The sequence below is a fragment of the Ischnura elegans genome, chromosome X, assembly GCF_921293095.1.
Source record: "Ischnura elegans chromosome X, ioIscEleg1.1, whole genome shotgun sequence".
NCBI classification, from domain to species: domain Eukaryota; kingdom Metazoa; phylum Arthropoda; class Insecta; order Odonata; family Coenagrionidae; genus Ischnura; species Ischnura elegans.
The window spans coordinates 6,361,536-6,938,251 of NC_060259.1; the positions used below are offsets into that span (position 1 = coordinate 6,361,536).

Genomic DNA, 576,716 nt, shown 5'->3' on the forward strand with positions numbered 1-576,716 from the left:
AATGATTTGTCGACACATCCGAATCAAGGGCAAGTAGTAGTATATGTTGTTGATATCAACCTAATTATCAGTAATATTCGCTTTCATTCGTATTAAATAGAGCAGTAGAAGAATGCAAGCCACACTATGGATGAAATGATTAGTTGGACGAACACATTTGAATTACCCTGTCGATTTCTGAAACAACAATGCCTGTTCGCTGTCCGTTTGAAGTCTGTTGATAGCCTGTTGGAGATTAGTGAACAGAGTATAAACAGCCAACGAACAATCTCGGGTCACTCACAAGTAGGAACAACTTACGAACAGCCTACCAACAGTTTGTACTCTGTTTGCAGCTTGTTCCTTAACAGGCAGGCAACAAGCATTTCGGGAACAATAGTGAACAAGCTTTTAACAGGCAGGGGCCGGTTGGTAGTATGTTTCACCGAACAGGGAATGAACAGACAACAGTGAACAAACACTAAACACCCTATCGATTTACGTAAAAATGATGCCTGTTCGCGGTCAGTTTGGAACCTTTTGGAGATTTTGAGAACAGATTATGAACAACGTACGAACAATTGTTTTAAGTTTCGGAATTTGGACAACAATTTGGATTAATCCAAATTTAATTGAGTACAAGGAAGTTTGATTGAATCCAAAGAAAATATCGTCTACTTAAACAGTAATTATATACGGTTGAATTCATTATCACGATTACCATCAACCACGGATGACGGTTATTGAAGTGAGCACGCAAATTATATTAGCTATCTGCTCGGCTTACGCACGTTAAATACTTTACTTCGCCAATTACAGGCAGGGGCCGTATGTTTCAGCCAAAGAGTATGTACTCTGTGGTTTCAGCGGACTGGGAACGAACAGACAACAGTGAACGGACAGACAACAGTGAACGGACAGTCAACAGTCAAGGGCCGGTTCATAGTCCGTTTCACGGTACAGGGTACGAACAGAAAACAGTGAACAGCTAGTGAACAGGTTCTCAACAAGGACGGAAAGATAGCGTGGTGCTGCTACCTACCTATAGAAGATAGCAAACGCAAACAATGACGCCAATAACCGATACCGTTATCCGGACAGTTTACGAGCACATGGTCGACTGTGTTGTGGTGAAGTTGTTGGTTGCGGAGAAAACAGTTATTTATTTGATTATTATTTAACCTGTGCTAAATGCCCGCAGTGACGAAATTAAGTAATTCGTGCATCCATTCAGTGATAGTGAAAGTCGTGAAGTGATATTTGTTCTTGAGTGTGTTTATTTAATAATTTATTGTGTCTCTTAAGTTTTTGAGCAAGTACTGAGATTTGTATTGTATTTGCATTATGCGTATGTGCGTTACGTCGCCAATAAGAACCAACAAACATTGTCAGAGGACTGTCTTTCTTGTAGGTTTGTTTGTGAGAAGTGAAATCATCGTGTTCATAAATATTCTTTAAAGGCGTGTTTCTCTTTTAAAATCACACGTATTATATTGACATAGTGCAGAATCCGAGTTGTATTAATTTAAGGAAGTACATATTTCTTTGATGAAGGCATGTGAAATATTTGTTGATGTAGTGGTTGTTCTGTTAATGATGACAAAGCTTGCTTTTCTGCAACTATTCAAGATTTTTATAACTAATGGAATATGTGGAAAAGCACAATAAAAGTTTTTCTTACAATCATTCAAATGAATTTCAACTTTTAATTCTATTTTAACATAAATTATCTCTTGTCTATTATGTCCAACTTAGCAACAGCGAACAGTTAAGGAACAAAGTATGCGCATAGGGAGAGAACAGACAAATAACCATCTTCCCACATTGTCACAGACAAGGAACAGACAAGGCGTTCCAATTTACATTCTACGAACAGTCGCCTGCCTGTTCTCTCTTGGTCAAGGAACAGGGAACAAACAACCTAAGAAAACAGGCAATGAACTGACAGCGCACAGTCCCCTGCCTGTTCATTGTCTGTGGTCCAACAGGTAAGGAACAGAGAATGCCGCTTTCTTAACAGGGAGGGAACAGACAAGTAACCCTTTTCTCACAGACAAGGAACAGACAAGGCGTTCCAATTTACATTCTACGAACAGTCGCCTGCCTGTTCTCTCTTGGTCAGGGAACAGGGAACGAACAGCCAACTGACAGACAATGAACAGACTTTATTGTTACAGAAATCGACAGGGTACCTTCTACGTAGCAAGGAACAATGATTGTCGACGCTGGAATGCAATTTTTAATTCATAAGCAGCTCATAATATGCACATATGTTTAAATTCAAAAATCAATATCATTGCAATTAACACAAGAACTTTTCCCTGCACATTCTATATTTCCTTCCAACAAGTTATTCGCTCTTGTCAATTCATTTTTCACTTGGAATTCCTCTACCACTCATCAGATGTCGCCAGGGTCTAACCATGGTTGAGTGTGAACGCGCGTTGGTTCTGACCAAGGTGCGTATAATAGGAGGTGGTCTCAGCTGAAACTCCGTGCGGGCGTGACGTCACGAGGTTCCCAACGTAGACGTATGCCAGGGAATAACAAGCAGGAACCGGGTCGTGATATCGCCTTTCCGCATCAAATTCTTATGAGTTACAATAAAAATATCGTTATTAGCCATCAGATTACGTTGTATATTCTTCCGGAATGTCCATGTTTCCTTTTCAATCGCATCATAAAACTAGCTAAGTAAGCAGAATAGGGAACTTGCATATATTTCAGATATAATCAATAGCCCCAAAATTATATAAAAATATATGTTTGCATACCTCGGTGAAAGTTTTTTTTATTATTTTATGACGTGGTTTGCGATATTTAATGCATCAAAGTTCACGAGAATTTTCAAATGCAAGTGAGAAGCGAAAACGCCCGATGATTGGCTGGTAGAAAAGTGACGTCATAGTTCAGTACGAGGCACGGCGGCACGGCCATAGTATAGGTTGCATGCTTGAATACATGCGACGGCGTGGTTATGATTCATTTATTGAAGTGCAGACTTATCGGAGTTGTTCATTGTGACTTCAGGGCTATTATTTGATCTATTTCTCCTCCATTGAAAGCGATAGATTGCGTAAAGATGAAGGCATATGGTTATTCTTAGGCTGATCCTAGCAAGCTTCCTGTTACTGATTCCATCATGATAACAGGGTATTTTAGTGAAACTGTAGACTTCGTCGGCTCGGAAAGTCGATGCCGAGAAATGGAAAGGTAGCTGATGTGCATCTGTAATGTTTTATAGTTCATAACAAAGTGAGACTTGCGTATAATATTGGCGAAAGCGTATACTCATGTGAAATGTGTATTCTTTTGGCAGTCCGGTAGAGTCTTACGGTGAACTTATTTCCACCTCGAAGCTGTCGATGATACTTTCAACTTAAAAATACCTTGCCTGGAGGGCGACAGGAAGCTCTGAGGAAGCCAGACTATTAATGTTTCAATTTAGTAGCGATAATATAGACGAACTTCCAACACAATCTACCGTCTTGTGACTAAAAACCCCGAAGCCACTTCCTATTCTGCAGAAAGAATCGGTCAATCGCACTTCGATCAATATAATAAACACAACGTCTTCAGGTGTTAATAAGTTACTTTTGAAATGAAATACTTCCTAAATTAGCATTAAAATGTGCATGTTTTCCAAACAGAGTCTTTAATACATTTTGGGAGCTTTTCTCACGATATATCTGAAGCCTACTCTAAAGGCGAGCTCATCGTCATTGCGATCGGTTGTCACTAAAAAAATCCGTATCGGAAATCCTAGAGGGATGACCTTCGACGATGACCATGATCACCTGCACTCTCACTATCACTGTAACCCGTGGTGAAAATAACATCCCAATTCAATTTCTATTTGGTTTTAAGTGGGGAAAGAGCAACATATAGAACTGCACATTCTTTGGGCAACTTTGGGTTTGACTTTCCCTCAAACACCCCATTTCCCCTGTGGTGCGCACCAGTGCTATCTTTATACGATGGCCTGACAACCTTTAAATGGATCCTTGGTTTATCCTGACAACCAACTAAATGGAAATTGCTGATCCACACATGTCCATTCTTATCTCCATAATTTCCAAATCAAAGGCCGCGGAACATTCCTCTCGTGACTCAACTTTTTTTGAAAAGCAAGCAACGGCGCAGAATAAAATCAAAGAATGCTGCGATTCATTTTTTGTGACCACCTCTGGATTCCATTCTTTTTCCATCTACAACTTCCTTTATCTTTCGGGGTAAACTATGGGACAAGATAATGTTTAAATATTTTCATTAATTTATAACAAAATATAAGTTCTAAAAATACCCAAAAGCCATTTTATTGATCCGCACTGATGAGTGTAAATTAATGTGGAAGATGAATGCTGTAGACGTAGTAGTTTTCCTTAGGTTGAGTTGCAAAGTTCATGAAGTTGACGAAACGGCTAATTTTTCGGTGCGCGGAGTCATTTATTGCACTGGCCGTGTCTACATTTTTGAATTTTTTTGTAATAAAATAAATCAGAATTTAGGATAAAATTTCCTTTAAAATGACGTATAGTTCATTATTATAGCATGCAGTGAATCCAGGATATAAATTTGCAAAGTACAGCGGCACATCATTTTGACGCCGACAGTAGAAGAAAACGCTGTCTTCTTGGCTGGCACTCGAATGCATGAGGATCAACGTTGCTCTATATTTTCATATTTCCTCCCTTGATTTTAAACATCATGGAATTTTCTGTCCTTCCGTAACTGAAATTGAACAAGTGCCATAAATAATTTGAGTCCATCGTAACCATCGAGAAACACCTATCTCGATTTTTGCTGTGAAGTTGAGTTTTTATTCTACGGCGGCCGAATTATCGAAAAATCTCAGTTTCAAGTTATTCAGTCAATGAAATATGGAAATATTATTTATATTAAAGTTATCTTCGCTCACATAGCACACGGGTTTATCATTCCGTTTATTATACTCTTATTTTTCCGTAACGCTCATCCCGACATACAGCTTGCATCGAGGCTTTTCTTGTAATTTCCTCCGTGGGAATGCAGACGAAAATTTTTTCTGGGATGTTATTGCACAGAGGAACAATGCACCACTTGTAATTTTTCCTTATTTCACCCACGTTCTCCTTTAAACGCAACGTGGCTCTTCCAAACCTGCAGTTACTGGGCTTGGATCTTGGACTCGTACTGAACTATGACGTCACAGCCAAAGATTAGTGGGGGCGGTATTTTTTAGCCCGCGAAACTCGGGCGACTTTTGGGAGTCATTTTCTAGGGTATAAACTGAATTTTAAGCAGAAAAAAGTATATTGCGGTACTAAGTGTTTACTGTAGTATATCAGCATACTGTTTATAAAAAGTATGCAATTTCCCTATTATCGTATTCTACATCCTATAGTTCCATCCATAAAATTTCGCAATGTATCATGCTATTTGAAATTATAAACTCATAAGAGGAATAAGCTACCGTAAAAAAATAGTTAAACACGTATTTTATTTAAGTATTTTTAGCTTTAGAATTTAAACTGAAAACCAGGACTGCAGATTCATAGCCACTCCAAAATTGCAAATGGAATTCTATCGATATCAAGATAATCTGAGCTAAGTCAGCACCAGAAGTAGTTAATTCGCCACAAAAAAGTAATTAAGGGAAAACTATAAGCGTGCCTTAGACAAGTTTTGATGCTTTTACAGGACGTTTTTCCGGGTATGGAACTTACATATGTATTAACATGGTAAATCATATCTGAAAGTACTAGTATTAATCTCATGCCCACAAAGTAGCAATGCTTACTAGGAATAATTTGAGCTTTAGGAAAGTAAAATATAAGCTGAGAAACAAGATCGAAGGTATTTCGCACATAATTTCCAAGTAAACTTCCATTAAGGTAGTGCAATGAACAGAATTGAGCACGAATCTGGTCAATTTTAAGGGCTGACTAATCAGAAATATTACTTCCCGAAATAAGACAAGAACAACTACGGAAACCACAACCTAACATGCAGTACCGAGAGCTTTTCATGAGAGTTGCCGCATGGATAACAGCTGCATCAAATGGAATCACAGACATATATAGGTGTTAAAAACGAAAACAATTCTCATTTTTCAAACTTTTATAATGTACACACATTCAAATGTTACATTTTCAGAATGATATAAGAACGCCATTGAAACTATAAGATATCATATTAGTTAATAGATACTTAATATTATTTATACAATCAATGCAAAGTAAGCAACTTAATAATAAATCTTAAGTACAAATGATGGAACAATTCTATTGAAAAAGTTTCAAATTAGTGAGAGAACCATGAATAGGAGATGAAAGCCGCCACGCATATTCCATTAATTGTTGCTGGCATATAGCTGAACCTGTAATTGAAAATGTGTATTAATTGCTGAGCTTGATTAGACAAAAAAATAAAGAATTTAATAATTTCAATGAATATCATCAGAGTGATATATACATTAAATGGTCAGTATCACCAATCATCATACATTCTAAAGCCTTTGGATCTTTATCAAACATGCTATGACTCAAGTTTCTAATTCATCTTTCAAGGTTTGTACTACAAGAAGACAATGATTGAGCACTTTCAATTTGCAGTATCAGCAATATACAATAATAACAGCAAAATGAAACTATAAAACATAATAATATGATATAACCATTACACAACAACCATTTTTCCTCGACAAAAAGATTTCGATATTTACCAAAATATCTGCATTATAATTAAATTTAATAACTACAATCATAAAAAAACTAATACATTTCTCAATCATGATCATTGTATTTTTTATGACTACTGAAAATAATAAGGTATTAAACCTGGCAACTTACCAAATAGCAGAATAGGTAGATGAATTTCACATTCAATAGACACTTCCAATCATATCCACAACTTAATGCTTCTCACCATGAAGATATAAAAACTGAATGAATCCAAATAAAACCATAACGGAATGTTAACTGGATATCCTTCAATCACTGACAAAACATAATAATTCTCTAGGAAGGCCGAAACAATTGACATTCATGGAAAGAAACAAAATTAAAAACAGGATTTCAGAATGGCATTGAATTGATGGAAAAGCCAAACTTACCGGCGGACAGAAGAATGACCTTAGGTACTACATTGATAACAATCTTTGTGGACTACTGATATACATATTCATTTAAACATATTCCTCACGGACATATTCAAAAAGGTATAATACGAATCACGATGAAGTGATAACTATTTCTGTAAAAGAAAGGAATTGTTATAAAGGATCCTCAGAAGGGCAGTGAATTTATCTTTAACAAAACAAAGAAATTCTTACCTGTCTAAAGAAATATTCTCTATTATTATGAAGTTACTTCAACCTCATATTCCAGTTACCCAAAGATTTCAAGTCAAAGTACATGGTAGCCGCGAATTGCTGAGCCACGATGCTAAGAACCCTAGGAACCACTAGGAACTCTGAGGAAGCGAAAGGCAATGAGGAACTTCGTGACGTCACGCGCTTCCTCCCCCACTTTCAGCTGAGACCACCTCCTATTATACGCACCTTGGGTTCTGACGTCATCTTACGCTGGTTAAGAGAGATCGTAATGTGAACGGGGCATAACAAATGCTACAATCGCTCCAGCCGTGATCCAGTAGGGTAGCACTGGGAGCGATAGGAGCGAAAGTGGACCACGAATCCGTAGCGTCTGAAGCGGGAGCACTCGGGAGCATTGGGAGCGTGTACTGGACTACGCCCTTGGACTCCTACTGAACTATGACGTCACGGCCAAAGATTAGTGGGGGCGGTATTTTTTAGCCCGCGAAACTCGGGAGACTTTTGGGAGTCATTTTCTAGTGTATATACTGAATTTTAAGCGGAAAAAAGTATATTGCGGTACTAAGTGTTTACTGTAGTATATCAGCATACTGTTTATAAATAGTATGCAATTTCCCTATTGCTGCCGTGTATTTCGTCGTGAAAGATAGATCACTCTGCCTGGTGGCGCTGCGAGTGGCGATATTTGAAAACTGAAAATAAAGCGCGCGGAGCGACAACAATTATTTCGGCGGACTTGAGAACCTGTATTGTAATATTCGTGGATAAGGGAAAAGAAATAAGCTGAATAACGCGGAGCGTCAAGGTTTCCTTCTTCGAGGATATCGCGGTTCAGAGAAATGTGCACGACCGTCGTGACCGCGCAGCTACCTTTGCATTCCGAATTAGTAATGTTGATGTGCATTCTAATTGGTGTCGTTCGGGTTCCTGGTGTTTTAAGGTGGTAATTGCATCCCTCAAGGTTGATGTCAGGATGCTTAGGTGGTAATATGTAGGATACAACAATCATGTATCGCATTTTCGCACATCGCATGCATGGGGAGTCAGTTTGGGTTAACTTGATGAAAACTCATGCTGGTTGTCAAGCTTCGAAGAATGCCTGTCCCTGCCGGAATACGGAACATGTTATCAATGGTAAACAGAGGTTTTGATTAATTTTGTGGGATACATTGTCAAGGATTTCTTTTTGATTTGTAATCGGAGTTGGGTTAATTAGGTCGGCGAACTTCGTCGGTGATTGAGAGAAGCCAGGTGACATGGACAAATACTGAAACAAGACTCGCAAGGAAAAGGAGGAGATACAGGCGGCACTTTAACGATGTTAATTTAAGTGAAGGTATGAGTGAAAACAGTCGATCATCTCCGTTTGCACCGACATCATTACAGTGGTTGCATTTCTACTAATTTCACCGATGATAATACCGGATTTGTATTTTAACTTCCTCATTTAGTGGTTATATTATGCCTGCTTGTAGTAATTATTAAGCTGTCACTTCCTTTATCGTCAGTTGCCCGCCTCTCAAGCTCATCGAGTGGAGCCCCAGCAAGCAGCCTGAAATCCAAGGACTTGGATATGCTGATTTACCCGGACGAGGCGGAATGCACTCGAGTTTCTTCAACAATTAGGAAAATAGAAAATGCGAAAAAAGTTACTGAGATGGACAGTACTAAGTCCCTGGAAGCATTGTGGGACGTCAAACACGGTATGTATCTAACCTACCTGATGCTTCTCAGGTTCGCTAGTTAGGAATATTTCGGTGGAAGCTGTTACACTCATCACTGGATTTTTGGAATTAAGAACGGAAAGAGACTGCGTGTCCAAGCGTTACTAACTCTAGGGAAATCATGTGGAACTGCTTCATAACCCTATTTCAATGCGAACATACCTATTAATTTCTCAAAGATAAGTTTTCCTTAAATTGAGATTTTTATAATGTTTCATCTCTCACTTAAGAGATTTTTGTTCCATTGGTTCAGCTGAATTACTTGCCCACTCAATTGGAATACGCAGGAATTATATTTTTCCAGTACAGTAACCGTTATTATTAAGTAATAACCGTTATTGCTAAGTAGTGTATTATTTGCATGCCTTCACGCCCCACCAGGAAATTTTCCCAAATATCCATTAATTTTTTCTACCACCCATCTTTAATGGCAATGAGTAGATCGTATTTCCATAAATATATTCTTTGTTATATTTTATCCTCACATTCTTTTGGATAAGGTTCACTCAGGTAGTTATTTATTATTTTCATGTCATGGGATATATCCTATTCCTATGAAATATATTCTAAATTTTTTGAATTTTCCTCCCCGCTGCATCATATTTTTCTTCAAAATCACCCCCTTTCTATCATATGTCTACCCAGACCTGTACGGTCTGCAACTGGTCTGGACAACGGGTGGGTAAACTGGTCTGGACCCAGGTATAGCTTTGTCTGTAACTGGTCTGTACTGCTCGCCGCCCTGCTCTGGCGTTGGTCTGTTCTCAGGGGGACTATTTGGTCTGGAACTAATCTGTTCTAGTGACTAGTTGGTTTGTACTACTTAACCTGAGACTCGGGATAACTAAAAGATCAGTCAATCTCATTGATCTGACTGGTTCAGTTCAATTAGCGAAGAAAAGAGAACAGCCTATACAAATAAATCTGCGCAGCATACAGAAGACTTTTCCCAGCCTGCCAAATATGACAGATAGATACAAAGGCATACTGGATAGCAGTATTCTTCAATAGGGTGGTTTCCTATTATTTTTTTATTGCCTAAATCGAAAGATTATTACTCCTGGAGTACGTATTTCACGCTTTTAGATTTTTAAATGACGATATCTATTTTTCGCGATTAAATGAAAAGTGAAAATTTTCAAGCGCGCGAAAACGCGACGCTTAAGTATGAATGCCGGGAAATCTCTCCGTGTGACGTATTTCTGGTTCCCGCTGCCGCCCTGTGAGGTGACCTTGAGGCGAGTTGAGCGCTGATACGACGCAGGCTGCTAGCGGGTAGCTGAGTACCCTGCTGGCTGGTAGCGCTTGGCTTAAATAAGGATTATTGATAACTTATCAAACGAGGAAAACTTTCCGACCTTAGCCAGTTTTAATAAGTGATTGTTAAGACATGTTTCCCTGAGCTCTGCGCCTCATGCATGCAATGGTAACCTCAGACGACGTATAACTCCTATCTTCTCGTATAGAAACTAGGTCCCTGTGACGTCACGTGGAGTGGCATCGCATGGGCGTCAATCTGGCCCTTTTCAAATGAGGATAAAAATGGATCATTGCCATTCGTCTAACCCGGTTTTTCTAAAACAAAATAATTTGTATATTATGAATGCACTAGTGGTGGGTAACGAATCGCAATCAATGCCTTTCGTTTTCTTTGATGAAGGAAACCACCCTATTGTTACAATAGCATTCATTACATAATCAGTATAATACATTGTCAATTTTGAAAAGCGATGATATATCTCTATGGATGTATTCAGCTGTAAGGGGCAAGAAAGTTAAGTAATTCTTACTACAATAAAAAGCTCAGAATTGATGTATCTCCAGATTATACCAGTACGAGTGCAAATGGTATTCTGAATTGAACAAATGTCAAACCGATCGTAAGATATTCATTTTACTCACACATGGCAATTGCATTTCAGCTGTGAACTCCCATCAATGTTCCACGTTGATAAAACATGTTAGCATATTACTTTTGACAAACCATCAATAACATATCCCCTGCAACCGGAAATTTTGAATTCGTATGGAGGTGGATGATTTTCTGTGCAATAAAATAAATCCATAAATACAATTTAACATTTATTGATGTACTCATGACATTCTCTAGTACTAGTAACACAGTTAACATTTATTGTAGTAGAAAAAATGTCTAGTGTCCGTCGCCTTCAATCCTGGAAAATGAGAATTGTAACATTTTATAACCCGTTAATAAGTACTTAAAGTAGCTTAAAATTATTCCACATATTCTCTAATATGGTTATTCACTTTCAAGAAACACCCTTCATGCAGGAATGAATTTATAGTGATACTAATACTTTTATGCTATAAAGAACTGCTAACAATGTGGTTTCTTATGCGAGAACTGTAACTTACAATATTTTAACTTAATTGATCTGAATGAATTGTATTTTCACCATACCAGTCAAACCAAAGATCAAGCTAAACCGTAATCTCAGTGAGAACGTAGTAATAAATAATTTTATATAACTATTGGGTTGAAAGAAGTAGTTCCTGAATTGCATTAGTCCTAAAAATTGTTGATACACAAGTTCGTTGATTTACTATCAATTGGAAAAATATGTTCCATTTACTTACATTAAAATAGTCAGCGCAGCAGAGATGGGTTGATGCTGACCAAGGCATCTTCTTTAAATCTCTATGTGCTGCAAGGAGCCGTTTTTTCCGCAAATCTGGTAAATAAAAACTTTATCCGGCGTTGATTTCATTGTGATAGTATACAATTGGCAGGAAACAGTATTTTTTTCGATTCCTTTTTGGAAGTCTTCACTTTGAAACACGTTATATTTTCCTCATCCATAGCGTTCTTCAACAAATAGTTGCTTGTAAAACACTGTTTTAATGCACAGATTAATTCACAAAGTCGGAAGTGTCTACAAATGTAAACAAAGTTCCAGTACCGATGGGAACCAATGGCTGTTAGGTCAAATGGTATAGAAGATGGCTGCCAGTTGTTTTGGTGCAAGTTTCAAAATATGAATTTTAATCCATTATATTTAATTAAGTACGTAATATAATGGGAAAAAAATTGTAACTTAAATTTTTAATCCACAAAATATGTATTTACCGTAATTAATATATTCTTTTACAGAATTAAATTACTCTGGAGTAGGTACTCCTGCTTCTTATAGGTGCAAGGTGTACCTTCACGAAGGTACCTGAGGGACTTTTCAGATGTTTTACTCTTCAAAAAATGCTTTAACTTTAATGGGTTACTGAAATTAAGCATTATGTCCACCTTATTACCATGTTATACACGGTGTGCTGAATTGGGATCCATTTGCATATGAGGGGCAAACAGATACTGAAGTATATATATATACTTCAGTATCTGTTTGCAATAGTAGATAAGATAGTAGGTAGATAATAAAGATACTGAAGTATATAAACAGATACTGAATACACTGAAGTATTATTTTATACTTCCATAGCCCAAATAAAGTTGTAAGCTACTAGCTGGAAGATATTTAATCTTTCGTACGATCAGCTCATTAATTGCATCCCTCTCCTACAGAAATGTAATGCAATTTTGTGAGAGAAGTATGTTAGTGTGTAACATGTATGTGTAGATGTTTGGTGAGTGAAGGAGATCTAAGTAAAGGTAGTACCATGAAGAATCCTTCTTCCATGGTAGTGCTACCCTTGCCTTACCCTCCACGGAATGTAGAGCATGGGTTGATGGAGGTTTAACTACACACCATGGAGGGTACTACCCTACGTCTACCCACCATGGAGGAGTTAATTTTTATTATAGTGGAAGTTGCTGGTTAAAAGTTTTGCCTTAAATGGGTTAATACATTGGAATTATAATAAACCATTGCAAATTATTTATTGACTGCTTACTACTTCCCCAAACCCTATTTCATGTTTCAACCTTCATTGCTTGAGCAATCATTTAGAAGTAATATTTATTTTTACCTCGCATATTCATTTTTTACTATGTTACCCAGCTTGCTTAAATACTTAAAGTTTAAGTACTTGTGATATTAGTCTCAATTTATGATGCAGCCCATTGTAATGTCATCCAAATAGAGCAACTCTTCATAAGCCATGATTGTGGCTAGTGGGTAACTTTGAACCCATGTGAAATTCATCTATGTGATAACAAATATAAAATTGTGACTCATCTTGAAAAAAATTATTGTACATTAAAAATTGACCACTCCATAGCCCAGGATTCCTAATATCATTAAGTACCAATGCCTAATATACATTATAATCATTTCACAATTACAAAGAAATGTAAGAGCAATTGCAGAATACCAAATAAAATATCAGTTCTCATGTCACATCAGAATCCAGACCAGTTGACTCCCTTTGATTTTTTCAGAATAGTTCCAGTCCAGTTGAAACTCATAGAATATTTCAGCATAGTTACAGGATAGATCCAGACTAGATGCAGACCATCGAAAATTACAGTACAGTTACAGGCAGTTGATCCAGATCAGTTACACACCATCGAATATTAGGGCGCAGTTACAGACCAGAATTCCAGACTAGTTACAGACCATTTTCCTTTGCCTCTCTGAAATCCAGACCAGTCCAGTTCTGTTACAGACCAGTCACAGAACAAAATTTAGCCTTTCAGACCAGTTACAGACCAGATCCAGATTAGTTACAGACCAAATATGTATATCTAGGTTATATATTACCATGTATGCAAAATGCCTAGACACTGAAATTAAAACTAGGAAATCTCATATGGAATCCACTAGATTGAGAAAAAAAATGTGTTTTGAGGAAAAGACTTTGGTAGATGTGAGCTTAAGCCTGAATCACATGATCATTTTTTCTATCCCTTTTGAGGGACAGCTCCAGTGATCGATTGCTCTTAAAGCCGGTGTCCCACGGTCGAATTTGCATCAAAATTTTGGACAAAAAATTTCATGCAAAAATTTGTATGCAACGGGACAGGGGTGTCCAACGATGCATCTCATTTGGACCAAAAACAAACGAAAGACGATTTTTATGTAAACAAATTTGGAAGCTTGTGGAAGTGAAGGATTCTCTCGTTTTTAGCAGTCGAAATTATCTGAACAGGCCTCTTGAACATTAACCCTTTTCACTCCCAAGCGGCCGATATATTGGCCGTGGCCCTCCTACCCAATACGCCCAAGCGGCCGATATATCGGCCGCTTGCTTAGAACAATATTTCACATGAACTATGATGTGTAATTATTTAATTTATTTTTATAATGAATGTATACATATTTTGCTATCCTTAGGTATTTTTTATATAATTTAATTTATACTTTAAATATTTTAATGGAAGCTATTTCATTAACTCCTTGTAAAATCTGACTCATTTTGTCGAAATTCTTACGCCACTTTATGACTCACAAGGGGAGACCACGAAACTTGCTCTGCCTTTTTCAATGCCGTATTTTTTATGGCTTTCGGAATGGTGAACACATCCCTGAACTAGTAGTGGTTCCGTTGAATGGGCCTTAATTTGGCTGTAATTAATTAATTTTCATGCGGTACTTTTCACAAGCCGCGTATAGTTTCATGATATCGCACCACTCACCAGGCGGGTCGGGTGGGGTAGTGGTGAGCGTTTACGGCTACCACCCGGGGGACCAGGGTTTGAGGCTTCGTGGTGGCTGTATATTTTGTTGTCTTCATTGTGATTATACGGCGTCAACTTTTTCATTAGTTTTTATTGCGACAATAATAGACATGAGGCAATTTTTTTATCATCATAGTGGCATTTAGGTATTTAAGCAGTGTCATTTTCAACGCGGATAAGTGAAGGCTCCACTTTCTACTCTCCTCAAAAACATACCGAAAGGTTAACGGGGGGCTAAAACAGTGGCTTTTTTCGAAGAAATGACATTTGTTGGTGGGCATATTGGATGGGCTACGGAAGATTTTGGGAAGTGGCGAGCACAAGACACATTGGTATAATTGTTGCTTTTAACCCTCTAGCGGGCGCAACTGTTATTTCTACACAACCGGGCGAATGGCGTACTTTGCCCATGATATGTGCATAAATTATGACACTCGATTAAAAAAAATAATCTTTATTTGTAGAAATTGGTAAAATCTTGTACATTTATAGGTAATACAGATATAAAGGTACAAAGGTGGTACACGACCGGTCGCGCGGCATAATGTATACGCCAAGGATGACGGGTTCCTCTTGCTGATCTAAAAAAATTAGCTACAATTCCTCGAACTTTGAAAACTCGCAACATAGACAGTCAAAGTCCATTGTAGGAATACAAGAGACCATTCTATCCCAGAATGTACGTACGATATTGAAGTCCTTGGTTTTCGAAGATTGACGTATTTTATACGCCGCCACGCCCGGTCCATTGTCATCAACTTTTATTTCACCCTATTTGTTAATGGAAATTATATTTCGGAATGGTTCTTTTAGCACATACGTACTGTGTAAGTTAACTCCCTTTGGAGTAAAGTGAATTACAAGTATTTGAGAAATATGGCATTTTATAATCGTTTTGTGTTCTTATTAATTATTTCTGTATGCATGTTGTTGATCGCCGCGAGCCTTTAACGGCATGTGCTCTTGCAATAGTGGTTTTCATTTTTAACGTGGAAATTGATCACTATATGCAATGAAAAAAATTAACATTTTAGCGCACACCAACCCTTGCTTGTGTAGTCGTCGTATCTCTGCGTTTGTAATGACACTGCTAAAATACCTAAACGCCATTATGATGATAAAAAAATTGCCTCATGTCTATTATTGTCGCAATTAAAGTTAATGAAAAAGTTGACGCCGTTTGATCACAATGAAGACAACAAAATATACAGCCATCACGAAGCCCCGAACCCTGGTCCCCCGGGTGGTAGCCGTAAACACTACCACTACCCCACCCGACCCGCCTGGTGAGTGATGCGATATCATGAAACTATACGCGGCTTGTGAAAAGTACTGCATGAAAATTAATTAATTACAGCCAAATTAAGGCCCATTCAACGGAACCACTACTAGTTCAGGGATGTGTTCACCATTCCCAAGGCCATAAAAAATACGGCATTGAAAAAGGCGGAGCAAGTTTCGTGGTCTCCCCTTGTAAGCGAAATTAGAAAATTTGTCTGTCGTTGTTGCTAATTTTCGTTTATTAGTGATATTGAGGATAAATTTTAATAATTATTTAATTTAAATGTTCTTTGTCTGTAATTTTTTATGTACACTGACAGCTTATTGAACTCCTTTTTCTCCTCTCGTAAATTGCCGCCACGGCTGACTAATGGCCTTATGATATTCTCAACAAGCTTTTGCACGCTTTTACGCGTGATTTATTGTTATTCACTTCACTGCATCACGTGCGTCTTTATTCATGTAACACATTGGTACGTATGACTCCGTACTTTCCACGACATAACATTTTATCCAACCTCTTATCTCCCGCCCGCTGCAATTATATTTCGACGTCTCCTTAATACAATCAAATCCTTCTTCGGTAACGACATACATTTCAAAGGAATCTTCTTAACCGAATCATTTTACTAAATTTTATCCACAAGGAAACAATATTTCTTGTTTACAAGAAGGGTACACTAAGAGTAAGATTATCGTGCATGGCGCGCGAATAAAATGTTTTCAGCGAACCTCAGCAAGTGGCTGATAACGTCGCCGAATAGTCGCCGTGAAAGTGATGGCTTCACAGTTTTTTATCCTAATCTTCCTTATCTACATAAGTGATTCATTGTATCACTGCTTTGCTGACACCTACTTTGTGGGCAACTTCTGAGAATGCGTCATCAGTTACTAATCTAATGGTTTGCATGTGGAGTCCCGACGGCTTAGTTTGCATCAACTCGTGTGTATCAGAGGTTCGGATGCGTTTCTTCGCATTTTGTTTTCTGTGCATTGAGTCATTTGAATTTGCATCAAAGTTCATCATTGCAGTGAAATTGCATAAAAAAGTCTAGTGCCTTTTTTGAGTGGTGTGAGTGATATTTTTCAAAAAAAAATATCACCAATAATGGCTGGACCATCACGCATAACGGACAAGGGTATTTTGGAAATTTTAGACAGTTCATCCAATGAAAATGAATCAGACTACAACGAAAGTGACAGTGAGTTGGGGAACAGTAGTGATGGAGATCAGCATTCGTTTCAGTCTTCGGATGAGCTGGACACTGACGAAGACAGTGAATACGGAGAATGGAGGGAAGTACAAGCTCCTGAAGAACAAATTCCCACTTAGTTCAAGTTACAAGAAGTAAGTGGACCCAAGAAAGCCCCACCACCTAACTCGCCACCAATTCTTTATTTTAGACTTTTTTTTACTTTCTTTTGAACCTCTTCGTCACTGAAACAAATAGATATGCAAAACAAAACATTACCTCTCATTCAGGAAGATCATCACCACCACTGAAGTGGGAAACAGTTACAATTGCGGAAATGAAAGGATTCCTAGCCTGTATTTTGAACGTGGGAATTATACGGAAGCCCACCATAGCTTCATATTGGTCGACTTTGCCTTCTCAGAGTACCCCTTGGTTCGGTAAAATGTTTCTGCGGAATCGCTTCCAGTAAATTTTGAGATTTTTTCATTTGGTTTTCCCTAAAAAATGTACGGCTCGTAACGATCCCAGATATGACCCTTGCATCAGGTACCAACCCTTGTTGACCATGCAAATAATGTATTTAGATACCATTATACCCCTCACGAAACTCTGAGTGTAGATGAAAGTCTGGTAGGGACAAAAAACCGTACAAGTTTGTTGCAGTACCTGCCAAATAAGCACCATCACCGCTGGGGAATCAAATTTTGGATGCTGTGTGATGCTTTATCAAACTATTGCTTAGGTTTCTTTACCTACAAAGGTAGATCAAATGATGAAGAAAGGATGGAGGTGAAGGAACATGGGCTGGGATATACAGTGGTATTGAAACTCCTCCAGATGAACAATTATTTATACAAAGGCTACCATGTTTTTGTGGACAATTTTTTTATGTCAGTTCCCTTAGTGAACAAACTTTACCAAATGTGAACATATATGATAGGAACTGTTAGAAAAAAACGAAAATTTCTGCCCGAGTTTTTCAAAAAGAAGTTCACCATCGGGGAAAAAATGTTTTGCCGTTCCGGGTGTATTCTAGCCAGTGCATTTAGGGAAAAAAATGCTCAAAAAGGACCTGTGATCCTTCTTTCAAGTAAGGCGACTGCAAGGAATAGTGAAGGGACAAAACTGAGACAAGGCCGCAAGAAAAAAACTGTGAAACCGGAAGTAATTTTGGAATATAACAAGTATATGGGAGGTGTAGACTCTTCAGTCATGATGCTCCTTGTATATTTAGATGAAAGGAAAACATTAAAATATTGGAAGAAAGTAGCGTTCAACATTATTGGGAGGATGGTTTTGAATAGCTACATAATATATAAGGATAATTTCAAAGAACCTGGAAAACCTCTGACAAGACTTATGTACACAATTAGTATAATTGAAAACTTAAGAGCTGAGTGGTTGAATTTCAGGTAAGAGTGCGAAGTATTAGAGGGAAGTATTTCACCTGGAATAAGGTAACTGGGTGGGAGAAACAGGGGCGGCTCCAGGATTTCCTTGAGGGGGGGGCGCGACGGGCTGCTTACCCCTCCCCACTGCCCCCACTCCCTCCCTTTCTCCCCCCCTCTCTCTCTCCCTCTCTCTCTCTCCCTCCCTCTCTCTCTCATGATGTGACATACAAGCGTCGAAATAAGATAAGAGTTTTGGCATTATAGTTGAGAAAGAATGAAGGAATTGGTACAAATTGTATGGTTTTAATGAGCGAATTACACCGAATACACCGAGAAACTTGCAAAAGCCCGTGTTATTTTCTGGAAAAAGTTGTAAAAGCCATTTCCGATTTTAGTGTGGAATTTCAAACGATCTGTATATTTTTCGTTCCAAACGGGAGACACAAGCTTTGAATAGACGTTCGAATCGTAGTTTTCGATGGAGAGTTGAAGGAAATAGGGCGAGAAAATAAAAAAAAACGCTGTGCAATCTTATGGGAAAATTGTGAGTATAATTTACGACTCATGTATTATTTATGCACTTTAAATTACGATCAAATCATGAAAACAGAGAATCCACACCAAATACAGCAAACCCCATCCCTGTTGACCAAAAATTGAGAGAGAAAAAGCAGACATAAGCGTAACATTTATAAATAAAGGGTAGTCTACGGTAAGTGATGCGAGTTCGCATTTTATACCCCTTGGCAAAAGTGCTTAGCGGGCGAAATGAAGTTTTCTCTTCAATGTATTAAATTCCAATTTTACCCATAAGTATTTAACTTTTGGATTTCAGGAACTACTGTATGATTGATCGAGAAAATACAACTGAAGTCGACAGTAAAATCATTTGCCGCATTTTATTTGAATATCTTGGAAAATATTTTTGAGAAGTCATTATAGAGGTTATTATCAAGTATTTATAAATACAATCATGTGCACACTCAAAGTTCTATGGCAGTTTTCATTGGTTTCATGTCATTAAATTCCGGAATTTTCTTCAAAAAAGTTATTATCTAATTCCGTTAACATTGTACTTTTATTTTTTCAATAACGGTGCGCATTTATCACATATTTTTTCAAGCATGCTTTCTAACGAGTCCGAATTTTTTATTTCCATGAAAACAGCTGGGATTAGTGTATTCAACTTGAAGCACTCTACTGACTCTCCAACAAATCTGTCCTTGATATCCTAATTTACGTAATCTAAGATGGGAATAATGATTATTTTTTCCCAATACGCGATTATATCGTCTTCATCATTGTAGCCGGGTAATTTGCTCGATTCTTTTGTCGATTGGCTGCACATGGAATGCGGATTTGAATGTCCATTTCCTCCATAATTTTCTTAGCCTTTGCAAAAATTCCATAAGTTTTAAGAAAATTTTATAAGAGTTCATCCGCTTATACTTAGTACTTCAAAAGTTAGGTCAACTTTTTTTTAGCTTGAAAAACATCTACAGTCTCATTTTGCAAATATCTGCTTAAAATATAAATTGCACTCAAAACATCACTCAGACTATATATATACAGTTCAAATTAATTCACAATTACAAATTGATAACAATAAACATCTTCCTTTAGTTGCCGTTTTATAATCATCCCACTTTGACACTTTTTCGAGAGCTTTGGCAATATCATATGTGAATCGTCTCTAAAAGTTACAATAGCTTTATGCCTTTCTACCCTACTAGTCTCACAGTTACCTGTCATTTGATGAACTAAGATATCAACAATGGTTTTATTACGTTTACTTGATGCTTTAAAAAGTCGCGGGAAGAGATGTCGAGTCTCGTTCCTTTGAATCATTTTCTAGCCGAGGCTTCTTCCTTGTTAGCCACCTAACCATTTTGCATATCTATGCAAATCAATTTACATCTACACGTACACAAAGAAAGAGAAATCAATTTGATAACATAAAAAAAGAATACAACCCCAAAACGAAGGCAACTGTCCAAGCTCACGTGGGATTGATGAATTACTCCAACCGTTTCAGAGAGAAAGTCTTCAACTTTAGAATGTGTCGTCAGAAGAAATCTTCGACAATTTTTGCTCGTAATTGTACAGACTTCCAACTTCAAACAGCAGGCCAGCAAAACAGATACCTGCGCTCCACCTTTGTGCTGCTTGACCGTGCGCACGAGTGGAAACGACCGATGAATCTGTTGTCGGAGTTGCAGGCTTTCAAATTCGAATCATAGATCTGGCAAGCTAATCTAAGGAATATATATTGTTGCAGAAATTTTCTGCAAAGAAAATAAACTCGCCTGCCGACAGTGAAACAAATTATTCGGAACATCTCAACTTCGAGAAAAACTCTTTCTGGCTGTAGGAATGTATGTACCGTAGAATGGGGTGACTTCGGTCACACGCGCTTCGCTTCACAAATTGATATTTGGTAGCACAATGGGTGACGAGCCATCATTTCATTCTCGCCTTTCCTGGCATAGGTAAGAGGAGATTTCAAGCAGCAAAAAATTTCCGTCAGTCACCGCCCAGGGGGGGGCGCGCGCCCCCCGCGCCCCCTGGCTGGAGCCGCCCCTGGGGAGAAAAGAATACAGATGCTGTGTCTGCAGCACAAAGGAACAAAGAAGAAGATCCAGAACAGTGTGCGTCACATGCAACAGGGGTTTGCATGGGGAGTGTTTGTATAAGCATAAGTGCTAAAAGAGTGACTGTGAACAAAAGGCAAAATTTATTCCTACGTGATATTTTTATAAACTAATCAAAAGTGTACCTATGTACTTATTTCATTAACAACTTGAACAAATAATGAAAAATCCTCTGTGAAACAATTTTCATCATATTCGTTAGCCTTCGTTTTTATAGAAATAACATAGCATATATAAGTCATTCATATGTATAAATAAATGCAATGTTAACATTTAAACAATTCCTTTAGCTATAATTTAAACTAACAATAATTTGTATTATTTATGGCCTAGATGTATACATATTTCACTTTTTTTACAGAAGACTGGCTTGGGCACTGCTCAAAAGTGATTGAGACAGATTAAACAATTAAATTTTTATGACATTTTTTCTCTTTATGCAAAAAAATTAGATTGTCAAAAACTAAATTCTTAATGTAGCTCAATTTTCAATAATTGCAAAATGAATAAAATACTATGAATAAATAAGCCATAAAGTTAAGTTTTTCGTAAAAATTTTTAAAAGTATTAAGTTTATAAATTTATTATTGCAAAACTAAAATTTATACATAATGATAATTAACATTTTTGAAAACGTCATTTATTTTTACATGTGTGATTTTTTCCATGTCTATAAAACCTAAAATAAATCCATGAGAATTTTTACAAAAAGTACTAATAATTTCATAAAAAAACCCTTGGAAATTTTGGGTATGCATGTTGAAAAATGCTTGGGATTGAAAGGGTTGAAGAGACGAAAGAAAGAAAACAGAAGGAATGCTGGACATGGCCTTGGCTGGAAAGGGGGTGTGAAAGCGTTGGAATAAGCATGCTATGCATGTTGGAGAAGGAGTTGGTTGCTAATGTTCCCATATATTATCGATAATAATTGACGATAAGTGAGGATATTTTCATGTCCCTTATCAGCAATCTTGAGGGCAGAATAAAATGCCAGGATACAAACATGAGGCAGTTTATTCCCGCGAGGAAAATGTTATTAATAAATGATGGACATTGTGGTTGAGAAAATGTTATGAATAGTGCTGTAAACGTACATTAAAATCACATTTTTTCTCTCATAATGTAGCAGTTGCTAAAATAAGGTCCTTATCCTATAATCATAGTAATAGAAACGGGCAGCTGTAGTATTTCACAGGTATAATCGTCAGTTCATATTAGTAATTCCTCCAGCTGATCGCTCGTTCACATTGTATGCCCTCCACAAAGCTAACCTGTAGAATTCGGCCTCGATACCTTAAGTAAATCTTGTATTCTTTCCAAAACATCCCTCCTTGTATTGCGATTCTAAAGATCGCTTCCTTCTTATTAAAGATAAACTCATTATTACAGATTTCCTAGTTCATCACCTATCGAGACCAATTTTTGCTCATTTTTACTTTTAGGACCACACCAGGTGATGAAATAGACGATCACGAACGTATATATATATATTTGAAATAATGTTTTGTGAATTCACTTCGTGGCATGGTGGCATTATAAATTCAAAACTAAACCTTTTAGTATTCCATACTCATACAGTACTAATGAAAAAACTCAACCGGTTTCGATCTTTTCAATCCTCTTCTCACATGAGAAAGATCCAGATCGGTGAGTCGCTTCCATCTTTCTCATCTTCCTATCGTTCCTCTCCTTGCTATCATGTTTCCTTGTTTATTATTCACCTACTCCCTACCCTAAGTCCTGCTCCGAAACACACTCACTCACCAACATGCCTACGGTGGAAGCGTTTGATTCCATACTGAAGTCTATAAAGAAATCTTCCATCAAGCTAGCACAATTCACACGTCACGCAGAGTTCCTCTCGATGTGCTTATCCTTGGGAATCACACCAAATGGTCTTATTATAAAACTTCCCCTGACTGGCCTGCCACCTGACCTATGTCCATCTTTTCACTCTTTCGCCTACCAAATTTCCTTTCAGTTCTGCCAGTCAGTTCTCATAAGTGCAATAACCTGGTCACCAAATGCTATTCACATATTGCATCCCTTATCAAAATTATTTGCCAATATATGCCGAACTCTCTGGCTTCGGTTAATCGAATTTTGCTTGCCTCACAACGCTCTCAATCGGACGCCAAAGGTCTCATAAGAAGCTTTCCTCGCTTATCCTATCCTTCTTCCGCCTAGGCATCTCTTTACCCGTACATCTGGTGAACCCTCCGCCCCCGCCTCCTCCTCTTCACAGCTTCAAACCCGACCTATCAGTGGTTTACAACCTTCCTCCCCCACCACCACCCCACGCCAAGGTCCAAAAGCGAGGCCATATGTACGATTCACGCCCGGGGCCTACTGTTGAGCCAGCCTCTGCTACCACGGAGGAACCCAAGGAAGAAAGTGTAGTCAACCTTTCTTCCACCCCCCTTTCTCCTGACCAGCTCTCTCTCCTCCACAAAGGGCTTTCTTTCTGCCCCACGCCGAAAGTAAACCCCATTCACATTCTCAAAGACACACTCCAGTTCTGCCGTAAACTTAAGTGGAAATTCTTCTGGGAGACCCATCCTAACCCCACCCAATATTCTTCTACCGTCCATAGTGCACTGATGAGATTTAAGCCTCCTTCTTCGCACGAACCAAAACCTCTTCCCTCCAACCATCCTATCGAAATATTCAGTAATCTCCTCCTCTCGAAATTTTCGGACGGATCTTTCATAAAATCAATAAAACCTAGAGACAACCTTTCGCAAACAGAAAAGATGGCATTAAGGTCACTCATCCGTAACCCGGACATTGTCATCACTCCGTCAGACAAAGGGTCTATGGTGGTCGTAATGAATGCGGCTGATTACAATAACGAGGCATTAGGCAGTTGTCAGATGCTTCGGCGTACCAACCCATTCCTGCTGATCCCAATCCCCAATACCGAGAAAAGTATCTTACTTTCTTCGAGGAAAACGGACCACAGGAAGGATTAACGGCCCAAGACATAGCATTACTATCACCTTCCAACCCCCGTAGCCCTCATTTTTACATAATACCGAAAATACACAAAGCTAACAATCCCGGCCGTTTGATTCTTCTATTCAATCTCCCACAGAACGAATTTCTGCTTTTGTCGACCATTACCTGCAACCCATAGTGCACTCTCTTCCTTCATACATTAAAGACACGTATCACTTCCTCCAACGCCTTCACTCGACCACCCTTTCTGGAGACAAAGACGTCATAATGGCGACCATCGACGTCACATCTCTTTACACCTCCATACGGCACACAGAAGGCCTCTCCGCTCTCGAACACTTCCTTGAGCAGCGCTCCACTCCACAGGTTCCGAGCACAAAATTTCTCGTTGACCTCTCCGAGATAATATTGAAACAATTCATTCTCGTTCAATAACAATCACTACACACAGTCTAGGGGGTGCGCTATGGGGAGCCGGTGCAGTCCGTCCTATGCCAACCTTTTTCTTGGCCACCAAGAACAGTCTTTTCTGTCCCAATACCCACTCACACCCACCCTTTGGGTCCGATACATAGATGACATCTTTCTTTTGTGGCCACATGGCATGGAATCCCTAATCACTTTCATCTCCTGCCTCAACTCATTTTCATCCGTAAATTTTACGTCCTATTCCTCCTCCTGTCTCGTGTCACATTCCTTGATGTGGACATTTTTCTCACAAACAATAAATTTCACACCTCTGTACACAGTAAAAACACTAACAAACAGCAATATCCACATTACAATAGCTGTCATCCGACACATACAAAACGCTCCCTCCCTTTTTCTCTTTCCATCCGTGGTCTCAGAATATGTAATAATCCAGACTCCCTTAATAGATTTCTTTACAATTTACACCATGCTCTCTGGAGAAGGGGTTACCCAGAATCCCTCCTCCGGAATAAGATCCGAAATAAATCATATGTCCCGAAACAACTTGGCGGGGACAATTCGTCACAGTTCCTTTCCCTCTGCACGACCTTTTTTCCGGGCGTGGACGTTCTGCATAGGACCCTAAAAGACCTTTTCCCCATCCTCTCAGACAACACAACCACGTCCACGATTTTTCCCACGATGCCCTTCACTCGTATTTAAAAGACCACCAAATCTGGCCAGCATTTTAAAAACAACAAAACCTCTGCCCAAGCTAAATATCTGTATTAAACCACAGCCCTCGCCCTGCAACCGTGCAAGATGCAAAACTTGTCACATCCTCATCACCGAACCCCTTCCCGATCAATTCCTTGCCTTCCGTCTCCCCTCAGTGTCGGACATTTCCTGCACAACAAAAAACATTGTCTCTATACTGTTGTGCCAGAAATGTCCCTCTTTTTATATCGGCTTACCCACCACTCCCCTGTGCATCCGAATGAACGGGCATCGCTCTTCGTGCAATAGCGTTTCTTCTGTATCTGCTTCCCTTCCAGTTGCCGTTCATGCTTCCTCCCATAAAGCATTATTTGACGAGTGCTACAAAGTGGGAATATTGGCCTCTCTCCCCCCGTCACCCACCCCCTAGAGCTGAAGGATCTGGAGCAGGCATGCATATGGGCTTTCCGTGCGTTTTCTGGATCAGGGATCAACCGCGCCCACTAGAACACAACCAATCCCCATCAACCGTATTTCCTCCCTCAATCTTTACCCCCTGCTTTGCACCCTTCCTTCCACCCTCACTTTTCCTCCTCTTCTCACTGGAGAAAGATGGACAGCGTCCCATCGAAAATTTGAAACAACCTTGCCCCGTAAGTTCCCTACTTTTATTTTTCGTTTTTCTCTCCATCGCTAAATTTTTCTATGTGCCCACCCTAGGGCAAGAAGAAGTTCATTTATATTATTTATAATGCTCGTGTGAGTTTATTTCAAATGTGTGTGTGTATAATATATATATATATATATATATATATATATATTCATAATAACATATAATAGAAATTGAAACAAAGAGACAGAAACATGAATGCAGGACGATGACACACTGTGGCGTGGAGATGGAATGAAGACCGAAAACACATGGAAAAAAGTTCACCTGAACCGGGAATCGAACCACGGACCTGAATTCTTCGTTCGTGGCGGGACCTACGCCCAGAGCCATCTCTTGGCCAACTGACAGGGCTAGACCTTGGGGGATTTGGTTGTATGAACCCCCACCGAAAACACTGGAAATTAGATTAGCCTGGATAGCTCGGTGGTCTGAGCATCTGCCCGGAAAGCAGAAAGTCCGTGGTTCGATTCCCGGTTCAGGTGAACTTTTTTCCATGTGTTTTCGGCCTTCATTCCATCTCCACGCCACAGTGTGTCATCGTCCTGCACTCATGTTTCTGTCTCTTTGTTTCAATTTCTATTATATGTTATTATGATTGTATATTCGCCTGTGGCGACTTGTGTGAATGTGAATTTGAAATATATATGTATGTTCTATGCTCGAGCCGATATATCGGCTCATGGCACTTTTCGCCCGTGGAGCAAAAGCCGGTATATCAGCCCGTGGCACTAAGAGGGTTAATATAGAAATATAGACCTCGGGGGATTTGGTGTATAAACCCCCGCCGAAAACACTGGAGATTAGATTAGCCTGGATAGCTCGGTGGTCTGAGCATCTGCCCGGAAAGCAGAAGGTCCGTGGTTCGATTCCCGGTTCAGGTGAACTTTTTTCCATGTGTTTTTGGCCTTCATTCCATCTCCACGCCACAGTGTGTCATCGTCCTGTATACAGTAAACTCTCGATTATACGAAGCAGGATTTTACGAAGTTTTCGATTATACGAAGTGATAGTGCGGTCCCGGCGAAAAGCCTATGCTAAATACATGGTGATATTCGATTATACGAAGTTTCGATTTTACGAAATTTTTTGAATTTACGAACCCCGGGTCGGTCCCCAGGAGCGAAAGGCATTCGTTTATACGAACTATGGCGAAATATTTGTCAACAAAACTAGCTACGCCGGCGTACGTAGCTAAAAAAATCAGCGCTTCCAACTGTGGTTCATCAAAAGTGTGAAATCGTAAATGATAGTGCAACTTTTGGAGAGAAAGGGTTCGCCTAAAACCTCACGGTGGGAAATTAGGGGAAGTAGGAGTTAAGTAAAATATCGTGACTGACATAATGCCTCCATTTACGTGCCTATTCGTAAACATCGCATCGACAATACTTCGTAGTTTAACATGTCAGGAAGGTCGCGCGGGGTATTTCGTACACTCCTAATTAACCTTTGTACTGCTGTGAACGTACCTGGTACGTACGCAAGGCAGGCTGCTGTGAACGTACTTCGAAGACTAATTGACTACTTTTCGCCGAAGCACTTCGAAGGGTCCCTAATCCGGGACCCTTTCCTCGACGAGCTCACCCTCGCTGGCCCCTGTCTTCGACCCTCCGAGCCTTTCTCCCTAAAATGGACCGCTCCGACTGCATTTTGAAAATCTATCAATCAATGCCGTCATCAAAAATAACTGTTTGCATCGCACTCCTGCCAATCAGGCATTCAAGTACGTCTCTGAACCGTGTTTCTGCGATGAGAAATAACGATGTTATTAACTTTGCTAAAATGGCCAAGTTAATAAAATTGTCATTTTTCATTGCAGGAACACGGTTCACAGACGTACTTTATTTCCTCCACTACAATCGGAAATTGCTGGAAATCGGCCGGATTCCCTTTGATAGCGCATCATGAGGATGTTCTCGAGGTTGGTAATTGATACAACTAGCCTACTAGTAATTCTACTGCTATAATATCACGGCTATAGTTGATTCGTTACGTTATACCTTCAGGAAGCTGCAGTGGATAAAATCGCGGAGGAGATAAGAGGCTTAAAAGATGATTTTGAAAAATTCTTGGAAAAAGCAGGAAGAGCACAGCGCGCAACATCAAACGATTATATTGCCCTTGACGATGATCTCCGAGCTTGCGACAATGGGACCGGCGCGCCGGTACATACGTCGGAAGAAGCAGCGGCCGGGACTAGTCAGAATAGCAGTGACGACGAAGATGAAAGTGAGGAAGCAATTTCACCAAATAAAAATGAAGTACACGCTGCCCTCCAAACATTAAGATATTTTGATCTGGCTAACGAGTTATGTCCCCAATTTCATTCCCATTTATGCAAGTGAGAAACCATGGTGGAAGCGGCGATGGAGAAGGGCAAAAAGAAAAAAATAACAGATTTTTTTAGTAGTATCTTTTCGTGTATACAATAGCCTTCCTGAGTAAACAACTTAAATATCTTAAGTATTGGGCTCTATTAACCACAAACTTATTTTTCAGGCTACTCGTAATGAAGACGCACTTCTAACTCTAACCATGAACTTTCTTCTCGCGCGTCTCCCCGTTTTCCCATGCCGAGAGATCTTTCTTTCCTAAGTCTTTGTTTACTTCCTCCCGCGGCCTTCTGCTGATCTTGCTGACACTCGCCTTATGCATCCCAAACCCCTCCTTCCCCAATAGTTCCCATTCACTCCCCCCCTAAGGTTACGGAGGTTGAGTGCGTCGTAGAAAAATACGCCCCCCAAACGTAAACTGACAATGAGGCAGAGCTGAAGGCCCTTTCCCCACCCTTCTTTCTCCTGCCCCCTTCACCACACCATATGCTGACCGCTTCTTTCCTCAGGCAATCCCCATTCCACTCTTATTCACCCCACCCACTGGGAACGTTCCCCGATTGTGAAGAAGGGCATGGTTCATCTTTACCTGCAACGGGGGTAAGTTATTAACCGGAGAGAGGCTGAAGAAGTATCTTCCACTGTCGGGGAAATGGTGCCGCGCTTATAATTGTATCTCTTCTTCTCTGCCGACGTTTCAATTGAAATTATTTTCTTTGCTCTTTCCTCACTATATTTATTTACGATTACGGCGCGACTACTTTTTAGTGCTAAAGCAAAGAAAATCTTTTCTCTACGTCAATGATTCTTTGCAGAACTTTCAATACGGCGGAGAAAGGGACACGAAAACTAAATGAGGTGAATGTAAAGGTTTTTGCGTGTCATTTTTGGGAATTCACGCAAGTGAACCAATACTTAACACACGTTGAGAAATGATGAAACATCTCTTGTAGGAAAACAATCACTGCGGATAATAACGTTTCTCTTTTTATTTCTCCGATAATATGTTTCTCCTGTCGTTTTCCGGTTGGAACCTTGCTCCTGTTGGCATAAAAAAAGAGAGAAATACTATATGAACGTTGCACTTCACACCCGGTATGAAGAATATGGTCCTGATGAAGAATAAAGTCTTTCGTAGCAATGTCTGCTAAGATGACGAAGCACAGTATCCGGACGGAGAACTCAAACAGAATTTACTTCTAATATTCGCCAGAAGATAATCATATCCTACGTAATTTATAATCGTAACTGAATCTCAATGAAATAACTAATGGAAAAGATAGCACATTCAACTGAAAATACGGAGTAACTCGAAATACTAACTTACGAAGGTTATTTTGGAAACGGGTGGAGGCCCTCGTTTTTCTTTTTTTTCTCGTCACTGAGCGATAGAGGGCGACATAAATGGCGGTTAGGCCCATAGTTAGGCCGGCTGCCGCTAAAATTCCGTGGGTGCTGGAAACAAATATATATCTAACGCGAACTTAATAGTTGTTATTCGCTCCTAACCACAAATTTATAACATTAAATTCTTATAATAAACTTAGCAATTCATTATTTGATTACGTTTTCTAAACTGGTCGAGAATTTCTTAAGCGATCGTTGATGTTGAAGTATGAACGAGAAATGGGAATTTTATGGTGGTATAATTATTTAACGATCTTTCACAGCATAAATCGATAACAAAAAGCATTTTCTATGAATTATACCGAGAATAATACCGAAAATAACCACCGAAAACATTTAAATAAGACCGCTCAAGACAAAAAAGGGCGGAAGAAACAAAAGCGAACATTTTTTCGTGACTTATGAAAAAGGTTTGAATTTACGAAACTCGATTTTACGAAGTGCCAATTTTCCGGTCCCACTGACTTCGTAAAATCAAGAGTTTACTGTATATGTTTCTATCTCTTTGTTTCAATTTGTATTACATGATATTATGATTGTATACCTCAAAAACGTCGAATTTTGAGGCCAGCCTCGGCTCAAACTTTGAGGTTAGATTATTGTCGGCTCAAAGCGTTTGAGGTGACTTCCGCCATTGCGAGAAGATGATGATTATTCATCCATGATTATTAAACTCTTCCGTTATTTTCTGCCAACATCTTGCCTTGCTTAAAACGGACTCCGCATCCGAGCGCTTACACTCAATTACGTCCTTGTACTTGACCATGAACATACATACATGAATGTTCATGTACTTGACCACCAAATTGCACAAAATTTCCTGCCCCTGCCTGGCCATGCGCTCCGACTTACAAGGGGAATACACGACCTTCGGGTGGCCGATTGAGCTCAAATTTTCTGATTCGGTAGATCACGGCTATCAATTTAATATGCCGAAGCAAGAAGACGCCGAAGCAAAACGGGTCTACGGTACATATTCGGTATTTCCTTACGTCTTTCTCAAGGCTGCGGTGGCCCAGTGGTAACGCTGATTGACTGTGGATGTAAGGACGGCGAGTTCGATCCTCTCTCACGGTACTTTTTTTATTTTACTAAATTCTTCGTTTGCAAGTTTCGGGATGCTACTCGAACAAACGGAGAACGTGTTCTTTCCTCCGCCGCATCGACTGCCCTGTATTTTTGACGGTATACACGCGTCATTCACGCTTACGAATAATTTTCTCAATTAAACTCCCAATGAAAGCATAATCCGTCGAGAGGGTGGATTTCCCTCCCAATTAATAATTTAAATGTCATTATTCTGACCCCACCCCTACAGAGGACAATGGGGAACTTGCATGAATTTTTTTTATTTCATAGGCGGACAGAAAATTATTTTCTGAATACAACAAAGAAAACCGCATGTAAATCTGAGTTTTCCTTCGCGAGATATTTAATGATAAATATAACGAATTTTAAAGCACGGGAAAAACTCCCTCACCCCCCAAGCCACTGCCGACGAAGCCTCGATGACGTCAAAGGTGCCCAAAACTTCACGCGAAGCTATTGTTGTGATTGTTTGTAATAGTTTCCAGCAGTTGTGAGAGCTTCGTTTGTTAGACGTGTTGATTATTTTATATTTAAAGATAAATATCCGACGATAGAGGCTTGGAAGCCCTCGTATTTTGCATTATTTATAATATTAATATCTGAGTAAGGGCATAAAATATAAAACTGGAGCAGTTAAACCAAAAATTTGATTATACCTAAATAACATCGTTGTAGGAGTCTGAGCCACGGCCATTGGAAGGGGGATACGTTAATTGTAAGTTGATGTTATCGATGGCATATCATTCATTTAAGTATGTAATTAGAACGATTTTGATGTTTACTAATGTCCGCTTAGCTTTTATATACAATAACTTCATCCGTTTATTCGTAGGTACCGGAGAACCGCCGACCCCCCGCCCCCCACCTACACGCCCTCAGAAGAACGCACCCCCGAAGACCCTTCTAGCACAGAAGACGTCTTTCCCCCCCTTCCACACCATTTCCCTATTTCCTATGAGCCGAGCTGGAGGAGACTTTTATGATATGACGCGGTCGAGGGATCTCCTCGTCGAGCTAGGCCGGCTTCAAACGAGGCCATCCTCAACTTCAACTTCGAGGGGACTTTTATGATACGGGCCTTAGGGTCTTCGTCGGGAAGGAGACAAGGAGATACTGAGGAGGAGGACAGAGGATGCCCAAAGGCTGAGGGGATTAGGATAAGATAGGGGAAGGGAGAGGGTGGGGAATGGGGGATGGGAAAGAGAAGGCTATGGAGATCAGTGGGCCCTGTTAAGACCAGGCGGGTTGAAAGCTTGGTATAGCCAAATGGAAGACTGCTCAAGAGTTTTCAATTCTAGTGGTGAGGCGGAGGGTGGGAGAGAGGCAAGTATTCCTATGTGAAAGCAATCATCAAATTCTAAATTGTGGGAAAAGGCGTGGGTAGGGACAGGAAGCAAAGCAGATTGGGAAGTGGGTTTGCAAGAAGCTCGATGGTTGTTAATCCGTAGGTTGAGTGAGGTGGTGGTTAAACCAATGTAGAAGGCGGGGCAGGAATTGCATAAAAGGATACAAATTACATTACTAGTTGTACAGGTGGGGGATGGAGTGGAAGGAAGCGGAAAAGTGAGAAATTTGTTAGGAAGTGACTGGGTAATGAGGATAGCACACGTTTTGCACCGGGGTCGTTGGCAAGGGATAGGTAAAGAGCTAGTACGAGTGGTGAACCTTGAGAGTGGTTTAGTCGCTTTGAGAATGGAAGATAGATTTGGCGGCCGACGGAAGGATAAGGATGGACAGTTAGAGAAGATTTTTCCAGTAGTGACATTGTTAGAAAGAATCGGAAAAAGGCTTTTGATGATTCTGTTCAAAGCCTGCACGCCCGGGAAGTATGTGGTGGAAAGGGAGAGATGTGTGGTTTGTTTCTTGGTATGAATTTTGGGTTTGTAAGTATTGTGTAGGATTTTCTTACGCAGAAGGTTCTCAGGATATCCTCTACGAAGAAGGGAGTTCTGTGGCCTCTTACTGAGAGAAAGTAAGGAAGGGATTGTTTAGTATGTGAGGGGTGACAGCTGTTGAAGTGAAGATATTGTTGTTTGTTAGTAGGTTTAATGTGGACTGAAGTGATGAAACTTTTATTTTCTAGGGAAATGGTAACATCGAGAAGTGTTATTCGGGAGGGGGAATGGTTAGGGGTAAAAGATAGTTCCGAGAATTCACTGAGTGCCGAAATGAAAGAGCTCAGTGAGTCTTCTCCATGAGGCCAGAGAAGGAAAATATCATCTATATAGCGAAGCCAAAGTGAGGGTTGAAGTGGGTAGGATGATAGGAAGGATTCTTCAAGGAGACCAAGAAATAAATTTGCGTATGAAGGGCTGAATCTGCTTCCCATGGCGCAACCTTTGATCTACAGATAATGTTTATTGTTGAAGGAGAAGGCGTTTTTAGTGAGGATTAGGCGAGAGAGATCGACTAAAAAGTCAGTGCTGGGTATCTGAGGTGTAGGTCGATTGTCAAGAAAGTGTCGAAGGGAGGCAAGGCCTTCTACATGAGGTATAGAGGTGTATAGTGAGGTCACGTCGGTAGTGACCATAATGATGTCTTTATCAACCGGGAGAGAGGTAGAATGGAGGCGATTAAGGAAATCGTACGTATCTTTAATGTAGGAAGGAAGGGAGTGTACAAGAGGCTGATGATAATAGTCAACAAAGGAAGAGATTCGTTCTGTGGGGGAATTTAAAGAGGAGACGATTGGGCGACCAGGATTGTTTGCCTTGTGAATTTTCGGTAGAATGTAGAAGTGAGGGGTTCGCGGATGGGGTGGACATAATAAGGAAATGTCACCACTAGAAAGGCCCTCTTTTGGTGCTTTCCTTTTTAAAAAGGATTGGATGTTTCGGTGAAAGGCAGGGTTGAGATCATGCGAGGTAGGTGTGTAGGAAGAGGTGTCAGAGAGTTGTCTTTGGGCTTCGGTTAGATAGTCGGTGGAGTTGAGCACAACAATAGTAGATCCTTTGTCTGAGGAAGTAACGACAATATCAGACTTTTTTCTCAGATTGCTCAGTGCTCTTTTTTCGGTAGTGGAGAGGTTTGTTCGAGGATGAAGAGAGTTAAGAAAAGCGGGGTCCAAAACTTTGGAAAGAAGAAGATTGGTGAATATTTCTACGGGGTGATTGGCGGGAAGAGGTTTCGGTTCGTGAGGCGAAGGAGGTTTGAATTTAGCTAGAGAGGGATGAGAGCTAGGAGTTTGAACAGCGGCCGGAGCCGTTGGAGAGGACTGAGCGTCCCAGAAGAATTTCCATTTCAACCGTCGGCAAAACTTGATAGTGTCGCTTACGAGCATCACAGGATCGACTTTGGGTGTGGGTGAGAAAGATAATCCCTTATCTAGCACGGATATTTCGTCTGGAGTGAGGGAGTAGGAAGATAAGTTGACCACCGTATGCTCCGGAGACATTATCTCCAGAAGGGGGAGAGGAGGAGTGGGGGGGAGGAGATAGGCGCTGCGGGATCCTCTGTGGAGGAGGCCAGGAGGCTGGGCCAGGAGGGGGAGCAGGGAGGTTGAGAAGAAGTGCAAGGTCGGGTTTATAGAGGTGTAGAGGTGGACTGGCAGATGGGGGATTTGCAGTGATTAGTGGTAAAGATAGTCCGTTTTGAAAAAAGGAATGGCAGAGGGAAGACAGTTTCTTCAGGGCTTTTTGACGCCTCATAGTGAGGGAATCATGAGCAGAAGTAAGAATTTTGTGGATAATTGAGAGTGACTGTGGGCTGCAGAGATTGATTATATTAATTAGAGATTCAATGTAAGATGTGTATTGAGAAACCAGGGTTTTGTATTGGAAAAGGACACAGAAGCACATGTTGAATGATAGTTGGAATTTAAGAGAATGGAAGAAGGAGTGAAGACTAGGAGGTAGCCCTGATTGGGGTAGCCTAATGGTGAGTCCATTGGGCACAATGCCTAAGGAAAGACAGGAGGATAGAAATTCCACGTCCTACAATTCAGGGACTCAACATTTTTTCTGTCAGAGTTTTATTTTTCAAGTTACTGTTGTAGTAAAATATGCGATTTTGATAAAATCCTATTTCATTGTTAATTATTTTACATTTAAAGCTAAATTAACCCTCTTATTGCCACCAATATTTGGTGGTACTAGTGAAAATTGCCAACCTAAATTTAGGAGTTTTGTAGCACTTTATGAAAAAACACAATATGAAGTTACTAAATTTAGATATCAATGTAATGTTTTTGTTAATTTTACTAAAAAGGAATTATTTGTTGATTATAATATTCTAATACATTGGATAAAGGTTTAATTTAATTTTTACAACAATATTAGTTTGAAAATCTGTTCTATGCTCAAGCCGATATATCGGCTCATGGCACTTTTCACCCGTGGAGCAAAAGCCGACATATCAGCCCGTGGCACTAAGAGGGTTAATATAGAAATATCAGAAAAATACTGAATTTATCAAAAAAAAACTGCTAACATCATTGAGATGTTTAATGCGCTGTTCTATTAAGTCGGATGTATAGGTGATGACAAGCGATTTTTCCACTGTGGAAATTTCTCTTATTTTCCAACTGCGGAGGACTGAATGAAATTATTAAAAGGTTACGAGCTATTTACCTCTATTGCCTCAATTTGATTTCACAGCTATTTTCAATACATATATTATTTATTATCTTCTGGTGGATACAATTCAAAATGTGTTGAAAGCAGCCTTGAAGTAAAATTAAGGTACTTGTGGTATAAAGTTCGTGTTACTTTTTATTTACTAATATGCGTGGTAGAATCCCACCAGAGTCAGCCTGAAACAACTCTGCATACTCAATAAATGTTATCCCTGGCTCATCTGTATTTATCTTACAATTAGGGTCATATTCTTAGCCAACCTTGTAGGGCCAACTGATCCTTGATACGTCATCAGCCCCTACGTAAACCAATGTCGCCCTGCATGTGGCTGGTTTAGGAACTAAAAAGCCCCTACTTGATGTAGGTTACCAGAACCAGCACTACACCCTACAAAAACATGGTGGCTAAATTTCGTCTGCTGATCAATATCATGAGAGAATCTACAAAATAATGCACATTAAGTGAGATGAGTTTGCACGGACCAGTTTAAAATGTACAGAAACATAGCGGAAAGGTTATAATACTACTATATTATACCACAGAGTTATACAGAAGACTACCCCTTGTTGGAGAAATGATATACCTTTCTTCTTTCTACTATTCTCCATAGGATGTCAATGATATTCCCAAAAGATTTCCACTGTTTTTTTTTTCAAAAACAAGCGCATCACCCTCCTCAACATGTGTGTGACTGGGGATATTGGTGGAATGGGTGAACTAGGGGAGGCCTTTCGGGAGTGCTCTGCTAGGCTCTTTGCATAGCAGACCACTTCAGATTCCCCTGGGAGTTTGAATAAGATCCTGCGCTGACTGATTCGGATGCGAGTGGTTTATCATATTAACTTTCCTTGGGATATGACAAACAATCGGTGAAATCTATTCATGATTTACTGCATAAAGCAATACATATTAAATAATACCACTAGAAAGATGGTTGCCTTAGAGTGTGGCAATGTAACTTTGATATAGTTCGCATGAGGAGCATATCAGTAAAAGTGTTTGTCCAACATTAAAATCGACCGCAAAAACAAAAATAAAGGTTGCCTGCTCTTTTCAAAAGGGATGATTGTCAACTATGCATGCCTACACAGTCCGAGGTTTTCGTGAATCGTCAATTGGTTGCATACCAGTTTCCTTAATGTAACCTAGATTATGTCTCCTTCGGAAGAGGGGCATGTTAGGCAACTAGGAACAGGGGAGCGAATCGAGTAAGGAAATTTTACTTATAACCCTCAGTGCTCAATATTTTAAACTTGGTATTCGTAGGGAATTTTTTCATTGCTTTGAAATGGACTCCCTGAATTCGTGACCAGGGTATTTTTAAATTGGTTCTTAATGGCTTAGCTGTTAAATTGAAAATGGTGCCCCATCATTCTTGCTGATGAATCTTACACCAGATTGTATTTAATTTTGTAATGCTCTAATCTTTTTCTTTTGCGATTTAGATGAGCATCTTGGACCTGAATACCTGCCTGAGGTACCCGAGGATAATATAGGTGGCTTGTCTGAGGTAATTGTAATACCATCCAATTAATTACTACAGTTTTGATTAGCATTATTAAAATAAACTATAATAGTGTTTCCTTGGAAATGGATAATTAATTTTTATCTTTTTTTTATAGCATGTTGATCCCATTAGTTTCCATGAGGTAGAATCTGAACCAGTATCCATAGTAGAGGGAGAATTCATGGATAATGATTCAGTAACACATTTATCACTACCAGTCAGTGTGGCTGTTAGAGAGAAATTGCATTCCGAAGCCCATGGTTGGCAAAATTCTGGATCATCTCTAGAAATTCCCCAAATGTAAGTGCAAATGAATAAATTGCTTTGAGTATTGATGTATTTTAACAAGAAATAAATGTAAAATAATAGAAAATACTGGATTTTTTTATTTCTTTTGCAGGCCAGAGAAAGATCAAGAGAAACCATCTTTGCATTTGAAAAAGAAAAGGAAGAAAGTTCATTCTCATAAGAAGCACACAGTTGAAAAAGGTCGGAAAGCAGAAATTGGTCCTAAGGCTCCACACAAAGAAGCCTTGCTAAAGGCACGGTATTCCAAGGCTGAGCTTGCGGCGCGGGAGGAAAGTTTTATGCAAAGCTTACTCTCTTATGTGGATACATGTGTAAGTTTCTTGGTGCTTGGGTATTATGTAAATGGAGGGCTTTTGATTAAATCTGGCTGTTGAACCTATTTGGGATGATTTCAAGTATCAAGTTGCCATTTATGGAGTCCAGTTCTGGAGTCTCATTGATATCACATCATCTTCCTCACATTGCTGTGCTGAATGAATGAAAAGAGTTATGCTTTGCAGTGAGTCCTACAGTTTGGCTTTTGGGAGCTATAGTTATTGCTCTTGGTGGAACAGACCACTTGAACGAGATTTATTGACTTTTAATGTGCAAATGGCTCAGTGACCAGGAAAATAATTGCTTTTGATATACTTAATGCCCCTGAAAATCACTAAAGCCCATTTAAACTTTCCAATACATTGTAATGGTTCAACGTCGGTTGCCCGGATGAAAAACCGCGAAAACCACCCATAAATGATAAACCTCCTTAAGTTGCCAGCCAGGACGATTTATCGAAAGATTTCAATTAGCATTACAATAAATGCGGGGGATTCCTGTTCGCAGCTTATTTCGTGGTGAAGAGATCCTAATTGGGGTAAGGCGTGTGACGGACCGGCGGCAGGTGAAGGAAAATAGGTTTCGTAGGAATACCCAAAGAAATGCAAGGACCCTTTCATTCAGCATTCACACAAATATATTCAAAATAAGAAACATCTTACATGAGATATTTAACGAGATGAGTGAAAATGATTGGGTTAGTGATGAATGGATGAAATAACAAATGATTTATGCACTTAGCATTTGAAATTACCATGAAATAATAATAATAAAAAATATTTAACAAAAGTCAAAAATATATGCCGTTAAGCGGACTCGTTTCAATTATTAGACTTCGTGACACTTTTTAATATCTGGGAAGTAATAAAGTCTGTCCCAATTGCACATTTAAGTTCCGTTACTGACTAAGTTCGAGAATCATGAGAAAAATCACTGAGGCGTCGATGAATTTCACAAGGTGCCTTAACAGTGGCGTATTGCTGCATACGGGGACAAGTACACGGACAGGGGTGGTATCACTGGGGTCAGGGCAATGTAACTTAACGTGACCTGGATGACCACCGGATGACTCCGTTCTTTGGTGCCGTGGTTTGGGCTGGACGCAGGCTCGTCTATTTCTGTGCGGCCTCCTTTTTTCTTGGAGACGGCAATGTGCGCGGCCTGGCTGCCCCTGGAACCTCCTTGGCGACCACTTTCGGATTTGAGTGGATCCTCTGACTTGGCTTCCCGTCTTCTACGCCGATCGCTGCCTTTCGCCTCACTTTTTCTCGTAGTGCACAGTCAGCAACACGATTTACAATTCTCTCTTTTTTCTTCGGTGCGTTCGGCTTTTGTACACTCCCATCGGGGAGTGAGGGGGTTCCCATGCACACGCAACACATACACAAAAAAATAGGGGGAAACCTTGGGCCATTCAATGGGGCTGACCTCCACTCACACCGACTCACTCATCCACTCCACCTTGCATACTTGGGTAGGAAAAAGGGGAGGGGGAGGATGGGAAACGGGTGAGGACGGTGAACAAGGGAATAAAGGCTAGGGTTGGGACGGCTGCAACCGTCACAACATATACAGTGGAACCCCGATCTATCGTTCCCGCATTGATCGTTTTCCCGCATTCATCGTTCGCCGTCCCTGGTCCCAAAAAAGTCCCTTAAAGACAATGTAATTTTTTCCCGCATCTATCGTTCCCCGAAGTATCGTTTTCCCGCATTGATCGTTTGCAGATCACGGTCCCGATGTATTTTTTTCTCGCATTCATCGTTTGACAAAAATGAAACGACGTATTTACAATGTGCCTGCCTCGGTGGCGGCGGGGTAACGTTCTCGCCTGCCAAACAAGAGGTCGCGGGTTCGAGTCCCGCCTGGGTAGGTTTCCCCGGTCCAGGGCATGGTCGTCTGTGTACGTTTACTTGTTATATTTGTTGAACACCCCGGTGTAAAATGGCCAATAAGAGCTGTATCCGGTGGTTTGAGAATAAAATAAAATAAATAAAAATAAAAAATAAAATGTGGCATTCACAGATTCCACCGGCACATAGTATGAATCTTCCCCAAGAGATGGAACCACCATAGGGAGCAGCTCAGGGCCGTGGGAATGTCTACGTTGCACAGTTCTCACAATCCGCTGCCCCCCTCCCATCAGCCCTCGCCCCCCCCTCTGACTCTTTCTTCATCTCTGAAACCAACCAAGAGGCATTTAACAACCCAGGTCACGTTTCGCGATGGGTTCATGTTACGAAGACCATAACTCATTAGCTTCGAAAGGAAATATCAAGTTACCTGAGAATGATAGAAAAGTATTTCACCCCTCCTCCTTTCTCTCCCACTGACCTTTTTCATAAAAGACGAGGCAGAGGAAACTCGATACCCTCACATTTGAGCTTCTCGGCCATTGATCCAACATTTTTTTCCGGAAGCAATATCAGGTAACAAATTATGACTACTATAAATCTCTCTTGTCAGATTCACTAACAAAGGAACATCTCAGGATATTTAATTACACACACATTGGTCGCGCTTCATCCTCGACAATCGGCTCAGCGTCAGTTCCAAACTTCACCTCGTACGAGTGGTTCCGTATTTTCCTATGTTCACTGAATTAAAGCCAGTGTTTTCGGTGAGGCTTTGTGATGTGTGGTGTCATTTTTATTAGTTTTATTCGTCTTCGGACCATGGCCGTCCCGAAGAAGCAAAAGAGAACTTTGAAAGATCGTCTCAAAATAATTAAAGGAGTGGAAAAAAATGCGGGGGACAAGCAAGTTGACATTGCAAAACGTCTCGGGTTGCCTGCAAGTACATTAAACTCTATAATAGCCAAGAAGAGTGAGATTTGAGAGTAAATAGACAGATGTGGAAGCGCATCCAAGAAGAGAAAGACTGGCAAGGAGTCTACATTTGCCGAATTGGAAACGGTGCTCTTCAATTGGTTCCAGCAGGCACGGGAGTCTAATATTCCCGTTGATGGAGTGATATTAAAGGAAAAAGCGAAGATTGTTGCCACCCAATTGAACGTTGAAAATTTTAAGGCTTCTAATGGCTGGATAAGTCGATTCAAAAATCGACATGGTCTTGTATTCAAGAAGTTGGCGGGAGAGAGTGCAGAAGTAACTGCTGAAAGCACCGATGACTGGCTGGAAAGTCTGCCATCAATTCTGGAGGGCTACGATCCACGAGATGTGTATAATGCGGATGAGACTGGTCTGTTTTTCAATGGGCTTTCGGATAGAACATTGGCCGATAAAGGAGAATGCTGCTATGGCGGTAAATTATCCAAAGACAGGCTAACGGTTTTGCTTTGCGTGAATAGTGATGGCAGAGACAAGCAAGTGCCGATTGTGATAGGGAAATCGCCAAAACCGAGGTGCTTCAAAAACGTACGAAAATTGCCGACAAAATATTACGCAAACAGTAAATCATGGATGACGACTGAAATTTTTATTTCGTTCCTCCATGCATTAGACGTGCAGATGGGGGGGCAAAATAGAAAAATTATCCTCTTTGTGGATAACTGTGCAGCACACCCCAAAGACACATCTTTTTTGAGGAATGTTAAAGTGGTACGGTTCCCAGCTAACTGTACAAGTACGCTCCAGCCACTTGACTTAGGGATTATACGCAGTTTAAAAGCGTACTATAGACAACGCCTTGTACAAAAATCCATTTGCCTAATGGAGTCAGGAAAGGCATTGAAGAAAAAACTTAACGTACTTGAAGCACTCCACTACATTATGGCAGCATGGAAACAAGTGAGCCAGAACACTATTCAGAATTGCTTCCGTAAAGCTGGGCACAGAAACCCGATTGATAATAATATACTTGCAGACGATGATGTTGATGATTTCGGTCAAGACTGGGAAGAACTCTTTAGAGCCCAGAAATACGATTTTCAGAGCTACGTTGCAGTAGATCATCATGTGGTTACAAGTGGCACTGAAACCATTGAAGAACTGTGCGAAGCATACACTACTACTGGGGCTGTAGAGGAAGAAGAGGAAAACGAAGTAGAAGTGATCCCAAGCTTTGTCGAGACTTACGAAGCTTTACAAAAAGTGAAAGCGTTTTTCTGTGCGCATAGTGAAAGCGATGAGGATCTTGAAAACATTTTAAGTCTCAAAAAATCATATTTTCAATTACGACAAAATACCGCTAAGAAACAGAAGACAATGCATGACTTCTTTCAAAAGCGTAGTGATTAAAATGTGAACAGTTTTAATAGTGTATCCTAGCCAAAAGTAATTCAATACTATTATTTAATGGGTTTTATCAATTATAATTTGCGTTTGTTCGACAAAGTTTGTTTGCAACCAGTAAAATTCCAATGTTTGAGGTAGTACCATAGAGTAAGTATATACCTACTCTATGGTAGTACCTACGGTATTTTGGCGATGAGTGAGAGAAGTGATGAGCGATGCATTCTCGAGTGAATGAATCAGTGCATGGAATGCAAATAAAAAACACGAGAAAATAGGAGGGAATAATAATTTTTTTAAAGCCTTATAATTTTGAAGAGGGCTTTCCTGATTTTATGACATCCCATCAATATTTGACTGCAGCCTGGACAACGCATTAAAACAACAAGGAAGTGCCTCACCTACGACTAAAATATGTATTTCCAGATTGGTTACTATTTTCTTCAGTTTCACCAAGGGAGTGGGTGTGGGGATTTAAATACCCACCGAGGTAAGAAAACATAATTTTAATATATCAGCGCATGAAAACATTTCCCTCCTAGAAAATAAATAAAATATTCCGTTAGTTGGCTCGTTATTTTTGGGTTGAATCCAGAACTTCTCATCCCAAGTGGACGACCGACGTTGGGTCTTGAAGACCACTGACGAGGGGAGATAACGTACCTCGATACGCATTTTTCAATGCCATATTTTAATGGCAATCGGAATGCCGAACTCTTCTCGGAATGGGTAAGGTTTCATGGAATGGGCCTTAGTTTGATTGAATTTTTATGTGGTACATTAAGCATGCCTTACATAATTTAAAAATAGCAACCCTCTCTCCATGAGGTATGGTGGTGTAATGATTATCATTGTGGTTATCCATCGGGGAGGCAAGGGTTTGCGGCTCCGTGAGAGCGATGTATTTTGTCGTCCTCAAATAGATCATTTTTGCCCGGATTCAAATTAATTTAAATTGTAGCAAGCCTAGGCCACAGGATAAATTTTTTATCGTCGTCATGGCTTTTGGGTATTGAAGCAATCTTATTGCGAACGCGGAGGTAGGAAGACTACACCAGAAAGTGTTGGCACCCCACAGGCACAATTCGTCTTCGGAACACCGTCGAAAAAACAGGCCTGCATCACATTTCGGAAAACACTTCTGATGTGCACAAGTTTTGATGCAAAGCATGTGTTTTAGCATGCAGTTGAATTTCGGTGCTGGGAGATGGTCGTAATAAGACTGCTGAATCCGTCGTGGCAGTGTGAATGCCGAGACGGCGAGCAAACATTTTTTAGCGAGGTGTCGTATTCCTTAGGATTATTGAAAGAGATATTAGTCGAGCCAAGTATATGCCCAAAAGTTTTACATAAAATTCAAATATTCCTGTAAACAGCTACATTCCCACATGATTCCTTTATAGAATATCACTATTACACGCCTACATCCTGCCTTACCTGCCACATAGGCAACCATGCCAAACTTTCCCGTATTCATCGTTTTCCCGCATTCATCGTCCATTGTCCATCGCCCATCCCCTTGAAAAATGACAGATCGAGGTTCCACTGTATATGTCCTTTAGATGTAGTGACCAGAGTACCTTCTTTTGAAAGGAGGCCGGCGCCCTGTAGGCATTGTGGAGGTAGAGTGGGGTGGCAAAGGAGGTCATTCCATGCGTAGAGAGTAGTGGCTGCGTGGATCGTAGGTGGCTTTGACTTTACATGCTCGTATTGGCTACGTGGATCGTAGGTGCTACCACCTGCAGACCAAAACAAGTACAAATTGAGTGGGATTTACTCGTACTCCATTGGTCAAAATCTCTCCACGATGTGAAAAAAACTAATTGCATTCAGCTCACTGCCTGTGAAAATGTTTTAAATCTCGGAGGAATGCTGAAGAAAAAATTAAAGAATAGGGTGGAACCAAAATCTCTGGCCCTCCATTTCATATGCCACTACATTGATAAGTGGGCTGATTGATTTGTTGAAAGGTATTCTAGTTACCATGTGAGTGCTTGTGACAAACATTTTAACATAGAACTCGCATGAACATTGAATGAGCATGGAAAGTCAAAGTGAGGACGAAATTGTAGACTTGAATATTTTTTTCCATACTTTGAGTCAAGTCTATAGTATGAAGTGCTCTGCTGTTGTATGATCTCATTTGCCTTCCAATGAGTGGCTGAGCTCATGAAAATGTTGCTAATTGTGTGAGGAAGCTGCCTGCCGTACAGAAAATGTTTTAGGAATAAACACAACTTTCTGTTCACCTATGGCTAATTTACTAAGCCCCACTTTATTACTTTTGTTTATTTATCACAATAATAAATATTTTCCTCAAGTGAGCTCATGGATGGATTATGAAATTTACTATGTGCTACTATCTCGCATTGGAAATCCTCTTCAAACACGTTCTCGGCATTAAGTGATAAAGGTCCTTAAAATTTCATCATAAAACTTCATCTTCATCTTCAACGAGAGACTCATTATAGCACATTTTTGGTTGTGGAGAAGCATTTGCTTTATTCGTATGTGTAGAGTAAATACTTTGATATTATAGCTTTATATATAATTTTTTTATTGGATTTTATTGCTCATAGTCACTATGCACTTCAATTTGTTTACATGTGCATAATGAAAATTGTTTATGAGATGTTATCAGGGATGTGATGGTTCCGGAACGTGCTGGAATGCTGTTCTGGCACTGGTTAACAAAAGACATATGATCGTCAAATAACACTTATCAATTTTATTGCCTCAAAATTTCTAATTCATACATTCTAAACAAAAGCAAAAAATTTTAAATAAAATGTAAATGATAACTTGTAATAATAGAATACACACAGTTATATTTCACTTCCAAAAAAAGTACAGGGAAGTGCGTTCCGGCACTGCTAATTTTACCATGATGTCACTGGATGTAATGCATGCACACCTGAAGATTTATTGTATTATAGGTAAACGTATGACATTGTGCAGGCTGGGAAATGAAGCGAAAGTGGAATAGAAGGAAATAAGTGATATTTTAAATGGGCGCGGGCATTGGAGGTGAAAGGCTTAATTGCACCGCATTGCATCCTTGACAACAGTGGCCTGGTAGATTTTGGCCTCTACTTAACATGTGCCGGCAGTGTGGCCTCTGCCAGCTGACAGGTCATATCAGTTGTTGGCCATATTGTTAAAGTACATAGTGGCTGAATTATTTTTATATTATTTTCATAATATGTACTGCGAATCCTATCCATTCCCTCTGTGTTTTTACTTTGAAAAACAGAACATTTTATATTGGAACGAGAGACTCATTATAGCACATTTTTGTTTGCTCATATTATCACACTTCATATGAATATGTACACATTATGTACATTCTATTCTATTTTATATTATGGGGTGCAAAGATTTAGTCAGTTGTGCCAACCCATCGCAGCCAGTTAGTTGAGAAATATCGGTCTTTTTTTTCAAGGCAGTTTTTCTGTGACAATCTCTAATGTTATTTTAATAACTATTTGCCATTACGCCCAAATGTTGTAAATTTTTCCCTGCATGTTCAGTAATAGTTAACCTACAGTGCTTAATGAAGAAATTTATGAAACAACATATTTAGTTTTAGTTATAAGATTTTATTTAACAGTGTTCCATTTTTGGAATACTAGGCAAATCCACTACTATGATGCGTGCATTCAGGCGCATAGAAATATTCACTTTAATTTTAAATCAAGTAAGTAATTAGATGTGGAACAATTAATAATCTTCCCGGTTTATTGCTGCGCGCTAATGCCTATCTCATTCATGGTTCTTCTGATGAGAATTTTTACCTGATACCGGATGGCGATACTACTGAAAATGGCGGTGCATCGGCTTCTGCTTCGTCTCAACCTCTTCTTACTCAAAGAAAAAAGGTAACCAAAGTTGTGCGCAAATGAAAGAAAGCCGATCTGACTGCCCAGCCAGTAGGAGGCAGAGTGTCAGAAGAACAAATCACGAAAATGAAAACCCCTACAGAATATTTAGAACTCTTTCTGGATATTGAAGTGAACCTCGAACTGACTGGTGCGAAAAATCCACAGAGGAAAAATCATTCGCCTTGACCGGGATTCGAACCCGGATCCCTCGATTTCCGGCCGAGTGCTTTAGCCAGTTAAGCTACCGAGGCGTCATTCTCCCCTGTGGAAATTTGTGGACTATACCGGACAAGGTGGTATGGACTGCTGAGCATATGATGCGACTAGCAGTCCAGGTCGTGCGCATGGCACCACAGCCGGAGAGCAAAGCCCGAACTTTGAACACTAGAGGTGTTCGCTCTGGACTTATGAAAGTATACCGGGACTAGCCAGATCACCGTGGCTAGTCCCGGTATACTTTCATCGAACTGACTGTCGGTGTTTTTTGGGAATAATTTTCCTGAGTGGTTGCGTTTCTGTTCCGAGACGACATATGCTTTGGGAGCAAAGACCAGATTCGCATAATTCTCTAGTTAGTGGTGCAATGAGACGTGACCGATTTGAAATAATATTTTCAAGTTAGCATTTTGCTGACAATTCTAACTTGAACCACACGGACAAGTTTTCCAAGCTGCGACCTCTACCTAAGCATCTGAATGACAGATGTATGAAATTTGTGCCAAATGAAATATACTTCAGCATTGCGATGAGGCCATGATTCCCTATTTCGGTCGTGATGGGTGCAAACAGTTCATTTGGGGTAAGCCTTAGCATTCGGTTTGGGTAAAAATTCTGGTGCGTCTAGGCTACATTTGCTGGTTTCAGCCTTATCAAGGAAAAAAACCCGAACACTCAATACCAATAATATGGTGTAGGTGCTTCAATTGTTTTGCAATTCACTGAGGCACTCGCAACGCAGCATCCCAGTAAATACCATTTTGTGTTCGACAACTTGTTTACAAGCATTGCACTCTTTGATAAACTTCATTCAATGGGCCACCAAGCAAATGGCATAGCGAAAAAATATCACATAGGAAAACCTCCTTTACTATCTGATGCTACCCTAAATAAAAAAGATTGGGGCACATTCGATTACCGAATTGATCGAAAAGGCAATATTGTTTGCAGATGAAATGATAAAAGTGTTGTAACTTTTGCATCTTCTGGTGCCGGTGCCAGTCCTTTGCAACCGTCAGTCATTATTCTCAAAAGCAGAAAAAAAGATACAAGTTACTCAGCCAAATTCAATCAAGGTCTATAATTAGTATATGGGAGGAGTGGACCGAGCTGATGAAAATATTGACAAGTATCAAGCATCAAACCGTGGGAAGAAATGGTACTCGAGCCCTCCAGTTATTCTGCTTTGAGCTGGCTCTACAAAATGCTTGGCTATTGCATGAAATAAACAATGTGAAGCAAATGGATCTTCTTGAATTTCGTCGCCGAGACACCTGTCACTTTACATATGGTAATTCTGCTGAGCCTGGTGGGAAAGGGAGACCATGAAATCTATGAATCGTAAACTTGACTCACGTCATGACGGCATGAATCATTAGAATGTAAAGCAGGGAAAGCAAACTCTCTGTGTTCAATGCCACAAAAATACCACTTTTCAATGTAAAAACTGCAATGCATTCTTGCATGTTAAGTGTTCACCTGGATATCATTCTTAATAGTGAGTTAATAAAAGTCTGAATCAAATTTTTTGCATGCTATCAATGAGTACGTCGTAATAGTGGATTTGCCTAGTGTCCCATTTTTGGAACACCTCGTAATTAATAATTGGCAAGAGATACATTGTTTTTTCATTTGGATATTGTTTTTATATGTATTTTTATTGACATTATGTAGAAATCAGGGTAAAATTCGCATTTTTCAAACCTTCGGCATAAATGGGTTAAGAGGGTATTTCTTTCAATATTATGCAATTTCATTATAATATTTCTGGTAACGTGAAATATGTATCACTGTTTCTTTAAGTTTTGTGAAAATAGTGTCACTCAATAAGATAATTTTCTTCACAGTGTGTTTTATAGGAGGTGATGAAATCATTTTTCTATTTCTTTCAGGTGAGCTGTGGATTTTTAAGCCGGGGATGGAACGCTTTGATGTTTTACAGAGATCGTGGCAAGCGAGCTGATGGACATTTCCGAATCAGTGATTCTCGAGTATTTGAAGTTCTTCTTCATGGCTATGCCGCCAGGGTATGTCAAGTATTCTATAATGAAAACGTATGTACACGTGATCTTGGAATCGATTGAATTATCCTTGGCTCATGCAATAGAAGATCGATTATCAGGAATGCTCAGGATCAGATGTATCACCTAGACCCGTCTTGAAATATTTGCAGTAGAATACGGCAAGTTAGTTGACTTGCTCTTGTGGGATTGGCATGAAGACAGGCTCCGAGGATCAATCAATTGCCGTATGAGCGCATGTAAGAGACGCACCTTATTTCCCAGAAATTGCTGCCGAAAATGGGGTTGCATCTCTTACATGAACTTCTTATCTTCCCCACTCCTCCCCTTCCCCCGTTGCAAGTCCAAGGGGAACCGAGTGGCCTTGGTTTTCAGTGTGAGTCAGACATCCAAAAACCATGGTCCAAAACAAGCAGGAGGCAGGGGAATTTCTTCTTTTGTGACATATTTTTACAATGCTCCTGTTTGCGTTTCTTGCTCATAAGCATTGCACTGTCACATTGATACCTCAGAGGTAAACATGGAAAAGATCACGTAGGTTTTTTTTGCTCTGGAGGGTGTGCAAAATTTACTGGTATGAGTGGGCGTTGGGGTGCCTCGTTTTGCCACTTTTTTTAGGAGCGAATCATAATACCCGGAAAAAGTTGCATACCCAGGTGGGTATTACAGATATGATTTTTTTCTCAAAGTCGGTTAATATCTTCTGTTCCCCATTTTGTCTTGAAATTTCAAAATTTTTAATGCAAAAAGTTGAAAATGTAAATAATTTTAATCTGGTTATAGGAAGCACTCATTTTTTCCAGTAAGATGTAAAATTGGTCTTTCCTTGATATTTTAGACCAAATATGTCAGCTCTATTGCTTTTAATTATCGAGAAAGTGACCTTTTATCGTACCCCCGAAATCAGTTTTGTGGGGTAGGCTACCCGCAACACGCAGCCTCATTTTATGCTATGCATGCGACAAATGACGAAAAGTAGATTTTTTTTTCAGTCCAAAAACGTGGAAATCATGTCTGAAGTTGTCGAGGGTAGTCACTAGGGTGATAGTATGCTCTTTTATGCCATCACCGACTAGATTGACCTTATTTTCATGTAAGAATGAAGTTTCTGTCAATGCATGTGCCATTTGGAAAAAAGCTTCTATTACAGCAGTTACGCAAACCAGAGTAATTCAACTCATCTCACGCTACATGATGAAAACAATAGGGCAAAATAAATCCTATAGAGTAAAACGGTAGTTCAGAAAACGTAGGATGACTTGTTGAGGTCTTTTACTGAGGTGGCGACGAAACTATTTGATATAGCCTTCTGCAAATGTGCCAACTTTCCCAAATGTGTCTGTCATAAGGAAAAAATGCTTCTATCCTAGAGCACCAGTTCCTTGTGGGTCAGTGATGTCCTATTCCAAATTGGAACTATTGACATCCCTATGTCAAAAATGCAAGAAAGGGCTGAACGTAATCATATAAATGAGAGGCTTACACTCAAATATTTTGAATCAACAGTTGTCATTTTTGAATGATAGTGAATACTTTGAGGATACTCAAGTTGATGAGGAAAACCATGACAAATGGTGCGCTAAGGATATGGTATTCACCAAACCAAGGGAAAGAAAGTCCAAAGGCAAAATAGACTTGACTGAGACTGCCACAATTCCCGAGAGATATAGCATAAGTGAGGGGGCTGCAGTACTCATTACATGGACTGTACTCCACACGGCTTTAAAATCTGGAATTATATCTCAAAAGCAATACAGTGACATAACGTCTACATTGTTTATAGACAATAGCAAAATTCGGTGTGCCAAATTAAAAAGTTCTCTATATCTGAATCGCTGCTTTAGGAATCATGATCCCATCAAAACCATGTACTTCAATGGACGTCTTGACAAGACAAAAACACCCGCAGGTACTGTCAGGGAAGAGCATATATCACTTGTGGCAGAACCTAATGTGCAATACGTAGGTCACGTTGCACCATCTTCTGGTTTAGGCTTCGGCTATTTTCGAGGTCATGATCAGTCAACTCACAGTGGTGGATTCGATGGTGTTCTTGGCTAAGATGGGATGAACACCAATGCAGGTTATAGGGGTGGTTTCCTGCAAAAATTAGAAGAAATGTCGGGAAAACCTGTGCAATGGAATACCTGCCTTCTGCATTTCATTGAATTCCCGTTTCGAGCTTTCTCCGCTGAGACTGGCCACACTATTTCCAGCTAGCAAATGCTAGGTAAAGGCACTAATGCAAAGGTAACATAGTTTCAAAACTGCCAGTATGTGAAAAGCTTCCAGTGGTGTCATTTCATCTCATAAGTTGTGACTTGCCAAACGATAGCCCACAAGAAATCTGAAATCTTCATAAGGAACTGAGGTACTTAGTCAAGATATCCCAAGCCATTGCACCTGGAATATGTCCAGAAGGGATAGTCGCTATGATGCCTGGGAAACTAAATAAAGCCTGTTGGTTGACCACAGCTAACAGAGTTCTTTGGTTATACATTTCGACTAAGAAACATATCAAGAAATTCATCAAAATAGGGAAATTTACATTAAAAGCCTATATACTGATGCAATGCAGGATCAGGACTCAGTCTTCCATCCCTGATGGTGATCGTCACGTCTGTGAGACCATTCAAAGGTATTGATATTTGCCAAGAAAGCACCAAGCAGTAGATTCATATACATATCCAAAAAAAAGTGTTTCCCGCACTCCCAGAAAATATTCTTCTCGCACTCATAAGTGATCATCAACTGACTCCGACAGGAGGTGCTAATTAAAATTCTTAGAGCTATAGAACACAAAGCAGATAATTTACATGATTGCTTCAGTTACAAAATTGTTCCCTATTTGAATTTTGAAGCCAGGGATTATGGAGAAATGATTCATTGGGAAAGTGCCGATGTTTCTATAATCGTGCTATGAGTCGTGAGGAAAATATAAAATGAAGAACTCATTGAAAGAATGTCTCTTCCTGAAAATAGTTTGCCAGAATAGTCATTCTCCCTTTATCTCTGTCGCTCTGCGGCATTGCAACGGACAGTGAAGCTAGTCTCCGAAGCGGTATGTGATAATAACACCAGGGATAGCGTCATCATATCCACTTTGATTTCATGGCAGGTACTGCCAAAATGTCAATCAAAATCTCAATATTTCACAATAATTGCGGACGGTGACGATTGAGATCAAATAAACTGGTTGGCATTACGTTGGTTGGTTGGTTGAGTAGAGGAGGCCACGGTGCAGCTACCTCCACGCGGTGGGCTTTGGGTCGCTTGGCTAGCATCTCTTGGTAGGTGAGCGAGGAGCTCCACACTTGCTAGATTATACTAAAATAAACCCCTTTTCTGATCAAAGGGGAGGTGAATTTGGTACTTGAGGGACATAAAACAGTCATAGTGAATCCTAAATGATAATTTCCATCTTCAGTGATATCTTCTTACTGGAATTCATGGTCAGTATAGTCTGTATTGGCACAAAAGAGCGTACGCCCATCTTAGTGACTACCCTTGACATTTTCATACATTATTTCCTCGTTTATGACTTAGAAAATCTCTATTTTGCGTCATTTGTCGCATGCATATGTAAAATGAGGCTGCGTGTTGCGGGTAGCTTACCCCACAAAACTGATTTCGGGGGTACGATAAAAGGTCACTTTCTCGATAATTAAAAGCAATAGAGCTGACATATTTGGTCTAAAATATCAAGGAAAGACCAATTTTACATCTTACTGGAAAAAATGAGTGCTTGCTATAACCAGATTAAAATTATTTACATTTTTAAAGTTTGTCGTTAAAAATTTTGAAATTTCAAGACAAAATGGCGAACAGAAGATATTAACCAATTTTGAAAAAAATCATATCTGTAATACCCACCCGGGTACGCAACTTTTTCCAGGTATTACGGGTCGCTCCTAAAAAAAAGTGGCAAAAGGAGGCACCCTAGTGGGCATCCCACAGTGTTAGTACTGCAAATAGTAATCGAATATCAAACTTAGGGAAAGGCGTGGTTTTGAAAGACAATACCTGGTGAATAGTCAGCATCTCAGGGTTCCCACTCAACCGTGAAAACCTTAAAACCGTGAATTAGCCGTGAATTTCGTCTGCCGTGAATAAACCTGGAAAAAGCCGTGAATTTCGTCCTAAAACCTTAAAAATCTCTCAATCTTGATAATAATACCTTCCCAGAAATTTTCAACTTCGTTCGTAGTGAGCGCACTTCTATTCATTGTGGCGAGCATCGTCGCATGGGTCAGAAAAGTGTGGGAACGAATGTTGCCCGAAGGAAAAAAAAACATCTATCCCCAGCGCAGGCTTTTTCTCTCCCCCTCCTGAAATATGACACCACTTCTCATCAGCTTGTTTACTTTCCTCGACTGGCTTGGTTTCCCCTCCCTCTGTCACTGCTTAGTCCCCCTTCCACCCAATTAGGCTTCCCACTGGCTGCAGCGACCACTTCCGAAACTAAATCTAGATGGCCTTTGTATCGAAAAATTTGAACGCTTATTCAACACCCTCAATCCTGTGATTGGAAGACCGCTAACCTTGACAACCTGCTATGCGCTGTGGACACGACACTTCCTGCGTTTGAACCGGGCGACAGCGAGCTTTCGGCGCGACGTTACTTATTCTCGCGCGTTGCGGCCTTTAAGCCCCTGAAAACGAGAGAAGATTTCCGCTTATGGTAACACAGCATTACACGATTTTCGCATGCGTCGACCTGGGACTTGCCAGTTTTACGTCGCAACCGGAAAGTTTGTGTGGAAATATTTGACGAGTGATAAAGTAAAGTGAAAGTGAAAATAACATGTTTCAGCAGGTATTTATTATGTCTTTATATATTTCAAACCAAGTGAATTATAATGTACCTATTTGCAACTATCTAAGAGAAGGTTTTTTTCTCCTAACTCCTGCAGAAAAGAGGGTTCGTCTTACAATCGAATGCAAAATTCTCGACGTCAATGGGGTTGCATAATTTTCGTCGGAAAAAATTATGGATACCTGAGTTTGCCACCTTATATATATAGCTATACATACAACGAAAAATCAACGTCAAAAATACTTGAACAGTAATTAAGCTTATTTAATTTTGTGTTTAGGTGAAAAACTAATGCCATTTTAGGCAGCAGGTAAAGCGTGCGTGCCAATCAATCGCCGGGTGCACTTCTGCTGTGTCCGCGAAATTGCCTGCTTTACCCTGGGTTTGGCTCCATTCGAGTTAGAGCTTGATCAACTTACAAAATTTTTGTGTGAGTGATTACAATTTACCTAAATTTTAACCAGAGGCGGATCCAGGATTTCTTTCTGGGGAGTGGGGGAGCACAAGCAAAGCCGTATCCAGGATTTTCTTCTGGGGGGGCACAAGGATACCTCATGATACAAAACGAGCACAATGATAATGTGACCGTATTCAAAATCTTGCATATTTTTTAAGTGTCTGGGGGGTATGTGCCCCCGTGCCCCTCCCTAGATCCACCTAGGATTGTAACGTTAAAGCCTCAATGCAGTCGCGATATAAACTGCTACAAAGTCGTTCCATTTTTCCCAGAGCAACGGTATGAAGGGAACATGATTTGCCTCTGTTTAGAAAGATCGATTCAGTCGTGGTTTCTGAGTATTACGATAGCAGAGAAAAGAAATCATTACACTGCCGCTTTCAAAAGAAAAGTTACACAGTGGAACCTCGATCTATCGTTCCCGCATTGATCGTTCGCCGTTTCTGGTCCCAAATAAAGTTCCTTATAGACAATGTAATTTTTTCCCGCATCCATCGTTCCCCAAAGTATCATTTCTCGCATTGATCGTTTGAAGATTGCGGTTCCGACGCATAATTTTCCCGCATCCATCGTTTGACGAAAATGAGACGAAATAAATACAATGTGTCATTTATGGCTAATGACGACAAGCACCTAGTTGGAATCTTCCCCAAGAGATAGAACTACCATTGGGAGAAGCTCAGTGCCGTGGGAAAGTAACATTAGCGCATTTCCCAAGATTCGTTATCCCCCCCATTCAGCATTCGCCTCCCCCCTTTGACGGTTTCCTCTTCTTCAAAATAAAAAAAAGGTCCCAGCTCATGCAGCGATCGTATTACGAAGACCTTAGCTTCGAAAAAAATACAGTAGACTCTCGTTAATACGAACAACGTTGTTACGAAGTTCTCGTTATTACGAAGCAAATCGTTGGTCCCGTCGAAAAGGCCTATCCAAGCCATAGGAAAAGAAACGTTATTACGAATTTTTCGTTTTTACGAAATTACGAATCTAAGTCCCGGTCCCGGCGGTTACAATATGAACTTTATTACGAAGTTAGACGCACAAATCACGGCATTTAGGTGGATATTCAATGCACTTAAGTTTTAATAATCGCGCCACGTTAAAGTTATTCTCGTGCACTGTGCCTAAGAGCGTCAATTATGGTTCTTTATTCAGTTTACGCGTTACATCATATAACAGCCTTCATTACTGTGAAGTCGTGGTGACCCACTCATAACCGTTAGTAAATTGGATGTACAGTCAATCCTCTTCCTATGCACATTCGATGTACGAATTTTCAGAGATACGAGCATTCAAAACTTTCAAATCTCAAATTTGGCGCCTTTGGATTTGGCCGATACTACGCGGTTTGGCGCTGTGAAACTCTCACTGTAATCACCATCTGAATAAGGTATCATTGAATCTGGTGTGAATTAAGAACTGTTCAGCGTTTCGCCCGTTCTTCGTTACCGCGGGGAGACATTTTTTCGGCTCCGGATGCATCGCAGGCCCCGATGGATCAGGTCGCCACAATCGTGAGTTAGCGCATACGTGTAATGCAGTGTTGCATTCCGCAGGATAACCGTACTCCTTGATAACTTACATGCAGTCCGGCTGGCGAGGGGTGTCCGATTACGGCACAATAGGAGGGGTGGATAATCCTGCGTCAGCACGGTTTAAAGCCAATCGCTGTCCCCCAAACGCACCTCACACCCTCGTCTAGTCATACAACGTTGTCAAATGCACATTCGAGCACCGAAATAAGCCTGACCAACCAAAATAAGCCCATTCTTCGAAACAATAGAACAAGTAATTATCCCTCTAGGTCCTTCACGCTCGTCGTCCCTTCCGGGTATTTTCTTCATGGAACACTTAGCGAGCGTTTCCCTTTCTTACCTGGCTCCCATACCCCCTACCCAGCCCATTGTCTGTTACTGGACAACTCTCAGTGGCCGGACTGTAATTTTATCAACCTTGGAACAAGGTCTTGGGACGCATCTGGTTTGAACATCGGAGTTAATGTGTTCGGGAAGATATCAACCATCGATTGCGTCATGGCGCAGTCTTCTGTTGAAAAACTGAAACGAATTTTCTTGTTTTTATATATTTCCGCGTAATTTAATAGCGTTTATAATACACTATTTCTTTCGACGATTCTTAAAAGAAACGTTCTTACGAACTTCGTTATTACGAACCTCCAATTTTTCGGCCCCGTGAACTTCGTAATAACGAGAGTCTACTGTATCGAGTTACGCGAGAACAATAGAAACGTGTTTCGCGCTCTCTTCTCACCTACTGACCTTTTTCAGCCTAACTCCTTCAAGGTTCCCAGTTCCTGGAGGTCAACTGCTGCATGTGTCACCTATTAGCCCAAAAGGTATCTAACAGTGATATTCAGCAATTGCTATTACGCTTTTATTAGATAGAAATGTTAGTAATTTGCTCGTAACAAAAAATAACGAGACCGAACATGACGTATTTTAAGCAAGGAAATAGATGGAAAAATACGATGGTGATTTTTGACGAAACGCGATATCCTCGTAGCTGAGCTTCTCGGCAGTTTATTCGGCATTTTGTTCCGAAAACATGATATCAAGTTGTTATCAGATATCAATTTACGAGCTATACTATAAGTCTCACTTGTCAGAGTTACTGACGAAGGGATATCTTCTCAGGTTTTTGTTTCTCCCTACTAACAATCCAAATTCATCTGCTCATCTGGCGCTACGATAGTTTGAAAAGAATGGTTATCTTTAAGGTAAAAAATTTCATGGCGCAGTCATATATGGTCACGCTTCGCCCTCTGCAGTATGCTCTGCGTACCCCCGTACGCAATAGCATCAGTTCCGAACTTCTCGAATGAGTGGTTCCCTACTTTCCAGGGTGGCTTTACTTCGAACCACCGAGTGTTTTCCATGTGGGTTTAATAAAGTCAGGTTTCATTTTCACTAGTTTAATTTTATTCGTCTTCGGACCATGGCCCCTCCAAAGAAACTATTGAGAACTTCAAGAGATGGACTGAAAATAATTGAACATGAAGAAAAGAATCTGGGCTATATGCGCGTGAATATTGCAGAGCGCCTTGGGTTGTCCGCTAGCACATGACGGTAGGGGTGGGGGTAGAGTGAGCTACCTGGAGAAAACAAGTAGAGATATGAAGGCGAAGATCCAAGTGGGCGTGCCACTGACGATTAACGCAACATTGTTCACGCTTTACACACTACCTCAATTATATTAAAAATATATTCATTAGACAGGAACAATTCAAGTAATAGACTATTTTTGGCCTTCGTCATCCATCTCACAACCAGTCACTGCGCCGGCGAATGCGGTTGTTTTAGGCACAACATGAACATTGCTCTCGTGAATACGTGTACTGGAAATGGTGTTTGATGGATAAGAATTTTTACATCAGACTGAAATCCATAATAGCAGTGTAAATGCCGAGTGGAGAGCAAACATTTTTTTAGTGAGGTGGCGTTTTCCTTCAGAATTTTGGAAGAGATATGGGTCGAATCAACAATATGACCCATGTGTCTTGGTAAAGTACTACTATTCCTGTTATTATTTAAAATATTGTTTGAAACCTTTAATGAATATCTTAATTACTCGCCAAAATCCTGCGTTTCCTTGGACATAGGCAACCTAGCAAAAAAATAAAGCATTGATCGTTTTTCCGCATTCATTTTATAATCGTATCGTTATTAGGAAAAATTTTTTTCCCCTAGTGGAGTTCCAAAAAAGGAGGGTAGTCTTCGAATCGTGTTCGTCTTAGATTTGTGCTAATACGGTGTATGAAATCGTTTTTCGATTTATTATGTTCTATAAACAATTTTCATAAAATATTTTCCGTTAAGTAAGAAATAATCAATTTATTATATTCTTAAAACAATTTAAATAAAATATTTTCCGTTAAATAAAAAAGATTGGGGTGGGAGAAATTCGGTTAGTGTGCAGTAATAACAACGTGCGCAAAAAATTATGTCTCGGCGAGGAATTAAAAAAGGACCTCGGGTGTCTGGACGGAAGAAGGTTCGAAGGGTATTCGGCGTCCAGGCAAGAGCGCGGTTGGGCTGGTCCTTCAGTTGGCCCTGAATTTTGCAAGCGATAGATCACGTCGTAACAGATATCACTTTTCATTGCGGCGTAAACATTCCCAGCGTTTGTTGCGTACGTTAATTTTCTGTTGATATACGGCCAGTGATTTTCTTATTGTTGGCTTATTAACGGACCGTAAATTTAGCAAAATTGAGACCGTGAAAACCTGAAAAATAACGGTGAAAACCTGGAAAAAGACATGAATTTCATTATTCAGGTAGAGTGGGAACCCTGCAATGGTCAATTTTATCCTCATTTGAAAAAGGCCAGATTGGCGCCCATGTGATGCCACTCCACGTGATGTTAGAGAGACCTAGTTTCTATACGAGTAGATAGGAGTTTTACATCGTCTGAGATGACCAATGTATGCATGAGGCACAGAGCTCAGGGAAACGTCTATCTTTAATAATCACCTATTATAACTGCCTATGGTCGGTGTCGCGGGACAAAAGGAACGATGTTCCTTCAACTATCAATCACCCGAAGGACCAGAGAAACACAGTTTTTAAACGTTCACAAAAATACATATATTCTCAACTTAACAATATCAAAAATGCAATGAATAATAATGACTTTCACCAATCAGTACAATAGTGGGGGCAACTTCACCCATCAGTCAGTCAGCAAATCCTCCTGTCTGTCGTTTGGCCAACACGTGCGCACACTTGGGGGGTGGGGGAGTGGTCGGGGCAACTGCTGGCACCACACACTTTCACCATGAGTTCCACTCGCTGACTGCCTCACTGACTCAACTCACTTCGAGAATTACGACGACTCGTCGTAAGCACACACACACACACACACACACACACACGCAAAACTGAACATCATAATACAACTACGCCCTCCGGTGGCAGTTACAAGAACTAAATATACCTCTGTTTACGGAACATACCGGCCCCCTTGATCCGCTAGGATCAATAAAAATATAAAAAAAGAGAAATTGAGCTTAATTGAATTGAGGTGGCGGGAACAATTTGTGGCTGGGCGGGAAAAGGTACCTTCTTGCGTTTGTAGCTGCACGACGCAAACGACCCCGTCCTTTCCTGGATAGGTTTTTTTGACACGGGCAAGACACCATTGGAGGGGAGGTGCATGAGGGTTATGCACCAGCACCAGGTCTCCATCCTTTAATCCACTTCCTCGTAGAGTCCACTTCGATCGTTGCTGGAGGGTGTGCAGATATTCTTGATGCCAGCGCTTCCATATGCGTTGAGATAGGCTCTGTATCATCTGCCATTGAGAGAGCCGATTTTGAGGAATATCTGTTGAATCTTCTTCTGGAAGAGCTTGCAAGGAGGAACCGATAAGAAAATGGCCTGGGGTAAGAGGCGTGGTCTCGGAGGGGTCAGTAGACAGCGGTGTGAAGGGGCGCGAGTTAAGCATTGCTTCCACCTTTGTTGAAAGCGTGATGAATTCCTCCAACATAACAGTTTCTTTTCCCCCAGTTCTAAGTGACCCATCTTTATCAATAAATGGTGAGAGTCTTCGGGATGCCAAATCCGCTGGGTTTTGGTCAGAGGCAATATGGTTCCATAAATGAGAAAGTATCCATTCTTGTATTTGACTTAGACAGCGATGTATGTCTTCAGGCGGTAAGAAGGCGTTTGAATCCAGCTTAACACAATTGTAGAATCACACCATGCTGTTGTACTTTCAATATTAATGTGAGGAGAAAGTTGAAGAGAATTATTTACTAATTTTGCTAAAAGATGTGCTCCACATAGCTCTAAGCGAGGCAAGGAAATGCGCTTTAGTGGAGAAACTCTTGTTTTGGCATTAAGAATTGAGGATTTTATTGCATTACTTCCATCTATACTGCGGACGTAGATTACAGCACTGTATCCCTGTTGAGATGCATCAGAAAACCCATGAAGTTGGATGGATTCTGGATGAGCGATGAGAAGCTGACGCTGTAACCTTATGTTTGCAATATGAGGCAAATCATTTAAAAATTGCTTCCATCTATTAATAATCTCTGAAGGCAATTGATCATCCCACGCTAATCCTAAAGTCCAAATCATCTGCATAAATGACTTAGCCCAGAATACAACTGGCGCTATCCATCCACAGGGGTCATACAATTTCGCAATGGATGACAGGACTGCCCTCTTAGTGAATTGAGTTTGGGCAACTTCTACTTTGTACGAGAAAACATCTTCATTTGGGTCCCATTGCAGTCCTAATATTCCATGAAGTTGAGTGGAACTGGAACGGAGAGGATTGGGAAAGTAATGTGGTGAATTGGTTGACTCCAGCAGACGGGGTGAGTTACTACACAATTTGTGCAGCGTAAAACCTCCAAGGCGAAGTAGCTCGGTCAGTTCATCTCTTAGATTGAGAGCTTCTTCCAACGTATCCGAGCCAGTTATTATGTCGTCGACAAAAGTCTTCTTTAGGAGCACTTCAGCAGCACGAGGAAAATTCTCCCGTTCATCATGGGCTAATTGTTGAAGAGTTCGAATTGCAAGAAAGGGCGAACATGTCATTCCGTACGTTACTGTTGTTAGTTTGTACAGTTGAAGTGGTTCAGATGGCTGCGATCTCCAATAAATTAGTTGGAATGGCTGGTCATCTGGGTGCAGCATGATGTTGCGGAACACCTGGGTGATATTACATGAGAATACTATTGCGTGCAGTCTAAAATGTAAAATCACATCATAAATGCTGTTTTGCAACTTCGGCCCTGATAGCAGAATATCATTTAATGAGACATTGTTGGAAGTGCGAGAACTAGCGTCAAAAACGACTCGCAGTTTTTTGGTAGGGTCATGTTTTTTTAATGCTCCATGGTGAGGAATGAAGTAATGAGAGAAGTTAAGCGTGCTGTAAGTGCATGGAGTCATATGCCCTGGATCTAAATAATCTTGCATGAAGTTCACATATAGACCCTTATAGCCAGGTTGCGATGAGAATCTTCCTTCCAACAAGAAAAATCGTTTTTTAGCAATGGCTGCAGTCTCCGAGATTGGGGTGAGCTTTCTTGAAAGGAAGTCTGACTATGTATTTCCCCGAAGGATCCCTTTGGAATTTTGTGGCATAGTGCCGTTCCGTATAAATTTCTTCCGGAGAAAGAGCTGGGTTTGGTGGCTCTTCAATTTGCCAAAACTTCTGTAGGTCCATATCAGTTATAGTAAAAAATATCTTATCTTCATTGACGCTAACTTGAGGCGATCCGACACAGCAAGATCCCATGAGGACAAATCCAAACATAGTGCCGAATGCAACTGGTTGACCAGGACCAAGAGGCAGACGCTGGCCCGTGAATGCAAGTGCAAAAAGATCGGCTCCAATTAAAATATCCACTGGAGATGGTACATCAAATGTGGGATCTGCTAGGACTAGTGAGCACACTCTTTGTCTCCTTTCCGTCGAAATAGTGGTTTGGGGTAAGTTTGAACTAATGTTATCAACAATTTGAACAAAGTGGGATTGCGCGAGGGATTGTCCATTCAAACTGTCTATATTTAAATTGGTTATTCCTCGGGTGCGTACACTAGCTTGAGATAGTCCACTAAGGAGGTTGGTAGACCTTAAACGTTTTACTCTGAGAAGCTGCGCACAATGCTCAGATATACAGCTGGTCTGAGCAGCTGAGTCCAAAATGCCTCGTACTACACAAGAATTCCCTTCCTGAGTGGAGAGTTTCACCAATGTTGTGGCCAGGATAACCGAGGCGGTTGTCTTCACTGGAGAAAATCCTACAAGGGCGTCTGGATGAGATCTTTCTTCTGAGTTGTTAATAGGGGATGGTTTACTTGTAGGTGTACTCGACGGACCTGATGATACAGAACCGAGATTCGGGAGATGCAGCAATGAATGGTGTCTCCTTTTACACGTCTTGCATGAGTGAGTTGATTTACAAAATTTAATCGAGTGAGAAGTACCAAGACAATTGTAACATCAACCATTGGTGCGGGCAAATCTTTGTCAATCTTCGGCACTTAATTTGAGAAAAGAGTCACAACTATAAACATTGTGATTGGGGGCATGGCAATAATTGCAGATTGCCTTTTCCAGTGATAAAAGTGTGACTTTAGAGGGGCGTGAAGATGCAGCGCTTTTAGTTTCTTGAGGGCGGTTGTATCTGATATTTGCATCTTCCAATCTTGAGGATTCCTTTTCAAGAAAATCAATCAAATCATTAATGGAGGGAATCTCATTTTCTGTAACCTTGTGATCTTCGAAGCACTTCCGTGTCTCTTGGTTCAACTTCCGTAAAAGCAGAGTTGATAAAAGTAACCCTTCGTTAGTAATATCATGTCCTAAGGCAGTTAATGCCTGTGTATTCTCGCGAAAAATATCTTAAGAAGTTTCGAATACTTTTCAATGAGCCGTTAATGCTTGGCAAATCAATGATACTGCTAACATGATTGCTCACCAAGCGTCTAATGTTGTGATATCTTTTATGCAACAAGCTCCATGCAATGTGGTAATTGGCAGCGGAGATAGGTAAACCTTTAATTACATTTAGAGCTTCTCCTCGGAGTAAGGAAAGAAGATACTGAAATAATTCAGTATCTGAAAGACTCTCATTATGATGAATAGTTCTTTCAAATAGATTTGAAAAGTATATCCAGGCATTCAAATCTCCAGAAAAGTGAGGCCAATCGAATTAAGGTAATCTCACTGAGGAGGCTGGCAGTGCCGAGGCGGTCGGAGGTAAAGCATTACTTGGACACTCGACATTTTCCTCCGATCTTAGGATAGTTCTAATTGCTGCCTTCACATCACCATAAAGGTCCGATATTTCATCAGAATGAATTCTGACTGCCTGATCATTTATTTCTGAGACTTCTTCGCCCATATATAACTTTTCAAGTTGCTGTTGAAAATTGCTGAACTTCTGTTCCACTTCCTCCAAATACGAGCGTAACCTTTCTTTCTTAGGTTCAGGAGGTCGTGGAGCTGAAGGAAGAAGTTGCTCGACATAACTATTTATTTTAATTAATCTATTTTTTGTTAGCTCTGCTAGACGAGAGAATGCTACGTATCGCATTGCGATGGAAATTCAAAATCAGCTGTTCGTAAATGTACCGTTGCCGCGGAGTAGGAGGTGAGCAGCTGCTGGCCTTGGAGATAGCACAGTCCGAACTTCGGGCGGCGAGCGATGAGTAATACATACGAATGCAAGAGGAGGGGTCGAGGGATGAGAGAGGAAGTCAGAGGGTTGAGAGGGGAAGTCAGAGGGTTTAGAGGGTCAAACACCGTTGCGAGTCACTCAATTTCAGAGATAGAGAGAAATAATGCCCCAACTAACTGCCGCCGGATTGCGAAACGTGGCATTAAACAATACTACAAAATTAATGAGAAACAACTTCAAATTTAAATAAGAGAATTCAACAATTAAACATCCGGCCCGAAGGCCCAAAAAATATGTCGCGGGACAAAAGGAACGATGTTCCTTCAACTATCAATCACCCGAAAGACCAGAGAAACACAGTTTTTAAACGTTCACAAAAATACATATATTCTCAACTTAACAATATCAAAAATGCAATGAATAATAATGACTTTCACCAATCAGTACAATAGTGGGGGCAACTTCACCCATCAGTCAGTCAGCAAATCCTCCTGTCTGTCGTTTGGCCAACACGTGCGCACACTTGGGGGGTGGGGGAGTGGTCGGGGCAACTTCTGGCACCACTCACTTTCACCATGAGTTCCACTGACTGCCTCACTGACTCAACTCACTTCGAGAATTACGACGACTCGTCGTAAGCACACACACACACACAAAACTGAACATCGTAATACAACTACGCCCTCCGGTGGCAGTTACAAGAACTAAATATACCTCTGTTTACGGAACAGTCGGAAAGATTCCTTCGTTTGATAGGGTATTAATAATCCTTATTTAAGCCAAGCGCTACCTGCTAGCAGGGTACTCTGCTACCTGCTAGCATCCTGCGTCGTGTCAGCGCTCAAAGCCTCGCCCCAAGGTCACCTCACTTGCGGCAACGGGAACCAGAATGACGTCACACGAGGTTTTCCCAGCATTCATACTTAGCTGTTGCGTTTTCGCGCGCTTGAAATTTTTCACTTATCATTCAATCGCGAAAAATTGATATCATCGTTAAAATAATCTAAAAGTGTGAAATACGTACTCTAGGAGTAATAATCTTTTGATTGAGGCAATAAAAAATAATCGGAAAGCACCCTATTGATGTTTGTGAATTTATGTTTTCTCAAAGTACATATTAATTATTTAAGCTATTGCATGGGTTACTATGCTTCCAAAGTTTTTTTATATGATATTAAAATTAGGTGGATGCCAATGGCAAGATGGACGCCGTGCGCTCATATCATTGAACGATCATTCGAATGCAGGAAATTTCCGTTATACATGGTGAATGATGGTAATTCGAATGATCTTTTGAAAGATCTTTCGAATAATCATTCACCGTGTAAAGCGACCATTATACCGGTGGATCTCTTACACGGGTGCATTTCTTACATGCGGTTATATGGTAAACCACTTATGTAGATCTATTTTTGGATATGCAACTTAAAAAAAATAGTAATTTTGAAAAACTCTGGAAAACCTCCAGTTGTTTAGATTATTCCGTTATTTAGATTCCAGCATTTTTGATCTTCTACTGAATGTCGAAACGTATTTGCCTTCACAGCAGAAGCCCATTGATTTATGTACAGTAGCACCCTCATATGTATAGCAAATACGGGTGTAATAGAAATTTTCAAGGATGAACAGTTGTCTGTGGTCTATCACAACGCTGCGTTTCATCATGCTTTGTTGTCATCTACTAATGATATGAAAACAAGGAAAAAAATAGATGCCACAAAATGCTATTAGCTGTAATTGAATTTGAGCATTTACTTAAAACTATATCTTCTCTATTAAAAAAAAAATTTTTCTCCATTTTAGCATCTCATTTTAATTGCATTTTTATGACCTTTTACAACCTTGATATTTTTCCTTAGTCTTGATGCGTAACAATCTTAGAAAAAACATTGAATTTCACCTTATTTCAACTTATTGTTGTAGCGTAATGCATTTATGTTCCATTATTGAAAATGAATTCCATTTTATCATCTACAGAGAAATATTGCCAAAGTTGAAGAGTTGATGAGAGCAATGAGTGAAGATGGTATTGTTCAAACAGCTCAGTGTTATGCTGCTTGCTTTGAATGTATGGGTCGAAGGCTTGAAAGGAGTTCACTGAGAGCCGGTCATTATCCTCACGGCAGTGTTGATGCTGCTGCTAGGAAGAAGCTGAGGCTGTGGGCATCTGAAATGTCACAAAAGGTCAGATGTAATTTTATTTGCACTAAATCTTGGTGGTTCATTTTCCTCTGGGATCCAGAAAAATCCATGGTTCTACTGCCACCTAGGGCAGCTATTTAATAAAATAAAAAAATTGGCAATTTTCTACATTGTCGTTCAACCCGATGTGAAATATCCCTCCTTGCAAATTGGGAGGTGAGGCTGTGGAGAGGGGAGAGCTCTAACATTTTTTAAAATGATATGATTGGTGAAAATGCTTAGTTAAAAATCGTGGACATCAATCCGTCTTAGCTCACTATCAGATACAAAAGAATGAAATTTTTCCATCATATGTTATGTGACTATAGTTTTTATTGCTTCTGTTTCTTAGTAATTTATGCCATATTTTTGTCTTGTGCAAAGGAATGAAGTTGTGAATGCCAATTAAAGTGCTGCTGATAGTCAGTGACATGTGTAGGCAGAGCTTCACAAGAAAGATGATATTTTGAACTTCTATTCTACTATCGTATAGGCTATATTCTACTATCTATTGGCTGGTGTCCTAGCACCCCCTGCCACACGACTTTTTAAGTGTCTTGCAGAGACTTATGTAGAAGTATCCATCTGAAAAATGGTCATTTCAGCCAGTCTTCTCCAGCTAACCTCAAAATTACTGTATGATCCAGCGTAAAAGGGGACTGAGACGGCGTCCAATTTTTTTCGGTGAAAGGTAGATTTTGGGCTTATTCACCACATTAGACACACTTCTAGTCCCCTCTTCCAACCCACACTAAATGCATCAACTTCACTCTAGGATTTTAGGAAGTTTCCTTTTTCTTTTGCTGTAAACATTTTCATACAATCAGACTCGCGGTGAAGAGCGATTATAATGCTGGTCCTGAAATCAGAACTATACCTGAAATGAGCCCTCAGAGAGAAAAAACTTCTTGTGTGGTATTGAGGATGGTCTGTAATGTTGATGCATTTACAATGAGAGCACAGGCAGAAAGGACAAAGGGGTCATTCCACGTCAAATCACCCAGAAATTTTCAAAATGACACCCACCGACTCGGATTTTGATGAAATTTTTGTCACTAGCTACTATCACCTATCTAATGACCCATGTAAAATATTTCTTCTCTCACTCTCATAGTTTGCAAGATATGAGGAGTCAAAGTTTGAGATGTTTGCTCAGAAGTGGCGCTAGTGGGAGTCAAATTCCAGAGTGCAGGGCACAGGGTAAAAATTCATAACTCAGAAACCACATAACATATTTGAATGAAATTTTGACCCCTTGTCTATCCAAGTACATAGCTTCCATAGTAATGTCTTTTATTCCCCTTGCATTGTTATGTTGGCCAAAATGATGTCAACAGTTGTTAATTAACCGATTTTTCTAGCTCAAAAACATTACTTCATATTTTCAGAATTATCACCAAAAGGCAGAGCAGTTAACTCATCCAATTTTTTTTTTAATTGAAGGTTAATATGTGCTCCAATATACTGTGAAATAAAAATGGTGGTGTTTTGACCGCCACTATGAGTATTTCAGGTTTTACTTTTTTTTCTGCCCCTGTGAGAGGGATTTTGGACACGTACTGTAAGATAATAAGTATAAGTGTATCCATACCTTCATGAGGATATATTTGAAATATTGGTCAGTAAATCTAAGACCAAACATGTAGTCTAGTGAATGTGGCTCTTGTTCATACAATTTTTTTTAATAGCAATACTTGGCTTGTGGCAGCTGAGGGTAAAAAAATCCAAATGGCTCAGAAATGTGAAATGATGCTTTTTTCCTGGAATTTACCCATTTTTCAAGTGTTTAGTTTATGGAAAAATTGGTATCAAAATAAATTAGGCTCTTACTGTGCATTAGAGGATAAATGGAAATATGTACTAATTTAAATAAAATTATTTAAATAATACACTTCAATGTGTTTAAGGCATCTCCTGAACATCTCTGGAGGCTCTCTCGGGCAAACTAAACGCTTTACAGTACCACCAATTCCATCACATGGGGTTTTTCGATATGGGTGCATAAATTTCACTTTCACATCATGTTCTTCCTTGTGTTTAGAAATCACTCATCCAAAAAACCAGTGGTCATCATAAGCACATGCAATGTACAAGTTTGTTAAGATCTGTGAAAAAGTGATTAAATGAGTCCCGCTGAACTGGAGTTGTACAAATTTAGCCTCACTTTCACAGGAGAAGTATGGTCTTCCAAACCCTTAGTGATGGAAGAGCTGGCAGAGCAAATGGTATTACTTATAGATATGCAGCAGGTTGTCACCAATATCCACATTCCTTGATGGCAACTGGAGTATTAAATTTCTATTTCACTGGGAGAGATAATGCTGACATTATGTGCCACATTGTTTTCCTCCCTGCCTCACATATGATTGTATTACTTGAGAAGGTAATACAATCCTACCTATTCAGCCTCACTTTTCAGTGTTATTACATCTCCCCAAGGAATAAGAGAATTAAGTGCAACCTCTAGGAAGAATAAAGTGTATAATGTATCACAGTGAGGGCATGATAAATCAAAATAGATTCTAGGGTACCACTTTTAGTCTTCTGCCAAGTCTTCTTGTGTAAAGATGCTCCCTGGGTGTCCAAGTTTATTCTGTGTGTACGATCAGTGTATTTTTACCTGTACATTAATTGTGTGTGCTATGAGTTAGGCGAAGCTGCTCATTGTGAACTTCAACATTAAAAAAGGTTAGTGTCTCCACTATGCTTCAAAATGAGCAAATTGTTGAACTGTGCAGCATTGGAAAAGTAACTGCATCTGATTGCCTCAAAAAAAGCTACACACCAGTGGTGCAACTGAACAAAATTGAGATCATGAGTATGCTTGAAAAACAGCTGTTATCTCTCAGAAGTGGTGTACCTGGGGAAGTCCTATCCAATGTCTGCGAACATCACAGAATATACTATTTGAAAAAGTATGAAACCTACCAAATATATTGTCTTGATCCTTTTAAGAGCCACAAGAAGAAAATATCAAAATCACTGAGAAATGTAAGTCTTGAATTTGCAGAAAAGGCCTGTAAAATCCCAACTCTTCGGAAATTAGTGCCAGGAATGAAAGTATGCCAGCCATGTAGGGAGGAAGTACAGAAACACTCCAGGTTTGGAAATGAGCTTTCTGATGTTGAAGCAGTAGATAGTGACAGCAATGATAGTATTTTGAATTTTGAAACAACAGTATCCCAAGAAAAATCAACTGAGCTACTTAACAGAACGCTGCAAGATATAGAGGAGTCACCTTTAAAATTTCATGGCATATCATCTCACAGAAGGTCAACCTACGCTAAAAGGAAAGTAGAGTCAGCATGCAGTAATTTTAAAAGGAAAGTTAAAAGACTTCTTGATAAAGAATTATCTCCAGAAAAGGATGACCCAAAACTGCCAAAAGAACTACTTCAGAAAGTTCATGATATAGATGTGCTCATAGACTTAACCCGGCAACGCCCACGGGTGCCATAGGGCACCCAGTGCATTGCTGAGCCAATGCTCCGGCAATGTATTTAATATGTGAATTTTAGCATACCTTTCAGTGCACATACCAAGTAGAAGGTTTCCTCCATTATTCAGTCAGTTTGAATTGTGTTCTTTGTGTGAAGTTCATATGTATCATATTTTTTAAAAGTGAAATATGTGTAAATTTAAAAAAAAACTTTGGACGCTGACGGGTTAATCAAACAAAAAGTTGACACATCAAGCACCCATCAAGGAAAGGTACATCTGTTATCATTGGTACCAACTTTATGGAGCAGGAAGAAAGTAATGGAAGAGTATCATGTGAGTGAGTACACTGCCCGCCAAGCAAGAGAACTTTTCAGAGACAATGGAAAATTAGCTGCACCTGAATTGAGAAAAGGGAAGGCAAAAATAAAACATTACAATTAGTTAGGACTTTCTATGAAAGTGATGAGTACTCAAGAATGGTGCCTGGAAAGAAAGATTCCATAAGTATCTCCAAAAATGTACATGTTCAGAAGAGATTATTACTTGCTAACTTGAAGGAATTGTATTCCACTTTTAAATTTGACTTCCCCAGAATTAAAATTGGCTTTTCTAAATTCTGCAACCTAGGTCCAAAATGGTTTGTGGTAGCAGGATGTCCTGGAACGCATTCAGTGTGTTTTTGCACAACTCATTAAAATGTCAACCTACTGCTTAGTGCCTGTAATATAGAGGAAACAAGCCAGGACCTAATTGGTTATTTCGTGTGCTCTAAAAATAATAGGGACTGTATATTGCGACATTGCTCTCAGTGTCCTTCATGTGAAAAATTGAAAAGCTTACTGCTGAAAAAGTTTGAAGAATGTGACCCCGGAGATGAAGTTTCATACAGTCAGTGGGTTTCCAGTGACAGATATCAACTGGTGAACTTCACGGTGACATTTGATGAGTACCTATCAATTTAAATTCAGAGTGGAAAAACTGGTGCCCCATTCATTTATTACGAAGGTACAGGCAAACTACCTTAAGAAAATGAAAGAAAATCTTGGACCCCATGAAGCAGTTGTTCTCTTTGACTTCAGTGAGAGCTACTCATATGTTATCCAGGATGAGGCACAAGGGAATCACTGGACAAGTGATAGTTGTACAGTACACCCTGTTGTGATTTATACTCTAGATCACCTGACTAAACAGCTTATTATTTCCAGTTTATGCATCTTGTCAGATGATTTGGAGCATGATGTAGCTTTTGTTTATGAAACCCAAAGAATAATATTTTGCTTTGTTGAGGAAAATTTTACTTCAGTCAAAAAATTGAGTTACTTTAGTGATGGTTGTGCAGGACGGTACAAGAACTGCAAAATATTTCTCAATCTTTGCAAGCATTACCAGGATTTCTCCTTAATGGCATCATGGACATTCTTTGCTACAAGCCATGGAATATCCCCATGTGATGGAATTGGTGGTACTGTAAAGCGTTTAGTTTGCCCGAGAGAGCCTCCAGAGATGTTCAGGAGATGCCTTAAACACATTGAAGTGTATTATTTAAATAATTTTATTTAAATTAGTACATATTTCCATTTATCCTCTAATGCACAGTAAGAGCCTAATTTATTTTGATACCAATTTTTCCATAAACTAAACACTTGAAAAATGGGTAAATTCCAGGAAAAAAGCATCATTTCACATTTCTGAGCCATTTGGATTTTTTTACCCTCAGCTGCCACAAGCCAAGTATTGCTATTAAAAAAAATTGTATGAACAAGAGCCACATTCACTAGACTACATGTTTGGTCTTAGATTTACTGACCAATATTTCAAATATATCCTCATGAAGGTATGGATACACTTATACTTATTATCTTACAGTACGTGTCCAAAATCCCTCTCACAGGGGCAGAAAAAAAAGTAAAACCTGAAATACTCATAGTGGCGGTCAAAACACCACCATTTTTATTTCACAGTATATTGGAGCACATATTAACCTTCAATTAAAAAAAAAATTGGATGAGTTAACTGCTCTGCCTTTTGGTGATAATTCTGAAAATATGAAGTAATGTTTTTGAGCTAGAAAAATCGGTTAATTAACAACTGTTGACATCATTTTGGCCAACATAACAATGCAAGGGGAATAAAAGACATTACTATGGAAGCTATGTACTTGGATAGACAAGGGGTCAAAATTTCATTCAAATATGTTATGTGGTTTCTGAGTTATGAATTTTTACCCTGTGCCCTGCACTCTGGAATTTGACTCCCACTAGCGCCACTTCTGAGCAAACATCTCAAACTTTGACTCCTCATATCTTGCAAACTATGAGAGTGAGAGAGGAAATATTTTACATGGGTCATTAGATAGGTGATAGTAGCTAGTGACAAAAATTTCATTAAAATCCGAGTCGGTGGGTGCCATGCCTGGGTGAACTGACATGGAATGACCCATAGGGGAAGATGACTGAGGGAGTTTTTATTGCTGCTGGAGTGGCATGCTCCGTGATAATGCTTAACCAACTAGCTTGGGTCTAACAAACCTCAACAATTCAATAACATTAAAAATTTTATCGCCCTAGTATAGTAATTGTGCTTGTTCCTTTTCCTCTTGTCCCTCAGTGTTTTTCAACCACTTGCCAGGGCATTTGTCACAGGGTACGAAAAAACTTCTACCTCGTCTCTGAGAGACCTATGTAAGGTGGTTATGTGTTTTCTTATTTTTTTTTCAAAATTTTTTTTTCATTGTTTCAGTTAAAATGGCTCTTAATGACGATTCTATCGTACATTAGTTGGAATATGATCTGTTAGATGACTAAACCTAAGGAACGATGAAATTAGTGTTGTGGAATGGATCATGTTAAATATTGGGATACTGGTCTAGATCATGCTTTAGAAGAAAGTTGTGCATCTGATTCCAAATGTGAAGAGAGAATTGTGGAAACTGAATTTATCATCCCACAATATTGTTTCCTCAAAATTAAGTCAAGACCAAGAGTTTCTTTCAGAAGATGATGAACCTTTACCTAATATTTGATGGAGGAAGGGATTTTACCGAGGAAAAATAGTTATTTCGGTAGGAATCGCTCGTCATCATCATCTGTCCCACAGTCTCCGAGATTGAAAACTTTACTACATAATATAGTGCAGGGAACACCAGGTATAAAAACAGTGTATTGTGGTGAGCTAAATTCTTTGTCTTCTCCATTAGATATGTTGCAGCATTTTTTTACCTACGAAACGCCTTGAAATATCGTTGTTCACACAAATGTTTAATTAGATAAGCAGGTATAGGTGTTGTTTTATCTACCGGGGAATGCTTCTTCAACTGCTTTCTTCCGCAAACACAGCGCGGGGACCTTCAACTCGCAAACTGGATGATTTGTCTTCTCGTAATGTTTCGCTCCCCTTCTGATCCAAACACCAGGCACTTTTTGTATCAGATCCGATCTAATGGAGCTAAGTCATCCCTTAATAACCCCTAACTACCTTATCCTTCACTTCTTGAACTTGACTTCGATGATATGCGATGACTGATGACACGAGTTATCCTCCGAGGGCCGCTGCAATGACGGTTTTCTCGTAATACTTTCACTTGATGTTTTATGCCCCTTTCAACTCGACTCTCTAAGGGCAGTCCATTGTTAGCTCAATATTTTTCCAGTCGGCTACTTTCTCTTTTCAAAAGAGGAGGCCCAATATCATTTGTGCAGTTCACTAGAAGATTCTTTCTATAATCCATTCCAAGGTCAGTTTCCACGGAGGAACAGCGAAAGAACCGAGGAAGTGTTTCCCCTGTCATGATCGTGAGTGAGAGCATTCTTTCCCTATGGAACTACATCATTTTACATCGTAATTTAGATATCGCGGAGCCCATTTACTGACATGCGGCTGCTGCACTGTCGATTTGAAGATATTTATCTGGTGCTATTTTATGTCAAAAGAGAATGACAATCGGAGTTTTGACGAACTATCACGGTCCATGACTCTAAATAAATCGCTCATGCTGGAAAAAAATCACTGCATAATCATGGTAAAATAGATGACCACGGAAAAATACGAAAATCCACCAGGAATCCCTTGGTGGTTGACTTCGACATCATAACTCAGACGGAGTGTTTTAAATTTTGTCCCCCCTAAAAAACGTTAAATCAGGATTCTACTGTATTGCTGTATAATGAGCAGAAATAGGTTTGAAGTGTTGCCGAATTCCATGTGTTTTGATGATGCATCAACCGGACCAGCATGTCGAGACATTGATCCATCTACACCTATTGCTGACCTCTTTGAATCCTTTATTGATGGCTGTCAAGCTATTTATGCAATCGGTACTAACCCTTGTATGGAGACGTTGGTTGGGTTTAGAGGAAGATGCCAGTTATAAATGTTCATGCCAAAAATACCAGTCAAATATGGCATAAAAATGCAATGCCTTACGGATGCAAAGTCGGGTTACCTACTTCATCCCTACAGATACCCTGGCAAAGACTCCAATGGACTGACTTTACCAACTGAACAGCAGCATCTGAAGAAAATCACTCGAGCTGTAATGCATCTCATTCCTCCCATTGAAGGATCTAATAGAAGGATGACAACTGGTGTACCTCTCTGGAGCTACAAGAAACGTTGAAAAAGGAACAGCTGACAGGGGTGGGAACCTTGAGGAAAAACCAAGAAGAAATTCTGTAAGAATTCAAGCCAGCTCTTAATCAAAATGTTGATTCTACAGTTTTTGGGTTTACAAAAGTTTTCACAGTATCATCATCATATGTTCCAAATCAAAATAAAGCAGGGATCCCACTGTCAAGTATGCACCACACAACAAATGTTGATGAAACTACCAAAAAACCAGAGATAATATTATTTTACAACAAAGCCAAAATTGGTTTGGATCTACTTTTGGATCCAAAGGTGCTCAAACAGGTCGTTGCACACACAGATCGCCCTTGGCAATGTTTTACCGACTACTTAAAATTTCTGCATGAAATTGCTGCATTGCGAATCTTATCTATCCAGCCCCGAGGACAAAATATTGAAAGCAGGTCCTCGTTTTTGAAGAAACTGGCTGAATAGTTGATGAAACTGGACATTGTGAAAGCAATGTGGAATTGCAACATGATGTATGGAGCGGTATACAATGCATCCTCCATAGGGATGCAAGCACACTATCAGCTGGTTCAAGAAGCAACAGTTCAGAAGAAAGGGTGGCTGTTCATAAAAATTGTTCAAGTTGCACTCACAGTAATAGCCTCAAAACACAATACATCTGTTTCGAATGCAAAGCACCAATTTGCCTTGAATGCTCAAACAAGCTGTGTTATTGCTGCCATGAAAAAGTCATGGCGTTGCATGAAAAAAAACATGGGTTTGCAACTTTCTTGATTTTTATTAGAATTGAAAAATTTTCTACGTTCATTGTTCATTGAACATTTTTAAAAATTATAGCAAAATATCTATACCAAGTAATGATTTTTGTGGATCTCCTTTATCAAAGATGCATGTTTAAATTATGAGTTATTTACGCTCATGAGAGATTTAGCCAAAAATGAAGTCATTTTCATGTTCCTTTATTTTAAATAAATACAGTGGAACTTGGTTAGTACGTTTCTGAAGGGACCACGAAAAATGAACGTACTAACCAGGAAAACGTACTAACGAGGAAAGTAAATAATAGCAGTCGAGGTTATTGCAATCAGTGAAAAAGTCGTCATAATTACAATTACTATCGGTAGTTCTCATAGGATCGCCTTCCTGAACTCTTTTCACATTTAAAATCAAGAAAATGAGCGCTACCATGAAAAACAATGGGAGTTGCCTGTGTCTGGGCTTACGCTACGAATCTCCAAGATTTAAACAACGTAATGCCACATAAGATTGTACACAAAAAAGAACAATATTTTTGACAAAAACAGTAAAATATGTGCTGCATTGCAGATGCTTGAGAGGTTAATCTAATTACAGAAAGTTTGAATCAATAATCAAAGTCCTGATTTAGAGATTATTGCTTTGTATACAATTTAAGGAATATGGCTTGATTGCATGCATTACACTGAAGTAAATATGAGCCGTTCTCACGAGACTCAATCCATTGACACAAAATGGAAAGATATAGTCTTCCTTGGTCAGACGTAGTGAACATTAACAATTTAATTAGAAACTTACGAGGTGATTTGTTACCAGTGGAAGATACAGGACAGGGAGAAGGGAGGTCTGCTGGGCGATTGGGGGGTAATCTTGCAGCATGAGTGGGGGTCTGAAAAAATTGCCATTACAGTGAGTCCTCGTTCTACATCACCCCGTTTAACGTCATTTCGCAATAACGTCACGAAAATTTTGAGACCGTCATTCGTTTATCGCACCTACCCTTCGTGATAACGTCACGTCTTTTAAATTTTGCGGGAAAAAAAAGGTGAAGTGGCGGGCGTTGCAGGTTGTTCGTTTTTGTGGGCGGTAGTACCATGGTAGTACAGTCAGTCTAAGCAAAGTGGAAAACGGTGTGTTTATTCTTAATTGCGATTACGGTTTTAGCAAAAATTTCTGCAAAATGAATTCTTGCGTAGGTGCGCAAGGTTTTACTTGACATAATGGTTTTCAGGAACCTAAAAAGTGATTTCAAGGCATTTTTCTGTGTAGAACTCGGAGTTTTTGTCGTCACTTTTTTCGCCGAGTTCACAATAATTTTGGTTCCTGTAACTGCGATGATGTTTCAGCGATGATGATGCCTTGGATGATGCCGAGGCGACGCTCGCCCGGGCGACCACCATAGCGAAGCCGAAAAGCAAATGCTGGAAGATACAAAAATGGAGAAGGATTTACGTAACTGCTGCTATTGTTGTCGATGAAGACAGGAACTCTCATTTATGCGATAGTTTGGCATTCCCACCGTAGAAAATGCCCCAGATATGATACGCTAACATTTTTTTCGCGTAGGAATTGTGAGGTGTAGGAGCCGATATTCACTTTTTACATCGTTTCTTATGGGATATTATGCTTCGATTAACGTCATTTCATTTTTCGTCACATTTTTCAGGAACGGTAAGTGACGTTTAACGAGGACTCACTGTATATCTAGTGTAAATGGGATACCCCTGGGGGTATCCAATTTACACTATTATTACAAACATATAAAATTGTTTCAGGCTTAATTGTGTGGAATAATGCTATATTAATTATTAAAACACAAATGGTAAAACCATGCAAAAACCTTGAAAATGACACAAAGTGTCGAAACCATGGTCTGTCGTTAAGGCGTTACGGTAGTGACGGCTGGGAGCCGCCCTGGGCGACCGATGCCGATCGTTTTTTTCCCTCTGCCGGAGTTCACATACCACTCAATTGCAGAACAACTAGAAGAGGTAGAGACTTGCAGTTTTCTTTATTGTATTTAGGAGACGTGTATTCACATTAAGGATGGATATAAATAGTAATATGTCCTCAGGTTATTGAGAAAATCAAGTTGGACTTTGACCGATTACAACTTGACTCCAAGGTAAAACATAAAAATTCTAAAACGAACAATCAATTTCTTACCTCCCCTCAACCCGCTCTGCCCTCCCAACAACGGTAACATCGCAGAAAGTGGAATGGGGAGTGATACCCTCAGCCCCTCAAACGAAGGCCACCTTTCCAGCTCTCCCCAGTCGCAGTCAACACAAGGACATTAAAAAATGAGTACAGGCATCCCCCGAGTTACGTAAGAGATGCATTCCGGCAGACTCTGCGTAAGTCGAAATTTACGTAAGTCGAACCTTTGCGTTAGTGACTCAGAGATTGCAATCGGCGGAGAAATGCGCGGTAAATTCTCGGTGAAGTTTCATTCAATTCACTGTGATATTCATGAACTCTACCACGTATTCTTACGTTATTAGATACAAAATCGATACACTTTAACACATTCAATGCAGATGAAATTATCGCGGTAACCTCCAGTGACGGATGGGTGATTTTCCTCCATAACGGTGGTGTGTGAAGTAATACAACAGAAATTGCGAAATTTTTTGTTTCCTTTTTACGCAATTTGCAAAAAACCGTAATGACATACATATATGCCATCCGTCACCAGCAATAGGGTAGTTTCCTTCATCAAAGAAAACAAAAGGCATTGATGGCGATTCGTTACCCACCATTAGTGTATTCATAATACACAAATTATTTGGTTTTTGAAATACCGGTTTAGACGAATGGCAAGGGTCAAATTTTATCCTCATTTGAAAAAGGCCAGATTGGTGCCCATGCCATTCCACTCCACGTGACGTCACAGGGACCTAGTTTCTACACGAGAGGATAGGAGTTATGCATCGTCAGAGGCTACCAATGCATGCATGAGTCACAGAGCTCAGGGAAACATGTCTTAATAATCACCTATTAAAACTGGCTAAGGTCAGAAAGTTTTCTTCGCTTGATAAGGTATTAATAAACCTTTTTTAAGCCATGCGCTACCAGACAGGAAGGTACTCAGCTACCCGTTAGCATCCTACGTCCTATCAGCGCTCAGAGCCTCGATCAAGGTCACCTACCAGGCGAGAGGGGGAACCAGAAATGCGTCGTACGGACTTTTTCCCTTCATTCCTACTTACGCGTCGCGTTTTCGCGCGCTTGAAATTTTTCACTTTTCATTTGATCGCGAAAAATAGATATCGTCATTTAAAAATCTAAAAGCGTGAAATACGTACTCCAGGAGTAATAATCTTTCGATTTAGGCAATAAAAAAATAATAGGAAACCACCCTATTGACAATTCACGCAACCCGCATAACACAAACGTTATTTTATGCGAATGAAGTGGTAAACCTTTCATATTTCCATTTAGACCTTTTATTCTACTGCTGATGTATTAGATTATTAATGAAAATTTCTTGGAATTTCTCTTTACCTGTAAATTTTTTAACGAAGGCCGTAATTTCATTTTTTAAATGTATATATTGATATTGCAATGGAAAGCACCGGCCTAGGATGTCTTAGCTCAGCGAATCATTTATTAGCACAAATGATTTTACAGGATCATTTTTTAATATTTTTTGGGGTTTATTCCAAGTACCGTATCAATAAAATTTTGCCAGCGACGAAGATCAACTGAGAATGCCAATCGGATTGCAGGTAGACTAATATATTATGATAAATACGCGGAGTGAATCCAAGAAATAAAAACACCGCCTTGATTAATATTTATTTATTATAACGCTTTGTTTAGTAAGAAAATTAAGTGTTTTAATTATAGTTCAAAAATTTAGTTAATACACAGAGAAAAATCAATTGAACGATGTAAAAAATTTACATAATGTCTTTGTTTCTATGAAAATACATAATAAATATAATTACTCAAAACATAATCTTTTCTGTGCGTAATTATAATGCAATATACATTGTATAATATATATAAGGGTTAAAAAACAAATGATCAATGCTCACTTTAGAACAATAAACTTTACACAAAACAATATATATCAATGCCTAGTAAAGGTTAATCTAAAATCACATAAGTATGCAAAACAGATAAAATTTCACACAATGCAAAACAACAAAAATTTTCATTTTCAAAAAAGAGTAAAGGTTTTTCAAAAATACAAAATCTATGTTAGAGTATTTGAAAAATTGAAACATATTTCTTTAAAATTCTTACAATTTGTTGTAAAAAATCTGAAAACAAGGCCTTAGGCAGAGCCCTGGTTGACCTTCACATTCTGGGCAAACTGTTGTCACTGCCTTACGGATGCCATTATTATGGCACTCTCTGCATCTTTTCTGTTTTTTATGTTTTTCCCCGGATGAAGTGTAGGCAGGGAAGTGGGATGTAGCAATGGGCTTAGGAGGGGCCGGCTGTGACCCTATTTTTATTAGAGATTCGATGAACTCTAGCCTAAATTCATGCAGGCTTTTTTTAGAGCCACTGAATTTATTGAATAGAATGAAACTATTTATGACCATTATCTGGATCAAATGAATCGCCAGCTTCTTATACCACCTCAGGGATTTGTGCTCGCAAGGGTAGTAAGACAAGAGTTGGTCACAATGATCAACTCCTCTCATGTTGATATTATAATTGGCAATCGCCTCAGGCTTCCTCTTAGGCCCTCGTGTGCTAGGCACAAGTTTGCAGCCAAATTCAGAAGAGATCATTGTGACGTCCCTCTTGTCTTTCCACTTGAAAACACAAATCCCATCATTGGTGTAGCGGGCAATGATCTCCCCTTTCTTCAATTTTGCGCTGCTGACATCAAGCGGGCTATTTTTCCTACCCGCCCGCAGAGTACCAGTGGAAAATGTTTGGGCCTCAAGTAAGTCTTGAGTCAGCTTCACGCTATTATAAAAATTGTCCATGTATAGACTATGACCTATCCCCTTGAAATCACTCATCAATTTATGGACCACATTTTCTGTGTGGCCCCGACCCCCAACATCAACATCACTAGCCCCAGCATACACTAATAGTCTCAAAACAAGGCCAGATGGCTCACAAAGCATATAAATTTTAATTCCATGTTTGTGCCTTTTACCCGGTACATATTGCCTAAAAATAAGCCGACCCCTCCAAAGCACCATTGACTCATCAATACATAATTCCCTACCCGGAGAAAAAACGTCTTTCATGGACTGCTGGAAGCAGTCAAGCAGGGGTCTAATTTTATAAAGCCTATCGCTTGGTAGCGGTTCATTTTCTCCAGGGTTGGTGGAGAAATGGAGTGCCTGTATAATTCCGAGAAACCTATCACGGCTCATTCTCTCCCCAAATATTGGCACTCGCACTAACTCTGACCTCCTCCAATAGTCAGATATTCTATTTACCCTTATTGTGCCCATGTGGAGAAGAAGACCCAGCCAAATTTCCAGTTCCTCTCTGCCCAACGGCTTCCAATCCGTTATGCGGGCCCTTGGGGAGGGGTTACGGAGAAAAATGCTTTCTGCATTTTTCTCCGTCTCCGAAAGGATTATTTCAAAGAAAGTATCGTTCGCCAGCAAGTTGAAATAATCCCTCGGAGTGCCACCCGTAGGGAGGGTCTTCAGCCTTGAGGACCCGACAAAGGGTATTTCAGTGGGAAATTTATCCTGAGTGCCGACCCAGGTCATTGAGGGTCTAACGGTAGTAGACCCACGCGCCGGGAGTTGGAGAGGGGGTGGAATTTCGCACTCATCTGCAAGGCCCAAAATGCCAGAACCGTCCTCAATGTTTTCTTCGGCGTCTTCATCGGAAGAAGACGATGACGGGAAGAATTCCTCGCTAGAATCATCTTCCTCAGAACTTCCAAGCATCATTTCTATGTCTCTTTCAGACATTAACTGCCTCCCAGTTCTCAGTCTCTTGGCATCAGAATCTGAAATGATGTACATATATAAATTTCTAATTTCCAATATCACTAAAATTTTTTAATAAATTATACTGGCACTAGTTTCATTCAAACCGAGAATTCAAGAGTAATACTAACCGCAGAGTCCGGAAGGGCCTGGCAATTGCTCATCGCATCCTTCTCCCACCATACTGGATGCATCAAATACTGTAAAAGAATAGTTATGATAAGAAAAGATGTGTTGACGATAATCATATTCAGTCACTTATTTATTAGAAATAATATTTTCACTTGATATGACTTATTAAAAAAAGTAAATTGGGTATACATGAATTTAACGTTTGTACGACTACTTACATGGATTTGAACTAGTTGTTCTCTTGCCTCCACGTCCACTTCCCTTCTTTGGTCTCGGATTTTGTTTATCCATTTCCAGAATTGTAAATGCGTCTACAGAATTAGGGGAACAAAAAATTAAGTAAAAATTATCGTGCCCAATATGACACTTCATGCAATGCAGTGTTGCGTATGTGATTGGTATGCTAGTTTTTATGAAAAGGAAGACAGTATCTGTACCTAACCTTAGAACGTATAAATAGAAACACTGTAATGAACAGAGTACAAGTAATTGATCTAGAGCAACGAATGAGAAAATATGCCGTCAAATTAGAAAAAGACCCAAATAAATAAAAAAACGTAATTTGCAATAATGATGTAAAAAATTGTTGATAAAAATATTAACTTATACAAATATTAATTGATGGGCCGCACTGGGAACATTTTGGAAAGGAATAGTCTGTATTGAGACGGACATATACGTTATTAACAAAAACTAAATCCGATCATAATTTTTGCGGCTACACATAAAATATGCATGAATTTAAAAAAAGAAGGTAAAGATACTAATTCAAGAGAATAATAAATGGTTAAATGCCGTGATGCTTAAAGAGGCTTAGGAATATCTCTATCCAATTCCCAAATTTCGTTTGCAAAACTAAAGCCGTGTCCCAACTCGTTAGCCATTAGGCATCATGTATTTAGCCAGCCAGATTCTGGGCAGCCAACCACAAGGGAGCATGAATTGGGACATCCTTACGCAGGTGCTGACATCTGCTGGGCACTAGGCCAATGCAAAACAAGAGATAATCGGAATGATTTGAACAAATGATGAACAAAACCCACCCTAAATTGTTAAAATATGATGTGTCAAGTGATTTTGAGTATATGTCGGAGAAGAGTATTTAATCATAATTTTAGTATCTTAGACAACCTTTTTGTAATAGTAAAGTAGGGGTATACTTTCAAATTCGTATTTTTAGTTCCGTATGGTTTTGTTAAAGAGGTTTTAGCTAAGTTTGTGGCGAAATGTTAGCGTATATTCCTTTTAATTGGTTTGTAATATTTCAATCGTCTCTCAACCAAGTACTTTTTCGAATTCCCTATATTTTAGCAATTTAATTTCTAGTTTTATATTATTAAGAACAGGTCTATTTCGTCTATTCAAACGGTTACCGTCTGACTTGGGAATTATTTTCAAAATTTATTTAAAGTATGGTTTACGTACATAAATCAGGTTTCGGTATCATATCTTATAATCACTATTGATTTTAAATGTTGTTACTTATTCCGATTCCAATTTCGGGACTTTGTCCAATAACATATAATAATAATTGTTTATTCTTGCGGGTGTTAACCTAATGTAGAAAAAGTGTTAAATAAGAATTTAGACATAGTGTTACATAATTACGCATTATTTAACACGTTAAAAAAGTAAACGGTAGCAAAAGATAACATGTGATCGGTATTAAAAGTTATAAAATAACATACACATACATAAGAAGCATACAAACATTAATTAGCATTAAAATTAACGCCGCCTTCTCATTAACTAATTTCTCCGTAATTCTTACACTTCCATTAACGCAATTTCATTATTATAAACAAAATAAAAATTGATAATTATTCGAACAAGTCTCAAAATATCAACACTACTTGCTAACAAGTACTATCCCTTGTTGACAGCCATGATGCCCTTTCTCCTGAAGACGCTTTGCACGCTTTGAATCATGGGAAAAGTCGGGCGAAGGATGCACTCCTCGATGCCTAAATCTGGCGGCCGCGTTAGCTGCCTAAATTCCCTCCCTTATGCTGGCTAACGAGTTGGGACATCCTTCCAAGATGGCGTCATGGCTAAATCCTGGAATTGGCATAGCCAAATGGCCAATTGGGACACGGCTTAAGGAAACAAAAACATAAGTAAAAATTATACAGCTGAATAATACACTTTATGTAGTGCAGTGTTGCATACGTCATTAATACGTTATTTTTAAAAATAAAGAAAATATATAACTAACCCCAGAACGTATAAATAACCCAAAATAGTAATGAATTCTATAGGAAAAAAATAGTAATTAATAGATAATTAGTAATTGACGCAGAGAAACGAATACGAAAATAATCCATAAAAGTAGGAAAGAGACGCAAAATGAATACCAAGGAAAAACATAATTTGCAATTATAATGTAAAAAAAAATTTCTAAAAATAACATATGATAACATTAATTGAAGCACCATACTAAGATCATTTTTATAACATAGTGAGTATTGAAACGGAGATAAATATTTTTAACAAAAAGCAAGTCTGATCATAATTTCTGAAATAGCACATAAGATATGAATAAATTAAAAAAGATGGCAGAAAAAAACAATTCAAGAAAAAAAATGCATATGTAAGATATGACTGGATATGTACGAAAATAATAATAATAAGAGGTGAAGAAAATGAAAAGAAAAATATCAACTTACCAAATTGTTCCAATAACAGCACCAAAGTAAACAAAAAAACACAAAAAATGATGGAACACGTAGAACTCGAAACGGACACTTCCGCACTAATATAAGGTCACTTCCGAACTGCGGCAGGGTGAAAAAGTAACGGTACGCGCGCTCGGTGCACCCTGGCGACCAGCGGAAAAACGAACTCCAAAAGACATACATTAATGTCATCCGTGTGAGTGGAAAAGCCCTCATGACATATATATATGTCATCCGCACTGAATGTGTTAATATAGTCTGAGAGTTGCATCTTGAGCATTGCCAATCAAAATGCGAAATATTATTCCCAGAGTTGACCGATCGCGTAGATTCGGGAAAGTACGGTATCTCAATGCTACATTACGGAACTGAATACTTAAATTGATTCATTATGTTACTGAGATCTAAGGGCCCAAAGAATGCTTAGTCTACCTACCTTTAATCATTATATTTCTGCCTTTTATATATTACGTTGATCGATGAATCTGGTGGTTTCACTGCCACACTGGTGGCTACACTTAGTAGGAGCGTCTAGGATTATGAGCAAATAACACACAAAAAAATGCCAGTATATTACTATATTCTTAGATACATTCACACGCACATACACTCAATCTTTCACGCACGGAAACATACTTTCATTCTGTCATATCTCAATAAAATAACGTAAAAATATCATCATTTGAATATTTACTTCGCTGGAAACATCGAAGAGTATTTCCAAAGCACGAAGCTAATTAAAAGTGAGCTTTTATTCAGCCAACTCCATCATTAACGTGCAACAAAGTTAGTGGGGAAAATCTTTCAATGACGCAATATTCATTTATTTTACAGTTGCACACAATATGAGAGAACGAGAAAATGCAGCAAATTAATAAAATTTTCCGCCAGAAACATGTAAACAATTACGCAATTAATATCATGTGTCAACTTTTTCTTAACTTTTTCGCGGCGTTCATTGCCAACACTCAAAAGTTCGATGCCGTTACTCGGGTACTAAACAATTCTTTTCCGCAATAAATATTTCTACTTGAACTTCATTTTCTTTTAATTCCACAGATGGAAATGTCCAAACTTAAGGGTACAATTTTTAAATAGTTGATAGTCGGAGTTCGGGTGTGCATACTGTATAACAATATAGTTGTATCGTACAGGAATGAGCGCAACCACATCCATCGCTAGAACCGCAAATTTTCACGTTGATTGCTGACTTGGGATTTATAAGCGATTTTTCTACAGAAATTAATGAAAATTCCTTCAAGGAATGACAAAAATGGGTCACTTTGTTATTTTTAGCACGTAAAAAACTCGATAACTATTCGATATTTTTTCTACCATGGGTTGTATGAGCGAATATCTACTTCTTCGCGCTCGCATTCGAAAATTAACGTACCGTATATCTCCGAATATAGTCCCCCCCCGAATATAGTCCCCCCCCCCAATTTTGAGACCTCAGTTTTGGGAAAAATTTTAAAATGTAAAGGAAGGCAATTTTTCTGTGGTTAGCAAGTTAAGATTCTAGATTCGATAAAAACTATTATTTTCTGTGAAGATTAAGAACAAATCTGTTCACATATTTTCCATCACAACAAAATAACTATACCTAAAACATGTTGTGATCCATTGCATGTATCAGTAATTTATAGTTCCTTAACCAGATGTAATGAAGAAATGAGAAATTTTTTTAAGTATCCAAGGCTATTGTATTTTTTAAACCTTCACAAATTATTAATATTTTTGATTTCCAAATGACTACAGACAATGTCAATATATAAGCTTTAACTTAAAGCCCATAAACAGTATTGCATTTGGCCCTGAAACTTCCTTAGATCCAGTGTAACACACCCATCAAGTCATCACAAATCCAAGTGACCTGAAGAATTTAGGAAATCTAAATAAAATTGTGTTAAATAAATTATAAATATTATAAAAATATTGCTATCAAATGCCTGCTAAGCAAAACAATTAAACTACAGGACTTACAAATATCAAAGTAATAAAATTAAGAAATAAACTTTTTCCAACAAACATTAAAACTGAAAAAAAATTATATCAATTTTCAATGCCTCGTCGCGAATCATTGCATAAGTTACACAAAGAGCTTCTGCTCTGCATTTGCGCACAAATTCGACGATATTTTCCTCTAATTCTTTGAATCTGCCGCATCGAGACCCCCGAAATGACTTCCGCGATGTATTAGCGCTTTGCAAGCGCTGTAAATACTATGATTTACGGCGTATTCTGCAACGGCTATTTTTAAATTGGCCTCGAAACTCCGTCTTTGAAGGCCTCTAATCTGCGGCAGTATTGATCCTCATCTTTCTACTTGATCCATCACCTCACTGTTGAACGTAAAATTATTTTTAATAAAGAAAATATCGCGGAAATAATTGCGAAACGTTATGCGACGTAATTTATCGATCCTATTTACCCTGACGAATTGAAGATATTCCTCAATAAATTGATTACACTTTCGATGCTGAGTCGCTGTATTTCGATCAAATGCAGTAATGCCGGCGCTTCTGGTTTAAAGTCGTCGGTTATTGCGCCTTTTCAGAAACAAATGCATCACCTATTGCGCATTCTTGTCCTGCGAAGGCGGTAAAGGCAGTGGTTGTAAACACGAACCGCACGGGCACATGGACATATAGTAGCTACGGACGCAATGAAATGCTAAATCGTCACGAAAGGTTCACTTTATCTGTTTATTTTTTGCAATTATTTAAATCGTGTAGTTATTAAATGAGCGACGGGTACATATACTATTGATTCAATTCTAGTGTTCGATTAATGTAATGATAGTGTGTGTTTAGTTTTCATTTTAATTATTTACTGTTTTGCGTCATTAAGTGATCAGTGTCGATTGAATTATTCTGACAATACTTTTCCAAGAAAAATTAGCGGCTACCCGATGGATTCCGTGAAAACGCATATTCGATATGCTATTTGAATCGGAATAATCGTATCTGTACAACATTTGTGGTAAAAATTGTCTTAATTTCCGGTAAAACGTGGCAGTATTTACTAATATATCCAATTATAATCCTCATAAATATACTCAAATAGAAAGACTACGAGAACATTAGCCATTATGCTGTTATTTATTACTTTATGGTCACCTTTAGTATGCTAAACTGGATTACACTCGATTATAGTCCCCCCCCTTACTTTTCCGTGGCCATTTTTGGAAAAAAAGGGGGGACTATATTCGGAGATATACGGTAATCATTTGAAATATGGTTATCGCTTACGTAAGTATGGATTTACTTAAGTCGAGACATACGTAACTCGAATGGGGATGCCTGTATCAGATTAGTACCAGTGGCCCCGACTCCATGGGGCCGGATGGGGCCCGATCCCCCTCAAACATTCGTTATGAGTGTGAGGAAAAAATGGGTGAGGTTTGTCTTTTTTCCCCAGAGTGTCCAGATATTGAGATTCGAGTTATCAGGGTTCTTATTTTGATCATATGACTCTTCTAAAATAGTTAAATAACTTAAAATTCACTACTTAAAAATTTCCCGGGGCAAGGTACTCATGGGTGGTTTCACAAGTCGAAGGCGGCTGATATAACAGTAGCTCCAAAACAATAACTCGCGACAAATTTCAATAAAGAAGGGTCTCAATAGTACCAATACGCTTCATATATGGGAAAACAAAAGAATTGACAGCTGCGAAGGGGTAATAATTTCATTTTCTCTTCTCTATGAGATAATTAACTGAAATTTCGGCTAACCAATATTCCCTCACAAGAAGTTAATTGAAAAATAGCAATCTGTAATTATATTCTTTGCCCTCGTAGATGAATCAACATTTTCCGCTTGCAATTTATACACAGCCATCAGCTCCTACTGCGTTCCAAATTGAACTGCTTCAACTTCACTAATATGCTGAATCAAGACCTCAATCGATTCTAATCGTCTTCCAACTGCTTCTCAGTCTCTGTCTACACAAACCAGTCGCGCGTAATAGTTGACTGCTAACGCAGTCCACTTCGACGTGTAAACCCAGCTTATGGCTTTGCAGAGAAATCGTGGAGAGGGAAAGAACGAAATTATTTTCGACTTCGCTGAGTAGGAGCGTGGAAACTTCCAAGTGGCACGAAATGAAATCTTGTGCCTCTGAAGTTTCAGTTCGTTGGGAGAAGCGGTAATGATAAAAGCATTAACCTCAAACCTTGCGCTTGTTTAATAGTTGCAGCTTTAGAAGTAGCTTCTTCAATTCTTTTCAAAACACAAAATTAAGTCTTCCATATTCATAAAGTGGAGAAAGTGTTTGATAAAATAATGGGTTTATTAACAAACGAATAACTGGGGTTTTGCAATACTGTGATGATTGAATGTATTGCGAATGTAGGAGAAGGAATTTTGGACGGTTTAGTTGGACAACATTAGCTTAGGAAGAGAAATTATGGAGGTGAATGATGAATTGGCTTTTTTATAAACAACCGAAATATGAAAATACAGTTACAAAAACGGTGCTGATAAAAATCATGCTGACAGCTATAGTGAACATATATAAGTAATACTTTTGTTCCTATTTTTGGAAGTTGAGATACGATTAGAAAGAGTAAAGTGGAAAAAATTCAGTTAAGAAGTGGAACTTTTCAAAAATACTTTCTAACGTAATAAGGAGGAAAAATCTTAAATAAAGAAGCAGAAATCCAAATGATTAGAAATATTACAACCAGTGATGGGTCGATTCCAAAATTTTATCGATTCTGATGCCATAGGCTCCAAGAAATATATCACTAAATTCCAGGCAGCAAGAAAATCACTTTTTAAAATGTTACTCTGTGAAAGAGTCAGTTGACAAAAGCATCTTTCATATCATCACTGTGTAATTAAAATATAATAGCTAAATTTCAAAACAGACCATACCTGAAAAGTGGTGTTACATGATAGGTATTACTCAAGAATATTAGCACTCATGTTTAAATTTAAAATAAAAGTATCTCCTTTAATATCTATCTTTTATTGATAATATCTTATCGTTATCAATTATGTCTCGCAAATTTAGTCTCCTTTTACAAACTTTAAATTTTTGCTCAGAAAACATAGCATCTTCACTCTGTCAGGATAAAGCCTGTTGCATTTTACATCACGTATTTTTCCTGCAGAACAAAATGTCTTTCACTGAACACAGTGGATGGTGGTATGGCAAGAATCTTCTTCGCTAATACTTTCAGCCTTGGGTAGGAGATACAAGTCTTCCAGTATTTCCCAGGGAAGGAATTTGGTGTTGCATTCATCTCTGATAATAAGCTTCCACTTCAGCTTCAACAGTGTTTGCTATGGTGACTGTGGGTACTTTTCCAAGCGCATCACAGTATCTTGACCATATACCTTGTAAAGTATTGTTTTATTGACCTCGGTGAAATGCATAGACCTAGGTATCTATTCTCAACGAGCCCCAACGATGTGAGCCAAAAAATGTAACAAATAAGATAAACGTACGAGTATTATTCACTTAATTAAATTTATACCTACGCATTCTTGTACGCTTCAAAATGAAACTTGAATTATTACTTCTTACTTGCCCGTTGTAATTTGCACCAGCTGCTCAGCGGCAAAAGAAAACTCATTACACAGAAATTTCAATGGGTACGAAACAAAAAACTATTTAATTCATTAAATAGAACAAATTTACCAAATTATTTAGATATACAATACAATAAATGATCTCTTTATCTTTTCTTAATGGTCATTACCCATTAAAAAACCAGTTTTGGACATTTATAAAATATATGTACGACAACTCTGAATTTATAAAATTTAACTATGAAAAACCTTCACAAAATTTAACCACAACTCGTTTTCTTTTGATCTTAATTCCTCCAATGGGGAATCTCTATACAAAGGTTGTCCTAGGAACCATTTATCAGATTACACACATGTGTGGCATATACATAAAATAAATAGGTGGTATATAATTACGGACAGATGACCATGCAGGTTGGTTGGTCCTATGGGCACTCTGGTTTCTCCAATCACTGCACTCGCACTCCTTGGGTATCTGGGTTTCCTAATTCCTGGGCAGCACTCCCCTTTTCTCCAGGTCAATGCAGGCCAATCCTAAATAAGGCTGCTTCCTTTTCCGAACTAAGTTGCAATACCCCTCCAGGCAATCTCCGAGCACCTTCCGGACATGTCTCTCTCGAAGCGTTACTATTGTCGGAGTCCCCCTGGCTTCGCTTCCACCGCCTTCTCTCCCTCTCTTTCCTGTTGTCGATGTCACCTCCCCACCTATTCTCCTATTGTCCTTCGCTTTCGGAACCCAATATGGTGGAGATCCTATTGTTTACTGCCGACTACTGGAACGAGGAGGAAAATGGTGACATGCGTTGTGTTACAACCTGTCGGAGGCTCCCTAGTCTGCATTTGCTCCTTCGGAATATAATAGGGATTTCCGAGTAGCACTTTTTGATCTCGAGTCGAGTTGAAAATTACTCGCGAGTATCGAGTCGAGTCGAGTATGATAATTTCTGAACCAGGCAATACAGCAATGCTAACTACAATATATGTATACCCCAATTTTTTATGATGAATGTCTAACCTAATGTAAGAAGGAAAATATAATGAGGATCATTGATGGTTATTGTCAGAAGTAGGAGATGAATGAAAATTTATGTGTCTTCATCAGTTCCATAGGGACAATTGAAATTAATTAACCCCAAGTAATATGTCGACCACGGTCTTAGAATATGAGATGTTGACCATATGTATGTATCCAAACTACAAGGGAGAGCCCTGAGTATAGTAACTTTCACAGCTATAATAAAGATTACATACTACGTATATGAATCATGTAGTATTTGGCCCTTTCAAATTCTCAAGCATAAAAACTAGAGATGTGCGAATAGTATCCGCGAATACTCGAATACCTCGAATACTAGAAAGTATTCGATATTCGAGGTTTCGAATAGTTATGCGAAAAGTACCGCCTCGAATACCTCGAATACTTTGAATTTCGCGTCATACACTGTCGCACACACGTCGTTGGTAGTTGACTCGGAAAAATGTAGAGAACTGTAGTCATTTAGTGCTCGCAGCGCCGTGATACTCACGTTGTCGAATTACATCAAATTGGTGGATTTTAGCGGTGAAAAGAGTTCGTCGAGGGGAACCGAAAATGGTCGGGTGAAAAAATCCGAAAATCCCTGATTCCCCCCACCAGGAGAACCTCCGTGCAGTGGGATAGCAACCTTAGGGCATTTCCCACGATCCGCTATCCCCCTCCATTCAGCTCTCGCCTCACCCACTCTGACGCTTTCCTCTTCTCCGAAATCAAACAAAAGGTCCCAGCTCGCCCAGGGATCGCATTACGAAGACCCTTGCTTCGAAACAAATATCGAGTTACGAGAACAATAAAAACGTGTTTCACGCCCTCCCCCCTTTTCTCACCCACTGACCTTTTTCTGGCTACCTGCTTCGAAGTTCCCCATTTCTGGAGGTCAACTGCTGCGTGAGTACCGTGGGATACTTACATTAGCGCATTTCCCAAGATCCGGTATCCCCCTCCATTCATCACTAGCCCCCCCTCTGAGGCTTTCCTCTTCTTCGAAATAAAAAAAAGGTAACGGCTCGCGCAGGGATCATATTATGAAGACCTTAGCTTCGAAAAAATACCAAGTTACACGAGAACAATAGAAACGTGTTTCGGGCCCTCCCTTTTCTCCCCCACTGACCTTTTTTTTCCTACCAGCTTCGAAGTTCCCCATTTCTGTGGAGGTCAACAGCTGCATGAGTCATCTATTAGCACAAAAGGTGTCTAAGAATGACTTTCGTCAATTGATGTCACGCCTTTATTGAATTGAAATATTAGTAACGTGCGCGTAATTTAAAAAAGAACAAGACCAAACGCGACGCATTTCTGACTTTATTTAAGCATTTTATGCGAGGAAATAAATGTCAAAATAGGACGGAGGCTTGGCATTCTGGCGAAACTCGATATGAGCAGCAGAGCTTCTCGGAAGTTGATGCGGTATTTTTTTCCGAAAACGTATATCAAGTTTCAATTTATGAATGGTGCTATAAATCTTTATTGATACAGTCCCAGACAAAGGGATATTTTCTCAGAATATTTGATTTCTCCCTGATAGCAATTCCAATTCATCTTCTTATCTGGTGAGAATTCCCAAAGATGGACTGAAAATAATTGAAGAAAATCCGGTGGAAAAGAGCTTGTATTTTGCAAAATGCCTCAGATTGTCAGCTAGCACTTGGCAGCAGGAGTGGGGGTAAAGCGATGTTAGTTGAATTAATTATATGCCAAATTGTTTCCATAAAATTAAAATATTCATTAATCAGCTAAATTCCTGTTCGAATCATTTAAAGGAAATCAAAATTACTCCCCAAAATCTTGTGTTACCTGCTGCATAGGCAACCAAGTCAAACATTCCAGCATTCATCATTTAGCATTCGAGGTATTCGAGATTCGAGGTATTCGAATATTCGAGCAATGATTTAATATTCGAATTCGATATTCGAATTCGAGAAATCTGCTATTCGACCCATCTCTAATAAAAACCAATTATTCTACATGCTCAGCCAGCAGGTTTTGACATCTCCATGTTACAGTATTAGTGCCTGCAGAAAATTGCCTTTTGCTACACACTTGTGTGACTGGGCTGTACTTTCCTACCAAAATTGCAAGATTTCGGAGACTTTGGAATTTTTATTAAAAATTAAATCAACGATTTTTTTGGATCTTGAATCTTCATGGAATTCAAGTGGACCAAGCGAACGAACTATAGAAATCTGACGGATTGAACTTACTATTAGCTTAAGAGTTATTTACATTAAGAGTATTTGCATTTCACAAAATTGTGAAATGCAAATTAATTTTAATTTTACGTGGACTACTACTTTTAGAGTAGCATAACATTGACAAATCGAAGAGGAATCTGAAAGTAATTTATTATAAATGCCTTTAAAGTGAAAATTAATAATCACTGCAAATTGCTATCAGTCATAACATAATCTATATTATATAAAACCCGATGTGTGACAGATTCAGACCTCACTCATTCATTCATTCATTCATTCACTCACTCACTGTTTCACGTATACAAATTCCCGACCACTTCCGGACGTGCTGGGAAGACGAAATTTTCACCGTGGGTGGAGAAAAAATATTGATCGGGGGGAAAAATCCGAAAACTCGAAAAAGTCTATCGGTTTTCGAGATATATCGATCCGAATTAACATTGGAGCCTTATGGGACTAAAACATTTTCCATTCATTGCCTACTTGCAAATGTCACGGGAACATGAAATTTCACTGACGGAAACTAGACTTTTTGGCCGATTTTTTGATGTGAAACATTTTGCCATATTTTGTTTATAAGTATTTTTTATATTTTTTAAAATTTTCTAATGCTTTTCTTATGGGCCCATCTTAGGATTTTTTTAAAACCAACTTGAAATCGTTGTAGGAATAAGTCCTTATCGTATGAGATATTAGATTATTTGGTTGATTTTTTGCTGTGGTTTTTCATATATTTTGATTTTAAGTATTTTTTTTTCCTTTCTAAAATTTCCAATGCTTTTCTTATGGGCCGAATTTCGGAATTTTTCTCACCAATTTGCAATAATCGTAGGACAAATTCCTTTAAATGCAAGATACTAGATTTTTTATTCAATTTTTATGTATCCATATGACGAACTAATTTCGAGTAATTAAAGATTATGTATTTCCATTGAAATTGCGACCCCTACAACGTTTGGTAACTTACAACACATCCGCCGTGAAGTTTGCATTCCCTCAACACACGATTTTAAATTTTTCAGAATTTTTTTTTGCCACTTCCCGACGACGTACGGCCACCAAATTAACGTGAGTGACGTCTATCTCGTGCCCCTACGGGCTGCTACCCGATGAACGCAGAATATTTAATTTTAACGGGTGACACCGTCGAAAAACCATGCTTGCACTACAGCTAAAGAGCCGAAATTTTTATCGAAGGTAAACGATGCCGCGTTATACGGGGAAAGCGCTTAAAGTCCGCCGAAAACCCCCTGTGACCCCCCCAAAAAAATAAAAATTACCTAATAAGCCGTATATTTCGTGTACCATTCATCCCAGTTGTATCGTTTTTATTGATTCGGAATGGGAATTGTGTCGGCTATATTTACATGTCATGTTCAATTATCCATGCCCATTTATTCACCCGCAATAAAACTTTAAATTTTTAAATGTACATTTCTTAACGAAATAGTAGTGGGATTTCGTTAGACCTGGGGCATGGACACCTAAACGCGATTTTTTAAAACCACTTCCTCATAATGTACGGCCACGAAATTCGCGTGAGTAATGCCTTATTACAGCGCCTATGCACCGCTATGTGGAGAACACAGAATTTGTAATCTATATGTGAGTAATAGGGCAAAATTCATTGTTCCCCTGAAGCAAGAGCGCTGGAATTTTTATTGTAGGTAGGCAAACAAATGGTTTGCAGGAAAATCCCTCGAAATTTGACGTGGCTCCCTATAAGACCAGCGAAAAAATTATTTTTCTCCGTAAATAGCATGTTTCTTTGTTGTTTTCGCATATTTTAGCAGTAATTCTGTTCTCCTATGACTCATCGCTAAGGAATTCCTTGGGATGATTGTGACCGTAGTCAGTACACTCATAAAAACCCCTGGAAACCCCCAGGACCGCCTTAAAACTTCGTCATAAGCTAAAATGCCACAATCACGGCTAGCATGCGTCTACATTCTGCAACATTATCCCCTGGCAGCCTTTGTAAACGATAGGGGATAGCCGGTAGTACGCATTGCTTCGTGAGGAGTGAAAACCCTGGCGGTGAACCTCCCCCTGCTCCAGGAACGACGGACGCATTCCGAGGAGTCGGAGGCGCGGAAAAACTCCGAGAACCCTCGGGCGGCGAATCCACTCCAACACGTGGAGCAGCCGAACGGGTGTCTTGCGAGGGGGGAGGGCGCAGATAACTCTTGGGTGGCGAAGCCACCCACAGACAAGGAACGGCGAAGCCGTTCCGAAGAGTCGACGGCTCGGGGGGACACAGGAAAACCTTGGGCAGCTAAGCCACCCCATCACGAAGAAGCTTACTTGGGGGGAGGGCGCCAATAACCCTTGGGCGACGAAGCCGCCCACAGGCGAGGAACGGCGAAGTCGTTCCGAGGAGTCGACGGCTCGGGGGTACATAGGTAAACCTTGGGCCCCATCACGAGGAAGGGCGATGCCGTTCCCATGAGTCGATGCCCCGGGGGACTTGGGTAACCCTTGGGCGGCGAAGCTGCCCTATGCACGACGAATGGCGAAGCCGTTCCGAGGAACCGCGGGTTGGACGGCGAAGCCGTCCAGTGGGGTCAGCCGGCGAAGCCGGATACGTGGGGGTTTTAGGGGGCGTAGCCTCTGCGCTTCCCTAGGCGTAGGCGCTTCCCTACCCCCTGGCTGGCTTCAGTAACCCTCGGGCGGCGTAGCCGCCCCGATGTTCAAGCGGCGCAGCCGCTGTGGGCTATCTCCACCCCCGGGCGGCGAAGCCGCCACTTAAACGAATAACGGTGAAGTAGTTCCCCAATGCCCTTGCCCTCTGGGCGGCTATGCCGACACCAGGCGAGGAACGGCTAAGCCGTTCCGAGTATTAAGCGGGGTAGCCCCGGGGGGTACACTCAACCCCTGGGCGGCGAAGCCGCCTGTCAACGAGTAACGGCGAAGCCATTTTGATGAATGAGTGGGGCGCTTCCCTACCCCCTGGCCGGCGAAGCCGGCCCCTAGCTTAGGTGAGATTATTTGAACTAAAATTCTTCGAACAACCACAATTATAGACGGCGAAGCCGGAACCGGGGATTTCAAGGGGCGGAGCCCCTTAACGAGCGAGCTCAGCGCAGCGAGTATTTTAAATGCAGTTGGTTGACAGATTTTCATGGACTCAAGCATGATTAATGCAATACACATACATAAAATGTATTCTCCATGGATTCAAGATTCACACATTCGAGACTCAGATGGATTCGATATTCACATGGTTTCACGATTCACCCAGATTCGAGATTGAGATGGATTCGCTATTCACATGGATTCGAGATTCCCACGGTTCATTCAGTTCATTATGAACGATTTAAAGAACCCATTCATTGCCACGAATCAAATTCCATGAACCGAATCCACCAAAAGAACCGTAATTCCCACCTCTAGTACACATGCGGAGAAAAGCGAAGGAGCTGTGCAGTCGCACCTCAAACCCAGGTGGGAGGGCGGGCTAGGCAGTTGAGGGGAGTGTTCCTCTCCGCTTCTCATGGAGTAGCTTTTACACCCCAAAACTCAGGGAAGGCCAAGCGAATTTCATCATTCGCTTCTCTTCGACCTCAACTTACAGTAACCTGATACTCGCTTCGTCTCGGAGCGTTGGCGAGACGGGCGAGAGCGAGGTCTAAAAGGTTGAGAGTATCACTCCCCATTCCACTTTCTGCGACGTTGCCGTTGTTGGGAGGGCAGAGTGGGGTGAGGGGAGGTAAGAAATTCGAATTGGCCCGAATGACGTCCTTCGCCGCTGTTTTGGGCTTGCAGTACTCCACGGTGCACCCATTGTAGGCCACGCCAATTAACATAGATCTGTGGGTCTCAAGGTGATTGTGGAAGAAAAGTGCAGCCACAGATTGATCGTTTTATATTTTTTTTTGTTTTACCTTAGAGTCAAGTTGTAATCGGTCAAAGTCCAACTTGATTTTCTCAATAACCTGAGGACATATTACTATTTATATCCATCCTTAATGTGAATACACGTCTCCTAAATACAATAAAGAAACCACAAGTCTCTACCTCTTGTAGTTGTTCCGCAATTGAGTGGTATGTGAACCGCGGCAGATGGAAAAAAACGATCGGCATCGGTCGCTCAGAGCGGCTCTCAGCTGTCACTACCATAACGCCTTAAGTGTAAAATTAAATAGTGTGGAAATTACCATTTGTGTTTTAATCATGGATGTTACACTATTAGCCCCCCTGTGGATCCACCACTGGTTGTTACCAAGAGGAACTATATTTCCATTAAAGCTACCCAGCTCATTGTTTTCTGTAACACTGCAATAATATACATATTTATTTATGTTCAAGGTTACTCATGACCTATACTGTTCAACAAAGGGCATTTTATATTTAAGTGGTACTTCTTGCATTTTGGTTGTGTAGTGCTGTAGACAAATAATTGTTAGGGCATGATTCCCAAAGTGTGCCACCTTGATATTTTTCATATGTATACTTAAAAGGGTGTTTTGAAATATTTGAGGTCAAAGGGCGTCCATGACGTGGAGTATTGAAATTCTCATAAATAGGTCATGCTGTATATCAATGTAAAGCCTTACACATCAACTTTCCAAAAACATAAGTTTCATTTTTATACTGTGAATAGAACCATAATTATAGTCATTTACCTGTAGGGAGACCCACTGAAATTTTGACAAATTTCCAATATTTGTGGACCTGAAACTTCTTTCAAAATCGTCATTTACCTCTGAAAATTGGTATCTTTCCATCTCTTTTAGGATTACTGAATACACCAAATTTTAAAGAAATCTGACCTGGTCAGGTTGAAAATGTCACTTTTCTGTGTTGTATTGATGAGAAATTATCCTAGTATTAACCTTTTTCAGGGCATAAGTCTAAATGATTTATTTGCTGGGACTTGCTTGCTTGCTGACCAGAGGAAGATGGTAATGGAATCGATCCTGAAGATTGATCCTCATTTTAAAGCTGTTTGGCCTCCTTGCCCAGAATTTGGGTATTCATGCAGGCTTCTTCAGGACCTCAACTATGACAAGGTATGGGTCATTGATTTGTTTTGATTTAATTTTTAAGAACATAATTTCTAATTTCAATATGCATAATTGAGTTACAATGCCGTTGCTTTGATTTTTATCAGGATTCATGATTCATTCCATTGATGGGCCTTGGTCTCATATGACATCAAAGTGTGATTTGAAATCTGTTATTGAGAAGATACCGTATAAGCGCGTGTAAGAGGCGCACCTTTTTCCCCAAATATTGCAGCCGAAAATGGGGGTGCGCCTCTTACACAAACTTCTTATCTTCCCCCCTCTCCCCTTCACCGGTTGCAAGTTCAAGGGGAACTGAGTGGCCTTGGTTTTCAGCCTGAGTCAGTCATCTGAAACCCTGGGTCAAAATCAAGCGGCAGGCAGGGGAGTTTCTCCCTTAGTGACGTATTCTTAAAATTTGAATTGAATTGAAACTGTTTGAATTTCTTGCAAGCATCGCGCCGTCACGTCGGTACCCCAGAGGTGAACACTGAAAAGATCGCGCGGGGTGATTCGCTCCGGAGCGCGCGCTAAATTTATTGCCTCCGTATTTAAAGCTACGAGCGAAGGAGCAAGGGAAGAACACGTCCGATCTTGCATGTGACGTCGTTGCCTTTAAAGCGAAGGGGCGAAGGCGCAGCAATGTGACATACGCAGTTTGCGTTGCCTGAGTTTCCAGTCCGTCTCGTCTTGTTTGAATGCGCTTATGATACGCTTGTTTCTTCCGAAATTGTGCTGTTTGGACTATGTTGAATATTAGTAGCCTTATTTTAGCTATAAATCTTTGTGTCAATCAATTAGAGCTCAAAAAACTGAAATGCTGTAAGATATACGTCGCGTTAGGTCTAATTATTTTTAGAACCTCGTGCGTGTCATACAATTGCTGAAAGATATCGAGATATCTTCGAGCTCAGAAGGTGACTCACGTAGCATTTGACCTCCAGAAACTCGGGGAATTGAACCTGGTAGACCGAAAAAGGTCAGTTGGTGGAATGGGGTAGGGATGAAACACGTTTCCATTGTTCCCCTGTAACTTGATATTTTCCTGTGGAGTCTCGGAAAGGAAAAAAACGGCAGAGGCATTAGCTGATGGAGAGCCGAGTGTAGTACCGTTAGGCCCCTTGCACACACACCGATTTTGGACGGCCGGTAAAATATTGGCCGATATTTTACCGGCGAAGCGATGCTTGCACACACGCCGGATTTTTACCGGTCAAACGATACGTTGCTATCTATATTTTTGAGCCGGCGATCCACAGTGACAATGGCCGGCAGATAACCGGCATTTTGCCGGTGCCGGCGCGTGGTCGGTACGTGTGCAAGCTCCAATGCTCTCCGATTGTTCGCTATTGGAATGTGGACGGCCGATATTTTACCGGCCGTCAAAAATCGGTGTGTGCAAGGGACCTTAAATCTACGACGTGGTTATTATCCTACGGCTCTGAGATTGCCCCGATAGTTGTTCAATCTCTTGGGAAAGCTCATGCCATTTGCCTATCGTGTTTCGATAACTGTCGAAATTCTGGGCATACGCCTGCCACACCGCACGATAGGATAAAAATTGTCGCAAAATTTTTTTCTTTATAATTTCGATGCTCAAAATAGGGGTGCGCCTCTTACACGTGTGCGCCGCTTACACAAGCTTATACAGTACTCAACTTCGCCATTGAATGAACCTGGCCAAGTATATTAGGGACAACCAGATGGGTGGCCTCTTCAGTCTCCTTGGCTCCTATTCCTCTTTTATTTCTATGCTTAGAGTAGTGCGAAATTTTCATGGGTTAAATTTTCTTAAGCTGTTTGTTAAGGTGTGCAAATGAAAGTGCAGTCTTTTATTGAACAAAAATTTAGGCTTCATTGCCTATAATGACATAGTAGCAGCTGGCAATGTGTTTCAGCACCTTCATCATTCATAAAAGTTACTTTTTGCGAGACTGGGGAGGCTGCCTGTCTGTTTCCTCCCACGTCACCAAAGTGATTAACACATTAAGTGCATTATTCTTAGTTGCGTACTGTGTTTGTTATATTCACAACTTATACTGAACACAAGTAATATACAGTGGAACCCGGATTTATCGTACCCGCATTGATCGTTTTCCCGCATTCATCGTTCGCCGCTCCTGGTCCCTAATTAAGTTCCATTACGACAACTCGCTTCCCTCGTTAAGGGGCTCCGCCCCTTAAAAACCCCGGGTCCGGCTTCGCCGTCTATGTTTGTGGCTGTTCGAAGAATTTAAGTTCGAATAATCTCACCTCAGCTAGGGGCCGGCTTTGCCGGCCAGGGGGTAGGGAAGCCCCCTACTCATTCCTCGGAACGGCTTCGCCGTTTCTCGTTGAGAGGCGGCTTCGCCGTTTCTCGTTGAGAGGCGGCTTCGCCGCCCAGGGGTTGAATGTGCCCCCTCGGGGCTACCCCGCTTAATACTCGGAACGGCTTCGCCTTTCCTCGTCTGGGGTCGAGGGCGAGGGCATTTCGGAACTGTCTCACAGTTATTCGTTTAAGGGGCGGCTTCACCGCCCAGAGGTGGAAGGAGCCCACAGCTGCTGCGCCGCTTGTACATCGGGGCGGCTTCGCCGCCCGAGGGTTACTGAAGCTCCCCGTCGCCTACGCCAGCTACTCCTCGGAACGGCTTCGCCGTTCCTCGCTGTGGGGCGGCTTTGCCGCCTAGAGGGCGAGGGCATTTCGGAACTTTTTCACCGTTATTCGTTTAAGGGGCGGCTTCGCCTGCCCGCCGCCTGAACGTCGGGGAGGCTTCGCCGCCCCGATGTTCAAGCGGCGCAGCGGGTTACTGAAGCTCCCCCTCGCCTATGCCAGTTACTCCTCGGAACGGCTTCGCCGCCTTTGGGATGATGAGCCCCCCGCGGCTGCTCCACTTAGTCCTCATAAATGGTCTTCTCCACCGAGAGGGGTGCCCAGGGGGATTCGGGGTTTTAATGTGTTATACATGCAGTCACCAATCTTCCACAGTGATATGTAGCGATGATTGTATTGGGTAGTGCAAGGCGGCGTAATAGTTGCGACAAGTACCCATAAAAGAAGACTAATGGCAAGTTTTTCATTTTTTGCCGGGGGTTCCAACAGAATACCGGGGTTTTTATACTTCTGTTAAACCAGTGGTCACAAATCGTTCTCATAAATTCCGTGCTGATAAGCCCTAGGGGTCCGGAACAATGGCGGAGTTCTGACGATTCTTTTACCCGGAGAGGCGATTTATTAGAGACTTTGTTTTGGGAGGTTTCATGGGGTTATTGGGGGTTTTAATTAGTAGTAGTTGCACCGGCTAAATTGTGACAAAACTACTCGGAAAGGCGACTTAAAAAACTTTATTTTTTCGGCGAGGTTCCAGGAGGTGATCGGGGGTTTTCTGGTATTTTTTCCCGTATGGTTTACGGTGGCCCGCCTTCACCAAACATTCTGGATCTGGAGCTCAGAGGGGACGGGTAGTGCGGCGTAATGTTTGCGAGAAGTTCCCAAATAGGAGACTTAATGGCACATTTTACATTTGGTGGGAGATCAGGGGGATACCGGAGGTTTATATGTGTGTACTCCTGGCGGTCACCTTCCGTTCACATAAATACCGTAGGGATGAGTCGTTGGGGTAGGAACCAGCGGTGGAATAGTCACGAAAAGTACCCAAAAAGAAGACTTGTATGCAAAATTTTATGTTTTGGGGGGTGTATGTGGATTTGCCGGGGGTTTAAAGGTTTGTACAGCCAGGTGTCATCACCCGTCCTCATCAATTCCGTAGCGATGAGTGGTAAGGCTTGGAAATGCGGCGGAATTGTGACGAAAAGTACCCGAAAAGGCTACTTTAATGCAAATTTTAATTTTTTAGGGGTTTTCAGGGGGTTTAAAGATGACGATGTTATATGGTCACATCCATTTACTATCATATCTAAGAGAAGTTGACCCTATGACATCCATATTTCGAGAGTAATACAATAAGAAGTAAATCTCTCCCCGGAAAAAAATAGTAGTGCCCGCCATTTTGATTTTTTCGCTGTTATATCGATTAAATCATTTATTAAATATTTATGTTTTCGGAAAGATAATGCATAGTTGTATGTAAATACAAAGTTTGAAAGAAATCGGTGAGGTAAAAATTTACTAAATCCTGTGTTAATCTTTTGGAAATCGTAATTTTCGGAATATTTTAATTTTTTTCTGACTAACCAAGGACGACGAAAGAAAATTGTTACCTACATTTCGTAGACGATGTTATGAACATATATAATAATCATTTTCGTTGTCCTATTCACAAAATTAGGCCAACGGCAGTGGAAAATATGTAATATTTTCCGAGAAATCGATTTTTGGGCACCATTTTGAAAGCGTTTTACTTGGTAATTAACTTCAAAAATTACATAGGTATGTGACGACCTTTATTAGCTTTCATAATATACAACAACGTTCCGTGCGACGGTAATGTATCGCCTGTGTAACGATAAATAGTAAACAAACTCCCGGGAGAAATGGGAAGTGTCCGCCATTTTTAATGTTTTGCTGGGTTATCGATGGCAATATTGTAAAAATGTTTAAATTTTCTAAAGGAAAATGCATAGCTTTATGTATATACTAAGTCTTAACGAAATCGGTCGTGTAAAACTGGACGAAATCTTGTGTTAATCTTTTAGAAATTGTACTTTTTGTTATTTTTGGCATATTTTAATTTTTTTCTCCGCAATTAATGGTGACAAAAACAGATTGTTGCCTAGGTTAAATAGAAAATTATGTAAGCATATATAATAATCATTTTTGTTATCATACACCTGAAAATAAGTTGACGGGAGCGGAAGGAATGAAATTATTTTCGAAAAACCAATTTTTGGACGCCATTTGGCAGCCATTTTCTATAAAAGATACTAATAACATTACATAATTACGTGCTCACGTTTATTAGCTTTCAAGGCGTGCATAAAGCATTCACATATCACGTACCGTTCGCGCGCAGTAAAATAAAAACCGAAAGACGGTCCCCGGAAATAGCGCGATTTCGGCCATTTTGTAGTCCTAGCGACAACACGTGGCTGAAACATCCGGTTTTCGGATTTTTCCTCCGAATCATATCGGGTTCCCCGCACGCGTGAAAAATTTCAGCTCTCCAGTACTTCTAGAAGTGGTCGGGAATTTGTATCCTTCAGTGAGTCAGTTACCTCAAGGCCTGTATATAATAGGGATGTAATTTTTTCCTGCATCTATCGTTCCCCGAAGTATCGTTTTCCCGCATTGATCGTTTGAAGATCGCGGTCCTGTCGAATAATTTTCCCGCATTCATCGTTTGATAAAAATAAGACAAAGTGTTTACAACGTGTTATTTATGGCTAATAACGACAGAGACATAGTTTGAATCTTCCCCAGGAGATTGAAATGCGATAGGGAGAAGCAGAGTGCCGTGGGATAGTTACATTAGCGCATTTCCCAAGATCCGGTATCCCCCTCCATTCAGCACTCGCCTCCCCCTGGTTGAAGCTTTCCTCTTCTCCAAAATAAAAAATGGTCCCAGCTTGATCAGGGATCGTATTATGACGACCTTAGCTTCAAAAGAAAATATCAAGTTACTCGAGAACAGAAGAAACCTTTTTCACACCTCCCCCTTTCTCGACCGCTGACTTTTTTTTAGCTCGCTTCAAAGATGCAAAGGTGCTTCATGCTAGCAGTTGACCTCTGGAGGTCAACTGCTGCATGAATCACCGACTCGCTTCAAAGATCCCCTACCGTGCGCATATAACAATTGAACAACGTGGACAACTAGTAATGTCAAGAGAGCACTCCAGTAGAAATAATTATGAATATTATTGGTTTTTAATCGATTTTAGGGCATTTTTAAATTAAATAAACAATAATTTTTTGCTAATATATGCATTTAGTGCTCGTTTTTATGTCAGCATATGCTTGTCACCATCGGTTTCGAAGGTGATAGGCCGATGACGCTCGCAGCGTGCTAAAGAGAGCGATCACGGTTACATAATCGCTGCTATGACCTTCCGTCGTGGGAATCGCGTTGCCCCTGGCAACGACATCGGTCTCACCCTTCTCACAGTTACATAATCAGGGTGCTGGAAGTCAACTGCTGCATGAATCACCAATTAGCCCAAAAGGTGTCTAAAAATGAATTTCGGCAATTGGTATTATACTTTTATTAGATTGAGATATTTGTGATGTGCACGTAATTCAGTAAAGAATGATACCAAACACGACGTAATTCTAACGTTATTTAAGCATTTTAAGCAAGGAAATATTTGGAATAATACGATGGTGATTTCTGGCGAACATTGATATCCTCGCAGCTGATAGTGAGCTTCACGGCAGTTGATGCAATTTTTTTTCGAAAACAGGTCGTCTGGCTACAATTTATGAGTTATGCTACAAGTCTCACTTGTCTGAGTTGCTAACGAAGTGATGTCTTCTCAGGATATTTTGTTTCTCTCTACTAGCAATCTGAATTCATCTGCTCATCTAGAGCTACGCTACTTATTGTTAGAAATGAGTGGGTAATTTGCCTTCTCTATAGGATAAAAAATTTCATTGCGCAGTCATATGGTCATGCTTCACCCTCTGCAGTAAGCTCTGCTTACCCCGTACGCGATAGCATTAGTGCCGAACTTCACCTCATACGAGTGGTTCCGTACTTTCCAGGGTGGGTTGATTTAATACGAGCGAGTGTTTTCCCTGTGGGTTCAATGGAGTCCGGTTTCATTTTTATTAGTTTTATTCTTATTCGTCTTCGGACCATGGCCCTTCCGAAGACACAAGTGAGAACTTTAAAAGATGGACTGAAAATAATTGAAGACGAAGAAAAGAATCCGGGCTAGAAATACGTGAATATTGCAGAACGCCTCGGTATGTCCGGTAGCACATGGGTAGGGGTAGAGCGAGATCCCTGGTGAAAACAAGAAGTGGATTGAAGCCGATGATCAGGTGGGCGTGCCGCTGACGATTAACGCCACATTGCCTCAATCATATTAAAAATTTAATTGCTAGAAAGGAACATTTCAAATAATAAACTATTTTTGGCCTTCTTGATCCACCTCATAACCAATCACTGCGACGGCAAAATCAGTTGTTTGAGGCATAACACTCACATTTCTCTCGTAAATACATGTACTTGAAATGGCATTTGATGGATAAGAATTTTTAGGCTAGGGGCCGGCTTCGCCGGCCAGGGGGTAAGGAAGCGCCCCACTCATTCCTCGGAACGGCTTCGCCGTTCTTCGCGGAAGGGCGGCTTCGCCGCCCATGGGTTGAGTGTGCCCCCACGGGGATACCCCGCTTAATACGCGGAACGGCTTCGCCGTTCCTCGTCTGGGGTCGCCATAGCCGCCCAGAGGGCGAGGCATTTCGGAACTGTTTCATCGTTATTCGTTTACGGGGCCCAGAAATGGGGGGAGCCCACAGCGGCTGCGCCGCTTGAACATCGCGGCTTCGCCGCCCGAGGGTTACCGAAGCTCCCCCTCACCTACGCCAGTTACTACGCTACTCCGCCTTGGGGTTGAGGAGCCCCCCCATGGCTGCTCCGCTTAGTCCTCACTAATGCTCTTCTTCACGGAGAGGGGTGCCCAGGGGGATTCGGGGGTTTTAATGTGTTAGACATGCGGTCACCAATCGTCCACAGTGATCATGTAGCGATGATTGTAAAGGGTAGTGTAATGCGGCGTAATAGTGGCGACAAGTACCCATAAAAGAAGACTTAATGGCAAGTTTTTCATTTTTTTGCGGGGGGTTCCAACGGTATACCGGGGGTTTTATACTTGTGTTAAACCAGTGGTGACAAATCGTTCGCATAAATTCCATGCCGATAAGTCCTAGGGGTCCGGAACAATGGCGGAGTTCTCACGATTCTTTTACCCGGAGAGGTGATTTATTAGAGACTTTGTTTTGGGAGGTTTCACAGGGTTATCGGGGGTTTTAATAAGTGGAAGGGGCACCGGCTAAATTGTAACAAAAACTACTCGGAAAGGCGACTTTAAAATTTTATTATTTTTTTTCGGCGAGGTTCCAAGAGGTGATCGGGGGTTTTCTGATATTTTTCCCGTATGGTTTACGGTGGCTCACCCTCACCAAATATTCCGGATCTAGAGCTCAGAGGGGACGGGTAGTGCGGCGTATTGTTTGCAAGAAGTTCCCAAATAGGAGACTTAATGGCACATTTTACATTTTGGGGGAATTTCAGGGGATACCGGAGGTTTATGTGAGTACTCCCTGCGGTCACCATCCATTCACATAAATTCCGTAGGGATGAGTCGTTGGGGTAGGAACCAGCGGTGGAATAGTCACGAAAAGTACCCAAAAAGTAGACTTATATGCAACATTTTATATATTGGGGGGGTGTATGTGGGGTTACCGGGGGTTTATAGGTTTTTTCTGCCAGCAGTTATCAATCGTTCACATCAATTCCGTAGCGATGAGTGGTACGGATAGGAAAAGCGGTGGAATTGTGATGAAAAGTACCCGAAAAGGCTACTTATATGCAAATTTTAATTTTTTAGGGGGTTTCGGGGGGTTTAAAGATGACGATACTATATGGTCACATTCATTTACTGTCATATCTATAGGAAGTGTGCCCTATGACCTCCGTATTTCGAGAGTAATACAATAAAAAGCAAACCAGTCCCTGAAAAAAGTGAGTAGTGCCCGCCATTTTTATTTTTTCGCGGTTAAATTCATTACATCATTTATAAAATGTTTATGTTTTCTGAAAGACAATGCATGGCTGTATGTAACTACAAAGTTTGAAAGAAATCGGTTGGGTTAAAATTGACAAAACCTTGTGTTAATCTTTTGGAAATCGTAATATTCGGTGATTTTCGGAATACTTTAATTTTTTTCTGAGTAACCAAGCACGATGAAAGAAAATTGTTACCTGCATTTCGTAGACGATGTTATGAGCATATATAATAATCATTTTCGTTATCTAACACCTAAAATTAAGTCGAGGGGAGGGGAAGGTATGAAATTTCTTTCGAAAAATCAATTTTTGGACGCCATTTTGGCTGCAATTTTCTCAAATAGAAACTAATAAATTTACTTAATTACGTGACCACGTTTATCAGCTTTCAAAAAATGCATTAACGATCCGTGTGGCATGCACAGTTCGCGCGCAGTAAAATTAAAACCGAAAGAGGGTCCCCGGAAAAAGCGCGATTTCGGCCATTTTGTCGTCCTAGTTACGACACGTGGCGGAAACATCCGGTTTTCGGATTTTTCCTCCGGATCATTTCGGGTTCCCTGCACGTGTGCCAAATTTCAGCACTTCTCCAGCACTTCTGGAAGTGGTCTGGAATTTGTATCCATCAGTGAGTCAGTTACCTCGAGGGCTGTATATAATAGGGATATCATGAAAAATATACCAGAAAATTACTAGGATTGCCACAAATCATGTCATTTTCAATAGGGGTCATTTCATCCAGGCATGACCCCCACCGACTCGGATTTTGATGAAACTTGGCAAATTTCATCCTTCCATGTAGGAATGAAACAGCGTAAAGTATTTCTTGGCTATCTCTAATAGTTTTTTTCACGACCATTTGAAGTTTGGGTGAAACTGCAGTTTTTCAATGAATCCGGTCTCCAGAGGCACTTATATACCTCCAGTATAAAACCTTGTATATGCAAGATGGCTGACTATAGTGAAGTTCGTTGCGCATTGTGCTCCGATAAATTTGACGAAAATAGTGTAATAATTAGGTGTATATTCGATTGTCTGGCCAAGTTTCACTTCGAGTGCACCAATTTAAATAAGGCTAGCTTAAATGCTTTGAATTCCAGCTGAGAATTGATATATCAGTGTAATAATTGTTAATTTTTGCCTGCTCGCCAAATCTACAAGGCGACGAGCACTTTGTCTCAGCTAATGACAAGGCAACAAGACTTAAAAAGGTACTCATTGAAGGGCTAGTGTCTAAGATTTCCCAGTGCTGTGATACTATCTCAGCTCAAGATACTCAAATACAGCGACTCAATAATGTGATTCGAGCGCTAAAAAACAATAGTGGTATTCAGTTGGGTACTAAGCAAAAAACTGTGAAATCTGTGTCGTTCGACGATTGTAGCTCCTCAAATGTGACATCAGAAAATAGTGACACTAATAAAACGTATTCTACTATGCTGAGAGTTGATTATCATATGAAACACACCCATAAGAAGACGACCGACCTAAGTTCATCACGGGAAAAAGTATCTGTACCTCCAACATCATTGCAAAGGATCCCAATGCAGTCTGCTGATGAGCCAAACAAGGCCACTTTGGAAAAATTGGGCGAATCATCATCATCATCATCATCATCATCCCTAAGGGAACCTTTCTGTGGCAAGACAGAAACCAGGAGGAAAAAAGTGACTTGGGGTTCACCGTTTTTGAGTGCAAGAGAAATCGGCAGAGGTCAAGAATGTTCGGGACTGGGAATGCTAGTTCAGGCTGTCCTTTCAAGGCATTGGAGAGAAAGGTGTTCATCCATGTTTGGAGGCTCGAACCACAAATTAAAGATAAGGAGGTGAAAGATTATCTTGAAGAAAAATTGAATTTTTCCATGACTGTTGAGACTTAAAATGCCAGGGGTCCCTATGCCTCGTTCAAAGTTACTGTTGATTCTTCTAAGTCAAGTCTTTGACGTAAGTCTGTGGCCAGAGGAGAATGCTGGCATTGGAAAGTTTATACAGAGTAAAAAGCATGCGATTGGTAAAGTATCCCAATTTAAGTCTTGACTAGGGCATTATGTTTGTGACCCCAATGTTAGCCTAACAAAATTAAAGGTATTATACCTAAACATTCTGTGTTTACGTTCCAAAATTACCGTATAAGCGCGTGTAAGAGGCGCACCTTATTTCCCAGAAATTGCAGCCGAAAATGGGGGTGCGCCTCTTACACAAACTTTTTATCTTCCCCCCCCCCTCCTCTTCGCCGGTCGCAAGTCCAAGGGAACTGAGTGGCCTTGGTTTTCAGCGTGAGTCAGTCATATGAAACCCTGGGTCAAAAACAAGCGGCAGGGAGGGGAGTTTCTCCCTTAGTGACATTTTTTAAAATGCTCCTGTTTGCTTTTCTTGTAAGCATCGCGCCGTCATGTCGGTACCCCAGAGGTGAACATGGAAAAGATCGCACGGGGTTTTTCGCTCCGGAGGGCTCGCTACATTTACTGCCACGAGTGGGCATCCCACGGCATTATTACTGCATATAGTAATCGCTTATCAAACATAGAGAAACACATAGTTTTGAAGGACGTACCTGGTTAATGTTCAACATCTGTCTTGCCAAGAAATTTCCATTACGCTGAGGACCTGATTTTTCAAAAATCATCTTCAGACGCTAATATGATGATTTTTGCGACTGAAAATTATATTGGTGTCAAAACCTGCTGTTTAAAAAATTCGAACGAGTGTGTTCATTGTTGGACTAAAAGGTGGACAGAAGAAATCGGAAATGCTTATGAGTGAAGAGCGCTGAATGAGTGGTCGAGGGGAAGGAGCGCGCTCCCTCCCCTCCGTATTTCAAGCTATGAGGCTATGAGCGAAGGAGCAAGGGAAGAACACGTCCAATCTTGCATGTGACGTCGTTGCATTCAAAGTGAAGGGGCGAAGGCACAGCAAAGTGATACACGCAGTTTGCGTTGCCTGAAGTTTCCAATCCGTCTCGTCTTGTTTAAATGCGCTTATGCTACGCTTGTTTCTTCCGAAATTGCGCTGTTTGGACTATGTTGAATATTAGTAGCCTTGTTTTAACCCTTTGAGTGCGGATGGCATAGCATTGATGCCCAGCGTAGGTCCTGCCAACGGGCGAGTGGCATCACATTGATGCCACGCTGGCCTATGTCCTTCAATCGCTCCCGACGCTCCTCCGCTCTGATTTGTCTACTCTAGCGATGGTTTCCCGCACACGCATTGGATTAGGCTACCTGCATATGCCTTCCGTTTTTGAAAAATAGTTTATATTTTTTGAGTACGTTTTTTTTACATTTATGGAGTACTTTTTTATTTGTAAGATTTTTCGCCATTACAAAAAAATTTAAATGTGATATTTTCTTTGCTTTTCTGAATATTTGTACGTTATGTTGCCACATTTGAAGGTTATTATTCTCGTTTTAGTCCTATTAAAATTTTTGTAAACAATATTTAGTCATACCCTTCCTTCCATCTCATCGACGAAAAATATCTTCGTATTTCAAAATACGGTCACTATACACACGCTAAACACAGTTGAATAATCTGTTGCTGTTTTTATTAATGTTTAAACCTAATATTTACATAATGCCGTTATAACTCATAAAATTCTTCCATTATATATTTGCCGTTCATTTTCTGAACGATCTTTTCAATAGGGGTTTGATTATATTGGTTACGAAAAAGAAATATATTTTTCGACTTTTTCTGATCTATTTCGTATGAATTTGTTAAAGTTACTAGGTGGGAATAATTACGACCACCAATTCGTTATTCACGGGAAATAATGAAGGTTATAGGAAAACATTTATATATTTTTTCATTTTGAAGGAGAAATTAGAATTGGGGAAATCCTTGGAAAAAAAATGATCGAATTTTGGGGCTCAAATAAAAGAGTCGTTTTCCGTCACCGCGGAATAGACTACAAGTCGCTCTGTGTCCTCTCTTGTCTGAAAGGCTTTGGTCCATGTTGAAAATGCGTCTCAACATGCAGTTATTCAAGGATAACCGGGAATAGGAATCTTACTCGTGGGGTATGGGCGACATTTTTGGTCCGATATACCTAATGTATGACTGTATGAAGTATTGTAAGATGGCCATCCATTCCAGATTATTGGAAACGGCAGGAAAAATTCTTCGATTTTTTTGACTTCACAGCACTTTTTCCCGAGACCGATTTCAACTAATTTTCCGATTCACGATTTTGAAATGGGTGTTTTGAGTGTTTGCCGGAGATTTGGGGGCCCTTCTGGGGGGTGCGGGGGCCATTTTTACCCGTTTTTGGCGCCTCAACGGGGGTTGTAACCCATAACTCCCCCTCCCGTGGCTACCATACTGAGTTTAGGGGAGAGTGGGGCAAAACCGACCTGCTAAGCTTTTTCATGAGATATTTGGCTTTCTGGTACAAATATTTGCACAAAATTAGCGTAATTGCAACGTTTACTATTTAAAGAAATAAAATACTGATGCATTATTCTTTACTGATACAGGTTAAATTTATATGAATTTTTTTTCCAATACTGACAAAATGACGGTTTTGCCCCTCTTGTGGGGCAAAACCGACACCCATATGTTTTACATTAAAAAAAGTTTATAATGCTATTTTTGGAAATTTATATCACAAAACTCACTGTCTTTACAATGTACAGCAATATTTATTAATGAAAAATAAGAAATTAACAGTGTGTGAGTTTAGAGTTGCATTTTAGGAACAGAAGTCACACATGAAATTGTCATCTTCTTCTTCACAATGAGCGCACGCCTAATGAGCCCATCCTTTACAGTTTAAACACTGGTTGGTTTTCATTTTCTTCGACTTCACTTTGTTTATTTGGGGGGCTGTGGCTTGGAAAGCAAGCTTTCTTTTAGGATTTTTATTTTTATCATTCTTCGCCACTGTTCCTTTATTTTTAGCTTTCATTCTTTCTTTTTTAATATTCTTTTCCTCCTTTTTTCTCGTCTTCCTCTAGTTCTACTTTATAAGGTGACGATATAAGTATGGCTGTCTTTCCAGGTTTTCTTCCTCCTTTCTTTTTAACTCTTTCCTTTTCTTGTGGAGGTGGCAAGATTAGTTTGGGTGAAATGTAATATCGCAGTTTAAAAACTCAATTTAATGCGGGCAAAGCCGCAACGGGTACAGCTAGTACTTAATAAATTGGGTTCTATTATTTTATTAGGTATAGTGAAGCACAGCTGATAAGTTGAAATATCGTGGGGCAAAACCGACCCCGGTCGGTTCTGCCCCACTTTCTGTTGACGGTTTTGCCCCTAGGTACACAGTAAAACAAATATGGCAATTTGAGGTGATCCAAAATCATTAGCTAAGCTGCTCGTACATTAAAATATAAGTAAACACAGTAAATAAACACATGTACTCACCTTCGGTAAACCACATTGTGGTTACACTTCTCAAATCAAAATAAATATGACATTAAAGTTGTAAAATAAACTGGTTAAAACTTCAGAACTCTACATAACCCCAACATCGTCAAGCATGCCAACGAAACCAAGCTCGATCTGCTCGAAATGGCGGCCTCTTCAACTAGTTCATAGTTTTGCCGGTGGAAATCATCACCTACTAGGAAATATTAAAGGGGTCGGTTTGACCCGCCTGGTCGGTTTTGCCCCACTCTCCCCTATGCATGTAAAATTACCCGAAACCACCAGCAACATTATAATAATCTGTTCAAATATCTATTGAGTTACTCAAAAAGGACACACCACTGAAACTCTAAGGACAAACAGAAGAAATGATTCATGGTGAAACAAAACACAGTACTATTCCACAAACTTTTAATTTCCTCCTCACGTCCTAAGAATGACTAATGGCCGTTTTACACGGTACACGGAATTGGGCAATCTCACATACGTGCGAAGGCGCAATCAAAATTGCATCGTGTAAAGCGGCGAATTGCTAGAACACATGCGAGAATGCGTGGATGTGAGACGGCAAAATAGCCCCTGTTCCAATTTCGTTAATGCATTCGCGCAATTCCACGCCATTTTAGAAATTAATGCAGCTCTAACCTGCGCAATTCCGTGCCCCGTGTCAAACGGCCTTAAAAAGTGGCGAATCAGTATATCTCTGATGGTGTATGATGTGCAGATGTTCCAGGGCTGTGTGTGAACCCTTTTTTCAAAGAATTTCACAAATATAAGTTAATATTTTCAGCATTAACGCAAAAGAAAATGTCAAAAGATAAAATAACTCTCATATGTTTGCATGAAAATCTAAGTTACTAGTAAATTTAAAAATTTAGATGTGAAAATTAAAATTCGAAAACTTTTATTTACCCAAAATTTGATGCATGGATAGTGGATTATATCTGAAAAAATATTATCTTATTTTATAATTCAATTCCGCCATCATTTCATAAATTATTTCAAGCTTCTTAGTTGCTACGTAAAAATAAGTTGTCTGTCGTTCCTAATGTTTGTGTAACGGGTTGCATAAATATCAGGAGCATTTATCACATGGGTGCGGATGGCATCACTGTGATGCCATTAACAAATTGTTTAATATATAGTCAAATTAAAATAAAAATCCTTTTTTAATTGAAATTGTTTTCATATTTTCGAAAAACAAAGTGAATGCAGTGAAAAAAAATTCTCCGCCAATGTGAAACAACTCTGAGAAAATGTTACGCAATGAAAGGGTTAATGATAAATCTTTGTGTCAATCAATTAGAGTGTAAAAAACTTAAATTCTGTCAGATATACGTCGCGTTAGGTCTCATTCTTTTTAGAATCTCGTGCGTGTCATACAATTGCTGAGAGATATGGAGATACAGTAAAACTTTGATTTTACGCAGTTGGAGGGACCGAAATATGGGCACTGTGTAAAATCAAAGTGTGTAAAATCAAGAGTTGGTGTTGAGGAGTAGTATAGTTTTCAGGATAACACTTGCTCATTATTTTTAGAAGGCTTAGTCATACCCTTTTGTATAGTTCTGATTTAAGCCAGAACCGCAACCAGAAAAAGTCTCATATGTGAGTTTTTATGGTAAAAGGGCATGGAATCCTTTTCAATCGCGTCAGATATATGTTTCCCGGATTCAATTACTCATTTGGAGGCAAGAAAATGAAGCCTAATAACCTTATTTACTCACAAGCAACACCACAGAGGACATGTTACCTTAAGAGAAACAACGTTGCATTCCTGAACAATGTTTTCCAATGTTGAACAACATGGCTGAATTGCTAGCATTTCTGGCACTAAGATTACTTCTGTTACCAAGGAGAAATTTCGGAATGGTGACACTAAATGCTCGCAGATAAGCTGATTTTCGAAAATATTCTCATTAAAAGCAGTTTTCAGGAAATCTGTTGAACCACCGGCAGGCAAACAAAGATTGGAGATTGAAGAAATGAGGTATCTGATGATAGTCATCCAAATTAACCCCACTAACAGGGAGCAAAATTTTGCTAATACAGTAGATTCCGTTTAATGGGTCCACCGGTTACTTGGGGCAGCCGCTTAATTGGGGCAGATCTTGAAGAACAGAACCCAATAGAGGAATATCCCAGAGTATACTCCACTTAATTGGGACAGCTTGCCGCTTTATTGGGCCATGAGTCGGCGACATAGACTCTATACTCGTGACGAAATTAAATTTTTTTGTTTTCAGAATACTATTTTTTATATATTTTCCTCCTTTGATTTACTCTTATTTTTCACAAATGTTCCAATTCTTGTCCTATTTTGAAAGCTCTTGTTGTTATACTATCGGCAAGAGGATAAGACTTTTCTTTTTTAGGGCTTAGGAAAAGACACTCTTCAGCGTCGCCCGTGGCTGGGAAATATATTTTTAACAAAAATATTATAATTCTTTAAAATGATAATAAATTAACTAAACTCGCTGATTTATTAATCAAATTAATATTTTAATAAACTTATGTTGCATTATAAACATTCTTTAGTCTACTTTCTATCATTTCAACTAGGGATGAGTCGATTCCACTTTTTTTCGATTCCGATTCCAATTCCGATTCCTTCAAATCGATTCCTGATTCTCGATTCCGATTCCATCGATTCTTGTTCCTTCTAACAGGTGGGATTTTGATTTATCTGTAGCATTGCTGTCATTAAAATTTAAGAATTAAATAGAATAAAATAACTAGGGATGGACGGATCCAGGATTTTTGGAGCCTGATCTTTCGAATCAGATATTTTCGATTCCAAATGCATTTTCAAATTCCTGCCATTAAACGAAGTCATTATTCAAGTTTATTCTGGGTACATACAATTAATGGAATGCTTTTTAGATTTTCATACACATTTTAATATTTTTATAAATTAAAAATCTTTTTTATAGGCTTTCAAGTTGTTTTTTTAAAACATCTTTACATGCTCAGGACCTAAACTGTTATGCTTGGGTTTGGAAATGAAAATAGGAAAAATCTTAGGATGAACCACTGACCAGTGGCATAGCATTAGGACCCCCAAAATATAAAAACACAATTACTTTCCTTCATAAAAGGAAACAAAATATTTAAAAATCATGAATTTACAAAAATGAAAAATGAATCTTTGAAAAATGAAGTTTTTTTTCTATTATGAAGGGTGTTAAAATTAGTTTGAAACCCTCTCCTTTGTACCCTGTTGTTTAAAAACTTTCCCTCCTTAACAAAATTCCTGGCTACCCCCCTGCCATCGACTGAATTCAAATTTTCCTCACGCACGTTTCGCCCGAATTTTATTTTCTCATTGCATACCGACTTGTGTTTAACCCGAAAATGCTTCAGTATGGTGAGGTGGATTTAGCACATCCTCGCGATAATTTATGCCACAGTGCACGCACACGGTATTCATTGGTTCTCCTTATCTCAATGGAAATGTTTATACACAATGAAAGACATTTTTTTCGGTGTATCATTAAATTAAATTGCAACTGCGCAATCAGCAACATAATTAACAGTATTTAAAACGGCATTAACGTCACGTGCGATTAGGTGCTCAACCGTTCAGCCTGAGGAAGGGGTGGACAGCAGAAGCGCGTAAAGGAGAGGTGGAGAGGAAGGAGCAGTGGCGTAGCCAGGAATTTCGTTCGGGGGGTGGGGGGGGCAAAAACAGGGGGGAATATTTTAGAAAAAAAACCGGACACTAAATAATAGGTTTTACACTAATTTTTAAAACTTTTTATAATAAAAAAAAAACTTATTTTGTTAAAGAAAAATTTTGCAAATTCCTGATTTTTCAACATTTTGTTTTCCTTTGTGAAGGACAATAATTTTGTTTTTATATTTCGGGGAGAGGGGGGGTCCGGACCCTCCCTGGATACGCCACTGGGAAGGAGCGCGTAAAGGAGAGGTGGAGAGGAAGGAGCGCGCTCCCTCCGTATTTCAAACAACGAGGCTACAAATGAGGGAGTCAAGGACGAACAAGTCGGATCTTGCTTCAGTGACGTCGTTGCCTTCAAAGCGAAGTCGGGCGCGCTATGTGATGTATGTAGTTGAGGCGTTTCCAATCCGTCTTTAATTGTTTGAGGGGTTAATGCTGCGCTTGTTTCTTTGAAAATTGTGCTGCTTGGACAATGTTGCATATCAGTAAAGTCTAATTGTACAATTGTAGATAGAAAACTGAGTGGCAATCAATTAGAGCTGAAAAATAAACTGTAATATCATCAGGAATGCGTCTCGTTTGGTCTAATTCTTTTTTAAATCTCGTGCATTTCATTTAATTGTCGAAGCTATCGAGATATCTTCAGGCCCAGAAAGTCACTCTCCTAGCATTTGTCGTCTAGAAACGGAGAACTGAAGCAGGTAGGCCAAAAAAGGTCAGTTGGTGAGACGAGGTAGAGATTAAACACGCTTCAGTTGTTTTCTTGTGATTTGATAATTTCCTTAGAAGACAATGATTTATGATCCGTTTGATTTCGGATACGAAAAAACAACAATAGAGGCACGGGCTGTTGGACGGCCGAAGGTGGTTTTCTGAAATCCGCGACTTAGTTACTTTTGACGTGGTTATTATCCTACGGCGCTGAGATTCCCCCGATGATTGTTCAATCTCTTGGGAAGAGTCACACTATGTGCCAGTCGTATTTTGCCTTTTTTATTTTCTGGCTGAAAATCCTGGCCACGGCTGAAATTCTACTTGTAACCTCTGCGAGAGCTTTCAAACAAAACGGTTCATGAGTAGGACAAGAATCGCATGCGACGGCGCATTCGAAGAGGGAATCGAAACTCTTTCCACCCTGATGGGGCATTGCATTCACTGAAGCTATTATTTAAAATTTCGGATCCAGATCCGATGTCTTCCGCGACTTTGGATCCGATGAAGGACAATATCCGCGGATATTTGGATCCGAGGTATCCGATCTGACCATCCCTAAAAATAACAATAGCCGCGGTGGCTACATTCTCGTTTGGCCACGGTGGCTAAACAATAGTGTAGTGTTCATTGCGTCCATACATACCAGAGCAACCTGGCGGGTGCGCGGTGGCGGCCGAACGCAACCTGTCGAGTCCGCCCGGAGGCCGCGGCGGCTTATGCCAAGCAAGTATCAACTTCCTCAAGGGTTGCATTGATGAAACTGGGCTATACAAACGCGAATGTGTCTAATTTTTTAATTATTGACGCAGACGCCTGTTAGTCTAAAAAAGTTACTTATATAAAAAAACCGCTCTCAGCGCGCATTTATAAGAAACTTTTTTTCACAGGAAAACTCGCTCTCTGCACGTTTTTATTTTCATCAGACTTCAAATAACATTCGAAAATAAAAACATATCTATCGATATATTATACTTTAAAATTGGTGGTCCAGATGAATTCTCCGAATGTGATTCATAGTCGCAATAATTTGATTTGCCATGACCAGCGGTTAATAAAAGAACGAAAAACGCATGCAATGCTTCCCGAACCCATGGTTTCCAATTTTTTTTCTCTGAGAGTTGCTCATAAACACGAGCCATTTCAGGGTACGTCGGTTAGTCGCTCTTGCCGACATTTTCATGTTTCCGAGGCCTCTTGGGCATGTTCGTCGCAGCACCCGCATGCCAGGCGTATTCTCCGCACGGGCAAGGCTGACACCGCGGCCGCTTAGGTGTGTGGCAGCCTTTATGCCCCAAACTTATAGTCTATGCTCAAAACATTTATCTTCCTGGAATCGATGGAATCGGAATCGACTTTAGGCGATCGATTCTCGATTCCGATTCCGTGCCCGAGAATCGGTGGAATCGAGAATCGACATTTGGAATCGGCTCATCCCTAATTTCAACGTTTGTATATGCCCATATACAAGAGAGTTCGCCTAATTGGGGCAGCCGCCTAATTGGGGCAAAAATCACAAGTCCCGTTTTTTCCCAATTAACAGGAATCTACTGTACATCACAAAGGCTTTACACCCTGTGAGCCTGGGTTCAAGTCCTGGCAGTAGCAGAAACTTATCAGAAATGGCCCTATCCCTATGTGAGGGTAATGTGGAGGGCACTTACAGTGCACCACTCTGTCCAGCAGATGGGACATTAAGTCCTGGTCCCTTTGGAGCCTATCATTACAACCTGGCTAATGCCAACATACAGGGTTCCTATCCCCAGCCCTTACTTTATGGCGCTAATGACCCCAGCTGTCGGTTACCTCCTTCCAAATAGCATACCATAGATAATACGGAGCACTCAGGACCCGGGATATTCGGAAATTTAAATTTTTCTGGTGTTTGGATCACATTTTTTAAGTGAGCCATTTAAATAACCGCCCAACTTCCGTCATGCCGCCAGTGACGAATAAAAAAATTATTAATAGTCCGGAAAAATTTTCCCTCTTTATAAATTTTACGTATTAAAAAAGCATTTTCCGAAGAAATTTTAGCATTAGTAGATTGAATCTACCGGGTATAGCTTCTCTGTCGGCATTCTTCTGCGAATTGAGCGCCGGGATCTTCGACTTACAAGCCGTGTGACTCATCTTCACGTAAGATTTTGCTTCCCCATATCTGATAACAACACCGGACACTTTTTGTATTTCGATTTAATGGTGCCAAGCCATTCCTGAGTTTAAAGGGACTGCCTTATCACTCACGTCTTGAATTTGACTTTAATGATTACATGAAGATTGACAACGCGAGTTATTCTCCGAGGGCATTAACTCAGTTAAAAATAAACTCTTTCCACCTAGCGGAGTTAAGCTAATAGCTATAAAGTTCCGATCATGTTTCATTAAAACCCACTGGCAATGAGATACAAGTTGAGTCAGTTCTGAAAAGTGCGCCGCACAAGCAACTTTCCCTCGCCTCCATTCGTCCCGCAGATGTGGGGTTAGCCCGCGGAATGAGACAACGCATGCTGCTTTTACCATCGTTTTGAATCACCATCGACTTACGTCCATACTAGAAGTTTGACTATCTTTTTTGGATCTCCTTGGAAGCCAAAATTTTGGCACGGGAGGATTTTTAACGACTCATTTCGCCGTTATATTTCGCTGGGGCGACGGAAAACATGGCGTTGGCAAAATTCTACATAACCTTCTGTTAGGGATAGATATTCAGTAGCTCATAATTTCGGATTAACGACCATCTACTGTAATTACAATAAATATGTTATGAACAGCGTCGATCAATAAGCCGAATAATAAATGAAAGGTGATAATATTAATATCTCCGGCGATCATCTGTCTTAATCAAAAGTAGTTACCCATAGGTACACGTCGATTGCCGTATGTTTGAGGTTTCGATATCCTTCTACGGCAAATTTCCCTATGCTTTCCGACCGGACTTGAGTGTCGCTGCATAAAAACGAGACTTGATGTAAAATCGAAGTGCGTAAAATCGAAGTTTTACTGTATCTTCGAGCTCAGTAGGTGACTCACCTAGCATTTGGCCTCCAGAAACAAGGAGAATTGAACCTGGTAGTCCGAAAAAGGTCAGTTGGTGAGATGGGGTAGGGATGAAACACGTTTCCATTGTTCCTGTGTAACTTGATATTTTCCTATTTTCCTGTGAGGTCTCGGAAAGGAAAAAAAAACGGCAGAGGCATTGGCTGATGGAGGGCCGAGTGTGGTTCCGTGAAATCTACGACGTGGTTATTATCCTACGGCACTGAGACTCCCCCGATTGTTGTCCAATCTCTTGGGAAGGTTCATGCTATGTGCCTGTCGTGTTTTGCCTTAAAATTTTCCATGGCTGCAATTCTATTGCAATACTCCTGCGAGAGCTTTTAAACAAATTTGTTCGTGAGTGAGACTAGCATCGTAGAGCAATGGTGTGTGCGAAGAGAGGATAGGAACTCTTTCTACTCCCTCTTATGCCGCTATTACCGCCGCTGTTATAAAAATTTCCTCTTTCAGCTAGTATTGAAAGAGGAAATTTCGATAACTGTTGAAATTCCAGGAATACGTCTGCAACACCACGCGATACGATAAAAAAATGCTGCAAAATTTTTTTTCTTTATAGCTTCGCTGCTCAAAATAGGGGTGCGCCTCTTACACACGCTTATACGGTAATGTTCTTGAACTATTGTTGAATGAGCATAAGCCTCATGATGTTTGTATCTCTGAACACTGGCTAAACTCCAATGAGTTAAACTCCTTCAAAATTGAGGGCTTTCATCTTGCCTCCTCTTTCTGTAGAATACTGATCAATCATAAAATCTATGATTGTTACATCCATTGATTGACATTCATTGATTGACAATCAATGATAGAAATCTATGTTTATACAGTTTCATACCCGTCAAAGGAAAATAACTTCTACTTGACTTCCGAGAGTAAATGGTAAAATTTTAAGTTCTTCCACGGAAACGAAATTCCTGGGACTATATGTGCATTAATCATTATCCAGGGAAATGCAAATTGATAATCTTTGTACCAAAGTGGCATGTGGGTGTTATCTCCTTAGAAGGATCAAAGCGCTCACCGACAGCAACACCACCCTTTCTGTCTACCATGCTTATATTCATAGTAGGCTGAAATGTGGAATTGTGGTCTGGGGCCACTCTCAATGCAGTATTAGGCTTTTTAGACTCTAGAAATGGGGCATTAGGATTAAGCCGGTGTCTCACTGGCAAATTTGTATCAAAATATTTGCATCAAAATTTTTGGACCATATTTTGATGCAAAAATTTGTATGCAACGGAACGTGGGTGTCCAACGATGCATCTCATTTGGACCAAAAACAAACAGAAGACAATCTTTATGTAAACAAATTTGGAAGCTTGTGGAAGTGAAGGATTCTGTCGTTTTTAGCAGTCAAAATTGTCTGAACAGGCCTCTTGAACATTAAAGAGGCGAAAAAAGAAAACAGAAGGAATGCTGAACTTGGCCCTGGCTGGAAAGGGGGTGTGAAAGCGTTGGAGTAAGCGTGCTAAGCATGTTTGAGAAGGAGTTTGTCACCGATGTTCCCGTATATTATCGGTAATAATTGACGATAAGTGAGGATATTTTCATGTCCCTTATCAGCAAGGTTGAGGGCAGAATAAAACACCAGGATACAAACGTGAGGCAGTTTATTCCCGCTAGGAAAATGTTATTAATACGTGATGCACATGGTAGTTGAAATGATGTTATGAATAGTGCTGTAAACGTGCATTGAAATCAAATTTTTTTCTCTTCTCATCAAGCAGTTGCTAAAATAAGGTCCTTATCCTATAATCATAGCGATTGAAATGGGCAGCTGCAGGGTTTCACTGGTATAAACGTCATTTCATATTAGTAATTTCTCCAGCTGTTCGCTCGCTCGGAATGGCATGCCCTCTACAAAGCTAACCTGTAGAATTCGGCCTCGACACCTTAAGCAAATCTTTTATTCTTTCCAAAACACCCCTCCTTGTATTGTGAGTATAAAAGAACGCTTCCTTCTTATTAAACATGCACTCATTACATGTTACGGATTTCCTAGTTGAGAGTTTCCATCGCCTGTCAAGACCAATTTCTGCTCATATTTACTTTTAGAACCACACCAGGCGATGAAATAGACAATCACGAACGTATGTATGAATTTGAAATGATGTTTTGTGAGTTCACTTCGCGGTATGGTGGCATTATATATTCAAAACTAAATCTTTTAGTATCCCATGCAGTATTTGTGAAGGAACTCCACCGGTTTCGACCTTTTCAGGTGTTATCAAGAATAAAAGATACAGTGTCCGGCATGATGTAATGGAAATCTTTGATATTCAGCTTATTAATACAACTTGTCTGTTTCCACACTATTTTATTTTCACCGACCATGGTTTCGGCAACTCATGCCACCTTGACAGTGGCACAAGTTGCCGAAACCATGGTCGGTGAAAATAAAGTATTGTGGAAACAGATAAGTTGTTTTAATAAGCTGTTATCAAGAGGTGATCGGCAATGATCATGACCTGAAAAGGTGGAAACCGGTTGGATTTTTGATGCATACTGTATGGAATACAACAAAGTATATTTTTGTGCCCATAATATGTATTTTTATTAATTAACATATAAATACCCCAGGTTGGGCAGAATCACAGGACACAAAAAAAGATAAAAAAACACTCTCAGTACTAAATTTTCAGTGGTGCATTACCACCTTCCTCAGAGTTAGGTAGTAAAATGCTCATGCAGACAATAAATAAGTTTAACCTTTGTGGCATGTGTGTCAGCGCTTGGCGATGCTTTTTTGTCAAAGGTCCTGTGATTGGTTGGTTTCATCCAATTGGATGAAAATTTAGAACCTGTCCTATCCATTTGGACAAATCGGTGTTTTGTACAAACAATAGGACCAAAAGCCAGTTGGATGAAATTTTGACCGTGGGACAGAGTGCGCGTCAGTTGCATCAAATTTGATGCAAATTTGACCATGAGACATCGGCTTAATTCAAGGTATTCCTGGCAGAAGTAGCTGCCGGGAGCATTTTAAATCTCTGGGTATTTTAACATTACCTTGTCTCTATATTTTTTCATCTATTGTTTTTATCCCTCAATACAGATGCATGTTTGAAATAGGAATAAATGGTGATGTACATGATTACAATATTAGAGCCTCTAAAGACTTCAGGATCGTCTCCCATAATCTCACCATGTACAGTAAAAACTCTGTTTATGCTGGTGTGATTTTTTTTCAATGCTATACCTAAAGAATTAAGGGAAATATGTTCTATATGTAACTTTAGGGAACAACTTTATTTGTATCTGGTGCGCAATTCTTGCTATTCTATTGATGAGTTTATGTCATTGCATCTGAATATCTAATTTTTACTTTTATTGTCTATGTTTGTTTTGTGTACCTACTTGACTTGTTCTTTACATGTTGACCACATGTCCTGGAATTAATAAAGAATTATTATTCTAATTTTTTCCTCTCCCAATCTTTGGTGTATGGTGGAAATATGAATGCCTAAATTAGTCTCCATTGAACTGGAGCATCGAGTTCTCTTCATGCACTCCTCTCTCCACTGGAAAACATAGCACAAGTGTTCAGCTCTGGTTTTGAATCGTACAGTAGAAGCCGGGTTTAATCAGTGCTTATAATCCCTTGCAAATTACTTGCTAAGATTAGCGGTCGTGGTGTCCGAAGGTGTTGAATAAGCCCACCAAAGTCTCATAATTGTTCTTCTTTACTGTTTGTTCAATTGTTCTTCAATTGTTTTTCTTTTGTTTCCATGGTATTTAACGAAGGTAAACAGGTAAAGAGTCATTGTCAGGCACAATCTAGCTGAGTAGCAACATATTTAAAGAAGGAAACAGGGACTTTTCAATTTTATAAAATCCCCCCCCCCAGTTTCAGTGATTTTATTCCCATTCTTATATTTTTTGACCGCGGAAGGAAGCTGTAAAAACAGCATAACTAGGTGGAATCAATATGTTTGGTATGCTGTGGAAGTTTATGGATAATTTTACGAATACATCATGCCGATAATTTCAGTTTGGTCAAGTTTTTGAATCTTTAAACAGTACGTTAGTCAGTTGGGAAAATTGGCCGAAAGGTTCACTGAAATACGGCATGATTCAGTGGTCGAAGGTATTTCCTCCCATTGGCTATCAGCTTTTGTCTTTAATATTACACCGTTTATGGGCAGTCCTGCAGACCTTAGTTGACAAAACCACTTGAAATGTGCAGATTCCATTTTCGGATGTTCCCCTTGCCACAAATATTTTTCGCTGCTAGGTGTTCCTAGTTTGGTCACTGTTGCATAAATTTTATCTTTCTTTAATATTGTGAACAACGAAAATGATGAGACATCAAACCACCTCCCGATATCAGTCTTTGAAGTTGTGCTACTTTCGAATTCGTCTGTAATTTTAACTTTAAGGTCCTACGATTTATGTTTCCCGGACATGATGCACTCGCGCAAACCACCTGACTGTACTACGCCCCTGAGACTGTGTAAACTCCGCCCCTTACCAACACCCCAACTCTCTGTTGCGGTGTGATTGGGCACATCCAGTTGACGGGATGGTGGAAGTGTTTCAATTGCTCTCTTCTGCTGAATGCCAAGGTCCTATCTGCCCTCTGCCTTGGATTGTGCCCTAAGGATCGCTTGCATTGAGTTTACCCCTCTATAGTCTGAGAGTTTTTTTTTGAGAGCGGTTGCAATGATATAAATATTTTACTTTATGTGCAAAACTTCAGTACCTCCGAAAAAATAACCCTTGGCAGTGTACATACCTACGATAAAAGTACTGCATGGGAACGAATTAGCAAGGACTCATTTGCTGCATTGCAAAATGTGGAGCAGAATGTTATTTTTGACACAGGAGTCTATGTATAGGAACTTTTAATCATTGCCAAGAGATTCAAAGGATCTAATGTAGGAATCAGCATTTTTTAATTGTGCTCGCATCGTACATAGCCCTTGAGAGTAACTCACATCCAAGTGAAACTATTCACTGAAACAAATTTAAGGATTGTGCAGAAGTGCATCACAGTTTTGCTGATGTGAAGTGAAACCTTGAATCGTACAGAATTTTGGAGAGTATGCGGAAGAGATAATGAAGCTTCACTATGATTGGTTGCTAAGTAGAGGATTTCTGCTATTAGCAGAGTAAATCTGCTTGTTTACTCAGCGATGCTGAGTCCTCGCTCACTAACCTAAGGTTGATTGGTGATAACTGTGATATTCCTACATGGCAATAGCTGATGATGTCTTGGTTGAACTACATTCCAATGCATCTAAGAAATATCAAAATATACATTGCCGGTTGGCATGCAGCAACAGTTAACGCTCTAGCTTTCCATAAGTTGGAAGTCAATGTAAAGTTGGCGATCAACTAGGAAAATGTTGCACTTTCCTTTTCCATACCTCACACGGGAAAAGGTGGAGGGGGCTTCACTACAATGTAAGTTCCTGCACTTAATACATAGCCTATTAGCGATGAAGCCTACCAAAGAGGATGGGGGGAAACTAACTCCCTCTCCCACTGTCATCTTCCTTCCATTCCCTGCCGCTGATAGCAAAAGGGCCTAACAAAAGAAGAATGCACAGAGCATACTCATGGCCATAAATAACATGTATGCTTGGACATAATTGGCTTTAGGTGTTGTAGATCTGACACACATCTTGTATTTTTATTTAAGAAACAGATAAAACAAAACATAATAGTTAATGCTTGCCCAGCGGTGTATCACCCTCAAGAAATACATATCTGTCGTGATACCGAGCGTACACAGTGGAAGGAACTTATTGACTTCGCTATGTCCAATTTATTTTACTTGTAAAACATAGGCCATTTGGCGGTACAAAGACTATCACTCGCTAAAACCCATTTCTTGTAAAATGCTGTACTAGCTAAACCGGTCTTCCATTGTATATGGCTCTGGTATAGGACACCATATCTTTGAAATATTACACCCTTAGCCTCCCCACTTTCTGCCATATTGGGCCAAGACCAACAATTTTCTCTATGTAATGCTTTTCCCATCAGCGTACGAATGTCCGGTAAGGGTCAGTGAAGTTTTTTCTCTCACCCTTTTTTCTGAGAATCTTAAGATAATTTTGAATACTGTAATATATTATGTGGGTAGTGATTACTATTCATTGGAATCAAACTATGGTCAGGATTGTTTTCTCATGACATGGACTGTACTTTTCCAGCCAGAAGTGTATCACTCACCTGTGTCTGGTCTGTTTGATGGAGAGCAATTAAAGGAGTTCACACTGGAGCAGCTTCAAACCGAGCTGAGAGACTGCTTGGAAGTGAAGTCAATAGAGCTGAGGGAAGAACCTAATGAATTGGTTCTTTTTCATGTGAGTATCTATACCTGTCCTCCTTGCATCTTGGGAATCTTAAGATAATTTTGAATACTGATAAATATTGTGAAATGCTATGTATTGTAACCGTACGGGCGCTGTCCCTCGGTCTACACCACTACTAAACTAATTACAAATTACCAGGCTAACGTAAATCGGGTTGTGAAATAGGTCCTCATCCGAGGAATCATGACAGGTTGCCAAATGAAAGGTCGGGACACAAGTATCTATAACAGCATTTATTTTTAATAATTAACAAACAATTATGCAATATAATTACCTTCATTAACAGAGAAACAGACTAAGCATGCGATGAAAATGAATATTTCGGGTGGAGAAGAAACAAACGCGAAATGATTGGCACATGTGCCGCCCGTGACCAAGCAAACCAAAATACGGAACTCGGAAAAAATACCCCATTCCCTCATTCACACAATACCAAATAGCGAGAGAACTCAGCACGACAATATTTGGGCAGGGCAAGTACTTGGGGCTCACAGCTTTGGTGTCTTGGTGGAACTCCAGGACGGTCCTGGCGACGTCGACACTCGAAATCCTGATAACTTCCGGATTTGGCGGAACTCCAACAGCTGTTCTGGCGAGACTGCCGCTAGGAATCAGGATCATCCCTCCACCGCGCAATCAGCCCTTGACCGGCCACCATCAACCTTCCACCAGGCAAGGTTGTCTGCGATCCTGCTACAGTCGTGCTTGATGAGAGAGAGAGAGAGAGAGTGAGCCTCACCTCTGAACTGGCACCTCTTCCGCTTCCCCTCCTTTCCCCACTCGGCGTCCGAGAACAACTGCCTCGCGACACGCGTTGAGTTCTCTCACGCGCAAGTTCCGTATTATTTACACCCCTGACCCGGGATCGCGCTGGCTTTCCCTCCCGCACGACAGGAGGGGATTTCAAAAGCACGTACGAATTTTTTTTAACGTGAATAAAAGTCTTTGAATGAGTGCCTACTATCTTTAAAGATATGTTTTTTAAACTAAACGTTTTTATAAATAGGGTTTTTAAGGCTTTCTAAGGTTTATATGAATAAGGTTTCCTATTTATAGGAATATATATGGTTTATAGGAAATTCGATACACAACACCTTTACTTCCAGCAGCTCGATTCTGTAAATGTGATATGGCCGTCACAAGCGGATTTCGTCAATGTATTCATGGCTTTGACGCTGGAGCGATTCTGAAACTTTTTAGTGACGTCACTCTCACTGCCGCGTCAGTGAAAGTATTCATGCCCAAGAGGGCCCGTGGTAGCTTCGTCGCGGCAATGCGCTCTAATTTTTCATTATGAATTTACGCTGTGATTGATAAGTAATAGCACATTATTCATTAATTACGATGGTGGCTATTTTATATTGTCACTTCCCATAAATAATATGTATTAAAAACAAATAAAAGAATGCGTAAAGTTAAATTTACATCCACGTACTATTTAAATTGATTGGCCTTTATTGCGATTGAAGTTGGTGAGAAGTTAAACTTTGCGCTGAGGGTTTGACAATTATCTTATATTTGTGCATCTGCTAGAACGTGCAAGTCAAATACTCACAACTTAATGTTCATAATAATTTGGAGTAGAACCAATGGTAAAAGTATTGTACGGTATTGAATGTTAACAGATTTATTTAATATTTGTTTCTTAAGTTAAAGCCTGCGATTTGTTTTTATTAAGGAGAATGGAGGCTCTTTACATAGGTTCGCTACTGTTGCATGAGCATCAATGTCGACGGAGGCAATAGATGCACATACTTCGGCGGCAGATATGCGATATCAACAATCCCTTTGAGATGCGGGAAGAGGATTTAAGAGGTTTGTCCCGCATATCTCGAGGATTGGCGATGGATATTGTCACTGAGCTCACACCACGATTAATTCATAGACGTTTAGGTGGCTTGCTGGGGCATGATTTAGTACGTTAAGGTAAACATTAATCATCCATTTCATCTCTTACATGCATTATTGCTGCCAACGTTCAGTAACACGACCAACACGATTCTTTTTTCTGTTGACATAATAGAATTACTAAGACATGTAAACATCTCGTCCTCTAGCATTAATAATCAACTCGTATTCGCGCCAGAAACATTTTCACCAGTATAAATCGTGAATAGTGGCATGTGCTTGCACAATCAGACTTATACATATGCACCACAGCGCATTTAAAATTATGTACTGAAATGATGAGAACAGCTCAAACGCATACGAGAATGAACCATTATTAAATAATAAAATAACACTTGCTCTCATTCCGCATAAGCATTTGCTCCATATTATGAGAAAATTAGTGCTAATTGTGCAATTACGAGCCTGCTGCGTGATAACTGGCTTTGATACGCAGCGCTTGACAACATATAAAAGAGGTAACATACAGTTAATAGCTATAAACTAATTAAGCAACCGTAACTTATCATTAATAGGTACTTTTAAAAGAAAAGACTTGACTCAACTTTGAGTAAAGAAGTCTTATCTCCTTTGGGAATGAATCTACCACAGCATTGTATATGTTGCTCTATGGTAACTGAAGTTGCTGTTGGCCGCTGAAGGAAGTTTGTGTCGGAGATTCTGATTCGTTCTTCGGATCCGCACTGCTACCAACATTAGAAACTCAAGTGATCGTTAACAATCTGTCGAACATCTCACGACTCCAGCTTTCAGAATCGCTCGAATGTCTTTCACGGTGAGAGGCGTGAGAACTCCACTGTGGTTCGAAACGTAGATATCACATTTACAGAATCGAGCTGCAGGAACGAATCCCTATCTCCCCAATGTTAAAATGCTCTCACATAGCGCAAATTTGTATAGTGCAAAGACTCAAGGAACGCATCCTTTGTAGTGAGCAAGGCATGGGTGTAGTGGAAATATTTAATATAGTATAACCTCATTATAACAAAAATCACATCATCCAAAAAGATGCAAATTCATTGTTGTTGAATTCAACATTGGGGAGCTAAAAAATTTTTAACAAATTTTCTATAATACCATAAAAACTAGAGATGTGCGAATAGTATCCGCGAATACTCGAATACCTCGAATACTAGAAAGTATTCGATATTCGAGATTTCGAATAGTTATGCGAAAAGTACCGCCTCGAATACCTCGAATACTTTGAATTTCGCGTCATACACTGTCGCACGCACGTCGTTGGTAGTGACTCGGAAAAATGTAGAGAACTGTAGTCATTTAGTGCTCGCAGCGCCGTTTTACGCAAGTTGACGAATTGCATCAAATTCGTGGATTTTAGCGGTGAAAAGTGTTCGACGAGGGGAACCGAAAATAGTCGGGTGAAAAAATCCGAAAATACCCGATTCCCCCCACCAGGAGAAACTCAGTGCCGTGGGATAGCAACCATAGGGCATTTCCCACGATCCTCTATCCCCCTCCATTTAGCACTCGCCTCAACCACTCTGACGCTTTCCTCTTCTCCGAAATCAAACAAAAGGTCCCAGCTCGCGCAGGGATCGCATTACGAAGACCCCTGCTTCGAAAAAAATATCGAGTTACGAGAGCAATATAAACGTGTTTCACGCCCTCCCCCCTTTTCTCACCCACTGACCTTTTTCTGGCTACCTGCTTCGAAGTTCCCCATTTCTGGAGGTCAACTGCTGTGTGAGTACCTTGGGATACTTACATTAGCGCATTTCCCAAGGTCCTGTATCCCTCTCCATTCAGCACTAGCCCCCCCTCTGAGGCTTTCCTCTTCTTTAAAATAAAAAAAGGTCACAGCTCGCGCAGGGATCATATTACGAAGACCTTAGCTTCGAAAAAATACGCGAGAACAATAGAAACGTGTTTCGGGCCCTCCCTTTCCTCCCCCACTGACCTTTTTTTTCCTACCAGCTTCGAAGTTCCCCATTTCTGTGGAGGTCAACCGCTGCATGAGTCATCTATTAGCACAAAGGGTGTCTAAGAATGACTTTCGTCAATTGATGTTACACCTTTATTGAATTGAAAGATTAGTAATGTGCGCGTAATTTCAAAAAGAATAAGACCAAACACGACGTATTTCTGAGTTTATTTAAGCATTTTACGCAAAGAAATAAATGTCAAAACACGACGGAGACTTAGCATTCTGGCGAAACTCGATATGAGCAGCAGAGCTTCTCGGAAGTTGATGCGGTATTTTTTTCCGAAAACATATATCAAGTTACAATTTATGAGTGGTGCTATAAATCTTTATTGTTACAGTCACAGACAAAAGGATATTTTCTCAGAATATTTGGTTTCTCCCTGATAGCAATTCCAATTCATCTTCTTATCTGGTGAGAATTCCCAAAGATGGACTGAAAATAACTGAAGAAAATCCGGTGGAAAAGAGCTTGTATTTTGCAAAATGCCTCAGATTGTCAGCTAGCACTTGGCAGCAGGAGTGGGGGTAAAGCGATGTTAGTTGAATTAATTATATGCCCAATTGTTTCCATAAAATTAAATTATTCATTAATCAGCTAAATTCCTGTTCGAATCATTTTAAGGAAATCAAAATTACTCCCCAAAATCTTGTGTTGCCTGCTGCATAGGCAACCGAGTCAAACATTCCAGCATTCATCATTTAGTATTCGAGGTATTCGAATATTCGAGCTATGATTTAATATTCGAATTCGATATTCGAATTCGAGAAATCTGCTATTCGACCCATCTCTAATAAAAACTAATATTTTTTTCAATGAAATTGAAATAATGAATTTATGTTGAAGGCATTCTTCCTATTATCTTGATAATTAGATTTAAAAATACCTATGCTAAGATATCAGTTGTTCCTGATGTTCATACTCTTATCAATTTCAATGAGATTTTACCCAGTCTTAATCTACTATGATGTGAAAAATGTTACTTATTATACACAGAGAAGTAGTAATCATTGGATATTTTTTGCAGCATGTAGAGGTGTGGCTATGTGTGGACTTTGATATCTTTGTTGCAAATAACGTTTGATAATTGAGCTGCAGAAAATTGGAAGTGCTTAACCATGAATAAATTTTTATTTTTCCTGAAAGTAATGAGTAATATTGGAAGTTTGATGGTCTTAAGTGATGGTTTCCAAGAAACTACACATTAATGGCTGGCATGAACATGCATGTGGGAAAGAAGTTTGCTAGAATATGTTTGTGAAACCACTGCATTATGTAGAAAACTAAATTGTCATACCCCATGCCCAGTTGTTTTGCCACACAGAAATATCCCAACAACTACTTGATGCATGTAATTCCAAGACTATCATGTCCTGGCTCTGTCCACTATATTTTAAACCAGTAGAGTCTGTTCCCATAAAGTGAACCGGTGCACAAGGATGGTGGCGCTGCAAGGGGGGGGGGTTTGGGGGATAAAACCCCCCCCAGAGCTCAGAGAAATTTTTAAGTTTAATCCATTTTACTTATTTGGATCAGTATTACTTATAGAATAGTGCTATGATTTATCAAATATCCCTCAGAAAGCCGTAAAAATTACCATTTTGAACCATTATTCTTCAAATTTTCTGGAGGAGGGTCCCCGCAACTGCTGCTTACCCTGGTGGGTATGCAATACCCCACACCCGTAAGTATTACTTGCGCCTAAAACCCGCCCTAGCCTTAATTTCTAGCTGCGCCCCTGCGCAAGGATGCTGTCACAGAAGTGGCCTGTGAGGTGTGGCAATTGTGGGCAGGTAGGGGAACTCAAATTGCAGCTGGTGACCAATCAGAATGGAGTAGAAAACCCTCTGGGGGAATGCAGTGGTTTCCTTTTGTTCAGGGCTTAGTAATCATTGATCATGGCTCAAAATCGATGATAGCCATGCATGGCGTCTGTGAGCTCTAGTCTCGAATCTGATTTGTGGCTAGAGAGCCCATCCTGCAGCCTCAAGTATTCTCCGCACACGATGTGACAGCACATGTCTCGAAAGTGGCCTAAGGACTGAAGGAGATATGTGCTGAGCTTGTTGGTGGGGCAATCATGTATGTATGTATGTGTTTGGAAACTCATCTGGGGAAGTCATGATTAGTTGCACTTTTAGACTGTTTGTTGATGGTGGCAACTGGAGGGAAATGTTAGTGGGTGTGGCAGCATGCCATCTACAGCACCAATGTTACCCACCTGAGTTGGTCATCAGCGACTGAAACATGAGATCCAGCCACAATGAAGAACAAAATAAGGGTTTACTAATAAATACAGTGGGATCCGGATTTAAATTCTTCGCATACATTGTTTTTCTGCATTAAAAATTTATTTTTTGGGGTCCCGATTCATACTATGTAAGAGCAGTCCAAAAATTATCCTTATCTAGCATTTCTGCATTCTGTTTTTTTCCGCATAGTAGGTCATAAAAAATTTTCCGGCACAAAATTTTTTTGCCCGATTTAATGTTTTTTCATGATGGTTCATACCAATGATTATTATAATCATTGAATTCCTGCTCAACCACAAGAAAATTCTCTAGAAATTTTAGTGAGAGCTGATTGAATCTACCCGGGAATGCAGTGCTGGGACTTTCATCTGACGAGGTAAATGTTATCGGGCAGGGCAAAAAACTCTTGAGGTTTCATCATTAAACATGAGGGACTGGTTTTGACTAACTGCTCTCCATTGATGCTGTTTTGGGTTTTTTCTTCCTCCCAAGTTTCTGAAGTGAACCCCTATTAGTAGTCTCTTATCATAATCTATGTGGCATACCACTGTATGGCAGAATACAACCCTCGGCTATACTTAGCAATCATATGTGTCACATATTTTCAGTTTTTCTCGCAGTTGCAAGTGGGTTTATGTGTTATCTCAAACCTTTTCTCATTTGCATATTATTTCTTATGATCTTGAAAAATGAATTTTATGAAAAATGATTTGGCAATGGTGGTAATAGAGAATTTTTCAGAAGTTCATGATATACTTTTTTGACTTTTGTGTGCAAGGGCAGAGTTAGGAATGAAGCCTAGGTGGGGTTTTAGGCACAACTAACACTAAAGGGTACGGAATAGCACCCAGGGTAAGTAGGAGGTGTGGAGGCCCTCCGTCAGAAATTTTTTAAGGTAAATTGTACAAAATGGCGAGTTTTATGGCTTTCGGAGGGATATTTTATTTATCCTTACACTATTCCATAATTAATATTAATCTAATTAAGTAAAATGGATTAACCTTAAAAATTTCTCTGAGCTTTGGGGGGGGGGGTTTATCCCCCAAAACACCCCTCAATGCCCCTCTGCTTGTGTGTAGCTCCTTGATAAACCATGGGTTCTCTACCTGACTTTTCTGTTTCGAGGTGTCTTAGCATAAAAAGATTTCTCTCTATGTTCTAAGGTTGGTAACATTAAATTAATTAGTCCTGAGATTAATAGGGAGAATTGTTCTGTAAGAATATACCTTTCACAAATGGCATTAAACTTCTTCAAAGTTCACAATTCAGGTACAATCTCCAATATAGTAACCACGAATGATCTCCAGATAACATTTGCTTCATTGATTTCAAATATTCATCTGCCATTTATTTTCCATTAGAATTTGTTTATATGTCACATAGTTGTTTCACCCTCAACGAATGATGCTCAGAACATAAATTTTGCTCCTTTTGGGGCAAGGAGGCAGGAGGTGTGAGCAGCATACAGCTTGTCCCCCTGAGCCACCATGCTCTGCTACATTCAGGTTGCCAAATGGTCCCCCACCTCTCTTAATGGTCAATTTGTGGCTCCAAAGGTCACTCATACGACCAAAAGAACAAATTGTTTGCCGTAGTGTCAGTAACTTGGAAAAAATCTATTGAAAATGACCATATTATTTTACATTTTACATATTCAAACCCACACCCCATATGAGGCCATTTTAGCAAGGGGTAATGAGCTAGAGGTTAGCTAGAGGTCTCACACGTTTTTAACCTTATTCTGAGCTTGTTCCAAGACTTTTTTCAATGGGCCATTTTCTCCGAACAAAATCTATTTTTTTGCAAAGTGCCCATTCAGTACTGCAAAGGATGAGCAGCATTTTTATTGAAATATTGTTGTGTGAAACAGTTGCATGTGTCTCAGTTCCATTAGGCAGGTTTTCTATTGAATTACTTGACTTAGTTATTTATCAGTCTTTTCTTCTATACCTGCATGTGATGAATCAGCGGGAGAAACTTGCTCAAAGCCATGAAGAGTGGCGTGAAGTCATTTTGAATGCCCTGAGTCAGGACCTTCAGACTCTACAAAATCGGTGTCAAAGGGGAGTAATAGGGCATCGCTTCATGAATCTGTATCCTTTCCTGGCATCTGTAAAGAAGGAGGAGTTGGTTGAACTTGTTCTTCAGGTATTTAACAGATGGAATTTATTCATTGGAACGTACCATACATTAACAGTTGTTAATGTTTTATTTTTAAATTTAGTTTTAATAGTATTAGTTTTGAAATTTCCTTCTTTCTTCCATTTTTTTCAGGAAATAAGGAAACTAGCTGAAGGTTCAGAAACATTCAGTCCTTCAACGAATCAACTTTACAGGGAGTTAGGAAGCCGTGTAATGGAAAGGTAGAGTAGGCTTAGTTCTATTTTATGCTATTCATAGCCATTGGGTGGAATTCTGTGTATTTCTGTTTGCATGACCGTTGGAAGCTCCAAATACTGAGAGCTCTCAAAAGCAAAAAATCACATGCTAAATAGAACCTACATATTTATGGCAAATTATTAAGAAATCACTGATCAGCTATTTCTGCTCATATTTTTTGTGAGTGGTGGAAATACAGTAGAACCTCGGTTATACGACCCTCAGTTATACAATGACCTCACTTTTGCCCCGATTTTTTTTTTGTCCGCTGAATAACCATATATGAACCCATATATTTCCAACCTCGGTTGAGAAACTTCTCACTTAAAATAATAATACAGTAAAACCTCTATGTAGTGAACCTCTTTACATCGTAAACCTCCATACTTCGTACCAACCCTCTGGTCCCGACATATTTACATGTAAATTTATAGGCAAACCTCTATATAGTGAACCTCTTAATCTTGTAAAACCTCCATATATCGTACCAACAAGACAGCCCCGAGACGGCCTAACTACCTCCACAAATCGTACCGAGACAACTAGAGACCATTAATGCAGCCGCGATTACCTACATGGAATGACATTTTCAGCGATAAATGTTTCACGCTTATTTTTTTCTTATACACCTTTAATAATTTTCACGTTAACCATTATTTGGGGCATCCAACTATTCTAATCATATTAAGTGACGGTAAATGAAGACAGAACACATCGTTTTCTCTCGAGTCACAGTCAAAATCGCGCGATAGCACTCGCTTTCTTTTACTGTTGGCTTTATTTTCTTGTAAGTGCCTACATACTATGTTCAGTTAATAAAAGAGGCGACCAGCGCAGCCTATAATCACTTGCTGATGGAAATATTTCAACTAACTTCACTCCCATCCATAGAGACAGAATTACTCGACCGCATTGCTACGCTTCTAAAATTAAAATATTTCGAGAATTTTCCGCGACTTGAAATAAATCAAATACAGTTTCGCTATTATTTTATTCCCATATTTCCCGGTGTGGCACTTTCTTACTACCGCCTTGGTAATTTTTTCGATGCTTTCGTGAACGATCGTAGTTTAAAATTTATTGCGCTTAGCGACAGTCATATGTCTTGCCTGTGTATTTATGCCGAGAAATCTGACTATTCCATCGGGAGTCCGGGACGTCAATTTCTAGCAATACTGAACGAACATCAATCAATGCGCGGCAGTGTTAGGTGAAGGAGGCAGCTAATTAGCTGATACGCGGTAGGGCAATGAAATTTTTTACCATCCCGGCCGCATTCTGAAGTAGTTAGCCCAGCATTCTCACCGGGAAATCACGTCCTTTCGCTGGCCTAGTGTTTCTGTGTGCCCTCGACAGAGTTTTTCTTCGGAATGCTACGTGCATTGTATTTTGGAGAGAGGGAATTCAACAAAATTTTCAAAATTACGCTCAATTTTTTGCAGTAGTCACGCGTTTATTTTTTTTTATAATCTTTAACAAGTCACATGTTATAAGAATGATAAATCAATTCTAAAAGATATAATAAGGAGCGTTTTCAATTATTTGCCATAAAATATGAAAAATATGAGAATTACTTAATTAATCATAGGCAGATGATGGATTCGAGAAATAAAAGAAGGCGACTGCTTGACATTGCCACATAATTAGCAATTTTCCTAGCCATCAACGAGGACAGGCAGAAGGCAGTGACCTTTGGAATACCATCATTCACCCTCACATCTATTTTAAACAGCCGAGGAAAAACAGAAGAAACTGGCTAGGCTGCAAAAATAAAAAAAACTCAGGCAGTTAAATACGAGGGTGAAGAAATTATGTGTAGAAATATCAAACTATTGTTCTTTCCTCCGAACACTATTAGTAAATTACATTAACCCTTAGACCAGGGAATTATTTCTTAGGTCAAAAGGCATTAACGAAAACAGCTAGTGATTTATTTACAGTGAAAATGACATTAAAAACTGCTCGTGGAATTGAAAACATTATTTCGAAAGAGTTTGAAAAAAATTTTAAGCAAACCCATTAACTAATTTATTTTCTAAAAAGGCCTCTTGAACAATTTACTTTTACCTTTGTGTAATCATTAAATTGTAAATATATGTTCACTTATGCATACCTATATATTTAAATATATTAATATAATGGCTTAAAAGACAGTAGCACCTTTCATTTCCCAAGGATATGAAAAAATGGTGCCTACCACTAAAACCTCTCTATAGTGAACCTCTATACATCAAATTGCCCAAATTTTGGTCCCCTCCATTACGATGTAAAGAGGTTTTACTGTAATAATATTGTCGTTTATTTTCGTAGGCACTAGGGCCCATGAGAAAATAAATGTATAACTTTCTACATTTCCAGCATTGGTAGATAATTAGAACAAAAGAAGTAAATAAATAGAATTACAGACAAATGCGACCAATGCAGATCGCCAATAGCATGAAAAAAATCAGCAAAACAATATTTTTAACAAAAAAATAAATAATTGCACTGAGATAAAACAAACTACAGTAAAACCCCTCTTTTACACTTTTGACGGGGACAAGGAAAAAAAGCGTAAATTGCGGGAAAGTTTAAAATCGAGGTTAGGCACAATTTAATGAAAAATAACCCCTTTGAATATAGTTAAATGTTCTATTTTTCATATGAATCATGTTCTAAATGAATAGTAAGTATAAAACCTTTAATTATGATTACAAAAAATTCTTTATTAGTACTGAACTCTCAGTGAGGTAGATCATATTTTCTGATCAGATTTTTAGATCATATTTTCTGATTTCATAGATCAGTCTTTTAAATGTTCTTCATCAGCTTTTTTGAACAATTTGCGATTTCTCTCTCATCAACTTCTTTCCATGATCGTGCTACATAGTGTAGTGCATCTAAAACTGATACTTTGAAGCTCTTAGGGTCCCTCCCACTGTCTATAAGATTAATTGCTTTTCTCACTAGAATCCTGCGGTAGTTGGATTTGAATGCATGGATTATCCCTAAATCTAATGGCTGTAATTGGCTGGTATAATTTGGTGGGAAGAACACCAGTTTTATGTTCCTCAAATTCATATTTTTTGGGCGGGCTGGGCATCAAGTCATGCATGAAATCAAGATGGCGCCTAGTGGAACGTACGCAAATGTACTCGGCACCGGTAAAATATTGGTTAATAGTATAAAATGCGCTATCTGCCACAAAAAAGTAGTAAACGGCGTTAATTGCAAGTCCTGCAAGTCATCGTTCCACAATAATTGTGCCAATGTTCCGAATATTAACGTCTCAAGTTTTGAAAATACGTGGTCGTGTTTAGCTTGCTCATTGCACACCGTTCAAGACGAAAATGTCTCCCTTCTACGTAACCTCGCCTCTAAGGAAGCCCTGATCTCGCAACTCCTGCATGATATGAGTGTTCTACGGGAAAAAAACAAAAATCTAGAGATTCAGCTACATATCTTGAATAAGAATCAACATGCGAGCAGGCCCGTCGTCGCAGCCAAAAGTCCCGTGGAGATGGACGACGAGTGGATTCAACAGGGCAACTGGCGTGTGAACTCAACGAGGAAAACAGCTCCTTCTCCACCCTTGTTGCCGCTGCGTAACAAATTTGAATTGTTAAATCAACTCCCTGAAAACAGTGATGTGCAACATTGTGAAGACCATCCTGTTCCTGTACCCCCCAAAAACGTAAACAAGTGTCTTCATCGCGTAAAACGGAAGCTGAAATCTATTCTGCTGTATTCAGACAGCCATGGCCGTGGTATTTCGGCTAAAATTGCAGCAACCGAGGTTAGTAAAGTGTACAATACTTGTGGTGTAGTGATGCCGAACGCCGGGATCAAAGAGATCACGAACTCCTGTGAAAAGATCTCACATAACCTCACCAAAAATGACCACATAATCATCATGGCCGGTACGAATGATGTGTACCTCAATAAGGGTAAAGTTGTTGTTCACACCATGAGTAATCTGATGTCAAAGCTTTCAAATACCAACGTAATAATTGCCAACATTCCTCATCGCCATGACCTTCCTGCTACCTCATGTATCAATGTTGAGACTAAAAAGGTAAATGAGGATCTGCTAAAACTTAGTACCAACTTCGATCATGTAACAATGATTGATACAAATAGCCTAGACCGTTCATTCTACACTCGTCATGGTCTTCATTTGAACAGTAAAGGGAAAAATCATCTGTGCTCAGAAATAATTAAGTGTGTTATAAGTGCTGCTGTCCTGAATGTAGCTGCAGTACCAAACCAAACGGGTAAACCTAACAGCAGCCAAAAACCGGTCACAAGATCTCAGATGGGTGTAGTGAAACCGAAGACTTTGTGACTAGGGAATCCTAACTCGGTGATCACAAGAAGTGCTCCTCATATTAAAAAGCTTGAACCAACGTCTGGTAAGGAACTCATTAATCTTGCTGTCCTAAATGTACAATGTCTCCGAAATAAAATAATTAAATTAGAACTATTTCTCAAGTCAGTAAATTGTGATATTCTGTGTATCAGTGAGCATTGGCTTCATGTTGATGAAGGTAACCTTTATCAGGTGGACGGTTTCAATCTTGCCTCAATTTTCTGTCGCTCTCATCATATACATGGTGGTGTGTGCATATTTTTATCAAAGAACCTTCAATTTAAAGTAATCGATACTACTAGGTACTGCATTGAACTGCACTTCGAAATCACAGCTGTTATTCTGTGTGTATACAATCTCATTGTTCTCTCCCTATATCGGTCACCTAATGGCGACCCTGAAAAGTTTCTTGAATAGCTTGAAAAGGTACTATGTCATTTAATGCAGTTTAATGCTAACATTGTAATTGGTGCTGATTTAAACATTGATATGAGATATTCCTCTAAGAGTAGCAGGCAACTGTCTAATCTCCTGAGATCTTTCAACCTCTATTGTGTAAACAGTGAACCCACGAGGAACAATTCATGTATTGATAATGTGATAACCACTCTTAATGTTCATGCATATAACCTTACTGTCATCGATCCTCTTGTTGCAGACCATATGGCCATACTCTTTCAGTTGATTGCAATTAACAATAGTCCACCTAGGGAATCCAGCACTAGGTACATAAGTCCAATCACCATTCACGGCCTTGAAGTCTTTAAAGGCCTGCTTGGTGGTGTGGATTGGACTAGCTTACTCTCACACAACGACAGTCATTCAAATTTCTCTTTGTTCTTTGAAACCTTAATCTCCCTTTTTAATGAATCCTTTCCCAGAAAAGCTGTCCCAGTCCGAAAATTCTTTAAATCACGTGGCCACTCAAACAATCCCGAGGTCCAAATACGCAGGGAAAGTGTACTACATGCCTATCATGAGTACAAGCGACTACCCACTGAGGATTTGAAACAAGTGTATAAAAGATTGAATAAGGAGTATCATTTCGCAGCAATAAAAGCGAAACAAAATGCGAACATGGATTTCATTAATAGTGCCTCTAATAAATTCAAAGCTGCCTGGAATGTGATCAATAGGGAAAAAGGCACTTCTATAAACAGATCTCCTATTACAATTGATCCCGATACCTTCAACAATCACTTTGTCAATTCCGTGGACACCACATTATCAAAAATCACAAATAACAGGTGTGATGCCTTAGCACTACTCAATAAACACCTGATATCCCCTCCTAAATTTCAGTGGCAATGGATTAGTACGAGGGATATTTTCAATGTAGTAAAAAAATTTAAAAACTCCACCAGTCGTGACATCAATGGGCTTTCCAATGATCTGATTAAGTCCATAATACATATTATAGCTCATCCTCTATCTATTATTATTAATGCCTGTTTTTCCACTGGATACTTCCCAGACTCCTTAAAATATTCTAAGGTCATACCTGTCTTCAAAAAAGGAGACACTACTCTTCCCAACAGCTATAGGCCAATCACCATTATATCAGTGATCGCTAAAATAATAGAAACTATTGCCTATACACAAATTCTAGTACACTTTGAGAAACACAATCTCTTCACCCCTTCCCAGTTTGGATTTCGCCCGGGGAAATCCACTGAATTGGCAGTTGAGTCAGTGGTAAAAAATTTATCAAGGGCATTTGAAGACAAGCAATGTGTCTCACTCACACTTTGTGATTTAACCTCTGCCTTTGACTGCGTCAATCATGCTACCCTCCTGCAAAAACTCCAATACTACGGCTTTCATAACAGTGAGCTGAAATTCATGACCTCTTACCTCACTGATCGAAGGCAGATGGTACAAGTAAATTGTAACCAATCTGATTTTCTTCCAGTGAAACATGGAGTTCCTCAGGGGTCCGTCCTTGGTCCTCTCTTGTTCCTTATTCTAATCAATGACCTACCTTACAATCTTTCTATGGACTGCATGATATATGCAGATGACACCACTCTGGTGCAGAAATGCAATACTCCTAGCCAAGTCAGACTTCTTACAAAAAAGGCAATAGAAGAATCTCAACTCTGGTTTACAGCCAATAATCTCTTTCTGAACAATGGTAAGACACAACATCTTACATGCTGTCTTAAAAGTACTGAGCTAAACAATGATCCTGTCAGGCTTCTAGGCTTCAATATTGACGCTAAATTGACATGGAATTCACATGTTTTCCTAGTCAGCAAAAAACTCTCTAGGGTTTTGTACTTATTGAGGAAACTTAAAACCTGTATCAATGAAAAGTACATGAGATTAGCCTATTTTGCTTTTTTTCATAGTATTCTTGCCTATGGTGTTCGACTCTGGGGACATGCAAATGAAACCAAAGAAATTCTAAAACTGCAAAAAAAAGCAGTGAGGATTCTGAGTGGTGCTGGGCCCCGTGACCACTGCAGGCCAATTTTTAAAAACTTTCATATCCTCACCATCTACAGCCTCTTTGTGTTTCGCAGCATTATGCACATTAAAGATAACTTAGATACCTACCCCATTCGATCCACCATCCACTCTCATGACACTAGGGCTAAAAATAGCCTAAATACTAATTACTGTAGGCTGTTTAAGACCAACAACCAGTCTGACAATTTGGGAGTAAAATTATTTAATAAATTACCCAGCAAAGCCAGATCAGTGAGCATGACTAGACTGAAAAATGTGCTGGAAAAGTGGCTGTGCAATTATCCACTGTACTCAATTCATGAGTATTTTGAGCTGGACTTTTCTTCTCTTTTATTTTAAATGTAATCTTTGTAATGTATGTGTTTCTAATGTTTTGATCCAATGTACATGTTTTGTATGTTTCGTTGTATCGAATGTTTTCATAAATGTGTTGTATACAGCATCCGCGAGGGCCAATCCTCGCCGTGGATGAATAAAGATAAAGATTGGTCTAAAAATACTAAAATTTTTCGGTTTTGTCCACCCATATTGGCATCTAGAGCCTGCATTTGTTCCTGAAAGAAATGTAACGTCATCCAAGCTTTGGTATTAGCGGCATAGGTTGTGGGATTTGTCTTGATATTTTTAAAACATCTGGGATTTTGGATTTTCCAATGACAAATGGCCTTAACTTTTCACTACCATTAGCATTAGAACCTAAAAATACTGTTAAACGAGCTTTGCTATGCTTTCCACTATGGCAAGATTCACCTCTAAAGTCTTACAGGGAAGTGTATTGAAAAAAAGGCCTGTCTCATCTAAATTGAAAATGTCTTTTGGAGCATACCCTTCTATATGCTCACTTAAACAATGTTCCTTCCACTGTGCCACTGTTAGGGGATCAACACTATTGGACTCATCACAAATTGTTTTGTATACAACATTATGCCTAGTCTTAAACCTGCTTAACCATCCGTTTGAAGCCTTGAAGTCTTCAATTCCCAGCCTCATTGCCACATGTTGCACTTTTTCCTTTAGAATAATTCCGCTGATGGGTTTGTTCGAGGACCTAGTGTACTGAAACCATTCTTTTAAAATTTCTTCTAGTCTATCATAATTCGAGTACTTAACATATTTTCGCCTCTTTGCACTGGGTCCGCATTCCACTGCACTGGTTTCTATCTTTTTGCGAGTTTTAATAACAGCGTTTAACGTGGACACTGGAATCCTAAGCTCTTTGGCAAGGGAAACGCGTGAGCCTACATGTGAGTCAACTCTTCCCAAAATTTTAATTTCATCTTCTATTGAAAAAGTTTTCCTCTCTCGTTTCTGGGCCATTCCGTATTTGATTCGCATTTATTGACGCTGTCACGAAAAGAGCAGGGAAAAAGAGATTACGATTAAAACGACTTTAAAATTGATCGAAGAACTTGGTAATAATGTACGCGAAGGAGAGCACCCATTGCGTGGATCATCACGAGAACGACCACGAATATAAACATAGCGTCTATATTCGTAACTACGATGCTTACGAGTGAAGTGGAAAACCTGCAATATTTACCACCAACAAATGGAATGAAATTTAAAAGTCGCAAACAACCTATCTCCAGCAAATCCCGCAATCATAAATACTCTAATAGCAATATAAACTCAATGCCCGCGATAGTGGTCAGAAACAGATGAAGAAGGAATTATTGTAGTATTTCAAAGAGGCCGTATTAATGATAGTGGCGCTGGTGACAGGTATGCCAAAAAGGCAAGGATGTTGTAAATACAACTTCCTTTCCTATATTTACAACCTTCTTGCAAAAAGGTTATCCCAGGCTTCGATCTCTAAAACTCTTTCTTCTTGATTACAGTGCGCTATCCGCCATGTTCCCTTTAGCGGCCTGGCGTAAATAGCGGGTCATTTGAAATTTCGTCAGCGTAAATGCGGGGAAGACTTAACATTGTAGAGATACTTAAATCATCGGGACTTGATGAAAATGCCGCAAATTGCGGGAAAACGTATATTGCGGGGGCGTAAAAGCGAGGTTCTACTGTAATTGCAAGAATTTAGGTGAAAATTTGTCATGACAATTATGTCAAATAAACAATTTTTTGTAAAGAAACCATAACATTAGGATAACACTGATTTAGCACAATTCTAAATCTAGTTGACCATTTAGTCACATGTGTATCAATAAAAATAACAATAATAATAAGAATTAGGCTAAACATGAATAAAAACAAAAGAAATTCAACTTGAGGTTAAGGAGGCATTCTTCGGAAACCCATATGTGCTATGTATAAACCTATTGATATTTGTAATGCTTGTTATTTGGGCTGGAAGAGAGTTCCATATTCATGAAGCGTTTACTATGAATAATTTGTTCATATGAGGCATGTGATGTTTTGGATTATGGAGGTCAATGGTATGATTACAAGTAGGTATTTATGTACTTCAGATTTTCTAATGAATTTCTTGTACAGGTATGGCGGGTAACCGGTCATTAAGACACTAAAGGCTAGAGTTATTATCAGAAGGGTGTGATGCTCTTTATACTTAAGCCAGTTAAGGCGGTTGTAAGAGTTACTAATATGGTCCAATTTTTTTAGGTCATAAATAAATCTTACAGCTGAATTAATAGTCACTTGGAGTCTATTATTGTTTTCGTCGTATAGGTTTGTGAATAAGGCTGCGCAATAATCCAGGTGAGGGAAGACTAATGTCTTTACTAAAGTAGTTCGTATGTCGGGTGTAAGTATTTCTCTAGCTCTGAAAAGTTGATGTAGTGATCCCAAGAATTTACGCCTCACGTAATGGGTTTGAGGCTTCCAGTTTAGGGTTCGATCAAATATAACTCCGAGGTTTTTTACCGTTTCCTCATAAGGTATATTGTGGCTACCGATTCTAATTTTTGGTAGATTTTCATGGTCTAATTGGGAAAAGAAGTAGTTGCTCCCAATACTTATTGCTTTTGTTTTCTTGTCATTAAGAACCAAATGATTGGCCTGCGCCCAACTGTTAATTCTCTCAATATCCTCATTAGTAAGTGCGATTGACGTTATAATATTGGACAGCGATGAATGACGATAAATTTGGAAATCGTCAGCGTATAGATGGTAGTCGCAATGCATGAGGACATCAGGGAGGTCGTTTATAAAGAGAGAAAAAAGAAGTGGGCTAAGAACTGAGCCTTGTACCATCCCCACGGTATTAGGGATCCAGTTTGACCTTAGGTTGCTACTGACCACCACTGCTTGAGTGCGACCGCTGAGGAAAGATCAAAACCAGTCAAGAGCACTCTTTGAAAAATTTAGGGTACTCAGCTTGCGGAGGAGCAATTCATGGCAAACAGAGTCGAAAGCCTTGGTGAAATCAAATAATACTAAGATTTTCACCTGGCGTTTGTCCATTGCCTCACGAATGTCCTTGGTAATTTTTAAGAGTGCAGTTTGGGTGCTATGTTGACCATGGAAGCCAGACTGCAAGGGGTTTAGTAAGTTAATAGTGGAGATACATGAGCTTAATTGCTGAAATACAATCCGCTCAAATATCTTGGCAAAAGCACATAAAATTCCTATCAGTCTGAAGTAGAGATGTGCGAATAGTATCCGCGAATACTCAAATACCTCGAATACTAGAAAGTAGGGATGAGTCGATTCCAAATGTCGATTTTCGATTCCACCGATTCTCGGGCACGGAATCGGAATCGAGAATCGATCGCCTAAAGTCGATTCCGATTCCATCGATTCCAGGAAGATAAATGTTTTGAGCATAGACTATAAGATTGGGGCATAAAGGCTGCCGCATACCTAAGCGGCCGCGGTGTCAGCCTAGCCCGCGCGTAGGATACGCCCGGCACGCGGGTGCTGCCGCAAATATTGCCCTTCATCGAATACATCGGATCCAAAGTTGCGGAAGACATCGGATCTGGATCCGAAATTTTAAATAATAGCTTCAGTGAATGAAATAGAATCAGAGTGGAAAGAGTTCCGATTCTCTCTTCGAATGGCCGTCGTATGCGATTCTTGTCCTACTCGTGAACCGTTTTGTTTGAAAGCTCTCGGAGAGGTTACGAGTAGAATTTCAGCCGTGGCCAGGATTTTCAGCCAGAAAATAAAAAAGGCAAAATACGACTGGCACATAGTGTGACTCTTCCCAAGAGATGGAACAATCATCGGGAGAATCTCAGCGCCGTAGGATAATAACCACGTCAAAAGTAACTACATCGCAGATTTCAGAAAACCACCCTCGGCCGTCCATCAGCCCGTGCCTGTGTTGTTTTTTTTCGTTTCCGAAATCACACGGACCATAAATCATTGTCTTCTAAGGAAAATATCAAATCACACGAAAACAATTGAAGCGTGTTTCATCCCTACCTGGCCTCCCCAGCTGACCTTTTTGGCCTACCTGCTTCAATTCTCTGTTTCTAGACGAAAAATGCTAGGAGAGTGACTTTCTGGGCACGAAGATATCTCGATAGCTTCGACAATTAGATGAAATGTACGAGCAATTGATATTACACCTTTATTGGATTGAAATATTAGTAATGTGCGCGTAATTTAAAAAAGATTAAACCAAACACGACGTATTTCTGACTTTATTTGAGCATTTTACGCAAGGAAATAAATGTCGAAATAGGACGGAGACTTAGCATTCTGGCGAAACTCGATATCCTTGCAGCTGAGCTTCTCGGAAGTTGGTGCGGTATTTTTTACGAAAACATGTATCAAGTTACAATTTATGAGTTATGCTATTCTTACCGTCACAGACGAAGGGAAATTTTCTCAGAATATTTGGTTTCTCCCTGCTCGCAATTCAAATTCATCCGCTTATCTCGTGTGAACTTCGGAAGATGGATTGAAAATAATTGAAGAAGAAGAAAAACCGGTGGAGAAGCGTGTGTATGCCTCGGATTGTCTGCTAGCACTTGACAGTGGGAGTGGGGTTAAAGCGAGCTACCTGTTGAAAACAAGTAGTTGGATAAAGCTGAGTATCAGATGGGCATGCCACTGAAATGGCGTTTGGTAGATAAGAATGTGTACATCAGACAGAAATTCATCGTAGCAATGTAAATGCCGAGACGGCATGCAAAATATTTTTTCGTGAGGTGGTGTGTCCCCTCAGGATATTTGAAAGAGGTGTTAGTTGAATCAACTATATGCCCAAATTCTTTCCATAAAATTAAAATATTCCATCAATCAGCTAAATTCCTGTTTGAATCCTTCAAAGGAAATCACAATTACTCACCAAAATCTTGGGTTTCCTGCTGCACAGGCAACCTAGTTTAACATTCCCGCATTCATCGTTTTTTTCGTCCTCCCTGAAAAACGATAATCGAGGTTCCACTGAATACCTTTATTTATACATTCATCAAGGGAAATAGAAGAAAAAGCGTATGTTTAATATGCTTAGCACAATTCTAGTATTCGAAATTCAAGGTATTCGAATATTCGAGCAATGATTTAATATTCGAATTCGATATTCGAGTTCGATAAATCTGCTATTCGACCCATCTCTCGTATGAAGTGATCATGTTTGGAGGGCTGGGGGCATTTAGCAATTGGGTGTATAAGGGAGTGCTTCCAGGTCGCAGGATAGTGTGCCGTTTGAAGTGAGGAGTCTATTATATTTAAGAGCGAGGGCAAAATGATAGGTAGAGCCTTCTTAATGCAGGAAATGCTGATGTTATCTTGTCCATTGGCATTGGAAGTGATTTTTTTGCACGTGCTAAAAACTGAGGATGATATGACATGTGAGAAGAACTGATTTTGATTTGCTGGTGGTGGAATATGAGGTTCGAGGAATATTTGCGGTTCACTTTTGACAAACTGATTTTTGAGGACATCTGGATGGATATTTAAGATATTGTTATTGGTTTTAGGAGGTAAGATTCTGAGATTACGGATGGATTTCCACGTAGATTTAGGACAAGTCAAATTCAAAACCTGAAAGATATCCCCTCCCATACTTACGCCACTTCCAGGTGCCATATGCTCCGTATTATTTATGGTATGGTATTTAGAGGAAGGTAACCGACAGCTGGGGTCATTTTTGCCATGAGGTAATGGAGGGAGGATGGAAACTCTGAGTTGGAATTAGCCAGGTTGTGATGATAGGTTTAACCAGGTCTTTATGTCCCATCTGCTGGACAGTGTGTTGCCCTCGAAGTTCTCTCCACACTACTCTCAAGGAGGGATACAGCCATCTCTGAAAAGTTTCTGCCACTGCCAGGACTTGAACCTGGGCCCACAGGGCGTGAAGCCTTGGTGAAGCATTAGGGAAATTTTGCTCTTTAATTATGGGGTTGATTTGGATGACTTTCCTTTGGTATCTCATTTCTTCAATCTCCAATCTTTTGTCTTTAGGTGGTTAAATGAATTCCCTGAAAACTACTGTTAATGAGCCAACTTTTTTCTAAAATTGGCTTCTCTGTGAACATTTAGTATCACCGTTCCAAAATTTCTCCAGTATGATAGCCGTGCGGCTCAGTGCCAGAAATACTAGCAATTCCACCAAGGTGTTCAACTGTGGGTAATGTTGTTCAGGAATGCAAAGTTATGTTTCTCTTTAAGCAACACATCATCTGTGATGTTGCTTATGAGTAAATCAGATTATTAGGCTTCAATTTCTTGCCTCCAAATGAGTAATTGCATCCTGGAAACTGACCGGCCCCTATTGAAAAGGATTTTATGCTAAATACCGAAAGACCTCACATATGAAACTTCCTCGCTTATGAAATTTTTTTTTTTGTTCTCTGCTGAAATTTTCATAAGTGAGGTTCTACTGTAGTCTGTGAATGATAAAATTGGTGACGCTCAAGTTTGAAGAGCTGCATCTTGGAAAATAATAGATTGGTGGCAACAAAATAACCTGTACATGAAAGGAAATTTAATTGTACATTTTCTAAATATCAAAAGTAACTTAACAAACCAAAAATAATGATATTATCTGACTTTATATGATTAAATGTGTGGTTTTCGGCACTTCGAAAATAGTAGCTCTATTTTGGAAATCAATTTCACAACTACTTCTTCACGTTTTGGATATGAGGTGTCATAGAACACAAGAACGGAGTATTTTCAATCCATTTCTCAAAAAATTTGCTTTGTAGTTATGTCTCATGATCACAGGTAAATACCTCGATTACCAATGGATTACAAAATATGTATATAATATATATGTAATGTCAGGAATGTTGAATTAACACTAATTAATTCCTGTGCACCCATGCTTTGTTTGGCTCAATTTTGATTATTGCAATTTGGCCTCTTTTTTTCCATGGGGAATCATTCCCTACACCATTTAGCCAAATCACATAACTTTAACCCTCTCTTTACATAACATGAACATGCTGTAAACTCACAAAATTACTCTCATTTGACTCAAATTAACATTATTGTTAGCCTTAAATCATCCACTTTTGTTTGTTTATATGTTCATCAGAATCCACTGATATGTAATCGCCAAAAGCAATGCTCATCATTCTGTCCAGGTAGTCATACCAAAGTAATTTATCTCTTAGCCTTAACTGAATGGTATTGACCCTTATGGTGTAAGTCAATTCACCCGATAACCTATGATGGAAAAATTACATCTCAGGCCCTATTGTTTAAAAAAAACTCAATAATTGAGTTTACTTAGATCATTAAAATTAGTTTACTTAGATCATTAATTGAGGCTTTAGAACTGGTGGAAATTAGTTTTTTTTGTAAACATTAGGGCCTGAGATGTAATTTTTGCCATCATAGGTTATTGGGTGAATTGACTTACAGTGTGAGGGTCCATACTGCAGCCTTCAAGTTCATCGGTGAATATGAGGGAGAAGTGGAGCAGTGGCAGAGCTGTATGGAGCACCAGCGCCTAAAAGGTTGTGAGAGAGAGAAAGTGTGTGTCTAATCCATTGGCTTCATTCCCTCCCAGCAGTCATAGGCCTTCTGGGAAATGGGAAGGCTTTTAACTACCTAGATTGACCATAAATGGTCAAATTATGTCTCTCTATCACAAGCAGTGATTTATGCATAGGCTGTGGCTTTCTTTGAATCTACAAAAGAAGATGTGGGTGGTGATTGGTTTGATATATTTAGTGGAAGGCTCTGGTTGGTTTCAGAATTCATATGCTGGGCTGGTACTGTGTTATCAGGTGAATATGGTAGTGCAGGTAGCAAAGCCACTGCAACATTTGCTGATGAAATCCAAGCTGATTGACATTTCCTCCTTTCCCCCTCATTTACATATATTTTGTCAAGTTTTTCCTCCTTTGCAATTAATGGAAATACATTTTTCAATATTTCCAGCAATGCATTAAAAACTCCTGAAGTAGTATGCATTTATTTCCTATATTTTAACCCGCCCACTGGAAAGGAAGGAATTGCAAAAACAAATGCAAATTATTCTATAAGAGAAAATGACTGTGTATGCCTGATTTTCTTTGAAGGTATTTTAAACTGTAAATGCTTATATAATTAAGCTTTTCTGATGCTATCTAATAGAAATATGTATACATGGTTTATAGGAAATTTTATACCCAATATGTACCATGCTACCGAGAATGCATTCCTACCTACCCAATGTTAAAATGGTCTCTTTTTTTGCAAATTCCATTAGCACAAAGACCTTAAGTAATGCATCCCTTGTGATAAACAAGACATGAGCGTATTTACCATTTTTGGTGATTGCCATCTCAAGTTCACAAGCCATAAACTGTCGCTTATGTTTTTAAGTTTTAATTCCCATCATGGATCGTTGTTAAAAATATCTTTTTCTTCAATTGAGTGGGTGAATATAATAATAATAATATTTAATTTCCTGTTGGCTATACAAGTATAACATAGGATTTAGTCAAAAAAGGAAGAAAAGTTTATACAAAAGTTACATAGAAATTACAGTAAATGATAAGCAGTTAAATACATACATAATTATATTAATTTGTCATTAAGATACTCATCAATGCTATAATAGCATTTCTTAAGTAGCAGTTCTTTTAGCTTATTTTTAAAAGTATTATCACTCACTGCACATTTTATTGGATTTGGGACTTTATTATAAACCATAGAGGCTGAGTGGTGAGGACCTTTTCTGCTTACATTAAAAGGCTGATTATTCAGATGGACATTGTCTTTACCACGTGTCCCGTGGTTATGGATTGACGAGTTGGGCATAAACAGGTGCCTATTGTTTCTCACTAAAGTACAGCAATTCAAGATATAAACACAGGGGAGAGCAAGTATTTTACGTTCTCTGAATAGAGGTCTTCCTGCAGGGTTATTCCGCTAATCGTATGGCCGGGCCATAGGTCGAAATTGACCATAACTACGGCCTCGAGACATACGTATGGCTTCGAGCGATTCTACTCTGAGCGAAAGGCCATAAGTCGGGCGGTAGCTATGGCCTAAAGGCCGTAATACTATGGCCTGCCTAGGAGGCGGTCATAACTCGGGCCATACGAAACAACATTGGTCGCCTACAGAGTTATAGAAGAAATTTACGGAGTGTCGTCGATTATATAGCGATTGTTTCAAGAAATATATGAATATTGCGAGGGATCACATATACGGATTCAACGGGCATTGGCTAGATGTATAAAATAAAGACGCCGATTTCATCTGGAAAGAAGGAGTATATGGGATACGTGTAATCCGTTCACATACGATGATAGATATTTTCATTAATTATTTCCACGCATCAAAAGAAGTTGTTACTTAATTCGTAAATAGATATAGTGGATAAACTAAAAGTTCGCTTGTAGTTAAAAAGTTATAAATACTTTTTTAATGGATGCTCGATGTTAAAGTGAACGGAGGAACGGGCTTTTATTTGCTTTCTGCGCTACATTTGCTAGCAGATTTCTTACTTATTTGTTTCGAAAAGCTGTAGGTAGCTAGAAATATCCGCTATTAAATGTTTTATATTTTAAGATTCTCGTAGCATTACGGTTCATGAGGGAGGATATCTAAGAAACATAGGGCAACACACTTTTTTGGTAGTAAAGCAATCTTCAGTAAGTCGATGCGTAAAGGAAAAATGTCGTCCATAAATCAAGGAAAGAATGATAGTCTAATATTGATGTTTTAATTTTATACAGCTACCTAAACATAACCCTCTGATAATAAAATTAATGAAACTTGAAGTTTCAATTTCATCTTTAGGTTTCGTGCATTGGCTGCATTTCTTTTGAGGGCAAATTATTGCAGCCATGAGACAATAGTTACACCATTGGAAGGAGAGAAAGGGGGTTAGAACTACAATAGGATGTCATGTTCTAACTCTATCCATTGCATGTACAATTCACGAATATTTTAATGCTGTAGGGTATAAATCGTGTACAAATTTCTTCTGCTTCTTCTCGCCTGTGATTTGCGTTCTTCACTTTTTTCAAAGATCTCCAGCGTCTGCCGCCAGATCAGAGTTTAAAGAAAATCCACATTTATCCTTTAATAAGAGTCCATTTCAGTTTAGGAACATAGAATTAATTTTTTATCCACGTTGGAACAAACTTCCTTCTCAAAAAATGACTTGTGTTAAAAAAAAGTGAACCCAACTTAGAGTACCAATTATAATTCTCATACTCGCCTGCAGAAAGGGCGTTAAGACTTTTGGCCGGGCCATACGATATGGCCCCTTGAGAGTGGAATCGGTATAGGCCGTAATTTCGGGTTAGGCCATACGAAACTTACGGCCGGCCATACGTATGGCCCCGTTCAGTAGAATAGCCCTGCAGGGGTCCTAATTGAGACCCTTAGCATACTCTTGATAGCCCTCTTTTGTATTGAAAATGCCTTGATTGCAGCGCTATTATTACCCCAGAATACAATTCCATAAACTAAAAAAGAATGGATTTTGGCGAAGTAGATGAGACTTAGAATCTGAATTGAGGTAGTTGGGGCAAGTTTCCTGATCATGTAGATCCCAGTATTCATTTTGTTGATTAATTTGCTTATGTGAGGCTGCCAGTCAAGGTTCATATTGAGATATAAACCGAGAAATTTAGTGGTGTCACAGTGAAGTATAGTGATATTTGAGTCTGTTCTGAGAAGTGGGCTTATGTTATTAGAATTGGGTTTTGTCACATTTGTGTTGATTTTGGAAGTAGTATTAATAAATCATTTAATCATGATTATCAAAATTTAGATTATGACAGTATTTTAATTTTTTAATCTCTTATCTTATGTATTTTAATTTATTTATTGCATTACATTATATCCTCTGTGTTTTCATGAGAAATATTGGGTTTCGGATCATCAAATTAGGAAGTGATTATGGCACTTTATAGCCTACGCATGTGATTAATTTCATATCATCATGTATGGTTAGTGACAGGAAACTCATTTGTAGTTTAACTGGCTATTTAACAAGGGGTAACATAAACAACATAACATAAACAGTACAAGGACCAGTGCAATCTTTGCTAGTAACCTGACAACGACATCAATGTAACAAACCAATTGACCAAGCACAATGATTTGAAAATTCTTGCATGTTTTGTTAAAGCTATTACCTGAAGTAATTGTAAATACGAAAAATATTTAAATGACACTGAAGTAAACAAAACCAAGCTTAAATATTTATTCAAGTAATTATTTATTTTTCTAAAAGGACTAAATATTAATAATGTAGAAAAATTTATTGTAGAAGTCCTCTGATGAGACACACATGGTATTTGAGCAAAGCATGCCCTTGAATGAGGTGGGACTATTATGAGACAAACTCCTGTTTTGAGGTCGCCAACTCAGATATTGCCACAGGAATGCCATATTCATTAAGATAATTTTGCCTGCCAAAGCTAAAAAGCTATAGCACAGAAGCCGGGGAAGTTGAAAATTAGCGATGTAAAATACCATACTGTGTAAAATATAATATATATACTGTTAAATACTGTACATAATACTAAATATTTAAAGGCTTGCAAGGAATAATAAGTCTATTGCCGGTAATTTCATCCATATATGTACATATACAGTGGAACCCCGATTTATCGTTCCCGCATTGATTGTTTTCCCGCATTCATCGTTCGCCGCTCCTGGTCCCAAATTAAGTTCCATAAAGACTATGTAGTTTTTTCCCGCATCTATCGTTCCCCGAAGTATAGTTTTCCCGCATTGATCGTTTGAAGATCGCGGTCCCGTCGTATAATTTTCCCGCATCCATCGTTTGACAAAAATAAGACGAAGTGTTTACAACGTGTTGTTTATGGCTAATAACGACAGACACAAAGTTTGAATCTTCCCCAGGGGATTGAAATATGATAGGGAGAAGCTGAGTGTTGTGGGATAGTTCCATTATCGCATTTCCCAAGATCCGGTATCCCCCTCCATTCAGCACTCGCCTCTCCCCATCTGAAGCTTTCCTCATCTCCGAAATAAAAAAAGGTCCTAGCTCGAGCAGGGATCGTATTACGAAGACCTTAGCTTGGAAAGAAAATATCAAGTTACTCGAGAACAAAAGAAACCATTTTCACGCATCCCCCTTTCTCGACCGCTGACTTTTTTTAGCTCACTTCAAAGATCCCCACCTCTGGAGGTCAACTGCTGCATGAATCACCGATTACCCCAAAAGGTGTGTAAAAATGATTTTCGGCAATTGGTATTATACTTTTATTAGATTGAGATATTAGTGATGTGCACGTAATTCAGTAAAGAATGATACCAAACACGACGTAATTCTAACGTTATTTAAGCATTTTAAGCAAGGAAATATTTGGAATAATACGATGGTGATTTCTGGCGAACATTGATATCCTCGCAGCTGAAAGTGAGCTTCACGGCAGTTGATGCAATTTTTTTTCGAAAACAGGTCGTCTGGCTACAATTTATGAGTTATGCTACAAGTCTCACTTGTCTGAGTTGCTAACGAAGCGATGTCTTCTCAGGATATTTTGTTTCTCTCTACTAGCAATCTGAATTCATCTGCTCATCTAGAGCTACGCTACTTATTGTTAAAAATGAGTGGGTAAGTTGCCTTCTCTATAGGATAAAAAATTTCATTGCGCAGTCATATGGTCATGCTTCACCCTCTGCAGTAAGCTCTGCTTACCCCGTACGCGATAGCATTAGTGCCGAACTTCACCTCATACGAGTGGTTCCGTACTTTCCAGGGTGGGTTGACTTAAAACCAGCGAGTGTTTTCCGTGTGGGTTCAATAGAGTCCGGTTTCGTTTTCATTAGTTTTGTTCTTATTCCTCTTCGGACCATGGCCCTTCCGAAGGCAAGAGTGAGGACTTTAAAAGATGGACTGAAAATAATTGAAGACGAAGAAATGAATCTGGGCTAGAAATGCATGAATATTACAGCACGCCTCGGTATGTCCGCTAGTACATGACGGCAGGGGTGGGGGTAGAGCGAGATCCCTGGTGAAAACAAGAAGTGGGATGAAGCCGAGGATCAGTTGGGCGTGCCGATGCTGACGATTAACGCCACATTGCCTCAATCATATTAAAAATTTAATGGCAAGAAAGGAACATTTCAAATAATAAACTATTTTTGGCCTTCTTGATCCATCTCATAACCAATCACTGCGACGGCGAAATCAGTTGTTTGAGGCATAACACGCACATTTCTCTCGTAAATACGTGTACTTGAAATGACATTTGATAGATAAGAATTTTTACATCGGACAGAAATGCATAATAGCAGTGGAAATTCCGAGTGGAGTGAAACATTTTTATAGCAAGGCGGCGTGTTCCTTCAGGATATTTGAAAGAGATATAATCCGAATCAACAATATGACCGAACTGTTTCGATAAAGGAATAATATTCCTGTAATCGGCTAAAATAATTTTTGAATCCATTAATGAATGTCATAATTCGCAAAAATCCAGCGTTTCCTGGGACGTTGGCAACCCGGACAAACTTCCCGCATTGGTCGTTTTCCTGTAATCATCGTTTTTTTCATCCATCCCCCTGAAAAACGATAAATCGAGGTTACACTATTAAGTATGTAGCATGTCAGCCTGCCTGATTGAAGGTAAACTTTGTGGCCTCCTACTTCGCCCTGGTGATGGTGAGTGCCGAGAGCAGCAGGAAGTGAAATTGTGGATTGGAATTGAATGGGTCCACTTGCATTGAATGCGAAAATAAAATACAGTCCATGGACTGGAGGTAGAGTGATGCTTGGGTGATGGTCGTTCACCACATCACAGTTGCAAGGCCTGGCTGGAGTCGAAGTGGTGGCATTAAATGCAAACAAAAAATTCTCGCCCATAGGTGTCCATTATGAGATGAATAAATTTGTGCTCGCTTGACACGATTCCTACTTGTGAAAATACATACAGAATTTCTGCCTGCACATTTTAGACTTGGTCCCAGCACTGTAGCTTGACATTGGGCGAATGTGTGGGCAAAAAAGATTCATAAGCAAGTCAAAAACAGCCTGCCCACAAAACAGGAGACAAAGTGTGGTAAGCCACAGTTAATTCCTGCCTCTTTACTGCAGTGGTTCTCTTTTGCAAAACTCCAGCAAAGGAGAGATAGTCACTGGCATGCCACAATTAATTTCATGTCCCACAAAACCCCTTTGACCATTTCTCGCCATTGGTCCATGATTCTCGCGATTGGGCCATGATTGTCATGATTGGGCAAGCAACATGTTAATAACCAGTAGCCCAGCAAGGTCAACCAAAGCAAGGTCAAAGGTGCAAAGCATGCAGGTGGGCACTGCTCGTCACATTTTAAATTTTTATAATACCTGAGATCTAACTTTTACTTTTCCTTTGATTTATTAGGTATCAGGTGAATTGGAAGGAGAAGACTGGAATATTGAACAAAGTGAAACACTTGTACAGCAAGTACTGTGATTGGTATGCCAACCCTGATGGGGTGTCCCTCTCTGAGAGGCAAATCACTTGCACAAGGCAAGCGTGGCAGTGTCTTGTCAATTCACATCAAGGGGAAGGAGCATCATTGGTGAGCTTGGTGAATTATAATCTATTGATTAGTTATTATTAGATAATTGTCAAGTTATCCTGGAATAGCCATTTCGTAACTAGGTATATCGAACATTCTAGGGCTGTGGAAGACTCGACATTTTGAGCTACAAGCGAGATAAAAGCACTGCTCCACTCCTGCTCAATTTTGAGATTAATATTATCAAAAAGCTGTGTCTGGGGCTTATCTAGTTGTGGTTTGGGGTCTCCATAAGCCACCAAAGAATAGAAGATGTGATTGGGTCACTTTGTTAGGGCTTTATCGTTGGTGTATCATATTTTGGGTGACAGTGTGTATTTCAATGGGATTTCTCTCCACTGATCCTTGTTGGATACATAGAATTATTAGTGAGTTTTGAGGGTTCATTTGGAGCAGTGGTTGCCGATTTGGGTGCTACCACCCCCTGGGTGGCGGTGCTCTAGTCTATAAGGGCAAAAAGAGCCAAGTGGATGTCAGGGGGGCAATTTATTTTTTTGTTAAAAGTATGTTCTCACTCAAGTTCCTTTGTTGTGTATTAAGTATTTTGCATAAATGCGCTATGAAAACTATGCAACTATTGGATTCTAAATAAGTATTCAATTAGTCTTCGTTTTTAATTTAATTAGTACAATGTTACTCATTTGATTATTTAGTCTATGATTCTGATTATTATTTTAAAGTTACCGATTTGGAGGCATTGGGTATAGGTTTATGGATCCAAATGGATGGTGGCTTGAAAAGGTTTGGGATATACTGATGTAGTATGAGAGTATCATGGCACGGAAGCAGTTATGGTGTGGTTGGAGAGTAGGCTTGGGTGGTATGATTGTCTGAAATTAAAAGATCGGTAATTCACTTTCAGTTTCAAATTTTATGGTCTTCACATGGAGAAGCAGAGGGGAAAATTTTCATGAAGTCACTTCGGCAAACTTGTCTTTCCAACACTAAAATATTGAAAAGTGTGGTTCTTGAATCCAATAAAAAGTCATTCATTATATCTGCAAATAAAAATTTAATGAGTGATGAAACAAGTGACATTGCTGAACAATTCTAATAAAGAAAGTGTAATGAAGAGTAAGTGTTGTAACTGTCTGCACAAAATTTTTATGCTCTGTGAAAATGAATAATCTTGCATCAACTAGAAAGTGAAGAGGCTCCTGAGGCAAAAAGCTTACCCGTATAATTTGATGTTTTGCTCATATGGGTCAGGGTGAAGTACGTAGGTAGATTGAAGGGTAAAAATGGGGGGTGCACTTGCAGTCTGTCAGGGAGATGAGGGGTGGGGCTTTTGGGTGATGAATGGATGAGCTGTACAACCAAGGTTAAAATGTGACTGATTTTGGGAGTGGAGCTAGCTGTTATGGAATTAAAATAGGATTTTGCTTGGATTTCTTTTTTTGCAATTTTGGTTGCAATTTCTTGGAGAAAATTGCACCTCTTGCATAAATTGGCATACCTCTCTGGTAGTGTAGTTAGTGTTGTGCTTCCCCTGCTATGGGAGGCTGCGGAAAAGTGAGCATTTAATACAAGTGTATTTTTTTACCAAATGAATTTTTTCTGAAATTTCATGGCTTTCCCTCTCTTCAACATAGAAAAATTGACTCAGTAGGAGTGAGAGAGAGTATTGTGTGTCAGTAGAGTAAAAATTATTTTTTACTATCATGGCTTATGTTCTATGTAATGACATATTGAGGCTTGAAACCTCAAATTATGCATGTAACTTTGTTCTTCACCATAAAAACTTAGTATGACAAATCACCCATGAAATATATTGATAGTGCATTGTTAAATTGGATAGCCACATCAAAATTGCGCATCTAACAGTTCCTTGTGTGTGATATTTCTCTAAATATCTTCCCGGTGACCAACAAGTTATTGTCTCATCATCATTAGTTGGCACTTGGCAGTTAAACTATCAGCCATTCAGAGAAAGCCTTTCATACCGGTTGAATGAGCTAGGGAGGTGTGCCATGCAAAGCCAATACAACAGGTTTTGTTTACCTCTGGTGCTTGTGCCAAAATTACATAATTTTCCTTACTTTATCAAGAAAACAATTATTATTTTATGCATTGACAAGCATCTTTATTTATATTAGCTTCAAATGGGTGTGAAAATGTTTCGATGTATTTAGGCATTGGTAAAGCAGACGATTGCTATCTTGCATTGCTGATTACAGTATTTCTCTTGTTTCCCTTAATTAATTCAGAATTAATAATTATTAATTCTGGAAGTTGCATTAATTTTATTTATGCCGGTTCTTCTCCTTTGCAATGCAATCACTGATAAAAAACTTGAAAGTACATGTGATGAAACTAAAATAAATCAGTATACCCATGCCTCGTATAGCCCAATGGATGCATTCCTTGGGGTCTTTGAGCTATACAAATTTGTGTTATACAAGAGCGTTTTAATATTGAGAAGATAGGGATGCGTTCCTGGAAGCATAGGTATCTAATTTCCTCTAAACCATATATATTCCCATAAGTAGCCTTAGAATACCTTATTTATATAAATTTTATAGTTTAAAGTTTCTTTAAAGATAGTAGGCACGCATTCAAATATTTTTATTCACGTTAAAAAAATGCGTAGGTGCTTTTGAAATTCCCTCCTGTCGTGCAGGTGGGCTAACATCTGCTATCTCAGGGGTTCGTAATGCATAGCCGGCAGTTGACGATTTTTCAAGCCAGTCTAAAAACAACTATTGTGTCACCCAGGCCCTTTTGTCGCTCATCGAAATGATGGGCAGATGCTTCTTTGAATGCCATTTCATAGCTAGCAGAGTTTATGAATGGTAAATCATTTTAATTTGAAGTCCTCCGAGGCATTAGCAGCTAAGTGAAACAGTCTTTAAATGCCTTAAAAGCTGACCCAGGTTTTCCTTCCCTGAAAATGAATGAACGAGAATGCATTCTTTTCCAAAACAATATCGTCTCGTCAACTCTAAAAACTAGTTGAGGGGTAAAGGAGCCACTTTCTATCACAGCTTGGAGTTCATCAGAAAATGTTGCGGTGACTGCGATATCAACACATGCAGATTCACCTGATATCACCGCACTGAAAATACCGTAAGTTGGGGCGAGTTCGGACACTTTTTTATAAATAATCATTATCCCTGCATCGAAATATTTACCGAAAGTCGTGAAAATCGAAATTAATAATATATTAACCTTTGAAAACTTCATGTTAAAAATAAATTGATGTAGCTTTATTTTTACCTACGAAAAATATTCAATAACTTTATTCAAACACGCCTCACGGAGTGGGGCGAGTTCGGACACGCGCAAGATAATGACGTTTTCATTCATAGTAATATTTTTTTGTGACAATAGGAGATCATTTATTCATTAAAACGTGTTCTTATATCAATAATAACAATGAATAAATATTTTCCTTTTGTTACAAGACTTAAAACATACTTTTAGTTTCTTGTTTCCATCGGAAAAATATAGAGATCGAAAAATGTTACAAGCGCTGCATAGGTGGTTGTTACCTAGTTACTCCTATTTTTAGATTTTAATTCTAGTCATAAAATGGTAAAATGGAATACATAATTTATAAATGCATCCAAAAAATTTGCTTAGTGGTAAAATTATTACTAATTTAACGTCTAAATTAGGCTGGCAGGGGCGTAAGATTTCGCAGGTTTGGAAAGAGATGTTGATGAAAACGGGAATGCTTAAAAATGATATATTACAAAATAAATCAGCTTGACGTCACATTTTTATTGATGCAATTTAAAAACAAACAATAAAATAATCTCTTCATTTATTATCACAAGTCTAACAAAAGAGCTCGATCTTTTAGCAATGACGCAACTTTGACACTTTAGGAATTGGACACTTTAGGAACTTTGACACTAGTTCAAATGTAAAAATAAAACATAGAACATCTTTATAATACCATTTATGAGTACAAGAATTATTCAACAGCATCAATGTCAGTTAACCCACTAAAAACGAAGCGGCCCCTTCGCAAGTCCCTCGGCGCAGCCAGCTAACGAACAATTTGCGCTCTGCAAACTATAGACTCATCCTCAACGTCGGGAAAACAGAAATATGTCTCCTTCACTGTGGTTTTTTTCCGAAGGAACTGCACTCTGATTCGTTCATTGGAACAGACTTCTACAACTTTTCCCACAAAAAACCTGTCACGCTTATCCGTCTCAAACTTAATCAAGAGGAATGAATTTTTAGGAATAGAGCCGGGAATTTCAAAATGACTTTCCTTAGACATATTATTATTTTCCGAGGCCAAAGAAAAAGAAGCACCTGCAGATGAATTCCCCCCCGATGAAACTTCTTCCATTTCTTCAACTAATGAACCTTTCATGCACTCAGCGCTAACACTTTTCCCCGGCTGAACATGAAGCATTTTCCCCCTTGATTTTTTTTCTACATTTAATTCTACACGAGATGATGCAAGCCATTGCAAAAATGCATCTGACCATGCGATGCCTCCGGCGGAATTGACCGAATTTTCCTCCGGATTCAAAGAAGGAACTTTGTTTATTACTCGACTTTTGTCGAATGGGAAAATTCCTGCAGCTCTAAATCAAGCACGAACGTTGCCAGACAGGGAAGGTCCAATTGAGTCGAAGGCAGATTTCTATAATCTCGGAAACTCACTTTTAGGAAGAACTCCATGATTTTTACGCTTCCACCCATCAAGACATTTGTGCCATGCGATTTTAAGTGGCCTAAAAAAAGCAAGGTCGAGAGGCTGGCATAAATGGGTCGCATTAGGAGGGAGCATTACAAAATTTATTCCCATCACTTCGCACAGCCTAATTACCTCTAAGGAGAGGTGACTGGAAAGATTGTCTCCTATCAAAACTTTTGGCCCCAGCCTATTTTTGAAAAATGGCACGCACGTTGTAGTGAACCAGACCCAGACTTTTTAGGGTGATTTCCTTTGAGTCTATCGTGGACTGTTGACTTTGTGACTCCAAATTCTTTGCACGCAGTGCGTAGCGTCATGCGTCCACATTTTACGGCCTCAATTGCCTTTTCAAGTTGCCGCTCATCATGCACGCGGAAGCGCCGGCCTCCAATCACCCTTACGTAGTTTCGCACCATTTCGCCCGCGAGCTGCATGAAATCGAATAACGCGTTCTAGTAAATACAATATTCATGATAATTAAATGAAATTTGTTGTATGTTATGTGAAGCTATGCAGCTTCAAAAGGTAATTAATCTCATGAAAATCGGAAGCACTTACCAAACAGCAAAGTAGTTTCTTTTCGGCGATAAGAAGTTCCACCAAACTGTTGCACCGCAAACTAATCGGTTTGACTACGGCGAGGAGCATCAGATCCGCTGCATTTATACGCAATACGCTACATTGTATCATTTTCCGTCTGGGAGACATAATTTCACTGTATAACAATGTGACTTTCGGAAGAAAACACAATGTAAGTATGGGCCGGCGAGATCGTCCGAACTCGCCCCGCATGTCCGAACTCGCCCCAACTTACGGTACCTGCTTGCCATTTCAAATTCTGGAATCAACCATCTTCACTAAATGTCTCGGAGCGATTACCACTCTCGTCTTTTTGTACAAATTCACTATGATCCTTCCGTATGTGTTGACTGCTTGGTTGAAGTTGGTGCTGCTGAGGTCACTGATGTTTTAACTTCATCTTTATTTGGAATGTGGCATCGTGAGCTTAAACTTCCGCACAATATCGCTTTGATGCTCTCCATTTTCAAAGCAATTGACCTCTTTCAATTTCTCTTCTAGGTTTATGGTTTTTCTTGATAAATTCTTGATTTTTCTACCTGAATTCCTGTTTTTTGCCACTTTATCTTGGTTTTTGCTCTGTATAGCTCTATCGAAATCACCTTCTACTGCTGAACTGTATTCGTGAGACGCAGAGGGCCTATGACTGCTGGGAGGGAATGAAGCTATTGTGTTTGGGACTTTATAGCGGAGCCTTTTATGTGTTGATGCTATTCATACGCAACTCGGCCTCTGCTCCATTTCTCCCCATGAATACGGATGACCTTGAAGGCCTTAGCATAGACCCTATACCTGGAAGTCAATTGCCTGACAGCAAAAATTACGTCTCAAACCGTATTGCTTAAAAAAAGTCATTTTCACTAGCTCCACGCTTACCTAATTAATGATCTAAATTAACTATTGTCATTCTGTTAAGGAGATGAGATAAATTACTTCGGTAGGCTGGCTATCTGGACCCAATGACGAGTACATAATACTTTTGGCCATTGCACAGCAATGGATTTCGATTACCATATTTGACGGCATATAAAACGCGCTTTTTTTCCTAAATTTGGTCTCAAAAAAGTTACCTGCGTCTTATACGTGATGGACACTGGTTAACTTTCAATACTGAATGCTATTTTTAGCCCGGATAAAGGTCTAGACACACACAACTTTTTTTACATCTACCATAATTATTTTATCAGGTTTAACTAAATTTTTGCCAACAAAAATATAGCTCAAAAGAGAGAACTGGGGTGGTTTCCTTCGGACACCGCACCCTTCCCGTCAAAAAGTAAACGAAACTAGCAGTGCTCGCTCCGCCCTCGGTGCGGAGAAGTGGGGAGTAGCACATAGTACAACATTGTACTACTCGTTCAACGTATGACGCCCGACACACGTGTCGGTATCGGTGCTACTCTGTATAAACGTGTCGGTATTGGTGCTTAAAACTGTTTGTTTAAAAAAATACCCTGGAATATATGACTACAGGAAACAAGAAATTAAGATATCAAGGTTCCCACTCAACCGTGAAAACCTTAAAACCGTGAATTAGCCGTGAATTTCGTCTACCGTGAAAAAAACTGGAAAAAGCCGTGAATTTTGTCCTAAAACCGTAACAATCTCTCGATCGTAAAAATAATACCTTGCCAGAAATTTTCATCTTCGTTCGTAGCGAGCGCACTTCTATTCCTTGTGGCGAGCATCGTTGCATGGGTCAGAAAAGCGTGGGAACGAATGTTGCCTGAAAAAAAACATCTTTCCCCAGCTCAGGCCTTTTCTCTCCCCCCTGAAATATGACACCACTTCTCATCAGCTTGTTTACTTTCCTCGACTGGCTTAGTTTTCCCTCCCTCTGTCACTGCTTAGTCCCCCTTCCACCCAATTAGGCTTCCCACTGACTGCAGCGACCACTTTCGAAACTAAATCTAGATGGCCTGTGTGACGAAAAATTTGAACGTTTATTCAACACCCTCAATCCTGTGATTGGAAGACCGCTAACCTTGAAAACCTGCTATGCGTTGTGGACACTACGCTCCCTACGTTTGAACCGGGCGACAGTGAGCTTTCGGCGCGACGTTACTAATTCTCGTGCGTTGCGGCCTTTAAGCCCCTGAAAACGAGAGAAGATTTCCGCTTATGGCAACACAGCATTACATGATTTTCGCATGCGTCGACCTGGGACTTGCCAGTTTTACGTCGCAATCGGAAAGTTTGTGTGGAAATATTTGACGAGTGATAAAGTGAAAGTGAAAATAACATGTTTCAGCAGGTATTTATTATGCCTTATATATTTCAAACCAAGTGAATTATAATTTACCTATTTTCACCTATCTAAGACAAGTTTTTTTTCCCTCCTAACTCCTGCAGAAAAGAGGGTTAGTCTTACAATTGAATGCAAAATTCTCGACGTCAATCGGGTTGCATACTTTTCGTCAGAAAAAATTATGGATACCTGAGTTTGCCACCTAATATATATATAGCTATACAACGAAAAATCAACGTCAAAAATACCTGATCAGTAATTTTGCTTATTAAATTTTGTGTTTAAGTGAAAAACTATTGCCATTTTAGGCAGCAGGTAAAGCGTGCGTGCCAATCAATCGCCGGGTGCACTTCCGCCGTGGGGGAGCACAAGCAAAGCCGTATCCAGGATTTTGTTCTGGGGGGCACAAGGATACCTCATGATACAAAACAAGCTCAATGATAATGTGACCGTATTCGAAATCTTGCATATTTTTTAAGTGTCTGGGGGGTATGTGCCCCCGTGCCCCTCCCTAGATTCGCCTAGGATTGTAACGTTAAAGTCTCAATGCCGTCGCGATATAAACTGCTACAAAGTCGTTCCATTTTTCCCAGAGCAACGGTATGAAGGGAACATGATTTGCCCCTGATTAGTGAGATCGATTCAGTTTTGGTTTCAGAGTATTACGATAGCGGAGAAAAGAAGTCATTACACTGCTGCTTTCAAAAGAAAAGTTATACGGTGGAACCTCGATCTATCGTTCCCGCATTGATCGTTCGCCTTTTATGGTCCCAAATAAAGTTCCTTGTAGACAATGTAATTTTTTCCCGCATCTATCGTTCCCCGAAGTATCGTTTCTCGCATTGATTGTTTGAAGATCGCGGTTCTGACGCATAATTTTCCCGCATCCATCGTTTGACGAAAATGAGACCAAATAAATACAATGTGTCATTTATGGCTAATAACGACAAGCACATGGTTGGAATCTTCCCCAAGAGATGGAACTACCATTGGGAGAAGCTCAGTGCCGTGGGAAAGTAACATTAGCGCATTTTCCAAGATCCGTTATCCCCCTCCATTCAGCATTCCCTTCCCCACTTCTGTCGCTTTCCTCTTCTTCAAAATAAAGAAAAAAAGGTTCCAGCTCCCGCAGGGATTGTATTACGAAGACCTTAGCTTCGAAAAAAATATCGAGTTACACGAGAACAATAGAAACGTGTTTCGCGCTCCCCCCTTGTCGTTGTTGATCGGGTTCGATCATAAGCAATTAAAAGAATGCAATTATCCATAGATGTTTATTCGGCGAGCTCATACAGCAGACCACATGCAGCAGACTGCACAGAATAAGTGTGTGTGGCCAACCCACAGGTGAATAGTGAGGTGGCGCTGATGCCATCTCACGGCCACTTTTGCAACTACATCAACATCTCCCCTTTTTTAAGAATTGAATTAATTAATTCACTTATGTTTGCTGAATCTGAACGAAATAAATACCCATCTCGAAACAATGTAATAACAAATAATATGAATTAACAATATGTTCAACAAACTGCCGTGAAAATAGCATTTGTGCAGGGGAAGGCAGGTATGGCTTCGGGGTGTTCCTGTACTCCAGCAAACCCAAATAAATATCACCACCTGATTCGGCAGATTTAAAAAAAATATGTTTAACAATATTCACTCCACTTTCCGCCTGACCATTCGATTGAGACCATTTGGTGCTAACTATTACATGTTCAAATTCATACTGTGACGCAAATCTCTTAAAATCTTTAGAAGAAAATTGAGAACCATTGTCAGTTACCAAAATAGCAGGTATTCCAAATCTTGAAAAAATGCATTGACAAATTTGATTATAGACTGACTTGTCACATTACTAAGTTTAGCAACTTCAATATATTTTGAGTAGTAATCCATTACCACCAAATACATTTTACCATTCCATTGAAATAAATCAGCACCTAGTTTATACCAAGGAATACCAGGGACTTTATGCCATAACAATGGTTCTTTCGGATTAGCAGGTTTAAACTGTAAACAAGTTGTACATTTACTAATTACATTACACAAATCATTATTAATCCCCGGCCAAAACAATGCACTTCTTGCTCTAATTTTTGCTGTTACAAGTCCTACATGGCCTTCATGAAGCCTTTCAATCATATCCCTTTGCAGGGCTTTAGGAACAACAATACTATTATTTTTTTAAATTACATCATTAATCACAGTCAATTCATCCCAGAAATTCCAAAATGGCCTTACTACAAGACTAACTTCATTTTTACTTCTCGGCCACCCATTAATGATGTACCTTTTCACCTCAGATAAGCATTTATCCTGCTCAGTTTCCAATTTAAATTTTTCCCACAAGGGTTTTGACATAGGTAGGTTTTCAGTTACCAGTTTGGCTTGACATATTACTTCCTCATTGAGACTTTGTGAATTTGCATCCACGCCATCGGAAATATAAGCTCTAGAAAGTGTATCTGCAATGTACAGTTCTTTCCCAGGCTTATACATAACTTGTAAATTATCAGCTTGAATTGCTAACATCATACGTTGCAAGCATGCAGGGACTTTATTTAATGGCTTTTTAAATAGCGTCTCCAAAGGACGATGATCAATTTCCACAAGAACTTGCCTACCATACACATACTGTCTAAAATGAAGGCACCCAAACACAATACCTAACATTTCCTTTTCAAGTTGACAATAACGAACTTCTGTGGAAGTAAGTGCTCTTGATGCAAATGCTACTGGTTTTCCTTCCTGTAAAACCACTGCACCAAGGCCTGTGGAAGAACTATCCACTGAGAGAATAACATCCTTATTTGCATCAAAGTACTGTAATACAGGGGCAGTGATTAGCTTTTGCTTAAGTTTTTGAAAAGCCTGCTCTTGACGATCTGTCCACAAAAACATAACATTCTTTTTCAGCAACTCTCTTAATGGTTCTGTTAGGGTGGAATAGTTATTTATATGCCTTGAAACATAGCTAGTCGTACCCAGAAATCTTTCAATTCCTTTCTTATCAGTGGGAGGATTCATTTCAGTGATGGATCTCACACGCAAGGGATCTAGACTTACACCCTTTTCGGAAAAAATATGGCCTAAAAAGGAAGCTTCATTTGTGAAAAACTGGCATTTATCTAAATTAAATTTTATTCCATTTTTCTGGGCAACTTGAAGAACTTTTATCACTCTTAGGTAAAGTTCGTCTACACTAGAACCCCAAATACAAATGTCATCTAAATAAGTACAAGTACCTTCCATATTTTCAAATATTTGTGCCATTAATCGATGAAACAATTCAGGGGCACTGGAAACACCAAATGGCATTCTGCGAAAGACAAAACGCCCAAATGGGGTAATAATGGTGCACAACTCACTACTTCTTTCATCCAGCTTCATCATCCAAACCCCACTTGAAGCATCAAGAATAGTGAAAACCTTAGCACCACACATTCTATATTTTATTTCATCAAATGTTGGCAATTGAAATTTAGGAACAATTATACATTTATTTAATTCACGAGGGTCAATGCAAATTCTAATTTTATTACTCCTCTTCCTCACAATGACAATATTGTTGACCCATTTAGTCGGCTTGGTAATTGGTTCAATCACTCCTGCCGCTACCATGCGCTGGAGTTCATTTTTTAATTCTGAGTGGAGACTTAAAGGAATCCTACGGGCTGCTTGAACAACAGGTCTACTATTTTCCTTAACTTCAATCGACACGACACCAGGCAGAGTGCCTACACTACCATCAAACAATTCTGAAAACTGGGAATTGATTTTAGAGATGAGTGTCTGTCGAACATCTTCACTTACAACAGTACATACCACACTCGAGTCACCTTCAATTGACGAATTATTTACTTGAATTAGATTTAATTTTATGCTGGATTTCAGACCAATTATTGGAGCACAATCAATACCAAGAATTACAAACTGTAATGTATTTATAACACCAGTCCTATCCCTTAAATTTATAGGACAACAACCAACAACTGGTACACTTGAGTGATCTAATTGTAATATCTTTTTAGTACAAGGTTTAATTATTTTCTCATTCAACCCAACTCTTCTAAAATCTTTTATACTCAAAATGTTACATTGAGCTCCAGAATCAATTTTAAACTTAACCTCTTCTTGATGTACAATGTAACTTTTCAAAAGTTCATTTTTGAATGGACAATTACTTCCATCCTCAGCCACAAGAGCAATTCCCAAGAAAAACTCATCACTTTCTTGAGCTTCATGAACTCTACTCACACAATTATTAGACGTATTACAAGTTTTCATTTTAAAATTTAAGTTATCATTCTTCCTTGATCTGTTCTTTAAACACTTATTGGCAAAATGATTCAACTTTGAACACAACCGACACCGTTTTCCATATGCCGGACATTTATTTATTCCGTGCGAAACCGCCACAGTACTTACAGTTCACTATCCTTTTAGCACCAGGATTACCGTCAATTAGCATTCTGCGATTCCTCACAGCCAACAAGACTTCTTCCCCTTTGTCCACTTGACCCATGGTCACCACGTCCAGTCTGGAGGCCTCGACGTTCTTGAGGAACTTCATCACGTAATCTAGAGTAAGACGCTTGTCGTCCTCTGAAATTAATCTGGTCTTCAGGTCGGAATATTTGGAATCCAACCCAGAAATTATCTTACTCTTAGTCAGCTGCTCACGTAGCGATCCTAATTCGCATTGCAGACTAATGTTAATTACTGCCGTGAAATAGTCCTCGAACCTCTCATCTGGCATCTGTTTTCGGCAGAAGAAATTGTGCCGCAGCACCGTCAGGCTCTTTTTTGGAGAGAAGTACTCTTCAAAGCGACTTATGACTACGTCCACTTTCGTACTCTCGCTGGCAGTCAAATTGAACGAGTTGAAAACCGAGATGCACTTTTCACCGATGTAGTTCAACAAAATGTTTACTTGACGTTCTTCACTTTCTTTGTCAAGTGCATGCGCTTTTAAATAGATTTTAAATCTTTGTATCCAGAGTTGGAAATTATTTCTCACGTTCCCTTCTAAATTCAAAGGTTTTAACTCGGACATTTTTGCGTCCATTTTACGGTGACGTTCCACGAATTATGCACACGCGAAGAAATTAATTATGCATGAACTCGCACTAACACTTCTGACACCATGTCGTTGTTGATCGGGTTCGATCATGAGCAATTAAAAGAATGCAATTATCCATAGATGTTTATTCAGCGAGCTCATACAGCAGACCACATGCAGCAGACTGCACAGAATAAGTGTGTGTGGCCGACCCACAGGTGAATAGTGAGGTGGCGCTGATGCCATCTCACGGCCACTTTTGCAACTACATCAACACCTCTCTTCTCACCCACTGACCTTTTTCAGCCTAACTCCTTCAAAGTTCCCAGTTCCTGGAGGTCAACTGCTGCATGAGTCACCAATTAGCCCAAAAGGTATCTAACAATGATATTCAGCAATTGCTATTATGCTATTATTAGATTGAAATGTTAGGAATTTGCACGTAATTAAAAAAAACGAGACCAAACACGACGTATTTTAAGCAAGGAAATAGATGGAATAATACGATGGTGATTTTTGGCGAAACGCGATATCCTTGTAGCTGAGCTTCTCGGCAGTTAATTAGGCATTTTGTTCCGGAAACATGATATCAGGTTGTTATCAGTTATCAAATTACGAGCTATACTATGAGTCTCACTTGTCAGAGTTACTGACGAAGGGATATCTTCTCAGGATTTTTGTTTCTCCCTACTAACAATCCGAATTCATCTGCTCATCTGGCGCTACGATGGTTAGAAAAGAATGGGTATCTTTAGGGTAAAAAATTTCATGGCGCAGTCATATGGTTATGCTTCGCCCTCTGCAGTATGCTCTGCATACCCCCGTACGCGATAGCATCAGTTCCGAACTTCACCTCGTACAAGTGGTTCCCTACTTTCCAGGGTGGCTGGACTTCGAACCACCAAGTGTTTTCCATGTGGGTTTAATAAAGTCAGGTTTCATTTTCACTAGTTTAATTTTATTCGTCTTCGGACCATGGCCCCTCCGAAGAAACTATTGAGAACTTAAAGAGATGGACTGAAAATAATTGAACATGAAGAAAAGAATCCGGGCTAGATACGCGTGAATATTGCAGAGCGCCTTGGGTTGTCCGCTAGCATATGACGGTAGGGGTGGGGGTAGAGTGAGCTACCTGGAGAAAACAAGTAGAGATATGAAGGCGAAGATCCAGGTGGGTGTGCCACTGACGATTTACGCAACATTGTTCACGCTTTACACACTACCTCAATTATATTAAAAATATATTCATTAGACAGGAACAATTCAAGTAATAAACTATTTTTGGCCTTCGTCATCCATCTCACAACCAGTCACTGCGCCGGCGAATGTGGTTGTTTTAGGCACAACATGCCCATTGCTCTCGTGAATACGTGTACTGGAAATGGTGTTTGATGGATAAGAATTTTTACATCAGACTGAAATCCATAATAGCAGTGTAAATGCCGAGTGGAGAGCAAACAAGTTTTTAGTGAGGTGGCGTTTTCCTTCAGAATTTTGGAAGAGATATGGGTCGAATCAACAATATGACCTATGTGTCTTGATAAAGTACTACTATTCCTGTTATTATCTAAAATATTGTTTGAAACCTTTAATGAGTATCTTAATTACTCGCCAAAATCCTATGTTTCTTGGAACATAGGCAACCTACCAAAAAAATAAAGCATTGATCGTTTTTCCGCATTCATTTTATAATCTTATCGTTATTAGGAAAAAAAAATTTCCCCTAGTGGAGTTCCAAAAAAGGAGGGTAATCTTAGAATCGTGTTCGTCTTAGATTTGTGCTAATACAGTGTATGAAATTGTTTTTCGATTTATTATGTTCTATAAACAATTTTCATAAAATATTTTCCGTTAAATAAGGAAGAATCAATTTATTATGTTCTATAAACAATTTAAATAAAATATTTTCCGTTAAATAAGAAAGATTGGGATGGGGAAATTCGGTTACACTGCAGTAATAACAACGTGCGCAAAAAACAATCTCTCGGCGAGGAATTAAAAAAGGACCTCGGGTGTCCGGACGGAAGAAGGTCCGAAGGGTATTCGGCGTCCAGGCAAGAGCGCGGTTGGGCTGGTCCGTTAATCGGCCCTGAATTTTGCAAACGATAGATCACGTCATAACAGATATCACTTTTCATTGCGGCGTTAACATTCATGGCGTTTGTCGCGTACGTTAATTTTCTGTTGATATACGGCCAGTGATTTTCTTACTGTTGGCTTATTAACGGACCGTGAATTTAGCGAAATTGAGACCGTGAAAACCTGAAAAAAACCGTGAAAACCTGAAAAATAACCGTGAAAACCTGAAAAATAACCGTGAAAACCTGGAAAAATCTGTGAATTTCATTATTCAGGTAGAGTGGGAACCGTGGATATACAATTCAGTATAAACTAGGAGTGTTAAACTACGCCAAAGTGCATGGAAACAGAGCAGCAGCAAGACATTTCGGTCCACCACCTACCAAAAAATGAAACGTACTTGGCGACTGCAGGAAGATCAACTGAAGACTGCTAAAAAACAAAAACATTACCTTCGATGCCCAGTTCCATCTTGGCCTGAGCTTGAAAATGCTGTAAAAATGTGGGTGATAGATAAGAAGAATTCTCGGAAAAGTGTTCCAACCAAAATGATAATCAATGAGGCCAATGGATTTGCAGAAAAACATGGGAATCAGAACTTTTCAGGGTCTGAGGGCTGGTGCTACAGGTTCATGAAAAGGCAAGGCTTATCAATGCGCACTAAAACAACTATTGCACAGAAAATGCCAGCAGATTATGAAGAAAAAATACTAGCATTTCATAGGTTTGTTATAAATGCACGCAAGAAAACTTCTTTTGAGCTCGGTCAAATAGGAAATATGGATGAAATTCCACTCACATTTGATGTACCATCCAACAAGACTGAGTATTAAAGGGTCTCAATCAATAACCATTTAAACCACAGGTCATGAAAAAACCCGATGTACGGCAGTTCTAACATGTTGTGCTGATGGCACAAAACTACCACCGTTTTTCATATTCAAAGGAAAAACTCATCCGAAAGAAAAACTTCCAACGGGTGTAATTCTTCATGTTCATCCGAAAGGCTGGATGGACGAAGCTGGAATGAAACTGTGGTTACAGAAGGTATGGGTGAGGCGACCTGGTGGACTCTTAGGAAAACCCTCTCTTTTGGTTTTGGATCAGTTTAGCGCCCATAGAACTGAAACCATAAAGAGTAAAGCGAGAGAATTAAAAACCCAGGTAGCTGTCATTCCTGGTGGACTGACTAGCCAATTGCAGCCTTTAGATGTATCGGTGAATAAGCCATTTAAGGAAAAAGTGCGAGAACGATGGAACAAGTGGATAGGAGAGGCACATCACGCCCTCACACCCTCAGGTAGAATGCAGCGGCCCTCTATTTCACAAGTGTGCGAGTGGGTAAAAAGATCTTGGGAGGACGTAAAGGCTGAAATGATTGTTAAGTCCTTTAAGAAGTGCGGAATCAGTAATGCTCTTGACGGAACAGAAGACGACGCATTATTCGAAGAAGGTGATACTAGAGATGACGGAAACAGTAGTGATGACGATATTCTCGTTTTCGATGATGGTGATAGGGAAAAGGATTTTTATGGTTTTGAAAGTGGTTAAAGTCTAATTTCATAATAGGCAACGTTTTCCTTGAATCTGTGTTTTTTTTATTGTTTCTGCTTTATTTTGTAATATGTTTCATTGCTTGCCGTTCACTCCTTTATTCATTGTTGAAATTTACATATCATGTTCAAAATAGCTTGCCGTTTGTTAATTTTCCTTAATAAAAACATGTTAGGTAATTGCATTCAATGATTGTTTATTTGGCTTTTACGAAACGTGAGAACAAAAAGAGAACACATTTTAAGTTATTGTGGTACCGCGCTGTAGCGCGGACTATTGATACTTTTTTCCCTTGTGTGTGGCCTTCTAAATAAGGGTGCGTCTTATATGCCAGTGCGTCTTATATGCCGTCAAATACGGTAACACATAAACAAAAAAGAAGATTAGAGGCAAGCAATAATATTAATATGCGTAAAATGATAGAAACTTAGCGCAAGTTCACGTTTTATCACGAGAGCGTTTAAGATATTTGATTAGGCCACACTGCATTGCAATGTTTCCCCGAGGAACGAATTTGCGCTATATCGAAATTGTGCTTATCGAAATTGCACTATACGAGGCATGGGTGTATTTATATTTATGTATTGGTGACTGTTGAAGAAAATTTGATGAACATGAACTTATTGGTTGATTTTGTAATAAATGAGGGGTATGACTACACCTTTAGCAGGAAAACATTCTCATCAAAGATGCAATCAGTTTTGATAAGCAGCATATTTCATTGGTGACTCCTTTTCTTAGAAGATGATAAAGGTGGATTTTCCATCCAATCTTCATGCATTGCTCTGTTATTTCAATGTTTCTAATTTATTTTACAATGGGCTGTTTTGTTTACCGTATTATTATAAACTTCACAATTGTCTGACGTTTCGACAGCAAGTGATAATCTGAGCTATTGTTAAGGGTGATAATCAGTTGAATGCTTTCAATTGTTTGCACACTTATTGTGAAATCATTGTTGAAGTGTGTATTAAATGACTGAGCAAATGCTCTGCTTTGCCATATGTTGGTGAAATGTTTACATTCCAGTCTCGGTGAGATGACGGTGAGGAACGATCAAACTTTGTTGAAGACACAATTTTAATGAAAGAGGTATCTCATTATTCATTCACCATTTTGCTGAGAATGTAATTTACAAGCAAGTTATTGTAGTTGCTTGGATAATGTTTAAAACATCTCTCAAATTATTTCACATGGTCTATCGGCATCAACGTTGTGATGACTTGTATTTTGTGCATCATTTGTTAGTGCTTCAAACTAATCAGAACAGATGCTTTTTAGTGTGCTTCTGAGCTTCAAGGCTAGTTTTGAGTTCCTTAAATGTATACTTTCATGGAAAGTATGAATAGCAATAAAAATGATGGTACGTTAAAATCACCCATCCGACTCAGGGGGGGAGAGGGTGTGAGGCAATGGAGATGCTGTGCCAGCCAGCATTCCATTGGCCATAGGTTTAAATGGCCAAGTTCCAACTGATGATGGTCAATTATTAATTCATGTATCCCTCCATTCCCACTTTCATTCATCAATGTTGTTTTTATTTAAATTATATTATTGATTTTCAGAACTTCAGGGAAAGAAACTGGCCAATGCCGGTTCAAATTGGTATTGGTAAATTTCTATATGACATCATACTTCGAGAAATCAGGATTGATATAAATGTATCACGGCCCAGCAATAAAAAAAGGTAGGCTCTCAATCTCTTTTTTGTGAAACTAATAATTTTAGCATCAATTATTTGGCTAACATAAGTTATCCATGAATTGTAGGTACTACATTTATTGGAAGTTGGTTTTGAACAAGTCCTGAAATTCCTAGAAAATAGCTTGTTATGATTCAAACTCATTAGAATAGAATAGTTTATTTGCCCAAAAGATACAAATACCAAAGTGAGTACATAGGGCACGTCATGAAAAAAAATATATATGTATATGCTCAAATACAATCAATGTGTAGATGCCAGATATTCATTCACTGAGTAAAAACATTTATCTTGAAGATAAGAGCTAACTTTTTGTTTAAACACTGAAAATCTTTCTTCCTTTTTAATATTTAGTGGCAGGCCATTATATAACCTTACACACATTGCATGGGGCCCTTTCGAAGTTGCACTTAGATTTGACATTGAAACGTGCACATCATCACAACTCCTTGTCTTATATGAATGATAAAATTTATTAGTTTTAAAATCAGTAAGGTGTTTCTTAGTATACAGCACAGCATTATAAATATACACAGAATGAAAAGTTTGTATTCCCAGTCTCTGAAAAAGAGGTTTACAATGTGCCCTATAAGACTCGTTACACATGGACCTAATTAACTTGTTTTGAATTAAGAATATATTCTTTGCTCTAGAGGAATTTCCCCAGAGTATGATGCCATAAGAGATCTGGGAATAGAAGATACCGTAGTAGAGAGTTTTGAGCACATTTAGGCTGACAGTATGCTTCAAAACAGATAGAAGATAAAACACTTGAGTTCAACTTTTTGGACAATTTTGTGACATGTATATCCCATTTCAGGTGCTGATCCACATGAATTCCTAGGAATTTTAACTCTTCTACCACATTGAAGCATTATTTATAAAAAGCTGGGAGTGATTCACATGTCTGTTGCTCTTAGCTGAAAAGATTACAGCTTACGTTTTTTGACTGTTTATTACTAGATCATTTCCTCTGCACCAATTTAACATTTTTTGAAGTACCTGTTCACTAGAAACAATTAGATCATTCACAGTTTTACCAAGAGTTACAACACTTACATCATCGGCAAAGATTACACAATTTTTTTCAACAGCTGATACAAGATTCAAAGGTAGGTCCATGGAGAATACATTATATAGGAGATTAAAGAGACTGCCACTAGGTGTTGCCATGAGCATCCCGAGCTAACGAAGTGTTGCCAAATGTCGCAGTGTTGCCTATTCTGCAATGACGGGTCGCTGCATGGGGAAACATATAGTTTTAAAGGGCAATAGGACGGACAGAAAACTGAATTAACTTTACGACTTGACCATTACGCGTTAACAAATACATTTCAACGAATCACTGAACAAAAAATCGTCCTGTTGTCAATTTCCCGCTAACTCCATGACCAGCAGACGACGTACTCCGTAATATATACGACGCCTCTCACATGTCTGAACATCGCAACTTCTGGATTCCCCTACTCTAAGTATTGCGATGTATATCGGTAATTTTATCGGAGTATGACATTGACTTTAGTTGTCATAAGGCACAGCGAAGAAAACCACAGAATAATTTAGTGTAAATAAAGTATGACTTTTAGAAAGTAGGTATTTGCACGAGAGGGATCAGTGAAAGTTTAGAAATCGATCTTAAAAAAATACAAACACATTTCTCTTATCAACGGAAAGAGCGATTGGTACAGATAAAGCTCAAAACCCACTAAGCCCCGAACTCTTTTGATTTCAAAAGGAACGAGAAAAAAAAGGCACCGAACACAACCACAAACAACATTTCGGACGCGATGCATCATAAAGCGTTGAAGATATGGCAATTAATCTAACAATGCTCATTGCATTTGCAACGGATGTCACAGTGCAAGATTAAGAATGAAGAATGCTACTGAATAAAAAGCGCTACCCTATCTAACAGTTGTCCTTCACAGAATTGAAATTTGGCATTTTATTATGACTATAACACAAAACTCACCTGTGCATGGATTTGCAAATACTTGCCTCTGATGGGGTGGCACTCACATTAACTGTAACACACATTAGAAATCATGCAATTTGCAGCTGTTACGGGAAACGTGGACCGGATGTCATGTAGACTTAAATAATTATATCCCAATTATTGTTCACAATCACATCAAACAGAAATTTATTGCCAAAATTGTAACTTACATAGAAATGTAGTTTCAAATGTAAAACAGAAATCTCTTTCGTCCAATATCAAATTATAGCCATTCACTGTGTGAGTCACACACCACGTAAAATAACTTTCCTTTTATAAACAGTTTAAACTTAAGATGATTAAGCACAGCAAATAAATAATGAAACAACACTGAGAACAGTTGATACAAAAATTCAAGCCTTGTATCGTTGAAATCACTTGCACTACACTAGCCTAATTGCACTATGATAACACTGACTGCTCCAGAATAGCATTAATTGCACTTCACTTTCACTAATTTAACTTCGCTCCCACCAATTGCACTACTCCAGCGGCCGTTTCTGGCCCAGCATCCTTGCAATCGGAACAGCAAAACCACGGCAATACTCCACCTTAAAGGTAGAAAACAGATGATGTAAGAAAACCGATTTAAAGGATGAAACACACACTTGACAATACAACACACTATAAGAAATAGTTTAACACTCATTACAAATGTTAGAACATTTTTTGTTACCGATCAGTGAAAGTTTAGAACTCTATCATAAAAAAATACAAATATCTCTTATCAACGGAAAGAGTGATTTTATGTTTCAAACGGAAAGAGAACTCTCTTTATAAAACGAAAAGATATCAAATTAATTCGACGATGCCCTATTTTCACAACGCATTCACTGGCGCGGACATAAATTCGTAGGCATTGCGAAGAGGTTCCTATTCCGCCACTGCGTCAGCGCATCAATCCGCGAGACATATAATGCATCATCTAAATAGAAGCACATGGCAGATTAAATTGATCTCTTCACACATCAACAATACTGCCTTGAAGTCATTACACTACATCGATTTTCCCTTATTTAAATCCCACTTATTTAGAAGACAAATAGAAAGCTTTCAGTACAGAGAAGAACATGATGTATAAATGCCAATAAGGACGCCAAAATCGAGTCGCCCGCGATATCCCCACGATGTGTAAAAAAGGCGATTAATTGCTTACCGGACGGCTTTAAAATATTTTATTCGGATATAAACAGCAAACATGTGTATTCTAAAAACTTTGGATCTTATTTTTTAATGGTCTTTAGCCAACTTGCATATAGCTGGCACTTCCCGCCATTGCTGGCGGGAAGTAACAGCAGCACATTTTCCTCCCCAGTGCTCACTTTCCTCCCACGGCGAATGATAACCAATTGTTATCTCATCACAAGATATGTAGATTAACGTCTAATTACAGACAATTTAAAAAAATCGGCCAAAGTTGATCAATCCATCTTACCAACTAAACTGGTACTCACCGTAGCCACACCATGCCATAGCCTTGGACCTGCTTTCTTCCAGATATCCACCGAAGTGTTCACTTTTTGCATCTTCTTGTAAGCGGTCGTGCATCCCCACACATAACAAGTTCGAGAATTGCAAATATTTTCCAAAGAAAATCTCACAAATTGATGAATTCCGGAGCTCTGCACACAAGCGTCCATTGCCTAGCGTTGGAATGTAATGACTAAGCAACCCAGAGAATATTTTTGACGCGACAAGTGGCAAAGTGGGGAACTAATAGACGCGGGAGTCGGACCACAGCGCTTTCGGATTACAACGGGCAGCAAGACAACTAACCTGTGTAATGTATTAATCATGGGTAGGTCATTAATAAAAATTGGGAACAGAATAGGGCCTAAGACAGATCCTTGAGGAACACCTTTTAAAACTTCCTTTGAGGAAGATAGATATACATCTCCGTCTCGCTTAAAGGCCACCTTCTGATATCGTCCTGCTAAATAAGATCTCAGCCAGTTTAATGCAACTCCTCTTATACCTAACAGTTGACATTTAGAGAGTAGTTTTTCATGATTTATCATGTCAAATGCTTTACTAAGGTCAAAATGGATGCCCATAACTTTACATTTCTCATTTATATGGGGTATAATTTGGTCAACTGAATTGAATAACGCCTGTTCAGTTGACCTTCCCTTCCTGTAACCAAATTGATTGTCTGAGAGTAGGTTATTTTTTTCCAGGTATTCGACAAGCCTTCTACTGTAAACATATTCTAAAAATTTTCCAAAATGAGGGATAATAGAAATAGGCCTATAGTTACATAGTTCACTTCTGTCTTCTTTGTTTTTGTTCACTGGAACAACTTTGGTGACCTTAAGAGTTTCAGGATAAACACCTTCAGCTTAGGACTGATTAATCAGATTTAACAAAGGATTGATAATTAAGTCTCCATTCTGATAGATTATTTGCCCATACAAGCCATCTATATCAGTAGATTTTTTTCCTATGTTCGCTAAATGCTGCAGTAGTTCAGTTTTTTCACATGTTCTCAAGTAGAAAGACTTAGTGCATGACGTGATTACATTAGAGTGACAAGGTAAGGCAGATATAGTGTTATTTTGAACCGGCGTTTGTAAAAAAGCAGTGTTGAAGACATTTGTTATTTCAGCAGGGTCAGTAATAGTATTCTGAAATTCGTCTTTAATAAATTCAGGGCTTCCTACTAAGTTTAAACCTGTGCTACCTTTAATAATCTTCCACGCCTCTTTAGAGTAATTTGAAGAGTTTTTTATGTGCATATCATTGTACTCTTTTTTTGCTTTCTTAATACAATACTTGTAATGCTTTTTAAGGATATTATATTTGGAACGCAATAGATGGTCATTTGTAGACAATACTTGGAGTGACATGTTTTTTAAGTAGTTGGCCATACTTATGATCTCTGATGTTAACCATTTTTTTCTAAATGATCGTTTGGATCTCACTGGCTCTAGAGGAAATGCTAGATTGAAACAATGAATGAAAGTATCATAGAACTTGCAGAAATTTTCCTTAAACCCATTTGACCATTTTTCCTGGTTCCAATTTTGCTGAAGTAGTAACACACGAAAGTGATTCATATTAGTTTCACTTAAGAACCTCTGATATTTGTTTTTTTTAGGTATTGGATTATTAATTTGAATCGTGAAAGTAGTCATTATAGCCAGTTGGTCCGACAGTGCTGAATTAAAAACCATTGTGCTTACATGTGATTCACAGTGGTTTGAGAATACATTGTCAAGTAGCGTTTTAGATCTTTCCGTAATCCTAGTAGGGGTCTTCACAAAGGGTATCATATCATAACTGTGGAAGACTTGCCGAAGCTGAGTTTGATCATTGCCATCAATTAAAAGATTACAATTGAAGTCTCCAGTTAATATGATAGTAGGCCTTGTGGGGTGATCAGTTAATAAATACAACAGGCTATCAAGTCTCTCTATAAAGTTCCTAAAACAACCCATCGGCGACGGTTACACTACTAAAATTATAAAAATTTGATTATCAAATACATATTTAACAGCAGAGCACTCAAAGGTTAGTTCTTCATTGAAGATTTCCATCTTAAAGGGGACATTATGGTACGCTAACGGCGTTTTAACAAAAATTGCTACACCTCCGTGTATGCGAGTTTTTCTACAAAAAGCATCACCAATTTTGTACCCAGGTATTGTCACACAAACGTCTTTCATCCAACGTTCACATATACAAATGAAATCCGGGTTTTCTTGCATTGTCAAAGCTTCAAGTTCATTCAGTTTACCATTTAAACTTTGTATATTGTGGACAAGAACTTTAAACCGTTTCGTAATGAGGGAACATTGGACATCACTTTCTGATTTTTTTACATTACCGATATTCCTATTAAGATCCTCAGTAGCTGAAATCCCCGCTTGTCAGGACCTTGTTTCACTGCAGGCAGCAGCTTGATTCCTAGTGACAGGCCTACTACACACACTAGGAACACTGGGGCTTGCCACTGCAGAGGTATTAAGTGGCGTGTTCAAGGTTGCACTGACGTTAGGAGAGTTGAAAGGAATTCTAGGAGGATAAAAGTTACCAATAACAACATCTTTGGGCCACACAGCACTGTTTAGTACGTCATTCCGTAGGGTAACGGGAATATTTAATTTGAAAGAACTAAGCACGTCATTCGACTGCAATTGCTCACACGTGAAGTCGTTCACTGGGAATTTTACTGAAAGAAATTTCAGTATGTCATCAGGAGAAGTCCCTGGAGAAACATGTCCAATAAAAATATTCATACGACGAGGAACTCCAGCAAACAGGCAGTTCGTGCCTGCTATAGAGTTGTTGCCGACAACAACGTTCGCCCGCTTTCGCCTTTGTTTCTTGGAAGAAACTATATGAAAACCTTCGTCACTGATATTGTTTGCGTCGCTGTGCAAGGTGTTAGCATCGTCCCCGGTGTTTTTCGTGACAGCTTGGGATGATGATGCATCAAACGACACATTTACAGGTTCAGAAGATTCTCGAGCGTCTGTGGTAGACAACACACTTACAGGCACAGAAGATTCTTGAGCGTATGCGTTAGACGGGTAGGAGGTAACAGCATTAGCAAAGGTCACCCTTTTACCAGCTTTTGCAACAGTTTTGTGCTCTTTTGATCCAACCACATCTTTCAGAGAAGCCAATTCTGACTTAAGATGTTTGATGTCTTTGGCCATGAAGGCGAGAGAAAACGTGCTTAGGCGGCAACGAAAACATTTCCAAAAGAAGTAGTTAGCTTCGTTTAAGGCCTTGAAGTAGATTTCACTCAACTTAGAGCACTTAAGGTGGAAAACGATAGAGCAAAAACCGCGAGAAATAAAACTTTCGCTCAAATTAATTGAAGTTTGGCAGGAGCCACAGTTAGGCGAGTCTGTCGAGGACGCCATCTTGATTGGATGTGACTGGGTGTATCCATTATAGGTAAATTTACTGTGAAAATGGCTTCTTTTCCATTTATTATTGCACAAAAAGAAGAAATTTTGGCTTATTTACTCTCTTTTGCCTGTGCAGAAGTATATGCATCAATATTTCAATGTTAATTCAAGAAATGATTACTTTGGCATAATAAATATAGCTGATGCTTAGCAAAAATTCCTCATAATTGACAACAGCATAAAAAAAAAACATGATTCCATTTCTTAACACACTATTATTGATTGAAATATATGATAATGGATCATTAAATGCATTAAAATTCCAATTTTAATTTAAGAAATTACAAGTTGCTTCGTAAACACTTAATATTTCAGAAAATTATATCTCATCAACATCTTGTAAATATTTGTAAGTGTATTCCATCAATAACAGTGATATGCACTGAGTGGAATACTCCCTAGCATACGAGGGTGGTCTTTTTAAGTGTTGGGGATGAAGAAAACTCTTAGAGGTACAATATCCCAATTTTTTAAATTGTTTATCAAAGTACTCTCCACGATAGTCAATGCACTTTGGATGCATTCGATGGAATCATTCGTTGTAGTATTTATTCCATTCCGAAGTAGGGGTAGTCAAAATGGCTGTTTTGTGTCGACATCAACTGATTATTCAGTTGTCTGGAAGCACTTACCTCATAGCATATTCTTGATTCTGGGGAATGTGAAAAAATCTTTGGGGCTTAAGTCCGGCCTGTATGGAAGATGATCAAGAATTTTGACGTTTTGCTGTTCCAGAAACAACTTTGTGACTCGAGAGGTGTGTGAGCTTGCATTGTCATGATGGAGCGTAATGTGTCAATTTGGATTATCTTTCCGAAGCTCGGCGATCACTTCCGGCAAGCCAATGGCTGTATACCATTGAGCATTAACTGTTCTTTGATTTTAAAGAGCAATCGTCGCTACATGCTCTGATTTGGCTATGAACGAACCATTTTCTTGGAAACGCTGCAAGAGTGAACAACTTTTATCGGTTTGAGCTCACTTTGGAAGACCCATACTGAAGATTGGCGTTTTGATTCAGGCTCGTAACTATAGATCCATGATTCATCACTACTTATGATGTTATGAACGTGCTTTGATACCCCTGAGTTGAATCGTTGTAGAGTACTTCGACACCATTTGACTCGAGCTGCTTTCTGTTCATTTGTAAGGAGGTGCGGTATCCAGTGGGAAACCAATTTTTTAACACGTAACTCTCCATGTAAGATCTTTTGAACTGAGGTCCCTGAGATGTCCAATGATGCCTCAATCTCACAGTATGTAACATGACGATCTTCCATTATCGTGTGCATCCATTTTTTCTTGAGTAACGGCGGTTTTTGGTCGCCTTTCGTGTGGTTCGTCACTGAGGCTAGAGCGTCCTCGCTGAAACTCTGCATACCAGCAATAAACGGTTGTCTTTGATGGTGCTTCTTCACCAAAAACAGCAAATGTTCAGTAATGCATTTTTGTTGGGTGAGGCTTCATCGAAAGTTATAGAAAATAATGGTTCGGTACTGTTCATGACTTAATTCCATCTCTCACAGCGACTTGGGAACTTTGACATGCCACCGTTTTAAAATTTTCCGGCTGATCTTAATGATACTTTGTATGGGAATTAACCAACTCAAAAAGTTGTTTATAAACACCATTTATAGTTGCTAGGTGATAAGGAACTTTCTATTCCCGACACTTACAAGGCTGCCCTTGCATTGTCGGCCTTGCTGTCTGAAAACAGTTGATCGAGTGCCATGATATATTTATGTAGTCAATTGTTTTGCAACACACCGGTGGCAACCTAGCAATACTGTTGTAACTCTTGCCAATCATCTGGCATGTTAAAGGTCAGATAGGAAAAAAATGACAAAATGCTCAAATTGAACCTGTGAAGGGGAAATTCCATGGCTGAAGCTCTCACTCCTCTTGGAAATTATTAGTGCGCTTACAATGTGCTGAGAAATGCTCGCATACTTCTCTCCTAAAAACACTTGCTGAGCACGGGAGCAGTCAAGTAGCATACTCTTGGCCTACCCTGAGCAGGGTATTCAATCTAGCACTACTTGTGGGCTTTTGGACTACCTAGCAACACACAAATATCCTTCTAGACCTAGTATTTGAACTCTGGCCAAGAAGGTTTTCTGATCCTAGGGAAAATTTTGGCCGGAGTCCCTTTGAATGCACCAATTATTCCGTGAGAAAGTGGACAATCCCTCTTCTCTCAGAATTGCTGCTGAGCTCAGGAGGAGTGCAGTGAAGCTGAGCAGTGTTTGGTGAAGTATGCTAAATTATCCCGTGTAGGAAATAGATACAAAGGCATGCGCCCAACCATCTGATGCAGCACTATAATAAGGCAGTCCAGCATTATCTTGGCTTGTGCAAGATCTCAAAAACTGAGCCTGAGCTGATATGTGGTATGTTAAGACAGTGGTGAGGGTTTGCCATGTATAACTTCTTCAACAATTTTCGGAAGAAGGCACAAGAAGAAACCCTCTGAAAAAATGGATGATCACTGCAGAAACTTCATGTAATTCTTTGATCCATAGCACTACAATGTGGTAGACACTTAGGTTATCATTTTCATGTGCATCTAGCTTAGGAAATAAGTCAGAGTGGATGGTGATATCAATAATATACAGAGGAGACTGTGTTTTTTCATTTGCCTGTCCTAATGATGCCTTGGTGAAATCCATCTGTAATGAACAATCCTGAGGTGAAAGTTCAGCGTGTGTTTATCTGGGAAGTTATGCATTCTGGATACCATAAACTTAAAAATAGACTTGTTGTAGTGCTAGCGCAAACCTGAGTTCTCATTTTTGACAGATTATATTCCCTTTACTATGCTTCTCCCCGTGGGTCAACCAACGCAAAAAAATCACACACAATGTGAAGGTTCCTGGCTTATCATTGTCCAAGGAAAATGATTCTCACAGTATTGCTTTGTGGTGTGTGGATCAGTATTCAAAATGTCTGGAGAACTCAATGCAGCTCAACTTGGCTTGTATGCTCAGTTTTGATGAGGCCGAAAAATTGCATTTACCGTATAAGCGCATGTAAGAGATGCACCTTTTTTCCCAGAAATTGCAGCCAAAAATGGGGGTGCACCTCTTACACAAACTCCCTTTCCCTGGTCACAAGCCCAAGAGGAACTGAGTGACCTTGGTTTTCAGCATGAGTCAGTCATCTAAAAACCAAGGTCAAAAACAAGCAGAAGGTAGGGGAGCTCCCTTAGTGACGTATTTTTACAATGCTCCTGCTTGTGTTTCTTACTTGTAAGCATCGTGCCGTCACGTCGGTACCTCTGATGTGAACATGGAAAAGATCGCGTGGGGTATTTCGCTCTGGAGGGCATGCTGAATTTACTGCTACGTGCTATGAGTGGGCATACCGCGGCATTTATACTGTATATAGTAATCGCTTATCAAACGTAGAGAAACGCGCAGTTTTGAAGGACAATTCCTGGTCAATAGTCAACATCTGTCTTGCCGAATAATTTCAATTACGCTAAGGGCCTGATTTTTCAAAAATCATCTTCAGATGCTATTATAAGGGTTATTGCAATTTAAAATTATATTGGTGGCAAAAATGCTGCTTAAAAAATTCAAATGAGTATCTACATTGTTTGACTAAAAGGCAGATAGAAGAAATCAGAAATGCTTTAAGTAAAGAGCGCTGAAAGAGAGGTAGAGGGGAAGGAGCGTGCTCCCTCCGCCTTTCACGCAATGAGACTACGGGCGAAGGAGCAAGGGAAGAACACGTCCGATCTTGCATGTGACGTCGTTGCCTTCAAAGCGAAGGGGTGAAGACGCAGGAATGTGATATATGCAGTTTGCGTCGCCTAAAGTTTCCAGTCCGTCTCGTCTTGTTTGAATGCGCTCTTGCTACGCTTGTTTCTTCCGAAACTGTGCTGTTTGGACTATTTTGAATATTAGTAGCCTTGTTGTAACTATAAATCTTTGTGTCAATAAATTCGAGCTTAAAAACTTAAATGCTGTCAGGTATGCATTGTGTTAGGTCTCATTCTTTTTTGAACCTCATGCGTGTCATGCAATCAATAATTGCTGAAAGCTATCGAGATATTTTTGAGCTCAGTAGGTGACTCACCCAGAATTTGGCCTCTAGGAACTGGGAGAATTGAAGCTGGGAGACAGAACAAGGTCAGTTGGTGAGACGGGGAGGGATGAAACAAGTTTCGATTGTTCCTGTGTAACTTGATATTTTCCTTTGAGGCAAGTGATGGCCTGTGGATTCTCGGAAAGGAAAAAAAACGTCACAGGCATGGGCTGATGGAGGGTCGCCCCAATTGTTGTCAAATCTCTTGGGAAGATTCACGCTATGTGCCTGTTGTGTTTTGCCTTAAAATTTTCCACGGCTGATATTCTATTGCAACACTCCTATGAGAGCTTTAAAAAAAATGTTCGTGGGTAGGACAAGCATCGTAGTGCAACGGCGTATGCGAAGAGAGGATCGGGACTCTTTCTACTCCCTCTTATGGGAGGTTGCATTCACAAAAGCATTGATTGAAAAATTTCTGATTCAGATTCAATTTCCTCGACGAATTTGGATCCGAAATACATTAAGGTGAAGAAGGGCATTATTTGTGGATATTTAGATCTGAGGTATCCGATCCAGCCCTCCCTAGTAAGCATCAGAAGGTTAAGACAACAAGTGAATACCTACTCATCTCCAAGCACCATACATATCGTGTAAGTTTAGCTGAAAAACGCCGCGTGAATTATTATTATTGAAAGTGGAAATTATGATGACTGTCGAAAGTCCAGGCATAAGTCTGCAACACCGTGCAATAGGATAAAAAAAAATGCCGAAACGTTTTTTTTCTTTAGCTCTGATGCTCAAAATGGGGGTGTGCCTCTTACACATGCTTATATGGTAATTAAGGTATAAATCCAAGAAATTAATTTTAGGTTTTGTCTTTGTTTCTTATTTCCTTACACAAGCAGTTGCATCAGTATGACTTGGGTTTCTAAAAGTTATTTTTTTTACTGTAATAAAATCACTTGGATGTGATTTTTTTTTTATTCTTTTGATTCACACTTAGGAAACACCATGTAGGAAGATTTGAGGAGAGTAGAATGATTTCTAGCATTGGTTAAAAAATACAAGGAAACTTTTATGCAATGGCACACTTGGTACACCAGCTTAACCCCTCAAGGGTTCAGAAATGTTTTCCTGAATGGTGTTGTGGAATTCATTTTATTTAACTGCCTCACGGCCGTGGGACATTCATTGAATTACATATTTTTAATAGTGACTGTATTAATTTACTCTTCAAATCATACATATATCTTAAGTATGCCTTGCAATTCCTTTGAAAATGGCCAACATGTGCAATATTGAATAAAGGGTGTCGTTGTTGATTGACATGATTTTGCTTGAATGCCTCCATAGCCATCCACTGCCTGCCTTCTACACGCTCTTCCGCTCGCAGCAGCAGGGGAAAATGGTGAAAGAAGAAGTGAAGCCTCATCCAGTGTTGGCCCGTCTCTTTCGTGGTGCTGCAAGCGATACCCTTAAGTTTCCTGCTAAATGCGTGCCCATGCTCTGCCCTCCAACGCCATGGACCACTGTCACGTCAGGGGCTTATTTATTAACAAAGGTGGATGTTATCAGGTGAGCTGGGCTTGGCTGTAGAATTGGTATTGCAATAACCTTATTTTGTGCTTTCTGATTGATATATGCGGTAGAGTAACCACTGTCTCATGTGGAAGTGAGCCTGTATATGTTATTTTGGTCAATTTCATTGGAATATAATTTAGATAACTTTATGTATTCATCGAACGTTAATTTTGTTAAATTGCCATTAGTTATTTTTTTTTACCTCAATGCTGTGCCACCCATCTGTACTGTGAAACGGGTCATGCATCTCATGAGAGCACTCGCACCTGAATTGATTGTGCCATGCCACATTTGAAGGGCATTCATTTGTGCAAGACATGTGATTTGAAAAATTGATGGCCTCTCATGACCCAGCCATGAATTGACCTGCTGATTATTTGTGAACATATTGCTACACTTTTTGCTAATCCATTTACCAGCAGTATGTTATTTTTATTTTGTTTAATATAGCTTAATATTAACATCTGTATTTTATTTTTTATTATACTTTTAGTACATTGATTTAATATGGTTACTTAACTCCAAGAATGTCATAAATATGTGCAAGGGTGGAATCAGCATGAAATTTGGGGGGTCATGACCTGGGTTCAGGGAGTATGGAATATAAAGAGAGTTTTCCCTTGTAAATTTTTAAAAATTACCCATTTAAAGAACGCATTTTGGAGCCTAAAATTCATTTTTATTCTTAACAACAGATGAAATTTAACAATTTTAGACATTTAAGGATAAAATTAAAATTGTTTTATAAAATTGGGGTAGGGGCCATCACCCGTAAATTTACCACTGAGTATGTGTAAATGATGTTGCTCTCTCCTTGGGATAGTGTTAGAGTTCTTAAATATGAAGCATTCACAAATAAGCTGATAAGTAAGCAATTCAGTGCTGCTGTCCCACACAGAAGAATCTCACCACCAGAGAGCCAAAAATTTCACTCCACTTGAAGACAAATGGGCATTGCCACTTACCATACCGCTGTGGAGGACAACAAACACGTTAGTGTGTGAGGGAGGACTTTCCAGCAGGTCAGAAAGTGTTTTGAAGCCCATTGAGGAAGATGTTTTGGCCTGTGATTTGTTGGATGGAGTGTACTTGAGTCTGTCCCCTGTGTAAGCGAGTTTTATTTATGGGACCGAGTTACAAAGTATCTGAAGCCGTCCTTTTGTCTGCATTGGGTGTATATCTCTGAGCAGAACATGCCAGAATACGAAGCCATTTTTCTATAACAATAATATATAATTGCCTTTTATAAAATCTTAAACTACCCACTATAAGTTTATGTATTAGATTGTTGTTTTTTTGCGAATCCCACTGAATGTGGTGAGCCGAAAAAGGCTTTGAAGCATTAGCAAAACAGTGCTCATAACCAGAGACACCTTTGCACTCCCTTTGCTAAATTCCCTTCACCAGTAGAAACTCTCTATGACTCTATGCAAGGATGGATGGAGGCCCTCACTTGATGCTCAGTGTTTTCTGTCCTCCAATTTTTGGCCCTCTGGTGGGGAGATTTATCTGCGTGGTAGTGTACACGAATAACCATTTTTGAACAGAAGATTCAGAATTATTTGGATGTAACACACTAAGAATATAGGAGTATGCTTGTACACAAGGCTTGCTGTCCATAACTCTTCAGTATTCCCATTATGAGTTATTCTAAACGTTTTGTCATGTTTGTCATCTTACAGTCTTGAAATTAGGATAAAGAATCCAATTGTATTATCAGATTTACAAACAAGGGAAATTCAGGTGTGTCTTAATTCAACCTTGAAGTGAATTGGTATTCATTCTTACTTAAATAACACTGGACGGCTTGAAAATCGGCCCTGACACCATTTTCTTTGATTCTCTTGTAAAATGACCTCCTAAATCCGAGTATGAACTCCGTTTTCTCCCATCACTGACCATTTTCGGGGGAGCTCCCCCCCCCCACCAATTTTCATCACTTTTCGGTCATTTGGAGGAATTAAAAGGATTATTTTAGCATTTAAATTTTTTCTAGGGGTTTTTAGGGGAGCAAATTCAAAAAAAATTAATATTTATGGTAAAGAGGTAGATTTAGAGGGAATTAGTCTCCGTAAATTGTGTAAAAACGCATTAAAAATGATCAATTTTGCATTTTTTTCGCAAATTTTCACGTATTTAAAAAATATTTCCAGCTTCCATTTCCACATCATCCTTCCCCGAATGATAAAAATGTATAACAACTAGAAACATAAGTAATAATAAAAATATTTTGCTGCATAGCATAGCAACAACAATTGAAAAATATAGCAATGGCTCGGAAGATTCACTTTACTACGATGGCCTCTCCCGCCTGTCCTGCTCAGGCTTGGACTCCGCTCGGGGCTCCCACTCAGCAATTCTCCTTCTTTCACAGCTAAAATAGGAAAAGTAATACTTTGTAATTCCACGAAAAATATAAGATTGAGATTTTTATACTCTCATTGGAGTTAAAAAATATTCTTTCTCCTTAATCATGGAGTTCCACAAAGTATCAGCCTCTCAAATCAAGCATGTATATTGAAGTTGTCGTCATTTCACTCAGTATACCTCTAATGATTGCAGAGTCAACTCTTTCGGTGTTCTGGGCAAGGGTCCTTTTTTCAAAGTAGTTTAAATGGTGCAAAACAATAAAAGTTGTTGTACTCCGGCTTTTTCCCAGTGAACGTAAGTATGTGGGCTTGAGTTGTGATTATTACCGTGATTTAATTTGTAATTATGTTACGCGTGTGTAATAATCGTCCTCATCGGTTCAGCTATGTTTGCGATGAATTGACTTAAACATCTGAAAAATAACGTCTTTCTTTAATTCTTAAAACTGCATATAAATTTTACTCTGACTGCCAAATTGGTGGTCAGGGCTAGGATTAAGCTCCAAGTGCTTGCTTTACCACTTGTTACAGTAATTTGACGAAATACTTGGTCAAACTACTATTGCTGCTTCTGAACTGCTTCCTTTGTGAATACAACAGCCGTGCCTGAGAAAAACATTACATCTCACGGAACTGGCCCCTGCGAGAAAGCTTCACTCATGGTTATAAAAATGTCGCTCATGCTTCCCTGGTTCCGACAGAAAATGTTCACTTGCCACCATTGCACATCAAACTAGGACAGATGAAATATTTTGTGAAAGCAATCGACAAGACAGGAGCTGAATTTCAATTTTTACCTTAAAGTCCTCGTTTTAGTGAGGCTAAAACCAAGGAAGAAATTCGTGGGCCCCCAGAATAGGAAACTTTTCCAATATTCAACATTTATGAAACCTGTGAATCGGAAAGAAAATTGAGCTCGCCTTGGATTCTGAAACGTGTGTTAGAACTTTTTGGGTGACAATGAAGTGATGATTATGTCACCCATGTCGAGGAATTGCTGTCAGCGTATTAGGCCATGGGGTTTAACATATCACTAAAAATGCATTTCCTTCATTCACACCTGGAACTTTTCATAGTATATTTTGGAGCAGTTTCAAATTAACATTGGGAACGGTTCCATGAAGATATCACCAAAGGAGATGAGATTTTCAGAGAAGTTGAATGCAGGCATGTTGGTATGTATATTAGGCCTACTGCTGATTTTTGTATGAGAAACTTCTACCTCAGTGTATAAAGGGAAACCAAATACCAAATTACTTTTGTTATTCACCGTTCTTCACATTTGTTATTTTTCTCTTGGTTGATGCGTGTGTGGTATTGAGGGCGCCAGCGTGGTAGCGTAGCTTCTGAACTGTTGGCACAAATTTTCATTCATCATTCTGGGATGTGTCGGGTTGGGGAAGATGAAATGGATGAAAAGCTGAAAAATGAAGGAAATAAGTGTAAACATTGCAAAAAAAAAGGTTGATAATTTTTAATGCGTTTTTTTAATTATTAACGGAAACTAATCCCCGCAAATCTACAGCCTTATCATAAATTATCATGTTTTAGAACGTTTCACCTCTCAAAAACCTAATAAGAAATATAAATGTTAATATAATCCTTTTCATTCCTACTAGTTATTGCAAAAGTGATGAAAATCAGATGGGGGGCTGCCCCCCGAAAGAGAGATGGTGGGAGATGGAGGAAAACGGATGTCATATTCGGATTCAGAAGGTCATTTAATGGTGCCAGGGCTCGAGAAAAAAGTATTTTTTGCCGTCCAGTGTAATTAATTAATGCAGTGTATGCAAGTCATACATATGTGAAGTGTAAAAAGATTATGTCCAATATACGTTTTCATAACACCTATGCATTGAATATAATTAATCATGAAACACACTCCAGACTTCCTCAGCAGGCTTTGTTGCAGTGGAATCGTTTGGCTAACTGTCCTACCCAACAGCTGTATCCTGCTCTTGACTCACTGAATCAACTTGGAGCTGTGCCGTGGCAAGTTAATAAACGAGTGAGTACTTTTGAAATATTTCTTTCAAGTTCCATGGCATTACTTAACATAATCCATTGTGAAAGGGAAAAATCTTGTTGTTCATAGCAGTGGCAAAGTGTGGCGTTCAATCTTAATCACTGCATGTGTGGCAGGTGGCCCATTTTCAGTGTCCCTTTTCTTCATGAAATTTAAACTTTGTGAATTAGACATCTTTAAAAATGTAAGGTCCTACCCTATGTTACATAATTATGGGCAACATTTAAGAAGAAAAGGTAAACAAAAATGCTAGGTTGAAAGAGACGGACATATCCTGTTGCTCAGTCAATCTATAACACAAAAATTACAAGCTAGGAAGAAATATGCAACACTCAGCAACAATCATTTTCATGCCAATTGCTTAATATACAAGAAGTTGAATTGTGCTTGGTCCAACATGAATCTCCATTATTGCTATCTATTGGTATTAAAAGTTTAGACAAAAACAGTTCATTACCGTATATCTCCGAATATAGTCCCCGCTTTTTTTCCAAAAATGGCCGAGGAAAAGTAAGGGAGGGGGACTATAATCGAGTGTAATCCAGTTTAGCATACTAAAGGTGACCATCAAGTTATAAATAACGGCATAATGGCTAATGTTCTCGTAGTCTTTCTATTTGAGTATATTTATGAGGATTATAATCGGAGATATGAGTAAATACTAGAGGTGTGCGAATAGTATCCGCAAATACCTCGAATAATAGAAAGTATTCGATATTCGAGATCTCGAATAGTTATGCCATAGGTACCGTCTCGAATACCTCAAATACTTGGAATTTCGCATCATACACTGTCGCTCGCACGTCATTGGTAGTTGACTCGGAAAAATGAGAACTCTAGTCGTTTAGTGCATGCAGCGCCGTTTTAGGCAAGCTGACGCACTACATCAAATTAGCGGGTTAGAGTGGTGAAAAGAGTTCAACGTGGGGAACCGAAATTGATCGGGTGAAAAAATCCGAAAATCCCAGGAGTACCTCAGTGCCGTGGGATAGCAACATTGGCGTATTTCCCACGATCCGCTATCCCCTCAATTCAGCATTCACCCCACCCCATCTGAAGATTTCCTCTTCTCCCAAATCAAACAAAAGGTCCCAGCTCGTGCAGGGATCGTGTTACGAAGACCTTAGCTTCGAAAAAATATCAAGTTACCGGAAAATAATAAAATCGTGTTTCACCCTTCACTCTTTCTCCCCCACAGACCATTTTCCCGCATTTTGTGGCTAAACGGTGGCAGATACGTCAAAATGCACGAAATTTTTGTACTGAAAGGGCAGTAACTCTGCAAAATCTATAGGAAATGACCATAAAATATTATATTTTTCGAATTTTGACCCTCCCCCCCTAAATTGCATTTGAGCGAGGGTCAGGGGTTCACGTACAGGTCTCAAATTTTTCAGGCCTTATTTTTGATCGGTCCCACAACTTTTTTTCATTGGGCCAGATGGATTTGAAAATAATCGATTTTTGCGATCCGCCCTAGTGTTTACCATGTGTCCATCTTGGCTAATAACGACAGACACTTATTTTGAATCTTCCCCAGGAGATGAAACTACCATAGGGAGGAACTCAGTGCCGTGGGATAGTGACATTGACGCATTTCCTACGATCTGCTATCCCCCTCCATTCAGCATTCGCCTCAACCACTCTGACGATTTCCTCTTCTCCGAAATCAAACAATAGATCCAAGCTCGCACAGGGATCGTATTACGAAGACCTTAGCTTCCAAAAAAATATCAAGAACGAGAAAGAGAACAATAAAAACGTGTCCCCCCCCTCTACTCACCCACTGGCCTTTTTCTGCTTACCTGCTTCGAAGTTCCCCATTTCTGGAGGTTAACTGCTGCATGAGTCATGTACTAGCCCAAAAGTTGTCTAACAATGACTTTCGGCAATTGATTTTACACTTTTATTGGATTGAAATATTAGTAAAATGCGCATAGTTTAAGAAAGAATAAGACGAAACACAATATATTTCTGACTTTATTTAAGCATTTTACGCAGGAAAATAAATGCTGGAAAGACGAAGAAATACGACGGAGGCTTAGCATTTTGGCGTAATGCTCAAATAGGGTGCTTCCCTATTATTTTTTTATTGCCTGAATCGAAATATTAATACTCCTGGAGTACGTATTTAACGCTTTAAGATTTTTATAAGGCAATATCTATTTTTCGCGATTAAATTAAAAGTGAAAATTTTCAAGCGCGCGAAAACACGACGGGTAAGTATGAATGCCGGGAAAAACTCCACGTGACTTCGTTCTGCTTCTCGCTGCCGCAAGTGAGGTGACCTTGGGGTGAGGCTCTGAGCGCTAATACGACGCAGGATGCCAGCAGGTAGCCGAGTATAGGGGTGCCGACTTACGAAAAATATTGGGGGGGGGCCGAACCGGGAACCCTGCCTCGGTAAATTTTATAAGTAGTGAGTTTAAAGTTTTTTAAGCATTTTTGAAGAGTCATATGATCAACATTAGAACCCTGTTCACTGGAATCTCGATATCTTGACACTTCGGGGAAAATCAACAAGCCTGACACATTTTTTCCTCACATCTGTAACGAATATTTGGGGGGGCTTGGGCCCCCTCAGGCCCCTTGGAGTCGGCGCTACTGGCCCATGCTAGCTGGTAGTGCTTGGCTTAAATAAGGATTATTAATACCTTATCAAACGAAGAAAACTTTCCGCCCTTAGCCAGTTTTAATAAGTGATTATTAAGACATGTTTCCCTGAGCTCTGTGCCTCATGCATGCATTGGTAACCTCAGACGATGTAAAACTCCTATCCTCTCGTGTAGAAAGTAGGTTCCTGTGATGTCACGTGGAGTGGCATCGCATGGGCGCCAATCTGACCCAAATGAGGATAAAATTGACCATTGCCATTCGTCTAACCCGGTATTTCTAAAACAAAATAATTTGTATATTATGAATACACTAATGGTGGGTAACGAATCGCAATCAATGCCTTTCGTTTTCTTTGATGAAGGAAACCACCCTATTGTTATGAGGTATATTATGATATGTACAATATAAATTCATCATGGTAGGTAAAGAATCACAATTAATGCCTTTCGTTTTCTTTAATGAAGGAAACTACCCTATTGTTTACATAAAATTAAAATATTCCATTAATCAGCTAAATTCCTGTTTGAATCCTTTAAAGGCAATCACAATTACTCGCCAAAATCTTGGGTTTCCTGCTGCATATGCGATCTAGTCAAACATTCTCACATTCATTGTTTAGTATTCGAGGTATTCGAATATTCGAGCAAAGATTAGACATTCGAATTCGGTATTCAAATTCAAGAAATCTACTATTCGACCCATCCCTAGTAAATACTGCCACGTTTTACTGCAAATTAAGACAATTTTTACCACAAATGTTGTAAAGATACGATTCTTCCGATTCAAATAGTATATCAAATATGCGTTTTCACGGAATCCATCGGGTAGCCGTTAATTTTTCTTGGAAAAGTATTGTTAGAATAATTCAATCGACACTGATCACTTAATGACGCAAAATAATAAATAATTAAAATCAAAGCTAAACACACACTATCATTAAGTTAATCGAACACAAGACTTGAATCAATAGTATATGTACCCGTCGCTCATTTAATAGTTACACGATTTTAATCATTGCGAAAAATAAACAGATAAAGTGAACCTTTCGTGACGATTTAGCATTTCATTGCGTCCGTAGCTACTATAAGTCTATGTGCCCGTGTGGTTCGTGTTAACAACCACTGCCTTTACCGCCTTCACAGAACAAGAATGCGCAATGGGTGATGCATTTGTTTCTGAAAAGGCGCAATAATCGATGGCTTTAAACCAGAAGCGCCAGCATTACTGCATTTGATCGAAATCCAGTGACTCAGTATCGAAAGTGTGATCAATATATTGAGGAACATCTTCAATTCGCCGTAGGATCGATAAATTACGTCACATAATGTTTCCCAATTATTTCCGCGATATTTTCTTTATTAAAAATAATTTTACGTTCAACAGTGAGGTAATGGATCAAGTAGAAAGATGAGGATCAATCCTGTGGCAGATTAGAAGCCATCAAAGATGGAGTTTTGATGCCAATTTAAAAATAGCCGTTGCAGAATACACCGTAAATCATAGTATTCATATGGCGGCTAAAAAATTTGGCGTGGAAAGAAAGTCGGTGCGACTTTGGAAAGAGAAGTTACCTCGCTTGCAAAGCGCTAATACATCGCAGAAGTCATTTAGGGGGTCTGGATGCGGTAGATTCAGAGGAAAATATCGTTGAATTTGTGCACAAATGCAGAGCAGAAGCTCTTTGTGTAACTTATGCAATGATTCGCGACGAGGCATTGAAAATTGATATCATATTTTTCCAGTTTTAATGTTTGTTGAAAAAAGTTCATTTCTTAATTTTATTACTTTGATATTTGTAAGTCCTGTAGTTTAATTATTTTGCTTAGCAGGCATTTGATGGCAATATTTTTATAATATTTATAATTTATTTAACACAATTTTATTTAGATTTCCTAAACTCTTCTAGTCACTTGGATTTGTGATGACTTGATGAGTGTGTTTCACTGGAACTAAGGAAGTTTCAGGGCCAAATGCAATACTGTTTCTGGGCTTTAAGTTAAAGCTTATATATTGACATTGTCTTTAGCCATTTGGAAATCAAAAATATTAATAATTTGTGAATGTTTAAAAAAATACAATAGCCTTGGATACTTAAAAAATTTTCTCATTTCTTCATTACATCAGGTGAAGGAACTATAAATTACTAATACATGCAATGGATCACATGTTTAAGGTATAGTTATTTTGTTGTGATGGAAAATATGTGAACAGATTTGTTCTTCATCTTCACAGAAAAAAATAGTTTTTATCGACTCTAGAATCTTAACTTGCTAACCACAGAAAAATTGCCTTCCTTTGCATTTTAAAATTTTTCCCAAAACTGAGGTCTCAAAATTAGGGGGGGGACTATATTCGGAGATATACGGTAGTTTAGGAGCAAAGGAATGATGAATAAAGATATTAGCAGGATAACAAAAGAGGTGTTCAAGAAAAAATATTCTATTCAGAGATAGAGCAGCATTGACGCTTATGGTTTGGAGACAAATGCTAGCTTCTTGGATACCACTTGATGTAATGAATTGCCTTTGGTTTTTAGGTTATATGGTGAGGCAGAGCAAGGAGTAACTCATGCACACTCATGGCTCTCTTGCTATTGTACCAAAGGAAACTCAAAAATGAGTGACTCCTTTTATGAGGTAACTAATTCCACACTGTGCCATTTAGTCCATCCAGTTATGGACACTTCCACCTGCCGTACGCTGACCAAAGAGTCACCAGAAAGTTACACGATACGATGCCATAGCACAGCGGAGTGGAGTGCGGGAATATTAATGAGCTGCAGTTGTGTACTTTACAGAAATGATTTTGCCTACATGCCCTCGCACCTGGCTCTGTCCCTTTGCATCACGTAGCCTCCCTGATCGATTGGCGGTAACATCTGAATTGTGAATCCCATCTGCTTGAAATTACTAGGCCTATTTTCAGTAGAAATAATAATACAGGGTGAAAGCCATTCCGTTGCATATGAGTGATAATATCAAGTATTCTCTATGTGTATGTTTTTTACCTTTATTTTCCTTTTCTTGCACTAAAGTCATTTTATAAAATTTGGTATTTGTGAAGAATGCCAACTTAAGTGACGTAAGTAACAATTGCATGGAAGTAAAGAAATAGATCTGTCAACTTGTATATGACAGCTGTCTTTAGTCATAGCTATTTTGACTTCTTCATTGCAGAAATATGCAAGATGAATACTAGGCAGCGTTTGTTTTATTTTTCTACCAAATGAAAATTCCATTTATTTCCTATGAAATGGCGTAACTTTTCATGCTAGTGAAATGATATGATAAAAAAAATTGTTGTTCCAACCTACAAGATATTTGTGGCTAATTTTCAAATAACACTCCCCTTAACGGGAGGGAAGAAATCTAACTTAATTGTTATCAAAATCTCATGAACTTGCACAAAAATTACCACAGGATTTACTAGAGCCCGCTTTAAGTTTTGACAATAATTGTGCAAGTTTTACAGAGGATTTGATGTATTTTTACTAAGCATAGTTAGCTTTTAATTACAATAATAGTGTATGAATCATTAGTCAGATGAAAGCATTCATGAAAACCATTCTTCACTTACTGATAGATTTTGCGAATCATTGAGTGACATGTGCACTGCTGTGTCTCATGAATAGGGACATGCAAAAGGTGGGTTTATTTTATAGCCAAAAGTGATGTTATTATTTTACAAAAGCGATGTTATATTGCCCTGAAATCGGTGTTATTTTAATGGCAAAATAATTGATGTTGATTGAGAGCCATCCTTCCAGTGGCCCACCCATTGACCTAAATTTAGGATATTATTGACCAGGAATAATTTAAGCAGTAATATACATAGAGTTTTGACTGAATTCACCTATTTTACATATTTATCCTTTGCTTACATAGCTTAGATAGAAGAGAAATTACTTTTGAATGTCTGTAATGAAATATTGCTATTGTGATCAAGTTGTGTTCTTTTGGATTTGTTATCTTATCTGTTAACACAGTGCTATAGCAGGAAAAAAATCATTCTAAGTCCACATTTGCAGAGGGAATCCAAATTGCTTAAAGGCACTTAGATGCAAACGATGTCTCAGACATTTGAGCTCCTGGATTGCTTTAATTATATCCACTGAACCCCGGGAATTTTGCTTTTGTTAATTTCTGTAATTCTCCCAACCCCAACATCAACGTTTCTGTCTCTATTGATTCCAGCCCATGAATTTTTTGTCTTTAAGTCAGGGTTCATGTCTGTGGACGGAACTTCTTGGGGATCAAAAACTGAGATCTTTTCAAATACCTATTTTTCTGCTTAGGTCTTCTACCGTAAGAGAACTAAGTTTGGTTGATGCCTTTTCAGCCATCTGCATACGTATTGATTTTACAGCAGCTGCTTTAGAGGTTGTCATTTTATGCAGATGTAATAAGTGGTTTTATCAAAAAAGTAATCTTATGAATATTCTTGAGGCTCATTAGCATTTTTAACCCTTTCAAAACAGTGGAGTTCTCTCCTTAGCATGAATGCAGGACTGCGCCCCAAGAGACTCTTCGGTCTTCCCCGTATGGAGCATTTACGTTAGATATTTGTTAAGAAGGATCCTGCAGATAATCACACACTCTCAACACCAACCTCTTTTGATCTTTCCTAGTGGGGATTTCGCATTATCTTGGGCTCCAAGGGTAGTTGGTCTCCCTCCTTTCGCGGTTTATAACCCTACCAGCGGCATTGGTTCACTGTCAACTCATGCTTTGCTTATATGAATTAGCTACATGGATAGTTGTTGCTTGCACGTAAATTGCAGACTTCCAATTGAATTCCTCGTTTTATTCTGAGAATTTTAAAATTTTGAATGAAGCTCTACTGTCAGCATTAACGAATTTAATGCATTAACAATATCCATGTTGATTTTTATACTAAAATCGAGATATATGTTAAGATTTATGGTAGAATTACGTTTGAAAATAGTTAATGCTGCTCAAAAGACAAAGAATTCAATTCTTAGTGTATATTTTTTGAGAAAGAAGAATATATTTATTTCGTATACTAACTGAATGAACAATTGTATGACTGCGGTCCCTTGCCACAAAGAGGGGAAATATGAGACGAGGGTCTAGGTTCATGCTCCCGGATTTTGGCAGTTACGAACTGTGTTGGTTCCCGAAACTAAGACTTTGCGAACCCACGAATGTCATAAAAGGAGGAGAGCAAGGAAAAGTGTATTTTCGGCATTTGCTCGCCTGCGTGGGAAAATCTCAGATGAAAATATTTGCCTTTCGTCTCCCGGGTCAAGAAACGTCCTGCCGCATATTTTCGTCATTAGCAGCGAAAGGTTTAACTCTTTATAGAATGTGTGTGCATTAGGATAGTTTGAACCCTCCAGCAATTTTATTAAGTCAACCATCAGATTCCCATGGCATTTTGGCTACTTTGTAGACATCGCGTGAACACGGTTTAGACATCCTCCTGACAAACAAGTCACCTTATTTCCTCGAATGTGTTTCTTTGTGAAAATCATGAATTTTCTCCAATTCATGGGCGATTTTCACCAACTCGCCTTTTTCTTCATTTTTTTCCTTCTGCTCATGCTTCTTCCATGAAATTGTTTTTCAAGGCATATATTTAAGCCGTAATTTTTCACTGCATTGGCTGCTCACCGACGCAACGAATTTCTGCAGGCCGCCGTTCTCGGCACAGCGCCGTGAAATCCAGAGTGTCGTCTTGTCGGAAAGTGGCCTGAATTTTACGGCGTTGTGCCAGGAACAGCAGCCGGCGATAAGGCGTTTCGGCTGAAAGGTATCTCAATGTAGCTCCGTGTGTATTTCACAGAATAGACGGCGAACAGCCACTTTTTGCCGCTTTCCGACTTAAGCTTCGCTCCGGCCATCGTCAACGGCACGGCACCGTGCTTTCTAATAACCATTGGTCTCAATACATTTCTTCAAACGGGTCGAATCGCGTAGTTGAGGGTCAGCAATGCAAAGTTCAATCAGGCCCGGCAGTGCGCCGTTTATGCCGTGAAATACACACTGTGCTCCTTGAGGCTACTTTCAGACGCGACGACTTTTGGCCGGCCGCCGTTCACGGCACGGTGCCGTGAAATTCAGACCACTTTCAAACGAGACGTCTCTCTCACTTTCAAGCGAGGCATCTCACGGCGCTGTGCTGTGAACGGCGGCTCATGGAAATTCGTCTCGTCGGAAAGAGGGGCAACAGTGGCAAAAGAGAGGGGTCGTTGACAATTATTGCCTGATGAGAGTGCTATGGTTAAAGCATACTTATAAAACAGGGAAAAATGTGATCCAAATTACATGGAAAGTAATGTTACTATGTGAGTGGTGACACTAGAGGTTGAGCTATCATTTTTGTGGTCTCTAAAAACAACAATTGCTGGTCATCAATGCAGGATGTGGTCATGTGCTTTGAAATAAAGGAGATAGTGAATGAGGACTCGTAATGAATCAGTTGAGGCTCTTAATGGTGGGCCCACAGCGACATGTGGGGACCTGGTCAAATGAAATATGTTACACTTTGAATTGGAATCCTTGCTGTAAGTGTTCGCCAATCGACCAGATGTCCTGCACCCTATCATCCAAAACCCAACTCATTGTATTCAATGGAAAATGACCATATGTCCTGAGCATAATGCACATGACCATAGTCAGCGGTGCCAATGGGTTACTGAGCCTTGAAGGAAAGCCGTGGCCTCTTTGTTATACTAAAGGGTAAATCACTCTGGTGGGTGACAGGGGCTGGTAGCTATCCAATGCTGCTGCAGCCAGAACAGAATCCTTATCATTTTCCTTGAGAATGTTTGTCTATTGATAAAGTCATAACCCATCACATGGTGGTAGCCCACATCACACGAATGAAGGTACAATATTCTTTCATCCTTCCTTGTTCCTCTCTTGCCATAGCCATACTGTCAGGCTCATCACCGTCCAGATGTCTCTTTCCTACATATTTTCTTTCGCAATTTCAGCCACTCTTGAGGATGCAGGGAAAAATGTCCCACCCTTGTTCATCTGGCCTTGAGAGTGTTGTAACCTCATGAAGTTGGAGAAATTTGTTTCACCTCCCTTCAGAGCCATCCAAAGAAAAATCCCTTGAGTCTCTTTCACTCCCTATGCTCTCCCTGTCTCTAGGAACAGTAACTTTAGGTTTTGCTCATAGCTAGTCATACCTCCTCAATGAGGGTACAAGATTCTTCCTTCCCAAACTTACTAAACTCTATTGGCCTCAAGGGATTCCCTATGCTCATCATGCCCACCCCCTCATTTCTGCCCAAATTCCATCCCCTTCACAAGTTCAGGGTAAAAAAAGGCTCAAAGACTAGCTTACCCAGCTGCTGGAGGGTAACCTTGTAGAGTCTAAAGACTCTTCATTCCATTGCCTTTTGAGGAAGAACTAATTACATAAGGCAAAGGAGGTACATACTAATGTTGATAGTATCAAAAAAAAAAGGAGAACCTTTGGAAGTTGGGAGAAGAGACTCTTCAAATTGGAACCACTGTGGTTAAATATAACTGAATGAGGGCTCATAAGGCTTTATACTATTTTTGATGTGCTATTTTTGGTGCTAGATGCATATATGTACCTATGTGTGGGTTAAAGTTTGATGGGGATAGAGTATTAGCTCCAGTTGCCAAATATTCAGATGGCTTTTCAAGAAGGTTTTACTGTATTCACATTGTTATGGTACAGTAGAATCTTTTTGGACTACTTAAAAAAAAGTAAAAGTCTGGTAAAATGAATTGGTGTGGTTAATTTTTGGCAGAAAAAATTTGATCCTTTGTATACACGTGTGTATGTAATATGTAGCTTAGTCAGTGCAAAGAATTTGAGGAGCAGACACTCACTGCTGGCATTACTGCATTCTCCAATTTAGAAACCATCTGTACTCTCATTAAGTCATCACCATATCTAAGATTACAGTCTGAAAATTCCATGGAGGATAAATTATTATCATTGACCAGAATTCAAATGCTTTGTAGGCATCTTCTTCCTCTGCGAGTCTTGTTGAGGATAAGGTCTTGTTGAGGAAGTCCGCAGTAGCCGAACACGCAGCGCTGGGCCACACAATCGACCTTAAGGAAGCAAAAATTGTGGCGAGAGTGAAAGGCTTTAAACAGAGACTCGTAAGAGAAGCAATAGAAATATCTAAAGAGGAGAAAAACAACTTTAACAGAGACACTGGCCTTAAAATCAGCCGTACTTGGCAACCCGTAATCGGCAAAAACAATCGACAACCTACTCCTCCAACCTCTCACTCCCCTCCCCCCACCACCTGACACGTATACCTATATATACCAATTTTAAATCCCACCTCTTCAGATTCCCTTGAGAAAGCGACCAGCATCGGTCGGGAAACGTTGGGGCCACCCAAAATCTGACGCGGCGACATAGCCCAAAAGTTTTAATTCAACATGAGGATAAGGTGGTTTATGGTGCCGGGCACTCGATGCCACTAGGCAACATGTTTGTGCACCCAGTGCCACTGTTCCAAGGCTAAAAGCCTGAGCATTGAATGCCAGGGCACTCGGCAAGATATGATTGAAGGAATAGCCGTGGACTCGTGAGACCTTTAGCCTTGATTGTCCTTGCGGTCCCACCTAATGTTTTCGTTTATGTCCTTGGAGTCCCTTTAGGGACCACACTTCATTTAAAATCGGCTCATAATGACTAGGCCATTTAAATGCATCGCCATGCACTGATACATCTGGGATTTAAAGCCGCCCTTTAAAGGTTAATGAGTCTAATGCAAGTACACTCAGAGTGGGAAATTCCGCAGGGGAAAAGTCATTTGCCGCAGAGAAAAAGTCATTTGGGAGATCCAAGGTTTGGATCTGGGTCAAGGCAAATGATTTATCCTCTCTGAAATTGTACTTCTGCATCTTCGATAACACCCTGCAAGCCACCTTTAGGGCGTTTGGCAGGGGGTGACCAATCACCAGCATGCCAGATGATTCCCAAATGCACACCATGCACATATGCACAAATGCACATTCATGCAAAGGCAAAAATTGTCAGTGGTAGTGTAATTCATGTAGTAAATCCATGCAAGGTTAGAACAATGGAAAAAGATAAACATGCTATAAGTCATGCTAGCGAGTGACTCAATTAATGTTATTAATTGAGACTCTGTGACTAGTACAACCTGATAGTACAAGGATAGAATGTCTTTTTTAAATCTCATTGTTTTGCATTCTATTTCCTTTATTTTATTCTGGTGATCACATATGCCATAGTAAAACAGTAAAAAAAGGGCATTTTTCATTTCATCTGAGGAAAAAATCTCCTCACAATTTACTTAGTAAATGTAGCCGATTCATGTAAAGATTATAAAAGCACCTGTAAAGATTCCCACTGTAGCTCACGTATCATATTGGAAACACTGCACTTTTTATCATAACAACTCATCATGAATCTGGCCACCCTGCACTGTACTCCAGTGATTTCAGGCATTATCATACTTCATAAGGGTCCCACACGCTAGCAGCATACTCCATGTGAGGCCTTACTAGAGTCAGGTAGAGGCATCTTAGCTAGCCTCTTTCACTTTTCCATATCATTTTCCGAGAATTCTTTTTGCAAATCCCAGTTTATGGTTGGCTTTCCATTTACTTTGTGTAAGTGTTTAGAGGTCCGGAGTAATGGTGGCCCTTAGGTATTTAATGAGTGCGGCATTCAAAAGTTGGATACCGTTAGCAGTGTAACGTCTTTTTGAAGACATATTCTGGGGTTTTCCAATCTTAAGGGACAATATGTTCTGGTATGGATTTAAAAAAATACTATCATCAAGTAAGGTAACCTAAGCTAACTCCATCCAAAACAACCCTCTGCTTGTGATTGTTTAAGAAATCCTTGATTCAACCTATTGCTTGCTTATCGATACCGTATGCTTCCAACTTTTGAATCAGCTTTAAATACAGAACCTTATCAAACGTCTATCTGAAATTTAAAAATACTTCGACTTGAACATGTCTGTCGCCCGCAGCTAAGATGTTGTGAACAAAGAGAGTAAGTTTAATATCACAAGACCCCCTTTTCTAAAACCCTGCTGTTCTTTTGCTAACAGATTTTGGCTATGTAGATGGCCCATTACCCTTAAATATAGGCATGACGTTTGAGGTTTTCCAATCTTTAGGGACAATGTGTTTTGTATCGATTTTTCCAATGCCATCATCAAGGAAGGTGCTATCTCTGATGCTGATTCCTTATAAACTTGAGCTGGAATGAGATTAGTGCCTCGAGATTTCATTTGATTAATGGATCTGAGTTGTTTTTCTAAAGCACTGCTTGAAATACAGCTAGAGGGCTTGGTATACTTGGTATAGTCAAGCCAAAAGTGTTGATATGTTTGTCATGAAATTGGTGAAGAAGCTATGAGAATGGAATGAATATTGTACAGTTGAGGATCTCAAATCCCGAAAGCTTGGGATCAAAGGGTGTCTGGATGATTTTTGCTCTTCAGCACCTGGAAAAATTGGTCCACTTTCTTTGAGAATTTTAATGCAATAAAACCATAGCTCAGGAATTACACTTGAAAGGGATTTTAACAAAAACCATCTAGCAGTATTTCAATTTAATACATATAACTTTTCTTTAAAAGGATTAGAGAAAAAGTAGTAAGTGATTTAATACTCACACAATTCAAAACATTATTTTGATTTTGAGCAACAGATTCATCACTTGGGTCAGCAGACATGTTATTTTTACTGAACATGTCACAAGAAAGTGCCGCTGATGCTTGAATTAACCAACACTCGTTAGCCAGCACCAAACATGCATTATTCAACGAATGACGACCACCAATCAACCATTGACTGGCATAGCAAAGCTTGTCTTGTCATTCAGACATGTGGATGCTGCCGTACGTGAGTCATAAATTGTGAAATATTCACTGTACACCTTGCAACTAAAGTAGGCGACCAATGGATAGCAGATGTACGGTCTCAATCCTCTCAGCTGTGTAAAAGGAGCAGAGGTGCATGTTAATGTGTGGATGGTCTGGCGAACAACTCCTAGAAGAGCATTCATCGCCTTAGATGGATTCAAGTAGACTACATTGAAGGAGGCAAAAAAATTGCTGATTAAGTCGTCAAATCACGACCTTAGCTTCTGCAGCATATACTATAGGTGCATAATTCTGGATGAGAACGAGAAATAAATACATACATCTTTTTCTTTGTGCTTAATAGCTTTTGTTAATAGCATTTGCTAGCAGATGTTGCAATATCTATCATTACCTTCCTTAGTTGTACGGTAAATCTTTGCAAATGGTTCTATATTTTGTTAATTAATTAATTTATAAATGCGTTAAGGATCTTGTGCTCGACATTTGAGATCCCAACGTGTCCCTGCCTAGGTTGTTAGCGAATGTTCGTAGCGTGTGCTAACTTCCTCCTCGTCCCAGAGAGAGGCTTGGAGAGTGGTGCCATGAGATGGCTAGACTACGCAGAGGAATTTTTAAACATTCCAGATTTCTGGTTTTCCGGGTTTCTGGCTTCCAGATTTGAAGTCCTCAACTGTATATTACATACTTGCAAGTGACTTTGTAAAGGTATGCTGATGGCTAGTCCAAGGTCCTTCTTTAAATAATCTATAATTACATTAAGATATAACTCGGGTATGAATGAAATGGTAATGAATAGCTTTGTCTGAACAGTTTTGCATTTAGAGTTGATTAGCCAGCCTCTGGGATATGGAACCATACACTGGAAAGTATGTTTTGTGCTTTGTTCACTTTCAATTCTTTGAAGTATATTTGTGTACATTTTGTGGTTTGTTTGGTAATTTTTTTTTATATTTATGAAACAAGATGTCTTTCTCTCTCTTTCCGTACGGCTGTAGACAATGCAACCAAAGTGAGCACGTAGGTGCATTGCATGCTCTCCAAGCCCATAGTGCTGCTTGCGATTGTGTTCAACATGTCCTTTGCATCGTTTTCTTATTGTCATTTGTTATGTCTAGAGATGGGTCGAATAGCAGATTTCTCAAACTCGAATATCGAATTCGAATATTAAATCATTGCTCGAATATTCGAATACATACCTCGAATTTCGAATACTAGAATTGTGCTCAGCATATTAAACATACGTTTTTTTCTTCTATTTCCCTTGATGAATGTATAAATAAAGGTATACTGTGGAACCTCGATTATCGTTTTTCAGGGGGGACGAAAAAAACGATGAATGTGGGAATGTTAGACTAGATTGCCTGTGCAGCAGGAAACCCAGGATTTTGGCGAGTAATTAAGATTTCCTTTAAAGGATTCAAACCGGAATTTAGCTGATTGATGGAATATTTTAATTTTATGGAAACAATTTGGGCTTATAGTTGATTCAACTAACATCTCTTTCAAATATCCTAAGGGGGGACACCACCTCGCGAAAAAATGATTGCATGCCATGTCGGCTTTTACACTGCTACGATGGATTTCTGTCTGATGTATACATTCCTATCTACCAAACGCCATTTCAGCAGCACGCCCATCTGATACTCGGTTTCATCCAACTTCTTATTTTCAACAGGTAGCTAGCTTTACCCCCTCACCTTCCGTCAAGTGCTAGCAGAGAATCCGAGGCGTTTTGCAAAATACACGTGCTTCTCCACCGGATTTCTTCAATTATTTTCAGTCCATCTTTGGAAGTTCACACGAGATAAGCAGATGAATTCGAATTGCTAGCGGGGAGAAACCAAATATCCTGAGAAAATATCCCTTCGACTGTGACAATAGAGATTTATAGCATAACTCATAAATTGTAACTTGATGTATGTTTTCGAAAAAAAATACCGCATCAACTTCCGAGCTCAGCTGCGAGGATATTGAGTTTTGCCAGAATGCTAATTCTTCGTCGTATTTTGACATTTCCTTGCATAAAATGCTTAAACATAGTCAGAAATACGTCGTGTTTGGTCTTACTCTTTTTTAAATTACGCGCACATTACTAATATTTCAATCCAATAAAGGTGTAATAATAATTGCCGAAAGTCATTGATAGACACCTATTCCGCTAATAGATGGCTCATGCAGCAGTTGACCTCCAGACATGGGGAACCTCAAAGCAGTTAGGCAGAAAAAGGTCAGTGGGGGGGGAAAGAGGGAAGGGTGAAACACGATTCTGTTATTCTCATGTAACTTGATACATATTTTCTTTTGAAGCTTATTTGATGTATGGTCTTCGTAATACGAACACTGTGCAAGCTGGGGCCTTTCGTTTGATTTCGGAGAGGAGGAAAGCGTTGGAGGAGGGGCCGAGGGCTGATGGATGGTAGTGGATTTTGGGAATTGTGCTACGTAGTTACTATCCCACAGCACTGAAGTTCTCCTGGTGGGGGGAATCGGGGTTTTTCGAATTTTTTCACCTGATCATTTTTGGTTCTCCGTGTCGAACTCTTTTCACGGCTCTAATCCAAGAATTTGATGTAGTTCGTCAATTTGCCTAAAACAGCACTGCATGCACTAAATAACTAGAGTTCTCTACATTTTTCGAAGTCAACAACCAACAACCTGTGTGCGACTGTGCATGATGTGAAATTGAAAGTATTCGAGGTATTCGAGACGGTAGCTTTAGCATAACTATTCGAGATCTCGAACATCGAATACCTTCTAGTATTCGAGTATTCGCAGATACTATTCGCACATCTCTAGTTATGTCACGTCATAAAACTTTTGTGGTTGGGCATCCTACCGGGTCGGATGCCCAACATAGCTGTCGGTCAAAACATAGCTTGAAGTATTCTACACCACACTATTAATCTTCATGGTGCAAACCTATTTTGCTGGGGTATGTGTTCCATGACTTTTTGGTGACGATGACCTCACTTATACACCGATTTTTTTTCTTTTTTTTTTGTCTGCTGAATAACCACATATGAACCCATGTATTACCAACTGCAGTTATGAAACTTTTCACGTATACGACGACCTCGGTTACGAAACGTATTTTTCCAGTCCAATGAGATTAAATACCTCACCTTTCAAATCAGCAAAAAGCTTTCAATCCTTTAAAGCTGTGCAGTATTTAACCCATTTCTTCCTAACGTTGCGTGAACGCAACGCAAACTTTGCGATTTTTTTTCTCCGTATTTGTTGTTGATAAGTAGTTAATATTTTTAACATAGGTAGTTCAATGCTTTCTTAAGGGTTGAAAATTTTTCCTACGGAAGAAATTTAATAACTTTTGTTTTTACAATGACCTTTTCATTTATATGTAAGTCGCCATTCTAGTCTATCTTCTAAGTTTACATATTATGTTAAATCTGAGGCACTCGATGATTATATCTCACTGCAAATACATTGATGCATTTGTATTCTAGGCCATTGCAACAATTTGGGTGAATTTGACTTTGTGGTTTTTAAATTATTTAAGAATAGAGGAAGTGTTGCGTTCACGCAACGTTGGGAGAACCCCGGTAATCTTGGTAAATGGCGCGCCGCGGCGGTAGTCGTTTAGAGTGTTTCTTTTTGGACTGAAAAATGAAATGCTTATCAAGAATATGTTACCTTTTTATGGTGAAACTTTAGTTTTATGCAATTGTACAGTATTTTATTCCTAAATATACATCTACATAAGTGTTGAAGGGTCCTTACGAGGATGTTTGGCAGGTGGTGAGTTTTCACCGAGTTGTGACTGTTAGATGTTTTTAACTTCACGTATCGAGCAAGATTAAATCAGCGTTTACTTACGCTATAGTGGGAAATTACTGTGACCTACACTAAAAGGTGCATAAAAACTTTGCTGTAGAGTTGTCCAGAAAAATGTCCAGATTTCTGTAGGCGTCTGCAATTCCAAGATATACTGGCATCCTAAGGTAAGAAGGATCTGCTACCACAGTTGACAAGTATGCTAAAAGCAAGTGAGTCTGTGAGGGTTAGCAAATAGATCGTAAAGTCGTATTTACGTGGTGTTGTTGACTAGGATTCAAAGGGAAGGTAGTGGGAGGGTAAAATGCATAGTTAGGCTAGGCGGGGATATCCCAGCACCAATGGGTCTCCGTGCACAGCAGGGGTTGGCGAGTGAGCAAAATGAATGGAGAGATAAAGAGGGATCACACTATCGCAGTATTTTCTGAGAAATTCATGCCCACTGGCCGCTGACGATAATGAGCTGGTAAGGCTCCAAATGAGGGCGCAGGCCATTTCGAAAGAAATTTTTTGAGAACTATGAGTGACGATGAATGCACTGGGATTCCAAGAAAAATATTTCTTGTTATATTGACTCAGGTAAAGTGCTTTATGGGTATTACAGTATCTAGAAGGGGCAATGTTCTGTTCCATCTGCTTTTACTTTATCTGTGGTTGTCTGTTGAACAATTGTTCCCTCCAAATGACCTGAACCCACATTTGCAGCCTGAGTTGACACTATCGCCAGTGATCATAGTGCGTGAAATTCTCAGAAAATATTACAATAGTGTGGTATTTCTTCCGTTCTGATTTTTAGTGGTTAGCTACAAAATATTACTGGAGTAAAGACGCTGATAAAGGCGTTCCTCTTGTGCGTCAAACGATGTCCCTGAAGTGTTTTGTTGAACCTAAAATGTTCATACGCCTGGTTGGTAACAGAAGTTTGGACAAGGGGGATAAGTTTTCTAAGATACGTCCATACTTTGCGAGCTCAACCAAATATTTCTACGGTTTGATGCAATTTCTCATAAATTATCTTTTGACGAGAAGATGATGCCATATTTTGGCCACCATTCCGTTAAAATGTTTATAAGAGGAAAACCAGTAAGATTTGGGGTTAATTTGTGGAGAATGATATCTTCCTTGGGAAAATTTTCTGTCTATGGATGAGCATCGGAAAAAACTGATACCGCTTTGAGTTTAGTGGAAAGGGTTGTAGTTGGCCTGGCAAAAGTTATTGAAGTTGCAAGGTATCACTTATTGTATTTTGAAAATAATTTGAAGTTATTTTTTACTGATACTTTTGTCTCAAATGGGATTATTCCCAATTATGACTAAAGAATCCCTTGTAGTGTTAGAGAAAACAGAGTCGCAAGTTGCCTTCCTCGCACTCAAAAGGAACTGTCCAAGGGGAAGTAAGGTTGTTTTGATTGTATGATCGGTAAAAAGAATGCGTTATTCTTTGAGTTGGCTTGATATGTAACTAAATGTATTACCAAATTTTGGTATATTGGATCCATTTGTAAATTTGAAGTTGTAATTGGATCAACCATTAGTCAGGCATATTTTTGTTCAGAAATAGTGTTATGTTTCCTCAAGAAAAAAGAAAACAGTGAAGGAGAAATTACTCATTTTCAATAGCAGACACTTTGTTACTTTCGCGATATTAAAATTTCTATTATTTGACCGGTTGCTTTATATTTTCTGTACTTTATAATGGTGTAACAGCCGAAACCGGTCAAATACTATAAATTTTTATAAATACTTTGTGGGTGACATAAATTGTCTGTTATTGATAATATGGAGACTTCCACCACGTACAAGCTTCAAGTTTCGATTTAGGCAACTACCCTTATAGTAACTAAAATTGCCATAATATAGGACATAACGGAATAAATAGTTAGCAAAATGCAGTAAGGAAGACAAGGTTGGCCACAATATTATTGATCGTGACGAAAACATTCACGATGAAGAAGCCGAGTTGTTTGTAGCAGCCAGAAAATTAGTGATTACCAAAAGTGCAATATTCATCTACATACTGATTGCTCTTCTAAATTTCATGAACAATACAAAGTTTAATCAATATTTTCGGTTAATTATATGTTTGGGTTATAATCAAAAAGAATTATTTGCAAAAAGAAAAGAGTTCCGAAAAAATGGCAAAACGGCTAATTTGACCAGGGGAACTCCCAACGTTGCGTGTACGCAACGTTTCACCAACGACAAACTAAAAACAAAAAAGTATAAAAATCGATAATTTGCCTTATTTAAGTCTGTTTTATTGCTAATTTATCAAAATATTTGGAATTTTTAAGTTATTAACATGCTTGGGATTTAATGGGTTAATCATTAGGCATTTAATGCCTGGAACAGCCTTGGGATAATCCTTAAAATATTAATTTTAAAATTGCTACTCAAGTTAAGCATTGGCCTACTTTTATGTTTCGATCATATATGTATGGTTTGACAGTACTTTCTCTAGGTATCCTCCAAGCATCTTGAGGTTGAAGTGCCTTGATCACCAATTTCAAGTCTGTTCTCCCACTGAGAGCCTAGATTGATACTTGAAAAGTGCTCCTACGGGATGCTACCCATCTTCTACATCATAATTGTTTGTTTTGATTATCTCGTTGATTCCCTTATTATTCCAAGGAATACTCCTTGCTTCTCAAAAAATTAGGTGAAATCTCTGTTAAAATGTTGGGTGTTGATGTCGCGTGTGGATTGCATTGTGGGTAGGACTGGGTGTCTCGCACTTAATTGACGGCCCTCTTTTTTCCAAGCATGGGCATTTCATTTCACCTGCATCCCTTGTCTTTCATCAACCACAGACTCTGGTGTCCTTTGCTCCTCGCCCTAGATTTCCTAGTCAATCAAAAAACTGGCTTTAGGGATAATTATTTTTTCCAACTTAAATTGATGCTTGAATTTTTCATACCTTCAGACATTTTCCAGGGATGAGCAGTGAGAAGTGAAGCATTGGAAGATATCATAAATGGATGAGACAAGGGAAGCATGCTGTCATTGAAGTGCACTCACTCGTTGTCCCTCCTTTGTATTTGCTGAGTCGTTCCAGTGCGGGCTTATTGCTCGAGTGGTTCTGCTCATGACCGAGTGCATGTCGATTGGAATGACTTTGTGGGCAATGTCTCTCTCTCCCTCATTATCCGGTCTGAAATGCCAGTGCCTATAATCTGTTTAGGCCTTCAGTTTATCTGAGGAAAGTTCTTTATGTTTAGATTCCTGATGAAAGTGTGTTTTCTCAATGAAAAAATGTGCATTAATGCTACCATATGCCAATGAATTATTGTCTATTTGTGAAGTTTCTAAGATGAGTTTATGGAATTAATTTACTTTAGTTTACTCAAATGTTAAATGATGATTGTGTTAGTGAAATCTGAGGTTATGGTTACCATGCATGGGCCGTTTTGTGTAAGCATGTCATGAATTTTTCTTTATTGAAACAATAGGTGTGATTGATGAATTGGTGCATTTGTCAGTCTTTCTGTTTCAGAGACTTAAGTTAGCCTTTTCATTTTTTGGTTAATAAAATTTTGATCGCTCATTTACTCATTCAATTTGCATTGGAAAAATTTTCTTTGCTAATTAGAAAATAATTTGGCTTGCACTGTCATTTTCTGCAGGTTCTTGATGTTGTGATTGAAGTTTTTAACACTGGTGGTTCATCGCAACTGGCGATTCCAGCTCCTCCCTCTTCTTTCCCCGCCCAAATACCTCTCCCTCCACTTCCCTTTAAACCTGCTGAATCATCCTCTCAAGAGTCAGGGCAAGACAATGAAGGGTCATTAGCTAGTGAAAAACTTCGTCAGCATAAGCATATCCTGTACTTACGAAGAAAGAAGGCTGAAGCTTATAGTTTGTGGTGTGACATGCTCTATAGATTATCTCTGGCCAATCATGTGAGTACCATGCTTTTGTTCTTTTTGTTTAGAAGAGTTTGATTCCAACAAAGCATAGATTTGGATGTTTAAATTCAATAGTATTCAAACTTAGTTTCATGGCATGGTGTTAGAGCTGATGAAACATTTTATGAAACTTGTCTTGTTTAATGGAAAGGAAGCTGTTTCCTGAATCATCATCAGCCCTAATGAAGTAAATCACTGGTGCAAAGCCAGAGAAAAAAACGTATCATTGTCTACATTTACCTGTCGAACTTGGATCAATATGAATGCTTGGTAATCTTGTGAAACTTGTGTGTAAGCTTGAGATAAAATTTCACTTGCAAACTAGTTCAAGTGACTTTGTTTACCTATACAGACTGAAAATATTTATATTCAACCATTCATCTTTGTGGTGAAAACTCATCAACCAGTAATTTATTTAATCTATAGACAGTGGAAGCCCAGTTTTGCAAGTACAGCATTTTACGGGAGTTGCATTTTTACGAGTGATGGTCTTTGTACCGCCAAATGGCCTATGTTTTAAAATCGGATTTAGTGAGGTCAAAAAGTTCCTTCCTCAGTGCAGCCTCGGTTTTACGACAGATATTTCTCAAGGGCGATGCACCGCTGAGCAAGCACTAACTATTATGCTTTGTATTATCTGTTTATGAAACTAAAAATACAAGATGTGTGTCAGATCTACTACACGTAAAGCCAATTATGTCTAAGCATTTTAGTGATGTACAGCCTTGAGTATGCTCCCCACACTCCCATTTTATGTTCCTCTTTTGTTACACCCAGCTATCAATGAGAGGGGAATGGGAGGAAGATGACAGCGGGAGAGGGAGTTCGTTCCCCCATCTTCTTTGGTTGGCATCGTCTATAATTTTACTATAGGCTTTGTCTTAAGTGCGGGAACTTACATTGTAGTGAAACCCCCTCCATCTTTTACCGTGTCAGGTAATGAAGTTGAAAGTGCATTATCGTAGTTAGATTGGCGACCATACATTGACTTTCGACTAATGGAAAGCTAGAGCAACGTTACCTGTCGGTGCATGCTCTCCGGCGATGTATATTTGGATGTTTCATTTTTGCATAGGAATGTAGTTTGATCAAGACATGGTCAGCTATTGCCACATAGGAAAATCACTATTATTACCAAGATGGTAAAATAACAATGAAGCGTAGGTTAGCGAGTGAGGACTAAGCACTGCCGAGTAATCATTTGTAAAAAATTTGCTAAAGCAGAGTTACTCTGCTGATAGTAGAAATCCTCTTCTTAGCGACCAATCATAGTGAATCTTCATTATCTCTTCTTCATACTCTCCAGAATTCATTATAATTCAAAGTTTCACATCATATCAGCAGAACTGTGATGCATTTCCGCGCAATCCCTAAAATTTGTTCAAACGAATGGCTTAACTTAGATGCACGTTACCCTCAAGAGCAATGTACTCTGTGAGCACAGACAATTAAAAAAATGCTATTTAATGCACAAGATCCTTTGAATCTCTTGGCGATGATTAAAAGCTCCTATATACAGACTCCTACGTCAAAAAAATATTCTGCTCCTATTTTTACGACGCAGCATATGCTTCTTTGCTAATCCGTTCCCATGCGGTGCTTTTATCGTAGGTATGTAAACTGCCCAGGGTTATTTTTTTCAGAGGAACTGAAGATTTTGTACATTAAGTAACATATTTATATCATCGCAATCGCTATCCAAAAAACCCTTAGACTACAGTCCGACCGGCGAGAGTTGTTCGATGCACAGATAGTGGTCCGATATTAGCCCAAAATGAGGAGCGGAGAACCCTGCGCCAGCACGGTTTGCAGCCAACCACTGCCCCCAAAATGCACCTCACACCCCTGCCTAGTCATACAACGTTGTCACATGCGTGTGAAGCACTGAAACAAGCCTGAGCCACCAAAACAATCCCTTTCTGCGAATCGCCAAGACAAGGTATTGTTCCTTTGGGTCCTTCATGCTCGTCGTCCCCTCCGGCTCCTTTCTTCACAGAAGCATTTTGTTTACAAGTGACGTGGGCGTTACTTCTTAACTGGCAACCTTACCCCCTACCCCGAACAATTATCTGCGGCCAGACTGTATAGGGGGATGAACTCGATGATGAATGATGAACCCCCGATCCTTTGAGCACGATCGATGGCAGAGGGCTGATGGGGCCTCAGCATTCAGTAGAAGAGAGTGATTTTCTACCACTTCTACCATCCCGTCGACTGCATGCGCCCAATCATACGGCAAGGGAGAGTTGGGATGTGCATGGAGGGGTGGAGTGTACTCATCTGAGGGGCGTAGTAGTGTTAGGTGGTTTGTGCGAGTGCATCATATCGGGGAAACGTAAATATTTGGACATGAAAATTATAGACGAGTGTGACAGTAGCTGGACTTTAAAGAGTGATATCGGGAGGTGGTTTGGTACCTCGCCATTTACGTAGTTTATAATATTAAAGAAAGACACAATTCGTGCAGTAGTGAACAAACTAGGAATGCCTATATAGCAGCCAATAATATTTGCGGCAAGGGGAATATCCACAAATGGAATCTGCTTTATTCAAGTGGTTTTGTCAACAAAGGTCTGCAGGACTGTCTATAGATGGTGTGATGTTAAAGACGAAAGCTGACTACATTTCCAATGGGGAAAAAATGTCTCTCTGAGAAATATCTTCCATCGCCGAATCACACCATATTTCAGTGAATCTTTTGACTGATTTTCTCAAATGACTGATGTACTGGGTAATAATTTGAGAACTCGACAGAACTGATATTGTCGGCATGATGTATTTGCAAAATTATCCAAAAACTTCCTCCACATACCAAACATATAGATTCCGACTGGTTATGCTGTTTTTACAGCTTTCTTTGGTGATCAAAAAATACAAGAACGGGCATAAAATCACCGAAACTGAGGGAATTATTATTTTATAAAAATGAAAATCCCCCATTTTCTTCTTTAAATATGTTGATACTCAATTATGTTTTGCCTGATTATGACTTTCTATGAGTTTAACTGCATTAAATACCATGGAAACAAAAGAAAAACTGTAAATTCAAATGATTATGAGACTTGGGTAGGTTTATTCAACCCCATCGGATAAAGCGAGCACTCGGTGTTGCGATTAATTTCTGAGGGATTTTGAGCACTCGTAAAACCGGGCTTCTACTGTAATACGTGTGTGCACAAGCACTGTATGGAGGACATATATCATTTTTTAGAGCCCACATTGTTTCTTGGATTATTTATTCCCAGGTTCCACCATTCCTGAATAATAGTAGTTAAATGTGCTAAACAAATGTAGCAGTAAAGAAGAGCCCTACGAATGACATGTAAAGAGAGGTCTGATGTTTTTCTGACTTATCATGTCAAGAAATGCTGTTCAGGTTTACTACTGTTCATCGTCAACGGGGGCTTGCCATTTCAAATCTCAACTGCAGTCAATATGTCTGCACAAGTTATCAATTGTTAACTGATACTAAAATTGTTTGCTTTCTATTTCATTAAAAAATTTATGTTTACCATTAATGTGAGCTTTATAAATTGCTTTAACTTATAGTCTGTGTAGGGGAGGGACCGGGACCCGAGTCAGTCCCATAGAGTTTTTATGATCGGTCCTTTCCTCCCCCTAGCTCGCGGACCAACTCAGTTGTTGGCACCACCCTATGGTATATAGACTATAATTTCCTCTGCTTGATTGGTAATGTATTCTGCTGTGATATGATTCATGCCTTTTATCATTCCTAAGATATTCCTGGATGGCTAGCTAATTTGGTAATGATCAATTTACTAAATTTGATATTTGTCCAAGTTGATTGAAAAACATTTTATAAATGGATCCATGTATATTACACGTGAAAATGCTAATTTTTGCAAATTCCACTCTTTGAGTTGACTTAGCTGTGCTTGAAATGTCTGCAGTTCCGTGATCGTGTCTTCTGGCTGCCGCACAACATGGACTTTAGAGGCCGTGTTTACCCATGTCCTCCACATCTCAACCACTTGGGCTCTGATGTTGCACGTTCTTTGCTGTGCTTTGCCAAGGGGCAGCCTTTGGGACTCAAAGGCCTGGACTGGTTAAAGCTGCATCTGGTGAATTTGACTGGATTAATGAAGCGTAACTCAATCAAGGAGAGGATGGTGTTTGCTGAGGAAATGATGCCAAAAATAATTGATTCAGCAGAGAACCCCTTGACGGTAAGCACCATTAATTTCTTCAAATAATTTTCTCCTGGATAACATTTGTCATAAAATTTCTTTTAGTTCCCATTTTTAAGTATGCTACAGCCCTACATAGATATGATCTTAGAAATTGCAAGCAACAATTACCGTATATCTCCGAATATAGTCCCCCTCTGAATATAGCCCCCCCCCCCCCCAATTTTGAGACCTCAGTTTTGGGAAAAATTTTTAAATGCAAAGGAAGGCAATTTTCCTGTGGTTAGCAAGTTAAGATTCTAGAGTCGATAAAAACTATTATTTTCTGTGAAGATTAAGAACAAATCTGTTCACATATTTTCCATCACAACAAAATAACTCTACCTAAAACATGTTGTGATCCATTGCATGTATCAGTAATTTATAGTTCCTTAACCAGATGTAATGAAGAAATGAGAAAATTTTTTAAGTATCCAAGGCTATTGTATTTTTTAAACATTCACAAATTATTAATATTTTTGATTTCCAAATGACTACAAACAATGTCAATATATAAGCTTTAACTTAAATCCCATAAACAGTATTGCATTTGGCCCTGAAACTTCCTTAGATCCAGTGTAACACACCCATCAAGTCATCACAAATCCAAGTGACCTGAAGAATTTAGGAAATCTAAATAAAATTGTGTTAAATAAATTATAAACATTATAAAAATATTGCCATCAAATGCCTGCTAAGCAAAATAATTGAACTACAGGACTTACAAATATCAAAGTAATAAAATTAAGAAATAAACTTTTTCCAACAAACATTAAAACTGAAAAAAATATTATATCAATTTTCAATGCCTCGTCGCGAATCATTGCATAAGTTACACAAAGAGCTTCTGCTCTGCATTTGCGCACAAATTCGACGATATTTTCCTCTAATTCTTTGAATCTGCCGCATCGAGACCCCCGAAATGACTTCCGCGATGTATTAGCGCTTTGCAAGCACTGTGAATACTATGATTTACGGCGTATTCTGCAACGGCTATTTTTAAATTGGCATCGAAACTCCGTCTTTGATGGTCTCTAATCTGCCGCAGGATTGATCTTCATCTTTCTACTTGATCCATCACCTCACTGTTGAACGTAAAATTATTTTTAATAAAGAAAATATCGCGGAAATAATTGCGAAACGTTATGTGACGTAATTTATCGATCCTACTTACCCTGGCGAATTGAATATATTCCTCAATAAATTGATCACACTTTCGATGCTGAGTCGCTGGATTTCGATCAAATGCAGTAATGCCGGTGCTTCTGGTTTAAAGTCGTCGATTATTGCGCCTTTTCAGAAACAAATGCATCGCCTATTGCGCATTCTTGTTCTGTGATGGCGGTAAAGGCAGTGGTTGTAAACACGAACCGCACGGACGTATAGTAGCTACGGACGCAATGAAATGCTAAATCGTCACGAAAGGTTCACTTTATCTGTTTATTTTTCGCAATTATTTAAATCGTGTAACTATTAAATGAGCGACGGTTAAATATACTATTGATTCAATTCCAGTGTTCGATTGATGTAATGATAGTGTGTGTTTAGTTTTCATTTTTAATTATTTACTGTTTTGCGTCATTAAGTGATCAGTGTCGATTGAATTATTCTTAACAATACTTTTCCAAGAAAAATTAACGGCTAATCGATGGATTCCGTGAAAACGCATATTCGATATGCTATTTGAATTGGAAGAATCATATATTTACAACATTTGTGGTAAAAATTGTCTAAATATCCGGTAAAACGTGGCAGTATTTACTAATATCTCCGATTATAATCCTCATAAATATACTCAAATAGAAAGACTACGAGAACATTAGCCATTATGCCGTTATTTACAACTTTATGGTCACCTTTAGTATGCTAAACTGGATTACACTCGATTATAGTCCCCCCCCTTACTTTTCCGTGGCCATTTTTGGAAAAAAAGGGGGGACTATATTCGGAGATATACGGTAATCATTTGAAATATGGTTATCGCTCAATTCAAGAAGAAATTCAAACTTCTGTCTTCTTTGGCTTTCCTCGAGAGATGCAGAGACTCGGATACGCTACCATCTTTTCTCAACATCAAGCATCCTATCCAGTCTAAGAAGGCGAAGAGAATTCTCCGCCGTGCGAGCTTTGCTCTACTGAGAGAACGAGTGCAGTACACACGCAGTGCTCTCCACTTTTGTTCGACGGAACTCTACCACCTACACCTAGAGCTTAGCAGCAAATTGATACCAGAGGATTGGGAGACATTGGAGAGAATTACCTTCCAATCATCCTCCACCACCTTTACAGCAATGAGAGAGAAGCAATTAAAGAAGTTCGAAAATTTGGTGGAAAAACAACGTCCTTCACCCGAATCCACCTTCAATAAAACAGATCGTGTGGTTATAAATCTATCTCAGGTGAATCTTAGTGATTCTGCAACCTCCATACTATCCAAAGGACTTAACTTTGCCATAGCACCCAGAAGTATACCGAAGGAGGAAATAATCACTGGGGTAGAAAATGCTTTACGCAAGCTAAGGAAATCAGAGGCCGATGAAATCAGGGAAGAAGTCAGCCATATCATCAGGAAAGCGAAGCCTCCAAAACCCAATTTGACCAGGGCAGAGAGAGAGGCCGTCTGTGAACTCAGGAAAATTGATGATTCACTGATATTGCCAGCTGACAAAGGGAACGCAACTGTGATCATCTCTAAGGAGGACTACCGAAAGAAGGTTTGCGGTTTGCTAGACGACCCCACCTACAATGAACTTAACTCAGATCCTACGGCAAAAATCCAGAGGAACATCAAGGACCTCATGAAGCATTCGTCAATACCCCAAGAGGAGAGACGATCACTGATCCAGTCGGCTCCTAAACCTCCACGACTTTATGGCCTGCCTAAGATTCACAAGGATGGGATACCACTCCGGCCTATCGTAAGTGCTATTGATTCACCTACACATAAGCTTGCAAAGTATCTTGCCCATAGCCTTCGGCCATTCTCGGGCCTAACTGCAACCTATGTGAAGAACTCCTTCCATTTCATCAATATTATAAAGGAATATAAGATTACGGAAGAGGATCTCCTTGTTAGTTTTGACGTGGTATCTTTGTTCACCAAAATACCTATTGAAGATGCCATCGAAGTCATTAAGACTCTGACAGAAAAAGGCCTTCCGAAAGACATTCCGAAAATGGTGGAGTTTTGCCTTCGTAATTGCTATTTCTCTTGGGGAGGGAAATTATATGAACAAACGGAAGGGGCATCCATGGGTTCTCCTTTATCACCTGTCGTCGCAGATCTTTATATGGAAGAATTTGAACGAAAAGCCCTGGATTCTTTCCCTATGAAGCCGAAACTCTTCGTGAGATATGTTGACGACACCTTCGTCATATGGCCTCATGGGACAGATAAACTGAAAAGATTCCTTGAACATCTTAATAGCCAAAATAATTCCATCCAGTTCACTATGGAAATGGAAGAAAATAACCAACTTCCCTTTTTGGACGTTCTCGTCAAGAAGAAATCAGATGGCACATTGGGACATTCAGTCTATCGTAAGGAAACGCATACTGATCGCTATTTGAATGGCAAATCACACCATCATCCCAGGCAAAAAGCATCAGTTATTAAAACTCTATATCATAGGGCATATTCCATATCGGATACAGATTCGCTCGCTGGAGAGAAACAACACCTCCTTACCACGCTCCAAGAAAATGGCTACGATCGGGTACTGATTCAAAAAATCGCGCGTAGGGAAGAAGAGAAAAGAGATGTGGCCTTGGACATTGCAAAGGAAGACCAGCAAAAGGCAAAGGCACATGCTCTCTTGCCATACGTGGCTGGAACGTCGGAAAGAATTGCTAGAGTTCTCGCCAAACATGACGTTCTGACGCGATTTATAAGTTTGAAGAAGACCTCTGACCTCCTCCGGAGTGAAAAAGATCGTCATCCATCAGATATCTATGAAGGAGTGTATGAAGTAACGTGTTCCTGTGGTTTATCATACATCGGGCAAACATCTAGATCCCTCAAATGCAGAATAATGAACATCTGAAGGCAACCGAAAAGAAAAATTTTCGTCTTTCTGCGGTTGCAGAGCATGCATGGTCGGAACCTGGGCACGTCATACTATTCAAGGAATCGAAAATCATCGCCAGGGAAAATAAATATTTCCCTAGACTGATAAGGGAGGCGATTGAAATAGCGAGTCACCCTAAGAACTTCAATAGGGAAGACGGCTATCCTTTATCCTCATCTTTCAAACGGCTTTTCCAACAATGGAATTAAAAATCAACATCCGTCTGACTAGCTGTAAATAAATAAGGATCACAGATCTGCAAATCATTTGGACCCGAAGACGGGAGCTGGAACGCGCCCGAAACTGTCGTCCGCAAAACATGTATCAACGCGGTGTAAACCCGGAAAACCATCACCATTGCCTCTATTATATTGTGGTGGTACACGCCCGGTTGCCGTGCACCGTCGGACTGAGATTACGATCAGAGTTCTTAAGTTTACGTAGGTTCTGGGGCTCGCGGTCAAGATGGGAACTCACTGCCTTGAACGCAATGGCACAGCAAGGGGATGAATGACCTCGTACACAGCGATTGACTGTCATACAAAAATTTATTCAGAGAAAATAAAACAAACACTTTTGTCCTTAAACACTAATGAGGGATGGAAGGTGATGCTGACTTGGGCGAGACATTAATGATACACTTGCAAAAAGGAAAAACGAAGCAAATATGCCAGACACAAAAAGAAAGAAATCTTACATCTAATAAATGAGGGATGAGATGACCATTGGGGTATATGAACAAAAATGGACAAAAATAACACTGAATATCTCAAAGATTGCTATGACACGGGCACTCGTTATCTTGCTCGAGTTGCGACAAAAACCACTGCACTTCAAAGACAATTATGGGTAATGTTCGTTGTTTTACTTTCAAATGTTACATACTCCACGTTCTGTTCAATCAAAAATGAGTCTGACGTCAACCAGATGGGATGACGCGAACGGGAGAATCGTGATACAATTTAAAGTGGTCTTTAGACCGAGAAAGAGTGACGTGAGTTTATGTCAGAAACCACATGGTTATTAGGATGACACACGTGCACACTTGGGACCTTCTTCGCTCAGGGCGCGTGGGCTGGCTGGAGCGGGGGAGGATCGGGATTATTTCCCCGTCCCGGAAGAGGGTTTAGAGTACTTAAGTTTAAGTGTCAAAAACGGCGGGTCCAAATCCTGGTCGCCGGGTCACGATGCGTCAATCGCGGGGAACCACGTCCCGCGAATCCTTGGACGATGTCGTGATGTCTTGACTAAAAGCGAAGACACTTTTCTCGTGCCTCGCTGTACTCCACGCTCTCCTCTCCGGCACGCCTTCCCCCTGGTCGCATTACCCGACCTCCAGAATGCCGTAGCCCTCGTCTGCCGCGGCCCCGTCTTATTGCCCCATCTCGGCACAGTCACAGCTGGCCTCCGTCCTCTCTAGCGGATCAACCACCACTTTCTCATGAATCGACCCGAGTTCACACAATACCAGGCCTTATATACCCAATAAACAACAAAAGACATGCTAAATGCTAGCAGACGACACAAGAAAAAAAAAAAGATGGTCGCTCATCGCTTGCTGTTGCCACGCGCCAACAGGAATAGGGAAAAAGACGCGGACGCAGAATGCGCCGTGACGAGGCTTTTCGTCACATCATTAAAAATATTAGAGATGTGCGAATAGTATCTGCGAATACTCGAATACCTCGAATACTAGAAAGTATTCGATATTCGATGTCTCGAATAGTTATGCGAAAAGTACCGCCTCGAATACCTCGAATGCTTTGAATTTCGCATCATACACTGTCGCACGCACGTCGTTGGTAGTTGACTCGGAAAAATGTAGAGAACTGTAGTCATTTAGTGCTCGCAGCGCCATTTTATGCAAGTTGACGAATTACATCAAATTCGTGGATTTGAGCGGTGAAAAGAGTTCGACGAGGGGAACCGAAAATGGTTGGGTGAAAAAATCCGAAAATCCCTGATTCCCCCACCAGGAGAACCTCAGTGCCGTGGGATAGCAACCTTAGGGCATTTCCCACGGTCCGCTATCCCCCTCCATTAACACTTAGAGTGCTGGCGATGCAAATGTGCGTCGCCAGGGGACTTGCGGTTTTTGCGAGCGACGCATATATGCGTTGCTGGAATTATTACTTTGTTGCGTGGAAAGTAACACTCAGTAGCGTTGCTAGCAGTGAGCACAATTGACGAAGGCATGTGTCCTTTCAGGGGTCGTGTAAATTTTCGTGTATACATGCCCAACAAGCCCAATAAGTATGGAATGAAAATCTTCATGCTTTCTGAAGCTACATCTGGATATGTTTGGAATTTTGAGGTTTACCAAGGAGAAGGAATTGATAATTCAGTGCCAGCTCTGGTAAAGAGATTGCTTGATTCCCTTGTGAATACAGGCCGCACACTTTTTACGGACAGATATTACACTTCACCTGATTTGGCCATGGAACTTGAGAAGTTGAATACAGGTCTAGTTGGTACTGTCAATAAAACAAGACGGGGCATCCCACGAGTTCTCTATGAACCCAAATCGCTGAAAAGAAATGAGCAAGTTTTCCGACGGAAAGGAAATGTTCTATGACACGCTGGAAAGATAAAAGAGATGTCTGGATGGCATCTACGAGGCACAGAGCAGGAATGTCTACTTATACTGACAAAAGAGGAAGAGAAAAAACCAAACCATTATGTGTGATAGATTATAATAAACATAAATACGAAGTTGACCTGAGTGACCAGAGGATGTCCTATGCTAGTTTTAGTCACCGAAGTTTCAAATGGTGGCAAAAGCTGGCATTCCACCTAATCCTAATGGGAACATGCAATGCTTTCGTTCTATATAATAAAATCAAGAAACAGAGGCTTGCTGTAACATCCTTCTTACAACAAGTGTGTACAGAGTTGGTGCTGATAGAAGATCACCCTACGAAACGGAATACTTCTCAATTAGCAAGATTATCTGAAAAACATTTTATTGAAAAGATTCCTTTACCAGAAGGAAAAAAAAGTGCTAGACGAAGATGTGTCGTTTGTTCAGAGAAAGGTACGCGAAAAGACGGAACAGCCAGAAGGAAAGATACCAGCTGGTATTGTAAAGACTGTGATAAGGGATTCTGCCCGGGCGAATGTTTCAAGCTACATCACAGCAAGAAAGTGTATGACAAATGATTACTGAATATTGAATGTAATTTTTCATAAGTAGATGCTACACTTTTTTATGATCCACAGAACAAAAGCTATTGTACATGTTGCTATAATTGATGACTTATTTTGTATAAAAATTGTAAGTTTAAATCAATAAACATAAAAGTATACTTTTTGAAATTTTTTAAAAATCACGAAAAAAGGGTTTTTTTTAAAAAAGAGATAACAAATATTAAATATAATGTAATTATAAACCAACTACAGTAAACTCTTGATTTTACGAAGCAGGATTTTACGAAGTTTTCGATTATACGAAGTGATATTGCGGTCCCGGTGAAAAGCCTATGCTAAATACATGGCGCTATTCGATTATACGAAGTTTCGATTATACGAAATTTTTTGAATTTACGAACCTCGGCTCGGTCCCTAGGAGCAAATGGCATTCGTTTATACGAACTACGGCGAAAAATTTGTCAACAAAACTAGTTACGCCGGCGTAAGTAGCTAAAAAATCAGCGCTTCCAACTGTGGTCCATCAAAAGTGCGAAATCGTAAATGATAATGCAACTTTGGAGAGAAATGGGTCGCCAAAAACCTCACTGTAGGAATTTAGGGGGAGTAGGAGTTCAGTTAAAATATCGCGGCTGACATTATGCCCCTATTTACGTGCCTGTTCGTAAACATAGCATCGACAATAATTTGTAGTTTAACATGTCAGGAAGGTCGCGCGGAGTATTTCGAACACCCCTAATTAACCCTTTGCACTGCTGTGAACGTACTTCGAAGACTACTTGACTACTTTTCGCCGAAGCACTTCGAAGGGTCCCTAATCCGGGACCCTTTCCTCGACCAGCTCACCCTCGCTGGCCCCTTAAACTGAGCTATTTTTAATGCATTACCTGACGCAACCCTGGGTTTCAAAGGGCAAAGGTGCCATGGGGGGAAAAAGAGTAAAGTGCGTGTTACTGTGGGGCTGTGCGTCAACCAAACGGGCACGGACAAAATAAGCCCGTTGTCATTGGGAAATTTGAAAGGCCACGGTGCTTAAAACATGTAAAATTGGAAGCCCTCCCAGTTTTTTACCATGCAAATAAAAACAGCTGGATGACCCGAGAAATTTTCCAGCAAACGGTTATATGTCTACACAGAAAAATTGCTGGAGAGAACAGCAAAATTGTTTTAATAATGGATAATGCCACCGTTCATAAATACGTGGAAGATCTAAAATTGGCTAATGTTCGAGTCCTCTTTTTACCCCCGAACTCGACTAGCAAGTCCCAGCCCTTGGACCAAGGCATTATCCAGGATTTTAAAGTCCTATACCGGAAGAAGCTTGAGCGGTATTACTTGCGATGGATCGGTATGTATACATTCATCTATTTTGCTCATGTGCGTTTGGATATCGATTTAGATATTTTTATTCATGATTATCATTCTTTCAAATCTATTTGCTACTTTTATGAATGGGAACAGAAATTAATAACATCCCGAAATGGACGTTGATACATGCAATCCGCACCATAATATCTTTTCGTGTATATATTGGCCTTTACGAATGAACAACTTAAATATCTTAAGTACTGGGCTCTATTTACCGCCAATTTATATTTCAGGCTTCTCGTAATGAAGACGCACTTCCAAGTCTAACCATGAACTTTCTTCTCACGCGCTTCCCTGTTCTCCCATGCTGGGGTTCTGTCTTTCCAAAGCCGTCCCTTCCCTCCTGCCGCCTTTGGCTGATCTTGCTGACACACACCTTACGCATCCCAAACCGCTCCTTCCCCAGCATTTCCCATTCACTCCCTCCCTAATGAGACTGAGCTTGTGTGCGTCGCAAAAAAATACGGCCCCCAAAAGTACACTGAGGCAGAGCTGAAGGCCATTTCCCCACCCTTCTTTGTCCTGCCCCCTTCACCAGTCCTTGTGCTGACCACACTTCTTCCCTCAGGCAATCCCCATCCCACTCTTATTCACCCCACCCACTGGGAACGTTCCCCGATTGTGGAGAAGGGCATGGTTCATCTTTACCTGCAACGGGGGGAAGTTATTAACCGGAGAGAGGCGGAAGAAGTATCTTCCACTATCGGGAAAATGGTGCCGCGCTTATAATTGTCTCTCTTCTTCTCAGCTGACTTTTCAATTGAAATTAATTTCTTTGCTCTTTCCACACTATATTTATTTTCGATTATGGCGCGACTATTTTTTAGTGCTAAAACTAAGAAAATCTTTTCTCTATGTCAATGATCCTTTGCCTAACTTTCAATACGGCGGAGAAAGGAACACGAAAACTAAATGAGGTGACGGTACAGGTTTTTGCGTGTCATTTTTTGGGAATTCACGCTAGCGAACCAATACTTAACCACGTTGAGAAATGATAAAACGTCTCTTGTAGGAAAACAATCAATGTGGATAATAACGTTTCTATCTATATTTCTCCGATACTGTAAGATGTTTCTCCTGTCGTTTTCCGGTTGGAACCTTGCTCCTGTCGGCATAAAAGGAGAGAAACATACTATATGAACAGGTCACCTCACACCCGGTATGAAGAATACAGTACTGATGAAGAATTAAGTCTCTTATGGCAACGTCTGCGAAGATGATGGAACACAGTAGTCGGACGGAGAACTCAAACAGAATTTACTTCAAATATTCGCCAGAAGATAATCACATCCTACGTTATTTATGATCGTAATTGAATCTCAGTGAAAATAGAGCACATTCTGCTGAAAATACGAAGTAACTCGAAATATTAACTTACGAAGGTTATTTTGGAAACGGGCTCAGACCCTTGTTTTTCTTTTTTTTCTCGTCACTGAGCGATAGAGGGCGACATAAATGGCGGTTAGGCCGGCTGCCGCTAAAATTCCGTGGGTGTCAGAAACAAATATCTATATTTTGCATACTTAATAGTAGCTATTGGCTCCTAACCACAAATTTATAACTGTTAATTCTTATAATAAACATTGCAATTCATTATTTGATTACGTTTTCTAAACTGGTCGGGAATTTCTTTAGCGATCGTTGATGTTGAAGTATGAACAAGAAATGGGAATTTTATGGTGGTATAATTATTTAACGATTTTTCACATCATAAATCAATAGCAAAAAGCCTTTTCTATGAATTATACCGAGAATAACCACCGAAAACATTTAAATAAGACCACTAAAGACAAAAAACGGCGGAAGAAACAAAAGCGAACATTTTTTTCGTGACTTACGAAAAAGGTTTGAATTTACGAAACTCGATTTTACGAAGTGCCAATTTTCCGGTCCCACTGACTTCGTAAAATCAAGAGTTTACTGTATGTTAGCATTTAAAAGAAGCTTTAAACTTTGATACTAAAAAAAGAAAAATAAAATATAATAACTATTTACCTATCAATCGATTTTTTATTAATGCATAAAATGGCCAGCACTGAGCCGTGAACAGGGCATAACCTATTAAGCACTCAAAGTGTTAAGCACTCGCCTCACCCATTCTGACGCTTTCCTCTTTTCCTAAATCAAACAAAAGGTCCCAGCTCGTGCAGGGATCGCATTACGAAGACCTTAGCTTCGAAAAAAATATCGAGTTACGAGAACAATAAAAACGTGTTTCACGCCCTCCCCCCTTTTCTCACCCACTGACCTTGTTCTGGCTACCTGCATCAAAGTTCCCCATTTCCGGAGGTCAACTGCTGCGTGAGTACCGTGGGATACTTACATTAGCGCATTTCCCAAGATCCGGTATCCCCCTCGATTCAGCACTACCCCCCCTCTGAGGATTTCCTCTTCTTCGAAATAAAAAAAGGTCACAGCTCGCGCAGGGATCATATTACGAAGACCTTAGCCTTAGCTTCGAAAAAATACCAAGTTACACGAGGACAATAGAAATGTGTTTCGGGCCCTCCCTTTTTTCCCCCACTGACCTTTTTTTCCCACCAGCTTTGAAGGTCCCCTTTTCTGTGGAGGTCGATCGCTGTATGAGTCACGTATTAGCACAAATGGTGTCTAAGAATGACTTTCGTCAATTGATGTTACACCTTTATTGGATTGAAATATTAGTAATGTGCGCGTAATTTCAAAAAGAATAAGACCAATCACGACGTATTTCTGAGTTTATTTAAGCATTTTACGCAAAGAAATAAATGTCAAAATACGACGGAGACTTAGCATTCTGGCGAAACTCGATATCCTCGCAACTGAGCTCCTCGGAAGCTGATGCCGTATTTTTTTTTCGAAAACATACATCAAGTTACAATTTATGAGTTATGCTATAAATCTCTATTGTCACAGTCGAAGGGATATTTTCTCAGGATATTTGGTTTCTCCCCGCTAGCAATTCGAATTCATCTGCTTATCTCGTGTGAACTTCCAAAGATGGACTGAAAATAATTGAAGAAATCCGGTGGAGAAGCACGTGTATTTTGCAAAACGCCTCGGATTCTCTGCTAGCACTTGACGGAAGGTGAGGGGGTAAAGCTAGCTACCTGTTGAAAATAAGAAGTTGGATGAAACCGAGTATCAGATGGGCGTGCTGCTGAAATGGCGTTTGGTAGATAGGAATGTATACATCAGACAGAAATCCATCGTAGCAGTGTAAAAGCCGACATGGCATGCAATCATTTTTTCGCGAGGTGGTGTCCCCCCTTAGGATATTTGAAAGAGATGTTAGTTGAATCAACTATAAGCCCAAATTGTTTCCATAAAATTAAAATATTCCATCAATCAGCTAAATTCCGGTTTGAATCCTTTAAAAACGATAGATCGAGGTTCCACTGTATAACTTTTTATTTATACATTCATCAAGGGAAATAGAAACTTAGTAAGAAATAAGAAGCTTAAAGAAATAATATGCTTTGTGCAATTCTAGTATTCGAGGTATTCGAATTTTCGAGCAATGATTTAATATTCGAATTCGATATTCAAGTTTGAGAAATCTGCTATTCGACCCATCTCTAAAAAATATACTTATTAGGAACATTTGAAATAATAGACTATTTTTGGCCTTTATGATCCATCTCACAACCAATCGCTGCACCAGCAAAAGCGATTGTGTAGGACTTAACATGCACATTGCTTTCGTCAATACGTGTACTTGAAATGGCATTTGATGGATAAGAATTTTTACATCAGACAGGAATGCACAATAGCAGCGGAAATGCCGAGACAGAGTGCAAAAAGTTTTAGCGAGGAGGCGTATTCCTTTAGCATATTTGAAAGAGATATCAGTCGAATCAACAATATGCCCAGTGTTACCATAAAATTCAAATATTTCTGTAAACAGCTGAATTCCTGTAGGAATCCTTCAAAGAATATCACAATTCATCAAAATCCTGTGTTTCCTGCTACATATGCAACCTAGTCAAACATTTCTGGATTTATCGTTTTCCCACATTCATCGTTTCTTTCGTAAACCCCCTTGAAAATTGATAGATTGAGATTCCAATGTGGTCATGAATAAAAATTCTTCTAAGCTCAAAACAATTGTCATCCTTGATTACCATCACTGATAAGACCGTAGACAAGAAAAACAAAGGCAGAATTATATCATAAACACATTGTTTTAATGGAGGAGAGTAAGAATTTTATGGATATTTATCATGAAAGACCATACATTGCATTAGAAATCACAATAATATCAGTCTCTCCTGTGGTCTGTATGAAAATTAATGCATATCAATTCACACGCTTTACAACGTTGGTTGCCTGATATAGACAATTACTGAAAATTAGGGATGGTTGGATGGGATACCTCGGATCCAAATATCTGTGGATGTTGCCCTCCATTGGATTCTTCGGATCCAAATTTGCAGAAGACATTGGATCTGAATCCGAAATTTTAAAATAATGCATTACTGAATTCAGTGTCCAATAGGAGAGAGTGGAGAGAGTTCTGATCCTCTCTGCACATGCGTCATTGCACTACATCGCTTGTCCTACTTTTGAACCATTTCATTTAAAATCTCTCGAAGGGGTTATGAAACAGAATTTCAGCTATGGAAAATTTTAAGGAGAAATATGATAGCCACATAGTGTGACTCTTCCCAAGAGATCATCATTGGGGGAATCTCAGCATCACAGGATAATAACCACATCAAAAGTGACTACGTTGCAGATTTCAGAAAACCACCCTCAGCCGTCCATCAGCCCATGTCTCTAACGTTTTTTTTTTTCGTTTCTGATAGAGATGTGCAAATAGTATCCGCGAATAATTGAATACTAGAAAGTATTCGATATTCGAGATCTCGAATAATTATGCTAAAGGTACCATCTCAAATACCTCGAATACTTTGAATTTCGCATCATACACTGTCGCACGCACGTCGTTGGTATTTGACTCGAAAAAATGTAGAGAACTCTAGTCGTTTAGTGCATGCAGCGCCATTTTAAGCAAGTTGATGAATTACATCAAATTCGCGGGTTAGAGCGGTGAAAGGAGTTTGACATGGGGAACCGAAAATGATTGGGTGAAAAAATCCCCGGTTTCCCCCACCAGGAGAACCTCAGTGCCGTAGGATAGTAACTACGTAGCACAATAGGGTAGTTTCCTTCATCAAAGAAAACGAAAGGCATTGATTGTGATTCCTTACCCACCATTAGTGCATTCATAATATACAAATTATTTGGTTTTAGAAATCCCAGTTTAGACGAATGGCAATGGTCAATTTTAACCTCATTTGAAAAAGGCCAGATTGGCACCCATGCGATGCCACTCCATGTGACGTCATAGGGACCTAGTTTCTATATGAGTAGATAGGAGTTTTACATCGTCTGAGATTACCAATGCAATCATGAGGCACAGAGCTCAGGGAAACATGTCTTAATAATCACCTAGTAACACTGCCTAAGGTTAGAAAGTTTCCTTTGTTTTATAGGGCATTAATAATCCTTATGTAAGCCAAGCGCTACATGCTAGCAGGGTACTCTGCTACCTGCTAGCAGCCTGCATAGTATCAGCGCCCAAAGCCTTGCCCCAAGGTCACCTCACTTGGCGGCAGCAGGAACCAGAACGACATCACACTGAGTTTTCCCAGCATTCATACTTAGCCGTCGCGATTTCGCGCACTTGAAAATTTTCACCTTTCATTTAACATTTTCAGTGCGGATGACATATATATATGCCATGAAGGCTTTTCCACTCAGGCGGATGACATAAATGTATGTCTTCGGAAGTTCGTTTTTCCACTGGTCACTAGGGTGCTCCGAGCACGCCTAGCGTTACTTTTTCACCCTCCTGCAGTTCGGGAGTGGCCTTACACCATTGCGGAAGTGTCCGTTTCTAGTTCTACGTGTTCCTTCATTTTTAGTGTTTTTTTTTGTTTACTTTAATGCTATTTTTGGAACAATTTGGCAGGTTGAGATTTTTCTGTTCATTTCCTTCACCTCTTTTTCATTATTCTTATCGTAAATATCATCATCATGTCTTACATATGGATTATTTTTTTAAATTTATTTTTTTACCTTCATTTTAATTTATTCATATTTTATGTGCCATCACAAAAATTATGATTAGACTAACTTTTTTATTGAAGATATTTATCTCCGTTTCATACTCACTACATTATAAAAAAATGATCTTAGTGCGGTGCTTCAGTTAATTATGTTATATTTGAATTTCTTTTTCTAGGAACTTATTTTGTTATTGCAAATTACGTTTATCCTGGGTGATTTTTTTGGGTCTTTTTCCTACTTTCAAGGCATATTTTCTCATTCGTTTCTCTAGGTCAATTACCAATCCTCTATTCATTTCGATTTTATTTCATTTTCTGAGTTATTCACACGTGTTGGGGTTAGTTGCAGATTTTCTTCCTTTTCATAAAAAAATTACATTAATAGCGTATGGAATCACTGCATTACATTATGTACAGTATTGGTCTGTATTTTTTTACTCGTTTATTTGTTTCCTTAGCTTTGTAAACGAAATTGCGGAAATGAATAGATAAACTCAGAGGTATTTTAAGCATTACGGCATTTAACCATTATTTATTCCCTTTCAATAGTATTTTTATCTTATTTTTTAATTTATTCATATCTTATGTGCAACCACAAAAATTATGATCAGACTTAGTTTTTGTTAATAACGTGTATTCCCGTCTAAAAACTCACTATTTTATTCCAAAATGTTTCCATGTGGTCCATAAGGTCGTATTTTATACTTTGTTAATAATTTTTAAAATCAATATTGCAAATTACGTTTTTTTGCATATTTTGGGTTTTTTCCTAATTTTACGGCATATTTTCTCAGTCATTGCTCCACATCAATTACTTGTCCTCTGTTCATGATGGTGTTTTCATTTTGTAGGTCATTAATACATTCTAGTGTTAGGTACAGATGTAGTCTTAATTTTCATAAAAACTAACATATTAATCACATATGCAACACTCCATTACACAAATAGTACTATTTTGCTGGATAATTTTTAAGGCTCAAGGTTGGGGTCCCTCCCTACCAGTGGCACTCCCAGGGATTATTTCAACTTGCAAATGATATTTTCTTTGGAATAATCCTCTCATAGACGGAGGAAAATGCAGAAAGCATTTTCCTCCGAAATCCTTCAGCAAGGGCCTTCACTGAGGGCATAATGGATTGGAAGCTGTTGGGCAGGGAGAACTTGGCTGGGCCTTCTTCTCCAAAGGGGTGCAATTAGGGTTAACACGATTTCTAACGATTGGAGTTCAGAATTAGTGCGAGTACCGATATTCGGGAGAAAATGTGCCATGATAAGTTTTTAGGAATGATGCAGGCTCTTCATTTCTCCGCTAACCGTGAAGGCATCGGTAGGACAGTGACTACGATTTGCCCAGAATGTGAAGGTCAACCAGGGCTCTGTCTAAGGCCTTGCTTTCAAATATGTATATCATAAAAATTTGTGAGAATTTTTATTGAAATGTTTCAATTTTGCAATAACTCTGAGGTAACATAGATTTGCTTTGATTAAAAAAAATATTTATTCCATAAATTTATATTTTTATTGCCGTTCATTGTGTGTTCTATTTCTGTGACTTGTAAAAATTAAATCTACGGCCGTTGAAACAAAAAAAAAACGTAAAGACTAATTCCAAGATATTTTTGTCATTAACCTAAGGAATCAAAGGTAGAAGAATTATTATAAATGGAAATATGAAAAGTTCACTCCTTCATACAAGGAAAATTGCATGTGTGTGATGCGGGTTGCGTGAATTGTCAATTACTGGTGACGGGTGGCATACATGTATGTCATTAAGGATTTTTACAAATTGCGTGAAATAGAAACAAAAAAATTGCAAATTCTGTTGTATTACTTCCAAGACCACCTTTATGAAGGAAACTCACCCATCCGTCACTGGAGGTTTCGGCGAAAATATCATCCGCATTGAATGTGTTAATCGCGAAAAAATAGATATCGTGATTTAAAAATCTAAAAGTGTGAAATACGTACTCCAGAAGTAATAATGATTCGATTTAGGCAATAAAAAAATAATAGGAAACCACCCTATTCCCAAAATCTGCTACCCCCTCCATCCATCAGCCCTCGGCCCCTTCTCCGACGCTTTCCTCTCCGAAATCAAACAAAAGGCCCCAGCTCGCGCAGGGTTCATATTACGAAGACCATAAATGAAAAGCTTCCAAAGAAAATATCAAGTTACATGAGAATAATAGAATCGTGTTTTACCTTTCCCACTTTTCCCCCCACTAACCTTTTTCTACCTACCTGCTTGGAAACTCCCCATTTCTGGAGGTCAACTGCTGCATGAGTCATCTATTAGCCCAAAAGGTGTCTATCATTGACTTTTGGGAATTGATATTACACCTTTGTTGGATTGAAATATTAGTAATATGCGCATAAGTTAAAAAAGATTATGACTAGAGATGGGTTGAATAGCAGATTTCTCGAACTCGAATATCGAATTTGAATATTAAATCATTGCTCGAATATTCGAATACCTCGAATACTAAACAATGAATGCTGGAATGTTTGACTCGGTTGCAGATGCAACCGGCAACACAAGATTTTGGGGAGTAATTTTGATTTCCCTTAAAGGATTCGAACAGGAATTTAGCTGATTAATGGAATATTTTAATTTTATAAAAACAATTAGGCATATAATTAATTCAACTAACATCGCTTCACACCCACTACTGCTGCCAAGTGCTAGCTGACAATCTGAGGCATTTTGCAAAATACAAGCTCTTCTCCACCAGATTTTCTTCAATTATTTTCAGTCCATCTTTGGAAGTTCTCACGAGATAAGAAGATGAATTGGAATTGCTATCAGGGAGAAACCAAGTATCCTGAGAAAATATCCCTTCGTCTGGGATTGTAACAATAAAGATTTATTGCACCACTCATAAATTGTAACTTGATATGCATATGTTTTTGAAAAAATACAGCATCAACTTCTGAGAAGCTCTGCTGCTCATATGGAGTCTCGCCAGAATGCCAAGTCTCCGTCCTATTTTGACATTTATTTCCTAGCGTAAAATGCTTAAATAAAGTGAGAAATGCGTCGCGTTTGGTCTTGTTTTTTTTTAATTACACGCACATTAATAATATTTCAATCCAACAAAGGTGTAATATCAATTGCCGAAAGTAATTGTAAGACACCTTTTGGGCTAATAGGTGATTCATGCAGCAGTTGACCTCCAGAAACTGGAAACTTAGAAGCAGGTAGGCTGAAAAAGGTCAGTGGGTGAGAAAAGGAGGGGGGGCGGAAACACATTTCTTTTGTTCTGGTGTAACTTGATATTTTTTTCGAAGCTAAGGTCTTCGTAATATGATCCCTGCGCGAGCTGGGACCTTTTTTTTATTTTGGAGAAGAGGAAAGCCTCAGAGGGGGGCTAGTGCTGAATGGAGGGGGATAGCGGATCTTGGGAAATGCACTAATGTATCTATCCCACGGTACTCATGCATCAGTTGACCTCCAGAAATGGAGAACTTCGAAGCATGTACGCAGAAAAAGGTCAGTGGGTTAGAAAAGGGGGGCGTGAGACACGTCTTTATTGTTCTCGATGTAACTTGATTTTTTTTCCAAGCTAAGGTCTTCGTAATATGATCCCTGCACGAGCGGGGACCTTTTTTTTATTTCGGAGAAGAGGAAAGCCTCAGAGGGGGGTCTAGTGCTGAATGGAGGGGGATAGTGGATCGTGGGAAATGCACCAATGTTACTGTCCCACAGCACTGAGTTTCTCCCTAAGGTAGTTTCATCTCCTGGAAACGATTCAAACTAAGTGCCTGTGCTTATTAGCCATAAATGACACATGATAAACACTTCGTCTCATTTATTCGAAACTTGCGCGAGCTGGGGCCTTTTGTTTGATTTTGAAGAGGAGGAAAGTGTCGGAGGAGGGGCTGAGGGCTGATGGATGGAGGGGGAAGCGGATTTTGGGAATTGTGCCACGTAGTTACTATCCCATGGCAGTGAGGTTTTCCTGGTGGGTGAAACCGGGGATTTTCTGATTTTTTCACCCGGATCAATTTAGGTTCCCCACGTCGAACTCTTTTCACCGCTCTAACCCACGCATTTGATTTAGTTCGTCAACTTGCCTAAAACGGCGCTGCATGCACTAAAAGACTAGAGTTTTCTACATTTTTCCGAGTCAACTACCAACAACGTGCGTACGACAGTGTACAATGCGAAATTCAAAGTATTCGAGGCGGTACTTTTCGCATAACTATTCGAGACCTCGAATATCGAATACTTTCTAGTATTCGAGTATTCGCAGATACTATTCGCACATCTCTAATTATGACCAAACACGACCTATTTCTGACTTCATTTAAACATTTTATGCAAGGAAATAAGTGTCAAAATACGACGGAGACTTAGCATTTGGCGAAACTCGATATCCTCACAGCAGAGCTTCTTGGAAGTTGATGCGGTATTTTTTTCCAAAAACATATATCAAGTTAAAATTTATTAGTTTTGCTATAAATCTCTCTTGTCAGAGTCACAGACGAAAGGATATTTTCTCAGGATATTTGGTTTCTCCCTGCTAGCAATTCAAACTCATCTGCTTATCTCATGAGAACTTACAAAGATGGACTGATAATAATTGAAGAAGAAGAAAATCTGGTGGAGAAGCGCCTGTATTTTGCAAAACACCTCTGATTGTCCACTAGCACTTGACAGAATGAGAGGGGGTAAAGCTAGCTACCTGTTGAAAATAAGAAGTTGGATGAAGCCGAGTATCAGATGGGCGTGCCGCTGTAATGGCATTTGGTAGATAAGAATATATACAGCAGATAGATATTCATCGTAGCAGTGTAAATGCCGAGACACCATGCAATCATTTTTTTGCGAGGTGGTGTGTACTTGAGAGAGACATTAGTTGAATCAACTTAATGGCCAAATTGTTTCCATAAAATTAAAATATTCCATTTCTCGGCTAAATTCCTGTTTGAATCCTTTAAAGGAAATCACAATTTAACCCATGAACGGCTAGCGTGCCCATATGGGCACAGCTGCAGTGGTCTAAAGAATTTCGTATAAATTCTAACCCAAACATTATAGAGCATGCTGTTTTCGCCTAAAATGATTACAATGTATCACTTTATTCGGTTCGTGTGCTTACGGCCAGCATTTATACCAGGAATTGACTGTGGCAGGATAGGTATTCTTACTCACTCTGTTCGAGGAGGAAAAAGAGAAAAAATGGCGATGTGTCTTCGGTAAATGCGATTTTTTTCCTTTATATTTTAATACTCGGTTAAGTATTTAATCTTATTTTCATAATTAATGTTGTCAACTTCGGTTTCTTTTGCAAGCATTGTGATATCTTTCGTATGAGACAAGGAATTTGAATTTATTTTTGGGTGATCCCATATGGGCACGCTAGCCGGTAGCCGGGGGTGTCTTTTTTGATGGGTGTCCTTCGCTACAAACGTTGTTATTGGGTCTGTTATCAAATAATTTCGATGTAAAACGCTATTTTTTTTATCAATCTTTCATTTTTTCTTATGTCACTTGATTTTATAGGCATCAATATTTTTTTTGTAATATTTCCATTAATTTTAGTACAAAAAATACATTTTTTACTATTCAACACTTTTATTCATCGTGCTTGCGTTATACTTTACTCAACTATCTAGCATGAAGAATGATAGGGCTATTTTCTACCACTGGTATACATACCCAACAATCAAGGGCATGGTGGAAGGGGAAAGGATGTTTGATAAATACAACGATGAAGCTCATTGTGAACAGCTTTGTGTCGCATATAAAGCTTTGTAACAATAAAAAGTAGATTGAACCTTGATCACATCGACCACATTGAACTCGTGGTCAAATTTTCCAACTAAGTCCAATCCCTGGTTGTAAGTCGCAAGGAGACAATCAAGGCGAAAGTTAACAAGCAACCATTTCAAGCTCCGTCAGTTTTAGTCCTGAAAAGGATGGAGGAGACAGTAAAATGACCGAGACGTACACATAAGCACGAGATGACGTGTCATCCGCTGAGAATATATTTCTCGAAAGGAATTTTGCTGAATTTGCGGTAAATTCCTAGTTGAGGTTTCCGAAATGTTCATGACGGAAGAAATTTATTTTTCTCTGTTCTATTCAACTCTTTTCTGAGTGGTTATTGCTGTCTGCAGGAAGAGAATTTTTGGGAGAGTGGCGATGATGTCCGAAACACTGTGGTGTATAATGCCATTCACAAGGTTGCAAAATATAATAAGGGTTTTTCACTGTGCAGCTAATAATCACTACGATAACAGCGAATAAATAAGCACACTTAAGCCATTCATAAATATGATAAAGTACGTTTGTTCAGAAAACTATGTGCCAACCCCCGAGCTAAAATATCATAAATCCATGATAAAATATTTTGGCAATCATGGCTGCAAACAGTTCATACAGGGTGAACCTATAAGTTTCGCCTTTAAAATGTAGTATTGAGTGCTTGAATACTCCACAAGGTTACTTGGTGGACTTCAGCACATAGCAGGGACTGAGTGTTGAAGAAAACAATAACTACCATAAATTCGTAGGGAAATTCTTTTCGTCTTTGCTTATCATGTAGGACAATTTACTAGAGTAAGCAATAAATGTTTTCCATTTATTTTGACAATTGGTTTACTAGCTTCCCTCTCATAAGTCAGTTAAAATCTCAAGGATATGAGGGCACTGGGAGGGTTCTGAGACAAAGGATACCCAAAAGTTTCCCATTGATCGAAAAAACAGCTAGCTAAGCAGCCCCGCTGCTCCCATGCTTTCACACGGGAGAAAGAAAGGAATATTGTTGTTGCTAGATAGAATGACTATTCGGTAGTGACTGTCAAGTCACCTTGCCAATGTGTGCACCCACTCACAAAGGTCACGAGATTCCCACGTGTTACATCAAAAACTGTACAAGTTAGGCAGCCAGCAGTGGTCTCTAGCTATAATATTTAGATAGGCGGAACTGATCCCACGGATCAAAATATCAACAGATACAGGAATTTTATCAGAGGAAAAAATGGTGATGGTCCACATGAAGCTATCTCCTTGATGCTGTCATTGTAAATGCCTGGATCTGTACGGAAAATTCTGGTTCAAATATACCGCAGTAAGCCTTAGGCGAGAGATTGCACAAGTGTTTTTGTAACGAAGATGTACCTTTCCCAGACCTGGTGGTCGTATTTAACCTTCCCTATCAAGTGCAACTAATCATAGAAAGTCTGATGACATAAGGTATGATGACAGAGATAACCAATTTGTCCCGTTTCATGGACGCCGATTTTCTTATGAAAAATATTCTTCCCGCGCGCGCTCAGAATGTGCTAAGTGCCCAGGTATTTGCCTTCAATGGAATTCTGACTATCATATTCTGCAATTGAAAACAAAATTTATACATAGTTGTCAAAGACTCTACCAGCAATATAGGACTAATTTTGTTAATAAACTCATTGATAACATGTTTTTTTCTTCAAATAACTGTTTTCAAAACTGAGTTTTATACTGTTAATTTCTATGGACAGCCAAAAAAAATGCTTAAACCTAAAAAAATAAAGTATAATGATTTGAAATTACTTCAAATTGTCAAATAAAAGAAGTATTATAGGTAAATCCAAAAATATATGGCGTATCACACAATAAAAATGAGAACTATGATGGTTCGAGTGATTCTTCTGCAGAATGCAGACCGGTGGCCGGAACGGCTAGCGTGCCCATATGGGCACACCCCCTCTAGCAAGAACGAATCAACAGAGTTTTAAAACTAAGTGTTTATCTGAATGCTTGGGTAGTAATTAAGCAGGTTATAACGAAAAACAAAATAAAACTCCGAAAAAAAAACTCCGCTGTTTAAGGGTTAATGCCAAAATCTTGGGTTTCCTGCTGCATAGGCAACCTTGTCAAACATTCCCCATTCATCGTTTTTTTTTTCGTCCATCCCCTTGAAAACAATAATCGAGGTGCCACTACATTCCTTTTTATTCATACATTCATCGAGTGAAATAGAAGAAGAAACCTACGTTTAATATGCTTTGGGCAATTCTAGTATTTGAGGTATTCGAATATTTGAGCAATGATTTAATATTCGAATTCGATATTCGAGTTTGAGAAATCTGCTATTCGACCCATCTCTAGTTTCTGAGATCACTCAGACAGTAAATCATCGTCTTTGAAGGAAAATATCAAGTTACAAGAGGACAATAGAAGCAAGGGTCTTTCATCCCTACCCCATCTCACCCAATGATCTTTTCCGGCCTACCTGCTTCAATTTTCCCTTCCTGGAGGACAAATGCTAGGTGAGTGACTTTCTGGGCTCAAAGATGTCTGGATTTGAGGAAAGTAATAGGATTAACCCATTACCGGCTGAGTAAAGAAATACTTAAAAATATATAATTTTTTCTCTTCATTTTACCTAATAACATGCTAAATAAGGTAAATTGAAAATTTGGGCCTTCAAAAAAATTTGCTTATCGTAAAAAAAAAATGTTGCGTTATCGCAACGTTGGCCGAATCCGGTATCTATAGGCAGTTATGCAACCCGCATTACAATACATTGCCGTCTCATAGGAATATGCTGTTTTTACAGTCGGATATAATCCTATACCTTTTTATGCCACGTATAGGATAAATATTGTCATATTGGATAAATAAAATCCTTAGATATTAAGTTTCCAATGAGATGTTGTTGTTATTTGACCTAAATCCACTATAAAATAGACATGCTTTACGGTTTGAAAGAAATAAGTCAAAGCAAAAATTTTCTCAGAAGAGCATGTATTTCACATTTTTTCATTGACTTTAATTTTATCATTGCAGATTGAATCATAACGGCAACTACTGAATTTTTTTTAACTCTATGGCCAAATTCGTCCTTTCATGCTTCATGAATCTACGATGAATTACATGGCCTAACTTTTTCTATGTTTAAGGACGCGAATTGTATAGGGGTACGACATCTACTGATTGATTCACTTCACTTTTAAGATGCGTCCCTGCTAGATACGATTTGAAGTCTACCAGTGAAATTTACTTCCGTTGCATAACCTGTACAATCTCCTGGCGTTAGTGCAAACGCTGTGCAGTAAGTTGATTAGCTAGGACCTTTTTTTCCCCTGAATTCGAGTGCGGTAATTTGCATTATCAAGTAGGTCCACACCTCCCATGTATTTACTATACTCCCCAATAACACGAAAAGTATTTTCTTTTATTAACATATAATAGTATGTGAAATAGTATTTTCTTTTTTCTGCTGAAACTTTTCCCTGTGCCCAATGGAATACGAAAAACTTGTATTGCTGTCTACAGGGACAATCTAGTTATCATTCCATCAAACAATACTAAGACCTGCGGCTTTATCAAATGTTTATTATTTTATCTTTAGTAAATTATCAAACCAGGGTTTTCATGCTCCTCTCGGTTTCACATCGATGGTTTTATTATACTCTATCAGGCACTCCTCCGTTATATTTTCATGGATGGCTCCAGTGACAAATAATCCTATTTCTTTCAAAACAGTAAATAGTCTTCAAGATGAAAAGAAGTTATCGAAAAACATACGATGATTCGAGGGATCAGGGATAACCTTGAGAAATTCCAGAATAACACTTGCTTCAAAGCCTAAATTTCGATGGAAGTAATTTTCTATCGCCTGGTTTAACCCTAAAACCGTCTGAATAACATAAGCACCGAAGTTAAAAGCAAAATCTAAAAGGCTTATTTTAAAAGAACATTTATGCACTGTAGTGACCAAAGTAAGGTACCATTTGCTCATTATTTGAAATTTATACGCAAATATTCCGAATTGTAATAATTTTTAATTCAAGTCGTCAAATTGAGGTCATAATTTACAAATCTGTCAGTTTTGTCCAGAAAGAAATTGTCTAAAAAGTGTAGATAAATTATATTGATCTAAATATGTTTTGGTTCAATCATTTCCGAACCACATCTACGCCTTATCTTCTTTTTTCACCCAATATCTTGTTGTGGAATTCGGTGATATCGCTGAATCGTGAAGTAAGGAAGGACTAATTCGGATTGAATCTACAAAGTTTTGTGTTCCATTGCACCCGAAATGCTATCATGTAATTCATCAATAGTCATTATTTGTTGTAATTCAATATGTTGTGATGGAAATGTCAATTAAAAACTGGAAAGCACGTTATCTTCTGTAAAAATATTCACTTTGACTCATTTCTTTCAAGCCGTAATGCATCTCTAATTTATATTGGATTTATGTAAAATAATGGAGCATCTCATTGGAAATATAATATCTAAGAATTTTAATTATCAAATATGACGGTTCTGTCAAATACGAGGCATAAAAAGGCGTAGGATTATATCTGACAGTAAAGACGGCATAATCCTACGAGACGAAATTATGTGGTAATGCGGGTTGCATAACTGCCTATAGATACCGGATTCGGCCAACGTTGCGAAAACGCAACATTATTTTCCGGATCTGATTTTCGCTTAATGTTAACTCCCTGACGAAATATAAGCTTTAATATCTATTAATTGAAATTTCTATGTCCGCATGGACGAATAAAAAACTTAATAAAGGGAATAGTTACTCTTAGGAAAAATTATTTATCTTGCTTAACAGGAGACTCGAAAATTGACACTTTTTGAGTATTTTTTTTAATATCGAAATATTTATTAAATGTCATTATAATCTCACTAAAAATCAGTTTAAACTTATTGTAATCGAAAAAAGCGAATTCTACATGAATAAAATTCAATTGAAACATTTTTTTTGCATTTCTCAATAATGTTGCGTTTTCGCAACGTTGGCCGTAAATGGGTTAATATGTGTAAAATGAGTGTAGTTTTGTGTGTACTTAGCGCAAGGTCACATTTTATCAAGAGAGTATTAACCTTTTCGAGCCGAGCTCCTTCGCGGGAAGTTGCTTTTGGCTCTACGAAGGGTTTGAGATTTTCTTTTTCGCCCCGTACGGAGTTTTTTTTCGGCTTGGGACTGACCAGGTAGTCGCTTCCTCCCCTTAATGACCTTTCCTAGTGGGGATAATCCTCGACCCTTTTCCCCGAGAGCAGCCCATCCTGGCGTACTTTTGCGGTCAGTTAATTGTTACCAGTGCAATTTTAATTTTTTTAAATTGTTACTGTTGCATTAAATGTCAGTTCATCAATGTATTCCTTTCATTTTGCAATGCCTGTAGAACTTTTAAACGAAGTTCTACGGTTATTTTTAGGGTTTTCAGCAAAACGGCATTATATCATAGACCAACAAATACTTTAAGTCCAGGAAATTTGCCTAACGCTCCTCTCGGCCAAGCAACTCCGAACAGGTCAAGAACGTAAACAAAACCTACGAAAGCGAAACGAAAGGCACTTCAAGAAAAAAATCCTGGCTGTATAATTCCAAGAAAAAATGTGATTCCACCGAAACATCATTTGAAAAAAAATCCTTGCAGGAAGAGGAAGGGGAATGCATACAGAACATTTACGGTTAAATTTGAATACACGCCAAGAAAATTTTGAAAAGAAAATGAGCTTTTCCGAGAAGAGTGAGGTTATCATCTTCCACGTACATATTTCCGTAGGAGAATACTTACACCTAGGGATGAGTCGATTCCAAATGTCGATTCTCGATTCCACCGATTCTCGGGCACGGAATCGGAATCGAGAATCGATCGCCTAAAGTCGATTCCGATTCCATCGATTCCAGGAAGATAAATGTTTTGAGCATAGACTATAAGTTTGGGGCACAAAGGCTGCCACACATCTAAGCGGCCGCGATGTCAGCCTTGCCCGCGCGGAGGATACGCCCGGCACGCGGGTGCTGCGAACAGCATACCTAAGCGGCCTCGGAAACATGAAAATGTCGGCAAGAGCGACAAACCGACGAACCCTGAAATGGCGCGTGATCATGAGCAACTCTAAGAGAAAAAAAAATTGGAAAACTCGGGATAGGGAAGCAATGCATGCGTTTTCCGTTCTTTTATTAGCCGCTGGTCACGGCAAATCATAGTATTGCGATTATGAATCACATTCGGAGAATTCATCTCGACCACCAATTTTAAAGCATAATAGATCGAAATATATTTTTTTTATTTTCGAATGATATTTGAAGTCTGATGATAATAAAAACGTGCAGAGAGCGAGTTTTCCTGTGAAAAAAGTTTCTTATAAATACGCGCTGAGAGCGGGTTTTTTTATATACGTAACTTTTTTAGACTAACACGCGTCTGCGTCAATAATAAAAAAATTAGACACATTCGCGTTTGTATAGCCCAGTTTCATCAATGCAACCCTTGAGGAAGTTGATACTTGCTTGGCATAAGCCGCCGCGGCCTCCGGGCGGACTCGACAGGTTGCGTTCGGCCGCCACCGCGCACCCGCCAGGCTGCTCTGGTATGTATGGACGCAATGAACGCTACATTATTGTTTAGCCACCGAGGCCAAACGAGAATGTAGCCACCGCGGCTACTGTTATTTTTAGGGATGGTCGGATCGGATACCTCGGATCCAAATATCCGCGGATATTGCCCTTCATCGGATACATCGGATCCGAAGTCGTGGAAGACATCGGATCTGGATCCGAAATTTTAAATAATAGATTCAGTGAATGCAACGCCCCATCAGGGTGGAAAGAGTTCCGATTCTCTCTTCGAATGCCTCGTCGCATGCGATTCTTGTCCTACTCATCAACCGTTTTGTTTGAAAGCTCTCGCAGAGGTTGCGAGTAGAATTTCAACCGTGGCCAGGATTTTCAGCCAGAAAATAAAAAAGGCAAAATACGACTGGCACATAGTGTGACTCTTCCCAAGAGATTGAACAATCATCGGAGGAATTTCAGCGCCGTAGGATAATAACCACGTCAAAAGTAACTACGTCGCAGATTTCAGAAAACCACCCTCGGCCGTCCACCAGCCCGTGCCTCTGTTGTTTTTTTTGTATCCGAAATCACACGGACCAAAAATCATTGTCTTCTAAGGAAAATATCAAATCACATGAAAACAATTGAAGCGTGTTTCATACCTAACTCGCCTCACCAACTGACCTTTTTTGGCCTACCTGCTTCAATTCTCTGTTTCTAGACGACAAATGCTAGGAGAGTGACTTTTTGGGGCCGAAGATATCTTGATAGCTTCGACAATTAGATGATATGCACGGGATTTAAAAAAGAATTAGACCAAACGAGACGCATTCCTGACGATATTTCTGTTTATTTTTCAGCTCTAATTGATGGCCACTCAGATTTCTATCTACAATTCTACAATTACACTTTACTGATTGTCCAAACAGCATAATTTTCAAAGAAACAAGCCCAGCATTAACCCCTCAAACAATTAGAGACGGATTGGAAACGCCAACTCCATATATCACGTAGCGCGCCCGGCTTCGCTTTGAAGGCAACGACGTCACTGAAGCAAGATCTGATTTCTTCGTCCGACTCCCTCATTTGTAGCCTTGTTGTTTGAAATACGGAGGGAGCGCGCTCCTTCCTCTCCACCTCTCCTTCATGTGCTCCTTCCCAGTGGCGTAGCAATGGGGATGGTCCGGACCTCACCCCCCGAAATATAAAAACACAGTTATTGTCCTTCACAAAAGAAAACAAAATATTGAAAAATCAGGAATTTACAAAATTTTTCTTTAACATATTAAGTTTTTCGATTATAAAAAGTGTTAAAATTAGTTTAAAACCCATTATTAAGTGCCCGGTTTTTTTTTAAATTTCCCCCCTGGTTTTGAATCCCCCCCGAACGAAATTCCTGGCTAAGCCACCTCTCCACCTCTCCTTTACGTGCTTCTGCTGCCCACTTCTTCCTAATGCTAAGCGGTTGAGCACCTCGTCACACATGACGTTAATGCCGTTTTAAATACTGTTAATTGTGTTGCTAATTGCACAGTTGCAATTCAATTTAATGATACGCCGATAAAAATGTCTTGCGTGTAAACATTTCCACTGAGATAAGGAGAACCAATGAATGCCATGTGCGTGCACTGTGGCGTAAGTTATCCCGAGGATGTGCTAAATCCACCTCACCATACTGAAGCATTTTCGGATGAAACACAAGTCCGTAACTGATGAGAAAGTAAAATTCGGGGGAAACGTGCATGAGGAAAATTGGAATTAAGTCGATGGCAGGGGGGTACCCAGGAATTTTGTTAAGGGGGGATCCAAAACCAGGGGGAAAATTTTTAAACAACAGGGTACAAAGGAGAGGGTTTCAAACTAATTTTAACGCCCTTCATAATAGAAAAACTTCATTTTTCAAAGATTCATTTTTTTCATTTTTGTAAATTCATGATTTTTAAATATTTTGTTTCTTTTTATGAAGGAAAGTAATTGTGTTTTTTATATTTATATTCCTCTCACTACGCCACTGGTCAGTGGTTCATCCTAAAATTTTTCCTATTTTCATTTCCAAACCCAAGCGTAACAGTTTAGGCCCTGAGTATGTGAAGATGTTTTTAAAAAACAACTTGAAAGCCCATAAAATAATTTTTAATTTATAAAAATATTAGAATGTAAACGAAAATCTAAGAAGCATTCCATTGATTGTATGTACCCACAATAAACTTGAATAATGACTTTGTTTAATGGCAGGAATTTGAAAATGCATTTGGATTCGAAAATATCCGATTCGAAAGATCTGGCTCCAAAAATCCTGGATCCGTCCATCCCTAGTTATTTTATTCCATTCAATTCTTAAATTTTAATGACTCCGATGCTACAGATAAATCAAAATCCCACCAGTTATAATGAACAAGAATCGATGGAATCGGAATCGAGAATCGGGAATCGATTTGAAGGAATCGAAATTGGAATCGGAATCGAAAAAAAGTGGAATCGACTCATCCCTACTTACACCAATATACTCTTGGGTCTTCCAGTTGGAGGATGATAAGTTTTTCCTAGAAAACATTAATGCGCTAATGTGTCCCGAAATAAGCCCGTGAGGGGCACAAAGCAGACCACCTGGATCCTGACCAGAGAAGCAAGATATGAGAGTAATTACCTGGGTGGTGCAGTTCTCTTTCATTCATGGTATGGGCTGCATCGCACAGCAGGGTTCCACAAAAACCATCCCTGGTATAGGTAGCGGAATGCGTACAGATAGTTAACGGCTAAATTTGAATACACGCCAAGAAAATTTTGAAAAGAAAATGAGCTATTCCGAGAAGAGTGAGGTTATCACCTTCCACGTACATATTTCACTAGGAAAATACTTACACCAATATACTCTTGGGTCTTCCAGTTGGATGATAATAAGTTTTTCCAAGAAAACATTAATTCGCTAATGTGTCCCGAACTAACTCTGTGAGGTGCAACCTGACCAGGGATCCAAGATATGAGAGTAACTACCTGGGTAGAGCAGTTGTCTTTCCTGCAATGGTATGGAATGCTTCTCACAACATGTGTCTACGTAAAACATTCCTTATCATACATTATCGTACATTAAATTTACGAATTTTAAGGATATGCATTAATCAGTATTTATAGCGAAATTCGTTTATAATACCTTTGTATTCAAAGGTTGGTAAGAGGTTATTAAAAATAGTCGCTGTAATTTTGGCTCACGACAAAGAACTGAGAGAATCATATTTTATTACATTACGAGGGCTTTTTTTCATAGAAGTTAAATCGAATATTCTATCGAATTTCACCGCAAATGTACATCTAGAATGTAGCTAACAAAATAACGTATATTTTTAGATGTAAATCATTACAATATCGCTCCTACAAACTTGCTAGCGAGTTATAAAAATAACAATTAAACATCTAACCTTAGCGTCTCCAAAAATTGTTCTAGGTGATGATCAACTGCATTAATATGAACGCTAGAATTCCGTTTAAAATTTGGAACCAATCAGCAGAACATACAGAATGTAATTCCTCGCATTGATTTTCAATAAATGCAACATGAACGTTTTTAGTTATTTTAACTTATAAACAAATAAGTGACCATGAGCACCTTCCTTGAGTGGGTCACTAAGTGCCGGGATGGGCCGAGGTAATCCCCACGCGGACAATAGGAAAGGGTCGGACCTCTCACGCCGAGAGACCCTAATGGCGGTTGGGACCCACTTGGCATGCTTGACCGCGAAATCGTGAAAACACGGCCTTTGGCCTTATGCTTCGAAAACGTCAAGCCGTGATAATCCGGCCTTCCTTCTTTAGCATCAGAAAATTCAGGCCGTGAAATCACGCCCTGCGTAGGGAAGAGTATTAAAGATTTTTTGATTAGGCTAAGAAGCGTTGGAATGTTTCCCTGAGGAACGAATTTGCGCCATATCGAAATTGAGCTAATAAAAATTGCAATAAGCAAGGCATGGGTGTATAAGATCATTGTGTGATATCTTAAAGACCTTTCCTTTTGCTATTATTTGGAAATGAGGTTTTATGAATTAATTCATTGAGAGTTCTTTAGGAAGGCTTGGTTTATGGGGTTTTAAGTGTTTCAATAATATCTGTTACAAATAGGGAGTATCCTTTGATAGTGGGACTAATATTTGTCTTTGATTTTCAGGGTGAAATGTGGTGGGCCAAGTCAGATGAACCTTGGCAGACTTTGGCTGTGTGTATGGAAATCAATGCTGCCCTAAAGGCAGAAGGTGGACCTGAGCATTATGTTTGCCACTTCCCTGTCCATCAAGATGGTTCCTGCAATGGTCTCCAACATTATGCTGCCCTTGGGAGAGATGCCGCTGGTGCTGCAAGCGTCAGTATGGCTCCTTCAGAATGCCCTCAGGATGTCTATGGCGTAGTAGCAGCCATGGTAATTTTCAATGGCTTTCCATGTTAATCTGTGAAAATACTCTGACCCTTATACTTCTATACAAATCAAAGTTTATTTTTCTGGTGTCATGCTGTTCTAATTTGGGTGTTGCTGTCGAAGGCTTATGATTTTGGTTGCTCTAGATGGCCACTCCTCTTGCAGCGTGACAACTTTTGGGAAGAGTGACCAGAAAGTTGGCCTATACCGTATAAGCGCGTGTAAGAGGTGCACCTTTTTTCCCAGACATTGCAGCCGAAAATGGGGGTGCGCCTCTTACACAAACTTCTTATCTCCCCCCTTCCCCTTCCCCGGTTGCAAGTCCAAGGGGAACTGAGTGGCCTTGGTTTTCAGCGTGAGTCAGTCATCTGTAATCCTAGGTCAAAAACAAGCGGCAGGCAGGGGAGTTTCTCCCTTAGTGACGTATTTTTAAAATGCTCCTGTTTGCTTTTCTTACTTGTAAGCATCGTGCCGTCACGTCGGTACCCTAGAGGTGAACATTGAAAAGATAGCACGGGGTGATTCGCTCCGGAGCGCGCGCTAAATTTACTGCCACGAGTGGGCATCCCGCGGCATTTATACTGCATAGTGTAATCACTTATCAAACTTATAGAAATATATGGGACATACCTAGTTAATAGTCAACATCTGTCTTGCCGAGCAATTTCCATTACGCTGAGCACCTGATTTTTCAAAAATCACCTTCAGCTGCTATTATGAGGATTTTTGCAACTGAAAATTATATTGGTGTCAAAACCTGCGCTTTAAAAAATTCGAATGAGTGTGTTCATTGTTGGACTAAATGGTGGATAGAAGAAATCGGAAATGCTTATAAATGAAGATCGCTGAAGGAGAGGTCGAGGGAAAGGAGCGCGCTCCCTCCCCTCCGTATTTCAAGCTACGAGGCTATGAGCGAAGGAGCAAGGGAAGAACACGTCCGATCTTGCATGTGACGTCGTTGCCTTGAAAGCGAAGGGGCGAAGGCGCAGCAATGTGATATACGCAGTTTGCATTGCCTGAAGTTTCCAGTCAGTCTCATCTTGTTTGAATGCGCTTATGCTACGCTTGTTTCTTCCGAAATTGTGCTGTTTGGACTAAGTTGAATATTAGTAGCCTTGTTTTAGCTATAAATCTTTGTGTCAATCAATTAGAGCTCAAAAAACTTAAATGCTGTCAGATATACATCGCGTTAGGTCTAATTCTTTTTTGAACCTCGTGCGTGTCTTACAATTGCTGAAAAATATCGAGATATCTCCAAGCTCAGAAGGTGTCTCACCTAGCATTTGACCTCCAGAAACTAGGAAAATTGAACCTGGTATACTGAAAAAGGTCATTTGGTGAGATGGGGTAGGGATGAAACACGTTTCCATTGTTCCCCTGTAACTTGATATTTTTCTATTTTCCTGTGGAGTCTCGGAAAGGAAAAAAATGCCAGAGGCGTTGGCTGATGGAGGGTCGAGTGTAGTTCCGTTAGGCCCCTTGCACACACACAGATTTTGGACGGCCGGTAAAATATCGGCCGATATTTTACTGGCGAAGCGATGCTTGCACACACACCGGATTTCTACCGGTCAAACGATAAGTTTCTATGTTTTTGAGCCGGCGCCAGCGATCCACAGTGACAATGGCTGGCAGCTAACCGGCATTTTGCCGGTGCCGGCGCGTGGTTGGTACGTGTACAAGCTCCAATGCACTCCCATTGTTCACTATTGGAATGTGGACGGCCGATATTTTACCCGCCGTCCAAAATCGGTGTGTGTGCAAGGGGCCTTAAATGTATGACGTGGTTATTATCCTACGGCGCTGAGACTGCCCCGATTGTTGTCCAATCTCTTGGGAAGGTTCATGCTATGTGCCTGTTGTGTTTTGCCTTAAAATTTTCCATGGCTTCAATTCTATTGCAATACTTCTGCGAGAGCTTTTAAGCAAAATCGTTCGTGAGTAGGACAAGCAACGTAGAGCGATCGATGGCGTATGCGAAGAGAGGATCGGAACTCTTTCTACTCCCTCTTATGCCGCTATTACCGCCGCAGTTATCAAAATTTCCTCTTTCAAATAGTATTGAAAGAGGAAATTTCGATAACTGTCGAAATTCTAGGCATACGTCTGCTACACCGCATGATAGGATAAAAAAAAATGCCGCAAAATTTTTTTTCTTTACAGCTTCGATCCTCAAAATAGGGGTGCGCCTCTTGCACACGCTTATACGGTATTTTTATGCCATATGCTTACTACATCTTAGTGGCAGGAATATAATTCGTGTCTGGAGTCGGAGTAGCCCGGTGGAATTGAATGCTAACTAAAAATTCTCACCTGCAGGTGCATATTGTAAGACGAGTAAATTTGTGCTCGTATGACATGATGCATGCTTTTGAAAATGCATCACATAGTTCATAATGTATTCGACACAGAATTTCTGCACAAACATTTTAGACGTGATCTCAGCGCTGTACCTTGACATTGCTTAAAGTCATGGGGAAAAAATGGACAAAAACAGCCTGCCCACAAAATAGGAGACAGATAATGTCAAGCCACTATTAATTCCTGTCTCCCCACTGTAGTGGTTATCCTTTGCAAAACTCTAGCAACCAGTAAGAGGTGCAACGCTATGAAAGGTAACTGTGCCACAATGATGGGTGGCAAGGCCATGCCTGGTAGTGCAGCAGTCAACCTGGGGGTGGAGCAGGCAGGTTGACACTCCTGGTGAAACATTAATGCACTAATGTGTTCAGATGTAAACTCAGTCCACCTTCATCATGGGTCCTGACCAGAGAACCATGATGTGGGAGTAATTTCCATGAGTGGAGTAGTTCTGTCCAGTCATTGTATGGGCTGCTACACACAGCATGTGCCTATGGAAACCAGCCCTTATTTTGTACTGTGAATTTACAAATTTTTAGGATATGCATTTATATGCATGTATAGTGAAATGCAGTTATAATGCCTTTTATATGAAGGTTCTGTTGAGAAATATAAAAAATAAGTATAATTTTGGATCATGACAAAGAACTGAGTCAATCATTCTTTATTACGCTATTTAGGCTATTTCTCGAAGGAATTCCATCTGAAATTTCACCAAATTTCATCGCAAATACACACTTATGATGTGGCTAACAGGTTAACATATATATTTAGATGTAAATCCTCGCAGTATTAAATGCTAGGATTTACATCCGAAACTTGAAAATTAAGTCATACTAGCAGCTTTTCTGATCCAAATCTTCAGTATTCATAATTGGTAGAGGTCCGTGAAAGTGGTTTTATTTTTTGCTAAAATTCATTTTGAAACCATGTGATTTCAGTGTTATAGAAAATCTTGGCGGTGTTATTATAATGCTTCAATTTTTCCACGTTTATAGGCATTTTGTTATTTTATGGTACACGTTTCATGAATACTTACACATTTATTGAGCATTTTACATAACATTTAACACAATTTTGATTGTACATAATTTCTGATAAAACTAAATGAAGGAAATGGTTCAAGTTATATTGGTTTAAGGTATATGAATGGTTCAAGTATGTACTCTTGGTGAATACGATCGGCAAATGGCAAATCCCCGACTGAGTGACTGTGTGTTCAAATGATAGCTGTCGTTTTGCGGGTCGCCTTCCTTTTGCACATTTATGTGTATCGCTACTGATGTGCTTTAACAAAGTGTCACATCTTTCAAATTCAAATGTTTTATCGCAAACTTTGCACAGTAATACTTTGTCTGCTGAATTCACTTGCCCTGATATGAGCAGCACATCACAGCACATCACTAGCTTTTGGCATTGTAAAATTCCTTTCCTTCGTTCGATATTTAAAGCTGGAACCACGATATAAAAAAGCAGTCCAACTGCCAAACTCAACCACTCACGATGGTGTTTTCAAACTGAGTGCTGGGTAGCTACGGTATAACCATAGTACTGTATACCTTACAAATTGGCCGAAATGTTTCATGTCGTGGGTTCCCTTTTGATACCCCTCACCCAGGTGTTGAGGGAAGGTATGACAGCTGTTAGATACAACAAAATCGCTTAGTTTCGATTACAGCTGTTGCCAATCGGTTGGGAAAGGCAGTGAAAGAAGCACACATAACTAAAAATAATCAGATTCAAAGAAACTTGAAAAATTATTTCCCATTTATCAATCCTGAAACATCTAGAATGATACACTTTCTCACCTGAAGAATCAGATATTAGATTTGGCCAATGGCGAAATGATTGTTTTTGCATTGAAGCTCAGTGGAGAGCCGAATATTCGACAATCCATCCGCTAATAAGGAGAACCCCTTATCCTTTCTATTTCTTCCTTCCCTTCCCCCAAATTCTAGCGTTTTGTGCTTTCAAATAACCATATGTGTCTATGGATGTCTTTAAACTAATCGAATCGCTCAGTTGACGGCACAAAAGTTGACGGCTGCCATGTTCACCACGGCGCCCATTTCAATCCTGCCCGGCAGTGTGCCGTCTACGGCGTGAAATACAGGCAGTGCTACATGGAGGCCGCTTTCTGATGAAACAACTTTTCGCCAGCTGCCGTTCACGTCACAATGTCGTGAAATTCAGGCCGCTTTCAGACGTGACGACACTCTGCCACGCTGTGGGCTGTGCCGTGAATGGCGGCCCGTTCCCAGCCAGTGGCCATGTTTACGTCAATAGAATTGTAACATTAGACCCACACTCAAGGTTTTCCTCCAACAAGTTATCCAATAACGCAGTCTTATGCGTCGCGGTGAGTCACTAGAATTACTGCTCGTCATTGACGCGTGCTGGGTGGGTAAGCTTGTATTTACGCTTCTGCGTGAAATTTCTTTCAGCACTTTTTAACTCATAATATTTAATTCTTCAGGTGAGAAAACGCCTCATTCTATATTTCAGGATTGATACATGGGAATCAAAGAGAGAGGTTGTGATAAATTTAATGGCAAATTCTGGAGGAGAAATCACTACGGTGCACGGTATTATGCGCGAGACTATACAAGCCAATTGACCTTGGAATCGTAATTAGATAGAGCAAATGAATGTCGGCAGCGTTAAACAGTGAAGGCTTAGGCTTTAATAGATTGTGACTCATGAGATGTGATTTTTTCGCCAATTCACCTGAATCGCAAAATGCAAAATTTTATTTTTATTTACTGATTTCATGTTATTTTGCGTTATTTCATGTTACTTCGCTATATCGCATCTCGCGAATTTCACAGAACTCTAAGTATTGGTCTGCACGAGGTTCATCAAAGGCATAGTGTTAACAGTATTGAAAACTAACATTTACAGCATTGATAGTTAATCATTGAAGCTGTATGTCATATTGCTGTGGTCTGAAACAGTTATCACATCCACACACTTGTAATGTAAGCCTAGAGTATGTATTTTCAATGAAGGAGCTGGAATCCTGTGTGAGAGAAAAATGTTTAAGTATTTTATAAAAATCTATTAATGAGTTGCCAGTAAATAATGTTTAGGAATATTGTGGTACATCTGTCTAGATTTTAAAATAAAAGTTGAAGCTAATTCTGAAATGAATTATTTAACGAAGTTAATTTACAATTATTTCAACATGTAAATATAACAATAACAGGAAATAATATTGAATGATTTTTCAATGCAAAAAGTGTCTTACACAAAGCTTTAGCTTTAAAATAAGCCAAAATTCATAGCTCTACCACAATTTGGTTGTGAAAAAGAAGGAATTATATGATTCAAGGCACATTTTTGGGAAAAATGCAAATGTGCAGAAGACGTGCAAAATATTTTTTACAAAATGATGTAGGGGTATTTAGTTTGAGGTGAATACAGATCCAATAAGTAATTTTTATCAAAATCTGAGACCCTAAGGGACAGGCGTTTGTTGAATTCAGGTGGAATGACCCATGTAATTTTGGACTACCAATTTCATTTGGGTGTGACATCATCCGGTCCAGATGATGATGTACAGTGAAAGGAAGCCTCCCAGAGAAAGGAAGCCCAACACAATACAGTGGAACTTCGATTTATTGTTTTTCAGGGGGATTGTCTTTGTTGATCGGGTTCGATCATGAGCAATTAAAAGAATGCAATTATCCATAGATGTTTATTCGGCGAGCTCATACAGTAGACTGCACAGAATAAGTGTGTGTGGCCGACCCACAGGTGAATAGTGAGGTGGCGCTGATGCCATCTCACGGCCACTTTTGCAACTACATCAACATCTCCCCTTTTTTAAGAATTGAATTAATTAATTCACTTATGTTTGCTGAATCTGAACGAAATAAATACCCATCTCGAAACAATGTAATAACAAATAATATGAATTAACAATATGTTCAACAAACTGCCGTGAAAATAGCATTTGTGCAGGGGAAGGCAGGTATGGCTTCGGGGTGTTCCTGTACTCCAGCAAACCCAAATAAATATCACCACCTGATTCGGCAGATTTTTAAAAAATATGTTTAACAATCTTCACTCCACTTTCCGCCTGACCATTCGATTGAGACCATTTGGTGCTAACTATTACATGTTCAAATTCATACTGTGACGCAAATCTCTTAAAATCTTTAGAAGAAAATTGAGAACCATTGTCAGTTACCAAAATGGCAGGTATTCCAAATCTTGAAAAAATGCATTGACAAATTTGATTATAGACTGACTTGTCACATTACTAAGTTTAGCAACTTCAATATATTTTGAGTAGTAATCCATTACCACCAAATACATTTTACCATTCCATTGAAATAAATCAGCACCTAGTTTATACCAAGGAATACCAGGGACTTTATGCCATAACAATGGTTCTTTCGGATTAGCAGGTTTAAACTGTAAACAAGTTGTACATTTACTAATTACATTACACAAATCATTATTAATCCCCGGCCAAAACAATGCACTTCTTGCTCTAATTTTTGCTGTTACAAGTCCTACATGGCCTTCATGAAGCCTTTCAATCATATCCCTTTGCAGGGCTTTAGGAACAACAATACTATTATTTTTTTAAATTACATCATTAATCACAGTCAATTCATCCCAGAAATTCCAAAATGGCCTTACTACAAGACTAACTTCATTTTTACTTCTCGGCCACCCATTAATGATGTACCTTTTCACCTCAGATAAGCATTTATCCTGCTCAGTTTCCAATTTAAATTTTTCCCACAAGGGTTTTGACATAGGTAGGTTTTCAGTTACCAGTTTGGCTTGACATATTACTTCCTCATTGAGACTTTGTGAATTTGCATCCACGCCATCGGAAATATAAGCTCTAGAAAGTGTATCTGCAATGTACAGTTCTTTCCCAGGCTTATACATAACTTGTAAATTATCAGCTTGAATTGCTAACATCATACGTTGCAAGCATGCAGGGACTTTATTTAATGGCTTTTTAAATAGCGTCTCCAAAGGACGATGATCAATTTCCACAAGAACTTGCCTACCATACACATACTGTCTAAAATGAAGGCACCCAAACACAATACCTAACATTTCCTTTTCAAGTTGACAATAACGAACTTCTGTGGAAGTAAGTGCTCTTGATGCAAATGCTACTGGTTTTCCTTCCTGTAAAACCACTGCACCAAGGCCTGTGGAAGAACTATCCACTGAGAGAATAACATCCTTATTTGCATCAAAGTACTGTAATACAGGGGCAGTGATTAGCTTTTGCTTAAGTTTTTGAAAAGCCTGCTCTTGACGATCTGTCCACAAAAACATAACATTCTTTTTCAGCAACTCTCTTAATGGTTCTGTTAGGGTGGAATAGTTATTTATATGCCTTGAAACATAGCTAGTCGTACCCAGAAATCTTTCAATTCCTTTCTTATCAGTGGGAGGATTCATTTCAGTGATGGATCTCACACGCAAGGGATCTAGACTTACACCCTTTTCGGAAAAAATATGGCCTAAAAAGGAAGCTTCATTTGTGAAAAACTGGCATTTATCTAAATTAAATTTTATTCCATTTTTCTGGGCAACTTGAAGAACTTTTATCACTCTTAGGTAAAGTTCGTCTACACTAGAACCCCAAATACAAATTTCATCTAAATAAGTACAAGTACCTTCCATATTTTCAAATATTTGTGCCATTAATCAATGAAACAATTCAGGGGCACTGGAAACACCAAATGGCATTCTGCGAAAGACAAAACGCCCAAATGGGGTAATAATGGTGCACAACTCACTACTTCTTTCATCCAGCTTCATCATCCAAACCCCACTTGAAGCATCAAGAATAGTGAAAACCTTAGCACCACACATTCTATATTTTATTTCATCAAATGTTGGCAATTGAAATTTAGGAACAATTATACATTTATTTAATTCACGAGGGTCAATGCAAATTCTAATTTTATTACTCCTCTTCCTCACAATGACAATATTGTTGACCCATTTAGTCGGCTTGGTAATTGGTTCAATCACTCCTGCCGCTACCATGCGCTGGAGTTCATTTTTTAATTCTGAGTGGAGACTTAAAGGAATCCTACGGGCTGCTTGAACAACAGGTCTACTATTTTCCTTAACTTCAATCGACACGACACCAGGCAGAGTGCCTACACTACCATCAAACAATTCTGAAAACTGGGAATTGATTTTAGAGATGAGTGTCTGTCGAACATCTTCACTTACAACAGTACATACCACACTCGAGTCACCTTCAATTGACGAATTATTTACTTGAATTAGATTTAATTTTATGCTGGATTTCAGACCAATTATTGGAGCACAATCAATACCAAGAATTACAAACTGTAATGTATTTATAACACCAGTCCTATCCCTTAAATTTATAGGACAACAACCAACAACTGGTACACTTGAGTGATCTAATTGTAATATCTTTTTAGTACAAGGTTTAATTATTTTCTCATTCAACCCAACTCTTCTAAAATCTTTTATACTCAAAATGTTACATTGAGCTCCAGAATCAATTTTAAACTTAACCTCTTCTTGATGTACAATGTAACTTTTCAAAAGTTCATTTTTGAATGGACAATTACTTCCATCCTCAGCCACAAGAGCAATTCCCAAGAAAAACTCATCACTTTCTTGAGCTTCATGAACTCTACTCACACAATTATTAGACGTATTACAAGTTTTCATTTTAAAATTTAAGTTATCATTCTTCCTTGATCTGTTCTTTAAACACTTATTGGCAAAATGATTCAACTTTGAACACAACCGACACCGTTTTCCATATGCCGGACATTTATTTATTCCGTGCGAAACCGCCACAGTACTTACAGTTCACTATCCTTTTAGCACCAGGATTACCGTCAATTAGCATTCTGCGATTCCTCACAGCCAACAAGACTTCTTCCCCTTTGTCCACTTGACCCATGGTCACCACGTCCAGTCTGGAGGCCTCGACGTTCTTGAGGAACTTCATCACGTAATCTAGAGTAAGACGCTTGTCGTCCTCTGAAATTAATCTGGTCTTCAGGTCGGAATATTTGGAATCCAACCCAGAAATTATCTTACTCTTAGTCAGCTGCTCACGTAGCGATCCTAATTCGCATTGCAGACTAATGTTAATTACTGCCGTGAAATAGTCCTCGAACCTCTCATCTGGCATCTGTTTTCGGCAGAAGAAATTGTGCCGCAGCACCGTCAGGCTCTTTTTTGGAGAGAAGTACTCTTCAAAGCGACTTATGACTACGTCCACTTTCGTACTCTCGCTGGCAGTCAAATTGAACGAGTTGAAAACCGAGATGCACTTTTCACCGATGTAGTTCAACAAAATGTTTACTTGACGTTCTTCACTTTCTTTGTCAAGTGCATGCGCTTTTAAATAGATTTTAAATCTTTGTATCCAGAGTTGGAAATTATTTCTCACGTTCCCTTCTAAATTCAAAGGTTTTAACTCGGACATTTTTGCGTCCATTTTACGGTGACGTTCCACGAATTATGCACACGCGAAGAAATTAATTATGCATGAACTCGCACTAACACTTCTGACACCATGTCGTTGTTGATCGGGTTCGATCATGAGCAATTAAAAGAATGCAATTATCCATAGATGTTTATTCGGCGAGCTCATACAGTAGACTGCACAGAATAAGTGTGTATGGCCGACCCACAGGTGAATAGTGAGGTGGCGCTGATGCCATTTCATGGCCACTTTTGCAACTACATCAACAGGGGTGCATGAGAAAAACGATGAATGCGGGAAAACGATCAATGTGGGAATGTTTGTCCGGGTTGCCTATGTCCCAGGAAACGCTGGATTGTTGCGAATTGTGACATTCATAAATGGATTCAAAAAAGATTTTAGTTGATTACAGGAATATTATTCCTTTATCGAAACACTTAGGTCATATTGTTGATTCGGATTATGTCTCTTTCAAATATCCTGAAGGAACACGCCGCCTTGCTATAAAAATGTTTCACTCCACTCGGAATTTCCACTGCTATTATGCATTTCTGTCCGATGTAAAAATTCTTATCTATCAAATGTCATTTCAAGTACACGTATTTACGAGAGAAATGTGCGTGTTATGCCTCAAACAACTGATTTCGCCGTCGCAGTGATTGGTTATAGGATGGATCAAGAAGGTCAAAAATAGTTTATTATTTGAAATGTTCCTTTCTTGCAATTAAATTTTTTATGTGATTGAGGCAATGTGGCATTTATCGTCAGCGGCACGCCCACCTGATCCTTGGCTTCATCCAACTTCTTGTTTTCATCAGGGATCTCGCTCTACCCCCACCCCTACCGTCATTTACTACGCATTTCTATCCCGGATTCTTTTCTTCGTCTTCAATTATTTTCAGTCCATCTTTTAAAGTTCTCACTCGTGTCTTCGGAAGGGCCATGGTCTGAAGACGAATAAGAACAAAACTAATGAAAACGAAACTGGACTCTATTGAACCCACACGGAAAACACTCGCTGGTTTTAAGTCAACCCACCCTGGAAAGTACGGAACCACTCGTACGAGGTGAAGTTCGGCACTAATGCTATCGCGTACGGCGTAAGCAGAGCTTACTGCAGAGGGTGAAGCATGACCATAAGACTGCACAAATTTTTTATCCTATAGAGAGGGCAACTTACCCTCTCATTTCTAACAATAAGTAGCGTAGCTCTAGATGAGCAGATGAATTCAGATTGCTAGTAGGGAGAAACAAAATATCATGAGAAAACATCGCTTCGTTAGCACCTCAGACAAGTGAGACTTGTGGCATAACTCGTAAATTGTAATCAGACGCCCTTTCGAAAAAAATCGCATCAACTGGCGTGAAGCTCACTATCAGCTGCGAGGATATTGATATTCGCCAGAAATCACCATCTTATTATTCCAACTATTTCCTTGCTTAAAATGGTTAAATAACGTTAGAAATACGTCGTGTTTGGTATCATTCTTTTTTGAATTACGTGCACATCACTAATATCTCAATCTAATAAAAGTATAATACCAATTGCCGAAATTCATTTTTACACATCTTTTGGGGTAATCGGTGATTCATGCAGCAGTTGACCTCCAGAGGTGGGGATCTTTGAAGGGAGTCTGCTAAAAAAAAGTCAGCGGTCGAGAAAAGGGGAAGCGTAAAAAAGGTTTCTTTTGTTCTCGAGTAACTTGATATTTTCTTTCGAAGCTTAAGTCTTCGTAATACGATCCCTGCTCGAGCTGGGACTTTTTTTTATTTCGGAGAAGAGGAAAGCTTCAGTCAGGGAGAGGCGAGTGCTGAATGGAGGGGGATACCGGATCTTGGGAAATGCGATAATGTAACTATCCCACGGCACTCAGCTTCTCCCTATCGTATTTCAATCTCCTGGGGAAGATTCAAACTTTGTGTCTGTCATTATTAGCCATAAACAACAAGTTGTAAACACTTGGTCTTATTTTTGTCAAACGATGGATGCGGGAAAATTATACGACGGGACAGCAATCTTCAAACGATCAATGTGGGAAAACGATACTTCGGGGAACGATAGATGCGGGAAAAAATTACAATGTCTTTATGGACCTTAATTTGGGACCAGGAGCGGCGAACGATGAGTGCAGGAAAACGATCTATGCTGGAACAATAAATCGGGGTTCCACTGTAGTGTGAATTTCACGCTCATCTGCTTTGCATTGAGTCAGTACTACCTTCACATATTGGTCCAATCTTGCATGAATATATGGCATGTTGAGATTTTTTTATTTTCTGTGCTATCATTTGTTGATCAGGTGGAGCGTGAACGCGCAGCTGATGCCAAACTTGGAGTGCCTGTGGCTAAGATTCTGGATGGATTTGTGCGTCGCAAGGTGATAAAGCAGACAGTGATGACTACTGTGTATGGAGTGACACGTTTTGGAGCAAGACTTCAAATAGCTCGGCAGTTGAGAGGTCAGTCGTTGGCTGTAGAAATGTTTTTCTTGTCCCTTTACTGGTGGGGGCGGAGGATTTGACTGAAGCTAATTTATTGTGTGTCAATGGGAAGACCTAGGGTCCCTAACTAGGGTGAGATATTTGCATGTGCTTAATTTTCCTGCCCCTTGATATGGGTTCTGAGGCAAAATATATTGTGTGTGACTTAGAATCAAATCCAGATTATGGGTGCTAATGGATGCAAGGGGAGGACAAAGTTACCAAAATATGCAGATAATTGAGAATATAGGAAACATGGTTTTGATACTGGTATTTTTCTCTGCAGTGTGAACAATATTTTTCTCTGCAGTGTGAACAATATTTTTCATAAATGCAGAAAAGAGCATTTTTAAAAGAGGAATAATTGAGAAATTTTTAAATATTTTCTTTAATTTTTTTATATACAGTGGAACTTGGTTAGTACGTTTCTGAAGGGACCACGAAAAATGAACGTACTAACCAGGTAAACGTACTAACGAGGAAAGTAAATAATAGCAGTCGGGGTTATTGCAATCAGTGAAAAAGTCGTCATAATTACAATTACTATCGGTAGTTCTCATAGGATCGCCTTCCTGAACTCTTTTCACATTTAAAATCGAGAAAATGAGCGCTACCATGAAAAACAATACCATGTGAATAAAAATCGCAATTTTTCATGGACATCCCGGAGACGATTTCATGATTATGGCGTCCCGTGATCTCCTGTGATTTATCCTATATATATTTACAGAACGAGGACGAGTGAAGCTCAGACAAGTCATTTTTATTTCACACAGCGTACTCGGAGAATATAACAACAACCCGGAGTGAGTCAACTGGTTTTTTAAACATCATAAAAATTGGGCAAAATTATATTGACTTTCAAATTACGGCAACAGCCGTAGACATTCGCTTCTGGAATGATACCATTTCGATTGTAAAATCGATCGATATATCGACTGATGACACGCAAGATTATTAGATTACAACGTAATTACAAGAAAATTTTATATTAAACAGTTGAAATTTACTTTCAAAATTTGTCTAATGTCGTCTGCTTTCGTTCCGAGATCAATTATTTTTAAGCTAAGCTTCGCGTGGAGATCCTGAGGATCGTCTGCTCCCGCAACAGTAGTCAAGTAAATACGCACGACGTCGAGTTTATGGAACAGTACTGCTTTAGATAATGTGGAAATTGTCTGACTCATTTCTTCATCATGATAACTCGTGCAATAGCAACAATTGCCCACTCACGAACTTTGTGCGCAGCAGTGGGCACTCCCAAGCGCTCCAAAGGCAACAGAAGGTGAGGAGCTCGGGGTGGGGAAAATTGGGGCTTCTTATTGGTTGTAGTTTTTCATAGTCAGACATTCCCGAAAAATGGCCGCATTTTATTTTTCATCACGTCACAAGAATTCAGAAATGCATTTGGATAAATTACGGTAGAAGAAAGAGATGTGGAATGAATGGAAGAATGTTAATGACTAATGATAATAAATTAAATCATGAATTCAGACGTATTCGACCCTTAAGAAGACACTAGAGAACGAATTGCGGGTTGCGTCACGGCAAGCAATTGAGCGTACTAACCAGGAAAGCGCAATTTTTTCAAACGTACTAACCAAATTCTTTTACCTGTATTTTGTTCGGATGGTACCGGGACCGAGGGAAATCGCCGTACTAAGGAGGAAAACGTACTAAGGAGGAACGTACTAACCAAGTTCCACTGTACATACTGTGTTTGGTGGCATATTGGACACACCGGCGTATAAAAGGCACCCTCATATTAGTGTGGGATGCCCAAAAAAAAAGTCTTCAGTTCCACAACAGCTTAAGTTAGTTCTTTTATGAAAGTTAGTTCTCAGAAAGCCAAAGAGGTGCAATTGCCAAAAAATATTACCATATAAACGTGTGTAAGAGACGCACCCAGAAATTGTTGTTGAAATTGGGGGTGTGTCCGTTACATGAATTTCTTATCTTTTCCCTCCCCTCTCCTAGTTGCAACTCCAAGGGGGACTTAGTGGCCTTGGTTTTCAGCGTGAGTCAGTCATCTAAACATCAAGGTCAAAAACAAGTGGGAGGCATGGGAGTTTCTCCTTTAGTGACACATTTTTACATTGCTCCTGTTTGGGTTTCTTGCTCATAAGCATCGCGTTGCATAGGTACCTCAGAGGTAAACATGGAAAGCATCGCGCAGGTTTTTTTTGCTCTGGAGGGCGTGCTAAATTTACTGCTATGAGTGGGCATCCTGCAGCGTTTATACTGCAAATAGTAATCGCATATCAAACTTATATAAACGCATGGTTTTGAAGGACAATACCTAATTAATAGTCAACATCTGCTTGCCAAGTAATTTCCACTACGCTGAGGGCCTGATTTTTCAAAAATCATCTTCAGATGTTATTATTAGGATTATTTGAATTGAAAATTATGTTGGTGTTAAAACCTGTGGTTTAAAAAATCCAAATGAATGTGTACATTGTTGGACTAAATATCGGGTAGAAGAAATCGGAAGTGCTTGTAAGTGAAGAGCACTGAAGGAGAGGTAGAGGGGAAAGAGTTTGCTCCCACAGTCTTTCAAACAATGATGCTACGAGGGAAGGTGCCCAGGACGAACACGTCTGATCTTTCATGTGACGGTCGATTGTAGCGGGCCTAGGGCTGATTATAGCGGACCTAGGGCTGATTGTAGCCGGCCTTGGGCTGACTGTAGCCAGCCTTGGGCTGACTGTAGTGGGCCTTTGCCTGATTTCCGAAAGCCTCCTCCCAACAAATTTTAATGGCGTCTGGTTCCACTGTCTTTTAAATTTGTCAACTCACCCATTGGATGCCGTGAAGCTATCCATTCCCGACTTCAGGGCCTGCATTCTACCTTGGGATGCAGTGTTAGAAATTTCCGAGTGTTAGGCAAGAATTTTGTACAGAATTGATCTTTGAATGCCATACTTACAATTACCGCATTTCTCCGAGTATAGTCCTTCTCTGAATATAGTCCCCCCCTTAATTTTAAGGCTTCAGTTCTGGGAAAAATACAAAAAAATGCATTTGAATTTGGTCCCCCCTTTACTTTTACCATGGGCATTTTTGGAAAAAAGTGGGGACTATATTCAGATAAATATGGTAGTTGTTACAGTAAACTCTTGATTTTACGAAGTCAGTGGGACCGGGAAATTGGCACTTCGTAAAATTGAGTTTCGTAATTTCAAACCTTTTTCATAAGTCACGAATAAATGTTCACTTTTGTTTCTTCCGCCCTTTTTTGTCTTTAGTGGCCTTATTTAATGTTTTCGGTGGTTATTCACGGAAGAATTCTTAGAAAAGGCTTTTTTGTTATCGATTTATGCTGTGAAAGATCGTTAAATAATTATACCACCATAAAATTCCCATTTCTTGTACATACTTCAATATCAACGATCGCTTAAGAAATTCCCGACCAGTTTAGAAAACTTAATCAAATAATGAATTGCAAAGTTTATTATAAGAATTTAATGTTATAAATTTGTGGTTAGGAGCGAATAGAAACTATTAAGTACGCGTAAGATAGATATTTGTTTCCAGCACCCACGGAAATATTAGCAGCAGCCGGCCTAACCATACTCTAAGGGCCTAACCGCCATTTATGTCGCCCTCTATCGCTCAGTGACAAGAAAAAAAAGATAAACGAGGGCCTATACCCGTTTCCAAAATAACCTTCGTAAGTTAATATTTCGAGTTACTCCGTATTTTCAGCTGAAAGTGCTATCTTTTCAATTAGTTATTTTCATTGAGATTCAGTTACAATCATAAAATACGTAGGATATGATTATCTTCAGGCGAATATTTGAAGTAAATTCTGTTTGAGTTCTCCGTCCGGCTACTGTGCTCCATCATCTTTGCATACATTGCTATGAAGGACTTTATTCTACATCAGGACCATATCCCAGTGAGAAATGGGTGGTGGAACCCACGTGGAGAATTAACGTGGATACCACGTGTTTTTGGTCGTGGAATCAACGTGGAACCCACGTGGAAATTTGGTGGAAAAATTAAAACAGCAGTTTGCGCTGTCCTAAAACCATTAAAACCTCAACCACTCTATATCTAAACCTTCTATATATGTGTCTACGATTTTTCATGTGCTCTCATGGCTGCCTTTCCACGAATTATATAAAAATAGAATGTGCGATACATTTTCACATAACTAGCGTGGTTTCAGGATGATAAATGACGCAATGTCACCAGAGAGTTAAGTTCCACAAATTAGAAATTCTGTTTAACATTTTATGATAATCACCACAAATCCACTTGAAATCAACGTGGATTCCACGTGGGTCCAACCACTCAATATCCACCACCACCATATATCCACCACTCAACGTGGATTCCACGTGGGTTCCACGTGGATTCCACCACCCATTTCTCACTGGGATTCTTCATACCGGGTGTGAAGTGCTATGTTCATATAGTATACCTCTCTTCTTTTATGCCGACAGGAGCAAGGTTCCAACCGGAAAACGACTGGAGAAACATCTTCCATTATCGGAGAAATAAAGAGAGAAACGCTATTATCCGCATTGATTGTTTTCCTACAAGAGATGTTTCATCATTTCTCAACGTGTGTGAAGTATTGGTTCACTTGCGTGAATTCCAAAAAATGACACGCAAAAACCTGTACATTCCCCTCATTTAGTTTTCGTGTTTCTTTCTCCGCCGTATTGAAAGTTATGCAAAGAATCATTGATATAGAGAAAAGATTTTCTTAGTTTTAGCACTAAAAAATAGTCGCGCCATAATTGTAAATAAATATAGTGTGGAAAGAGCAAAGAAAATAATTTCAATTGAAAAGTCATCAGAGAAGAAGAGAGACAATTATAGTAGTCCAGAAAATGAAGCTCATAAAAGTGCAAAACCTTGCAATTTGTTCAAACCGAATCGATTTGCGGAAAAATTTGGAATTAGACTTATTATACCCCCTATTTAAAAATCTATACTATGCCGAAGGGCGTTTTTTATTTTTTAGGGGTGAAAACTATCCCTAAAAGCTAACACTTATAAAATTTTATTTTAAAGCTAAATACGGATAAAATTTAGTTTAAATCATTTGTATTATTATTTTTTTATGTTTTGAAAATAATTTTAGAATATTTCAGCTCTTATTGGGGTTTAATGTAAAAAAAATATTTACCCTAAAAATATAAATTATTTATCACATTGTATCTTCTCATTCACTTTCTTACTCCTTTTATTATGTATTCACTTTTTTCTCTTATGATTTTAATCACAGCACCGAAAAGATATAACAATAGAACAGAACAAACTTCGTTATGGTAACATAAACAAATAAATGTACATTTATGTAGACATTACATGAAACACTATCACACGGAGACTGTATGGCTTCCAGTCTTCCCACCACATGCATGCACACAGGTCAATGTGAGCGAGAGCACACATACTCACATATGTGTATGTACAGTAAACTCTCGATTATACAAAGCAGGATTTTACGAAGTTTTCGATTATACGAAGTGATAGTGCGGTCCCGGCGAAAAGCCTATGGTAAATACATGGTGCTATTCGATTATACGAAGTTTCGATTTTACGAAAAGTTTTGAATTTACGAACCCCGGATCGGTCCCCAGGAGCGAAAGGCATTTGTTTATACGAACTATGGCGAAATATTTGTCAACAAAACTAGTTACGCCGGCGTATGTAGCTAAAAAAATCAGCGCTTCCAACTGTGGTTCATCAAAAGTGTGAAATCGTAAATGATAGTGCAACTTTGGAGAGAAAGTGTTCGCCTAAAACCTCACGGTGGGAAATTAGGGGAAGTAGGAGTTAAGTAAAATATCGCGACTGACATAATGCCTCTATTTACGTGCCTATTCGTAAACATCGCATCGACAATACTTCGTAGTTTAACATGTCAAGAAGGTCGCGCGGGGTATTTCGTACACTTCTAATTAACCCTTTGCACTGCTGTGAACGTACCTTGTACGTTCGCAAGGCAGGCTGCTGTGAACGTACTTCGAAGACTATTTGACTACTTTTCGCCGAAGCACTTCGAAGGGTCCCTAATCCGGGACCCTTTCCTCGACGAGCTCATCCTCACTGGCCCCTCTCTTCGACCCTCCGAGCCTTTCTCCCCAAAAGTGACCGCTCTGTCTGCATTTTGAAAATCTATCAATCAATGCCATCATCAAAAATAATTGTTTGCATCGCACTCCTGCCAATCAGGCTTTCAAGTACCTCTCTGAACCGTGTTTCTGCGATGAGAAATAACGATTTCGTTAACTTTGCTAAAATGGCAAAGTTAATACAATTGATGCAAACAATTATTTTTTGATGATGGCATTGATTGATAGATTTTCAAGATGCAGTCAGAGCGGTCACTTTTGGGGAGAGAGGCCTCCGCTCGGAGGGTCGAGGAGAGGGGCCAGCGAGGGTGAGCTCGTCGAGGAAAGGGTCCCGGATTAGGGACCCTTCGAAGTGCTTCGGCGAAAAGTAGTCAAGTAGTCTTCGAAGTATGTTCACAGCAGCCTGCTTTGCGAACGTACCAGGTACGTTCACAGCAGTGCAAAGGGTTAAGTAGGAGAGTAGGAAATACCCCGCACGACCTTCCTGACATGTTAAACTACGAAGTATTGTCGATGCAATGTTTACAAATAGGCATGTAAATAGGGGCATTATGTCAGTCGCGATATTTTTACTGAACTCCTACTTCCCTTAAATTCCCTCCGTGAAGTTTTAGGCAAACCCTTTCTGTCCAAAGTTGAACTATCATTTACGATTTCACACTTTTGATGGACCACAGTCGGAAGCGCTGATTTTTTTAGCTAACTACGCCGGCATAACTAGTTTTGTTGACAAATATTTCGCCGTAGTTTGTATAAACGAATGCCATTTGCTCCTGGGGACCGAGACGAGGTTTGTAATTTCGAAACTTCGTATAATCGAATAGCGCCATGTACTTAGCATAGGCTTTTCACCGGGACAACTAGAGACCAATCATGCAGCCGCGATTGGGTACATGGAATCACATTTTCAGCAATAAAAGTTTCACCCTAATTTTTTTCTTATACACCTTTAATATGCTGTGATTTTCACGTTAATCATTAGTCATGGCCATTTTGTTCCACATGAGAGCATACCTAACAGTAAATAAGGAAAAAGGTATCCAACTATCCTAATCATTTTAACACTTTGAACGCGGCGGTAATTTTTTAAAGTTTTGCCGGTGACTGAATTTTAATTCTTTGGTTTTAGATGGTTTTGGTCTCATTTTGAATAGATTGTTCTTTGGAAGTTACGAAAAAAAATTTTTTAATGAAAAATTGCAATTTCAAATTTGACGACGATCGTCGTCCGACGTCACCGGATAGCATTGCCGTTATGTAATGCGTAGTTGCATAATCGAGACAATTTTTTCGATGACATTTTCTTTCTACCGTATGCCATGTTCTGTCTGTAATCTGACACGTCAATTGAACATAAATTGATCTGTGCCGTAAATATTAATTAGCAAGAACGTTGATGGCTGTGTAAAATACGAATTTCTTAGTCGTTGATAGAGAATTATGTTGCATAACCTTTTCTATTACATCTTTTTGAATTTCTATTTGAAGGATCCGAAGAGGAATATATCTTTCAATTCATAGCATGCATAATTTTTCAGACATTTTTATTTTTTTGGTGCACTTTCCGTGAAATATATATTTTTTTATTGAAACATACAAATGAGGACTAATACAGTGAGTCATCGTTCTACGTCACCCCGTTTAACGTCATTTCACGATAACGTCACAAAAATTTTGAGACCGTCATTCGTTTATCGCACCTACGCTTCGCAATAACGTCACATCTTTTAAATTTCGCGCGAAAAAAAGGCGAAGCGGCGGGCGTTGCAGGTTGTTCGTTTTGTGGGCGGTAATACAGTCTGTCTAAGCAAAGTGTAAAACGGTGTGTTTATTCTTAATTGCGATAATGGTTTTAGCAAAAATTTATGCAAAATTTCTTGCGTAGGTGTGCAAGGTTTTACTTGACATAATGGTTTTCAGGAACCTAAATAGTGATTTCAAGGCATTTTTCCGTGTAGAACTCGGAGAGTTTGTCGTCACTTTTTTTGCCGAGTTCACAATAATTTTGGTTCCTGTAACTACAACGATGCTTCAGCGATGATGATGATGCCGAGGCGATGCTCGCCCGGGCGACCACCATAGCGAAGCCGAAAAGCAAATGCTGGAAGATACAAAAATGGAGAAAGATTTACGTCACTGCTGCTATTGTCGTTGATGAAGACAGGAACTCGTATTTATGCGATAGTTTGGCATTCCCACCATAAAAAATGCCCCAGATATGATACGCTAACATTTTTTTCGCGCAGGAATTGTGAGGTCTAGGAGCCGATATTCACTTTTTACATTGATTCTTATGGGATATTATGCTTCGATTAACGTCATTTCGTTTATCGTCACATTTTTCAGGAACGGTAAGTGACGTTAAACGAGGACTCGCTGACAGAGAAGGAGACGGCATTCCAAGTGCATTTAAAAATTGGGTTTTGACGACTACTTCCGAATTGCTAATCACCCTAACCCCACCCGAGTGCTGATCCCTATCTTCTAGGAACTTGCGCTAATGCTTCTCACCCGTTCCAGGAGGGAAATCCATGGTTAGGAAACAATAGAATTTTACATCTTTCACTCTTCATCCGCCCTCCCTAAAAGAGACAACGGTTTTCACGAGGCACATGGCGGGGGGACAGGACACCAGGCAAAAGAAAAAAAAGAAAAAATATTTTTAAATTATTAACATTTAATACTTTTAATTAATAACATTTAATACATTAACCATTGAAAATCATCATACTATACATTAAATCATCATATAAACTAACATAAAACGTTTTTATGGAAATCCTCAAAACATGGCTTCAAGCACAGGGGTGGGAATCCCTCACAGGCGGGACAAAAATATGCCGTATCCTTCCTGAACCCTCTAGACTTGCAGAACGTGCAGCGTCGTCGAGGGACACGTTTTCGTTTTTGGTCGATGTCATATGTCACCGGAAAGTGCTTAGACAATCCAAGGACCCTGGAGGTTAGGCTGGGAGAGGAACGAGTAATAGGTTCGGAATATGACGGACTGAGAAGTGTTCTAATGACAGATAGGCGGAAATCATGGAGAGGAAATTTAGGGTGGGTTTTACGGAATAGGAAAAAGCTGTTCACTAAAACGAGGTGAAGTATGTGGATGCCCAGTTTTTTATACCACTTCAGTGTATTGCGCTCAATGGGATAATATGACATCATTTGATCATGGAGATCGATGCCACTCATTGACTCGTTGTACCGAGCAATGGCCTCTGGTTTGGAAGTGACGCCACCTCCTCGCCGGCAACGGACATATATCAGCTCACTCCCAAATTCAGAGCTGATCATCAGTACATCCCGCTTATCCTTCCACTTCATCACGCAGACACCTTCGGAACTGAATGCATCCACTTCTTCACCGCGTTTTAGTTTTTTAGAAAGGACGTGAGGTGGATTCCCCTTCCGATTAGATCTAAGAGTTCCCGTACAATAGGTACTCCGCTCAAGCAAGCGGTGGGTCAAGTCAACACTGTTGTAATAGTTATCTATGAAGAGGGATCGCCCAGAATCTAATCTGCCCTCCATCAATTTCCATACAACATTGTCAACATGACCCGGCCCGCCCACATCAGAATCGGAGGACCCAGTGTAAACGAGAAATCTTATAACTAATCCAAAAGGTTCAGTGAGCATGTAAAGTTTAATCCCATACCTATGTCGCTTACCCTTCATATAAATACGAAAGATAAGACGACCTCTCCAGAGAACCATGGATTCATCTATGCACAGTCTTTGAGTCGGGGTCACAATATCGTCCATTGTTCTATGGAAAATGTCAATAAGGGGCCTTATTTTGTAGAGTCGATCAGACGGTTGCGGCTCATCACGACCAGGATTACTCGCAAAATGTAGAGCTTGCATGATCGTGGCAAACCTGTCCCTGCTAATGCATTTCCTAAAGCTAGGATAATTGAAAAGGGGGTCTACACACCAATAGTCTGATATTCTACTCAATGGGCATGTGCCCATGTGGTAGAGAACCCCCAAAAACGTTAAAAATTCCACCGATGTGAGCGGCTTCCACTTCGTTATTCTTGCTCTGGGAAATACATTAGCAGAAATTAAAACGTCTGCTTGTCTATTTGTCTCCGTCACTATTAAGTCCACCGTGTCATTTGTCATGAGGAGGTCAAAATACTTACGGGGATCGTCTCCTGAGTCTTGCGTCTTGAGGCCAGGGGTGTCAGTGAAGGGGAATTGTGGGTGGGTTGGTCTTTTTCCGTCCGAGTGTACGTCCTTGTCGCAGTTCTCGTCGTAAGGGGAGGGGACTGAGAGCCTAGAGGGCCAGGAGGGGAAGGAGAAGCATATCTTGAGGGATCAGCCACCCTGCCTTCTTCTTCATCCTCCGAAGATCCCCACTCCGTTTCCCCGAAGGAGGAATCTTCGCTTTCTTCGTCCATAGAAAGGAGTTCCGCCATCTCCTGTGCAGAAAGCACCCTCCCGAATATCTTCTTTCTTCCTCCCTTCTCTTCCTTTTTGGGGGTGGAAATGACCGCGAGGCCGATGGCTGCGGACTTGGGGGATGAGAAGGGGTGTCAGGGAGCTGGCGGCTTTCACCAGAACTCGAAGGGCTGGGGTTACTGCTGGAGGTTGGAAGGGGAGGTTTTGAGGGGAGTTGGGTGGTTTTCTCAATAGACTGGCTTTTGACACCCCGCTTCCCTTTCCTCGGGACCCCTTTACCCGGTAATCCCTTCCCTTTGCGGTCCATTCCTCCGTGTTACCTCCGCATTTTCTTTCTGAAAACAAGAATGTTTACAAGTACATGTTTATATGAATGTATAACAAGAAAAAACATCGCATAGCAATAAAATAATTGAGTAATGTTTATGAAATCACGTACATTACTGCCAAAGCACTTGGATCTGAAGTTAGCAGGAAATTTTTGTAAAATTTTGCTTCCACTTGCTTGCTATATACAGGAGAAAAAGAAACAATATCAGCAGAAAAAATTGATGCAAATCAATAATACTTTTATTAAAATTACAATAACAGCAAGTGCAAAGGATGATATATATTTATCGAATGTCATAAAGGAAATATTCAAGTTACAAGTGACTGGAGTAAAATACTGCAAATTATCACCTATAGAAGACAAACTAGTAAAAAAACGTAAAATATTTGCTAATAGCATATTCCTGGTAAAATTAAATGCAGCAATGTAATTACATGGTCCGGAATGAATTGTAACGCTTAGCCTCAATCCAAACTAGAATAATGAGAATCTGTCCAAAGCGGAAACTATTTTCACATAATGTAATAATTTTACTTAACAACGACTTTACTTCTCTGCTTTAAAATACAATTAAAGAATACAACTTTACATTCACGAAGTTATTTTGTAAACGCAATTTCAAAATTTTATCACAAGCGATATATCTACATAAAAACATTATAGGAAAAAAAAAAACACCGATGAAATCGTAATATGGGTACGAGGAGAATGCGGGGGTTGAAAGGGGGGGGGGGGAGGAAATTGCAAATAAAAAAATGCAAAACTTTCAACTAATGATTTCTACCACGTACGAAAGTTGTTTTACGTTAAAAAGGGGTCGGTACACATTAAAAGCACAAAAGGAGAGTGATAATTAACAAAAAAAAAGTGTAACTTACCACCGAAAAGAAACAGCAGTAGGAACCTTCCTGGGGATGAATCGCTCCGGCTACTGGCGATGCACTCGCTCTGAGGGCTAATGAACGACTGACAAGCGAAACGGAAGCGCTATGGGTCGGCGTCTCTCGTATATGGCCTTGGAAAGGAAGAGCAGACTTGGATGACGATCGTCGTGCGGCGTCACTAGATAGCACCCGGTGGACGACAATCGTCGTCAGTCAGCGTTGAACGTGTTAAGTGACTGTTGAATTAAGAGAGATCACATCGTTTTCTCTTGAATCATGGTAAAAAATCATGTGATAGCACTCGCTTTCTGTAATTATTAAATAATAAATATATGTTCACTAATGCATACATATTTGTTTAAACACATAAATATAATGATTTTAAAGACAGTAGTGCCTTTCATTTCCGAAGGATATGAAAATATGGTGCCCATCACTGAAACCTCTCTATAGTGAACCTCCATACATCAAATTGCCTAAATTTTGGTCCCCTCCATTACGATTTAATGAGGTTTTACTGCACTTTGAAACATTCATTGAAAATGGAGTCGTGAGACAAAGAATGGGTGGGTACTTGGAGAGATGGGTGGAGGGGCTGACGGACAGCAGGAGGCACGGTGATTAATTATTCAGAGGTTAAGGGGGGTGGTGCATTGGCCTACAAAGAAAGTGGGGCAGAAGGAGATTGCGATGAAGGAGGCAAATAATGTTGGTGGTCGTACAGGTGGTGCAGGGAAATATTGGGAGGCATCTAAGTTTGGGGAGGAAAGAGGCTGGGGATCAGAGCTGGATAATGGGGAGTTGAATTTATATTATGAAATCTTAATCAAATGAATCATTTCGTTCCAGACATAGATGAATTTCCGAAGGAGTATGTGTGGCGTGCATCACAGTACCTTGTTGGCAAAACATTTGGTTGTCTGCGGGAGATGTTCACCTCAACAAAGGAAATTCAGGTATGGAATCCTTCCAAATATTGCTATCATGCCAAATTATGTCTTAGTATTTTAGTATCAGCCCAAGCCATATCCAGCTGTCTATCACTCCCAGCTCAGCTGATACACGAAAGGAGACATTGCAAAAGTGATGTTCAGAATTTGAATGATGATGCTATTTTCTGAAACTGTACAGGACATGTAGAAAGGCTTTCTCCCCTTAGGCCCAGGTTTGAGAGATAATCACAAGAGATAAAGATATCTCCCAGCATCACTCCCTTAGATGAAGCACCCTTCTCCAACTCTCCAAATATTTAATCTTTTTAAATGTAGAGCAAGTTAAAAATTACCATGCCCATTGTTAGAGGCAAGAATTTGTGGTGAATAAAACTCTCAAATTTTGTCATTAAAATTGAACCATTTCGGAATAGAAAATGAGAAATGGCCCTAAATTTCGGTGTATAAAAAATATTGATTCATCCAAGATTTCTCAGCCGCCATTCGGTGATACCTTGCATTACTATATTGATGGCTGTTCTGGAGAAAATTTATATTCATTTTAATGTACAGTAAAACCTCTTTACATCGTAATGGAGGGGACCAAAATTTCATGCATGGAGGGCAATTTGATGTATGGAGGTCCACTATGGAGAGGTTTCAGTGATAGGCACCATTTTTTCATATCCTTCAGAAATGAAAGGCACTATTGTCTTCTAAATCATTGTATTTATGTGTTTAAACAAACATGCATGCATTAGTTAACATATATTTACAGGGTTCCCACTGAACCGTGAAAACCTTAAAGCCGTGAATTTCGTCTACCGTGAAAACACCTGGAAAAAGCTGTGAATTTTGCCATGAAACCTTAAAAATATCTCAATCTTGATAATAATACTACGATTGACTGATCAAATTCGATAGGTTAATCATGTATTATGGTCAGGCACACGCAGACTCTTAGTCTACGCATTTCTCTACACACGAATATTCGAAGTGTAGCAATTGGTCCGTTCTATATGATGACACATTGACCGATATTTTCCATTTTAATGGCGTAAGTCTGTTATTTTGTCCAAGCGTTTTAATTTCAGTGATAGCTTGGGATGGACTTGTATTCGAAAAAGGACAAATAAAATAACTTGCATTTCTAATGGACCCAGAATGAACCATTTACGAAAATTATCTGATTTGTAACTCAAAGTTCAGTTCCCGCACAAAATTAGGGCACATGCCATATGCTTTGAAATATGAGTTTGCCATTGGAATTTTACTTAACCTGGATCCGCTCAAAATATTTTTTTTTGAGATTAATAATTGATATTCTAGGGAAATGCCTAGGGTCTCATTTTTACTATATTCTGAAAATATTACCTTGATCGGTAGTGTAGTTTCCGAGATACAGGCTGTGACATAAATGTCACATTGGGCGGATCTGTTGTCTTTTGGTGCAAGGTAATATTTCCCCATATAAAGCAAATGTTTTTCGCATTTGTGCTGCTGAGTTCATTTAAATGATAAAAAACACTAACAAAACATTTATTTTGCACATATTATTAATTATGTGCACTACTGTCAATCTTTTGTTTAGATTTAAAGTAAATTATTGAATATTTAGCAATAATTTTCAGTGTTTCATTTTGTGTAATTCATAAATTTTTTTATGTAAAGTGTAACATTTTATAATTGATTGAATTTTCTTAATTTTTTCAATGTTATTTCACTAATGTGGGGCATATTTAAATATATAATGTTTTAATTATAAACTTTTCAAATACATACGAAGAAAAATTATTTTAAATTTATGTAAAGTTTTCGTCAAGAGTGTTATGAAATTACAGAATCTTGAATTGACACAATCAATGAATTTGTTGAAGGTACATTTAAATATTTTTTTTTGCATGGCGAATAAGTAAAACAGTTGAAAGTGCATTTCCCCAATTTTGGAAAATATATTGAATAAATACATATTTGAAATATATTCTCACATCACAAGTGAGTGTAATATAGCAAAAAATTGAAAGAAATATGAATCAATTTGTTTCAAATAAACTAAAGATAGATTTAGAGTTGAATGCCAGCATACACATACTATTTTGAGTGGTAAGCAGAAAAGAAAATTTGTCCATATTTCATGTATCGCATGCAGTGCGGTTGACGAAAGCAAAATATTCTTAAGCATGGCGACGCTAACTTTTATTTAGTATAACAGGGACTAAATGATCATTTGCATCGTAACATACTTCTTTGCCTGCCTCTGATGAAAATGAAGTAGTGTGGCTTCTTGGCTTTACACCGATATATGGCCAGTTACGTTTGCACTACTACACGCCTGAACTCTAATTGTGACATGTAATGCCCAGATTTCCACTTGTGAACAGCTACACCCAAAAGCCAAGAAAAAATAGTCCACCACCACCAAAACGGATTGACTTCCCACAATTTGTCTTTCATGTCAGGCATCGTATTGTCTGCACAGTGAAGGTATCTACTATCACAAGGGACCTATTCCTTCGCTAGGCTACGGTAACCATTGAGTTGTGAACATCCCCAGAACCTTCCCAAGAGCATCGCTTGGAAAGCTGTTACTACCTCATAACAGTTAAATTCCAATTAAAATTTTCATCTCCTATTTACTGATGCTAGGAGATAAAAAAACAATAGACGTAGCATAGTTATCTGATTATTCTGTTAGAAACAAAGAATGTCATCCAAAAAAACTATTTAAAAAATTTCTACACATGATTTATCCCTCTATTCTGGAAGATCTATTTTGGGGAATAACCTATTTCTTACAAAATGACCTTCCCGTCGCAAATTGGCTGCTAGACTTTTTAATTTTTTCCGTTGGAGAAGTGATTTAGGCTTTGTTGACTTCGAATCCTTTTCCTTGTGTGTAACTGGTACCGATATTCTTCCGGACTTCTCTCGAAATTCTTAACAATTATTATTATCAAGCCGCAAAACAATCTCCACTCTTGCCAGAGGTGGTCTTCCCGTTCAATTTTCCAGAAGTCCACCAGCCTGGTCATCTGCAATGTCCTCATCAAAGAAAACTGCTGCTTCTGGCGGCTCAAGGTATATTGGGTACACTTCGTCAAAGTCTTCGTTTTCCTTGGGGGGCTCTTTGGCTTCACGCAGTGTAATATCTCTGAGCTATCGATATCACTTAGAATAAAATTTTTAATTCAAACGTAATTACCGGAATAAAAGTTAATAAATGCAAATTTAAAGATTAATTGATAAATATAAATCTTTTGGCGAGAATATGAAGGAAAACACGTTGAAATTGCAATAAATTCTGACTAGAGCATTTAATTCGCAACTTTGAAGATTTGTATAGGAATCGGCCCAATGTGACATTTATGTCACAGTACCATTTATCAGAGAATATTACAGAAATGGAAAGCAATACCAAACATGTTAATGTATTATTAATAATTTTGCATCATTATGTTGATATATTCCAAATATTGTCGCCGTAGTGCATATAGTTAATGAAAAAAATAAATACTTACACAAAGCGAATGTCCATTTTTAGTGTCTATGGAAGGCGCTTAAGTACCAGGGGTACTTAAGGAATAGGTCTTCACTCTCACTTGACAATTCTTACCCTGAATTGAAGCACATAGCTTCCTCTTTCTAATAAAGTATATAACACAACGAAGTACCATGCCCGAGCGATGCAAGAGCCATTACAGTGAAGCGATACTGGCTGTGACATTTTTGTTACATTGGGCGGATCCAGGTTAAGGAAATATTTCTACGGAAAATAGGCTTTCAATTTATGGCAATAGCTCTCTATAGGCTACGCTCACCTCGTTTGGATTGTTTGAAGATCACGGTCCCGTCATATAATTTTCCCGCATCCATCGTTTAACGAAAATGAGACTAAGTGTTTACAACGTATTGTTTGTGGCTAATAGCGATAGACACTCCCAGGAGATTGAATTACTATAGGGAGAAGCTAAGTGCCGTGGGATAGTTACATTAGCGCATTTCCCAAGATCCGCTATCCCCCTCCACTCAGAACTCGCCTTCCCTCTCTGAAGCTTTCCTCTTCTCCGAAATAAAATAAAAGGTCTCAGCTCGCGCAGGGATCGTATTACGAAGACCTTAGCTGTGAAATAAATATCAATTTCGCGCCCCCCCTTTTCTCACTCACTGACCTTTTTCAGCCTAATTGCTTCAAAGTTCCCAGTTTCTGGAGGTCAACTGCTGCATGAATCACCTATTAGCCCAAAAGGTGTCTAACAATGAATTTCGGCAATTGGCATTTTACTTGAATTAAATTGAAATATTTGTAAAGTGCACGTAATTCAAAAAAGAATGAGACCAAACACGACGTATTTCTAACGTTATTTAAGCATTTAAAACAAGAAAATAGTTGGAAAAATACAATGGTGATTTCTGGCGAAACTCGATATCCTCGTAGCTGAGCTTCTCGGCAGTTAATGTGGCATTTTTCCGAAAACAGGATATCAGGTTAGTATCAGTTATCAATTTACAAGTTATACTATTAGTCTCACTTGTAAGAGTTACTGAGGAAGGGATATCTTCTCAAGATATGTTGTTTCTCCCTACTAACAATCCGAATTCATCTACTCATCTGGCTCTACGATAATTAGAAAAGAATGTGTAAGTTGCCTTCTCTTTAGAACAAAAAATTTCATGGCGCAGTCATATGTTTATGCTTCACCCTCTGCAGTATGTTCTGTATAAGACGTGCGCAATAGTATGAGTTCCGAACTTCACCTCGAACGAGTGGTTCCATACTATCCAGGGTGGGTTGACTTCAAACTAGCGAGTGTTTTTGTGTGGGTTTAATAAAGTAAGGTTTTATTTTTATTACTTTTATTTTTATTCGTCCTCGGACCATGGCCCTTCCGAAGATACAATTGAGAACTTTAAAAGATGGACTGAAAATAATTGAAGATGAAGAAATGAATCCGGGATAGAAGCGCATGAATATTGGAGAATTCCTTTGGCTGTCCGCTAGCACATGACGGGAGGGGTGGGGGTAGAGCGAGCTACCAGGTGAAAACAAGAAGTGGGATGAAGCCGAGGCTCAGGCGGACGTGCCGCTGACGATTGACATGACATTGTTCAATCTTTACACATTGCCTAAATTACATGAAAAATACATTTATTAGACAGGAACATGACAAATAATTGACTATTTTTGGCCTATGTGATCCATCTCACAACCAATCACTGCACCGGCGAAAGCGGTAGTTTTAGGCTTAACATGCACATTGCTCTCGTGAATACGTGCACTGGAAATGGCGTTTCATGGATTTTTACATCAGAGAGAAATCCATAATAGCAGGGTTAATGCCGAGTGGAGAGCAAACATTTTTAGTGCGGTGGCGTGTTCCTTTAGGATATTTGAAAGAGATATTATTCGAATCAACAGTATGACCTAAGTGTCTCGATAAAGTACTAGTATTCCTGTAATTGGCTAAAATCTTCTTTGAATCCTTTAACAAATATCATAATTACGTGCCAAAATCCTGCGTTTCCTGGTACATAGGCACCCTATACGCAATCTCAGAAAGATTGGGTAAGGGAAATTTGGTTACTGTGCGATAATAACAACGTTCGCAAAAAAACAATCTCTCGGCAAGGAATTAAAAAAGGACTTCCAGTGTTCAGATGGAAGAAGGTCCGAAGGGTATTCGCATATTAAAGGAGGCCATGGTATTCAGCGTGCAGGCAAGAGCACGATAGGGTTGGGCCTTTAGTTGGCCCTGAATTTTCCAAACGTTGACGTCATAACAGATATCACTTTTCATTGCTGCGTTTACATTATACGTCTCGTACCTATGGTGTATGTCGCGTACGTTAATTTTTAGTGAATATATGGCCGGTGATTGTACTATTGTTGACTTATAAACAGACCATGAATTTGACGACATTGGGACCGTGAAAACCGTAAAAACTTGGAAAAAAAACCATGAAAACCTGGAAAAAACCGTGAATTTCATTATTTATGTATAGTGGGAACCCTGATTTATTATTTAATGATTACAGAAAGTAAGTGCTATTGCGTGATTTTTGCCATGATTTGAGGGAAAACGATGTGATCTCTCTTAATTCAAGTCACTTAAAATGATTAGGATAGTTGGATACCTTTTTTCTTATTTACTGTTAGGTATGCTCTCATATGGAACAAAATGGCCACAACTAATGATTAATGTGAAAATTACAGCATGTTAAAGCTGTATAAGAAAAAAAATGTGGGTGAAACATTTATCGCTGAAAATATCATTCCATGTACGTAATTGTGGCTGCATTAATGGTCTCGAGTAGTTTCGGTACGATTTGCAGAGGTAATTAGGCTGTCTCGGGGGTATCTCCTTGGTATGATAAGTGGAGGTTTTATGAGATAAAGAGGTTCACTACAAAGAGGTTTGCCGATAAATTTACATGTAAATCTGACGGAACCGTAGGGCTGGTATGAAGTATGGAGGTTTATGATGGAAAGAGGTTCACCACATAGAGGTTTTACTGTATTTACAACAGTTAATAATAATATATATATTTTTCTGTTGGAATGTACATGCATGGTTTCATCTATAATATACAGAAAGGGTTACATAGGTATAACGTAGACATAGGGTTACAATATTTGAGGTACATACACAAAAATACACTATATAATTATTCAATTGAATATTTTGCAGTACAATTAATCCCTAAATGTCAAAGATAACATTAGTTCAACATTTTCTGGAGTCAAAGTTGTTTCACGGTCACTTACAATATTTGTATATGCTGAAAATCCACGTTTGCTGTTCACATTAGACACTGGTACTGACAGTGATTTGACTCTTGTACAAACTCAGCATGATCTTTTTTAAGTTGAGTAATTCTGACATGAGGTCAAATTCAGATCCATTGGAGTGTGCTTTTGTGAGTGCACTTTTAACAGCAGCATCACCCTCGTGAACCGCTTGTGAAGATAGAGCTGCCATTAATGGTAGATGCTTGGGAGGCCCTGATAATATCATTATTTGTAGTGGATCTCATGACCCTTTCATAAAAAAGTTGGCCAATAGAATGGAGAAATCCCTTGACAGTATCTCCATGCTCTAACTGTGAAAGCTTGATTTTTACCTTCATAGTTGCATTAGTTAATGCTGCCGTCAGCACAGGTGCAAGTTGTTTTTGGAGATTTTTGATTAGACCAGATGTGTCATTCCCAAAGCTACCATCACTTACAATTTTTAGGCTATTTTCTATGTCAATTAATTGGCTTTGTACAGTGGAACCTCGTTAAAGTGAGTACGGACTATAGCGACACCCCCGCTATTACGAGAGATAGCCGATGCACCGTCCATTGACCCTATAATAAGCGTGTTAAAAAATTCGTTTTTACGAGGGCCTTTTGGTGTTGGCTCTCGCCATAGCGAGGGTTTCACCGCCGGAAAAACTTACATCAAGACTCCTTAATCTCTGTAATTGCTAGCGATCTTTTAGAAATGAAGTTAATGGAGTGCTCATTCTCAAATTTATGTGGTAAACTGTCGTTCGATAAATAAGTAGTTAATTTTGGTGAAAATATTGTGGCATTAGCATTCGCGAATGCTTGATCTTCTTTTGTTCCTCGGGTGGCAGAAAGCTGTCGTCAGCATACCCGCACGTCCATGAGTTGAATGAATAGAAAGCATTTGATTGCAGACACCATGGCCATAAAAACACCAAACACGTCTAAGTGAGAAAATAAAAATAAAGGTGTAATATGAGAGTGTCGAAATTAATTTATCTTCCTATTCGCTCTTCACAATTAAAAAAACAAAAGCTCCCAAGGAATGCAGACTATGTAGATTTATAAGCAGCTTTGTTTGGGTGGTTTTGCCCACTTTAATCTGCGGGAACTTCTGAGAAAGGGGCTACACCTAAGCCTAAAGCCGAGTATTTCAGGGATAGATTGCGAATCAAGAATTTCAAGAGTTTGGAAGGTTGATTATACTAATGCAAAGCACCAAATCTCCCCTCATAATTGCTGGTGATGCCTGCGGCGTAAACCCGAAGTCATGGAAGAAAGGACTCCGATCATAAGTATCTTAAGGAGTATTCCCCGCGGGATATAACATAGACGAAACGGAACTTTTTTTACATCCTACTCCCCGACAAAATCCTTGCAGTACGAGGTATTTCTTGCAATGATGCCTCTAAAGGTATGTAGTGCGTCTTAGCGATGATGTAGGATGTACGATGTAATGATACTGAGCATTCACAAGGGTAAACTATTCGTGTCAGTGGTCGGAGTCGTACTGGCGCTCTCTTCCATCACGTGGGTAGCTGAGCATCCCCTGGTGGCCGCTGGAAGAACTCACAGAACAACTGACTCTTGTTTGCAGTGCCGTGGTAAACTCTGTGTATTACAGTGGAACCTCTATCTGTCGTTTTTCAGGGGGATGGATGAAAAGAACGATGAATGCGGGAAAACGATCAATGAGGGGATGGTTGTCCGGGTTGCCTATGTCCCAGGATCAGCTGGATTTTTGCGAATTATGACATTCATTAATGCATTCAAACGAGATTTCAGCTGATTACAGGAGTATTATTACACTATCGAAACACTTAGGTCATATTGTTGATTCGACTTATCTCTCTTTCTAAAATCCTAAAGGAACAAGCCGCCTTGCTAAAAAAATGTTTGCACTCCACTCGGAATTTTCACGGCTATTATGCATTTCTGTCTGATGTAACAATTCTTATCCATCAAATGCCATTTCAAGTACACGTATTTACTAGAGAAATGTTCGTGTTATGCCTCAAACAACTGATTTCGCCGTCGCAGTGATTGGTTATGAAATGGATCAAGAAGGCCAAGAATAAGAATAAAACTAATAAAAATGAAACCGGACTCCATTGAACCCACGCGGAAAACACTCGCTAGTTTTAAGTCAACCCACCCCGGAAAGTACGGAACCACTCGTGCGAGGTGAAGTTCGGCACTAATGCTATCGCGTACGGCGTAGGCAGAACTTACTGCAGAGGGTGAAGCATGACCATATGACTGTGCAATGAAATTTTTTATCCTATAGAGAAGGCAACTTACCCACTCATTTCTAACAATAAGTAGCGTAGCTCTAGATGAGCAGATGAATTCAGATTGCTAGTCGAGAGAAACAAAATATCCAGAGAAGACATCGCTTCGTTAGCAACTCAGACAAGTGAAACTTGTAGCATAACTCGTAAATTGTAACCAGACGCCCTGTTTTCGAAAAAAATCGCATCAACTGCCGTGAAGCTCTCTATCAGCTGCGAGGATATCGTTATTCGCCAGAAATCACCATCGTATTATTCCAACTCTTTCCTTGCTTAAAATGCTTAAATAACGTTAGAAATACGTCATGTTTGGTATCAATCTTTACTGAACTACGTGTACATCACTAATATCTCAATATAATAAAAGTATAATACCAATTGCCGAAATTCATTTCTACACACCTTTTGAGCTAATCGGTGATTCATGCAGCAGTTGACCTCCAGAGGTGGGGATCTTTGTAGCGAGTCAGCTAAAAAAAAGTCAGTGGTCGAGAAAGGGGGAAGCGTGAAAAAGGTTTCTTTTGTTCTCGAGTAACTTGATATTTTCTTTCCAAGCTAAGGTCTTCGTAATACGATCCCTGCTCGAGCTGGGACCTTTTTTTTATTTCGGAGAAGAGGAAAGCTTCAGACGGGGAGAGGCGAGTGCTGAATGGAGGGGGATACCGGATCTTGGGAAATGCGATAATGTAACTATCCCACGGCACTCAGCTTCTCCCTATCGTATTTCAATCTCCTGGGGAAGATTCAAACTTTGTATCTGTCGTTATTAGCCGTAAACAACACGTGTAAACACTTGGTCTCATTTTCGTCAAACGATAGATGCGGGAAAATTATACGACGGGACCGCGATCGTCAAACGATCAATGCGGGAAAATGATACTTCGGGGAACGATAGATGCGGGAAAAAATTACATTGTCTTTATGGAACTTAATTTGGGACCAGGAGCGGCGAACGATGAATGCGGGAAATCGATGAATGCGGGAACGATAAATCGGGGTTCCACTGTATTTCAAATACGGCGCAAGCGTAACAATCAAAAAGAAACTTTTCTTTAACAACGGCAATTTTAATCACATCAATTTTCAAGTTTAGCAAACTTTTTACTGTAGTTAATGAAGATATTACATTATCTGATAGAAAAAGTCTTCCAAGGCAGGAACGTTATACAACCTTCCACCATTTTCGACTGCAGAAACAAATGCAATACGTTATTTCACTTCACTGCTGCTTAATGTACAGGAACAATAAACATACACCAATGGAAACATTTGAGGCAATAAATAACTGCGATACAGTTTTATTAGTTAATTTTTGAATTTTCAGTGGAAAATACCAAAATAATAGAATGATTACGTAAATGCACTAATTTTTATTCAGTGCGGGGCTTATAAATTGTTTGATTAGTCAGTCATTGTTTGAGTAAGGAAATTTAGTGATGCAAAAAACATCACCTTTCATTTGGATTTATACTTACGTTTATCGGATAGAAATTTATCTGTCGCCGCACCGCTCCTGTTCCTGTATAACTGTTTACAACGGGTATATTGGCTATTATATGCTCCACCTCCGATAAAGCGACAATTCGCTATAGCGAGTGTTTATCGGTGCACCGTGGGGTGTCGTTTTATCGAGGTTGCACTGTAGTTTGTATAAATAAGGATATGCACCCTCAAGGCATTCTAGCAGATTCACAATCGGTTTACAATGTTCAGCAACAAATGCTGCTTGGCTCTGTTTAATAGCAACCTCTTCTTTGGTCAGGCTGCTTAACCTATGTACAGCACTTCCTCCCTCCCCCACCTATGAGAAAAATTCTCGGATATAAGAGATATACTCATTAACATAAATGGCAGCCATGTGCCAAGAATTCCAGTGAGTAGCTACAGGAGATGGGAAAAGCTTAGCTTTCTTTTCACCCTCTGAATCTGCTGTAAGAAAGCAAGATATGTATTTTTTCTTTTTCTTGTATTCAGAAATGCACTTTTCACCTGCAGTATACACTCATTTAACTCTTTTAAATTAATCTGAAAAATATTGCTCACTAAATTAAGTTTGTGTGCCCAGCATTGTATGTGCACCAGGGACTCACCAAACAGAACTTTTAGGCTGTCAACACACTTTTTCATATATGCGGCAGAATCAGTAACGATATAAAAAACATTTGTTAAAGAAATTTCCAACTTGTAAACAACATCCATTATTGCCCGACCACATTCAGTAGCATTAGCATTGGATAAAATCTTTGCCCCCCCGACGTACAATTTGGAGCTGTCACTACATTCTAGGATTTTAATTAAAACTAGAAAAACACACTGCCCTTTTCTATTTGTCGATTCATCACAGAGAATTGAAATTTGATGGTCTTTTACTTTTTGTCTCAAAAACGCCTCCTCTTCTTCTCGAACTTGAGGGATGTAAGTCTTCCGCATCAGATCAGCTGAAGGCAAATCTCCATCACCTGAAAAAGTTCGAAATATTAACTGCAACATAAAATTTCCATGCCATCTGGCCCAGCCCAGTAGTATCTTTTGAATAGAGAAACACCATATTGTCACAGTTACAGATAGTATACATAATTTTAAGTATAGCAAGATTAAGTTAAGAAGATAAAGCAAGCCATATCCAAAGGTTATATGGCAAAAGATCAGTATTACTAGCTAAAAAATATAGAGAGAAATTAAATAGTTGCTCACCTGGGATGTATTCACTCATCCATGATCGCAGACTGAGGCTATCTAGTTTTTCTATTGGAATATTGGCTACCAAAAATGCTTTACAGGTGGCCATGACGATCGATCGAATCCTTCCCTTCTGATCAAAACACGAGGCACTTTTTGAATCAGATCCGATCAAATGGAGCAAAGTCATCCTTTAATAACCTCAAACTACCTTATACTTCACTTCTTGAACTTGACTTCGATGATACGTGACGACTGATGACACGAGTTATCCCCTGGGGGCCGCTACAATAATGGTTTTCTAGTTATGTTTTCAATTGATGGCTTATGCCCCTTTCAACTCTACTCCCTATGGGCAGTCCGTTGTTAGCCCAGTATTTTTCCAGTCGGCTACTTTCTCTTTTCAAAAGAGGAGGCCCAATATCATTTGCGCAGTTCACTAGAAGATTCTTTCTATTATCCATTCCAAGGTCAGTTTCCACGGAGGAACAACGAAAGAACCGAGGAAGTGTTTCCCCTGTCATGATCGTGAGTGAGAGCATTCTTTCCCTACGGAACAACATTATTTTACATCGTAATTTAGATATCCCGGAGCCCATTTACGGACATGCGGCTGGTTGATATCGCTGTTGATTCAAAGATATTTATCTGGTGCTAATTTATGTCAAGAGGGAATGACAATCGGAGTTTTGACGAACTATCACGGTCCATGACTCTAAATAAATCGCTCATGCTGGAATAAAAATCACCGCATACGTACGGTAAAATAGATGAGCGTGGAAAAATACGAAAATCCGGCAGGTATCCCTTGGTGGTTGACTGCTACATCATAACCCTGAGGAAATTGCCAAACTCCAGAGGCACTGACAATTTTTCAGATGAAATCCAGTTCTGTTGAAGATGAAACCTTTTCACGTAACAGAGTGTAGCTAATCGTTATTCAAGGTCCAATCAAATTTCATTAAAATCTGCTGAGAAACTAGATGAGTCGGAGTCAAGGTGATCAGCACGCCGCGTAAGAAACTTCTCCCGGCTCCATTTGACCTGCATGAGGCCACGGATATATGACAACGAATCTGGTGTCATCATCGAGTTGAATCACCATCGACTTGTAGGCATACTAGAAATAAGATTCTCCTTTTTGGATGACCTTGAAATCCAAAATGTGGGCACAGGAGGCTTTTTAAAGGCTCATAAATCCCTTGTTTCGCCGAGGCAACAGAAAACGTTAAGTTGGCAAAATTCCATAAAACCTCCCTTTTACTAGGTATTCGGTAGTCAAGAATTCAGAGTTTGCGATCCTTTATTTCACTCATTGTTATTGATGCAAAGACGATTTTTCGAGTACCTACTTACCTTTTCTTATTTTATTAGAAATGCTTTGGTCACCTACATGTCAATTTTACAGAAAAAATTTTAAAAGCTCATCGAGACCACTGAAATATGCGTAAAAATGGAATCACTAATGTCCATAAAATATTCCATGTGGGAATGCCTTTAAGTTGATGCATATTAAAATTTTCTTAAAATATTTCATTAAAACAATTGACATCCTCTCATTACTTATTTTTACTACCCATTTTTTTTAGCTGATTCCTGAAAAGTATTATCCAACCTTCATTGGGCAGAGAACACTTAAACAATGAATTTTTTGCTGCATGCAGCACCTTTAAGTTACTTAAAATAATATTTTTTACCCATAAAAAGCCATTCCAATCATTACAGACCCTAAAACCTGAAAAAAATGGCAGGTTCTCATTTAGTGTTTTTCCGCATTTAGTGTTTTAAATGTTGTCCCCCCTGAAAAACGTTAAATCAGGATTCTACGGTACTGTTTTTCTCTAGCTATGGGGTCATTGCGTGACCGGACGTCATTTGTTCATTCCCACCATAATAAAATACATTGTTCTTATGCTCAATAATAAAAATACTGTTACTAGTACTTTTAAAAATGCACTACAGATATAAAAATGCATTCTAAAAATTTATGTAATGGTCAATAATTTGGCAAATTTTAGTCTCAAGACGTGATTGAAAGATATCAACTGATCTAAACCAAATTAGTGATATAAATCACGAATGGGGATTCTTACAAATTGTAAGAGAATCTACTCAAAGTGAGAACATTGTAACTATTTTCCTTTGTGGCTAGCCAATTTATTCTTAAAGTATAAATACTTGTAAGAGACACACCTCTATTTTGAGTATCGGAGCAAAAGAAAAAACATTTTGTGGCATTTATAAAAATCTTATCCTGCGGTTTAATGTAAGGAATTTTTGGAGCGAAAGCAATTAAGGAATTGCAAGTGAACGATAGTGGTTTCAACTCATGGACTACAATAAGGGTTTCAGACAAAGATGCAGTACTAGGAAAAATAAAAAATCCTTGGAAGAAACAAATCAAGAGGGCCTGACAACACATCCAGAGATGTTCTAAAACTTACGTCAGAATCGGTGGTCCCATACCTCAAGGGTTTTATTTAAAATGATTTTGAATAACAATGAATTACCACACAATTGGATGCTGGCTGCGGTAATCCCAATTCACGTGAGGGTAAATAAATCAAAGGTAGACAACTACCGGCCAATTAGCCTTACCTTCAGAAATGTGTGAAATAATTGAAAAAGTTATTGCGGACGACTTAAATGATTATTGGAGCATGTAAAATTGGTTGAACAAGAAATAGCGTGGGTTTAGGAAAGGATATTCGTCTGAGAAACAGCTACTGCCTCTCTGCCAAGAACTATCTGAAGCAATGGATGAAGGGTGGTGAAGGGAAGTTTTCTTTCAGACTTTCGATACTGTACCTCGCGACCAGCTAGTTGATGATACAGAATATTTAAAAATTGATGGTAATGTGGTTCACTGGGTACACAGTTTCTAAGAGGGGAGGAAGTAAAGGGTCAGAGTAGGGTATACATCTTTGGAAGTTTCCGGTAACTCCTGGGGTCCCACATGGCAGTGTCATTGGTCCGTTATTGTTCCTCAGCTTCATTAACGATTTACCTCAGAATATTGAATCAGAGATAAGGTCATTTGCTTTATGATTGACTCCTTTTGTCGTTAGACTTGAGTTCTTTATTTTAATATCTATTGCAATTTTCTTCTCATTTATTACTACATATTATTTTGTGGATTTGAGCTTTTCTCGCTGGGTGCACTTTTCATACTGTTTATTTTTGTTTGCCTAAAAATGTAATCATTGTACAGGCTTTATGTTGAACCTGCTAATTACTTGCCACCTAGCCATTGGCCTATTTGCAATGCATCTTTAAATAAATAAATAAACAGTCCTATGGGAAGATTGTGGCAGGCGCACTGATTTTAGTCGCACAAGAAGGCATTCTGTGTGTACTAGGGTGGGTGAAAAAAACTCACTTTTTCATTTCAAAGTTTTAATAGCAAGGGAAAGTTGCGAATTATATGGAAAAAGCAAAAGAAAAACATAAAAACTGGCATTCTCCGGTTGACATCAGCCTGAAAGTTTGAAAAAAAATGAAAAAACTCAATTTTTGCAATCTTTTTTAAAATTTTTGAATTAGATGTTTTTGGCAATAATGTAAGGGGTGTGGCCCGTCACCTCGAAAATCGCGGGTCGCACGCTTTGTATTGCGTGTGGGTTCTTGCCCTTGGTGTCGGGAAGCGAATAATCACACGCACAAGTATTTAAAGTTTTTACCCAAAGCAGCAAATTAATAAAATTTCCATTCAAAAACCCAATATCAAAATCAATTCAAGCAAAAGACATGAAGTAATAGTGAATATGTGCGTCCAGAATAGCCAAAATTTAGAACATTACCAAAGTCTCGGGAAGGAGAGGAGCTGCTGGTGATGGCACGGGTGGATAGCGAGGCGCTTCGGTCGCACGGGCCATACGGCCCGCGATTCGACTCTAACTGGCGTCTACATTGCTGCCTGACCACTGACGAGTGACCCGTGACAGTATGAGTTCCTGAGTGCCAATAGCATCTCCACCGTGCCATTATATAGGGAAGTGGAACCAGGATGTTTTCGTCCAAGAGGAAGGGGAAGAGGAAGGTTAGGCATTCTTGAAAGTGAAAATGTGCTAATCCCGTGGCATAGTTTGTCATAGCTGGCTATTCTGAGACGTCACACTACAACATATTTATATGTATGTAAGCGCAGGGTTTCTGTTGGGCTGGCACTCCAGAGGAATTATTAGAACAAGTCATTTAGTGAAGGTATTTATTGACAACAAAACATATTGCATCGCGCACACGCCCTCTTTGCACACCTTTTGCACCCGAGTCTTTCCGCCGACTGCCGCTGCCTACGGCGTCATCCACCGTTCCCTTACCCACGTGGCCACAGCTTCCTGGAAGATGCTGATGGCAGCATCACTCCCACGCACTCTCATGAGTGCCTATGCATGGGATCAGAATAACATTACCATCCGGTCTCTCGTCTCCGCGAACTCAAGATGTTCCGCTTACATGTACATATTTTGGAAATGGAAATCTTTCATTTCTGGATCACTACAATAATATTTTATGTAATGTCTTCAATTAGAGCCTTAAAACATTGTTTAAATTTGGTTTAGATCAGTTGATGTCTTTCAGTCATGTTTTGAGACTAAAATTTGCCAAATTACTATTGAAAATTGCATAAATTTTTAGAGAGCATTTTTATATCTATAGTGTATTTGTTAAAAGTACACCTACCAGATTACAATTTTCGAGTTACACTATAAGTCTCACTTGTCATGGTTAGGTACTGATGAAGGGATATATTCTCAGGATATTTTGTTTCTCCCTACTAGTAATCCGAATTCATCTACTCATCTGGTGCTACTGTACTGAGAAATGAGCAGGCAAGTTGCCTTCACTTTAGGACAAAAAATTAATGGCGCAGTCATATGGTCAAGCTCCACCCTCTGCAGTACAGGCATCCCCCGAGTTACGTAAGAGATGCGATCCGGCAGACTCTGCGTAAGTCGAAATTTACGTAAGTCGAACCTTTGCGTTAGTGCCTCAGAGATTGCGATCGGCGGAGAAATGCGCGGTAAATTCTCGGTGAAGTTTCATCCAATTCACTGTGATATTCATGAACTCTACCACGTATTCTTACGTTATTAGATACAAAATCGATACACTTTAATATAGTCTGAGAGTTGCATCTTGAGCATTGCCAATCAAAATGCGAAATATTATTCCCAGAGTTGACCGATCGCGTAGATTCGGGAAAGTACGGTATCTCAATGCTACATTACTAAACTGAATACTTAAATTGATTCATTATGTTACTGCGATCTAAGGGCCCAAAGAATGTATAGTCTACCTACCCTTAATCGTTATATCTTCTGCCTTTTATATATTTCGTTGATCGATGAATCTGGTGGTTTCACTGCCACACTGGTGGCTACATGTAGTAGGAGCGTCTAGGGTTATGAGCAAATAACACACAAAAAATGCCAGTATATTACTATATTCTTAGATACATTCACACGCACATACACTCAATCTTTCACGCACGGAAACATACTTTCATTCTCTCATATCTCAATAAAATAACGTGAAAATATCATCATTTGAATATTTACTTCGCTGGAAACATCGAAGAGTATTTCCAAAGCACGAAGCTAATTAAAAGTGAGCTTTTATTCAGCCAACTCCGTCATTAACGTGCAACAAAGTTAGTGGGGAAAATCTTTCAATGACGCAATATTCATTTATTTTACAATTGCACACAATATGAGAGAACAAGAAAATGCAGCAAATTAATAAAATTTTCTGCCAGAAACATGTAAACAATTACGCAATTAATATCGTGTGTCAACTTTTTCTTAACTTTTTCGCGGCGTTCATTGCCAACACTCAAAAGTTCGATGCCGTTACTCGGGTACTAAACAATTCTTTTCCGCAATAAATATTTCTGCTTGAACTTCATTTTCTTTTAATTCCACAGATGGAAATGTCCAAACTTAAAGGTACAATTTTTAAATACAGGCATCCCCCGAGTTACGTATGTCTCGACTTACGTAAATCCGTACTTACGTAAGCGATAACCGTATTTCAAATGATTACGTTAATTTTCGAATGCGAGCGCGAAGAAGTAGATATTCGCTCGTACAACCTATGGTAGAAAAAATATCGAATAGTTATAGTTTTTTACGTGCTAAAAATAACAAAGTGATCCATTTTTGTCATTCCTCGAAGGAAATTTCATTAATTTCTGTAGAAAAATCGCTTATAAATCCCAAGTCAGCAATCAACGTGAAAATTTGCAGTTCTAGCGATGGATGTGGTGGCGTATGTGGTTGCGCTCATTTCTTTACGATACAACTTGTTATACAGCAATCTCTGAAGCGCCAACGCAAAGGTTCGACTTACGTAAATTTCGACTTACGCATAGTCTGCCGGAACGAATCTCTTACGTAACTCGGGGGATGCCTGTAGTTGATAGTCGGAGTTCGGGTGTGCATACTGTATAACAATATAGTTGTATCGTACAGGAATGAGCGCAACCACATCCATCGCTAGAACCGCAAATTTTCACGTTGATTGCTGACTTGGGATTTATAAGCGATTTTTCTACAGAAATTAATGAAAATTCCTTCGAGGAATGACAAAAAAGGGTCACTTTATTTTTAGCACGTAAAACACTCGATAAAAATTCAATATTTTTTCTACCATGGGTTGTACGAGCGAATATCTACTTCTTCGCGCTCGCATTCGAAAATTAATGTAATCATTTGAAATACGGTTATCGCTTACGTAAGTACGGATTTACGTAAGTCGAGACATACGTAACTCGGGGGCAATGCTGCCTGTATGCTCTGTATATGCTATACGTGATAGCACCAGTGCTGAACTTCACCTCGTATGAGTGGTTCCGTATTTTCCAGTGTGGTTTGACTTCAAACCAGCGAGTGTTTTCCGTGTGGGTTTAATAAAGTAAGGTTTTATTTTTATTATTTTTATTTTTATTCATCCTCGGACCATGGCCCTTCCGAAGATACAATTGAGGACTTTAAAAGATGGACTGAAAATAATTGAAGATGAAGAAATGAATCCGGGATAGAAGCGCGTGAATATTGCAGAATGCCTTTGGTTGTATGCTAGCACGTGACGATTGAGGTAGGGGTAGAGCAAGCTACCTGTTGAAAACAAGAAGTGGAATGAAGCCGAGGATCAGGTGGCCATGCCGCTAACAATTTACACTTTGTTTACGCTTTACACATTGCCTCAATTATATTAATAATAATTATTATGTAGGCTTCCATGGTGAGTTAACTGGTGACTGTTCTTTGGGTTCATTCTGCGTTGACCTATGTTTTGCGGGCGACAGTTTTGGGCGCGTTCCAGCTCCGGTCTCACCCGAACCCAGACCCAAAGAGCTGGAACGAACCCATAATTGTCGCCTGCAAAATATAGGTCAACGCGGAATGAACCCAAAAAACAGTCACCTATATTAATAATATATTTATTAGAAAGGAGAATTTCAAATAATAAACTATTTATGGCCTGTGTGACCCATCTCACTACCAATCACTACACTGGCAACAGTGGTTGTTTTAGGCATAACATGCACATTGCTCTCGTAAATACGTGTTCGTACGTGAAATGGTGTTTGATGGATAAGAATTTTTACATCAGACAGAAATCGATATTAGCAGTGCAAATGCCGAGTGGAGTGCAAACATTTTTCAGTGAGGAGGCGTGTTCCTATAGGATATTTGAAAAGATATTAGTCGAATCAATAATATGACCTAAGTGTTTCGATGAAGTGCTAATATTCCTGTAATCAGCTAAAATCTTGTTTGAATCCTTTAATGAATATCATAATTAATCACCAAAATCCTGCATTTCCTGGGACATAGGCAACCTAGCAAAACATTCCCGCACATGATCGTTTTCCCGCATTCATGGTATTTTTAAATCCATCCCCCTGAAAAACGATAGAGCGAGGTTCCACTGTATTCATAATGTGACTGTTTATCACATTATCATTGGTTTATAGGAAGTGATTTTAGATCTTCAATTATGATGTCCTTCACCAATAGAACCTTAAATGTTCCTTTAGATATTTTGTCCATTTCAGCCACTCATGTTCTCTTCTCACATGTGTTGGCGGAATCGTAAATGCTTCTGTAGCCTCCTTGGTTGATGCATTAACACAACCAAGGTGCCTTGTACCACAAGCTCCCTGGGCAGGTCTGTTTGCTATGCTTTCAAACCATGTCATTGTGCATTACAGAAATAAGATTAAATATCGAGGATCAAACAATTTTTCCTCATTATTAAGTAAGTTAGTATTATTCCTCACTGGTTGTGAACTTAAGCACTTATAGGATTGCATACGCTGATAATAATTGCCAGTTGGATACCTTGCGCGTTGAATAAACAACCGTAAAGGCTAGCAGCAATTGAACACGCCATCATGGATGTGTGTTTCTGAGAAACCAGAGGTGTAAACACTAATTATGGTGTGTTAATAACCTAGTTTACTGCAAATTATTTCAGCAAGGTGCACTTGATGAGGAAATCTTCAGGAAATTGGTTGGAGGAGAGTGTTTTTGGTATGCATCAAATTTTGCTCTGCTTGATTAAGGGAAGCTCAGATTTACTTTTGTTTTTTTTATTGAATTCAGAATTTGATATCTGTGGCCTTTTAATAAAAAAAATACACATTCCTCATCGCTATTTCAATTTGACTGATTCCCTTTGCTGATTTTAGACTTGCCACATTGTGTCAACCATTGGTATTTTAAATTTTTTAAATGATGAAAGGAAGGAAGTTCTTTGTTTTGTGTTTATTGTTTTATGCATTTGTTCTCTCTCTTATTTCTCATAGAAATACATAAATGCTCTCATGGAGGGAAGGTGGTAATCAAAAGTGCATCTAAAGTGAGAGGAGAATTGAATTTCCAAATAGGTATTGCCGATTTTATGATGCGGTTTTGAATCAGTTATGCTATGCAATGATCAAAAATAAAGGTATGACTCCATTTGGAGTTAATCTTTTCCTGAGTACTTAAATAGGTATCTTCTTTCTCCTATAAGCAGAACAGTGTCACTCTTTGTTATTTTGTGGTTTCCCAGTCACTTTGTTGTCTTGATAATGTACCACTTCTAAATACATACTTATCTTTTAGGATTGGTTCACGGACTGTGCCCGCCTTATCTCCCAAGTGTGTGGTCGCAGTGTTGAGTGGGTGACCCCTTTGGGACTGCCTGTGGTGCAGCCGTATCACAGGGTCATTGGGCCTGGCAAGCGACAAGGATCTGCTGACCCACTCTCCTCAGGCTTTGTGTTTATGCCGTATGGTGTGGTGGGCAACCATGAGTGAGTGCAATATTTTCCATGTGCATCTTGAACAAGTTTAACTCATTATCCATGTGAATGAATGGTTGATTCATCGAGCCTTGATAGATAACCGCTAAAGTTTACCTGCCAAAAGATGTAGCAACTGTCATTGTTTTGCTTGTGCTGCAAATAGAAGCAGATGCCAATTATGTGCAGACAGGTGGTGAAACAATATTCAACAGAATGATAGGGAGGTGGGTAAGCGCAAGGGCAATCCCATTTGAAGCTTTTTGTCCATCCCAATGAGATCTCAATGTGTAAGGTTGCTCGTGGGGAAACCAACTGGGTGAGGCTTTTAATTGTCTTCTCTGCCAACGTTTCAAGGCCGTCACCCATTAAAGTTTGTTCGGGAAGCGAAACTAACGTGGGAACAGCAGTGCACTCATTGGAGTCTGTGGCAAACTGCTATTTGAGGAGTGGTGGTGGACCTGGTGCCGCCATAGTAACTGAGGTTAGGGCCCAAGTGACCATGCTGGCAGAATTGAAGAAAGTGCCCCCAAAGCCACCTAATCCCAGGAGAACAGAGCTGGGCAACGAATGCTAGGGTTATGTGCGGTAGGGAGATGCAAACGCAATGCCAGCGGTGGCTGTTTGGACAATCGAGCTCCTCAGTCCTCCACCATTGGAGAACATTCCTAGTGGATGAGTCAAGTTAGAGTGCATTGGTGATTGTGTGGGCGAAGAAGTGAGGTCAGGATAATGAGATGTGCAGAGAAAGAGGGGTGGGTGAATGGCCTTTGTCTGCCTTGCCTGAGACACTTCGCCTGGCGGTGTTTTTTTTCACACTCAAGCTCCGTCAATGTAGAGAGGGAGTGGATGGGAAATGCTAAACTCACGTCGGAAATGCTAGGAAACATAGATTCGACGTCAACAAGGTTAGAGGTGGTCAACCAGCCACCGGCACTTTTAAAATTGTCAAATTTCTTTTGTAAGGCTATATATTCTACCTTTTCATGCAAGCTAGGGCCACTAATGGACAGCTTTTCTTGTAGCTCTTACAAAAGGTGTAGAGCTCCTCCTCAACCTCTGCAATCTTGGCGCGGTGCAAATTTTTATTTTCAGAGAAACATCCAACTTGAATTTTTCTCGTATTTTTCTGCTGTTGGTGGCAATTGTTGATGAAGTCGACGTTGGGATTCCAAACTTGGATTCTATCGCTCTTTTACTTAAATTCCTTGACTCAACTTCCTCATTAACTTTCATTTTCTTTTCTTTTCTATAGATATTTCTCTTCTTTTTCTGTTTGGTTGTTAGGGCTCCATATTTCAAAATTTTGATAGCACTCGCAACGAAAACATTACTAGGGGAGATCCCATAGCGAGTTTAATGCCTCTTGGAAACCATTTACCATGATGAACTATGCTATGGCTATCTTGAACAAAGAATTTATTTATAACCCTTTCATGCCGGGCTCCTTCACGGGAAGTTGCTTTTGGCTGTACAAAGGCTTTGAGCATTTCTTTTTTGCCCTGTACAGAGTTGCTTCTCAGCAAGGTATCGTCCAGGTTGTCGCTTCCTCCACTTAATGATCTTTCCTAGCGGGGTGCCGGACCCTTTCCTCGGCAACTAGGCAAATATAATCCTCGACCCTTTTCCTGAAGGCAGCCCATCACTGCGTACTTTTGCGGTCAGTTTACTGTTACTAGTGCGATTTCAGTTTTCTTAAATTGTTACTAGTGCAGCAAATGTCAGTTCATCAATGTATACCTTTCATTTTGCAATGCCTATAGAACTTTTAAACTAAGTTCTACGGTTATTTTTAGGGTTTTCAGCAAAAGGGCATTATATCATAGATCAACAAATACTGGGAGTGAAATATTTCAATGTTCCCAGCATACTTCTAGGTATTTACGATTTATGATATTAACATATTTTAGATCCATAATGCCCAAATCCACACTCTCCTCATTCGCGCCTGCTCTCCGCAAGATATCTGAAAACATGAGAATGAAACATTTCGAATTTTTTTTGAAGAATAATCATATAAGAAAAATTCTGATATAACTACTTGAATCTTACAAATTTGTTGTTTGAAATGGCTAAATTTTATTTATTAAGCAATTTTACTTAGATAAATATAAATTCATAATACATACAAAATAAGAAAAAATACAAAACACTTGGGATAGGAGGATACTTGCACCAATCTACTCTTGGGTGTGCCAGTTGGAGGGTAATAAGTTTTTCCAAGAAAACATTAATGTGCTAATGTGTCCCGAAGAAAGCCTGTGAGGTGCACAGGGCAGACCACCTTAATGTAACCTGACCAGAGAACCATGATATGAGAGTAATTACCTGGGTAGAGCAGTTCTCTTTCCTGCAATGGTATGGAATGCTTCTCACAACATGTGTCCACGTAAAACATTCCTTATTTGTGCATTAAATTTACAAATTTTTAGGATATGCATTAATTAGCATTTATAGCAAAATTAATTTATAATACGTTTGTATTCAAAGGTTGATAAGAGGTTATTAAAAATAGTCACTGTAATTTTGGCGCACAACAAATAACTGAGAGAGAAACAGCCAATCACAGTGCAGCTCCCATCCAGCCTACGGTATATAAGCGAGGCAGAAACTGACAGCCGACACCTTCGACCTGAAGACGCTGGCAGGATAGCCAGCGAAACTGTTGTCTACAAACAAGCTGACGCAGAAGGAAACCCGGAAGAAATGGAGAGATCAAACCATCGCCGCGGAAACCTACGTTCTAACATCATTCGCCTCTACGGGGAGGAGATTCACAGGGAGATAAGGAAGTTTGAGAAGCTTCGGAAGAAGAAGGAAATGCAGCTGTCATCCTTAGCCTTCCTTCTACGCTGTCAAGACACAAGCACCATACCCAACTGTGTGTGCATAAAACACCATCTGAAGAAGCACGCCGCCAAGAAGATTTTTCGCCGAGCCAGCTAAGCCCTTCTGAGAGAGCGGATCCATCACGCACGGCGGAACCTACATCAATGTTCCGTGGAACTATACAGCACTCACTTGAGGTTGGGCGCCACTCTGTCGGCTGATGTTTGGAACACCATTGACAAAATTACCTTTGACTCGTCCCCAGCCACGCTCATGGCAACACGGGAAACTCAGATAAAGAAATTTGAGAAGCTGAACAACAATCAACACCCGGAACAGATTACTGATGGCCCTGAAAAGGACTGTTGTGTTGTCAACCTCACGGACCTTAACCTGGATAACGCGACTAGTTCGATACTAGCCAAGGGATTAAATTTTGCTTTAGTACCTAGAGCGATACCTCAAGAAAAATTCATCAGTGAAATTGAGTCGGTCATCTGGAGGCTTCCTAAAACGGATGCAGACGAGATCAGAGAAGACGTTGCTCGCGTCTTCGCACCGCCAAGCCACCAAAGCCGAACACCACTGCCGAGAAGAGGAAAGCCTTAAAGAGGCTATGTGAAAATAAGAATATTCTCATTTTACCGGCGGACAAAGGCAATGCTACAGTCCTGATTACAAAGGAAGAGTATGAGCAGAAGATATGTGACATCCTCAAGGATACCACCTGCAAAAAACTGAAGACTGATCCGACGGCCAAAACGGAACGCAGCAACAAGGCCATCATAGAGAAGTCTTCAATTCCAACTGAAGAAGAACGAGGACTTTTGCCGCGTGCCTCCAAGCCACCGAGGTTATACGGACTCCCCAAGATACACAAGCAAGGAGTGTGGCTCAGACCTATAGTCAGCCAAATCGACGTGCCGACATACCATCTTGCGAAATACCTGGCTCAATCCCTGCAACCACATGTTGGAAAAACTTCATCTTATGTGAAGAACTCTGCTCACTTCATAGACATCATAAAAAATGTCTCCATCGAAAAAAGCGACACTTAAGTGAGCTTCGACGTGATGTCACTTTTCACCAACATTCCGATTCCAGATGCAGTTGAAGTTGTAAGATCGCTCACATCTGATGGTATTCCAAAGGGCTTCCCGGAACTCGTTAAGTACTGCCTAAGGAACTCGTTTTTTCTATGGAATGGTTGCTACTACGAACAGATGGAGGGCGAATCCTGCGAAAAGAAGCCGAAGTTGTGGCTAAGATATGTGGACGACACGTTCGTCATCTGGCCCCATGGTGTACAGGAATTACAAGTGTTCCTTTGACACCTGAACTCACAACATCATGGAATCCAATTTACTATGGACATGGAGAAGGAGCAGTCATTAAATTTTCTGGATGTCCTCTTGACCAAAAAAGGCAATGGGGGACTCGGCCATGCTGTCTACAGAAAGCTTACGCACATCGACCGATATCTAAATGCAGTATCTCACCATCATCCCAGTCAGAAGACCTCACTAGTGGCAACATTGGTCAACAGAGCGTATAATTTCTCCGATGATAACTCCCTCTCCACGGAGATAAAGCACCTCACTACGGCACTCCAGAAAAATGGATATCGGAGAGAATTGGTCCATAAAAAGGACCACAAAGGAAGAGGAAAAGCGACGCAAGGCCACCATAGAAAACCAAAGTGATGACGATGGAGAGGTAGAATCGTCAAGGAAGCTGTACGTCATCATCCCTTTCATTGCTAGAACATCAGAAAGGATCGCCAGAATATTAAAAAAGCATGACGTGGTCACCAGATACAACTGTGTGACCAAGATAAGAGACTTCCTCCCCGGGCCCAAGGACATCATTCCTCAGGAACTGTACGAGGGGGTATACAAGGTGCCTTGCTCCTGCGGGAAATCCTACATAGGGGAAACTTGCCGCTCCATGCATGTGAGGACCAAAGAACATCAAAGGATGACCAAGAACAAACAATTTCAGCTCTCTGCCATCGCCGAACATGCATGGTTGGAACCTGGCCACGACATCAAATTTGAGGAAAAGAAACTTTTAGTTAAGGAGTGTCAATACATCCCAAGACAAATCAGGGAAGCAATAGGAATTCAAAAAACACCATTGAATTTCAATAGAGAAGATGGACACTTCCTAGGTAGGAAACCCGGAAGAAATGCAGAGATCAACTGAGAGATTCATATTTCGTTACATTACGAGGACTTTTTTTCATAGGAGTTAAATTAGATATTTTATTGAATTTCATCGTAAGTGTACACTTAAAATGTGGCTAACAGTGTAACGTATATCTTTAGATGTAAATCATTACAATATTGCTTCTATAAATTTGCTAGTAAGGTTTAAAAATAACAATTAAACATCTAACCTTAGCATCTCCAAAATTTGTTCTAGGTGATGATGAACTCTGTTAATATGAACGTTAGAGTTCCGTTTAAAATTTGGAACCGATCAGCAAAACATGCAGAATGTAATTCTTGGCATTGATTTTCAATAAATGCAACATGTAGGTTTTTAGTTATTCTAACTTATAAACAAATAAGTGACCATGAGCACCTTCCTTGAGTGGGACACTAAGTGCTGGAATGGGCCGATATAATCCCCACACGGATAATAGGAAAGGGTCGGACCTCTCGTGCCTAGGGACCCTTATGTCGCTTGGGACCCATTTGGCATGCTTGACCGCAAAGCCATGACAACACGGCCGTCGGCCTTTTGCGTCATAAAATTTAAGCCATGAAAACACGGCCTCCATAGGGAAAAGATTAAGAAAACTCATAAAAGTATGCCATTAATTAAGGCTAGTCAAACAGCTGCTCCTGTGGCTATATCATTTCCCTCTCCCATGGGTTGATGAAGATTCACATTGGCATCTTGAATGAGTACCTTCTCTTTAAATATAATTGAAAATTTGTGTAAAACCCCAGTAGTCACAATGATGAGCAAAGATGTATTTATTTTCATTCATAGTCCAATGGAGAGGCAAGGAAACCTCCATTTCAGCACCCCTAACCATGGACGTACCCAGTGAGGGGCAGGGGGGCAGCTGCCCCCCCTAGAAACAAAAATCACAGATGTCTTTAAGGAAAATAATATTTTTTTAAGCAAATAATTTTGAAAATTAATAAAGAGTTGTTACAGTTTTCTTAAAATGTTCATTTCACTCACCTTTTCCATGCTTAAATCTTACCTACAACTTGAACAAGCATGGCTTGCTCCCCCCCCCCCATAGTTTTGATCCTAGCTACGCCCTTGCCCAAAACAATTGTAGCGCCGGTTCGCTGGAGAAGGATATTCAAAATAACGTTCGCTCACTTCGAGGTTCAAAACACAACTCTTTATTCTCTCTCTTTTACAACGGGCCCAAAAGCCCTTTTCCCGTTGAGGGCTTCACGCCCCCACCTCCTGGGTTTTCCCCAAGAGTCCATGTCCTGAGCAGCCGACCGCGCTCTGATACACTGCCCCCTCCTTTCAAAGGCGTCGCGCCCTCGCGACGGTCGGCATAGCGGGAACCTTCGCTGTCCTCGGACCTGGGAAAGTTGGCGCCTTTATCTCCTTACCTCTGAAACGAAAGGAAAAGAAAAGAGACCACCCCCCCCCCCCGGAATTACTCCTTCCTCAGAGCCCGGCTTGAAACCTTTGTGGCTCTCTTGTCACCCGTCTGGGATATCGCATGGTCGGCTCAATAACCGCTTCAGCTGGTGGCTCCTCTCTCGCTGCTGGAGTCGCTTGGCCCTCATGTGTTGGTGGAATGGAGAAAAACTTCCATCCACCCCCTCCGCGGATGACAGGTTTTTCCCTCGCTGCCTCGGTCTCTCTTGGCCCAGCTTTTGTTTCTTCCACTCCGTCCGTATTCTGACATTCCTTTTCCGTGTCTCCTCCCGGTCTTTCCTCCTACCTTTTGAGTCGGTTGAAGTGTACCACTAGGCGGCGGCGAGGATTATCCACCTTCTTCACCCGGTACGTGACCTCGGACAATTTCCGTATGATTTGGAAGGGGCCCGTCCAGGGGCGATGGAAATTACGACACTTCCCTCTTGCCGTAGCGGGATCGTGGAGCCATACCCTTTCCCCTTCTTCAAAGGGTGCACCGTGACACCGGCGGTCGTATTGTTCTTTTTGCCGGAGGTGGGCTGACCCAAGCCTCTGCCGTGTGAGAGCATGGGCTTTCTTGAGGCTCTCTCGCAACCGTCTCACAAATTCGCCTTCTTTCTGCTGCGCCACCCCCCTCTGCACATCAGGGATCCCCCACTCTAACTCAATGGGGAGGCGCACTTCTCTCCCAAACATAAGAAAATAAGGTGTAAATCCTGTGCTGCCGTGTTTGGCCGACCGATAGGCTAGCATGACGGAATCCAAATGCTCATCCCATTCGGATTCCATATCCGTCCACTGGCTCAACATAGCTAATAATGTTCTATTGAACCGCTCGACTTGGCCGTCCGACTGCGGGTGGTAGGGTGATGTTCTTGTTTTTACCGCCCCAATCACTTTACACATCTCTTGGAAGAGGCGGGATTCGAATTGGCGTCCTTGATCAGTGTGGATTTCCCGAGGCACTCCCCACCTGCACACGAAGCCCTTAACATGATGCGCCACTGTTTCCGCCTCTTGGTTATGCATGGCATACGCTTCGATCCACTTGGTGAACTCGTCAGCGACCACCAATATATATTTATTTCCTGTCTTTGTTTGAGGAAGTGGTCCTAAAATGTCCATGGAAATTCTTTCCATCGGTCCTCCCGTCGGGCAATGACCCAGAGGTGCTCGTAGCGGGTGAGGCGGGGATTTCCGACGCGAACAATCTTCACACGTGCGGCACCAAATTTCCACGTCTTTTGTGTATCCGGGCCAATAGTAGCGCTCTCTCACTTTACCTAGAGTTTTCTCATACCCTAAATGGCCTCCGAAGGGCGAATCGTGCAAAGACCGAAGAATTTCGTCCCTCGCCTCAGCAGGCACAATTATCTGTAGATGGTCGGCGTCTCTTCCTTCTTCTTCCCACCTTCAAAAGAGAGCCCCATCCTTAAACACTAGCCTATCCCATTGTGTCCACAAAGCCTTCGCCTTCGGGCAGTCACCCCTCCTCTCTCCATCGGACGGCCGAATTCCTGCTTCGAGTGCTTCCATTACCCTTCTCAGCACGGGGTCTTTGCTTTGCCTGTCCCTCACGCTTTCACTGGGGGCCTCTAAGACGGCGTCGATTTCCGCTGAAATCAGCTCCCCCTCTCCCCAAGCGCACTGTTTACAAACAGACCGGGATAAACCGTCGGCATTTCCATGTTTGTTCCCAGGCCGATGCACCACTAAAAAGTCATACTCCGACAATTGCTCAAGCCAGCGAGCAACTTGTCCTTCCGGTTCTCGAAACGATCTTAACCACTGTAGGGAATTATGATCGGTGCGCCCCACAAACCGTTTTCCCAATAAATATTGGCGAAAATGGCGGGTAGAATTGACTACCGCCAAAAGTTCACGCCTCGTCACACAATATTGTTTTTCGGCACGTGAGAGCATCCGACTATAATAGGCCACAACCCTTTCCTCGCCTTCCTGTCTCTGGCTGAGTACGGCCCCGATACCCATCCCGCTAGCGTCACAGTTGAGCGTAAATTCGCAGTCCATCCGCGGGAAGGCCAAAATCGGTGAACACGTTAGCTTTCGCTTAAGAGTCTGAAAGGCGTCTTCACATTCTGCACTCCATTTAAATAAGGCATGCTTTTCGGTCAACCTGTGAAGGGGGCAGGCTATCTGTGAAAAGTCTAATGAACCGCCTGTAGTAAGACACAGTTCCTAGGAACGCCCTAAGCTCCTCAAGGGATGCTGGAGATCGCCATTGTGTGATCTCGGCAATTTTATCAGGATCCGTCGCAACACCATTTTTGGAGACTATATGGCCTAAAAATTTCACAGATGGTTTCATGATTTGGCACTTTTCAGGCTTAATTTTCAGTCCCGCCTTCCTTAGGCGTATCAACATATCTGTTAGCCTTTCTACGTGCTCCCTAAAATCCCTTCCAAAAATTATGACGTCATCCAAGTACACCAAACAAGACCTCCACTGTGCACCCGCGAGCACTAGGTCCATTAGTCTTTGGAATGTACTGGGTCCGTTGCACAATCCGAAGGGCAGCACTTTAAATTGATATAGACCGTCACCAGTGGTAAAGGCTGTCTTTTCTCCATCAACTTCCGCGACCTCGCACTGCCAGTATCCTGACGCCATATCTATTGTTGAGAAAGCTGTTGCGCCGGCTCCGAGCTCACCAAACACTCCACTACCACTTCGTGGTGAGGAGGATGAACAACGTTCTCCTTCAACGTCACTGCGCAGCCCCACTCGCACTTTCCCTCACTTGTAAGAAAAGGCACAGCTTTTCCGCAGAGAAGAATGCAATTCCGGGAAAAAGCCACGTCACACTGATGTGCTCGCAGAAAATCGGCACCCAGGAGGCATCCCTTCGATAGGCGCGGGGCAATGAGCACATCATGAGAAACTCTTCCCCTCCGATCGGAAGTGTCACTTCACCCTTCCCCAGCACCCGTAATGGCTCCCCATTCGCCGTTATTAGTGTCAAATTGTCTGTTATGATTTTCCCCGAATTTTCGGTGCGGCTCCATATTTCTTCCGATATCAATGACACTGCCGCTCCCGTGTCAATTAGTATCTCGACGGGGATCCCCGAAACGGAGCCGTGCACTAGGGGCACTGACTCGGACAAAATTGTCCAAATTTTCTTTACTCCGCGTCCTCCGACGCCCTCGAGCGGTGAAGTAGTGTCTCGGGTTCCTTTTTCGTCTGCGGCCGAGAAGGTTACCACCTCCTCGGCCTTCCGTCGTTTCCCGAGAAGGAAAGCCGTGGGCATTCGGCTCTCAGATGGCCCTCTTCGCCGCACATCCAACAGCGCGGCCGATCTCTGCGCCTCACACTGGAATTAGGGTGCCGCCTCTCCGGAGCGGGAGCGGGGCTGTGGTCTTCACCACTCGACATAACCATCCCTCGTAAAAATTGCAACACCTCTCTCATTGTCTCTGAGTTCTGTGTCAACGCGGCCTCCACTCTGTCCTCGCGACCGCACCCTCGACTCTCCACACCGATTTCCTGTGACCTGACGAGCGTCGCCGGCACCAACGCATTCACTCCCTTGGTGGATGACTCAGCGAAATGGATTGCCTCCATCTCGATTGCAACGCCGATTGCTTCTTCGAGGCTAGCAGGTCTCGCCTGTTTCACCCACACCCGAATGTTCCCGTCGAGCCCATCGAGGAAGCGGTCGCGCACTATGGCCTTTCTCGCATCCTTGGGCCAGGAAGGGTATGCGCACAGAGCAAGGCGCCCGAGGTCCGTGGCAAAGGCAGCGATGTCTTCTCCGGGGTTGCACGCCCTTTGGACGAATCGCGCCTTTTCCTTCTCGCTCGCTTCTCTTGGGTTGAAGCGCCGCCCCAATGCCTCCTGCGCCTTTGCATAGCTCCCTCGGTTTTCCTCCGGCAGATCACGAAACGTCGAGAGAGCGTTTCCTGTGAGGCCGAGTCTCAGATAGAGCGTCTTCTGCTCCTCAGGCCATTTATTTATTTCCGCCACTGTCTCACATTGGAAGACCCAGTCTTCCCACTACTCCGCACCACTAAACTTCTCCGGCATCACCATACCCGCCATGGCTGCCGCCGCCGAACCGCACGCAAAATCTCAGGATCGAGAACACAATCCTGCCGACTGCGCCAATGTAGCGCCGGTTCGCTGGAGAAGGATATTCAAAATAACGTTCGCTCACTTCGAGGTTCAAAACACAACTCTTTATTCTCTCTCTTTTACAACGGGCCCAAAAGCCCTTCTCCCGTTGAGGGCTCCTCGCCCCCACCTCCTGGGTTTCCCCCAAGAGTCCATGTCCTGAGCAGCCGACCGCGCTCTGCTACACAATGTTCAAATGGGTTGGCTTTGCTCATGAGCAAGGTTTTTCTTCCTCTCTCTTCTGCTTAAAGGGTGTAACAAGGAAGTTAGGAGGTATGGCCTGAAGGGATAACCGCCATCACCTTATAAATAGAGGTCCTTGAAAGTGGTTTTATTTTTTTGCTAAAATTCATTTTAAAACCATGTGATTTCGGTGTTATAGGAAATCTTGGCGGTGTTATTATAATGCTACAATTTTACCACGTTTTTAGGCATTTTATTATTTTATGGCACACGTTTCATGAATACTTATATGTACTTTTATTAAGCATTTTACTTAACATTTGACACAATTTGGATTGTACAAAATTTCTGATAAAACTAAATGAAAGAAATGGTTTAACTTATATTGGTTCAAGGTATATGATTGGTTCAAATATGCAGTCTTGGTGAATACGATCGGCAAACAGCAAATTCCCACTACCTCATATGTGCGATATTTAAAGCTGAAACTACGATAAAAAAACAGTCCAATCACAAAACACAACCTATCACGATGGTGTTTTCAAACTGAGTGCTGGGTAGCTACGGTATAACCATAGTACTGTATACCTTACAAATTGGCCGAAATGTTTAATGTCGCAGGTTCCCTTTCGATAACCCTCACCCAGGTGTTGAGGGAAGGTAGGACAGCAGCTAGATACAACAAAATGATTTAGTTTTGATTACAGCTGTAGCCAAGCGGTCAGGAAAGGCAGTGAAAGAAGCACACTTAACAAAACATAATCGGATTCAAAGGAACTTGAAAAATTATTTCCCATTTATCGAACCAGAAAAATCTAGTTTGAGACAATTTCTCACCTGAAGAATTAGATATTAGATTTGGCCAATGTCGAAATGATTTTTTTTGCATTGTAGCTCAGTGGAGAGCCGATTATCCGACGATCCATCCGCTAATAAGGGGAACCCCCCTCTCCTCCTATATTTTCTGTTCCTTCTTTCCCTTCTCTCAACTGCTAGCGCTTTGTGCTTTCAAATAACCATACGTGCCTATGGATGTCTTTAAAGGAATTGAATCGCGCAATTGACAACCGCCGTGGTCACCATGGCGCCCATTTCAATCCGGCCCGGCAGTGCGCCGTCTACGGCGTGGAATACAGGCAATGCTACATTGATGCCGCTTTTTGACGAAACGACTTTTCTCCGGCCGCCGTTCACGTCACGACGCCATGAAATTCAGGCCGCTTTCAGACGAGACGATTCTCTGCCACGCTGTAGGCCGTGCCGTGAACGGCGGCCCGGTCCTAGCTAGCGACCGTGTTTAAGTCAACGAAATTGTTACATTAGACCCACATTCAAGGTTTTCCTGCGACAAGTTATCCAATAACGCTGTCTAATGCGTCGCGGTGAGTCACCGGAATTACTGCTTGGCTCAGCGTGAGCTTGTATTTCCGCTCTTTCGCAGCCGCGTTAAATTTCTTTCCGCACATTTTTAATAATATCTAATTCTTCAGGTGAGAAAGCGCCTCATTCTTAATATTTCAGGATTGATACATGGGAATCGAAGAGAGAGGCTGTGATAAATTTAACGGCAAATTTTGGCGGAGAAATCACTACAGTGCGCGATATTATGCGGATGCGGATGCGTTATGCGCGAGACTAAACGAGCCAATTGACCTTGGAATCGTAATGAAATAGAGCAAATGAACGTTGGCAGGGTTGAACAGTGAAGGCTTAGTCTTTAGTAGATGATGACTCATTAGATGTTATTTTTTCGCTAATCCACCTAAAAACGTGAAATTTTGGTTTTATTCACCGATTTCGCGTTATTTCGTGTTATTTCGCGTTATTTCGCGATAATGCGTCTCTCAAAATTCACAGATCTCTACTTATAAATAATCATCTGGTATCTCTGCACTTAAAACTTTAGCCCTCAAATGAAAAACTTTGAAAATAGTGCTATCGTGAACAGACCCAGGCCACCAATTTAGTCAATTATAGGGTAGGGGAGCAAACTGCCTGGGCATTGATAGAAAATTAGGACTTCTTATTTCCAAATAATCCCACATTTTCTCCTCCACGTTAAGTTATTGGGATGTGAGTGCAGTCTATTGCCCCAATGATGCCTGGGAATCCAGCAATCCCAAATAATTCTTCTTTCATTCTCACAAATTCCTCTCTGCCACTAGGAAATTGTATAAATTCTTGGTACAGTATTGCTATACAAAATGGGATCTTTAAATTATCCTGCAATGCTTGATTTGCTCGCTCTAAGTAGATCACCAATTATTATGTATCTACAAAAAATTTTAAATCTCAGGAGCTTCATCTAAGAGCTCCATAGCTTCCTCTTACCTAATTGTATAGATGTATATTGAAACTTGAGGCAGGTTAAATGACCGTCAGCTACATAAATGATTTATTAATGATCTTCCTCAGCAGTTTACCCGGAGTCACACAGTTATGTATGCAGATGATACAACTAATCTGTTGACTGCTAGCAATACTTCAGATCTAACAGAATTTGCTAAAACTACAACTCAGGAGATGTTGGAATGGTGTCACCTGAACAATATTGCACTAAATGAAGCCAAAACTTGTTACATCTGCTTCCATATTAAGAACCCTCACCAAGCTGAAGATTTACCCTTCAATCGTCTGCTTACCTTTTCAACAACAATAAAATGCCTTGGCATTCACCTCTCAGATACACTTGACTGGTCATCACATGTTTCTGAACTGAATAAAAAACTTTCTGTGGGTCTTTTTATGATAAGAAAGCTTGCACCCGTAGGGTCCAAAAACACACTCAAAGCTCTGTACTATGCCAAAGTACACTCTCATTTATCCTACGGCATTTTGTTTTGGGGAAATTCCTCTCTGTTGTCAAGAACCTTTTCTCTCTAGAAGAAAGCTGTTAAAGCTATCTATAGAGTCCCCATTCGCACACCAGGCAGACCACTTTTTGTAAGTTCCAGTATCTTAACTCTCCCCTCAATCTATATCCTTACCTGTGCCATGTTTGTTCGAAATAATCTTCATCTTTTCCCTGTTAACGCCAACCTACACAATCACAACACACGCTCCAAAAACAACATACACACCCTCCAATACTCCTACAGAGTCTGTTTAAAAGGTCCATACCACTCCATTGCCACCATGTACAATAAGATTCCTATCACCATCCGTTCCATTTCCTCATCGATCCATTTCAAAGCCAAACTGAAAAATATGTTAATTGAAAAGAGCTACTACAATCTAAATGAGTTTTTAACTGGTGTTGTGTATTAACCTTTGACCTCAATCCCACTGATAGGTGGGTGTTTGTATAGCTCATTTGTATCGTATTTTATTATATGTTAGCATTTTATGCTGTATTATCTTGACAAAACTCATGGATGTATTATCCCAATGAAGTTAATAAATATTATTATTATAAAATAAACCTCAATGTGAAAATATAATGTCAGTTAAGCTCATTCTGACCATAGCTTGTTAGGCAATTTGCTATGTCATGGAAGAAAAATTTTATGAGACACAATCAAGACTGCAATTTAAGATATATCGGAGCAATTTATTTAGAAATTTTAAAATTTAATTTCACGATAAATATCAAGAGTGTCATTTGGTAACCACTGCTACCATTGAATTGTTCCCACCACCACTACTGCCACCATTGAATTATGATGAAAAATAGATCTGAAGGATGTTATATTGCCATGAATAATTTTCAATTACATTAAAGGTTGGTAAGAATTTCAATCACCTACATCAGGACAATTGCGCCTTAGAGCACTGCCAACTGACCTACCAGCTACATTTGGTACCTTATTATTGTTTAGTGAGAAGTCTATCACAATACATAATTGCAATAATCTGATTTATTCATCTTAATAACAGTCCAGCAACTAGCTACATGATGAGCTGCACTTTTAGGTGTACATAATTATCTCCAGGCCTAACTCTAATCAACTCATACTAGCATTACAAAGGTCCTAGTATCAGAAAACTCCTACAGCAATTTTTTCTTATTATTTTATTCTATTGTCTTTCATAATGATAACATGTGAAGATTATAGACCAGATGAGGTAAGAGATTGCTCCATTGTCATGCTTTGTTTTTTCAAAAGAGAATCGTTGACTTAATTTCCGAACATGTATGCCTGGGATGGTTAAGATGAAATGATAAAAATAATGACACAACATAATAAACTAATCATGTATATATGTACTAAAAAAGCTGCGGCATATATCAAGCTATAATTAATGAGTGAACAATATAGCATGTTAAACTTTATACTTCCGATATCTAAAGTGTCGTAAACCATCACATACTACAATTAGACAACATTGTTTTATATTAACACAATTCATCAATTTGCACCCACGATCTTACCTCGCATCACATACCTGACATCTATTCATCACTTCCTTATTTTCGGAGCGACAATCTCATCATGATATGCATCCAACACCAGTAGATATTACTCAAAAATAATTTAATGACGGAGATATTGAGGCAACAGCATGGTGTTGGAAAACTGATAAATTAGTTAAGCATGGTCGCCCAGGGAGAAAGCCGTGTTGGCGGGAGGAGTGAAAAGGGAACGTGAAATAATACAGTCTGTTTAGAATAATTCTCTCGCAAACTGATGAGAGAATTGGAAGTAGAGAAATGGGACGGTAATTGGAGACATTACTTTTTGACCCTGATTTGTGAATTGGAGTGACATTAGCAAATTTAAATTGCGGTGGAAAAACACCGAGAGAGAAACAACAGTTAAATACGATGGATAAAGGTAGTGCGAGGGAGGACGCACAGTTTGGTATGAGAATGGGGCTGAGGCCGTCGGGACCAGGGGAACGATGGGGGGAAATCTTTCAAAGATAAGAGTAGACTTCCCGAGAGTCGGTTTGAATTTGGGATAGGCAGTGATTGGTGTTTGGAATACGTGTATGATCGTGGGTGAGGGGGAACTAGATGGGGGTTTAACACTAGAATGCCGGGAAATTGGCATACCCCAAGAATGCCAGGAGGGTGTCATTTTGACACCCATGTTCTTATAGCCGTGTTTTGTTGCAGATAATTTTTTTCTTAGTCGCTAGTGTTAAAGCATCATCCTCATTGTAATATTTGTTTTTGGTTCCTTAATATTTTCAAAAAATAATTTTTTTTTTTTAGAGATTTCCACCGAAGTGAAACAATTTCATGCCATAAAATTTGTTCTCTTGGCTTGCGGCATCTATTTTTGCATCTGGTTTTCTTCTTCGAATGTGGAAATTTGCTTTTAAGATGAAAATTTGAAAACAATAAACCAATTACGACTATTTCACTACAAAATTGTGTAAAAGAAAACACAAAACCTTTGTAAAAACAAAAAAAAAACTTCGTAAAAACACAAAAGGAAATCAAATACTTTTTTCCACAGTTCCAAAAAGCTTTATATAAATTGCAGATTCTTTACATTTCTGGCACTTTCTCACTGTTTTGGCCGTACATACTGACTTTTTACACAGTTAACAAAAACCAACAATTCTGTTTATATTGCATTTTATCTTTGCTTGACAGTTTCTAGCCCGTTATCGTTCAGTTTCGGGCGATTTCTTAGAGTTGTCACAAATGCCCATGAGGGCGAAGAGAGCTTAGACCAAGAACACAAGAACACTGATGAACGGCAAGTGTTACATAACCATTTTCGTACAATTTATTTGAAAACAACTCTTCCCGAGACGCTATTATTTCAGCAGTGATGTCCTTCTTTTCTTATTTATGGCACCCAAAAGGCCTTTCTTTCGAGTAAAACCAAGCAAAGTGATGTGAAATTGGCCAGTAGTGATATTTCTGCCCTTAGTCAAGTAGGGCCGCATAAGTTTCAATACAGCATGATCTGTAAAGCGATCGCCAGGTTGATGAGAGTCGTCATTGCCTAGGTAATGAAATCCGTTTATCAAATAATTACTATCCTTATCCACTACAAGCCGGTATTTTTGCCCATATTTATCAGTCTTGATAAAGGCACTGCAAAGACGTGTTACGCTAGAGCAAATTATTGCAATGGCAAATGATATTCCTGTCTTTGATGCCATGAACTGTGTGAATGGGCATCTAGCTTTGTTTGGAAACAACTGTTCTTCAAAGGTTATGTGTAGCCCAGGGTATGGTTCCACAGCATGGCCATCTCCTTCTCAGTTAGGGTCTTGAACGAGAAGGCGTCGTCACTTTGAAGCCTGGCCAGCGCCCCTTCCACATCCGCGCACAACCTCACGACTACGTATAAATTTCTTCTGTTCGATTGCCAGTTCTGATTCAGGTTCGTCTACAAACACAATAAGGAACACAACTCTAATACCGCACATAGTAGTAGATACAATAACTCAATCGTGTGTACATTCTAAGATGTTTATCTTTCGTAACTGAAGTACTACATACAATGAAAACCAAACAAAGCCAGATGTCCATTCACGCAGTTCGTGGCATCAAAGAACAAAATATCATTTACTAATGCAATGATTTGCTCTGCCATAACACGTCTATGCAGAGCCATTACCAGGACCAAACTACCGATGTAAGTCGAGAAGCACATCTCGACTGGTCATGACAGGCTAGCGAGTTAGTCTGCCAAACTCCGCTCCAGGCAGCCGAACACTGAGGCTCAGCAGAAGCCAACTGCATTGTTGCACGCGTCACTACACTTGTGTTTCACGGTAAATAAGTGTTGTCGCAGTAAAATTTGGCTGGTTTCAAGGAAAATCATTCACAAATAGAGCGGAATATACTTGCCTCACAAGCTAAAAATTTTCTAAAAAATAATAAACAGCTGATATTTATTTAAATGATGTAAAAAATAAACAATCATGAAGGTAATGTTCTATTCTAAAATACTAATTTGGATAGTAATAATCAAAACTGCATCCCAGGAAACACCGAAACCGAACGAAGAAGTGATAAAATATACTGGGTGTCAAAATGACACCCTCCGGCATTCAAGGTAAATTTGAATTTTTAAGACGGAAAAAAGAGAGAGGGGTATCCCTAACACTGTCATCTTATTAAGCCCTGAAAATGATTAAAATTCACGAAATATTTTATTCTACAACACTCTTTAAAAGTCAGCTTTGAAAAAAATGTCCGCACAGGGTGTCAATATGACACCCTTCGGCATTCTAGTGTTAAGGCATTCAGAAACGAATCTAAGAAATAGATTAGATCTCTCTGAATCAACAGCGCTGAGTTCATTGTATGAAATGGTATTCGGAATGTGAGGCTGGTTACGACGATGATTGACAAAGGACCAGAATTTCTTTGGATTCGATGTAACGGATGAGCTGTGGGTTTGGGCATATTCTTCATAATCTTGACGGATCAGGGCTTTTGAATAATGACGTGGGTTGGAAAAGGAACTGCGAGTGTGGGCATTGGGAAAGGACTTAAAAAGATACCAGGCACGGTTCATGTTTTTTGAAATGTGGATTGTTTCAGTTTTAAACCAGAACGGGAATTTTTTCGTCTTGGGGCTGGCGATCAGGACAAAGTCGTTTGTGACGCTCTCAAGGACAGTGTAGAGGAAGTCCACTGCTTCTTCAGGGGACAAAGAGGAAACAACACCCCAGTGTATTAAGTCGAGACAGTGGTTAATGTCCTCCCAGCAAGCCTTTGCCCAGACTGGGCGGGGGATCGTGGGTTGCACTCTGCGGAGCTTCCGAGAACCTTTAAAAAGGAAAGTCGCATCCAGGGACTCGTGGTCCTAGTTGAAAATATTTCGCCTGGGGGTGATAGCCTTGGGGGTAATGGTAGAAAGGAGTTGGTCCAACGTTGCCAGGTCACGGGTGTTGTGGAGGTTATGTTGCGGTAGGCGAAGAGCATGGATATAATGTTCCAAGAAAAAGTTATCGTCTGCGTTGAGAGAATGGCTGGACATTGGGAACTCCCAGCAAACAGACAAATTAAAATCGCCCACCAAGATAATTGGGCCGAGATCAATAGCCCTTAATACACAGTCGAGACAGTTTTCAAGCACACTAATATCACTCGTGTGGGGATGATAAAAACACCCAACAAAAACTTTCTCTAATTTTCCACATTTGTTAGTGGGTAGATGAACTTCACACCACACTATTTGGCTCTCTGTCTCGAGGTCTGTGCGGCGTTTTGAGGGGAACTGTGAATTGATGGCAAGTAGCACACCACCACCTCTGGACGGTCGATCCCGACAGTACACTGAATGGGAGTTGGAAAAGGATAACTCACAGTCACTAACGGCAGGATTAAGCCAGATCTCAGAAAGCGCAATAATGTCCAACTGAGAGAACTCTTGTGAATGGGAATCAACAGTGAAAAGTTTGTTTTTACACTTCTTACATTTTGATTGCACAAATGCACTTGTGAAACACCGGGAGGGCCAGGGTTAAGGTTTACGTCTCCTGAGAGAATCACTAGCAGCAGCACCACAAATGCACACCGAGGCGCATATGGCGTCGAGGTTAGCACACACAACTGTAGATACACGCACCACAATATTTACACAGAGTGCAAAACTCAAGGCACAAATACAAAAAAACACAGGAGCTGAAGCTTTACGTTGTCTCTTACTGGCAGCCATCTTGGAACTTTTCTTCCTTGCCACTATTAAAATAATCAGTAAAGGTTATACAGTGAAACCTGTCTTAAGCGGAATCTCTCGGGCCCTTCACTTTTTTCCGGATAACACAGTATTCTGCTTAACTCGGGGTGTGACAATTCAAAAAAGACCGCGAAAGTCATATCATGTCTATTGCATGCGTTGCCTAAAAGGTTGGTTTGACTCAAATTCTACACGTAGACGAAATTATAATGAAATAATAAAAGAACAGCATCACATTTTTAAATTGTTTATTTGAAGTAATCAGTCATTTTTGTCTGTCTTTCCTTTTTTCCTGTAGAATACAATTTTCTACGTTGCCAATGGCCCCATGTAAGATATTATACAAATCGGTGTTACCTTTGGTGAGACTGCATTCTTCTATTTCTTTTAATGAGACCAACATTTCTCTATTCAATTTTTTAAAATTTTCTTCACATTGTTGTGGATTTATTGGTCCGTTATAATACATGGTCTTGACAATGTAGTCACCACAGAAAGACTGCCGGTTTCTGTACAGCAAACAACACTCTACCACAAGTGGCAGCACCGACACATATGTGGCGACATCTATACGACATACATACAACATCTCCCTTCCTTTATAACAAAATAACTTTTAATAAAAATATAATGAACCCAACAACATTCTTGGAAATAATACATAATACATACATATGAGGATTTAAACACAATTAAGGATACTCTGAGTCAGAGTACCTTTTAGGGGGCTTAACAAGTCGACCCGACCTAGACCTGTTAGACTTAGGTGTTGATAATTGTTGGTCATCCTGTCCTTCCCTTGAAACCTGAGAGCTCATTCCTTGAATTGCCTTGGGAGTGGGGGGTTCTGCCAGGTTATTGTAATTTTGCACTGATTGTGGAAATGATTTCGAGCTATTATATTTTAGCCTCAAATGATAGCGGTTTCTGCGATAGATAGTTCCATCAGGTGTCCTAAGGTAATATGACCTGGGGCAGTTTTCTGATACAGCTGTAATGACAGCTGGATGCCAATAATCATTTGGAAATTTTTTGAAGTATATATGATCCCCAGCCTTTAATGTGGGCAATTCTTTTGTTCTCTGATTAGCATAGGTTTTCATGGAAGTTCTTTGCTTTTTAATGTCCCTTTGATATTCTTTAAACGTCACTGTCTTCGGTTGTAAATTTTGGAGAGAAATAGGCAAATTAAATCTTAACTGACGGCCCATTAATAGTTTTGATGGTGAACGTAAATTGGTTTTAGCAGTGGTCCTATAATGAAGCAAGGCTAGATAAGGATCTTTGCCTTCCTCGTGACTCTTTAATAGGATACTTTTTGCTATTTTAACAAAACTTTCAATTTGGCCATTAGATCTTGGATAGTAAGGACTCGTGGTAACATGCTCTATTTCCCATTCAGAAAGGAATGTTTTAAATTCTGCTGAACTAAACGGAGGGCCATTGTCACTAACCAGATACACTGGGATTCCATGGCGAGCAAAAATTGACTTGAGTTGGGTGACCACTAAGGATGCAGAATATCCTGCTTTTAACAATGCCAACTCAAAGTACTTAGAATAATAATCTCCAATTACTAAGTACGTCAAACCTCTAAAGGACAATAAATCGACTCCAACTCGTTCCCAGGGAAATTTAGAAATTGGGTAATTAACTATTGGTTCATGGGGATTATGACACCGGAATTTGGCACAAATTTCACATTGACTGATTAAATTTTCTAAGTCAGAGTTCATATTTGGCCAGTAAATTATGCCACGAACTAAACTTTTAGTTTTAATTAGCCCTTGATGACCCATGTGGACTTTTTGTAAAATTTCATGGCGTAAGGCAGCAGGGACAACAAGACTGGATCCTCTAAAAACTAAGTTACCTGCTACATTTATTTCAGAGCGCATATTCCAGTACGGTTTAGCACACTGTTCCACTTTCATTTTTGAGCTTGGCCAGCCTTCGTAATAATATTTTTTGAGTACTGACAATGTTGGATCATCATTTGTTACAGCAATAAATTCTTCACGTTTTTGCTCAGACATGGCTAGATTATTTAACAACAAATTAATATGGACTTCCACATCCTGTTCAATGTCAGTGACTTCAGTTTCAGGAAGAGGAGCCCTTGACAGTGCATCAGCAATAAACATATATTTACCAGGAACATAAATAACTTTTAAATGATAGGACTGAAGTGCCAACATCATTCTTTGCAGGCGACTAGGCACATCTGCCAATGGTTTTTGAAACAATGTCACCAAAGGTCTATGATCTGTTTCAACATTGACCATATGTCCATAAACAAATTGATGAAACTTCTGACAACCAAACTGAATAGCATACAATTCTTTTTCAATTTGTGCATACCTTTGCTGGCTTTCTGTAAGACTCTTTGAAGCATATGAAACTGGTTGACCCTTTTGCAATAGAACAGCTCCAACAGCAGTGCTAGAAGCATCAACTGACAGTGTGATTGGTAAATTAACATCAAAATGTCTAAGCACTGGAGCAGTAGTTATAATTTTCTTTAATCTATTAAATACACTATCATGATTTGAATCCCAAGTCCAGACAACATCTTTAGCAAGAAGTTTTCTAAGTGTTTCAGATTCTTTTGCCAAATTATTTAAATAGGGACTTAAGTAAGTAACCATACCAAGAAATCTTTTCAATTCTTTAGGGTTCTGTGGTCTAGGCATTTCACATATGGCCCTTACTTTAGAATTATCTGCCCTCATGCCATTCTCATCAAAAATATGACCTAGAAAGTTAATTTCCTTGACTCTGAAATGACATTTTGATTTGTTAAATTTAAGATTAACTTCCTTAGCCCTTTGAAAAACTCTTTGAATTCTTTCAGTATGTATACTTTCATTTTCTGCCCACACCAAAATATCATCTGCATAAACCAAAACACCAGGGATATCAGAAAATATTTCTGTCATGATCCTGCTAAATATTTCTGGTGCAGAATTAAGTCCATATGGCAGCCTCAGAAATTTATACCTGCCAAAGGGGGTTTGAAAAGCACATAAATTAGAGCTTTCTGGTTCCAATGGTATCATCCAAAAGCCTGAATAAGCATCAAGATGAGAAAATACTTTAGCACCTTTGAGTTTATATCTTACTTGTTCAATAGTTGGCAGAGGATAATGAGACCTCATTAATGCCCGATTAAGATTACGAGGATCAAGACAGATCCTCAACTGCCCAGACTTATTTTCTACTATTACAATTGAGCTTACCCAGGGTGTTGGGTCAGATACCTTTGTTACCACTCCCAGCTTTTCCATTCTTTGTAACTCATCTTTGAGCCTTGAGTATAAAGAAAATGGCACCTTCCTGAGAGGCTCAACCTTGGGTGGTACATCAGAGTGCATATTTAGAGTACATTTGTATGGGAGACATCCCAAACCCTGAAAAAGGTCAGAATATTTAAGTAATAGTGAGTCAAATGTGACACTTCGTACAAATATATTAGAATTAGAGGTCATTAAAACTCTCTTGATTAGTCCCAACTCTTGACATGTTGTGAGCCCTATAACAGAAAAACATGGTTGGTCGGCGACCACAAATTTAATTGACACAACCCTTGCAGGAACAATTATACATTTTAAATTAACTATTCCCCTGACTTTGACCTCACTACCCCCAAATCCACTTATTCTAATTGATGTTTGTACAATATTAGACTCGGCAATATTTAACATTTTAAATGTTTCGTAGGATATGACATTCGCCATGGCACCAGTGTCCAAAATAAATGGAACTTTAATATCATTGATTATTAGTTCTATTTGCCAGGCTGACGATAAAACATTATGACACATCACAGGTTTGTCATCGTTTGACTTTGATTCTTTCTGGCAATTGATGATACCCAAAAACAAAGAATCATTTTGATCGATAGCATCGACCGTCACAGTTTTAATAGTGTCACGAAAAAAACAACATTTTGCATAATGACCCTTTTTAGAGCATACTCGACACCGAACCTGTTCTGCTGGACACTTGTAGCGATGAACTTGACCACACTTGGAGCATTGAGTCTGCCGCGGCAATCTGAGCAGCTGCCGCCCGAACGGTTGACGTTGCTGCGCACGCGCGGACGTCTGCGTATTTCCCGTGGACCGTGCCGTTGCTGAACTCTGCGTGGTCGTCCGACGTGATGGTGCACCGGGGCGCGAACGTTGAACAAAGCTTACATCAGCCACTTCCAGTTTTTCCGCATCTCGCTGTGACGACAGAATGACTTTGGCGAGATTAACTGTCTTAGAGAGATCGAGGTCTGACTCTTGCAGTAGCTTCTCTCTAACCACATGATGTCGCCGATTCATATTTAGTATAAATATGTCCTTTACCAGCGACTCTCGCAAATTACCGAACTCGCACGTATGACTCAGATTTTGCAGGTCAGTCAAATATACATCGATATCATCCTGACCTTGTAGTCTTGAAAAAAATTTATATCTTTGCATAGTCAGGTTCTTTTTTGGCAGGAAATGGCTATTAAATTTTCTCACCAATTCATCAAAAGTAACTTGTGATCTGTCCACGTTGAAGGAATTAAAAACCTCCAACCCGTAGGGGCCAATGTAGTGGAGTAATAATGCCACCCGTCGTTCTTCCTTTTCTGACACGAGACCACTGGCAATTAGATATATTTCGAAAGTTTGAAACCAGTGTTTCCAATTCACTGCGATATTGCCCTCTGTCTCCATCGGACGCACGTGGCCTGACATGCCAATCGTAGTCTGTGATCGCGGTTGAACACCCGTATTTGATTCAAGCCGGTCGGTTTTAGGCATTTCGACCTACTTTTACTTGAAACATAACAGTCGTAGCACAGACTTAAAGAAACTGGTACTTCGCGACACTTCTGACACCATGTTGTGGATTTATTGGTCCGTTATAATACATGGTCTTGACAATGTAGTCACCACAGAAAGACTGCCGGTTTCTGTACAGCAAACAACACTCTACCACAAGTGGCTGCACCGACACATATGTGGCGACATCTATACGACATACATACAACACACATATTAAGGTCACTTCTTCATCGGTGTCACAGCTTTCCTCTTCTTTATTATTGGCTGTTAAGGAACCATCTTCATCGCTCGTGAGAAGATCATTAATCCACAAATCTCAATGCCTATTACTTGCTGCAATTCCCTTAGATCCATCATTGGCTCTAAAATAGCAAAGGTCATATATACATATAATCCTGTAAATGCAAAAATATGCATTTACATTGGTGATATATTAGGATGTAAATTATTTTCCTTACCTTCCTCGGGGATCAGTTTGGGCAGAATTCCAGCTTTGACGAAACATTGTTTAGCAGTTGATGTTTTAATATCTTTCACTGCCAAATTAATCCAATTAATGGCATCCAGCACTAATATTTTTTTGATCACCTCTGATACTGAATTCGTAGTATCTGCAGCAGCTAATAATGATCGCATCATGTACTTCCTATATTGTGCCTTCAGCGATCTAATTACTCCCTGATCCATTGGCTGAGTGATGCTTGTTGTGTTTGCCGGAAACCAGGCTAGCTCCACATTCGCAAGGTGAATTTTAGGGTGACAGGTTGCATTGTCAAGGAAAAGTATGACTTTCCTATTTTTCCTCTTCATTTTGGCATTTTTTTTTTTTTTTTTTTTAATGCTCAAACCACCTCTTATTGGCCATTTTACACCGGAGTGTTCAACAAATGTAACAAGAAAACGTACACAAACAACCATGCCCTGGACGGGGGAAACCTACCCAGGCGGGACTCGAACCCGCGACCTCTTGTTTGGCAGGCGAGAACGTTACCCCTACGCCACCGAGGCCGGCAAACTTTTAAGCCACTCTTCCATGATTGAAGCCGTGTTCCATGCTTTTTTATTATGTCTCCATTTGACCGGTAGCTTCTCAATTTCAACGTTCTTGAAGCATCGTGGTTGAGCTGATTTCCCGATGACAAGAGGCTTTAGGAGCTCCCCTGCCATATTCCCACAAATGAAAATGGTCAAACGTTCCTTTGAGTGCTTCCCTAAAGATACAGAAGAAAGATTAAGTGTAACATCATTGTTTGAATTTTTACCCTAATATCTAAATCTAAACCTAAATAAATTTCTTTACCCTAAAATGCATTCCGGTTTCATCCCCGTTGTGGATATCACATGGTTGATAGTCTTTAATTTTTACTTGAACCATACATTTCCACTCCTCTACGGTTTCCATGTCAACATCATTTGACTCGCCAACAACACTGCTCCAAACAACATTATGTCTTGCTCTGAAGCTCTCTAGCCATCCATTGAAGGCCTTAAAATCCAGTTTTCCTACAGAAACTGCAAATTCATTGGCCTTTTCTTGGACTACTGGACCTGACAATGGAATATTCCTCGATCTTGCTCGCACAAACCATTCCCAAACTAATTTGTTTATTTCTTCATATTCGCAGAGAGGTATTTTCCTCTTTGAATGTAAACTAAGGCCTAAAATAATCGATGGAAACAACAATTATTTTATGGTGTGTCATTTTGCAAACTATTGTGGCATGGGAAAAGAATAAATATGTTTTTTAGAACCTACCTCTTTCAAAGTCTTTCTTAATTTCGTTCTTCTTCTTTATTTCTTCGTAAACTTGAGTCTTTCCACACTTAAACTTCTCTTGCATCTGCTTCACGGAGAGCTTTTCTCGTTCAAAACACTCGATCAAGTCCAGTTTATTTTTCAGCGTTAATGTGTTTCGTGGCATGGCGGAAATCAATCAGCAGTTCCCTTTATTCTTCGCGTTCTGCGTTGTGTTCTTACCCTGTCGGCAGCACGTAGGAGAATGATTCCTTCTTATTCGGTTGCGAGCAAGGATGCGCAAAATGCTTGTGTATGTAGAGAGAGGGTTCTACGAGTTGGAGGGGAGGTAAGTGTGCAAGCATGGGTTGGCGGAATGGTTAAGAAAGGAGGTGGCGGGAGGGAAGAGGGGTGGAGTATTGCGGAGCATTTGATACAATGTACGTGAAACGAAACTCTCTGTACTTTACATTAGGGACGAGGGACATAAGGCACTGGAGGAGGATTAACACTAGGTTTAGGGAGACGCAGAAGTGTTTTGGTCAAGGTTGATGCAATATTGTCCTGAGTCCCTCCTGCGATGTGATGTCAGTCAATAATGACGTAGACCATAGTGAATGTACGACACATTTAGTGGGTTCCGTTGGATTGTTTTCTATGGAGAGGGCTTTACAAAACATTTTAGGATTTTATTTCCTTGTGGTAAAAATGGTCCATGGAATTTTTTTTGCCATTCCGCTTAACCAAGAAACACGTGCCCGGGAATCGATTCCGTTTCCGCGTTTAACAGTTTCCGTTTAACAGAGGGCACCAATGCATGTAAAACCCTATTGTGACCGCCAGGATCAACAACATTTTCCGGATAAGACAGATTTCTGCTTAGCTCAGGCTCTGTTAAAGGCAGGTTTCTCTGTATTAAGTTCACTCAGTAAAGTTACAAATTAAAAAGTCATCTCAAACATCACTGAAAGGCAATGCCAACATCAATCAAGCGAAGGGAGGGACACACAATTTTGAAGGCACTTTTTCATTAGTTTTGATTTGTATGGCCATTACACTTGATTTACATACATGAAATAAAAGTGAGAAAATGAACTCCTTATGTGAGCTGAGGTACCTAAATGCTTATTTTGAAATCGAGGTTAACTTATGTACTCACATGGAAACTTGGCGTGACTATTATCATACTCACTATACATATAATTCTGCATACTATTTACTCTAACAAAGCAGCACTAATATCAATACTAGCTAATATAGTAAATTTCTTTCCTCAAGATAATAGCCTTCCAACAAACAACTTGAAATTTAGCGTTACAAACCTCCGCAACTACTGACTGATTGAACTACCATTTAACTACATGCAAGTATACTTTATATTACGTACTATTACCGCACACGTAGAAGTTATAATAAAATGCATGATTTAAATACAAAATCATCAACTGAACAAGATCAACAGTAGGAATACCTTCCAACAATATACTGGTGTCTTCATTAACAACGTCAGTCTTAGCGTCATCATATTCGTTACTCTCATGTTGAAAACCCGCTAAATTTAAATACTGTGTGTTCAAGCCACTCAATTTAACTGAAGGCTTTCCATTACATAGAATCTCGGAGCTATTAAAAGTTGTTTCAAGGGTGATATGGATGATTCCTTCGGTTTCTTTTGTCCATCCGTTCATCCAGTTACGAATACGCTCTAGGACAAAATCAACAGTAGGTTTGGATAATTTAAACTTCATTTAAACTCCTTATTCTTCGTATATATCATACCCGTTTACTTCCAGGGACCTGTAGCGTGTATGTAAGTTGAAATAATCTATAATTATGTCCAACTCCTTGTCAGATGATGGCAATACATCAGCCATCTTGGTTGATCGTTGTTTGATCAAAGAAAATCCATGATCAACTTGATCAAGGATGTTGATCCCCAATCAGTGCTGATTGTCATTGGTGAAACTCAATCAGTGTGATTTGAGATTAATTGTTTGGTTGATCGAAGATCAAGCGTTGATCGGCATTAGTGAAATCGGCCCACTGTCTCATGAATCCAGTTCAGGCCCATTCTGCATCATGCAACACTTCCAGAACAAAAGAGCCAGAAGCTGCCTCTTTCATGGATTGTTAGCTAGGACTTACATGAAAACTTCATGCTCAGAATCATCAAATCCCCGCTCAGAGAGTTGCCAATAGAGGAACCTTTTTGTCTTCTGTAAGGACTCCTGTATAAACTATGGTACTGTTGTTGATATCCTCATTACGTCTCCCCAACTTCCGTAGTTGACAAGAGCAGTATTTTTCCTGGCCTTCCCCCTCCCCCTCAGAAAATGTAATTTTGCCTCAAAAAATGAAACTTAAAACTCTATCATTGAGTTATTTTATTGTGTTCACTCCCCATATTTTTGAGTGTTGATTTGAAATGTGTTGTCATGAGGTCGCTTATTACCTACAAGAACATTAGAATCCAAGCAATTTGATGGTATGAAGACTTGCAACATTTCATGTCCGTAGGGTTTAAGTTGGAGTGTAAGAAATACTCTGCATGACCTTTCTCGCATATTCAACTATGCGGAATTGTTGATATAATGCAAGTGTTGTGTGTGTGTGATAGTAAAGGCTTGCTGATGGAGAGGCCGCGTTAGGTTCCTGCGGTTGCTTGCTCCATTCCCACAAACCGATGCAGTAAAACCGGAATTGGTGCAAAAATTTTTGGTCGCTGTTCATAAAAACTAATTCCATTTGCTCTTGGGGACTGAGCGTGATGTTTGCAATTTCAAAAAATTTAGTATCTCCAAATGTTTGTGTTTTGTATTTTCAAATAGCCCCATGTATTTGCCATAGGCTTTTAGGTGTGACTGACAATTTTGCTTCATATTACAAAATTTTGTTACATCCTGCACAGTATGATCAACTTACTTTTGGATTTTTAATCACCTAACCCGGTGATGAATTTAACCACCATAATTGTTGGCTGCTAATTGAATTATGTCAGTCACTAAGTTCATGACAAAGACGAGGTTTACCCATTTATGCCTGGTGTGTTTTTTTTGGAACCCCTGATGTGACTTTCTAATTTAATGACTACGACTCATTATATACTAATATGCCACGGTTTTTCTTTTTGTATCTCTTTACAAAGATATATTGTATTATGGGGCGCAAAGATTTAGTCAGTTTTGCTAACCCATTGCAGGCAGTGTGTTGAGAAATATCGGTCTTTTTTTCGAGGCAGTTTTTCTGTGACCATCTCTAATGTTATATTATTAACTATTTTCCATTACGCCCAAATGTTGTAAATTTTTCCCTGCATGTTCAGTAATAGTTAACCTACAGTGCTTAATGAAGAAATTTATGAAACAACGTATTTAGTTTTAGTTATAAGATTTTATTTAACAGTGTTCCATTTTTGGAATACTAGGCAAATCCACTACTATGATGCGTGCATTCAGGCGCATAGAAATATTCACTTTAATTTTAAATCAAGTAAGTAATTAGATGTGGAACAATTAATAATCTTCCCGGTTTATTGCTGCGCGCTAATGCCTATCTCATTCATGGTTCTTCTGATGAGAATTTTTACCTGATACCGGATGGCGATACTACTGAAAATGGCGGTGCATCGGCTTCTGCTTCGTCTCAACCTCTTCTTACTCAAAGAAAAAAGGTAACCAAAGTTGTGCGCAAATGAAAGAAAGCCGATCTGACTGCCCAGCCAGTAGGAGGCAGAGTTTCAGAAGAACAAATCACGAAAATGAAAACCCCTACAGAATATTTAGAACTCTTTCTGGATATTGAAGTGAACCTCGAACTGACTGTCGGTGTTTTTTGGGAATAATTTTCCTGAGTGGTTGCGTTTCTGTTCCGAGACGACATATGCTTTGGGAGCAAAGACCAGATTCGCATAATTCTCTAGTTAGTGGTGCAATGAGACGTGACCGATTTGAAACAATATTTTCAAGTTTGTATTTTGCTGACAATTCTAACTTGAACCACACGGACAAGTTTTCCCAGCTGCGACCTCTAACTAAGCGTCTGAATGACAGACGTATGAAATTTGTGCCAAATGAAATATACTTCAGCTTTGTGATGAGGCCATGATTCCCTATTTCGGTCGTGACGGGTGCAAACAGTTCATTCGGGGTAAGCCTATTCGGTTTTGGTATAAATTCTGGTGCGTCTAGGCTACATTTGCTGGTTTCAGCCTTATTAAGGAAAAAACCCGAATACTCAATACCAATAATATAGTGTATGTGCTTCAATTGTTTTGCAATTCACTGAGGCACTCACGACGCAGAATCCCGGTAAATACCGTTTTGTGTTTGACAACTTGTTTACAAGCATTGCACTCCTTGATAAACTTCATTCAATGGGCCACCAAGCAACTGGCATAGCGAGAAATGATCGCATAGACAAACCTCCTTTACTATATGATGATACCTCAAATAAAAAAGATTAAGGCACATTTGATTACCGAATTGATGGAAAAGGCAAAATTGTTTGTAGATGAAATGATAAAATTGTTGTAACTGTTGCATTTTCTGGTGCCGGTGTCAATCCTTTGCAAGAGTCAGTCGTTATTCTCAAAAGCAGAAGAAAGATACAAGTTACTCAGCCAAATTCAATCAAGGTCTATAATTAGTATATGGGAGGAGTGGACCGAGCTGATGAAAATATTGACAAGTATCAAGCATCAAACCGTGGGAAGAAATGGTACTCGAGCCCTCCAGTTATTCTGCTTTGAGCTGGCTCTACAAAATGCTTGGCTATTGCATGAAATAAACAATGTGAAGCAAATGGATCTTCTTGAATTTCGTCGCCGAGACACCTGTCACTTTACATATGGTAATTCTGCTCTGCCTGGTGGGAAAGGGAGACCATGAAATCTATGAATCGTAAACTTGACTCACGTCATGACGGCATGAATCATTAGAATGTAAAGCAGGGAAAGCAAACTCACTGTGTTCAATGCCACAAAAATACCACTTTTCAATGTAAAAACTGCAATGCATTCTTGCATGTTAAGTGTTCACCTGGATATCATTCTTAATAGTGAGTTAATAAAAGTCTGAATCAAATTTTTTGCATGCTATCAATGAGTACGTCGTAATAGTGGATTTGCCTAGTGTCCCATTTTTGGAACACCTCGTAATTAATAATTGGCAAGAAATACATTGTTTTTTTCTTTCAGATATTGTTTCCATACATATTTTTATCGATAATATGCAAAAAATCAGGGTAAAATTCGCATTTTTCAAACCTTCAGTATTAATGGGTAAAAGTTCAGAGGGTGATGTTTATTTCTCTACTATATGCATTTGGAATCGGGTATGCACTATGCAAGCTAATGATAAGTCTTTGTTGTGGCAAATGGAAGTGATGAGTGTACTTGTAAGGTACCTTATTTCTAGTGATTTCAAAGGTCTTGAACGTGCTTGTTCATGATTGCTTGTCCATTCCTTTGCAGGCGTCCCAATGTGATGAAGCAGAAGAATGCTTTTCCCCCCAATTTCATCCACTCAATTGACTCGAGCCACATGATGCTCACGTCATTGTGGTGCGAGAGAAAAGGCCTCACGTTTGTCTCTGTCCACGATTGCTACTGGACTCACCCATCGACTGTGGAGGTCATGAACAAGGTATATTCATTTGCTGAATTATTCTTTTATTTGAATGAATTTTATATTAGAATAGAATAAAAAATAATATTTGGTGGTGAATAGAGCCTAATATTAAGGATATTTAACTTGTTTATTCTGGGAAACTACGATATACATGAAAAGATATTAGCCAAAAAAATTGTTTTTTTTTTCTTTTTTGCTCTTCTCCATCACCGCTTCCACCATGGCATCCAACTTGCATAAATGGGGAATAAATTGAGAGTTCATATCTTTCACGAGATCAAAATTTCTTAATGTTTGGAGGGCTGAATACACTTCATTTTTATGTGGTGGAATTATTTCCTCACTTTCATCTTCGTCATCACTGCTGTCATAACTAGTCGCGGTTGCTGCTTCTTTAATACTGTTTGCTGCTTAGACACTCGTAAGGCACTGACTAAAGCCCTTCGCACACTCTCTCATGAATTTAGTTCAAGCCCATTCTGTACAATTCAGCGCTTCCAGGACAACCACAGTATTTTCTCCAACCTTTATATACTCCAACCTCCAACCTGTCTATAAAATGAAACTTTAAAATGAAAAATATGTCCTCCATCATTGAGTGACTTAATTCTCTTCCTTTCTCATATTTCCAAGTGTTGATTTGAAAAGTGCTGTCACGAGGTCTCCTATTAACCCGAAAGAATGTTGAAATTCGAGCATTTTTATGGACTTTTAACATTTTCTTGGAAAGATTCAATAATGTATTCAAATCATCAAGTTCCGAAACATCTAATGCTACGGAGATTTGTAGAATAGAATAGAATAATTTATTTGCCAAAGGATCAGAAAACAATGAGTAGGTACATCGATTCAGATATATGGCACGTCAATATAAAATGGTTGAACCATCACCAGTAATATGGTTATGTCTGCAATGGGTTAGATGTATCAAAAATTTAAAATATACATGAAATAATAGTAAAATCAAATACAATGGGAATGATCGTTAATACAAAAGACTTAAACATTAACAAGTTCTCATCACATAGAAATTCGTTAAATGAGTGGTATAATTTAGAGAGGAGAAATACCTTCAATTTATCCTTGCAAACCTTGTCTGAAGTTAAGCGTTTCATTTGTGAGGAAAGTTTGTTGTAGAGCTGAAGCGCCATATGTTTAGGCCCAATGGCAGATTTCCAAACGGAGCGTACAAACAGTTGGTGCAGATCATTGTTTCTTCTGGTGGAGTACTCGTGAACATCTGACTGAGTTGAGGTAATAACTATTTATGTTGTTTTTGGTGTGAAGTATGGTTAACAGTATGTACACACAGGGTAAAGGTAAAATTTTTGGCTTCTTGAACAGGGGTTGGTATGGGCTGTTGTAATTGGCATTAGATGTGATATTCTTTATGCTTCTTCTGAATATAGAACAATTTCAAGGCATTTGAGGACGATCCCCAAAAAATTATACTGTAAGAGATATGGGAGTAGAACAAGCCATAGTAAATATTGAGGAGAATGTCAGATGACACCGTGTAGCGCATGGATCTAACAAGAAAGCAGACAGAGCTAAGTTTGTTGGCCAAGAAACAGATATGGGTATCCCATGAGTCACAGTGGAGTTGTCATAGCACAGTCGCCTTAGCACAGTCATAGTGCAGTTGCCATAGCACAGTTTTTACTGTAATACTCTTTCCATGAATCAATAATTGAGTCTTGATGTGGCTATTGCATTCCCTGTATATCTTATTGAAAACAGGAAGCAGAATTAAATCAAGATAGGCCAATTAGCAGAGATATATACAGTAAAACTTTGATTTTACGCAGTTGGAGGGACCGAAATATGGGCACTGTGTAAAATCAAAGTGTGTAAAATCAAGAGTTGGTATTGAGGAGGAGTATAGTTTTCAGGATAACACTTGCTCATTATTGCTCGGAAAATGAAGCCTAATAATCTTATTTACTCAAAAGCAACACCACAGATGACGTGTTACCTTAAGAGAAACAACGTTGCATTCCTGAACAGTGTTTCCCATGGTTGAACAAAATGGTTGAAATGCCAGCATTTCTGGCTCTAAGATTACTTCTGTTACCCAGGAGAAATTTCGGAATGGTGATACTAAATGGTCGCAGAGAAGCTAATGTTCAAAAATATTCTCATTAAAAGCAGTTTTCAGGATATCCGTTTAACCACCTGCAGACAAACAAAGATTGGAGATTGAAAAAATGAGATACCTGAGGATAGTCATCCAAATTAACCCCATTAACAGGGAGCAAAATTTTGCTAATACATCACAAAGGCTTTACACCCTGTGGGCCTGGGTTCAAGTCCTGGCAGTAGCAGAGACTTATCAGAGTTGGCCCTATCCCTACTTGAGTCTAATGTGGAGGGCACTTCCAGTGCACCACTCTGTCCATCAGATGGGAAGTTAAGTCCTGGTCCCTTTTGAGCTTATCATTACAACCTGGCTAATTCCAACATAGGGTTCCTATCCCCCCAGCCCTTACTTCATGGCGCTAATGACCCCAGTTGCTGGTTACCTCCAAATAGCATAACATAGATAATACGGAGCACACAGGACCTGGGATATTCGGAAATTCAGATTTTTTCGGTGCTAAGATCACTTTTTTTAAGTGAGCTATTCAAATGACCGCGCAACTGCCGTCATGCCGAAAAATTTACCTTCTTTATAATTTATACGCATTAAAAAAGCATTTCCCCATGAAATTTTAGCATTAGTAGATTGACTCTACCGGGAATAGCTTCTCTGTCGGCATTCTTCCGCGAATTCAGCGCCGGGACCTTCGACTCACAAGCCGTGTGACTCAGCTTCACGTAATATTTTGCTTCCCCATATCTGATAACAACACCGGACACTTCTTGTATTTCGATTTAATGGTACTGAGCCATTCCTGAGTTTAAAGGGACTGCCTTATCACTCACGTCTTGAATTTGACTTCAATGATTACATGACGATTGACGACGCACAGTGGGCTGAAATCGAAAAAACCTGGCCAAAAATCAAAATATCGACTTTTTCATTTCGAACCGGGAATAGTACATCATCATTTTAGAATGTCCAGGGCATGTAAAACTGAAGTTAATTTTTGGTCAAAATTTTTTTTTTAATTTTTATAGCTCGCCAAAAATCAACAAAAATCTATGAAATCGTGAGTGCGCGATTTATACGAAAAAGTTCAAAGTTTGTTCCCCATGCAATGGAATACAGTTAATAATTCAGAGTTTTTGAGTATATTTATTGATAGTACAACTCTTTTAGTTAATTAAGAGCGGACTTTTGTTGTAGTCAATTGTTTTTTATTAACTTTATGATTTGTTAAAAATAACACTGTTTTTCGTTGATTTTTTTACCCAATGCTAGGATAAAAGTAGTTACCGCCGCTTGCCGCTCCTAAGATATTTACACCAGGAGTTAAACTGAAGTCTATATTATTAGACGGAAAAGAAAAATCTTGCTCCAACTTGCTCCCCTTCGATTTTTTCGTGGTAAAGCAAAATGATGTCGGGCGGTTGTCGCGCTCCATGACCCGCAATACACAGCGTAGACACTCGAGAACTTAGGATGACATGCGTCGTAGTCCGTTTGAGAGACTGGATTTTCCCTTAATTGTGAGTGCATCGTACTCAACTAAATGTAATTTGCGGTGTATTTATGGTTTGTACCCTCTTCTGACGATTATACCCCTGGGTCTTTCCACGGGAGCCGCGTGCGGATGGTAAAAAACCTAACGGTTCGCGCGCTCTCCAAGCCCTTTGTCCTCGGCGGCTACCCTTTATGCACCCAGATTTGCTCTTCTGCTATAAACACGTGCAAGTGTTTTCATTCTAAAAATTGGGTATTCCCAAAATATGCCGTCTATGCGATTGGCACGCTTTCTAGCCGAGTGCTCAGCATCAGTCTCCCTTCAGTATTCCTTGTTGAAGTGGGTGTCGAAGGACGTTCACAGTTTAGTTGCCCAGTTATGGATACAGCATTAGTGACTCGCCAATATTTACATAGTGTGATCTTGGAAAATAGAAGGGGGACCATCAAGCAGAAGGAATCATATTGGAGTTTTTACACAAAAAAATCTTTTTTGGGAGATAAGAAAATAAAAATATTGCTTGCGTCAATACTTTCGAAAGTGCACCAGAGTGAATAGTAGATTTCTGAAGTTGAATCATATTTATGAATGAATTAATGAAAAAAATTGTTCAAAACGCATTCCTGTCCAGATTGGGTCTTACTGTTGATCTACCAAAGGCAGGTTTTGGTACGACCAATGACGGCAATACTACGAGATGCTACTTCGTAAATCCAGCGCTATCAGCTGAAATTTCAGGTAAATTGTAATATTTCCTTCAGTGATATGATAAGAGATACACGAAGCAGTTTGTTCCAAAAATATTCTAATGTAAGCAATTGGAAGTTGAAATTGAAAATTGTCGAAATTAGATATTGATTTTAAATGCTATTAAATATATTGAAGTGGAAATAGTATTTTTACTCCAGGGAATTCACTTAGTCAACTTTATGGGTTTTCTCAATCGTTAATCAGTTAGGATTTTATTATTACGTGAGTGGCAAATTATTAGTAATCGACAATCATAATAGTACGCCATATACAATTTTCCTCCAGGAATTTCTGTAGACCTAATTACCCGCTTCTCGGTAATTTTGAGAGCTGTCTCGACTGGAATTCCGAGTAAATGATCAAATTTTCTCAGCTTATTGTCTTATAACAGCTAAAATCTATGTAAAACTCTATCCATGGTTTCATATGCCGCCAACTCTTCACAAAATTTAACTGCATGGAGCGTTAATTGTGAAAAATGCCATACTTCCCATTGGACAGCTTTCCGAAGAGGCGTTGGAAGCCCGACACAAGGATATAAGAGAATATCGCGAAAAATATACCAGTTTCTAGAATAGCCACAAACTATTAGCTTTACCGTAGGCTTCTGCTTAGGTTATATCCTTTCATTTCTTACTCTGCGGGGGTTCCCACTAAAGTAAAAAAATTACCAGAGGAGGAGAAAAATCTACTAGTGAATAGCGAAAATATTTTAGAATATGAGGAGTCTTCATCCTCTGACTCAGAATAGAATTAAATGTGGCACACCTTTGTTTTGAGAAATTTGCAATAAAATATTTGTCAATGGTATTAATTTTTATTATTACGTTTCAATGACCGAAATTTCAGGTTTAAAAGGCTCAATAGCAATTTTCAATCATCACATACCTCATGAGTAGCTACGAGATAGCTTAAACATAGATAAAAATGGAAGAAATTCTGTTTTTCCTTTGATATTCCCATATCAAAATTTCGACTTGCCCCTGGTAACTATGGTTCCCGCATAACTTTTCACTATTTTTAAATTTTATTGCCCTCCTAAACAATTTTCTGGACTAAATCATCCTAATTAAGTTTCATTTTGTCCATAAAATACCCAATTCGCAAAAATTTTCATTAATTTAGCAGTACTTTAGGCTACAGCGATTTTTGGCCAGCTTTTTTCTATTTCAGCCCACTGTGCGACGCGAGTTATTCTCAGAGGGCATTAACTCCCGTTCCGTTAAAACGCTTGCAACCTAGCGGAGTTAAGCTAATAGCTATTCAAGTTCCAACCATGTTTAATTTAAACCCTCTGGCAATGAGATACAAGTTGAGTCGGTTCTGATAAGCGCGCAGCGCAAGCAATTTTCCCTCGCCTCCATTTGTCCCGCAGATGTGGGGTTAGCCTGGGAATGAGACAATGCATGCTGCTTTTACCATCGTGTTGAATCACCATCGACTTACGTCCATACTAGAAGTACGACTATCCTTTTTGGATCACAATGGAAGCCAAAATTTTGGCACGGTAGTATTTTTAACGACTCATTTCGCCGTTATATTTCGCTGGGGCGACGGAAAACATAGCGTCGGCAAAATTCTAGAAAGCCTTGCGTTAGGGATAGATATTCCGTAGCTCATAATTCTGGATATTAACAGCGTCGATCAATAAGTCGAATGGTAAACGAAAGGTGATAATGTTAATATCTCCAGCGATCATGTCTTAATCAAAAGTAGTTACGCATACACAGCGATTGCCGTGTGTTTTAGGTTTCGATATCCTTCTTCGGCGAATTTGAACTAAGAGCGACATTCCCGTTCGTAATGGCGCCTGAAATGTTACTGAGAGGGCTCACGGGGAAGCAATAATTAGATTCGCGATGTTTTTAGTTTCACGCTCAACAGTGCGACGTCATTTCAACCGTTCCTGGATTCATTTTTGCAACTCATTGAGACGAAATAATAACCTAACTGCATATTGCTCTAGTCGGATTTTCAAAACAAGCCGAAAGACAACTGCGTAAAATCAAGATTAGCGACCTCTTAGGGGATGGGGTTATGCTGCGCAAAATCGAAAAACTGCGTAAATTCAAGAAAAGATGTAAAATCGAAGTTTCACCATTGCAATTCCCTATGCTTTCTGGCCGGACTTGAGTGCCGCTGCGTAAAAACGAGACTTGATGTAAAATCGAAGTGCGTAAAATCGAAGTTTTACTGTAGTTCCCTTTTTGGGTGTTTGAAGATTGGTTGCCTGATCCAATCAGGAAACCGCAAAGAGATAACAGTGGCCAAAACGACTACACTCATTCGAATGTTGACTAGTCTAAGGAAAGATAAACCATATTCCTAACAGACACTCACTGAATTTGTTACGTTCCACTTCCTTAATATGAACTAAGTTTATGGTACTAAAAATATTGCTATCGAAGCACTTAGGTTCTATGAGAAAAATTGACAAATCCTATTCTGCACATCAACGGGCACTCAACATAAAAACCACCAAAATTTACTTCAGTGCTATTTGTCTAGTTGCCACAAATATGCCTACCTCTATAGTTTTTGTTGATGAAGTTTCAGTACTAACGCCGTGGAGCACAATAAATGGCAATAAGATATGAAAATAAAAGAAATTTATTAAATACAAATATACTCATGATTATAAACATAAAAATGAAAGTCTTGTTAAGGCACGGCCACTCAATTCATTTGCCTCTTTGGCTTCCTTCCTGAAATTAAAAGGAAAAAACATTACATACTGATATCTAATAAAGTGTGACGTCAAAATTTGACTGTTTAAGTTTGTCTGAATTTAATTTTAGAGAAGTTGAGTACTTACCTCCAGCAGCAGAGTATAAATAAAGATATGTATTTTTTCAACTCTCTCGTGCTTCGCAAGGAGTAGATTGCGAGTCGTCGAAATCAATCGTGGAAAGTTGATTCATCGCGAACCACACGGATTTCAGCAAAATCGACGATATCACTTCACCCGCAAGAAAAATTCCCGGCTAAGTAGCTAATTTTGATATAATTGAAGTAAAGTTCACTTCTTCGTGTTCTTAGCGTCGATCTTACATCGACGTATCCATTGTACAGCGTAGAATTCAGAGCACGTAAACAACTAATGTTACAACCGGTTCAACACCAATGCCAACCAATGCTCTAACAAAGATGGCTGAGTATCGGCGGAAGTTGTTCTTTTGACCATACTTTACCAAAATAATAAGCAAGCTGGAGCTATGCATTGCCGCTGTGATGTCAACATAAATTTGTATATAATTTACGCATTCATATTCTCATGGAAATGATAGTTGATCGTTATATGAAATAATATAGGAAATAGTTTCTCCTGTCAATGACTAGTTTAAGTCCAGCCCTGTCGCAGTGGTTTGAGCCATAGTACAGATCCAGTCATGTTACCCAGCCCAGTCACAGTCCACTTTTAGCCACAGTACACTTCCAGTCATGTTTTCTAGCCCTGTCACAGTCCAGTTTGAGCTATAGTACAGTTCCAGTCCAGTTACCCAACCCAGTCACAGTCCAGTTTGAGCCATAGTACAGCTCCAGTCATGTTACCCAGCCCAGTCAAAGTGCAGTCTGAGCTCTAGCACAGTTCAAGCACAGTGATCCAGCACTGTTACAGTACAGTTATTCTCAAATTCTAGCTGCCATAGTACAGTCTAGTACAGAAAAGTGTACTGTGACTGTGCTAAACACAGGGTTTAGTCCAGTTACAGTGCAGATTTAGTGCAGTCGCAGCACAGATTTTTTTGTATGGGTAGATTCTAGGTAGTTGAGAAGCCTCTTGTAGAATACTTTTTCAAATACCTTCCCAAAAACATTAATAATGGATATAGGTTGATATGAATTAATGTCATTTCGATTGCCTTTGTTTTTGAAGAGAGGAATCACTTTAGAATGTTTTAGTGGCTCAGGGAATATACCAAGAGATAGAGAGCTATTAATGAGGAGAAGAAGTGGGGAGCAAATAAATTCGAAAGAAAGAGAGAGGATGAAGTTTGGTATTTCATCTAAACCAGAGCTGAATTTGGAGCCCAGGTCAAAGATTACTGTCTTGAGATCAGTGTCAGTGCATGGCGGAAGAAAAAGGGAGTTACAAGCCGTAGGGATGTGTAGAGCACCAGATGTGTTAGGTGATGAAGGAGGCAGAGCAAAGTGATCATTAAATTTATGGCACAGTAGAGTCACGTCAGTGGTAACCTCACCAGAAGGTTCAGTTAATTTTAATGGTGGTTTGCCGTGATTGTATTTGGAACTGTTAATAATATTCCAAATTTCTTTGCTCTTGTTATCTGCATTCAAAATCCTGCTGTTGTTAAAAGATCTTTTGGCATTATTAAGGAAAAATTGATATTGCTTTTTGGCAGCACTATAGGTAGCTTGTAAGGAGGGATTGGTACTAGATTGACTCGAAAGGTAGAGATCTCTCTTGTAGGCAGAATACTGACGTACTTCGTCATTAATCCATTTTTTCTGATTGTTGTTTTGATGAGCTCTCTTTGAGATTTTGGGGAAAGCAATGTTGAAGTAGTGAAGAAACTTATCATAGAAAGAGCTAAAGCTGCTACTGAAATTAGGGGATTTGAAAACATCATTCCATGTTTCAGTTTTGAGAAGGTTGAGGAAATATGTAGGATATATTCGCAGTGGAAAAGGTACGGCTTTTAAGTAGAGGAGGTGACGATGGAATTGTAGCAGTGAAAGTTGCAATCACAGGGTAGTGATCAGAAAAATCACATTCAATGACACTGGTTCTCACAGAAGCAGAGTCAAAGTTGGTAATAATAAGATCTAATAAGGTATCGGAGTGAGCAGTGAATCTGGTGGGGATATTGTTGAGAACGCTCAGATTGAAGGTTTGTAGAAGGTTACACAGTTGGTTTTTTCTTGAACCCTTGGAAGATAAATCGATATTTAGATCACCTGTAATTACTAAATACTGAGTAACTAAGTTTGCATTATAGATCTTATCAAGCAAGAGACCAAGTTTTTCCAAGAATGACTGAATGTTACCAGTCAGTGATCGATTGACATTGTTACCCTTCCCATGCTCAGTATCCAATTTGAATCAAAATCAAATAAATTTTATTGTCATTAGACCATTGAAATACACAATGTCTAACCATGAATGTAATTATTAAATAAATACATTTATCAGTTGAAATTACTCACAAAAATATTCAAGCATATAATAATTATTATACACAAAATACCTAAAACACCCTGTCAGCAAGTTGCATGGATGCAACGTCTTTGCTATTGAAAAACTTACAGAATGGATGTTGAACCAACCAGCATGCTCTTGTCCTTAGTATGAGAAGGAAGTCTGTTAAATATTTTGATATGCACATTCTCAAGGCATTAATTTAAAAATTGATTTAGGTAATTTTTGATAAGGAATAATAGGGATGTGGGAGTACTAAAAAATTTGAGTCGAGTTGTTGGTACTCAACTGGAGTGATTCGAGTAGTATTACGAATGCTGAGTCGAGTATGTAGTTTTGGTTACAGAGCTGTCGAGGCCAGTAAGTTCGGAAATCTGCCGACAGGAGGCGCTATGATAAAACTTGTGTGGTAATATCGTTTATGAAGTTGTTCTAACGCCTTGGCCAAGGAGTTTTAGCTTTTGTATTCGTAGCAGTCAACCACTGAAGTAGTCGCCATGGGTGCCTAATACCTTTATGTCAGCTGCAGCATCTGACCATCTTCGGAGTAATAGGAGTGGACCACAGCACAGCTCATACTTTCTTATCCCATACTTTTGTACCCTAACAAACTTTCTTCACTCAAACGCCGAGGGAATACGTAAAAACTGTTAGGATATCTATGGGAAAAATGCTACTTTTACGTTTCAGCGGGCAGTGCCAGTTTTTCCCGGTGTTTGACATCAGATCTTTTAGCCTTTTTGAGCACTAAGTACGTCCAATGTTCATTTTTGTTTATTCCTTTGTTGCATTTAGTTTCCCTCTTGAACTAACAGAGAATAGAGCCTATGGTTGATTAAACGAAGTAAGGAATAAAGAAAACTTCTTTTTCTGAAGCTATCTAAGCTCTTTATGAAGATATTTATTTACAAAGCTAAAGGTAAGTTCTATAGTTCGTTCGCTTCATCCACTAAAATTCCAATGATATTCAGGATCCATATAAATCGTTGGTATAACTTTTAATAAAACTTCCCAAGGTTCCCAAACCTTGCAACTTTGGAAAGAAAGTGCTTGTTCAGCTGCACAAATGTGTTTCGGAAGACATTTTTCACTAGGCAGTAATATTTTAATGTGGGGACGTCAATCGTAGGTATACGTACGTATACAATCTTATTTACAATTGTACAAATATCTTTCTTGAAGGTTCTTCTGAGCAGTTGGGATACATACATTGACGACATATTACTAGAGGTTAATTCATTTTAATTGTGCTTATGGAACTGTTTAAGACACATTTATTTTTATTCATCTCCTAATTATGACTTGATTACCACCAACGCTCCTCGTTATCTTTCCTTTTTTTACATCAAATTAAGCATTCGACATAGAAAATTCGCAAGGGGATTGAAAAAAATGAGAATATGTTGGAGCATGCATTGCTGTATTGCGTAGTTCAAGAATTACACCACTCGACTCGATATTCGAGAGTAGTTTTCAACTCGACTCGATACTCGCGACTAGAGATCAAAAAGCACTACTCGCACATCCCTAAGGTGTGTATATATAATATATATATATATATGTTTTGTTTACTCCATGTATTATAGATATGAATTTTGTTTCTAAAATTTAGAGGGGGCAAATTATTTTTCGTACAAATTAAGAAACAGATGTATTGATTGATCACAGTAATAATTTTGACATTGATAAAAAGTGGTTTTCAATGTTCTCTGTAGGAGGAATCAGTCATTATTTTTACGCACCTGTTTTGCCAAAGCAAAATGTCCTCTACATGAGTGGAAATACCCCACATGTAACTCCATGAAGGAGGGTGCTGTAATGCTCCCTCTCCCACCCCCAAATTACACTTTGTGCCTGGAGAAACATATATTTATGTACATGAAGAAAAAAAATCCTTCTGAATTCGTCCCACACGAGATCTATGGGGCAAACCTACGGCATGTGACACGGAGTGCAAGAATAGTGGGCCTCTTGAAGAGAGACTGAGCGGGTGGTGGGTTGCACAATTTTTCATGCTCCCTAGTTTTACCTGGGTAGAGGGTAGAGAAGAATGTGGCAGGGGGTGATGAGGACTCTTGCCCCCTCGACCCTTGAGTGGATGAAACTCACACACACACACACACACACACGCACTGGCCCATTTATTTTACCACACATGGTTATTAGTACCTATGTCAGAAACTGGCATGTTTTTACAAAATATCATAACCCTTTTGCAACTACTCAAGGATAAATGAATGAAATGAATTGATGAAACATTTATGGCTAAACCTTCAATTTAATAATCTTCCTCACTCACTCTTGTGCACACTGTCTCATCCATGGGCCGAGTGTTGAGGGGATGGGGTAAGGGTATGGTCAGGTCAATGGATGGTGAGAAAAAATCTAGCCAGGAGCACACAGTGTAATGGGGCCAACCATTACAGTGCTTAGAAAGAAAGAGAGATAAGATTATCTGAGATAGTTGTTTGGCGCACAGTTTTTGAGATTTTGTTACAAAATAAATTACTCTTGATAGCTTTCCAACCATATATTTTGTGTGTTTTTCCCATCTTCCCAAATGAGTTGACAGTCAACCTGATTTAAACCCATTGTAATCAATTTTATGTGGGCATATTTGTTCCTTTTGCTCGTTACTCGTTACTCTAGTTATGATTAAATTGTATTTTTCCTTCAATTATTGATTTAGTCTTACAACTGGCATATTTGGCATTTTGAATGAGAAAACTCAGCTGTGTATTGGCCTTCTTTGTCTTGCAGATTTGTCGAGAGCAGTTTGTTGCCCTCCACTCAGAGCCTATCCTTGAGGATCTCTCTTCATTTTTGGTCCAGAATTATGGTTACCCAGAAGAGTGAGTCTGTGAATGTTATTTAATGATCAATATTTAGCTGCTCATGGGTTTTAAATCCAAAATTTGATGGTCTGAATCATAAGTCTTTTGTTTTCATTGAATTGGAGTCTAAAATCCAAATCGTTTTCTTCAACAATACAGTAGACTCTCGTTATTACGAAGTTCGTGGCCCCGCAAAACCTGAGGCTCTTAATAATGAAGTTCGTATGAACGTTTCTTTTAGGAATCATCAGAAAAAAAACAGTAGTTAATAAATGCAATTAAATTATGCTGAAATATGTATACAAACAGGAAAATTCATTTCAGTTTCTCAACAGAAGAATGCAGCACGACGCAATCGAGGGTTGATATCTTCCCGAATACAGGAAGTCCGATACATGAACTGGATGCGTCCCAATACCTTGTTCATAAGTTCATAAACCTTCGGTCCGGCCGCCGAGAGTTGTCCGATGTTAGGCAGAATGGTCTAGGCCGGGAAGGGGGAGAGGTTGCCAGGTAAGAAAGGGAAACGCCTACAAAGGATTCCGTGAAGAAAGGAGCCGGAAGGGACGACGAGCGTGAAGGACCCAGAGGAAGAATCACCTGGTTTGGTGATTCGAAGAAAGGGCTTGTTTGGGTGGATCAGGCTTATTTCAGTGCTCTTTATGCATTTGACAACGTTGTATGACTAGGCCAGGGTGCGTTTGGGGGACAGCGATTGGCTGTAAACCATGCTGGCATAAGGTTATCTGCCCCTCCTATTGTGCTGTCATCGGGCAACTCTCGCCGGCCGGACTGTATGAAAGGAATTAACAAGTACAGTTATCCTGCAAAATTCAATGCTGCATCATAATCGTGCTCGAATTCAAAATATTATGAACTGATCTAGCTGGGCATGCGACGCAGCTGGAGCCGAAAAAAAAATCGCTCCTCGCAGTAAGGAGGAACGGGCAAATTGCTGAACAGTTCCAAAATTCACACCGGATTCAATGATACTTTGTTCAGATTGTGCCCACAGTGAGAGTTCCTCTACGCCACACCGCATAGCATCGGCCAAATCGAAAGGTGCCAAATTCGAAATTTGAAAATTTTGAATGCTCGTATCTCAGAAAATTCGTAAACCAAATGTGCGAAGGAAGAGGACTAACTGTATGTCCAATTTACGAGCGGTTATGAGTGGGTCACCATGACTCCACAGGAATGAAGTTTATTATATGATGTTGCATGTACATTGAATAAAGAACCATAATTGACGCTCTTGGGCACAGCACACAAGAACTTAAATGTGGTGTGATTATTAAAACTTAGCGTAGTGAATATCCACCTAAATGCCTTGGCTTATGCGTGGAATGTCGTAATAAAGTTCATTTTATAACCACCGGGACCGAGACTGAGGTTCGTAATTTCGTAAAAATGAAAATTTCGGAATAATGTTTCTTTTACTGTAGCTAGGATAGGCCTTTTTGTCAGGACCAACTATTTGCTTTGTAACAACAAGAACTTCGTGATAACCATGTTCAAATTAATGAGAGTCTACTGTAAATAGTACATAATTAGGCTTGATTTTTGCAAATGCAGATTTCTGTGGTTTTTGAACAATTTTGGTTTTTACTCAATTTTTAGGGTTTTTGGCTATTATGACAACTTTTTCCACAATTTGGAATGGTATTTTGGTTAATTTCAAACCAGCAATAAGCACTTTTTTTTACCAATTCCTCAACATACGCAAGTTCAAACCACAGATTAAAAGATAAAATTCTCCTCTTGCCATATTATGTCATCCTAACATTCCCCATAAAATAATAATAACTCACTATGGGCACAATTCCATAGCTACTGCTGTGGCATCTGGAAGCTCACTCCCAGCGCCCACTTGCTCCTATGTGGTTCCCTTGCAGAGCAGGAAAGGGAAAACATGCTAGGGAAGCTATACGAGTGGTCGCATGTACAACCCATCATGTCTGTATAACAAGATGATCACGATGAGCATCTTGTTGGTTTACTCTGCTTTTACTTCACCCAGCAAGAGAATTATCCATCCTTATGGGCAAAACGTATAACTTTCTGGTTATGTTTTTCTTTTGCTACTCCGCAGAGTGCTGAAATTTCTGCAAACAAAGCTGTGTATCCGATTGGAAAAGTGAGCTTGAATTGTAAGAATGTAAGTCCAGAATATCATATTGCAACATAAGAGGAAACCAAATATACGTGTGTCGTGTTGCGACCCGGACATAACAAAAATCAGAGGAGGCTTCCGTGTGAAAAAATGGCTAAACACCACATGTCGCATAGGCATAAAGCAGTTACCTCGCATAAAAATAAAATTTTCAGTGAAAATCGTGGAAATAATGGGGAATTGCAGGCTTCTCTCAAAGAATAAGTAAAAAGGAATGATGAAAAAGAAGTGAAGCATATTCAGACTCAATGTTGGGACCTCCCAAGCCATGAGACACCATTACCACTACTAATGGAATGTGACAGGATACATCCTGGGGCCGTTCTCAAGTGAATTCATTTTACCTGTTTATGTTTAAATGTTATTTTTGTGCCCATGTGGGGGGGAGATGATACTGGCATGTAGAAGAAATAAGTTTCTTTTCAAAGTCAGTTAATGTTATGGTTTAGACTGAATTGGTGAAAATAATTTCCTTGTCTTTTAATGTATTCCGTAGAAGTACCTGTTGTAAATTTAATGCCCTAAGGCCAAATTTACTGAGCATCGTGTGAGGCTGAGAAAAACATGAAAAAAATACCATTGTGGTCCTTTTTCTTCTTTAACTGTGGATTATATGTATTACCTCATACATATTAACGTAGTGTAAGGACTGAGTAAATAATTGAAAAATATAAATCGCACAGAAATACATATATTCAGTATTTTGTTAATCGTTTAAGTGCTAAGCTTAATAGAAAGGCCCAGGTTCGAAGGCACGGTGAGATGACAAGTCGGACGTCTGGTTTTAACACCTTTTATTCACAGAGCAGAAGTACATTCAATCCCTCGGACACACAGTGCAAGACTCCCCGTGCATTCGCCCTCCAAGAAGCTGCCTCCAGTGTCGCGTCCGTCCCATGACCCTCTTGGCGTCTTCCTAGCTGGACATGGCCGCATGAGTTTGCACCTTCCCACGCCAAGATGCTGCGAACGTGTTAAACGGCATAGAGTTTTGGAGAAATCCGCAGAGACCGATCCCACACCAAGGTGTATATACAAGGTTTCAAATACTCGGCCCAACGTGACTCGGCGTCTAGTTCTTCTGTTACCCCGAGAGCAGAACCGAGGTGACACACAAAACAGCAAGCAACACCCTTGCACTCGTAAAGATTTTTCAATTGTGAAGCCACAGATAAATCTTAAAGGCACCTTAGTACGGCTAGTGTACTGATGTATAATTAATAAAAAAACAGTTTAGTGCGCATTGAAAAAAGGAAATGAGCTCCATAGAAGTGGTCTCTCTAGAGGGATATTTATTTTTCCTAAATACATGAGTTACTATTGAGGAGTCTTGTGATAGTTCATAGCTTGGCAAACTTGAAGTGATCATTTTCGCTGAATTGGCCATGGCATTCATTTGGCCTCCCAGTCCTTAGGGCAATTATGCATTAGCACAGAATTCCCTTTGTTTCCTTCCCAGATCTTTCCTTTGCAGCGTGGGAAAAAATTTTTTGTTTGAGTAATTGGTGGGGGGTGCCACCTCATCATAACAATCATAGGTCAAAACTTCCTCCTTGGTGGGCTTGAATTCTCTTTTAGATCGGAAGGGGAGTAGGCCCTCGCTGGGAGTGTTTGTCGTTCTTGACTGTGTGGCTGCAATTTGGTGGCATTGGCCATTCAGTGTTAATTTGGGACTTGGGAAAATTTAATGATCCTATGAGGTAAGAAATTTCTGTCTGGAACTGAGGAATTCAAAAGCATTGCAACAAATTGAGTGGTGCCATTTTCACCAAAGTTCGGAAATGGAGTTTTGGTATTTTCTGTTGTACCAGAAAGACGGAAATTGATGATCATTCCCACCTTCCGCAGTGTCTTTATCACTACATCATTTAAGGGAAATTTATATGGTATATGTGAAATGCTTAATGCTACACATATTGTGCAGCTCATGCTGGATAAAAAATCCACCTCCAGACTTCAATTTACTTTCTGTTGTAAATTGACCAATCTGTCTAGGTATATTTTCTTGCACAATAAAAAGTACCATAACCTTTTATTGTGTACAATGGATTTTCGCAAAGTAAAGCCTGAAACGATGGAGTTTATATTTTCTTACCATTCATGATGTAGTGTTATGATGATGCATAAATAACGTAAATTATATAGAATATATGCCACAGCATCACTGCTAATTATGCCTCTGCATATTACAATAAAGTTTGATTTTGTGACGCTAGAAGACTGTTCCATTCCAGTGCAATGACTTTAAAAATTTGCAATTGGACACATGAGTTGGCATAATGGTAAAGCTGCGAGATATCCATGGCCAACTTGTAAGGTGAGGGTCAAATCTGTCTGATTGAAACAAATGGTATTGCGGTCTGGAGAATTTTAGGCCCAGCCAATGGTCCTCATGTTGATTCCCCACAAATAACCTCTTTGTCGTGGCTGCCATGCGTATGGGACAGTTATCTTGAATGATAATCACTTCCTCCTCCTCAGAGACAACCTGAGGTTAAAAGGGAATCAAATTTTCCACTAAAATGCGGACATAATCTTGGGAGTTCATCTGCTTTGGAGTTTTTACTGGAGGTCCAGTTTCTGCTGCCATCATTGCCCCCAAAAACTTAAGCTATTGTGTCCGGGTTTTTTTAATGCAAAATAGGTTGTGGCTGGAACCTAAAAAATTACTACTCAGATAAATAAGTACACAAAATAATTCCAATGCAAAAATGAAATTGTAGTAGATACCGTATAAGCGTGTGTAAGAGGCGCACCCCTATTTTGAGCATCGAAGCTATGAAGAAAAAAATTTTGCGGCATTTTTTTATACTATCGCACGGTGCCGCGGACGTACGCCTGGAATTTCGACAGTTATCGACCTTTCCTCATTCAATACTAGTTGAAGGAGGAAATTTTGATAACTGCGGCGGTAATAGCGGCATAAGAGGGAGAAGAAAGAGTTCCGATCCTCTGTTCGCATACGCCGTTGCTCTACGATGCTTGTCCTATTCACAAACAATTTTGTAAAAATGCTCTCGCAGGAGTATTGCAATAGAATTGCAGCTGTGGAAAATTTTAGGCAAAACACGACAGGCACATAGCATGAACCTTCCCAAGAGCTTGGACAACAATCTCAGCACCGGGGTTATCTCAGCGCCGTGGGATAATAACCACGTCGTAGATTTAACGGAACCACACTCGGCCCTCCATCAGCCAATGCCTCCGCCGTTTTTTTTCCTTTCCGAGACCCCACAGGAAAATAGGAAAACATCAAGTTACAGGGGAACAATGGAAACGAGTGTCATCCCTACCCCGTCTCACCAACTGATCTTGATCGATCTCCCAGTTTCTGGAGGCCAAATGCTACACAACAGCACAATTTCGGCAGAAACAAGCGTAGCATAAGCGCATTCAAGCAAGGCGAGACGGACTGGAAACTTCAGGCAACGCAAACTGCGTATATCATATTGCTGCGCCTTCGCCCCTTCGCTTTCAAGGCAACGACGTCACATGCAAGATCGAACGTGTTCTTCCCTTGCTCCTTCGCTCATAGCCTCGTAGCTTGAAATACGGAGGGGAGGGAGTGCACTCCTTCCCCTCGACCTCTCCTTCCCCTCGACCTCTCCTTCAGCGCTCTTCACTTATAAGCATTTCCGATTTCTTCTGTCCACCATTTAGTCCAGCAATGAACACACTCGTTCGAATTTTTTAAAGCGCTGGTTTTAACACCAATATAATTTTCAGTTGCAATAATCCTCATATTAGCGTCTGAAGATGATTTTTGGAAAATCAGGTCCTCAGCGTAATGGAAATTACTCGGCAAGAGAGATATTGACTACAGTAAACTCTTGATTTTACGAAGTCAGTGGGACCGGAAAATTGGCACTTCGTAAAATCGAGTTTCGTAAATTCAAACCTTTTTCATAAGTCACGAAAAAAATGTTCGCTTTTGTTTCTTCCGCCGTTTTTTGTCTTTAGTGGTCTTATTTAAATGTTTTCGGTGGTTATTCTCGGTATAATTCATAGAAAAGGCTTTTTGCTATCGATTTATGATGTGAAAAATCGTTAAATAATTATACCACCATTAAATTCCCATTTCTTGTTCATAACTTCAACATCAACGATCGCTAAAGAAATTCCCGACCAGTTTAGAAAACGTAATCAAATAATGAATTGCAATGTTTATTATAAGAATTAACAGTAACAAATTTGTGGTTAGGAGCCAATAGCTACTATTAAGTATGCAGAAGATAGATATTTGTTTCTGACACCCACGGAATTTTAGCGGCAGCCGGCCTAACCGCCAATTATGTCGCCCTCAATCGCTCAGTGACGAGAAAAAAAGAAAAACAAGGGTCTTAGCCCGTTTCCAAAATAACCTTCGTAAGTTAATATTTCGAGTTACTTCGTATTTTCAGCAGAATGTGCTCTATTTTCACTGAGATTCAATTACGATCATAAATAACGTAGGATGTGATTATCTTCTGGCGAATATTTGAAGTAAATTCTGTTTGAGTTCTCCGTCCGACTACTGTGTTCCATCATCTTCGCAGACGTTGACATAAAAGACTTAATTCTTCATCAGGACTATATTCTTCATACCGGGTGTGAGGTGACCTGTTCATATAGTATGTTTCTCTCCTTTTATGCCGACAGGAGCAAGGTTCCAACCGGAAAACGACAGGAGAAACATCTTACAGTATCGGAGAAATATAGATAGAAACGTTATTATCCACATTGATTGTTTTCCTACAAGAGACGTTTTATCATTTCTCAACGTGGTTAAGTATTGGTTCGCTAGCGTGAATTCCCAAAAAATGACACGCAAAAACCTGTACCGTCACCTCATTTAGTTTTCGTGTTCCTTTCTCCGCCGTATTGAAAGTTAGGCAAAGGATCATTGACATAGAGAAAAGATTTTCTTAGTTTTAGCACTAAAAAATAGTCGCGCCATAATCGAAAATAAATATAGTGTGGAAAGAGCAAAGAAATTAATTTCAATTGAAAAGTCAGCTGAGAAGAAGAGAGACAATTATAAGCGCGGCACCATTTTCCCGATAGTGGAAGATACTTCTTCCGCCTCTCTCCGGTTAATAACTTCCCCCCGTTGCAGGTAAAGATGAACCATGCCCTTCTCCACAATCGGGGAACGTTCCCAGTGGGTGGGGTGAATAAGAGTGGGATGGGGATTGCCTGAGGGAAGAAGTGTGGTCAGCACAAGGACTGGTGGAGGGGGCAGGACAAAGAAGGGTGGGGAAATGGCCTTCAGCTCTGCCTCAGTCTACTTTTGGGGGCCGTATTTTTTTGCGACGCACACAAGCTCAGTCTCCTTAGGGAGGGAGTGAATGGGAAATGCTGGGGAAGGAGGGGTTTGGGATGCGTAAGGTGGGTGTCAGCAAGATCAGCCAAAGGCGGCAGGAGGGAAGGGACGGCTTTGGAAATACAGAACCCCAGCATGGGAGAACGGGGAAGCGCGTGAGAAGAAAGTTCATGGTTAGACTTGGAAGTGCGTTTTCATTACGAGAAGCCTGAAATATAAATTGGAGGGAAATAGAGCCCAGTACTTAAGATATTTAAGTTGTTCATTCACAAAGGCCGATATATACACGAAAAGATATTATGGCGCGGATTGCATGTATCAACGTCCATTTCGGGATGTTATTAATTTCTGTTCCCATTTATAAAAGTATCAAATAGATTTGAAGGAATGATAATCATGAATAAAAATATCTAAATCGATATCCAAACGCACATGAGCAAAATAGATGAATGTATACATACCGATCCATCGCAAGTAATACCGCTCAAGCTTCTTCCGGTATAGGACTTTAAAATCCTGGATAATGCCTTGGTCCAAGGGCTGGGACTTGCTAGTCGAGTTCGGGGGTAAAAAGAGGACTCGAACATTAGCTAATTTTAGATCTTCCACGTATTTATGAACGGTGGCATTATCCATTATTAAAACAATTTTGCTGTTCTCTCCAGCAATTTTTCTCTGTAGACGTATAACCGTTTGCTGGAAAATTTCTCGGGTCATTCAGCTGTTTTTATTTGCATGGTAAAAAACGGGGAGGGCTTCCAATTTTACATGTTTTAAGCACCGTGGCCTTTCAAATTTCCCAATGACAACGGGTTTATTTTGTCCGTGCCTGTTTGGTTGACGCACAGCCCCCCAGTAACACGCACTTTACTCTTTTTCCCCCATGGCACCTTTGCCCTTTGAAACCCAGGGTTGCGTCAGGTAATGCATTAAAAAATAGCCCAGTTTCAGGGGCCAGCGAGGGTGAGCTCGTCGAGGAAAGGGTCCCGGATTAGGGACCCTTCGAAGTGCTTCGGCGAAAAGTAGTCAAGTAGTCTTCGAAGTACGTTCACAGCAGTGCAAAGGGTTAATTAGGGGTGTACGAAATACTCCGCGCGACCTTCCTGACATGTTAAACTACGAATTATTGTCGATGCTATGTTTACGAACAGGCACGTAAATAGGGGCATAATGTCAGCCGCGATATTTTAACTGAACTCCTACTCCCCCTAAATTCCCACTGAGGTTTTTGGCGACCCATTTCTCTCCAAAGTTGCATTATCATTTACGATTTCGCACTTTTGATGGACCACAGTTGGAAGCGCTGATTTTTTAGCTACTTACGCCGGCGTAACTAGTTTTGTTGACAAATTTTTCGCCGTAGTTCGTATAAACGAATGCCATTTGCTCCTAGGGACCGAGCCGAGGTTCGTAAATTCAAAAAATTTCGTATAATCGAATAGCGCCATGTATTTAGCATAGGCTTTTCACCGGGACCGCAATATCACTTCGTATAATCGAAAACTTCGTAAAATCCTGCTTCGTAAAATCAAGAGTTTACTGTATTAACCAGGTATGTCCTTCAAAACTACGTGTTTCTCCACGGTTGATATGCGATTACTATATGCAGTATAAATCTGACTGCATGCAGCTGACTCATGCTGAAAACCAAGGCCACTCAGTTCCCCTTGGACCTGCGACCGGTGAAGGGGAGGGGGGAATATAAGAAGTTTGTGTAAGAGGCGCACCCCCATTTTTGGCTGCAATTTCTGGGAAATAAGGTGTGCCTCTTACACGCACTTATACGGTATTATACCTTGAGTTTTGTGAGTGCCAAAGTTGAATTCTTCCCCCATGATTGTTGCTTCTTGATAAATGGTACCTGAATTGGGAGTCAAGGTCGTTCATCAAATCAAATTTTCTTCATGATTCGAGGGCTTCATAAATTTTATCCTTATGCAGTGGAATTAATTTCTCACTTTCATCTTCGTCGCCACTGAGGTCGTGACTGGTCTCAGCCTCTGGTTCCTCCGACGCAGGTAGAAGAGCCTGAAGCTTGATGATCCTCATCTCTTTCAATATGGTAACTGAATGTTACGAGCTGTGATCCAGCAACTAGTTCTAAGTATTTTTGATAATCGTCTGCCTAGCCTCTTATTTCCTCCAAAATTTCATCTGCAGCTGCTTTCTGATGATAAAATGTAACATATCAGCCATAGGCCTGATATGCACGTGTAGGATTAAAAATGCTATGAGGGTAGCTGCATCGAACCTTCCTCAGCCCAAGGGAACCCAGCCAATTTTCAGAAATTTAAGATTGTTGTGGGGGAAATCTCTTTTCAGGACTTTGCTATGGTGCGGATGGCATGCAATAGCATCCATTTAGGGATATTTTTCCTTGGCTTCATGTCTGTTTCCATTTCTAAATGCAGCAAATACAGTGCAACCTCGATAAAACGAGACCCCACGGTGCTCAAATAAACACTCGCAATAGTGAATTGTCGCTTTACCGGAGGTGGAGCAAATAATAGCCAATATACCTATTGCAAACAGTTACACAGAAACAGGAGTGGTGACAGAGAAATTTCTATCCGATAAACGTAAGCATAAATCCAGACGAAAGGCGATGTTTTTTGCATCACTAAATTTCCTTACTTAAACAACAACTAACCATTCCAACAATTTGTAAGTGCCGTACTGAATAAAAATCATGCAAAGCATTGCTTTGTCAATCACTATGCCAACGCACAACCTACGAAGCCATTTTTCTACCTTGTATTTGTTTTCTACTTATTTATTTTATTTTTGTCCTTAATTAGTGCATTTATGTGATGATTCTATTATTTTGGTATTTTCCACTGAAAATTCTAAAAATAACTGATAAAACTGTATCGTGGCTATTTAGTACCTCAAATGCTTCTATTGGCGTATGTTTATTGTTCCTTTACATTAAGCAGCAGTTAAGTGAAATAACTTAATGCATTTGTTTCTGCAGACGAAAACGGTGGAAGGTTGTACAACGATCCTGCCTTGGAGGACTATTTCTATCATTTAGTGTAATATCTTCATTATCTACGGTAAAAAGTTTGCTAATCATGCAAAATGATTTGATCAAAATTGCCATGGTTAAAAAAAATGTCCATTTTGAGTGTTATGCTCGTGACGTATTTGAAATAATACACTGAGTTTACCACAGCACTGCAATAAAAACGATTTGAAGAAAAATTGGTAATATTTGGAAAGATATCAACGTGATATTAATTCACGAAAAAATATAACGCAGATATTATGCTGATATGTCACTTAAGTAAAACAAAAGCAAGATGCAAGAAATAGTGACGAATATAACTCATATGGGTAATATTTGCGGCAAAGAAATGGAAAGGCTTACGCATCTGATGGACCGGAAGGCCAAAAAACCTCACGAGTATGAATTTATTGATTAAACATTCTCAATAATGACTGGGAAACATGAAAAAGGAATGCAGAATTTCTTTAATTAAATAAACTAAAAGTGCAGCATCAGCTCTTCACATATGCCCTCTGTGGCGGTGCTGTATGCCTACGACATGGTGCCAAACGAGAGTCAGTTGTTCTCTGAGTTCTTCCGCTGGCCACGAGGAATGCTCGGCCGCCCGGATGACGGAAGAGAGTGCCAGTACGACTCCGACCACTGATGCGAATAGTTCACCCTTGTGAATAGTATATTGTGATCGTGACTATTAATTGTATCCGCTACAGAGAATAAATACGTCCATCTGGACAATTCATGCTGACAAGGAGACATCGCCAAAGTGATGTTTGAGATCTGCATGCGGATGTTATTTTCTGAAACTATATAGGTAAGGTAGAAAAAGTTTCATGGCTTTCTTCCACATAGGCCCAGGTTCGAGAGATATTTTCATGTAAAGATTTTGCGCATCATGACATCCGTTGAGTAATCTCTTAATGATGGCCGTGGCAGCGCGGTCTAGGGCGTTAGTCCCCTAACCTGTTGTGGGTGTCCCGGGTTTGAGTCCCAGTGTCGGCAATATTTTTTCTCTCTTCTAATTTTTGAAATAGTAACTGTTTTTAACATTTTATCCCCATTCGTTTTATTTAGTTACTTCGCGATTTTTTTTTCATATCAATTCATAGATTTTAAACGGAACTCCGAATGATGTCTTACCACGCAAATTATAGGACGTATATAATTAATAATACGTGAATTTCCGTGTAGTGTGCTCATCATGTGCACCAATGCACACCTCTGCCTCGCATCAGTTAACCGATTGTACGTCTATTCATGGATCGTTCCCCGGTTTTTGACGCGTGTGCCTCCACTTTCAATGTCGTTCTTCCATTTCTGAAGCACCAGTATTTTTCGGCTTCAATGTTTTTTATTCATAATATCCTTTCCACTTGGCTTTCCCTCTATTAGATTTTCTCCACAGCCAACCCACTCTCGTCCCAACAAATCTTAATCGTTACTACAAAATATCCTTCCATTCACCATGTCTCCCATATGACCTGCCTTCTAGCGTCCCTCAAAGACTTCCGTCCCAACAACCCTCCCTCCACAGCTGACCCTCGATAATCCCTGAATGAGGCGCCGAGGCCCAATTGTGTGAAAACGAGTGCGAGAGCTAAACAAAGAAGACCTCAAGAACGGCTTGAGTAGGCTGCTGCAAAGCAGGGTCATTGTACGAGAGTTAGGAGGGGAAACTGGCTAGGGTCAGTAACTGAATGTGAGGATAGGCACTGGTGTTTATTTGTTGAGATGAAAGACTTGAGATTACAAATATACGAAGAGGCAGTGGGAGCAATTGCTAGGGCGAGGATGAACAAATTCCTCGGAAATTTGCGTGTAAGTTATTATATATGTCCTCAAATCGCGTGGTAAGGCTCAACTCGGAGTTTCATTTAAAATCTATGAATTGATATGAAAATTAAAAAATCTCAAAGTAACTAAAGAAAAGGAATGGAGATAAAATGCAACGGTTATTTCAAAAATTATAAGAGAGAAAATTATATTGTCGACACTGGAACTCGAACCCGTGACACCCACTACAGGTTACAAGATTAGCACCCTAGACCTCGCCGCCACAGCCGTATTCAAGATTTAGCGATTACTCAACAGATGTCATACTGCGCGAAATCTTTACATGTGAATATCTCTCGAACCCGGGCCTATGTGGAAGAAAGCCGTGATATTTTTTCTACCTTACCTATATAGTTTCAGAAAATAACATCCGCATCCAGATCCTGAACATCACTTTGGCGATGTCTCCTTGTGAGTATCATTGTGTCGTACATCCTACACCATTGCTAAAGCGCACTACCTACCTCAGAAGCATCATTGCAAGGAATACATCGTACTGCAGTGGTTTTGTCGGGGAGTAGGCTGTAAAAGATTTCCATTTCGTCTATGTTATGTCATGCGGGGGATACTTCTTAAGATGCTTAGGATTGGAGTGTTTTCTTCCACGACTTCAGGTTTACACCGCAGGCATCGCAAGTAAGGTGAGGTGGGGTAAGTGCGACTGCGGGGTACGTGCGACCCCCCTTCAGGAAAATCGTATTTCTGTTCTCGAAGCAGGTGGCGGTCGTGCAACATATTCTACATATAGTAATGAAACCAGAGCCAACGACTTTGTAATACTTATCCCTTAATTTCTCGTTCCACATGCTTAGGAAATATACCCATCCGTTCATCTCGTAGTCTTAGTTGGTTGTGAGGAGAGGCTATACTGCAGTTCCCTCTGAATCAACGCATCGGAGGTGTTAGGTAAGAACTATATCTTGTTTTCTCTTCTTCATGGATTGGTTTTCCTTGCTTTACTTTAACTTTAGGAACTTGGGTCATTATATTTAGTTTAGATGGGGGGTCGCACTTTCCCCGTCGTAACCATCCATTCCTACCTTCCGGGGCAAATGCGACCCCGTTGCCTGGGGTAAGTGCGACCCCCTGTCGCACTTACCCCAGGCTAGGAGGTTGAAGTATGGATTGAATTTTTAGTTTCTGACTAACAGTTCTTGCGTTAAACTTTTAGTTTCTGTCTGGCAGTTCTTGCGTTAAACTTTCTTAAATAAATGTTGCAAAACACCGAAGTTTATAAAACTAGGTCTTTTAATTAGAGTCCTCTCATAAACTTTTATTTTGAAGGTTTATCTGATAAAGATAGCTTACTTCAGTTTGTTGATTGATTATGATAGGGCATTGGATATCATGTCTTCTGACGAGGAGGATGTAGACGACATGGTATTAATGCCTGAAACAAGATGGCATGAGTCGAAAAAGCTTAACAAATTCTATGACTAACATTCAAAGTGGAGATTGGATTCTGGCTAGATTCAGGAGCTAAAAGTCAGTTGCTCACTATGAAGGGAAAATTCTAGAGATTAATGAATAAGGTGATGCCGTGGTTTTCTTTTTGAGGACATTTTTTGGAACTGAAGTAAGTTTCACCTGTCTATGGAATGAGGATTCCAGCGAAATACCTAGGGAATATCTTTTCTTCTTCTTCATCCTAGCGTTTGTCCCGCGCTATTGCTGGGTCCGCTGTTCTGCAAAGTCTTCTCCACTTGGCTCGATCCAGGGCGTCTACTGGCGTGGCGTTGATGGTCTTCATGTCCGCCTTAATTTTGTCGAGCCAGCACATCTTTGGTCGTCCTCGTGGTCGGCGTCCTTCAGTACTCAGCCGCATTGCTGTTTTGGCCACGGAGTTCTCATCACTACGCACCACATGCCCATACCACCACAGTCGAGCCTCCCGCATCTTGTCTGTGAGAAAGGAGAAAGTTTTCTGGGTGGAAATGGGTTAATATTTTTGGCTCTTAGAAAAACTGATAAAAATCGTTTTTAAGCTCAAATAAGAGACATCATCTGGAATGTCAAAGGAAGAGAAGATATGGTTACAGAGGGATTATACCAAATAAAATTCAGTACATGCGATGAAATGTATACTTAGAGTGAACACACAATAAAACAGAGTCAAGGAGCATGGTGCAGCGATTTGAACTGGCCACGCCGATAAATCAGTGGTCGCCGAGCATGCTGCACAAGGCTACACCATTGATATAGACAGCCCGGAAATTCTCGCCTAGGAAAAACAATTCAAAACGAGAATCTTTTGGGAGGCCATTGAAATTAAAAAGGACAGAAACAACTTCAATAGTGACAACAGGCAGAAGAATAGCAAAACAGGGCTTCCAGTCATTTCTAGAAAGATAGATGTCCCAGAAATTCTCAGCCAGCACCCACCACGTATAAATTGTTGCTCAGTGGAGGTGACGCGGTCATTAGTGCTGCTGAGGTCTCTGACATAGGGTAGGAAATGTTGGCCATTTTAAAGTCTTGATGTGGGTTACCCCAAAAGCAATTAATATTGGCAATCACTATAGGCATTAATATTCACAATATAAGAAATTGGGTTTGTACATGCAAGGTTATTATCAAATAATGAGAATACTGGGAAGAAATGAAGGCCAAACTAAATGCAAGCCATAGAAAGGAAGGAGAAAAGCATTCTTTCAATTACCATAGTAAGTGCAGTGCTACATTCAAAGAACTGTAACTGTTCCCATCCCTGAATCACCTCGGAAAGAGAATATTTCAGTTTGGCAGTCTTTTTCCTTTATCCTCCTCTCGTGATCCCTACTGCCAGATGTAGTTTAGTGCATGTTGGAAAGCTGATTTGGTGCATATGCAACTGACTGGAACCTTCAGAACTTCTATACAGTCATTCATTTTTAGGCTTTGGAGCACCAACATTTTTTCTGTGTTGTACACATGGAAATTGTATCTCATTATTGCCTATGCTATTTTATTGCATAAAAAGCCTGGATTTTCATGTGCCCACTAGGTGATGGTCAAGAACTTCAGTTCAATATTTGTTCCAGGAATTTAATCTGCTCCAGAAGTGCAGATCTGGTGTTAATTGGGAACTGGTTGGGCATTTTGCGACTCTGTCAGAGAGTATGTAAATTGAAGTGCTTTTGCATGCCCCACTTATATTTTCTGGAACTTAGGTTATGTTATTAAGTGAAGGGTTTTACTCACATACTCTTGTTATGGTATATAATGGTTATTTTTTTGTGATTGACCAATTTCTGCAGCTGATAACTGTTTTCCCTTTCAGGGATTTTGATGATAGTGATGACAGCATCGTGGGTATCTCCAAAAGAAAACTGAATGCTGTGCTTACAAAGGTGCCCAAAAAGGGTGACTTTGATTTGAGGAGTGTTCTGGACTCTGTTTATTTCTTCAGTTGAGTTAGCCCACAGTAGTTGTAGGAACTAATCAGTGTTTTTACCTGTGCCTGAGTGCAATTGTTTGAATAGTTTGCGGACTATCCAGGTGAGAGGCCAACTTCTGGGAGCAATGAAGTTGACACAAGTTGACCATGTACTTCACGTTGAAGTTGGAACCGAAGTTGGATCCACATTTGTCGGAGAGTCATTAGAAAGGACTCTGCTGAGTGGTGTGCCTTGTAAGCATTTGTTGGAAAAATGATAAGCTATCTATCTATAAGCTATAAGGTAAGATATTGCCTGTCTCTGGTTCATAATAGTTTTTGAGCATTGGTTTAGTGGCTCTAGTCGACACATGTCGTTGGGAAATTAATACTAAATTTTGAGATATTTGACTTGAAAAAAACTATTATGTGGTATTTTATTCAATCTTTAAACCTCTCATCCAGGATATTGTATCCTGACTTGTATGCCAGTCAGTTTTTTTGAAAATGGCTGTGTAATCATGGCTTTGGTGTTTTAAGTATTATTTCCGTGAGGCCATACGCCATACACTGTGAATGATCATGCGAATGAAATCATTTGCCTTGTATAGTGGAAAAATTTGCAAATTAACCGTCATGCGCATGATCATTCAGTGAAAATTAGAACATGTTCTATTTTGCTCGCATGATCCATTCAGCATGATCATTCACCATGTATAACGGCCTTTAGAGTCAGGAAAATTGTGTTATCCTTACAAGGCAGCTCTCAAAGTGTGCCATCAAATAATGGTGGGCTATGATGAGGTGGGCTTCTTTAAGATGGGAAAGTGGATGCCTTGTTTTATTCCTTGTGTCATCACTGATTATTAGATCTGTGTGAATTTTGGAATTCCTTGATAATTTAATCTTAGCATTGATCTAAACATGTACAAGAATTCATTTGTTGAACCTCTGGTCATTTAAATTTTTTTGACTGTACTTGTATAACTGAGGAATGATAAGTAGGTCATAGGTGATTTTTAGAGTCGGTTTTCATTTTTGTTTTCACTGTATGAAATTGGTATGTATCAAAAGGAATTTTTAAGTCATAAAAATTGAGGATGTAGTATCTATTCTGAATTTTTGAAGGTCATGCCTGTGAAGACCTGTGGATGCTCAAGTTGAATGGGGTCCTTGAAATTAAAGGCGACCATTCTCAAAGAATTGAAATGCTATTGGTGCTGCTGCGGTTGTAAAAGGCTAAAATTCTGTTGCGATAAAGAAGTAACTCTTTAGCACATCATAAGAGGGCCAAAATTGAATGAAATGTAAATGGCCATATTTTAATGGAATTAAATAGAGCAATGCATAATTGAAGGTTACCAATTTTCTACGAAGGAGTCTTTTCACCCTTTTTTCCACATTTGTTTACTTAAGCTGACAACAGCGTTCCAATTGTTCCAGTTGACATTTTCACCGAATTTAAGATGTAAGCTGGAGAGAGCAATTGAGAGGGAAACTGTTGTTAGTCAACATGGTGTATTCCAAATGCATTGAGAGATTTCTGTACCACTTTTTTACTTTTTCTGTACTCATTTTTGATGGTTGTCTTGAAATTACACACGCATGCAGTTTATCAAAATTCCACTGATACTGGATTCCACTCAAAAGTTTAAGCATTCAATTCTCCAAAATATTTAATCTATTTATCAATAAACCAGGTCAGTCTATATAATAGGTAACCCTGAGAGTCAATCCCATCATGTCAAACAATCTAGCCAAGGAAAAATTATTTATATTTTCTAAGAATTTCAATACAGTGGAATCCTGATTAAACGTTTTTCAGGGGGGATAAAATTTTAAAACACTAAATGAGGACCAGCCATTTTTTTCAGGTTTTAAGGTCTGTGACGATTGGTATGGCTTTATATTAATAAACTCGCACGCTCCGCGCGCTCGTTAAGGGGCTCCGCCCCTTAAAAACCCCGGTTCCGGCTTCGCCGTCTTTATTTTTGGTCGTTCGAAGACTTTTGAAGTTCAAATAATCTCATCTCAGCTAGCCGGCTTAGCCGGCCAGGGGGTAGGGCGGCACCCCACTCATTCCTGGGAACAGCTTCGCCGTTCCTCACTGAAGGGCGGCTTCGCCGCCCAGGGATTGAGTGTGCCCCCCCGGGGCTACCCTGCTTAATACTCGGAACGGCTTCGCCGTTCCTCGTCTGGGGTTGCCATTGCCGCCTAGAGGGCGAGGGCATTTCGGAACAGTTTCACCGTTATCCGTTTGAGGGGCGGCTTCGCCGCCCGAGGGTTACTGAAGCTCCCCCTCGCCGACGCCAGCTACTCCTCGGAACGGCTTCGCCGTTCCTCGATTTGGGGCGGCTTCGCCGCCTTGAGGTTGAGGAGCCCCCCCGCGGCTGCTCCGCTTAGTCCTCATTAATGCTCTTCCCCACCTGGAAGGGTGCCCAGGGGGATTCGGGGGTTTTAATGTGTTATGCATGCGGTCACCAATCGTCCACAGTGATCACGTAGCGATGATTTTAAAGGGGTAGTGCAATGCGGAGTAATAGTGGCGACAAATACGCATAAAAGAAGACTTAAAGGCAAGTTTTTAATTTTTTTGCGGGGGGTTCCAACGGAATACCGGGGGTATACTTGTGTTAAACCAGTGGTCACAAATCGTTCTCATAAATTCCGTGCCGATAAGTCCTAGGGGTCCGGAGCAGTTGTCTGACGATTCTTTTACCTGGAGAGGCGATTTATTAGAATTTTTGGGAGGTTTCACGGGGTTATCGGGGGTTTTAATAAGTGGTTTGGGCACCGGTTAAATTGTGACGAAAACTACTCGGAAAGGCGACTTTAAAATTCATTAATTTTTTTTTCAGCGATGTTCCAGGAGGTGATCGGGGGTTTCTGGTGTATTTTCCCGTATGGTTTACGGCTGCTCGCCCTCACCAAATATTCCGGATCTTGAGCTCAGAGGGGACGGGTAGTGTGGCGTAATGTTTGCGAGAAGTACCCAAATAGGAGACTAAATGACACATTTTACGTTTGGGAGGGATTTCAAGGAGATAGCAAGGGTTTAAATTTGTGTACTCCTGGCGGTCACCATCCATTTACATAAATTCCGTGGGGATGAGTCGTTGGGGCGGTGGAATAGTCACGAAAAGTATCCAAAAAGTAGACTTATATGCAAAATTTTATTTTTTGGGGGGGTGTATGAGGGTTTACCGGGGGTTTATAGGTTTTTACTGCCAGCGGTCATCAATCGTCCACATCAATTCCGTAGCGATGAGTGGTAAGGATTGGAAAAGCGGCGGAATTGTGACGAAAAGTACCCGAAAAAGCTACTTATGTGCAAATTTTAATTTTTTAGGGGGTTTCGGGGGGTTTAAAGATGACGATAATATATGGTCACATTCATTTACTGCCATATCTAACAGAAGTGTGCCCTATGACATCTATATTTCGAGAGTAATACAATAAAAAGCCAGTCCCTGAAAAAAGTGAGTAGTGCCCGCCATTTTTATTTTTTCGCTGTTAAATATATTGAATCATTTATTAAACGTTCATGTTTTCTGAAAAACAATAAATAGGTGTATGTAACTACAAAGTTTGAAAGAAATCGGTCAGGTTAAAATTGACATAATCTTGTGTTAATCTTTTGGAAATCGTAATTTTCGGTGATTTTCGGAATATTTTAATTTTTTCTCAGTAACCAAGGACGACGAAAGAAAATTGTTACCTACATTTCGTATACGATGACATAAGCATATATAATAATCATTTTTGTTATCCTATACCTTAAATTAAGTCGAAGGGAGCGGAAGTTATGAAATTTTAATAGAAAAACGAATTTTTGGACGCCATTTTGGCTGCAATTTTCTGAAAAAGAAATTTACAACATTACGTTATTACGTGCCAACGTTCATCAGCTTTCAGGAAATGCATTAGCGATCCGTGTGGCACACACCATTCGCGCGCAGTAAAATAAAAACCGAAAGATGGTCCCCGAAAAAAGCCCGATTTCGGCCATTTTGTCGTCCTAGCGACGACACGTGGCGGAAACTTCCGGTTTTCGGATTTTTCCTCTGAATCATTTCGGGTTCCCCGCACGCGTGCCAAATTTCAGCACTCCAGCACTTCTAGAAGTGGTCGGGAATTTGTATCCATCAGTCAGTCAGTCACCACAAGGGCTGTATATAGCGCCGTTCCTCGCGTGAGGGCGGCTTAGCCGCCCAAGGGTTATCGGCGCCCTCCCCCCGTAAGCTTCCTGGTGATGGGGCGCCTTCGCCGCCCAAGGTTTACCCGTGTCCCCCCGAGGCGTCGACTCCTGGGAACGGCATCGCCCTTCCGCGTGATGGGGCGGCTTCACCGCCCAAGGGTTATCTCGTCGTAATAGGGCGGCTTCGCCTCCCAAGGTTTACCTATTTCCCCGAGCCATCGCCTCCTCGGAACGGCTGCGCCGTTCCTCGCGTGAGGGCGGCTTCGCCGACCAAGGGTTATCGGCGCCCTCCCTCGTAAGCTTCCTCGTAATGGGGCGGGTTCGCCGCCCGGGGTTTACCCGTGTTCCCCCGAGGCGTCGACTCCTGGGAACGGCGTCGCCCTTCCGCTTGATAGGGCGGCTTCGCCGCCCAAGGTTTACTGTGTCCCCCCGAGCCGTCGACTCCTCGGAACGGCTTCGCCGTGCCTCGTCTTTGGGCGGCTTCGCCGCCCAAGGGTTATCGGCGCCCTCCCCCCTCGTAAGACATCCATTCGGCTGCTCCACGTGTTGGAGGCAGCGTCGCCGGCGGGGGTTTCACTCCTCACAGAGCAATGCGTACTACCAGCTTTCCCCGATCGTTTACAAAGGCTGCCGGGGGAGAATGTGGCTGAATGTAGACGCATGCTAGCCGTGATTGTGGCATTTTAGCTTATGACGATGTTTCGAAGGGGGTCCGGGGGGTTTCCAGGGGTTTTTATGAGTATACTGACAACGGTCGCAATCATCCAAATAAATTCCTTAGCGATGAGTCATAGGAGAAGGGAGTTACTGCTAAAATATGCGAAAACACCGAAGAACATGCTATTCACAGAAAAAAAATAATTTTTTCCCTGGTCTTCTTCGACGCCACGTGAAATATCGAGGGGTTGTCTTGCATAAAAGGTCTTTGTCTACCTACAGTAAAAATTCCAGCGATCTAACTGTAGGGGAACAATGAATTTTCCCGTATTACTCACATTTAGATTACCAATTCTGTGTTCTCCACATAGCGGTGCATAGGCGCTGTAATAAGGGATAATTAATGTGAATTTTGTAGCCGTACCTTATGGGGAAGTGGTTAAAAAAAATCGGTTTTAGGTGTCCTTGTCCTGGAACCCCTTTTATTACTCTACTATTTTGTTAAGAAATGTACATTTAAAAATTTGAAGTTTTATTGCGGGTGTGTAATTGGGGCAGGATAATTGAACATGACGCGTAAATATAGCCGACACAATTCCCATTCGGAATCAATAAAAACGATACAACTGGGATGAATGGTACACGAAATATACGACTTATTAAGTAATTTTTATTTTTTTGGGGAGGTCACAGGGGGTTTTCGGGGGACCTAAAGTGCTTGGTCTGTATAACGCGGCATCGTTTACGTTGGATAAAATTTTCGGCTCTGTAGCAGTAGTGTAAGCATGCTTTTTCGACGGTGTCACCCCTTAAAATTAAATATTCTGCGCAATCCTAGTAGCGGCGCGTAGGGGCACGAGAAAGACGTCAATCACCTGATTTTGGTGTCCGTGCCACGTCGGGAAGTGGTAAAAAAAAATTCGGAAAAATTTAAAATCGTGTGTTGAGGGAATGCAAATTTCACGGCGGATGTGTTGTAAGTTACCAAACGTTGTAGGAGTCGCAATTTCAATGGAAATACATAATCGTTAATTACTCGAAGTTGGATTAACATGTGGATATGAAAGGATAGCCAAAAAATTAAGGAAAAAATTTAGTATCTTGCATTAAATTGAATTGGTCCTACGATTATTGCAAATTGGTCAAAAAATTCGCAAAGTAAGCCCATAAGAAAAGCATTGAAAATTTGAAAAAGTTAAAATAAATACTTTAAATCAAAATATTGCAAAGAAAACCACACCAAAAAATCAACCGAAAAATCTAGTATCTCATACGTTAAGGACTTATTTCTATAACGATTTAAAATTGGATTTAAAAAAATCCAAAGATAGACCCATAAGAAAAGCATTGGAAATTTAAAAAAATTATAAAAAATACTTTTAATCAAAATATGGCAAATACTTTCACATCAGAAAATCGGCCAAAAAATCTAGTTTCCGTCAGTGAAATTTCATGTTCCTAAGACATTTGAAAGTAGGCGATGAAAGGAAAAAGTTTTAGTCCCATAAGGCTCCAATGCTAATTCGGATCGATATATCTCGAAAACCGATCGACTTTTTCGAGTTTTCGGAATTTTCCCCCCGATGAATATTTTTTCTCCACGACCCGTAAAAATTTCGTCTTCCCAGCACGTCCGGAAGTGGTCGGGAATTTGTATACATGAATCAGTCAGTGGTCAGTGAGCTATCTGTCACACATCGGGTTGTATATAATATGGACTCGCCGCGCTGCGCGCGCTCGTTAGGGGGCTGCGCCCCCTAAAACCCCCCGCATCCGGCTTCGCCGGATGCCCCCGCCCGGACGGCTTCGCCGTCCCCCCCGCGACTACTCGGAACGGCTTCGCCGTTCCTCGCCAAGGGGTCGTCTTCGCCGCCCATATATTTAGGCAGCCCTCCGACAGACAGCAGCTGGTTCCTCGGAACGGCTTCGCCGTTCATCGTGTGAGGGCGGCTCCGCCGCAGAAGGGTTACCCGAGTCCTCCCTAGGCGTGGACTCCTGGGAACGGCATCGCCCTTCCCCGTGCCGGGGCGGCTTCGCCGCCCAAGGTTTACCGGTGTTCCCCCAGGACTGCGACAACTCGGAACGGCTGCGCCGTTCCTTGCCACCCCCACCGGACGGCTTCGCCGTCCCACCCGGGGCTCCTCGGAACGGCTTCGCCGTTTCTCGTTGTGGGTCGGCTTCGCCGCCCATATATTGAGGCAGCCCTCCAACAGACACCGGCTAGTCCCTCGGAACGGCTTCGCCGTTCATTGTGTTAGGGTGGCTTTGCCGCCCAAGGGTTACCCGAGTCCCCCTGAGGCGTGGACTCCTGGGAACGGCATCGCCCTTCCTCGTGGCGGGGCGGCTTTGCCTTCCAAGGTTTACCGGTGTTCCCCCGCGCCTTCGACAACTCGGAACGGCTGCGCCGTTCCTCGCCTGTGGGCGGCTTCACCGCCCAAGGGTTATCTCGTCGTAATAGGGCGGCCTCGCCTCCCAAGGTTTACCTATTTCCCCGAGCCATCGCCTCCTCGGAACGGCTGCGCCGTTCCTCGCGTGAGGGCGGCTTCGCCGCCCAAGGGTTATCGGCGCCCTCCCTCGTAAGCTTCCTCGTAATGGGGTGGGTTCGCCGCCCAGGATTTACCCGTGTTCCCCCGAGGCGTAGACTCCTGGGAACGGCGTCGCCCTTCCACGTGATAGGGCGGCTTCGCCGCCCAAGGTTTTACTGTGTCCCCCCGAGCCGTCGACTCCTCGGAACGGCTTCGCCGTTCCTCGTCTGTGGGCGGCTTCGCCGCCCAAGGGTTATCGGCGCCCTCCCCCCGTAACCTTCCTGGTGATGGGGCGCCTTCGCCGCCTAAGATTTACCCGTGTCGCTCCGAGGCGTCGACTCCTGGGTACGGCATCGCCCTTCCGCGTGATGGGGCGGCTTCGCCGCCCAAGGTTTACTGTGTCCCCCCGAACCGTCGACTCCTCGGAACGCATTCGCCGTTCCTCGTCTTTGGGCGGCTTCGCCGCCCAAGGGTTATCGGCGCCCTCCCCCCTCGTAAGACACCCATTCGGCTGCTCCACGTGTTGGAGCGGATTTGCCGCCCGAGGGTTCTCGGAGGTTTTCCGCGCCTCTGACTCCTTGGAATGTCTCCGCCGTTCCTGGGGCGGGGGCAGCTTCGCCGCCATGGTTTGCACTCCTCACAGAGCAAGGCGTACTACCAGCTTTCCCCGATCGTTTACAAAGGCTGCCGGGGGATAATGTGGCTGAATGTAAACGCATGCTAGCCGTGATTGTGGCATTTAAGCTTATGACGATGTTTTGAAGGGGGTCCGGGGGGTTTCCAGGGGTTTTTATGAGTATACTGACAACGGTCGCAATCATCCAAATAAATTCCTTAGCGATGAGTCATAGGAGAAGGGAATTACTGCTAAAATATGCGAAAACACCGAAGAACATGCTATTCACAGAAAAAAAAAACATTTTTTCCCTGGTCTTCTTGGAAGCCACGTAAAATATCGAGGGGTTTTCTTGCATAAAAGGTCTTTGTCTACCTACAGTAAAAATTCCAGCGATCTAACTGTAGGGGAACAATGAATTTTCCCGTATTACTCACATTTAGATTACCAATTCTGTATTCTCCACATAGCGGTGCATAGGCGCTGTAATAAGGGATAATTAATGTGAATTTTGTAGCCGTACCTTATGGGGAAGTGGTTAAAAAAAATCGGTTTTAGGTGTCCTTGTCCTGGAACCCCTTTTATTACTCTACTATTTTGTTAAGAAATGTACATTTAAAAATTTGAAGTTTTATTGCGGGTGTGTAATTGGGGCAGGATTATTGAACATGACGTAAATATAGCCGACACAATTCCCATTCGGAATCAATAAAAACGATACAACTGGGATGAATGGTACACGAAATATACGACTTATTAAGTAATTTTTATTTTTTTGGGGGGGTCACAGGGGGTTTTCGGGGGACCTAAAGTGCTTGTTCTGTATAACGCGGCATCGTTTACCTTGGATAAAAATTTCGGCTCTGTAGCTGTAGTGTAAGCATGCTTTTTCGATGGTGTCACCCGTTAAATTTAAATATTCTGCGTTCTCCTGGTAGCGGCGCGTAGGGGCACGAGAAAGACGTCAATCACCTGAATTTGGTGTCCGTACCACGTCGGGAAGTGGTAAAAAAAAATTCGGAAAAATTTAAAATCGTGTGTTGAGGGAATGCAAATTTCACGGCGGATGTGTTGTAAGTTACCAAACGTTGTAGGAGTCGCAATTTCAATGGAAATACATAATCGTTAATAACTCGAAATACTTTCGTCGTTTGGATACATGAAGATAGCCGAAAAATTGAATAAAAAATCTAGTATCTTGCATTTGAGTGAATTTGTCTTACGATTATTGCAAATTGGTGAAAAAAATTCCGAAATTCGGCCCATAAGAAAAGCATTGAAAATTTGAAAAAGTTAAAAAATATACTTTAAATCAAAATATTGCAAAGAAAACGACACCAAAAAATCAACCAAAAAATCTAGTATCTCATACGTTAAGGACTTATTCCTACAACGATTATAAGTTGGTTTTAAAAAAATCCAAAGATAGGCCCATAAGAAAAGCATTGGAAAATTAAAAAAATTATAAAAAATACTTTCAATCAAAATATGGCAAAATGTTTCACATCAAAAAATCGGCCAAAAAATCTCGTTTCCGTCAGCGAAATTTCACGTTCCAGTGACGTGTAAAAGTAGGCGATGAAAGGAAAAAGTTTTAGTCCCATAAGGCTCCAATGTTAATTCGGATCGATATATCTCGAAAACCGATCGACGTTTTCGAGTTTTCGGATTTTTCCCGCCGATGAATATTTTTTCTCCACCAACGGTGAAAATTTCGTCTTCCCAGCACGTCCGGAAGTGGTCGGGAATTTGTATACGTGAATGAGTCAGTGAGTGTGCTATCTGTCACACATCGGGTTGTATATAATATAGACTCGCACGCTCCGCGCGCTCGTTAAGGGGCTCCGCCCCTTAACAACCCCGGTTCCGGCTTCGCCGTCTACATTTGTGGTCGTTCGAAGACTTTTGAAGTTCGAATAATCTCATCTCAGCTAGGGCCAGGCCAGGGGGTAGGGAGGCGCCCCACTCATTCCTGGGAACAGCTTCGCCGTTCCTCACTGAAGGGCGGCTTCGCCGCCCAGGGGTTGGGTGGGCCCCCCCGGGGCTACCCCGCTTAATACTCGGAACGGCTTCGCCGTTCCTCGTCTTGGGTCGCCATAGCCGCCCAGAGGGCGAGGGCATTTCGGAACTGTTTCACCGTTATTCGTTTGAGGGGCGGCTTCGCCGCCCAGAGATGGGGGGAGTCCACAGCGGCTGCGCCGCTTGAACATCTAGGCGGCTTCGCCGCCCGACGGTTACTGAAGCTCCCCCTCGCCTACGCCAGTTACTCCTCGGAACGGCTTCGCCGTTCCTCGTTGTGGGGCGGCTTCGCCGCCTTGGGGTTGAGGAGCCCCCCCGTGGCTGCTGCGCTTAGTCCTCATTAATGCTCTTCTCCACCGAGAGGGGTACCCAGGGGGATTCGGGGGTTTTAATGTGTTTTGCATGCCGTCACGAATCGTCCACAGTGATCACGTAGCGATGATTGTAAAGGGTAGTGCGGAGTAATAGTGGCGACAAATACCCATAAAAGTAGACTTAATGGCAAGTTTTTCATTTTTTTGCCGGGGGTTCCAACGGAATACCGGGGGTTTTATACTTGTGTTAAACCAGTGGTAAGAAATCGTTCTCATAAATTCCGTGCCGATAAGTCCTAGGGGTGCGGAACAGTGGTCTGACGATTCTTTTACCGCAGAGGCGATTTATTAGCAAATGGTTTTGGGAGGTTTCACGGGCTTATCAGGGGTTTTAATAAGTGGTGGGGGCACTGGTTAAATTGTGACGAAAACTACTCGGAAAAGCGACTTTAATTTTTTAAATTTTTTTTGGCGATGTTCCAGGTGATCGGGGGTTTTCTGGTATTTTTCCCGTATGGTTTACGGTGGCTCGCCCTCACCAAATATTCCGGATCTAGAGCTCAGAGGGGACGGGAAGTGCGGCGTAATGTTTGAGAGAAGTTTCCAAATAGGAGACTTAATGGCACATTTTACATTTGGGGGGTATTTCAGGGGGATTCCGGGGGTTTATATGTGTGTATTCCAGGTGGTCACCATCCGTTCAAATAATTTCCGTGGGGATGAATCGTTGGGGGCGGTGGTATAGTCACGAAAAGTACCCAAAAAGTAGACTAATATGAAAAATTTTATTTTTAGGGGGGTGTATGCGGGTTTACCGGGGGTTTATAGGTTTGTCCTACCAGGGGTCACTAGTCGCCCACATCAATACCGTAGTGATGAGTGGCAAGGCTTGGGAAAGTGGCGGAATCGTGACGAAAAATACCCGAAAAGGCTACTTATATGCAAATTTTAATTTTTAGGAGGTTTGGGGGGGTTTAAAGATGACAATACCATATGGTCACATTCATTCACTGTCATATCTAACAGTAGTGTCCCCTATGACATCCATATTTCAGGAGTAATACAAAAAAAAGGAAACCAGTCCCCGAAAAAAGTGAGTAGTGCCCGCCATTTTTATTTTTTTGCGGTTAAATCCATTATATCATTTACTTAATGTTTATGTTTTCTGAAAGACAATGCGTAGTTGTATGTAACTACAAAGTTTGAAAGAAATCAATAGGGTAAAAATTGGCAAAACCTTGTGTTAATCTTCTGGAAATCGTAATTTTCGGTGATTTTCGGAATACTTTAATTTTTTTCTGAGTAACCAAGCACGATGAAAGAAAATTGTTACCTACATTTCGTAGACGATGTTATGAGCATATATAATAATCATTTTCGTTATCCAACACCTTAAATTAAGTCAAGGGGAGGGGAAAGTTTGAACTTTTTTTCGAAAAATCAAATTTTTGGACCCCATTTTGGCTGTAATTTTCTCAAATTGAAACTAATAAATTCACTTAAATACGTGCCTACATTCATCAGCTTTCAAAAAATGCATTAACGACTCTTGTGGCACGCACGATTCGCGCGCAGTAAAATTAAAACCGAAAGAGGGTCCCCGGAAAAAGCGCGATTTCGGCCATTTTGTCGTCCTAGCGACGACACGTGGCGGAAACTTCCGGTTTTCGGATTTTTCCTCCGCATCATTTCGGGTTCCCCGGACGCCTGCCAAATTTCAGCTCTCCAGCATGTCTGGAAGTGGTCGGGAATTTGTATCCATGAGTGAGTCAGTCACCACAAGGGCTGTATGTAGATAGGATGCCGCAATCACGGCTAGCATGCGTGTAAATTCTGCCGCAGTATTCCCCTCGTAGCCTTCGTTAACGATGGGGGACAGCAGGTAGTACGCATTGTATGGAGAGGAGTGAAAACCCTGGCAGTTAGCCGTCCCCGCTCGAGGAACGGCGACGCCACTCCGAGGAGTCAGAGGCGCGGAAACACTCCGAGAACCCTCGGGCGGCGAATCCGCTCCCACACGTGGAGCAGCCGAATGGGGGTCTTAAGAGGGGGGAGGGCGCCGATAACAGTTGGGCGGCGAAGCCGCCCACAGGCGAGGTACGGCGAAGCCGTTCCGAGGAGTTGACGGATCGGGGGGAGTCCGGTAACCCTTTCAAGAGGAACGGCGGGACGACAAAATGGCCGTAATCGCTCTTTTTTCGGGGACGGTCTTCCGGTTTTTATTTTACTGCTCCGAAACCATACGTGCTGCGTGCATGGTTAATGTAGTTTTTGAAAGGTGATGAATGTGATCACGTAATTATGTAATGATATTAGTTTCTTTTTATGAAAATTGCATACAAAATGGCGTCCAAAAATTGGTTTTTCGAAAATAATTTCATCCTTTCTGCTCCCCTCGCCTTAATTTCAGGTGTATGATAACGAAAATGATTATTATATATGCTCATAACATCGTCTACGAAATGTGGGTAACAATTTTCTTTCTTCGTCCTTAGTTACTCAGAAAAAAATTAAAATATTCCGAAAATCACCGAAAATTACGATTTCCAAAAGATTAACACAACATTTTGTCAATTTTTACTTGACCGATTTCTTTAAAACTTTGTAGTTACATACAACCCACGCCCCACGTTGGGCGCCGAATGACACGACGTAATCCCTTCGGGATTACCTACCATTGCCACGGCTGCACGGCAGACTCAGGGCGTGGGTCCTCTTTCACGGGGAATTTTTATAGGGCGCCAGACAACCTCGCGATTGTCGTCCCATGAACTCGCACCGAAGTTGCCGGGTTGCGTGAGAAGAAAAATAAGCTCCATACAATATACGACAAGTTTATTACAATTCTTGAACAAATGAAGATCAAAATAAATGAATCAGTGAAAGTAATAATTAACAAATATTCAGCAATAGAATAGTTACGTAACATATAAATGATTAACAGCGTAGCAAAACTTGGCTTACAAATAATTCGTACTCTCTAATTATACTTAACAAATAAGGTCACTTATGTGATCTCATAGAGGTTACTGGAGGGGGCGCGCCCTATCCTTTCCAATAGCGGGAAGTGAAGCCAGGGGGGCGTGGCCAAATTGCGCATTTAGCCATGATGCCGTGCCCTGCTATAACACAGTCTTACGGGGCAACGACAAATTTTTGCTTTTAACTCATTAAATAGGCATTTGGGCATTTTTCGCGAAAGGTACGATGAAAATAAATGGTAATACATGCCCAAAGAATAAATTTATGCTGGATCAGAGCCCTTGTGACCTGCAGGAAGACAATAATCAACGGACAATGAGGTGTTTAGTCAAGCATAATTGACTCAATATTACTAGCTAAACAATGGCTGGCAATTCGAAAATTGCATTAATTTCAACTCAATGAATCTTAATCCGGAAATTAAAGATCGATTGAATATGTTGCTATGCACCGTCGTTACTTCTACGAACATAGTAATCACCATTGAACTCGTCATGAACTGCTCCTGTACGATAGAAATATTGACCAAACCCGAAGTTAAAATAAGTTTCTACGACATTACGCAGAAATAACTCACGACTTTGTTTCATATAATTCCATTTTCACTGTCAAAGCCCCCGAAAAAGAACGGTGCTACCTCTCGTAATGCAAGTTAATGCACTACGAGTGCGTACGTCCGCAGTTGACCATGCTCAAGTAAGATTGACGGACGAAAGATTGTGAAATCACTACGTTTTCGATACAAATTATTTTATTTTTACTACCCAAGCCCCTGGAAAATATCCATACTACATCAAGTAATGCCCCTTTGCACGCGAGTGAACTCGTCTGAGTGCGTGCCTCTAAATTTAACTTGTCGAAAAGGTCGAAATATTATGATTTTCAAAGAAAAACAAAATCAAGCATAAAAATTCATTTAATGGGCAAATTACAAAAAGATTAATCCACGACACAAAAAATTTTCACATTGTTCAAGTACAAGATTCAACTTTGGCAGATCAACAGCAAATGTAAACATACACAATGCATGAGTGAGGCCAAAAATGCAAAACCGAAATGCAAACAGCTAAGGCGATTGCAATTCATAATTTTTCCAGTGAGCAACTGCCACTCTTCATGATTCATCACAGGAAAGTAAATGGTGAAAGGTTTTCGGAAATGGCTTAATAAAAGGACCAGCAAACTTCCAAGGATATCCTGAAAAAAGTAGAAAGGCTGCGAAAGTGAATATGTATAGGTGGAAAGAAATTTCCTCTACAATAACCATTATTTTTATAAATACACCAATTAAAAAAAATATTACTAAATTAATTAATTTAAATTAAGGTACTGGCAATAATTACCACTTCGCGATCAAATACCAATGCACTCAATGTGGTCACCACAGAATTTCATAGATGCATACCTTAGAATGTGACTGACTTCATTTATATTTAATTCATCATAGCCTTGTTATGCTCAAACAATAAATAAGAACACACACCCATCAAGTGTAAAATGAATCCAGAAATAAGTTTTCGAGTTATTTATACAAGGGCCATTCATGAAAACTTGACATTATGGATCCTCTAACATAGTTTCCTGCGGTGGGAAAGTAATAGGTCATAATCCCTCCCACCTCTTATAATACAAGAGTTGCTTTAAGGTAACATAGCGGCCATGCACCATTGCCATCGAGAGGAAGTCAAAAATACCTCCAGTCGTTACTCTTACCATAATGTAACATACCGCTAACACAGCAGTACATAGAAAAGTTAAACTAGCGGGATTAATTATCTCAATGTTAGTGTGCATCCCTCTGTAATCGAAAGTATTTAATGTGAACTTAACGTGATTTCAACATTTCCACCCCTGATTGTGTATGCATAGTATACTTTCCTTTACTTCTTTGATTTAATACATAAAACTTCTAAAATCCTACTTCAGCATCTTAGGGAACAGATAGTTTAAAAATAAAATTGACTAATTCACTTCATTAATTATACGTCATAACTATACGGGATAATATTGAAGGCAACGCGATAAGTAATGAATATACACTCACTAAAGCTACTATTGCCTAATTCATAACGAAATACAAGGGTCAGTTTAACGATCAAATGATCAGCTACAGTTGAAATTTACATTGCTAAATAATCACACTTCCCTGCAAATATTTCTTTACCAATACCTTTATTCACAAACTTAGTAACAAATCCCTAGGTATCATACTTTCATTCTCTACGTTTTAAACATTGAGTACCGATGAACACAGCATAAAGCACGCTAAGGCCACTTTTTCACTAGTTCTTTCCGTCATTGAAATAATTAATATTACACACTTCCAAGGCATCATAACTGCTATGTCTTCTTCAGTATTTTAACTGAAAAATTACAGAACTCCGCATAATACCTTACAAGCCATCTAAAAGGTGTGTGACACGTGTTTCAGTCGCATTATATCCCATCGTTACTATTATACTCGCAACAAAATAGTTAACATGACACTTAAAATATTATACTCGCAACAAAATAGTTAACATGACACTTAAAATACAAATAAAATACTTAATTACTACCGTTCGACATTATCAACTATTCACATTAAAAGGCACCCCAAACACGAGCACGTTGTAGGTAACAAATTCAATATGTATCAGGTGTAAAGAACATCTCACGCTATATTGCATTTTTTTTTACTATTTTATTCTATATTTTACTCACCGGTGGAAAGTAAGGCCTGTTTTCTTCCTTTCCGTGCGATTATTGCACCCGCAAGCCGAGCAGCAAACCATCTGCGAATGCAAAGTTTAAATAGCATATATCTGCCTAACGGAATGTTTCCGGATGTAGATAATAATATCCATGAAAATAAACACACTAATAAATATTTACGTACCTTTATATGACCTCTGTAGCCACTGGTTTCAGAAAAAAACAATATTTACTTAACATGTAAGCTTACGGCAAATCGACGAAGCGGGGCAGAGCATGATGGCTAAATGCGCAAAAGTACCGTTATGCCTGGCTTCACCTTAGAGCGCTTATGCCCCCTCCAGATACCTCTATGTGTGATCTACACACACGTAAAACAATAGACAACTGTGCCAACATGGCCTTGGATGAACGCTTGCAAATCTCCACAGTATGCTCCAATTGAGCATAACTTTGATGAACATATGAACGTTCAATCTGAAAGTCACCACACATTAGAAGAATTCATAAGTAAATCTTGGAAACTTAGAGTAACACATACGCATGCCCCGCACATTTAAACCACTGAATGGCAGTACCGCTTTCTTTGACGTTCGTCTGCTGAACGCAGTCTGGTCACAGCAGAACACTCCAGCGGAGCGTAACTTTGGTGAGCATAGGCATGCTCGTCCAACAGGCACAGGAGAGGATTCATGTGCTTCTTATGCAAAATCCGGGAAATCAGGTATTTAAACAGAAACCCCAGAAACAAAAACCCTGGAATCAAATTAGAGAAACCCGCCTCAGTCCAGTGCTCAACCCGGGAATGTGAAATTCAGTATATAGAGGGAGGCGAGGGTATGTTTGCTTACCGTAATTGAGATCGGCATGCTGCCTACACGGGTGAACTTTCTGCAGTGCCGATACCGGCGGAAACGTGGTTGGACCTCACAATTCCCAACCTGCCTAGTTCATGGCTGGTATCGAAGTCCTGCACGCCTACCTACACGCAGGGAACAGCTGTTCGCCTCTGGCCTAGGTGGAGCTCCTTCCCAGCACTCACGGCTGGCCGGCGGACCTGCATTCCTGCACGTACTCAGTTCGCTCTCTTACATAAAAAGAGGGGGGGATCGTTGTCATAGTAGGACTACTGTGGCCTCAGTAGTCCTGGGGCGGTGGAATGGGTCAACGGCTGGTCAAGGCAATTGAGTCAGGCCCCAGTGGATAAGCCACTCACAATCGGCTGATCCAGATGGCATGTTACAACAACTATGCATTATATTTTAGAAAACATAAACATTAACTAAATTATTTAATCGATATAACCGCGAAAAAATAAAAATGGCGGGCACTACTAATTTTTCCGGGGAGAGATTTACTTTTTATTGTATTACTCTCGAAATATGGATGTCATAGGGGCAAATTCTCTTTGATATGATAGTAAATGGATGTGACCATATAACATCGTCATCTTTAAACCCCCTGAAACCCCATAAAAAATTAAAATTTGCATATAAGTAGCCTTTTCGGGTACTTTTCGTCACAATTCCGCCGCTTTTCCAAGCCTTACCTCTCATCGCTACGGAATTGATGTGGACGATTGATGACTCCTGGCAGTACAAACCTATTAACCCACATACACCCCCAAAAAATAAAATTTTGCATATTAGTCTTCTTTTGAGTTCTTTTCGTGACTATTCCACCGCTGGTTCTTACCCCAACGACTCATCCCTACGGAATTCATGTGAACGGATGGTGACCGCCACGAGTACACACATATAAACCCCCGTTATCCCCTGAAATCCCCCCAAATGTAAAATGTGCCATTAAGTCTCCTATTTTGGAACTTCTCGCAAACATTACGCCGCAATAACCGTCCCCTCTGAGCTCTAGATCCGGAATATTTGGTGAGGGCGAGCCACCGTAAACCATACGGCAAAAATACCAGAAAACCCCCGATCACCTCCTGGAACCTCGCCGAAAAAAACAATAAATTTTAAGTCGCCTTTCCGAGTACTTTTCGTCACAATTTAACCGGTGCCCCTTCCACTTATTAAAACCCCCGATAACCCTGTGAAACCTCCCAAAAAATTTCTAATAAATCGCCTCTCCGGGTAAAAGAATCGTCAGAATTCCGCCACTGTTCCGGACCCCTAGGACTTATCGGCATGGAATTTATGAGAACGATTTGTGACCACTGGTTTAAAACAAGTATAAAACCCCCGGTATACCGTTGGAACCCCCCGCAAAAAAATGAAAAACTTGCCATTAAGTCTTCTTTTATGGGTACTTGTCGCCACTATTACGCCGTATTGCACTACCCTTTACAATCATCGCTATATGATCACTGTGGACGATTGGTGACCGCATGTATAAATCATTAAAACCCCTGGGCACCCCTCTCGATGGAGAAGACCAATTATGAGGACTAAGCGGAGCAGCCGCGGGGGGGCTCCTCATCCCCAAGCCGGTGAAGCCGCCCCCCAACGAGGAACGGCAAAGCCGTTCTGAGGAATACCTGGCGTGGGCGAGGGGGAGCTTCAGTAACCCTCGGGCGGCGAAGCCGCTCCAATGTTCAACCAATGCAGCCGCTGTGGGCTCCCCCCACCCCCGCCCCTTAAAAGAATGACGGTGAAACAGTTCCGAAATGCCCTTGCCCTCTGGGCGGCTATGCCGACCCCAGACGAGGAACGGCGAAGCCGTTCCGAGTATTAAGCGGGGTAGCCCCGGGGGGGCACACTCGACCTCTGGGCGGCGAAGCCGCCTCTAAACGAGGAACGGTGAAGCCGTTCCGAGGAATGAGTGGGGCGCTCCCCTACCCCTGGCCGGCGAAGCGGGCCCCTAGCTGAGGTGAGATTATTCGAACTAAAATTCTTCGAACAACCATAAATATAGACGGCGAAGCTGGAAGCGGGGTTTTTAAGGGGCTCTGCCCCTTAACGAGCGCGCGGAGCGCAGTGAGCCTAGAACATACGCAACCCGATGAGTGACAGATACCTCACTGACTGATTCACGTATACAAATTCCCGACCACTTTCCGATAAGGTACGGCTACAAAATTCACGTGAGTGATGCCTTATTACAGTGCCTATGCACCGCTATTTGCAGAACACAGAATGTGTAATGTTTATGTTAGTAACAGGGGAAAATTCATTGTCCCACTAAAGCATGAGAGCTGGAATATTTATTGTAGGCAGGCGAACAAATTTTATGCAGGAAAACCACTCGAAAATTTCCGTGGCTCCCTAGAAGACCAGCGAAAAAATATTTTTCGGTGTGAATCGCATGTTTATTTTGTTGTTTTCGCATATTTTCGCAGTAATTCCGTTCTCCTATGACTCATCGCTAAGGAATTTATTTGGACGATAGTGACCGTAGTTAGGAGTCAGAGGCGCGGAAAACTCCGAGAACCCTCGGGCGGCGAATCCGCTCCCACACGTGGAGCAGCCGACTGGGGGTCTTATGAGGGGGGATGGCACTGATAACTCTTGGATGGCGGAGCCACTCACAGACGAGGAACGGCGATGCCGTTCCGAGGACTCGACGGCTCGGGGGGACTCCGGTAACTCTTGGGCGGTGAAGCCGTTTCGCGAAGACAGTACCCCGCTACTTTCCGAGAAAGTAGCGGGGTACTGTTTGGGGGTTACCTCATTCTCCGGGCGGCGAAGCCGACCCCTGACTAGGAACGGGTAAGCCGTTCCGAGAAAGTAGCGGGGTACTGTTTGGGGGTTGCCTCATTCTCCGGGCGGTGAAGCCGACCCCTGACGAGGAACGGGTAAGCCGTTCCTAGGAGCCGCGGGAGGGAACATGGGCATGGGGCGGGAAGGGGCACGAACGGCAGCTGGAAGGGAAGCAGAAACAGAAGAAACGCTATTCCACGAGGAGCGATGCCCGTTCATTCGGATGCAAAGAGGAGTAGTGGATAAGCCGATGTAAAAGGCGGGGCATTTCTGGCATATCAGTATATATACAATGTTTTTTGTTGTGCAGGAAATGTCAGATATTGAGGGGAAAGCGAAGGCAAGGAATTGATCGGGAAGAAGTTCGGTGATGAGGAGGCGACAAGTTTTGCATCTTGCACGGTTGCATGTCGAGGGTTTCTCATCTTCCTATCGTTCCTTTCCTTCCTATCATTTTTCCTTGTTTATTATTCATCTACTCCCTCCCTTAAGTACTCCTCCGTAACACACTCACTTACCAACATGCCTACGGTGGACGCGATTGATTCTATACTGAAGTCTATAAAGAAATCTTCCAGCAAGCTAGCACAATTCACTTGCCACGCAGAGTTCCTCTCGATGTGTTTATCCTTGGGAATTATACCAAATGGTCTCATTATAAAACTTCCTCTGACTGGCCTGCCACCTGACCTACGTTCATCTTGTCACTCTTTCGCTTACCAAATTTCTTTTCAGTTCTGCCAGTCAGTTCTCACTAAGTACAATGATCTGGTCACCAAATACTATTCACATATTGCATCCCTTATCAAAATTATTAGCCATACATGCCGACTCTCTGGCTTCGGTTAATCGAATTTTGCTTTCCACACAACGCTCTCTTTCTATCCGACGCCAAAGGTCTCATAAAAAGCTTTCCTCGCTTATCCTATCCTTCCTCCGCCTAGGCATCTCTTTACCCGTACATCTGGTGAACCCTCCGCCCCCGCCTCCTCTTTACAGCTTCAAACCTGACCTATCAGTGATTTACAACCTTCCTCCCCCACCGCTACCCCACGCCAAGGTCCAAAAGCGAGTCCATGTGTACGATTCACGCCCAGGGTCTACTGTTGAGTCAGCCTCTGCTACCACGGAGGAACCCAAGGAAGAGAGTGTAGTCAACCTTTCTTCCACCCCCCTTTCTCCTGACCAGCTCTCTCTCCTCCACAAAGGGCTTTCTTTCTGCCCCACGCCGAAAGTAAACCCCATTCACATTCTCAAAGACACACTCCAGTTCTGCCGTAAACTTAAGTGGAAATTCTTCTGGGAGACCCATCCTAACCCCACCCAATATTCTTTTACCGTCCATAGTGCCCTGACGAGATTTAAGCCTCCTTCTTCGCACGAACCCAAACCTCTTCCCTTCAATCATCCTATTGAAATTTTCAGTAATCTCCTCCTCTCTAAATTTTCGGACAGATCTTTCATTAAATCAATTAAACCTAGGGACACTCTTTCGCGAACAGAAAAGTTGGTATTAAATTCCCTCATCCGTAACCCGGACATCGTCATCACTCCGTCAGACAAAGGGTCTACGGTGGTCGTGATGAATGCGGCTGACTACAATAACGAGGCGCTTAAGCAATTGTCCGACGCTTCGGCGTACCAACCCATCCCTGCTGATCCCAATCCCCAATACCGAGATAAGATTCTTTCTTTCCTCGAGGAAAACGGACCACATGAAGGACTAACAGCCCAAGACATCGCATTAATATCACCTTCCAACCCCCGTAGCCCTCATTTTTACATAATACCGAAAATACACAAAGCTAATAACCCCGGCCGTCCGATAGTTTCTTCCATTCAATCTCCCAGGTTCCACGGTCGTTGTACTTGACACCAACGACTACACCGTAGAGTGCAATAGATTATTAGGAGATTCCTCCTACTCCCCTCTCTCATCAGATCCTAACTCTGAGTTCATCGGAGAATTGAACGAACTTCTAAAAACAAAAGGTCCCCCCGAAGGTTTAAGCCCATCTGACATTTCCCTTCTCTTACCATCTCACACCACCACGCCTTCCTTCTACATCCTTCCTAAAATTCATAAAGCTAATTATCCAGGCCGCCCCATAGTTTCCTCTCGAAACTCTCCTACTGAGCGCATCTCTGCTTTCGTTGATTTCTATCTCCAACCCTTCGTTCAGTCCCTTCCATCATACATCAAAGATTCACATGACTTCCTGTCTAAGCTCAATTCTATTTCTCTTCCCCCCAATCAGCCCATTATCATGGCCACTATTGATGTAACCTCACTGTACACCTCGATCCCTCACTGCGAGGGACTCGCTGCTCTCCGTCATTACCTTTCTCTACGACCCACACCCCAAAACCTCAGCACTGACTTTCTTATTGATCTTTCCCACTTTATTCTCACCCACAATGCCTTCTCTTTTAATAACAACCGCTATCTGCAAATCTCCGGCTGTGCTATGGGAAGTAGGTTTAGCCCTTCCTATGCAAATCTCTTCCTCGGCCAGTTCGAAGAAAATTTCCTAACAAATTACCCTTTAAAACCTCTCCTTTGGCTCAGATACATTGACGACATTTTTATTCTCTGGTCGCATGACATCAATTCCCTTAACACCTTTGTCTCTTCACTTAACTCTTCCGCCTCAGTTTCTTTCACTTCTTCCATCTCTAACACCAACATCACTTTCCTAGATGTGGACATTCTTCTTTCTGAAAATAACAAATTCAAGACATCGGTCCACACCAAAGCCACCAACAGACAGCAATACCTCCACTATGACAGCTGCCACCCACCACGTACCAAACGTTCAATCCCTTTTTCTCTCTCCGTCCGTGGTCACAAAATCTGCCACAACCCCGAAGACCTTGAGAAGTTCCTTTCCAATCTACACACTTCTCTTCTCCGCCGCGGGTACCCCGATAAACTGTTAGTCAACAAAATTAGAAAAAAACCTTACAGGTCCAATAAACCTCGTGCTGAAAAGAATTGCTCTCCATCTCTTCTCACCACTTACTTCCCCTGTGCTCATGCCTTACAGGATATCCTGAAGGACTTGTGCCCCATTCTCTCCAACCACAAATCCACCTCACAAATGTTCCCCTCTCTTCCACGGATCACGTATAAGAGACCACCTAACCTCAGCACCATCTTCAAAGCCACCCGCCCCCTTCAAAAATTGAATTAAGTCCCCACCCTCGCCGTGCAACCGTCCTAGATGTAAAACCTGTAAAATTTTCTCTCCACCCCCAGCCTCTTTCCTCTCCAAACTTAAATTCCTCCCGATATCTCCTACCACCACCTGTACCTCTACCAACGTCATATACCTCCTTCAATGCAACTTCTGCCCCGCTTTTTGTATAGGCCAATGCACCACCCCCCTCAACCTTAGAATAAATAATCACCACGCCTCCTGCTGTCCGTCATCCCCACACGCATCTCTCCCGGTCCCCACACATTGTTTATCGCATGATTCCATCTTTAATCAATGTTTCAAAGTTTCAATCATTGCCTCCCTGTTACCCACTGACTCGCCCCTCAATCTCCACACCCTCGAATTGGCGTGCATCTGGCATTTGCAAGCCAACAAGCACCCAGGTTTGAATGTATCTTGTTGAGTTAGCCCCGCCCCAATACACCCCTCCCCTCTCCCCCCCCCTTTCCCTTTTCCAACACACTCTTTCCCCACTCATTTTCTCCTTGGCTGATGAAGTGGCTACAGCTACGAAAGTCTTCCAGTTATATTTTTCGTGTGAGTGTTTCCTTTTTTTGTGTCTATGTTTAGTGACTGTGATTTGAACCTTCATATTATACGCTACGTTGCATCCCATTTCCACAAATCATTGAATATATATATATACCCGATATTGAATATATTTGAAAGCTTGGTATAGCCAAATGGAAGACTGTTCAAGAGTTTTCAATTCTAGCGGTGAGGCGGAGGGTGGGAGAGAGGCAAGTATTCCTATGTGAAAGCAATCATAAAATCAAAATATATATATATATACACACACACACACACATATATATATATATATATATATAAATAACGGACAAAATAAACACTAATAAAAAACATAGGAACACATAGAAAAGGACACTCACAAAGAAGCTTGCAAACGTTTCAGCGGGTTGACCCGCTATCGTCAGTGCTGAAGGTGAACTGCTGCAGGCCGATCCTCCAGAAGCTCTCCTTGGTGAAGTAGTGGGGGTGGAAGAAGGGGAAGGGGAGAGGGGGGAAGGGAGGGTAGGGTTTGCTTTGACTATTAGTGGGCAATGTTTAGCCCGGGCGTTTCAAACGCCTTTTCAACCCAAATATGTGCCATTTCCCTCGTTCTCACCTCGATGATGGTTGCCTTTTCTGGCAGAATTTCAATGATGGTTAGGGAAAAACATTAATCGAAGGAACTATTGTGTGAGGCGGTGTGAATGGGGACGGGTTCATGAAAGGGGGGGTTTTGTAGGAGTGTCCGTGGTTGTTCATTCGGATGGATATGGGTGTGGTGCATTCTCCTATGTAGTACGAGGGGCAAAAATTACAAAGTAGCTTGTAGACAACGTTGAAGGAGGTACAAGACGGTATGGAGGAGGATCTATTGATGATAGGTGAAGTGGTGGGGCGTAGCAGAGGGCAGCACTTGCACCGGGGGCGGTTGCATGGAGTAAGGGAGGAGAGTGGGGGCAGAGCGTGCCGTAGGAGGGGGCGGGTGGATTTTAAAATATTACCTAAGTTAGGTGCTCTTCTGTAGGCAATGGAGGGGCAGGATGGAAGAAGAGCAGCTGTGGTTTTGTTTTTGCTGATGATGGGGTACAGATCTTTTAATATTTTTTTAATTTTTTGAGTGCCAGGGAAGAATGTAGTGGTGAGATTGAGTTTTCTGGTTTGTTCTTTTTTGGTGCGTGGGGTGTACTGTTCGGAGGGAGAGAGTATTTTCTTTTTAAGCAGGGATTCTGGATACTCTCGTTTGAGGAGAGCATGGTGGAGGTTCTGTGTGGCTCTTTGAAGAGATGGTGAATTGTTGCAGATGCGATGGGCGCGGACTGAGAGGGAGTAGGGGATCGCGTGTTTGGTGTGAGGTGGATGGCAACTGGTGTAGTGTAGGTATTGTTCATGGTTGGTGGGTTTTTTGTGGATGGAGGTGCTGAAGGTATTGTTTTCAGGGTGGATGTTTATGTCAAGGAAGGTAAGGGAGGAGGCAGAAATTGATGAAGTGAAAGAAACGGATGAGGTGGAGTTGAGGGATGCAATGAAAGTGTCAAGCGAATCACGCCCATGGGCCCATATTAAGAAAATGTCGTCGATGAATCGGACCCACAGGAGATGCTTGAGGGTTTGGGAATTTAGAAAGGAGCTTTCCAGGTGGCCCATGTAGAGGTTTGCATAGGCTGGGGCCATTCTGGTTCCCATCGGGACTCCTCGCTTTTGTAGGTAGATGGTGTCGTTGAAATTGAAGGCGTTTTTGTTAAGAATTAGTTCAGCTAATTGGATGATGAAGTTGGTGGAGGGAGAGTGAGGCTGAGGGCGTTGGGCAAGAAAATGGTTGAGGGCATTGAGGCCTTCGAGGTGGGGAATAGAAGTATAGAGTGAAACGACGTCAATTGTCGCCATTAGGAGATTGGTACCGGTAGGGATAGGGGTTGAGTTAAGTATGCTTAGGAAATGATAGGAGTCTTTTATGAAGGATGGAAGGGTGGTGACAAGAGGTTGCAAGTAGTGATCTAGAAGGGCTGATATTCTTTCGGTTGGGGAATTGCGGCTAGACACAATGGGGCGGCCTGGGTTATTGGGTTTGTGTATTTTGGGGAGAAGATAGAATTGTGGAGTGTTGAAATCAGCAGGTGAGAGAAGATTAATGTCGGAGGGGCTGAGTCCTTCTGCGGGGCCAAAATTTTTTAGAAAGGAGAGGATTTCTTTCTGAAATTGCGGGTTGGGATCATTAGGGAGGGGAGAATAGGAAGTCGGGTCGTTCAGTTGTCTTAAACCTTCCTCCACATATTTATCTTTGTCAAGAACGACTACCGTTGAGCCCTTATCCGCTGAGGTTATGATGATTTCTTTGTTGGTGGAGAGATTACTTAAGGCCTGGAATTCCAGGCGTGTGAGATTTTTAGGTGGGGTGAGAGAATGGAGGAAATTGTGATCACTGATTCTGTTGAGAAAAAGTTTAATGAATATCTCTACGGGATGGTTTGCATGAAGTGGTTTAGGTTCTCGTACAGACGGTGGGGCGAATTGAGCCAGTGGGTGAAGAGTGTCATGGTTGGAAGATGTGTTTTGTTGGGACTGCCAGAATGCTTTCCATCGCAGGTTCCGGCAAAAATTCAGGGCGTCCGTCACAAGGCTCACGTGGTTAACTTTCGGCGTGGGTGAAAAAGATAATCCTTTGCTGAGGACTGCCCGCTCGTTGGCGTCGAGGACATGCGAAGAAAGGTTCACTACATTGTCTTGGGGGGAAGGGTTCGCTGCATTGTCTGCCTCGTTTTCGCACTGCGTGTATGGAGGCGGTCGCGGTGGGGGGCGGGGGTTGGGTGGTGCCGGAAAGTCCATTGGTGGAAGGGGGAGTTTGAGTATTGTGGCCAGGTCAGGTTTGCTGTTGCTGTACCGTTGCTGACTAAGTTTGAGAATCATGAGGAAAATCACTGAGGCGTCGATGAATTTCACAAGGTGCCTTAACAGTGGCGTATTGCTGCATACGGGGACAAGTACACGGACACAGGGGTGGTATCACTGGGGTCAGGGCAATGTAACTTTACGTGACCTGGATGACCACCGGATGACTCCGTTCCTTGGTGCCGTGGTTCGGGCTGGACGCAGGCTCGTCTATTTCTGTGCGGCCTCCTATTTTCTCGGAGACGGCAATGTGCGCGGCCTGGCTGCCCCTGGAACCTCCTTGGCGACCACCTTCGGATTTCAGAGTGGATCCTCTGACTTGGCTTCCCGTCTTTTACGCCGATCGCTGCCTTTCGCCTCACTTTCTCGTAGTGCACAGTCAGCAACACAATTTACAATTCTCTCTTTTTTCTTTTCGTTCGTTCCCTCATTGACTGGGCTTTTTGCCCTTGCATTTTGCTTGCTGCATCTGTGCGTCTTCAGACCACATCTTCAGCATTTTGGAACGTGCCCTTGGCACTTAATTTGCATTGGAGAATTTATTCTTTAATTTTCATTGGAGAATTTATTCTTTAATTTGCATTGGGGAATTAATCTCGACATAGGGGACATGACTTTTAAAGCGTGTAAGGGACTAGTATTTACCTTTCCAGTGTAAGTGAAGGAGAAAAGGAAAGAAAGTCTTCTAGTGAGCGTGTGCATTGCACTCTTAAAATTAGGAAGAATTAAAATTAATTACTTGATGAATTTCCCTAAAGTTTTATAGTTCTAAAATTAAACAAAAAAACTAATCGGCTTTACATGGCGCCGGCAGGTGGCCAAATGTCGGTCCACTGCAATCTAATACTAATTAATGAGATTTGAATGCGTATGCTCCTTTTTTCTGAGAGGATTACTTTATTTCATTTGTTTTATAATTTTTTTGTGGGCTCGTGCCTCTTTTCGTATTTTGTATATTTTTTTGTGGGCAACTGCCTCTTTTTTATTTTATTTGTATTTTTTTGTGGGCTTTTGCCTCTTTTCTGTTTTTAATAAAAAAAATTTTTTATTAGGTTTTGTTCTGTATTTTGTAATTTTTTTTGGTCAAGTAATCCTGTATGTATTAGAGTTTTGAGTTTTCCAATACACTTTGATTTTTCTTACATTTAATTTACAACCGGCTGATTGAGCTGATTGTTCTCTCACAAGGTGGTTGTTTGGGCTTGCGATTGTTCTACATTGCATGATTTTTAAAATTAAATTAGAGCAAAAGATGATAGGAAAGAACTCGGTTTTAGCGAGTTAGAATTTCTTGTGTAAGTCTGTAGCTTTTGAAGCGTTTTCTTGGTGCTGGATTATTCCAGAGATCTTTTGTAAGCGTATTTCGTGGAAGAGAGTTCTTTAGTCTTACAGCTTGCGACCGAATGAACTCGTGAATAGTTGGTACTCTGTGTGCGTTTCTGATTTATTTCATTAGAACGAGTCGGGATTGGTTTGTGATGTAGCGCAAGGTTTTATTTTGGTACTGTTCTAAGCGTTTCCTATTTTGTAGGGAAGTATTGCCGAATACTTCGCACCCGTACAGCAGCCTTGGTCTGATAATACTTTTGTATAGAGTAACCTTGTCTCGTCGCGAGATTTGCGAGCGAGAATTTAGTAATGAAGCCATTGAGGCTCTTGCTGCATTGGCTGATTTAAGGGCCTGCTGTACGTGTGTTCCAAGTGAGTTTTTGATCGAAGTGTATCCCTAAGAATTTGTGTGATTTATCCATTGGTATTGGGAGGGAGTTGAAGGTTAGGTTTTTGGAGACAGAATTTCTCGTTTTTCTTCCGAAAGCAACGACTTTGCTCTTGGTGGCGTTAATCGTAACTTTGGAAGCGAGAGTCCACTTATCAAGGAGAGAAAGATGGGTTTGTAGCTTGCGAATGGCGTAGTTGCCATGCCAAGATTGCGCCGCAATAGCAGTATCGTCGGCGAACATGAAAGTTTGAGTTTGTGGAGAAGAAGGAAGATCATTGACGTATAGGTTGAAGAGGGTTGGGGAGAGGATGGCGCCTTGAGGTACGCCGCAGTTCGTTTCTCTTGCTGTTGAAAGAGCACTGCCTTCAGTGACTCTAATCGATCTCGCGTGCAAGAAACTCATGATAAGTTTCACGAGATAAGGCGGTATTTTAATCCGGCAAAGCTTCAGAATGAGGCCTTTGTGCCACACTTGGTCGAAGGCCTTGGCGACGTCTAGGTAAACTACAGCCGTGTACATACGGCGTTGAAATCCCTGGGAAATGAATTCGGCTAGTCGAAGGGCTTGGAGCGTCGTGGAGAGTCCTTCACGGAAACCCATTTGCTCCGGTCGTAGTAAGTCGGTTGTCCGTAAGTAATTGTCAAGACGGTTTTTGATGACTTTTTCAAGGAGTTTGGAGAGGTTGGAAAGTAAGGAAATCGGTCTGCGGTTGAGTGGTAATGAAGGATCTTTTCCGGGTTTTGGGATAAGGAATACTTTTGCCACTTTCCATTGTTTTGGAAAGTGACTGGCGGCTAGGCAACTGTTGAACAGATGCACTAAATGAAGGATTAAAGGTCGGGTAGAGAAAAGGAGTTGTCTGTTTGAAATATTATCTAGGCCGGCTGCCTTTTTGGGATTGATATATTTCAAATAAAGTCTCAGTCACGGGAGTGAAGGGCGGTGTGGGAAGGTTTTCAAGCGCGTCATAGACGGCATCTGCCTCCCAGTCATCGTCAGTCTGTTTCCAGTCGTCTTTCAAAGTCATGGCAGCCTGAAAGGCGTCAGCTAAGATTTCTGCCTTGTCCGTTTCATCGTGAATAAGCATGTCATTTTGTCGTAATGGGGTGGAGGGCGTTCTTTTTTTTGTCAGTGCTCGAGACATTTTCCAAATGGAATTGTCCGATACTGCCAAACTGTCTATTTTTTCGTGCCATTGGCGCCTTCTGTGCGCACCAATTTCTTTCTTCACTTGATTAGCGAAGAAATTGTAGCGTCTTTTGTCCGTTGCGTCTCGTCTCCTCATCCATGCCCTTCGGGCTCGGTTGCGTTCCGTAATGAGATCGTGGATGAATGGAGGTAAGGTGTGGTAGTTATTGGTAGGTTTTTGATACGGAAAGGAAGCGAGAGCGAGCGCATCTTGGAGCTTTGATGTAATTAGGTCAACGTGCTCTTCGATGGCTGCTGGGGTTTGGGTTTTTGGGAGTGGAAGGTTGGAGAAGGAATGATGGCAGTGGTCAGCGTAATACTGCCAATTTGTTTAATTAATTGATGATGGGATGATCTCACCAGGTGCACACCGAATGTCAGTTTGGATGGGAAAGTGATCACTTGCAATGTCAGTCAGTACTTTGGGAGTGGAAAGGTTTCGGATATTTTTTGTCAGGCAGAAATCTAAGATATCATTTCCCCTGGTATCAATGTGCGTCGCCGATAGCGGCACTTCGACATTAAACTGGCCATCAGAACAAAGTTCGTGGAGAACTTTGCCACGCGAGTTAGTGCGTCGACAGCCCCATTCCTCATGCTTTGAGTTCCAGTCGCCGGCAGCAATGATTTGCTTGTCGGCGTTGAGTAAGAGACGAACTTCCTCGGGAAAAAGATTTTTTGACGCAGGTTGGTACACAGAATAGATAAAAAGGTTGCCCGTTGGAGTTGGAATAGAGATACCAATGGATTGAAGAGTGTTCTCTCTCTCTTTTTTCTTCGGTGCGTTCGGCTTTTATACACTCCCATCGGGGAGTGAGGGGGTTCCGATGCGCACGCAACACATACACAAAAAATAGGGGGAAACCTTGGGCCATTCAACGGGGCTGACCTCCACTCACACCGACTCACTCATCCACTCCACCTTGCATACTTGGGTAGGGAAAAGGGGAGGGGGAGGAGAAACACTCACATTGAATAAATAAACCTGTGAAGCTATCGAAGCACTTAAGGCTTCTTCGTCAGCTGAAGAATGAATGGTGAGGAAAGCAGAGGGTTGGAGTCGTTGTACTTGACACCAGCGACTACATATCAGAGTGCAACCGACTACTAGGAGACCCTTCCTCCTACTCCCCTCTCTCATCAGATCCTACCTCTGATTTTCACTCAGAATTGAATGCCCTACTAAAAACAAAAGCTCCCTCCGAGGGCCTAAGCCAGTCAGACATTTCCCTTCTCTCACCAGATCACCCCACTTCGCCATCTTTCTACATCCTTCCAAAAATTCATAAAGCTAATAACCCAGGCCGCCCCATTGTTTCCTCTCGAAACTCTCCCACGGAGCGCATATCGGCCTTCGTCGATTTCTATCTCCAACCCTTCGTTCAGTCCCTTCCATCATACATCAAAGATTCTCATGACTTCCTTTCTAAACTCAATTCCATTTCCCTCCCCCCCAATCAGCCCATTATCATGGCTACTATTGATGTAACCTCACTTTACACTTCAATCCCTCATTCTGAGGGACTCGCTGCTCTCCGCCACTATCTTTCATTACGACCCACTCCTCTGTCGGAGTGACTCGCGGAACTTCGGTTTCGCGGAAAAGGGTATCACCATTATCGCGAGCCGGCTATTCTCCTCCCCCTGTGACGAGGCCGACTAGTCACTCACTCAACCCCTCCCCCACCCCGGGCAATGACCTTCCTATCAATTCGAGCGGTACCTGCAACCTTTGCTCCTCAGGATTTACTTATATTGAGGCGCCGTCCTCCGGCCAGAACCTTTTTCCTTCCTTCCCTTACTCGGTCGCGGGTCGCTGTCCGACCTCCTCCGAGCATCCTCCCTTACTCGGTCGCGGGTCGCTGTCCGACCTCCTCCGGGCATCCTCCATTACTCGGTCGCGGGTCGCTATACCGACCTCCTCCGAGCATCCTCCCTACCTCGGTCGCGGGTCGCTGTCCGACCTCCTCCGGACTTCCTTCCTGCCTTCCCAGCCTCGCCAGGAGCCGTCGTACTGTCCGCACCCGAGTCGCCGTCCGTCCCAGGTCTCGTCTGCCGCCGACTTCATGTGAGTCCTCAATTCCCCCTTATCCGCTGTGCCTGATCGTCCAGTGTATCTGAATATTAAAAACTCCTGAATTGATCCACTGTCTAGTTATTGAGAATACGCTCCCCACCAATAATGTTGCGACCGCCAAGCACGCGACATTATTTTGGTGTCAGGTGTTTTGGGGAGTTAAAAAAAAAATTAGTTTCGAGCCCGTACTAAAATTTATAATTTGAAACAGTGGTTAATTTAGAGACAATTTTGAAATTTATTTCCATTCAATAATGCTTGCATTGAACTAGTCGTAATGTCTAAACCTTTTGCGTTGTTTGATTTTCGCATTCAGTCTCACTCGAATCTTGTTGCTTCCGCTTAACTTTCATGAACTAAGTTTGCCATAGTTTTGGGGCCCTTCCGAAATTTTGTTATTTTTTACCGCTTACCACAATTTTCCGCCATGGCTTGGCCTAGTTATTCTTCCACAAACCCCTTTTCCCCCTATTTTGAATCATCGTGCATGAGGGAATCCACTAACCTACTAGAATTTGACCCTTTTGTGAATACGATTAATCCTGCTCCCTCCTATGTTCCCCCTTCCCTTCAGTCTGCATCTGCTTCAAACACTTTAGGGAGTCATGTTTATTTCGTTCCAAATTTTAGTGGGGATGATGACGTGTCTGTCGAAAAATTTTTAGAATGCTTAAAAATAACAAGCCACCTTAGTTCTTGGAATGAAACTCAAACCCTTTGCGTAGTCCGTTTGCGACTGCATGGTTCCGCAGCAGAGTATGCTTTTGCTAATCCACATATGTTAGAAAATTTTGAAAGCTTTTCCAGCTGCTTGCGCAAGAGATTCACGTCTCGCGTCTCACACCTCTCCCTGGAACGGATGTTTTCAAATTGCATTCAATTACCGCTTGAATCTGTGACTACTTACTCAACCAGGTTAAGAAAAATTGCGCGCCAATTGCGAGAATCTATGAAGGAACCAAATTCTGAGGCCGTAAAAGCAATGATAGAAACTAGGGTTTTGAGTCAGTTTCTCTTGGGCTTGAGAGAAAAGATTGGGCGTTTCGTGCTAGTCCGTCATCCCAAAAGCTTACTAGAAGCAGAAGAGCAGGCGTTAGAAGAGGAATCTAATGTAAGAAATTATGCTAGTAAGGTTGCCCAAATGTCATCCTTGCAAATGAATTCTCAACCCCCATGGTACCCCCCTCATGAAATTTCCGGAAGAACGCAGGGCGCGGGTTTCAATACTCTCCTATCACAGGGTAGCCACGTTAATGCAGTACAGAATTCTAGAAGCAGTGGCGTATCGCCGAATAGTAATTCCACGAATGTCCACACTCCTCCTCCAATTGGACCCAGATGGTCGCAAGCTAGAGCGGGAATAGCAAATCCCCGAAATTCCGAAAATTGCTTTTCTTGTGGGAGAGCGGGCCACTTAGCACGTAATTGCCGCACTAAGATTCGAACCTGTTTTCACTGCGGAGAGAAGGGACATATTTCACGTGACTGCTCTCTCCTGTGTTGTGGCATATGTAAAGACGTTGGTCACCGTCCTATCGACTGCCCACAGCGCGAAAACCGTACTCAATCGGGAAATGGGATAACCCCGACCATCGGGTCGGGGAAGACTTCATCCTAGCCGTCACACCGGCTAAGGGAATGACGATTAGCATGCAGATAATGGGAAGATCGCATCAATTTCTAGTGGATACGGGTGCTGCAGTTACAATAATACACGAGCGAATCTTCCCTTTCGGAGAATTGGGCGTCTCTCCGTATCATCACGTAATAAAAAGCGCGTCAGGTCACGCTTTACCAATCATTGGTCAGAGTAACATACCTTTTTGCATGGATAATCTTATATATTATCATGATGGGTTAATTATAAACTTAGGAAAAACGGACTATGACGGCATTCTCGGATTAGATTTCATGAAGAAGTACGGAAGTAAAATCTCCTTAGCAGATAACACCATGACGGTAGGAGCAGATCACAGGTTACCTTTGGAACCTAAGGGCCTCGAACCATCCGAAATTGATTTGATTTCTTTTGATGATCCCGAGCTAGAATCAAGCGAAGAGGTCGAGAGACCGATGCAGTATGACACCTCATCTCATACCTTGAATGACGTTGTAGAGAATAGTGAGAGTGCTAGTCTTGAACAAACCGAAATTGATTTGATTTCTTTTGACGACCCCGAACTAGAATCAAGCGAAGAGGTCGAGAGACCGGTGCGGTACAATACTGCACTTCATAACTTGAATGACTTTGTAGAGAATAGTGAGGGAGTCAGTCAGCTAACTTCATGTGATCTTCGATTTGACCGAGTTGAGGGCGCGGAGACGCCGGTGCATCCCGTAGATGCATCCCATAACTTGAATGGCCTCGTAACTCAGGAAATATCCAGTGATCTCTCGTGCGTTAGCCATAGCGAAAGCAAAGGGTCGAGCGAGGTTTCAGCTGGCCTTAAAGAGAAAAACGAAAGTTTTACGAAGATTTCAGAGCCTGCATTTAAGGAAGATTGCGATATTAGTAGAGATGCAACAGTGTGTTTAATGACTAAAGTAAAGATACCTTCCTTATCTTACACTCTGGCCCTTGCTCAGCAGAAAGACTTAAGTGGCAAAGACGTTTTGATAGAATGGGAAAACGGGGATGCAATTATACCTCGAATGCTAGCAAGAGTAAGAGAGAACGGAGAGATTCCGTTAATGTTGTGTAATATTGGAAACAGCGAGCAAGTACTTAGCAGGGCTACGGAAATCAAAGTGGAGTTAGTGGAGGAGTGTATGATTCCGACAGTGAATAATATTTCGGGCGAGGACATAGAATTGTGGCCAGAAGAACCACAACAGGTGGATCTATTGTCCCTGTTTAACTTTCAAGCCGTGCCACCAGAAGCACTAAAACCCTTAAAAAATTTAATCCTTGAATTTTTTGACATATTTATGCATGGAAACGCTTCCTTAGGCTGTACTAGTTTAGTTCGGCATACGATAGAAGTAGAAAATACCAAGCCCATTAAAAAACGGCCGTATCGTGTTCCATTTTTTCAGAGGGAGTTTCTCGATCAGGCGATAAAGGAAATGCTGCAGGCAGGAATAATATCACCCTCAAAAAGCCCCTGGTCTGCACCAATTATACTAGTCAGAAAGAAATCCGCGGACGGAGGTCCTATTCAGTACAGACCTTGCATCGATTATCGCGCACTAAATAGCGTGACCAAGAAAGAAGTGTTTCCTATGCCGAACATAGACGAGATATTGGGTGAACTGGGCGGTGCCCGTTATTTCTCCACTATGGATCTTTGCAGCGGATACTGGCAGATTGAGATGGATGACCGTAGCAAAGAGTACACAGCTTTCAGTACATTAGATGGCCATTTTCACTGCAATCGCATGGCGTTTGGCTTGGCGAACGCCCCATCCACCTTCATGCGCCTAATGTCAACGGTTTTAGACGGATTGATTCACCGTGGCTGTGTGTGCTATCTAGATGATATTCTTCGGTACGATTCGACTCTTAAAGAACACATAGCGGGTATTCGTGAGGTTTTCTCCCGACTCCGGGGCGCAAGATTAAAACTGAAGCCACAAAAATGCAATTTCTTTCAGAAAGAGGTAAATTTCTTAGGCCATCTTGTCACTTGCGATGGGGTCAAACCAGACAAAGAAAAAATTTTCTCTATTAGTAATTTCCCAATACCGGAGACTGTAAAGGCTGTGCAATCATTCCTCGGTTTAGTAGGGTATTATAGGCGGTTCATTCCAAACTTCGCCATGATTAGTTGCGTCCTAACACGACTAGTGAAGAAAGGAGAAAAATATTTTTGGGGTACAGAGCAGCACAATGCTTTCCAAAAATTAAAGCTGTGCTTAACAACGACACCTGTACTTAAATTTCCAGACTTCGAAAAGCCCTTCATCCTAACGACAGATGCATCTCAAACCGCCCTCGGAGGCATACTCTCGCAAGAGTTCGAGGACGGAGAACACCCAATTGCCTATGCGAGCCGACAACTAAGAAAGGGTGAAAACTCCTACTCTGCTACAGAGCTTGAGTGCCTTGCAGTAGTAGAAATGGTAAAAAAAATTTAGAATCTACCTACTCGGACGTCAATTTACCTTGTACGTGGACCACAAACCCTTGCGTTGGCTATTAACTCTGAAAGAACCTAAACCCCGACTCTCAAGATGGATCATGGAGCTCAGCGAATATACCTATACTATCATGCACAAACCAGGACCTAAAATACCACATGCAGATGCGCTTTCTAGAATGCCTCCCACCGTTAATTCTTTAAATTCAGAAATTATGGACTATGAACCCACATGGGATAAAGAGAGAATAGCACAGGAACAGTCCGATTGCCCTGATCTACAGCCATTGCACGCTTTGGCCCGGAAAAATGATCCACTCTATTTTTACGATGGAGACAACGTACTGTATAAGGTTCAACCCACGGATATAGATCCAAAATTCACAATTTGTGCACCCAGAAGTATGCGGAAATCTATTTTGACTCGTTGCCACGATAATCCCTTATCGGGACATCGAGGGATCGAAAAAACATTTGAAATTGTTCAACGACATTTCAACTGGAAGGGTTGCTATTCAGACACCCTCACATATGTGCAGCATTGCATCGCGTGCCAGAAGAAAAAATTACGCTCGGCTAAGATTCCAATACAGCCCGTCAGTGAAGCAACTTACCCGATAGAAAAATTAGCTTTAGACATTGTCGGTCCTTTTCGCGTCTCCTCACGCGGTAATAGATATATTCTAACTTGCCAAGACTATTTCACTAGATATCCCGAAGCTTTTGCAATCCCGGACCAATCAGCCAAAACAGTAGCGGAAATATTTGTGGAACATATAATTTGCCGTCACGGTGTACCAAAATATTTATTAACAGATAGAGGTGCAAATTTCACCTCCGAACTCATGAAAAATGTTTGCCAGAAACTGAATATAAAATCTATATTTACTTCTCCGTACAATCCCGCCGCAAACGGTCGCCTAGAGCGGGCACACCATTCCTTTGCCTCTGTGATCTCACACTATGTAGCTCAAGATCACTCCGATTGGGACGAACAACTTGGCTTTGCGTTGTTTACTTATCGGAATAACCGACACAGAATCACGAGATTCTCCCCAGCTTACCTAATGCACGGTAGGGAACTCAATATGCCTTGGGACACTATTCTCTCCCCAATTCCCGTTTCCTACGCGGAAGACCCTCCCTATGAGTACGAAATACAGAGAAGGTTGCAATTCGCACACGAACTTGCCAATGAGTCTAATAAAATTTCCACTGAGTTGGAACATCATAAACATAACTTAGGCTTGACTCTTCCCACACTAGCTGAAGGACAACTCGTTCTTTTACGTAATCAGACTAGCGCGCGGACAAGTGCGAAAGTTAGCCTCTCGCTGGCTAGGACCCTATAAAATAGTGAGGGTAAGAAGCCCTGTTACTGCAGACATACAGGACCTGAAGGATGGTAGACGACTTCTGGCTCATTCACGCAACCTTTTACCTCTCCCTCCAGATCCTGATCCTCCTTTACCCGTGTTCGTGGGAGACGGCTCCAACCAACAAAACGCTGAAAAATCTACTGCCCCCTCCCCTGCAGAAGAACCCACTCAAGCATCCCAACCGCCTTCCACAGCCAAGGATTTAGAAAAATCCGACAATCCCTCCCCTCCGTATAACCTCCGACCTCTCCCTGGAAGAATCCTCCCTTCCCAACCTACTCCCCGCCCGTAAGCAGCGGCAGGGTTGAGCTGCCTACAGGATGGCATCACTGAAGAGGCGGTTAATTGCTATCTTTGGGAGCGACCTCGCGGACTTGGATTGCGGGGACTCGCAGGAATGCAGTTCAGCCGCCGACGCGGATTGGAGTACCCCCGCCACGCCCGAGCGACCGCCAACCCCGGGAGGAGACTTGCATTTGGGACTGCCCATGTGTGTATCCTCTATGGCTACAACCACATGTGCTTGGAAAGACGATGACTGGTTCCTGGACGGCGAAGACAGCAATTGGCGGCCTCGGACACCGGGTAGAGACATCGATTGGGCCTTGGTGACCCACAACGGACCGGACCCTAACCGCCAAAATCCCCCTTCCGCAAGCTATATTCACTCATACAATCCCATTTCCGCATTTCCTACCCCCTTGGACAACTCCCGGAAACCCAGAACCCTTTCCGGTCATCGCCGCCGCCGCGAGCACAATCGCCGGCGGAGGGCCATAAATGTTGCACGGCGCGCCCAGAAAACGCAAGGACACCTTCTATGATTCCTTCTTCCCATCCTTTTATCTAAAAGTAACAGCCATGGCGAGTTTACACTTGCAAGATCTCATGAAGACTTTCATTTCAGCCACCATGTTTCACTTGGCTTCAAGCATCCTGCGCTGCACCCTACTGGCCTTCGCAATTCCGCCGCTGGCCGACGCGCTCCTGTTTGTGCCGAAGCACCAGCTGCTCTTCACCCAAGGAGAGTGGCTAGTGCACATCGACCTACGGACCGGAAACCTGCGAGAGGCGCTGAACGACGTGCGAAACCAAGTTCTCCAATTCCATGTGTTAGGGAACAAAATACTCCATTCCTCACCGTATGTGCAAGTGGAAGTTGAAAATATTCTACACGAATACCTAAGTAGTTTAAATCTGTTTTAAGTTTGTCACAGGCATTGCTCAGACATGACAACCTTAATTTTCCTAAAGTTTCGCGATCCAATAGAGGGCTTTTTGATGCGCTAGGATATGGTCTGCACTACCTGGCCGGAACGGCCACCAATGATCAGATAAAAAAAAACTTCACGCCGAGATCATCAATGTCGCGCGAGATTCAATTACCCAATCGAATGCCAAGGTCACTCTCCTCAATGAAATATCCGGCACCCTAAAAAGGCACGATGAGATGCTCTCCCAAACGGTAAGGTCCTTAGATCTATTACAAAATAGGATTATCCATAGTAACAACGCCACAAGTAAATTAATTAACGATACCCGACATGATATGGATGTTTATTGGGCTATTCACCATGTATTTATTGTTGTTTCTCGTCATATTACTGAATTATCAAATGAAATATCTAGAATCGACGAAATGTTGACGTTGGCAGAGCAAAACCACCTCTCTCCTTCGATCCTCCCCCCAAACCTTCTGTCCCAAATCGTGGCGGAGGCCCGACCGAAATTACCCCCAGGCCTAGATTTCGTCCGAACCCGAGAGAACAATATCCACTCTCTCTATCGGTTCGCGGACGTTCGCGCAATTAGGCACACAGAGAGTATCACCCTCTTAGTGATTTTGCCCCTGTACCGCCCGAGAATGGTCTATCGACTATATGAAGCGCACGCCTTTCCATCAAGGAGTGGCAAAGAAAAGCATGCAGTGATTCTGCAGCCTGATTCCCCCTACTTGGCGGTGGCCGAAAAGGGAGGAACATTTGTCCCGCTTCATGGCACGTACTGGCGAGCGTGCAAAAGAGGTGACGTTGAGGCCTGCCCCCCACCTTCCCCATACACAATAATTCCTCCAGCTCCTGCAACGTTGCAGCATTTCTTAATGATAGTTCGTCCATTCAAACAAACTGTAATATTCATCTCACAAACCACAATTACGAAATATTTGTTGACGGAAGCAAACCGGGAAAATGGTATTACGCCGTAAGTCATGCTACTAAACTAACGATATGGTGTACGAGCGAACACTCTCACCTTACGTTAAGGGGCCGCGGGCTTCTCAGCGTGCCGGCAGGATGCTCGGCGGAGACTGACCACGTTTCACTCAAAGCGCCTTTGGACGGTTTTTTCAGCAATTTATCAATAGACGTTAAGGTGGCGATAGACCCACTCCCTGATATCCAATTACCGGTTCACTTAACGAATGACACTGGTGTACTACAGTTCGCGGACGATCTCGTGCAGACAATTTCATCCATTAAAAAGATCAATACGCACGTTGTGCCGACCATATCCTTGCAGGAAGTCACCCGGCACATTAAGCTTCTGTCCCCCCTTCGCGACCATATTCGCCTCATCCAGTACTCAGCAATGCCTGTAGCAATTCTTTTTATCTTTATAATTTGTGTAGTGTGCCTGTGCCTAAAGTGTCACAAGAAAAACTTGTGTTTATGTAAAAACATGGCTGAAGATCCCACAATTCCAAATGAAATTTACCCTATCCAAATCGTCAACGCCCCACAAACGCTAAATCAAAACTCGACGGCAGTGACCTTGAGTGAAACCCCCTTATTCCCGTCGCTAGCCGACTGTGTTTAAATATAGGAGTGCTGCGATACCTAGACCCGATTGATTGTGTTAAAAAGACTGAATTACTATGCAGTGCAAAAAAAAAAAAACATTATAGCAAGCTCTCAATATTACCAAATTGGGATTATGTTGTTTAGGTGCATTTAACCCTTAGGAAGTGATGACAATCTTATTTCATCTCTACATGTGTATAAAAAGTGCTCAGGTTCTATCATGTATTTATAATTTTGGTGTATTCTATGTCTTTGAAACTTTTCGGTCATGACAATCTTATTTCATCTCTCCATGTGTATAACAAGTGCTCAGGTTCTATCATGTATTTATAATTTTGGTGTATTCTATGTCTTTGAAATATTTCGGTCATGACAATCTTATTTCATCTCTCCATGTGTATAAAAAGTGCTCAGGTTCTATCATGTATTTATAATTTTGGTGTGTTCTATGTCTTTGAAATATTTCGGTCATGGCACAGCCCCTCCCTGTAGATATCATTAACGGCTTACGCATTCAGCACCCCGGGTCTGATTTGCCGCGAGGGAGATGTCGGAGTGACTCGCGGAACTTCGGTTTCGCGGAAAAGGGTATCACCATTATCGCGAGCCGGCTATTCTCCTCCCCCTGTGACGAGGCCGACTAGTCACTCACTCAACCCCTCCCCCACCCCGGGCAATGACCTTCCTATCAATTCGAGCGGTACCTGCAACCTTTGCTCCTCAGGATTTACTTATATTGAGGCGCCGTCCTCCGGCCAGAACCTTTTTCCTTCCTTCCCTTACTCGGTCGCGGGTCGCTGTCCGACCTCCTCCGGGCATCCTCCATTACTCGGTCGCGGGTCGCTATACCGACCTCCTCCGAGCATCCTCCCTACCTCGGTCGCGGGTCGCTGTCCGACCTCCTCCGGACTTCCTTCCTGCCTTCCCAGCCTCGCCAGGAGCCGTCGTACTGTCCGCACCCGAGTCGCCGTCCGTCCCAGGTCTCGTCTGCCGCCGACTTCATTCCTTCGCGCCGGTCTTCACCTCCCCCTCACTGGTCTCACACCCCCACCCCCACCCACTCCGCCGCCTCTCTTCCTTTACAAACCTGACCTGGCCACTATACTCAAACTCCCCCCCCACCAATGGGCTTTCCGGCACCACCCAACCCTCGCCCCCCACCGCGACCGCCTCCAGACACTCAGAGTGAGAACGAGGGAGACAATGTTGCGAACCCTTCCCCCCAAGACAATGTGGTGAACTTTTCCTCGCATGTCCTCGACGCCAACGAGCGGGCAGTCCTCAGCAAAGGATTATCTTTTTCACCCACGCCGAGAGTTAACCACGTGAGCCTTGTGACTGACGCCCTGAATTTTTGCCGGAACCTGCGATGGAAAGCATTCTGGCAGTCTCAACAAAATACATCTTCCAACCACGACATTCTTCACCCATTGGCTCAATTCGCCCCACCGTCTGTACGAGAGCCTAAACCACTCCATGCAAACCATCCCGTAGAAATATTCATCAAACTTTTTCTCGACAGAATCAGTGATCACAATTTCCTCCATTCTCTCACCCCACCTAAAAATCTCACACGCCTGGAATTTCAGGCCTTAAGAAATCTCTCTGCCAACAAAGACATCGTCATAACCTCAGCGGATAAAGGCTCAACGGTAGTCGTTCTCGACAAAGAGAAATATGTGGCGGAAGGTTTAAGGCAACTGAACGACCCGACTTCCAATCTTCCCCCCTCCAATGATCCCAATCCCAAATTTCAAAAAGAAATCTTCTCCTTTCTTAAAAATTTTGGCCCCGCAGAAGGACTAAGCCCCTCCGATATTAATCTTCTATCACCTGCCGATTTCAACACTCCACAATTCTATCTTCTCCCCAAAATACACAAACCCAATAACCCTGGCCGTCCCATTGTGTCTAGCCGCAATTCCCCAACCGAAAGAATATCAGCCCTTCTAGATCACTTCTTGCAACCTCTTGTCACCACCCTCCCATCTTTCATAAAAGACTCCTATCATTTCCTAAGCATACTTAACTCAACCCCTATCCCTACCGGTACCAATCTCCTAATGGTGACAATTGACGTCGTTTCACTTTATACTTCCATTCCCCACCACGAAGGCCTCAATGCCCTCAACTACTTTCTTGCCCAACGCCCTCAGCCTCACTCTCCCTCCACCAACTTCATCACCCAATTAGCTGAATTGATTCTAAACAAAAACGCCTTCAACTTCAACGACACCATCTACCTACAGAAGCGAGGAGTCCCGATGGGAACCAGAATGGCCCCAGCCTACGCAAACCTCTACATGGGTCACCTGGAAAACTCTTATTTAAATTCCCAAACCCTTAAGCCTCTCCTGTGGGTCCGCTTCATCGATGATATTTTTTTACTATGGGCCCATGGGCGTGACTCGCTAGACACTTTCATTGCATCCCTCAACTCCACCTCATCCGTTTCTTTCACTTCATCAATTTCTGCTTCCTCCCTTACCTTCCTTGACATAAACATCCGCCTTGAAAACAATACCTTCAGCACCTCCATCCACAAAAAACCCACCAACCATGAACAATACTTGCACTACACCAGTTGCTATCCACCTCACACCAAACACGCAATCCCTTACTTCCTATCAGTCCGTGCCCATCGCATCTGCAACAATTCACCATCTCTTCAAAGAGCCACACAGAACCTCCATCATGCTCTCCTCAAACGAAAGTATCCAGAACCCCTGCTTAAAAAGAAAATACTCTCTCCCTCCGAACAGTACACACCACGCACCAAAGTAGAACAAACCAGGAAACTGAATCTCACCACCACATTCTTCCCGGGCTCTCAAAAAATTAAAAAAAATATTAAAAGATCTGTACCCTATCATCAGAAAAAACAAAATCACGGCTGCTCTTCTTCCATCCTGCCCCTCCATTGCCTACAGAAGAGCACCTAACTTAGGTAATATTTTAAAATCCACCCGCCCCCTCCTACGGCACGCTCTGCCCCCACCTTCCTCCCTTACTCCATGCAACCGCCCCCGTTGCAAATGCTGCCCCCTGCTACGCCCCACCACTTCACCTGTCATCAATAGATCCTCCTCCACACCGTCTTGCACTTTCTTCAACGTTGTATACAGGCTATTTTGTATTTTTTGCTATGGGCCCATGGGCGTGACTCGCTAGACACTTTCATTGCATCCCTCAACTCCACCTCATCCGTTTCTTTCACTTCATCAATTTCTGCTTCCTCCCTTACCTTCCTTGACATAAACATCCGCCTTGAAAACAATACCTTCAGCACCTCCATCCACAAAAAACCCACCAACCATGAACAATACTTGCACTACACCAGTTGCTATCCACCTCACACCAAACACGCAATCCCTTACTTCCTATCAGTCCGTGCCCATCGCATCTGCAACAATTCACCATCTCTTCAAAGAGCCACGCAGAACCTCCATCATGCTCTCCTCAAACGAAAGTATCCAGAACCCCTGCTTAAAAAGAAAATACTCTCTCCCTCCGAACAGTACACACCACGCACCAAAATAGAACAAACCAGGAAACTGAATCTCACCACCACATTCTTCCCGGGCTCTCAAAAAATAAAAAAAAATATTAAAAGATCTGTACCCTATCATCAGAAAAAACAAAATCACGGCTGCTCTTCTTCCATCCTGCCCCTCCATTGCCTACAGAAGAGCACCTAACTTAGGTAATATTTTAAAATCCACCCGCCCCCTCCTACGGCACGCTCTGCCCCCACCTTCCTCCCTTACTCCATGCAACCGCCCCCGTTGCAAATGCTGCCCCCTGCTACGCCCCACCACTTCACCTGTCATCAATAGATCCTCCTCCACACCGTCTTGCACTTTCTTCAACGTTGTATACAGGCTATTTTGTATTTTTTGCCCCGCGTACTCTATAGGAGAATGTACCTCACCCATATCCATCCGTATGAACAACCACAGGCACTCCTGCAAAACTCCCCCCTTTCATGAACCCATCCCCATTCACACTTCCTCACACAACAGTACCTTCGACCAATGTTTTTCCCTAACCTTCATTGAAGTTTTGCCAGAGAGGGCAACTATCATCGAGGTGAGGACGAGGGAGATGGCCCACATCTGGGTTGAAAAGGCGTTTGAAACGCCCGGGCTAAACATCGCCCACTAAAAGCCAAAACAAACCCTACCCTCCCTTTTCCCCCCCTCTCCCCTTCCCCTTCTTCCACCCCCACTACCTCACCAAGGAGGGCGACTGGAGGAACTTACCCTGCCTGCAGCAGTTCACCTTCAGCATTGAGGATAGCGGATCAATCCGCTGAAACGTCTGAACGTTTATTTGTGAGTGTCCCTTTTTTTACGTGTATCTATGTTTTAGTAGTACAATTTTTGTTCGTTCGCCTCGATCGGCCACATTTTTATATTATCGCTTAGTGCGCTTTCATCAAGATTTTATATATATATATATATATATATAAATAGTTTAAGTTAATGTCGATACACACAGAGACACAAAAAAGAAACACTCACATTGAATAAATAAACTTGAAGCTATCGAAGCACTTCAGGCTTCTTCGTCAGCTGAAGAATGAATGGTGAGGAAAGGAGAGGGTTGGAAAAGGGAAAAGAGGGGTAAGGGGAGAGGTGTATGGGGAGGGGGAGTTAGGAATAGGGGTTAGGATGCAACGTTCAGACCCGGAGAGCTATTGGCTTGAAAGTGCCAAATGCACGCCAATTCGAGGGTGTGGAGGTTGAGGGCGGAGTCGGTGGGAGGCAATAATGGATACTTTGTAGCAATGATTGAAAATGGAATCATGTGAAAGACAATGTGTAGGAACTGGTAGAGAGGAGTGGGGGGAAGATGGACAACAGGAGGCGCGATGATTGTTAATTCTGAGATTGAGAGGGGTAGTGCATAGGCCAATATAGAAAGCAGGGCAGAAATTACAATGAAGAAGGTAGATGATGTTGGTGGAAGTACAAGTAGTGGAGGGGAAAATCGGTAGGCATTTAAGCTTGGGGAGAAAAGAGGCAGGGGGTGGAAAGAATATCTTGCAGGTTTTACACCTGGGACGATTGCAAGGTGAGGGTGTGGAGATAGTGACTGACTGCGACTTTTGGAGAGGGCGGGTGGCTTTAAATATGGTGTTTAAATTCGGTGGTCTCTTAAATGTTATCCGAGGAGTGGACGGGAAAATCTGAGAGGTGGACTTGTGTTTGGAAAGGATGGGGTACAGGTCCTTCAATAAGTTTTGTAGCAAATGAGCACCAGGGAAGTAGGTTGTGAGCAGAGAAGGAGAGCAATGTTTGTCTGCGCGGGGTTTATTGTGAATAGCCGGTTTTTTTCTTATTTTGTTCATCAAGAGTTTTTCGGGGTAGCCGCGGTGAAGAAGAGAGGTGTGGAGTTTGGAGAGGAATTTTTGAAGGTCTTCGGGGTTATTACAGATTCTGTGTCCCCGGACAGAGAGGGAATAAGGGATGGAACGTTTGGTGTGTGGTGGATGGCAACTGCTGTAGTGAAGGTATTGTTGTTTGTTAGTAGCTTTGATGTGAACCGATGTTTTGAATTTGTTATTATCTGAAAGGTGTATGTCCACATCTAAGAAGTTGATATTGGTTTTGGAGATGGAAGAGGTGAAAGAGACTGAGGCAGAAGCGTTAAGTGAAGAAACAAAGGTATTGAGAGAGTCGATGTCATGAGGCCAGAGAATGAAAATGTCATCAATGTATCTGAGCCAAAGAAGAGGTTTTAGGGGGTAATTAGTGAGGAATTTTTCTTCAAACAGGCCAAGGAAAAGATTTGCATAAGAAGGGCTAAACCTACTTCCCATGGCGCAGCCGGATATTTGCAGATAGTAGTTATTGTTAAAAGAGAAGGCATTGTGGGTGAGAATGAAATGGGAAAGATCAAGAAGAAAATCAGTGCTAGGGTTTTGAGGAGTGGGTCGTAATGAAAGATAGTGGCGGAGAGCAGCGAGTCCCTCAGAATGAGGGATTGAAGTGTAAAGTGAGGTAACATCAATAGTGGCCATGATAATGGGCTGATTGGGGGGGAGGGAAATGGAATTGAGTCTAGAAAGGAAGTCATGGGAATCTTTGATGTATGATGGAAGGGACTGAACGAAGGGTTGGAGATAGAAATCAACAAAGGCCGAAATGCGCTCCGTAGGAGAGTTTTGAGAGGAAACTATGGGGCGGCCTGGGTTATTCGCTTTATGAATTTTTGGAAGGATGTAGAAAGATGGCGAAGTGGGGTGATCTGGTAAGAGAAGGGAAATGACTGACTGGCTTAGGCCCTCGGAGGGAGCTTTTGTTTTTAGTAGGGCATTCAATTCTGTGTGAAAATCAGAGGTAGGATCTGATGAGAGAGGGGAGTAGGAGGAAGGGTCTCCTAGTAGTCGGTTGCACTCTGATATGTAGTCGCTGGTGTCAAGTACAACGACAGTGGAGCCTTTGTCGGCCGAGGTAATCACTATGTTGGGTTTTTTTTGGAGTTTTCTGATGGCGGCGGACTCCGAGGGGGAAAGGTTTGGCGGCGGGTGGAGGGAGCGTAGGAAAGATTCACTCGAAGCCCTAGAGAGGAGACAGTTGATAAAAATTTCAAGCGGGTGGTGGGGAGGAAGAGGTTTGGGCTGGTGAGAGGAAGGGGAGCGGAATTTGAGGAGGGCATTGTGAATACCCTCCGGCGCCTGTTGTCTTGTGTGGGAATTCCAGAAAACCTTCCACCGAAGGTTTCGGCAAAAATGCAAAATGTCCGTGAGAAGAGTGGTGGGGTTAATCCTAGGCGTTGGGGAGAAAGAGAGTCCGCGGTTGAGGACAGAAACCTCGGCGGGGCTGAGCTTAGCGGAAGAAAGGTTTACCACTTGCTGGTCGGTGGGTTCCACTGGGTCCTGGTCGTTAGGGTCAATTGGCATAGGATCGCGCCGAGGAGGCCGGGTTGAGCGCTCCGGGGCTGCTATGGGTCGCGGCGGAGGTGGGGGTGGAGGGGGGAGTTTAAAAAGTGTGGCCAGGTCTGGTTTGACGCCTATGAGAGGAGGGGGGCTTGTGCGGGGGGTGAGAGACGCAGTGGGAGGGAAAGGCCATCTCGGAAATGTGAAATGCATAGGGAAGAGAGTTTGTGCAGTGAATTCTCGCGTTTCTTCTCGAGTAAGAGGTGCGCCGAAACTAGAATCGTGTTAACTTCCTTAAGAAGGTGAGGAGAACAGAGTGAAATTAATTTTATGAGAGAGAGCAGAGAGTTATAATATTGATCAACTAACCCTTGGTATTGCGTGAGAGTGAATTGGCATAGGGAAAGCGAGTATTGAAAAGAAAGAATGTGGAAGGAGGGACGCAGAATAGGTGGAATGCCAGAGACAGCGAATTTTACTCGAAGGCCATTCGGAAAAGTACCTAGTGAAATGCAGGATGAGAGAAATTCTGTGTGGCAGGTGTATTGGGCTAATTTGAAGGCGAATTTTTTGATTCGTTTAATCCAAAATGTAGTGGGTTGAACGTGATCCATTTTCCAACCCTCTCCTTTCCTCACCATTCATTCTTCAGCTGACGAAGAAGCCTGAAGTGCTTCGATAGCTTCAAGATTATTTATTCAATGTGAGTGTTTCTTTTTTGTGTCTCTGTGTGTATCGACATTAACTTAAACTATTTATATTACGTGCCACGTGCATTTCGGATTTTCCAATACATTGTTTATTTGTGCCTGGATCGGTGCATCATCTTCTTCTTCGTCCGTCCATCGGCTGCCTCTTCGGTTCCTGTACTGTGAGTTGTAGCTGACTTCCCTCAATGTCCTGTCTCTCCTTTCATTTCCTTTAATCCATCCTTCCTCTCTTCATTTCTCTTTTATCTCCTATTCCCACTTCCCTTGCAATGGATCACGTTCAACCCACTACATTTTGGATTAAACGAATCAAAAAATTCGCCTTCAAATTAGCCCAATACACCTGCCACACAGAATTTCTCTCATCCTGCATTTCACTAGGTACTTTTCCGAATGGCCTTCGAGTAAAATTCGCTGTCTCTGGCATTCCACCTATTCTGCGTCCCTCCTTCCACATTCTTTCTTTTCAATACTCGCTTTCCCTATGCCAATTCACTCTCACGCAATACCAAGGGTTAGTTGATCAATATTATAACTCTCTGCTCTCTCTCATAAAATTAATTTCACTCTGTTCTCCTCACCTTCTTAAGGAAGTTAACACGATTCTAGTTTCGGCGCACCTCTTACTCGAGAAGAAACGCGAGAATTCACTGCACAAACTCTCTTCCCTATGCATTTCACATTTCCGAGATGGCCTTTCCCTCCCACTGCGTCTCTCACCCCCCGCACAAGCCCCCCTCCTCTCATAGGCGTCAAACCAGACCTGGCCACACTTTTTAAACTCCCCCCTCCACCCCCACCTCCGCCGCGACCCATAGCAGCCCCGGAGCGCTCAACCCGGCCTCCTCGGCGCGATCCTATGCCAATTGACCCTAACGACCAGGACCCAGTGGAACCCACCGACCAGCAAGTGGTAAACCTTTCTTCCGCTAAGCTCAGCCCCGCCGAGGTTTCTGTCCTCAACCGCGGACTCTCTTTCTCCCCAACGCCTAGGATTAACCCCACCACTCTTCTCACGGACATTTTGCATTTTTGCCGAAACCTTCGGTGGAAGGTTTTCTGGAATTCCCACACAAGACAACAGGCGCCGGAGGGTATTCACAATGCCCTCCTCAAATTCCGCTCCCCTTCCTCTCACCAGCCCAAACCTCTTCCTCCCCACCACCCGCTTGAAATTTTTATCAACTGTCTCCTCTCTAGGGCTTCGAGTGAATCTTTCCTACGCTCCCTCCACCCGCCGCCAAACCTTTCCCCCTCGGAGTCCGCCGCCATCAGAAAACTCCAAAAAAACCCCAACATAGTGATTACCTCGGCCGACAAAGGCTCCACTGTCGTTGTACTTGACACCAGCGACTACATATCAGAGTGCAACCGACTACTAGGAGACCCTTCCTCCTACTCCCCTCTCTCATCAGATCCTACCTCTGATTTTCACACAGAATTGAATGCCCTACTAAAAACAAAAGCTCCCTCCGAGGGCCTAAGCCAGTCAGTCATTTCCCTTCTCTTACCAGATCACCCCACTTCGCCATCTTTCTACATCCTTCCAAAAATTCATAAAGCGAATAACCCAGGCCGCCCCATAGTTTCCTCTCAAAACTCTCCTACGGAGCGCATTTCGGCCTTTGTTGATTTCTATCTCCAACCCTTCGTTCAGTCCCTTCCATCATACATCAAAGATTCCCATGACTTCCTTTCTAGACTCAATTCCATTTCCCTCCCCCCCAATCAGCCCATTATCATGGCCACTATTGATGTTACCTCACTTTACACTTCAATCCCTCATTCTGAGGGACTCGCTGCTCTCCGCCACTATCTTTCATTACGACCCACTCCTCAAAACCCTAGCACTGATTTTCTTCTTGATCTTTCCCATTTCATTCTCACCCACAATGCCTTCTCTTTTAACAATAACTACTATCTGCAAATATCCGGCTGCGCCATGGGAAGTAGGTTTAGCCCTTCTTATGCAAATCTTTTCCTTGGCCTGTTTGAAGAAAAATTCCTCACTAATTACCCCCTAAAACCTCTTCTTTGGCTCAGATACATTGATGACATTTTCATTCTCTGGCCTCATGACATCGACTCTCTCAATACCTTTGTTTCTTCACTTAACGCTTCTGCCTCAGTCTCTTTCACCTCTTCCATCTCCAAAACCAATATCAACTTCTTAGATGTGGACATACACCTTTCAGATAATAACAAATTCAAAACATCGGTTCACATCAAAGCTACTAACAAACAACAATACCTTCACTACAGCAGTTGCCATCCACCACACACCAAACGTTCCATCCCTTATTCCCTCTCTGTCCGGGGACACAGAATCTGTAATAACCCCGAAGACCTTCAAAAATTCCTCTCCAAACTCCACACCTCTCTTCTTCACCGCGGCTACCCCGAAAAACTCTTGATGAACAAAATAAGAAAAAAACCGGCTATTCACAATAAACCCCGCGCAGACAAACATTGCTCTCCTTCTCTGCTCACAACCTACTTCCCTGGTGCTCATTTGCTACAAAACTTATTGAAGGACCTGTACCCCATCCTTTCCAAACACAAGTCCACCTCTCAGATTTTCCCGTCCACTCCTCGGATAACATTTAAGAGACCACCGAATTTAAACACCATATTTAAAGCCACCCGCCCTCTCCAAAAGTCGCAGTCAGTCACTATCTCCACACCCTCACCTTGCAATCGTCCCAGGTGTAAAACCTGCAAGATATTCTCTCCACCCCCTGCCTCTTTTCTCCCCAAGCTTAAATGCCTACCGATTTTCCCCTCCACTACTTGTACTTCCACCAACATCATCTACCTTCTTCATTGTAATTTCTGCCCTGCTTTCTATATTGGCCTATGCACTACCCCTCTCAATCTCAGAATTAACAATCATCGCGCCTCCTGTTGTCCATCTTCCCCCCACTCCTCTCTACCAGTTCCTACACATTGTCTTTCACATGATTCCATTTTCAATCATTGCTACAAAGTATCCATTATTGCCTCCCACCGACTCCGCCCTCAACCTCCACACCCTCGAATTGGCGTGCATTTGGCACTTTCAAGCCAATAGCTCTCCGGGTCTGAACGTTGCATCCTAACCCCTATTCCTAACTCCCCCTCCCCATACACCTCTCCCCTTACCCCTCTTTTCCCTTTTCCAACCCTCTCCTTTCCTCACCATTCATTCTTCAGCTGACGAAGAAGCCTGAAGTGCTTCGATAGCTTCAAGTTTATTTATTCAATGTGAGTGTTTCTTTTTTGTGTCTCTGTGTGTATCGACATTAACTTAAACTATATATATATATATATATATATATATATAAAATCTTGATGAAAGCGCACTAAGCGATAATATAAAAATGTGGCCGATCGAGGCGAACGAACAAAAATTGTACTACTAAAACATAGATACACGTAAAAAAAGGGACACTCACAAATAAACGTTCAGACGTTTCAGCGGATTGATCCGCTATCCTAAATGCTGAAGGTGAACTGCTGCAGGCAGGGTAAGTTCCTCCAGTCGCCCTCCTTGGTGTGTTTGTGGGGGTGGAAGAAGGGGAAGGGGAGAGGGGGGGAAAAGGGAGGGTAGGGTTTGTTTTGGCTTTTAGTGGGCGATGTTTAGCCCGGGCGTTTCAAACGCCTTTTCAACCCAGATGTGGGCCATCTCCCTCGTCCTCACCTCGATGATAGTTGCCCTCTCTGGCAAAACTTCAATGAAGGTTAGGGAAAAACATTGGTCGAAGGTACTGTTGTGTGAGGAAGTGTGAATGGGGATGGGTTCATGAAAGGGGGGAGTTTTGCAGGAGTGCCTGTGGTTGTTCATACGGATGGATATGGGTGAGGTACATTCTCCTATAGAGTACGCGGGGCAAAAAATACAAAATAGCCTGTATACAACGTTGAAGAAAGTGCAAGACGGTGTGGAGGAGGATCTATTGATGACAGGTGAAGTGGTGGGGCGTAGCAGGGGGCAGCATTTGCAACGGGGGCGGTTGCATGGAGTAAGGGAGGAAGGTGGGGGCAGAGCGTGCCGTAGGAGGGGGCGGGTGGATTTTAAAATATTACCTAAGTTAGGTGCTCTTCTGTAGGCAATGGAGGGGCAGGATGGAAGAAGAGCAGCCGTGATTTTGTTTTTTCTGATGATAGGGTACAGATCTTTTAATATTTTTTTTTAATTTTTTGAGAGCCCGGGAAGAATGTGGTGGTGAGATTCATTTTCCTGGTTTGTTCTATTTTGGTGCGTGGTGTGTACTGTTCGGAGGGAGAGAGTATTTTCTTTTTAAGCAGGGGTTCTGGATACTTTCGTTTGAGGAGAGCATGATGGAGGTTCTGCGTGGCTCTTTGAAGAGATGGTGAATTGTTGCAGATGCGATGGGCACGGACTGATAGGAAGTAAGGGATTGCGTGTTTGGTGTGAGGTGGATAGCAACTGGTGTAGTGCAAGTATTGTTCATGGTTGGTGGGTTTTTTGTGGATGGAGGTGCTGAAGGTATTGTTTTCAAGGCGGATGTTTATGTCAAGGAAGGTAAGGGAGGAAGCAGAAATTGATGAAGTGAAAGAAACGGATGAGGTGGAGTTGAGGGATGCAATGAAAGTGTCTAGCGAGTCACGCCCATGGGCCCATAGTAAAAAAATATCATCGATGAAGCGGACCCACAGGAGAGGCTTAAGGGTTTGGGAATTTAAATAAGAGTTTTCCAGGTGACCCATGTAGAGGTTTGCGTAGGCTGGGGCCATTCTGGTTCCCATCGGGACTCCTCGCTTCTGTAGGTAGATGGTGTCGTTGAAGTTGAAGGCGTTTTTGTTTAGAATCAATTCAGCTAATTGGGTGATGAAGTTGGTGGAGGGAGAGTGAGGCTGAGGGCGTTGGGCAAGAAAGTAGTTGAGGGCATTGAGGCCTTCGTGGTGGGGAATGGAAGTATAAAGTGAAACGACGTCAATTGTCACCATTAGGAGATTGGTACCGGTAGGGATAGGGGTTGAGTTAAGTATGCTTAGGAAATGATAGGAGTCTTTTATGAAAGATGGGAGGGTGGTGACAAGAGGTTGCAAGAAGTGATCTAGAAGGGCTGATATTCTTTCGGTTGGGGAATTGCGGCTAGACACAATGGGACGGCCAGGGTTATTGGGTTTGTGTATTTTGGGGAGAAGATAGAATTGTGGAGTGTTGAAATCGGCAGGTGATAGAAGATTAATATCGGAGGGGCTTAGTCCTTCTGCGGGGCCAAAATTTTTAAGAAAGGAGAAGATTTCTTTTTGAAATTTGGGATTGGGATCATTGGAGGGGGGAAGATTGGAAGTCGGGTCGTTCAGTTGCCTTAAACCTTCCGCCACATATTTCTCTTTGTCGAGAACGACTACCGTTGAGCCTTTATCCGCTGAGGTTATGACGATGTCTTTGTTGGCAGAGAGATTTCTTAAGGCCTGAAATTCCAGGCGTGTGAGATTTTTAGGTGGGGTGAGAGAATGGAGGAAATTGTGATCACTGATTCTGTCGAGAAAAAGTTTGATGAATATTTCTACGGGATGGTTTGCATGGAGTGGTTTAGGCTCTCGTACAGACGGTGGGGCGAATTGAGCCAATGGGTGAAGAATGTCGTGGTTGGAAGATGTATTTTGTTGAGACTGCCAGAATGCTTTCCATCGCAGGTTCCGGCAAAAATTCAGGGCGTCAGTCACAAGGCTCACGTGGTTAACTCTCGGCGTGGGTGAAAAAGATAATCCTTTGCTGAGGACTGCCCGCTCGTTGGCGTCGAGGACATGCGAGGAAAAGTTCACCACATTGTCTTGGGGGGAAGGGTTCGCAACATTGTCTCCCTCGTTCTCACTCTGAGTGTCTGGAGGCGGTCGCGGTGGGGGGCGAGGGTTGGGTGGTGCCGGAAAGCCCATTGGTGGGGGGGGGGAGTTTGAGTATAGTGGCCAGGTCAGGTTTGTAAAGGAAGAGAGGCGGCGGAGTGGGTGGGGGTGGGGGTGTGAGACCAGTGAGGGGGAGGTGAAGACCGGCGCGAAGGAATGAAACACACAGATTCGACAATTTATGTAGATGTTTGGCGCGTCTACGGGCAAGATGTCGCCGGGCGGAAGAAAGAATTTGATTAAGCTCGGTTAGTAAATGTGGCTGGGACATGGCAATGATTTTTGTTAGGGATATGAGATTTCTGGTGTGTTTGTGGAGGAGGGATTGATAGTGGGATAATATTAAATTGGTGAACAGAAGAGATTGATGAAAGATTGATATGCGTAGATGGGGGTGCATACTAGGGGGAATACCTGTTAGAGGGAACTTGATGGTGAAGCCATTGGGGGGAATATTTAAGGATAAGCATGAGGTGAGAAACTCGGTGTGGCTGGTGTACTGGGCGATTTTGTGCGCGTTGGTACGAGCATGTTTGAGCCAAATATGGGTGGGTGAGGGAGTGCACATTTGGAATAGTTAGGAAAGGAAAAAAGTAAGAAGGTGAAAGTGATTGAAAGGAGAGGAGGAACACTCACAAGAATGATGTCACAGCAGCTTGAAGCACTGATGAGACGACGAACACGAAGATGATAGAACTTGGGCTAAATAGCCGATATATAAAATCTTGATGAAAGCGCACTAAGCGATAATATAAATATGTGGCCGATCGAGGCGAACGAACAAAAATTGTACTACTAAAACATAGACACACGTAAAAAAAGGGACACTCACAAATAAACGTTCAGACGTTTCAGCGGATTGATCCGCTATCCCCAATGCTGAAGGTGAACTGCTGCAGGCAGGGTAAGTTCCTCCAGTCGCCCTCTTTGGTAAAGTAGTGGGGGTGGAAGAAGGGGAAGGGGAGAGGGGGGAAAAGGGAGGGTAGGGTTTGTTTTGGCTTTTAGTGGGCGATGTTTAGCCCGGGCGTTTCAAACGCCTTTTCAACCCAGATGTGGGCCATCTCCCTCGTCCTCACCTCGATGATAGTTGCCCTCTCTGGCAAAACTTCAATGAAGGTTAGGGAAAAACATTGGTCGAAGGTACTGTTGTGTGAGGAAGTGTGAATGGGGATGGGTTCATGAAAGGGGGGAGTTTTGCAGGAGTGCCTGTGGTTGTTCATACGGATGGATATGGGTGTGGTACATTCTCCTATGTAGTACGCGGGGCAAAAATTACAAAATAGCCTGTATACAACGTTGAAGGAAGTGCAAGACGGTGTGGAGGAGGATCTATTGATGACAGGTGAAGTGGTGGGGCGTAGCAGGGGGCAGCATTTGCAACGGGGGCGGTTGCATGGAGGCAAAAATTACAAAATAGCCTGTATACAACGTTGAAGGAAGTGCAATGGTATATATATATATATATATGGTGATGGTATATAAATATATATATATATATTGTGGCGGAACATGAAAACGCCACCTTTTTTACTGGGTGGGGAGGGCATCAATGGTCCCGAGTACGGAATGATCGAACGATTATTGAGTACTTTGAAACATAAAAAAAATATATTTTCCACTTTGAACATAGCATACACACACACTTATTGAAATTAAATACCCTGATGAGAATGGGGTGAACGACAAGTGCACAAGATGATATGGTTCGATTGCCCCCCCTCCAAAAGAAATACAAAAAAAAGCAACAATTTGTGATTGGTAGGATTCGTGGGCCGAGTTTACAATTTGCCCAAATTAAGTTTTTAGGCTGCTCTCGTGGTAACACTGAATTAGATTTCTGACAAGGAGTCAACAGTTTGGTGATTACATACGGCGCACCGGGATGGAGAGAAAATACCCAAATAATTTGGATACACAGTTTGGGGATTAAATCGGGTCTGGGTGAACGAGCACGGGGACGGGTCGCTGACTGCGACGTTCTTACGGTTTCTCGGAGCCTTGAGCAGTAGGAGCCGTCGATGATGCGACACGTTGGACCCCAAATGTCCGTGGGATCGGGGGTACTTTTCCTCCCGACCTCTGGGCGTTGGTCCTGCTTGTCGCTCGTCTGCAATGTTGCTCTCCGCTGCTGGCTACCTCCGTAGACAATCTCGTCCCGCTAACAGCACTCTTTCTGCACACCCAGATAGAGGACGACCAATCTGGCACGTCATCAATCCCTTTCTGCGTCGATCAGGATAGCGTTTCTCGCCCGTCGACCGTACTAGAATTTCTCGCCTGGAGGCTCTCTCCGTCCGCCGCTTTATAGTGATATTGGAGGGGGATGATACACAGGGGATGGGTTAATTTGGGACAGGAGGGGTTGCACTTGGGCCTCACTGTTGGGTGGGGCAACCATCGGTCCGAGCCGACCAAACACTGAACATTTGTGAGTCACATTTACCTCATGCCTGGGGCATGACACACTATTATGCACACACTCAGACATACCCACGCTCATCCACACATATGTGATCATCCCCTACTCGGGTCATTACATAACGAGAGAAAATACGTGACATAAGGTCAGTATGTCACAATTGCCCCCCAACACGAAGGAATATTTCATTGCGAGGGATGAAAGGGGCCCCGCAAAGAAAAATGAGTTCGTGTTACATGGATGAACAAAATAAATCACACAGGTAGAACAGAATAAATTCTCACGAGAAAAGAATTTGGAATAAGAAATGGAAAAAAAATATTTCTTTTGATTCCTTACAACCAGGCAAATTACCTCGAACTCAATGCATTCTATAGTGATCGTAAGTAAGACCTGACGAGTGATGGGAGGAGACTTCCGACTATCAGCACATATGATACAAGATCGGTTCAGGGGAAAGCAAGGTATCATGGTTTTGATATTTAATTCTTTGAAATATTCCTCCGAGATTGCGGAAATTTCGCTGCCCGTGTCTAACAGCGCTTTACTCTGAACGCCGTTCGCGGAACAATTCACGATCGGACAGCAACGCCTCTCGGCATAAATAATTCCTTTCCTTTCGTCCCCTGCGCCTTCTACCTCAATTTCGTAAGTCGCGATGATCTGACATAAAACCTCCGCTTTTTCCGCGTCGGCTGGACACCGGAGGGAGTCTAGACCAGCCGGCGCGAGTTTAAACCTTCCTCCTGGTTTAATGGGGACTCACTACGATGCGGTTGAAAGGAGGATTGTTTTTCTGATGGCAAGTTGCCTCGCCCGCGTCCCCCTTTGAATGTGACTGAGTTCAGTCGGTACTCGTTATCAGCTGTCGACGGCCTCGTGTTACTCGACCCGTGCTGCGAACCTTGGGGATTAGCATTACCCACTGGTGGCGCGCTTGACTGATACGTTTGATCATATAACCCAAGCAGCATTATTAACCGATCGACCGTCAGCTGTTCTACAGATTTTAGCATATTTTGCACATTTATGGGAAATTGTCGGATTAATGAATAAATAATTTCCCCTTCAGACATAGGTGGAGAACACAATCTCGCTAACGCTACTTTCTCCGTCGCGAATTGTTTCATCGTGTTCATCTTCGTTCTTACATACTTGCCTGTGATTACATGCATACGAAAATTGTATTGAGTATCGGCATCCCAGAAATTCGACAAAAACTTTTCTTTACATTCCGCAAGTGTGGCCGGAAGCGGAAATAAGGACTTCCCCCACGTTTTGGCATCTCCTTCTAACATTTGAAAGAAAACTTGCGGTTGTAATGCGTGCGGAATATTTACCACCGAGAAGTAATCATGAACTTCCTTTATGAAGGCAATGGGATGTTCGTGACTGAGGGCAGAGAAGCTTGGCTTTGTGAAAGACTGGGCAGGCACAGAAACTACCTGCGAGGTTATGCCCTTTTCTTTAAGAGTGACAATTTCATTTTCAAGCGATTTAATTTTTTCGTCGCGTGCTTTGAAACTATCCTGCTCGCTTTTCTGTGTCGCTACCACTTCCTCAACGTTCTTTTCCAACACCTCGGTACGAACCTTTACATACCCTACTTCGGAAATTACCACCTCTCGACATTGTTCGCGCACCTTCCTGGCGGTTTCATCTATTTTCATTTCACAACGAGTTTCTACCTCACCTATATTTCTATTCATTTGAGACACCTCCTGAGAGAGAGTCTCCTTCCAAGTTTGAATCTCGACTTGTATTCTCTCATTATTGAGTTTAAACTCTTCGCGTAACGCCGCATTGTCAGCCTTCAGCTCATCATGCATCGACTCAGTTTTACTTGTTAACTCGTCATGCATCGACTTAGTTTTACTTGTTAAATCATCATGCATCGACTCGTTTTTCAGTTGGCTGGCGTTAATTTTACTTGTTAAATCATCATGCATCGACTCAGTTTTACTTGTTAACTCGTCATGCATCGACTTAGTTTTACTGGTTAAATCTTGGATCAAGGACACGAGGGTCTTAAGAGTGCCATCCCTTGAATCTTCCGGTAATAACTCCCCCATATGGTCACTAATACGGGCGGTCGATGATGCTACCTCACGCTCGTTTGGGGTACGCAACACCATGCCTGCTAAACCAGTTGTTATGCAATTGGTTTCCGACCGACCGCTGCCCGCATCAGACTCGTCATCTTCGCTTTCCTTCTCCCGATACTTTGAAAATGCCGATTCTTTATTCCCAAGTTCTGCCATAGTGGCATGCGAAAAATAACCTCGATAAAACAAAATATCCCTTAAAAATACAAAACAATGCCAACCTTGTGAAGGTGTTCCTTGCCAGGGTTAAGACGCCTTTTATTTATTTTGCGTACTATACGCATTACCAATCGTGCCGCGAGTTGGGCGCCATTTATATGTGGCGGAACATGAAAACGCCACCTTTTTTACTGGGTGGGGAGGGCATCAATGGTCCCGAGTACGGAATGATCGAACGATTATTGAGTACTTTGAAACATAAAAAAAATATATTTTCCACTTTGAACATAGCATACACACACACTTATTGAAATTAAATACCCTGATGAGAATGGGGTGAACGACAAGTGCACAAGATGATATGGTTCGATTGCCCCCCCTCCAAAAGAAATACAAAAAAAAGCAACAATTTGTGATTGGTAGGATTCGTGGGCCGAGTTTACAATTTGCCCAAATTAAGTTTTTAGGCTGCTCTCGTGGTAACACTGAATTAGATTTCTGACAAGGAGTCAACAGTTTGGTGATTACATACGGCGCACCGGGATGGAGAGAAAATACCCAAATAATTTGGATACACAGTTTGGGGATTAAATCGGGTCTGGGTGAACGAGCACGGGGACGGGTCGCTGACTGCGACGTTCTTACGGTTTCTCGGAGCCTTGAGCAGTAGGAGCCGTCGATGATGCGACACGTTGGACCCCAAATGTCCGTGGGATCGGGGGTACTTTTCCTCCCGACCTCTGGGCGTTGGTCCTGCTTGTCGCTCGTCTGCAATGTTGCTCTCCGCTGCTGGCTACCTCCGTAGACAATCTCGTCCCGCTAACAGCACTCTTTCTGCACACCCAGATAGAGGACGACCAATCTGGCACGTCATCAATCCCTTTCTGCGTCGATCAGGATAGCGTTTCTCGCCCGTCGACCGTACTAGAATTTCTCGCCTGGAGGCTCTCTCCGTCCGCCGCTTTATAGTGATATTGGAGGGGGATGATACACAGGGGATGGGTTAATTTGGGACAGGAGGGGTTGCACTTGGGCCTCACTGTTGGGTGGGGCAACCATCGGTCCGAGCCGACCAAACACTGAACATTTGTGAGTCACATTTACCTCATGCCTGGGGCATGACACACTATTATGCACACACTCAGACATACCCACGCTCATCCACACATATGTGATCATCCCCTACTCGGGTCATTACATAACGAGAGAAAATACGTGACATAAGGTCAGTATGTCACTATATATATATATATATATATATATATATACCATCCTCTCAGACAACACAACCACTTCCAGATTTTTCCCGCGATGCCCTTCCCTCGTCTTTAAAAGACCACCAAATCTGGCCAGCATTTTAAAAATAACAAAATCGCTATCCAAACAAAATACCCCTATTAAACCCCAGCCCTCGCCCTGCAACCGTGTAAGATGCAAAACTTGTCACATTCTCATCACCGAACCCCTTCCCGATCAATTCCTTGCCTTCCCTCTCCCCTCAGTGTCGGACATTTCCTGCACAACAAAAAACATTGTATATATACTGTTGTGCCAGAAATGCCCGGCTTTTTATATCGGCTTATCCACCACTCCCCTGTGCATACGTATTTGTGCAAACTAGGTTTAAATTTTTCTGGCTAGCATATATGTCACTGTTTATGCAAATGTGCTTAAGCAGTTCATCCGAGAAAAATGAAAAAAAGTCGAGAGGACTTACGTATTTGATTACCTCTTCATTAGGAAGAATTGGATTACAATTTAAATTGAGCTCGAAAGCTGGATTACCCTTTCCTCACTTACGTGGATTATTTTCTGTTACATTTGAGGGTAAGCTTACATCAATAGTCAACTCCAGAGGTTCCGATGGGTCTGCGATTAGTCTTTGGGAGCGTTGGGCTGTATCTGAACTGATTAGACACAAAGACTCAATTAAATTCACAGAGGCTACTATAATACTACTAATATAAGCGCAGAGGTGATGACATACATCTATTTGAACGTAACATAGTATCACAATGTAGCGCATGTCAACTAGAGCTAAAAAAAAATAAAATACGCGCGTCCGATATAGGAAGATGAAGATTCACTGTGCCTAAAGTGTGCCTTTTTCGACGGTCAGCCAGGAGCACAATGTATTTAGTGCACAAATTGCAAGCGTTGTGCTCATTAGACATGTGTGAACAATGAAATCCGCGTACTATTTCACAAGAGCAATAATTGTGCTGATCCATTGCATCTGGACAGTCACAAAAGTCAACTGGTTTGTATTATCACGCCAGAAATCCTAGTAATCTAAAGCTTTCCCGTTGTTTTAGTAAAATGGTTACATATATTGAAATATATTTCTTGATAACTATTAGTTTTATTTTGATTTCCTAAAATCATACTAGATCAGCTTATCAAAAAATACATGGGCCAACGTGCCCCAGCCGCTGGGCCAACTTGCCCCGATGTAGGGGCAGATTGGCCCACCTGTCATATGCCCAGTATTTATTTATTTTCTTATATTTATAACTCATATATTCAAGTTTATTTATTGCCATCCAGATTTAGAATGACTGTTCTGTAATTTAGCAATAATTTCATAAAGTTAACTATGCATAAATAAAAAATATTTAAAAATGTAAAAAAATCGGGCCAACGTGCCCCGGTCTCCCCTATATATATATAAATGTATATATATACAATGTATTGGAAAATACGAAATGCACGTGGCACGTAATATAAATAGTTCAAGTTAATGTCGTTACACACAGAGACACAAAAAAGAAACACTCACATTGAATAAATAAACTTGTGAAGCTATCGAAGCACTTCAGGCTTCTTCGTCAGCTGAAGAATGAATGGTGAGGAAGGCTTCCTTTCAAATGGTGAGTTTGAAGTCTAGCGAGAGGAGTCACACCTTACATTGTATAATTTGAAACTTATTCTTTTTCGATTGATGATTGTTGTATCCAGGGTGGTAGCCCTGTCCCGAGAATAAGACATGTGAGGAAGGGGCACGCCCGGCAGTTGTTGGCGGGACTACGCCATACCTTGTATCATGCATAGCCCAGAATTAAAGTTTATTTCCTAATGGACTCTTGTGTTTTCCTGCAATAGAACAGTGTGTACTGTAATTTTCGGTGGTCTGCATCTAGTGATGGTCTGCATCTATTCTGTAACTAAGCTGAAATATTCTATAAGTTTCAACTGGTCTGGAACTATTCTGAAAAAATCCAAGGGAGTCAAAGGGATTACACTACCAAATATTATCCTTGATTTATAAAGCAATGGTTGTAAGAAAGCCTCTCACCAAATTTTACCACTGAGCGCTGAATAATTTCGCCCCTAGAAGAGTTTGAAGTTTCAACTTGAATTCCGCGCCAAAAACGTATTTCTCGGGCGACGCCATGTTGATGACGTTTGAACCTCATGATATCTGCATTGCTTGCATAAGGAGAGCATTATCGTAGGCGTTATTCCGAGTATAAATAAATGGTATATGAAGCGGAGAATTTTAAATGAGTGGGAGGAAACCTTACGTGAACTGTTGTGTGCCTAATGTGAATCTACCTCTCGTTAAACACAAGAAAAGTATTTTTTGTACCAAACGATCCAGACCAAGGAAGGCGGTGGTACGACGCTGCACGGAGACAGCATATTCCTTCAGAGATGGGCTATTATAGAATTTGTGAGGGCCATTTAAATGTAAGTCTCTTCTGCTTCTCAATGGGATTTAGTTTCCGTTACTCCTTATGTTGTTTTTGGCCACACATAGCAAAATTTCGTATGTGCTTAAATAAATACGCACTCAACGGGAAATTTTACTATTTAATTGCAAATAAATCATTATGTTTCAATTTATGTTGAATTTAATGATTGTTTCGTGTGCATTTACTATATATTTGCCCCGGTTTTCACTCTTTGTTTCTATCTTGCGCATTAAAAGTCAACTACTGAAACGGAAAGGGTCTTCGACGCTAACCTGGTAATGTGCCAAATAGTACAAAGTAATACATCATAGTCACAAATTTGTACTCCAGGAAATACTACGATATACCATTACTCACAACAAGCAGAAATAAGCACATTTGAGTCACGGTGCCGCCAGGTTTACAAATAGAAGCACAAATAGTAAATATTAACTTTTGTTTCTTTTTTAGCTTTTCTAATCTTACAGCAAAACAGAGAAACCAAAGGCAAATACGTACTGAATTAATGCTAGCAAATAGTTTGAACTATCATCAATCGAAAAAGAATAAGTTTCAAATTATACAATGTAAGGTGTGACTCCTCTCGCTAGACTTCAAACTGTACGTTAATGCCGACGCCATTATTTTATCCACAATATTTTCTTAATTTAAAAAATTTGCACTAGCTTCAATGCCAGCGAAATTACGAGTACAAAAAAACCTGTAAATAAGAAAGAAAACGAGAGAAAAAGCTGAAAAAATTATGAAAGTCTGTCCCGATCCCTCAACCTTTACTAGCACAGCTCAAATCGATGGCCACGTGGCCGCCTCGGAAACATAAAATTACTCAAAAAATAAGTTTTTAAAAGTAAGGGTGAAAACCAGCTCAAGTATGTAGTAAATGCATACGAAATAATCATTACATCCTGCATAAATAGAAGCGGAATGATAAATTTGCAGTATAAAATAATTTATCCCTCTGAGTGCATATATACGATATATTCACTCACAAGCGGAATGTTAGTGGAGCACAGCAGAAAACTACGGAAGTAGTATAGGATACTAAATTTTCATTAGAAGCATGAGTGGTGCCACAAACTTTGTCCTAAAACTTTTGAAAATGACTGCACGAGTAACTCAGGCGTAAATATAAATGAACTAACGGATATTTTCACGTAAAAATCCCCATCTCTGAGTTCCTCTATCATTTTGATGACAACTGCTTACCATTTTTTAAAGTACGAAACTGACTTGAAGAATTATCAGGAGCACAGTTGACCAAAGCGAGGCATCTACTTTAAAAATGCTGTTCCAACGAAATTTGAATGCTAATCCTAAAAGAAACGGAGAGAACCCCGAACTTCCGCACTTCAGAGAGCAAGAAAATAGCTATAACTATAGCACATATTTAAATTTATTGCACAATTTAGATCCAGAAACTAAAAACCATTAATAAGTAAAGGATTTTACGATGGTATGTCCACAAATTAAAGCATGCACTTTAATTGCCGTGATTACTGTCTCTATCAAAACTGTAAACATTTCATCTTAAGAAGTTTCATTTCAGTGAAATTATTCGTTTTAAGACAAAAAAAATTGTTCATCGAGCCTCGGTTGATAATGTCAGTACATTTCGTGAATCTCCCAGACCAAAATTAACGTTTTTTTTCACCATGATGATAAAATTTTGGCCACTATTTCCACGAACCCAATATGTTAACGGCTTCTTCAAGAGTTACTCCCGCGGCAAGTAGTGTGGAAATGCCGATTCCACCCAGTTATCACTCCACATCTCTTCTCACGCTCCACATACTTCCTGTCCCACCGACTCGAACTCCCTTATCACGCTCCACATGCATCCGGTTCCAACGCTTCGAGTTTATCAACTCAAGACTCGAGCGTGGGAATGACTGACGTGATCCGTGGGAGCGTAACCAGTTCAAGTCAGTTATGCTTGTCCCCCTCTCCCCCGACATTACATCACCCTACACGTGCGGTTGCAACGTGACTCCTCCCACTCTCGCATATAAATGACTCCCGAATGATCATTAGCTCATTCAACGTTAGCATGGCTTCCAGAACTGTCGCTGAGCTGCAAAGAGATCCCGAAGCCTCCCTGGAGCACACCAATCTCCGGGTGGAGAAGCAGTCAGATCCTGATACTTACATCGTATACATCCCTCATCGAGGCAAAGCTTTTGTGCTCTCGGTACCTTTTAAGACAGTTTACCACTGTGTATTCCGGCACCAGAGAAAGAAATTTGAAGTGGTCGGACAGAAGGTGACTTTCTCCGGCTTCCAGAATGAGAATGGGGTAGTGGAGAGATTTAATATAACTACTCAGGATGACATTACCGATACGGAAAAGCGACGCCTCGCGGAAAAGCAGCACCCAATAATCTGGTGTGATGTGTACAAATGCATCCGACCTCGAGTCTACGCAAAAGGAGGAGGAACGAGGACTCAAAGTGATTGTATTTACGGTCCAAAACCTGTGTTACACAGACCATAGACAATCAAAAGTGGATTATGGTACCACAGAGGCTACTGAGGGTACTCGTCTGAGAGTGATAAAGTTTATACTCAAAATTGAAGATGATATGTATATTTATTGACAATAAAAAATTTCTTAAAAGATTTTATGTTGTTTTATTAAATAATAACACAGGGTAAAGGTTAACATTTTTTTATTTGAACAAATTTTATTTCGTATACACCAATCAGCTAGCTTAAAACAATTTTTTCTGGCACACTGTAGATTACCATCCATATGAATTTCAATTAAACAACCCTCATTCGTGGTTAATTTCGCGAATGAGGGACACCCATAAAGTTCCAGATTAGCCACACAAATTCCCTTGGGAAGAAGACTTGTTAAGAAGGCAGCTTTTTGAGCACCCTTTGTGAATAGATATTTAAAATTTTTAGTATAATTGTGAAGTATACTCTCCAGTTCTGAATAATCCACATCTCCAGAGTATTCGCACAAGCCGTGATAGTTGTTTCTCAACCAGGAAGACACTTTTGTAAAGAGCAATCTCTGTGGTGATTTAAATAACCACGTATTACAGCATTTATTCTGGACAGCGATGATTGCCAACTCCTTGACAATGAAATTCCCATCGCTGTCTGTAAATCCTTGAAATTCGATAATGGCACCCATCGTGATGTATGTCCAACTTACAAGGTTTTTACGCCCAATGCCAGGGGTTGAACTTACATCAAGACCTTTTAACTTACAGAACTGTCATTCGTGCCAGAGGTTAAAAAGCCTTTCATTCATACACAGGCTATTCATCACCCGAACCATACGTTATGAGTGCCATCTCTAATTCAAGACGTTCAAAATCACAATCCGTGATTTTATTTGCTACTTTTGTGGCGAGAAAATGTCTCACTTTGTCACGACCAACCAACAGTCTCTGGAGGAAAAGATCTATCAGCTTGAAGAGTTTCACAAATGCAAACCACTCATCTTCCTTTAAGTTAAGTCTTTTTAATAACCAAATGCGTCTTCCCAAAGTAATTTGCATAAGACAAACAGGAAGTTAAAAAAATGCTTTTCTCCTTTGTAAAAGAACAAATCTACGTCTTTTTCACAGTTCAAGATATTTATCCACTCGCTTTGTGAAACAATTACACTTTTTTTCCAACTTGATTAAATTGCACGACTGATTCAAAGTCACTGCTAGGATCGTATCCAATACACACACTCTTTGTTTTTGCACTGTTCAAGTAGTACCATAGAGTAAGTATATTCTAGAGGGCTCACGGCATAGGAGGAAATCGTATCGACAGTTTTAATTCTCAAAAAGCAGGAAGATGGCACGAGAGTAGCTAGCCAGAGGCGAGAGGGTCTTTTTCTTCAAGGTCACCTCGACTATCCCCTTTCCTTCCCGCTCCCCGTCTTCCAAATTCTGTCAGTGCCCCAAGCAACCCCCTAGATATGCATTCAAATTCCTTTTTCGAGCAACTATGGTTTTCTCTTTTTTCTCCAGCATTTTTCCGTGCAGTTCTCGCCGTGTAAACATCCATGAAATTTTTGACAGTCAACAATAATTACACAGGTTTGTAAAAAGCTACACAACAGTCCTCTTTCTACAAAGTTTAAATATAAAATAGAAGGGAAAATATGAAAAATAGTGCGTGCCTCGTCTCAGACCAATTAAAAAAAAACGGAAACTAGAAACGGAAATAAATGATACATAGTATACCTGCTCAATAATCCTTATTTATGTGGTTGTCAGGAACTAATAAATTACTGAATCACATTTTTTTAGTTATCACAACACTATAACTTCTTTGTGAGATCACTGTTAAACACAAAAACTGTGGCCAAAATAGGACTTCTCAATTAGTAATGGGTATGCGTTCTAATCGACAGAAAAGGAGAAACTGAAGGGTACCAAAATGTTTTGACCGCTATTTGGAAGGAGACGATTTGAAAGAAGAGCCATGGAAATGTGGCCATTCCCCCAGATAACTTGTAGGGGTAGGGTTGGACCCCGTAAAGAGAATGTGAAATGTTTACATTTTGTGCGAAAATGCATGCTAGCGGCGGACCTGCAATACAACCCGTCCAAAAGGAGGCGGGTGGAGGGTAAAGACCTCATCTATTAACACGTGAAGCTTCAATTGCAGGTCAGACCGCCCCTAGGAAAGCAATAAACTTAAGTTGGGTGGTGCACCAAGTTAAGGTAACAAAAGGTCCCGACTAAGGACCACTTCCCACGTCCCTAATGTCCGGCATGTGTTCGGGAAACGGGTCTCTTGCCACTTCGGATTGAAAGAAAGGGAAGCCGGTAGTGGATTTTCCCATTAGCAGAGCATGCAGCCTATCGTATTTACTTCAATAGATTACCAAAACGCGATTGAAGTCGTTTTGAATTTATAATGTCACCATACCGCGAAGTGAATTCACAAAACATTATTCCGAACATATATATACGTTCGTGATCGTCTATTTCATCGCCTGGTGTGGTCCTAAAAGTAAAAATGAGCAAAAATTGGTCTTTAGCGACTGCTAGATTAGGAGAGGAAAATTTTAATTTAAATGTACGTTTACAGCACTATTCATAACATCTTCTCAACCACGATATCCAATATTATTATTATTAATAAATTTTAATTAATTATTAATAATATTTTCACCGCGGGAATAAATTGCCTCACGTTTGTATCCTGCCGTTTTATTCTGCCCTCAGCCTTGCTAATAAGGGACATGCAAATATCCTCACTTATCGTCAATTATTATCGATAATATACGGGAACATCGGCGACCAACTCCTTCTCCATCATGTTTAGCATGCTTATTCCAACGCTTTCATACCCCCTTTCCAGCCAAGGCCAAGTTCAGCATTCCTTCTGTTTTCTTTTTTTCGCCTCTTTAATGTTCAAGAGGCCTGTTCAGACAATTTCGCCTGCTAAAAAAGACAGAATCCTTCACTTCCATAAGCTTCCAAATTTGTTTACATAAATATTGTCTTTTTCCTTTTCCTTTTCGTCCAAATGATATGCATCGTGGGACACCCCCGTCCAGTTGCATCAAAATATTTGCAATTTGCATCAAAATTTTTGGACAAATATTTTGATGCAAATTTGACCGTGGGACACCGGCTTCACTTATGTGGCCTCTGTGTCAGCGCTTGGCGATGATTTTTTGTCAAGGGCCCAGTGAATGGTTGGTTTCATCCTATTGGATGAAAATTTAGAACCTGCCCTATCCATTTGGACAAAACGGTGTTTTGTACAAATGATAGTACCAAAAGCCAGTTGGATGAAATTTTGACCGTGGGATAGGGTGCGCGTTAGTTGCATCAAATTTTGATGCAAATATTTTGAATCAAATTAGACCGTTGGATATCGCACAGTGGGCGGAAATCGGAAAAAGCCGGACAAAATTACAAAATGACTTTTTTTGAGTTATAAACTTGAAACTTCGCAGGTATACTCAAAACTAATTGAAATTTAAGGATATGCACTTAATTTTACAAAGATCCTACCCGATTCTGAGATACACAGGCTTAAACGTGAGCAACGTTCCATAAAAACGCCCGTCTTCAATTTTCTCTGAAAATCTTCCAAAGTAAGTAGAAGGTGAAGTTGTAGGTGGATTCATGCAGAATAAAAAACCACATAATCTGTTGGCATGGTTTTCTTTCTTTAATTTTCCGTAATCTATAAGAATATCATCGATCAATTCTTACCGTGCAGTTACAAAATGGCGGATACTGTTTTGCGACAAAGTTCTACATTGAGGTAGAGTTTCAAATGATTTTTCGGCAAAGTCACGCAAAGTAACTTATATGAGAGCATTCTTTGAAGATTTTTTGAGGTGTTTATGCAGTTATCTTGGAAATAAGTTTGCGACGCCGAAAATTACATTGATTTATCGATCGTGCGGCAGGGTTCGTCTGCGCGCGTCGGGAGTTGTATTAGCCGCGACGCGGTAATGTTATTGAAACTGTATGGGTTTTAACGCTCAGCATTCACCGTTTTTATGTTTTTATTCAAGACACCGATTCTCAAATGGTCTGTGGTGAAGACAGTGGAAGTATTTTAGCCGAGGTGAGTGCACGTTTCATTGAAGTTCATTTCGTTTTCTTTGGATACGATCGATGACCATGCTTCTATTAAAAGCGTTCACACTTCGAAAAAGTGACTTGTTTTCCCGGGAATCATACAAAAGACCTACCAGAAAGATACCATCTGAGACTAATACCTTCTTTACTCTCCGATCCCTCACCCTAAGGATTTTACTGCGAAAACGGACGTTTTATGACACCGCGTAGCGGAGCCATAGACCGTCTTAACGGGGTATGTCCACGGGAACATCTAATATCTAATAAGAATATTTGTATAAATTTGTACTATTTCAAACTGCTCTAAAACATCAAGCCTTGTGCCGTTACTGAAGGGGTGGAGAAAATTCTGGTTGAAAATGACAAGAATGAAAAGTCTGTACCAAATGTTTGGCGATAAGTGACGTTTCATCCCAGTTTCCTGCACCTTCTATGTTCTTTCATTCTGATAATAAAACTTCTGCCTGTTCGACCAATGAAACTCAAGTGGCATGATTCACAATTAACTTTGTAAATGCCGGATTGATGGATGGGTTCTATTTTGTCTTTGTTACGACACAGAACTTCACCGAGAGTGCAAGGGTTGTAAAAAGAAACATTGAATTTATTTTTGGGGAATTTGTTTGCAAGCCTATTGGAAAGGTCTCCCACAAAAAATGACCGGCACCAATTTTTAGAATTCTCTGTGATGGGGGAAGGGAGCAAAGCTGTGAAATAGCTCGCGTTTTCAACTTTCTCTGAAGGATTTTAGTTTAAGTATTAAAGCTGTAGCCATTTGAAATTGCAATTGATTTCATTGTGGAAAGTTCACAATTGAAGTTGACTGCATTTAAAGGTATATTGACCAATCTATGTAACAAAGAATGGAAGGAGGATAACTTTTGGGAGGTCGGATGGCATCAGTAACTCGGAATGATTGAGTCACCATAACAAGGGTTTCTGTATAAACCAAATTCATGTTTGTCATCAGCTATGGATATGGAGAGATCGAGAAAGTTTAGGTGCTTTTTGGATTCTATTTCTGCTACGAAGGTAATATTAGGATGTCGAGGATTTAAAAGATTCAGAAAATTATCTAATTGTCTGACAATTCCGGTCCAGCGGCAAATGATGTAGTCAACATACTTAGCGGTACCAGAAGATGCTAGATGAGATAGAATTCCCGAATCAAATAATTGGCGTTTTGAATTGTCCGTAAATATTTCGGCTATTACAGGTGAAAGGGAATACCACATCGCAAGGCCGTCTGTTTGGTGATAAATATTCTTATTGTACAAAAAATAATTTTGGCTGGCACTCTGTTCCATTAGACAATGAAGTTCACAAGACACACTGATTTTAATATTGTGGTCTCTCAATAAGTAACAAAGTTGTTTGTACAGGTACAGAAGTAAATAGATTTTTTAGGTCAAATGAAACTAGCTTGGAGTTGGATGGTGACGTATGAGGTGTTGAAGTTTCTGTGGCAAAATGATGGGGCTATTAATATTATATTTTGGTGAAAAACCAGGCAATTGCCTAAAGATGATATTTAATTTAGGGGCTAATTTATAAAATTACAGCAGGAAGCTAAAGCTTTTTTAACACATTTTTGGAATCTATCCGTTGGATCACGGGGGAGAATCACGAATGAGGTATCCTCCAACACATCATCACATTTGGCGATGCATGAGACCTTATTACGGATTAGCACACTGTTCCTTTTTTCTGCTTTGGAAATAATAAAATCTTCTTCGTTTACCTTCTAATTGATTGATCAAAATCAACTTGGTTGTGATTAACTTTCATACGGTGAGATGTACTTGGATTAGCAAAGGTAATATAATTATATATATTGCACAATTTTATTTTCCTACATTCTCGCGCCGGAGGGCTACTTGTACGTCGACTCCGTCGAAATGTTTTTACATCAGATGGAAGTTTTTTAACCTTCTATAAACACATCACTAGTTTTTACTCGTCGGGACATAACTCCCCAACAATGGAGGAAAATGAGGGTTACACCTCGGGAAAATCATTGATAGATGACATTTCAGCCACTCAGAGGAAGTACCTCCGGAAAGGCTCGTCAACAGGTCGGTTGCAGTTCGAAGTTTGGACTTAAAACTTTATGTTGCATGATCTCTGCCTTCTCTTCGGGTTTCCACCGCGTCCGTTGCCTTTTGGCGAGAACAGTTTCGACAAAAGCCAACGGACGCGGTGGAAACCCGAAGAGAATGCAGAGATAATCTGATCAACGCCGCGAAAATCTTCGAACCTACTTTATGTTGCATGATTATAACAAATCCTGTATTAGTGTTGAAAATCTGTATTTAAATGAATAACTTGTTATCAAAGATAAAAAATAGGTTTTGGACTGTTAAAATGTGTACGTAAAGCAATCAATATCTAATATACATAGAATCAAATGTTTTATAACAATTAATTGAATGGATAACTCAAGATTCTAACGCGATAACATATTTTAGCCTACGAATTAGGATTCCCCATGAGGCCTACGAAGCAAATTTTACTTGCAGTTTCGATACGCAAAACTGCATAATAGGAGGTTTAATTCCGAAAAAGGGGAGGGCGGATAGTTTTGAATCGCCATATTTTTCTAGTGCCGCAGCAACTTACAATTAGAATATGCCAAAAATACTCCATTCGATATTGCTATATAAATGCTCACCGCGTAAAATGTATCTTTGGGTATTTAGTTTTTCGGCCCCTGGGAGAAGGGATTCATTCATATAATGAGGCAAGAATTTAAGCAATGAGTGAACCCGGGCCCAATTCCAGCCGCTATTTGTTTACTTTTAAGAACCTCAACTAAATGCTAACGCTTAAAACAAAACTTTCCTCAAACGACAATGCGTCTTGTTATTGACGAGACGACGATTATCACAACTATGATCAGAATAAGGTCTCAAGGAAAGACAAGAACATCCTTTAGATGATCCCCGGCCCCATACGTAAGACCTGAAGTAGAAAACTGGTACAGCCGAAAGAAACCTTTCCATTTTCGACGTGGTAACAGAATGGGCCATTACACATCCCGCTATCGAGCAAACAAATCAAGGTCAACGACCACCCCTATTCCCAAAAATGCTACTGCTGATCCATACCTCTTTGTGTTCGTTTGAAGCTGCGCGCTTAAGAATTCATTACCTAATACTTTTGAGCTTTAGTTACCAACTGTGGTGAAGAGGCTATGACCGTTAGCGAAAGGCAAAGAGTGCATTGTTGTTCAGTGTAGAGATCCAATCTCGCATTCCCTTTTTATTGTAATATTCCGGCACTTGGTGTTGTAAATAGCATTTACACTTCACCAAAGTGAGGTATTTCCTATCTGAAGTTCTGAAGCACTCTACGCGAAATGTATTTCATTCGATATCTTGATCGTTCAACGATGCGATGACCATCAATAAGATTTATATTGTCTCTTGAAGCGAAAAGATCTTCCCTCACGGAAAATCTCTTCCTCGTCAAAACAAAACCCTCGCCTCGCCAACCTATCTGACGGCAAAACGAACTCCTTAGGAGGCGGGAGCTTTCTGCGTAGACCCAGGCCAGTAAGGAAAGCCTGACGAGGTGCGGCCATTAAAAAGGCATAACTCCCTTTGTAATTGAGATAAAGTTACAAATCTTTCACCAAAAATAAATTTATAGTTTTGTCCAAATTTCATACGCAGCATATATGGACCTATATCGTAAGATACGAAAGTTAGCAGGCGATTGATTTTTACCCTGCAAAATTCCAAATTTTTCGTCCAAAAGATTTATAAACACACATAACAACGTTGAAACTGAGTCATGAACAAATTAAAGTTTACTAGTATGGAAAAAAATGTGCTATGAACATTTCCTGCAAGTTTCAACTTTATACTAAGAACAGTCTGCCGGAAAATGGATTAGGAATATAAACTCGGAAAAGTCAAGTAACTAGCCGAAATTCGAGAAAATATTTTTTATAACAATTGTTATATACAAAATCGAATAATTAATGTCTCCACTTAATGTAGCAACTCTTTCTGCTTCAGAAAATATTTTTAGACTTGTGGAACGAGCAAATTAAAAAAATTGCCAAAATTCTTCTAGTGACATCTGGTTAATCGCTCTAGAACTACACCAAAAACGTATACGATTTTTGTACGTGTGGTGAGCTCTCTATATATACTTACTCTATGGTAGTACACAGTTTGAAGTACTAAATTCTTAAAGTTGTGGAATGAAGTAGGAATGGGATGTTCAGCGGGTCTCTTTCTCTTCACCGGTGGGCGATGTAGATCCGAGGTCTCCGACGTCTGCATGACGACTGATGTATCGTCACGTTATTGTCCTTATTTAGAGGATGATGACGGAGGAGGGGTGGGGGAACATTCATCAGAACATGGATCGACTTCCACCTTTAGACGGTTGTATTGAAACCATTGTGCTAATGAATGTGCATCTCTCAATGCGCAAGTGCTGTCGCGCAACTTGTGACAGGGATTAAGGCAGGAAAAGGCAAGGAAGGAACATTTTTCGGGAGGGGGACAGTTTAACTCTTTTTCGAGAGAGATGAAAGTGCGTCCCGTGAGATCGGTCGGGAACTCACACTCTGCTTCGCTGAATGCGTAGAGAGCGGTTGCACCCTCAGTCATAGCTTCCAGGGTAGATGAAAGTTCGGCGTGAGAAATGAATCCCTCGTTGAAGGAAGTCTCATCTCGTTGTAGGAGGTCTGGGAAACGTAGCTTCTTTCCTCCAGCGGTGAGCTTCCCATGTTTCTTGAAACTTCCCCAAAATAGACGATTTGAATCAACGTCGACGGCGGCAAGCTCCGTCACCCCGCCTTGGCTATAAGTCACAGATACCACGATCTGCATTCTGCAACAGACTCTTCTCAAATAATCAACTCCTCCTCCTGCTCATCATATTTATTCGGGAACAGCGCCGCTGAGCTCTGGGATGACATTTGGCCTGCCTCACTCGCTTGAAGGTCTGATGAAACAGCTTCAGGGCTCGGCAGTCGTTGAGACGAGGTATGGTGTGATGAAAGTGTGTGAGGAATTTGTGTAGTGTTTGACCTAATGATTTACTAGCGGTATAGAGGCAGCAGTATTCACCGCAAATATCCGAACGAACGCTTTGAATTTGAACGCGGTTGCGAGTGACTGAGAATGGCCTTAAAAATTTTCTTATATTTGAGACAAAAGGAGGTAAGACGTACGAATCGAAATACTCGGCCAATTGATTGTGTAAATAGACTGCAACCCAGTGTGAACCTGGTAATTTAGATGGATCTAAATTTATTATGTAAACCCCATTTTGTGGTGATTTTGGTAACCTATCAGATGCGTAAACTCCGCGAAATATACTGAGTGGCCTTACAAACCTGTTAATTTGAATCCCATCCATGACTAAAAGTTTGTGATAATGTTTCTGTTTTTATCAATTTCTAATGTTGCATCATACTCTGAGAAAAGTAAACACGTAACCGTTCTCGATAATTCGTTTTCAAATCTCGCCTCTATTCTCACAACCCCTCTATCACCTAGACTTATATAATCCTCATTACCCGAATCATAGGGTGTTAGATCGAAGACTAGCATAAAATAACCGTGTCCAAACATGTCATAAGTGATTTGATTACCTCTATTGTAATGCTTAATCCCACTACCTGAGAATATCGTGTCATATGCTCGTGCCCAATACTTTTTACTTGAAAAATTGCATTGTAATCCTTCAGATGGAATTTGCACACCGTTCACAAAGAGTGAAAAATTCTCGAGCGAATAGTGAGAGAGAGCAAATAGATTCTTATTCAAACTTCCCGCATATGCTTCATTATCAACCATTGAAAAATTATTGTATTCGGTATTCGTCCCACGATCGCATTGTCGAGGCTCAAAGTTCGTCCACCAGAAGGAACAGTCAAAGTTTTCAGTTCCGTGCGTTTGTAGTGATATTTAGCGTTGTTGTTTTCCAGGATTTTATTATGTGCAACTAAAATGGATGGGTTAATATCGAAATGTTGAACGTATAAAGTTGCGTCTAAAATTTTCAATAGTCCGTCGTCACTCCCTCCCATAAGATAGAAAGCATGATGAGATAGCAATAGTCTTATACCGATATCTACTCGATCCATCATTAACTGCATCTGGTTAAAAACATCTACGTGCAGTTTACCATACAACTCGACCTTTGCACTGTTCTTAAACCAACCCTTGCGTCTTGTATAACCGGAATTTTATGCATCTGTCATATTAATATCGTCTCCCGAGTCCAACTCCCACCCCACATTTCGTAAATGTGTTTTGCTCGCATCTGTACCATAGTTTAACACATTTTCCATGTAGCTTCTATAATGGTAATTATCCTCTGATGGTGTGACCAACGTCCCATTGAAATAAACGTTACACTGCTCGAAGAGAGAGTACAGAATATTGTTTACTACCCCGGGTTGATTGGTAGCTGATTCATTGTAATCAGTCCCGTCTTTTTTACAAAGTTTCACTTTAAGTCTAAGATATATGCTATTCAAATCCTTGTACGCATCCCCAGAGTCTTTGATCAGGAATTCTACAACCGATCGATTATCTAGCGAAGATATGGGTTTGTAGTACACGAGTCTTTTTGCTAAGATGTTAGTTTGCACCGGTGGATTGGGCTGGAACAAATCCAATGAAGATAGCATATGCTCTGCCATTATCGCGAAAAAATATCTCCTCCAACGACCTTCTTTCCTCGTCGACTTCTGATTGACTGTCGCTTTTTGTTTACGCAACTTGGTTTTATTTTATTTAACCTAGGACGTTTCACGATCCTCAACCCTCCTCCAGACATACCTTTTATCTTTTCCTCAGCCTTGCGTTTCAAGTTCTGACCCGCATCGTTTATTCTACTGCGCAGTATCTCCTCAACCAGTTTTATACCAAGGTCTCCAAGAGCTCCTGCTCCAGCGCTCGCGGCCTCCTTACCAACAGTCTTAAGCCCACTAAATAGCAAAGGTTTTGCAAATCGCCACAGACCAGCGAGAAAACTCCCGATACCCTGCCCTTTTTGCACCCTATAAGAAGCCCTATACAAGGGTCCTATCTCTCCTCCCACCTGTTTCGAATAATAACCATAATATTGATCCGACACCGGGGCCATCTCTCCGTAAAATGATGTGTTAAAGTCAATCAGTTCTTTTTTATAAAGTGTAGCACCACTATCGAGCTTTGCTCTCCACTATGAAAAAATATTGGTTCACCGAGTTTATCAACCAAAAGAATTTCAACACTCTCGATATTGTTTTTCTCGACGGGGTAATAGTAAATAGGGTTGAACGTTTGATATTCCCCAATTTTTGAATTCAAGATGCGGATGCAACGACTCAAGGTGTCTCCAACTAGTTGAGGTTTTATTATATCTGTGTAAACGTAAAAATTTGTTGAGGAGGCTGCAATGCTTCTTTTTTCTCTTTTTCCTATGTCGCCTTCAGTGTTAATCTCTGCCCTGGCACCATCGATGACTTCAGCTAACTCATCCTCTGTCAACGTTGAATCTTTAAATGATAATCTAATGAGAACAGCCGATAATAACGATAGGTCATTTTTTATCTTTTCCTTGCTTTTTCCACTAAAGCCTGACATAGTTTCATTGAATAAGTTAGCAAACGAATCATACGTTCCTGGAGATAACGAGTATTTTACTCCGTTCGCTGAAATTTGCACAGATCGTGGTAATATGCGTTCATCAACTCAACCTGATTAATCCTTACACTCAGTCCATCAATATAGCGCATTACTTCATTTGAAATGTAAGTTTGTTTTCGTGCGCTGGAGGTAATATATGGTCTTGCAAATGCCGCCGCAATACTGTCGTAAGTGTCAATGGGAATTGTAAAGTATGAACCATCTTGAAGTTTCACATTTATAACATCTTTATCCCCTCGAACTAATCCCTCTACAGTCCGGGTCCTATTATCCTTAGGAGGTAACTCATCTGCTCCACGAGACGCTGGGGGAAAGTTATCGATAACAGCAGGTATGTCTTCGGGAACTTTTTTTACCTCAATGGAAGGAATCGAAGTTTCAGCAAGACCGACATACCACTCGTTATTTTCTAAATCGATGCGATGACTCAACTTCGTACGATAATGAGCGATTGTATTCCTCGGTAAAAATTCCCTCGAGCTATCGCTGGGCAGTGTAAGATAAAATTCGTTCATATTTTACGTACAGAAGAAGCGGATATCCACGAGTTAAATGACGATGGGTATCCGTCCCCTTTGATAAAATACTCCAAATTAGGACCACTCCCCCTGCGTCTCAAAATTTTCTCGATCCTGTACTCCGTGTCGGAAGACACGTTAACTTTGACTAATTCTTCCGCATAGAAAGTGCCCTTTATATCCTCTCCGTTCAAATCTTTCAATTTATAGGTTGGTATTGGTTTCAATCGATCAATGTTTGTGACATGAAATATTTCCTTCGTATAATTTGGAGTGTACCCTTTGGTGAATGGAAGCCTATCTTTACTAATCCTCACGTAATCACCATTGTTATATTTTACATCCGTCTTCTTTAAGATTTTTCTACGACTGGCAATAATAAAGGCATTTTTCGCATTCACTTTAGAGGGAGCGATCCCAATGCTAGAATGTACACCATGATTATAACAACTAATGACTTTTGGAAGCATATCGATATATTTGTAGGTTGTGAATTTTGTAAAATATTTATACATTTTTGTCTTGAGAGTTCGATTAAAGCGTTCTATGAGACTAGCCTTAATTTCTGGATTATTTGTAGTGTAAAACTTTACACCTTGATTCGAGAGAAAACTTTTAACCTTGCTATTAACAAATTCCCCTCCCTTATCGCTCTGAATTTTCAATGGTTTGCGTTCGCGAAATATCACCTTAAATGCTTCTATAATTTCCTCTGGTCTCTTTGACTTGAGAGGACTAGCCCACGCATTACGAGAATTGTCAATTACGGTTAAAATGTAACAGAACCTATTGTTGTATTTTTTCAAACTTCTCAAATCATTTAAATCACACTGCCAACACTCATCTATATAGTTTACTTCGTAACGGTTTCAAAGAAACCTCTTTCTCGCCGGCTTGTGACGTGTGTACGTCTCTTGAGATGCCAACCACTCGCGAAATGTTTTTATCGGGATTCCAGTCGCTTTATTTAATTTGCGTTCTGTGGAAAAACCAGCAGGATGAGCGGGATTGTTGTACACGCTAGCTATTACGTCGTGTCCCACTCTGTCCCGAACATTTTTGGTACCCTTTTTCGCTTGCTTCGCCTTGGAATTGCTCTCGGAGATGTCCATCGCTCCCTTGGAGACGTTCTTTGCTCCCTTGGAGATGTGCTTGGCTCTCTTGGAGTTGCTATTATCCGCTTCATTTTTTCGGTGGAGAATCGCTTTCGATTTTTTCCTTTATTCGTGCCCATGTCGAATCTAACTCTGAATTTGTCCTCTTAATTTCGGCTAACCGCCTTCTCATTGCATCAGTACCCTCAACTAGTCGTGTTGGTGGTGAGTGTTTCACTATTGGAACGTGTACGGGGGATTTAAAATCTGAAACTGAGTCGAGATATTTATCGAGTATTCTTTTATACAAATGCCACTTGTCAATATCCTTGAGCCCTTTACTCGCTAACACAAGTTTCATTTCCTTATCCAATGTACTCAACCCAGCCTTTGTATGACTTTGATCAAAGACTTCGGGACTTACAACGAGCATTTTCTGCAAACTCATTTTCCCAGTAGGCTACCAATCACACCGCTTAAAATCGAACCCAGTAGTAATGGTAAAAAGCCACCTTTTTGTACGAGAAGCGCTTGTTTTCTTTTTACACTCGTTCCCCGTTCAGCCAATTTTCTCAATGTGTTACGATGCTTGGATAATTTTTTTTCAATGGCTTATCAATTTTATGATTTCCGTTTAGAGTATTCAGACAACAATCACAAATGGCTTTGATCAATTCGTCGTCGGAAGATTTTAATATCGCAGCGCGTAATTTTGGTCTTGCACACTTTAACGCATGGAGCAAATGTTTATTGTTCTTCAGTCTTTTCATCGTGTTGAGGCATGAAAACTACAGTTACTACAAACTAAAACTACCCCGTCTTCGGGGAAAATGTGTGTTCTAAAACGAAACCTTTCGTCTGTGTCCTGTCCAAGATCTAGAACCAAATAACCAAACGGCTCTTGAGTAACCTGTTTATATACCCTCTCCAACTCCCCCGATTTTTCTGGATAGACCTGTCTTGCTAAGTGTCCAAACTGAGACCTATCCCTACGGTTTTTAAAGGTTACTATATATTTAGCATTCAGTGAAATATTTCTCGATTGAGGACTGATAAAAAATGTTTTGCGTAATTTAAAACACAAAAATGTTAAAATGGTGACTACCTCTGGTGAACAATTTGCATACATCTTTGCTATAAGCTCCCTCACTCATTAAATCATCAATCACATATACTGTTGGAATACAATCGAATTCTTCGAAAGGAGGTATTTCATGTGTAAATTGAATAGATGATCGTATTCTAGGTTCGCTTCCTGGGCTACAACACCAAATTACCCGCTCTATTGGACTATCGATCATGTAATCTGTTTTTTTAAAACTTGGCCACAAATGTGGTCTTTCCACATCCCGATGGACCTGCGCAGATGCAAGTAATAGGATGTTTCCATGACTGTGTACCTTTCGCAAAACGAGACCTAGGGAAAGAGCTTGTTTTAGATTTACGTACTGAATAATATGTTTTACCTTGTCATAAACAGTTGTCAACAATTTTTTGTGTTTTCCACCGGGTGGAATTTTATTTTCAGGGCACAGAGGAAAATCGGAGTGCAACTCATGGAGGTTTTGTGGATAATGGATGTCTACTTCAAGTATATATCCCACTTCACTTTCGTCTGAAATGTTTTCTATATATAAATTTTCAATTTCCTGGGATGAAAGCCACTAAAAATTTGAGTATGGTAGTGGTCTAGACATGGCCCAACCGTAGAGATTGTTAGCGTCCAAATATTTCAAGTAGTTCGTACTTTCTCTAGAGTTATAAATATCCATATACTTGTTGTTGGCTTCACAATATCTTTTACAGCACTGTGAAATTCCACCTCGAATTCCCTTCTCGAACATCAACAACATATCATAGTCCGTCAACAATTCCAATTCCATTCCGGTGTATTTCAACATTGCGTCAAAGGTTAACGATGGAGCAGTATAATACCATGCGGGATCTAATTTGTAAATGTTGTAGCACATGTAGAGAAAATTTTCAAACACATCCACTAAAAGTGTTACATCGCTTTTTCAGATACACATCGCTGTATTCGCCAAGAGTTTCGCAGTTGAAAGCATTCCATACATTGCCTGCATGTTCATAATCTTCGTTTGAAATATTTTCCTGTGTAAGTTTACTGAAAAAATTTTCCTTTGAAGGTAAACGATTTTCATCGAGTTTTTCCGAAGAATAGGTGTATTCATAGGGATACACTCCCTTTCGCGTGACTAAATGTGTTTTTTCACCAAAAAATTTCAGCGTAAATTTAAACTCTTTCAAATTCGCAACCAATGAGGCCAGAGATGCTGCCATGAAGCGATAGGTATCAAGAAATCATATGCTAAAAATTTCATCGATAGATTTTCCAAAAGAAATATACTTTTCTTCTGAATTTGGAATAACAAATATTTCCCTCTCGTCGTAATTCAATTCGCGAACAATAAAGTATCCATCATAGAATGAGAGATTATGGATGAAGATTGGGAGAAATTTTGGCATTTTATATTTATTACAATCAGTGTGCTGGACCACGATATTTCCCCGTCAAATGATCATGGTCTCTAACCCTCTCATTATCTAAGTCTTTCTCACATATGTGACAAACAGTGGCATTTACAAACTCTGTTTCCTCTTCATCACTCAGGGATGTTATTGGAATTATTTTTTTGTAATGTGAAAATACTTTTTGCGCTTCCATTTTCATGCATTCGATGAAAACCCGCGTCGCATCTTTTCCTTTATATAATTTGGGTACCAAACATCCATTGGTTGTAATCATCATGTAACAAAAGCTGAATGGAGTATGTTTTTGTATCTTGTGTGTGAAAGAGGCTTGTGGATTTGGTTCGCAAGAAGAAATATTCTCAAGGAGGCATTCAAAATCTGCGTAAATTACAAACGTTACTCTAAATAAATTATTGATTTGAGTAAAATTTAAAATGTTATCTTCTTCGCTAGGCGTAACAATTTTGGTAGGCTCGCCCGTACTTCGACACAATTCTTTGTGAGCATCTAGTATTTCTTCATCATGGTAATGAGTGAGGCAGCGTTTGCAAATAAAGATTTTGGCTGGTGTTTTGTAATTTGGGAGCTTACGAGTCTATTAAAATTCTTAATCCAACAATAATGCGCGGTAGTGTCGTTTGAAATGTATAGCAAGTGTCGATGGTCCGGAAGCTCAACGTCTACAATTTTCATGGGATAAACGTTATTTCTTTCATCTAATCCAAATACATTTATCGAAATATTGTTGACTCTCTCAAATTTTGGAATATCTTTCAATTGGGCGGGATATTTAATACAATCCCAATCATAAGCATTATGAATTTCAATGGTGTCAAAATTTGGAGTCCAATCGGGACGTTGGACATTCTTCGAAAAGACAGCGTACTTGAAGCACTATTGGTCATTGTTTTTAACATTAATTATAGCATTTTTCCTAGCGATATTGGTGGGAAGTGGAATATAAGTAGAACCTCTTAATGGCTTATATTTGTTAATCCGCAATTCCATCCCAATTACATTATCTAAAGTCCATCCTGATCCTTAAGCTTGGAATTCAGACTTTTCTCTTAAAAGTTTTGAGAAAGCCTCGTCAATATAATCTTAAATAACATCAGAAACGAAAACGCGACGATTTGGTGTTTTGAAAGATGCTTCCATTTGCTCTCCCTCACCTTTCTTAAATTGACATATTAGAATAAGATTGACCTTTAATGAATTATATTCATTCACTGTTTCAATTATTTTGTCTACAGTTTGTGCCTTTATATCATTCAAAAAGAAAACTACGTCACGGCTTCCGTCCTCATCAACTGAAGTTATCCAAAATGTTTTTACTCGGGATCCAATAGCCGATTCTACTTCCATGAAACCCCTACCTAACTGAGCTGTTGCATTACGCCTGTGTTCATTAGTGTTTTCATGCGGTAAGGCTTGGTCTACCTGATAGTATATTTCACAGAAATTGCAAAATTTCCTACCTTTCGCCTTGTCAAGTGTATATTTTAATTGATTATATGTTTGAAGATCATCTAATGTTTCGTCATAAAATATAATGCGTTCATTGACATACGTAAGCGCCTGTTGTAGCTCCTGTGGGGTCACATAACGCCCGGCATTAAAATTGTTTAGGATGGTGGATATGAAGGATGACATATTTGATGATTCAGTATCCTGTTTGAAGAGGAGAGAGAAACTTAATTAATTGGGCATACAAGTGTTCCCGCTAAAAGTTCGATATCAAATGAAATACCTGCATAAAATAGCTAAGTTATATATGAAACATGGTTAAATATAATTAAAATGTGCATCATAAAGAGTTTTGGAAGGTATACCGGGAACAACTAGGTCGTTTAGACGGTGGAATCAAAATTAATTGAATCAAGCAAATGCAAGTCAATGCATTTTTCGGCACGGGAATTAAAACATTTTTTCAGCTATAGGATTGTATTTATCTAACAATTTAGCTTGTTTCCTGTAATAAATATCAATAGTGTAACAATCTAATTATAGGTACCTAAGTGTCCTGACCCTGAATCATACAGGGTTTCATAAAGTTTAGGTAATAGTTTATAAAGTTAATTAAAATTAACCTAAATTCCTGTTTGTATCATATTTTTATGACTTAAACTAAAGAAGATATGAAAGGTTAAATATGCTTCACCAGACGAGAAAATTTTAAGCACAAATATAATTTTTATGTTAATTTTTGAAGGGATTTCGGAGCGAGTTTGAGAAACCAAATTATTAATTCATGTATAACGTTGCAGGAGCAACAATATTTGTCAGAAAAATCGAAAGGTTAACTCCTTTAATAAGGGAGCAAGACATCCCTGACCCTGACCCCATGAGGGTCTGAGAAATTTTGAGTTCTATATTCGAAGGGCAGTTAAATATGAGGGGGAAGGTGCAGTACAGTCAAATAAACCACCTCAATTAAACAATAACAATGTATTTTCGTTAGATCGTTCCATACAGAATAACGCCGGTTGGCGTGGTCACGGTAGCGTGCGCACAGATCACAAGATTCGGTCAGACTCCTCGAAAATGTAATGGCGGCGCCCAGTCAGCGGCGTGGTCGACCATTGCGACCTCTGGCTGTGTCGTCTCCAAACTCTCGCGACACGTGCGGATTTTTGAGGCTCTCCGATCAATATTATTGGTTTTAATGACCTTGCATTTCCAGGGACTTATAATGAATATAGCCAAAATAATATGGATTCAGGTTGGCACTCACCAATTCACTGTCTGAGTTGGTCCTCCTGATTTCTGACGACTTCTTATATCGACGATAGCTATGCTGGTCCTGAGGAAGGTTCTCGAATTTTTTACCGTCTTCTTTAAGTGAAGATTGCTGTTCTAGCTCAGAGGGCGGTCCTCCTAATTTTACTGACTTCTTTGAGTGAATATGTCTATGCTGACTGCTTGAAGGAAGAGAATGAGTCTGCTCCGATCGAGTCGCGTTTTTATATCCTCGAAAAGGAGGAGGGGGACAAGCATAACTGACTTGAACTGGTTACGCTCCCACGGATCACGTACGAGTCATTCCCACGCTCGAGTCTTGAGTTGATAAACTCGAATTGTGGAACCGGATGCATGTGGAGCGTGATAAGGGAGTTCGAGTCGGTGGGACAGGAAGCATGTGGAGCGTGAGAAGAGATGTGGAGGGTGATAACTGGGTGGAATCGGCATTTCCACACTACTGCGGCATTCATGAGGTTCATACGTCACATGGCGTCAGCCAATAGAAATACGTTTCGCGTCGTGGGCGTGGCCAAAGCTCCTAGCGGACTTCTAAAACTACTTATCTCGGTTAAAAATCGAATTTTAGCTCTGAAATTTGGCGTGTGTGTTTTTCATTCATATCTTTTTGGTTTAAAATAGCAAAATCCAATTTCTAATTTTGAGTGTTCCCTCCTATTGGTCTGGATTGTGATGTGACATGAGATCTGAGATTTTATTTGGTCATCTGCAATTGCAAGTTATTTGTAACTGTGAAATGATTATAATGTATATTAGGCATTGCTACTTAATGGAATTAGGAATTCTGGGCTATGGAGTGATCAATTTTTCATATACTTTTTTTTTCAAGAAGAGTTACAATTTTATATTTGTTATCACATAGATGAATTTCACATGGGTTATGGAGAGTTGCTTTATTTGGATGGCATAACAAAGGGCTGCATCATAAATTGAGACCAATATCAGAAGTACTTAAACTTTAAGCATTTCAGCAGGCTGGGTAAGATAGCAAAAAATGAATATGCGAGGTAAAAATAAATATTACCTCTAAATGATTGCACAAGCAATGAAGGTTGAAATATCAAATAGGGTTTGGGGAAGTAGTTAGCAGTCAATAAAATAATTTGCAATGGTTTATTCTAATTCCAATGTATTTACCAATTTAAGGCAAAACTTTTTACCAGCAACTTCCACTGTAATAAAAATGAACTTCTCCATGGTGGGTAGACATAGGGTAAATGACGGACACATTCCGTGGAGGGTAAGGCAAGGGTAGCACTTCCATGGAAGAAGCATTCTTCCATGGCACTACCTTTCCTAAGATCTCCTTCACTCACCAAACATCTACACTTACATGTTACATGCTAACATACTTCTATCACAAAATTGCATTGCATGGTTCCCAATTCAGAACACCGTTTATAACATGGTAACAAGGTGGACATAATGCTTCATTTCAGTAACCCATTAAAGTTAAAGAATTTTTTGAAGAGGAAATCATCTGAAAAGTTCCTCGGGTACCTTCGCGAAGGTACACCTCGCACCATAGTAGCAAGTGCATCTGCTCCAGAGTAATTTAGTTCTGTAAAAGAACGTAATAACTGCGGTAAATGCGGATTTTGCGGATTAAAAATTTAAGTTACAATTTTTCCCATTATATAACGTACTTATTTAATTATAACGGATTAAAAATCGTATTTTGAAACTTGCGCCAAAACAACCGGCGGCCATCATCTATACCATGTGACCTAACAGCCATCGCTTCCAATCCGTACTGGCATTTTTTTACAGTCGTAGATACAGTATTTTCCGACTTTGTGAATTAATATGTACCTTAAAGCCGTGTTTCAAGGCCCGATTACACGGTACATTAACACGTACAAGTTAATGTACATTTGCGTGCATTATTTTGGTCTTGACTCAGAATCGCAAAATACATTGGATCTGACAAGGCTATAATTATAACCAAAAATGATCCAGTTAACTTATAAAATAACATCTCGAGAACTGTAGCTTGGGTCACTCGCATTATCTTGACCCATGTAAGGTCATCCCACGCCCTCGGACATAGCGACAAAAGTTATACTAATACATAATGCTTTATAATTATGGTATATAGACGGATTTTTTAATGAAATTAACCTAAAAAATAATCACCTTAAAATCGGTTAATTTTATTCTTTTAAGTCAGAAATTTATTCATTCTTATCACAAATAGGCAGGAAATCCACTCTGACATATAAGTGCAGGCAATGTTTCACTCGGTCATTTAATAACACATAAAACCAAATATGGCATACAAATGAGCTTAAAAGTATAGATAAATAAACAAAATTTATGTAACAGAAAACTTTAACCTGCATAAAGGATAAATATTCATAAAAAAGACACGTTAAATACTAGGGCGCTATCCTGTTATGAGTCCCTTGGAGAGCGCTAGTCAAGGGAACTTTAGACACTGGGTTTTACGAAAAATTACAGCGCAGAACCAACTGAATCAATCATTAAATTAATAATAATAATCAGTATCACTAAAATATACATTAATAAAGGACCTTAATGTATCCGTTGTTAAACCTTACATAATGAAATACTTAGGTGCTATCTAGAGGTAGGCAAGTCGCAATAAGAGATTGCAGTGTATATGTAACCGAGTCATTTACTATTACACCTATACGATATGTCTACCACAAGGATTTTTTAATAATAGACGAAAGATGAAACCGGATCAAGATATTTCAAGATAGATTCAAGTATAATTTCAGGAAGAAAAATCAATGAAATGGGTTGTAGTACTTCGCGACTTGCATGTGCTCTGAATATTATTTATGGATTTCGCGATGGACTGTTGCATCAATTTTGATTTTATATTTTGAAAAAAGGATTAAATATTCGAAATTTGCATTTATATTATTTGTAAATGACCCAGTGAAAATTATACTTCGATTATGTCGTGTGTCTTTTCTTTTCTTATTTTTTTAACAAAGGGTAGATAAAATTGCAAACATTTCTTACCATGTGTCATTATTAAATATAAGTGTGTGGAAAATTTCTTTTCTTATTCTCCGAAAATAACGTTAGCATTAATTTTTAGGGTGGGCCAACCAGCAGTGGCGGATCTAGCGGGGGGCTAATGGGGCTATAGCAAACGTTAACCCCCTTGGGAATCCAATTTACGTTACATAGCATGGTAATTATTTCCGACACCCAATATACTGCTGGTATTTTTAACCCCACTTAGCCCCATTCCATTGTCCCTATCCTGGATCCGCCACTGCCAACCAGTGGCTATTTATCAAAGCGGAAAAGTAATTAAATGATTCTGATGTACTATTATGTTATGGTATAACATACTATTACTATTTAAAACATCCTGGAATAATATCAGCAATCGGCACAAAAAGAGTCGACGGAAAAAATATAATCCAGTACGTGCCATTTCTCATCCGCCGCGCCGGGACGATTATGTGTTAGCGCCCTCTTAGTATTTATTGATTCGCGGATACTCGATACATAGAAAAAGTTTGGGATGGCATTCTCCAGCAATCTTTGATGTTTTATCTTGTAATATAGAAAAGTTACGCTTTGAAATTCGATTCCAATTTTTCAATGACGCGTTCAAAACATTACTTCGATTTTTTTGTCAGTAAAATATTTTCCTCCAGTGTCCTCCATTGGTTAAATCCAATTTCTAACATATGTGACGTTGTGTCGTTCTTCCATCTAGTTGTGTGGAAAATTTCCTTAAAAATATTTAGAAAATAAGGAAGATATAACATTTTTACTTTTCCCTGTTTTGAGTTGGTGGCGGAGACTGTGGGTTATGCCAGCCCAAGCCTATTTTTTAAAGATTAAAAGTGTTATATGAGTGTTTCTGATTTTCACCGCGTCGTTCAACACGTTTCTTATGTGATCCATGTGGTATCACAGCTGTAGGCACGTCACAGTTGTCGGAAAAAAATATTTTTCCAATTCATGTCTTTTCGCTTCCATGCGGGTGATTTGGTGTGGGCGACCTAGTATTTGTCGACTCGTGGTTTCTCTATCTAATGCAAATCGGTTTGGGCTATGGGAGTTACGTAATATTATATCTCTTAATTCGCTTCGATCTGAAATTCTCTTTCATGTTTTCTAAAATGACGAATTCATACACTTTTGACGATTTTTTTCCGCTAAATTATTTTCTTTCACCTTCTTTCATACGTGAAAATTATTTTCAAATACTGATGTCTTTAAGTATTGATTTATTTAATTGTGCAAAGGTTTTCCTTTCATTTCAGCTGAAATTTAAGGGGTAATAAAATTTTTACTACTCCTGGATTCGATTTGGTTGCAGAGACTGCGGGTTAAGCCAGCCCAGGCTTAGTTTATAAAGATGAAAAGTGATTATATGAATGCTTTTTATTTTCACCGTGTGGTTTAACCTGTTTCTTCTGTGATCCTTAAGTTTACATAGCTGTATGCCGGGCAAAGTCTTTGGAAAAAAATATTTTCCCATTCATATCACCTACCTTCCATGCGGGTGATTTGGTGTGGGCGACCTATTATTTACCGACTAGTGGTATCCAGAGATGCCGACTTACAAAAAATATTGGGGGGCCCAAACCGGGGATCTTGTCACAGTAAAGTTTATAAGTAGTGAGTTTTAAGTTTTTTAAGCATTTTAGAAGACTCGTATGATCAACATTAAAACCCTGATAACTCGAATCTCGATATCTGGACACTCCGGGGAAAATCGACAAGCCTGACAATTTTTTTCCTCACACGCATAACGAATGTTTGAGGGGGCTCGGGCCCCCTCAAGCCCCATGGAGTCGGCGCCACTGGTGGTATCTCCTTGTAAAATATATCGGTATGGGCTATGGGTGTTACGTAATCTACACTGTCTTACCTCGTAATGTAGATGGGTTTCGATCTGAAATTCTAATGGAGTATTTTGAAAATGACAGATTTAAGTTTTTACTTCCATTTTTTGTGGGTCATTATTTTCATGTGGTGTCGTAAAATTTTCAGCTTTATTTTAAAACAGTGGTATTTTTCCCATTCCTGTCACAAACCTTCCATGAGGGTGATTTGGGGTGGGCGACCTATAATTTGTCGACTCGTGGTATCTCTAAGTAATGTAAATCGGTATGGGCTACGGGTGTTACGTAATCTTTGATGTCTTACCTCGTAATGTATTACCTTTGATCTGACGTTCTGATGGAGTACTTAGAAAATGTCACATTTAAAATTAACTTCGATTTTTTTGGGTTAATTATTTTCCTGTAGTGCCGTAAATGTTTCGGTTAAATGTTAAAACAGTCATATCGCAGTCATATGTTTTTATTTCTTCTATATTTGTGGTAAATTTCTTTTTATTTTCACTGAAAATAAAAAATTTAAATTTTTTTTGCTTTTTTAGATTTTTAGTTGGTGCCGCAGACTGTGGTGTGGTCTACCTCGGGCCATGATTTTGAATGGGAAAAGTACCTACGTTATTGTTTTTCATTTTAATCCCTTGTTTAAACATTTTTTTATGTGACTAAGGTGTTATCACACTTGTAGGCAGGGCACAGTATTCGGAAAAAAATATTTTCCCATTCATATCACTTATCTTCCATGCGGGTGATTTGGGGTGGACGACCTAGTCTTTGTCGACTCGTGGTATCACTATGTAATGCATATCGGTATGGGCTACGGGAGTTACGTAATCTTTGATGTGTTACCTCGTAATGTAAATGAGTTCGATCCGAAATTCTGATGGAGTATTATGAAAGTGACAGATTTAAATTTTTACTTCGATTTTTTTGTTGGTCAATTATTTTCCGATAGTGTCGTAAATGTTTCAGTTAAATTTTAAAACGGTGGTATCGTCGTGATTTTGTTTCGTCTATGATTGTGGTAAATTTCTTTTTATTTTTACCTTAAATAAATATTTTACAATTTTCTTACTTTTCCATTTTTTGTTGTTGGTGTCGCAGGCTGTGAGTTGGTACCGCCCTTGTCTAGATTGCATAGATGAAAAGTAAATAGATGATGGATCATTTTCATCCCTTAGATGAACATGTTTTTCTGTGATTAAGGTGTTATCACAGCTGTAGGCCGGTGACAGTCTTCGGGAAAAAAATTTTCCCATTCATGACTTACCTTCCACGCGGGTGATTTGGGGTGGGCGACCTAGTATTTGTCGACTCGTGGTATCCATATGTTGTGTAAATCTATGTGGGCTATGGGTGTTACGTAATCTTTGATGTGTTACCTCGTAATGTATATTAGTTTTGATCTGAAGTTCTGATGGAGTACTTAGAAAATGTCACATTTAAAATTAACTTCGATTTTTTTGGGTTAATTATTTTCCTGTAGTGCCGTAAATGTTTCAGTTAAGTTTTAAAACGGTGATATCGTCGTGTTTTTATTTCATCTATGACTGTGGTTAATTCCTTTTAATTGCTACCGATAATAAAGAATTTAAATTTTTTTACTTTTTCAGATTTTGCTGTTGGTGTCGCAGGCTGTGGGTTGGGCCATCCCAGGCAATGATTTCAAAGAGAAAAAGTAATTAGATGACGTTTTAAAATTTTCATCCATTGATTGAACATGTGTTTCTATGATTAATGTGTTATCAAGCTTTTGGCTGGGCGCAGTCTTTGGAAAAATATATTTTCCCATTCGTATCACTTACCTTCCATGCGCTTCATTTGGGGTGGGCGACCTAGTATTTGTCGACTCGTGGTATCCCTACGTAATTTAAATCGCTATGATCTACGGGTGTTACGTAATCTTTCATGTGTTACCTCGTAATGTAGATGAGTTTCGATCCGAAATTCTGATGGAGTATTTTAAAAACGACAGATTTAGATTTTTACTCCGATTTTTTTGTGAGTCAATTATTTTCCTATAGTGTCGTAAATGTTTCAGTTAAATTTTAAAACGGTGGTATCGTCGTGCTTTTGTTTCGTCTATGATTGTGGTAAATTTCTTTTTATTTTTACCTTAAATAAATATTTTACAATATTCTTACTTTTCCATTTTTTGTTGTTGGTGTCGCAGGCTGTGGGTTGGGCCATCCCAGGCCTAGATTTCAAAGGGGAAAAGTACTAACGCAATCGTTTTTTATTATCATCCACTTTTTGAACATGTTTTTTTATGATTAAGGTGTCATCACAGATGAATTCCGGACACAGTCTTCGCAAATAAATATTTTCCCATTCTTATCACTTACCTTCCATGCGGGTGATTTGGGGTGGTCGAGCAAGTATTTGTCGACTCGTGGTATCTCTATGTAATGTAAATCGGTATGGGCTATGGGTATCATGTGTTACCTCGTAATGTAGATGGCTATCGATCCGAAATTCTGATAAGTATGTTGAAAATGGCACATTTAAAACCCTATTTTGATTTTATTGTCCATAATTTTTTTTTCTTCCGTGTCGCACATGAGTTAAATCCAATTTTAAACATCTCGGTCGTTTTATCCCATTATATATTAGTTTGAGGCGAATTTTGTAAATTGAATTCTATCCTCATTTATTAAATGTTTCTGTCCTAAATGAGGACTAATATGCGCTTACTTTTGGTTCCGGGATGAGGATAGCGCCTTAGGTTTTGAACAAGCGTAATGTTTTTTTATATATTTCTGGGTCTGGGAATGATATGTTACCATGAGTTTCATCTTTCGTCTATTATTAAAAAATCCTTGTGGTAGACATATCGTATAGGTGTAATAGTAAATGACTCGGTTACATATACACTGCAATCTCTTATTGCGACTTGCCTACCTCTAGATAGCACCTAAGTATTTCATTATGTAAGGTTTAACAACGGATACATTAAGGTCCTTTATTAATGTATATTTTAGTGATACTGATTATTATTATTAATTTAATGATTGATTCAGTTGGTTCTGCGCTGTAATTTTTCGTAAAACCCAGTGTCTAAAGTTCCCTTGACTAGCGCTCTCCAAGGGACTCATAACAGGATAGCGCCCTAGTATTTAACGTGTCTTTTTTATGAATATTTATCCTTTATGCAGGTTAAAGTTTTCTGTTACATAAATTTTGTTTATTTATCTATACTTTTAAGCTCATTTGTATGCCATATTTGGTTTTATGTGTTATTAAATGACCGAGTGAAACATTGCCTGCACTTATATGTCAGAGTGGATTTCCTGCCTATTTGTGATAAGAATGAATAAATTTCTGACTTAAAAGAATAAAATTAACCGATTTTAAGGTGATTATTTTTTAGGTTAATTTCATTAAAAAAATCCGTCTATATACCATAATTATAAAGCATTATGTATTAGTATAACTTTTGTCGCTATGTCCGAGGGCGTGGGATGACCTTACATGGGTCAAGATAATGCGAGTGACCCAAGCTACAGTTCTCGAGATGTTATTTTATAAGTTAACTGGATCATTTTTGGTTATAATTATAGCCTTGTCAGATCCAATGTATTTTGCGATTCTGAGTCAAGACCAAAATAATGCACGCAAATGTACATTAACTTGTACGTGTTAATGTACCGTGTAATCGGGCCTTGAAACACGGCTTTAAGGTACATATTAATTCACAAAGTCGGAAAATACTGTATCTACGACTGTAAAAAAATGCCAGTACCGATTGGAAGCGATGGCTGTTAGGTCACATGGTATAGATGATGGCCGCCGGTTGTTTTGGCGCAAGTTTCAAAATACGATTTTTAATCCGTTATATTTAAATAAGTACGTTATATAATGGGGAAAATTGTAACTTAAATTTTTAATCCGCAAAATCCGCATTTACCGCAGTTATTACGTTCTTTTACAGAACTAAATTACTCTGGAGCAGATGCACTTGCTACTATGGTGCGAGGTGTACCTTCGCGAAGGTACCCGAGGAACTTTTCAGATGTTTTCCTCTTCAAAAAATTCTTTAACTTTAATGGGTTACTGAAATGAAGCATTATGTCCACCTTGTTACCATGTTATAAACGGTGTTCTGAATTGGGATTGTTTTTCATTTTTTCCGTTTGGTCTCGAATGTTTTTTCTGTTATATATGCCTTATCACAGCTCTACGCACGTCACAGTCGTTAGAAAAAAATGAATTCCAAGTGATTTCAATCCTTTTTCATGTGCGTGATTTCGTGTGGTCGCCCTAGTATTTGTTGACTCCAGGTTACTGTATATATTATTAAATGATTTGGGCTATGAACGATTCGTAACATTCGATGTATTTTTATCGTATTTTAGAGGAGTTACGACGGAAAATTCCCTGCAATTTAAAAAAATTACCCATTGAAAACTTTACTTCGATTTGTCAACTATTATTATTTATGTCCTTCTTCGTTAATTCCAATTTTAGAAACTGCTCCGGCTGTGCCTTTATTGCGTCATAGTATGTCAAAATTAGTATTGCGTTTTGAATCAAATTCGCTTTTTACTTTTTTAAATGTTTCAGTGCAAATTTTAAGCCCTACTTAGGATTTCTTTCGGTGTCGGAATGAAATAGCGCCCTATTTTTTAAAAATAATATTGGTTTTTCTATGTGAACTGAATGTGTATGGCGATCCTCTCTTCCATAAATTTTGATATTTTTCTTTTATATGAATTTCGTTGTTTTAGATTATTCGTATAGGTGTTACAATGAATGACCCAGTGACATTTGGCCTGCAATCACTTTTTTCCACGTTGCGTCATTCCGATAGCGCTCAAGTATATATAATGTTTTCTGTTTGATTAACGTTAATACTACGATGTTTTTAATGATCCTCTTCACAGATATTTCATATTTCATGAAGGAATAATTTCTTTCGTGCCTTATCTTTATGTTCTGTAACATCCAATGTCACAGTTTACCCGAATTTTCGTTTCCCACCGGACTGCTTTTAGGATACCGCCCTAGTAATTAATGCCTTATTGTTAATATACATTACTGTACACAGGTTAGTAATGGTACGTTTCATATATATTGATCATTTACCTCTATTTTTAGGCTTGTTTCCATTGAATTATAGCTTTCATGTATTTATGAATGACCCAATAAAGCTTTGTCTACCTTTATATGATAGTCTTATTTTCACCCATTATAAGTAAAATAAATTATTTTTATATTGTTGAATTAAAAAATTAACGTTATTTTGAGTGTTATACCTCGTTTCATTAACATCGGCTGGAGGGACATGGGTGGAACACGATGGTAGCCTCTTCCTCCTGGTGAGTTCTGGGTAGTTTCTTCACGAAACTAGCAGAGAGCTACTTAGTGAAATGCTTGGTGTTCAGGTTCTGATCTTTCTCAGCCTTGGCTGAATTTATTGTTGAAAATAGCTCCACAAGTACGTTATTCGTCATTATGATTGATGTTAATTTAAAATAATTTACCTTATTATTACTTTTTGTGGGATTATTTACTACCATATGATGACTTATTTGCTAAAAAATTAAATTCCATCAAAATAAATATTAATTGACCTGCAATTTAGCCCCGAAAATGGAATTTTACAAGCGTAGGCAAAAATGAGTTGTGTTGTGCGGGTGGTCTATACTTAACTTTTGTTGCTAATTCATAGACATAGTTTGAACAAAATATTTCGTCAAATAAACTTTTAATTTCAATTTTATAAACTATAAACATGTATCCACTCTTTGATATTATCCATTATCCCATATTTTCATGAAATTCGTCTTCATAGCCGTTTGATTCTGAAATCAGCCTGATTTTTCGCACAATTTTAAACTTTAGAGCTCGGGCGGCAGTGGTTAATACTAGCCGATTTGAAAAAAATTTTGTGTGCGAGATCCTTATATCATTTCGCAACTTACTCCATGCTTTCAGGGAAGAGTTAGTTGGTAGGGTTTCCCACTTCCATTCCAACAGTGACTTTCACGTGACACCATCACGTGGACTACCTTTCGTCTGGCTCCTACCCTTCGACCTATCGGGGCCCTACCGGGAATAATTTAGAATTAATCCGGCCAGTGCAGCTCTAGGGGTCAAAGGAACGCGCAAGCCTTTCCACCGCGACAAGGTTGTAGCCCAAGGGAAAGGCGTAATACAACAGCTGCCAAAAAAGAAAGCCCCCGGACCGGACAACTTCACCAACCATCTTACAAAGCAGCTTTCCCCGAATTTCCTGCTATTCCTTCGGCATCTATTTAATACCTGTTTCAAACTGTCATACTTTCCGAGAACATGGAAATCCGCCAAAGCTATCCATATCCCTAAGCCAGGGAAATTGCAATTGGACCCAAATAACTACCGACCAATCAGTCTACTTACAGTGTTCGGCAAACTCGCGGAAAAAACAATCCTGAACTGACTACTTCCAGAATCGGCAAAACATCACCTAATCAGAGTAGAGCAGGCAGGTTTCCGATCCAGCCACTCAACTACCCACCAAATCGCCAGGATCGTCGAAACGATTCAGTTCAGCTTTAATATAAACAAATACGTCGTAGGTGTCTTCCTGGATCAGTCCAAGGCCTTAGACCGTGTCTGGCACCAAGGTCTCATCCATAAACTCCACACCTATTTCCATTTACCTCATTAAAATCGTTCAATCCCACCCATCCGATCGCACCTTCTACTCCTCCGTCAATCTGGCACGATCCCCCTTACACCCAATCACTTCCGGTGTCCCGCAAGGCTCCATCCTCTCCCCATTCCTTTTTAACATCTATATCAATTATCTACCTTCTCACCTGATCACCGAAGCCTTCCTGTATGCTGATGATCTCGCCATTATTTCAAAATCATTCGACCCAGACACGGCCGCGGACCGGATCCAGGAGCACCTCGACGATATAGAGGACTGGATGGCAAAATGGAAACTTAAATTGAACCCTGCCAAAATCCATGTAATGCAGTTTGCCAGAAAGACCAAAAAGTCACTTTCAACCCCATATACTACGGAGGCCGAGGTTGATTTACATTACCCAAGCGATTAGGGACAAGGGCTGCAACAGCTACCTGGATCTGAAGAGGCTGGCGGAAGATAGACGGAGATGGAATGACTACTGCCAACCAACCCAAGGGTTGACTACTTAGAAGAAGAAGAATAATACGGAAACACCCGAATAAGTCGCAGTAAAACTACAAAGTTCCTGGGCGTCACACGGACGAAAAGCTCACATGGAGCGCCAATACGACAGTAGGGGTTCAAAAGGCAAAAAGTGCGTCTGAAGCCATTTTTCCCCTCTTAAAAAGTCCCCACCTAGGACTATACACAAAAAAGATTCTATACACGTCCATGATACGGCCACTCCTCACGTATGGTTACCCTTCCTGGGGATCCATAGCAAACACTCACACAAACTCATAGTTTTACAAAATAAAACACTAAGGACAATCACGGGCCTTGTTCGTCCGCAACACGTACATTCACGAAAACCTAAAAATAAAAACTATGACACAATGCCTTAACGATATTTCAAAATCATTCCAACACTCACTCAACAAAACCCAAAATATTCGACTGACACCGCTTTGGAGCCACACACACAAGCCACACTTCAAATACTCAAGATCAAAAACAGCAATTACACGCCCAAAACAGTAAAACAAAAAACATAACCACATAAAACAATAACGCCACACATAAAATAAAAAGCCAAAACGTCGATTACCAGTGACGGCAGAACATCGAAAACATAACTGATAGCAGTTACCATATTTAGCGTAGCGTAACGTAACACCTGTATAATATATGTTGCATGATGATTCGTAAAATGATTTTAACCAGATTTCATTGGGAAAAGTTTGCTTGCATTAAGGTGGACGACTTTATTGAATCATCTATCTTGAAACTTTCATCATGCTCAGATTATTGCTGACCACAGCATATGCATTACCAAATTTTGCTTCATATTTTTTGTGTATAAAGGTCAAGGGAGTTGACAAAATTTACACAGCACGTACACGTGTAAAAATGGGCGAATTCTCGACTTATTCCTTACACAAATACGACTTAGTATACACGAGTAAAATTCTCCGTGAGCTGTATGGGATGGGACGTAAATCAGTGGCGGCGCGTGCGTATACGCATGTTAGCAAGTGCACACCCAAAGATGAATAAATTATAAAAGAAAACTATTCCTTTGCAACGCGAAGGATAAAAGTACTGTCTGCATATGCAAGAAACATGAGCCTCCGAACGCTACAGCTATCTTCTTTTCGAATTCACCACTCTACAAGTGTGCAATCCCGTGACATCATGCCGGGCGCATTTTCGGTCTGTGCGATCGCTTGAGGGAGCTCTGGCGGGACGAGGTAAGCGGGGGGGGGGGGGGGGGTATGTGCTGTTCAAAGGGGCGATGGGAGCAGACTCAAAACTATGCGAATGCGCACGCGCATCTTTTTGGTGACTGACTAGCAGGTAGTGTAGTGGTGTAGCCGCCACCTACACTACCTGCGCCCAGGATCCTAGTCCGTCTACAGAGCCATCTGTATAGCCGTTTTCTACACTACTTCCTCATAGGGTGTAAGGAAAAGAGAATGAATTTCAACTACCGTCACTTGTAAAGGTGTGTTGAGAATAATTATTTTCATACATGCTAATATTATTTCTGTTCATGCAATTTTAAGGGTACCAATTTCTCCTTATTTCCGGTGCAACCGCGTCGATTTGTTGGTGATGACAACAGTTTCGCTGGCACTGCTGCCAGCGTCTTCAGGTCGAAGATGATGCCGGTCCACGATTTTCGTCTTCCTTATATAGGGGGTCAGTCCCGCCAGTTGTGGTTGCTGCTCTCCTATTGGTCCGCCTAATGAGCCTCCTCCAATGGGCATCCAGATGGTAGCCGTCGTCTCTGTTAAAATTGTCCGTCCGGGCTATCTCAATGGATTCGCGGATGAGTCTGGGAAAATATCTGCCTTCTTTCACTATTATCTTGGCGTCGTCAAACTTAATGTCATGTCCCGGGGTCCAGGCGTGCTCCGATATGGCAGACAGCTGGAATTGCCTGTTTTTCGTTGCCCTTCGGTGCTCTTGCATCCGTATCTTGAGTGAACGGCAAGTCTCACCGATGTATGCTTTTCCACACGAGCAAGGGACCTTGTAAACACCTTCATGAAGGTCGTGCTGTAGTCTGTCTTTGGCTGTGGGCAGCAAGTCACCAATTTTTGTCGTACAGTTAAACCTGGTGGTGATGCCGTGCTTTTTCAGGGCCCTGGCAATCCTTTCGGTGGTCCCTGCGACGTAGGGAATGACGGCCCAAGCTCTTTCGTCTTCAGTTTTTTCACTTGAAAGTGGTTTTCCTTTAATGGCCCTTTTCAGGGCCGAATCCGGGCAGCCATTCTTTTTCAATGCTGCAATTAGATGTTTCTCTTCTTCTGCCAGCGACTCAGCATCCGAAACGCGGTGGGCCCGGTGAAAAAGTGTATTTATCAAGGATGCCTTTTGCACAGGATGGTGGTGCGAGGCATAGTCTAGATACCGCACAGTGGGCTGAAATCGAAAAAAGCTGGACAAAACCTCGAAAATGGTTTTTTTGAGTATGGAAATTGAAACTTTGCTCAGTTGTTGCCAACACATTAGTGCATTTTTTGACGCAAAATGTTTTTCATAGGTTAATTTTTTATATTAAATACATAGCCTCAAAGTTGAACAATTTTGGCGCAAATTGCCCGTTTTGAATTTTTTTCGAAATTCAGCATGTTTAAACTAATGTCACACCTTTAGTAGTGATTCAATAGCAACAAAAATTTACAAAATTGTTAAACGGTTTGTTAGCATCGATTACCATCAACTTTCACGACATAGTTGTTGTATTTGTGACCAATACGATACAAAATGGCGGACCCTGTTTTTCGTCGAATTTTTGTGTTTATGTAGGATTTTAAAAAAAGGATCACCGAGTTACCTCGAGATATTTACACCACATATACAACAAAGTATATAGATTATGATAATCGGAAGTACAGCTGCGACCACCTGCGACGCCGAAATTAAAATCGATTTTTCGAACGTGCGGCACCGCCCGGAGCTGGCTGCTGGCAACGGGAATTGCCGCACTCGACGGATGTTGGGATAGTGAATAGTTTTAAGCATATTTATTGTATAAAAGCTATGATATATTATTACTACATTTATTTTCCTTTTGTTGTAACCTGATTTCTTTACTGTCTTGTAATATTTATCGTCGATGCAGTACAAAATGGCGGACGCTAATTTCAGTAACATTTTTGCCCGTGTGTGGCTATATAAAAAGAAGGACACCCAGTTGCTCTCAGATATTTACATCGTAATTGCATCAATCCTTCTAGAGTCTCCGTCCACAGAAATAATCTGCGACCGTTCGCAACGAACAAAATAAAATCGATGTTTTTACCGTGCCGCGTAGTCCGCGGCTGCTCCCTGGGCGCATGGAATGTCGTGACGCATCGTACATTATAAAGCGCTATGAATGCATAGTCTTTGCTGAGGATGTATTTAATCTTATTATTAACTGTATAGGCTTTTAGGCTATTTTCTCAGTCCTTCCATTTTGATAAAAGGTTATCAATGAATATCTAAATAACTTTTGAACTTACCCTATGTACATGTAATAGCATCACCCCGAGTCGGTTGAAGAACTGTCGGTTTCACTTCCAGGCTGAAGGATTTCTGGATCATCGTCATTTAGTAACAGTAAATTCCTCACTTCTATCGGCATTCTTCGGGATTTCTTCGTACTAAGAGGTGCGGCGTTGGATATTACTGGATCCGATGTCAGGAGGAGCCGGCGAAATAAGTCATTGTTGGTAGATATTCTTGAGTGCTTCCTGCTAAAGCTTTCTCGATATTTTCTGGTATCTTTATTACGTGCTTCAATTGCTTCTTCAGATAATTGCCCTAGAGGAAGAATCATCTCTGAAGCTATATCTGCTCCGTGTATTAGGACCTTATGAGCGGTCGGAGGCATGTAAAACCATGGGTACAGAGTGACGAAGAGCACAGCGGTTTCCAAACAATAATCTTTGAATTTATCTTCTTTTATAGGTGTATCGCTGGAAATAGCCTTCAAAATCGTTGAAAATCTTTTGATAAGATCTTCATCAATGTCTGCCAATTAAGCATAATAAATTTAGCTAAAATTATAAGGCAGCTGTTGACAGAAATGCCAATCGAGGTTGTAAAGTCAGACATGTTTTTTCATCATAATATGAATTAAAATGTTTTTACCTAATATTTCAGATGACAGAGTGGGATTTTCAAAGAAACGGCGAGCAGTATTGCCGTCGTTTGTAGTTCCAGCACTTTGTTTCGTCACATCAACTATCAAACCCATTTCTTCTTTAAACATATTTTGTATTAATCCTCTTCGGTTTAATAGCAGTTGCTTTTGCTCTCCGCGGGCCTGATTGAGAAAGTTATATTGAATGATATGATAAGTAATTTTCATAGGGCAAAAGAAAAAGTTCTCTTTCGGAGAAATTACAACCTACCTGCCACTGCTTAAAATCCAATCTGTATGAAATATGCAGAAGACATTCAAAAAATCTTATGTAGCAGTGCAATGTGGAAATGCCAAATTTCAGATTTTTCCTTTTTACTGGTCGGTTTTTCAATTCTTGAATTCGATTCATTTCCGAAATTTTTGCACCACAGACAAAGCATGTCATGCTTCCCGTCTCAGTCAATGCATTGCAGACCTAAAGTAATTAATTCATGTTATCAAGAATGAAAGAGTAGTTCATTTCAGTTATATTGCAGTTATGCTCACCTTTCCATTGACCATTGTGAGAAGCATGGAGAACCCGATGGTGTAATCTCCCACATGAATCGGCCTCAATTTTTTTATTTGCTTCTTAAGGTGCATCTCTTCTGCATTGGCTATTTCCTTTGTTTCTTTAACCCACTGAAGCCGAATGGGTCTACAGAACCTTGTGGATGATGGCCGAGAATTTGCCCAAATAATTTCTCCTGGGGAGAATTTGCAGAATGTATTAAGGATAGAGTGTGGATTTGCTTGGATACTTAAAAATTAAAACGATTTTTTAATATTACCTGTTTCATCATCCAGCAATCTAAGGGGCACCATAGAACTCATAAACAAATATTCCTCCGACCTGGGCTCTTGCTGCCAAACTTGCTTATACTGTGAATGCCCAGAACTGCCGTCGAAACCATATTTACAAATCAGAGTGCACTTCAATTCACTTCTGGCATCAGGAACAGTTGCCACGCAAGCTAGGATCCGTGAGGCGGTGTGCGAGAGGAGACTTTGTAGATTGACTTCGCACGATATTTCTGTAATCTCTATGCCATCGGGGTACGCAGCATTTTTAGCAAGCCTCACTCTTTCATAGTTCGGGTATAATTTATGACCATGGCTTTCAGCTATTTTCCGAAGACCCTTGAACTGGTTTTTTGTTAGTTACATCGATATAATAACAGAAAGAGCCTCGTCTTCTGACATCATGGAGGAACCTGATATGGGTGTCTTCCATTTAGCTAGGACTCTCCTTGCTCTGGTAGGAGTGGTCGTTGTAATTTCCTTCACTAATTTGGAGGCCGCCTCATCTCCTTCCTCTCTCAATGTCATCGATGCTGCGAATGATAAAGTTGCCGCCGAGTGAGAAGATCTAAGACTTTCAGTCTTCCTCCTCTTAGTTCTTTCGCTAACTTCGTCAAATTTTTTTCCGGGCGTCCACCTGATTTTAATGGGATCAAAATGAGTAAAAAATCGCCCTTAAATCCATTGAGATAATTCAACAACTCAGGTCACTTATTAATCGAATATACTTACCCGAAGAATTAGAATCTCTTGTCAATTCTAGAACGTTTTCTAGTACATATATAGGTGCTTTCAGCCACTTAATATTTCTCCTCAAAAATCTTTCATTATTTCTACTACAGGCTTCCCATTTCTTTTGGTAGCGAATCAAAAAATATCGTTTAAGAGAGTCACTAAGGCCCTTCGTAGCTTCAATATTACCTTGCGCGTGAAATGTTTTCGTCAGATATTTCATTAAAAATTCATATCTCTCAACAAAGGATTTACATCCTGATTTCACAACTTTCTTATGAAGCAATAGACGAGTTACCTCGGGACTAGACATTTTTATAATTGCTCCAAATTTGTTGTTCAATTCAACACTGGTTCTATTTCAGGCAAACGAGTTACCAATAACAAGTAACAGACATGAAAATTAAAGAAAGGGTCAATTCTAGAGGCGTTCATGGTAAATAAAAAAGGGAAATTGCTTATAGCACGAGGCAAAATATAAAGAAATACAAATGAAAATCTCTTACCAATTTGGATGATAGATGCCTGGTGAATGAGTGACTGACACCGCCAATGCAGTTAAAGCAGAAAACCGATGAGAGTCCCCGGAGTTCTCAATATCCAAAGCGCGTGTATCCGAGTGCATCCAAAATCACCACAGCACAACTAACCTCTTTCACTGTATATTCAAAACTAAATTCATGTATGCATTTCTTTCTGGAAACGGAATTTCCGAAAAAGGTAAAAGGGACCGCACACGTGCAACGTGGGGTCATAAAAAGACCCTTTTCGCGACTACCGTAGGGGGTGGACGGGCAAATACCAACCAGCTGCGGGCTGGTCGGCTGGTTGTAAAATCTATTTCGTCTTTGAGGTTAGAAGCAGGCTTATAGAGGCGTTTTACCCATCCAAGGGGTAAAATGCACGTGCGGAATTGTCAGAGTTTCTAAACATCTAGTTTGCATTCGGGAATTTGGTAAATAGTCACTAGTCAGTAAAAATGGCTTGAGGAACGAATTCATTTACATAAAATGACAACAAAACAACTTGAAATGAAATAGTGATAACTATGTTGGATAAAATATATCCACAGCAAAGACTTCATAGCGCTTTATGATGCACGCTGCGTCACGACATTCCATGCGCCCAGGGAGCAGCCGCGGACTACGCGGCACGGTAAAAACATCGATTTTATTTTGTTCGTTGCGAACGGTCGCAGATTATTTCTGTGGACGGAGACTCTAGAAGGATTGATGCAATTACGATGTAAATATCTGAGAGCAACTGGGTGTCCTTCTTTTTATATAGCCACACACGGGCAAAAATGTTACTGAAATTAGCGTCCGCCATTTTGTACTGCATCGACGATAAATATTACAAGACAGTAAAGAAATCAGGTTACAACAAAAGGAAAATAAATGTAGTAATAATATATCATAGCTTTTATACAATAAATATGCTTAAAACTATTCACTATCCCAACATCCGTCGAGTGCGGCAATTCCCGTTGCCAGCAGCCAGCTCCGGGCGGTGCCGCACGTTCGAAAAATCGATTTTAATTTCGGCGTCGCAGGTGGTCGCAGCTGTACTTCCGATTATCATAATCTATATACTTTGTTGTATATGTGGTGTAAATATCTCGAGGTAACTCGGTGATCCTTTTTTTAAAATCCTACATAAACACAAAAATTCGACGAAAAACAGGGTCCGCCATTTTGTATCGTATTAGTCACAAATACAACAACTATGTCGTGAAAGTTGATGGTAATCGATGCTAACAAACCGTTTAACAATTTTGTAAATTTTTGTTGCTATTGAATCACTACTAAAGGTGTGACATTAGTTTAAACATGCTGAATTTCGAAAAAAATTCAAAACGGGCAATTTGCGCCAAAATTGTTCAACTTTGAGGCTATGTATTTAATATAAAAAATTAACCTATGAAAAACATTTTGCGTCAAAAAATGCACTAATGTGTTGGCAACAACTGAGCAAAGTTTCAATTTCCATACTCAAAAAAACCATTTTCGAGGTTTTGTCCAGCTTTTTTCGATTTCAGCCCACTGTGTACCGGTCCGTATGCGTGGCTTTCCGATATACAGAGTGCCCGAGGTGACCGTCACTCCTTTTCTTTACCAAGACGTCCAAAAAAGGTAGCTGGCCGTCTTTCTCTAACTCCATGGTGAATTGTATATCCTTGTGTTGGGAATTCAGGTGCAGAAGGAATTCCTGTAGATTTTCCTTGCCGTGGGGCCAGATGATAAAGGTATCATCCACATATCGAATCCAAAGGGATGGTTTGTCCTTCGCAGAGGCCAGTGCCTTTCTCTCAAATTGCTCCATATACAGGTTCGCTATCACTGGTGACAAAGGCGAACCCATTGCTGCGCCTTTTATCTGCTCGTAGTAATTATTGTTCCACAGAAAATACGAATTCTCAAGACAATATTGCACTAATGACGGGAAATCTTTAGGCAATCCAACTTTCGTGAGTTTTTTGATAATATCTACTGAGTCTTTAACGGGGACACGGGTGAACAGCGAAACGACGTCAAAACTGACTAAGAGGTCGTTCTTAGTAATGGTGGTGCTATTTAGGATTTCAATGAAATGGACAGAATTCTTCACAAGGGACTCAGTCTTTCCCACAAACTGTTGCAATGATTGAGAGAGATACTTTGATAAGAGGTAAGTGGGGGCACCAATTTGACTCACTATAGGTCGCAGTGGAACTCCTTCCTTGTGGATCTTCGGTAAACCATATAATCTTGGTGGTTTTGCGGCACGTGGTATGAGGTTCCGCTGCGTCTCCTGAGGGATGGATGACCTCTTGATGAGTTCCTTCACTTGTCGCTCTATCCTGGTGGTAGGGTTCGATTTCAGCTGCTGATATGCAGGATCGTCCAGAAGTTGGGAGATTTTTTCGTTGTAGTCCTTTCTGGTCATGAGAACGGTTGCGTTGCCTTTATCCGCTCTCAGTATGATGAGACCCTCATCGCTCTTGAGTTTTGACAGAGCTTCCCTCTCTGTAGCGGATAAGTTTTGCTTAGGTGGTCTAGCAGTGCGGAGAATGTGAGAGACATCCTCTCTTATTTCAGCGGCGTCATCTTTTGGGAGCTTCCTAATGGCAGACTCAACCTCCGTGATGATCCTCTCCATAGGTAAATTCCTGGGAGCTATGGCGAAGTTATGTCCTTTAGATAGCACTGAGGTGGTAGCGTCGTCTAGTACTCTCTCGGTCAGGTTAACCACAGATCTATCCCGTAGATGTTGATTTGAAGGGTGTTGCCTGTTGTGCAACTTGTCGAACTTCTTTATCTGCGTCTTTCGGGCAGTTATTTCCACGTTTTGAGATGTGAAATAAGTTATCTTCTCAATCTTGTCCCAATCGGTTGCATTCAATGAGCTGCTCAACTGTAAGTGAATCTTGTATAGTTCTTCGGAGCAGCGGTGGAGTGAGAGGCGAGTATGATGCACGAGTTCCCTAAGCAGGGCCTTGCTGGCTCGAAGCAAGATCCTTTTGGCAGAACTCGTTTTCAGATGATGACTTATTTCCACACATACAGGAATCGTGTCCGTGTCCCGGCAGCGAAGAAGAAAGGCTAAGGAAGACAAAAGCCTTCCTTTCTTCCCCCTCAATTTCTCAAATCTTCTGATCAGCCTGTCCACATCCTCCCCGTAGAGGCTTACAATGTGACTACGTAGATTTCCGCGGTGTTCAGGTACCAAGCAAGGTCCCTTGCTCGTGTGGAAAAGCATACATCGGTGAGACTTGCCGTTCACTCAAGATACGGATGCAAGAGCACCGAAGGGCAACGAAAAACAGGCAATTCCAGCTGTCTGCCATATCGGAGCACGCCTGGACCCCGGGACATGACATTAAGTTTGACGACGCCAAGATAATAGTGAAAGAAGGCAGATATTTTCCCAGACTCATCCGCGAATCCATTGAGATAGCCCGGACGGACAATTTTAACAGAGACGACGGCTACCATCTGGATGCCCATTGGAGGAGGCTCATTAGGCGGACCAATAGGAGAGCAGCAACCACAACTGGCGGGACTGACCCCCTATATAAGGAAGACGAAAATCGTGGACCGGCATCATCTTCGACCTGAAGACGCTGGCAGCAGTGCCAGCGAAACTGTTGTCATCACCAACAAACCGACGCGGTTGCACCGGAAATATGGAGAAATTGGAACCTGAACACCGCGGAAATCTACGTAGTCAAATTTTAAGGGTAGAGTGTACCAGTGATATGTTTTGCTTGATATGTATTCTATTACGACGAAATATGACGCTCATGGATTAGGATTAACATAATATAATTATATCATCCTATATCTGCTCTAATGCACGCCCTAGATAAATTACCACCAGCCGCCACTGACGTAAAGTAAGTCAGGCAGTGCAACAGCTGTGGTTTCCACTTAAAATAAACGAAAGACTGGAATTTAACTGCCCGCGCAAATGCAAATGCGATTACTCATGAAGCTTTACACGCTGCCCTTTCATAACTAACTTCTTCATGACTTACGGTGGGCACACAAAAAAATTGGCCAAATAGTAAAAAACGAAACAAAAAATGAAAATATGGAGCTTAGGGGGTTGACTTAGCTCTAATTTTCGATGGACTTAGCCCATCTTTCCCAAGAGAGGAAAGGAGCCGCTAGAGACATTTTTCCTTTAGCAGCTACAAGTCTGCTGAGATGACCACTACCCCAGAGGCAACCATACTCTGACCCTCCGTTTTATGAAGTATTAATATGAAACGTGTGGTGCGCAGAAAAGAAATTAGAAGAAAAAAAACTCTTTTATGTTAATAATATCTACGAAAAACTTACGTGCTTGGCTGAACAAGAACAGTGGTTCCTGTATCGATTTACTACATAGTGAGAGTTTAAATACAGATTCAGGCACGTTAGAATATTCGATTTTCATTTAAATAGATTAAAAATTCCGTCTTGTGACGCGCCTCGAGTCAATTTTCCGTGCGGTTCTTTCTTCTCTTCATAATCACGTTTACTTTTTTTAGTTCGTTTTGTACATATATTTTTTGTGTGCCTAGTTTCTATTTTCATTCTATTGCACCAAACGCAAACATTGGAAAGAAACTATCTATTATATTGCAAAACCTGCAGTGATACGCCTGATACGAGTATATTAAAGTCGTAGGCGGATCTAAGTTTGGACCAAAGGGGGGTCATGGGAATTCCCACTTGCCGAAGGGGGGAATTCAGCCCTTAGGGATGTAGGATACGATCGGTGATATAGGATATTTGAGATTTTCAAGGTTAAAAAACGGCGGTTTTTTGCTAATTCTTTGATAAATAAAAATACTACTGTGCACATTTAGTGGATCTTATTGTTAGTAAAAGTTTTATGGTGGTCATCTACATTTACACACTTCCCCGCAAGCTGCCTCAATAGGGCACCCACCGTATTCATATAAAAAGGAAATGTACTAACGAAATTACGCCTAGCATTTATTAAAGTCCTGTGCCGTGTATTTTAAATAACGAATTCCAGCACATAGCCGTTCGCCTAAATATCTTTCTTATTTACATCGTTTTTGTCGTTCGTGGAAATGTAGTGGGGTTCCAATGTGATGATCTCCGTGTCGCTCGTAAAGATATGCACCACTCAATAGGGTGGTTTCCTATTATTTTTTATTGCCTAAATCGTAAGATTATTACTCCTGGAGTATACATTTGCGCTTTTAGATTTTTAAACGACGATGTCTATTTTTAGCGAATAAATTAAAAGTGAAAATTTTCAAGCGCGCGAAAACGCGACTACTAAGTATGAATGCTGGGAAAAGCCCGTGTGACGTCTGGCTGCTGCTGTGTAAGACCACCTGGGTGCGAGGATATGAACTTCGCTATGTTGCAGGATGCTTGCTGCCGAGCATGGGGATAGCGTAGAGTACCTTGCTAGCAGGTAGCGCTTGGTTTAAACAAGGATTATTAATAACCTATCAAGCGAAGGTAACTTTCCGACCATAGGCAATGGGGAACATGCACAATTTTTTCAAAGTACTAGACTAAGAAGGTCCATACCTCAAATATACTCGCCCAAATTTTCGCGGATGAATAAGGTTTTTTACCTGAGTTATGAGTCTTTGAAAATTAATCTTCATCGGCTGCTTGAAAACACGACGTCATCGGAGCGTGACGTCACGGCACGGAATCCACTGATGACAGACTGAGGAAGTGGATAGAAAATCGGTCTATGCAGGGGCTCAAATGCAAACATGGCGAAAATAATTGCTGTTTCAACGTCAAATAGCAGATTGTTGCCAAGGTGCTATTGAAACAAATGAAGGGGACTGTTTGATGAGTTTTAAAAGCAATCACTATTTTTCAGAAAATCAGCCGCCATAAGGGAGTCGACCAAAAGTAAACTGTCGTATTGTTCTTTCTTATATCCCTCTTAAGTCAATTTGTCCTTTGAGGAACTTCTACAAAGCTCGTTGATGATTTTTACTTCGATATCTTTCAAATCAAGACTCTGCCCTTCTAATCTCTTAGCGGATTTAATGGTGTACCGTGCCATTACGTCAGAAGGCGTTTCTGGTCACGTGACATCAAGCGATATTCGAGCACTTTTAATAAGCATTTAATGACGTTTGTGGAGGGCTAGGAGAGTTTTGACTTACATATTTCGACTCGTGAGAAAATTGTCTATTCGATGAGACTTACTAACATGATGAAAAAATTTCATGCATGTTCCCCATTTTAATAGGTGAGCAAGCAAGATTATTAAGCAATTTTTCACGGAGCTTTGATCCTTATGCATGCATTGGTAATCCTAGACGATGAAAAACTCCTATGTACTCGTATAGAATCTAGGTCCCTGTGACGTCACGAGAAGTGGCTTCGCATGGGCGCCAATCTGGCATTTTTCAAATGAGGATAAAATTGACCATTGCCATTCGTCTAAACTGGGATTTTTAAAACCAAATAATTTGTATTTCATGAATGCAATAATGGTGGGTAATGAATCGCAAGCAATGTCTTTCGTTTTCTTTGATGAAGGAAACTACCCTATTGCTCAAGCAACGTAAGCCTAGCGTGCAGCCTCCGAGTCTTTAGTAGCTACCAACCCTATTAATTTAACATCTGTATAACGATTTCTCTACGCCCGTAGCAGTTTTTGACGAATCGCGAATCTGGATAGGCTGGAGGGAATGACGCCTTCAAGAGGATGGACTCCACGCCCGTACTGCGCCCGTAGCAGTCCCTGAACACATTATAACTTAGAAGGAAAGCACAAAACATAATTGAATTACTCATTGGGTCCATTAGTATTTTACAGTTACAGATACAAATACTTTTTTGACTACAGCTTCTCTAATATAGAGATCAAAACCAAAATAATTGAAAACGTTTCCTAATATCTTACCTGTTATTTTCTTCTCCACCCGCTAGTTTCAACTGGTCATCTGATTTACATGGACGCAACAAATTGTTAACCATTGTCCTTAAAAAGTAGTTTGAGATATGTTCCCTGATTCAGGCTAAAATTTCCCTGCAAAATTAGTACCTCAATTTTTGCACAAGTTTTTATTAATATTATAAAACAATAACCAACGAGCATGGATAAAAGCTAAGTAATTGTGACTTTATAAATATGCCGTGCAAAAATGAATTAGACATAGTTAATTCATAACAACCAAAAGTCTTTATTCGGCCCAAAAATGTGCTTCGTAATATTTTACATTTTTTATTTTGCATTTTGAATCGGTTATTCCAAGAGTTTTATTACAGGTTTATTGAATTTCAAGGCTTTTTCAAGGAACGAATTCACTAAATACATAATAGAACCATAATACATAATTAAATTTTAAAAGCTGTGAAGTTCTCAATTGTCATAGTATTTTTTCTTAAGGCCGTTTTACTCAGTGAATTTTCATTCAAATGATCTTACGAAGGACCATCATTCACCTTGTAAAACAGAAATTTCCTGCATTCGAATGAAATTTAAAGCATGTTCTAATTTGCTTGAATGATTTCCGTGAATGATATGAGCGCACGGCGTCCATCCTGCACTTGGCACCCCCTCGGAATTTTAAGATCATATATAAAAAACTTTGGAAGCATAGTAACCCATGCGATAGCTCAAATAATTCATATGTAATTTGAAATAACATAAATTCACAAGCATCAATTGTATAAAGTGGGTAATTTGGAAATAACATTCGGGATGTTAAATGAATAAAAACGTCGTTTTCTTAATTGCGATTGCGTCGATAATTTGTTCAATTTGCTATTATTAAACTATATTTCATGATTTGAATGCTTAAGTTTGGGGTGGGAGTCCCAATTAATGACTAAATCTCTGTTTATTCGGTGAACACATTCCAACGAAAACTAGCCATTATACCATATTGGCTCACCTGTGAAATCACAATATTGCCTATCCTCCATAAGTCAATGGGCAAACTCGAATTATCATTCAATGAAATTTAGAGAATGTTCTATTTTGCTCTAATGATTCCGTGAATGATATGAGCGCTCGGCGTCCATCTTGCCACTGGCACCACCTCGGAATTTGGATATCATATGTAAAAACTTTGGACGCACAGTAACCCATATGTTAGCTCAAATATATTAATATATACTTTGAAAGAACGTAAATTCACAAACATCTATTCTCCAAATAAGTTAATTCGGAAAAAACATTCCGGATTTTTAAAAAACAAAAAGGTCGTTGTTCTCCCAGATTGCGTCGATATTTTTTAAAATTTACAATTATCAAACTAAATTTAACGATTTGAATGCTAAATTTTGGGGTGAGAGACCCAATTAATGACAAAACCTTTCTTTCTTCAGTGAACCCATTCCAACAAAACGAGCCGGTATATATCATATTGGCCCACCTAGGAAATCACAATATCATATTGTTGCCTATAAGTCAAGTGGAAAACCCAATAAACTAGCCCATGAATGCCACAGTCCACTCTCTTCCCCTGCATCGATATTTAAAGAACAGTGAATTCTCCGTGGTGACTAATTTAGGTACTTAGAAAACCTTTAACTTTGATTATGCGCAATATCCCATTAGAGATCTTGAGAGCATTCGTAGCCTTGCGGTAATTGGGAAGTAGCAAGCAATGAGATAACACTGAGCCAACTTGATGGTAGAAAGTATGAGCATGCTGAAGAATAAAATTATAATAATAAAAAGAAATATAATAAAAAAGAAGAAAAAATTTTCCTGGCCCACAATAAATAAGTACATACATTTTTAGTTTTCATTGTGTTATATACAAGTTTCCTTCTTTAAAAATAACCTCCATATATTTTTATTTAATAATTCTTCCTCTCTTGTTTTCAAAATTAAATATTTCGGTAGTTATATTCTCCTTTCCTCCTCCTTATAACTATAATATACGCAGTTAGTTGCTCTTGCTCTCCTTACTCCTCCCACAGAATACTTTTCACCTTCAGCCAACTCCTTTCATTGCAAGAATGTTTCCTCCCTCTGCAAATTCATGAGTCGACTCATCACCTCTTCTGAACTATCCATATTACTGCAAAATAAGTTATAAAGTTTTATTTAAGCATTCAAATATGTTTTAACAACTCATGAAAAATGTTCAACTCTCATTTGGTTTATTCTTACCTTTATCGGTGCTTCCAAAGATAATGTTTTAATTAAAAAGACAAGCTATTCATGGTGTGGGCTGCTTGGCGCACGCTGTGACATTTTGTAAGCTTTTAAGTGTAAGCGCCAAAGGCAACAATAGAGACTATGCGTCTGCGGGACACAATTGGGTCTTGTTCCATGTAAAACGGAATGAGCAAAGAAATTCTCCGGCAGCTGGTTTTATTCTCTCTAGTTGCACCGCATGTTCGCTCTCGGCCAGGCAGTAGGTGTCTGACTCGAGAGCGGACGATGTAGAAGAATGTACAAAAAAAAAACGCAATGCCTCAGTGGCGCTGATCCCTAATGGCATGTAGCGCCAACAACTTAGAACTACATAATACACTCAATGCGGGCAAATTCAAATTCTCAAACATTCCGCCCGCCTTTGTTCTTCGAATAAAAAAAACAATCTCTTTTAAGCAAACAACAAAAAAAACTAGTAAATTACAATACAATTCAAGTGAATTACAGAAATATGAATGAAACAATACAATAAAAACAACAAAATCATCGTGTTTTTAACAAAATCAATTTGACGATGGGCCTTTTGAAGGTGCTGGTCGCTGTGCGGACAGTTGCCACTCGCGCCAATCCATCTGACCCAGGATGAAGGTCAGTGATCACCGCCAGAGACCACTTGGCTGGAGAGGTCACCTCATTTTTGATGAGTATCTCCCACGGTCAAGGCGGGAGATTCCTGGGTCCATTTGCTTCGGCATTGTATGCTTTTTAAATATTCTGCCGACCACCGGTCCCAGAAATGTTGACTCATTTGTGACAGCAGCAACCAGCGCTTCAGATGAGCCAACTCCTCATCCGTAACCCTAGGTTCTGGAATCAGTAAAGAAGCAGAGCCAATTAAAAAATGTGCTGGAGTGAGTGGATGCAAATCGGTAACATCATCCGTTATAGGGACCAACGGTCGAGAATTGAGACATGCTTCAATTTGACATAAAACAGTTGAAAATTCTTCATATGTTAACTTATGCAATCCAATAACTCGTTTCAAATGATACTTAGTGGATTAAACTACGGCTTCCCATATTCCCCCGAAATGTGGAGCCGCGGGCAGATTAAATTTCCAACTAGTTTCATCTTTCGCTAATGTTTCAATTATTTTGTTACATTGTTTAGAGGTCTTTTGGAAGAGACTTCGGAGTTCAGCATCAGCACCAATAAAATTAGTCCCTTGGTCACTAAGCAAAGTAGATCAGTGACCCCTTCGAGCAACAAACCTTTTAAAGGCAGCAATGAAGGCTGCAGAGTCATAGCTAGACACAACCTCCAGATGCACGGCTTTGGTGCTCAAACAAATGAAGAGAGCCACATATCCTTTATAGTGTTTGCGACCCCGCCCAGGAGAACACTTGATGAGAAATGGCCCACAGTAATCGACCCCTGAATTTAAAAATGGTCTGTTTAGTCCGTTTAGTCTTACCCAGAGAGGAGGCAAGTCGCCCATTCTTTGATACGTAGGAGAAGTAGAATACCGACGGCATGTCGTACAATTGTGGATAACACTTTTCACAGCTTGCCTTCCTTTTATTATCCAGTATTTTCTCCTAATTTGTGAGAGAGTTAGTTGAGTTCCTCCATGAAGAGTAATTTTGTGGAAATGTTCTATTATAAGAGTAGTTAGGCGAGAAGAATGTGGTAAAATTAGAGGATGCTTCTCGTCTTCACTCAGGATAGAATGTTTTAAACGCCCACCAACACGAAGACAATTACTTGTAAGAATGGGGTTAAGTTTATGTAGAGAACTTTGATGAGAAATTTGAAGTCCTGATTTGATTAAAGAGATCTCTTTAAAAAAGGAAGTTCTTTGGACTTCATGGACCCATAGCAAACATGCGAAGCCAGTTTCCTCGATGCTAGGATGCGAGGAATAAGACGATGGAAAGTTTTTTAAAGATTCAAGAATTTTTCCCGACGCCACCCAAGTTGCAAATTTAATTTTTAAGAATCTCAAGCAGAGTGCCGTAATTCTCAGGAGTTTTGATAGGGAAGAAAACTTATACAACAAATCCCAAATCGGAGGGGGCGAGACTGAAGCAATGTGTGTTATTTTTCTTGCCTCTTTTGACTCTATTACCACTTGTATTGGCTTTGATGTTGGCCATGGTGCACTGGAGGAAGTTAAATTTGGGGGGCCATGCCACCAAAGCTCAGACTTCATCAACTCAGAAGGAGTTAAACCTCTGGAAACAGCGTCTGCAGGATTACCTGCGGAACGGATATGATGCCATGTACCATTAGGAAGTAAATTCAGAATTTCTGCACAGCGATTAGCCACAAATGTTTGCCATCGAGAGGGACGATCTTTCAACCAGAACAGAACATCAATGGAATCAGACCAAAGGTGTACTTTTGAATCAGTCAAATTGAGGACATGTTGGCAATGTTTAGCAAGCCGAGCAGCCAATACGGCGGCGCACAGTTCTAGCCTTGGTATGCTGATAGTTTTAATAGGAGCTACTTTGCTCTTAGACAAAACAAGCATTGAAGTGGAACCCACATCAGAAACAACTCTAAGATAAACAACAGCACCATATGCTCTTTGTGAAGCATCGGCAAATGCATGGATTTCGGAAAATATTGCATTTGGAGAAAACCTAATCCATCTGGGAAGTCTTAAATTCGACAGAACTGGAAGTGACAAATACCAATTCTCCCACACCCTTGCAGTCTCATCAGTAAGTTCAGAATCCCAATCAGTTCTCAGAAGCCACAAAGATTGCATTAATATTTTAGCAGTAATAATAACCGGTGATAACCAACCAAGTGGATCAAACAATTTAGAAATATTGGAAAGAACATTGCGTTTGGTTATCGGATTAGTCAAAACTCGATCGATACTTATCCGGAAGAAAATGTTATCTTCTTGGGGGACCCAGGATAGGCCCAGGACAGCCATCCTCCTGGATTCCGGCTGTGGAAGATCACCAGGATCAGCAGCGACTACCTCCTGTGGCAACCATTCCAGAAGCTCTTGGTCGTTTGCAGCCCATTTGCGCAGAGGAAAGCCGCCCACCATCAGCATGTTGATGAGCTCCTCCTGCTTGCGGCGCGCGTTCTCCAGGGTGTGCTCTCCTATCAGCACGTCGTCCATGTAGATCTCATCAAGTAGCACAGGGGCAGCAAGAGGGTAATGGGCACCTTCACTCCGGCCTAGTTCTCTAACACATCGATTTGCTAGATAAGGTGAACATGCCAAGCCATAAGTCACAGTTTGTAATTGGTATGAAAGCACAGGTTCATTTGCGTCAAATCTCCACAGTACTTTCTGTAAATGTTGGTCACGCTCATCAACTAAGACTTGGCGAAACATCTTCTCAATGTCTGCAGTAAAAGCAAAGCGATAAGTTCGCCAACGTAATACCACATCAGCTAAATCAGGTAATAAGTTAGGACCAATATGCAACTTATCGTTGAGAGATATCCCTTTATCAGTTTTTTGCGAACCATTAAACACAACTCTTACTTAGTTGTCGCACTGGACTCTTTCCAAACAGCATGGTGAGGAAGATAAAAACCATGAAGCTCTGTTTCAGGAACTGCGACTTTCATGTGTTTCAGGTTAATGTACTCATGCATGAAGGCCCTTTATTTCTCTTGCAAGTGGTCATCTTTGACGAATCTCCTCTCCATCCGATCGAGCATCCTCTTGGCAGTAGAGTAAGAATTACCAATTTGTAGGTTTTCGGCCGTCTCATTATCCTTCAATGGCAGTCGAACGATGAAGTGACCTGAAAAATCTTTATTATAATTAGACATGAAAAAGTCTTCACACTCTTGCTCCTCCAGAGCAAATATTTTTCGTGAAGGTTGAAAATCCTCTTGTTCCCAGAATTTCCTTAGAAGGTCAGTAAGCTCCTCAGTCTCCAGGCAATGAAGAACCGTTGAAGGCTCTGACTGTTCAACCTGCTGGATTTGGACGTCTCCCGATAGCATCCATCCCAAAGCGGTGCACGTAGCTATGGGCTCACCTGAACCTCCTTTCTTCACCTGGTCCTTCACAATCTTGGCATGGATGGCAGCGCTAAGTAGAAGTTCAATCCCCCTTTCTTCATATTGCTGTGGATCGGCAAGCGTCAACCCTTGAATATGTTTCCAGTTAGAGGAAGCAATCTTATTCTCTGGAATATATGAGGATACTTTTGAGACAACAAAAGCGTCTACGTCACAAGCAAATGGGGAATGGAAATGCGGCTTGATTTTGAATGACACGGATTTTTTGCAACTCGCTTGTTTATTTTCCGCTAGTCCCAGTATCTCCACATTAGTGTTCCTTCCCTTCAGCCGTAGCCGTTGGCACAATGACTCAGAGATGAAAGATGACTGAGCACACTGATCCACAAGTCCTCGAGCAAGTACTGAGTGACCATGTTGTCCAGTTACTTTAACGAGCACCGAAGCAAGCAGCACAGAACACGGTTTGGGGGCGGGGGTTATGTGCATTAATATGGATTTATCTGAATCATCTTCAGGTGAAACACTATTATGTGCGTGAGAAGATTCTGGTGACGGGATAGATTGCTTTGCGGGCTCTTCTGTCTCGTTAACCATCGAATGATGCTTTTCCTGGCAGAATCTGCACCTTTTGTTGGACTTGCAACACTTTATTGAATGACGCGAGAGACAATTCAAGCAAAGGCGCTTTGATTTCACTATCTCTTGTCGTTGCTGTGGAGTCTTTTCTCTAAATTGGTCGCAAAACATTATGAAATGTGATCGATTACACAAAGCACATTTGTCTTCGGTCTTTTTGGAATCGTAGCCCACGTGAAATACTCTCGAATATTTAGAGTCAGAATAATTTTTGGTTTTTGCACTATTCGCACAGTACTTAGTTGATTTAGAAGTCCCATGAGTCCCGCTCTCAAAGGCTTCGGAGCTGATTATCGCACTTTCTAAAAATTTGACAAGAGTATCTAAAGTTGCAGGCTCTCTTGGCGTGGTTGAATTCCCCAGATAGCTCTCCCACTTCTTACGAGTTGGTGGATACAACTTGCTAACGGTAAGGTAGACTAACAGGTCGTCCCTTTGCTCAGCTGCTTGTCGTAAATTATTCAATGGTCGCACACAGTTTAGAGTTGATGTCAAAATTCGTCTCAACTCTGCGGAATTTTCACTTTTAGCAGCCGTCACAGAAAACAAACTTTCGATGTGCGCATTGACTTGACGACGCTTGTTCTCGTAGGCGTTCATAAGGGTTTCCCAGGCTAAGTGAAAATTGTTCCCAGTTACTGGAATTGAAGAAATATAATTTTCAGCATCCCCGATTACACAGCTTCGTAGATAGTGCATTTTAGCTACGTCGGCGATGGCCTTTTCTCCCACTACCAAGGAATAAAAAATTTCCTTAAACGGCAGCCAATTGCAGAACACACCAGAAAACTTTGGCAAGTTCAATCGAGGTAAGTTAGTTAGCTGAGCATTACAATTAGTTTCCCCGGGGATCACATTTGAAGCACTCTCTCTTGTATTCGAAAATTCGTCCCTCGTTAAGCAGTTAAGGTACTCCTTACATTCTCCCCTCTGAGAGACATAGCTTTCTTCAGCCACTTCAAAAAATTCGTTTTTAAAATAAATATCCTCGAAGTCAACTTCTTTTGACCTAATCATTGAACTGTGGTCACGCGTTAGTTGACTCCACCACCCGTCTAATTGTTCTAAGCGTACTTCACACGCACCCTGAGTCATTTTGGCTCTTCCTTCCTTCTTAACCCTTTCGAGACCGTGGAGTTTTCGTCTTAGCTTGACTGCTGTACCGAGCCCCAAGAGACTCTTCCTTTTTGGTGGTACGGAGCATTTTTGGAGGGAATTCGTTAAGAAGGGTCTCGTTGAACCTTTTTCGACCCCTCCACGGTGGGACTCCGCATTATCTCGGACTCCGAGAGTAGTTGTGCTCCTCCTTTCCGGGTTTACGACCATACCTGCGGCATTGGTTCGCGGTCAACTTATGTATTGCTTATATGTATTTAGCAAATGGATAATTGTTCCTTGCACGTAAATTACAGACTTTGAATTGAATTCCTCATTTTTATCTGAGCATTGTCAAATTTTAAACGAAGTTCTAAGGCCATTATTAACGCATTTAATGCGGCAACAATTTCCATGTTTATGTTTATACATAACTCGATATATAAGTTAATATTTGTCGTAGAATTTCATTTAAAAATTGTAAACGCTGCTCAAAAGACGAATAATTCAATTCTTAGTGTATATTCCTTGAGAAATGAACAAATATTTATTTCTAAAATTGACTGTATAAACAATTGAATGACCGCTGTCCCTTACCGCTGAGAGGGATAAAAAAAGACGAAGGGTCCGGGTACCTGCTCCCGGATTCCGAGGGTTAATCCTAAACCCCGAAGCGTTGGGTCCCGAGACAAAGGCGACCTAAACCCACGACCGTCCTGAAAGGGGGAGAGCTAGAAAACGTATATATACGGGTTTCGTTTTCTTGACCGGGAAGCTCTCACATGTATATATACGTCCGTGGTCTCCCGGGTCAGGAAACGTCCACACGTATATATACGTGTACGGTAGGGAAAAGGTTAAAGTTCGTGAAAGAATTCGTAATTTTACGAAGAAGTTTTTCCTGCTGGAATTTAACCCTTAGGCTGCGGGAACGTTTTTAAACGTTCTGCATGGTGAGTGCGGGAAAAACGTTTTTCTACGTTTGACCAGATTTTCTTACCACTGGCAGACTTTCCTTAGGATTTTATTGCCATCCTTTCCGCGGTTGCTTGAACTCGGCCCAACCTAGTGGCAGAGAGCACAAAGGCGTCTTTCGAGGACTGGGCACCCTCACCACGGGGAGCGCTACCCAGATTATCCCTTCTTCGAGAGAGAGGTCTCTCTGCTCTCCGCGGCACATTCACGAAGAAAACAATTCCAATGAATCCTTGCATTTCCTAGGAATTTTTTAATCTTGTCATTGTCCATTAGCCGGGGAAACTTATTTGAAAGCATTGGTTATTCTTTCTTATACTTTCGGTGGTGGGTCTGTCGCACCTGCGTAATTACCAAGGACATTTCTTTCCTTTGAGTATTATAATCTCGGCCTGGATTTCCCACCGAATGGGTTTCCCTTCGAATATCCTGTCTTTTCCACATGCTCTCTTGATCTATGCTCAGTTTTTGCAGAGTTTCGGTGGTGTACGTTTGCTCCTAATCAAGTACCTACTCGAGTGACTACATTTTGTGAATCTCTTCATTTATTTTCACTATGGATAGTGAAAATTTGCCATATCGGCCAAAAAGTAGAAAGGTTTCTCTCGAGGATGAAGTTCTCAATATTTTATTCGACTCTGATTGTGAGAGTGAGGACGGAAATTTTTCCGATGTATCTGTGTCTAACAGGGATACTGAGACGGATGAGGATGATGCAAATGATTCCGGCGATGGTGGTCCATTCAATTTGGCTGAAGACATTGAATCCGCATCATTTCCTTGGTCCAGGACTGATGATTTTACTCCTCAGATTTTCCAGTTCGACAGCTCCTCATCTGGTGTAATATCGGACCACCTTCATGAGAATGCCTATCATAACCTTTATTATCCATTACCTTTACCTACCGCATCCAAACATACGTTCCAAATGCTCCCCAAAGTTCAAATCGGCTGAAGTATGGTTGAAATATTGAGGAATATGGTTAAAAATCAATGGATTTTTTTACTGTTTGATATCAAATCGCTTATAAAAATGTCATGCTGGCCAAATTTGAGGAAAAAAATTCATTTACATTCAATTTAGAAAAAGTAACGTTCAAATATTTTAATTCCAATTATGATTCTTAGAAAGGGCTCAATTGTATTCATGGTCTGTCGTCAGGGGGTAGGGTGGGTAGACCCGGATTATGAGGGTCCACTACCTGCTAGATACTCGCCCGGGGTCGACGGAAAAATATCTTCCCCGCTCATGTCCCGCACACAGTGGCAGAAACATTTTGACGCTCCCGCAGCTAAAGGGTTAAAGGACTCCATCGTGACTTTAGCGGCCCTTGATTTCGTAAGCAGTTTTACACACACGATTGAGGATGACGAATTAAGTCATTATAAGCAAATATGAAAATAATGAAGCGATATTAGAGCAAGCAAAGAGAACATAAGCACGTTCTTAAGAGAATTCGCCATGCGAAGCAACACATTCAATCTTACGCCGAGCAGAATGAGGGGCGACAGTTAAGTGGGGTAATTGCAGTAGCGTTTGACTTTCGCGTCTCGAAGCACACGTGGTCCGTGTTCTAGTGAAGTCGCCCGTAATTTGGTCAGAAAGTGATTGAAATCACAAGCTTTATAGCACAAGCGTTCCTCAGTTGAGAAATTAGCACGAAAAGTCAGCAATCAGACACCAAGCAAGAATTCACAGAAAAAAGAAAAAGTAACTTATCGTTCATTCAGCAAAACGTTGACGAATTTCAGTCCAGTTCGTCTGTCAGCAATTAGCACCGGCTTATCCGGCCCGAAGGACCAAAAATGTTCCATGTAAAACGGAATGAGCAAAGAAGTTCTCCGGCAGCTGGTTTTATTCTCTCTAGTTGCTCCGCATGCTCAGGGCTTTGGCACAGGGCGGGCGAACTGTTGACAGCGTGCGACACAACAGTCTGACGGGCGTTTTCCTGAACTAACGCTATCGTTTCGTAAGATTATTTTTGATTAATAAATATTATTGCGTAAAAAATTATTTCATAACTTGTGTAATGTCACTCAGTTGGTATCTTTAATAATAAATAGGAAATATGAAATATGTGTGCTTCCTCTGTCTCACCCATTGACCAATCATGAATCGGCCAATGAAATTTCGTCTCCTCATTTCGAAAGTTTTGATCGTTAGGAAAACATCTACTTACTGTGGACCGGTTAGATCTTGTGTTCTCGCGATGTACGGTTTTAGGCGTTGTTTGTATATAGTTGTTGATTCTATTTTAACTTAATTCTCTCTACATCAAGTTTTCAAGCCTGCGTGTGGTGTGTGAAGTGGTTGACAACGTTATATTTTCGAAAAAGTCACGTATATTCAGCCCATTAACGCTTGTATAGTGATCTTGATTTTGCTTACGAATTTTTGTTTTTCAACAATCTCATATTCAGTGCAGTGAAGTGGCCACTGGTAAAGGAATTTTCTTTGTGGTGTTCTTATCCCGTAATTTGTGATGACACTGAGGAATTATAGTTCGCTGTGTGTGTGGGTACGAGGACTTATGCGTACACAAGTGAGGCATAGAGAGATTCTTGTCAGGCTTTCGCCATCCTGTGTATAGTGTTTATTTATATACTAATTCAATTCATTGTGTTTGGCAGGTGAGTGACTTTTATGTGAACTTTTATGAAATAAATGGGCATATGCTTTGCACATGTTGTGATTTTATTTAAATGATATCCAGCATAGTATCCCTACCGCATGCAACACGCAAAGCAAGAATAAAAGTGGAATGGGGACTGGAGGGGAGGGGGTACGGTGGGGGAGGGTGCTAGTTTACGGAAAACGCCCGCAGAATGCGCTGTAGTGGCCCCAGCCGCGTCGTCCGCTACGCTACGCTGTCTACACTTTTTAACATTGTGTGTCACGACTGTGCGCATGCTCGCTCTCGGCCAGGCAGTAGGTGTCTGACTCGAGAGCGGACGATGTAGAAGAATGTACAAAAAAAAACGCAATGCCTCAGTGGCGCTGATCCCCAAGGTCGGTAAAAGCCAGGTCGTGTCACGCACTTGACCAATGTAATCCGCCATCTTGATTCTCAAGCGCGGCGGGAATTCAAATTTTACGTGCATTTAAATGGGAGACATAGGTAAAAGGGAACACGGTTATCTCACAACGTAATCGATGCAGGGACATGAAATTTTTTTTATAAATAGTTAATAAAATGGAAATTTATGATACGTCTGTATTTTGAGTCTATGGTCCACGGTTCGACTCTAGAAAAATTGTCAAATCACGGGAAAAATAAATTTCGCACTGCAGCGCTCTGGATGCATGAGTTGTAAGGCACCATGTCTTGCTTCCTTATTTAGGAAGTCAGGTACATGAAATTTTCCATGGTCATAGATGATTATAATATACTTGCGAAAACGGGCAGTTTTTGACACTGAAGACCTCGGTTCGACTCTAGAAAAATTGTCAAATCACGGGAAAAATAAATTTCGCACTGCAGCGCTCTGGATGCATGGGTTGTAAGGCACCATGTCTTTCTTCCTTATTTAGGAAGTCTGGTACATGAAATTTTCCATGGTCATAGATGATTATAATATACTTGCGAACACGGGCAGTTTTTGACACTGAAGACCTCGGTTCGACTCTAGAAAAATTGTCAACTCACGGGAAAAATAAATTTCGCACTGCAGCGCTCTGGATGCATGGGTTGTAAGGCACCATGTCTTTCTTCCTTATTTAGGAAGTCTGGTACATGTAATTTTCCATGGTCATAGATAATTATAATATACTTGCGAACACGGGCAGTTTTTGACACTGAAGGCCTCGGTTCGACTCTAGAAAAATTGTCAACTCACGGGAAAAATAAATTTCGCACTGCAGCGCTCTGGATGCATGGGTTGTAAGGCACCATGTCTTGCTTCCTTATTTAGGAAGTCTGGTACATGAAATTTTCCATGGTCATAGATGATTATAATATACTTGCGAACACGGGCAGTTTTTGACACTGAAGACCTCGGTTCGACTCTAGAAAAATTGTCAACTCACGGGAAAAATAAATTTCGCACTGCAGCGCTCTGGATGCATGGGTTGTAAGGCACCATGTCTTTCTTCCTTATTTAGGAAGTCTGGTACATGAAATTTTCCATGGTCATAGATGATTATAATATACTTGCGAACACGGGCAGTTTTTGACACTGAAGACCTCGGTTCGACTCTAGAAAAATTGTCAACTCACGGGAAAAATAAATTTCGCACTGCAGCGCTCTGGATGCATGGGTTGTAAGGCACCATGTCTTGCTTCCTTATTTAGGAAGTCTGGTACATGAAATTTTCCATGGTCATAGATGATTATAATATACTTGCGAACACGGGCAGTTTTTGACACTGAAGACCTCGGTTCGACTCTAGAAAAATTGTCAACTCACGGGAAAAATAAATTTCGCACTGCAGCGCTCTGGATGCATGGGTTGTAAGGCACCATGTCTTTCTTCCTTATTTAGGAAGTCTGGTACATGAAATTTTCCATGGTCATAGATGATTATAATATACTTGCGAACACGGGCAGTTTTTGACACTGAAGACCTCGGTTCGACTCTAGAAAAATTGTCAAATCACGGGAAAAATAAATTTCGCACTGCAGCGCTCTGGATGCATGGGTTGTAAGGCACCATGTCTTGCTTCCTTATTTAGGAAGTCTGGTACATGAAATTTTCCATGGTCATAGATGATTATAATATACTTGCGAACACGGGCAGTTTTTGACACTGAAGACCTCGGTTCGACTCTAGAAAAATTGTCAACTCACGGGAAAAATAAATTTCGCACTGCAGCGCTCTGGATGCATGGGTTGTAAGGCACCATGTCTTGCTTCCTTATTTAGGAAGTCTGGTACATGAAATTTTCCATGGTCATAGATAATTATAATATACTTGCGAACACGGGTAGTTTTTGACACTGAAGACCTCGGTTCGACTCTAGAAAAATTGTCAACCCACGCGACAAAAATTTTCTTACTTCAGCGCTCCGGGTGCATAGGTACAAGGAACCATGTTTTATTCCTTTATTTATGAAATTAGATTCATGAAATCTCCCAAGGTCATAGGAAATTATAGTATACTTGATAACATGGGCGGTTTTTAGTCTGACGACCTCGGTTCGACTCTGGAAAAATTTACAAGCCAAGCGAAAAAAACATTCGTTCTACAGCGCTCCGTGTGTATAGGTACAAGGAACCATGTCTCACTTCCTTAATTAGGAAGTCCGGTGCATGGAATTTTCCACGATCATAGTTAATTACATTATACTAGGTAATAAGGGCGGTTTTCGACCCTGAAGATCTCGGTTCAACTCTGAAAAAATCCCCAACCCACACAACAAAAATTGTCTTCAGCGATCCGGGTGAATAGGTACAAGGAACCATGTTTCATTCCTTCATTTATGAAGTTAGATTCATGAAATCTCCCAAGGTTATAGGAAATTATAGCATACCTGATAATACTTTTATTATTTTATTAAATAAAAATTAAATTATTAAAATTATATTATATGGCGGTATTTTAGTCTGAGGACCTTGGTTCGACTCTCGAAAAATGCCCAAACCAAGCAATAGGATGACTGATCTAAGAGGGTTGTGAATTTATTAACATTGCTACTCCAAATCATGTATGTAATACTAGAACCATCTGCTTACCAATTTTCTAAGAATCATGACAAATAATCTGACTGCAACTGCATTTAATTCAGCACAGAGCAAATGCATTCCAAATTACACCCAGACCATTAACAATTAAAATACTTATTGAGATGAATTGCTGGATAGAAATAAAAAAAGCTGGCACATCGTAATCACATCCTTATATTATAATAAAATTCACTACAATCTCCACAGTTCAGTAAATCACATAACTATTTACAATTACAGTCATATAAAGTAATGTTTGATCATTAAAACAGAAAGTCATGGGCAATAGAATATTTTTCCAGAATAAATAAAATATAATTTTGTTGAAATAGTAGTACAATTTGATCAAACTAATTTCAAAACAGATGCACATAATTTAAGGCTTTTAAAACATCCATTTAAAGGTGCACTGCCATAATGTCTAGACTTTAAGGAATGATGATTTTGCTAATGCTGGCAAATGTAGCAGTAAGGTCCACACAACAGGTATCACCCTCAGGATTACAAATCCAGCCTGCCACTTAATGCATAGTATCCTGTCCCGGATTAAGAAGAACAGTTTTTCAAATATTTCATGATTATCCACTGCACCAGGCTGCTAGAAAACATAACATATAAATACCATGAGACAAAGTAAACCGAAGAGTTAACAATGTAATTAATTGAACAAACCATTCAATTTGAGATGCACAAGTATGTTCATGGGAAATCAACATTCAAAAGGAAAAAGTTATGTTCATCCAAGTTATCATTATAGGTCAGTGTATAGAATACCCAACAACACTTAAACCATGATCCCGAAAAAATCAGAACTATGTAATTGTGTTTGTAGTTCATAGAATAATATCTTAAAATAAATGGATTGTACTAAACATCAATTCCATACTTAAAATCATCAACTTCTAAATATACTGATATTCCTCCTGATGTAAGATCCTAATAAAATCCTTGCAAACCTGAAATACAATTAAAAAGACCATCGGAAACAGTACATATTACATAATTTCCAAGGATTGCAGATTGCAGTAGTCTCACACATTATCCAAATATGTAAAATAAAGTTGAAATGCCATTCACCATTACCATATGCCTGCAAAATGACAAGTTCACAGCAATGCATAAGGCCTCATATACTCCAATAGCATATACCAGCATTGCATTATAATTTGCATTGCATTATATACTTGCATTATAACAGCTTTGCCCTGATTTTATCTAACTTAAGAGACAGATTAGAGACAGCTTATCAAACTTACTTCACCAACGTTACCAAAGATAATCAGACTTCACCATCCCCACAGGTCAAAAATACTAAGATTTTCCTAAAGCAATGTCCCTGATGGGTATCTCATTTGCTCCACCATTGAAGACAGATCAACCTAGAAGAAAGAAAATAATTATAAGGACATCCTTGGATACATTTCGAAAAGGCAAGACAAATGAAAAATGCACCTACTTACTCATGCTTGCCAATCATTCATCTTCATAGACTGTTTCCACAATGTTCCGAATGAGACTCACTTGCTCCCATAGTTAACACAGATGTTATTCCATTCTTCAAATCATTTAACAACTCTCATGGCTAACATGTTCACCATTCACCAAACCATAGATGACAAAGGAACCTAGGAAAGTGATAACATGTCCATATGATAATAATAAACTCTCATTGAATGCTTATTAATTGTCTAAAGTTGAGGCCTATGTTAATTAGGTAGAAATTGTAAATATTGCCAATCCCAATAATGAATGTAATACTAGAATAATCCGCATGCAAATATTCCAAGAATCACGGCAAACAATCTGACACAGTGATGTCAGTGTGCACTCAGGTGAGCCTTTAGGTACATTAAAGATTTTACAAATAACTGCAATAAATGAATATACATCAGAACATTAATTAGAATAGGATGGATTCCAAACTCAATCACTGATTTTAAGTCAGCAAATGCTGCACGGAGCAAATGCATTCCAAATTGAGCAATTAGACTCAGACAATTAACAATGACAAGACAATCATGGATGTAAATAACTGAAGCATAAAGCCTGTTAAATTGTAGGAAGTAGTTTTACAAATCCAGTAGAATACCTCGCTCATGTGTTAATTTTAATGGATATATTATGGGTTGAAATGCACTATAGATACAGGGTGGGGTGCAGACATAATGGGTATTAAATGAAACGAAATGATTAATACCGAGCTAAATGCAGGAGATAACCCCGAAAGGAAAGATATGGTGCATCTCAATATGCAGTCAAACTATACTAATAATGTTGCATTGATGGAGAGAGAAATAAATCATCCAGGCTCATCATAATCACATTCTTATATTATAATTCACTACAATCTCCACGGTTAAGTTAATCACAAAACTGTATCTATATTCACTAAAGTCATATGAGTGTGCACTGATCATTAAGAGGGATAGTTATAATATGCATATTATCATCCTGGAATAAGAATAACTGTTCTTCAAGTAGTTCATCAATAACCATTGCACCAGGCTGCTAGAAAACACAACATATAAAAACCATTATAAAAAGTATACCAAATGCCAGCAATTCCATACTTAAAGTCATCAACTTCTTAAAATAAACTGATATTCTCCCTGATGTAAGATCCAAATAAAATCCTTGTACACCTGAAATAGAATTACAAAGACTATTTGAAACAATACATGCTACATAACTTTCACAGGTTGTAAAATCTCACATATTAACCAAACATGAGAATAAAGTTAACATGTCATTCAGCATTTGCCAGCTATATGAAAGGCTGTTCATAGCAATATACGTATAAGGTATCATATTCTCAAATAACACAAGCTAGCTCATGCCATTACTAAATACTACCCAGTTCCCAAACTAATCCTACAAAAATATTTTGTAGCCTATAAAAGGGTGGGAAAAATGTGCACATTAACATTATTGAAACAAGTTCTAATTCTCTTACATGACTTACCATTTTTTTAATAAATAATCCTCATGAGGCAACCAACTTCTTCCTTAAATTCTCCTGCCATCATTCCATAATTCAACTGATTTCACCATCTCTCATGAATACCGTGTTAATGCCTCAACTGACCATAGATCATAATTCAACCTAGAAGAATGATAATAATGATATGAACACCATTGGGAATATGTTGCAACGGAACACAAGATGAAAAAATGCACCTACTTACACATGTGTGGTTATGAGACAGCTTCATAAACTTTTCCGACAATGTTCCCCATAAGACTCTCACTTGCTTCCTTAATTTCTCTATCTACATTCTACAATTCAAATGATTTTACCAGCTCTCATAAGTAACATGTTCACACTTCACCTGACCATGGATCATATATCAACCTAGAAGAATTATTAGAATTAAAAGAACAACCATGGAAATATGTAGCAAGGGAAGGACTGGATGAAAAAATACATCTACTTACACCTTTATGGTTGTGGAACAGCATCTATGACTTCTTTCAATAATGTTCCCCCAGGAAACTGTCACATTGTCCTTAAATTATCCAGCAAAATTCTACAATTCCAATGATTTTACCAGCTCTCATGAGTAATATGTACACGCTTCAACTGACCATAGACCATTCAACCTAGAAGGATGGCAATAATGATAAAAACAACCTTGGTAATATGTTATAAATTTATAACAATATTTTGCTATTGCAAGGGAGGACAATGGAAAAAAACATCTACTTACACCTGTGTACTTATGAAACAGCTTCCAAGACTTAGGCAGTATTCCTCATAAGACGGTCACTTGCTTCCTTAATTTATCCAGCAGTCATTCCACAGTTCAAATGCTTTCATGAGTACATTTTTATTTTGTTGCTGCTTCACCTGACTAGCTCATCATAGTTCAACCTGAAAAAATGGCAGAAATAATAGGAACAACCTTGGAAATAGTTTGCATAGGAAGGACAGGTAATGCCTGCGAAAAGCAATGCTCATCACAATAATATCAGATTATAAATTGTATGTGGTCATTTTCATTAGGCTTCACCGTATTGATTCACATCCTACAGTGGGTAATCTATTAACACATTTAATGATTAGTATCTATTACAATGTTGAATATTTATTACTTTTTGCATGAATTTGGCCATATAATGTTCAACTTTTGCACTAATCCACAATAAAATGGGCTGATGTTGTTGCACCATTTACACAGTAAATGAATGATAGCATAGATTTAAGGTCTATTTTTCCCACACTACTGTTACACTCTCAATAACTTAACCTCACATAATACCACATGTCCTTATTCCCATGAATTCAACACACAATGACTGCACTCAAATAACTGTCAAATAATTGAACTGCCATATATTGATATCCCTATAGCCCACACTTTAATTAAATTCCTGTCAATAGACCCTTCCTTTAAATGAAGATATACTTTGCGACATTCTCAAAAACTACCAGACAACTTTATAAACGGTACATAGGCTTTATATAAATTTATACGCGAAGGAGTCCATGTATGAAGTTATAGGTTACTGCAATTCGGTGTGCATAATATCCAGTATCATGAAAATATCACTTCAACAGCACTGATACAAAAAAGTTAACTGAAAGCCAAACAAATAACGTAACAAGTGATAATTCAATATTCTACTACATAACTCATAAATTTACTACACACTAGCAGAATTAAAACTCGAGTAAAGCATATAACTTTCTCGTACATGGTTGCATTGAACTTCACAATCATAATTTGTAAATACTTTTCCATAATATCATAATACACTTACTTTTGCTTTCAGCATCCGGATTTCCTAATTAATCACCAACATCTCGTCCTGTTGACAGTCGGGAACGTCTGGTTCTTCCACCAACTCTCCTCCAGCACACGGGTTGATATCCGAGTTGTTTGGATGCAAGAATTTCTATGCATAACGTATAACGAATGCACGAGTTTAACAGGACATCTTATTACGACTTCCAAAAGTGCATAAAAAACTGAAATTATTAGAAAAGACTAGATTCGACTGTCGCCAATTTGTAATATTAAAACTATGTAAACTTATTCAAACTTTGTATAACTTATCTTCAGAATACATACCTTTTTCCAGAAATCGCTGTTGGAACGGCAGTTTGTTTATGTAGTTTGCGACCATCCTGTTGACGACACTCTTAACTTCTCCGCAGTGAAACAAACCTAAATAATAATATTCGTAAAAATTGAGGAATTTCTGAACAGAGAAGGCATTATCCATTGCACGTATAAAACTGAATTGAAGAAATGTATACTGGCGCAAGCGAGCCTACATACGATCCGATTATTCTACTAATTTACAATGAAAATGCACCATTTCCGTATTATTCCGTATGAAACATGACCCGAAGTAATAAATAACATTGAAAAGTTTGGCACTTTTGCATTACTTAACATAATTTCAAGGCAAAGCGTGATGAATCCGTATCAAAATATGCTGGTGACAACAGCGTTGTCAACAACTTTTGAGAAGCCTATATTTCTACTATGTGACGTTCCCTCATTGACATAGACTATTGCTAGAATTATTAAGACTTACGTTGAATATATAAATATTTACAAAGTACAAATACAGGCAAAAAATACTTATAATATTGTCACTTCCTTACCTCACAATGTGCGATGTTATTGTAGATTTCCATTTGTTTCTTCTGCAATCTATCCACCAAGGAGCCTTTCTTTTACGATCAGAAGGAAAACGAAATATTCATACTCCGTTTTTCGTGGAATTGGAGCAAATCGGAGCACTGCAGCACACAATTTTTTGAAATTAATTCATATGCCCTATGCAAACACCATGTAAACAACAGACAGGTGGGAACCAAGATGATCAAACCGAAATGCACTATGGGAGCGTGACACGACCTGCCTTTTACCGACCTTGCTGATCCCTAAAGGCATGTAGCGCCAACAACTTAGAACTACATAATACACTCAATGCGGGCATATTCAAATTTTCAAACAGGTCTCCTCTATCTAGAAACATTTTCGGGCATCAATTTTATTTTTTTATTAAAGGAAGAAAGAATACCCTCTGAACTAAGTCATCTATAGAAAGACATAGCCTCGGCCGAAGAAAACCTAAATTATTGCATTGCCGTCGGAGGCTTCCTCGATAACAACCAGCCGTTACACTGTCTCCAGGTTCAAAGCAGACGCCGAGTCGAGGTACAGTTATATTGCATACGCTGTGTTGCATTTTTTCCTTTTCACCTTCTATGGTTATACCGATTGAAAATTGCTTTTCCCTTAACTAATAAAGAAATAATCCTTAATCCAGCTAGGAAGCTTGAATTTACGAGAACAATTTAGGTGTTTTGGATGCCTCATATCCATATTATCGACTCCGTCATGTTATAGGAAACTGGGAATAATTAAATCGAAACTCAAAGCTTGGACGTGGTGGAAGGGCTCCATATTATCAATAAAAGACACTTTGTTTCTTCCACAAAATATTTATAAAAATTTCTTTGACCGGTTTCGGCTATTACACCATTGTCAAATACAGAAAATATAAAAATACGGTGGGGACAGATTTATATATACTATGTTTGTTAATGGAATGGGGTTGGTTCCCAGCAGGGATTTTTCATTTCCATTTTACTAGTAAAGAAAGGAGGATGTATACCTTGGAAAGGGCATATATGCCTGCTTAGGGACACTGCATAAATACCTAAACGCCACTATGATGATAAAAAATAGTATCATGTATCTGCTTGTCGCAATTAAAATTAATGAAAAAGTTGACGCCGTATGATCACAATGAAGACAACAAAAAATACAGCCAACACGAAGCCCCGAACACTGGCCCACTGAGTGGTAGCCTCAAACGCTACCATTACTCTACCTGACCCGTCTGTTGAGAGGTTGCGATATTATAGAAGTATACGAGGCTTGTGAAAAGTACCGCATGAAAATTAATTAATTACAGCCAAACTAAGGCCCATTCAACGGAACCACTACTAGGTCAGGGATGTGTTCACCATTCCGAAAGCCATAAAAAATATGGCATTGAAAAAGGCGGAGCAAGGTTCGTGGTCTCCCCTTGTGAGTGTTAAGGGTGTTCTATACCTCCGCGAAAAACGGCTCCGCAGACTTCAGGTTGCTCGCCATTTGCTCGCTTATTATACACTCTGGAGAGAACTTGTTTTGGATATGGTTTATGCTAAGATTATTGTTCTCGGCAAGCGAAAAAAAATATTTGAAAAGCATTTGTTAATTAGTTATTGGCGCTGAAAAACACAATAAAACGCCTGTTTTCTCGATGTAATTCTACCACGTAGAAAGCGCGATTTGAATTTTTTTTGGGAAATGAGAACATTCTTCCTTCTTCTTGGAAATAAGATACGTTTCATCAATGTGATCTTTGTAATAACCACGCTATAGCCCAATTTCCCGAGCGTGTTTTCTCAACGTCAAGCGCCTACGATCTTTTCTTCCATGGCGCTGCTGTATGACCCCCCACTCTCGGTGAAAGAGCTTCTCACCCCACAGCAGTCTCTCTCACTACCTCCCCTCCATCGTCTCTTGGGTCCCCTCCGTCTGTTTTTTTTCCTCTATGCTTTCCTCGACCTAAGAAGCCCGTCTGACCCAGCAGGCCAACAGTTTTCTTTTTGTTATTATCCGAAGCCCTGTGTTCTTGTGTTGCGAGCGGCATGTTTGAAACGGGGCTAGCGCGAGTTTTCAAGTTTTCTGTTCTTATGCATGGAAAGTGAAAGGAAATCAAAGAGGAAGCATATCTTATGTGAGAAGGTGGAAAAGAAGTACTAGGAATAATGGTGAATATATATATCCTTTTGAAGTGTGCTTCATAAATAATAGTTTGTATATCTTTAGACACGTATTTTCATCCACGTAAAATCTCTAATAACGTGATGCAGCTAATAAATAGACTATCAAATTATTTTAACCATTTTAGTCATTACAAACCTGCAACAATAGACGTTATTTACACTGCAGAAGGAGAAACTGCTTTTAAGTAAGTACCTCTCGATTATGTATTGGCTATGAATATAATATATTAATTTTTTGTAACCAAGCATTGAAAATAAAATGAATATAGAGAATATACTGCACATTATCAATTAGATTCTAGGTTACACCATTGCCTTTTAAGTTCTCGCAGACGATAATCAAGAATAAATATTTCACCGAGTAGGTAATATAACGTGCATATCTTCATTTCGTGTCTAAATATTTTCAAAAGTAACCGTTATGTCATCAAAACACGATATGAAAAGTATCACGCTGGTTTATTTGTCTTGCATTTCCGACATATATGTTTCTCGATAACTTGCAACCGAGGGGGAAAACTTCGAAAAGTTATTTTCTTATAAAAATATTCTTATCATTAAAATTACTATTATTAAATATTACGTGAGTCACCCAAAAGAAAGAATTTGAACTTGAACCACCGTATCACTAAGCAGGGGTTGATGTTTGGTCGATGTAATACAGCGATGACGTCAAGATAACCGAATTTAATCGTTAACTATCTCCTATTTACGTAAATATGCTTGTTGTATGCAAAAAATAGATACACGAGATCCTGCCTGCGAACCAGTTTTACAAGTATAAGGCAAGGTTTTTACTTGTGTAGCAGGAATGACGAGAAAACAAACAATACACACGGATAAAACTTGAATGTGGGATATTTATTTCGCTCGAGTGAAGTTATGCAAACTAACTTCGCGGTATATCTCTCACCAACAACCTGTTTCACGTGCTGCTTACACTCTTCTGAGCGATTGATTCTCTCAATGAATGGTTCTCACTACAGGTCGTAATGAACCGAAACTCTGATGATGAATGCAACATTTCTCGGAAGTGGGCGGCAACTTCCGCGATTTTTCAATTCTAATTTTTGTGAGAATGACTGAACGAGGTAGTTAGTTTTTTTGCCCATCAAACGACCGAATTATTAACTAAAATTACGATTTCGTGTCTGAGTAAACGACCACATTGCGATATAAATATGCGAGACTTCATATAAAATACTAGTGCACAGGATCAGGTAGACTCATTATATTTAACTGTTGAAATTCTTCGGCATAATAATGCGTCTAGAAATTTATGACAAATAAATGTAATTTCATTAAAAATTCTTCAGTTTAGAATGATACTAACATCACCGCAGCGCGGTTGTAGTCTTTGGGAAGAAAATAAAATTTCTCAGGAGCATTACCCGATCAATTTTTCTCTACCCCTCAGTACACTGTATGACCCTTCCGGGATGGAACCCTGCATTGAAGTTAGGTCTTCTACTTGATATGTTTCCCATTTTATTAATTCCGAAGGGAATTTTAGTTCTTATACTCCACTATTATTTAACATGAATGAGAATACATATATACCAAGACCGTTATTTGCCACGAAAAAAACATTTCTTAGCCGTGATTCAAACCCAGATCCTCCCGATTTCCGTTCAGCTACATTACCAAGTAATTTTTTTCTAGGCGAATCTTAGACACAAGTAAAAGGAGAATTTCATATTCAAGGAAAAAGGTTGCTTCGAGGTATAATTGGTAGCATATTTGACCGGCCATCGGGGATATCCGGGTTCGAATCCCAGGTTAGTCAAATGATTTTTTCATGTCGATTATCATACTTATTTAACTATGCACTAGTGTATTTAACTATGCACTCGTGCGCGTGACCTGCGTCACATGCAAAACCTTTTGCATGTGACGCAGGAATATCCACTTTCACAAATAACTGTAACCACTGTACGATAGATAATATTTAGTTGCCGTTCCATGCTTAACAACTTTATTTGGTAGAATGATTAATGATTTTCAAACGCTCTACATAAAAACATATACTTAATTCAACTTACAAATAAAATCCGAAGATTCAAACGTCATGGAGCGGAATTTTTCCATATTGAAAAAAACACTTGCAATTTTTCACGATTATAAGAAAAGTTATTGTGACCTAGATTTCAATGATATAACAACATCTTCAACGTACAAATGGCGTGTTATTCATTCAATGTATCTTCTTGGGACTAAGTTATGCCTGATTCTGAACTAATGGATTCGACTTTGCCAATATTTGGCCCGCTTTAATTTCGTAGGGGATAAATTATTTCTAATGCCTTTACTAATTTACTTTGAAAAATTGCGAGAAATATTCCTCCTTCCGTTAATTATGTAAAAGATAAGGAGCATACGATAGAAATTCAGGGAAAAAGGTTCTGCCCAAAATAAAAGGATAATTATGGTAAAGCTAGAGACTAAGCCGGTAGATACCGTAGTGGTACATGTTAACATACCTACGACGGACTACTAGGATGAAGAAGTTTAAGGCGTCTATGAAGATATCACCGCAGTAATCAAACAGGTAAGACTTGAAGAAAACCTTATAATTTTAGGTGATTGGAAGGAGAAGGGTTTGGGCGTCAATATTGACTGAGAAAAATAGTATTCCATGATTCGCTGACGACATAGCAATCAAAGCCGAGACAGAGAAGAATTTTAAGAAGACTTTGACAAATATAGAAAGGAAAATGGCCAGATATCAGTTGAAAATCAACAAAAGGAAGACTAAGATATTAGTATGTAGTAAAAGAGAGGGGGCTAGGACAAACATTAAGGTAAGAAATCAAAAGCTAGAAGAGATTTTCTTACCTGGGAAGCCGAATTACCAACGATGGACGAAGCAAGAAAGAAATAGTCAGTAGAATAGCGCTGGCGAAGAGGGCTTACTACAAAAAGATGAATCTTCTCACATATGAGAATACAAGCATAGAAGTAAGGAAGCAATTCATCATACGCTACATATGGAGTGTGATTCTCTAGGGAAGTGAGGCTTGGACGTTGATAGCAGCAGAGAAGTCAATGATTGGAAGCATTCGAAATGTGGTGCCACCGAAGAATGATGAAGATAAAATTGATCGAATGAGTAAGTAATGAAGGAGTGCTAAGAAAGTGGGAATTAAAATAAGTCTTCTAAAAACCTAAAAGAATTTCTTCCTTGGTTTTAGCCTCACTAAGACAAGGAATTTTAGTTAAAAATTGAAATTCAGCTCCTGTCTTGTCGATTGCTTTCACAAAGTATTTCATCTGTCCTAGTTTGATGTTCAATGGTGGCAAGTGAATATTTTCTGTCGGAACCAGGGAAACATGGGCAACATTTTCATAACCATGAGTGAAGCTTTCTCGCAGAGGTCATTTCCGTAAGATGTAATGTTTTCTCGGGCGCGGCTGTTGTATTCAAGGGAGCAGCAGTATTTCGTGAAGCCTGATTGCAGTCCCGTGAGTAGAGCGAAAACTTTCAGATTAGCGCAAACTTACCAATTATAATCACGATAATTAGTATTCTCAAGGATTCAACTGATATATCGGTACGTCTCCTTCATATCAGCAGAGTATGCAGATAGGATAGAAGGTAACTCATTCCCATTGGCCAACAGGACCACTTCAAAGCTTGTCTTTGACGAATCCATAAACAGTCTCCATTTTTCTGGGTCACATGGCATCATAATTTCTATCAACAATGCATTTAATTACAGTAAAAAAACCAAGCCTTCATCTTACGTAGAAATTAATTTCAGTGTTGGCGCTCTTGTCCCACTGGAAAAGATTTTTATGCCCTTTTGTAAGAGATTGGCATCCATATAGGCGCAACTTCGTACCATATGTTACATTAGTTTCTCCAAGTATTTGGTCAAATTACTGTAACACGTGGTGCAGCAAACACTTGGAGCTTAATCCTAGCCCTGACCGCCAATTTGGCAGCCAGAGAAAAATTTACGAGCAGTTTAAAGAATTAAAGAAAGAGATTATTGTTGCGATGTTTTAGTCAATTCACCGCAAACATAGCAGAAGCGATGACGATGACTTTACACACGTGTAATTTAATTACAAATTAAATCACGGTAATATTCACAACTCAAGCCCACATACTGACATTCACCTGGAAAAAGCCGGAGTAAAACATTTTTTACTGTTTTGCACTATTTAAATTACTTGGAAAAAAAGGATCCTTGTCCAGAACACCGAAAGAGTTGACTCTGCGATCGCTAGAGGTATACCGAGGGAAGATGATGACAACTTCAATATACATAATTGATTTTAGCGGCTGATACTTTGCGGAATTCCATGATTAAGGAGAAAGAATACTTTTTTAATCCAATGAAATTATAAAATCTCAGTTTTACATTCTTCGTGGAACTAGAAAGTATTACTTTACTTTTTTTAGCTGCGAAATCAAGAAAATTGCCATCCAAGCCTGAGCGGGAGAGGCACTGCGAGGGCCAGAGTAGTAAAGTGAATCTTCCGAGCTATTGCCACATATTTTAATTATTGCTGCTATGCTAAACAGCAAAATATTTTTATTAATACTGCTGTTTCTTGCTGCTTTGTATTATTATCTTTCGGGGAGGATGATGTGAAATAGAAGCTGGTAATATTTTTAAATACGTGAAAATTTGCGAAAAAATGGCAAAATTGGTCATTTTCAATGCGTTTTTACACAATTGACGGAGACTAATTCCCCTCAAATCTACATCTTTACCATTAATATTATTTTTCAGAATTTTGCACCCCTCAAAACCCCTAGAAAAAATTTAAATGCTAAAATAATCCTTTTAATTTCTCCAAATGACCGAAAAGTGGTAAAAATTGGAGGCTCTTCCGAAAATGGTGGGTGATGGAGAAAAACAGAGTTAATATTCGGATTTAGGAGGTCATTTTAAAAACGAAATAGCAGGAATGGTGTCAGGGCCGATTTTCATGCCGTCCAGCGATAATTTAAGCAAAGCTGATCATTTGAATCCACACCCCCTTGATAGTATTGTAAAAATGATATAAAGCCAGGAAGCATTTTGTTACCACTTGAGGCAGTAATACTTGCGTCATGGATAATGGCAGAAATAAATACTACATGGATTTTATTGAAACGTAGGTATTACAACGCGGAAATGTCGGGAGTAAAGCAAAAAGGGAAGGATGTAAGACAAGGGCATACCCAGGGTCATAACTAGGGGGGGCAAGCCATAGTCTAGAAGGGGGCGCAAGCCAAGTTGTGACATTTTAGCATGGAAAAGGTGAATGAAAAAAATATTTTAAGAAAATTATAACAGCGCATCATTAGCTTCTGATATCATTTCATAGAAAAAATATTTTTTTTTTAGTTAAGTACATATCTTATACGTACTAATGCATATCATTTTTCGTGGGTTTAAAGGAAATTTGTTGAATACTTTCGTTTCAATTCAGTACCGATTTTGCTTAAGGACTTCTGCGATTTTTGCTTCTGGAGGGGGTGCAATTGCCCCCCCCTGCCCCTCGCCTGTGATGTAAGGTTCTATTTTTTCTTGGGGGAGATTCAGGAGGAACGTCTGCTTTGTTCTTACTCATCGTCCTTACCATATTCAATCTTTTTTTGATAAAGTTCTACTGTTAAAGGCATGCTGGTACACCAACTGTCACTGGTAATATTTCTTCCTCTGCAGTCAATGTGCTCTGCTAAGCGTTTGACAATTTCATGAGGTGAATTGGATTCTTTGAAAGGGCATCTGGCTACCTGCCCATATAAATTTCAATTTTTAGGTAAAATTTCCTAGCATCCACCACAGCAATGACTTCAATAACATATTTCTTTGGCTTTTTGATAGATACTGCATTCAAGGACATCGGCCTCGAAATGGTATAAGTTGCTCAAGGATCGTGATGCACTCTGATGGTGTATTTGCAAATTCAAATTTGTTGGATATTTTATTAATGAACTCAGTAACTGCGGCTTACTAGTCACTTTTCTTACTTTCTAGTCTAGTGCTGAGGTCATAAAAACTAATGCACCGTAGAAAAAAAATCCGATAGTTCAGTGTACGGGAAAAAATTTGATAGACTTCTTTGCTCCAAATCTCCCTAATATCAACATGGGAAATTTTATACGCACCTGAGAGAAAAAGGAGACTAATAAGAGCCAGTTATTCATCTCCACTGAACTGCTTGTATCACGATCTCTTGCATAATTTCCAGAAACAGAATTAAAGAAGAGATTTGTGATTTTCACAATTATATCTAATAATTCTGCGCAAAAAGAGGCGAAATGCTGATGATTCATTATACACACTTTGCTCATGGGTGTATTCCAGGAAGATGAGTCATCGGCGATTTCATCAAGCCAAATTCGAGCGAATGAATTTTAATCGTCTCCACGATGGATCGGTAGCGAGAATAAATTGTAGCACTTTCGGTCGCATCGGGTCAAAACGTCGGTTGCAGCAAAACTAGGGAACACTTTGAATCTTAAACGTTACTTCAGTCAGAATTACAAGAAATTAGAGACCAGAAAAACTCTAGTTCGAACGGCATCATTTTGTTAAAAAAAACATCCAAGAAAAAGTCAATATTACCCGATGCGATATATTCAGGGTTATTGGCTTTATTAAAGCTGTATGTGATGTCTGATGCAATATGCAATTTATGATGTTCTTACCATATAAATCAATAAATATTAAAGATGATTGAAAATCAATTTTCGTTCATTCATTATTTGTCATATTTCTCATTAGTGTTCTCCCTGTAGCGCTATGATTACTGAATAAACATGTTTCGGAAAGTAACTGTATTGAATACACGTTTTTAAATGTACGTGGGTGGTTACTATTTCATTCATACTGAGGAATAACGTAAAAATGTAAAGTTGTACGTTAAAAAAAAGTTTCACGAAGTACGCGCATTTCGGTTAGCGTAATTGACTTTTACGATGCTTTGAAGAACACTTAACAATTTTGAGATGAGAACGTTGACCAGCTCTCCCGTTCGAGGGGGAGTCGAATAAGGAGAGAACAATGCAAGTAATCGCCTTTCTTCATAGAAGCCGGCCGTACTTACCAGCCTCGTCGAGAGCGTGCGTATTTGGATTCTTCCAAGAAACGTCAACCGAGTGGCTGAGATGGGACTAATGCCACCAGAGAGCAAAAATCAACCTCCGAGTCCCGACCACTCTCAATATCGCACCTCCGCAGTGAAATTTGATACAGCGCCGGGTGTTTTTTTCGGTCGGAGCGAAGCTCGACCCCTCGTCTTTTCCTTTTTTTTCCTTAGGTCAGCGACTACTCCCCTCCGCCCAAGGAGGTTTCCCATTCCACTGGCCGTTGCGGCCGACTTCGCAACTAAAATCCGGCGACGGTTGAATTTGGATTTTTGAATTAGGATAGAACACCCTTAATGCGGAATTCAGATGAGTTATCAGCTGGCTAAGTCCTTTGCATTTATTACTTGCGAGTGAACATTCACATCCTTATAAACTCCGTGAAAAACCGTGTATCGTGCGTCATTTGTTTTCAATACGATGCAGAGACGCAGAATCCTTCTAACTAACAATAAGCGGGTGGAAGTGTCATGGTGCTCTGATGTCTTAGAGCTGCGATGATCAAGGAGTCTCTCCTCAACATGGATGAGCTGTACCCAGGTCAGCAGCATGAGAATGCGACGACAGGCAACGGAAAAACCCCGCAGTGAAGATCCAAGACAAAAGTAGCTTTAGAAAAACAGCGATAGATGAAACAGGAATTCTTTGGATACAAAATTGTCCGGAATCTTCCCACCATATGATTTACGGTAGGAACAGAGTTGCAATGAGGTGCGAGGAGAGTTTCCAAAAATCAATACGGGACTGAAGGAAGAGGAATGTGGAGATAATGAATATAACGGCTATGTGAATAAAAGTGTAGGACAATGAGTGCGAATCATGATAAAAAACGAAGGCTTGTATTGATAAAGTATTATAGGAAATGGATAGAGTGATAGACATTTCAATAGACTTATTTACTAAAAAGCTACTTGCCATCCAGATGCATGAACACGCCAGGTAGTGGCAGTAGAGGAGAAGAAGTGGAGGAAATGTTCGATAAAATAGAAAGTTTATCAAAGAACAAAAGATATGGATGTGGCCATTTTGCTATGAGCCATTGGAATAAGTGAGCAGAATTAGTTTTATGTGGCTTCCGAACGATGATAGATTTAGTGATTATGTGTTATTATTTGAGGAATATGAGATGTGACTAAAGAGAATTAAGAGAGATAATATGGTGAAGATGAACTTTTAAGCTAAAGGTTTGACTAAGTAGAAGTTGTAAATAAATGGAGACAGGAAATGAAAGATGTATTTACCGCATCAATGTGAACGGGCACTGGGAAAAAACAAAGGAAGACGCTAGGTATCGGAATGGAAGACGAGAGAAGCAACCGAAGCATGGATTTAGACATGATGGGTAAAATGCAAGAAAGAAGGGAATGTAAAAAAATAAAAGAGAGAGAGGGAAAAAGATATATTTTAACTAAACAGTGAATTTTGAAGAGAAACGTATAAGATCAGGAAATGATGGTATGAGGGAATGTAAAAAATTGAGCGATTATAACGTAGGAAAAGATTACTAACTATTCTATAAATAAAAAAAAATAGCAGGAATGGTTACAAATCATCTGATTATTGTTTAGCACATATAGATAAAAATTAAGTAGGAATTTGTGGGTTATGTGGGTGTGGAGCAGAAAGTTAAATTTCAGTTGGAAAGACGAGAGAGATATTAAGCGATACCACAGGAGTAAAATAGATGACTGATGAAGACAACCAAAACAAGGAAGTACAGCTGGCTGGATCATGTGGATATCACTGAGATAGAAAACGGAAGAAAAGGACGGTTGATTTAGAATAGGAGACAAGAGTACGTGGGGATGAAGATAATGCACGAGACAGGATTATCAGGAGGGTATTCAACGAAACATGACCTGCTAAACAGCTAACTACAATAGGTAAGATTGTATAATGATCAATTATTGCCTGTTTGAACAAATTCAGCAATTAATTAGCAGCATTTTCCGCCAAAAAATGTTACCGTCTCTAAGGCCGTTTTCCAATCCACGTAGTATGTACTCATTCCCTCGCTCCCTTTCTCCCTTGCACCCTGCTCCCTTACAAATGCTCTACTGGCGCCATAAAGTGTGAACGGAAATAATGCGAACTATTGGCAGTAACGAAATGTGAAGTGCAGGGTCGGGTTAGGACATCTTGTGGTTGATTTAAGAATTAATTTCACCCTACTACTCGGTTTATTTACGTTTGTAATTTAGACTGCTTAGTATTTTGACTTTTCTGGCACCGATTGGACGCTCTCTCTTCACATAATAAACAAAAAATTACTTACAACTCCAGTTCAAGATTTCCGAGTTTTCCATTGCCGCCATTTTGACGTCCACTTCCTACGAGGGGAAGGTAGTGAGGGAGCATCCGCGCTCCCTTGCTCACTTACCCTTCGTTCCCTTGCGCCCTCGCCGATTGGATCCACCCTTGCTGTCGTCACATCCGTAAGTTGACGATCGAAAAGTGCACGAAGGGTGAATAATTGCGAATTGGAAAACGGCCTAAGTTTTATTTTTGTTAAGGGGGAAATTGTGCAGGTAAAGAGGATGCAGGATAATACGGTGACTTACTTCCGTATTGCGATAGTCCTCTTTTTCCTGTAACCCTTATCCTTTCGTTTCGCCATATCTTCAGCTCGCTTTCAGAGACACAACCACTGAAACAGCAGATATTCAACTGACAGACACGACTGCTCTCTTTTACCGGATCCTCACGATAGGTGGAGAAAAGCCAGAAAAGCGAAGAAGCTCGGCAGTCGCACCTCAAACACAGGTGGGTGGGCGGGCTAGACAGCTGAGGGGAGTGTTCCTCTCCGCTTCTCATGCAGTAGCCTTTACACCCCGCAACTCGGGGAAGGCCAAGCGAATATCATTCGCTTTTCTTCGACCTCACCCCCCTCACCATAAAACGATAGGTAACCAGATACTCGCTTCGTCTCGGCGCGTCGGCGATACGGGCGGGCGCGAGGTATCACTCCCCATTCCACTTTCTGCGACGTTGCCGTAGTTGGGAGGGCGGTGCGGGGTGAGGGGAAGTAAGAAATTCGAATTGGCCCGAATCACGTCCTTTGTCGCCGTTTTGGGCCTGCAGTACTCCAGGGTAGAGACATTTTAGGCCAAGCGAATTCACATAGAACTGTGGGTCTCAAGGTGGTTGTGGAAAAAAAGTGTAGCCACAGATAGACGGTTTAAATATTCTTATGTTTTAGCTTGGAGGCAAGTTATAATTGACCAAAGTCCAACTTGATTTTCTCGATCACCTGAGGACATATTACTATTTATGTTCTTCTTATATGTGTATACACGTCTTCTAAATACAATAAAGAAAACCGCAAGTCTCTATCTCTTCTAGTTGTTCCGCAATTGAGTGGTATGTGAACTCCGGCAGGGGGAAAAAACGATCGGCTTCGGTCGCCCAGAGCGGCTCCCAGCCGTCACTACCATAACGCCTTAAGGGGGCGCCCTAGCGTTTGAATTTCCCAATTTAACGGCTCACGAAGGCCTCTAGCCGCAGCGCCGGGATATGGAGATGGAAGCCGAAGCGCCGCGAGGGAGAGAAAGGGGGGGGGGGGAGGCAACTGTCCTCCCAACTTCACCCGCGACGACTCCGAGGAGAAATTTGATACTCAGGATAAATTTGATACGGGTCGCTGGAACAGGGGTCGCAGTCGAAGTTGATATGTGACACCTAAGTGGCGGCGAGCCAATTAAAAATAGTAAAAGCCAATTTATGGGGGCCGTGTTCCTCTCTCATGCCCTGAAAAAATAGGCCTGTGAATGCGAAGGCCCTTTTGAGTGTACACCTTTTCCGAAATTGTTGGCGTTGATATCTTCATTATGTAAACGGGTATTTCGTCAACATAACGCCGCCGACCTCAGTGCCGACTGGGTAATGTGCTCGCCTGCCAAACAAGAAATCGCGGGTTCGAGTCCCGCCTGGGTAGGCTTGGTCGTTCGTGTAAATAAATGTTAAACTTTTTGAATACTCAACACAAAATGGCTCAATAGGGTAGTTTCCTTCATCAAAGAAAACGAAAGGCATTGATTGCGATTCGTTACCCACCATTAGGGTATTCATAATAAACAAATTATTTGGTTTTTGAAATACCGGTTTAGACGAATGGCAAGGGTCAAATTTTATCCTCATTTGAAAAAGGCCAGATTGGCGCCCATGTGATGCCACTCCACGTGATGTCACAGGGACCTAGTTTCTACACGAGAGGATAGGAGTTATACATCGTCTGAGGTTACCAATGCATGCATGAGGCACAGAGTTCAGGGGAAAATGTCTTAATAATCACCTATTAAAACTGGCTAAGGTCGGAAAGTTTTCTTCGTTTGATAAGGTATTAATAAACCTTTTTTAAGCCAAGCGCTACCAGCCAGCAAGGTACTCAGCTACCCGCTAGCATCCTGCGTCCTATCAGCGCTCAGAGCCTCGATCAAGGTCACCTCACAAGGCGGGAGGGGGAACCAGAAATGCGTCGCACGGACTTTTTCCCATCATTCCTACTTACGCGTCGCGTTTTCGCGCGCTTGAAATTTTTCACTTTTCATTTAATCGCGAAAAATAGGTATCGTCATTTAAAAATCTAAAAGCGTGAAATACGTACTCCAGGAGTAATAATCTTTCGATTTAGGCAATAAAATAATAATGGGAAACCACCCTATTTGAGCTGTAATCGGTGGTTTTGGACTAAAACACAATTAAAAAATAAAATTTCAGAATTTAATTATTGTTTATGATGTTATTTTAACGGAATGTAGAGTCATTTTACGTAATGAAGACATCATCGCTAGCAGTTTTCGAAACGGAAGGGAAAAACGGGTGGCAAACGAAAAATGGAGAGGTTTCTCATTTGATATATACTTAAGTACGTGAAATATATTCAACCAACATAATTAATTATTAATAATATGTAACAATATATGTCAGCATACTTGCTTGAAAATCACACTTGGATGCGAAAAGCAATGGTTACTTAAGTTAGAGCTAGAAATATTTTTTTATTAACACCGATGAAAAGAAATGATTGAAAAAAACTCCGTGGGAGAGCCGAAAACTGCACCGATGAAAAGAAGCAAGAAATCAGAACACGATGAAAAGAAGCAAGAAATCAGAACACGATGAAAAGAAGCAAGAAATCAGAACACGATGAAAAGAAGCAAGAAATCAGAACACGATGAAAAGAAGCAAGAAATCAGAACACGATGAAAAGAAGCAAGAAATCAGAACACGATGAAAAGAAGCAAGAAATCAGAACACGATGAAAAGAAGCAAGAAATCAGAACACGATGAAAAGAAGCAAGAAATCAGAACACGATGAAAAGAAGCAAGAAATCAGAACACGATGAAAAGAAGCAAGAAATCAGAACACGATGAAAAGAAGCAAGAAATCAGAACACGATGAAAAGAAGCAAGAAATCAGAACACGATGAAAAGAAGCAAGAAATCAGAACACGATGAAAAGAAGCAAGAAATCAGAACACGATGAAAAGAAGCAAGAAATCAGAACACGATGAAAAGAAGCAAGAAATCAGAACACGATGAAAAGAAGCAAGAAATCAGAACACGATGAAAAGAAGCAAGAAATCAGAACACGATGAAAAGAAGCAAGAAATCAGAACACGATGAAAAAAAATTCTGCGGGAGAGCCAAAACCTGCGTCTCAAGACAAAAGTAGTACTTAATTAGTAGTTGAACTTTGTGTCATCATTTTTTCTGATATAACACTAATCATAAATCACCTCGCAAGCATTTTATATTTTGAAAAATGCTACTGGAAACATGAAATTATATATGAGCCATTATAAATCAACATAAATATGTAAATCATAAGAAAACATAAATAATAAATTCACCAGCTCCACAACTAGTTTTCATTTGCATTCAAGTGAAAAGTTGACCCCGTGATCATCACTGAATTTTGGCATTGATGCTATGATGCGCGAGGCTGTGTGGTTCAGAAGCCCTTGAAGGTCCACTTAAAATTTTTTTCTTCCACTGATTCCCCCTCTGGGTATGAAGATTTTTTTTTTTCGTCTAGCCCTTTCATAACTAGGATAAAGCTGATACCCACGGATCTTGGCAGTCTTACGAATAATTTTGGACAGAAATTTTGTTAAATTGCCATCAACAATCAGCGAAATAGCTTCTTCTGGCGTCAGTTCATTTTGAATTGTAGGTATTTTCCTCAATTTCTGTAATATCCGTTTCCTTCGGGTGGTCGTGGTCATTTCCGTGATTATATTCGCTGCCGCATCATTCCCTTGCGAGCGCAGTGTCACAAATGTGGCTAGCGATAGCTCAGCTGCTGTTGCTTTCTCTAACCAGTCACTTTTCCGCTCTTATTGTTATACCTATCACTAGACCTCTTAAAGTCTTTCTTAGGCCATTCTTTGCTGCTTTACCCAGAAAAACCAGGAGTTAGATAGCAATAGTGACATAAACTCGCCTAGGAGGAAAGTACAGCCAATACGAATACGTTAAACAATAGTAGGTTACAAACTGTGCAAGGAGTCTCAAGGAGATTATTATGAATGTCAGGTGGGTATACCCTTCTCTAACCAACATCGACGTTTTATTTCAAACTTGTCGCTGGTTCTCTTGCATTCGTCCAATTTCAAGAAATACGTATTGAATAAGTATATGTTCATGACATTCTGCATTACTTCCTTCGTCTTCACTTCCTGCTTCCAGTTAAACTTATTGAGAAGATATTAAACGGCAAATGTGCGTTTTGAGGACTACGAATTTCCACTTCCATTAACAATAACGTCATGTATTTCTTTTCGTGTTACTTTCATTTGCTCAATTTTTCTTATCCGAAATATCAACAATCAGAATCATCAAAGATGAAAATCGAAATTAGAATATAATACCCTGCATAATACAACACACGAAATCAGGGAGATATTTATCTTGGAAAACATATGAACCTTTTTATCGTTGCGAGATATCCTCCAATAGTGGTAGTTCGTCCTCAATGCTGAAATCTCACGCTCTAGGGAAAATAGACCTTGGTTCCTCGCTTCCGTAGCACAAGCACTGATATCCTTTGACACTTACTAGTAAAAATTGACTAATTTGCTAGGTAAAATCGTGAAAGGAATGTTTTTCAATCAATTGAGAATAGCATTTGTGGAAAATTCCGTGCTAGCCACCTCGTAGAAATCAATCACCTTTATCGAAGATAAGCGATCCTCAAAATGGCAAAAACCCTTCATATAACGAGGCAACAAAGCAGGTAGCGGCATTTCTACAAACGGACAGCTATGCTTTAAGTAGAAAACTTTTTAAACGCTAGATAAAAATCGTAAGACTGAGGTAGGGTTTACGGTCACAATAGGGGTTACCGCGGTGGGCCCGCCGCCACTCTTGAGCCCTTCCAATGTTTGAGCTAATGGGAGCTATGAAAGACCTGAGAGAACGTGGTTAGCAAAATGCGGGTGCATTTCGGTAAGATATGGGTTCTCCAAGAATAAGAAACTATTTCCTTGCAGCCGCGCGCTTTCCGAGACAAGCTTCTGACTTGCCTGCGCAATCGTTGAGTCCGTTACATATATCTCATGAATAAAATCGTAATTTGCACATTAAAAAATAAAAACAAACACTTATATGGAATTTATAATGTATGCAAGTGTACAAAACTTTAATATCGTCTCATCTTAAGCGAAACATCCTCAACTGTAACTAATGCTGAACAAATTTCCGCATCTAATCATCGCGTCGTGTGGTTGGACACTCAGGCGCATAACTTGATAGGAAAGGTGGGGTGGCAGGTTGGTGCAAGATTTCTCTTTTGAGAATCAAAGTTGATATTTTTTGTTATGCGGTGTAAGATCTTATGCGTAGCAATGTGAATAAACATGAAGTTTTTCTCTCACCATGTTATCAAGACGTGAAAAATAAAACATTTTTATCGTTTCATAAAAAAGAATAGAAACTAACAATAGAAAAGAAATTTTCTCTACTACGGAATCTAACCATATTCATTTTTGCTATAGCATCCTTAAAAATTACTCATTTTAAAACAAAACGCACTGTTGAATGTATACTTCTGACAATTTTATCAAAAGATAAAAAAACATTATTGAGATCATTTTATGTTAATTTGACAGAAGTCTCTGTTTGTTGCACGTCTTCCTTTTCCAAGGCTTCCATTCTTTTCGACGGCGTCGTTTCCCTTGGGGCTTGCTAGACACTTCCATCGCACCACAAAAAGAAATACGCAAAACGAAAGAACGACGATGCGACCTCAAAATCAAGCAGCTAAGAAAACGTATGACCGCTGGTGTTGCTGTTGAGGGGAGGGCCTGCGCGCCTCGGAAGGGAGGGCCAGGAGGGGAGGCAAAGAAGTGAAGGATGACTCGCGGAAGGAGGCAAGGTGTTTAGGATGACTCGAAACGACTGCGCGTTATCGAAAAACTGGCTGCAAGGTCTCACAATTTCCCAAATTGTAGCTTTGATTTACGACGTGTGGCATACGTGCAGCCTTTGCTTGTAGTTGAAGGATTATATTATGCTTTGGCTGGTTGGATTTTCTTTACGCGATTTTGCGCCGTGGTGAAAGTCATTGAAAAAAATCGAAATTCGTGAAATTAAGCGTCAAGTATCTCCTGAAGGAAACCTGGTAAAAGACCCGTCTTTGTCTCAAGGCACAGATTTAATCTTTATAAATATTCAAGTCAAGAAACCACTATGTACCTAGAACGAACGAAGCACAAACTGGTTAATAGAAAGAGTCTGCATCGCCATCCGCGACCGTGCTAGGGCGCCCCCTTAAGGGGAACGGATGCTTCTGGAGCACGGTCACTGGCATTTAGTTCCGAAAGCGGTCGCTGCAGTTTGAATACGAGGGGAAGTTGTTTTAGTGGAAGGGGGGCATAGAGAGCGAGGAAAATAATGGTAGGGGAGGAGGACTCACATTCATTGTGTGCTCCTCCCTGGGCGGTGTCAGATTTCGGTCCGCTGGCGGTCGGGATCTCGGATGGCCCTGGGAGGCCTCAAGAGTTTTTGGTTTTACGTTGGGTGGACAGTCTCTCGGTCGGTGTCTTTGCTTTGGATATTTCCTGCATTGAATTCCGCTCTCTTTCTTCAGTGTCTCATGTCTTTCTTCGTTCAGCACTTGAGTGAAAGCATCGGAGTATTGTAAATAAAAAAATGTATTGTATAATTATTAAATTAGTACGCTTGACGAGAATTATTCCACGTCGGTAATCAATACTGCACTACATAATATATCGTAACGAGAACGCGTGAAATCTCGTATCGCTTTCGTAAATTGCTGTTTCCTTTTTCTTTCTATTATTTGCTCTGTCAATCAATCACTAAACCCACGTTTATATTACTTTATTAATACGTATTATGGCGCACTTAATTCCTAAATTATTCCTAAGATGGCAACAACAGTATAATTTTTATTGCAGCTTAAATTTCCTCTAAATATTTAAATTGCCTCTATTTCGATCGCTTCAGCTCCAATGGTGAAAGGTTTTCACACGCCTTACAAACTCCTTTTTATAATAATACATAGGAAAAATATCTTAAAATTATTACAATGAGTGAATTTCACAGAAGACATTAACGTGTTTATAATCACATTCAATAAAATACTTATATAGTTATTATAGCTGAACTCCCCTGGGATTTTACCAATTCAATTTTTTTCTTAACTGGGAAGTCTGTACTGCTGTCATCGGCACTAAAATCTCGCTAGGCAGAAGAGTCATGGTATCCTAATTTTTTCTATTTCACTCATTTGAAGATTCCCAGAGAAAATGAAAGGCATGCCTCAGCATTTTATCTTTTCTAGAAGAAAAATTTCGACTCGGTTCATAATTGGTAGAGGGTATTTAGGGGTGGTATTAGTAGCTTCGTATATTGCGATCTCATTACCCTGTTCAGATCTCATTACCAGACCCATTCCGGAAAGGCCATGTCCGGAAACATTTGACCTTGTCTTTACATAATACAACTGTAAGCACATTTTCACACACGTATATACAACAAAAATCAAAATAACAAGAGCCTTCTCGGGCACAGAGGAGTGCTTTTTGTATAGCAAGTTAGCATGACGGACGCCGTCAGGTGCTTGAATAAGAACACTATTTATTAACATCATGGTAGAAGACGTTCTGATGACGGTGTCTTAGTCTGAAAAAAAAAACGCTGGCAGTCTTTAAAAGCAGTGATCAGTTCCCGAGAGAACTTAAAAATTATTATTCACCAGAAAAAAACACCAAATATTGAAGCGTATGCACCAAAATCGTGTGTATGACATTCCCTTCGACAACTGCATCTCTATCACCGTTCTCACTATAAGACAATCGAGCATCCGATGCAATTTTCAGATACATCTCCGTAAAAAATGCCTGGGAATGACTTTTTCCGTGTATTCTTCCCACCTGGTATCTAATAGGGCGGTTTCCTTTTAGTTTTTATTGCCTAAATCGAAAGATTATTACTCCTGGAGTACGAATTTCACGCTCTTAGATTTTCGAATGCCGATATATATTTTCGCGATTAAACGAAAAGTGAAAATTTTCAAGCCCACCCTCGAATTGGCTTGCATTTGGCACTTTCAAGCCAATAGCTTTCCGGGTCTGAACGTCGCATCCTAACTTCTATTCCTAACTCCCCCTCCCCATACACCTCTCCTCTGACCCCTCTTTTCCCTTTTCCAACCCTCTCCTTTCCTCACCATTCATACTTCAGCTGAGGAAGAAGCCTGAAGTGCTTCGATAGCTTCGAGTTTATTTATCCAATGTGAGTGTTTCTTTTTTGTTTCTCTGTGTTTATCGATTTTGACTTGAACTATTCATATTACGTGCCACGCGCATTTCATATTTTCCAAAACATTGTGTATTTGTGCCTGGATCGGCGCATCATCTTCTTCTTCGTCCGTCCATCTGCTGCCTCTTCGGTTCCTGTACTGTGAGTTGTAGCTGACTTCCCTCAATGTCCTGTCTCTCCTTTAATTTCCTTTAATCCATCCTTCCTCTTTTCATTTCTTTTTCATCCCCTATTCTCACTTTCCTTACAATGGATCACGTTCAACCCACTACATTTTGGATTAAACGAATTAAAAAATTCTCCTTCAAACTAGCCCAATACACCTGCCACACAGAATTTCTCTCATCCTGCATTTCACTAGGTACTTTTCCGAATGGTCTTCGAGTAAAATTCTCTCTCTCAGGCATTCCACCTATTCTGCGTCCCTCCTTCCACATTCTTTCTTTTCAATACTCGCTTTCCCTATGCCAATTCACTCTCACGCAATACCAAGGGCTAGTTGATCAATATTATAACTCTCTGCCCTCTCTCATAAAATTAATTTCACTCTGTTCGCCTCACCTTCTTAAGGAAGTTAACACGATTCTAGTTTCGGCGCACCTCTTCCTCGAGAAGAAACGCGAGAATTCACTGCACAAACTCTCTTCCCTATGCATTTCACATTTCCGAGATGGCCTGTACCTCCCCCTGCGTCTCTCACCCCACCCACAGGCCCCCCCTCCACTCATAGGTGTCAAACCAGACCTGGCCACACTTTTTAAACTCCCCCCTCCACCCCCACCTCCGCCGCGACCCATAGCAGCCCCTGAGCGTTCAACCCGGCCTCCTCGGCGCGATCCTATGCCAATTGACCCTAAGGACCAGGACCCTGTGGAACCCACCGACCAGCAAGTGGTAAACCTTTCTTCCGCTAAGCTCAGCCCCGCCGAGGTTTCTGTCCTCAACCGCGGACTCTCTTTCTCCCCAACGCCTAGGATTAACCCCACCACTCTTCTCACGGACATTTTGCATTTTTGCCGAAACCTTCGGTGGAAGGTTTTCTGGAATTCCCACACAAGACAACAGGCGCCGGAGGGTATTCACAATGCCCTCCTCAAATTCCGCTCCCCTTCCTCTCACCAGCCCAAACCTCTTCCTCCCCACCACCCGCTTGAAATTTTTATCAACTGTCTCCTCTCTAGGGCTTCGAGTGAATCTTTCCTACGCTCTCTCCACCCGCCACCAAACCTCTCCCTCTCGGAGTCCGCCGCCATCAGGAAACTCCAAAAAAACCTAACATAGTGATTACCTCGGCTGACAAAGGTTCCACGGTCGTTGTACTTGACACCAGTGACTACATATTGGAGTGCAACAGACTATTAGGAGACCTTTCCTCCTACTCCCCTCTCTCATCAGATCCTACCTCTGATTTTCACACAGAATTGAATTCTCTACTAAAAACAAAAGCTCACTCCGAGGGTCTAAGCCAGTCAGACATTTCCCTTCTCTTACCAGCTCACCCCACGTCGCCATCTTTCTACATCCTTCCAAAAATTCATAAAGCTAATAACCCAGGCCGCCCCATAGTTTCCTCTCGAAACTCTCCTACGGAGCGCATCTCTGCCTTCGTTGATTTCTATCTCCAACCCTTCGTTCAGTCCCTTCCATCATACATCAAAGATTCTCATGACTTCCTTTCTAAACTCAATTCCATTTCCCTCCCCCCCCCCCCAATCAGCCCATCATCATGGCTACTATTGATGTAACCTCACTGTACACTTCAATCCCTCATTCTGAGGGACTCGCTGCTCTCCGCCACTATCTTTCATTACGACCCACTCCTCAAAACCCTAGCACTGACTTTCTTCTTGATCTTTCCCAATTCATTCTCACCCACAATGCCTTCTCTTTTAACAATAACCACTATTTGCAAATATCCGGCTGCGCCATGGGAAGTAGGTTTAGCCCTTCTCATGCAAATCTTTTCCTTGGCCTGCTTGAAGAAAATTTCCTCACCAATTACCCTCTAAAACCTCTTCTTTGGCTCAGATACATTGACGACATTTTCATTCTCTGGCCTCATGGCATCGACTCTCTTAACACCTTTGTTTCTTCACTTAACGCTTCTGCCTCAGTCTCTTTCACCTCTTCCATCTCCAAAACCAATATCAACTTCTTAGATGTGGACGTACACCTTTTATATAATAACAAATTCAAAACATCGGTTCACATCAAAGCTACTAACAAACAACAATACCTTCACTACAGCAGTTGCCATCCATCACACACCAAACGTTCCATCCCTTATTCCCCCTCTGTCCGGGGACACAGAATCTGTAATAACCCCGAAGACTTTCAAAAGTTCCTCTCCAAACTCCACACCTCTCTTCTTCACCGCGGCTACCCCGAAAAACTTTTGATGAACAAAATAAGAAAGAAACCGGCTATTTACAATAAACACACCGCACAGACAAACATTGCTCTCCTTCTCTGCTCACAACCTACTTTCCTGGTGCTTATTTGCTACAAAACATATTGAAGGACTTGTACCCCATCCTTTCCAAACACAAGTCCACCTCTAAGATTTTCCCGTCCACTCCTCGGATAACATTTAAGAGACCACCGAATTTAAACACCATATTTAAAGCCACCCGTCCTCTACAAAAGTCGCAGTCAGTCACTATCTCCACGCCCTCACCTTGCAATCGTCCCAGGTGTAAAACCTGCAAGATATTATCTCCACCCCCTGCCTCTTCTCTCCCCAAGCTTAAATGCCTACCGATTTTCCCCTCCACTACTTGTACTTCCACCAACATCATTTACCTTCTTCATTGTAATTTCTGCCCCGCTTTTTATATCGGCCAATGTACTACCCCCTCAATCTCAGAATCAACTATCATCGCGCCTCCTGTTGTACATCGTCCCCTCACTCCTCTCTACCAGTTCCTACACATTGTCTTTCACATGACTCCATTTTCAATTAATGCTACAAAGTATCCATTATTGTCTCCCTCCCTCCCACCGACCCCGCCCTCAACCTCCACACCCTCGAATTGGCTTGCATTTTGTACTTTCAAGCCAATAGCTTTCCGGGTCTGAACGTCGCATCCTAACTTCTATTCCTAACTCCCCCTCCCCATACATCTCTCCCCTTACCCCTCTTTTCCCTTTTCCAACCCTATCCTTTCCTCACCATTCTACTTCAGCTGAGGAAGAAGCCTAAAGTGCTTCGATAGCTTCGAGTTTATTTATCCAATGTGAATGTTTCTTTTTTGTGTCTCTGTGTTTATCGATTTTGACTTGAACTATTCATATTACGTGCCACGTGCATTTCATATTTTCCAAAACATTGTGTGCGTATATGTGTATACTCGCTGCGCTCCGCGCGCTCGTTAAGGGGCTCCGCCCCTTAAAAACCCTGGTTCCGTTCGCCGTTTATATTTGTGGTCGTTCGAAGAATTTTAATTGGAATAATCTCACCTCGGCTAGGGGCCGGCTTTGCCGGCCAGGGGGTAGGGAAGCGCCCTACTTATTCCTCGGAACGGCTTCACCGTTCTTCGTTGAGAGGCGGCTTCGCCGCCCAGGGGTTGAGTGTGCCCCCCCGGGGCTACCCCGCTTAATACTCGGAACGGCTTCGCCGTTCCTCGTCTGGGGTCGGCGTAGCCGCCCAGAGGGCGAGGGCATTTCGGAACTTTTTCACCGTTATTCGTTTAGACGCCCAGGGGTGGATGGAGCCCACAGCGGCTGCACCGCTTGAACATCGGGGCGGCTTCGCCCCCCGGGGGTTACTGAAGCTCCCCCTCGCCTACGCCAGTTACTCCTCGGAACATCTTCGCCGCCTTGGGGATGAAGAGCCTCCCGCGGCTACCCCGCTTAGTCCTCATAAATGGTCTCCTCCACCGAGAGGGGTGCCCAGGGGGATTCGGGGTTTCATTGTGTTATAAATGCGGTCACAAATCTTCCACAGTGATTATGCAGCGATGATTGTAAAGGGTAGTGCAATGCGGCGTAATAGTTGCGACAAGTACGCATAAAAGAAGACTTAATGGGAAGTATTTCGTTTTTTGCGGGGGGTCCCAACGGAATACCGGGGGTGTTAAACCAGTGGTCACAAACCGTTCTCATAAATTCCGTGCTGATAAGTCCTAGGGGTCCGAAATAGAGGCGGAATTCTGACGATTCTTTTACCCGGAGAGGCGATTTATTAGAAATTTTTTGGGAGGTTTCACGGGGTTATCGGGGGTTTTAATAAGTAGTAGTGGCACCGGCTAAATTGTGACGAAAACTACTCAGAAAGGCTAATTTAAAACTTTTATTTTTTTCGGCGAGGTTCCAGGAGGTGATCGGGGATATTCTGGTATTTTTTTCCCGTATGGTTTACGGTGGCCCGCCTTCACCAACCATTCTGGATCTAGAGCTCAGAGGGGACGGGTAGTGCGGCGTAATATTTGCGAGAAGTTCCGAAATAGGAGACTTAATGGCATATTTTACACTTAGGGGGGGGGGGATTTCAGGGGGATACCGGGGGTTTATATGTGTGTACTCCTGGTGGTCACCATCCGTTCACATAAATTCCGTAGGGATTAGTCGTTGGGGTAAGAACCAGCGGTGGAATAGTCACGAAAAGTACCCAAAAAGGTGGAATTATATGCAAAATTTTATTTTTTTGGGGGTGTATGTGGGTTTACCGGGGGTTTATTGGTTTTAACAGCCAGGAGTTATCAATCGTCCACATCAATTCTGTAGCGATGAGTGGTAAAGCTTGGAAATGCCGCGGAATTGTGACGAAAAGTACCCGAAAAGGCTACTTATATGCAAATTTTAATTTTTTATGGGGTTTTCAGGGGGTTTAAAATTACGATGGTATAAAGTTACACCTATTTACTATCATATCTATTAGAAGTTGCCCCTATGACAACCATATTTCGAGAGTAAAACAATAAAAAGTAAATCTCTCCCCGGGAAAAAATAGTAGTGCCCGCCATTTTTATTTTTTCGCAGTTATATCCATTAAATTTTTTGTTAAATATATATGTTTTCTGAAAGATAATGCATAGCTGTACGTAAGTACAAAGTTTGAAAGAAATCGGTGATGTATAAATTGACAAAATCCTATGTTAATCTTTTGGAAATCGTAATTTTCGGTGATTTTCGGAAGTATGTAAAAATGAGGGCTTCGGGGGTTAGAAGGTGATAGTAATTACCTAAAATACACAAAGCTAATAATCCCGGCCGTCCGATAATTTCTTCCATTCAATCTCCCACAGAACGAATTTCCGCTTTTGTTGACCATTACCTCCAACCCATAGTGCACTCTCTTCCCTCATACATTAAAGACACGTATCACTTCCTCCAACGCCTTCACTCGACCACCCTTCCTGGAGACAAAGACGTCATAATGGCGACCATCGACGTCACATCTCTTTACACCTCCATACCGCACACAGAAGGCCTCTCCGCTCTCAAACACTTCCTTGAGCAGCGCTCCACTACACAGTTTCCGAGCACAAAGTTTCTCGTCGACCTCTCCGAGATAATATTGAAACACAATTCATTCTCGTTCAATAACAATCACTACACACAGTCTAGGGGGTGCGCTATGGGGAGCCGGTTCAGTCCGTCCTATGCCAACCTTTTTCTTGGCCGCCAAGAACAGTCTTTTCTCTCCCAATACCCACTCACACTTACCCTTTGGGTCCGATACATAGATGATATCTTTCTTTTGTGGCCACATGGCATGGAATCCCTAATCACTTTCATCTCCTGCCTCAATTCATTTTCATCCGTAAATTTTACTTCATATTTTTCCTCCACTCGTGTCACATTCCTTGATGTGGACATTTTTCTCATAAATAACAACTTTCACACCTCTGAACACATTAAGAACACCAACAAACAACAATATCTACACTACAATAGTTGTCATCCGACACATACAAAACGCTCCCTCCCTTTTTCTCTTTCCATCCGTGGTCACAGAATATGTAATAATCCAGACTTCCTTAATAGATTTCTGTCCAATTTACACTATGCTCTCCGGAAAAGGGGTTACCCAGAATCCCTCCTCCGGAATAAGATCCGTAAAAACCATTTGTCCCGAAACAATTAGGCGGGGACAATTCGTCGCATTTTCTTTCCCTGTGCACGACCTTTTTTCCGGGCGTGGACGTACTACGTAGGACCCTAAAAGACCTTTTCCCCATCCTCTCAGACAACACAACCACTTCCAGATTTTTCCCGCGATGCCCTTCCCTCGTCTTTAAAAGACCACCAAATCTGGCCAGCATTTTAAAAATAACAAAACCGCTATCCAAACAAAATACCCCTATTAAACCCCAGCCCTCGCCCTGCAACCGTGCAAGATGCGAAACTTGTCACATCCTCATCACCGAACCCCTTCCCGATCAATTCCTTGCCTTCCCTCTCCCCTCAGTGTCGGACATTTCCTGCACAACAAAAAACATTGTATATATACTGTTGTGCCAGAAACGCCCGGCTTTTTATATCGGCTTATCCACCACTCCCCTGTGCATACGTATGAACGGGCATCGCTCTTCTTGCAATAGCGTTTCTTCTGTTTCTGCTTCCCTTCCAGTCGCCGTTCATGCTTCCTCCCACAAAGCTCTGTTTGACCATTGCTATAAAGTGGGAATATTGGCCTCCCTCCCCCCGTCTACCACCCCCCTAGAGCTGAAGGACTTGGAACAGGCATGCATATGGGATTTCCGTGCGTTTTCTGGAGCAGGAATCAACCGCGCCCATTAGAAAGAACACCACCAATCCCCGTCCACCGTTTTTCCTCCCTCCATCTTTGCCCTCTGCCTTGCACCCTTCCTTATGCCCTTTCCTCACTTTCCCTCCTCTTCTGACTCGAGAAAGATGGGCTGCGTCCCATCGAAAATTTGTAAAAACAACCTTTCCCCGTAAGTTCCTCACTTTTATTTTATTTTTCGTATACATTATATATATATATATATATATATATATATATATATATATATATATATATATATATCCTATCTATATACAGCCCTTGTGGTGACTGACTGACTGATGGATACAAATTCCCGACCACATCTAGAAGTGCTGGAGAGCTGAAATTTGGCACGCGTGCGGGGAACCCGAAATGATCCGGAGGAAAAATCCGAAAACCGGAAATTTCCTCCACGTGTCGTCGCTAGGACGACAAAATGGCCGAAATCGGGCTTTTTCCGAGGACCGTCTTTCGGTTTTTATTTTACTGCGCGTGAATCGTGCGTGCCACACGAGTTATTAATGCAGTTTTTTAGAGCTGATGAACGTAGGCACGTAATTAAGTTAATTTATTAGTTTACATTTGAGAAAATTACGGCCAAAATGGCGTCCAAAAATTGATTTTTCGAATAAAATCTCAAACTTTCCCCTCCCCTCGACTTAATTTTAGGTGTTGGGTAGCGAAAATGATCATTATATATGTTCATAATATCATCTACGAATTGCGGCTAACAATTGTCTTTCATCATGCTTGGTTACTCAGAAAAAAATTAAAGTATTCCGAAAATCACCGAAAATTACGATTTCCAAAAGATTAACACAAGGTTTTGTCAATTTTTACCCGACTGATTTCTTTCAAACTTTGTAGTTACATACAACTATGCATTGTCTTTCAGAAAACATAAACATCTAATAAATGATTTAATGGATTTAACCGCAAAAAAAATAAAAATGGCGGGCACTACTCACTTTTTTCGGGGACTGGTTTCCTTTCTTTTGTATTACTCCTGAAATATGGATGTCATAGGGCACCCTACTGTTTGACACGACAGTAAAAGAATGTGACCATATGGTACCATCATCTTTTACCCCCCGCAACCCCCTAAAAATTAAAATTTGCATATAAGTAGCCTTTTCGGGTATTTTTCGCCACGATTCCGTGGTCGCTACGTGATCACTGTGGACGATTGGTGACCGCATGCATAACACATTAAAACCCCCGAATCCCCCAGAGCACCCCTCTCGGTGGAGAAGAGCATTAATGAGGACAAAGCGGAGCAGCCGCGGGGGGCTCTTCAATCCCAAGGCGGCGAAGCCGCCCCAGAACGGGGAACGGCGAAGCCGTTCCGAGGAGTAACTGGCGTAGGCGAGGAGGAGCTTCAGTAACCCTCGGGCGGCGAAGCCGCCCCGATGTTCAAGCGGCGCAGCCGCTGTGGACTCCCCCCATCCCCTCCCCCCAAGCGAAAAACGGTGAAACAGTTCCGAAATGCCTTCGCCCTCTGGGCGGCTATGGCGACCTTAGACGAGGAACGGCGAAGCCGTTCCGAGTATGAAGCGGGGTAGCCCCGGTGGGGCACACTCAACCCCTGGGCGGCGAAGCCGCCCTCAGCGAGGAACGGCGAGGCCGTTCCGAGGAATGAGTGGGGCGCCTCCCTACCCCCTGGCCGGCGAAGCCGGCCCCTAGCTGAGGTGTAATTATTCGAACTTCAAAAGTCTTCGAATGACCACAAAAGTAGACGGCGAAGCCGGAACCGGGGTTCTTAAGGGGCGGAGCCCCTTAACGAGCGCGCGGAGCGCAGCGAGTATACATATATAAACGAATATATATTTATATATATATATATATATATATATATATACGAAGGAAATACCGACCATATGTCCGGTATTTCCTTCCTGAGCAATAACCCGAGCAGGGGATGATCGCGTGTGTGTGAGGAGTGTGCACGTGACTGTGTGTGTGTGGGTAGAAAGCAATGCCTTGGGCATGAGATAAGGATTCACGAGTGTTTTGGTGTTGGTCAGCGCGGACCAGTGGTTGCCCCACTCGACTGAGAGGCACAGGTGAAACCCCCTCTCACCTCAAAACCCCATCCCGAGTGCATCATTCCCCTCCACCTGATTATAAGCCGCGGAGAGAGAGAACCCGGAGAGAAATCCTAGACCGTTACGGAGAGAACGATAGTGGTGACGTGCCGGATGGTCGTCATTTTGGGGGTGACCAGAAAGTGCAGTGGAGGACGAGGAGAGTGTTCTACGGAGAGGCCTGAAGCGGAGCGAGATTGCAGACAAGCGACAGACGGACCAACACACAGAGGTCGGGAGGAAGACAGCCCTCGATCCCGCGGACACCTGGGTCCAACTCGTCGCATCATTGACGGCTCCTACAGCTCAGGTTCCGAAAAACCGTAAGAACGTCGCAGTTAGCGACTCGTCCCCGCACTTGTTCGCCCAGACCCGAAGTACTTCCCCAATTTGTGTAGCCAGAATATTGGTTCTCTCTCTCTCTGTCCCGGTGCGCCGTATCTTGCAACAAACTATTGACTAGGTGTCAGAAATATTATTCAGTGTGATCACGAAAGCAGACTCAAGACTTGATTTGAGCAAATTGTAAACTCGGCCCACATATTCTATAAATCACGAATTGTCCTTTTTGTTTTTGGAGGGGTATTTGTATCTTATCATCTTGTGCATTTTTCGTTCACCTCATTTTCATCAGGGTAATTGATTTCCATAAATTTGTGTGTATGGTATGCAAGTGGAAAATATATTATTTTTTGTGTTTCAAAGTAATCAACGATGGTTCGATCATTCCGTACTCGGGACTATTGATGCCCTCACCACCCTATGAAATATGTGGCGTTTCATGTTCCGTCACAATATATATGTATGTATATATATATATACTCGCTGCGCTCCGCGCGCTCGTTAAGGGGCTCCGCCCCTTAAGAACCCCGGTTCCGGCTTCGCCGTCTACTTTTGTGGTCATTCGAAGACTTTTGAAGTTCGAATAATTACACCTCAGCTAGGGGCCGGCTTCGCCGGCCAGGGGGTAGGGAGGCGCCCCACTCATTCCTCGGAACGGCCTCGCCGTTCCTCGCTGAGGGCGGCTTCGCCGCCCAGGGGTTGAGTGTGCCCCACCGGGGCTACCCCGCTTCATACTCGGAACGGCTTCGCCGTTCCTCGTCTAAGGTCGCCATAGCCGCCCAGAGGGCGAAGGCATTTCGGAACTGTTTCACCGTTTTTCGCTTGGGGGGAGGGGATGGGGGGAGTCCACAGCGGCTGCGCCGCTTGAACATCGGGGCGGCTTCGCCGCCCGAGGGTTACTGAAGCTCCTCCTCGCCTACGCCAGTTACTCCTCGGAACGGCTTCGCCGTTCCCCGTTCTGGGGCGGCTTCGCCGCCTTGGGATTGAAGAGCCCCCCGCGGCTGCTCCGCTTTGTCCTCATTAATGCTCTTCTCCACCGAGAGGGGTGCTCTGGGGGATTCGGGGGTTTTAATGTGTTATGCATGCGGTCACCAATCGTCCACAGTGATCACGTAGCGACCACGGAATCGTGGCGAAAAATACCCGAAAAGGCTACTTATATGCAAATTTTAATTTTTAGGGGGTTGCGGGGGGTAAAAGATGATGGTACCATATGGTCACATTCTTTTACTGTCGTGTCAAACAGTAGGGTGCCCTATGACATCCATATTTCAGGAGTAATACAAAAGAAAGGAAACCAGTCCCCGAAAAAAGTGAGTAGTGCCCGCCATTTTTATTTTTTTTGCGGTTAAATCCATTAAATCATTTATTAGATGTTTATGTTTTCTGAAAGACAATGCATAGTTGTATGTAACTACAAAGTTTGAAAGAAATCAGTCGGGTAAAAATTGACAAAACCTTGTGTTAATCTTTTGGAAATCGTAATTTTCGGTGATTTTCGGAATACTTTAATTTTTTTCTGAGTAACCAAGCATGATGAAAGACAATTGTTAGCCGCAATTCGTAGATGATATTATGAACATATATAATGATCATTTTCGCTACCCAACACCTAAAATTAAGTCGAGGGGAGGGGAAAGTTTGAGATTTTATTCGAAAAATCAATTTTTGGACGCCATTTTGGCCGTAATTTTCTCAAATGTAAACTAATAAATTAACTTAATTACGTGCCTACGTTCATCAGCTCTAAAAAAATGCATTAATAACTCGTGTGGCACGCACGATTCACGCGCAGTAAAATAAAAACCGAAAGACGGTCCTCGGAAAAAGCCCGATTTCGGCCATTTTGTCGTCCTAGCGACGACACGTGGAGGAAATTTCCGGTTTTCGGATTTTTCCTCCGGATCATTTCGGGTTCCCCGCACGCGTGCCAAATTTCAGCTCTCCAGCACTTCTAGATGTGGTCGGGAATTTGTATCCATCAGTCAGTCAGTCACCACAAGGGCTGTATATAGATAGGATATATATATATATACTACTTCATTCATTCACACGGCGCTTTAAGCGCAAACATACATATAAATTCAGTGGTAAGGAAAGAAAGGGATAGGAACATGGAACAGAAAAAGGACGAAGACAATGGTGCTGTGGTAGATGGAAAAAGCCAGAAATCAGAGGGTAAAAATGCGGCCTGACTGGGACACGAACCCAGAACCTCCTGGTTGCCGGCCAGGTGCTCTACTAGTCAAGCCGCATTTTTACCCTCTGATTTCTGGCTTTTTCCATCTACCACAGCACCATTGTCCTCGTCCTTTTTCTGCTCCATGTTCCTATCCCTTTCTTTCCTTACCACTGCATTTATATGTATGTGTGTGAGTGTATATATATATATAGTTGAAGTCACTATCGATAAACACAGAGACACAAAAAAGAAACACTCACATTGGATAAATAAACTCGGAGCTTTCGAAGCACTTGAGGCTTCTTTCTCAGCTGAAGTATGAATGATTAATGTACGACTTTCATTACCGTACCTTGCTGCCCAAGTACCAAAATAAATTGTCACTCGCCTACACAGTTACTGACAGCTTCATTTATGAAATTAGAACGGATGATGTATACAGAGATATGCTATAAAACCTAGATGCGCTCGACACTTCGAAATATCCAAAAGAACATCCATGTTTTTCGGTAAAGAAAACAATGTCATAGGAAAGTTCAAAGACGAGTGCGATGGTCTAATTATGACGTCTTTCGTTGGATTAAGAACCAAATGTACTCATTCAAAATGGAATCAGGTAAAGAAAAAAGGCAAAGGGGATAACGAAGTCTGTGAAGGAAAAATGCCTAAAATTTGGTAATTATATTAGTTGTCTAAAAGAAAACTCGACGCAATATCGAAAGATGAACGTAATACGTAGCGAAATGCACGAGTTATACACCGTTAAAATAAATAAGGTGACACTGAATGCATCCGATGATAAACGATATATTTGCGAGGATGGAATTAACACGCTTGCTTTGGGTCATTACAGAATTTCGCGAAAGAGGACGTACGATGAAGCGTTTGCTGATTCCTGAGAAACGTTAAAAACGTTCTCTCAAATTCACAATTTTCAGTCTTGAGCATGACGTTAGTCTGGAAACACCCTTATACTTGTATCTGTGCTGGGCCATCGGGATGTGGAAAGACCACATTTGTTACACAGATCATAGAAAATTTGGATTATATAGTGGATATTCCGATACGTGAAATAGTTTGGTGCTGTACAACAGGAAGTGAGCCTGACATTGGAAAACCCGAGCATTTTATGAATGAAATACCCCCTTTCGAGCAATTTGGTGGCGTGCCAACGTTGTATGTGATTGATGATTTGATGAGTGAGGGAGCTTGTACTGAAGATGTGTGCAAATTATTCACCAGAGGGAGTCATCACTTTAGCGTTTCCGTTTTCCTTACTACGCAGAATATTTTCCATCAAGGTCCGCAGGCGAGAAATATATCACTGAATGGTTAATCTATAGTAGTAGATGATTTTTGAGGTTGCTGGAGCGGTTTCCATTTTTAATTACTCCCCCTCTCCAATTAATTATGCTCCGCCATCTTTAATTACGCTATCACTTTACTATAAAATCGACTGTCACTTGTTTTATTGATCTTAAGTTGTTTCCCTTTCGTATTCGTATCGTTATTCATCTATTTTTGCTTATCATTTGCTATCTCTGACGTTACTTACTATTTCTCTTTTCGTTTATTTTCCCAATATAGATTGTCATTTGTTTTATTGATCTTAATTTGATTCTCTTTTGTCTTCGTATCGTTATTCATCTATTTTCGCTTATCAATTGCTATCTCTGACGTTATTTACTATTCCGCTTCACGTTTATTTTCCCAATATCATAAGATTTTCTATCGTCATTTTCTTTTCCCAAGCTGCTTCCCCCTCCACCCCCTATCATCGTCCCCTCCCCTTAATCTAAGGAGGTTCTGGGTTCGATATGAAATAATTCGACAAATGAAAGAGGTTTGTTGGTAGATTATTATTTTTTTATTGCACATATGCACGTTTACAAACATTGACACTATACATAAATTGACAGCAATCACTGTCGAGTACTAATTTTCTTTTACAATTCATGGGTGATACTGACGATACATAGGTTTTAATAGTCTGCAACAGTTTATCCAATTCTCTAACACCAATATTTTCGTGAATCCATCTCTGTAATTTTTCAGTTTTTTACAGCACACGCATACTTTTCTGCCTTATGAACACAGAGACTACACATTACCCCTTCTGCTTTTGGAAGCATTTTAAGGCTAGGTACGTTAATAAATCTTTCTAGCTCTATGACGGGGCGATTAATGAGCGTGGATATCGCAACTGTTTTTCTAATCCTTTGGTAAAGATAAAATTATATGGCATTGTTTCATTCTCGATAATATCATTTAAAAGATAATACGGTACATTTTCCAACCAATGGTCAATTCCATGGTAGTGATTAACAAGCCAATCATTCTCTCGACTATTATCAATAATTGGAGGAAGTTTAAAAACCCACGACTTTCCTCGACCGGAATCTAAATCTTTTATTGCCAATTCACGTATCACAAACAGTTTTTCTTGTCCTTGAACACATGCTTGGAAGTCGACAATAGCTTTGCCCATCCTTCCACATACATCGGGTCTAGGGGAAAATATGTTGTAGCAATGATTGATTGCTCCACTCCGAATATAATCTTCATATCCTCTATACCCAATCTCCGCGCTGCGTGCTCGAAAGATAGGAAGTATTGTTCCAAATCCATCTGATTTTGATCTACTACAGCCACAGCAAGCATCACATTGTCTAGCATATTTGCGAGAACATGCCATTCGTCTTTATTTAATGCAACTTTTTCTTTCCCCTTGGTGGAAAACACAGCGTAATTAATTTCAAAATATTTCTCGAATGAGACGGAGAAAACAGGATTGGCTACTCCGTTAGGGATTTCTGGATTGAATGCACCAGAATTTAAGAATTCCCTGATGTGATGGTCGTTATGTTTAACAAGGTAAAGGTCGTTGGTAAATAGATCGATTACATCAGAGTCATCCGATATTCTCGCAAATGCTCGTCCATCGCTCAGCCCCCAACCGATGCGAAGAATTTTTTTTCCACCTAGTGAAGCACCAAGGCACTATAGTACTTTAAAATCCTCCAAAGGTGAGGGTAATTTTCTCGAGGATTTTATGTGTTGTAAACGACTGGTTTTTTTTCTATCTTCCTCGAATAATTTTTTCTAGGATTCTTTCCCTTTTCTCGGGTTAACACGAGTGACGTTGAGGGCACGTCTACTCCAGTAGGTGCCTGGATGTACACTGATTCATCGGGTGATTTCTTCTTTTTCTCCCCTTTATTCATATTATTTTGTTTACTTCCCTTTTCCGTTTCTCTACTCATCTTCCGCTTTCTGGAAGATGGCTTGCAAGACTTCTCCTCGACGATATCTTCAGACAGCGTAACATCATCCACGAATCTAACTCCATTCGAGGAGAGCGTGACTTCTTTGCTGGAAGACTGCATCATGACTAATGGTATTCACAATTTACGCAACATATTTCTCCAAGTACTTGTTTCTGCTAATGCGCAGCAAGATTGAGACCTTGGATTACATCGTCGCTTTATTCGTCCACGTGCAAAGACGCGAGAAAAGATCAAGGCCACTTTGCAGTCATTAAGATCGGGGCGGGGAAATAGCCGGGTGAATTGGGTCAGCGTACGATTTATTGACTTGAAGTATGCATACAAGCAGCAGTACTCCCCGCACAAATCGGATTTGAAATTTTGCAACCGCGTACTATTTTTCTTTACCGAGGAAATGCGACGAAGAAAAACTAGTATATCGGGTACGAAAGGAGGCAGCGCGTATGAGTCAAAATATTCTGCGCGTTTTAGATTGATCACATGAATAGCAACCCAATGAATTCCAGGACGTGTAGAAGGATCAAAATTGATTATATATAATCCAGGTTTGATTTTGATTTTCTTAATTATATCGGATGCGAAAACTCCTCGAAAAAAGGCTCGCGTATTTCGATTACTCGTGAGAGCTCTTATAATTCCATTTGTATCCATAATGCCCGTAGTGCTGAATTGCTTATGTCCAATTTAAGGTGACTTCCCTGTTTTTATTTATTAAAATTTCAGAATCGTACTCGGCATAAGTAAGAACTGTCACTGCGTGCTCGAGGGGTTTTTTAAATTTACCATGTAATCGTAAATTCCCCATGCGAGATAGTGAAACGTGATTTTCACTCACGGAAGCATCACGAGTGAGATTTCATGCTAGCACAAAGTATCCATGTTGAAACATTTCTAACGTAATTTGATTCCCGCCATCGGCATGATGTAATCCCAGTGCGGAGAAAAGCTGTCGATAAGCACGTGTGCAAAACTTTTTTTGTACTGTATCGAAGTCTGTTTCAATTCCTCCACACGGATATTCTTGATCATCGACAAAAACAGAACAGTTATACAGGCTAAAGTGACGAAAATTGAATGGATTTTTATTTCTTTTTCCGAGGAATGCATTATCCTCTATCATAACGGCAAGAAGTAAATTCGGGATCCGGCCTAATATTAAATTATCATTGTTAAACATGCTGCTATTCGCAGGAATCGTGAATGATTTCATTTCAACACGTTTATAAGGTAAAATACTAGACATTCCGTCTGAGAGTATTTTTGCATGTGCAACTAGAACGGAATGATCAAGCTCATAATGAGTTGCGTAAAGTGTAGCATCTTCAATTTTCAGAACCCCTTCTCCGTGTGGTTTATCCATTAGAAAGAATATAGGTTTTGCAAAAGACAGTTCAATGTCCACGTCAACGTTGTTTAGAAGTAGCCTGGATTGATGAAGTACGTCCGCATGTAGTTTCCCTTCCAGTTCTATAAGGTTGCTATTTTCAAACATTTCTTTCCTAGTCTTTAATCCTGCATTTGTTTCAAGACTATCTAAATCTTCCCCATTATCAAGTACCCATCCGATACACTGCAAGTGCGTACGTGCCGCATCCGTTCCATAATTTAGCAGATTTTCCAAATAACTACGGTAGGCGTAATGTTCTGACGTTGTCACTCTTCGCCCATTCAGATACACATTGCAATTTTCAAAAAGAGAATGGAGTATGTTATTTACAATTCCTGGTTGCTCTTGACCACTCACGAACGATTTGTTTCCATTCAAGATTTTGAGCTTAATATTCAGGGATATATCGTTCAAGTCTATGTATCTATCACCGTTTCCTTTGATGGAAAATTTCAATTCTGAGTAGGTATCTAGGGCAGTCACTGGTTTGTATGCAACTATTCGGTGGCCTAGAATACTAGCTTGGATAGGACGGCGAGAGAATATATCCAAAGACGAGGGAATAACCTGCGTCATTTTCGTTGATGTACCTTCCACCGTCTCAGCCGAAAGACTAATATAATATTTCATTGGATTTGTATTATAATGAAAATATATCCCTTATGAAAATGAAATGAAAAATGAAATATATCGCTGTTTTTTCCCACGTCCTTTCCTTCTCCTTACTGCCCTTCTAATTTTCTTCTTCTTTGAGATGGGATTTCGTTTTATTCTCTTCACCTTTTTAACCTTTCTCTTCTTTTTAACGATTGGAATTGCATTTAGAGCCACTTTTTTACGTGGTCTCTTTGCCGTGCGTAGACCAGCACCCACCATTCGTTCCACTTTTTCTTCGGCACGTCTTTTTAAATTACTTCCCGCCTCCTTAAGACGAGTTTTTAAAATTTCTTTTCCAGGCTTTGTACCGATATCCGTGAGGGCTCCAATTCCTGATTTTACAGCCTCCTCCCCAACTGCTTTCAAACCACTAGTGAAAAGAGGTCTCACGTATCGCAAAAGCCCGCTAAAAAAAACTCCCTAATCCGTTCCCTTTCTGTCTATATTGACTGGCTCGGTAAATGGGACCAATCTCACCACCTTTTTGTCTTGAAATGTAATATTTCAAGTATCGATCCACATCCGTAGACATCTTGAAGGATACTGAACTTCATGAAAAATATTACTTTTTTTAAAGTGAAGAATCAATGCTGCAGGATCGATACTCGATTCAAAAGGGAATGATAGACCCATTTTATCTCCTAGAAATATCTCAATACTATCTGATTCCATCCGTTCAACGGGTACATAATACGGTTGCTGGAATATTTGATGCCTACCCCTCCCAATGTTAATGACTCTTAAACATTTACTCATCGTGTCGCCTATGAATTGCGGTTTCACGAGATCGTTATAAACAAATACGATTCCAACGTATTCCTCTTCCTTGATTTTTGGTGGTTCTTTCCTTTTAATTTCCAATGTGTCAGATGAAGACGTTGGCATTGCCTGACTAGGAGAGAGGATTACCGCACCTTCAGAAATATCATTACCTTTATTCAAATTTGCTATTTCAATATCATATTCTAATAGCCTGTCTTCAGGTATGGATTTTCGAAGTGCACCGAACAATGTTGACAATGTGTAGCTTGGTTTTGTTAAAGTGATTTCATGATCGTTGTTAAGCATTCGAATAGACACCTTATTGTTCACTGGTGCCCTTGCGCGTGGTAAAGATATTTCCACCAGACCCACAACCCATTCTTCGCTTTCATTGAGAGTGATTCGTCGAGGAAGTTTTGTGCGAAATGGAGCGATTGAATTTTCCGGGTAATATTTCGCCGAACTATCGCTAAGGAGTGTGATATAAAAATCATTCATATTAGCTTAATTATTAAGCAATCTTTTCACAGTGGAAGCTAATATCCAACTAATGAAACTGTCTCCGTATCCCTTCCATTTAACGAAATATTCCTGCTTAGCACCTTTTCCCCTCCGTCTAAGAATTTTTTCAATTTTGAATTCAGTATTATCAGTTATTATACTCCGTACTAACTCTCTTCCGTAGAAAGAACCCTTTATTTCCTCACCATTCAAATCTTCCAATTTATATGTGGGTATGTGAAAACCCCTTGAAATGGATTTCACTTTAAATATTTCTGTAGAATAATTCGGTGTGTAACCTTTAGCGAATGGTAACTTTTCCTTGCTAATACGAACATGATCACCAATCTCAAATTTCCTACCGCCATCATCTTGCTTAAGTCGTCTTCTCGACTGATATACAGCAGTTGAAAATGCACTCGATTCGTTTACTTGAGAAGGAGTAATTCCAATACTGGAATGCGTTCGATCATTGTATCCTTTGAGTAGCTTCGGGAGCACACTCACGTAATTATAAGTGTTATTTTTTGTAAAATATTTATACATTTTACTTTTCAACGTTCTGTTAAACCTTTCCACAATGGCGGCCTTAATGTCGGGGTCATTTGTGGAAAAGAATTTAACTCCTCGCTCGTCGAGAAATTTTTTGAATTTAATAATAACAAATTCACCACCTTTGTCACTTTGAATTTTCAATGGTTTCCGTTTGTTAAAAATCGAGCGAAAAGCATGGATGACACTTTCAGGTTTCTTATTTTTTAAGGGTTTAGCCCATGCATATTTTGAAAAGATGTCTATCACCGTAAGAAGATATTGATAGCCATTATTATATTTTTTCAGAGATCTCATATCATTTAGATCACACTGCCAAGTTTCATCGATGTATGATACTTCGTACTTATTGCGAGGAAATCTTTTTCTCATCGGTCTGTGAAGTGTATAGCTATCCTGTGACTCTAACCACTTTTGAACGTTTTCCTTTGAGAATTTTTTCCCCGATGCAGTCCATAGAGCATCTCTAGTCGAAAAACTAGCTGGATTGGAAGGGTCGAAAAAAATTTTGCTTAGGGATGAATCGACCATAGAATTTCTCTTTCCGTAATTGCCTTCTTTCTTTTTTTCTTGGGGTTTGATGTAGGTGTATTTTTTCTCTCCTGTTTTCGACGATTTCCTTCGTCGTCTGATGTTTTCCTTGGAGTTTGCGGGGAAATTGTTAATTTTTTTCCTTTTTTGTTGTCTAGTGATACTGCCCTTCTCTTCTTCTTCCTCGGAGTTGACGGTGAATATGGTACCTTTTTTACTCGTTTTCGACTTCCTCTCCTCGGAGCTGCTGGTGATACGTCTAGATCCGTCAAGTCCATTTGATCCTCTTGTAATAATTCGTCTAATTCGTGTTTTATTCCCACGTCTTTCTTTTCCACCTCTTCGTCCCGGAGTTTTTCTTCCAGTTCGTTCAATATCTCCTCCATCTTCTCCTCCCCTCTTTCTTGGCTTTTTCCCCATTGGTCTTCAATTTCTGTATAATTTTTCAATATGTTTCTTCCTTTATTCTTTAATTCGTTGAATTTTTCAGCCTTGGGTGTATTACTTCTTTTCTCTGGAGTTCTAACCGTCTTAAGCTCCGCGAGAGGAATGCTATCCTTAGATTTTGAACTGTTTTCTAAATACGAATTGAGTAATCTCTTATAGTATTGCCATTTCAGAGAGTCTGGGATGTCTTTACGGTCTAAAATCCTCCGCATTTCTTTATCCAAAATTGGAGTATTATAATTATTTCCATAGACTAATTTACTAATAACCCCATCACTAGGAATATTAAACACTCGTTTTCCTCTTTTAACAGACTCCACCTTTTTTTTGGGTTTACCTTCCTTTGATTTGCCATTAAAATTTGTGCTTTTGGGAGGAGAAAGGACGTTGACTAAATCAAGTGGAGGTAAAATATCGTCACGTTTACTCTCTGAAACAGTTTCTAAGTACGCATCTAAAATTCTCCTATAATGATGCCATTTCTGCGAATCCTCTAAGTCCTTTCTCTGTAAAACAGAATGCATTTCCTTATCTAATTTAGATAATTGCTCAGTTAAATTTTCGGATTTCACGATATCGTCCGGATTCACCAATAGGAACTTTTGAAAACTCATATTAATTATTTAATGAAACTACCTATTAAACCACTAAGCAAAGAACTCAATAGGACTGGTAAAAATCCCCCTTTGTGACTCAATAATCGCCGCTTTTTTTCAGGGGGACTTTGTAGCAAGCTATTTCTCTAATAACCTTCTTAAATCTGGTCAATTTCTTCTTAGACTTCGGGCTTATATGAACGTTACCATTTATAATATTTTTACAACACTCGCTTAATGTTTTAATAAGGTCAGAATTTCCTGCTTCAATAATCTTCCTTCTTCTTTGTGGACTAGCTCGACTTAATTCCTTCAACAGGCCTTTATTTCGCTTTAATCTTTCTAATTCATTTTTTCTCATATTTAAGAATTTTTTTTGTTTTACAAAGTTTTTTCTTCCATAAGCTTTAATGGGGTGTAAACTTCAGTGATCTCTTCAGGGAAGATATGGGTTCTGAATCTCAACCGATTGTCAGTTTCCTGAGCAAAGTCTAAGAGTAAATAAGTGTAAGGTTTTGAGGTAACCTGCATATATACCTCAGTCAGACCTCTTGAATCTTGAGGATAGACTTGGCTCGCTAAATATCTAAATTGTGACCGATCCCTCACATTTCTGAAGCAAACAATATATTTTGCGTTAAGAGATATCGTGCGTGAAAATGGGGAACGATAGAAAATATTTTGACTTATTAAAATTATCAAAATATTGCAATGATGCGATCCCTTTGTAAATAATTCGCTAACCTTATTGTTGTTAAAAGAGTCATGCATTAAATCATCAATTATATATAGAGTTGGTGTCTTTTGTGGGTTGATGAAACTTTCGGGGAGTTCGTTTAAAAAATTTACGCCTTTAATTAATGGTTGACTATTTGGCGTAGAACACCATATTATCTTGGATATATCCCCTTCAACTAAGTGCGGTAAACTTTTCAGGAATCGTATAACAAAATTTGTTTTACCACAACCAGAGGGACCTGCACAAATGCAGGTAAATGGGTGTTTCCATTTCAAAGACATATAAACACTCACCACATTGACTAGACCTGCGTAAATGCCTTTATTGCAGTAGATTCATTGAATTATATATTATGCACTGTGATGGATTGTTTGAATATATAAAACACTTATATCAAATTATTTTCATTTATTATTAGTTTTTATGATATGAAAACATTTTTTGGAAAAAAATTAATAGATCACAAAATAAATATATATTGAAAGAAAAATATAACAATGTTTTTTTTACAATATAGTATCATGAATTATTAAACAGAACCAATAGATTTACCTTTATGAAAATATTAAAAAACAATACAATTATTAGATTATAATAATTATAAATATTGATAGAAAATATAACAATGTTTTTTTAACAATTTAGTATCGTGAAATATTACACCATTCAGCACTTGAAAAAAACAAAAAAATAGATTATCAATAGATTAAAAAAAAACATTTAACAACAAAAGATTTTACAATTATTTAACTGTTTTTTTTTCTTAATCGCTATTTTCACTGTCAGTCATCATGTACGGAAACATCTTTAGTCTTTTGAATACCGAATTATCATTAAAATAACCTTTATAATTGAATCTTTTACACCTAGACTCAATTATCTTTACATCGTTCACATAAAATAAATCAGCCATTTCCTCAGTCCTACAACTTTGTAAGCAGTAGTCCACAGGATGTATGTCCGAAAATAGCGATCTTGTGAAGCACTTTTCACACCAACTTTTAGAACTTGATACTATTTTCACTGCATCTCTAACTAACAAACTTTTTTCCATAACACCAAAAGTATCAGCTGAATAATTTTTCACAAAACTTGTTAAATCTCTGCATTCGTCTAAAACTGGAAAAAAACAGAAAGGACAGAGTAATTCTTGTTCTCCATTCCTTTTGTTTCTAACAAAATGCTTAAACTTTATGTGAATCGGTTTTTTTCCTCTCAACATTATTACTATTTGACCATCGAAATATCTCAAATCTCTTATCCCGAAGTATTCCGAGAGAGTGAAATCTCGTCGGAAAATTATGTTTGCAACTGTCTTTCCTCTCGCTAACATGTAACTGAAATGAGATAGTGCCGACGGGTTAATTTCTCGTACGCTTCTATCAATATCTATATTCATCAACTCTTTAAAAAGATGTGGATAATATTCTTTTAACAACTCCGCAATATGTATTAAATCCAATTCTCTATCTGTTCCACTTAAACTCCTGATAGATCTAATGCACAGAGTCTGGAGTGAATACATGATGCTCGTAGATTTAATGTGAACGCACGGTTCCGTCGACTTATAAGTACAAAAATTCCCCTCATTTCTTAACCTTGCTTTCGCTGATATTCCATCCCCACCCATTATGTAGGAAGTGGGCTGGAAATGCATGCATCAGAATGATGACAGGGGTTGACGTCAGTACTCAGAAGATCGTATCGCATCCACTTTAAGAGGGAGTAAGCATTCCTTAATGCACAATTACTATTACGTAACTTATGGCATTTATTAAAACAAGAAATAGTCGGAAAAGAACATAATTCCGGCGAAGGACAATTAAGTTCTTTTTCCAAACATATGAATGTGCGTTTTGTTAATTCGGAGAAGAAATTACACTCATCCTCACTGAATGCGTATAGGGCCGTAGCACCGTCGATGGCATCCTCCAATATTGGAAGGATTTCAGCGTGAGAAATCATACCACTTTCGAATGAAGTTGGCTCGCATTCAAGTGGATTTTTAAATTGAAGTTTTTTACCACCAACAGCTAGCTTAGTATTCCTTTGAAAAGTGACCCACAATACGCGGTCTAAATCTAGATCGACCGCACCCACTTCCAACACTCCATTCTTGGAGAGAACGGCGCTTAAGACGACCCTCATTATTACGTGTCCCTCTGACGAGTGAAGTTGTGTGTGTCTTTGCAGTGATTTTATATATTTTGTGATCTCTTTAACCCATCCCCCTCCCCAATTTATTGAAATGGCTCCACTGGACCATTCTAGAATTATTTTAGAAAATTCTAATAGCTTCCCGAGTGAAGAAACGGTACAAGAGTCGATAGACGAATTAGAAACTTATTTAAATAGTATCGAATTTGAAATTTCGCCACTTGAAGTGGTAGAAACAATTTTGGAAGAAGTCACCGCCGTATTGGATATACCTCCGTTTGGAATCCAGATACACGATGGAAATTCCTCATACAATCGTACGTATAGAGTTTTGCTTTTATTATCTGTTGCGGATAATCTACCCCCCTTGAGCGCTGAACAATTGTGGGCTACCGCTGAGCAATACGGTTTACCCCCGGGCTCATATTTTGATCCCATGGGAACGGGGCGTTCATGGGGAGTGGTTTGGACGGTAACAGATATAGCAAGTGCTGTTGCGTTGTACATGGCTGGTCCTCAAGCCTATGGTTTCGGCGTTTGTTTTATTTTTAATGAGGACGGAGAAAATGTAGAAATTTAGTTGTTTTTCTGTCTCTCAATCATTACAATTATTTAAGGTTGAAAGTTTTTTTTAATAACATAGTAGGAATACATTCATTTTATTATTTTTTTTAAATACATCGTACTATATATTATTTAAATAAGTTGATTAATTTCATCTAATCATCGGCTCCTGTATCAATTCACTCCACTGGAACCAAATCCCTACGATCCCCTCTCAGTTTCGCTCATACTGTTAACTTTTTCCACTTCAGGGTATACAATAACTTCACAAATCAATTGTGCCACCCGATCACCCGCGTTAATTTTAAATTCAACGCAACTGTTATTACAAATTATAATGGACACATTTCCGCAAAAATCAAAGTCCAAAACACCCCCAGCAATATCGATTCCATATTTTAATGCCAGCCCTGATCTCGGAGCAATCCGTCCATAGCACCCTCTTGGGACCTCAATTTGAAGGTCCGTTTTTACTAACAGACGGCTTCTCGGTAAAACGGTGTAGTCATATGCACTTCTCAGGTCAAATCCAGCAGCATCCGTTGAACCCTTGTATAAGTCGTAAGCGTTTTCCGTTATTTTTTTGTATTTAAGTATGTTATCTCTTTGCTTACTCATAACGATAATATTTTGCGCGCGTTCTCCTGCCTAGGATATCCAACGAGGTATGAAGCGGCGGATGCTTGCTTACGATGTGTGAGTTAGGATAGGGAATGAGTCTTTTAATCTGTCAAAGCGAAGGCGTTTATGTTACGAGTGAACTAAAACGGAAAATGTACGAATATTTGAGACTGACGATGTAGATGAAATTGTAGACAACCTCTTCGCTAAATTATTAAAAGAAAAATCCGATCATCAGGCAAAGGGATCAGGGTGGACTTTACATGAAATTTTAGGTTTAGAATTACGAATTAACACATTCAATGCGGATGATATTTTTACCGAAACCTCCAGTGACGGATGGGTGATTTTCCTTCATAACGGTGGTCTTGGAAGTAATGCTACAGAATTTGCAATTTTTTTTGTCTCTATTTCAAGCAATTTGCAAAAAACCCTAATGACATACATGTATGCCACCCGTCACCAGTAATTGACAATTCACGCAACCCGCATTACACACATGCAATTTTCCTTGTATGAAGGAGTGAACTTTTCATATTTCCGTTTATAATACTTCTTCTACCATTGATTCCTTAGGTTAGTGGCGGAAATATCTTGGAATTAGTCTTTACGTGTTTTTTTTTTGTTTCAACGGCCGTAGATTTAATTTTTTCAAGTCACAGAAGTAGAACACACAATGAACGGCAAGAAAAATATAAATGTATTGGAAAAACATTTTTTAAATCTATGTTACCTCAGAGTTATTGCAAAATTGAAACATTTCAATAAAAATTCTCACAAATTTTTATGATATATTTGAAAGCAAGGCCTTAGACAGAGCCCTGGTTGACCTTCACATTCTGGGCAAATTGCAGTCACTGTCCTACGGATGCCTTCACGGTTAGCGGATAAATGAAGAGCCTGCATCATTCCTAAAAACCTATCACGGCACATTTTCTCCCGAATATCGGTACTCACACTAATTCTGACCTCCAATCGTTAGAAATCGTGTTAACCCTAATTGCACCCATGTGGAGAAGAAGGCCCAGCCAAGTTTCCAGTTCTCCCTGTCCAACAGCTTCCAATCCATTATGCCCTTAGTGAAGGCCATTGGTGAAGGATTTCGGAGGAAAATGCTTTCTGAATTTTTCTCCGTCTATGAGAGGATTATTTCAAAGAAAATATCATTGGCAAGTTGAAATAATCTCTGGGAGTGCCGCTGGTAGGGAGAGACTCCAATCTTGAGCCTTAAAAATTATCCAGCAAAATAGTACAATTTGTGTAATGGAGTGTTGCATATGTGATTAATACCTTAGTTTTTATGAAAATTAAGACTGTATCTGTACCTAACACTAGAATGTATTAATGAACTACAAAATGAAAACACCATAATGATCAGAGGACAAGTAATTGATGCAGAGCAATGACTGAGAAAATATGCCGTAAAATTAGGAAAAAAACCCAAATTATGTAAAAAATCGTAATTTGCAATAATTATTTTAAAACTATTAATAAAGTATAAAATACGACCTTTTGGACCGCATGGAAACATTTTGGAATAAAATAGTAAGTTTTGAGACGGGAATACACGTTATTAACAAAAACTAAGTCTGATAATAATTTTTGTGGTTGCACATAAGATATGAATAAATTAAAAAATAAGATAAAAATACTATTTCAAGGGAATAAATAATGGTTAAATGCCATAATGCTTAAAATACCTCTGACTCTATTCTTTTCCGCAATTTCGTTTACAAAGCTAAGGAAACAAATAAACGAGTAAAAAAATACAGACCAATACTGTAGATAATGTAATGCAGTGTTGCATACGCCATTAATATGTTATTTTTTTATGAAAAGGAAGAAAATCTGCAACTAACCCAACACGTATGAATAACTCAGAAAATGAAATAAAATCGAAATAAATAGAGGATTGGTAATTGACTTAGGGAAACGAATGGGAAAATATACTGTAAAAGTAGGAAAAAGACCCAAAAAAATGACCCAGGATAAACGTAATTTGCATTAATAAAAAATGTTCCTAGCAAAAGAAATTCAAATGTAACATCATTAACTGAAGCACCGCACTAAGATCATTTTTTTAATAATGTAGTGAGTACGAAACGGGGCTAAATATCTTTAATAAAAAAGTTAGTCTAATCATAATTTTTGTGATAGCACATAAAATATGAATAAATTAAAAATGAAGGTAAAAAAACAAATAAAAAAAAATAATCCATATGTAAGACATGGTTATGATATTTACGATAAGAATGATGAAAAAGAGACGAAGGAAATGAAAAGAAAAATCTCAACCTGCCAAATTGTTCCAAAAACAGCAGTAAAGTAAACAAAAAAACACTAAAAATGAAGGAACACGTAGAACTAGAAACGGACACTTCCGTAATGGTGTAAGGTCAATCCCGAACTGCGGGAGGGTGAAAAAGTAACGCTAGGCGTGCTCGGAGCACCCTAGTGACCAGCGGAAAAACGTACTCCCGAAGACATACATTTATGTCATCCGCCTGAGTGGAAAAGCCCTCATGACATATATGTATGTCATCCGCACTGAATGTGTTAATAAATATCGTTCTTTGGGTGGATCCACTTTTATCGAACTTCCAAAGAGAATTTATGATACCAAATCAGTAATAAATGTTAAGAATAATGATATATTTTGCTTTAAATATGCGATCTATTCCAAATACATGGCAGAATGAGCACCTAGATATTCATGCTCTAGAGTTGCAAAATATTTAAAGGATAAAAATTTTGAAACAAAGTATGATTGGGATTGTATTAAATATCCGGTTATTTTGAGTGATATTGGTAAATTTGAAAGAAAAAATAATATTTCAATCAATGTTTTCGGTATCGATGAGAAAAATTACGCGTATCCTTTAAAAGTTGTGGATGAGGAACCATCTGATCATAGAGATTTACTATATCTAGTTAAAGAAAATAGATCACATTATTGTTGGATTAAATCGTTTAATAAATTGCTTCATTCACAAATTACTAAGCATAAAAATGCTTTATTCGTTTGCAAACGCTGCTTCTGTCATTTTCCTACGCAGGAAAGACTCGAAATACATCGTTTAGATTGTATGATAAATGCACCTTCTAAAATAATTATGCCGAATGATGATGAAAAATTGTTGAAATTTAAAAATTTTGGTCGTGCAATGCGTGTCCCAGCCATAGTTGTAGCCAATTTTGAGTCAATACTTCCGAAGGTTCAACATTGCTGTCCAAGTGACGAGCATTCTTATACGTGTGCAATAGAAAAACATGAAATAATGTCTTTTTGTTTTTTACTAATTTGTACGAACAATTTAACATTTGAACCGATTTCTTATCGAGGGAAAGATGCTGCGAAAGTGTTCATGAATTGGATTAGAGAGGTAGCCGACCTTGTACAAAATATGTATCGAAATGCAGTTCCTATGAACGCGTTAACGCAAGAGGAAAAAGAGGCATTTGAATCCGCTACGCATTGCCATCTTTGTGGAGAAGAATTCGGTGCTGATCGCGTTCAAGATCATTGTCACTTGACTGGAAAGTTTAGAGCTGCTACACATTCACAATGTAATTTAAAGTTTAAAATGCCCAAATTTCTCCCAGTATTTTTTCATAATCTAAGCGGATGCGATGCTCATTTTATTGTACCGAATTTAGCGTACGATAAAAAAAATATTCAGTGTATTCCGAATTCTGAGGAAAAGTAAATATCTTTTAGCAAAAGTATTGGTAGCAATTTCAGCATTAGATTTGTGGATACCTTTCGATTTATGGCTTCGGGCCTATCAACATTAGCTGACGATCTCCCTCGAGAAAAATTTTTTCATACAAAACGTGTTTATGGAGATAAATTGGACCTTGTTACGAGGAAAGGAATTTTTCCATACGAATATGTAGACAGTTGGGAAAAATTAGAGGAAAAATGTTTACCTCCACAGGAGAAATTTTACAGTAACATTAGTGGAGCAACAGTAAGCGATGACGATTATGAATTTGCTCAGAAAATTTGGATTGAATTCAATTGTAAGTCTCTCGGTGAATACTCTGACCTATACCTGAAAACAGATGTTATGATTTTATCCGATGCTTTCGAAAATTTTAGGGATGTTTGCATGGAAACGTATAAACTTGACCCAGCATGGTATTATACGTCTCCGGACTTAGCGTTTGATGCCATGTTAAAGCATACAGGGGTGACTCTTGAGTTGATGACTGATTACGATATGCTTCTGATGAAAGAAAATGGAATACGAGGAGGTATTAGCCAATGTTGTAAGAGGTACAGTAAGGCAAATAATAAATATGTGAAGCAATATGATGCTTCAATTCCTAATAGTTACCTTTTGTATTTGGACGCAAACAATCTCTATGGGTGGGCAATGTCTCAACCTCTTCCTCGTGGTGGTTTTAGATGGCTTAGCGAAGAGGAAATTCGAGAGTTTAATTTGAACGTTTCAGACGATAATCCTAAAGGATGTCTTCTCGAGGTTGATATAGATTATCCCGATAGTTTACATGATACTCACTCGGATCTTCCATTTTGTCCAGAAAATAGAGTACCTCCTACTGGTAAATTCAGAAAATTATTGACAACACTTGAGTCATAAGAAGAATATGTTATACATTATGTTAATTTAAAACAAGCCCTTAGATACGGTTTGAAGCCGAATAAAATATGACGAGTGATCGAGTTTGATCAATCGAGATGGTTAGATCCTTACATAAACATTAATACCGAAAAACGAAAGTTGGCGAAAAATGATTTTGACAAGGATTTCTTTAAAATAATGCTTAATAGTGTATTTGGGAAACTGATGGAGAATTTAAGGAAAAGAATTAACCTTGAAATAGTGTGTAACGAAAAAAGACTGATGAAATTTATCTCCAGGTCTACATTTTTAGATAGGACTATATTTTCTGAAAATCTGGTGGCTGTTCACAGTAGAAAGTCGACGATTAAGATGGAGAAGCCAATTTATGCAGGACAAGCAGTTTTGGATCTAAGCATAACCCTAATGTACGATTTTTTTACGGTCACCTTAAAGTGAAGTATGGTAATAAGATATCGCTCAATCAAATGGATACAGATGGTATGATTATTGATGTTGAGACTAATGACATATACGAAGACATGAAAGAAAACTTAGAACTGTACGATACATCTGCATATCCCTGTGATCATAAGTGTTTCTCAAATATTAATAAAATAAGTGGTTGGTAAGATGAAGGATGAAAGTAATGGTGACATTATGACAAATTTTGTCGGCTTGCGATGCAAGCTTTACTCCTATCGTATGGAAGATGCGAAAGAAGTGAAGAAGACTAAAGGTATTGCCAAGCCCGTCATTCGAAAATCCATTAATTTCGAACATTTCGAAAAGTGTTTATTCGATAATTCCATAGTGTATCGACAAATGTACATTTTACGATCTAATAAACATTAAATGTACACTCTAAAAATAAATAAAGTAGCCTTGAGTGCAGACGATGATAAACGATACATATGTAGTGATGGCATCACGACATTAGCCTGGGGTGATTATAGGATCAGAGAAGAATCGCGTAAACGGACTTACGATGAGGCCTTCTCCCTCCCGACATCGTTGAAGAGTATATATTCAGTTCGTATTAAAATGTGAATCTCATTTCTTTCCCTCACGTGCTACGCTTCACATGGAAATGAGAGCAATCTATATCTTTCTGCTCTTAACTGAGCTCGGTGTACAAAAGGTTTTATCTAGTGAAAATAAAAGCATCAATCAAACGTATTGCGTAGCAGAATATGTTCGTCAGTATGGATATTTGAACGTTACTGAAAATGAAATTACTAGCATTGACCATACAGAATTCAAAGAGGCTTTGCAAATTTTTCAAGAATACTATAACATTACAAGAGATGGGGAATTGAATGAAAAGACTGAATTTAACCAATAGGCCACGCTGCGGAATTGCTGATGATCCTGCGTTTTCAGTATCCCATTACAAATGGAATAAAGATATAATAAAATGGAACTATGGATTTGTGAACTCGACCTACATAGAATTAGCTCGGAAAGCGTTTGAAATATGGAGTCAGGCAGCAAATTTAAAGTTCGAGCATGATCCTCTACATCCGGATATCTTCATAATGAATACACGGTATACTCATAAAAAAATTTTAAAAAGGGAATTTTGTTCTACGCCTTTGGATGGGATTGGTGGAAAATTAGCTCATGCACAATTACCATCAAGTCAAGATTTTCCACTTGAAATTCACATGGATCAAGATCAGATGTGGTACTTAGGAATGGATCATCCTGAACTTCCTGAATTTCAAGTTAGTTTGCTCGCCGTTCTTCTCCATGAAATTGGTCACACTCTCGGAATATCACATTCGAATTATGAGAATGCTCTGATGTTTGCGTATTATAACCATTATGATTACCGTCTGACACTACATCAAGACGATATACTAGCAGTTCAATTTCTCTATGGACCACCGTTGGAACCTCAGAAGGAAGATGATCCAGTTCAGGAGAATGATAATGATGATGCTGGGGGAGCACCTGAATATCCGGAGGATAGATTCAGAGCAGAGCCGAATGAAGCAAAAAATAATACTCAGCATCCGACTTTGTGTGAACTTGATAATGTACACCAGTTACTCATAATCAATAATTTGCTGTATTTATTTCATGGAAAATGGTTTTGGTATGTGGATATGGAAGTGACTGAAAGAATAGACATGGTTGGCCCTCAGCTAATCTGATATTAGTTACCATTTTTACCTGAGAAAAATTTCAATGGTTTTGATGCAGTTCATCGCAGGCCTAGTGGAGAAATTGCAATATTTATCAATAACATGATATATATGGTTAAATATCCAACTATACAACTGGTTGAAGGTCGTCCTGTGAATATTATCACCGCCGGCCTTCCAAGAAACGCGAGAGTACAAGCAGTTGTTAATACATACTCTGGCCGCACACTCATATTTCATAGTGGGGAATTCATCATTGAAATGGATGAGTGCACTTTTAGACCGAAGAGTCAAGCTCGTCAAACGAAATTCCTGCCACAGATACCTATGGGTATACAATCAGCATATAGACATACGAATGGGATCCTCTAGTTTGTTAGAGGGAAAAATGTTTACGAATACAGTGAATTTAATAACACTCTGGTAAAGGCTGGTAAAAATGATCTCAACCTCTTCGGTATCCCTTGTCCTAAGAAATACCCATCCGGTTTATCGAGCATAGCGAATGACTTAAAAACTATTGTTTCCCGAATGGATAATATAATCGATAATTGAAATTTATCAATGTTTGTAAACATGCATACCTGAAATAAAAAAAATTATCTACCACCTCTTTCTCTTTCATTTTTCGAACTCTTCCCTATCGAACCCAGAACCTCTAGCGGATAAGGTGAGGGGAGGAGGAGGGTGGCGAGGTTGGAGGGGAAGCATCCTGAGAAAGAAAATGACGATCGAAAATCCTTCGATATGGGGAAAACAAGCGGCGAAGGAGAAAACAAATGAGAATCGTAATGGTAAATTACGTAAGAGATAGCAATGATAAGCGAAAATAAGTGAATAACGATAAAGAAGACGAAATAGGAACAAATGACGATCAAAAAAGTGACAGTCGATTTTCAAGGCACGTGATCGGAAGTGACGTAGTAATTAAAGACGGCGGAGCATAATTAAAGATGGCGGAGCACTTACAAAGGGCGCTGGGTGCTCCAGACCCTGTCGAATTATTTCCTATCGAACCCAGAACCTCCTTAGATTAAGGGGAGGGGACGATGATAGGGGGTGGAGGTTGAAGCAGCTTGGGAAAAGAAAATGACGATAGAAAATCTTATGATATTGGGAAAATAAACGTGAAGCGGAATAGTAAATAATGTCAGAGATAGCAATTGATAAGCGAAAATAGATGAATAACGATACGAATACGAAAGGGAAACAACTTAAGATCAATAAAACAAGTGACAGTCGATTTTATGGTCAAGTGATAGCGTAATTAAAGATGGTGGAGCATAATTAATTGTAGAGGGGGAGTAATTAAAAATGGAAACCGCTCCAGCAACCTCAAAAATCATCTACTTATAGTAACCTTCAAAAATCCATGAGGTTACAATTTGGTCACGTGGCTAGATTGGTCTATCCAGAAAAATCAGGGAAGTTGGAAAGAGTTTATAAACAGGTTACGCAAGAACCTTTTGGTTATTTAATACTAGATCTCTGTCAGGACACGAACGAAAGGTTTAGTTTTGGAACACATATTTTCCCCGAAAACGGGGGCAACTGTAGTTTACATGCCTCAACGGGATGAAAAGATTGAAGAACAACACACATCTGCTCCATTCATTAAAGTGTGCAAGACCAAAACTACGTGCTGCGATATTAAAATCTTCCGACGACGAATTGATAAAAGCCATTTGTGATTGTTGTCTGAATACGCTGAACAGAAATCATAAGATTGATAAGCGATTGAAACAAAAATTATCCAGGCCCCGTAACATACTGAGAAAGTTAGCTGAACGGGGAACGTGTGTAAAAAGAAAACGAGCGCTTCTCGTACAAAAAGGTGGATTTTTGCCATTATTATTGTGTTCAATTTTGAAATGTGTGATCGGTAGCCTTCTGGGAAAATGATTTTGCAGAAAATGCTCGTAGTTAGTCCCGAGGTCCTTGATCGGAGTCATGCAAAGGCTAGGTTGAGTACATTGGATAAGAAAATGAAACTTGTGTTAGCGAGTAAAGGGCGCAAGGATATTGACAAGTGGCATTTGTATTAAAGAATACTCGATAAATATCTCGACTCAGTTTCAGACTTTAAATCCTCCGTTCACGTTCCAAAAGTGAAAACCTCACCACCAACAACCCTATTCTCTGAAAACAGGAGAACGAAACATTTCGAATTTTTCTAGAAGAATATTTTATCGAAAAATTCTCATCAAACTACTTGAATGTTGCAAATTTGTTGTTTGAAATTGCTAAATTATATTCATAAAGCACTTTCACTTAGACAAATATAAATTCATATTACGCACGAAATAAGAAAAATTACAAAACACTGTTTCTAGAGTCACTATCCTCGTCTTCATTATCACTTCTGGTGAGTATTTCCAGGATCGATTGTCCGTAATTAGCCTGAACATTTTCCCAGTGCAAGCAAATTCCCGTCCAGCAAATTTACCTAATGCTCCACTCATCCAAGTAACTCTGAACACGTCGAGAACGTAATCAAAACTAACGAAAGCTCTAAGGAACCAACGAAAGGCACTTCAAGAAAAAAATCCTGGCTGTATAATTCCAATAAAAATGTAATTCCACCGGAACATCGTTTGAAAGACAATCCTTGCAGGAGTAAGAAAGGGAATGCGTACAGAAATTTACGGTTAAATTTGAATACACGGGAAAAAATTTTTGAAAAGAAAATGAGCTATTCCGAGAAGAGTGAGGTGATCATCTTCCACATACACATTTCAGTAGGAGGATACTTGCACCATGATACTCTTGGGTGTGCCAGTTGGAGTGTAATAAGTTTTTCCAAGAAATCATTAATGAGCTAATGTGTCCCAAAGTAAGCCCGTGAGGTGCACAGGGCAGACCACCCTCATGGATCCTGACCAGAGAACCAAGATATGAAAGTATTTACCTGGGAAGAGCAGTTCTCTCTCTATTCATGGTATGGGCTGCATCGCACAGCAGGGTTCTACAGAAACCATCCCTTGTATAGGTAGCGGAATGCGTACAGAGAGTTAACGGCTATATTTGATTACACGTCAAGAAAATTTTGAAAAGAAAATGATTTATTCGAGAAGAGTGAGGTTATTTTCTTCCACAAGTTTCAGTAGGAGGCTACTTGCACCAATATACTCTTAAATGTGCCAGTTGGAGGGTAATAAGTTTTTCCAAGAAAACATTAATGCGCTAATGTGTCCCGATGTAAGCCTGTAAGGTGCTCAGGGCAGACCACCTAAATGTAACCTGACCAGAGAACCAAGATATGAGAGTAGTTACCTGGGTAGAGCAGTGCTCTTTCCTGAAATGGTATAGAATGCTTCTCACAACATGTGTCTACGTGAAACATTCCTTATTTGTACATTAAATTTACGAATTTTTAGGGTATGCATTAATTAGTATGTATAGCGAAATTAATTTATAATACGTTTGTATTCAAAGGTTGATGAGAGGATATTAAAAATAGTCGTTGTAATTTTGGCTCACGGCAAAGAACTGAGAGAATCATATTTTATTACATTAGGAGAGCTTTTTTTCATAGGAGTTAAATCGGATACTTTATCGAGTTTCACCGCAAATGTACACTTAGAATGTGGCAAACAGAGTAACGTATATCTTTAGATGTAAATCATTACAATAACGCCCCTATAAATTTGCTAGTAAGTTAAAAAAAAAACAATTAAACATATAACCTTAGCGTCTCCAAAATTTGTTCTAAGTGATATTGAACTACGTTAATATGTACGCTAGAGTTCCGTTTAAAATTTGGAGCCAATCAGCCAAACATCCAGAATGTAATTCTTGGCATTGATTTTCAATAAATGCAACATGACGTTTTTAGTTAATCTAACTTATAAACAAATAAGTGACCATGAGCACCTTCTTTGAGTGGGACACTGAGAGCCGGAATGGGCCGAGATAATCCCCACACGGACAATAGGAAAGTGTCGGACCTCTCGCACCGATGGACCCAAATGGCGGTTGGGACCCACTTGGCATGCTTGACCGCAAAACCGTGAAAACACGGCTTTCGTCGTTTTACTTCGAAAAATGCAAGCCGTGAAAACCCGGCCTTCATCCTTTGGCATCGGAAAATTCAGGCCGTGAAATCACGCCCTCTGTAGGGAAAAGGTTAACAAATTCACCTCCCTTATCTCTTTGAACTTTCAATGGTTTACGCTCGCGGAATATGACCTTAAATGCTTTTATAATTCCCTCCGGTCTCTTTGATTTGAGAGGAATAGCCCAAGCATAACGGGAAAATAGGTCTATTACGGTGTAAATGTACCAGAACATATATTTGTAGTTTTTCATAATTTTCAAATCATTTAAATCGCGTTGCCAACACTCATCTATGTAGTTTACTTCGTAACCGTTTCTAACAAACTTCTTTCTCGCCGGCTTGTGACGCGTGTACGTCTATTGAGATTCCAACCACTCGCGAAATGTTTTTATCGGGAACCTAGTAGCTTTCTTTAATTTTTGTTGTGTGGAAAAACCAGCAAGATGTTCGGTATCGCTGTACACGTCGTGTCCCACTCTGGTCCGAACATTTTTGGTTTCCTCTTTCGCTTATGTATAATTAGCAATAATGGCCTTAGAACTTCGTTTAAAATTTGACAAAGCTCAAATAAAAATGAGGAATTTAATTCAAAGTATGTAATTTACGTGTAACGTAAGTAACAATTATCCATTTGCTAAATACATATAAGCAGTACATAAGTTTACCGCGAGCCAATGCCGCAGGTATGGTCGTAAACCCGGAAAGAAGGGAGCACAACTACTCTCGGAGTCCGAGATAATAGGAAGTCCCTGCGTGAAGGGGTCGAAAAAGTTTCAGCGAGACCCTTCTTGACGAATGCCCTCCAAAAATGCTCCGTACCACGAGAAAGAAGGGTCTCTTGGGGCTCAGTATAGCAGTCATGCTCAGACGAAAGCTCCGCCGTCTCGAAAGGGTTAATAACCTCTTACCAACCTATGAATACAAAGGTATTATAAACGAATTTCGCTATAAATACTGATTAATGCATATCCTAAAAATTCGTAAATTTAATATACCAAGAGGGAATGTTTTTCGCAGACACATGTTGCGAGAAGCATTCCATACCATTGCAGGAATAAGAACTGCTCTACCCAGGTAATTACTCTCATATCTTGGTTCTCTGGCCACGATCCATTAAGGTGGTCTGCCCTGTACACCTCACGGGCTTATTTCGGGACACATTAGCGCATTAACCCATTTACGGCCAACGTTGCGAAAACGCAACATTATTGAGGAATGCAAAAAAAATGTTTCAATAGAATTTCATTCATGTAGAATTCGCTTTTTTCAATAAAAATAAGTGTATACTGATTTTTAGGGATATTATTATGACATTTAATAAGTATTTCGATATCTATAAAAATACACAAAACTTTGTACATTCAATCCGAATTAGTCCTTCCTTACTTCACGATTCAGCGATATCACCGACTTCCACAACACTATATTGGGTGAAAGAAGACGATAAGGCGTAGATTTGGTTCGGTAACGATTGAACCAAAACATATTCAGATTAATAAAAAATAATCTACACTTTTCAGACAATTCCTGTATCGATAAAAATGACAGATTTGTAAATTATCACCTCAATTTGACGACTTGAATTAAAAATTATTACAAATCGGAATATTTGCGCATAAATTTTGAAATAATGAGAAAATGGTACCTTACTTTGGTCACTACAGTGCATAAATGTTCTTTTAAAACAAGCCTTTTAGATTTTGCTTTTAACTTTGGTGCTTATGTTATTCAGACGGTTTTAGGGTTTAACCCTTAAGTAGGCGCACCTCACTTTGTGACGTAAGTGGGCGCGTGGGGTCTTTTAAAACCCCATGCGGAATTGTTTATAACTTCGTCAAATTTGTTTATTTTACACTGCTATATTTTACAATAGATACTGAATGTTGATAATTCGACTTAAGTACCTTTAATTATTTCCTATTAGTTGATCTAATTAATATGATCTCTTTTTTTCTATTTGCTTATTTCACTATGCGCGGGTACATAACTCATGTATTTTATCATTTACAAACGTTTTAAACGGTACATAACATTTTAATGCAACATATTTTTCTCTAAAGACATTATTTTAATAATTTTTGCTGAAAGAAATAATTTATATTGTTATTATATAGCAAATGTTTATGTCGAATTATGTTCACTTTTTTTATCTCTGAATATCATACTTTAACATCTAGGGAGTAGTTCATTATCGACTAAAGATGTATTCAAATCAAAATATCAATTGTTCAGAATTATGTTATATGTAAACAATTTTTTTCTTATTTATTTAATTATTAGAACATATTTTTTCAAATCGCAATTTGAAGGGCTTTATATAATTATATACTGCACATAAAACTTAATACTCTGTTCTAATATGGAGGTTTACAGCAATAATTTCAAAAACAAATAAAATTTTTAAGTAAGTCATTTATTATTTTCATTTAAATGATCAAAACAATGAGGGTATACAGTTTTCATATGTTTTAAACACAGTTTTTGAACAGCGGCTGCAAAATTGGTTTGTTTTTTTGTCCATATTTCTAGGGCAAATGGTGCAGCTAGCTCTAATTTTCACATCAAACTCACTGTGCCCCGAAGATGTTGACCCTGAAAGTTTCAAAACTTTCTCACGAAGAGATCTAGGTACAGAATTGCATGCTGCTCTTTTCCTAATCTGTGCATGAACGATTTCTCGACCAACCTCTCTCAGAAATAACCGCCGAACCAACTTACGTTCGGCATTATTGGACATATAAATTACTTGCACGTTGATGCCTGCGATATTTAGAATCCTAAAAAACATAACTAATGGCCAACGTTTGCAACGTCTCGCAGTGCTGTACGTCGCACACATTTCGTCTACAGTGTCCACTCCTGACTTGGTATAATTATAGTCAGTAATGATTTCAGGCTTACGCATTTCTCCTGATCTGTCGTCAATTGAAGCATCATGATGCATAGAAGAAATCATTATAACGTTCCGGTTTTTCTTCGGAATGTAAGATAAGAGTGTCAAGTGTTTCTGAAAGGCAAAAATGCTAGTTCCCACAGCTCTTTGCTTAGCGTTAGATAATTCTGGCGGAATTTCAACCTTGTTTTTCCTCATGGTACCTAAGTATGTTATCCTTTTCTCTAACAAGTCTTGTACCAAGGGAATACTGCTGAACCAATTATCAGCTGTAATATTTCGTCCAGTGCCTGCCATTGTTTTCGCTAAACGCTTCACAACATCGCATGGCCGATTTGACAGGCGGAAAGGTCCTTCTGGTTGTGTTCCAAGATAAACTTCCATAGTCTTTGTGTACATCGATCTGGCATCCGTCAAAGTAAAAACTTTAATCCCATATTTTGCCGGCTTGCTTAGGATGAACTGACGAAAGGGACATTTACCTCGAAATGGAACCAATTGCTCATCAATTGTAGTTAGTTCTCCTAAATTGTAATATTTTTCACAGTTAGAGGTAAAAGTTTCAAAAACATTACGGAAAGCAGTGAATTTGTCATGCTCACGTCTTTGTGGTCTGTCTTTTACGTCCTCAAAGCGGACGCAACGCAATAGGAACAAAAGTCTTTTCATACTCATTGTAGTATAAAATCTTTCGATTCCAAACCCGTCTCTATCCCATAAATCACGGATATTTTGATGTCCAGAACGAATGGAACCTGACAAAATAAGAAGACCTATGAAAGCCTTCATCTCCTCTTCATCAGTCAATTTTGCATCTCGATCTCTACTGAATAGCAAAGCAATCTGGGAGATGTAAATATTTGTGCATATGGTCACTATACTTACAGTAGCATCATCTAAAAATAGTCTGTAGCATTCGATAGGGGTTTTTGCATTTTTTACCTGCAGTAATGGTCCCGACGAACTAGACAAAATGTTCACTTGTGGGGTCCTAACTCTGCGTGAAGGTGGAAGCTTTTTCCAACGCGTTACCTTATCTTTTCCAACAAAATCTAATGAGGATGACCTATTGGGAGAGTCGTTGGCACTACACACCTCATCATCAGATGCACCACTTTCTTCTTTCCTCGTATCATGTTCCGACTCACTAAGATGATCCTCTTCCTCCGAAGCAGTAGAATATCTTTCATCCTCGGAGGGGATATCCCGAAGAAGGTCAAGGATGCGGTTTCTTTCTCCTTCCTCTTGCTCATTCATCTTGTCCGCGAAGGGCAAACTCAAATATTTTTAGGATATGTGTCGAATTCGATGCCGGCATGAAACTGATAACAAATAAACAGCACAAATAACAAATGAGTCTAATCAAGAGTAAAAAAGAGTCGTTTCAGGCGTGATGTGGTTAAATAAAATAATTAAATAATACTGGCAATTTGCCACAAATAAATCTTTCCTGATGATGAAGTATCACTTCGAAATCGGTCGTAGTAAAGATTTCTTTGTGGAAATTGCCAATATTATTTAATCTAATCAAGAGTACCATAAATGAACATGCGCTTCATATACATACCCTGGATAGAAGAAGAAAAATCAGCGGGTTCCCGAGTTACTCCGAGGAAGCTTCAACTACAGTCACAGTTTTCTTGTTCACTCAAGAAGTGTTTCCCCTGCAAAGCACCGTTCTCTTCACGGTAAGAGAGGAAGTAGTTATGGGTACGAGCATAAACTACCTTACTAAATCAGAGGAGGAGGGGGTCATCTAAAAGCCTACGGTTGGTTAGGAGGGAATGATGGGGTGAGGGGATTCTTTCAAAGTAAAGCACCTATTTTCTACAATGTGTCGGTTTGATTTTATCCCTCCTCGCTTTTGAATCTTCCATGAATAAATTGTGATACACGAGAAAGAGCGCGCGGTGTTCCTCTGACTCCGCAAGATTCTACTTGATCTGGATATAACTTAACCATTCCATCTTCAATGTTGCAGGCCTTCGTAGCGTCACATTGCTTACATTTTAATTAAATTTGAACCCACTATTAGGTTAAGTAAGGATCTCATGACCAGCACTTAAGTTAGAAATGAGAGGAGGGCAGCGTACAAGGAAGACGAACGCACGACCTGGCGTCCCTGGTACACTACATTTGTAACGTTGGTAGGCGCGTGGGGTCTAAAAAGACCCGAATGCTTAAAAATATTATTTTGCGTGAAATTGATCCATTAAAAAATAGAGGTTTTTTATTTATCAGCTGTATGTAGGTGTCCTAGGAAGGTACTGAAAAGGTCAACTTCGAAAGCAATTTTTGTTATAAAATATTGCGTTTGCTACACCCATGGGGTCTTTAAAGACCCCACGCGCCTACTTAAGGGTTAACCAGGCGATAGAAAATTACCTCCATCGAAATTTAGGCTTGGAAGCAAGTGTTATTCTGGAGTTTCTCAAGGCTATCCCTGATCCCTCGAATCATCGTATGTTTTCCGATAACTTCTTTTCATCTTGAAGACTATTTATTGCTTTAAAAGAAAAAGGATTATTTTTCACTGGAGCCATCCATGAAAATATAACGGAGGAGTGCCTGATAGAATATAATAAAACCATCGACGTGAAACCGAGAGGAACATGAAAACAAACATTTGATAAAGCCGAAGGTCTTAGTATTGTTCGATGGAATGCTAACTAGATTGTCCCTGTAGAATGCAATACAAGTTTTTCGTTTCTATTGGACACAGGGAAAAGTTTCAGCAGAAAAAAGAAAATACTATTTCACATACTATTCCATGTTAATAAAAGAAAATACTATTCGTGTTATTTGGGAGTATATTAAATACATGGGAGTTGTGGACCTACTTGATAATGCAAATTACCGCACAAGAATTCAGGGGAAAAAAGGTCCTAGCTTATCAACTGACTGGACAGCGTTTGTACTAACGCCAGGAGATTGTACAGGTTATGCAACGGAAGTAAATTTCACTGGTAGACTTCAAATCGTATCTAGCAGGGACGCATCTAAAAAGTGAAGTGAATCAGTCATTAGTGACGTACCCCTATACAATTCGCGTCCTTAAACATGGAAAAACTTAGGCCATGTAATTCATCGCGGATTCGTGAAGTATGAAAGGACGAACTTGGCCATAGAGTTAAAAAAATTCAGTAGTTGCCGAAACAGTGTAAAAGCCAAACCATGCATGAACGTACGAAATTTTATGTTCTATTGCACCCAAAATGCTTGAGTATTTCATAACTAGCCATTAATTGTTGTAATTCAATCTGCAATAATAAAATTAAATTCAATGAAAAAATGTGAAACACATGCTCTTCTGAGAAAATTTTCGCTTTGACTTATTTCTTTCAAACCGTAAAGTATGTCTATTTTATAGTGGATTTAGGTCAAATAGCAACAACATCTCATTAAAAACATAATATCTAAGGATTTTATTTATCCAATATGACGATACTTGTCATATACGTGGCATAAAAAGGTATAGGATTATATCCGACAGTAAAAACAGCATATTCCTATGAGACGGCAATGTATTGTAATGCGGGGTGCATAACTGCATACAGATACCGGATTCGGCCAACGTTGCGAAAACGCAACATTTTTTTTTTACCATAAGCAAATTTTTTTGAAGGCCCATATTTTCAATTTACCTTATTTAGCATATTATTAGGTAAAATGAAGAGAAAAAGTTATACATTTTCGAGTATTTCTTCACTTGGCCGGTAATGGGTTAATGTTTTCTTGGAAAAACTTATTATCCTCCAACTGGAACACCCAAGAGTATATTGGTGTAAGTATTCTCCTACTGAAATATGTACGTGGAAGATGATAACCTCACTCTTCTCGGAATAGCTCATTTGGCTATGATATAGTGCCGTTTTGCTGAAAACCCTAAAAATAACCGTAGATCTTTGTTTAAAAGCTGTACAGGCATTGCAAAATGAAAGGAATACATTGATGAACTGACATTTAATGCAACAGTAACAATTAAAAAAATTAAAATTGCACTGGCAACAATAAACTGACCGCAAAAGTACGCCGGGATGGGCTACCTTCGGGGAAAAGGGTCAAGGATCATATTTGCCCAGTTGCGAAGGAAAGCGTCCGGGACCCCGCTAGGAAAGGTCATTAAGGGGAGGAAGTGACTAACTGCACAGTCCCAAGCCAAGAAAAAACTCCGTACGGGGCGAAAAAGAATTTCTCAAACCCTTCGTAGAGCCAAAAGCAACTTCCCGTGAAGGAGCTCGGCGCGAAAAGGTTAAAAAAGGTGGATGCAAAATTTGATAATGATTACTACGTGAGGATTCGTAAGGCGACACCTCCATTCACCAAACGATACACTCCAAATTATACGAAGGAAAAATTTCATGTCACAAACATTGATCGATTGAAACTAATACCAACCTATAAATTGAAGGATTTTAACGGGAAAGATATAAAGGGTAGTTTCTATGCGGAAGTATTAGTCAGATGTAACGTGTCTCCCGACACGGAGTACAGAATCGATAAAATTTTGCGACGTAGGGGGAGTGGTCCTAATTTGGAGTATTTTATCAAGTAGGACGGATACCTATCGTCTTTTAACTCGTGGATTTCCGCTTCTTCTGTGCGTAAAATATGAATAAATTTTTTCTTACACTGCCCAGCGATAGCTCGAGGGAATTTTTCCCGAGAAATACAATCGCTCATTATCGTACAAAGTTGAATCATCGCATTGATTTAGAAAATAACGAGTGGTATGTCGGTCTTGTTGAGATTTCGATTCCTTCTATTGAGATAAAAAAGCTCCCGAGAACACACCTGCTGTTATGAATAACTTTACTCCAGCGTCTCACGTAGCAGACGAATTGCCTCCTAAGGATAATAGGACCCGGACTGAAGAGGGATTAGTTCGAGGGGATACAGAAGTTATAAATGTGAAAATTCTAGATGATTAATATTTTATCGTTCCCATTGGCACTTACGACAGTATTGCGGCGGCATTTGCAAGACCATATATAACCTCCAGTGCACAAAAACAAACTTACATTTCAAATGAAGTAATACGTTATATTGATAGACTGAGTGTAAGGATTAATCAGGTTGGAGTTGATGAACGCATATTACCAAGGGCTGCGCAAATTTTAGCGAGCGGAGTAAAATACTCGTTGTCTCCGGGGACGAATGATTCGTTTGCTAACTTATTCAATAAAACTTTGTCAGGCTTTAGTGGAAAAGGCAAGGAAAATATTAAAAAATGACCTATCGTTATTATCGGCTGATCTAATTACATTATCATTTAAAGATTCAATGTTGACAGATAATGGCTGAAATCATCGATGGTGCCAGGGCAGAGATTAACACTAAAGGTGACATATGATAAAGAGAAAAAAGGAAGCATTTTAACCTCCTCAACAAATATTTACATTGACACAGATATGATGAAACCGCAACTAGTTGGAGACACCTTCAGTCGTTGCATCCGCACCTTGAATTCAAAATTGGGGAATATCAAACGTTCAATCCTATTTACTGTTACCCCGTTGAGAAAAACAATATTGAGTGTTGAAATTCTTTTGACGGATAAACTCGGTGAACCAATTTTTTTCATAGTGGAGAGCAAAGCTATTTATTATAGTGGTTTTATTATTTATTTTTTATAGTGGTGCTACACTATAAAAAAGAACTGATTGACGTTAATACATCATTTTACGGAGAGATGGCGTCGGTGTCGGATCGATGTTATATTTATTATTCCAAACAGGTGGGAGGGGAGGTAGGACCCTTGTATATAGCTTCTTATAGGGTGCAAAAGAGGCGATGTATAGGGAGTTTTCTCGCTGGTCTGTGGCGATTTGCAAAACCTTTGCTATTTAGTGGGCTGAATACCGTGGGTGAGGAGGCCGCGAGCGTTGGGGCAGCAGCTCTCGGAGACCTTAGTACAAAACCGGTTAAGGAGATATTCCGCAATAGAATAAACGAGGCGGGTCAGAACTTGAAACGCAAGGCCGAGGAAAAGATAAATGGCATGTCTGGAGGATGGTTGAGGATCGTGAAACGTCCTAGGTTAAATAAAATAAAACCATGTTGCGTAAACAAAAAGCGACAGTCAATCAGAACTCGGAGAGGAAAGAAGGTTGTTGGAGGAGATATTTTTTCGCGATAATGGCAGAGTATATGTTGACTTCGTTGGATTTATTCCAGCCCAATCCACCGGTGCAGACTAACGTCTTAGCAAAACGACTCGTGTCAAACCCATATCTTCGCTAGATAATCGATCGGTTATAGAATTCCTGATCAAAGAGTCTGGGGATGCATACAAGGATTTGAATGGTATATATCTTAGACTTAAAATGAAACTTTGTAAAAAAAAAAGACGGGACTGATTACAATGAATCCGCTACCAATCAACCGGGAGTAGTAAACAATATTCTGCACTCTCTCTTCGAGCAGTGTAACGTTTATTTCAATGGGAATTTCAATCTGCGGATAAGTTCGGAGGAAGTTCGAGGAATTTCTGGGGAATTTCTGGGGGGATACCAGAAATTTTTTTGGGGGGGGGGGGACACTAAAAAATGCCACAAAGGCTTGCAGCCATTTCAGCAAGGGATCATTATTAACATTAGATCCCTGTAGAATATGTTTAGTTATGCCAGTGCAGTGGCGGCGCGTGCGTATACGCATGTTAGCAAGTGTACACCCAAAGATGAATGAATTATAAAAGAAAACTATTCCTTTGCAACGAGAAGGATAAAAATCCTGTCTGCATATGCAAGAAACATGAGCCTCCGAACGCTACAGCTATCTCCTTTTCTAATTCACCGCTCTACAGGTGTGCGATCCCGTGGCATCATGCCGGGCACATTTTCGGTCTGTGCGATCGCTTGAAGGTGCTCTGGCGGGACGAGGTAAGCGGGGGGGTCTGTGCTGTTCAAATGGGTGATGGGAGCAGACTCAAAACCATGCGAGTGCGCACGCGCATATTTTTGGTGAGTGACTCGCAGGTAGTGTAGTGGTGTAGCCGCCACCTGCACTACCTGCCCCCAGGATCTTATAGTCCGTCTACAGAGTCATCTGTATGGCCGTTTTCTACACTACTTCCTCATAGGGTGTAAGGAAAGGAGACTGAATTTCACCTACCGTCACTTGTAAAGGTGTGTTTAGAATAATTATTTTCATGCATGCTAATATTATTTCTGTTCATGCAATTTTAAGGGTAGAATATACCAGTGATATGTTTTTCTTGCTATGTATTCTATTACGGCGAAATATGACGCTCATGGATTAGTATTAACATAATATAATTAAATCATCCTATACCTGCTGTAATGCACACCCTAGATAAATTACCACCAGCCGCCACTGTGTCAGTGAACGCCATGGTGTTAAATACATCCTAACCACTAAGTTGAACCAGGATGGCCTGGAGTGTTTTTTCTCGTACATTAGGCGTTTGGGTAGTGCTCATGACCAACCTAATGCTATTGCATTCAAGCAAGGATTCGTGCCTATGTTATGGGGAAACATTCTGAAGCTGTGTTTACAGTAAACACAAATACCACTGATTCCTCAAAGGAGCAATGCCTCATTACTTTAACAGAGGAGGAAGAGGGCCTATCAAAACTGCAGGATGAGGTCTGCATTACCGTAGATATCTACCTGACTCATTTCAGAAGGTGATCTTATGAATCAGGGTGTTGATTACGAGCAGGAGTTGAATAGTGTTATTATATCCTGTGGTGATGTGGATGAGGATGCCTTAAGGTATATAGCAGGGTATATTGCCTCACGCTTTAAAGTTAAATATCCATGGTTTCGTGACATGACGAAAAATGTAGTCCCTGGATATGACTGGATTGGAATTGGTGTCATTGGGTGGGCTTGTACACCCAACAGAAGAGTTTTTAACAGTTATAAAAACAGCAAATGTAAAATTTTGAATTATCATGGGGAGTACATTAATAGGAGTCAATATGTTTTTCCCATGTTACAAAGAGCATAATGGCTGATATTGATGCGAAGTGGCCTGAAGAGGTCATTTCTTGTTTTGTAAGAACTAGGACTTTCAAAAGGTTGAAATATTTGAATAAAATGCTTAAGAACAATGAAAGTGGTAGGACATTGAAGAAGAAGCTGAGGAAGGTGAAGTTATAATACAGTCGGATCTGGATTTAAGGTTTTCGCATTTAATGTTTTTCCGCATGTGCTGTTTATTTTTTGGGGTCCTGATTCATTTCTATCCGAGCAATGTAAATATTATCCTTATTTAGCATTTCCGCATTTAAGGTTGTAAATATTTTTCCTGCTCAAGATTTTTTTGCCTGATTTAATGTTTTATCACTATGGTTGATTCAAATGATTGTCGAAATCTATAAATTGCTACTCAACAAGAAGGATTCTACTGTATTTGTAAATGGTTTTCATTTGACTAATCTTGTAAATTTTGATTTAAATATTTGTGTGCAGTGAATAAAATATCAAAACTGTCGATCTAAGCAATGTAATATTATCCTTAATTAGCGTTTCCGCATTAAAGGTTGTAAAGATTTTTTCTGTTCAAGTTTTTTTGCCTGATTTAATGTTTTATCACTATGGTTGTGTAACGTTACGTCGTAAAATCTGGTTGATTTTTCACGTAAGTCCAGACAAGGGAAATACTCCAACCGTCGGTCACATGCTGGATCAGGGAAAGACTCCGCAAACAAGAAAAACAGCTCACAAGAAAAAGGTAGCCAAAAATAATTTACGAGTTATTACCGTACGATATCTATTCAAAGTAGAGTATTCAAAAAATCAGAAGTATTACAGAAAACAATGATAGTAAATTCATGATCCCAAAGGAAAAATTACCAGCTAAATACCAGCAGAAAATTGCTCTAAAAATCTCATGCCTCACAAGACATGTGACTCCCAGCAGGTCACGAGCAGAAATAGGGCTCCCCATTTCAGGACAAGCAGTATTTTGAGGGGAGGGATTCTTCCAGGGAGTGGAGGGGTAGGCAGGAGAATTCAACTACGGCGCCACTCTGCATAGGACGGCCGCTCCACAAAATCAGCCTTCCCCTGGTTTTGAGACAACAGCACTGCACCCAGAATTTTCCCCTCAACTTCTGGGTTGGAGACATCAGAGGAAACAGAGGGATAGTTCATTGGAACACATGGAGGGGAGGGAGATACTGGGGTGAGGTGTTGGAGGGAGACAGAGTTGTGATAGGACAAATGGTAATACTTCTCACTCCAAGTCCAATACTAAGGCCTTAGCACTGATTTCCCCTTGCTTGCCAAGGAGAAGTATTTCTCCGCAGTAGTCCTATATAAGTCTTGCATTGCAGGTAGGCTGGGATTCGGTGCTGGGATTCGGTGCTGGGATTCGGTGCTGGGATTCGGTGCTGGCTTTCGGATGCTGCTTTCCGGAGGCAGCATTTTCCGGAGACAGGATTTTGCGAGACAGGGTTTTGCGAGACAGGGTTTTGCGACAGGCGTTTTGCGCGAAAAATCCTTTGCGCGAAAAAACCTTAGCGCGAAAAGTTCTTGGCGGGAGAAGTTCTGCGGATAAGTTCGGAGGAAGTTCGAGGAAGTTCGAAGAATTTCTGTGGGGGAGGGGTACCAGAAATTTTGGGGGGGGGAACACTAAAAAATGCCACATCCTCTGTGGGAAAATGACCACAAAAATTGCTTGAACTTGTGGACAAAGACACGTCCACCAAGAACTGATTAATGCCAGGAAAACTTATCGAGGCATCACAGGTCCACTGGTTTTCACTGGATGAACCCCCACTGTTTAACCCCCCATGAATTTTACAAAAAACCATTATTCAGTGGTTAGAATTGAACTGAATATTGAAAAAAAATTATTGATTGAGACAATAGTTTTCAAGAAATATCACTCAAAAATAGTTTTAACAAGAACATACATTTTATCACTCTGTAAATGATAACTTCAAGAGTGATGTTTGGAATTCAACAGAATTCTTGAGTAACATGACATAATTACAAGAGTGAGACAAGAAATAATGCTGAATGATATAGAGTAAATTATTTAGTATTACATAGCAAGAAAATAAAATTAATAATCAATATGTCATAATGTGATGCTTGTTTCGGTGTACAGAGAATCAAAATTACAAATAATTATCATCAGCGACTAGAAGGAACTGACAAGAAGGAAGATTATTTTTGGTATAACACCAGGATATCTTTACCAAACTCAAATGTTCCTTCTCTCATCAGAGATATTTTGTGGTTTTTAAAACCAAGTAAAGCAATACAATAACCAACCACTTAGTAAATGGGCAAGATTGGGTTGGTGAAGCAGTTGGGTTCATGAGAACCCTGGGTTGTCCCATTAGTTGGGTTCAACCACCTTATCAAAAAACAACGATTCACAAAAAATGGGTTTTAACTTCTACCCAAAATTCATATTGCAACCCAAGAGAAAGTTAGGGTCGACCAACAAAGTATATATCCCATATTATATAATCATTAAGTACAGGTTTATTCAAAAATACGGTTATTCACTAAATAATTATTAGTTATCAAAATAGCAGCAAAAATATTCAGCATAATATGTGTCTCACTTAATTGATATACTTTGGCATTATTAATTCTCCCTTTAAACCCTCCATGTTTGTAAATATTATCAGTCCAAAATTAATCATCAAATAAAGAATCCTCCAAAATTCAACAAGATTTACATAAACAACAATAGATTGCACTAAATTCCTCGATTTTCCAATAATTATTAACAATTCACAAGGCATATGGTATTCATGTCAGCTATTGATCAAGTACTGACTAAATTTAATCAAGATGTGTATATATATCTCTCAGTATTAATTAAACAAGTCAAAAAAGAATCATAGGCGATGCTAACAAAATGACAACTGCATATTGCATCAACAAAAGAAATCACTCTAAATTTCACTCTTCAATTAACAATAGAAATGGCTTGAAAAGCTACGTGCTGTTTGCGACAAAATGAAAGTTCATACTTGTCGGGCGATGAAGGTCGCAACTCAACGCCAAAAGCCACACTAAAACACAGTAGGCAGTCTTAAGATCAGCTGATCAATTCAGTCACTCAGCCATCGATAGAATATTGAACACTGTAAAATCACGACACTTATCACTGTCAAGAATCACCAATTGTGAGAAAGTCCATAAAGTCTTGGTGGAGGAAAGGTGACACAAAACACAATTGAATCTTAATAACTGGGGCCACCTCCACAGCTTATCTGGAAACGAGCCATCTCGGGGATTTATCCCCAAGTTATTCTCCCGTCCTCTCCCTCCAAGCACCCATAATCCTCCACCTTACCCCATCTCACAACCACGGTAGACTGACACTAAATAACATGAGTGATTTAAAAGTGAGAATAAGCATGTACAATACAATATTTCAGAACAATTTCAATTACAAGCATAGAAATAGACTTATTATTCATTATTCAAAACAAATATTATTAGGAATCAAGAGAAATTCAACACCGAAATCAAGCATCAAATAGTATTTGAGAAAGCAAACATTAGCATTCATTGAGAAAAATAAAAAAAAATAAAAAAAAAAAAAATCAATGATATTTCTCTCCTTTTAATTACTGGAATTAGCACTGACACCATGATATGCCTTTAAATGAGAAACATGACAAATTTTCTCTTTCCCAGGAGAAACTTCCAGAATAACTGTTACAGGAGAGAGATACTTTTTAAGGACGAAAGGTCCGTTCCACAGAGGTTCCAGTTTTGCCATTTTCTGTTCACCTTTAGAACTGACAGGATGGTTTTTGCAGAGAACAAGATCTCCCACACAGAAAGTGATTTGGGAGAGAGATTTATCATAGAATTCTTTATGCCTATTTCTGGCCTTTTTTAAATTAGCAATAACATGATTCAGACATGCTTGTCTGTCATTATCGCTGAGATCATTCTCGAATAAAGATTTTGGAATGTCCCACTGATTAATTAAAGGATGCTTAAGTTCTCTGCCGAAAATTATTTTGGCAGGAGAATATCCACTGCTCTCATGTAAGGCAGTGTTCAGGGCAAAATTTAAGTCAGCCAGCATAGTGTCCCACATATGGTGAGCATTATTGCACAAAATAGCAAGTGCAGATTTTAGATTTCTATGCAATCTCTCTACCTGATTAGAACAGGGATAGTATGGAGAAACAAAAATTTGCTTAACCCCCAGTTGCAAACACATCTCCTTAACGGCATGAGATTTAAAAACTTGTACATTATCAGACACCAAATATTTAGGAAAACCGAATTTCGGGAATACTCTTTGAGTGAGTATTGAAACGACCGAACCAGCCGTAGCCTTACGAACTGGCTCAAGAAAACAGAATTTAGAAAAACCATCAATAAGAGAAAGTATATATTGGTGTCCACCTTTAGTCAAAGGTAAAGATCCCACAAAATCAATATAAAGTCTTTCCCAAACTTCAGAAGGATTGTGCGACGATAGCATGCCAGGAGGTGGAGCATTTCTGGGTTTACAAGTTTGACACAGATGGCAATTTCTGACCATGTCATAAACCTCTCTTTTCATATCCTTCCACCAAAAGTGTCTGCTAATCTTATCATAAGTTTTAGCCATGCCCAAGTGAGCAGACATACTAGAGCAGTGAAAATATTGAAAAATCATAGGCCTCAAGACCGTAGGCAAAACAGCTCTTCCTCGCTTAATTTTAGAATTCCCATAACATAATAGCTGTCCCTTCAGAAAATAGTTTTTGTCGTTCAAGGAATTATTATTAATCTGATTGAAAATATCCTTTAGAACGAGATCAGTTTCTTGGTGTTTTCGAATGTCGACAAATGACAAAGGCAATTTATATAACACACAAGAATAAGGAACAGCTGACTCCTTATGAGTGTTTGATTCCACATCTAAATGACTATTTGTAGATGAGGATGGCTCAATGCGAGAAAGACAATCTGCGACAGAATTAGATGATCCTCGAACATGATGCACAGTGAATTTATAAGAGGATAATTTAAGCACCATCCTGCCTAATTTGCCCAACTGCTTAGGATGAGAGAAAAGCCATGTCAAGGCACCATTATCAGTGTACAAGTGAAATGGTTTTACTTGTAAGTAAACACTGAATTTTTGAATTCCAAAATGAATTGCGTGACACTCCAATTCATAAGAAGAAAATTTACGTTCATGTTCCAAGAGTGCCTTACTAGCGAAAGCCACAGGGACAAAATCACCATTTACTTTGTGATTCAGAACGGCACCAACCGCCAAATTACTGGCATCGACAAATAAATGAAATTCCTCGTCAAATCGAGGGAAAGATAATACTGGTGGATCGGTGAGAGCTTTCTTCAACTGGCAGAAAGCCTCATTTTCAACGGCTGTCCATTGAAAAGGAACATTTTTACGTTTCAAGCGATTCAGTGGCATAGAAATTTCAGAATACCTTGGAATAAACTTGCAGTAAAACCCACAAAGTCCAATGAATCTGGCCACTTCCTTCACATTTCTGGGAACTGGGAATTGTTCAATTGGTCTCACTCTCTCAGGATCAACTTGCAAGGTTCCATTTGTGATGAGATGGCCCAGAAAAGTGAGTGATTCCACACCAAGCTTAACCTTGTCCTCGCACACCGTCAAACCGGCACTGCGTAGTTTGTTGAGGACAGCATTAACATGAGATACATGGTCTTCAGCAGACTTGGAATAGATACACAAGTCATCAATATATGGATAGACACAGGAATATTTCAAATCGCCCAATACTTCATTAATGAGACGAGTGAATATTTGAGGAGAATTAACAAAACCAAATGGCAATCTATTATACTGGTACACTCCGAACGGCGTCACAAAAGCAGTTAATTTCTTAGAATTCTCAGATAATGGTATTTGATGAAAGGCAGAATTGAGATCAAGAACAGTGAAATATTTTGCATCAGCAAGATATTGGAATGCATGTTCAACAGAAGGTGTTGGATAACCGTCTGATTTAACAACTTTGTTTAACTTACGGTAATCAACCACTAGTCTTTCAGATCCATCCTTTTTAGGCACTAGAAAAGCTGGCGAACACCAGTTTGAATTGGAAACCTCAATCACTTTCTTATCAAGTAAAGATTGGATGTGTTTCTTCATTAAATTAGCCTTTGGATGTGACAACGAATAAGGATGGGATCGAATCGGAGTTGAATCTAGCAGTTCAATTTCGTATGTCATAACAGATGTGACCCCCAATTCTTGAGAAATCACTTCAGGAAATTTTGACAATAAGCCTTTCAACTTATCACACAACGTAATTTCAGTGGACGACAGAACATGTGATTCGGACGAGTTACTAACTGGCGCCGATTTAAACGCTTCGCAATTGTCCGTAAAAGAAAAAAGAGAATTCGGGGCAATTTCAAAACTGACGTTCGCCGGACGAATAATCATCTTTGAATTACAAATGAAATCCACACCCAGTAACACGGGAAACGGGATTTTAGCTAGATAAAACACGTGGTTCCAAGAAAACTTGCCTATTTGAACCTTGAGTGAGACAGAGGAATTAATATGAAAAGGCTGCCCCGACACAGTGATTAAATCGACGTCAACATTCTTACGAATAACCTTTCTCCGGCAACATTTCAGAGAAGCAAAGAAATCCTCATCACACAGTGAAACTGAACACCCAGTGTCAATTAAAGCCTGGCATGGCATAGAATGAAGATTAATAGATAATATTGGCAATCGAGTCGAACACTTGTCACGGACACTCATCAAACTCACGGCAGGCTGAGTACATCGTCGTCTTTTGCGACACTCGTTCACTTTGTGGCCAGGTTTATGACAGTAAGAACAATTAATAGGAAAAGAAACTTCCCTAGGCGCACTGGAAGAGGCAACAGAAGACGTATTCCTAGAGATACGATGGAAAGTGTTGGAATATTCAGCACAGTCCATTAAATGTTTAGAAACCTGCGTGATAACAGAGTCCAATTCTACAAATGTGTTAGGCTGATTTGAGAACATAATTGCAGATTTTGTTAAAGGATTTAACCCTTGAATAATGAGTCGCACAATAGAAGACTCGGAATACTGCAAACCCAGCACCTGAGTGGCATTACGCACAGAACACACGAAATCGTGGGGCGTTTCGCGAGGGAACTGAAATCTCTTAACTTTCGTAGTGATCAAGCGATCAAACTCACTGTCACTAACAATTCTAGCCCAAACTTTTTCTGTGATTTGAGACCATGCGAGATTCAAGTTTAACATAGACAACCAAAAATGACGAGAGCTGGCAGGTAGTTTAGATACTACAAGGTACAATAACGTTGACAGAGGAACCAAAGACAAAGAAACGATTTCATTAACTTTTAACATGAAATTACACCAATTCTCACTGTTTGACACTTCAAATGGCGGAAATTCACTGAGTAATTGTTTGACAATTACTAACCCTTCAGAAACTGGCAATGTCTGAGAAGCAGACATTTCGTGAGAGACGTGAACATCACTGCTTTCCTCGTGCGTTGGGCGAGGTGGAACCACTTCTAAAGAAGATTCCCGTTCATTATTAGAAACTTCACTTCCTACGGACACATTAGCCATACCCCTAGCCTTACGATCCTCGCCCGTGGTTAAATAAGTTTTATTGTACGGGTTGTCAGTACCTCCAGGCATTTTGAAAAGTGAAGTGACGACAACGAGAAAAAAAGAGAGTGAGAACGAGAAATAAAACTATCTCTCATTATTAGAAGAGTCCAATAGAGATAAAGGGGTGCGAGAATAACTAGCTGCTATCCAAACTATCAAGAACATTACAAAAAAAATGTCAAATGGCATATGACCACGAGGAAAAGTCGGCAACACTAGTCGCGTAATCCCACACGAACCAAAAAGCACTTAATGGAACATAAAATAACTCACTTTTAAGAGGAGAAACAACCAGAAACTGCAAAAAGTGGAGAAATAGTGGAGAAATGTCACCATTGTCCAGCACTCGGAGACCTCGACGAAAGGACAGGAAATCGAACCGCAACTCTGCTACCAAAATGTAACGTTACGTCCACGTAACATACTCCAACCGTCGGTCACATGCTGGATCAGGGAAAGACTCCACAAACAAGAAAAACAGCTCACAAGAAAAAGGTAGCCAAAAATAATTTACGAGTTATTACCGTACGATATCTATTCAAAGTAGAGTATTCAAAAAATCAGAAGTATTACAGAAAACAATGATAGTAAATTCATGATCCCAAAGGAAAAATTACCAGCTAAATACCAGCAGAAAATTGCTCTAAAAATCTCATGCCTCACAAGACATGTGACTCCCAGCAGGTCACGAGCAGAAAGAGGGCTCCCCATTTCAGGACAAGCAGTATTTTGAGGGGAGGGATTCTTCCAGGGAGTGGAGGGGTAGGCAGGAGAATTCAACTACGGCGCCACTCTGCATAGGACGGCCGCTCCACAAAATCAGCCTTCCCCTGGTTTTGAGACAACAGCACTGCACCCAGAATTTTCCCCTCAACTTCTGGGTTGGAGACATCAGAGGAAACAGAGGGATAGTTCATTGGAACACATGGAGGGGAGGGAGATACTGGGGTGAGGTGTTGGAGGGAGACAGAGTTGTGATAGGACAAATGGTAATACTTCTCACTCCAAGTCCAATACGAAGGCCTTAGCACCGATTTCCCCTTGCTTGCCAAGGAGAAGTATTTCTCCGCAGTAGTCCTATATAAGTCTTGCATTGCAGGTAGGCTGGGATTCGGTGCTGGGATTCGGTGCTGGGATTCGGTGCTGGCTTTCGGATGCTGCTTTCCGGAGGCAGCATTTTCCGGAGACAGGATTTTGCGAGACAGGGTTTTGCGAGACAGGGTTTTGCGACAGGCGTTTTGCGCGAAAAATCCTTTGCGCGAAAAAACCTTAGCGCGAAAAGTTCTTGGCGGGAGAAGTTCTGCGGATAAGTTCGGAGGAAGTTCGAGGAAGTTCGAAGAATTTCTGGGGGGGAGGGGTACCAGAAATTTGGGGGGGGGGGGAACACTAAAAAATGCCACAGTTGATTCAAATGATTTTCGTAATCTATGAATTGCTACTCAACAAGAAGGATTCTACTGTATTTGTAAATGGTTTTCATTTGACTAATCTTGTAAATTTTGATTTAAATATTTGTGTGCAGTGAATAAGATATCAAAACTGTCGATCCAGTATCATTGTATTTTTGAACTCCTGCGTACAGTGGCGTAACTAGGAATATGCTTTGGGGGGATGAAGGAGCTTCGGGGGGGGGGTTTCCTGGGGGCCACCCTCCCAGGAAACGTGGATTTCAGGAAATTTTTTGAAGAATTACATGCCTGAAAATGCATTTTACATCATTTTGGCACATAAAATTTAACTTTTAGCAGATGCAGTTATAATATATCCTATCCAGACAAGATTTTCAAATAATTTTTTTATTTCTCCGAGGCTTAGGGGGGGGGGGGATACATCCCCTCATCCCCCCCCCCAAATTTACGCCACTGCCTGAGTGTAACCTATATTATTACCTCTATTTATTATATCAGGTGTAAGGCCTCTAAATAGGCTGACTTTCCCAAGTGACTTATAGAAATTTAAAACATCATTTCCTCCCCATATTTCATGATGATGAGATATTTCAGATAAGCAGAGTACAGGATTGTAAAAATTAAGGTAAGTGCCCCAAACAGTGAATTAATATAGCAAATACTTGGGTGGGGTTGACAAGGAAGATGCTGCTTCAATCATTGGTGTATTTAGGGAGGTATGGGGGCATGTCCCCCCTGCAGATGCTTAAAATATTGACAAAATTATTAATACAGTTATTTCGTTCATTCTTTTTGTGTATCACGGAGCATCTATCATCATCCGCCAACTTCCAAACCTGTTATAAAAATTCCCTCGTACAAAAGACGGTAAACCTATCAAGCCACTACGGCCAACAGGAATTTATTACAATTATCAAAGTTTTAAAGATGATCATCATGATATCAAGTGGGTATTCTAGTCAGTCAAACATAATATAACTTCTGAATTTGTACATTTTCTTGGGATATTGTGTTGCTTCTCGGGTTTCAATAGGGTCTCGAAGCAAGGGCGAACTCAGGACCGAAACTGAGGAGGGCAAGCCATGGTTACTATTTATTAATATTCACATTCAGAATGTGTTTCATTTAAATTAGTGTTACTATTAAATATTTTACTTTCTCAAAATTCTGGTATAAAATACTTCACAGAGATACAATAAAACAAGTCACCACTGTACATTTCTGGAAAATTGAAATAAAAATTTGCATATGCTTCCTCTTCCGCCATCTGCACCCAAGTAATCACATTCCTTTCAGCCTTTAGGAATTTAGTTTCTGGCAAGAGCGCCAATGCTTTCAGAGACGGATTCAGACAGTCGGTTTTTGGAACGCAGAACCAAAAGCATGCAAAACGGTGATTTAAGTGCCATAAGGAAGAAGATAGCCCAAAGGATACTCACTGTAAACGGGAATGGCATTTCATTCTCCATAAAAAGGACATGACTCAAGGGCGTACCCAGGATCAAAAGTAGGTGGGGGGACAAGCCATGGTTGATCAAGTTGTAGGTAAGATTTAAGCATGGAACAGGAGAATAAAATCAACATTTACGGAAACTGTAACAGCTCTTTATTGGTTTTTCAAATTATTTGCTTGAAAAAATATTATTTTCCTCAAAGACATTTGCGATTTTTGCTTTAATGGGGGGGGGGGGGGGCTCGCTGGGTACACCCATGTCTCGAAATAGGAAGCTTCTCTGAGGTGATTCCTTACGAGTTGGTATATCTTTCGTTCTTTCCAGCTTCATTTCACCCAATCCGCCATAGAGTTTATAGTATTTATGCGAAACGTCATGACTTAAGGTCGTATTGAACGGGGGACGTAATTGCGCAGGTAGGAACTCATTATGGCATGCAATTGCTTGAATGCACTAACGAAATTCAAACGGGTTATTTTGCCATCTCACGTCCATGCATTCTCGCATTAGTTCTAAAGACCTGGTTACACGATACATTATCACGTACGGGTTAATGTCTAATTGTTTGAACGCGTGAATGAACACGAAAATGTACCGTGTAGCCACCCAACTTGTGCGAATGCATGAACGGAAAATAGAACCTGTTCTAATTTGGTTCATGCATTCGTACATGTTCCGTTCCGGTCCACCAAAATCATTCAGGCAAACGTACATTAACTTGTACGTGTCAATGTACCGTGTAACCAGGCCTTAATAATTCACCGCTTTAAAAAACACAATTTTGGCTGCGACCTCGTACTCACGTCAGATAATGCGATTACGTGCCCCGTGTAAATGGATTTTCAAGATTCTCTCAGGTTAACTTTGCTCGCGAGAGAGAAAGGTTTGCCAAGCAAATCTCGAAAGCGGAGCGAAAGTAGTCCTCGTAATCTTGAGTTACTTTTAAATGCTCCGCCACTAACTGCTCTCCACGTGACGTCATGGGCAGAACGGTCTTATTTTCGTCCTCGGGAACGACCTACCTGATATATTAGTATCATGGGAGTTATGAAGGGAATTCAAAGAGAAAAACACTGAAGTTTACCGATCCTTGTGCCTCTGCTGACTAAAGTTGGAGTGGGAATTAATGCGCGGAGACCGGTTTCACATGAACGCGTCAACTGCCCCACAATGGAGCCTCCTACATGAATATAAACTCTGGCAAATAGGATGCTTAACAAGAAGAGATCTCACCGCTGCATCACCCGCTTTCTTAAACACTACAAACCCTACGTCGTCGGTAAATCCTACTTCCAGTCCCTTGGGATGAGTCTAGTTCCTCCAACTCGCCGCTGGTGATGCCCCCTGGTCGGGTCGTGTTTTTGTCATTTTTATTATTGGATTTATTACTATACACCTAAATATATCCTGGTTTTAAAAGTCGCATTAGACTAGTAACTTCGCTAGAATTCCTTCGTTGTGACTTGTTTGCCAAAAATAATATATTAAATTAATATATTAATATACAGCATGTAAAACTTAGAATTTCCCATTTATATCGATTTAGATAAGCTAGACAAAAATAAATCAATAAACATTACATATTGGCGAAGGTTTTGAGTCGATAATATCGAACTCATCACTCCAATTAGTAAAATCGTTTAACGAGGCAGTCACTTTTCACCTTAAAATTCGTTATATTGATTATTCAATATCTCGCGAAGGAAAACTCAGATTTAATAGAGTTTTTTTGCTGAATTCAGAAAATAATTTTCTGTCTGCCAGTTAACTTTTAAAAAATTCATGCAAGTTCCCTATTCAGTTAAAATAGCCCATGATAGAATTCATATCATCTCTGCTAAATACTGGGAAGTTCTGTCTGAAGCTATGAATCCTTTTCTACTTGAAATATTTAACTCCTCGCTGAGGCCTGGAATTTTTCTCACCCTTCGAAAATCATCCATAATTCGCCCCATTGAAAGAGTTTTTAGCCCCTCTTCCCCTAATGATTACCGGCCCATATCAATACTTTGCACCACTTGTAAATGCCTGTAAAGGATAGTATTTTAACAACCTCTGGAGTACCTCACAGAAAATAACTTATTTGATCCTTTTCAGTCAGGAGTTCGCAAAAACTTCTCTACTGAATCGGCCTTAATTAACGTTTCTGATGGTATAAGATTAGGCATTGACAAAAAGTTGTTGGCTATACTGGTGTCGTTTCAATTCAGCAAAGCCTTTGACTATTTTTTATTATTATACTTCCGCTGGAGGGGATAATGAAAACGTTCACTTAGCGGGACCATGGCTTTTATTCACTAGACTAGCCATAAAAACTGAGAGACCTAAATTCTTCCTATTCCTCGTTAAATTGGTTTTATTCATGCTTGAATAGACGTCGACAGTCAGTAAGACCAGAGTCCTCTGGATGGCAGTTCTCTACACTACTCTGTGTAACTATGTAGTGTATTATCAACAATCCAGAGGACTATGAGTAAAACCATCCAGTATCCAGTGGAGTACCTCAAGAATCAGCCCCGGTGCCATTGCTGTTTTCATTGCATGTGGGAGACTTCTCTGCATGTATTAATAGTTAAAATATATTGTTTATGCTGATGATCTCCAATTTTATACTCTGTCACCCCCACAATTATCCAGAGACTATTAGATTAGAAAATGATGATGTACATGCTATTGTATCATGTGTGCAAGTCCACGTTTTGAAAATAAATAGTAGTAAGCATAATCAATGATAATTGGCTAATCTGATGCTATTTTTAGACTGAATACTTGCAATAATCCAATTATTGAATTTCAGGGAATTTCTATACTGTACTGCAATACAGCTAAAAACTTAGGGGTCATTTTTAGCAATACTTTGTCTTGGAAAGATCACATTTTGAACGTTTCAAATAAAGTTAATGCTACCCTCCATTAATTGAAACTCTATAAAAATCTATTCCCATTCCATGTACGAACCCCACTAGTCTCCTGATTAATTTTTTTACACTTTGACTGCAGCTACCTGATATTTTATGATCTTACAGTACAACTCAATACATGGGCGCACCCAGCGGGGGGCAGCAGGGGGCAGCACCCCTGGAAGCAAAAGTAAATTTTGTTCAAAACTTTCGTTTCGAACAATGTAATGTAATTAAAAATAAATATATTTTTTCGAGCAAATAATTTTAAAAATTAATAGAGCGCTATTATGATTTCCTTGACATTTGGGTTTCCTTAACCTTTTCTACGTTACAACTTGAACGACCACGGCTCCCCCCTCCCCCAGTTTTGATCCTGGGTACGCCCTTGACTCAGTATTAAGCTTTAACGTCGCATGAATTCCTCAGGAAGATTCGTATACAACTTGAAGAAAAATGAACATATAACATCTTACTTTAATAATCTCTCCAGGATGGACATCAAAACAAGGTGAACATTAAAATTTTCATTTTTAAAAGTTTTATTTTTTTCATTTTTTAGGCCTTTCACATGGCCTCCTTTAATACAGGCCGGAACATGGAATTTTGGCAACGCTGTGCCGGGGTCCTATCGTGTTTGTTTGAGAGCATGGCGGGCGACTAATGCGTGAAGAGTACCCGTGTGACCAAAGAAGCATTAAATCTCTTGTTAAAAAGGCAGAACTGGACTTATTTTGCGGATACCATATTGGCTAAAGGTACGTACAACAGTTTTAAGATAATTTTTGGGAGCTTAAGGAGGAAAATCACGTTTATTACTTCAAAAGTGTTCCGATCACATGCCGGCCGGCCAGTAATGGAGGAGAATTGAGAGTGCAACAATACTGGTTTAAAATGGGGAATTATTTTTCTGTACTGTGTTTTGCCTTACGGTAAGTAAAATAGTTTAAAGATATTCTCAGTGAATTGTAAGTGGATATTCAGCAGTATTTCATCCAAAGCATTGCGTCTCTTGGCGGCCGGCCACGAAGGAACATTGAGAGCACACAATTTAAATGAAGAGAATTTGTCGGTTATTTAAATGCTGCGTTGTTTTTTATAATATTATAATTCTTGGGTTAACAGTGATTGCTATGTTTGGTTTGCCTTATGAATAACTAAGTGTAGTTGTGTTTATAATAACGTCGTGTATCATTGAAGGATGAATGGCTACTCATTAACTCTATTCAAGTTTCTAGGTACTGGTGTTATTCATAATTTCCAAACTAATCATGAATGCACTCCTTTTTTTCTGTGTCAGCGAAACTATTTTTCTTCATGCAACTTTCCATTGTTTTCATTTAAGGTTCCCAAGCGTTGTTGTGTGCCATATTGCAGAAGCAACTACCTATCCACCAAGAACAAGGGGTATGTGACTGTGTTCCACTTCACCATAAATGAACGCAGAAGACAGAAGTGGCTGAAGAATATCCCTCGGAAGGATTGGAATCTTTCTTCAAGTGCAATAGTTTGCGTCAAGCATTTTGCTGAGCGGGATATCCTACACCGTGTAACTTACATGAATTAGAACGGTGAAGTGAAAAGTTACGAGTTATATCGCCTAAAGTAGTGCCCTGATGCTACTCCCACAGTGTTTCAGGCCCTCTCCTCCTCTTAAAACTTCTTATTGTGATCAATGAACTATGAAAATATGTGAAAATAAGTAGATGAGTTGTACTTCTAAGAAATGAAATCAGGAAATATTGTATGAATCAGTGGAACATCCCAGATAACACGGGATTTGTATAACATCTGATTTACATCATTAATACACAAAAAATACGTGACCAAATACATATGTATAAGATGGAATACATTATATCTGTATATTTCACGTAAAAGTGGTTCAAAAGTCCCTATGGATGTATGTATACATGCGTATTACAAATTGGATATCTGAATACCCATACATGAAATATATATATGTATACGATGGAATACAATCGTATTACGTCTGTATATTTCACGTAAAAGTGGCTCAAAAGTCTCTCAGGATGTATGTATACGTGCGTATTACAAATTAGAAATCTGAATACCCTTACATGTAACATACATATGTATCTGCAGGCCCTCGTACATGAATTATACATATTGATTTTCTGACCCACATCCACTCAATATCAATATGGATCAAATGGATGAATAAATATAAGGAAACCAGAACAAACAGATAACAAAACATTTATTCAAAGAGAAAAATAAAACAATTCACACAAAGAACAAGTGTGGCCATGAATATTGCTAACACGCATTAAGGGCCAGCAAACAGGAGGTGAAACTTAGATAAAAAAATGGCACAAAGATAAATCAAGTACAAACAATGGTTTGAGTTGGAAAATAGAAAAAAATGTTAACACGGAACAAACGTTGTAACCCATTGCACAAGATGAAACCTGAATTCAGGAAACCAACTCTGCACCATCAGCCACTTCCTGAAAGGAGAAAAGAAGAAGTCAAGTTTAAAAGTCATGCAAAAATATATCTTTTTGTAAGATCTGAATAGGAGCTCAAGGCCTTTCAATTTTATTTTTTTCAATTCATATAGGCAGTCAGTATTCTTTGAAGTCTGTAATTTTTGTACTAATTCTGTATTCTGAATGCAAATGAAAGTTTGGCTTCTCTGCTAGATTCCAGACATAAGTTTTAAAATTTTTCATTTACCAATTATGTCGAGGTCACAGCTAGCACAGATTTGACCTTGTCCTTTGAGAAATCAGATATTTTGGGGATATGCTTCCATTTTACAAAATTAATAGCCTTTCTCTTAAGAAGAATGAGAAATATGAGAAAAGATCATATGATTACTTTTAAATATAAATCATCTATAAAAAAGTGTATCCATTGGTATGCTTATTTAGTACATGATACTAATACCATGACTTAGTAGCGGATGATTCACAGAGAAAAAAGATAAACTTGTGATATCAAATTTTCAAAAAATAAATTTCATATAACCGATAGTTTCAGGCTTAACTTTAAGAAACCTCTCCATTATGTGTTAAAAATTTATTTCCCCAAAACCTTACCTCGGTATTTACAATTCCATCTGGTCTTCTGGTTTTCTTCGTCGTTTTTTTCCGTAATCCATTCTCCTCTTGTCCATGCCAAGCTATTTGCATCGTCGCCTGCTGGGTATGCGCGAAAGAGCATGAATGGAAATTATAATTAATTAATTTGGCCCGTACGCACCTTTTTCTTACATATAATGACAAACTTTCGTATGAAAGTTACGTATTTATCTTGTGTTAATAATAATGACGACATATGCACCTTGATTGACTGCATTTCAAGATGAAAGAAATATTACATTTTGCTTTCGGGGTACCGATATTACACGACCAATACTTCTTGTTCGTTAAATAATTAGAAGTAGTGGGCAAAACGGTTCGGCACTTCGAGGAATCTATTAGTGACAAGGCTACGCTGATAAGTCTACGGTCAAAGATGTTATGACTAAAGCATAGGATAACTATGAATGCAATAACTACAATACCGTAGGTTGTGGTAATAAACAGCGATAAAACAACTCACAAGTGAACGAAAACATTTCTTAATTGCGCCCATGGTCAACACATTGCGCCAATAGTTGTATCCAAATATTCTCAAATAACATAATTAATGTAGTCTATGTAGGCGTACAATATAATTGCGACGTAATTTTTCCAAATTACTAATAAATAGAAGGTTTTAATCGTGTAGTAGCACATCTTTAGTCAAAATATTGAAGAATACGCGTACGAAAATACTCTCGTGAAACACTGGAGAACTACTTGCATGGTTTACAGTGATATCAATCATTTCACCCACAATAAAAGATAAATCATACCTTACCTTAATTATCCAGTGACAGGAAACTGTTGGAGTTGGCTTGCACGAATCGCAATAACGTGCGGGATTGAAGCAGATTTCCAGCAAAACATAGCTTCGGGTTGAGCATACAATCCACACGCACCGGTTATCGAGGATTAAAACACTATGTCAATTCTTCCAATACGTATAATAATACAAATAAATATAAAATTAACTTTACATCAGTAGCTATTTAAGTACGGATTTCCTATTGCTTATTAGCATAGATGCCAGAGTTCCTCCTACAGTACGTTCTTGTAGTCTCTGGTAGTCTCGAACGAAATGCCGAGCTTAACTGTTAACGAGATTATTACTGTGTCACTCCCACTCACTTCCCTAGCTTATTGCGGCAGTGGAACCGCAGAATTGAGGATTTAAATACAATATAAATACATATGTATATCCAAATGTGTGTGTTGGGGATGAAAAGCCTGCTGATGAGATGACAATATATATCTTTAATATCCGAAAGACATGCTAATTTGACATCTGGACGCCTTCTAATACTGAAGGTACACCGGAAAATCAATTGCTACTAAGTGATATGGAATATATAAGTGGTATTTTGAACTAATTCATCTTTCCCTTGCAGGTAAAACTTCTTTTTGTTATCAGTGAACTATGAAAACCTGTGAACATAAGTAGATAAGATCTAAATATTGAAAATGAGATCAACAAATATTTTATGAATCAGTGGAACATGAAAGAACATATGATCCCCAACAACACACATTTGGATATACATATGTATTTATATTGTATTTTCATGGGTCACGTATATATGTATTTTTGTTATGTATTACATCTGTAATACCTATGTATTATTGAATTTATTTCCTTTGTATTCATACATATTTAAAAGTTGTACGTGTTACACGATAAATACATTTGTATTTTTTGTGTATTTTTGGAATTTGAATACTTATGTAAATGTGGTCAAAATACACAAAAAATACATATGTATTTATCGTGTAACACGTACCATTTTTACATATGTATGAATACAGAGGAAATACATATGTAAATGTGGTCAAAAATACACAAAATATACATTATGTATATATCCTGTAATTTTTGGGAGGTGGATTTGCGTGGCGTCTTGTGAAATGTTCATAAACATTTTTCCAGAAATAATATGTTCACAGCAAACGCCAGATTTCCTCATTTTAATGATCATTCATCCATTCGAATTTATACCCAGAAAGCTTAAAAATAAATCATATACTGGTCGACGTGAGCAAGGGTAGTAAAGATAGCGGCCATATTTATGTTAATTTGTAAATGCACGCGAAATACAGACGTATTACATACGTAAAATTCAGTTTACATCCGCGAAATATACACATGGAAAAATGGTTCACAATACATGAAAAATACAAAAAATAGTTCTTGCACAGAGCAAAAGTAAATGCGAAGTTTAATTTTTTAAGCAATATTTTAATATAACTGTTTGAACAAAAAAATTAAATCCTCAATTCTGCGGCTCCACTGCCGCAATAAGCTAGGGAAGTGAGTGGGAGTGAGACAGTGATAATCTCATTAACAGTTGAGCTCGACATTTCGTTCGAGACTACGACAACGTGCTGTAGGAGGAACTCCCAGGAACTATGCTGGGTGCTTTCCATTCGTCGACGCAAGTTGAAATGCGTCGACACAAGTCGTGTTTTCTGCTTTCCACTCGTTGGAGTTGCCGACTCAGGCGGACTCACACCGACTCTGACGAAAAGCTGAGTTTGAGGCGGCGGACAGAGGAATTGCGCATGCATAGTTGTTTTGGCGCCTTTCACCTGCACTGGAGATAACACTATTTTTATAAGAGATCAATTTTTGTACTGGAGTTGAAACATTTTTTAATAAGTTATTGGCAAGTGTGCGATATGATCAAGTAATGACGTTTTAAATAAATAGGTTATATGCAGAGATAATAATATTTTTTAAATTTGCAGTAGTTATTACACAATTGTGACATGATTCTTATTGTTATTTTAAAATTTTGTGATTTTGAGTGATATTATTTTTAAATATACCTGCCATGCCTATAACTAAGTAGAATTATTTGCGTAAATTGAATCATTGTTTTCACCGTAAAAAGTCTACCCATTTTATGAGGAGTAAATTCCTTTAAAGGAAAGTAACCACTACAAAAAACATTCCAGATCTTCATTCTGAATCACTTACATCGTTCTCTTTGGATAAATTTCCCGGTGTGCTAAACTCGTGTTCTACGCGCATCAACTACTGCGCATACGGTGCTTTCCATTCGTGGCTGGCTAGGAGTTGACTATTAGAGTTAACAAAAGGAGACACGAGAGTCGCCTGAATGGAAAGCACCCGCTAATAACCAAAAGGAAATCCGTACTTAACTAGCTACTGATGTAAAGTTAATTTTATATTTGTTTGTATTATTATACGTATTGGCAGAATTGACAAAGTGTTTTAATCCTCGATAACCGGTGCAAGTGGATTGTGTGCTCAACCCGAAGCTATGTTTTGCTGGAAATCTGCTTCAATCCCGCACGTTATTGCGATTCGTGCAAGCCAACTCCAACAGTTTCCTGTCACTGGATAATTAAGGTAAGGTATGATTTATCTTTTATTGTGGGTGAAATGATTGATATCACTGTAAACCATGCAAGTAGTTCTCCATTGTGTTTCACGAGAGTATTTACGTACGCGTATTCTTCAATGTTTTGACTAAAGATGTGCTACTACACGATTTAAATCTTATATTTATAAGTAATTTGGCAAAATTACGTCGCAATTATATTGTACGCATACATAGACTACATTAATTATATTATTTGAGTATATTTACATGCAACTATTGGCGCAATGTGTTGCCCACATTGAGCCATTTGATTAATAATAGTTGTATCCAAAGTTGTATCCAATAGTTGTATCCAAAAAATTGTGTTGTATATAAATTATTTTGTTTATGTTTGGCTATTGTTTTCCTTTTTTGTTGAGTTATGTATCGAGACTGCAGACAGACCATGGTCTCCATTGAAGTTATATGGTAAAACATCGTAATGCCATTCTTGTACGTATAAATTAATAGATTATGCGTCGTGTACTAATTCCATGCTTCGCGGCTGAAGTTACAATTTTTTTCTTCTCTTAATTAAGAGCAGAAAACATTGTTTAAAGGAATGTTTTCGTTCACGTGTAAGTTGTTTTATCGCTGTTTATTACTACAACCTACTGTATTGTAGTTATTGCATTCATAGTTATCCTATGCTTTAGTCATAACATCTTTGACCGTAGACTTATCAGCGTAGCCTTGTCACTAATAGATTCCTCGAAGTGCCGAACCGTTTTGCCCACTACTTCTAATTATTTAACGAACAAGAAGTATTGGTCGTGTAATATCGGTACCCCGAAAGCAAAATGTAATATTTCTTTCATCTTGAAATGCAGTCAATCAAGGTGCATATGTCGTCATTATTATTAACACAAGATAAATACGTAACTTTCATGCGAAAGTTTGTCATTATATGTAAGAAAAAGGTGCGTACGGGCCAAATTAATTAATTATAATTTCCATTCATGCTCTTTCGCGCATACCCAGCAGGCGACGATGCAAATAGCTTGGCATGGACAAGAGGAGAATGGATTACGGAAAAAAACGACGAAGAAAACCAGAAGACCAGATGGAATTGTAAATACCGAGGTAAGGTTTTGGGGAAATAAATTTTTAACACATAATGGAGAGGTTTCTTAAAGTTAAGCCTGAAACTATCGGTTATATGAAATTTATTTTTTGAAAATTTGATATCACAAGTTTATCTTTTTTCTCTGTGAATCATCCGCTACTAAGTCATGGTATTAGTATCATGTACTAAATAAGCATACCAATGGATACACTTTTTTATAGTTGATTTATATTTAAAAGTAATCATATGATCTTTTCTCATATTTCTCATTCTTCTTAAGAGAAAGGCTATTAATTTTGTAAAATGGAAGCATATCCCTAAAATATCTGATTTCTCAAAGGTCAAGGTCAAATCTGTGCTAGCTGTGACCTCGACATAATTGGTAAATGAAAAATTTTAAAACTCATGTCTGGAATCTAGCAGAGAAGCCAAACTTTCATTTGCATTCAGAATACAGAATTAGTACAAAAATTACAGACTTCAAAGAATACTGACTGCCTATATGAATTGAAAAAAATAAAATTGAAAGGCCTTGAGCTCCTATTCAGATTTTACAAAAAGATATATTTTTGCATGACTTTTAAACTTGACTTCTTCTTTTCTCCTTTCAGGAAGTGGCTGATGGTGCAGAGTTGGTTTCCTGAATTCAGGTTTCATCTTGTGCAATGGGTTACAACTTTTGTTCCGTGTTAACATTTTTTTCTATTTTCCAACTCAAACCATTGTTTGTACTTGATTTATCTTTGTGCCATTTTTTTATCTAAGTTTCACCTCCTGTTTGCTGGCCCTTAATGCGTGTTAGCAATATTCATGGCCACACTTGTTCTTTGTGTGAATTGTTTTATTTTTCTCTTTGAATAAATGTTTTGTTATCTGTATGTTCTGGTTTCCTTATATTTATTCATCCATTTGATCCATATTGATATTGAGTGGATGTGGGTCAGAAAATCAATATGTATAATTCATGTACGAGGGCCTGCAGATACATATATAAGTTACATGTAAGGGTATTCAGATTTCCAATTTGTAATACGCACGTATACATACATCCTGAGAGACTTTTGAGCCACTTTTACGTGAAATATACAGACGTAATACGATTGTATTCCATCGTATACATATGTATATTTCATGTATGGGTATTCAGATATCCAATTTGTAATACGCATGTATACATACATCCATAGGGACTTTTGAACCACTTTTACGTGAAATATACAGATGTAATACGATCGTATTCCATCTTATACATATGTATTTTGTCACGTATTTTTTGTGTATTATTGATGTAATACAGATGTAATACAAATGCCGTGTTATCTGGGATGGAATGTCAATATTTGTTTTCGTATCGAATAGGGCACCTTAATTGATATTTGTCCCCCTTACTATACTCTAGGTATATTGAAAATCCAAGGGTACTGAGTGATATCATATCTAAACGTGGTATTTTTGAACTAATCCATCTTTCTTTTGCAGGTATAACTCCTTATTGTGATCAGTGAAGCATGAAAATCTGTGGAAATACATAAAGATGAAGTATTTCTTGGAGATGAAATGAACGAATATTGTTTGAATTAGTGGAACATGAAAGAACTACTGAGGAAATGACGATATAAGTTCTCATATTGAAAAGACTTAGTAAATTGACGTCTAGCCGCCTTCCAATACAGTAGGTACCCTAACAACACATGGACATCCGACGGATGTCCGTCGGATATCCAAGGCGGACGTTGCGGATGGGCCATGGATATTATTATTATTATTAAATAATTGGTTACAAGTCGACCATGTAGTCGGGTGGTAACATAAAGTTATTACACAATAATATACATAAACCAAAATGCAAAACAAAATACTTAGTACCACAAATTTTTTAAAAAGCCCTCAACAAAACCATTTTTACACAATACATGTCCCCGTATACCTAGCACCAAATCAGCAAAAATACATTACATATCTACATTTACATTGCCCTCAAAATCCATTTTTACACAATAATATACTAAGACCAAAGAAAAAAAAACAAGAAACACAAAATTTTAAAAATATACAATTACAAAGCCCTCAAAATTCAATTTTATCTACCCTCTTGGTAAATATAGAGGCGTGAGTATGAAATGGCTCAGAAAAAATTTCTTCGGGTAAGCCATTTCAATCCTCTATCCCCCGATGTAGGAAGGAAAATTTTGTCTATCTGTCAGCTGCCTTGGGGCCTTAATCTTATAATTATGATCCCTCCTCCCTAGATAACTTGGTCCTTTTAACCGCTTCGTTAGCTCCCTCCACGCAGGATCACCACTGTAAGTTTTAAAAACACACTTCAAGCGTGCTTTCTCCTCCTTGATTCTAAAGAATTCCATCCCAGCGTTTTTAACATTTCCGTGACGCTTGCCTTCCTTCTGAAATTTCCCAAAACACATCTAGCTGCTAATCGCTGTACTTTTGCTAATTGCTTGATCTCACGATTCAAATGAGGATCCCATACTGATGCCCCGTATTCTAGAATGGGCCTAACAAACGTTTTATACGCGAATTCCTTTGTTTTTTTTACAGCTTTTTCCAAGGGTCCTCATCAAAAAATGTAACGCCCTGAAAGCTTTGGTCGCAGTTTTTTCGATATGAGTTCACCATTGCAAATCCCAGCTTAATGTCACTCCTAGGTAATTACAACATTTGGTTTCTGACAGTAAGTCACCCATAATATGGTAATCATTTTGTACACAACTCCTACCTTTCCGAAATCTAATTAGATTAGTTTTGCTGGCATTGATGATCATTTTATTTTCTTTAGACCATTTATCCAAATTATTTAGGTCATTTTGTAAGATGATACAATCATCTACTTTGTCTATGACTCTATAAATAATGCAATCATCTGCAAACATTCTAATTGTGCTCTTTATATTCCCACTAATATCATTTACGTAGATAATAAATAGCAAAGGACCTAGCACACTTCCTTGCGGTACCCCTGAAGTGGCATTGAATTCATCGGAAAAAATATCGCCGACTCTAACACGTTGTGATCTACCTACAGTAAATGAATTTATCCATTTTACGACCCTACCATCCAAGCCGAGCGCGTTTATTTTTTTAAATAGAATCTCATGATCTACCCTATCAAAAGCTTTTGAGAAATCAATCAGAACCCCATCGATTTGCTTCCCGTTGTCAAGCCCCTCCACCAAATCCTGATAAAGAGATGCTAATTGACTTTCACAGGAGTAACCCTTACGGAAACCATGTTGTCCTTCCCAAAACCAGTTCTTTTTTCTTAATACCTTCTTGATATAGTCCGCGATCAGATGCTCCATTAATTTACACACGATGCAAGTTAGACTAACCGGCCGATAGGAATTGACACTATCTCGAGGCCCTTTTTTGTAGATGGGAGCTATGTATGACTGTTTCCAGTCATCGTGTAAATCACCATTGTTAATTATTACCGTGAACAAGTGTTTAAGAAAAGGAACTAGAAAATTACCCAACCTTTTAATTAGTTCCCCCGGAAAACCGTCAGGTCCGCGTGACTTTTTATTTTTTTCAATCTATTTCTTATATCACTGCCTTTGATTTCAAAAGAGTCAAACGAATGATCTTCCCGAACTATTGGTGATAATACTTCATCTTCACTGTACACTTTGGAAAAAAAGTTCTTAAAAGCTGTGGCTTTTGAATAATTATCGTTAACAATACGGTCTTCACACATGAGAGAAATATTTTCTAGAGCATTATACCCTTTTCGTCTCCTTCGAATATATTTGTAAAGCCCACTCCAGCCCTGGTCTTTTGGTGAGTTCCTCAAAAATGTATCCTTGGCCTTTAATTTTTCGGCGTTTAGTTTCTTATAGGCATCCTTATAATCACTTAAATATACGCCCCCTCGATGTCTTATCTTATGAAGCCTTCTCATTCGGCGCTTTAGCCTTCTGATTTTTGCGTTATAATATTCGGGATCGGGGTTTGCTTTTAATATTTTGGAGGGAACGTATCGATCTGATCCTTCGATTAGTAGGCTTTTGAAATTTTCCCATACTTTATTTACACAATTCCCATTCCCTACCCATCCCAAGAATCTTTCCGCTAGAAAATCACTAAAACCAACCATATCCATCCTACTATAATGCTTGCACAGTTTTCCTTTTAAGGGTTTATTGGACTTTCTACACTTAACAGAAAATGAAACCGCCTTATGGTCGCTCATGCCGTCAAGAACATCGGAAGAGATAAACATATCAATAGGCCTCACTAAAAACACATCCAAAATATTTTCCCCACGGGTAGGGTCCTTAACTACCTGAGAAATTCCCCCTAGCCTTACAAGGCCATTTACTCTCTGCTGCGCCTCGCCTCCCGTTGCAGTTTGGGCTTCCCAGTCCACATGAGGTAGGTTGAGGTCCCCCACTATAATTACCGGATTATCCCTCCCGCTCGCAACTTGGCCCTCATACAATGTGTTTAAACGGTCAAGGATACCTAGGCCGTCATTTGGAGGCTTATAGACCGCAGTTATTTCCAACTCCCTGTCGGTATCCGATGAAAATCCGGCGATATCCCTCGGATATCCGTCGGATATCCATAAGTCCCAAAATCCGATATCCATAGGACGTCCGCTTCCGGATATTAATACAATTTTTGCATATTGTTGCAAGAATATACATCAAAAAGATTCCTGCACATGATAGACAACCTTATCAAGATGGAAGGAGTCTTCATGTCCCAAATCCGATAGTTAATGTCCCAAAATCCGATATCCATAGGACGTCCCCTTCCGGATATTAATACCATTTTTTGCATATTGTTGCAAGAATATACACCAAATAGATTCCTTCATTCGAATGATTAATGCTTTAACTAGTGACTACTGATTAAATAAAAAGAAACAAAATTGCATTAAAAAACTATTTAATATTTCTTATTTTGTCATTTTTAAGGCCTTTTTACATAATTTGAGTTATTGCATTCAAGCAAACTGACTTTCAAAATTAATGTTACCTCTTGGAAATTGGATCAATTTAAATTTAGTGAATCCAAGAGTTCGAATGGTACAGGTCATACCCTGAAAGTTACGAAAAATGATTTCCAAGGATGATCGTAACATCTCATGCTTTGAGATTTCAATGGTTTGAAGAATCACATCAACAATGGCATTGTTTATAGGTAAAATGTATATACCCAAGCTTCCAACTATGCCTACTAGTAAATCTGAGATGATACAATTTCTGGGTTTGCATTTCCGTATCAATGAATAAATTCAACCTTGTAAAGTGACCTTAATGAAAAATTGTAGCAAGCAATAGTTAAGAATGATTACCACTTGGTTACAGTTGAATATTGACAAGAACAAGATAAAACAATCTTTTGATTCATCATATAAATTTCAGCTTATAAAATTAACAAAAATGGCACTTCTCTGTGAACAAATACAACATGCATGGCTTTAAAAGACAAAATTATTAAACATACATAAGTTATAACATGGAAACAAATTTCATGCTAACATTGGCACAAAATAAACTGTCCATATAGATAAGACCAATGAATTCACTTAATCTCTGAACTCCAAAACACTTATGACTAAGTAAATACAGTGCGAAAACATCTGAGCAGAGCAATGCTTTGTAGATTATTTAACGGAATGCACAATAGTCTAAAATGAGATAAACAACGAAATAATAAACACCTGAGTAAGGGGAATGACAAAGTATTTCTATTCCAAAGTTAACTTTTTTAACACACAATGGTTAGGCACACAACTTCACACAAGTTGGGTGCCTATAACATGGTGCATTTTCGTGTAAATTGATGCATTCATACATTTAGACAATGACTCCTACGAGTTAATGTACAGTGTAAACATGCCTTCAGGAAGAATGTGGATCAATAGATACGAATTATCTTCATCAACCTCCTCGTTACCATTTCCGGGGATTACATGGTACATTTGCACCTCCTTGGGCTCTTCACGCTCCTGCAGTAGCTATAGAATTTTTCTCTTCCTAGTTACGGGGCGGTCTGGAGAGACTGGAATGTTCTGATCCTGGCATTCACACTGTTGTTTTTATCCTCGAAGGACCTCACGTCATTTTCCAGTAGATGTATTTTTCTGCATCCTCTTCTAACTGTAAGGCATTAGCGAATATTTTACTAAAGACACAAATCAATACCTAAATGATAATGATCGGAGAGTGTTAATTGATGGCTATGTCCTGAACTGCTCATTAATTACTATAATCCTTCGATATATTCTCAATAGTTATTCATTTGTGAGAAAAACCCTTCATATACGAGTTCATTGAGATAGAGAATAATACTTAAATGCCATAAAGAACAGCTAAAAAATGGATTCTTCTGCGAGGACTGATATTTAAACTTAATCGGTCTGAATGGATTGTATTTTATCACGCGAAGATCATACAAAATATTAATGACACTGAGAAATAAATTAGCCCTGAAAGGCTAGATACACACAAGTTCGGTGGTTTACTATCGAATAGAGAAAAATTTTCCGTTTACTTACATTTAAATGGTCAGTAAACAGTAGATGGGTCAATGCTGACAAACTGCAGTATTGCAGTACTGCAATACATGTATTCTTCTAATCCCTTTTTGCCAGTCTCCACTACAAAAAAGGGATCATTTTCCTCTTCCATGGCGTACGTCAACGTAAATTTGCTTGTAAAATAAGATTTTACAGCACAGCTAAATTCACAAAGTCAAAAATACAGTACCTACGAATGTGTACAAATCTTTAGTGGCGACGGCTGTGGGCGCTGTAAGTCACATGTTATATAAGATGGCCGCCGGTCGTTATGGCGCAAGTTTCGAAATACGATTTTCCAAGTCCAAGTATATTTCTCGTTGTTGTTTTCCGCAGTTCCCAGTTTTGCAGCTGTCTCCTGGGCGTTTCGTTTAGTAATAATGCAGGCAGATTAGTTGATCACGTTTTACAGAGTAAAAGTCATGGCATAATAATACTTGACAGGGAATTAGGGGATAGGGATATGGGAAGGGTTGAGGGCACATTTGGGGAGGCGGTGTTTTGGTTTCAGCGGAGGTTCGTAGTCCCAAAGATTTTTTAACAGTGCATTATTTGTTTTATCAAATGTAAGGGCAAATTTTTCTAGACCAGATTTTAGCTTCGCTAGAATAGAAATACGATTTTTAATCCGTTAGTATTAGATAAGTACGTAATATAATGGTTTCAACGAAAAATATAATAATTATCATTGTGGAGGAAATTTGTAAATGCTATAATCACCAATTCCAAACTATAGGTGCTTGTATTCGATAGAAAACCCATATTAATAATGAGCGAAAACCAAAACTTGCAGGAAAAACTTCGAATGCCAATTCAAATAATTTTTGCATTTAGAGTTGCTATTTGTATTCAGTTAGTTTTCATCAATTAATTTGCTGTAACTGCATTGGTATCGTGCAAATCTGAATGCAATAATGGTTACAATTGTATATTATTGTTATTAAAGCTCTGTAACAGAATATCCTATGATCATCCCATTCGGACATTTTTCGGATCATCCGACTTCGGATATCCGTGGGAGATCCGACGGATATCCTGATTGCCGGCAGACCTAGATAGGACATAGTGGACCTGAAACGGATATCCTGCTTGCATTGCTATATTGATATATGCTTGCATTCGACAGAAAACCCGTATTAAAAATGAGCGGAAACCAAAAATTGCATGAAAAACTTCAAATGTTAACTCGAATATTTTTTTGCAGTCAGAGTTGTTATTTGTATTCAGATAGTTTTCATCAATGAATATGGTGTAACTGCATTGGTATTGTGCAAATCTGAATGCAATAATGGTAACAATTGTATATTATTGTTATTATAGCTCTGTAACAGAATATCCTATGATCATCCCATTCGGACATTTTTCGGATCATCCGGCTTCGGATATCCGTGGGAGATCCGACGGATATCCTGATTGCCGGCGGACCTAGATAGGACATAGCGGACCTGAAATGGATATCCGCAGGATATCCGGTGTTGTTAGGGTATATTGGAAAATCCATGAGTGCTGAGTGAAATTATGTATATATGTGGTATTTGGAACAATATAATAATTTTCTCTGCAGCTAAAACTTCCTTTTGAGTGAACCTTGAAAATTTGGTCAAATAATCAATTATGAAGAATCTGTTGTGGGAACATTATCGAGATTAATTCAATAATTTCCTCTCGTTTGTAAAATTTGATTTTCTTTTAACTAGTATTGAGTTAAATGTTAGTATAGTGTTATTTGTTGAGACATTTCTCCAATTCGGAAGTCCTTATTATTTCATTAAACTGATCATGGTGTTTAGAAATATTAGATTGACAATATATTTATCTTCCTTATGGATTCATATTTTTTAAACGTTGTTGTCCAATTTATAGAATATTAAGACTAGTTTTTGTAATATCACATAAATTTTGCTAATTAGCCCTTACATTTGTACTGATCATGTATTTTTTCATCAAATTTTTCCATCAGATAATGTGGTGCCTATGAAACTGATAGCTGTTGCTGGTGACGGTTCATCGGTGAACTTCAAATGGCAAGATACCGAAAAATGTATATATCTGATTTTTATTTTAAATAAATGTTGTTAAACTTCATACATTTCTTTCTCTCCTGAAATACCGCGGCGAAAGGTGCTAGAAAATAACGCATTACTTTTTAACATGTTAATTTTTTAGGTTATTCAAAGAGGTGCATTCAGGGAGACGAAATGATGTTTATTTTAAAGCCGCTCTTTATTTCTAGGTCAATAAATTTTACAGGGTGCTCTTCTATAAAAACAACCAATGGGTTAAGTAGTAAACTAAACGGTATTTCCTTCTTGGTCTGAACTTCTGGGTCGTCGATCGCAGTACTTAAATATATTTCCGTGCATAATCTCTCGTATCCTTTAACTTGTTATTAGTTCTCACGATTACTTTTAATAATTAGCTGTTATAATACGAAATATAACCACTCGAATAACTCAACCCTACCGTAGTTTTTAGCTTAACTTTAGGGAAGGTGAACGGAGGTACATCCGTATTAACATCACACAACGTCAACAGCTGAGAGGCCGATCCACCGGACCCCAGGCGATGTGTAGTAGGACCCCCGACGTCACGTAAAGCGCTCTCGCCAAATTGCATGTTCCGGCCTGTATTAAAGGTGGCCATGATTTCACCCATCGGAGAAAAATTAGTGAGCATCTGTGGAAATACACATGTCAAGTGAACGCATCTGCTTCGTATGAATTGTTTCGTTTTTGAAATTCAATATTACTCACGAGAACATAGACTATAGGAGAGCGGGGTAATAGCGTAAACTTAAGCATTTTTAGTTTATATATTTCAATTGAAAACTTCAATGAAAGAGGAAATCATACTTTTTGAAGGAAATTGGATTTGTCACCAATTCTTTGCTTCATAATTGAAAAATTAACTTACTTTGATTGCTATATCCATTTTGCAAAACAATAACACTGCACAATATTGTCCCGAGTGTCGGGGCAATACCACCCACTTGGGGCAATACTTCTTTGTGCGGAATTGCCGCAACTGTTTAGGGAAAAATCAAAGATGGAAAATGTAATTTAAAGTTCTAATCTACCATTGAAATAAATAAAACATAACGTATTATCTTACATCACAGTTAAAATAATACCGAACGCCCGATCTTAGTTGAAATAAAAGTAAGCTTATATAAAACCAAAATCTTAAATTCGCTCCATGTTTCGAATAAAAGACGGACGCGGGGTTTAAGTGGCTGGATCCTTTGCTTTCACTCTTCGCTAGCAATGACGTTCATGTGCACAATGCACTGCACATAAACGTCATTGCTATGCATTAGCTTCATGTGCCGCCATTCCACGTATCAGGTTACTTTGAAAAATTACGCTGTCCCTGTCCTTGAAAGCAAATGCTTTCATTACATGCCTTGATAATGCAGACTTTTATGAATTCTTTACCTTTGCTACCTCTCTCACACGTCATCAAAAACCAGCAGCTTCGCAGCTTTCAGAATGGTACAATTTGGCACTGGTACCATATCTGTACTTTTTCCCTCCATTCCCTCCTGATACCTAAAACTAAAAATTAAAATACCTAATCAAACGAAACTTAAAAAAAGATAGTGTTTTGGCGGAGTAGGACACGTTTTTATTCCTCCCAACTATCGGATATCCCAGACCTCCCTTAAGGACCATTTTGTATTTTACATGATTTCCGAATTAGGCTTTAGGAAACAACTAGGTGTTATTAAAATTACCAGTTTACACACCCAAAGGGCATGCATTTTCATCAGGCTTGCAACGAGAGAAAATCATAATTTAAATGAGAGAAATTTAAAGTTAAAGCATCTCACGAAAGTTACGAAAATTGGTGCAAAAACGAATATCCCCTTCTTCACTCACATAGCCAGGAGACGTTTTAGGAGGAAATGCTGTAATTGCTAAAATTTGGAAAATGAAAACTTTTTCTAAACTTTTTTGTTTATTTAGTTCATCATTCTGTTTAATAGCTGTACTTTTATATATTGGTTTAATCAGCTTTAATTTTGATTAATCATTTTTTTCTTTATTGTTCTAGTTTGGGTGGTTATACTGTAATAATAATTGCTGGTTGATCATCAAAATCTGTTTACGCTTGACTGGGAGGATTACAGGCTGTGGCACAGACTGTTTCTTATGAAGTAATCTTAGCTTCAGTTTCAATATCATTTATATTTTTACGTGAATGTTATTCCTTATCTAGTATTTATATATACCAGGGCTATAATTGATTTTCTTTTTCTATCTTCCTTTTTTAACTTATCAATTGATTCGTCTCTTGTTTAGCAGAAACAAATTGCACTCTTTCCGATTTTTGCTGGAGGAAAGTCAGAATTTGTTTCTCGGTTTAATATTGAATACATTAGTAGCGAGTTTGCATTGCTTTTATATCCCAGTATGCTAGCATTTTATTCATAAGAATACATACTATTTGTAGTGATTTGTATTGAGAGTTCAATTAGTTCTGTTTTATTTTTTCTGGAAGTTACTTAAATTCCTCCTTATTTTATCTACCTCGAGGTACTTAACCTCAGTATCGTAGTAGTGGGGATTTGGCGAGTCTGGCACATGACGTCACAACGTCGTTCCCTTTCACTCCCAGTGAATTCCAGACACGTGCCGCACCCATAGCTTCTCCCACTCGAGTTGGATATGTTCCCATTAGCAGTTACCAAGGTCTTAACACGTGTGGTTGCAACGTGACTCCTCCCACTCCCGCATATAAATGACTCCCGAGTGATTATTACCCCATTCAACGTTAACATGACCTCCAGAACTGTTGCTGAGCTGCGAAGAGATCCCGAAGCCTCCCTGGAGGACACCAATCTCCGGGTGGAGAAGCAGTCAGATCCGGATACTTACATCGTGTACATCCCTCAACGAGGCACAGATTTTGTGCTCTCGGTACTTTTTAACGAAGTTTACTACTGCGTTTTCCGACACCAGAGAAAGATATTTGAAGTGATCGGACAGAAAGTGACTTTCTCCGGCTTCGAGAATGAGAATGGTGTAGTGGAGAGATTTAACATAACG

At 40.0% G+C, this 576,716-nt stretch overlaps 1 protein-coding gene and 2 long non-coding RNA genes across 14 annotated transcripts; 1 reads left to right on the forward strand and 2 right to left on the reverse strand.

Annotated features, from left to right (window-relative positions):
* Positions 1–6,077: 6,077 nt before the first annotated feature.
* LOC124171383 lies at positions 6,078–7,560 on the reverse strand. 3 transcript variants are annotated; one of them, XR_006867699.1, is made up of 4 exons: positions 7,520–7,560; positions 7,292–7,431; positions 6,810–7,212; positions 6,078–6,337 (listed from the first exon to the last, which is right to left on the reverse strand). It is a non-coding gene; the product is annotated as an uncharacterized LOC124171383 (long non-coding RNA). The 3 variants fall into 3 exon arrangements; XR_006867700.1 differs by lacking the exon at positions 7,520–7,560 and having other exon boundaries at positions 6,810–6,977; positions 7,073–7,212; positions 7,292–7,508; XR_006867698.1 differs by lacking the exon at positions 7,520–7,560 and having other exon boundaries at positions 7,292–7,508.
* Positions 7,561–8,092: 532 nt separating this feature from the next.
* LOC124171687 (DNA-directed RNA polymerase, mitochondrial-like) lies at positions 8,093–351,242 on the forward strand. 4 transcript variants are annotated; one of them, XM_046550929.1, is made up of 26 exons: positions 8,093–8,428; positions 8,511–8,630; positions 8,803–8,997; positions 36,732–36,796; positions 36,909–37,093; positions 37,194–37,413; positions 47,600–47,734; positions 64,139–64,345; positions 95,476–95,643; positions 123,275–123,427; positions 131,508–131,687; positions 131,814–131,902; positions 153,423–153,603; positions 171,351–171,472; positions 183,788–184,009; positions 188,272–188,392; positions 209,276–209,551; positions 213,469–213,744; positions 244,838–245,086; positions 257,210–257,369; positions 269,966–270,072; positions 290,904–291,094; positions 322,482–322,653; positions 334,897–334,988; positions 337,063–337,128; positions 350,545–350,617. In XM_046550929.1, the coding sequence occupies exons 1-25, from the start codon at positions 8,302–8,304 to the stop codon at positions 337,109–337,111; spliced, it is 4,062 nt and encodes a 1,353-aa protein (XP_046406885.1). In that variant the 5' UTR covers positions 8,093–8,301; the 3' UTR covers positions 337,112–337,128; positions 350,545–350,617. The 4 variants fall into 4 exon arrangements, with proteins under 4 accessions (XP_046406885.1, XP_046406884.1, XP_046406886.1 ...); XM_046550928.1 differs by lacking the exon at positions 337,063–337,128 and having other exon boundaries at positions 350,545–351,242; XM_046550930.1 differs by lacking the exons at positions 64,139–64,345; positions 337,063–337,128 and having other exon boundaries at positions 350,545–351,242.
* A 121,971-nt stretch (positions 351,243–473,213) lies between these two features.
* Positions 473,214–475,716, reverse strand: LOC124170819. 7 transcript variants are annotated; one of them, XR_006867597.1, is made up of 3 exons: positions 474,179–474,529; positions 473,975–474,097; positions 473,214–473,254 (listed from the first exon to the last, which is right to left on the reverse strand). It is a non-coding gene; the product is annotated as an uncharacterized LOC124170819 (long non-coding RNA). The 7 variants fall into 7 exon arrangements; XR_006867596.1 differs by lacking the exon at positions 473,214–473,254 and adding an exon at positions 473,276–473,313; XR_006867591.1 differs by lacking the exon at positions 473,214–473,254 and adding an exon at positions 473,277–473,316.
* Positions 475,717–576,716: the final 101,000 nt, after the last annotated feature.

Bases quoted from the DNA above. Each gene is read 5' to 3' on its own strand.
- LOC124171687 (XM_046550928.1), top strand. From the start codon at position 8,302: ATGTATCGCATTTTCGCACATCGCATGCATGGGGAGTCAGTTTGGGTT. The intron at 37,094-37,193 runs GTAAGTGCAAAT...TTTCTTTTGCAG, and splicing joins TCTCTAGAAATTCCCCAAAT to GCCAGAGAAAGATCAAGAGA. The intron at 188,393-209,275 runs GTGAGTACTTTT...CATTTTCTGCAG, and splicing joins CGTGGCAAGTTAATAAACGA to GTTCTTGATGTTGTGATTGA.